Source organism: Melozone crissalis, unplaced genomic scaffold, assembly GCF_028551555.1.
Source record: "Melozone crissalis strain CALT ecotype California unplaced genomic scaffold, PUWL_Pcris_2 ptg000027l_1, whole genome shotgun sequence".
NCBI lineage: Eukaryota > Metazoa > Chordata > Aves > Passeriformes > Passerellidae > Melozone > Melozone crissalis.
The window spans coordinates 42,374,191-42,950,906 of record NW_026535805.1 but is presented as its reverse complement, the minus strand read 5'-3'; the positions used below and the strand labels follow the sequence as shown (position 1 = coordinate 42,950,906).

The following is a 576,716-nucleotide window of genomic DNA, read 5'->3' as shown; positions in this document are numbered from 1 at the left end:
CATATACAATGCAATGTGAGGGACTTAATGTTGCCATGGGAACCATGACTTTGAATTCCTGAATTTTTTATACAATGTTTTGTTCAAAAAAAAAAGTCTACAGAAACATCATGGACAAAAAATATTGGACAAAACTCAAGCCAGTGGTACTCAAATATGATAAGCCTGAGGGGGAGAATAACAAACCTAAGTGACTGCCAGTCTTAAACAGTAAACATGATTAAAATAGACTAAACATGATGACGTTGAATACAACTAAATGGATCTGGCAACAGGATCCTGAACTGCTGCATATATATTTTTCTAATTTTATAAATCTGGCCCAAATTTTATTGAACTAGCATTTGAAAATGATCATTTTCCTGCCAGTCTGTTGCAAAACAAAAACACATAGCTATCAAAAGTAACAGAAAAAAATTGATCTATACTCCCGTGTGGAGACTCAGACATAGCTGTTGAACATGGTAAAAAGTTAATTTTTTTATGTGTTAATTCTTTTTTCTCTCTCATATTTATCCTGAAGCCATTCTATGCCACCTGCCGTCATTGCACAGTCTACACTGTAGTCTGTAAAGAAAGCGTTATGACCACTGTACCATTTTATAACTTCAGAAAGGTAAAGATACTGCAGTAGATAAGTTAATAGAGATTTTAAACTTGTTGCTCGATAAGGAATAAATTCTTTTTTCAGCTGCACATTCAGACTGCCTGGAGAGATGAGATTTCTTGGGTATCCCGGGGGCTCCACAGAAGTTCCTGAGACTTATAACTCATCTCAAATCTTTCCAAAGGAAGGGGTTTATACTGATGGAGAAAGTTCATTACTGTGCCTCTGTCACAGACGTCTTTTCATTAGAATCCTTTTGTTAGGATTTTTCCTGCTGAAGCTGAGAAGTTTCAGCAACAAAATGTAAACAATGGTTATCTGCTGCTGTGGAATGCAACAGGTGGATCCGTGATTGGTCTCCTGTGGATGTTTGGATTTACTGACCACTCACGGCAGAGCTGGGTCTCTCTCTCTGCCGAGAGACAGATCTTTGTTATTCATTCTTAGCTGAGCTAGCCTTCTGAGAACTTTCTCTCTATTCTTTATAGTATAGTTATAATGCAGTATATATATCATAAAATAATAAATCAAGCCTTCTGAACATGGAATCAACATTCTTGCCTCTCCACCTCACAACCCTTGTGACCATCGTCACATGCCTCTAATTTCCATCCAGCCATAATCCCTGCCTGAAATAACTCCATATGAATTTTATGCCCTATTCAGTTAACAGCAACAGGAAGAAAGTCTGAGCAGAATCTCAGAAGCACATCCTATTTATGGTTTTATTAACCATATTAATTTATTAATTTTTCTGCAGTGACTTCCAAGGAATCAAAGATTATTAATCGTCATAAGTGCTCTCCAAGAGTGTGAAATCCTGGATAACAGAATTGCTATAAGAGGTTCTTCTCAGACTGGTGCCCTAAAAGCTGGTCTGCTACTCTTTTGGTGATGCCAGAAGTTTCCTTTATCCTTGCACACATCAAAATAATTTGAAGAAATCACATGGCCACTTTTAAAATCTAAATGCAAGCACCCAATCCCTTGGGTTAGTTGATTAAAAAAATCTTGGTTAAAATCCTTGTGAATGAGGCATTATTAGAGAGCTCAGAGTGTTTTAAAGGGTACAACTGTTTTTTCTGCACACTGTGATTCTCTTCCCTTGCATTCATCACCAGAGGTCTATCCTCTGCTACACTGTGGAGCCTAAGAGAAAACAGAACAAAACGCTTCTTTGTGCTCTTTCTCTCCATAGCCCTGTCTCTGCCCTCTGTTGAAGGCTCCTGTTTGTACACAAAAGTATACACATCATTCATAGTGGCAAAAGAAAATCTGGATGAGCTGGGTCCCTTGCGGATGTGGAGCCAGAGGGCATGATCAAGTATGCAGCTGTTGACTGATGGCTCCTTCGTGTATAATATGAAACTGAAGTCATTCTTTCTACTAGATAGTTTAGCTTATTGTTAGAAGAAAATTGCTTGGGTTCTATTTGGGTAATGTGCCTGCTGGAGGGGTTTTGCATAAAAGTTTTTGCATCTGAGAGCACTGAGATGCATAATATTAGTGTGATCATGATGTTGTCTTATTAGTAAGACAACTTGTCCTTTTTTGTCAGTGAATTGCAAAGATCTGTCAAGGCCCAGTTTAATCTACTCCCTGTAATAGGATTTGTCTGTAGCTTGAGGAAACAGAAGCTTGTAAAGCATAGGGTTATTAAGAAGAGGATGTAAGCTATTTGAGGCTCTTTAATAAAATATAATATCAGTATATTCAATGAATATGGAAAGAGGGATCTAAATATTTCTCGTTACAATCTTCAAGTATCTCGGGAGAGGAGGATGATACCAATTAAAACAAGGGGGGGGAAGCAGTATCTCTCTGAATTCTAGCCTTCCTCAAAGTTAAATATTGATGTAAGCGAGAGTTCAATTCAAGAATGCCATTGCTCCTGCAGCAACCATTAAAGTAAATCCCTGCCCCATTCCAAGGCAAGGTTAATGTATTTAGGGAACCTTGTGAATAGCAGCTTTAGCTGCTTTCATGTACACCCATGCATGGCCCTTCTGCAAACAAGGCAGCTTTAAACAAGGAAAGGTATTGCTGCCAGGAGAACAAAGTATTCTGCCCTGTGAATTGCTTCGCTTCCTATGTAACAAGCTTTGAGACAGTTGAAAGTATTTGCAGTCCCAAACCTCACTCACCTCCCTCAGTGCCTTGACAGGAAACACAAAAGTCGAAAGCTTTAACTGCCTCTTTTTAAAGCGAATTTTGGTATCCAGAGCAAGCAATCAACACAAAGTGATTGAATTTTTTTTGTGGATAGAGCCATTAGGAACAGGGTCCTGTTTCGCATGAGCATTAAGGTATACTGTGGTGAAAAGAGACTGCTTTAACAAAAGATTTTGATCCTCCTTCACAAACAGAGTTTTACCCATCACATGCACACATGTCCCTGTTACTGGAGATTCCTGGAACTGGAATTACTTGAACTGAGAGTGGCATCTTTAAGTCATTAATATTTTTGGAGCGCCTCTAGTACGTGAAATTCACTGTTTACCTTGCTGATAAATATAAGCTTGTCTGTGTTATATCTGGGCAGGTTAAATACCTAAATTGTCAGTTGCTGCCAAAATGTCTCTAAATCCATTGAAGTGAAATCTCAGCTTGGGACTCTTCTGTTCACTTGAAGTATTCCACAAGTATTCCTTGACTGTGGGCCTCCAAAAGTACTGTAATGCAAAATATATGTTTTGAAATTAAATGTTCTGGTTCCCATAACTGGTTGTTTCTGAGTAGAGGATCTGGATTCAGATCTCTCAGTGCCTGACTCACAGGTTGCTCCAAAAACCTGATACAAGTAGTCCTCAGTCTGTGCAAACAAAAGGGGGAGGTGAAAGGGGCAAATTTCAGTTTGTATGTTGGGACAGAGGCTGATTTAGGGGTGGGGTTTGGAACCTGCAGAGCTTTGCAGGAATGCATGAAAATAAGTATGACAAGACTTTTTGGTTTTAATCAAAAGAGAATTGTTTCGGGTTTGTCATTATGAAATGAAAATTCTCTTTGGACAATGATAAAAGAATGAGATGAAGCAAAAGGGGATTTTCCCCTAAGGAATTATCCTTAATTTAATGACTAAAAATTTGTTATTAATTAACCTGAGTTAATCTGGAAAACCAGGAAGTTGAACTCCCTCTGTAAAGTTATTTGCTAAAGGAAATAAGCCTGGATATTATCCCAGACATACAGAAGGGAGAAGGAGTATAGGTCATTTTCTCAATAATTATATTTGAGACAAAATCATACAGTGAAAGCAACAGAGAGAAATTTAGTGCAGTCATGACTCAAATAAACTCCACTGAGGCTTTCCCCAGGTCAGGAGGAGTGTAGCGCACCTTCAAGGAGTCCAGGATCCCCAAAGAGTTTGTGAACTGGCTTGTGGAGAGACAGCAGATGGTTATTCTTGTGGCTTCACCCATCCTCTGTCAGGAAGCTTATTCACATTGGGAACTGCTGCAGGGTGAGACTGCTCTGGAGGCTTAAATTGGACCTTACCAAATCAAATAGCAGCATGTCTCTGTATTCCTGTGCAAAGGGTCTCAGGTTACGCCTCTGAATCCTTCCTTCCAAAGCAAATATTACCTTGTCTTTATTGGAGAGTGTGGAACATAAAGTGTCTTTTTTATTGCTACTCTGTTTTGGGTCCCAAAGGTTTTGCTTGTGATGAGCAACATGACATCCAAAACATTTCCTAACTTCCTGGAGAAATTTGAAGCCTGTAATTTTCAGTGACTTTTAACACAGCAGAGAATTGAGAGATTGAGAGCCCTGCTCACAGAGGGACTTGAGGAGCACAGATCATGGGGGCATCCAGCACAGTACAGATCAGTCCTTTACCTGAGCTGAAGCAGGAATCTGAAGGTGGTTTCAGTTTCTCAAATAAACGCATTAACCACAGGCTATAGGGTAACCCAAAGAGCCTCCCAGGACTACAGTGTCCATGGACACTTTATTAGGCAAAATGCTCTCTGATTCACCATATTTCCATATCTGTGCATAAGAGAAAATCTTCAGAGAAGAGAGCAGGAGACACCCAAACCCCTATAACCTAGTGAGAAATATGTTTATTGATAAATTCAGAGACCAACAGCCAAGCATGAATGAAAGGTCTCTCTGCCTATTAAGTATGTTGACTTACTGGGCTGTAAGGGAAGGAGTTAGTAGTGGGAAATAGCTTCTTCTCTTGCTGCCATGGGTGTGGTGTATATCCTGGTATTGCCAAGTGCAGTCATAGCTGGCAGCTCTCCATGCAGATCAAGATTGTTCCCAGGCCTTCCAGGTAAGCACTCTGACAGTGCTAATAATGTAATTAGAGGGATCACTGTCTCTTCTTTGCCTTTTACTTGCATTAGACACAGTTCCAGAAAAGAAACATAATTTGTAAAAGCCATAATTAGGAACAGGGAACACCTAAGTTTCAGGTTCTGCTTCATATTGTGGAAAACAAAAGAATTTTGCCAAAGATTTTAAGTGGAAAGTTTGAGAGAATGTTCATGATCTTAATGCCTAAACTAGTGTCCTTGGGCATCCTTAGCTGAACAAAAGTGGCAGCCTTAATCAATAGATTACAAGAGAGATGAGGGTTCAAACCTGGACATAAAAACAGATTAAAAAGCATCTGATTTAAGCATTAAAAAGCAAAAGATTTAAGCATTAAAATATCCTTAATTAACTAATTTCCCACTTAAAATCTGAAGTACATCCCATCTCATAAGCACTCAAACTGTTGAAAAAACATAAGAAATGTGTTCCAGTAGTGTGAAGAAAAACAAGGGCTGACAGGAGAAGGCATGAGCAAGATGGCAATGAAGTTCTGTCAGTGAAGCTTATTTTGGTTGCAAATTATTTTAGTAAAACACACAAGAGAGAGCCTTCTTCCAATATAATGGTGGAAAGTCACTCTAAACCTACTCTGTCTTACTAGAGCTAGAGATTGCTGAAAGATTTTTCAGACAAATCTTATGCTTACCAAACCCTCATGTAACCTCAACAGCAGCATTGCAGCATGGTTAAGAGCACAATCCTGTGTGTTTCAAACCAAGTTAACAAGCAAAGGGCCTGTGAAATCAAGAGTCTTAGATTCAGAAAGTTAAAGTTTCTATTGGCTTTGCCTTTCTAAATATTTCAGGACTACATAAGAGTCTGTGGTCTATGCAGCTGCAGGGGAAGCAATATTTCACGTGTATTTTTTTAAGCTTATGTGAAACAGTAGATAAAAAAGCCAGTCTTCATGCACACATACACACCTGATAGGCACTCTGTTAGTGAGATATCACAGGCCATACATCAGGTGCAGTGGTAACAATTCTAATAACATTGAACACAACTGAGTGAAATTAACCTGTGGGGGGAAAAATCCTACATTGCAATCTATTATTCTGTTGACTAATCTATCAAAGAAAGGAGCACTCTTGCCATTTGAAACTGCACTGGCCATTTTTTTCCCATATAGAATCAATATATATATAAATAGCAAGTTTACAGTTAGAAAATGGGTTTTAGATAAGACAGCTGAAGCTTGAGAGTTGGGTTGTTGATACAGCAAGTGCCCAAGATTCCTTTAACCCACAGATACACTAAAAACTGCAGAGATCTGCAGAAAACAGTAAGAGGGAAGAAAATCTCTGTAACAGATAAATTTCTCTGTAATGTTGGATCCCTTTAGCAATAGAGCTGCATTTTGTGAGTGGTGTTTGTGGCTGGATAAGGAGCTATTTCCTGCAGGATTTCTTCTTGAAAGCCTGAACTTTCCCTGTGGGAAATTTTTTGTACAGGCAGTAAATACTTTGCAGGCCATTGCACATTAGTTTGCCAGATTCTTCCCTCTTCTTAACTGAGGTAAAATGAGATAAAAAGGTAGCTGTGGAATTTTGAGTTGTAGCAGTTGTAGACCTTTTCTCCCTCTACAGTGAATGTCAGGTACCTCTGTTTCGATCTTCCTCAGACTGCTGCAGTTAGGAGGTAGATTGTGTCCAAAGCAGGAAAACTGTGTATTGTCTTGTAGATTGCACTGGCCAACTGTTTGCTGTCCAAATTCTAAAAAAAAAACAAACTCTCAGAGTTTAAACTCAGAGTAACAACCTGCCCCATTTTTGAAAAACCGTGCACAATAGTGGGGGACAAAAACAAGGTTTGCTTTCTCTTTGGTTAAAGTCTGTAGTGCATCTCATACACATCATGGTAAACAAACACATGAGAGATCTCATCAGTGATATGTGGTGTCAGGGACAGGTTGCAAAAAACATATAGTGCAGATCACAGAGAGCCAGTGTTGAAGATTTATTGCTAGGTCTTCAACATAGTTTAGAAGAATTTACAAAATGAAAATAAAAGCATTTGTTCCCAAATCCAGGTGCACAGATGGTCCATTTTGACCGCAGGTTTACAGGCAGCCTGCTATACAACCATCCTCACCTTCATCCTGAAGAATTCAAAGAATGGTGAGAAAATGACACAATAGGATGTAATGGTCCATTAGCTTTCAGTAAAAGGGTGTGCACAATTGTCACTCTCAGGTGAAGCTAATGTCTGAATCTTGAAATGAGCATGAGGGGAAAGGGAAAATGAGCATGGGAATAAAGCTCTGCAGAGAAGACCCGATTTTTTAATAAATTAGAACAGAATGCTTTGAACCAGCTAGCAAAGAGATCTTTTGACATGGCCATTAAACAAATGTTGAATGACTCTATGTTCTATACATTAAACAGATATACATTCCCAGTAGTGAAAGGAGCACATTAATGTATGAATATCAGTCTCTTTAATTTTAATAGACCAGACATAGAACCTCTTAGACCTTTGATAAAAAATAGGCTGTAGCTGAGGAAAGGTGAGAGTTGAGCTAAAGATCCCATGACATTTCTGGTAGAGATCAATAACTGTGCATAAAATCCTAAACATTTGTTTCTTCTGCAGATATTTACAGACCTAGTGCAGAAAATTCCTGTTAGTTTTCATTAATTTAGGCTCTTGATTAACAAGGATTATTTGTAATTCTGTAAATTTCTTTGCTTCTCATTGTTCAAAATAACAAGAAAAAACAAGTACTCTTTTGACAGATTTCCTCCTAGGCAGTCAGGGCACTTCACAAGTATTAATTAGTCTAATATCCCATTTCTTTATCAGGAGACTTTAAACTTATTCAAGTCATAGGTGGTGGTGTACCATCAGAGTGATTTGCATTGGTGATCTCAGCCAGTGTAACTGGGATAATCCTTCTGTTCCAAACAGGTCAAAGTTTGTTCTAATATATTTGCTCAACAAATTCATAATATTAATTAAGACCTCCTAAGGGCAAGAAGTTTCCTTGTACATTTTTAGTTTGGCTTTGTTTGTTTTTTTTTTTTTAATGAAATTACATTCAAGAAAATGAGGGTACAAATTGTTTTTCATTATATAAGATACTTTGTATTTGAACATGTAAGGAAAAAGTTTTATGAGTGTCTGAAGAGTTACGGTCAAATTAATCACATCAGAATTTTTCCCAGATTGGTCTCAAAGCAGTGAGGATAACAGACTAATTCAATAGTCACTGCTTTAGACAATATCCTTTTATACTGGCTTCAACAAGAGCAGGACAAGATCTATTGCAGTATATCCTCTAGTGAGCAAACCAGTTGTTAACATGTACTTAAACCATGTTTCTTAAGAGTTCCTCTAAAGAGAGGTTGCCTTGAGAGGGTGCTTAAGGTTCAGTGTGTGCTCAGTTACTTTGATGCACTTCCCCATTTTAAAGAATTTAAAACATTTTGTCAGTAATCCAGAAATCAGAAAGACTTGGATGAGTAATTAATTGTATTTGAGAAAAAGGCTCACTGATGTAACAAACACAGGTCAATAAAAAGTTTTAAAAAATATTGGTTTAGAAATTAAGGAGTACCAAGTATAGTAAAATTTCGTGTGATGGACAAAGAATAATCTTGAATCTAGAGTGTAAAACAAGCCTTTCAGATTCCTGTGCTGTCTGGATAATGGATGGAGATAACAATGGAAAGTGAATAAGACCCAAATGAGAAAGAGTTGAAAATCTTGTTCCAGAAAAATTCCTGTGCAGACTGCATCCTAGTGTTTAAGGTCTGTGAAGTAGTGTGCCTTTCTGTGTTTGTGTTACAGATGGAAATAATAGTGTGGAGTCCTGTACCTCTGCTCTGGAGCATCTGTGACCTGTGCCACGCAGAGTGAGCCAGGCTCCAGGTCAGAGGCTGCCTTAAGGTAGCTCTGGCAGGCTGGGAGTCTCCCTCAAAATGCAGAATCTCCCACTGATTCAGAAGGGAGGAAACCGCCCTGGATCCCCTCCTGCCACTGCATGTCTTTGCCTCTCAGCTGCACAGGAATGTGCTCCAGGCCCAGAGGAACCAAGTGTTTCTTTGCACGGTGCCCCACTTCCATCAGCAGTGCAGGGGACACACAGCCACCATAGCTGTACCCTCCAGCCTCCCTAACCTGGTCAGAACATTTCCCTGAGTGTGAGAGATGGAGGTCTGGAAACTCTGACTGAGGAGGTGTTCAATCAAATGTATCCATCCCCCATAGGTAAGTGCTTCATCTGTGGAAGGGTTAAGACTGTAAGTCCTGATTAGATCCTGAACATTAGAGAGGTGACTGTTTCATGCATTCAGGGGGTTTTGGTGTTTCAGTAATTCCACATTCAATGTATGACAGCTCTTAATAACCATTTGGGGTGTATAATGATCCTGTAGGCTATGGGGAGTATGTGTGTGTTTTCCAGGTACATGTGTGTTATATGCAGAGACCTAAATAAATTTTTATATCTAAGTGCCCAAACAAACCTTAACAAGGCAAGTGAAATTCAACTTCATATCCCAAAAATTGAAGAGGAAAAAAATCAACAAAATTAGCCATTAGAAGAAATGAAAGAAAAAGTAGAAAATCACCGATTGGAGAGATGGGGAGTATAAAGATAATTCTTTGCTGAAGAAACTGAGGCCATTTTATAAAAGTGCTCTGATGTGTCTTGGAAACTTCGTTTCCCATAGAGAGAGCAATCTTGTCTCTCAGCTGGTATAAACTGTCAGGGACACATTGAAGCCAATTTCCTTCAGCTTCTGATCTGCTCCGGAGATATCATCTACTGCTATCTATACTGGTATCATCTAGTATCATCTATACTGGCATCAGGATGAAATGTACATGTCTGCATACAGCTTTGCGTCTGGAAAAGAACTGTGCTAACTTAGAAAAGTCCAGAATAAAATGGATTCTGATGGCTGAAAAATATCTATATACACAGTAATGCACTGGCTACCATATAGTGCCTGTTTTTATTTGTTTAGTAAGCAATGTCTTCAAACTGGATGTTAATTATATCAGCTTCATTCATAGACTGTTCCTACACAATACAAGAGCATATTCTTTCTTACTGAAGGCAGATGTTGTTGTAATGTACCTAATGAACTGCTACTGTTTCATGCACAGAGGATATAAAACACAATGCAGTCAGGGAAATGGCAGTCAAGTGTGATCATTGCAATGGTTTTTGGCAACAAAAATTGCTATACTTTTCCTCCTTTAGCAATCCAAAAATTTGCAACCAGTTAGTTAGAATGTGAAGGCTAAAGCGTCTGAGGCTTATTTTGAAACATTTTGCCAACTTTCTTACAGAGCTTCACAGACCTCAAAGAGGTTTTGTATAGTTTTTTTTCTCTTGTGGAAAACATGCACGTGAGTGCGTGTGTGTGTGTGTGTGTGTGTGTGTATGTAATGTGTGCATGCATGCCTGTTCTCCTAAGGCAGTTTTACAAGACTTCCACCTGTGGATGTAAGTTCAGTGATGCCAGCCTGCAGGAACGCAGGTCTGGGGGTGTGGAGTGCAATGATACCAAGCACATTGCTGCCTGAGATGAGAGATTCCAGTAATTTTCTCTGCTGTTATGGGAAATGCCATATGTAATTCCAGTTTTGACAGGTTTCTCTGTAATTGGTATCTGGCTATTGGGCACACCTCTTGCTGGAACAAGACCCTCCCTCAGGCAGTGATTTGATGTCGGCAGCAGTGATGCTGCTGCCTCAGCTCCTGTGCCAGCTCTCAGGTCTGCATGTCTCTGCATGGAAACCACATGGGGGACTGACCTGGATCAAAAAAAAAAAAAAAAAATCCTATCCCAGCATCAAAGGCCAATTTTTTTTCATTTGGAATCTGTGCTGGATCTATGAATGGCTGAAGAAGTGCTTGTACCAGCATGGTCCTGGGAGACTCAAGGGTTGGGACCAAGCACCTGGAGAGGAAGAGGAGGCAGCTTCTTGATGTGATTCAGCTGATGTAACTTACCCACTGCCCAGCTCCAGCATAACTGTGTGTACTTGCACCACTGCTACTCTGATTCATGCTGCATCTGATTAATCAGATTTAAATGACTGCATAATGCACAAGTCAAAGGAGAATTTAACCTTTTCTTATGGCAAAACTTGTGAAATATACCATTGCCACTGGAATGCTGGAGCTGCCCTCACAATGCCTCCAAGCCCAGTCAAGGTGTGGATGTGCTTAATGCAAAGATAGCACTGACACTGATTTGCCAATCAATTTGCCTAATGCATACACAACACCATAGTTTTAACACTTCTGTCACTGTTCAGTGTGTGTAGTGTGTTCTTGCACACATTTTAAATGGCTGTGTCACCCCAGCATTTGTAGGCAGGCATTTTGATATAATATTTGAGAGACTTGCAAGTAGACAAGCCCTAAAATTTGAAATTAATTCACCTTGAATAGATTTGGCCTAAGCTGTACCAGTTGACCATAGCTCGGCTTTAGCTCCACAGGTACTCACAGTCACACTCATTCTGGCACTACAGTTCCTGCACCTGTGATACAAGAGCAAGATGTGTATAGGTGCTCCTTCAGAGTGATCTGACTCTTCAACAGGAAGGTTATAATTGGGAAACAACTTTCACTAAAAAAGTGGTGTTGAAAGTTTGATTCTTAAACTCACCTCTTCTTCTGAAAAAGAAGTTAATCATATTCTGACATCAGAATATGATTATCTGTGCTATTCCTTTGTATCTCATTTCAGGAAGTCCGCAGTAGTGCCGTGGAAGTGGAAGAGTACTATTTTACATAGCATGGAGATTTAATTTCAAGATGTATGCTGACAGCCTATGTTACTCTTTCTGTCATCACAAAACATAGTAATTAAGTGAAAAATCTCAAATACTCTTTTAACTTGATCTTTAGAGCTGCTGAAAATACTTTTACAGTCAGAAACCCACTTCTTTTGCTTTTGTGGAGATACTAGAGAGCTACCTGCCTTACAGCTTTGTCCTAAATGGCTCTCATGGCTCTGAAGTGGATATTCATTCTGTTCATTAACACAGGCTTAAACCATGAAGTCCATACACATTTCTTATTCCGGCACAGTTATCTCTAAAGCCAAAGTATTTTTTTTTCTGAATAGGACTGATTAAATACGTCAGGAATAAGATCTGTAGTTGTTTATGGCCTAAGATGCACTCAATACTGTTAAGTGTGTTACTGTTTATCTCCCAGACTCTACTGCAGTTAGTCTGCAGAGTAACTCAAATAGTTGCACATTTTGTGGTGCAAAACTCTTTCAGATTTTCTTTAAGTTCATAGCAATAATTATAACTTCAGGATAGGATTACAAAACCTTTGTTAATGAGTGACCTTTTCTTTCTAATTTCTTTTCCTGGTCCTAAAGTGATGCAAAAATTCCTTTTTTGTAATTGCAAAATTAAACTATTGCTAAGGCAAGGAAATACAAGCTGAAATGTACAACATACTGTATCACCGAAAGGAAACCTCCTATGGAAATGCAGCTCAGAAATTATAAGCCTATTGGTTTATCTCATGTTAAGTTCACTTTTCAAAGGATATCCAACACTGTGATAAGTAATATGCTAGAGAAAAAGATCCCTAAATCAGTGAAACAACCTTGCTACCACCTTTTAGGTTGTAGGGAAATTGTCCATCACAGCTCTGAGGCAGCTCTGGAGCAGGGCTCCTTAGCTCCCGAGACAAAGATTGTGGTACCTGGATTGTATGGGACCTGCCATCCTGTCTGATCCTTCTTCCTCCAGTAATGATCCCCAGCTCAGCTCAGTGTTTCACTGCCCCAGATTCTGCCTTCAGGTGGCTGAGCTGAGAGGCCAGAAGGGCAGATGCAGTGAAGATCTGAGTCCCCAGCCTCAGGATGCAGAGAAGACAATTGCAGATCCACTTTGAACCTGGCTTCTGAGTTGGATCTGCTTTGAGCAGGAGATTGGACAAGATGATCCCCACATGCCCCTTCCAACCTAGGTTGTCCATGTCCTTGTATTTTTATTTAAAAAATTCCCTAAAAAACCAACCCAATACCCATTCCTCCTCACCTTCAAAAAACCCCAACCTACTTTGTAGTGTGATTAATTTGAAAAGCATTTAGCATCTCTTTCTGTTTATGGAATACTCTCAACATTTAAAAGAAATTTCAGAGCTTTTCTACCATTCAGTCCTTCAGCTTTGAATTGATGGCAAATATTTCTCTTTTGGATTTTCCTCTGAAATTTTTTTTTATTGTATTGTATTGGAAATCAGCTCCTGATGTCAGAATAAATGACAAGTATGCATATTCTTCAGCAAGATCACAGTGCTCCTAAGTCACCTTTGTAATTTTAAAGCCTTTTTTTTTTTTCTGTTATGCCATTAGCCAAATATATGTAACCGAGAAAAAACACATGGAAATGCTGCAATTCAAGAAATAATTTTTTCAATGAACAAACACTAACATTAAAGGGGTGATCCTCCTGTAACAGAGATATAGCAAGTACCCAGTAGAACATATATTGTGGCAACATGTGTGTGACAAATAATCAAAGAAATTAAATTGTTTGCAAAGTAATAGTACATTTAATGAGATAAATCCAGTTCAGAAACAAAAATAATTGTTTTAATTTGTCCTTTGAATTGTAGCTTAATAATAGAGACAAAAATGGCTGAGCAAAGGAAGCAGCCTATCAGTCAAACTGTGATACCTTTACTTTCAAAAAGCATTTTGTTTCACAAATAGTTCTATTAATTTGGTATAACAGATAGGAGAGTATCACAGTCATGCAGCCTTGAGATTGTAAGAGAGGACCTGAGGCAAGGTTTGCTTTAGTATCACAATTTTTTCAATTGGTAAGTCAGAAAGAAACACTGCCTGCTCTCAACAGAAACACTGAGGAGAGCAGGATGTTATGTTTTATTGTGGATCCTGCCTTTTAGTCAGCTCAGTACTATTAAAAACTTGCAGTGTTTTCTGCAGGCTTTGTGTGAACAGAAAATAGCCATAGACAGCTATTCTTTTGCTTGCTGAAAATTAGTATCAAGCACTTCTACAGTATAGTCTAGACAGGAAATTGCCTAGTCCTTCAGCAGAAAATTGATTAGGTAATTCATTACATCAGGCACTCAGACACTCCATCCTTTGAAAATTTTTTTCCTGTGTCTCTGATAAAGACAAGATCTAGAGGGCTTCTTAGTACATGAGTCATCTTAGGCTGGGCATTTCATACATGTTCTCTTAGGACAGCAATTCTTCTCTGTGGCTGAGCCCATTGAAGGAAAACACTAAACTTGCCTGATGATTATCTGTAGGGTGCTAAGGATACAGGACAGAATAAGCCTCCTAAAGAGAACTTTTAGAATTTTACTTCTTTTCAGCTCTCAATCAGTGGCTCTTGTTTGTGTCTGAAATGTTTGCACTCCCCCAAGAGAATGCTCTCAGTAGAAACTGAGTCTCCCTGAGGTACTTTCACTTCATAGCTATCTATTGATTTTCATTTAAGTGCGTAGATCACAGCATATACTTTGTGTGCAGCAGTTCAGAAAAATTCTTGCTTACATGACACATTCTGTTTCTGACGCATTAATTGTTGCATGTTTATCACAATTATCTGACTTTAACCATTTGCAATTGGCATGTGACATAGTTGAACCTAAAAATGTGCTCTGTAGATACCAGCCAACAGAAAATAAAAAACTCAAAGAGTAAAGAAGTGCAGAAATTTATACCAAATTAAGAGCAGGAAATTTTCAGACCGCAGGAAAGAATGAACAGAAAAATAAACTAAATTATTGTGAATAAATGACATGTCGAAAAAGGAAAACAACTAATAAAACTGTCTTTAAAAAGTAGTAAAGAAACACAATAAAAGAAATAGTAATGTGTTGGGAGGGAGCTTAAATACTTTTTAAAAAGAAATATAGACAAAAGGAAGTTCTCTGGTTTTCCCACCTGTGTGTATCATTTTACAGTCTTGATTTGGACAGAAAATGAGTAAAAGAAGTGCTGAAAGAAGTAAGAAAATATCCTCAAAAAACTCAAGAATATCCAAGCAAGCAAAAGGGAAGAAAACCAGAAAGCTGGCAAATTAAACATGGTGACTCAAATCACAGGCCAGCAATTAATGTTTTAGGGACTATTTGCTGAATGCATAAGACTAAAAGCAAAGTCTTCCTCAAAGCCCTGCAGCGTGGGGATCCTCACTTGGAGTCATTCAGGTCAATTGACACATCAGTGAGAGGAGGAGTTACAGCACAAAATCCAAAGGGATTCTTGCGTGTTTCCTCGGGGTGGAAGATCCAAGAAATTCACACTCCAGAAGTCACGTTTACTAGGAGGAGTTGGAAGACCTCTTTTAAACTGAACTGTCTGAGGAGGAGGTTGTAAAACAAATTGTGGTGGTTTAACCCCAGCTGGCGAGTCAGCACTATGCTTTCCCTGGGGAGCAAACTGCCAGGAGCATATGGTATTTACCCAGGAGATTTCAAGGAAATTGAGGATGAAATATAGCTGAACTGCTATCTTCCTGAAAACTACCTCTATATGAAAGATACAGAAGATGGTGACTGCGACAATAACTTTTTGCAATCATTTCAGTTAGGAATTCTGAGCCTGCAGAGCAGTTATTCTCAAAGGAGTACTAAGTTTGCTGAGGACACTAAAATGTGAGGAGCAATAGAATCCCTCGAAGATGAAAAGACCTTGACGGGATTCAGGAAGCATTTGGACAATGCCCTCAGAAACATGGTGTGACTCTTGGAGTGTCCTGTGCAGGGCCAGGAGCTGGATTCAATGATTCTGAGAGGTCCCTTTCAACTCAGCATATTTTATGATTCTATGGTTTTGATTTCTGGGAAGTAACACGCAATGTGGAAAAAATAATCCTAACTTATAGGCAAGGTCGTAAACTCTGTACTTCCTGCTGCAGCTCAACAAAAAAAAGGTCTTGGACACATAACACATAATTCTGTGAAAATGTCTGTTTTATGTTCAGTAAAAGTCAAAGGAGTAAGTATAAAATAAAACAATTTTTAGGTATTACACCTGTTCTTCATCATATGATCCCTTTTGTAGGACACATGCCAAAAACATCTGGTTTTTTTCTTTTCATTTTTTTTGATAAACATATTACCTCCATTTCCAAGTTGCTTGCTTTGAAATGTCCTTAGGCCACCACAGCAGGAGCAGTGCTACCAATAAAAGAGCAGGAAATGATTACTACACAAATACAGAACAAAACAGCATGTCAGGTTATGTACACTTTCAAAATACCATGTTAGGTTTCTGGTCTTCCCTCCTATGTCTCATGCCCAGAAGTGACAGGGCAGAGCTAGAAAAAGGTTCAAGGAGGGACAATAGCAATGATCAGAGATTAAATAGCTTCCATAAGAGGAGCAACAAAATTGTTTAGGAATGTTCAGCCCAGGAGAGACAACTTAATTTTGTACAGTCATCATGGCCTGGGCAAGACAGTCAATAATATTTTTTTTCTGCCACAAAAGCGAGCGAGACTTCCAGTGATATTTTTAAGACGTAGGTTGAAAATTAACAAAATTAGTTATACTGTGGAACTCTTTCCCACAGGGTATTTTGATATTAAAATTGTACAGCTGTTCAGAAAGCTAATTAACAGAAGAAAAATTCACCAGATAATACTCAAATAACGATAATCTCTCTCCTTCAGGAATTTGCTGAACCACTAACCACTGGAGATTGAAAAAGTATTGTGGATAAGTGTTGTCATATTCTGGCTTTGTTTTTACACCATTACCAACATATCTGTATCTGGTCACTGACAAAGTGTTACACTTCTGGATGGACTTTTGATCTCACACTATGAGCTGTAGTTACAGTCCCTCATTTGCATGGGAATGTCTCTTACAAAATTATAAGGGCTATCAAGGCTAATTTCTGAAGTCTCTTGTGCCTGTTTATGTGTGCAGACTATCAGTCAGAATCTATCTTCTGTTTGTTTTAGGATTAAATGTGGCTAGGTTTTAGGTATGAAGGGAGTGGCATGGCTACTGCTAATATTTGGTCTCCCAAGAATGCAAACCACTTCATCAGATCTTGAGGAAATGAAAAAAAAATTAAGTGTTGGTCTGTAATTGATTACTTATTTGTCATAATTGCACAAAACAGTATGCCTCTGAGGAAGTTGTGTGTGAAATTCTGTGTAATCAGGATAGTGCAAAAATAAAATATTCCAAAATATCCTAAAGGAATCATTTGAGTGAGAGGGTAAAATAAAGAGAAGTGAAAAATTTTAAAGTTTTTAAATTTTTAATTTTTTTTAAATTTTAAATTTTAAATTGTTTTCTGTAGTTGCTTTGTGTTTCGATACACAACAAAAATTAGGTTTCCTTTAACACTTAGTAACTAAATATTACAGCTATGAATTCCAACAGAAAATTGATTTATCTGTGCAACTCTCTTGCCAAATTAGACTTTTTAATTGGAAAGAGGGTCTCATAGCTTCAGTGTGGCCACTTTCCCCACTTTCTGATGAAGGTAGTTGGAATAAAATGCTTTTTTACAGTTTGTACTTTGCTGATGAATGCTTAAGTTTCACGAAAACCCTTGCTTTTTAAGGTTAAAATGAATCCAAGCTGTTATCTTCTGCTGGTTGTTGAAAACTTTAGAGGAATTAACTAAATGCTTTCTTAGTTTCTAGAACCAACATTCAAACAAACAAAAAGCCTACCATGAATGGAAACTTTGCTAGCAACCCCAGATTCCTAGGAATCAAAAAGCTGAAGTCTGATCTCACTTTTTTTGTTTGGAGACAATCAATTTCTAAAAAACCCTGCTTGGATTGACCAAGAGGTAGAGACCTATACATGCAATTTTAAATAATGACATTTTAGGCAGAATGAATAGAATATCTGGGCAGGAAGCAGAAAGACAAGCTTTCTTTCTTCAGTCTTGGGCCAATCTCAGGCCAATCTCTCACTCACCTGTTCCTCTCCTTTTGTTTGTCTGCCAGAAGATGTATCTTACCAGCAATGTGCCTCCTTCTATGCACTTTGAAATGTCCTGATAACTATCAGGATGCAGAGGCTCTAAATTAATATAATAATCAATATTGGTTGATTGGACCTCAACCTCCAACTGGTTCGGAGACATTTTACTCATCTGTGGGATACTAGCCAGTTCTATGGTTTTGTTAGCCATTGTAACATCAAAATTGGAATGTTTTGAATCTTTCATTGCAGTTTAAGCATAATTGGTGGCAGTAAACATTGATGTTTACTGAGAAAATTTTCCTCTCTATTTGTTGGATTTTCAATTTGCTTACAAAGATGAAGAATTCTATGGAATTCTATTAGCTCTGGCAACAAGATAATTGAGAACATCCTACCACTGACCAAAGGGTATGAGCCCTCACTTGCCAATCTAACAGTCATCTTCTGTTGGTATGATTGGATTATTTCATTGGATTATTTCCCAGATGGGCATTAATGTGTTTGTAGGGCACATTCAGTTAAAGGGTCAATGTTTATTAAAGCTGCAGATATTGCATTTGCTTCGAGCATGTAATTAAAACAGCAGATTGCCCTCTGTTTTGCCTTTCATGTAGTAGCCTGCATCATAAAACAGCCCTGGATGATTTTTGTCAACTATTTTTGTCAAAAACTTTAAAGAAGAATATATCATAGGCTTCCTATATGAAATGAAGTAGAATAGTATTTTTCCATAAAGCTAAGGTTTTCAAAGATTATGATTTATACTGTAGTCATGGAAATTCCATATTTTATCAAAGACCTCTGTCTTTGTTTATGGATTTGTTGAACCTATCTCTCTCCAGAGCTCTCTGCTTCTGCTATTTAATTTGGGGGAGAAATCTTCAGAGAAATAAATATAACTTTGGTCTATTATTTCTAAATAGGTGATGCTGTACATATTCATTTTTGCATAAAAGCAAGATTCTGACCATATTGTGATTGAATCATACCTTTAAATGTGATCAATATTAGTAATTCTCATTTACAACTGCCTCTCTCTGCAATGTCAATGTTATCTGTCTTCAGAAATGTACAAAATTATTTTTTCTTAACCTATTTTGTCTTATCCAATTTTATTCTGTGCTTTATCTATTCTAGGATTATTTCAGTTCAATGGTAAATGAAATTGTGGTTCGTATATATGATATATTGTGTATCAGAAATTAATGACTGATGTAAAGAAATCTTTTATCAGTAGTTTTAATAACATTAAGCTGTAAAATACAGTGGTCCCAGGCATTAAAATGCTATTTTCAGTGCTCCAATACACTATTCTATCACATAAAGTAAGTATTCAAGAGCTTTGCCTCATTTATCCATCCTTTAGAAGAAAGTCTCAGAACCACAGGTTGAGTCCAGAAGAAATTGCAGACCTGAAAACTGAAGTCAGAAAGATCTCTTGTTTTCAAAGTAACCTTTTGACCATATGTCATTAAGAAGCTGTATCTCTTCTAAGACCTCTTCCAATTATACTGGCTTAGTGCTATTCCAGGAGCTTACCATATCCAATCACCCTAAAAGAATCCTAATCAGGCCTTAGGCTAAAATGCTGCATAGAAGGAAAAGCTGAGGAGCCAGTAAGGTGCTGCTTTTGCTTCAGCTGCAAGTCTGGTCAAATAAACACATTTCCAACTTCTGGAGTTAAAATAGAAGACTCGTTTAAAATCAAGGTCATCTTTTTGTTCCCAGGGACTGTAAACAGGTTAGGCCTGCAAGTAAGTCTTACATTGTAGCCTTGAGGCACAATTGAGGTGTTGGATCTGAAGTTAAGCCTGGATGGAGAACAGCAGGGATAATGCTTTGCATTAGACATTTATTTAAGAAGTGTCCTTCAGAGCTGCTCATATTGTCCGTCCTAGGAGTATAAGACTTCTTTAGGACTTCTGATCCAGCACTTCACACGTTGAGATCTGTGGGCTTAACGACTCTCAAAACTCCAGCAATTTGTATCCTCTTGCCCTGTTGGGTGCTGCCCCATGGCTCTGAAAACAGCTGTGCTGTACTCCAGACCCAATTGATACAATGCACTCTGGCCTGGAGCACTCTGTATGGCTGCATTATGGCAAGTTTAAAAATAAGACTTCCATGATGTTAATTTATCAAATTTTTGTTTGGTTGGGTAACAGATTTTCAGAGCACAATGCTTAACTGATTTGAATTGGTGTTTTAGGGCCTGATGGTCTCACATGTTTCACGCACAGAGTCACTGTGACATGTAAACTATCAAGCTCAGATTTGGTTTACTCACAGTAAGTAAGGCATGTATATTTTATTTGGTAGTACCTTGTTTTGCATGGCTTCCATTTCTATGATATTGTGGTTGGGCCCATAACAGCAGGCTGTGTGGCTGATAAAAAATTAGAAGGACTATGGGAGGATCCCTATTTTTTTTTTCTTTTTTTTTAATTCAAATGACCATCCATGTTAGCCAGCCCATGAGTTTAGACACCTGTTCGTGGATTACCATGTAAAAGCAGCACATTGAACCAGCACCACTGATCTAGGAGAGAAGGCTGCCTGCTTATGTTTCCCTTGCCTTGGCTGCTACACCAGGCCTAGAGCAGCCCACGGAGGTTTAGGGAGTTTGTTTCCTAAAAGGTGTTGAGAACACACAGAGGTGAGTTGCTTGTGATGTGCAAGTTAGAGAGGCACACAAGTGGAGAATGAGGATCTATTCAAGAAGAACAGGGAGCAGACAGCACACTGGGCTTTAACGGAGATGGGAAAGCCTTTTTCTGGGTAGTAAGGGGTAACAATGGCACAATAAGTCTTTGACTGTGAGTCCTAACAGACTGAGGGAGAGACTAAAAAAAGGGGAAAAGTGCTTAAAAATCATCTGTTTCTGATCTGTTTCACTATGTGCCTTTGGAAGTCATTCGGGAGTCAGTTGATCCACTTTGATTTGGATTGTTTTACATTGGCCCATGTTTAAAATGTGACCCATTTCAGATTCCTCTCAGACCATTTGTAATAAAACTTTCTCTTGAAGTGTGATTAGCAAGTCTGTACCAATGAGATTAGTGTTGTCTAATAAAACTGATAACTTAATGCCTACCCTATGTTCCCATCTGACGTCTCAGCTGGCAAGGCATTCCTCTCTCTAGCCATCAGCCCTAGGATTAATTAACAGCTGATTAAATCTCAGGAAAGCCCTTGTATCCCATGGATCAGGTGGCAGCCACGCTCCCTGCAAGAAGGTGTGGGAGCAGATATTTTCTGCTGATGGAGGGTTAGGCCTTTGCAAGTGTGCAAGTCATCAGCAGTAGTAGCACCAGGGATGCAAGCCACAGATGGCAACAGGGGGATGCAGCTGTCTGCAGGAGGCTTAATATCCCTGAAGCAGCTGCACTGGGAATTTGCTAGATGTAGCATGGCTTATGTATGCTGCGTGCTCTCCTTTAATCCTTCTGCCTTCACCCCATCTTTGTTCATTACATTATTATTGCAAATTATTATCATTGCTAAAGTGCTAACAACATGGTCACCTGTTGACTTAGCTCTGCATCCCTTGTTCTCTGGTCTCCTGGCCTAAGGTATGCTACACTCAGCATTCATTGCTAATTATTACTTTTCTTGTATTTTTTGTTTTGTTTTTGCTTTGTTTTCCACCCTAAGTAATAACATTTTTATGGCTGCCAAAAGCCTTTATAGGAATAGTGAATAGCATTGTAGATGGTAGCCTGTGACACAAGAACATTAATTATTGAACATAGTTCCTTTTGTATCTATCACCAAAGCCAAAAGCTCAGGGTAAAGGATAACCTTGATGAAATCCCTAAATTTTAGTTATGATTTAAAATACATTCAATTTTGCATTCAGTGAAGATTAACTTTATATCTTTCAGTTTAATTTGTTACTTTTAATTTGTTACTTTTAATTTAATTTAATAAATCCTTGGTTTCTTACAATTCTTTGTGCCATCATTAGCACCTCATCTTAGCATAGAAAGCATATAGTAAAACTCCTTTTAATGCAGGAGCAAAAACTTTGCTTTGAAGCATCCATGCAGAATTTGGATCAGGAGTCATGCTGCATCCAAAGGCAGCCTGATCTCCTGCTGACCCATTACATACTCTCCGGAGGGAACTGGAACTTGCTCCCACACATTGCTGATTTTGGGCAACTGTCTAAATAGGTCCCATTGTGAGTGTGAAGGAGCTCACAAGGATACTTTATTTTATATGCTGGTGCAGTTTGCCATTTTCCATGTCGAGTCACCTGAGGAGCAACAGGGGTGCAGTACAATGACATCTCAGTGCCAGCTTTCCCAGCTCCCACCTCGCTGGAGTTTGCTACCAGATATTTAAATCAATCTAAGCCATTTCCAGATAGGGATTTCTGTGGGGATATTAGCTGTGTTTCTGGCCCAAGGGCAAAAGAGCCTCTGTGGTGGTCATTGTGAAACATTTTTTACCCATTTTAAGACTTTTTCTTGTACTGGTTTTGGGGCTGCAAGGCAATAGGTGCCTAGAAGTGGTGCATATCTCTGAATCATTGCAATAGAAGAGGTCAAGAAGAGGAATAGATAAAGACACACAGAGAAAAATAATTTGTTTATAATACTATTTATTTAACATGTTTTCAAATTCCTTTCGGTTACAGAAAACATTAAACATAGAGGTAATTCCACACAAATAAGAATGATTTTATTTTAAATGTTTTGAATTCATAAGGGGTTTGGGGAAGTGAAAGAAAGGAAAACTGTTCACACACAGAATATATTGACTTATATTAACTGGAATAGTTTGAATCCCTGCTTGGGCAAAACTGTAGAAAATGTTTATAGACTGTATTAAATCATACATTAAATGAATTCTCCCACTTTGCCTTCCCCTTCTCTCCCTCCAAGTTTTTAATGTCTGTTATGTTTCTTTTCCTTTTTACTTCTTCTCAAACTTTTGCCAGTTTTCAGTTTTCCTCCTTCAGTCCCTCACCACATTTTCCTGTCATCTCCCCTTTTGCTTTTTGTGCTGCATTTACTCTGCCTTTAATTCCTTTCCCATGTGCTACATCCCTCTATATATAATTATTTAGCTATATAATTTTATATTTCTATCTTAAAAAAAATCTGAGAAAGGCAGCTTTCAGTTAAATATTTATGCTGCATAATGGGCTCTCGCTGTGCTATATACCTTCATGTTATACTGGCACAAACCAACAAAGGAGACAAAATGAAGGATGAGCAAGAGAGAGAAAAAAAAAAGCAATGTTGACTGTCAGGATCCCCATGAAGGCATGGTATAATAACATGTGTTAACTTAGAGATTCCTTGGGATTCCCTCTTGGGTTCATCTCTGCTCTGATAATTCACTTCAAAACTGTAAAATGAAGATCTTAGAACTCCCTTCTAAGAGGTAGTGTGAAGAGAAATGTATTAGACATCTGAGGGGTGACCACACAAAGGTAATGATGCTGAGGAGGAATGAAGAACTGTTAACTTCAGTGTGCCAACAGCTTAACAAATACTAATCCTGAGAATAAAAACATTTAGGTGGATTTTGGACTGTGTATTTTCACACTCATTGTAAGCAATGAGTGTTTAACACTGCATTGCTAAACAGCACAATAAATTTTCCAACATTTCCATATGAACCTTTGGGACAACTAAATCTCAGAATACAATAAAAATATTTTTGAGATCTCTTTCTTTTTCTACTTCATTTTAGAAGATGAATGTTTTCTAAGACCAATATATCATCCAGATAATTATTAATAATGAAAATGGATAAATGAAAAGTGGATAAATGATTTCTAGAAATCAGCTATCAGTTTTTAAAATATGCTAGTACTGAAAATTGTAATGACTTAATGAAGCATTTGCAGGACATCTTATTTGTTCAATTTTTATACAATCACTTTTTCACAGTAACCAGTTACTGTGACATGCATTTTGTACATGAAATACAAAATTCATCCAAAAAAAGGGAGCAATCAAGGTTGAAGAGTTAATGAAATAGTGTTAGCCTCAAGAATTTTTTCAGCAGCTCTTCTGACATCTCTGTAACATTTTAGTACCATAGGCAGGGAAAAATATTTATCTCACTGCTGGAAAAAGAGAAGAGATGGAATAATGTGGAAAAGAAACTACAGTAAGGAAGTAAAGTGATCACCAAACTTTGGTGTAAAAGCAAATTAAGTATTGTTAATGGACAACAGGGGTTAGAACATTGTTCCACTTGAGTAAATTATTTTTCTCCCACTGAGTCAGTAGAGCGAGGTTTTCAGTCTAATTTCAGATTTCAGCTTTGAAAATCCTTCATAAATAAACATTTTAAGTTGCTAAGATAACTTAGCTGAGCCTGTATTTTAACTTTAGGGCAATCTGATTGATTTAAATCTGCATTACTACTGTCAGAAGTAGGAACTGAGTGATTGGTGTTCCCTACAAAATGGAAAAGCATTTTGGGCAATGCCTGTGTTATTGTTGCTGAAAGGAAGCAGGTTCCTTTACCCATACTTCTACTGGCAGAAGAAATGCAGTGAGAGTGTTTGAAAATGCTTTATTTCAGCACACAATTTTTTCTGTAGCATTTTCCTCATGTTCACAACTGTCAGTTTTTTGCTTTTAGAACTAATTTTGATAAAGCACTATCATATTACAATTAATAATCCAGGAATGGCCAAAATAATACATTAATATTTAGTCAGTCTTTTACTTTCCTAGCTTCAGTGATTCTAATGATAGGTAGCATAAATTCAGTGACAAAAATTCTAAGTAGTCATTACTTAGAGGAATGCAGATCCTCTTGATTCATAATTTATGGTAACATCACCTTTCCAGATTCTCTAAACATATTCTATAGATCATATTTTAATGTCTAACATAGAAAGTTGCAAAGGTTTTACATATCCTATTAATATAATTTTGCCACTGGAAAATGTTCAGAAACAGGGTTATATCTAAAAATATGCAATTCTGTGTTTTAGGAAATGAAATCCAGTGAGTTAGTCTTACACCATGAATATTTGTCTTTATCATGTGCTGAGCATGGCATTCAGGCTTAGTCTGTAGGGTGTATGGATGCACCTCTGCCTTTCCAGGTTGGGAGGTTCACCTAATCTTGAGCCCAGAAGACAGTTTCTCATCAAGATGTCTCAAAGCTCATATATCCTCTGTGTCCCACAACAATGGCACACTTCAAAATTGCTGAGTGCTGACCACAAAAATGCTTTTCCTCTCAATCTAGTGCCTTTTGTAAGTGACTTCTCGAGGCCTTGCACTTGGATGACTTTCACTTTTGTGCATTTACAGTTGTACTGACTTGTTAATCATAGCCTTTGCTGTTTCCCTGATATTAACAGAAATTACATAAATTATTAAATGAGGACAATAATAGGATTTATTTTATAAAGCAGAATCTTACATAAGAGGGAGCATGATTAAGTGGGGAGTGACCACCCTCACCTTGAAAGGACTGGGCACTGACTTCTTGAAAAGGCTAAGAAAATAAAGTAAAACTAAAGCCAGTTTTGAATCACAGTGATGAGCTAGAGAATTCCTAAAACTGCCACAAAATAAATTGCTTATCTTGGTTTTCAAGCTTTCCACATCAGCAAATGCACTGAAGCAATCCCAAGATTTTCTGAAGAGTTAGAGACAAAACACATTAAATAAAAGTAGGAGATGGGAAAAGAGATTTTTTTTTTTGAGAGTTCCTAAGCAAAGTAACAGAAAGAATTTTTACAAAACTCTTTGGACAACCTCCTCTGTCCGCAGAGATTCATACAAGATAAACAGAACAAATACTCTTCCTACATGTTTGTTTACCTATGAAACTTCTCCACACAAAAAGTAATGAAATCCTTTGATTAATATCATCCAAATAATAATATTTTTCTGACTATATCGTTGCAGTAATAATAAGCTTTCAACTCTTTCAAAGGGCAATGTATTTTTGGCATTTTTCATAAAGATAGAAAGTCTCCTATTTGTTCCAGCACAAATTTTAATATAACTCAAATTGTTGTGGATTTGAGTGCAGAATTTGACCCATTGCAGGAAGAAGTAATAAAATTCTGAGATACTAGTTATTTCCAGTTTTTTTGAAAATGTTGTAATAATGCAATTAATCTGTTTTAATAAACTTTTCATCACTATTACATATGACATTCGTACACCAGCAGACATGGAAGGAACAGGGTGGCATACAAGGCTTTCCAGAACTCCTCTCTTGTTTTTTATCATTCAAATGATAAAGGCAAATCAGCCTTGAGAGGCAACTGTTGCTCATGCAGGAGAGAAGCATTAATGCTGAGAAACTACATGGCAAAAATAGCTCAGTTAAGCAGACACTGCTGGGCTCTTCGTCACCCAGTCTTACTCTGACGTTCAAAGACTTTTCTATGTGACACAGTACAAGGTTGTCTGAAAGTGTTGATACCAAAAATGCACACTTTCTCCTTTGAAATAATTCCTTTAATTATGTATTATAACAGAGATTTAGTACGATAAGATAATATGTATTCATTAGAGCACTCTGATTAGATTGCTTCTTGTCATAATGTTTTGACATTAATGCGAAATACATTGCAGTGGTGATGTTTTTATTAAGCCAATATCTTTTAAAGCTAAAGATCTACCAAATTGTACAGGAAGTTAACTGAGTGTCTGTTTATTGGACTTGATTTACTCCATTGAGCTTTTAACAGATCAAAGAAATTCCCTGCTTAAGAGGGAAAGTCAACTGCATAACTTTTTCATGCTACCAGCAAGACTTCTAGTAACCCAACCAATGGAGTAGTTGCATTGCAGAGACATGAATCTTTGGAGTCAGACTTGCAGAAAAGCTGCAGTCACTGGCTATAGCTTATTTCAGAAAAAAAAAAATAAATCTCTTTTCCATGACTTTGAACTGTTAGAATGCCCCTTTTACTCTGACTGTATTCCCATTTGAAGTCATGATAAAAGCAGGCTTTCAAAGCTGTTCTAAACTGATCTCTCTTTTTGCCTATTCATTTTAAAAACAAGTAATAGAATTTGTCTTACATAAAAACCAAAATTCACTGATCTGTTCTGTTCACATGTTGAATTGCAGTCTGCCAATGAGGTGAAATAATATTTCATCCATTTTCAATACTAGATCTAACAATGGAATTTGGTCATTCTGTCATAGCTCTCACTCACATCCTGTAAGCTAGTTTTGATAGCTTTGAGACTGAACAGAATCTAGCCCTACGAAGAATTCTGGTTAAATTTGTGAAAATACTTGCCATAGTAATTTCAGGATGCGTATGCCAGGTATGACTAAAACCATGTAGGATTACTTGCAATTATTTTCATGTTAAACCATCTCCATGATCTTTCTTTTTGATGTTTTAAAGAGGTCTAATTTAGTATTTTTTGGCTATGAATGTTTTTTTCCAGTTTGCTTAGGGATATATAATTTTCCAGTTAAAGGCTTGAATCTGCAAACATTTAAGCAGATGCTTAATTCTACCTAGTGACAAAATCTCATATATATTGACTAACAAGGTAAGAACATTTATAAGATTTACTCCTTATTTGTCTTTCAGGAAATCTTTACACTCCTCCAAATACTTCAAGTAGCCCTTTTATTGAGCAAACTATGCCTGCAAGACTACAAAGAAAGCCCAAAATAAAAACAGAGATATCTGCACATTTGTCTAAGAAGGATAGTTTTTTCCATTTAAGTTTTAAATGGAAGAGAGAAGGAAGCAGAAAAGTCATAGCAGCCCCTGTTACACTGCCTGACAAACCCATCAACAGGGCAAAATGTGGTGTGAACATGGCCATCAACAGAGTTAACAAGAGAAATGAGCCTCTTACAGTCAGAGCAAGTAGTGAAGATCTGTAATTGGAACGGTTGTCTTTAGAAACACAAGAATACACAATTTCTGTGGCTGCAAAAAAGGGCAAAGGGTAAGAAAGAAGAGCTTTGGTTAAGAGACATAAATTCACTAAGGTTTCAAGAAATGATGGTAGGTTGTCAGTAATAACTTCCTTTGTCTTTTCACCCCAGGTCAAGAAAGCAGTAAGTGCAAAGGTTGTTTTTAAGATACAGGCAAAAAAATGGGTCCAATTTAGCATACACCTAAATTCCCCCGGGTTTTTCATATTACCTTCAAGTGTAGGAAGAAATATTTGTGAAGTGTAACTGAAAATTATCACCCCTACAGAGACCAAGAAGTCCTCAAAATCAAGGGACAGTCTGAATTTTGCCCAGGACCATTGATGCATTTGTGTGAGACAGTAAGTTATCACTACAAAGATGATAACAAAATGAACCAAAGAGCAAAGCTGGCTGAGTTTGGAAACGATTTTGAGAGTTCTGATAAATATACAAGGCAACAGAGTAACAAATGCAACTACAGACCAAGTTTTCTCAGTCACAGGTACATAGGGGAAACTGTGCGACAGCAAGTTCCCACTAGCAACCAGATACAAAATACACGTCATGATCAGTTCCACCACCTGGGTCACATTGACAACTATGCCACCTAGACTGGGAGACAGCTTTTTGCAGCAGGCATTTGCAATATCTTCGTATGTGTCTCTCACTCTTATCAGTCGCCCATCTTCATTTTCTTCATACAAGCAAGCAATTAGAATCTTGCCTGTGTAACAGCATAATGCTGCAGCCAAGACAATAAGAAGTAGACCACTGTATCCACTGTGGAGGAGAGCATACGGCAATCCTAGGACAAATATTCCCTGAAGAGGAAGAAGAGAGAGAAAAGATGGCACAAAATCCCTTGGACAAACGTTTATGAGTAGTTGCACCCCCAAACCCGTCCTCCCCTGAATATTGCTTTCACCCACCTGCATGGTGCAAGTACTGCTCCATTCTGCTAAGTAACAACTATGAGAAACATGTTTATTTATGATAAATGAAATTACCAGCAAAAGTAACTACTTCTATCAACACACATGCAATGATAAGCTGGGAAAATGAGAATGTGACTGAATGACAGAGTCAGCTTTCTAGTTAATATTTAATGCTGATATGATTAGAAGCACATTTAAGAAGGTTCGTAGTTAGTTATTCAGTCAACATGCATATTAATGAAACAGGTTCAATATCAGTAAAATTAAGCATCTGTAGCATCATCTGTACAAGTTTCACTCCAATTAAAAATAGCAGTGTAGATAGATTCAGTAATGACAATTCCCTTCAGTCTAAAAATTTTTAACAGACCTCTGGAGAGAAGATGGCATTAGAGTGCATCAGACTATGCTTGTGCTTCCTCCGCAGCTTCTGGCTGCCTCACACGGCCTTTGCTCTTGCTAAGTCCTCTGATAAAGTGATTTTTCTAACTGCTGAGATTCTACAAACTGCTGAGACTCCACAAACTTATTTAGGTGTTTAAAAATACATGCAAAACATTTTTTTTACTAAGCAATTTTTGAAAATAATATACTTTTGCTTGTTTTATCTGTTAAAATAAAGAGGGAATTTTACTTTCACAGAACATTATGGGCACTTTGTCTTTTTCCTTTCTTTGTATTAAGGGACAAATTACACTTCTACGTGGTTTCATTTTCATCAGCATAAAATCAAAAAAACCCTTGAAGAGTAGTTCTTAATAAAAACATCCAATTTAAGAGAGATGCTTTTGTTACATTTCTCTTTTGGTATTACAAACCTGAAATTAGGAATTGCACACTAGTCAGACTGGTCAGGCATTTTTATTCATGACCACTGAAGAAAAGTAAGGAGGGAACAAAACACAGTAATGTAGAAATACAAGTATTTCTGCAGAAATTTTTACTTCAAATTTCTTACTGCACCCATGACAAAATCTGAGTAAGTTTATTCATGTCTTTTATTCTGGCCTTACAAAAGGGGTTGATTTGGATCACATACTTAGATTTTATTTCTAACCAAACCTGAGCAACCCAATCTGCTCTGGAAAACCTATGAATCCCCAACAGAAACCTCTTCCCACAGAAGGGGTGACCCATTTTTTTCTCCCTTCCTGAGTGGGTAGTGCTGTTGACCTTCAGGAGCCAAAGCAGAAGAGGTGAGCTTAATGGTATAAATCTTAATCTTAGGCTTCACCATCTGCAATCATGATCACAAGGGCGTGTGGCGAACCAGAGTTTCAGACATGCTTCTGCCTTTTGTGTTTTCCATCAACTGCCTCAGGTTTTATGCCTATCAGACAATTTCTGTGAAGACAGTCTAGGAGTCCATCTCTGATGGAGCTCACCAAGAAGGCAGGTGCCTGTGCCAGCTTTGTAGGACTCATACCTAGCATCCCACTTCTAAGTGATTCAAGTACTCCCAAAGGAGGGCTCTGAAGATGCCTGTCTTTTTTAAAGCACTAAATAATCATTAGCACATAAAAAGTATTCTTCTCCTTTTCTAGCCACAAAATTGCCGTTCTTTTTTGGGCAGATTGTGGGGTGAGCAACAATCACGAAAGAAAGAAATCTTTAAATTAGAGCAGTGTTTTTTCTCTAAGCCAATGAGAAAAACAGAGTACCTATTATATGAAAGAGCAGCATTGCCTAATTCACCAGGCTTCACTCTAGAAGCAGGTATATTCAGCTTTCAATTGAATTAGAGTGGAAGAATTAAATACATGCACTAATATATTTCAGTTAGAAAGGTCTATGCCTTTATGTGTTGAAACAGAAGTACCTCAGTTATTATTATCGAAATATTAATAAAGTCATTTACCAGATACATTTTTGGTTGTTTTCCATGACTTCATTTACAGCATTGATTTTTTATAAGTCACAGATGCCGTTTCATTTAGGAGCTGGCACGTTCAACTACACAGCTTGTGGTACTTAGTCACCCAAATCTCTCCACTCAATGTCTCCATTCTAATACAGGTCTCATCACCCAATTACCTTGCGGTGTAATTAGCATTTGTTTTGTACAGGAACTTCACATAACTGTTCAAAAGTCTACCATTTTTGCCATCAAGCAGTCTATTTTCTCAAAAACATTAAATATCTGGCTGCATCCAGGCTGCAGGTAGCACATATGTAACAGTAGCTTTTGATATGATGCCATTTTTAATCACAGCTTTCACAGACTGGAAAGTTAGATAGCTGCCTAAAGAAATGATTTTGGTTTCTTTCCTATGAAAACAATCCTTGGAGAACATTTGCATAACAGATTGAGTTTAAAAGCATCATAAATAAACCAAGTCTATGAAAAAAATCAAGAAGATGAAGCCAGAGAGTCGTCTTCCATATTGAGATAAGAACAATGATGTTTTCTCATTCAGCGCAGTTTCTACCAAGCTTATCTCATTTGTTCCATACTCAGAGTGTTATTATTTTGCTGTCTAATCTGCAACTGGCAGTTCAAACAGTATCTGTTGACCCTGAGGGTCACTGTATAATTAAGCTGCAGGTAAGTGTCAGCACAGGCCTTACCCACAATGGCTTCTCCCCTGCTGAATTCAGTCTGTTAAGGACAACCAGCCTCAGCCTCAACCAAAGCAGAAGACTTTGAGAGATGTTATCACAGCCAGTTACAGCCCTCCCCACAGGTGCCTGCTTTTCCATGCTTAATTGTTAATTTAATCAGAGCATAACATAATTCTGACCTCTAACATCTCCTTGCTGTTGTTTATACCAATAATTTAATTCAGTACCTAACACACACCACAGGCTGATAGAGGTGGGAGGTTTGGGGTTGATTTTTGTTTTCACTTTGTGACTTCAGACCTTATTGAACAAACCCATTTCTGCCTATTTTTTTTTCTTAAAATTATGTAACATATGTAATTATGTCTATCCCAAAGTTTAGAGTTTAGAAATTCTAAATTGAACATTTCTACAGAAACGCTAATTTTTTCTTTCATCTGATGTCTTTAACATCTTTTTTCCCAGAGTTTGTAAACCTCAGCTCTCAATTAATAATGAAAACAAATATTGTGGACATTAGTGGTTTTGCAGCTTTTTGGATATAGAACCTGGTTAGTGAAGAGAAATGAGAGAACACTGACTATGCCAATATAGTAACTATGTCTGTAGTAAAAGAGCAGTGCTTCTTTTACCTTTCCAGGAACTTTTTTCTATTTAAAATAAAAAATAGTAATTAAAAAATTCTACAAAATAACCAAAAATGTTGTTAGTGGTCACAAGAACTCAAAGAACAAACATAACTTTTCTAGACTTCAAAACTCATTTTGTATCTGCTGTCCTGTTCTTACCTTTCCAAAGCAATACTTTTTGGTTAAGACAATTGCCTGAACATTATCAAGTTTAAATAGTTTAGCTAAAAAAAAAATCTTTAATAAATTATTTTACTGTGAATGTAATATAACAGGTACAGGCATCAGTCTGTATCCTTTGGCTTGCAGCTGTTCAGCAACTTTAGAGCATTGCTAAAAGTGACTTTTACATGGAAAATTCCTCCTCCATAAAGAAATCCTTTCATAGATGTTGATGAAGGTGCCTTTTGTGCCCCTTTCACAAGAAATGAGAGCACAGAGAATGCAGATAGAGCATGGCAATATTTCACTGCTTCCTTGCTAGTGGAAAAGGGACTCAGGTAATTCTTGCACCACTTGTCACTGTGCATGTTGTTCAGCCTGACCCCAGCACTTGCATTTATTGAATCTTCTGATCCTGTGTTCTCATATCCAAATTATAGCACAGACAGCCCTAGCTGTGAGGCATCAGTTAAAAATGAGCAGCAAAAGGAACTGTTCTCTAAATTGTCTCATAACTCTTAGTTTCAGCATTCTGTCTGAGAAGAGTTTCTAGTATGAGTGGTTTTATTTCCAATGGTTCTAGAGGAAAGTCAAATGTGTTAGCTCCAAATATGCCCTTTTAAGGTGATCTGTTTATGGAATAGAATATTACAGGAGAAAAGCCCTCACACATATGGGGACAGAGGAGATGGAATTTTTGAAACAATCCTCTGCAGTGGAGCATCTTGAGTGGTTGTGTTATTTACCATCACTCCACTCACCCTGGGTGGGAAAGAAGCCCAAACTTGCCCAAGAGGCTGCCTCTTCCCTTGTGTCCCAAGACAAGTTTGCAAGACTTGGGTATTTTCACCCTAGACTGAGGATGGAAGTGCACTGTTCTTTGTCAATCACTGAGTCTGGGTGGAGGTGCTGTCAAACCCAGAAAAGATTTAGCTGTCGGCAGCTGGGCCAATGCGGGAGAAAGGACTGAGGGCTCAGCTGGTGACCAGCCTTTGAAGAAACAGCAAGGAGAAGAGAAGAAAGAGCATGAAAGAATAGAGCAGAATCAGCCAGCAGCTCATTGCCTTGTCAGAATACCCCCAAGCAGAAGCATCTAGGCATGACAGGTGTCACCAGGAATCACCAACCCACTTACAACTGGTTTTGCAAAAAAACAAGGAAAACAGGAATTCCAAATTACAACTGCACATGAAAACACTTTGCTGATGGTTTGACTACAAAGTTTGAACTACAAATGTGTGTTTCCCACACCAGCAAGGCTGGCTGCTCATTTAAAAACACCTGACATCTGGACCAGTTCTGAATGCAATAAATGGTCTCTCTGCTATTATTATAGCAATATGATATGATTTGGTATGATATGATATTATGTTGTACTTCTTTGCCTCAGGGCAAGCACCTCTCCAAGGAATAAAATGTGTTTAAAAAAATTGAAAAGTAAGCATGGACAGGCACCCAGAGAAAAATATCAAAATTCCTTAATATTCAGTTTTAATGCTTTTAGATCCAAGTAAAATATTCTGTTTCATAGGTTGTTTTAACCTGAAATAGGACAATTTGAAAAAACAAAGCAAATTGAAAGATAATCAAAAAGTAAAGAAGATAAAATCGCCATCAGAGTTGAGGCATGCCAAAAGACAATGAAATTAAATGGGGTGAAAAGCAATGCTAAAAAAAAAGGATAGAGACAATTATTTCACTCTAAGACTTAATCATATGGAAAAATAAATTAAGAAATGAAGAAGAATTTAACTGAAAATTTTTCTGTTAGGACAATTCTCTTATATGCAGAATACATGCTGATATGCCAGACTGCCAAATTAGCTCTGATTGTCTTTCTCGCCATCTGTAGTTACTCCACTGGAATGGTTCATTTGAGTCTGACTATTTTCCCCAACTAGGCATTTGATTCCTTGTAGGAACATGGGTTAGACATATAAATTATACCAGAAAGTGTCCTACCTGAATCTTCCTGGAAGAGCAGGAAAATAAAGTCAAGATCCCTGCTTGTCAGTACAATTCCACAAAATATTTAATTATGTTATTTAACATTTGTTGCTATTTGAAATAAATAATTTTCCCAAACAGATGCAAGCCTTGGTGGCTGTCGTAATTATACAGAGAAGGAACTTTATTAGTAATAAATAAAAAAATATTGCAAATCCCTTACTGTCGTGCCATGAAAAGACAGTTAATTGCTTGTTAACCTCCGTGGTCTTTTTCCTTTCTCAGTCATCACTATGATCACCAGTGTATTTTGTATTTTTGTATTTTCTTCCAAACCCCTGTTGACTACATTGAACAATACTGGACGAGGTAACTCCAGGTTACCTCCTAAACACTACTAGAAACTCATTCCTTTCCTTTCATAGTTACTTTTTGGGAACCTGTCACTTAGGCAGTTGTTAATCCATTTAAGATGTACTCTGGGGTTGCACTAATTTTTAAATCAGCACGTTGCGTATTAATGTGTCAAAATTCCTTTTAAAAGTGTAAATATATTATTTGTCTTTCACTGCCTAAATTACAATGTCATAAAAGAATTATTTGAAGTGTGTTTAATAAGGACCGTAAGAACTCTTTCTCCAGAAACATAATGATTGACACTAATTATATTTCTAGCTTTGTATTCTCAATCAATTAAAACATGTAGTAACAATTACATTCTTTTTCTCAACATTGTTGCCAGGTTTCACTAGTCAGAATTTCTATGGTTTTAAAAATATTGGGATGATATCCACAATCTTTTGAAAATTCTATGTGTAGTAGCAAGCATTGAATAAGAAAATTACCTGGTCAGATGTTTCTTTTGTTATGTCTCCCAAGTGAAAACTTGCTGGGCATTCTGCCTTCAAAATTCTATTGAGCTACTTTTTAACATCCATTTAAAATGTGGTAATTGTCCAAGTCTAAGCTTGGAAAAATTAGGCACATCAATTTAAAATTCACACCCACCTTAAGATAGGTAATTAGCAGAGCTGAGATGAATTTCCTTTTAGAAATATCTGTGCTGAGAATGAAGTGTGCATACACTGTAGGAACTCTGAAACTTAACTTTTCCATGTCTTATGCAAAATAGCATAAAGCCTATCCTGAAAAATTACAAAACACCACACTCTTCTCTGTGCTATGAGCATGTCCTCCTGGTTGTCTCCAGGCACTACTTATGAACAGCTGCACCTACTTTTCAGAATTAGGAAGATCCTTAGAACCTCCTTCTACTGATGTAGGAAATCAGTGTTGGAAAATTCAGTGAGAAATCTCAGAGAAGATGAAGGGGATCATACAGTAGAAAATCTCCATGTTAATTTTCCCCATTCTTACATCCACATATTCTGGTGTCTGTGTCTCAGTGGCTTGGCCAGGATCATTTGTGTGCACCAAGGGGGAAAAAGGATGCCATCAGTCCAGTGCTCATTATATCTCTGCTGTTCATCTTGGATAGTGATGACAAACAGATTTTTGATTTACCTTCTACACTTTTCTAGAATGAATGCAGTTTTAGATATTTTGCCTCATTTTGTCTTATCCCTCATAAATATAAGTCAAATTTCCTGACTTTTAACAAGTGTTGTTTATCTTATATGCATGTTTTATAAATACTATGTTCTACTCAGTTCCCTCAACACTTATCTATAGTTGAGTTTTTCTACTTTCCTTTTAAATGAAGTCACTTATATGCTGCTCCCTAGCAGTTAACACATACCTTCCCTTTTCACTTTATTCTGCTGTAATGGCTGGCACTTTCAGACAAGCATACATAGTCACATAGATAAACACACTTCCATTTATACCTAATTTTTTGCCATGATTAGTATCTCTGTTACAAATTTTTAGACTAAACCTAGGCTCTTTTTTTCCTAATTCCTAAAAATTGCTTTCTTACTGTCCTAATTACTGGGAAATGCATTATTTCCTCTCATTGTTACTGTTCATAACATATAATTATTACTCTCACCTTTTATTTCTTCCTTTTGCTATACATATATTAAAAAAAAAAATTAATTGATATATCCACTTCACTCCTGATATAGGAGAGATATTAACACATTGGTATACTATTTCTTAATTATGAGATGTGGCTTCTGGACATCTCATAAATTCTTGTTAAACAATTTCAAAGTTTCTTTCCCAATGAACTGTGTGTATTTATTCTTCCTAATCAATTATCTCTTATAATTTTCTCCGGGTTTGAAAAATTCACTTTTGAAGTACCAAGTAGATATATTACTGCCCTCTCTTTTCCCATAATTAATGTAATTAGATCCTCCAATTTGTTCCTCTTTATCCAATTTAATGAGGCCCAAAAGAGAATTATCTTATGCTAGGTTCAATACCTTTTGTGTTAGATAATTATCATCTATAATTCTTAGAAAATTCAATGATGTTTTACTCCATACTGCATACAATGTCTACAAAAGGTCTTTAAAACTGAAGTCACCAAGAACAGTACAATTTTTCTTTCCAGACAATAGCTCTAATACAGATAATCATCTCTCTAACATAGAATGCCACCCTCATTTCTTTTGCCAGTTCTTTTTAGGTAAACATGCTTTATGCAATTATTTTTAAATTCTGGCTGCATAGATAATCATGTATTTACAATATCAGTTATATCCTATTTCTTCTCTGCAGTAAGAATTTCCATTTCCCTGACTGGCTACCCAAACTCCTGGCACTGCTCTACAGATGTCAGGAAAAGAATTCATCTACTTTCCCTCTTGGTTCAGAGTTTGTTCACAGCTCAGCTGAGTTTGAATTCAAAAATACTATGAGCTGTTCTGTGGAAAACTTCAAATATTGTCTATGGCCTGTCTGATCTTAGCAGCAGATCTATCTCCTCTAATGTCAGTTAAAAATCTTCCTTTAACTTCAGAGATGGTTGAGTTAGACCTCAGAAATCTTGTTTTTCCTGATTTTTCTTATTCTTTTCCTCTGCCAGTGCCAGGCTGTTTCAGCTGCAGAGAGGACAGTGACTAAGGTGTTTATTCTGTGATTAATGCCTTCAATTGCCTTATATTCCGACAGAAACTTTAGAAGTGCTTACCTGTCAATCCTTCATGTACCATAAGTAGATGTTAAGGCAGATATAGGCTGCTCATGAGATGCTGTGATAAGGTAAGCAGGTAAAGAAGCTGCATGGTCTGCACAGCAAAATGTATGTGTCCATTTGGCAGAAGCCATTGATTTTTTTTCTCATTTTAGTGGACATATTAGTCTTAAGAATCTCTTAAAGATATGTGGACAGAGGAAAAAAAATGTCTGAGAAAATAAGGGGGAAAAAATTGCTGCTATTAAATGCGACAGCTGCTCCCATAGGCTTTGCTTGGTTTAAATATTTGTCTCGAAACTGAAGCATGCTTGATGCTTAATTCCTCATGGTTTGATGGAAAATGTTAGTTTGCATAAATCCAGAGCTCTCAGCAAGAATGAACTGAATCACACAAAGAAAATTCTTTCCCAAGCAAATTACCTTTTAAGAAAACATTCTTTTGCTTGGTCCCAAAGGAGAAAGAAGGCTTTCATAAAAAGAATGAGGGTTCTTATTATGTGTTATGTATCAAAGAGGAAAAAGAGATGAAAAAAGTAAGGCAGTTAAAACTAAAACAAACATTATTCTGAAAGTCAGTTGTGGTGAGCAACACAGACTCCCTGGCTGCTTACTTATTTCTCTCATTATAGACCAGGATTTCACCTGAAGGCAGGCAAGTGATCCAAACATCCAGCACAGCAACGTGCAAGTGAGTTCCACAAACGTATGGTCAAAAAGAGCTTGAGGGGAAGCAGAGGGGGGCTTTGGGAGACTACAAGCAAAGCAAAGCAGTGGGGAGTCAAATAACTATATTTGAGTGTTCACTGACATAACGAAAGGAAGAATTAAAGTGCATAGAAAGTTCAAACTCAGGCTGTGAGAAAGCATTTGGCTCATTAGGAGTTTTCTTGAATGCTGCCTGGATGGGACAAACCTCAGTTCAGCAATGCTGAAGAGGAAATGGAAGAAAACAACTCCAAACTACAAAGAACTTCACATTGGGAAAAAACCTTATTCACCTCTGAGAGTTGAAAAGGAAGCCAGGTTACATCTACTAGAAGCTGAGTTATATTTTCTGAACACTGGCATAGGATTTGTTGTGAATAAAAACTGACTGAGTCCTCCCCTGGTTGATATTATCCTGTTCTTTCCTCTGCACAAACCCAACCACCAAATTTAGGTGGATTCTTACTCAAGCTATAACGACTTCTAGAGTTCAGTATATAAAGGATAAATTTGTCTTAGAGCACAGCCTGGGGAGAATATAGTTAGTGAAAGACAGAAAGAGTGGTTTATGGTCTCCAGGAATCAGTAAAATGATATAGAGTATCATACTGTATTCCTCTGGATTACTTGAAATTAAAATCTTGGTTTACAATTAGGCTGTGTATATACAACAAATTTCTACTGCTTTTCCTCTCTTCAGCTCACTTAAACTTCAGTGGCACCCCTGAAGGCTTCTACCTTCAGGATAAAAGAAGAAGCAACTGATTTTACTGCCTGATAATTGATCATGCACAGATACAGATAAAGTTGAGGTTGCAAATAAATCCACATAAAGGAAGTGTCTCTGTCCTACAGTAACATAATTCCTAATGTTTAACAAAGTGGAATAATTCCCCTAATTTCAAGTAGATTAGACAAACATTCCCAAACAGGCATAATGAATAACAAAGAATAAAAATAAAGGTCAGAAAAGAAGTATGAGTGGGTTTTGTGGCATGCTGTGAGTAATCATCATAAAAGCAAAGATAGGTAAAGTCTCATTTAAATAAAAAGAAAAAAATTAATATGTTTCTGGATTGTGAAACCAGGCATATGACATATAAAATACACATTGAAAACACCTTTTTAAGGTCTCTAGATGTAGAATACTTAAAGTATCACTACGTGCAGAGGTATTTCTCATTCTGTTGCACAGAATGTGATAGAGGTCCTTGACGTCTACTGACCCATGAAAAAAGGACTGGAGTTACAAAATAACTAATATTCCTTTTCTCTGTGTGTTTTATTTTCCTCTTTTTTTTCCTTTTTTTTCCATTTATTTTCTTAGTCTGGAGTTGCGTGGGAAAAACAAAAGTTGAGGGGACAAACTGGGTACCTTGATTATTTTTGACACTTGATGAGGACCTCAGGTTTATTCTTAACTTTCACATACAAAAGCTGCCTGTATGGGATGAAATAAAAACACTCCTTTCATTATTAAAACAAAGATAGCTAAGCATTTGCTGTAAAAGTTTGTATATAAAAAAAGACTTTTGGTTTTTTTCCTTAATCTGAATTATTCTGACAGAACAGAGAAAACTTCTCAGCTCTATTGGATCTCTCCTTTGTTCATGCTTTGATGCTGAGATCTGTAGTGACTTCATATTTGAGCAATTGATTTCAAGGCTGCATTTAGTTTCTGTTCCTTTCTCCTAAATGACACTAATTTCTTACATTCAAATTTTTAGCAAAATCAGACTTTTTTCACAAGTGTAATAAATGAATTTTAGGTGAAAACTCAGCAGCTCTAATTGAAGTTACTAAAGTGACTACTTTTTTTATGGTCTTTGGTACCCAAGGAAATTATCACTTCTTAGCTTCTATGAATTGGGCTAATCTCACCCAGCTTCTGTCTTAAACTGATGTCCAATGAATGAGTGCACACAGCAGCAGAAGAGACACAAATCTGCCTTGCTTTGATGCACACTTACTAGGAACAGGATTCCTAACTTTTCCTTCCTAAACACAGCAAAAAGTTAAGCTAATCACAGAATATCTGAGTTGGAAGGGATCTGGCAACTCCAGAAAGGATGGATGGAAATGAGGATCTCCAGGTGACTACTTGTTCCCACAGTGTAGGGTACTTGTTTTAGGTTTGGGAATCTCCATCAGAGGTGTGACAGATGTCACTCTGTCATCTTTAGAGCCAGGTGAATTCCTTTATAAAGGCCATGAGATGGTGGCATGTCCTGGAAAAGCAAAGGAAGAGTAAGAAGCTGGATAATTTGGTAACATGACTGCACTAGGGGAAGCAGGAAGAGGGCAAAGTAGGGCTGCTAGGTAAAGTGCAGATCATTAGAACAGAGGGCTGTAAACCTTATGAGGTAGAAACAATGGGTAAGAGAATATGATGGGCAAGAGGCTGTGAGGAAAAACGACTGGATATGAAAAAACCCCTAATTCTAAACATAAGACAGAAATAAGGAGAAAGCTAGAGGGAAAGTATGCATTATGCAGCTTTCTGATTAGGAAAAGAAACCTTCAGGGGCAGAATGGCAGCTCCTCACTATTTAGGAGATAGTAAAGAGAGCATCCACAGAGCAGAGGGAACCCTACAGTTTTGTAAAGGTATTTTATTTTTAGCCTGAGATGACAACAACAAAAAATATAAAAGGAAGAGCTCTGCAGTTGGTTTTCCAGCCAAAGTGAAAGAAATCAGCAGGAAAGTAAAGGCAACAGGGGCAGGAGTGGAGAACTCATTTTAAACTCCAGATTCCAATTAAATCTTAGAAGGAGATTTTCAAGTCCCTCAAGAGAAGGTGGCTGAGGAGATGTCATTTGGAGTTGCAGAAATCATGCAGACAATGAGACAAGAGCAGGGGTTCAAAATGTAGTGAGATAGAATAAACTTCAGTGCCAACTTCTCGAGTGACAGTAAAATGAGAGCAATAACACACTTTGTAACAGAAAAACCCCCAAAACTTCTTTTAAACAAAGTAAACAAATTCCTCATAAAAATAAGATATATTGAGTCTATATTGCATAGAGTTCTTATTCTCAATCCATATTTTTTCAAGCTTCAGTAGAACTACTCACAATTTCTGGATTATCCAAATTTAGTCTGCAATAATTAAAGTAGAATGATTTTAAAACTGAAAAATGTTCTCTGCTTATCGGGGAGGAACTAGCCTGAATCAAAGCATGTTTCTGGAGGTGAAAACAGCAGTAAAACCCATCATGAATAGAAATATCTATGTAGAGTAAAGAAAAAGGCCAGAAATGGCCATTGCTACTCATAACGTAAAATAATAAAAATGTTTATTGTAGAGACTACAAAATATTATCTACTGGTGCTGTTATTTGTGTCAATTCAAGAAATGGACTGAAACTGAAATGGATAGCAGCCTGTGTGTACGAACTGAAGTGAATGTTTCCTGACTTTGACTCATATGTTTACATTTTTGAGAAGTAAATATTAGATTTCATTTTTTTTGTTAGCTATTTAGTAACACAGCATTGTACATATGGCAAAACTAGTGCCACTGGCCAAGAATACAGAGAAACATTGCCTTCCAAGAAACATGGTGTATGTGGGGAGAAGAGGAAGAAGACATACAAATAAAAGACAATTTTTTTTATTAAGCTTTGGGGGTAAAATGTTTTATACAGCTTACTGTGCTAAAACTAGATTAAAATATATCATATTCAATACTGTGTTTAGGGTTTTTTATTTTCTCAAGTAGCTCCATTTTCTCATTCAGACAGAGCTTGTACCATTTCAATGAATCTACTGCTGTCAGGAATTATATACACTGAAGTAAACTGTAGATTAACCTTCTATGGATTGTGTAGAAGAAGCTTTGCCATGTGGAAAGTCTGCTAGAGAAACATCACTATTTCTGATTCTACCAGCACATTATAATAATTCAGATGTCCTTTACTTTCAGCATTAAATTCTCATATGCACTTACAAGTGCTGAGCTTGTCAACTTTTATTTCTTGATCAACCCTAGGGCTTACTCTTTTTACTTAATAAAAAAATAAGTTCCCTTCTGCAAGTTTGCTAATGGAAGTGAAGAAAGTTTAGAAAAAACAGGAAAGGAATATCATATGACAAAATATTTTACTTTCTGCTGCCTGTCACTCTGTTCTCGCTGTCTTGGGAGGAATGTTATCCTGGGAGGAGTTATATGACTCAATGTGGTTTATTAAAACAAATTTGCTGAGGTTGCATACATCATAAGTTTAAGAATAGGGGCAGAAAGAACATTTTTAAGAAGAATGTTTTCCAATATTGATAGCTGGTCAATGGCATATGCCATAGAGAGGAACAAGTATACAAATTATCTCAGCCACAGAAAGCTGGTGAATAATTCTAATAGGTAATTTAGGCTTTGTTTTGAAAGTTAACTGTCAAATGTAACATCACAACAATGAACAATGAACAAATATAACAGATACAGAAATTCAAAGTTGCCTAATAACAGTGTATTTAAATACCATGTGACCTGCCATTAATTTAAAAAAGAGAAGGAAAAAATACACCGTCTGTTTTAATTCAACTTGTTAAAAATGCTCGCAGGGACTGATGACACCAAAGAGTATGGTAGATTAATTTGATTTTAGTACAGTGGCAAAGTACAAGAGCCATTCCCTTCACCTGAGGGAGCCAGAGATCCTTGTTCTGCAACAAGTTGTGGCACATTGGGCTCTTCCATGGAATAAAGGCATCCTTGCTTTCAGGCAGCTGACAGCTACTTGATCCTTTGTTTTTGGTAACATTTATTATTTCAAAGAATATAATTTTCATAATGCCACTATCCATTTGTCTTCGATATCCTATTTCTGTCATTTTCTTTCTTGGCCATCTGGATTTTTAAGATGGAATGCCCATTTTTATGGCTGAATATTCTAAAGGTACTCTTATCACATTCTTTTGCTGATTTATCTTATGCTCAGCCCTTACAATGAGCCTCAATAGCTAGGAGAATCAATTCCTTATGGAGAAAAGAGAGGAAACTGAATCAAATGTCAAGCTGATTTATCACAGGTTACATTTAAATAATCATTATTTTGTAAAGAGTTTCTGTAAAATAGGAAACATTTTGAGACTCACTTTTAAAATTGCTTTCATTATTGGAGCACCTGGAAGTCCTTGAATGTAATCCCATTGTGTGAAGCAATGTGCAAACAAAGCACAAAAAGATGGTGCCTTCTCCAAAATATTTAAAATACAGGGGTAAGATAACAAGAAACAAATTATCCTAAGGTGATTTCATGATGCTTGTATCCCCAATATCTGTTCTATTTTTGCTGGATATTCAGTTATGCACCTTTAAGACTGGTTCTGAGAGCAAAGGGGGGACAAGAAGTGCGCTGTCTGTTTGCAGAAGCTGTACTTGTTCCCCCCCATCCTTCTCCTGGACTGTGCTGTCTGCAGCATGGACACTGGGAGAGAGCTCTCCTTTGCTTCCTTTTTTTTTTTTTTTTTTTTTTTTTTTTTTTTTAGCTAGCTGAAGCAGAGAAGTTCCCCTGACTGTGGCTTATCTTTTTCTTGGAGCTGTTCAGACCTGCTTTGGACCAAAAAATCCCAGAAAAACACTGGGAGCTCCCACCGGTGGCCCACCAGGGCCCAGGACATGGCATTGTCCAACACAGGAGGGATGGATAAGAGAATGAGCATGCTGAGCTACAGCACACAGCAAGGACTTTTTGAATTTGCCATCCCCTCAGAACAGTGAGACATTTTGTTGTTTAATAGTATTAATTTTTAATGCTTGTGAATGTAGGGGGATAGAATACAAGTAAATAAAGGTAGTATAGAAAGCACTCTTATACCCTAAAGAGTTGCAGCTGGGTTAATTACTAAAGAGTAGGAGCAGGCCTGACTTTAACAGGCCACAGCTGTAGCCAATAAGAAGAAGAGTGCTATAAAAGAGTGGATTGGGTGGGTGCTTTGAGAAGAAGGAAGTGTCAGGGTTTGTGGGTGTGGTCTGTGGGAAACATCAAGGAGGTACAAAACTCTAGCAATATGGAAACAGCAATATGGAGCCTCTGCAATATCATGACAACATGTGAGTACTTTGCTTGTTAAATAAGTAGGGATTTTTTTCCACTGTTCTCCAAGGAAGTATTTTCCCAAAGCAGCTGGGGAGGGATCACTTGAATTGCTTTCTAGAGGGGCCCCTTAGGAAGTTTCCTCACAAATCTGCCCTAAACCTGGACACCAATGCAGGCAGAGAGGGGAGTAAGGAAATCTTGAGTCAATACCAGATACTGGTAGAGCGATACTTGAGTCAAGAGAGCAAATGGAGGTTTCAGTGTAGCTTGTAACTGTGCAATTTTCATCAAGAGGGCATTTCATGAGTATTGGAGGAACATCTTCATATAAGTTCAGAGGAATGCTTGTTTAAGTATTTACCAAATTGAAAATAGTAACTGTAACTGGAAGAAGAAAGATCAAGGTCAATAGCTGCAGGAAGAATAATGATTATTATAGAAAAGATGAGCAGCTTACATTTGATTTGATGGTTGAAGAGTTTCTTGCAAGAGCTATTGGTCTCATGAGTTATGGACCTGCATCAGCTTTCCAGGTGAGCATGCATGCAGTGAACTTGAAAAGGTTAGGGAAGAATGTGTTACTGTGGCCCAGATGGGGAGTTATAAGTGCTCAGACCAGTTTTAGCCTCATGGATTGGTAAACCAGACTATGTACTAGTGTGTTTTAGAGTAAAAATAAGCAGGACATGGATCTAGTCTGAGTGTGAGGATGTAGAAAGAGGCCTGAAAGATTATGCCAGATGATAGGCCTGCATGGTAGCAAGGACAAGGACTTAGGCAGTGTTGCCCCTCTCCAGGGTGCTTTGAAGGTTCCCTAATGATGAAATGAAAACAAAAAAAGAGGCATGGGAGCAGGAGGCACAATGCTCAAGTTTCTGAGGTACTTACACATACCATTTATTTCACATGTGTTATGGGACGAATGGAAATGAACACACCCTTTTGCAAATATATGTAAATGAGCATGTAAATCATACTCTATTGCTTGACAGACTGTCTATTAAGCTCTAGCAACATCACTGATAATAGCTGGCCTTTGAATAAAGGCAGGATTTAAAGCTCTTAGATGGAGAAATATTAAGCTGAGTGAGATAAAATAGTTCAAGTACTGGCAGACTCCTCTAGTGCATTCACCCAAGGGATTCTGCCAGTGTTGGAGGCTGTACTGCACCTTGCAGGTACTGGAGCAAGGTGTTGGACCCGAGGATGGTCCTTATGGCTCCCTTTCATCTCAGCATCTTCTGTTGTTCTAAGACTATGTCCTCACTAGGGACATCTGTTGGCAAGCTGAATTTGGCAGCATGCTAAAACAACTTGCAAATTCCAATTAATGTGAGAGTTCATGCTATTACTTGTTGGAAAGTACCACTATAAGGACAGGACTTGAGCTGGTCTCTCCCGGTTTACTTGCCACACTACTGTGTGCCTACTTGCTAGTTCTTTTGTCCGTTTATATGCACACAATTTCTATTAACAGCTGCCTCATGTAGGAGGACTCACATCCATAAAATAGCTGTTCTAAAAGATTAGTAGTGGAAGATTTTCCAGATGAAACAATTTTTAAATTTATGTGACAGCTGAACAGTCAACGAAAAGTCTTCACTTACAAGAAATAGCCACTTGCAAACTCTCCAGCGCTTTCTTTACCGGACTGTGACAAACTGAACATCAACCCCAGGATAAGTATGCTATGCATTGAAGTGACTTAATTGCTCTTAGGAGTAAACTGAAGATAACAGGGTGGCTTTGAAATTTAGATGCTAAAATATAGAGATTTCAAAACTACAAAGCAAGAAGAGTTTCTGCTAAAGTTGTTGGAAATGATAGATAATTGACATTGCTAAAATCAAGTGCCAAATATATATTTTCTTGAAATGTAAGGTTATAATTTGAGGTTCTGAACAGAATTATACATATTTCTTTAAGCTCAGCAGTGTTTCTGGCTACTGTTATCAAAATAATGAAACATTAGACATGTATGTCTGTAAAACTTGGGTAAAAATCTGTTAAAGATATAAGATAAGGTGTTGGTTATAAATAAATATTTTAAAATATATGTATCTTAGACTCAGTGGAATCAAGATATTCAGATTTAAGACTGAGGTTGCATATTAAATTCCACTGGTTATTTGAGTATTATACTTTAGAATGTTTCCCTCTCATCTCATATGAGATAAAAATCACATGTGCTAATTAGCTTAAAATAGATCAATATAATAAACTATATTATAAAGAATATCAGTCATAGCCAAAATACTGAGACTATTAGAATCATTTATGAAGGAGATGCAGAGACACCTCCTGTAACTCTCTTGTGACTCATCTGTTAAGAAATGCAATTTTGAACACATGGTGAGGATAAGCGTGATCTAAGTAATGCTTTAATTTCTAAAGATATTAAAATATGTCATTTTAACACCTAGAAGGCTTAAAGAATTGCAATACTTTGTTTTGTTGCTTGTGTGACACATGCATTTTTTCTCTGGACTTCAAGAGCTAGTGTGGTGCTTTCTGAACCAGTAGCCCATATGTTGGGACTATCTGTATGTCCAAGGAATAATTTTGTGGACTAATTATGTTGTATCACAATTTCTACTTGATGGAAAATTTGATATGGAGTGGCTTAGGAAAACTGATCTGACACTCCTAAAGTTTCCAAAATAGCTACAGTACACTATGCTGATGTAAATCCATTCAACAGTCCCTCCCTCACACCTGATCATTGCCCAGATAATGTGATGAGATACAAGTCAAAACCTACAAACCAGCAACTTACATCCCATGACAATTATCCAAATATTTATTCCTGGAACAATTTTTGACAAGCCACCTCTCTATGTTTAGGAGTTCTGTCTTCATAGCATTTTTTAGTTTTTGTAGCTGACCAAGGAAAAAGCAGACTGATGAAGTGCACTGTCTAATGTGATTTATGGGAATGGCAGTTAGGTAACTCAAAACCAGTCTGCTGCACTGTGCTTGCATGTCAAATAAAGAGATTTCTCTGAATTAGATGTTATTTCTTTGTTGCAGGATAAGACATTTTTGATAAAGAGCTTTTGTGATACGAAATAAGGTTGGGAATAGAGAAGATATATATCCTGAATGCAGCCTTCTCTGTACTATATGAATATGTGCACAAAGAAGCCTACCACAGGGTCTGAGCTGAAATAAAACATTATACAAAGTAGTGATGTATGTCTGGAATGTTTTTTCCCCTCAAGAGAAAATCAGAAGGGAAAACCAGAGCACAAACATTAGTTACAGAGTCTTCTCTCCTAAAATATATATTTTATCAATTGCATTGCGTAATGGTGACATTCTATCACAGAAAAAGCAGATCTAAACTTAGATGGCTCTCACAAGGATTTTTTGGGGTCTGCAGTTCTGGCTATAAGGGTTTGTGGTTGCAAGCCTTGGGAAAATAAATTTGCCAGTACTGCCAGTGCATTTCAGCTAAAATCACACTCACTATTTGGAATTTTTATGTGCACCACAGTAGTCCTAGTATCTTGGAGTTTCACTTTATGTTGTCATTTTTTGACGTTTCATTTGGAAACTCAATTTACTTTTTGGCCCTAGTTTAGATATCAGCATTGGGCATCTCCCTTCAATTCTCAGTACCACATCTTGATAGGAAACGCAGGAGTTAGTTTCTCTCAGATGTCTATAATGTAGTTCAGAGTATGACTTTAGCTTCAATGAATGTAACTTCAGCTTCAATATATAATGTGTAATTCAAGGAAGTTACTGCTTTGTGCTCAAGAAAAGATTGACTCTTGTTCTCATGTCTGGAAAATAAATACTTAAGATCAAGTGCCGCAGTTAAAATCCAAGTGGCTATTTATCCAAACATGACTAAATAATTTAAGGTTCAGGATGAGAAGATTTATATAATTATTCATCTAATGACCTGCTTTCTAAGCACATGAGTATTATATTTAGAAAATGCTTAAATTTTGTGTCAATAAAGCTTAATGTGAGGGGTGTTTGGACACCCCTCAGATGTTTGCCTTTATATCTTCAGTCATGTCTATTAATTCTGTTCTTCAGCATCAATGTGTTTTCCAGTTAAGTATTTAGGAGCTGTAGTTACCCTAGTTAAAATGAACTAAATTGAAACCCAGTAGAGAAATATGGTTATAAAGGCATGCAGTGAAAGATATATGGATATTCAGGTTTTAAAATAATGATTATTGAAGTCTTTTCTAAACTAATGTGTAATATACAGAGTATAAATATAATGAGAATAGTTATGATCACTGCTGCAATAAGTGGTAATTTATTATTGAGGCATTGAAAAATAATGATTAATAATGCTAATTTAAGTATTGTTATTCCTGGAAGCACTTATAGTAGTCAAGCACTCTATTGTGTTTCTCTGATCATGGAATAAGAAAATTTTGCCTGCTGTAGGTATTTCTAATCTTTGTACAACCTAATTTTTTGCAAAAGGAAGAATATGAATGTTGGCAACATTAGGTATCAGATGCATCAAATCAAAGAAAATGTTCAGCATGATTTCACAGTGTTTTAGTTGGAAAAGACTCTAAGATCAATAAGTCTAGCCTTTGACCGATCACCACCTTTTCACCAAGACTGTGACACTAAGTGCCATGTCCAGTTGTTTCTTGGACGCCTTCAGGGATGGTGACTCCATCGCCTCCCTGGGCAGTCTTCTAATGCTTATCAATTCTGTCAGTGAGGAAATAATTCCTAATGTTCAACCTGAACATCCCCTGGCACAGCTTGAGGCTTTGCACTCTCATTCTGTCACTGCTTGCCTGGGTAGCCCCATGCAGCTACAACTGACTTTCAGGTGGGTGTAGAAAGTCACAGTGTCTCCTCTGAGCCTCCTTTTCTCCAGGTTAAACACCCCCAGCTCCCTCATCTACTTCTCACAGGACTTGTGCTCCAGACCCTTCCCCAGCTCTGTTGCCCTTCCCTGGACATGTTCCAGCACCTCAATGTCTGTCTTGTAGTGAGGGCCCCAAAACTGAATGCAGGATTTGAGGTGTGGGTCCCCCGTGCTGAGTACAGAGGGACAATCGCTGGCCTGGTCCTGCTTATACAGCTCAGGATGCCATTGGGCTTCTTGGCCAGCTGGGCTCAGCTGGCTCACGTTCAGCTGCTGTTGATCAGCCCCCTTGGTCCTTTTCTGCATTCCAGCAAGATTTGATACATTATGTTTTACCAAACACTCAGAGGAAAATGGTGTAATTATATTAGCCTGTATTTTAAAGGCTGCTCAGACATCATAGTTCAGAAAGTCAAGTGAAGCTTTCTGGTTAAGTGGTTGACTTTTTTCAGTGTTAGGTCCTCCCAAGACCTAAGTGGAGATTGACTCACAATGGTATAAACTACAGCTATAAATTACACAGTATAAATTATAGGTGAGATTAACATTATTTCACTTCTTTCCATTATTTCACTTCTCCTTCTCTCTAATTTTTTTGTCCATTTTCTTGTGCCCCTTCACAACACAACATAATGAATGCCTTTTCCTTTTAGCTTGCAAAAATCTTACTACATATGACTGGCAAATAAATAGTCTTTGTCCTTTGGTTCTGCTGTGAAATACTGTACCATTAGAATTTAACTACCTTCTTCTTTGTGACTATTACTTTGCTTATCTATCCAGCACCACTGTAGAAGTCATTACAAATAATTTTGGCCTTTTACTGCTACATACAAACAAATGCAACTTGCATCGCTCAGTGAGATGATCCTGTACATTTTCCCATTTGAATTAACTCAGCTTTATGGTCTCTGTCTTCACCCAGATTAACCAAACACAGGTTTTGATTTGCCTGTGCAGTGCTGGAATACAAAACATGTTTCCCTGGAAACTTAAATGTCTGAAGCAATCATTTACACATACAGTATCAGCACCAAAAGTGCACGTTTTTCCAGTTCAATTTAAGAACAAAATAAAAATATCTTCTGTGTTTGTTTGAAAAGATATATTTAAAACACTGTGAGGAATACCTTATATTTCATTTCAGAGATCAAATATTTAATTGTTCCCATAATAAATCTGGATTGCAAAGTATTTTCTTTTTTAGACTAATTGTATTCACTGGAATAACTGTTCAGAACATTTCAAAATTCTGCTGAAATGTTTATCTCTAATTGCCATGCAAAACACTTCTGCCCTTTCCTCTGGGTAGGGCAAAACAACTGTCATTTTATCAAAGATTGTCTTCACCTGTCAAGAACGTTTGGATTGTTTTAATCATTCTGTTCACAACTCTGACTTTCTTTTCAAAACTATTCATAGAAATTTCTTTAAACTGTTGTTTTCTACTGACAGAGGCCCATTCAATATTCCCCTCTCTCTCTCCTCTCCTGCCTTTCCCCTTCCCTTTCTCTGCTTTGTTTCAAAACCAAATTACTTGCTCCCAATCCCAGGTATTGGGAAATAGGAATGATACGAATATGTATAGATTCACATACACGATTGCACATGCACACAGTTTAATAATGTGTCATTAGGGCACATTGGTTATATTATTAATGAAACTGCAGTTTCCAGGCTTTGCAGCCTTCAGCCTACCTTAGGAGGAAACCTCAATACAGCTGTAGTCAACTGCTTTTTAATGCTAATTTCTAAAGTATGTTACCAAATTAGAGCCATAGTAGGAAACACTCCGCATACAGAGAGTTTTGAGTAGGACCATAGTTGCTGATGTGTTTGGATAATTTAGCTTGAATTTGTCATGATTTTAAATAGGCAACTGCATATTTGATTGTGTTTTAAAATGTATTATTAGTCTATTTTTTAACTGAAACCTACATTATTAATAATTAACAACAATTCTGTAAACAACAAAATTTAGGATTTTCGGCACTTTCATGTATTTACAGAGGCATTATTATTTTTTGTTTTTCAGAAAGGGGAACGATGGTTAGAGAATATGATTTGCCAAAAGGTCACACAGAAAATATTGACAAAACTGACTTCCAGAATGAAATCTTGGCTTTGGTGAAATCAAATGCAAAACTCAGAGACAATGGGCTCTCATCCCAGACTCCTGTCCTGACTAGATGCTGCTGAGGGAGTTTGAAGATAAAATGAGTTACTAGAATGCAGTTGGGGTATTTTAGTACTTTCACACTTTTATTCGCAGCTGAACACTTTCAAAGTATGATATGCTACAGTGCCCTGTTATTGCACTGGCTCTCATGTGGTGGTGCTCATGTTTGAAAATACACCAGGATTAGAAATATGTCCTTTTTCTCCTCCTTTGCAGAGCTGAGGGATGAACTGGATACGTAAACAAATGTTCATTGGCATAGTCAGACTTGTGTGACACTGGAAGGATTATTTTTCTATAATTGAAGTGGCATAAAAAAGTGTTCAAGCAACAGTTATTGGGACTTAGATGTGTCAGTGGATGCTGCTTTCTTACTATGTCAGACAGAAAGTTAGTGGTAATGATAGAATTATGTAAGGAAATGAATCATGAAAAGTGAGAAAAAGATTCTGAAACATTTAATGCTAAATTTAAGGATTTGGAAAGATAGTCAAATTCCACACAGAATGCTGGGACCAAATGCTTTACGTCTATTCAACCTATTTTCTTTAACACTGACAAGTATTATTACACTTCTTGTGCTTCGTGCTTCAATTTATTTCTAGTTTAACTTACATGTCAGTAAATTTACGTCTGACGTCAGTCTGGCTCTTACCATTCTCTTTTTATTAGATATTTACCTCACATTTCTATCAAACATCTCTGTCACTAAATTCAAATATGCTTATTAAAGATAATGTTGGCACTGCCAAAACAGGTGCAATCACCACCCTTTCAATTTTACCTAATTTAAACCCTTTTTAAACTTCAGATAACATATGTATAATTTTTCCCTTTGGAACTCTGTTTTATCAGAGTGCTAATCTTATGCAGAACGATTCAAATATGTGAGTAATAAATTCACAGAAACCTTTTAGAATACGCAAAATGATGGTACAGCAAAGTAAAATACAGCAGGCTAAGAGATGACCAGGTTTTGCAAATGATGAGTGGAATAAGTGTGGAAATAAAAGGTTACCTGAATGGCATTTGTTACATTCCATCCTGCTTCCCAGCTGGTGATCAGTTTGACCTGGGCATGTGGCAAGGGAGCTGGGGACTTGTATTCTGGATCCTGGTGGCAAATGTCAAGCTCAGATTTCAGGGGTCCATCTGGTCCCTCTCTGTTCTCGCTGTGAGCTCTGTTCAGTTCATCACTTTTAGCAAAATTCACGTGCTCTTCATCGGTGTCTAGGCAGCTGTCCCACCTCACCAGTCCTAAAAAGAGAGACGGTGTTTCTCTAAAGCATTTGAAAAGAGATGAAAAAGTCTGCTTCAGGTGAGCCATCCTCGATACCAAGTATAAAAGTAAAATCTTTCATTACTTGTCTTTATTTCTTTCAGCAGTTGTATGTTGTCAATCCTTTTGGTAGGTTAGCCTTGATAGTGTAGCTGTGATTAATGGAGTTGGTTGTCTTTAGTTCATTTATTTGTGGCTGTTTCAAATAGCAGCTAAAGAAATATCTCCAGGGTCTTCAACATATTGCCCAGAGTAGCATGCAGCAAGATTTAGTAGTCTGCAAGCTTCAATTTACAATTCAAATTGTTTTTCCTTTTACCTATGGCATCTATGTAGATCAGTCATTCATGAAGCGTCTACAGGTGGCTGCAAGAATCTTTTCCTGGAAATTATGCATGTTTCTAATACAAATAAATAGTTCTGCCAAAAGGAAAAAAAATGCTTCATTAAAAACTAGAGCTGATGGACTGACTGCTAAGAATATGCATGTAAACAAGTTTGCTTTTCCAGATGTGAGACTTTTCTGCTGCGTTTTAGTGTCTACAGAGGTCAGTAGAACTTTAAAAATGTTCTTAATGGAGCTTAAGTATCATGAAAAAGAAAAGTAGCTTGTTTGTAACTCTATTTAGTTGTTACCAGCAACATTTAGGGGAAAGACCTAGAGGTATGATGATACACTTACTTTATGGATATAACTGATATATTATGATTACTCACACTGCAAAATCCTAAAACTAATATTTACAAAAGCTTTCCTTCTTGGCATGGCCCATGGAATTTGTGAAGATAGGTAAATAGAGAGAGAACTGGGTTAGACATCTGTAGGCTTATTTATACCCACTTTCTTTAGTTATTTGCTATACCTGCTCTATGTTCTCCTTCTCTCTTTCTTTCTAGAGACTACTGGGTTTTAACAGCTAAGCTTTTCTACATTAACAGCTGAATAACTGGTACAACACTGCTGATCATGCTGAAAAAAGTGTTCACTTATAAAAGGTTGGCATGGGGACCTCGGAGCATGTAGGGTCAGTCCTTGCTTGCCCTTGTCAGCCAGCGACAGTCCTTGTGTGCTCTAGCATGTCCTTCCCACTCGAAGAAATTTCAGGAATTCTCAAAACAATTTTAGAAGTTTATATTTCTGAATAAGAATTCTTAACCAATGACTTTTCTGCCATACTGTATGTTTTAAGAACTACAGTCTCATTAGAAGCTCTCAGAACGTGACCATTTCCAAAATGAATCATGAAGGCCTTGTTGTCCCTTTTTTTTAAGTGCTCGGGATTAAATAAACATGGAGACAACCTTCACTGATCTGTCTTTTACAAATTAAGTAAACCTGCCAACAGTATCTATAAAGTGAAAAAATAATGTTAGCAATCAATCACATGGGTAACTTTGCTAATACAGAGAGAATGGTCTGAGATGCACAAATGGAATCCTAGGAAGTGGTAAACACTATTACATATTTTCAGTCTGATCTGAAGCATTACTTCTGTTTACATTTTTGGAATGGACCAGAAATGTAAATGGATGTTTATATTTCTGGAAAGGACCATTTTGTTGTCATTGGCTGTATCTAGTGCAAAAGGCACAATCTCATGAAACAGATAATTAGCATTAAAAAGATATTTTTATCAATTAAATGCAAATAACCATTTTAACATCCTGAGGAATTGAATTCTATCAAATATAAATGTTGATTGCTACAAATGAACTATTACATAAGAAATTACATTGTTTATTTGGTGTTAGTAGGATCTTTATTTTCTATTCAAAATGATTATTGAGTCAGCTCTTTGGTGGGGGGTATTTGTTTTTCTTTGTTTTAGTTTTATTTTTTTTTAATTTTTGTTTGTTTTTTGTTTTCCTTGTAGATTAGTCAGAATTTCATGCAGCTAACTAAATCAAGAGAAGTGTAAGCAAGTTTAGAAAGAGAGAGATATCTCTAGGTACAGAAACATTTATTTTGACTGCACAGGCTTAGAGATGAATTATCCAGTTTTATCCAAGGCCCTCTTACAGCACTGGAAGGAATCCCATTTTCAGATCTCTTATCTGCCAGATGCATCACATCCAGATGTCAGAAAAATTAAATAATAGTTAAAATTGTTTTCTCACAGTTACAGAGAACTTCAAAAGTAATGTAAAATCTCTTTTTAAAAAATAGCTTTTAGTTGCTTTAAGTTTACTGCTTCCCTACTGACCAAAACAAAGGCAAGTAAGTCTAAAAAGTTTCCAGAACGATCTGAATTTTAACAAAATATTTATATTAGCTATCCAAAACTTAGTATACTTTTTGGATTACTTGTTTCAAAGAAATATTATTATTAATTTCTTACATACAGCGTAGCACAGGACAATCCCACTCATCATTGTACAATATTTATTATTGTCTATGTCTAATGCAGTTTAGAGATCCTAGCGGCCACCTTTGGATTAAGTGTCTTAAAATCAACTAGTAGGAGACAGCTTTTTTATGAAAGGTATACAGTTTAACAAGTGAAAACAGGCATGGCAATCTGGGAGTCTATTCTTCTTCATCTGTTGGGCATGGCTTTTCTTCCTATATTTCATTCCCTGCAGCTTTGGTTTTTCCAGCCAGTAGGGCAAATTGTGCTCTTAGTTACATCACTGTACATTTACTGATTCTTTCAGAGACATAAATAATGAACAAAGGAAGATATATCAAAACCAGTTTTATTATTGCATTAAAAGTTGCTGTCTGGATGAGTACAGCAAAATTCATATTTATTGTGCTACTTCCAAGCTATCAGAAATAAGCAGTAAAGGCAACAAATGAGAACTGGAATCAGTTAAAGAGTTCTTTACTTTTCCCATGCAGTAATTCTGCTAGACATTCTTTCTACAGATGTTCTTTATCCACACGAGTCTGTATTTTAAGTTTAATTAAATGTTCTCTCTCATTTTAGGAAAAACTTCCTGATTTATGGTAGCCCTGTAAGCGTGGTTATCATTGTCCTTGGCACCTATTCACCTATTTCTATTTCAGTACCTAACCTAAGATTCAGATTTTCTTGGAAAGCAGCAGACTGCCACTGTCCATCATAAGCTTGACAGGGCTGAATTTCAGGAGCAGGAGGAGCACATGAATATGCTTGGAAAAGACATCCTTCTTGGTCAGCAGAACTTTGTAGTGCAGTTGCTTATGCCCGAGGAAATAAGGTCTTCAGAGCTTCCATTTGTGCAGGCCAGGGTTTTATTCAAAATTTGTTTGACTGTAGAACCCTTAGTTATACCCATCAAGAAGGGTATTTCAGAGCCATAATAAAATGTAGGCCAACATAACAGTTTATCAGCCTCGTATACTTTTATCCTACATAGCAGTGCATTTATTTAATGTTGAATCTTTATAAGCTCACTTTTGCTGTGGGACATGGGTTTGGTTCAAGTATTGGGGTAGTAAGAATATTGTTGCTAGTTAGCACACTCTTTCACAAGGGAGAAAAGTTCTCTCCACAAAAAAGGAATAGTCACCACTGTTAGTCCTGAGGGTAGCTTGGGCAAACACAGAACTTCCAGGTATGTGAGATATTTTATCTAGAATAATAAATAAATGCTCAGAGGATACATACTGCAATTACTTCCCATAATGGAACCAGTTTGCAACTCAGGGGCTTTTTCAATCTTTCCATGTCAATGTGCACTAGGCCTTTGTATAAACTTGGATCTGAGAGCATGAAAATCTTAGGCAAAGCTAGACCTGTGGTGTCCTCCCATGGAACTCCAGAGCTGTATGATGGAGCAACCAGGAACGGAGGTGCACTGCTGAGTGCCTGTGTTACACAGTTTGGGTGCATCCTGACTATCCCAGAAGCTCAATAGGGCCCTTTTTGGTAAAGAAACTCTTTAGATGTATTAGTCCAGGTTTTGGTGATGCCTGAATGACTTTAAACTAGAATAGAGATCACAGTGCAAAATTAAAAAGTACCTAAAACAAAAGGTTGTTCAGTTTGACAAATATATCCAGAAAAAAATTACAGACTATCCTTCCACTCTTTAAGTGGTGAAGGTTAATGATGGCTTAGATGGGGAATTTGTTTTGGTAGTGAAATAAAGATTTCATTTTTTGGTACTGTGGATCCCTAACATAAATATTTGCAACAGGTTTTTTTTAACACCTTTAACTGATGCTTCTTTGAATGCTCAGGTTTCTTAGCAAAATTAATCTACAGGTGTTTCTGCCACATATACAAATTTGAAAAGCAGATGCAGAAAATGCACAGCACATGATGAAAGATAACATTAGGAATCAACTGCATGTGTTTGAAAAGGTTTCTTTGCATTCACTTATGTTAATTTTTATGCTTTTGTAAGGATTTTTTGTGGAGTACTCTCAGCATATCACTCTGGCAACTCTTTAAACAGTTATTCAAAATAACTGTTTAAAGCATGTGAATAGAAAAAAGTATATGAGTGTAAATGCGTGTGGCACTTTAGAGAAACATTAAAGATGACTTCCCTGTCCTATGAAGATAAACTGTAATCCAGAGAAAAAAGGATTATTGTGATGCCAACTCATAAAAAAGGGAAAGAATGGAGTGGTTACACTGAACAGATGAGTACTTAGAAGTTTCTTGAAAGAATTTGATCGAAAACCAGAATTTGTAGAGGATCTTTCTTGTTAAATAAAGAGAAGGCACTATTCAAAACCTAAAGGACATGGAAAGAATTAAGCCCATAGAGAAAAAAGAAAACAGTAGGAATGAAGATTGTTAAAATCATAGGTCTGCATGATGTAAGAGAAGTTAAGGAAACTGGAAAGATCAAGTGCTCAAGGACAGGATGTCATAGTATAAAGATTTTTGTTACTTTACATAGAATGCTTTCTAAGACATGCTACAAAATCTTCATATGTAACCAGATTTGTGGATTTTTCTCTGAGTTTCTCGAAGTTCCTACATGCTAATATTCTTTCTATTTCTTGCATTAGAGGGAAAGAGAATCAGTTCTGGCAATTTTCACAGTTAAGGATATTCTGCTGGAAGAAGTGCAATTTGTGAGGATCAGAGAAAATGCCAAGTAAAAAGACAGAAAGATACTTCATCATGAGTGGCTATTTAAACCTATCCCAGGGATGACCCTCTAGGAATATCTGTGCTACAAATCAAGCTCTCAAGGGATGCACATGCTAGACGTTAGCATTGACCTTTATTAAGGCCATTTGTACATATGTATCATGATGTAGTCCTTAAATGTCTAGAGGTTTATATTTTCCCATTGGCTAGTTCACTGAAGAGAAATCGCCATTATCTAGGAAAGGATTAGCATTTAGGGGGCTTAGATGGCTGATGATATCCAGAAAAGACAAGGCAGTCTTATAGCTCATGGAGAAATGTATTTTCTCTCTGCCTGCAACACTTAAGTTACATTTTGGTGAGTTGCATCATGGTGTTTATATAAATTAATATGGATGGGATTCCTCTGTGCAGCAGAGAAATTTTATGAGCTACCCATTTAAGCCCCTTTCATATAATCAGTAGAATAAAACAGATGCTGCTAAAGAGTTGTTTGTCTCAGCTTAAAGTTGGCACCTCAAGCAGGTTGGATGCCATAGGTCAGTGGCATGAAATTGGCAGTTTTCTCCCTCTGTATAAAAGGGAAATCTTTAATTACAGGCTTGGAGTTCTATACCTGTCTGCACTGTAGTCATGTGAAGGCAAGTGAAGTGAACCCCATACTATGCATTTCCTGAATGATTATTTAAATTTGTAACTGCTGCTACAATGCAGCCCATCTTACTGCTCTCACCAGCTACTGATTAAATTTGGCATTAGAATTTATCAATAATTTTGGCATTTTTTGCCAATAATCTGTGCCAATAATTTGTTCAGTCTTGTAAATAAAAGTAAATTAGAATAATTTACATTTAAAAGATTACATTTAGCAACCCTATTGCTAAATGTTATAGTAGAAAAAATTCAGTCATTTTCCAAAGCAATAAGCACAATATTTGAAACCTAATATATTTGGAAGTAATTTGCTCTCATTGATTTAGGAAGTTGAATGCTTACATTACTTAAATTGTCACCTTATCATCTTATGAAGAGAAGGAATTTCATGGTTCTTGAGTGCAAGAATGTGGACTAAAATGTGATTCTGAATAACTGTCTGCTATGTGGAGACTATCCCTTGAGCACAGGATAAGATACGGTGAAAATACGTGATTATGTAGTAAATTACTATTTTAATGATGCATAAAGGAGCTAAATTAAGGTTACAACAGCAAATCATAAATAAAGTTTACAGCTCTTCAGCACTGCCTTTTCAGGTTCACTTTTACAACAGAGACACCCTTCACAGAACTGGGAAAGAATCTCAAGTTGTGGGAAATATCTGTGTCACACAGCACTGGTACATACACAGTGATTCAATGGCATAATTCTTTTATTGGACTGATGAATTAATATGAATTTAAACTTAAGTGACAATAGTAGAAGGTATGTTAATTCAGTTTTTTTCTTGTTCTGCTGAATTTAAATGATAGTTTTACAAAAATAAATATGTATTTACAGTCTAATTTTAGATGGTATGGTAAAAGAACTATCAGTCACAGCATATTGCCCTTTAATCCAACAAGCCATATATTAATAACACACAACTAGTAAATAGTCTGTTGTGTCTGAAAAAATTCCATGATGTATGTAGGTGGGCAGTGGATGGTGGATACTAACATCCTCCTCCCCTTCCTTGTGAAATGAGCTGTGAAGATCAAGAGTTTGCTACCTGGAAATGTAACATTCAGATGAAGCAATCTGCCACTTAAGGGAGAAGGCTAGGAAAGCAATAAAGCCCATCTACAAATAACAGGTGAAGTTGATGGCTACAATTCAAGTTGAGAAAGTTGTTGAGAAATAAAATTGCCATGACAATGAAGAGCAGCAATTCTTTACATAGCACATAAAGTTATTGTTTCCACTTCTTCAGAAATAACTGAGATGTAAAATATGAAAAGCATGCTAGATATTTTTGTACATATGTTCCACAGCATAATAGATTTAAAAAATCTATTGCCTTCAGGAAAGCAAATGTGTTTCACCAGAGATGAAAAATTTTGTGTTTATTTGTAGTCTCCCAGGTCCAACTGTACTGCCTCATCAGCAAGTTCTGCTCCCCCAGTGCTTATCTATAGCATCGGCATTCATTCTTTACAGGAAGAGTTTCTTCACCTATTTTATGTCCTCATTATAGGTATTATCTTCAAGGAATCAATATAGGAAGACACAGCTGTAACTTATATGCATGGCATTATTGTCATCTACCCGTGCATTTCATTTAGTGTTATCCATAAAATCATAATTTTTAGGAGCAGTTGAAATTACAGAGATGATTACTTAGTGTTGTGATGCTTACAGTCATTTGGAGACTAAATATTTTACTCTCATTCTTGATGAGATACATTTTAGACTTCGAAGGATGATTTCTCACAGTCTCTTACATTTATTTTTTTAAGACAAGTTCAAATAAATGGATAAATAGTGAAATAGCATAGGTTCACAACACAGACATCCATCAATGAAAAAAAAAGGAAGCACTGCAAAGCAAATTGTTGTCCTTTGCTGTGACAGTTAAAGAGATGCTCTAAGGTGTTAACTTGTTTGTATTATGCAACTGAAATTCTAATTATGTAACTGAAATTCTAATCTTACCCAGATCAGAATAAGCAGTATGGAGTAATTAAATCAAAATTATAGAAACTTTTACAGGTGATTAAATGAGGATAAGCAGAGAAAACAAAAGAAGCAGAAAACAGATGAGTAGAACCTTTGCTGTTCCTGACTATAAAACTGCTGTGCTCTTCTCCCTAGGTTAGAAATGCATCGAGCTTCAAGTTTATCTCTGGCAGTTTATCTCTACTGTTTTTCCCCTTTAGCAATGATCCTTCCTCAAGAACTCAATTAAAAAACAAGGCTTTTTATTTCTTTTTGTCTCATCCTTTTGTCTCAATGATTTTCTGAAACCACTTTTGCTTTGGGAAGTGACAGTGTCCAATTCCAAAATGCATTTCTGATTAAAAATAGATACCAAATGTGGCATCATTCAAGTCTCTGTGCTTGAAGAGTAACCATATGAAATCTTCATGATATTTTCACATTTTATGCAGCTGCTGGTAAGGAAACATGAGAGAGGAAATAGTTTGTTCATAAGAGGATCATATAGTAATTAAAACTAAAATTATCTACATAAAACTAAATTTTAGGATAACTTTAAAGTTGCCAGGGAAGAGGAATGTCAGTCAATTCCATGTCTACCAGTGTGATGCCAGCACCAGTAAGAGATGTCCAGCATCTGGACAGGGATCAGGTCAGCATGACAGCACCTGAAAAGCATCACAAAGGAATTTCAGCTACTCCAGCTGGTAAGTCAGCCTCGTGAGCTATGCAAAGGCACATAGTATGGGGCATAAAGAAGAGGAGTTAGAGTTGTGCACACATCTGCAGGGCAACGATCTTACTGGCATTGTGGAGGCACCAAAAAGGAGGGGCTGGTAAGAAACGTGAAGCCTTGGCCACAGAGACCAACAAAGGGTTGAATTTGAGGTCCTTGGAGCAGTGTGGATGGCACACAGCAAGCTCACTACCCTGCATTTCAGGCTTGGTAGAGTATCATGGGATAAAATCCTAGAGGGAGGAGGGGCCCAATAAAGCAGCTTAATCTTTAAAGATCACCTCCTCCAAGCTTGGAAACAATCCATCCCAAGAAAGAGAAAGCCAGGAAAAAACACCAGGAGGCCTGCATGGAGGACCAAGAAGGTTCTGGACAAAATCAAATGCAAAAAGGAAGCCTACAGCAGGTATAAGCAAGGTGACCTGGACAGAGAGATTGTCCAAACTGCCAGGGATCTGGCTAGGAAAGTTAAAGTTCTAGTAGAAATAAACCCAGTCAGGGACATCCAGGGCAGCTTCTGTAGAAAAGAAAAGCTTCTGTAATGTTGGTGATAAAAGAAAGATTAGAGGAAATGCCCGCTTCTTCTTCTCTTGTGCAGTGGATGATTTGAGCCTTTGTCTTTGCAGCATCACTGTGAAGATCCTGTTAATCTTTTTCACATTTACTGATACCATTCATTCTTCTTGCCTTCTCCTGTTGGCAAGGCAGGTTCTGAGCCACAGCACATCCCCTGCAGGTAAGGACACCACCTTGCCCTGCTCTGGCCCAGGGAGAGGCACCAGGTGCTGCCTGAAGCCCCAGAGACCTGGATGGCCACAGCTGCCCTTCAGAGCTCTGAGCCAGGGCCTCTGCTGTACCACAGCTGCTCGAGCTGATCACAGGATCTGTGTTCTGTGGCACATGCCCAGGCTTGTCTTCCAGACCCATGCTGCTTTAAGCAGCTTTGTGACACCCTTCCCGAACTCTCCTGCACAAAACAATGCGCCATTAGTTACTACTTGATGCACCACAGGTGTGATATGTGGCTTGATCGCTGTAGCCCTGTGGGAGTTTGACAATCCATAACCAGGAGTCAGTTGCAGACAAAAGCTCTAAGCACCTTTTGAGCAGGAAAGACTAGAGATACTTTTATAAACTGAGTTTGCTAGATGCCAAAGCCTCTAGTACTCACACTTTTCCAGCAGCAGGCGGCATCTCAAAATTCTTAGACAAATTCCTGGAAGTTCTCCAACCAACCCAGGCAAGAAAAGAAGCCCAGAAATAGATGTGCAAAGTGTTATGGCTGTTAGCTGCCTCTCCTGCACCCTGGGCAAAAGGAGGTAAAGTTTAAACAAATTAGCGTTACTTAATATAGCTCTATAATGTCTATTTCTGGAGTAAGACTGAGTCTTCTGCTTTATACTTTACTGGTGTGTATACTATAAGACATCAAAAAATGTAAATAACTTTACCTGAAAGGAGTTTTATTTAAAGTTAATTAGCACAAAGGAGTTTTGTATCTTCTGCATGAGCAGAATGCCTGAACACTCTGCTTTTCTTAACACTGTTATGAAAGTTGTGCAGAAGGAAGTGTTGAGAAACTTCTCTCCCACATTAAACAACTAAGATGCTTTCTCTTAAGCAGACCATTATTAATTGTTTTCAGAACTATTTCAGAAGATTGATTCATGCATAAAAGTGCATTTAGTCAAGGATTTCAGGTTTCAGCAACTCTGCTTAGAAAAGCTTTATAATTTTCTTCTTGAAGAAAGATCTTTAATTACATTGGAGCAATAGAGTGGGATTTATGCATATATTCTAATTATGTACTAGTAAAACTGAAAAGCTCTTCGTTAAAACCATGTGGAGAAAAATCAGACACATGCCAGCACTTCATTACTGAGAAATAGCAGGAATTGTATGGTGGCTTATTATCAGTATTACATAAATAGAAGGGCACTCTACATATTGCATATGTCGACACAGTCTTTTAGATTAAAAAATAGGCCAATTTTGAGAAAACAGTAGAAGGTGCAAATTAACTCAATTAAACCAAACCAATCTATTCTACATTAGCACCTTACTACCTGTTTAGTAGAGCAAGCATAATAATAAACATGTTATTTCTAAGTTAAATCTGTATAGATATCTCCATGTACAGATATACATGAAAAATATAAGAAGAAAGATCAAGATTCACTCAACGTCAACATAATTACATCTAAATAATCACCAAATAATATGATTAGATAATATAATTTTTCATAATAACTGCATGCTTATAGCATGATCACAATATATGGCATGTTTTCTGTTTAAACAAGAGCCTTTATGGTGAAGGGTTTTCTCATGTTGTAAACAAGAACAGCTGGTGCACAGGCTGTGTTACAACACACTGGAATAGCAATACAATAGATTTATTGTTACTTCTAAAATTGTGTATAAAGAAGTCATTCATATTTTAAACACAGAATTACGGAGCACTTCTTGCCAAATCGCAGACCCTCATGAACAATTCCCTTTGAGTCCCAAGCACATGACTTTTCACTTCTGAGGGTCAGTCCATGAGATGATGAAATAATTAAGACTCATTAAGGGGTTGGATATGTAGAAAATCCAGCTGCTGACTCCAATTTCATAGAAGGGAGCTGAGTAAATGATGAATCTGAGCAGGGTAGAGAGAGGATAACAGTAGAACTTAAAAATGAGAATGGAAAAAACAATGTGTCTCTGAGTCTCTGCTGAAGCTCACATTTGGCCAACTCCTGCAGCTCTTTCTTTGTTATTGAGATCCTTTATATTATACACCTAGCCATGAAAAAAGGATATTGCTGTATATTCTAAGTGAACCAGCTCATTAAATGTAAAGAGAGTTGACAAAGTGGTTTGATTATGGGGAAGATGTTTTTGTGGCTGTGTGTGTAAAATACCTAGCTCATTATTTTTAAGTTAAAAAAGCAGCCTAAATTATGCATAACACACATATCATTGCATGATTAAACAACATAAATAATTTTATATTATTTTAAATATCTCATTTTTACCTTTATCAGTACATACTTTTAATGAAAAGTATTAATGAATTTTTTAAGGGTAACTTTAAAGTAGAATGAGAGACTGATTAAGATGAATGAGAGACTTCCACTATCACCAGTTCTAGTACTGTCCTATTATGGACAAATTTCTCATGTAATTTGTTTCTTACACTGATCAGATTTGATTTGAAGCTTCTAAGGTTTCTACTCTAAATTACTCCTAAGAGAAGAACCACTGAATTATAGAATGGTTGAGGTTGGAATGGACCTATGGAATTCATCTGGCTCCAACCCCTCTGCTCAGGCAGAATCACTTAGGGCTGCTTGGCCAGGATCATGTCCAGATGGCTTCTGAATAAAAGGATGGAGACTACACATCTACCTGGGCAACCTGTGCTAATGCTTGGTCATTCACAGAGTAAAAAAGTGTTTTCTGATGTATTCACAGAACCTTTTGTGTTTCAGTTTGTGCCCATTTCTTCTGGTCCTGCCATTGGGCACCACTGAAAAGGGCTGGGATCCACTGACTTTGCACCCTGCCTTCATATATTAATAGGAGTCTACCTCATCCTTCTCTTCTCTGGGTTAGGCAGTCCCAGCTCTCCAGGTCTGGCCTCACAAGTAAAGGAGAGGGATCACCTCCCTTGACCTGAGGTCAATACCTCATCTAACACAGCTGAAGACATCCTTAGTCCAGGCAGACAGTACCACTGCTCTCCCCTCATCTACTTGGCCATAAATTTAACTGTAAAAATGTATCAATTTGGTCAAACATGAATTTCACTGAGTGAAGTCATGCTGGCCATTCCATATGATTTTCTTGGAAATAGTTTCCAGGATTGGCTACTCCAGCGCCTTTCCAGGGATCAAGGTGAGGCTGATTGGCCTGTAGTTCCTTGGATCTGCCTTGCCCTTCTTCAAGATAGGAGTAATATTTCCTTTCCTGCAGTCTTCAGGTACTTTTTGCAGTTGCTATGATTGATTGAAGTTTATCCAGAGATAAACTTTGATCAGTGACATCAGCCAACTCCCTGGGCATCATAGGTGCATCCCATGGGCACCCACTGACTTACGCATATCCAGACCATCAGGAACTCCAACTGCTATTACTGCAGTTAGAGCAGCACCGAATTTGTGTGTTGCGCTCCTCCCACATACAGTGTGTTTGCTGATAGAGATAGGCAAAGTTAAACAATAAGAAATGCATGCTAAAAAAAGAAGAAGAGAAGAGAGAAGAGAAATGAGAAAAATTAAGGACCAATGAACACCTGTCATTCTGTGATACCTTTAAAAGTTACCTTCATCATTTTTCCCAACCGGAGATTGTTAGCTGCAGCTGAAAGAAAAAGGGTTGAAAACCAATATTGGGTTTCACACAATGTTAGCCAGAGGAATGGCAAAAAATACCTATTGATATGGTTGTTTTGCCTGGAAAACACTCTCAGTTTCTCAAATTTGTAATAATAATTACTGGCATATACAGAAAATCTGCAATAAAAAGTTGTTGAAGTAAATTGCTGTTGATTTAAGGTAACACATCCACAGAATAGTGTAACTATCACTATTATCTGTATCATATTTTTTCACAATAAACTAACAAAAGGACTGAGTCTTGAATGGTGAAAACACAACCCAACTTTCATTTCCTAGGCAGACACCAGGAAAATATTGACTTTTACTAAACATGGTTGTGTTGGTATAGCTTGTACAATGTCTATTTGCTTTAGAGTCAATTTTGGCCTTCTGGGAGGAATTGTAAACCAAAAGTTTTTCCTCTCTCTATCAATCTATGTGTGTTCTCCTCTTACCATTCACCTCTTTGCAAGTCTTGTGCACATACAGCACTCATTATAAACAGACCTGGCTAAAGGTCTTCAGAGTGAGCTAGGGGTTAGCAATAAGATGTGTCCAGAGATATTTCTAACTTCACACAATATTGTGTATATTGCATCTTGACACAAAGGTAAAGTTCATTGTGTCATGATACAGAAGTAAAGTTCAGTTGCTCATTTCCTTAAATCTAGTGTAAGTACACTTAAACATTTTTTAGTTCCTTTCCTTACAAAGAAAAGGGCTAGGAACTTTTACTTTTAAAGAAGGATCATTATTCCCTTTACGGTACTCTATCTAAAGAAAACTGGATCATACTAAACAAATCCCAGAATGATTCAGTTCATTCAACACATGAAAACAATATGAAAGTTACTTAATAAGTAATATTCTTATATATAACTGGTTTGTGATCGCTCACTTTTTTCCCACTGAGATTTTATTATTTCACAAAATGAGCTGATTTTCTTTTTCCTGAAAAAATTTTATGAGCTGACTCTGATGCCTAAAGAGACTACTGTAGAACAGAAGCTAGAGAGAGTTAAAGGAATAAAGTAGGAATTTATTAAAAGGCCTTCAAATGATACACCTTGGGCAGTAAAAGAGCCCAGCTGTGGCTCGACCCAAGATGGACAACCAGTCACGAGTTTTCACACTTTTATAAGTTTTGGTCCACTTACATATTGGGGTTAATTGTCCATTTACAGCTTCAGGTAATGAAGTCCCATCCTCCCAGTTTGCTCTCTTCAATTAGCTGTTGTTTACATTTTTTGGGCCTGAAGCTGTAACAGTGGCCTTGGTTCCCAGAAAGCTATGGAAGCTTTGGTTCCCAGGTGGAAAAGGATTGCTTTGTCTAACTAAACTGTGAAGAGAACTTGCTAACACTTTATTTGAAGTTCAGAGTCACACACTAAGGCAGTACAGAATCTGAAAAACATGAAAGCTAAAATGTAAGGCATCTACACAGGCTAATGTAGAGCTGTATTCTGATCCCAGAGTAGAAAAAACTCATTACTGATTTTTGCTTAAAATACCAGTCCACAAGCATGGTCTGGGCTGGCAGACACCTATTGTTGATCTGCACAGAAATCTGAACACCCTGTTTGGAAGCAGCCCACCGCCACACAGCCAGCCCCCTGTTTCTGTCCTTTTTTCAGTCCTCAGTGGAGCTGTCTTCTATCTTGGAAACCTATATTTCTTCAACCCATTTCTTTCTTTGTCAAATAGGAGACCTTCTTGGCATGTTGTGTAAGAGTGTCAGACCATCCCAGAAAGCAGCCAAAAGAAAGTGTAGAGGAGCAAGGGACTGAATTCCTCAGGCCTTCAGTCACCAGAAGTAACTCCCTGTCAAATCGACAGCTGGAAATCCTGTTTCCAGCATTTTTGCTCTGCTAATACCCATTAAGGACAAGTGCCACCGCCCTGAAATTGAGCTTTCAGGCAGGTAAAGGTTCCCAGTCCCTCAATGGGCCCCTGAGAGACAGTGAGGCACCACTGCTGCATCTTGAGTTGCTGTATCTTTTTGCACGTGACTAGACTGGTATGGAAAGTGGTTTCTTCTCAGGAAGCAAATTTACTAGAAAGATTCTGTTCTGTGCTTATGTAGAGAGGTACTGCAAAACAAAACATTTGAAGGGGGAAAGGAACACAAACCTTTTCTTGATGCACTGATGCCTCAAAGCTCATCTCTCTGTCTGTCCTTTCTCCTTGCACTCCCTGCAACAAGAGAGGTCTTCCATAGCTTTCTGCACATTCTAGTAGTTTTTAGTCTAGAAATAGAGACCTCAGAGAAGATGATAAAAGAATAAAAGGTGAAGTAGTGTGTCCTGACTCTAGGCTCCAGGTTCAGGACGGTATCAGGGGAGCAAGGGAAGATTGGGAAATGTGTGGGAAGTAGCCTGCAGACAGATTTTTGTACTTGTTGCATGTGTGGGCAGCCACCCACCATGCCTTATGTTATGCATGAACAAAATGACGTTTTTCATTCAGCTCTCACAGGACCCGGGTTTCTTTAAAAGGACTGGGCAACAGCAGGATGCTACATACAGATGGGAGAGGGGCTTTGGGCTTGGTGCTGTGAAACTTATTTTACAAGTGAGAGTAAAGCAGAAAGTTACCATTTGGGATACAAGAAATGTTCTTTCCCTTCTCTAGCCAGCCAAGCCAATTTTCTGCCTGTAATAAGGAGAAATAAAGAACTGATAAAGAACAGGAGGAAGGATAGGAGTGCCTGAGTCACTGAATCACTGAACCATAAAACATGCCAAGTTAAAAGGGGCCTATCAGGATCATCCAGCCCAACTCCTGGTCCCACACAGGACAGCCCAGAAGTCACACCCTGTGCCTGAAATCATTGTCCAAACACTTCTTGAACTCTGTCAGGCTTAGTGCTGTGACCACTTCCCTGGGGACCCTTTTCCAGTGCCCAAACACCCTCTGGGCAAAGAACCTTTTCCTGATATCCAACCTAAACCTCTCCTGACACAACTCCAGGCCATCCCCTCTAGACCTGTCACTGGGCACCACAGAGAAGAGATCAGTGTCTGTCCCTCCTCTTCCCCACAGCAGGAAGTTGTAACTACAATAAAGTCTCCTTTCAGTCTCCTCTACTCCAAGCTGAATAGAACAAGGAAAAAGATATAAAGAATATATAAAGAGGACTCTTTGCATCAGGACAAACCAGAATAAATCAGGACAAGTGGAATCAGTGTAGTTGCAATAGATATTTTTCTCAGGGAACCAGATCCACAAGGCTCTTAACACAGCATGAGGTGGGCAAAGGTCTAGGAAATGTTAATTCTTACTGCAATTATGTGAGTGAGATTCCTCATTTGCTTTATCTAGGCTGAAAAGGGCACACATCATCAAGCCAGTATCACATGCAGCCCTGGTGGCCCATGCTGTAAACATTCAGCAATGGCAAATATGTATCAATGCTGGCAATGGAGGTAGGAACTCTCATGCAATCAGTATCAATACAGTAAGCTAGTCTGTTTGGCATTTCAAAAATATTGGGCATCGTAAACATGGTTGATGTGTCTAATGCTGATAAGATGTGACTGAGAGAAACTAAAGTATTGTGAGCAGCTGTTTCTTCTTTCAGTTCCTTATATAAGTCAGGGATTTTTTTTTCCACGGATGTTGGAAGGAATGTGTATCTGCTAAAAGCTGAGAACAGCTGGGCATTTTTCCCTCAGGAACCTGATAATGTTGTCTTAGGTTTCAATGGACCAGAAATATCCACACCTAGAGTGAAGTCCTGGAAGGAGGACTTGGATATATTGAAAGTGATAGCTTACTGTGGATCACTTCAAAATCTGGAGGATGAAACTTTACTATCAGTAAACATTAATGCTTGAGTTCCTCTCAGCCACGACTGTGAAGTCACATGAGGTATGATATTCAGAGATGCCCCAGAAATTCAAAGTATGGATATGATTGAAGCTGTGATGTCCCAAAAATATTCTTGTTAGGGCAGCCATTGGAACAGATCCAGGAGAACACTGTAAACGAAGGCATGGATCTGTGTGTTGCCTTGTTCAAATGCCACAATCTAGTTATGAAGTACACCAGCACTCAGTCAAGAACTTTTGGGAAGTACCAACAGCAGACTGTGCCACAGTGGAAGGTGAGGTAGGAGCTCAGTGTGACAGAAACTGAGGTGAAATGCATCAAAAAGATGAGGGAATTTGTGTTGCTTGGAAACACAGCTGAGACTGTGCAGAATAATACTTGGTAGTAGAGATGAAGCAGTTTTTGCTTGGACCAGTATGGCAACACATTTCCTACATAAACCTCTATAGTTCAAATGATATATTTAAAACATTCAAGTTTAATTCCATGCTTAATATGCTAACTAGAATTAAGAAAAGAGCATTTAAAAGTCTGGAATTGCTAGGCTGGAACAAGAACGATCACTTATTAAGCATATTAATTTTTCTTCATGAGTGATGACTCTTGAAAACCACAGTGATTTGTCAAAATAATTAAATTCCATTTGCTTTTCAGATATAAATGCCTACACAGCTTGCCAAAGTAATCCTTGCTTGCTACTCAGAAGACTAAACTTCCACAAATGTACTTTCTAAACCACTTTTTTTCTTTTTCATTTATGAGGTAAGAGAAAAAAATCATTATTTTATTCATTCTGATTGCAATCTTCAATGTTGTTCATGCTAATCCTGCCAAAAGTATTTGTTTTTTCAGAATCAGGTTCACATGTAGCACAGGGATAAAAAAGACCCATTTCCTCAATGGTTGACAGTGCTAATTTCATTTTGATTTGCTTTCATCTGTTTTAGCAACAATTCAGGCAACTAACCCAAATATATTTTGATTGAAAAAAAGGCTCAACTTGGTACTGAAAATTATAAACACCCAGCATTCACCAAAACATCTCAAAGTTATAAGAATCCTATATGTTTTTTACATATTATTTTATTTAATTTTTCTTTATTCTTTCAAATCAAGCACTTAGATCAAGTTTACCTCTGCAATCAATATGCCTGTAAATTGCCATTTTGTTTTAAAGGGAAGCTGATAGTCACAGGAAATCAGTTGCCTCCAGGAAGTGGAACTTCATAGACAAAAAAAAGAATATTGATACTTTGAGTAGAATATGATACTTTGAGTAATGTTGAGGCTGCCTGAGGAGCTCTTACTGAGAGTAAAAGTTAGATGAGTACAATACTGGATATTGATATCATTTGGCAAACACATACAATATATTTTGGAATAAACTACTATAGTAGCAAACACATTTGTTTAAAAATACTTCAAAAATCTCAGCTGTTAAACTGGTTTGCCAAAATTCAGGTCTTTTATTTCCTTCTCTTTTTCCTACCCCCTGCTTATCTTAACCCTGCTGATCTTATTCTTTTTGTTTATAAGGTCTACCAGGTCAAGGCGGTCTCTCATTAAAGCGGTACTTTTTATTGCATTGCCTTCAATCATCATGGTGGAAAATACCCTCTATGCCAATTAATGTAAAGGGGTTTGTATGTATATTGTTCATGGTCCAGGTCCTTTGGGACAAGTAGCTACATCCATTCCAGCAGGACACAGTGGCAGGAGAGAGAGCACTGCAATTCAAGGACCGACTCATTGTCCCCTGCACCTCCACAACATGGGCCTTCCACCCATGGAAGGGGATTACAACCTGCTCTGAATCCCTGACTTGGTGGTACAAGCCTTCCTGGGACATCCCTGGAGAGCCATAGCAGGCTGAGCCTACCCAGGTCACTTTCCTGCTGCAAGCAGCACTGGAATCCCTATAAACTCCTGTCAGTGTTTGGGAGCAGCATGAGGGGTCTCCTCTGCAAGCAGAGGAAAACCCAAAGCTGAGACAACACCAAGGCAGGGAAACAGCTGCCCTGACAAAAAGAGTCAAGTACCTGAATGAGGAAAGCAGATCAGGTCTGGTGACTGGAACAATGGTTGGACATGGCCCAGTGATTGCTAGTCCAGTCTATGGTGCTCAGACAGGTCAGGGACCAGGCCACAAAGTCAAGTGTGCACACTGGAGGCAGAATGAGGGAGGCATGAACAATCATACTTGCAGCATGACTCAGGCACAGAACCAGGATGACAGCCTGAGCTGATGTCCTGGACTGGAGAATAAGGGGAAGGCTCTCCAAAGCAGCTTCTCATACATGTCCTCAAAGCCCATCATGTACTATAGCTGGTTCTGAGTCCAGGCAGACAGACACCTAGGATGGGGGAGAATTCAGGCTGGTAATTCCCAGCTGTCCTGGAAATTACTGATTTAGTTCACTTTGGAGTATGAACCCATTTTATCTTAACCTGAAGATTAGGAAACTGAACTGACTTGGCAGAGTTCTCTATGTATGCATATTTTGGATTTATGCACATCCTACAGGACATCCTAAACATTACTACAGTATCCTCTGCCATAGCAGTAAGGGAGCAGTAATCTCCTCTTATAGATTTGAGGCAGAATTTAATTTATGTTTTAACATATTCAATTGGGGTTTTTTTGTTTATATATCTTTAATACTCTGAGCTGGGAGACTCCTAAAATATTTTTCTTAAACAATAGATTAACCTTGATAAGTCCCTAGTGTGATTTTCTTAAACTTATAGTAGAATAAAATCAAAACATGGAGCTAGGAGACTACTGCTTATACTAATTTATCAGCTTTCTAAGTCTGAAATGACAAGTAATTTTCAAACAACTTCAAGTTTGTTTTCAAATTTCATGCAGGTAGATTTAAAACAATGGTATTACAAAAAATTTAATCGTATGGGGAGTGTTTATGAGATATATATATATATCATTAGTTTACATGGATTAATGGATGCCTTTCATTAAAAAGTAGTCTTTAATATCCAGCGAGTATGTGTATATATATATATGTATATCAGCAGAAAATTAAAACCATATATACCAACTTTTAGAAGCATATAATGTGTACATATAAATATATGTACACATTCAATATTGTTATTTTAATGTTATATTTAATGTTATTAAAGCATAATGCATGGTTTTAATATTCATTTCATATGTATTTTAAGACCTTATTGAGTTCAATATTCCAAACACAACAAACAGTTTATGCCAAATACCTCATTATCCATTTGTAAAAACAAGTATCTTATAACTGCAGTAATTGGATAAGAAGATGTAAAATACAAGTTTGAAAACTAGCTATAAAGGGAATGGCTTACAATACATTACCTAAAATATGCCAAGGAAAAGTATTTTTTTCTACCTCTTTCAATTTATGAGAATCTACTTATTTTCTTATAAGATCATTGAAAATTTATGAAGGAGTGACTCATATTCTTGGAGCAACAGCAAACATGCCATACACATGTCACAGGCAGAAATGTTGGCTGGATGAGATGTTCAGAGGTCCTTTAGTCCATTTTGCTACTGGATACCATTTGGTTGCCAAGGCATCAATTATGACATTTTGAGCCTGGCAGTCCAGCTAATTCTCAGCCCATCTAACAGTTGGTTCATCCAGCTCATGTGTCTTCACATTCCCAGAGAGTTCCCTGCAGGAGATGATGTCAAAAGTCTTACTAAAGGAAGGTATATTACATCGAACAAAAAATAACAGCAAAGAAGAGTAAAAAGTACCTCAGTTGCCCAGTTGCATACCAGTCATATTTTGTTGTGTTTCTCTCATAGATGTCAAACTATTACTTCCTTTTTGTTAACAATAAAGTCAGTACCTAAAAGTGAAACAAAGGTGTGCGCAAATGAACTCTCCACAAACCAACTGTACATGGCAGAGAAATCAAGTAACGCTGTCTCAACAAAACCTGATAACTTGATAACCTGAAAAGACAACAAAAAAACCATTTCTCATATAAAATGTGCAAAACTCTATTGTCTAGGTCAAGTGAAAATCAATTTGTTTTATTATTTCTGTAATGAAGAAGCAGATTTCAGAGCAAGTTCTAAAAGCCTACAACATCGGACTGAGGAGAAGAGCCTTCTGTTCTTCGGACCACCAAGTTACTAGTCTCATATAAAATTAATCTAGGAATGTATCTTGTTTACTGTAGCCAAGCTGTCAAACTAAAGCTTAATGAGAGGTATCTGAAAAATATTCTGTTTCTTGTCTACAAATATAGAACAAGATCAACTGTTTCATTAGCAGTTACTTTCCATGTGCCTCTTTCTTCCTATGTTTTATTGGTTCTGTGCAGAAGTGGTATTATTTTGGATGCCTAGAACAGTATTTGCATTGTGTACATAGTTCTGCAGGCGAACTGATGGGCAGGTATACCCTGAATGAAAGCTTATAGAGCTCATGACACAGACTAGTTTTATTTGACTAAAATAATCATCCAGACCACAGTAATACAGTGAGCCTATCAATAAAGATTGTGCAGCTGGATATTTATTTAAATGAAAGATGATTGTCTAGTGTGGCCATTTAATTTTTTTTTTCAAAAATATGATTTCATAGAATAAACAACTTCCTGATGGCACCAAGCCACAATTTCTCTCTGAGGATGTACATGCACATTAGAAACATCCCTTAATTTTATACTTTAAGCTTGACAAATGGAATGTATTCTATCAGTACAGAAGTTGACCCTTACACAGATGTTTTTGTAGATGTACTCAAGGGCAGTTGCTAAATAGCACATGATATACTCTTCTCTCAAAGAAGATATTGCATTCAAAATTCTTCCTTTTATATATTTTCAGTTTCTAGATTTTCCCTTTTTTTTTTCTTTTAGAAAACCTAAACTCAAGTGAGTCATAAAAATCTACTCTGCAACTACTTCCAAGAACCAAATTTTAAGGATGCAGATGAAATCTGGAGGCTTCTTTATTGATTGGAAAATTATGCTAGAGATTAAATGAAGAAGTTCACTTTTGATCATGTATACAAACATGTAATTTGACAAAAGTGTGACCTTCACTGCTCCTTTACAAAATTCTCCAGGTTTTCCTGATGAACAAAATGTACCAATTGACTTTTTATCAAAATAAGGAAGAATAGACTAACCATCTGTCACTTTGCAGAGCAGCTGCATGGAAGAAATCTTTAATGAAGACCTCTTGCTTGGCCCTTTCTGTTTTGGAGTAAATCAGCTGAGAAAAACTCAACAGTAGTTCAAGAGATCCAATATTTCCTTCCTTTCTGAGTTCCTGTCTTCCTTCTTCCTGTCTTCCTTTTCCTTTCTTTCTTTTCTGATAATTTCCTTTCTAGCCAGTCACAAGCTTCTCTATTCTAAGACACAACCATCATCAGGGGGATTGTGCTGACTTTTGGATAGTCCTGTATGGTTATCTCCTTAGGGTAATGATGATTTCTGGTCTTGTAAAATGTAGCAACATTGATAACACATTTTTCTTTCATAAATTAAGGCATCAGACTCCAAGAGGAATGACAAACTTTTTTTAGCAAAGTATCAGGAAATGAAGAAAACATAATAAAACTTAAGCAGAGAAGCCAAAAACTTGGATTTTACCAGAAAAAGTAATATGGTCTTTAAATCTACAGGACATCAACAGGAACAGCAAAACAATTTCAAAAACAAGCTGAAGAGTTTACCAAAAAATTTTTTGGAAGATAGAATCTTTCCACTAAGAAAGAAGGAAATCTAATGCCTGTATGTTTGAGGATACAAAATAGTAATCATGTAGTGAACTGATCCTTGTTCTCAGATTACTGTACCAACCTGCTTTTGCTAGTCTCTGGGTGTGATGTCATTGCAAAGAGGAATATCACCTAAGCAACCCTATAATGCTAAAAAGCTTATAGCTGAACTGTGTAGAAGGAAACAGATGGGGCAGTATCTGGAAATTTTATTTGTCAGATATCGCCCATCTGTTTCTCTCCCTATCTGCATGTTTTGCAGTAATATCCATTTTTAGGAAGGCAACAGAATTGGTTCAATCTCCTGCTTTATTATTATTTTTTAATTTTTATTTTTTACGATTCATTAATGGCTGGCAGGGAAACATAAAACCCACACTGTGGGTTTTAGTGTGATTCAGCCAAATAATTTTCATTTGCATTCCATGAGAGGCAAAGTTATACTTCAGGGCAAAATTAGTAGATGTTAACTTTTCTTATTAATTTAATCTAACAATTTTCACAGTTTCTCATATACAACAGACCTCCTAAATAAATGAATGGTACAAAGTATTTTAAAATGCATTCTAAAACTGAAACAATTATGTGTCATTTCAGAGCAAGTTCTAGTTTCTTTTTAATGAGTAGCTACTAAAATCAGTAAGTCTTTTTTGGCAGCCATCTGATTCTCTGAAAATAGAGCCACAAAAGGCTTTGAATCAGGTGTATTATTTATGGAGAGTACATAGAGACTTTGGTGGTAAAAATTAATTTTAGACTGAAAAATTCTATTTGTTTTCTGCTTCATATTTTTAGCTAAACATAAGCTAACATAATGTCAGTGACATTGCTCTTCTATTTTCACAGGATCAAAATTAAAACAAATGCCACTTAAAATAGCAGCATAGGCATAAAAGAACTTATTAGAAGTCAAGACCAGAAACCAGTGGCACTTCCAAATGGCCCACAGAATTCAATATCAGGCAAGACCACGACTCCTTTCTGTTCCTTATGTGTAAGTACCAATACAGAGATATTAACAGATGAGCATTCAGCTTTTATAAGAGTTAATGATAAATAATGACAGTAAGTGGGTTGGGTATACTAATTAATCTGACTAATTGCAGGGGTGGTGAGCAAGGCAAAATGGAGAGGTTGAAACAAAATGAGCTCTATTCTAAAATGAGCTCCATCCTGATGCCATATGTAGCTCATCAAACTGTAACAACTCTGCTTTTGACTCTAGCTTCCTCAAACTGCAGGGACTGCTGTTGCTGTCATGCTCTCTTCACAGTCTTTCTTGCCAAATTATAGTTACCCTCTCTTTATTACCTAGGTCCAGCCCTATCCTATCCTCCCCCTGCTCTTTTGATTATTTTTCCTTTCTTTGCCCCTTAATTTTACAGGATTGCTTTCTGACCTGCAGCTATCTGCATCAGCTTTTAAACTGACAATACTCGGTGACCCTGGCAACAGAGGGCTTCACAAGAACAGTTTTCTATCAGTGTTAGATTCGCTCTATTCTTCATGTGTCCTTTGTCTACTTTGATCTTTAATTCTGGTCTCTACTTTGATATTGATTCCTAGTCACATATCTCATTTCTTTATCCCTTGTCTGTCTTTTAACTTGTCTTTTGCCAGCCCCTTCCCTAACAGCTGCTTTGGGCGATCACAAACCTGGCACAAGGACATCCTGGTTCCTCCTGACTTGGGTCCAAATCATAGACCGTGTCTCACCTTGCCTCTAAAATGGGTTAATTCTTTGATTCTTGTGGTTCACATCCTTCAACTCATTCTAAGTGCTGTATTTGTGTCTTCTCTTTGTCCTTTAAAGCTTGTTTTTAATGTTTATTTTCTTTATCCTTTGATTAAGCAGTCCACTTAAGAACACAGGACAGGGTTGTGCAGGTTATCAAATCCATTCCTCCTGCCTTTTGCAGGCAAGTTTGTCATGGAATTACTTTCATAAATCTGCCAAGGTCTGCTTTTAAATTGATTATTTTTTCCCCTCTGCTCTCCTAACAGGAGCTGTTTCCACACCTTATGATTAGAAACTATCTTCCATTTTCCAGCCTATAATGATCCGTATCTTGCTTATGCTCTTTTCCTTTTATGACAATTGCATCCATTAACATCCCTGTTACACTTAAAAATGTCCCACATCTTATTTTTCTAGGTTAAACAAATCAAACCCTTCTAATCTGTCTCAGATAAGCTCTCCCTTCCCCAGAGGCCTCTGCTCTGTTTAAGTCTGAATAAATTCTTCTTGAACATGCATGATTGTAATTCCCTGTGATATCCTAGGTGGGATGCAACAGTATTAATTTTCATATCTTCACTGGAAATATTTTTCCTCATGCTAGGCTTTATGTATCCTAGGCTTTACTTGCTTATTTCATAGCTGTATCATTCTGGTGACTCAAAAATGCCTTGTGACTCACTGACTTCCCAGGAGTTTGGGGTTATATTCCTTATTCATCATTCTCATAAGAAACAGCTACTGATAGCCCTTATTGGCATGACCCAGGATCTTATAGCATTTAGGATCTTCTGACTTTTTATGTTTGAATCATTGAGAATAAAAATTGTATAAACTCTCAATGTAAATTTGTATACATAAATGCAAAAAATTTAAAAAATACGCATTAGTCCCCCCAATCTTATTTTATCAGCAGAATTAATTTAAAAGTCCCTCTCTTTAATGCGAAATCACAAAAATATTAAGCCATATTGGTTCCCAGATGAGTCCTTATCTGATTTTACTCACATCTTCCTCTCAGCCCACCAGTTCCATCCTTAATGCCCCTTTAGCCACTGCTTTAGCTGAAAAACAACTTATCTAGGTTGTCGTGGCCCTGGGTGCAGCTAGAGGCTCTGCTACAGGCTCTGCAGCCTTGTCTCCTCACTCCTATGGGTTTGTCTGCCTGTGCTCAAGGCCACTCCTGACCTGGCACAGCCATGTAACCTTGTGTCAGGCAGTGGTGACAAATTTCATGTAGGAGGAAGCGCTTGGAGAAACTTTGTTGGTTTCTCCCTGCGTTGAAGGAGTGGATGCTGCATTTAAGTTCTAGCCTTGCCCCAGTCCCAGCCTGTTTTACATTGCAGGTACACCTGTGCATCACTTTGCGCCTCACTGATACTAACCCTGATTTGCAGACTTGATCTCAGATCTGTCTCCTGCCTATGAGCTTGTCTGGAGACCTGTAATTTTGTTTGATCCTTTTTTTTACCCCCAGATCTGCTCCTTCTGCATTCAGAGAATGCAGGGGGACACTGCCCTGCTTACCTCAGAGGCATCACTTCATCTTCTAGCGTGCTTCTCTTTCTGGAGCAGCCGGCTCTTGCTGCTTCTTGGCATTTTATGGTATGAAATTATTTCCTGTAGTTCAAATGTGAAAAATCATTGAATGAGTCAGCAGGTCTTCCTGGCATCTCTTGCCTCTTGATGTCCCCAAAGTATTAAAAGTTTGTATCTCTGGTGCACAGTTAGTCAGTATTGACTCTGACAGGTGATGAGGTACCTGGGTATGCCAGCAGGGCTGCTAAACTGAAACTAGACTGAATTCTCACAACAAATCCTCACATTAAAGACTACACAGGCCCAACAGCAGGATAAACAAATAAAAGCTCAGGTAAATAATCTGTTTATTCAATATTGGTGTAATATTGACATTGGGGGAAGTAGGGACCCTCCCTACAATGAATCTCTTGATCTCAAATTAATGGAGATCACAAGTCATGGAAATATTTTAATCAGATCTGATGAGCCTTTCACACAAAGCAGCAGAGGTTCCTGCCTTCAGGTCTCACTTCCAGTTTCTACAATCTGCTTCTGGAGTATTACCTGAAACTCAACTGCAGCACCTGCAGCTTTTGGAGCCCTGGAAGGAATTTCTCCAGCTGGGGCAGTATGCAACTCATGTTAGTATGGCTCTTATGCAGCAGCTGCCACTACGCTTGATCAAATTCAACCAATAAATGTGTCAAACCTGTGTTAATGTAGTCAGATGCCTAAGTAAGAAACTGGCACTAAATTCTCCAAGGTACTGACATATACTTGGGTTGGAGTGTTTATCAGTTGTTCATAATTCACTAGATTATTCCTCTTGCACATATACACAATTCCTTGTAGTCAAAATTTTTGCATGAAGGGAATTGCAAAGGGAGAAGCAGCCAGAAGAAAGTAGTGACTGTTACTGCTTGTAGGGAAACACTGAGTAAATAAATATTGATAGTGACAAAACTGTGGATAGAGTTGTAAAGACCATCTCCCTCTCTGACCTCACAGTTCCCTGATTATCTGTACTTCCACAACAAAGCAAATAGCTGACAAGATGAAAATCGCCAAGGTAAACCTTGAACCTGGGTTTCTCAGTAAGATGTGCAGAAGACCACACATACACCACTTTTTGGCAAGAGGATGCAAGTATTTTCCATTGACTCACAAGTGACCAATGGCTGAGCCATACAAGAGCATTCTTGCTGCTGTCCTGTGTCCTGTGCTGGAGGAGCAGTTTCCCAAAGGCCATGGGAGCAATGAGTGTCCAGTAACAGGACTCCCAGCAGCAGAGCTCAGGCTGTTCAAGGAGAAACCTCAGAAGAGAGGCTTTGTGACAGGCTAAGTGCATCAGAAGAGAAAGAATGAGTCTGCTTGGAGCAGGATGACAGGGAGAGAAACAAATTGGCTGTATGGCTGGATGCAACAGTCTATTATGTGGAAAATTCTGTGTTCCTCGAATGTTGGGTTTGGAATGACAGGCAAATTTACCAATGGAAAATGCTGTGACTTGAGAGCTGGAACAGACACTGTACCAAATGCATGCTTATCCTCACTGTTGGCTACAGCAATGAGCACATAGAAACCAAAGTATTTCTGCTGGGAAATACATAGAATTGCTTAATCTTTATGTCAATTAGAAGGGAAGCTCAATTTGAAGTGCAGTGGTACAAGACTTGTGAAGATGACTACTGAAATCAGAACTGGGCTGCCAGCACAATCATGGTTTTATGCTACAGGTATACTGTGAATTGAGCCCAGCTCACTCTTTCTAACAGCCCATGACATCCTTTCTCTGTGTGCTCGCACACAGGTTGGGAGCCTCTCCGTTCCATAGCGAAACCAAGTTTTTATGGACTTTTTTAAAGCAATTTTTTTCCAGGAGAACTCTGCGATAGTTTTTAATCCACACTTTATTTTAGTGCAAGGTTAACTTTTCCTTTATGCAGTAATATAGATTTTTTCCCTGTCACACCTGGCTGGCACTGACACACCGCTCCCGGACACGGCAGGAAAAAATGTGCTTGACTCCGTCGCAAACCTCGTTCCCCAAGTCCCTTCTCAGAAAGCTATTTTTTTCCCCCCGTCACAGCGCAGGTATTTTTTTCCCCTGTCGGATAACCTGACCAAGGCTAATTTAAACGGCGAGCACACTTCCAGGCGGGAACGCTTCCCGGCTCCTGGGAGCGCCCGTCGGGCACGCACGTGCCGCCCTCTTCGCCTCGTGCCCGCCTGGATCCTGGATCTTGGATCCTGGAGCCGCACTGCTCCCCCGGCCCGGCGCCTCCGGGTCGCTCCCGACAAGCGGGGCTCGGGGGCTGCTCCCGGGCCGCGCTCCGAGCCCTCACTGCCCCCGGGCCCGCTCTCTGCCCCCCGGCCCCGCTCTCTGTTCCCCGGCCCCGCTCGCTGCCCCCGGGCCCGCTCGCTGCCCCCGGCCCCGCTCTCTGTCCCCCGGCCCCGCTCGCTGCCCCCGGCCCCGCTCTCTGTCCCCCGGCCCCGCTCGCTGCTCCGCGAGCCGGCGGCGGGGCGGGGAGGGGAGTGTGTGCGGGGGGGCAGGGGTGTGTCCTGCTCTCCCGCTGCCTGCCCGGGGCACCGGGGTCTCCTCTGCTCTCCCGGCGGCTGCGGCTCACTCGGCTGCCCGTCCCGCGGCGGGACGTGTGGGCTGCCCGGCAGCCATGGCTCGGGAAAGTTTGCCGCTGCTCCTGCTGCTGGCGGCGCTCGGCAGCCGAGGCCAGTCGCCGTCGCCGCCGCCGCCGCCGCAAAGAGGTACAGGGGAGCGGGGAGCCCGCGCCTCGCCCGCCCGGCCGGGACCGCGGCGGACGCGGACGGGGAGGCGACCTGGCCGCCAGCTCGGGAGTCCTTGTGGGCACGGGAGGGACGAGGGGACAGCGACCGAGCGTGACAAGTGAGCCCCAGGCTGCAGAGAGGGGACCCGGCGGGCGGCAGCACCGCTGGCCCCGCGGTGGCCGGGCCGAGGAGGGGCTGCTGCGGGGCTGCGCTGCGGGGCCGGCACATCCCGCCTCCCGCCGCAATCCCCGCTCCCTCACACACCCGGCTCGGAGCAGCGCAGATGCGCAGCGCTGTGGCTGGGAGCGCAGGGGGAAACATGTAGGTGAGGGACCGCTGGAGGACGTGACCTGGTCCCCCCAAGCGACACACAAGGTTACGGGCTGATCTGCTGGCATCCCTCCTCCCGCCGGGATGTGCCCGTCCGCTGGCATCTCTGTGGCAGGGGAAGCTTGATAGGCTGTGGTGAAACACGTGTGGGCTGCCTGTACTGCTTTTAGTTCAGGTGGCAATTTGATGCACTTAGCCCGTCACAAAGCTTTTCTGTTCAAAACTAACCACGAATGGGAATGGGAACGGAATCAGTTTTATTCTGTATGGGTCGTAAATGTCTTAGACATACCATTATCATGCATTATGCAGTGTTTAGGTGTGTTGACACTATAAGGGTGGGTTTTTTGTTTGCTTTTTCAGTTAGTGTTCTGTGGAAAGATCAAAAGAGGTGTTGTACAGGTATGGGAGAAATAAACTTTAGTCATTTTCTCAGCTCTCATAGGAAATCCTTAAAACCATTCTTCAGCCCACAATATTCCTTCTGGTGCTTACATTTGTGCTCTTAACATTTTTAGCCTTGCTGAAATGAATTCACTTAGAAGATACTGTAGGTGTGTCAAAATAAAATAAATTCAAGCCCCTGGATTAACAGCTGCCTTTCCTTTGACCCTGATGTCACATAATAGGGTGAACATTATGGATTAGGAATTTTTACAATTTAGGGTTTACTTTGGAAAACGTGATGCACTGACATTTCATGAAAAAAAGTCTCAAACAGCTGACTCCTTAATATGAATTTTACTGTGTGAGAATAAATGGCAGTTGATCAAATGTCTGTGTAGATAAAAACTCATCCAGAATTAGACTGTGTTTAGATGATGGCGTATTGGTAAACATTGAAGACTGGGATTTTAAAAGTAGAGCATTTAAAGTACAGTACAAAATGCATTTTCTTCTCGCTGATTTCTTCTTCTTTATTTTTTCCCTAATTAATTCTTTATGGCTAATATTGATGTGGCATTTCTTTTAGTATTCTCTCTCTCTCTCACACACACACATACACAAAGAGACACTTTTAGAGAATGTCCTTTTGTTTATGCAGTATTGTGGTTTCCTTTAACCTCAACAGTGAAGGGATATGTTAATGATTTCCCTTTTAAATTGGAAGTGGGTGTGTTTGGTGTTCATCTGCTGCATCACTTATATTATAAGCGAGTTCTGGTAATTCCATGAAGAATCCTAGGACTTTTAATTAAATGTTAATGTGGTGATGGGACCTTCTAATCTTAACAGTTGAATTCAAGTCCTGGTCTGCCAAATTTTTATGCCATTTACTGTCTTCTAAATTTCTTTTTAAGATCTGTTGCAGCTGCTAGGAGGTGCTAGCACTATGTAGATGTCACTGTGTTGCCCACTACAGACAAATAGCAATGAACTCCTCTGTAATGCAAAAAGTTAGGAAAGTCTGACTTCACTGAAGTCCAGAGGGATTTTTAACATGTACAAGAATGTTACTGCCCCCGTGGTTTGTATCTTTAGACTTACAGCTTTTGTTTTTTGACTTAAATGTTATTTGGTAATACCCATAACGTTGGATGCTTACTAATTGTTAGCACCAGTTGGATGTCTGTGGACAAAATTATGTAACAGAGCTGCAACGCTTTGAAAAACAGTACTTGAGACATCACAATGAATTCCCATGTTGTTTTATAGAACAGAACAGTTCAAGAACATTTTGCACCTCAAAGATGGGAACAGTCTGTATTTCTTTTTTTGTTTCTGTTCTTGTGGTTAATTTTTTTTTTCTTTTTAAATTGTTAGAAGACTTACTGTGGTCAGAAACCTGGAATTAATTTCAAACTGGTTTTTGTTGTTGTTGTTGTTGGGACTTTTTTTTTTTTTTAGCTACGCATATTATCTGTTCTTTTGTTTTTTGAACACTAAATAGTCATGCAGAATCTCTGTCATGGTTTAACCCCAGCCAATGACCAAATACCACACAGCCCCTTACTCACTCCTTCAACTCCTTCCAGTCCCAGCAGGACTGGGGAGAAAATCAGATCAGTAAAAGCTGGAAAACTCATGTATTGACATAAAGGCAGTTTAGTAGGTAAAATAAAAACTCTGCAGGCAAACAAAACAAACCAAGGATTTAATTCCCTGCTTCCCATGGGCAGGCAGGTGTTCAGCCATCCTCAAGAGAGCAGGGTCTCATCACACATAAGAGTTACTTGGGAAGACAAACACCATCATTCCAAACATCTCATGCTTCTTCCTCTCACTTTATATACTGAGCATGATGTCATATGGTATGGAAAATCCTTTTGGTCATTTGGGGTCATCTGTCCCAGCTGTGTCTCCTCCCAGTTTCCTCTACACCTCTGATCTCCTCACGAGCGTGGCAGTACAAAAAGCAGAAAAAGCCTTGGCTCTGTGTAAGGCCTGCTAAGCAATAACAAAAACAACTCTGTATTATCATCACTGAGTTCAACACAAATCTAAAACGCAGACCCATGTGAGCCACTGTGAAGAAAATAAACTCTACCCAAGCTGAAACCAGTGCAATTTCTCAGAAGATGGAAGAATCAGAACCAGAAAGACGTGCATTCTTCAACAGTGTTTCTTAAAGATGTGCATAACTTGCAGTTAAAGTAAACTGACCAAAGTGCTGTGCAGTGTTCCTTTGGATCTTGAACCTTGGTTCATCCTGTTTGGTGTGGAATGGGAGGGAACCAAAATAGTAGTAATTTAGTAGGTAATGTAAAATTTCTTTTGATCTTGATTTCATGCATTTTGTAAAAAGATCTTAATATCTGTTATGAGAGGGAGCGGAAGCTATGTGTCTGTGAAAGGTGTGGATAGAAGGGACAGGGCTAAGGAACATACACTGCGCAGTAACTTGATCTGTAATGTCAGCTGCTGACATCAGTGGAGATAATTCATGGAGTACAGGTGCTTTTAGCATGTGTGGAAGGAAGTGTAAGTTGACTCCAAGTGGTGATGTATATAGGATGCTTATAAAGTCAGAGTGAGATTTCTCACTCGAAAGAGAAATGAGGGGTGAACATCAGCAGGATATGAGTAGTGCCCGTCTGTTAGGCAGTGGATGCTGTCAGGCAGGTCAATATTTTTAAATCTCTCTGTAGGTGTACATTTTAAAACAAGTTTCTGGAGAGTTTAGTTCAAAACTGTGTTCTCTGTGTTATGTCATTGTAACTAGGACTTAAAAGATTCCTTCCCTGTGTGTATATTGTACCCTATGCTCTGAAAAGTCAAGAGACAAGGCTAATAGGACATAAGTTTAGTATTTCAGATCCTAAGAATGAAGAAAGTGTGTAGACTTAGGTTCTCTCTTTCCTGAGACAAAAAAATACCCCAGATGCTTTGCTTATGCAGTCTGTAAAAGCAGAAGTCAAGTTTCCTCTTTCTTCATAAGGATTTCTTTGCAGTAAAGTCAATTTCAAAACTCACCAACAGCACCCAGCTCTAATCTTGTAATGGAGAGCATTTCCATCATGGCTGATGGCCTTTAAACATTCGAAGCTGTTTGGAGAACTGAGCTTGTAAGAGATTTAGTTGGTAAATTTGCATTCTGAGAAAAGGTTTAAATGATTGTTTATCAGCTTGTTCTCACCTAAATAATTTTTGAAACTCTTACCCAATATCAGCAAATATAAAAACAATTCTAGTCTTTAAGATACGATCACTGAAAATCAATGGCTGTTTAAGAGAAAGAGTCCCGAAGTACTTTATCTTCTGCAAGAAGAAGAGTGGAATTTAGCTATTATCTAACCCATGCAGCCCTTGTAAGTCAACATGTGTAGAACTCTGGCTAAAAAAATATGAAGGAGAATGTGTCCGTTGTGGAGGGCTGGCATAATAGAATGCATAAAATTCTGTGTAAGTTTTTTTTTTTTAAAGGACTTAGTCTAGCCTCAGGATTTTATAACAGGTAACAAGCCTTTTTAACTGAAGGTATACTGAAGTATAGTACATTCTGTATGTTCCCTTTTCACAGTCTGTATGCTGTTTAATGTTTTGGCGGATAAATTTTTTTGTGATCTGGAAATTACGATTTCTTTTCCTTTTTTATTATTATTTATTTAAATGTATGTGTATGAGATCACAATCAGTTCTAGCAACTCTTTTAGCAGTATTTGCTGCTGTCTGATCAGTTATTCAGATATTAACTAGCCCCAAAAAGCTGCTCTCAAATATATGTTGTAATTGCTTTTACCTTTTTACTTCAAAGCTGTTGTCCATATCACTTTCTTATAGTTTAATAACTGGCTGAGAAAGTGAAAGCAGAGGGAATTAATATGTGTTTAAGGTTTAGAATGTGAGAAGTAGTAAAGGGCCAGCCTAAGGTGTTAGAAATACATAGAATTGCCCAGACTGACTGGAGACATGAGTTTTTTGTGTACATGCTTTAACTAGAAATAACCACGAATGAGGTAGGTCTTGTTCAAGAATGTGTGAATTTCTCCAAGCAACAAATAAGAACATAAGATGCTAAGACACACTTTATATTTAACCTTCTTAGTATTAATTTTTCCTCCAAGTTTTTTACATGAGTCATTCTTATTAGGCTTGAAATGCTAAAGTCAGAACAGTGGTTCTTTAACCTGTTCCAAAAATCCGCTTTAAAATAATACAGCAAACAATCATTTTTAATTAATTCAGGCTGGAGGAAGGAATCCACCCACACATGTTCTGATTTCTTATCCAGCTACTTGGACTGACAGTTTTTTGAGATTATAGTACTTTGGAATAAGAGGCAGCATGAATTCCTGGTGCAGGGTGGATTTTCCTTTTTCCTTTTCCTTTTCCTTTTCCTTTTCCTTTTCCTTTTCCTTTTCCTTTTCCTTTTCCTTTTCCTTTCCTTTTCCTTTTCCTTTTCCTTTTTTTTCTTTTTTTCCTTTTCCTTTCCTTTATTTTCTTCCTCCCCACCCCCAAAGTCCAGACTCCTCATATTTATAGGTCAGGAATGGTGGTGATGCCTTGTGGACACAAATACATGCAAATGTGAACCAGTGTGCATACCTAATGATCTCCTTTATTTACCAAATTTTTTTCATAGATAATAATTCCTTAATTACTGGATATTTTTGTCCTAACCAAGAGTTCTGTCTAGAATGTGTGAGCTCATATGTCACACACTAGCAGTAACCCAGGCCACACCAGCAATCATACAGACCAAATCTTGCTTGCAGATGTAAAATACAGACCAAAATGTTATGTTTGTTAAACTTTACATTGATTCCATCCATGTGTTTGAAATAGGAAAGGGAATTCCTTGTGTTTGCCAATAAAGCTCTTTCATGAGCTGGCTCTTGCTGATGACTACATGTTATTTATTCCCTTTTACCAGCTACTGTAGTAGATAGCCAATTCATAGTTTCTGTTTTTCTGCAATTTTCATGTTTTCTTCAATCCAAAACATGTAGATAAGAGAGGTTCTGAAGAAAATGGTATTTTGCACCGCTTCTGTACTGTGGGTAAGGTTGAGATTAGACTTTTTTATGATTTATTTTTATTAGAAAAATGATAAGATTTCCAGAAAAAATAACTTAGATTTGTGTGATTTTTTGTACTGACGAATAACAAAGATCACTCAGGGTTCTTGCAACACTCAAAACAAGTAATTGTTACTCCTCACTTTTTTTTTCAGCAGTTCAGTCTCCATTAGTTACACCTTAGCATCACAAGGATTTTCATAGGACTCTTGCACCCTGCCAGATTCCTCTAGCAGACATTGTCTTTGAGTCAGACCTTGTAATAACATTAGACTGTAAAGCAGCTGTAGCAGCATTGTGCCAGGGAACTCTTGTGAAAGCTCAGGAAGAATAATGAACATTCCTGCAGAGTAGATTATCCAAATACCATTACAATGCCTTGTTCTGTCCCAACTGACGTGTATGTACTGCTGTCATGATTCGTGGACTTAAGATGTAATAAAAAAGAAATTACCTAAAAGTGAACAAAATATTATATAAAATTTATTTTTATAGCAATTGCTTTTAGTGGCAAATTACTGTATCTTCTCATTGTTCAACTACCCCAGTAAGTGGGAGTGTTCTTCAAGGTCAATTAGAAAGAAATAGAAGAATGCCTCTAAACATACTGTAATGTATTTCCCACTGCTACAGGAAAATGAGGCAATGCTGGGGATTGGCAATCAGGAGTTTGGAGGTGCAAGAAAAAGAAATCAGAACCCCTGTTTCTCTGCACACTCCCGGTGATAGTAAGTTTATTTAGGATTTAATTTGGTTTTCTACATACACACCTGCTTCTTAGATGAACCCTGAGAGTTTTTGATGCCACTTTCACTCAGGCTACCTTTAACTTTTGATGGGAGATGTGGCAATTTATTACTGTCTTTATACTAACTGGTCAACAACCTGTAATCGTGTTCCACAGAAGTGTCTGGGTAATCGCTACTGTAAAGGACTGTATTATATATTAACTTTCCTGGCATTTATCCTGCACAGAGAATGCAGAACTACTGCTATACATTTTCTGCTGAATAACTTTTAGACTGGGAGAAGGAACAAATAGCATTACTTTTACATATCACTATGTTTCTAAATATGTGTGATAAAATACTGTGTGGCAGTGATAAGTGCATTTTCTGAGCACTTCTGCAATGGTGATAATGTGAGTAGTCTGGATTCCTCTGAAAGCCACAAAGCTCTACAGAACAAGAAGAAATCCATGCCTTTCAAAGAGGACGAAGTGACATGGCAAAAAATTACAGGGATTTTGAATCTGGTATGTGGAACCACCAGGAATGGAACAAGTATGTTTGTGCAAATCCCAGAGCTGGTGATTGGGATGTCGTGCACTTGCACATCTAATTTGACTGTGTGAATTATGCATAAATTTTTGTCATGTCATGAAAAAGATTGCAGACCACCACAAGTACATTTTTTAGGTTTAACTTTAAGCCATCATTAACACTGCTGAATTAGTTAATTTTACCAGAAAAAAAGCTATTCTTGATACTATTTCATCCCTGTGTATCACTGTTTTAGTCAACTTTCATGATAATTGTGGCAACACCCCAGTTGTGAATATAGGGATTCCCACATGTAGTTCATGGCATAAACCAGACTGTATTTCTCATTGATTTTTGATTTTGGTACAATTGGAGATTATTTTATATTAATAATTCCTTCTTAAAGATGATTGAGTCCTCACACAAAAAGGTTTTCTTTAACATGGGAAAAACACCCACTCATTTAATTGAAAAATATACTTGTGATATGCACACTGAATTATTCTCTTAAGCACAATGTCTTTCTACAGCTGGATGCAGCCTTCTAAATTAGTTCCATTGTATTAAGGTTGTGTGTTGTGTGAATTAGGGTCTGTAAGTGTCACTTTTGGTATGCTTATGTAGTAAATATGAGAAATATTTTCTAAATTCAGAGTAAGTGGGAAGCCTTTACATGCATGCCCTATAATCATTGATTATGCATGCAGCTTCAGCTTCTTCGCCCCACTGGAGCTTTGACATAGAGAGTAAGATGGTAACTTGCCAGAAAAATTAATAGTTAAATGCTTAAATAGTATCTACTTCATAGCTTGGTAACTGGAGGAGAAAAAGTACTGAATCTGCCTGCCGTATTGGTAGGAGTTATTTAAAAGTGACTTTGAAGCTCATAGTTTAATTAGTGAGAGAACTTTAGTGGCATATGAAAGTGATGGGGAAAGAAACAATAACCATAATCATCATCATGTGCATCAAGAGGTTGAGTCAGTTCTTGGTGAAATGAGACACTGTCTCACAAGAATAAAGTGGAACTCAAGCTGTTAGACTGAGTCATTTGTCTATTCATTGAGGATAAGCCTTTTCCTTTGGCCAGGGTTAGTACACTCATGCTTTCAAATTTGGCTGTATTTCTTAGAGAATAATATCTAAAGCAGTCAATGTATGCACCTCATTCTAATGTCTGGGTTCTTCATGACACTCACACGTCTGAAGGCTGTACAGTACTTTGCTTCCACTTGCAGTATATATTTGTCCCAAAAGATCTATTTAAAACTTCTCTTATTTTTGTGTAGCTACTTGTTCTGCCGGTCTGCTTTTGGCCTGCACCTCAATGAAGCCCCATAATGTCACTCAAAATAATAATATTGCATTTGTGCCGCTTGTAAGAGACAGATCAGTGCTTGGTTTAGTATTTTACTTCGGACAGAGTGCAAAACTATGTTTATAGTTTTTGCAAAGTGTTTCTGTTTTTCATTATCTGTAAAATCTGGGCTTTATTTTAGTAATTTGTGACTTTTCATTTGAACACATAGCTTACAGATACGTGTGAGATTACAGAAACGTATATAGCTTGTTGGTGCTCGTTTTAGAAAACATTGAGGAACACAATGTACTTTTTGAGGGTAAAAATTTGGGAGGCAAGACTATTTATGCCTGTCTGTAAGAAGAAAAATAAAAAATAATTAGATATTCAATGAGATTACTGCTAAGAAATGAAGCTTTTTGCTTCAGGAATTAACCTTTACTGACATGAAACCTTGTCTTTATATTCCAGGCTCTTTGGGACTAAGATAAAAGCGTCATATAGGCAGAGGTCGTAGGGTGCTGGATAACATGTATAAAATAGTTGATGAGAAAAATTGTGTTGATGAGCAAAGTAATGAAAGGTACCCAGTAATTTCTGATTGTGTTTAGCATTATAGAAAACATAGATAATATTCTTGGGGTTTTGATTAAACAGCAGATACAGGAGGATAGAAAAGCTGATTTATGAAGTTATCAGCTTCGGGTATAGAATTTGTTGGTAGCGTGAAAATGTTTGCGAAATCAGCTTTGAGACAAATTAAAGCTGAGGAGTGCTTTCAGCTCAACAGCTCTAGGAGAAATAGGTATTTGAATTCAAGGCTGAGGGAAGATTGTAAAGAATTTGGTGTGAAAATACTGATAAAGTAATGGCATTATAAAACTGATTGTTGAACAGGTTATATGAACAGCCTCATTAGAGGAGAAATAGAGGCAGCAAATATGATGTTCATATTTAAAAAGGCCTCCCATGGTAAACTTGTAACTGTAGAGTAAGAACTGAATACATTTGTAGACATATTAAAGTATAGAATTAGTAAAGACATGGATAAATGTGTTTTGTTGGCAAGATCCAGAGTGTTTTTTAATATTATATGGAGAAAAAAACTGTCAAGGAATGTGATTAGACATATTAATAAGGGCTATAATAGTAGACCTGGGTTTTCAAAAGAACAGTTGAGAATATGTCTGAATATCATAAACTGTGATTTCACAGAGAAAAAGGAAAAAACTCAGTTTATGAAAAATTCATAAAGATTTTGACAAGCTTGTATGCCTGTCTGGGTTGGAATTAGTCTTAAATTGAATTGATAGATGTGAACATTAGTTACATTGGAAGCTATTCAGTAATTTTTTGTCATTCTTATAGTGGTCTTCTTCACTTAACCTGAGAAAATGCATCATTCAGCTAAACAGGATTCAGTTAGTTTCTTACGACTCAGTTATTAAAGATCCAGTAAGTAGCAAGTGTTCTGCCTTATCTAAGCTACTATGACTGATCAGGAATTCCAGTTCTACATGCAATCATTTATAGACCATCAGTTTTCATGTTTATCTCACCATCTCTGTGGAAGATGGGGTAATTTGTAGGCCATCTTCTTAAAAAATGGTGAAATGTGTTGTTGCTTGAATGTAGACTGTGCTTTAATCATCCACCTCAGTTATGTGTGTTTGTGAAACAAACCTGTTTCCCATTTCTCATGCAAGAAATTCTCAGTCTCACTTTTCCTTAAATTTATTTGTAAATATTTTCATGGAAAGACTTATTCCTGGAAACATTAAGAAGCGCAGCACAGAAAGTGTCACTGAACAGGCAGCTTGAATAAGTTAGGAAAAGTAAGACCTAAATAGATTTATAGTTTATATAAATATAGGTTTGTATGAGTTGTTGCAAAGTGAAAATAACGCCTGCTTAACACGCATAATGTGGCTTTCAACTACTGCCTCTCTTCCTGTGCTACAACAATCACAGAATGACTTGGATTGGAAGGGACTTTTAAGATCATCTTGTTCCAATGCCTCTGCCAGAGGCAGGGACACTGGACCAGGTTTCTCAGTGCCTCATCCAGACTGGATTTGAACACAGACAGGGATGTGCTGCATCCACAACTTTTCTGGGCAGCCTGTTCAGTGTCTCACCATCCTCACAGTAAACAAGTGTATCTAAATCAAATTTCTCCCCTTTGTATGAACCCATTACTCCTTGTTCTGTCACTACACTCCCTGATGTAGAGTCCATCCCTGGCTTCCCGGTAGGTCCCTTTCAGATCCTGGAAGGTTTCTATGAGATCTTCACTAAAGCTTCTCTGTTCTAGGCTGGCTGAGCAGTGTGTGCCTAAGATAACCTGACAGACCCACAGGTTAAAATGTGCCTGTAGGAGCCTTTATACTACTCAGGTGCAGTGTGACTTCACACAAGGTCCATAAAAGGTGAGCACTCTCTTAAGCTACTCATGTCCCGTAGAGTACTCTTGCCCTTTTAATTTCTGGGAATTAAAAGGAAATTTAGGTGAAAGGTATGAAAACAAATACTTCCAATTATCTGAAAATCCATTGATGAATGAATCCATTAATTGGCCTAAGTATCTTTGTAATACATTATTTAGTTTCAAAGTGAGTCAACTTTATTAAGACAATCTAGAATGAGATTAAATTAGTTTCTTCAATCAGTTTAATAAACTCAAGTAATTATTAAATTTTGTATTAAAAAGCCACTATATTCTGCATAGCAGACCTGTAAATCACTTCTGAAATTAGTTTAAAAATGTAGGATCTGTCTACAGCATGACAGTTCCTCTACAATTATTTTCTGGAAGTGAAACTGAATTTATGTATTCCCTGTTAAACCAAATCCACAGAGAGTCCAATGAAACAATTTTCTCTCAATCACTACTTGGTTTTCCTTTATTGCTGTTGGTTGAAATAATGTAAGTAAAACTGTGTGATTTCAGAGGAAAGTTAGGTTTGTTTGAAATGACAGTGAAATTCTTACTGGCTTTCTCTTGGCAAGAATTCAACTCCAAGTCATTATGGAAGAAGTATACTACACAGAACATAACATTTTGTTCTGTCTTGCTGTTCTGCTGAACGTATTTGTGTGCAAGCCATTTATTTCTACAATGTCTGGAAGAACAAGAGGGGCCAGAGGGTCCCAGGGGTGTCAGAATGTATTGTTAAACTGAAGCATTAGCTGTAGTTGAAAACTAGGGAGTGAGTGGCTGCACAGAGCTATTAAGAAGCATTTAGTGTTGTTTCCTGTTAAAATGAGGCTGCGTTTCTCTCTTTGTATCAGATCCTTTGACTCTACAGCAACACCTTAACAGTAAACCAAAACTTTAGGATAGACTAATCCTGGAAATGGTATGTTCTGTAAAATTACATATACAGATCCATAGTAGTCTCTTTTGTTAGGAATTAAACTTATCTGTGTCGAATTTGAGATGTTTTCACTGTATCAGCTGGGCTGAAGAAACAGCTGTTCTAAGTCTGTGAGGATCAAAATATTGACATGTCATCATATGGTACTTCTGGAATCCCACTGTTCTGTTTCATAAACATTAATCACTCCTACATATGCACTTATGAGTGTCTCTATGTTTTATGAAAAACCTGACGAGGAGTAATGCCAAACAGTGATATAATTCTTTATGTACAAATAATTCCTGTAATTTTTACCAGTGCTTAGAAACTTCAGCAAAGGATTCAGCCTTTATTGGATAAAGTGTCTTAAGAAGTAAGCTCAAGGTTTTAAAGGCTTATTCTAAAAGAATTCTGATTAATTTTTATTAGCAGAGCTAATTGTATCTGACACCTTATTAGATTTTAAGGTGGATTTAATGTGTAAGAGTGTATTTAGTGTTATTGGACCTAAAGAGATTTTAAGGTATGATATTTCTCATCCTTAGTTTCCACTAGGAAATATAATTAGCATGAAAGTGAATTAATAATTTGCTTTACATTTATTTATTTTTTAAATTGGCAAGGACACACAAGCTGTTTACTTCCTGAGTATCTTTGTAGCTTTCTTCTTAAAAAAACTCTGACATTTTAGCCTATTTTATCTCTAGTTAATGGATGTTCTCTCTTATTAAAATCTTAACTGAATTTTTGTCCCTTGTGTGCGCTACTGTACATCAGAGAACTTAAGCTTCATCACAATGCATGTTGCTCTAGCTAAGATGCAACATATATAATGGTTAGAATTATTGCCTATTGCCGAGATGCATTAAAATTCCAACCAAATTAATTATCTAAGGCTTTCAGAATTTGGCAGCAATTTTGAGTAAATCTGTGTTTTTGATACTAGACTGTGGTTGTAGGACTGAGATGAAGAGCATGTGGTTTAAAGCTGACAGATGGCCCTTAGATGTGACCTAGCTGTGGCAATAGAGACTGTAAGGTGAAACAAGTAAGGAGATTGTAGCTATTCTGGGGCTCTTTGCTCTTTGAAATAGTATTCTTAAGAACATCCTTGACTTGAGACAGATCATAATTCCCACCCTTGGAAGAAGCCCTTTTGTGTTCCAATATCATTGTTATACTTCATCCCCTTTCTGTATTAAATGTTTCTGCATAACTTCCATTCAATTGAAATTTTTGTATCTGTCTAAAATGGATGTGACCTTGGAAGGTGAGCTAAGCTGTTCTTTCCACATTCATAAATGAGGTGTGTAAACTGCTATTTAGATAAGTACAGTGTGCGGATGTATAATGGGATACTGAATTAAATTTAGTATTCTAGTGATATTATTCAATCTAGCAGGTTCATGTCCTCTACCCACAAACTTATCCTTGGATCTGGCAGCTTACTTGGTTCAAGACCTGAAAGGAAAAGATGAGGTGCACACACCTTGAATAATTTGTTTGTGCATCAATCTTCAGCCTCATAAAAAAGGCTCAAGAGGATTGTTTTAATAGGCCTGGATACAGAAGTAGTTCTTCTCTTGGAAATATGTTTTTACAAAGAAAGAGGCTCTCTTGTCAGGATATTGTTGCATTCAGTTATTTGAAATGTGTGATGAGGGATTGTTGTTTTCCTTAAAATCTGTAATTAATCAGCTTGAGAGAATCTGGGGTCAGGTTTCCTTCCCAGATAGGAGTATTCAAGTACACTGTTTCCAGAAACTCTTCTAGGTGATGCTTTTTAAGCAATGCATGCCATGATGCACAGATATATATATGTATTTCACACATATTCTGTTACTCCAGTCCTGGTGAATATGGATTATTAGCCCCATGTGTATCAGCTGACTAGAAAAATAGCAACATGGTGAATATGTGGGTTTAAAATGTGGTATTTGTGTTTAGGCGATCCTCAGTGGTATGGAAAGAACAGTGAAGCAGGCTCTAGAAAAAGTTGTGTAAATAGAGATACTGAACGTTATTTAAGAGTGGTACACTTTCAGTGTTCTTGTTCTACATGCTCACTATGGGATTTTTGAAAGTTATCCAGTTATTGTTTTAGAGGAATGCTTAGTGTTTGCAGAGTCAGGCCCCAGAAGGACAAGTAATGCACGAAGGATGCAGCAGTTTAGTGGCCTTCTAAATCAGGTCACAGCCTGTTTTTTTGCCTTTGATAACAAACTCTTGTAAACTGGATATTTGAACAACATAAATAGGAAGTTTTAAATTTAAATAAAGGTTAAAAAATGCCCTAGATTTGCATCTGGCTTTTCTTACCAGTCTTAGAATGCTGCCCAGAGCAACAGCATACTGCATGGGAAATCTGATAACGTTGTGAATCTTTCAACCTTATGCATTCTAATCTGAGTGTGGTTTCCTGTAGTATTGCTGATATGCCAGATAAAACAAGCTTGGATCCAAAATCAACCTCTGTTATAAATGGATGCTCTCTGTTACCCCTATTTGTCCTGCAATCTGTGATTAACTGTTCCCTATCACAAAAGGGAAGACATTATATTCATTTTTGTGTGTAGACTTGTTTTCAAATGGTAAGCAATTGCTGTTTATGTGACTGTTTAGTTCAAGTGCAGTTATGTCTTACTTTATGCTACATTTATGTGCAGAAATACTTTTATTCAAAGCAGCATCTTCAGGATAACCAACTGCTTTCATGTTTCTTCAGTGGTGTAAAACTTTTCACTGGTGATGTAATTATCATGATTTGGCTTCCTCAAAGTAAGCTTTTAAAATTTTTAAAATTATATACAATAGATTACTTATGAAGAATTAACTCCAACAGCAAAATTTAGTATGAACAAATAAAATTAATCATTTTGCTCCTTCTAAGGGCTAAGTAGAATTTATAAATAAAAATACTAAGAGTTGGTCTCTTTCATTCCTTTTTTCCTGTCTGGGCAGACTTCCATTAGATGCTTAGACATGAATTCCAAAATCTACATTTCCTAATTATACTGAGAGAGTTTTGGTGGTTTTGTGCTTTAAAATATGTAGTATTACACAGTAGTCCCTCCCATTTCACTTAAGGACTTTTACATTTGTAGAGAGACAAGTAAATTTGGCTGCTTTCTTATGCTAGAAGTTTCTAACATTGTATTTCTCTAACTCAGTATGGCATTTCAAGAACATAACCAAGAAAAGAAAGCTACCTCAGAAACTTGAGCCACTGAGACATGAAGTGCTGGGGGAAGTTAACATCAGCATGTGGCTTAATTAGGGACATGTTCTATCAGTCATTGACAGAGTTGTTTTATTTCATACAGAACATCAGAGAACAAGTTTGAGGTACTCTCATTTTTCTTCTAAAGGCTTGCTCAGATATAAATAGAGATATTAACTGTCCCCAATTTAGGGGCTTTAATTCCTTGCCTTATGCCTTGGTACTGTTAGAAAAAAGGGAGTTCATGAAGAAAGAGCTAATGTAATTAAATAGTGGATTATATAATTAACAATTGAGACCAATATTGTTTAGATAGAAAGGCAAAGAAAGAATAGTAATGAGAAAAAATATTGGTGATGTTACAATATACTTTTCATGTTGAAAGACTAGACTAGACTAGTCTCCTTAACTGGGAGATGCTTCCTTTTGATTTCTGGATCAAATTAATTTTCAAGAATTCAGGAGAACAGGTTGAGTAAGAAGTGTGAAAATGCCTAGTCCTTCCCTCTCCTTCTCACGTAGTTCGGAATTTGGCCAGTGTCCTAGGAGTTGAAAATCACATATTTAAATCCTTTTGGACAATTACAGATCCATCCTCTGTACTGAAGCAATTTGGTTTATTTCAAAAATTATATTTCTGATGCTTTATTAGATGTGGAAGAGTGTGAAAATTCATGAATCATGTACTACTTGGTGGAGGTGACAGTAACTGAAGTCTTAGAAAATGAGCAATACTTGTAGTATTGCTGGGAGTGAAGTTGAAATAGCCAGAACTAGAACAAGTCAGAAGCTGAGACCTACTCTGAAAAACTCAAAACTTGCCTTTTCTCTTTTGTGCTGTCATTTTTGAGTGATATATGTTGACCATAGTTTGTTTATAGCTTGCTCCAAATGCTGCAGGCAAGCAAAGTTTATACAACGTACAAAGACACAGAACTAAAGTTTTCAGTGGTAAAACTGGCAACAGAAACCAACTACCAATGTCTTCCGTAGCCATTTTATTGCACAGCTGTGTTCACTGAGAGTTAATGGTTTAAATTCTCATGGTTTTAATTTGCTGTATAACTCAGCTTTTCTGTGAAGAAATTGCGTCTGTAAAATAGTACTTACAGCTGTAGTTATGGATTAGTGATAGTAGTTAAAGGTTGCTATTATGAAAGGAAAAGGAAGCATATTTCAAGCTTTCATTTTGGAATGCAAGTAAGCCTAGTTCCAGAAATATGTATGATTGTGACTTTTGTAAACCCATGAGAAGGTAAGAGCAGGAAACCCTTGTTCCTCTCATAGTGGAACAGTGTCAAAATGATATTTTTCATTCTATAATAATTTACTTTGACCTATCTAGATAGTGCAGAGAACTCTACATGCCTTTCAGGAAATTGAAGTCTGTAAAATATTCCATATATCAGGATTACAATGTCAGGGAAGAAAGCATAAGAACATGGCAGATTTGATGTAGTGAGAACCACATGCCTAGGAACTCACAACAGCAGAAAGATTTTTCAGTGTTGTTGTGCAAAGTTTGCTGATTAGTTTTTTTTCCAACTAATTGATTTCTATCTTTCTGAAAAATATATAGCCCAAGAAATCAGAATCATATCTGGAACTTGACTTCTGTATTTATAAGGCAAAGATAGTACCTAATGCCAGGCAATGATGTGTTAAAATTGAGATTTTCTGTGTTATGAGACCAGCCTTAAGGCATCTGAATTTGCAAAAACAGGGCTATAAATCAATCTCCTAGAACACACATCACCAGTGCACGACTTTTCATGGCTATTCCCATACTTTCCTCCCCTCTCCCAGTGGAATCTTCCCTTCATAGTTTTTTGGGGACCAGGGTTGGTATGTAAGATCTAAAATAGGTTCTTTGTAAAGACTGTGTTTTAACAAGTTGCCACTTGTCATAAAGCTTTCTGAAGAAAAGTGGTAAAGTTTCTTCAGTTTCTTCAGTTTCTTCAGTTTCTTCAGTTCTTTTCATTTTTTCCAAAGGGCACAGGATATGATCAGGATTTTTGAAAACATGAATTTATGTTGTAAAATGGAAATTTTTACACAACAATTTGCATAGCATGACAAACCCCAAATATTGTGAAAGGAGCAGCTGTGTGTGATCTCCATTACCTTCAGAGAATAGGTGTGGTTCATGCTTACTACCTCACTAGATTTGTGTACTTCCATTTGAAAGGAACTTGGCAATCCCTTCACTGAAACTTCAATAAATCAAATGTAATGTAGCGCTTTTCCTCTGAGATTGTTTTGTACTTTTTAATCCAAAGCTGAGCAATGGAAGATTCTTTCCCTCAATAGCATCAGACATTACAAACAACTGTTGTTAGGAAATCTGCCTGTCCTTTTGAGTATATGAATTGCAATTACACATAACTCACAGGTAAATGTTGATGTTACATGCACTGCAGAGGTTTCTTTCAGTGCAGGTGGCAAGTGGGCTAGCACAATTTAAATGCATTCTCAGCATGCCTCAATATTTGGCTTGCAGAGGTTTGAGGAAGAGGTTGAATATTAGGAGAGGCAGTATTTGTGGTGCCTTTCCTTAAACTTGCTGCATATGGAACATATATAAAGTTACCTGAGCAGCAGAGAACTTTGAACATTTTTAATGAATGTATTAAAGCCAGATAGGTGCCAGATACTTGGTTTTTAAATCCTTTTATTAGAATTTAATTGTTTTTAATTAGGTGAAAGAGCCCCAGCTCTATTTTTAAAGAATATCTAGGTCCTAGTGGGCATGATGAGCCATTATGGACACTTGATTTACTGTTTGCACTCCTGAGAGCTTGAATGCTGTTTCAACATTTTGGAAGCCTGCAGCATTTTTGGATCTGACTTTCTAATGTGGTCTCTTTTAATGAATGAGGGTAGCCTTAGCTTACATACAAATGTAGTTAGGCGTAGAATTTTGAAACAGATATGGTTTTCTTCAGCAAAGGAGGAAAATTCAGGCTTAGATGCAACCGTGGTGGTCTTGGAGTCCTTCAGGCACTGATCCACTTTGGTGTTTCAGCATTTGGCATGAAGGAAATAACAGGTGAAGACAGACTGTCTGCTATGCTTGCATTGGAAATCAAACTCAAGAGGATTTTACCCTTAATCCTTTGACTTTGTTATACTTTCTAAAAGCTATTAGCTTTTGGCCTGGGAACTTATTTTCTAACACCAAAGTACAGAAACCTAATGCTGCTTACATCTTCTTTATATTTCTGTAATTTTCTCTCTCTTTTTTTCCCCTTGATGTTCTTTTCTCCATCTCTGCTATCTGAAATTGACTTGAAAATTATTTGTTATAGAAATACTACATTATATATTCAAAGATGAGGTTCCAGAAACCATAAATCTTACTGTTTAAGCCCAGAATTTTCACTAGGTTAGATATTTCATTCCTTAAAAACAAGAGTGTGAAACAGGGAGACAGTAGAAGCAGCTAGGATGTTACACTGACTTGCCTGCAGATTAGGCAAGTGATTAGTTAGTGAATTAGGCAAGATTTGTCAAGATGAAGTTACAAGGCAAATCTCTGTAACGGTGGATCTGGTTTCAAGCTTTCTATTCTGCTGAACTCTGTTGGATATAGAGGGATGAGATAATTTAATAGACAAACTAGTTTGCATAGGAAAAAATGAGTGAACTTTATGGATGCCCAAGTCTTTGTTTAGATATGGAAAGAAGGTACCTTAATAATACCTTTATCTCATCTAAAGACTCAGGGAAACAAGTTTTAAGTTTCTGCAGCTTGTAAGGAGAAATTTTTTGAAACCCCAGTTCATTCTCATGAAATGACATTTGTGATCTGCTAATAGCCACCTTCCCTTGGTATAGAACTTGCTAATAGCCACTTTCCTTTGATGCAGAACTCGATTCAGGAAAACATGAGAAATTACTTGCAGCTTGGGGTTGTGAGGCATATAGGGGAGGCAAGATCTTTAAAGAGAAGAATGGCTGTAGTTTGGTGGAGAAGTAAAAATTTCAGGAACGTGAACTTAGAAATCTTCTTAAAGGCTTGTGAATAATGACACAGGTGTATTATGGACAGAAGTTACCTTTATTGCATGCTGTAGATCTGTCTCGACATTTAAGTACCAGGTATGTGTGATTATTTTTCCTCTGGGTGCTATTGCTATATGTGCTATCTGGGATGTCCCATATATTTCGTCTATGTCTAAGGTGCTCTAACAAGCTTTTTAAAAAATATAGGACACTCAATTTCATATTAAAAAATCAGGATAACTGTTTTTCTGTGGTCTCTGAAAATACATATATATTCATAAAGTAAAAAATATTCAGGCTTTAAAACTCACATAATAATTTATATTAGAATAGCTAGACTTTGTCATGGAGAATATTGAGCTACGTGTGATGTTATATAAACTGGCTTTTTGGGAGCATGGAATGACTGCAATTATAGTCAATGAAGTATTGAACATTATAGCTGAACTCCACTGAAGTTAAACTGCATTTGACAATAGAGTGCAGATAATATAGAGTTCAATTCAATAGAGTGCAGATAACTCCTTCCTTCCTTCCTGTATTTGAGTGGTGGTAAGTGCAGGCGTGTTGTGAAAGTACAGATAAAGTGTATTTCTCTGCATGGGATCTCAGTGGTACTCCTATATGAAAGATAACTTGGCTGATACATGACAGCTCTGGCTTAAACTGTGTGTATTCATTTGCAACAGTTTGCATGCACAAGCAGTATTCATGGCACTAGATTCACTGTCTATATATTGTCTTAAAAGTTGTGGTGTTTTATAAAATCGTGTTAATTTTAAGTAAGTGCATAAATGTATATTTATATAATTATGTAGTAATCTATACAGAGACTCAATATCTGCTCAATTAAGCACTGTATTCAAGGAATAGTGGAGATATTTTATATATTAAGCAAACTAAATTAAAACAGAATATATGATAGTTACAGCCTAATCTATTTCTTGAGCAGTTCCTGTAAGTGTCAAGTACTCAGGGAATTACTGTAGTTTACATTAAGTAATTAGTAACATTATTTTTAAAGACTGAAAATTGCTTGCCAGTATTACATAGATTGTGAAGGTGTAGGGGAAGAAAACTCCTGAGCAGTTAAAAGACTGAAATCCAAGACCTGTGATTTTGTGCTTCTCTTGTTATGAAGTGCTTTGAGGCTGTGTTATTCAGTCAATACCTAGCAGCCAGGTAAGTAGCCCAAAGCAGGCATGCTTGAAATATCATACATTTTCCAGTTCTATTTATGGTGCAGTTTGAAATGCTGATTGCTTTGAGCAGCAACTGGGGCATTCTGAGCAGTGTCAAAGTGCCATTTTGCTGCTTTCAGAATCAAAACCGATCATTTGACTACCTAAATCCCATTTAAGTACACAATAGTTTATTTAAATTAAATTGGAGGGACTTATGTATCAGCATATGATCTTCCTTAGTATGCTAGAGCATTTTTATCTATGCAGAAAAATGAAATCTGACCTGCTAAATACTGTGTGCTTGTTGGAATGGAAATAGAGTCAGCAGAAGGGGTCTGCCATTCAGTTGTGAGAGAAACAGACACAAATGCTGGGTGGCTTGTCTCGCTGTTAACTCCTCACAGAATAAATGAGCAAGTAGGAACAATTGTGTTTCAAATTTTAGAAACTCCTAGAAAAGGGGGAACTTGAATTTATTTTAGTGCCTGACACAGAAGATGATGGTAGTCACATACAGAGTTGAAAAGCTGTTGTTCTCTGAGAAGTAGGGCCAGGATGAATGGAAGGACTAAAGCAACCTTTGCATGACCCAGATCACAAACATATAAATTCCCTTTCTGCCATTTTCCAATGTTTTTAGCGCAGAAGTAAATTACAGTTTACTTGGGAGATGTAAGAACCACACTTAATTTTCACAAACAGATATATCCTTAGTTTTTCCCTTCAGTTTTTAAAATATTTTAGTCTTGATTTTGAATAGCTTTAGTCAAAAGGTTGTAATTTTGAAATTTGTGATTTTAACCTATTTTTCTTAAATCCTATTGCCTTGCAGCACATGATTCACCTCTTGGAACAATATCATTGTTCTCTAATACTGTTATTTTTCTGTGATATATTGTACTTTATGTGTGAAGTACAGAAATTCTTGAAGCTGCAGTGTTTCTGTTCACTGCCAGATTGTGCCTTTGGATGGTTATAATCAGGAGGTACATACAGTTACTCTGAAATACAATTCAGCTGAAGAACTATATACATACTTTGAGGTTATGGTCATACATATATGAGTTTATCAGGGCTAGTAGTCCATGTTATCTACCTGCCATCTAATCTATAATTCCATGCCATTTATATTGAAATATGCTCTATGTAGTTTTTAATTTCAGGAGTTGTGAATAATATAATTTTTCCATATGTTTCTACAAGACTTTCATTGTGTCACTTTCTTTCAGTGATTTTTTTTAAAACACAGTAGTACATTTGCTGTTGGAAGAAAAATGTTTCTAACAGCCTCTCAGGGTTATATAAGGTCTTTCTGTTCTGCAGTTGTAGAGTTTGTCACATCTTGTAGATGATGTAACTTACTTAAATGTGCAAGTGGAATGATTGAAACTTTGCAGCAAACAAGCCAAGTGTCTGTATTTCACTTTGCTCACCTCCTGACTTCACCTTGACTCAAAATGTCACTCCCATACTTATGCTGGAGGACTAATGTATAATTCATTTTAACTCCCATTTTTCTTTCTGCCTTCACCAACCCCACGGAACTGCTGTGCATTATGAAATGTATGTGTAAGGATCGTGCCATGTCTGTGTAGGTTACAAGCTGTGGTTTTGCTTATCCAGTATAACCTAAGGACACAAATGAAGCACTGAAGGCATCAAATTATATTGTGATATCTGTAAGAGCAAATTTCAATCAAATGCCACCTGAATAAAATATTTCATTTACTGTTTGGAATCATTTCAAGTGATTTGTGCTTGAGATTTGTGTATCACAATCACTGGCCTTGCTGTGAAAAAGCCTTCTATTTTGAAGTGTTCTGAAATGTTAGTTGTTTGGCTTCATGCAATTACTGAGGGATCCACTGGTGTTTAGAAATGCTACACAGAGAAAATCATTCTTGTATGGGGGATGACATATTTAGGGGAAGAGATGGAAAATTACAAAAGAATAGAAACCAAAATAATTCTCATTTTTCATGGTGAAGAGCTGCACGTATTACATCGCTGAGCAAATGACAAGCATAATTTTATTCTTCAAAGTACCCTGCTATCTTCAATATCCTAATATAAAAACCTCCAGGCTTCAGGTAACTAGAACACACTAGGTATTCACCAAACACCTTAAGCACTTTAATACTATCAAAAATAAGACTAGTTTTTGTTTAAAGTGGGTTTAAACATAATGATTGATTAGTGACTTCTCTTAGAGAGGGATGAAGAAGGGTGATCATTCTGCATCCTCTTGTGCAATCCAAATGATCTTTCCCACCACTGCCTTGAAGGTTGACTGCTTTTTAGTACAGGAAAGATACAAGGGAAAAATGTGAGGCTGGAAGAGAGAATCCTGAATGAATAGGAAAAGGTAAAGTGCTGAAAAACGAGATTCAGTATCTTTTTAGCACATGTAGGTGCTGACTTGCAGTCCAAATCTAAAGATTCTTGGCATAGTTGATTTGTTGTGTCTGTATTGTTCTTCAGATGAAGTTGCCATATGCAGCCATTCTTCCAAATGTCAGGTGTTAGAGGAGGTGTCTGACAGTGTCTATTTTTTTGTGAAATTGATCTCTCATTTCTCATATGAGGCCTGAGCTTTTATTTCTATTCAGTCAGAGATGTTTCAGCTCAAAAAAGGATGTTCTATGCACCGATGTATAGACAGTATGGTGGGTTTAACCTTTCCTGTTAAAGCCAGATTACCAGTCAGGTAAAGAGTACAAGTTTTTTTGGGAAAACTGGATGATATCTCTTGTAGTAAGGCACTTCATTTGGTAAACAGACTGTATCACACATATATTCCTTGGTCCCCATACTTTTTAAATAGAGTTGCATATTTTGTATATTTTATTCACTGATTCTGTAGCGAAAAATATAGGGATGCTCACTAAAATGAGAACAGGACCTTAAAATTTCCTTTAGGCTGCCTTGCCTTCCACTTTTACATCCCATAGCATTCCATGTGCTTTTACAGAGAGTAGACAGCAGAATTCACATAGATCATCCTTTTAGGCCTGATGAGCAGAACATGATGAAAGACAGTTTTGATTTTCCTTTTCCTGGATTTACAAGACTTCAGACTTGCCCTGTGGAAGAGAAAAGGTGGTCACCACAACTGTACCAACGTTTTTGAGTTCAAATTGCTGTTGTCATGTTGGTCCTGTTCATGTGGAAAGCTCACAGATGAACTGGCAAATGAGACCTCTCCTTTGATCACAGAGAATAATGTCTACAGGTGGACCCTGAACAGACCGAGGTATTCAGTGTCTGCTATATTACATATTGTATGTTTGTGTAGTGCAAAAGAAGGAAAACCAGAAATAAATCTTATATCATAAATTAACTAATTTTTGTGAAATAAATCAAGAGTAGTAATGATTACAGGAATATTGACAAGCAGTTGGCAAAGCTGCTGAAGCATGCAAAGCTTGAGTATTGCAGGTAGGTTGGAAAGATTTGTGTACTACCCTATGTCTAAGTCTTTACTAAACCTTATTATAATTGCCAATGTTGTTGGTCTGCTACTGAAAAGCAGGAATCAATTGCTAAGCAGCAGAAGAAAAATGCCTAAATGAAGAACATCTTACTATCAGATTCCATGCAGTTATTTGGATGACAGAAAAGAAGTATTATATAAGAATCAATGTAATGAAGAAAGAAAGTAGAACATTATTGATTGAATTCTGTTGGAGTATATTTAGGAAGATTGTATTGACAAAAAGTCTCACATTTGTCCAGATTTAATGGTAATAATTTATGTTTCTTTCCAATTCTGTTAACATACTTTTTTTTCCTCATGTGATATTTTAGTGTGATCCATGGTAATGTAAACATGAAGAGTTCTAATGTGCCTTTCAAAGGTCCTGGTCATCCTAGTATGAAGATATGCATGGTTCCTATAAAGAATTTTTTCTGTTCTTATCCTTGGATCTTTGCCAGTGCATATAATCCTTGTCTCTCATTCAGTGGATTTTATGTGTGCTGAAAAAAGCCAAGTCTGTGTTTTAAGGCACTTCATATCTGAATAGCAATACCTCCTTTTGCTTCATAAATTACTAGAAGGGAGGCATGATTTAAGATTGCAATTCAAGTGTCTTTTTGTTGCACAACTCCACAGGCAAGATCTCAAAAAATAATTATTTTCAGTCTGTAGTCTTCTCATCTGATTTGTCATAGAAATCAAGGTTTTCTCCAGCATACTTCATAATAAATGTGTCTTGGAAATTTATATTAAATGTGCTACCTTTAGGTGTGAAATGTAAATTAAGAGAGGGTGTGAAGCCTAAAAAAACCATGAAAAGTGGACAGTACTGACTGAGCAATCTAGACAAATTATCTGAAGTAACTTCTGTCAGAAAAAATATCATAAGGAAGGCAGACAGGAAGAAGGAAAGGGGTTAATAAAAGGAAAAATGAATTGAACCTGAAAAACAGAGGGATACACTGTTTCTACTTTGAATGAAATGTGATAAATTGATTGTACATTTAATAAGTAAGTTCTATAGAATTCTTTAGGAGTCTAAACCAGTAGCACACACCTAAAAGCTAATAGGGAAACTCTTTGTAATTGTAAATGTAAAGTGAGAAAAATAGACAGATGAGTGCATTATTTGGACAAGAAAGCAACAAAATTCCTTGGAAAGAAGAATTGATCTATAAAATGGTACAGTAAAAGTCAATACTCAGGTACAGGAATTAATTTCTGGCAATTTCAAGTTGTCTACCCAGTTTTCAGGTAATGTCAGCCATTCTACCTTCAAGGAAGCTATCTGCCATATTTTATTGAATTTAAATTTGAATAATATGAATTGTTAATTTTCCATAATTAATGGTTACTCAGAATCAATAAATCTATGGTTACAAAACCGTGAAGTGTCATGAAATAGCCTTTTGCAATACACCAAGAGAGAAAAGTTTCACTTGTCTTAATATGTATATATTGTATCAGTTGCTGTTTTTCTTTTTTCTTATTACCAGTTTGTACAAATGAAAAAGACAGTTGTTCTCACAAAACTTTTATCTTGTGGGGATGCAGAGATCCCAGGGGTTCCCAAGCTACCCTATCACTTTGCAAACTCTGTGGAGAGCTTCATACATTTTATTACCAATCTTGTGTACACCATTCATTTGTCATAACAATCTTTTTTCCCCATATTTTTAGGTTGAGTTTTTTGTTAATTTTTTTGGAGTTTTTTTTAGTGGTGGTTGGTTTTTTGGTTTGTTTGTTTGTTTGGTCTTTTTGAGATACTGTTGTTGGCTTGAATCAGGGACAAATTGTTACGTTTATTTATAGTGTGAATTTTGTTCTGTACAGTTATACTGACCCATTCCAGAAAGGGATAGGGACGCATAGAGAAGTGTTGTTGCTTTTTGCACTGCCAGCCTTTCACTTGTGCTAGAGTGTTTTTCCTATTTTTCTTAAATTGTGAATTTGAGCCAAACTCAGCTGATTCAGGACAATTTAGCTATGTGGATTATTGTGTCAGATTGTGTCAATGGAGTAGATGCAATGAGAGAAGCTTCTGAAGCTTCAGCAGCATGTACTTCAAAGTGCCTTTATACCTGCCTTGAGAACATTCCACATTCTGAGTTTTTGTTATCTGTTTTCCCTACTCTCCATCCATCCAACAGTTTATCTGAAGTTCAAAAAATGTATAAGTATAGCCTTTAAAGAAAATAAAATTTGAATTTGCAGATGAAAAATATAATGTGGAGTTGTGGGTGGCATTCTGTTAGCCTAGTTTGATATAACTGCCTTAACACCTTCTTGTGGCTCTGCCCTGTTAGTGTGAAATCATAAGTCTGTATTAGGAACCTGTCACAGCACTGGGCTTAAGAATATTCCTTTGATAATGAAAAATTGCAGTGCTCTGACTGTTCCACAGCTGAAATATAAAACAAAAAAATTAAGCATTTCAGCAAGGGCTGTTTGAGTTTGGAAGAAGTTTGATAGGACTTCTAGAGGAAAAGGAAGTCCTATCAGGTTGAAACCTTGTTTGTGACTTGGAACTAGAAGGCAGAGGAAGGAAGCCATGTGACAGTCTATGGGGCAGTCTTATCAAGGGAAGTTTTTATATTTCTTTTGTCTTTGGACTCGGTGACCTAAAGGTCACATTCTATTCTTAAGCTGGGTGCTATTTTTGATTACTATTGTGTGCTTCATGCATATGAACAGTGCTCTAAAATTAAATAGGAAGAAATATCATAACTGTGAAATGAGATAGTCCTGGTGCCATGTATCAATATTTGAATTCTCCCTTATGGCATAGAAACTGTACATGACAGCCTTCTTAAAGAGGCCTTTTGCATTTGAATGGCTTTCTTGTAATTACCTCTGACTGGGCTAATTAATGAGGCATATGAGGTATGCAGAGTAGTGATCTGCAGCAGAGCTGCATTTCTCCTGCAGCTACATTAAAAATAACTCTTGTTCAGTATGAGTCCATGTCACTATCAACATTCAAAGATAAATTGATTTATGTTGGTTTTGGCAGAGTAAAGAACACCCCCTTTTTAAATTCAGGTAATAGTTTTTCTTCTAATGAGCTGTTCAGATCTTTATTCCACATGAAAACACGAGATCACATATACCAACAAGCAGCAATAAAAAGTAATTATTTTCCAAAGAGGACATTATTTTTTATCATGTGTGAGCTTTTAAAAAGGTATTAAAAAGTCATTAGCAGTTTTAGATATCACTGGTTGAACTTGTTTATGAAAAGCTAGAATTGATATGGGTATCTAGGTGTTTCTGACTGGTCTTGTTTTCTCCAACATCCTGACTTTCTTTAAGGGATAATCTTGTATTATATTATTTTTTTTAATTGTTTGAGGCATAGTTTCATTATGTATTTTAAATACCTTTTCCTAGCTGGAAGCTGTTGTAATGCTGGGACAACTGAGTTTGGAGAGGCAGAGCAAAAGACAAGGTAATTTGCAGCCACAGTGAGGGTGATAACAATGAGTATAACTCCTGAAGGATGGATAATGTGTAAATTAAGAAGTGTGCAGACACACACTGGCATACACGTGCAGCTCAGCTCATGGTTCTAGGTTCTTCTCCAATCACTTTTTAGGCATAAAAAACTGCCTCTGCTTTTCACACAGGAGAGGTCAAAAGCCTCATAAATGAGAATGTTTGCATGCACTTGCCAGTTGTTTGAGGCAGTGCTGTACCAAAGATTGAAGTTCTTGTGATATTTATTACATTTACTTCTGCATTAGCTATACCTGGGAGGGAAGGAATTTTTTTTCCGTTAAAAAAATGGATAAAATGGATGCAGAGAGTTTTCTTTGTGATGTCGTTAACATGAAGTACAATGTTAATATTGCCCTTAATTAATTCTCATTTACCCACAAAAGTTTGTAGTTTTGATTAGGTGCTTTAAGGTTGAGAAAGCTGCTTTTAAGTTACCAGTTGAAGTTCTACTTCTGTTTACTCTGTTTAAAAATGCAGTGAAAATATATCTTCAGGGCTGAATAAGCACACTTGGATTGATTGCTAATGAAGTTGGTTTATTTATAAATTGGAAATCTCTTTTCTAAATTTGGCCTGGCTACTAGCTCTGGGCCATAGGGCTTTAAACCACTCAAATGGTGGTTTGAAGTGAAAAATAGTGTGGCTGGTAATTTACAGAATCAAATGTTTCTGGGTGCCTTCAGGATGCTGTGAAAGGATACATGATTAAATTAGATCTCTAAGCATCCCAATTAGCCTGTGGAGTACTGTTTGTATCAAAGGATGAGACACAGAGCAGCTACTGTAAGGGAATCCTGAAGCAAGGTAAGCTTTTAGTTGCTTCATTTTCAGATTCTTCTGTGGAATAAACCATACTGTTGGATACAATCAGTTCATCCTTTTGTATCACATCCCACAGCAGCTCCTTCTACACTTTGTGGGGAAAGAAGGGATTCTGGACTCTGATGGGGTCCGTCATACCCATCTCCTTTTTGGTTTCATAGCTATGTAGGATGAGGCTGGTGGCGGGGAGTTTCCAGTCTCCCTTTACTCTTGATAGAGGAAGGCTGACATGGAAGGGCAGATCTTCAGAAAGGCATCTTCATGCTTTTCTTATCTTTGGGAAGTGCTTTTACAATCTGCAGTCTCTTTTAGTCAGTTTGTTCATCTTGATGGCCACCCTTGCTTTAGTTTTCTCAACTTTTCTAGGAGCAATTGAACCTTAGACAAAAAAAAGATACCATGATGCTGTGCTCCTCGGCTCCCACTTCTGGCAGAGATGCAGATGTGTCAAAATTTTAGCTGACAAATTTTACTAATAAAAAACTAAAATGAAACTGATACAGATGACTGGTTTTGGGCCTGAGTTGCAATAATGATCCGACCATCGGTGGACTTCCACTTCTTGGGGGTCTGGAATTCAGTTCTCTTCTTTATTGTTGTTTCATTAAATTTTAGGCTAGTATTTCAATCTGTTTTTCATATGAGTGTCAGTTTTTTTCCCAAAAGATTTACTCTAAGTATCACCGTCATATACCCATTAACATTTTGTTGCAGTTTTAATTTTTAAAAACGCTCCTATTAAATACATTAATCTAAGTTTCTTATTGTGTCTGTTTTAGCTATACTCCCTTCTGAGTATCCATCAAACTAAATTATTTTTGCCTTGTAACTCTTATAAAAAGTGCTTTTGTAATGCAGAGTTCTTCTATTTATTCCACTTTAAAAGCTTAATGGACATTCACATTGTTTGTACTTTTTTCAGTTATAGCTGGGTAGAAGTGCAAAACCATAACAAAATAACGTAACTCTCTTAAAACTTTAAGAATTCAAAAGTTTGTAAGCTTTGTAATCCATGCCAATTTTGGTTGTTTTCCTTCTTTAACGTACTATATTTATAATATTACATTGAGTGGGCTCTTTTCTTAAACTACGTTATTCCTTCAGGCTTAATTCCTAATTTTGTATTGCATTTGCTAATTTGAAGAGATCATTAATGCATATAGCAGTCTTGGTAGCACTTATCTCAATTTAAGAACTTGTCCCCCTGTCCACCATAGTAATGTATTCTAATTACTCTAGAACAAAGAATTGTGTTAAGGAAGTATCTTTGAAGCAATCTTATATTGACAATAATAACCATAGAAGACATGAAAAGCGTAATTTGGGAAGAAACCTTTGTGCTTTGGAGTGAGACTTTTGCCTAATTGTCACTGTGAAAAATGGCTGTCATTTTTGCTGTTAGAAAATAAAGGCATTGACGAACATTAAAATAATATCAGCACTTACTCTAATATACAGCTAAGTGATGTGAAGACATGAAAATTAGTATGTGATTGTGCATGCTTCCATTGCACTTTGGAGTTCTTGTGTACTGCATAAGTTGGAGAAAAAAATCCTAAATTATGTGCTAATTCTTTCTATGCAGAAGAAGGCAACTTTGGGACTTTGTGGATACATAATCTTCTGTGTAAATTCAGCAGGAGTCAGCAGGGCTGAACTTGAGGGGAATCTGTTTTTTTCAATGCATCTCAACAAAAAAGCAAAAGAACAAAATCTTAAAAACAAACATCATGTATGGAACAAATACTAAATGAGTAGGCAGCTCTCTCAGACACTATTTTTTACCAATTTCAGTTTTAGGATAGGAATCTACTTACTCTGAATTGCCATTATGATGGCTGATATCCAGAGATCCCAATTTACTGGTAAACTTGCAATTGGCAGAGTTAGGTAATCACCACAAAATGTTTGGGAATGCCTTCTGTGCCTAGTTGACTCCAAGAATAAGCTCCATTCAGAAAGAACTACATGTTTCGTGATTAATATACGCAAGTTGTATCCCTTCAGAGCATGGAATTAGGTTTTTTTTTTATTTTTCTTTTTCTATTAAAAGGTATAGCAAAGTTTTCACCTGATATATAAAATAATAGGGAAGATGAACATACTGGATAAGTAATGTGAGGGAAAATATCTGATAATGAGACTTCAGAATATTTGTCTCTGCCTTGTTGTCACTTCTCAGATTTCCCTTTCTAAAAAACAGTTTTGTCTCCTTCTTACATTTTCCTGTTATATGTTTATTTTCCCCTGGATTCAGAATCCAGTGAAAACAAAATCCCAAGTTCATATTTTCATGTAGAAGGCACCTGTGGTTTTCCTTCATTTTAGTGATTCCAGAATTTTAGAATCAATTTCAAAAAAGCTTCACCTTGCCTGATTTGTCTAGTCCTACTTTACAAAGATACACTGCACAGTCACTATTTCTAATAGAAAAAGATGCATTTTTCACTACCAGAGTGTCACAACTGTGAAGTAAATCATTCCAATGCATTCAGATTTTATCCTTGTGAAATTATATGGGAAGAAAATGCTAAAGAAACCACCATTGCAATGTATATGACTGGGCATTTTTTCAAAGAAAACCTCATTAGATACTTGAAAAGGCATAGTTCACTAGCTGGAAAACCTAATCTCCAAGTTTTTAAAAAATCTAGTTAAGAGAAATGAAAATGGCAATATAAACAAAAGAATAGATAATAAATAAAAAAAGGAAGATAACTGGTAGTACATAAAATTTATTAGTAGATATCTTAAAGCTAAATAAATCTGTGGAGAAACTATCAATCTTGGTATTTTGGATAAGGAAAAAAAATTTTTGTGAGACAGTAAAGCATCCACACAACCATTGGGTAGGAAATGATTTTTAGAACACTGCAATATTACACAAACTTGAAGGTCTTTAAAAGGGAAAAAGCAACATTTGGAAAGTAGAAGTAAGATGCTTCAGATAGTGGTAGGCAGATTAGCATTACACTGATCCAAAGAAAAATCCTGGAGAAGAGTGATAACCAGAGACAATCAAGAAACATGATACTTTTAGGATTAGTTAGGAAGAAATTAGCCAACAAGAAATCCAGTGCTGGAAAATAGATTCATGAAACAACTGTAATAAAATGTTTATTAGGTGATACATTTTAAAAACGTTGACATATTTAGTGCTCTAAATTATTTAGCTTTCTTTGATCAATCAAACCTCATTAAAACTAGTACTCTGCAAAGACCAGTGTATCACAATTTTAATGATAACTGATATCCCAGAAAGATGGTAAACAGAAAATCAGGTAATGAGGTTATAGCCAGGTCCAAAAGATCTTTTCTTGTTCTGGGGCTGTTTATCATCAGTATAACATATCTGCACAAAAACCTGAATTTGTTTCCCATAAACATTACAGAAATCATAAATACTGATTAAGCAATCATTAAAATAATCAAAATCAGACAGAGCTTTACAGCACAGCACAGGTTGCATGGTATCATATTCTTGCTTGAATAGGGTAAAAATTTATGACCAAATGGTATAAACCATACATACATATGTACTATGCAGACTCCCTTCAGAGAATTGAATTCATGCAGCAAAGAATTTAAGTGCTGTGTATGGCCATGTGTCCATAATGCACATTGGTGGCTACAGGAGCAGTAATGCTTCTGCAGTCCTTCAGGGAAAAACAGAGGAAGAGTAGGCAGCTGTTACTGCACTGACATTAGCATGGGTTTTTTTTGAAAAAGATGTTGCCTTATTCTAATTATGACATCTTCAAAAGATTTTTTACTTAAATTGTGGGAATTGATTTTTCAGTGACTTTTTTCCACATTAAAAGTTCATCCTTATATCTGGCTAAAATAAAAGCTTTGCCTGATTTTTGTTTTAAAGTTTTTAAATTTCTTTGCAGAATTTAATATTTACAGCATTTTGAAATAAAACAACTAATCAAATATCAAAATGACATTGCTGAGAATTATTTCAGTAGACATAAGATCCTTCTTTTGAAATATTTTAGGGCAAGGCAAGAGACTAGTCATGACTGTAGGTTTTTCTTGGAAACATTCCCCTAGCTCAGCTAGGTAATGTAATACAGGAATCTCTTTGTGAAAATATATAGGATGGGCACTGCATGTAACTGCACTAGATGAAATTGGGTTTTCTGTGCTTTAAATTTTAGGGCTTTGTATGAGTCAATCATCTAATTTTGGCATTGTCTAGACCAATTAATGGAAATTGCATTTCTTCTGAAGACACAACCAAGAGATAATTCTGAAAGGTGCTTTTTCCCCCCTGTTACTTAAATATTGAATTTTTTAGTCTATCTTTATTGGATTTTTTAATCTTCGTAAGTGTTTTTTACTCTGTGTATAAATATATATATATGCACTTTATTTACTTATGAAGGTAATATCACTGTCCTTTCAGACGTTTTGGGAAAACTTTGTAAAGAATACCTTGTACCTGTAACATGGGAACAGAATTTGTGAGGAATGTTCAATTCTGCAGAATTTTTCCAATATTCTTAAGAAAAAAGTGCATTGAATAAGTTAAGTCAGAAAAATTTAAGCCAGACTGTTTTTGTTCATGAAATTTGGATATGTGTTTAGGAGTTGTTTTTCTAAGTCAGGCATACACAAGTTTGAAAGTGCTATCTTTAGAAAAACGTTAGAAATTTTGAAAATGTACTTTTTTCTTGTTGTTGTTTTCAAGCAAGCTGTCAAAATAATTTAAAATTAGTTGCGTTCACTTCTCATGAAATTTGCGCAACACAAAATTCCAGTGAGAGAGATGATAATGAGAGGAAAGTTCTGCTTATCAAACCTGATTTCCTTTTATGATAAGGCAAGCCACCTAGGTGATCAAGGGTGGCCAGTTGATATAATCTCTCTGGATTTTGGTAAAGCTTTTCATACTGTCTCTCACAGGAACCTTTTTGGACAAAATATCCAGCACACAGCTGGATAAACACATCATGCAATGGGTGAGCAGCTGGCTCATGGGCTGGGCACAGAGGGTTGTAGTGAGTATGGTGACATCAGACTGGCAGTGTGTCACTAATGGGGTTCCACAGGGCTCCATCCTTGACCCTGTGCTCTTCAACATCTTCATAAATGACTGGGGCACAGGACTGGGAAGGATTCTAAGCAAGTTTGCTGATGATAATGAATTGTGAGGGCTGTTGACTCCCTTGAGGGCAGAGAGACCCTGCAGAGAGATTTATTTGCAGACAAATTAGAGAGGGCTGAGCAAGTGAACGAAGTTCAAGAAGAGAAAGTGCTGGATTCCACACCTGGGATGGGACAGCCCTGCATGAATGTACAGACTGGGAAATTAGAAGCTGGAAAGCAGAGCTATGGAAAGGGACCTGGGGGCTCTGGTCAGTGGCAAGTTGAATATGAGTCGGCAGTGCCCTGGGAGCCAGGAGGGCCAGTGGTGTCCAGGGGGGCATCAGGCACAGCATTGTAGCTGGGCAAGGGAGCGGATTGTCCTGCTCTGCTCTGCACTGGGACAGCCTCACTTCTAGTGCTGGGGGCAGTTTTGGGTGCCACAATGTAAGGAAGATATCAAACTATTTGAGGGTGTTCGAAGGAGGGCAGCAAAGATGGTGAAGCGCCTTGAGGGGAAGCTGCATGAGGAGCTGCTCAGGTCACCTGGTCTGTTCAGCCTGGGGGAGACTGAAGGGAGACCTCATTGCAGTTACAACTTCCTTGGTGGGGGGAAGAGGAAGAGCAGACACTGATCTCTCCTCTCTGGTGCCCAGTGACAGGACCTCAGGGAATGGCCTGGAGTTGTGTCAGGGAGGTTTAGGTTGAGTATTAACAAAAAAGGTTCTTCACCCAGAGGGTGTTTGAGCCCTGGAACAGGCTCCCTAGGGAAGTGGTCACAGCATCATGCTTGCCAGAGTATAGGATGTGTTTGGTCAATGCTCTGAGGCACATAATGTGACTCTTGAGGATGTTCTGTGCAGGGCCAGGAGTTTGATTCGATGATCCTGACGGGTCTCTTCCAACTCAACAGACTCAGTGATTCTGTGATGATTGGTAAATGATAAGGGCCAAAGGAAGCTGAATTAATCTAGGGTATCTGTCGTAGAGATTGGTTATGAGAGTGTCTTTATGGAATTTGATCTGTTGCTTGTCCTCCTGCAAAACAATCCTACTGTGCCAGAAATTCTTGTAAGCAGGAGCCTAAGCTGAATTGAATCAAACTTAGAGCTTTTATACAAATACTAGTTATTTGTATTGCAGTTGAAAGATGGTGAATCTGTCATTCATCTGTTGTTTAGCAATTTACTATGAATTATTTATTATTCTGATATCTCTGTTCTTTTTCTGTTATGCAGGAAAATTGCTGGTGAAATGCAAGTGTATTTATGCAAATAGAAACTTGAGTTAGATTAACTCAGTGGGATATGTATTCTATAACAACAGCATGTTGTGTGGTTTTTTTTATTTTCCCTAAGTCAGAATTGAGTGGATTTTTTCCCCTGAATTCCCTTGTTTATGTTCAGTAAGGCAGACAGATGATTACAGGAAGGATATCTCTTGTCATCTATGAAACACATGGTACAGTAAACTAGACATAGGGAGATATCTGTGATCTTTGTATGTTCTTAAATATTTTTTCTAATTCTAGAGAAAAAGCTGTATTTTTAATCTGGCTTCTTAATTTATCCCAATTCATTGTTTGAACCAGTTATACAGACCTTTCAAGTGAAGCATGTGCTGCTTGCGTAAAAAAATTGCAAAGCTACCTATGCCTTTGAGATGGGACTACTCATTTGGTATGAGGATGAGTGTCTCTACCTTCTCTTTCAAATAAATCCTGGAACACTGCCCATTCTTTTAGTTGAGATGCAGGGGTATGGCTTGGGCCATAAGAAGATGGCTTAAAGCTGTGTCGGGGATGTTCTGATTGGGTTTTAGGAAAGTTCTTCATGGAGAGGTTGATCAAGCACTGGAACAATCTCCCTAGGAAATGGCCATTGTCTGAAGCCTGATTGTTCAAGAAGTGTTTGGGAGATGCTCTTAGATATGTGGTTTAACTTCTAGGTTGCCCTGTGTGTAATGAGGAGTAGGACCTGATGACTCTTGTGGGTTTCTTCCAATTTAGGATATTCTGTGATTCTGTGGTTTGGTTATAGATCAAAGTACTTCTAACCTTTTAACTTGGACTCTTCTTAACCTATTTTCCTTTCAGTTGTTTCCTCTGATTTTTACAGGTATCACACTGAAACTATACACAACCTCTCTCCCTTCTTTATTCTAATTTTTGTGCTTAATTGATGAAGTAGTGTATTGTTTAATAGTTTTTGATTGATAGCATAATTTGACTGTTGGTTGTTTCTCATTTAAAAGGTGGAAGAGAAGTGTCATTCACATAATTAATTTTTAAAGTTACTCCCCTGTCTGGCTCATACTTCTTCAGTTGTTTTTTGTTCCCCCTTGTTAGCCAGACTGTTACCGTATTTCATATGAGGCAAATAAAGGAAAAATAATTATGTATGTATCTGCTAATTTTACAATGCTACAGAAGTCATCTCATCCCCAGTGACTGCTGAAATGCAAACAAAGCTCAAATACCATAAAGAAACAAAATTATGAATTTATATGTGCATGAAATGCCATGGTTAAATGCAATATGAAATTTGGATAACATTTCAGAAGTGTGGAGCACCATGTTCAGAAAATCTACTGATTCTGTCAAACTAGGCCTGGAATGAAAAGATAAGGATCTTTGAAAGAAGATAAGAGAAGAGTGAGGAGGAAGGGCCTCTGGTTTGAGCCTGATCATACAGTACAAATGATGTAGGGGAGATAAATTGCACAAAATGACACCCTTGAAACCCTTACAAAAATGAAGTTTTCCCATTCATGTCACTGTGGCTCCTGCTAGAGCAAAGCCAAAATTGCACCACTTAAAATTGTGCTGTTAAGTGGGAGATCTGCTAATTATGCTTTAGGAGTCTGGAGAAATCCTGTATTGAATAAGGAAAAAATTTTGGCTTTATATCTGAACTCCTAAAAAGGAATCTTATGTTTGAATTGTTACATTAAAATATCTTCTTTCAAATGCCTTTTACAGACAGTCTAGACAGTGAGATATACAGAATATGTAAGTACCTCTAGCTTCTCTATGCAAAGTCTCAAAATGTTACACATTTTGGATTTTGCAGAATCCATACAAACTATGAAATTACTTTCTTTAGATAGCTAAATTCTGCAAGAGAAGTTAAATTACTTGGTCAGTTTTGAAGATTACAATTCCTCAGTTGTTCAAGGCCATGCAATGAATCACTGAAGATTAAAGGCTAAAACTGCTTAATCTTGAGTGTTTCTTGCTCACTCTGTCAACTGGATAGGATTTTCAAGGAGACACTGATAGAAATATTTTAATCTGTTCGTAGAACATATCAAATAAATTTTGATAATGACAGCAAAGTAATATCTCTTCAGAGCATCAGTAAAGCAGCAACTTATGTGTCACTTCCACAGTTCAGTAGGGTCATAATGCTTGCCTGTTTAATCCAGTTATGCTTTCATTGTTGCTGAGAAGTCTGCAAAGTTTTAGCAGCCATTGTCTTAAAGGCAAGAATGAAAATAATAGTTAAATTATTATATTTTGATTTATGAAACATTCATTGGAATGTTATCAATATGAGGCTTTGGAAAGTTCATTATCAGAATATTGAATATATCAAGGTACAGAGCTGACAGACCACAATCCACTGGCGTGGTTTAAGTTCAGCATCCTATTGGCTTAATTTAGGTAAACCTGAGGTATTTTTAGCTTTTAGGTGGATGTCAGAAATAGGAAGGAATAAAGAAGTAACATGTTCTTCAGGGTTTTTTTTTGGGGGGAGGCATGTAAAGATTTCAGATCACAAATAGTAAACTTTAAGGTGATTCAGTTCACAGCTGTTTTTAATATATTTCTTTTGTTCAGATTTTTCCAAGTTTTCACTGGAGTCACTAAATTACATGTATGTGTTATTATAGTAAATAAGCAAAAGGAAGTATAAATATGAGTCTTCAGAATACTTGCATCAGACAAAACTGGTAAAGGCTTGCCAGTTAGCTCCTGTTAAGTATTTTAGAAGTATTCAAGTTGAGTTTTCATGTACAGTGCGACACATCAGTTGTGCAATCTCTCTGTAGTCCCTGTAGCTATTTTTCCACTATGGCTTTCTCCCATCAAAACCAGCTCTTTTCCCCAGCATATAGAATGTGCAACACTGGAAATAAGTATTTAAAAGCTAGAAACTAGAGTTTAGATCTTCAGAAAAGGGTTATGAGTTAGCCACATTCATCTGTTTGCAATACAGTCTTCTGTTTCTTGGTCACATCCTGTTTGTTTTTTATTACTGAGTATTACAAAAGTATAAGATTTTTCCAGTCTTCTTTTCATCCTCAGATGTGGTCTTTTGTCTTACTGTTTTCCATTTGTACCCTGTCTTGAACACAAAAAAGTGGTTATTTTCCTTCATGATTTTGTGTTCTCTTGATAATGACCTCTATAATAGTATTTAATACTAAAGCATTTTATAATCAAAGGAAGTGAGAATCCCCTACCAAGTCAGGCTGCAAAAGGTATTACCTCCAGCCAGTAAATGGAGTTACAAAGACGTTTTAAGCAAAAATTTTTCATTAACGTTCCATGCCTATGTGACATTTGGGCCGCCAAGTACAATCTTTTCTCCAAATATGGGAAACCACAACTGGAACCTTCAGAAATTTTTGCTGCCAAACTTTAGCTGCTCTCTTTTATGCTTATTAAGGTATACACAGATAAAGAGGGAATACACATGAGCAAGGTGATAGCTGGTTATTTTTTCAGTACATCATAAAGGCATGTCCTTTATAGGTGTGTGCTAAGACAGAGTTATATTTTGGGAAAGTAATCATTAACACTGACAAAACCATTTATCTTTGCCAAACTTGTCTTAGGTATCCACAGAAGTGTTCTGACATGCAGAAATTTCTACTAAAATTTTAATCCAAAGCATAAAAATCTCAATTTGTTTCAAATTTGTTTTAATTACTTTAACATTTTCTGATGTTTTTTCTTAGATATAGTAAGAAGTTTGTGAAATAGTATTACTTAGCTTCTTAATGGTGTGCATTTACTTTTGTTCTTTTAGGCATATTTTTTGTTATAGATTTTTTCAAGTCATTGTCCTAATGGAATGAAAAAAGTAAAAAAACTACTGCAAAATTCCACTCTTTTTGTTGGCCCTTTGTAGGCATCTGGAGTGCTTTCTGTCTGAGCAGAACATCTTGAATTTTTCTACTCAATGTTACCTGGACTTCTAATAATTTTGCTTGTCGTCTGAAAACAAGATTTTTTTTAAAGTGTAGTGTTAAAATGAAACTATTCTCTAGATCTCATCTTGGAAAATATTTTACTGTTTTTAGTGCAGTTGCTAACTTTTCGCTATTAATAAAACTTCTGATACAAATTATTGAGACCTCAAAGCTGGACATTGTATACCTCTGATTAGGTTCCATGGAATGAGGATCACCCTTTCTCTAACTACTTTACATGGGTCTCATGATCTGAGGTCCATTGCAGCTCCTATCTAATTTCTGTAGAACTGCTGCTCATTAATTGTGGCCATTCCAGTGTGTGTGGAGCTGCTTATTCCTCTCATCTAAGTTTTGAATTTTCTGGATTTCAAGCTCGGCTTTTCAGACTTCTCTAGCTGCTGGAGAGCTTCTGAACCTGTTTTCCAGACAGTGCTATGGTAATAAGCATACTCTTAAATTAATTTTCTTCATTTAGCAAGAAATACATGCAAACAAACAGCTTCTAAATTTCATCCACCTTCCTTTTCCCTCATGGCATTGTGGTGACCTTTAGTTAGAAGACAATCAGTTACAGGTCCAAGGGAAGGAAGAGTGAAATCATTTAAGTCTGCCCGTCGTAAGAAAAGGGCAAGACTGTATGCTGACATGGAAGAACACGTCCCAAAAAGCTGTAGGGGTATTTGACTATTGAGATATTAGAGAGATTATTTATAATCTTGGATATGAGAAACTGAGAACCTTAGAGCTTGATGAAAGGCAAGAAGATTCTTTTCCTGAGAAAAGTGTAAGGGTTGTGAATATTAAGCATGACTAAGAAAAGAATTCTGTTCCAGCCTCCTAATATTTTGATACCCTGCATTAAGGTCAGCTGGGATTTGTCTAGTTAACATGGATATTGTTTGAGAAACTAAACATTTCAAAAACTATTCCATGCTATTGATCATTTAAGATGTTCTTACCTATCAAGCACAAAAGCAAGTGCTGTTTCCAAATGAAATATTGTGATCCCTAATTTGTAATTCTGACACCAGATGATGTCAGCATACTTACTTGATTGGTGTTATTTTTATCTGTTTGCAGAACTTGGAGTTTATCCAGGTGGACAAAACAGTAAACATATATGTTTTTAAGCAGATGTGGAAGACCAGTGGTGGCAGTCCAATCCTGTTACCACATTACTTATTTTGTCTGTACTTTTGTTTGTACAAAGGATCCACAAAACTGATGCTTTTGTTCATAGGTGCAGTTTGAGACCTAGTGTGAAATGAACCGCTTCGTCTTTCTTTTTTTTTTTTTTTTTTTTTTTTTTTTTTTATGGCTAATGCATATGATGTTGCCATGCAATTGGATGAACTACACTTTTTTCCCCCTTTTTATGCACATAGCAAATCAGATTTTATAGAATTACTTAGATGTTCTCTTAGCCTGCTTATACCTCATACACACGTCACTTTTTAACCCTAAAATCTTTGCTTTTCTTTTTGCTCTAAGCTCCATTGATCCTGATCTTGCAAACAGGCTACACCTACAGCAAAGATGTAGAAGTTGGGCATTCTTGCTTTCCTTCACAGGTACTCGGGAGTCACCTCAGTGTGCACTTTCAGGAACTGTCTCATGCCAGAAATGGCACAGTGGTGACTGCTGTTTTATTTTACACAGACCACCTTACACAAAGGCTTTCCTGGGGTGAAAGCCTCCAGCTGCTCTTGTTTAGTATATAAAGAAATGACTAGCTAGGATTTGAGGAAAGAAAAAGCTATGATCATAGCTTGACATTAGTTGAATTCTTTTCAGATACTGATCCAATTACAGCAGTTAAGTGATTTAGGTCACTTTTCATCACTGTATCCAAGTGTACACTTTACTTTAGACATAGGCTTAATTCAGTGGAACTGAAGCAAGCATTAAGTGTTCTTTGGGTTTAAAGCCAATTCCTGTACACTGCTGATAAACTACAGAAGTGAAAAACTAGCTGTGGTTGTGCAGTAATCCTGATAGAATTAGGCTGATATCAGTCATGCTACATCAGGAATTAATTTGGTTTGCAGTCTCACAGCAAACCACAGTTTTTTCTTATTAATACTGTTAGTAGATGATAGTTAAATGTGTCTCATTGAAGACTGTGCTGAAATAACTCCAAGCTGTACCTGAGTCAGTGTCTACCATGTTCCTTCCTGTGTATAGGCTTCTTCCCCTTACTGAACCCCAGAAACAAAAATATCCATAAGAGAGAAATTATCATTTCGGTTCCAGGTGAACTGATGAATGCTGACAGATGTTTATCCTGTGAGTACTTTTAGTGTCCATTGATACCTCCTTTTGTCTAGGAAGTTTGATTTAGGATCCTGTCATGCTGTGTTCTTTGAGTTAGTAATTTTTAAATACTCATTAAACAAGACATTAAAGGATAAAACTGACTCTTTGTAGTGGAATTTGTTCTCTCTAAGTCCCATAAAACAGTTGCATGAAATTTATTTTTTCCACTTGTCATATCTGCAATTGCTGTTTCTTAATATCGAGTTCTACGCAGTGTCCAGTTGCACACAGCTATGTTTCTATAAGCAATAAAACAGGCTTATACTCATCTATTCTGGTTTTAAACTAGTCTCAAATCTTAAATGTAGCTGAAAGCTGACAGTTCCCTATCTTTTAAAAATCAATTCCAGTATCAATTGTTTTATTATTATTTTTTTAGTATTTTGTGATTCTCATAATGCATCATCTTATTTGAAACAAGATCTTGTCAATACAGGAAACATTTCATGTAATTAAAGGTCCATCTTTAGACATAGATAAGCTATGCTATGTTTAAGCATTATTGTGTAGTCTGCATACACACTATGTAGCTTTTAGTAGCTTATTTTGGTCTAGTTGATTTCCAGAAGTTTTCTAAATGTTCATTTAAGGTCACAGTAGTACTGAGCATGTGAATGAGATATAGACCCATTATGCCAGGACCAGAAGCAATAGCTATCAAATTTCTGCTGTAAGACTTCAGTCTCTTGGGAAATTTAGGTGCCTTCCAAAAGCTATCCCTAAGACTCAATCATGGATTCTACATGTTCCTCTTAGGTTCATGGCTGCATAAATAAATAAAAATGTGCTATTAATTATGTATTAATGTTTCCTGGTTTACACTTATGAAAAATGTAAGGCAGTACTGTTACTCAGATAAATTTTCCTTTCATTTGTGACAGGAACCTTACAAAAAAGAGTTTCAGAAATCCCTGATGGTGCTTCTCTCAGCCTTTGTAGCATTAACCTTTTGTCTTTCCCAGTTCCTACGTTTTCTGTTTTCTTATACTTTGATTGATTCTGATGCTTCTAGTAGTTATTTGTAATCTCAATCTATTGTCTCTATTTATTTGTTGGCAAATTCTTGGGACAGTAAGTTAGTGTTTTATTTACTTTTCAGCAGTGGATTTCAGCCAAAGCCTCTGAGGAACACAGGGATGTTTTCATTAGCTGTTACAGGCTTGGTATAGTTCTGTGTTGTTGAAACAACTAAACAGCTGTTTAGTATAGAGGTAAAAAAAACAGCTCAGGTGTCAGCAACAGTGTTTCCAGATTATGAGACAACTCAGTACAACTGCAGCACTACTGATAACTGAAGTAGTTTAAGCAGGGCTAGCTCTGGTAGTCCTCAGTGGCCTTGTGCATGCAGGCATACCATAAATTACCTTACACTTTGTTTTTATTTTACTTGATTCAAATTCAGGAAAAGAGATGCTGTTCCTTATTGCATAGGAAATCATAAGTTAAGGCCGTGAGCCTTACTGATATATGCAAAGTGTTTTGTGACTTTGAGCATGTAAATTATATGAAGGGCAAGCTATTCATCCTCACAGTTTCTTTTGGCCTTGGAGTATTTATAGAGGCTCCCTGTGGAGCTGCACTGTCAAGCATCCCCCAGCTGGGGAACAGCTTATGAAAGGTTCTCTGAGGACTATGTATGCACACTGAAAACTCATTAATAGTCATATGCAGCCCTAGAAGCAAGACTATTCCTGTGTCCTTTCTTCATCTGGAAAAATCTTTGGGTTTATTTCCTTCATAGTGACATCTACTTTGGAGCATTTTTTTAAAATGCTTAAGGTTGGCTTCAAAAGGGACTAAATGTCATAGAGCTTTTTATTTTAATGCCTGACAAAATTATTGTCTCAAAATAGGTGTTCAGAGTCAATTCTCTACTGGATACTCAGCTGTTTGCAATCCCTGCAATACAGAACATAAAAAGCACCTCAATATGTGAAGAACAGAGCCATAGATATGAAATGTGGAAGACTGAAATTTGAAATTCTGTAGTAGGGGCAAGATTTTATGCACAGAGTAAATAATAGGTCAGAATAAAAAAGCAGAATTACTATGTCAAGTCATAATAGTCCCTGACTGGACCGAGTCCACACTGCTTCCCCCTGTGTCTTTGAATTATGGTGCTACAACAGTGTGAACACCATGTTTGACCTGTGGTCTTTGAATTGTTCTGTGGAGTTGTTGAGTTGTTCTGTAGAGCTGAGCTGCGTAATTTCTTTGGTTCATCATTTTTCTTCAATATGCCACATATCACTTAGTGATCCAGTCATGGCAAGTATTTACTCCTCTGTTTCCATTCCGTATCCATTGCAAAGATTTTTGAATCATAGCCAGCGATTCATAGCTTAAGATGTAATTCTGTGAAACATTCTGTTGTCATTTTATGAGTTATAGATTCATATTTTCATTTTCCTGAGGACCTGATGAAGGTTTTTCTGTCCCCAAATTCATGGTTCAACTGTGGATGCATTTGAGATCTGACCAGGATTGTGTTTTGAGTGCGAATCTTGGTGGTGAATATGGTGGTGGTGCTAGGTAGACAGTTGGACTTTGATTTGGTGAGTTGTTTTTTTTTTCTTTAATATATACTGGTGGAGTGCCGTGTTGTTTATCTGCACTGATTATGCATTTAGAAAGATTCCAGGAGTTGCTGAAAATGTACAACACACAACTTCAGAGGATTCAGGTTCTCAAAAAACTTCAGGAAAATTAGTGAGAACGATGTAAGTAATTCTAACATCTTGGTTTAGATGGTCTATCGAAGCAGCAAGGTGAGGAAACAAGTCAGAGATTCATCTAATATAGATGAATATTGACATTTTATTGACATACTGACATTTTATTGTCTTGAATCTCCTGTCTCTAATACATAGAGACATAACATGACACAGTAGACATGAAATGTCTACTACCATGAATGTCTGAGTTTTATAATGCTGTAAGATGAAGAAAGCCTGTTCATTTTCATGCCAGGTTTACATTAAATTTGAAGCTGTGAAATCTTCTGACTTTGCCAGGTGAATTCATTAGTGGTCTTAAAATTTTGACCACCAGCATATGCTCATGGGCACCTTTCCATATAATTAGAAGTGGATGAAGTCGGTGTGGAGGCAAGTGAGGTTCTTTTGCTTCTTTCACAGCATGAAAAGAAATCTGCATGGTGTTCTGAAGGATCATCCCTCTAAGGTGAAAGGAAGTAATAAATCTGCAGATTACTAGGGGGTATGAGTACCAAAACAATTACTAAGAAGATGCCTCTGAAATCAGAGGTCCCAGGAGAGGTGAACTTTTTCAGAGGAGACATTAACTTTCTTCTTGTCGGAGAAAGTTTCATTAGAAGGCTGTTGTCCAACCAGCTTGACAGAAAACATCTGGGCTCTGGTGGGTGGCAAAAGACATAAGTATTTTGTTTTACTCTGTTAGTAGCCATGAATAGCCATGTGTTCTGTTCTGGTGCAGCCTGTTCTGTTGCAGCCATGGGAGAAGTAGTGACACAAGAGAAAACTTTTTTATTTTACTTCCCTTTCTATTGTTAGTGTCTTTTAATGACGTCCAGGGTGTGCAAAATGTGAGAAACTGCCCTTATGCTGCAGTTCTGCTTCACTGCAGAATAATGAATGTCGTATCTCAGGATTCAGAGCCTGCCTGCAGCAAATCTGGTCAAAGTAAAGGTGCTCTAATAAAACTTCAACTCTGGGTTTAAAGCTAGTGCATGTGTTTAGGAGCAGTACTCTCTGTCACTGGAATAAGCAAATTATTCCTGCTCCACGTGGTTCAAAATGGGGAATGCTGATTTGAGTATTTACACTTTCTATCCTGCAGCTTATGGGGTGGTGTTTCTTCCCAGAGCCCAACTTTTCTCTGAGCTGTAGATTTCAGTAAAAAGTCTTGTTCTTCAACTTTTTAATTACTTTCTATGCTTCTGTGTTTTGATTCTGTGTGTGTTGATTCTTTTGACCTAGACAATTTTTCCATTTTCTAGTACAAACCTTAGGATATCAACAAGAAACAAAAATAACAAAAATGAAAAGCAACCTTTCAGATAATACTTCATCATTTTCTTGGACAAAGGGTAATCCTTACAAGCAATTATGAACTCTAGTAGTTATTATCAGTCTACTTGAACATATAATTCAGAAAATAGTTATTTAAAGCAACTAATATGACTGTACTGCTTATTTTATCTTTTTTTTTTTTTTTGTTTTAATTATAATAACTACGTACTGGCACACACCATTTTCCAGGAAAAGGTAACAAAGAACAGTAACAGAGTAGTTAATTTTACTACCCTGTATCATAATGAATTAATTTGGAAAAAATAAGGAAAATAACTTAATTTTTGTCATAGCAAATGTTTGCCTGGAAATGCTGTTCCAGCTGATGTTGTCTTAATGACCCTCATGCTGTGCTGAATGCTTCTGTGGTTTCTTTCTGAAGCCTGCAGACTAAAGGAGCATTGTTACACCATTGGCATCTGTATTTTGGGTGAGTTCCCCCGTTTGAATTTTTCTTGACTTTTCGTTTCCTGGCAGGACCTTTTCCCAAGGGATGGTGGGTTGTATTAGGTGAAGCATAGGAAGCATATGTTTGTTGAGCTCTTCAATGTATCTGGTAAAGGCATTACACATACAGGGGAAAAATAAGCTTTTTTCCTGTGCTGTGCCAAAAATCAGGGTAGTAATCAGATTTCACGTAAGCAGTGTCACGGCCATCTGCAGTATCCCTCTCTGGTTATTGCACACGTGCTTTGCTTTAGACAGTCACTTCAGTCTTCCTGTTTAAAAAAACCCACATTTTCCTTGCGTCCCCACTTATCTCTAAGCATGTTACACTGAGTTTTCATACACCTGCAAGACCACAACTTTCTGTTTTCAGGGCTGTAGGGGATGTTTCTAGGGCTCCAAGGATGCAAATGTGAAAGAGAAATTCACTCTTAAACTATTTGGGAGAATTTTTTTTTTTTTAAATTAACGTTAATGTAATATTAGTGGAAGATTTTAAACTGACAGCTCTGGTAATTAATTGCTCGTAACTAGGTCTGATCCAAAGGCTGTTACAGATTTAAAGGAGCTTTGGAATTAGATTTTATGATGCCCATTGCGATCATCCACTACACTGATCTGATCTCAGAGCATTTTGGTTACAGTGATTATTTAAAAAAACACTTATGGGTGTTGGGGTTTTTTTTTTTGGTTGGTTGGGTTTTTATTGTTTGTTTGCTTGGGGGTTTTGTGCATTTTACTCATGTTTTCCATGTAGATTTGGCAATACTTTGAGAGTTAAAATTCTGTGGATGAGAATTGAAAATCTGTTGTTAGAAGGCAAAAAAAATTGAAAGTATTGAAGAATGGGAGAGATAATCAAGTTCCTTTGTCAACAGGAATAAATTCTTAGGGGATGGGTAGTTGCTGTGACTGAATATCCACCAGGCTCCTCTCCAGACTGCATACTGTAGGCTTTTTGAACAGATACTGGACCAGAGACTGGTTTTGTCCGCTGGCTCTAAAGAGAATGGAAACCTGAAAGATGTGGATGCAATCACACATCTCTTCTTTGAATTCAAAATACATAGTGTATTTCAATTATCAGTTACTAATTAAGTAAGGAAATAAGCAATGTGAACAAATCCTTGTATCAATAAAATAGGTTAGCCTGAGGTAAAAGCAAAAATGATTAAGATTTGTGCCTCTGAACCTGAAAAAATCGGCCTATATCTGTCCTTTGTTCAATTTCTGTGCCCATTTTGGCTTCCTGGTGACTATATGTAATCAAAGAAGAACATCCTGGGTTTTTTGGGGTTTTTTTGGGTTTTTTTTTTCCCCTGGGTATGTAATGTCATCCAATCTGAGCATGAAATCCTAAGTTTGGGTTCATGCGGTTTCTGAAAAGAAAATAGTTTTGTTAGTTTTCTTACTGTTCACATTCTAATTCAGAGCATTTGGTACTGGGGCATGTTGTGAATTTTCAGGTTGTTTAGGAGCACAATAAAGTATTGCAGGGGAGCAGGAAACTCCATGTTTCTAGAGGTTTCTCTCTAGAGTTGTCCCTCACTGTGAAATATTTTGCCTTTGGAAAAACTTCACCTTGTTCTTAATTTGAGTTCTTTTGATGCTCTTATTTTCAAGAACTCTCTCTCAATAAAATAATTGTCCACTAGAAAGATATAATGAAAATTACTTTTTTTGCTGTTGAAAAATATAGAGAATTTTCTTGAAGCCTGTTTGTTCAGTTAATATTGGATTAGTACAAGTCTGTTCTTATATACTAAAACTTGTGTTCCTATTCAACAGATCAGTGCTAGTGTAATGCAAAGAACTTCTGAATACTGAAAGTAATTTTGAATTCAGAAATAATGCTGTGACCGAGTTCTAGATTCATAATTACTGGAGCTAAGAATCACATTTGGATACTCATTACAGATTAAGTTGTCAAACACACATTTGATTGACAACATGTCTGATTCTTTCAAGGTCATAATGTTCCCCTCTAGAAATAAAATGAAGAGCTAGGTCTCCAAATTAGGGATTCAAATGTTGAAATAAAGCAAAATTAACAAAAATCTCTTTTGACTCTACTGGGAGACAACTGTGGTTTAAGGGGGATAGGACCATTTATTCTCCAGTTTCTTGATTCATGTTCATAGTAAATGAAAACATACAGAATGGTATTTCAGGTGACTCTGAATTGATTTTGACTCTGAATTGATTTTGACTCCAAAGTTTCTACAATTCTTACAGAAAGGAAAGGGAAAGCCTCTTGCATGAATCAGCTGTAAAGGGGAAAGATACTAGATGCTGTTCTGTCTGCTAGACATCTGCAAACATACACAAGAATTTCTAATTTCATCTTCTCTGTAATCAGACATAATGTCTACATTTCCTTCTTGTCTATGGGATTTTCCTCTTGTTCTCTGGAATGGTGGGGCTTAGGTCTTACAATTTGCTTTTGAGCTTACCTGTTAGATCAGTGAAGAATCATTTTCAGCAGTGCTCTGTCCTTTCTTATTCGTTCAGCAGAAAGGGCTGCTTCATAAACTGAACATGGGTTTATTTCTTGTAACTTTTTATTTTGTAATGTTTGTCCAAAGAGAACCTATTCTGACATGATAGCCTTCCTCCAGCCCTTGGGATGTAAGCATGAAAGCAGCTCTGTGAGGAAAGACCTGAACAGGTTTTTGTATTTCATGTCAATTAAAATGAAGCAGACTTGAGGTGGGGGCATGATGTTTTAACCTCGAGCTATTGGATTCCTTTTCCAAATTACACTGTAGTTTAATCACAAGAACCAATCACTCGCTGCAGCTAGTCATGTTTTAGATGAGTTTTCTGTTACATTCCAGTTTTCTGCAGGGCTAGCTGGGGGTGCCCATGTTACTGTTACAGAGCATAAATTGCTTTCCTGAACTTTGGGCCTTGCTTTAGTAGAGTTTGAAGCACTACAGAATTTTAAATGTAAAAGTATTAAGTATTAAGTATTTCACTGTTGTTGAGAAACTGTCTCACTGCCTCATCTGTGTAGCATATTCTACAAATTAATTACTTGGTGGGTCTGAAATACCTGTTTTTATTAGGCATTCAAAGACAGAATATCGCATTTTATTCTTTTGAAGTATATCACAGAGCACTACCTGTGAGTATCTCACTGCTCATTCCTCCCTCACCAACCCCGTTTATTCATAACCTATTTCATCCTTTTTGATTTATGTCTGTAACACGTGTATGGCCATGAATACAAAATGTATCCCTATGAATGTAAATAGGTCAATTGCTTGTGCAGATTTGGTTAAAAAAATAATTTTACCTTTTTAGGTTCTTGTCTATAGCAGTCAGATGTAAAATACTGTCACCAAAAGTGACAGTATTTCTATCAGGTGAAAGGCCTTGAAGGCTCTGTAGGTTCTCCAGTTTCATGGTCAGGACTAAGTCCTTTCTCATGAGAGTTACATTTTAAAGACTTTGGGAGTGGTAAGCAGATAATGCCTTTTTTTTTTTTTTAATTTAAGTGCATTTACATGTAGTCAATGTTCTTATTCAGATGTGTTCTGAGCCTGTGTAACTGTTACTTCCCTTGTCATTTCGTATTTCCCTTTTGATTACGGAAACTAAAACAGCTTCCCTATAATTTCTTTGTATGCTATTAGTAAATTAATTTGTAGTTGTAGATATGTCACTTGCAAAGTAATCTTCTGGGTGTAACTATTATCAAGCAACACTAAAACCTAAAAATGATATGAAAACTAAAGTTAGAAATTCATACTGTAGGAGGTCAGCTGAGAAACATCATTATGTATTCTCACACATTCTGGAACATACATTGGATATACGCAGTGGGAGGATGCTGCTGGTGCTCAAGCACACCTTCTTTCTGTGTTTGCTCTTCTCTGTGTTCAAGGACTCAAGTGCTGTGTCATTTGCATGTACAGTTTGCAGTTCTTGAGCAATAAGGGCTCAGAAATGTGTTTCTTTGGTCTGTCACAGATAACAAATTATCATGATTGTGGATTATAATAAATAGCATTTTGAGACTGTGTTTTTGAAGAAGCCTTCCTCTAAAGAGGCAGCTGAAGTTAGAGAATTCAAATTCATCTTTAGCTCAGAAATCTGTTCAATGTTAGACATCTGTTCAGTGATATTTGAATGTTTCTAGGTGTCTGACTTTAGGAGGTAATTTCCAAGACACACATTAGACCACATCAGAGGTCTAAGAGTCATTTATATCTGAGATGAATGGAAACTGTATGTTTGGTAGATAGATATTCTATTTTGGGATTTTGTTTTTTTGCTTGTTAGTTGCTTTTTTATCATAGTGTTGTACTAATACAGAAGGTGGGGTTCACATTGTGAATTGACCTCTGGGATGAGGTGTGTTAGTGTCTGTAAATGTGCTGTGTAAACCTGCTGTAACCACTGAGCCTCCAAGGAACCCCTGCTTGCCTCAGGAGACAGACTGATAAATTACCTTTCCAGCAGCTGGGTGACTAAGCTTCTGCTGTGATATTTCTACACAAGCCATTTTGTTGGGAGAAATGGTGCTGTTTCAAAGTGCTGTCTCCATTTACTGTGTTTTATTCTCAAAGCAGTCTTTCTAAACCTTAAGCTCTTCCCTAAATCTGTTGCAGTCCCATTAAGACCTAAATCAATGAGGGGACAACTCAATTAACAAGATTTTCTAGCACATACATCTAAGGTGCCTGTGTTAGCAGAGGGCTCTTAAATTCTTCTGCAATACAGTGAAGTAGATTTCTGTGCCTCATTCATACTTTTCAGACCAGCAGCTTGCTTATTCTTCATTATTCCACCCTTCTAGTTGAAAAATACTTTCCTTCTTGGAAATCCTACTATCCTACCAAATCCTTCTGTTGTCATGTTGAACTTTATTATTTATTTTCTGGTTTTGATTACTTTGATTTCAATCTGTAAAAAAATCAGGTGAAATTCAAACCATGGTCTCAAGGAAGTGACTGTTGATAAATCTGTGCGATTTCTCTAGTTGGAGAATAATTAGCATCAGAATGTTTCTAAAGTTTTAAATGCCACTGGGAGAAAACTAGCAAACAATGCTATATAAAATTCAAGGTGAAGAAGATAACTACAGGAGGTGTGTCACACAGCAGACACAGACCAAGTAGGGAGAGTTTTAAGGGATCTTTGGATTGACACACAGCCATAAATTTGTTGCTTATTTGAAGTAACAGATATTGGATATTGTGTGAGAATATGAAGATTTCTGGAGCTCTGTGGTGCTGCTCTGTGGTATCTGTCTGTATCCTTAGCTCTCACAGGATGCCACTGTGAGGGCATTATTGTAAGATATATTTTTGGCCTGCTATACTTCCTGGTAGGTGTCACCTTTGCACCAGCATTCCTTGATTCCAGCAAGGTAAGCGTACTGCTTCTCTGAATATGTCTTTTAACCAGGAACAGTACTGATGAATTAGGGCATTCAGCTACCAGCTGGGAGCTTAAAATGCAATCCTGGTCTAACTGCAGGACCTGTTTTTTTCCTGTGGTGCTGTGAGCTGTGGAATATATCTTCCCCATAGTCACTAGCTACATCAAAACCTGTTTGTTCAGAAAAAAAGTGACTGAATGCCTAAGGCACACATCGCAATACAGCCCTTCTGGACTTTATAATGACCTGCTGTGGACCCTTTTGGATGCCTTTCATTTTAACATCCTGTGGGAATATTTTGATAGAGATGATATTTTTGTATGTTTTGGGATACGCTGATGTGAAGAAGCTGGTGAGTCTGGGAATTATCAGTGTGTCCTGCTGCTTCTTTGAAATTTGGAAGAGGAGCTCCCTTTTGGTACCAGTCTGAGGAAGAGGCCTGGTGGAAATGCTACAGAGTGGCAATAGACCTTTCAGGAATTACTTAATTGAATTGAGAAGGGTTCATCATTTCCTGCTGGTTAGCTGAACTCTGAGGCCATGTGAACAAGGGCACTTGTATTTAAAATAATCCAACATTTCCTAAAATACACAGATTTCTCTTCCTCTCAGCAGGGCAACACCAGGCCCCTGATTTACTCTCAGAATTATTTCAGGAGATATTATTTAACATAGCATGTATATTATGAAAGGCAAACAAATGGAAAAAAGTCCTGGCATCTCTGAAGTTAGTGGGAAATTGATCTCAAAGGAGTCAAAGTTCAGCACAGTTGCAATCCTAGGGTAAACAAGGTAAGTTCCTCAGTTTTTCAATAATAAAAAATAAAATAAGAAATAATTAAGAAACAAAGAAATAAAATATATTAATTTGTTTACATATAGAAAACATTTTATATAGATTTAATTACTAATAAATGATAAATAATTAATGGATTTATCTGAATTTAGTAATTCAAAAGTCACAGCTGTTTTAAAAAATGATGCCTATAATCCAGAATTGTGTTTTCTGTTAGCATGAATAAGTACAAATGCAATTGCTGCTGTTTGCTCCCTATTGCTTTTGAAGCATTTTTTCTCCTTTCTTTCTTCCATGCATTTATAGTGGCTCAGATTCCCATGGTGCTACCAGATCGGTTTGGAAATTGAGTCACAACCATCTCATTATTGACTTCTTTTGGTAAAACACAGAAGATTTTTATTTTTTGAAAATAAATTCTTGGGTGAATACTACTCACTTTAGATTTTTAAAAATGTTTTACAAACACATGCACGGAATTTAAGCCTCTCTCTAAAACTAAGAATCTTGGCCTCCTTAGGAAATAAATTTTTTAGCCACATCTGCCAAATGTTCCAAGCCTCAAAACAGAATCTTCATCATATATCAACTCTGTGGATTTGATGTAAATATCTTTCATTATAGAAGTACTGGCATTTTTTCCTTCAGGAAGAATCTAGAGAAATCATGGCTAAGCGTGCTGTATTGGTTTAGACATTTAGTTCAAATATTAAGTGGCTTAACATGTAGTTAGGCTTATTCTGACTTCTTGTGTCTTGGTGCAAAAGAACTTCCTGGCTGTCTTGATGGCAGAAGACATATCTTGACTGAAAACAAAACAAAGAAAATAATTGCTCTACTCCTTTCAACAGCCTAACAATTCATACTTCGTTAGAGATCTTTAAGTTTTATTTATGCTTTCTTCCTAATCCTAAAAGTTGTATGCTTACCGTGTATTGAAAAAGTATCATTGCCCAGTAATCTAATAGTAGTTAAGATTGAATTTATGCATAATATATGTACCTTTTATTGTATTTCAAATTGAAATCAGTGACAGTGGCTATCAGAATCAGACAAGAATAATTACAAGTACTGATGCCCTTTTCTGGGGATAAACTCTGTTTCTTGACTGTCTAACAGAAGTTACCGAATGTGTTTGTAATGTAGGAGGTACGGTGTGAAATATCTAACACTAATATCAAGATGATTAGGTTAGGGTAACGAAGCCCTGGCATTGACTGTTTCTCATGAAGACGAATTTAGAGTGATAAGAGGAGAGCTGAAACACCTCTAATAATTTCTCCTTGGTTAAAAAATTTTTGTTTCTTCTTTTATTGTTTTACACATGAGAAGTTATGAGATTAGCAGCTCATAACTAACAAGGCAGATTTCTGAAACACATATATATATATATATATATGTATATGAAAACCTTTTTTGTAATTCCTGAGGATGAGGTATTACCTTGGCATCAGAAATCAGAATTTTTTCTCATGGCATTTGCATTGTAGGATTCATAAATAGCATGTAGTATGTTGAGAGTGGCAGCCCTTGACAGCTATCACAAATGAATGACTGAAAGGATAGATATTAGTCTTTCTAGGGCATATGTGTGTCTGCAGTGGAAGAAATTGGCATTTGGAGAAAGCAGTGTGCTCTCCAGGCTCTTTCCTGAGAATCTGACAGGCACAAACTCACAGGTACCTTGTTACAGCTAACTGTGGAAATAATTGTGGAATCTGTGGAATCACCATTGATATCTATTGTTTACTTCTCATCTGCTGCAATGACAGCGCGAAGTAAAGGGCATGACATGATATTTTTGCTTTTCCTGTAAATTAAGAAGTAGGACAATTCCTAGAGTCTGGGCCCTGCTTTGAATATCTAAAACATAACAAATAGGAGTTTTACATGTCTGTTACACAGCTCAGTGTAATGTGATCAGTTTACAATACAAATCTCTGTAGTTTTGCCTTTGAATATCACTTATCTACAAAGCTAATACTTCAGCACTATCCAATCAGTTCCTTCTTTTCCTACAAGAGCAGGTAAGATTGGCAGAGAAATTAGCTATGATAATTAGTTGATGTTTTTTTGTCAAGAGGATAGGATGATGGAATTTAAATACAATGTATTTCAGTATATGGGTTTTATTCACCTCTTAGCAGACAGTGATGAAGTTGTCAGGCCTCATGGAAAATTCTGAAGCTGCTTAAAACACATTTTCTAGAAACTTTTGTCAGGAATCCAAACCTCTGTATAAAAGGTACATGTCAGGCAAGAATATACAAGATAGCTGAAGATCAAAAGTAATATGAATATGATTGCATACTTTTCTTATTTCTTGGGTTGTGTGAGGAGCATCTGTGTCACCTGAAATATTTTACTGTGTTACTGGCATATCATCTGCTATGGAGGGCTAATTACAGTCTGCTGCTGCAGTGACCACAAGTAAGTGGAGATACTCAGGCACTGGTCAACTTACATGGTAGGTGTCACTTTGGTTACTTATGGTGAATGATTTTGAAGATAGAAGACAAGCTGGTCAATTTTCTTGAAAGCTTCTACAGAAGTGATCTCATATACTGTCAGTTTACTACACCTGTATTACTGTGCTAGATTTGAGCTGTCTTTTTGGACTGCATATCTACTCTGGGCCATGTACTTTGATCAAGTACTACACTTCCCCTCCCCATAGAAATGAGATACTCCACAGATCTGGTTGCCATTTCTGTCTTCAGGAGGCATGAGAAGGACGATTCAGGAAACTATAGGCTGTTGAGTCTTGTATGAATCCCTGGCAAGTTGAGGCTAAAACCATTTCCCAGGCTGAAAGCCATTTCCAAACATATAAAAGACAAGAAAGTAGTGGTCAGCATGGATTTGTGGAGGAGAAATTCTTAAGCAATCTGATAGCCACCTACAAGAGGATATCTCCTTCAGTGAGTGAGGGGACAGCAGTTGATGTTGTTTGTCTTAATTTAAACAAGACTTTCTTCCTGTCTTCCCCAACATGTTCTTTTATAAGCAGATGAAATGCAGGCTAAGTGGCAGTGAGGTAGACTGAAAACAGACTGAACTGTTGGCCTCAAAGGACAGCTGTAGGCAGGTTGTTAGTGAAGGATCAGTATTGGAGCCAATGCAGTGAACTGTTTGCTAATGACCTGGATGATGGGATAGATATCACCTGCAGCAAGTTACAAGATTGGACAGAGTGGATGATACAGATGCTTGTGCAGCCATTCAGAGGGACAGGCTGACCTTGACAAGCTGAGGAAATGGATGACAAAAACCTTATGAAGTTCAGGGAAGCCTAGAGGACAAGTTGCAAGTGTCCCTTGGTTCTGGCTGAGACAGGGAGGTTAATTTTTTTATGGTAAGGTGAGGGGATATGGTGAGAACCCAGAAGTTATTCTATAACACCTCAAGTCATTGCTAAAGTAGGAGAAAGGGACTCTTCCAGGGAAAAGGGTTTCCTGCTGGTTGAGAAAACATGGTGGGGGAAAACATCTGGTATTGTTTATTATTGGGGTTTTTTTTAATGTTTTTCTTCCCCACGTGACTTTTGCTTTCTTCTACCCTCTGTCATTAGTATTGTCACTGCCGTCATTTGCTTTCTTATCTCCTTGCTGTTGCCAGTAAATTTTTCTTAAGCTGTAATTTTTGCCTTTTGTACCGCTAATTCTCTCCAGCCACCTGCCTGAGGGAGAGGGAAGGGGCAGCGAGTGGCTGTGTGAGAACACTAAGTTGGTGAATACCATTCCTAAACTATGACAGCCTTTTTTGGTGCCCAGTGTGGGGCTCAAAGGGTTGAGATAACAACAGATCTGCCCAGAATATGTTGGAAACAAATTTGAATTAACCATTTGTTGAAGTAGGTGGGAAGCCACTGATCACTGTGTTGGTTGGTCTGTTCATGAGGGTGTGGCACATAACCCTGTGTATATTTCTGTATATGCACTGTGTGCCCATCACAGTGCTCTTTTCAGAGCAGGGAGACAGATCAGGAATTTTACTGTACTGTGGGATATCAGTTTATGATATAGTAACATCAAGGGCAGTGAGGATCATTTAAGATGTGTATTAAGTGTTGCTGTCCTACCCTTACCTCAGGTGCTACCTTTGGGACACTATTAATAACCATACCCAGTCTGAGGGGGAACTGGAGAGGATCACTTTCCTCAGGCTTTCACACCATTTTCCTCTTTCAGGCCCATTACAGCAACTTCTGAGGATTTTGAATTTCCCTTGGATGTTAGGGAAAGTATGTTCTTGTTACTAGGTCTGCCAGGTCTCCTCAGTGCAATCTACACCATGTTTAGAGTTGCAAAAGAGATTTTTAGGAGGGTCTTTCAGAGATTTTCCCATAGAGGGGCCAGTCATGAGTGTTATGGAAAGTGGGCCTGCTACTGGAGGATTATTCTGCTCCAGTAGCTTGGCGGTTCACCCCTGAACATCTACAGGAACCTGATAAAGTGGCAGATTATTTGAAAGAAAATTGCAGTTGCAGAGAGGCGCAAAGTTATGCAGTGTGCTGGGTCCTGGCTGCTATTTGTCGGACACCTCGCACCACTGGAGAGCACCTTCATGGAGATGAAGAGGAGGGAAGCACATCAGCAGGCCCTGTAGCCACTCAAACTGCAGCTGAACCAGGGTGTTGTCATCTTATTGCAAAAGTTCCATACCTTCTCAGTGATTTCTCATGGGCACTCCTCACAGCACTGACTCCTTGTCTCTCAGAGCACAAACTCCAGCTCCTTTCATAGCACAACCAACAAACTCCCACTCTCTCCTCAACCAGCTAACCCACTCTTTCGTAGCACTCGTCTTCTTATTGGACACAGCTGTGGCCTGTTAAGGGCAGGCCTGTTCCTAATCTTTGGTGATTGGTACAGCTGCAACTCCTCAGGTGTGCGATTACCTTCTGCACTGTCTTTATTTTCTTACATTCTATCCCTCCACACTAGGGGTACAGCATATGCTGGTAGCAGTTCCCTTACACAGAAGAAAAAAATCTGAGACAAAATCAGTTAATGTAGTGAGGGATGAAGAGGAAGTAGGGTTCTCAGAACAGGAGGAAGAGGCAGGGACAGAGATAATAATCTGGTCCCTATCCCCAGGAGACCTGTAAGGTAAGTGAAAATATTTCAGCACCAGCCAGAAGAGCCTCTGGTGACCTGCCTGCTCTGATGTTAGAATGTTGTGGGCCAGGATGTAAAATCTCAGTTTTTTTTTTTTTTTCCAAAGTGAATCTCACTTGTTTTCATGAAATTCTTAGACTTCTTGAAGTAATTTGGTATTTAAATAAATATTCAAGCAGAGTTGAATATAGACTGCCTGTGTATGTTGCAGTTTTACCCACTCTGGTTTCATTAGGATTAGCCATACACTTGTACATAAAGAGTATGAGACTTGTTAGTGTACTCACTGTTAAATCCCAGAAGGAAATTCTACTATAAGTGTTGTGGTAGTATTTTACTCATCTAACTTAGATGATAATTAGACATCTCCATAGTATGATTCAGCCTGCTTGTATTACCTACTTAGGAGGTATCTCTTGAGGGGCATCATTGAATTCTGCCTATTGACAGGGCTTAACTGAAAAAGACATAATTGCGCAGATAACTTTACTTGTCTGTCTCCTGTGGAAACTTAGTTTTGAAAAGTTGATTTATTCAGGAAACAAAGAATGAAAATTTGAAAGTGATGTCCTCTTGGATCACTCTGCACCTAAAGATAAGATATTTTAATTAGGTTTAGAAACAGAGCACTTAAAAAATGGATATTCATCTATTAAAATTATGCTAGAACCGAGAAATTTAAAAATATATATTTTTTATATATAATTTGCCTTTTGACTGTTTGGGAAAGTCACTTTGATGTTACTTTTTCAGCTGCACAACTGTGTATGATGGAAATTTGTTGAGTTTGTGAGGGGTCTCCAGGATGAGGTGAGAGAAGAGAATCTGGCTCCATGTTCTCAGAAAGCTGATTTATTATTTTAGGATGTTATATTAAAGAATGCTATACTAAAACTATACTAAAGAAAGAGAAGGATACAGACAGAAGGTTTAACAAGAACAATAGTAAAAACTCGTGACTCTCCTAAAAGTCTAACACAGCTGATGGTGATTAGTCATTAAGTAAAAACAATTCACATGTTACCAATCAAACATGCACCTGTTGGTAAATGATCTCCAGCCACATTCCAAAGTAGCAAAACAGAGAGAAGCAAATGAGATAATATTCTAAATACTGTTTTTTTCTGAGGCTTCTCATCTTCCTAGGAGAAGAAATCCTGGCAAAAGGATTTTTCAGAAAATATGACAGTGACAGTGTCACACAGAACTTGCAGAAATTGCACTAATTGACAAGTACTATTGTGCTTATTCAAATATTGAAACAATTATAAGATAAATAAATATTTGATTATGTGGTTCTTAGTTCCAGTGAGAGAACGGAGATTGTGTCAGTTGAAGAATTGATTTCTAGTCTCCTTGAACTATGTCTTTCATCAAAATAATACTAGAGCTTTAGGGAAAAAAAGGGGTGAAAATTGTGTGGGTTGTTGGTTTGTTTGGATTTGCATATTTATAACGCTGTCTTGTCTGACTGGTTTCTGGGTCCCCACAGAATGCATACTTGACAAGCTGAACAATAAAGTCTGATTGCTAACAAGGTTGAAGACCTTTGAGAGACTGCCTGACTGGGAAGAGTGAAGATATAACAAGGCTGTGTAACACCCCTTAACAACTCTGACCACATAACGCATTGCATATTAGCATTACAAATCAGGTCATTCTATGAAAATATTCAGAACTTTCTATTAATCATAGTATTTTCTTGTCAGGAATATAACAATTGCAGTTTTAATGTTTTTAATTTGCAAAATCAAAGCACCAGTTAAATAAATGAAGATTTGTTTACATCTTATTTTGGTTTGAGGAGAATACCTAACTTTCCAAAATCAATTTTTTTCTCTCTTCAATTATGGAAATTATGTGTGTCAGGTGCTATAGTAGGATTCTACTCTAAGCTTCCACACAAGGTCAAAGATAGATTCCTTTATGAAAGTACTTTTTATTAATAGTGCTAGAGTTCCAATTTTTGTTTACATTTCGTATTGAATTAGAATAATTAGAACAATTTTACAGTGAAGTTCATAGAAATTTACATCAGTCTTGCATTATTAGAAATTTAATATTGTGAAAAATCTTTTTGTTAGATACAGAATCAATATTTAGATGGGCTTTGACTTCTCAGTGTCTTGTCAGTGCAGTTCAAGGAAAGCCTTGAAACACAAAAAGAGTTAACTTAAATATAATTTTGATGGTAAATTATGAGTCATTTGTAGCTGCCTTTGGATTGCATGATCTAGGACTTAATGAAACTCAGTACACCATTTTCAAGAATGTTTTGTGTATTCTGTGTTCATCTCAATGCATATCTGTTGCTTTCAGCAACAGAGGAAGACCTTTGCTGTAGTTTCCCCACAAATCTCATATAATGTGTAGCTGATAATGTGTAGCTGTAATAATTGTAATTATGGTAGGATGTGCTTTGTTAATTTTACTGTAAGGTTTCATTTCCCAACTAAGTTTCTGCGGGGTATTAAAAATAATATTAAAAATGCTGCAGTTGTTCTGCCTGCCTGATTGTAGTGATGAAGGCGACAAAATTGATTCCAGTTCATGGCATGGTGTTCCAATGTTACTCAGCAGCACCTGTTGGCTGACAGTTGTTCAGGATTATTCCAGGTTTATTAGTCATGAGCAAGATGACAATAACAGCAAATAAATTTTCAAGTAGTGACTCAGGAATTTTGTCTAAAAGATGGAAGTCTTGTTATATCTGGATGATTTTTAATGTTAAATTAGAAACAGCATACAGCCATGGACCAAGCTGTCTAGGTAAATACATGCAGTCTTCATGCACATACCAAAATCTCTTTTAGGCCGTGTCACATGGGGGTGAGGAAAAATCAGAGTTCATTAAGGCAAGCAAACAAAAAAAATATTTTTCTGACATGAAGGTTCTCAGCCTAGATGGAAGCGAAAAGCAATTGCTTGTGTTATTCCTTACCATATTATGCTTTGAACACGGAAGAATTTTATTTGGTCAATAATTTGTATATTAGAGTTAGTCTTCATGGTGTAATTTCAGAGATGTTTTCAGAAGATTGGAGAATAACTAGGCACCATATCTCTCTTTTCTGTTTTGAATATGAGTGTTGCTGCTAGAAGGTCACAGATGAAGTCAGAACTGTTATGGTTCTGATGGAGTCTTTGTATGTTTGCAGGAACGGAAAGAGAAATAATGTTGACTAAGAGCTGGTTCTGCTACATTGTTTAAAGAAAGGAAATCAAGCCTCTTTGCCTGGAGGATACTCCAAAGCCAGATCTCATTTTGGAGTGGCTAATAGTGATATGTTCATAAAATGTAGAAAAAGCCCCACATCTCATGACTTAATAAAATTGTACCAGGTTTTCTTTTTTATTAACTGTTTTTTGGGGGCTTTTTCAGTTTTGTTTTTTCTTTTTTTTTTTTTTTTTTTTTTTTTTGGTAGGAAGGTGATTTTTTTTGTACTGCTAGAAGCTGAGAAATGTCTATTTAGTTTTCTGCAAGACCACATCTGTTCTTGCTCATTTTACATCCTTCTTGAATAGCTTATTGTTCTGCCACTAAATTGTTCTCTTATTAGCCAAGTTTAGAAATCCTGAGGCATAAAATATCTCCTCCTTAAGAATAAATTTACTAACTTCATTCATCATTTTAATGGCAATCTACTCTCTAAATCTCTGTTACTTATTTAAAGGTCTTCACTCTTGTCACTTGCCCATTGGAATGTTTGAAAAGACCTCAAGTGGGAAAAATAATCTTTGAATTTTTTTATGTTTTTGTTGCCTTCCATTCCCACGCCCCTTTTGTATTCCTCCAAAGTAATTTCATCTTTTTACTCCCGTGACTTAGCCAGCTTTTATATGATAAGTCTTTATCTGGTAGCTAGCCTGTGTGTAAATGAAGAAAAGTTCTTTTGTGCCATGTCCAGTTCACCATTCAAGTCTCTTAAAATGTTTCGCACAACCACCTTTGAGCAAGAAAAAAGTCTCACTGGGAACCAAAATAATATTCTGCAGCTTTTAGACCTTCAGTTTTAACTGAATTCCTATTGATGTGGTTGGCTATTGTGAAGATATATTCCACAGAATGGAAGGAAGCTCAAGATTTTTGGGTAGAGGGGTTAGAGACATACAACAGAGAGTTATTTGGAACCAGTAACTTTGTATCAAATAGAATTGCATCTCAGTTTTAAGGGTGCTCTTCTCTTGCTCAGTTTTTACAAAAAGCTCCATAAATTGAAGTCTGTGGTCACAGCAAGGAACAGGGAAGAGGGCAACAGTGCACCACTTGGGTGGTAGTGCCAGCCACCCATCTGAGGTAAATGACGTGCCACTCCTGACAACAAGTGTGTTTGTAAACTGCAAGGCTTCTGGCATGGGTGAATTTCTGAAGTGTGCTTAAGCATAGATGGGAGTGTGCCAGGCAGGTGAATTGTTGTCCTGGTGGAATTTTGCCCAAGGAAAGCCAAATTTCATTCAGTAGTTTTTCAAGTTTTGGACTTTTACCCTCTGAAGATCTGGTGGTTGCATTTTGTGGCAGTAAGTGTCCACAGTGGGTCTGTGACTATATGTATTTGCGACTATATAAATAAAAAAATGGAGGTGGAAAACACCTGTGGCTCCATAATTGTTCTGATGTGCCTGTAGCAGGGTGTAATTACAGAAAGGAATGACCCTACTCCTTCCTATGGATTTCCCACAAGAGTTTATCCTCATTTCTTTCATGTGGATGTCACAGATTTTGTGGTTGTATTGTGAGTTAGGTCACTGTTCTTGTCAGGTACTAATTTTTTCTTCAGGTGCATATGCAATTCCAGCCTAATGTGCAGCCAAATGATTTCCACAGTTGACAAAAGGATGGTAAAAATGTGTGGATACAGGCAGAAGGGGAATCTACAATTTTCAATGGCAGGACATGCTCAAGATTGATTTAAGGCAGCTGTGAAACTCTGCTAATCTGCGTAGAAACCTGAAATGTGCAAGATAAAAGATTACTGAGAGACAAACCTGCCACTTTCCTTTCCTTTTTCTCAGTTAAGTGAAACATTACTGATGCTGACATAAAGCTGACCATTTTTTCGTGATGGGTATAGGCTACATAATGAGGGAGAGTCTTGGAAACCATGGAATAAAACAGTAATCCCAAAATAAAGTCTTTTGAAGCAAGGAAATACATTATTTGAAACAATTTGTTTTGAAAAATCACTTCAACTTCAGACAGATAGTAAATACTATAGCATCTCTTTCTAAGAAGAAACAGAAAGAAAAGGTTTCCCTGTTATTTTGTGTCCTTTCTGATGATCACAGAAGGTCATCTGCTTAGGAGATACACTGGTGATTTCACAAACAAAAAAAACCAACTTCCCAAAAGAGCAGGAGAATTGAAGTCCAAATGATCTGTATAAAAGAGGTATGAATTGATGGATTATCATGTATTTGTTTTATGTCATGTTTACTAAAAATAGGCCATTAAAATAGCTAAAGATAGACACTAAAAATAAGCTAAAAAATAGTAGGCAGATCTGGAAGGGTTTTTCTCTTGGTTTTGGATCATTGTTGGTTGTTGGTTTGTTTTTTTCAACCTAAGCCTTTTTTGAATACTTTCCCTTTATTTTTCTGTTTTCTCTATCATATGTTAACCATAGAAATATTGGTGGGAAAGGACCACTGGAATCTAACCTTCTGTGATGCAAAAACCATAGTATGATCTGCACATAATTAGTTTATTAGAATAGAATGTTGTTCGAGTAACACAGTTTTAACTGTGACTTTGTCTAGCCAAATGTTAAAAATCAGCCATGACAGATATTTCACAGCCTTTCAAGAAACCTATTCCAGGGCTATGCTACTCATCAGGAGCAGTTTGTCCTGGTGTCCAGTTTGAACATCTCAAAATAAAATCTGTGGCCTTTGCCCCTTCTTGTGTTCTTGTGGCTTAGCGTATTCATGACTCCTTGTGTACCTCAGACTCTTGTTTTCCTGGTGTCTTCTGCTAAAAAAAATTTTCTTTTTTTTAATCATGGGAACTTTAATGCAAATGCTTTTCTTTGACATCTTTCAAGTCATAAGGAATTCACATTTACTTCACATAAGTACCACAGACTCTAACAAATTGTCATCCTAGGCTGGCTTTGAATCTGGAATGTTTACCAGATATGCTGGTCTATACTGTTATTAACAACACTGTTCTCAAATTAGCAGTGTTATTATAATCATATATATTTGAATATGAATATACCTACATTAAATACTCTCTTTTAATATGTATTAACTATATTTTATATAGCTAATTTCTGATACAAATGCTATGTTGTTTCCTATTAACAGACATAGCGTAGTGTTCTAATTACATATTGATGAAGCTTGAAATTTTTGCATAGCTTGTCTGAAGTTCATTTTGAGAGGATTCTTGGTAACTTCTGAAATAAATTACTTCACAGTAGTTTTCAGTCCTTTCTGTAACTCGTTATCTTAATATATCATCCATGCTTTGGCAGTGATTTGATTTTTATTTCCCTTCTTGACACATCCACATACATAAAATAAAGTGGGAGCAGATAATGTCTTTCAGGAGAAGGTTGTGGGATTTACCACTTTGCTGTAAAGAATTGACTTAATTAGGAAGAAAAAATGACTTCTATAGTGAGAAAAAATCCCAGTTATTCTTTATGTCTGTGACGTAAATGCTTATGTCAGCAAAATATACAGAACCACATAATATGAATGTCAATAAAGTAGTCAGCAGAGCACTGAGGAGTAGCTGAGGCCATTACAAGAAGATTCACTAATTATGCCCTCAATGTGTGCCTTGCAGAAGCATGATAAACTTGCAGAAGTAAACTGTAGTATGAATGGTCCAAAAGTAGTTGGACTAGGGCAGTTTTGATCAAATGAAGAAATTAATATATTCTCTTTCTTTGACTTCTCTTGTTTGACTTCATCTGACTTCTGGTAGCTGGCATCAGAAGATTTTTGTCACCAAAGACAAAGAATTCAGACTCTGCCTAAGAATTCTACCAATTTTAAACAAGGCCCAGTTAAGACACAGCACCTGAATTCTGACCCATTCTTCCAACTTAAAATGTCTAACTTCATTAGATTGTACAAAAATGAAAAATCATCAAAATGCGTTATTTTCTTCAGGTTTCTGTTTCGGCTGAATTTGGTTTCAGTTGCATATCCTTCAGATTTCTGGATGTCAATATATATGTAATCTGAATTCCTTGTGGAATTTTTCTTTGACTCATGGGTTAAGTGACTTACACAAAGTCATATTTTTCATATTTTTTCATGTTTTAAGATATCTACTCACAGAGTAGCTTCTCTGTCATGTAAGAGATGTTTAAAAATGAACAGCAGGACCTACATATTCTTAGTGGATTTATGTTAGATTTATTTATGTAGAATTAAATAATTATCTGATCCACCAAATTGCTGCTTAACTGGGTTGAGTACATTGGAGTTACCAGCATTGTACTCAGTTGCTCTGTCAGCTTCTGTCATCTGATACTTGGAGTTACTAAGTTTGTTAGATTGACCCTGTTAAGTAGCTGATGCTTTCCCCAGCACACACAGAGCATTGTTATATCAAAATAGATTGTGGAGCTATATATGTAGATTTAAGTTGGTTCTGTGATGAGAAGGGAAAAGAGACCTTAGTTCCTGGTGCTTAACAGAAAAGAAGTGTGAAAGATTGCAGAACTATGCAAGAGGCCCACATTGTTTTTCATTGCTGTCTTAATTTAATTTTATTAAATTAATGATTAATTATCATTAATTTTTCATTGGTGTTTTAATTTAACAGTTTTTACTGAAATTTTGGAGTCTATTTTTTTTGGACACTCATCGCCATGATGTCTAAGTGTCTATTGAACAGTGTAAATGCTGGAGTGGGAATTTCCCCACAAAGGGAATTCAAGAGAATTCTAAAGTATCTAATAAATTATTCTGTAAATCTTAGAGTTCTTTTACAAAGGGAGTCAGAATCAGTACTATCTTTTTTTGGTGTTAATGCTTGAGACACACAAAGAGGATTCCCTATGTTTAAAAGAAGAGGAAAGACATTGTCAGATCTTAATGTTTGAACATTATGTTTAAATAAATGGTTAATGAGAAGTATCTTGGTGTGGCCTAATTTACTTATGTGTGTATATATGTGTGTTTGTTCTTCCCTAACCAAGTAAGTTGTGTGTTTCTAGAATGAAAGGTGCCCTTTGACCTCCCTTAATCTCCTGTGTCCAAAGAATGTACATTTTTGTCCTCTTTATTAGAAATAATAAAATATACATTTAGATATTGCAACCTCAGGATAAAAAAAGTACATATGTAAATATATTTAATTTTTTTTTTTTTTTTTTTTACCTCTAGACTTTTTCTTTCTACATAATTTCCATTCTTTTATAAAACAGGGCAGATATTATCTCCATTTTACTGATGTGGAGAAAGGTTTAATGTGGGTCTCAGAATAAATCAGTGGTTGAGTTTGAAGCAGAACTTTGATATTTTGCCTTCCAGACATTACTGTGATTGATTCATATGTGTATACTTCATGGCAGAGGAATTTTTAAAAGCTATTTCCATTTCTTTTAACTTAAACCTCACAAAAGTGACAGAAACGGAGAGAAGCAAATCCCATCCTTTATGGAGTGCCACATGAAAGAAATTAATGGGTTTTGTTTTTGTCTTTGTTTACAAGCACAATGCTCTAATGGAAAAAAAAATGTTATGCTCTTAAAAGCAGGCTTATAGTAAAAATGGAAATGAATAAAACAATAACGTAGAAATTGTGTGAGAAAACCATATATGAAGTTTTTCCTGTTACATTGCCAGTACCTTGTGTTATCTACATCAGGTGGTTATGAGTTCTTCTAATTAAAACCAATGGATCTTTTTGACCTGAAGGAACACCCCTCAGCTTCCCTAACTTCAGAGCCTCTTTCTCTAGGTATTGGCAGATCAGAGGTTTATCTTACGGATTTTTGGTTCACATGTATTATTTATATCTCTTCATAATTACGTATTCACATTTTCATAAATAATTCTGCTTGCCAAAATTTTCCTTCTCATAAATGGTTGGGGTTTTTGTATTTTTATGCCTGTGTTATTTTAGTGTCTTTTCCATGGGAAAGCCATCTGGTCATTCAGATATGTAATTTTTTAGAAAAAGACTTGAGAATATAGTAGTTTGTAGCATTACAAAAGAGAAAATGTGCAATTATAATGGGGAAAAGAATTCCCATATTGGTATATAGTCTCGTAGGAACTGAACAAAAGCTTAGTGAAGTGACGCTTGAGACTAAATGCCAGAGTAATTTGTTTTAAAACAGACTGTTCCAGTTTTGCTTCCCATCCAATTGCAGAGTGATTCTATCGCGAGAAGCTGCCCTGGGCCATTGGAATCCCTGTGGGAAAGATTTTCAAAATTTACTGCTAGGAACTTAGATGGTTGTCAACTTCTTTAGTAACACTGCTTTGGAACACTGTTATGGAAGTCACTTTATGTGTAGCCTCATCAGCTTAATAATAATCTAAAATCAGAATATTAAAGATAAAATAGTACTGTACCCAATCAGTGTCATGAATGTGCATATAAATTGGGAATTCCAATGCCCTTCCTTGTGTATTTCAAGGAGAATGTTATAAATAAAATCTCATAGAGGTGCTTGAGGAGAGGGAGCCATACTTAAAAAAAAATAGCCTTGGCTTTTTAATACCACGTCTCCCTTAAATGAGAGATTAAGGTTCTTGCAGGACTGTCTTTGGAGACTTGTCACTCTGCAGGACCTACATGATTTTTCCTTCAGATTATTCCATTTGGTTTCTTTCAGATGAGAGCTGAAGAGCTCAAGTCTACCTTGTGTATAGAGATTATAATCCCATATGATACAGTACAATTGCTTGCTGGAGATCAACTGTGTGATAAAAAGTCAGTAGAATCCAATTAAAATAGAGAAGAAGGATTAGAATGCATATTGGTTAAAAGAATGGAAAACTCTAAGGTGATAAAAATAGTAACATATGACATGTTTTTGTCAAGGCTTGGAGCAAGATGAATCAAATATGAGTATCCCACAAGAATCAGCAGAAAATGGAATTGTGCTACATGGCAGCAGGGGTACTTGTATTTGGTCTCAACTGCATTGACAGTACAATTGAACCATTATTTAAGAAAGGATAAAGACCAGCAATATAATTTTACAGAGAGAAAACCACTACCACAGAAAACCCATCTACAACCCATGTGTGCTATGTCTCTCAGATATTGATTATATGAGAGGTTGGCATGCAGTTGAGTAGAAATCTGTGAGGAATATTTGTGAATAGTTTTAATTTGAGTTGAGTAGTTGGCTAAAGATGACCTTAGGGGTTCTTTTGCAATATGAAGAATTAATTGAAATGTGTATTTCTGTTATCTTTCCAATAACTGGATAGCTTCTCTGTTTCTAATGAAAGAAAATTTCCTGTCACAGGATATTAAACTGATCTCCACTGTCTTACAGATTTAATGTTTTCAACAAATGGATAAAAACTTATCAATAAGGACAGATTTAGGCATGCTGTATGATTTAAATGGTAGAAAATATGGTGCTTCTCCCTAGTGTTATTCAAAGCCTCCCTGGTTCCTGCTGGTGTGCTGCCTGAGAATTCCAGTAAATTTCAAGTGGCTTTGCCTTGGTCCTAGTCTAGGAACACCTGAATGCACTGCAAAGATGAAAAGATTATGGTTAATATATTTGGAATGGAAGAAGATATATTTTATGCTAGGTAATGCTGGGTGGAATTGCCTGCTGCCTTAAAAGAGTAGTTATATGGAAAGACACTAAGTAGATATAAGGATCAGTACTTGAATTTTGCTGTTAGGGCATAGACTGCATAAAAATGGCTACTTCACATCCAACCCAACTTCTAAGATTTCCTATGTAATAAAAACATGGGAAATATGTAAAACGTAGATTAAAATAAGAATATACTTATTATTTCTCCTCTTTAGCTACCTTCTAATAGTCCTGTCTTTGTGATAAGGGTCCCATACTGAAAATATTTCAAACATGAATCTTTAAGAGGGAATTAATTTGTATATTCTTTTCAGAATCTTTTTTCAGCTCCTTTATGTGACACTCAAAAAACGTAGTCTAATTAATAATTATGTGTACTCTTAGATTTCATGAAGGTTCAAAGACAGTACTTGTATTATTATTTTATCTTAGAAGAATGAAGAGACTTGGTACTGATTGCTAACTTTTTTTAGGAATTTCAGTCTGAGGATTTATGATAGAAATGTAAAAACTTCTCTTAGACTCAAAATTAGTCATGGGATTTTAAAGAGAGGGTACACTATTAGTGGATCACAAAAGCTGAGATGTGTTAGTAGATACAACTGCACTAGTTAGAGGAAAAAATACATAAGAATCAATATTCTTTCTTTATTAGAAAATGCAAACAAAACTTTAGAATTAAAACTTTCAAATGAAGAAATGTGGCTTCAGGCATTTTGTTCTTTGCTGATTCTACAGTGGCCATTGCACAGTTGGAAGCCCATTCTACAGAAAATTACTCTGAAGAAAATTCTCAGTCTCTCCCACTGTGCCTGTAGAAATGATACCACATCTATCTTGCAATTTTTTTTTGACATTGGGGTGATGGCTTCTGTTGTCCTTCATAAAAAGAGGCTTTTTTTCCCCCTGGGGTGTAAGGAGAAGATTACAGTCTTTGTATTCTTAGTAACCAGAGTTATGTGTTCCCACCCAAATTTATTGTGTAAAAGTTTCCAATCATCTTTCCTCTCTTTGGGAGCAGCCTTTGACTTGTTTCTTACAAGTTTTCTCTGTTACACAACTTCTTGTCTCTCACTGCTAAATGTGCTTATTGATGTTCTGTTTTCAGCCCAAAATCCCTCTGTGCTCTACTGCTCCCACTTCACCTATTGCTTTTCTTACTCTGTGCCCTGATGTGAGAAATACATTGCATCTCCATGTGTCGCTGCCCACACTCTTGGGTTGTGTAGTCTTCTCCTTGTCTTCCTGCTTTTCCTCTTCAGGTGTTGTAGGTTTCAAAAGCAGAAACCAGTGGTTTCTGGTGCCAAAACTGATGGACTCTTGATCACCCTTTCCTTTGCATTTAGGGCTTAGGTACATCTGCTGAGTATTCTTTCATCCTTTTGCCTTATAGAAGTGTATCTCACTTCTTCCTTTCAGGAACTTCCTGATTTTAACCCTTGCTCTCTTGACAATGTCAGTGTTTATCCCTTTGTTCTCTTTATCTGTAAAAGGAGCTTCTCCTGCTCTACCATCTGCTCCAGCTCATATATCAAAATCCCCCCAGTTTTGCGTAAAAGGAGTGCTGCATTTCATTGCTACCTATCTGCAGTATTAGGCTCTGGTGGTTGTGAATTTATACAATTACAAGCAGTTAAACCTGTCACTCTTCTAACCTGTCTAGCTTTGCGTTTTTGGCCCCTTCCTCTTTTCCAGGCCAGCTGATTCAGAGAACACTTAAGTTTTAGAATTAGTTTTAAATATTACAGCAAGTGATCCCAGATATGCTTGTGAGTGTTATTGACTTGCTAAGACCTTAACATTTCAAATGTATTTTTGTATGGAAGCCAATCAGCGGTGTCTTGTCAATACTATTGCTAGAAGTCTCAATGTGTAATGTGGAACTTTCAGGGGACACTTTTCCAGTGTGTTTCAGGGGACACTTCTTGCAGAATCAAAAAGCGTCGAAGGTCTGCATGAATGGAGCAGTCTCTTGCCTGAATGACTGAAAGCAACTTCTCTTAATTAGAAAAAGCTGCATAAAAATCTGCTACTATGCATAAATGCAGAGAACACAAAAACTGTGAGGGGAAGGGGGTATTTCGCTAGCTTTCTGAACAGTGAGAACAGCCAAAGGAAAAAGGAAAACCCAAGAGATGTGCATTTGATTCATACCTCTGGAAAAGAAACCGTTTGTTTCCAGCTGAGAGTCCATTGCTAAAACCTTTAGTTATGCAAATAAATGTCATATTAGTGACAGTAGTAGCACTGAAACTTGTTAAAATCCTATTGGAAGACATTAAGAATTCCTTTCCTTGATGTGTCATCCCATGCATTTTTAAAGCAATATGCAGGGATTCATCTGCATGCAGTTCTGACTGATTTTAATGGCATGTAAGGATGTGACACCTGTAATGGCTCTGAGTCTACTTTTATAAGGAAGAAAAGGAGGGTTTTCACTAATACAGATAGGCACAGCTTTAACAGAGAAGTATTAAGAAATCTTGATATAATTCAATTTTCATGAGTGGTAAAGTAAGTATGTGTAGGGATGTTCAAGCTGGCTTATATTCTAAGCCAGATGTCTTTGGCAGTTACAAGCAGAAATTATATACCATGTTGCACATTTTCTGTCTAATTCTAAACCATGGTATGTTGTTACTGGTTTGCTGACAGCCATCTGCTCAGACCTTATTTGATTTTTCCATTCAGTCACAGTTCAAGTAAGGGGACAAAATATGTGGAAGGCAGGGAAATTATCCCATGGAGATAATATTATTAAATATTTTTTCTCACAAAATATATATTAAATATTGAAATCATTAAATATTGAAACACCTGTTCTGTTTATGAAATAGGAGGAATTCAAAATTTACTACTGTTGCTACAGATACAGATGCACTGTATATTGTATTTTCATATCTGTATATATTACATATATATAATTTACATATAATATATGAATACAATACTATAGCTCTTACATGTATTTAGGAGCCCTTTTGTAACAAAGTCCCTGGTGAACAAATTTAGGTGACACAGAATAACTATTTTGATGTACTAGAACAAAGGAATGCTGTAAAACTGACAAAGAGTGTTCACAATATGCTTTCATATTCTCATATGTAACTGGGCATTTCTTGATTCAATGCATAGCAGTAGTATAACTACACAAATATACAATTTAATTTTTCAATTTATTGTGCTGTTTTTGTTATTTGCAGTATTTCTCAGTTATTCAGCTAGTTCATGCCTCAGAATATCTGTGTGGAAATGAAACAGACAACCTGTTCTATGAAAAGCTGGGCGTCTAAGACATGACGAATATATTTTGCATTCTGCCTTGATACTGAATCACTGAAGGCCTTGATCTTGCTAATTTTGCTTTGCATGCATTGAAATTGAACAGATCAAAGGTGTGTGGCCTTACAGTATAATCTGAGAAGGGCAAATTAGTTCTCCTTTTAATAGGACATTGTGTAGCATGAGTTTAAGTAACACATACACGTAAAATGGTAAATGTGAATCGTACATGTAGCTAAAATTATGATTTAAGAACCACATGGATTTTTGGAGCATGGTTTGTGATTAGCCAACCTGATAGACTTCTGTGATGAGATAACAGACTTGGTAGATGAAAGGAGAAAAGTGGATGTTGTTTATCTTAGCTTTGTTAAGGCTTTTTATGCTGTCTCAGTAACATCCTCAAAGAAAAGCTGATTAAGTACAGGTCAGGTAAGTGGACAGCAAGGTAGATTAAAAACTGAGTGGGTAGGTCTGAATGGTTGTATCAGTGGCACGAAGTTCACCCGGGGGCAGGTTGTTAGTGATCACTAGGCAGGCACTAGCAATCAATACTGGGGCCAATACTGTGTCACATCTTGACATGGATGATGGGGCAGAGTGCACCTTTGGGAGGTTAGCAGACAATACAGATTTGAACAGACTGGTTGATATGCCAGAAGGCTGAGCCAGAAGGGCATTGGCAGGCTGGAGAAACAGACTGGCCTTAGCAAAAGGAGGTGTGAAGTCCGGCATGTGGGGAGGCACAGCTCCATGGACCAGTACAATCTGGGGCCAAATGGCTGGAAAACTACTTTACCGGGGAGGACCTGGGTGTCCTGGTGGGTAAGCTGAGCATGAGCCAGCAATGTGGCAAAAACCCCAAACAAATGGGGTGCATTAGTTAGGGTGTCCACAGCAAGTTGAGGGAGGTGATCATTCCCTGTCAGCTCAGCAGTAATGAGAACACACCAGAAGAGCTGTGTCCTGTTCTGGGCTTCTCAATATAGGAGAGACATGGACATGTTGGAACAAGTCCAGGAAATGGCTGGGAAGATGATAAAGGAATTGGAGTGTCTGTATATAAGTAGGGGCTGAGAGGACTGAGGTTGCTTAGTTTTGAGATGTGTCAAGGAGATTTTATCTGCATGTCTATCAATATGTGTCGGGAGGTGATAGAGAAGACATATCCAGACTTTTTTCAGTGGTACCCAGTGGCAGGACAAAAGGTAATGGACACAAATCAGGAAATACTGGAAATTCCATTTAAATGGAAGAGAACAATTTTTTTACTGTAACTGTAGCCAAACAATGGAATATATTGTCTAGAGGGGCTGTGGAGTCTGCATCCTTAGAGATAATAAAACTACTCCACAGTCCTGGACCACCTGATCCCATGACCCTACTTGAGCAGGGTTTGGGCTAGATATGAGGTCCCTTTCAGCCTCAGTGGTTCTCTAATCCTCTGAAGACAGTTCTTAAGAACTCTGCATAGAAGTTGCTAATTGGTGATTTCACATTTTTACCAGAATATGTTGAAAATTTATAATCCTTATCAGTATGTATTTGTAAAGCATTACAGCAGAATAGTGAGAAGCAAATCAATTCAAAGAATGAAAATTGAACTTCATGTTTATTCAAGCTCATCAGTTGAAACACTTCAAACTATTTTAATCTGAATCCTCAGGGTAAATGTAAGTGCACAGAATCTCTTACATATGGTAAGATCAGTTTTTCCCTTTGCTCTTTGGTTTCATAAAGTTAGACTCAGTTTGGATCTTTTTTGTCAGCTAGATGATAGTGAATAGATGGATGACTTTTATTAGCCCCCATAACATGCCTTTTGTTACCTCTGGTGCAAGAACACAGTATACAGCTCAGTCTTTCTGTTTAAGATGACAGTCTTGGAGACTCAAGGGTGCAGTAACTAATTCTGACTTTTCTGTGTGGTTTCAATGGACATTGATTTTGAAGTTATTGCAAAAATAGTCATGTTCTTCATATTCTTTAGTGTCGGAGACAATGCATAGCAGAACCTTTTTTCATAAAGCAAGAAATCTGTCAAGACAAAAGTCATCAGTAAATTGCATCTGGAGGTTCTGGTTTTCCCAGGCTCTATCTTACCTTTGAGAAATTCTGATTTAATTTTCTCAATTTTTCATGGGTTTTTTTTTTTTTTTCTCCTTCAGTGATGGGATAGACAAATCACACAGGTCTGTGTCTTGCTCTCTGTTTGCAAATGAGAGAAGTGCATGAGTATGTCTTAGTATGGAGACCCTGGTGTTCAGTCATGGGGATGGAGTAAAAATGGACATTTTTTGCCATGTCCTGCAGTTTGTGGAAGTTGTCAATTGGTGTGCGCTATCTGAGAGTGGAAGACATGTGATTGGGGAAAATTCCTGTTTACAGAAAACTGTTGTCTCTCAGAAGTTGTTTTACTTTTTCTTGTTAGGCCTGCTTGGCCGCCCAGAACCGTACTACAGCATTGCAAAGGTTTTAATGAAGATCATGTGGTCATTAAAAAAATAAAAGGAAATAACTATAAAGAGTGCACTGCTGCTTGCTTCTTCATGCATAGTGTACCCTTTCTACTGATAAGATATTTGTACAACTGGGATTTTGCCCTTCAAAATTTTTGTCAGAATACAGACAGAATACATTTGAAAAACAGTGGGTGTCTGACTCAGGCTGGGCATGTAAATACCTTTGAAAATGAGATGTCCATTAAGTCTTTGTGCTTTGGATTTTTGATTCAGTGGGAGTTCTGCCACAAATGCCAAGGAGATGGGATTTCATCTTCACCTGTGTTTTTCCTGTTCTCCTTTGCAAAACAACTTTTTGTGACGGGTCTGGGAAAAAAAGTAAATTCATTACAAAGCAAGGAGGATGCTTATATATTTAATACAATAGAATATTGTGGTAAGCCAGTAGCGATTTTTTCACTCAGTCTGCACTCTCTAAAACTGACAGAGTTTTGCTGTTAAAACAAGCATAGTTCCTACAGATTTTCAATGCTGTGAGGTGTGGAGAGGCAAAGTAGTATTACTAGATAATCGATAAACCTTCTTTCACTATGTAAGTAATGTAGTTTTGCTATCAGGCTTCTTCAGGTTAGTGTTTCATACTCTGGTTTTTGTGTAGAAGAAAAATATGCAGGAGGCTGTATGTAATGTTGCTTAGAAAGAATATAGAAAATCACCTCTAAGTAAAAGCAAGCCATCTCTACCACCAAACATCAAAAACTACTTTTCCACTTCCTTTGGAAGGAAAAAGGCTGAGTGCTGAACAGTACTGTAATGCACAGTGATTTGGGGCAACTGACATAAATGGGTACTGAAACATTTGTTTTCCATTTTGTTTTCCTCTGGACAGATGATCCTGGTGTCAATTTTTGTTTTTTCCAGTCTGCATTCTCTGTTGTGTCTGGACAGCTATTTCTTCAAATTGGGTTTATTTTCCAGTTGTATAAAAGTATTCATCTACATTGTGGATGGAGTGCATTAAGTTACTCCCTGTCGTGCACAGCTGGAAGCAATTCAGTGCTGCAACATTTTGTTTTGTTTTGTCCCAGTTTTTTCTCCCCACTGTGTTCCCACAGCCTAGCATAGCTCTGCGCTGCAGCAGACAACTCTCTCTTTTTCCAGTGACACTTCTTAGAACATCGGAAATTGACATATTCTCTTTTGTCTTTTTAGTACAAATTCAGTGGCAAACAGCTCTGCTTGACTCCATGAACATTTCAAAGTGCTCTATAGACTAGGAAGATTGGCTTGAAAAGTTAGACATATTTAGGCAGGCTGTTTTATTTGCTTCTTTGAAGAGACTAGATATTTTGAGAAGATTGAAGGAAGTATGCAGTGCCAAATACTGGTCTGTTTAGAAGAGAGAAGAGGAATATGCAGGTCTGAACAGAGCTTTCTTTGAAGAAAAAAAAAAAGCAACTTTTCTCTGTTCTAATGCTTTAATAAGACACAAAGAAATCCCAGAGCTGATAAACCAAAGTTTGTCTTTTATCTTGGAAGTACGTAAAAAAGCTATTAAAAATCAATACTGAATTTACTTGTATGTGCAGGCACGGCAGTTATTTATATTAATTTTACCCTCAGTAAAATTAAATTCTTATTGCTGTGTAATCAACCACAATGTAGACATTAAATAATAGTGAATGCAAATTTCAGTGTGCCAATAATCTTCTGTAAAAAAGAATGATTACAGGCTCAATGAGTATCTTTGCAGTGGTCTTTCTTTCAATTTTCTTCTCTCTTCCAGTCTCCCCCACTCAGAGAGTTCCTTCCTTCATCTCTGCTGCTGTCTTCCATCTCCTATCAACCACCTATGGTGATTCCTTCTTTCTCATTTGAGATGTCTGCTCTTTCCTCTGTGCAGTAGCAGAAGTGTAACAGAGATGATAATCTTGGTCTTGTTCCTTGCTTGTGCTTCCATTAGAGCTCTGGAGTATAATTCTAGTGAGACTTAACCCCACCAGTTGCTCTGTAGATGTGGGATGGTGATATGATTGAAACAGGATTTACAATTTCCCGTGAGTTATATGAAGGGAAGGAAAGAAAAATGTGTCAGAACTGGTGAGCAGTACGACACTAATATGCAAGGTAATTATTTTGTTTACAATTATACCTGTTTCCTGTACCCCTCCTTTGCTGTAGCTGCTTCTTGACACATTTTAAAAGTAGGTTACCCTAGTGACTATCCCCACTTCATAATGAACCTGTAATCACCATTCAGCAGCTGTAGATGCAGTTAATATCTTTGATTTCCCTCTAGAATCCCTCCATCCTCTCTCAGCTAGGGAAATCAACTCAGTGGGCTCTGAAGGTCAATCAAACCGTGCTGTTCCAGAAGGGAACATGACTGAATTCAGCAGCTGACAGGCTTTATGAAAATGTCTTGTACCTGCTACTTGTGTAGCTCATCTGCTTCTTTTTTCCACTATTGCAATAAAGCATGTGGAAAATCTGTTAGTTTGGCAGGGGAGTAGGTAATAGGGCATGACAAAACAGGCAGGGTGCCAGGCATCAGATTGGTAGGTTTTATTCCACAGATACTCATGGAGCTTATAGGAGTTGAAAGTTGATGGGCACTCATGAAAAGTAGATAAAAGAAAGCACATGAAGCTGGGCTGTTATTTCCCTGTATGCAGTGAAAATAAGGAAAGCATAAGAAAATTAATTAGATAATATTGCTTTGCGGAAAACTGCAAGGAAATTGCCAGGCTCAAAAGAATGTTCTATGGAGGATCTACAGAACAAGATCTATTCCATAGAATAAGTAGCCATTGAGAAAACCTCTCCATGGTTTTGCAAGGTAATAATGGGAAGTCATATAGGGAACCATGGCTGTTGAAAGAATTGAGTATTGGCAAAAATATTACATTTTCATTAACAATGCCACACAAAATTAAGATTATAATTTCTCTTTCATTTTGGATGAATCTTGATGTTGGGATGTATATGCTACCAGCCTTAGTAAATAAAAAACTATAGATACCTATCAGCAGCAATATTGAGGAAAAATGTGAAGGAGTACAGGGATGTCTCCCTGGGTAAAACCCTGCATCAGCTAGTGATTTAGGGATGTTCTGAACTGGCAACTGGACACAAGCCATTTATGTTTAACAACTCTGGATGAACCCTTATTCTGTGTGTTAATCTAATTAGGTTTTTATCCATTCTTGCCTTTTAATAAAAATATTTTATTATAAAACTTATTTATCTGTTCTAGAATGTAATTGCTATCATGCTGAAAAGCAGTTTCATTTATAAACAGGAAAAATGTCCCAATCAGTGAAGAAAACTCCTGTCTGATAATTTGACTCAGCACCTTCAGTTTGTGGTAGGATAACTAAACTTTCCACATTCACTGCAAAGATTTACTTACTAAAGCCATTTATGATTTTGTATGCAGTTACATCATTTTATACATCTCCCAATCTGTTTGTTTTCCAGTAGAAAACTCATAGCCTATTCATATCCAGATTCAGAAGTTGTTCCACAGCTGTGACACAGCTTGTCACACTTTTCTTCATTGTTTTAGCTCTACCATATCCTTTTGGAGATGAGAGGTAAGGGATACCATGCAGTGTTTGAGTTCTCAGTACAGATGGATTTATGCAATAATGTAGTGACATTTTGTTTCTATTCCTCAAGCTAGTGTTTTCACTGAAGTATCAATAATAAGTCTTTCAGGCCTGATAATTGCTAGTGAGAAGCAATCATATTTTCCCCCTGTGTATCAATTTCCATTCCTTGATTTCATATGCCATTTTATTGCCTAGACAAACCATTCTGTGGAATCTTTCTACCATTCTATGGTCTATGCTTATTTTAATTTTCATGAATAATTTTTATAATCAACAAGCAGCCATCTTAATTTTTATCCTCTTTTGTAAGTTTCTTATGTTGCTGTTGGAATAGAATAGGATTCAGCAAAGATTGCTATGGTTTTCCACTGCTGTTCTCCATTTTTCAATTCTGACCTCAAGAGAGGTCATTCCTTCTTGTGTTATGATGGCTTACTTCCTTTAATGGCCTTTGTGGAATCTTGTGAAAGTCTGTCTACTAGTCTAAATGTGTTGAACTCACTAAATCACTGACATGCTTGCCAGTGTCTCCAGAAAATGTTAGTATTAATAAAGGTTGGCTTTTGAGGCATCTGTAAAAAAACACAGATTCCAAGCAGTCCTTATTTTTATCTTTAGGATAGGTATCTAGATGTGCTTTGATCCAGGGGCCATTATAAAAAAAGATAATGTAGTTAGTACCACACTTACTTAACTAGAACAGTGGCAGTGTAAAACTTGAGTACATAGGGGTTTGCAGGCAAGAAAATCCCGCTGATTTGCTGCTTTTCCTTTTTACAGTTTTTTTTTCTAGAACTGTTTCTGTTGAAAATGTATGCTAAACTCATTATCATTTATTCTCTAGTGACTTGAGCAGCATGCTTGGTTACTTGTGTATTGTACATCACTTTAAATAATTTGATGAATTTCTGTGTTATTTGCCTTTCATAGTTTAATCACCTGCCAACACTAAACAAACTTTCTATTGGGCTTCTCTGCACTAAAATCTTAATGGAATATGTTCTATGCTTAAAAAACAAAGTGTTGAGCAGAAAGATGACTGCCCGTTTCACAGGGGAGAACACAGGAGCAGTCCTTTGAAAAGCAGAAATTGAACCCAATTTGCTAAATCCACTACCTAATTGAAAGCCAATCTTTTCTCCCTGTCTCCTTCATGCAATGGCAAAAAAAATTTCTTATTTTTTAACAGGTAGAAATTATTGCTAATATGATTTATGCCAGTGACAAAAAGGATAGAAAAGACTGATATAGCTGGCAGTTGAATTGAGAATTTTTTCTGCTTGCACTTGAGCTACACAAAATAGAGATGATGTGTTTGTGACTCAGAGGCATTTTAGCCAATCTTTTCACTGGAGCAAAGGCTTACAAAAGTCATTTGACAATGAAGAAAGAAAAAGTCTTTGTAATAATTTCAGCAGATCATATTTTTGGAAGTGTTTGATGGGAGGATGCCCATAGAATTCAAGGTGGGATTGATGACAAATGACTGTAAAATTTTTTGGGAAATTGGAACTGAAGATGTGCTAAACTAGTGCACCAATTTTAAAATATTTTTTGTGTATGATTATTGTAATGAAAAACAAGGCAAAAAGAAATTAACTGTGCTATCTAGAGCTCTCTTGACATTTTTTTCTGGTGAATTTATGATTGGAAGATGAATTTTTAACATGTGAAGCTCAGAAAATTTGACCAGATATATTAGCATCATAAACATACACATTTTTATTTCATATTCAAAAGACCTAGCTAAAATTTTCAAGAAAATGGTTTCATATTCTGTATTGCTAGAATGTCATGCCTCTGTTGTGAAAATATATATATCTATGTGTAACTGCTAGAAATCAATATGAATAATATTGCTACTTCCATACTATCAGGCTTGCACATCAGATGTTCTTTTAAAGCAAAGCCTTCTTTTGGGCTGTACAAAGAGATATTGTAGAATCGTAGAATATCTTGAGTTGGAAGAGACTCATAAGGCCTATTGAGCCCAGCTCCATGGTCCTTGGAAATAAAGATTTTCCAAAAAAGTTCAAATATGTAGTTGTTAATTACTACTTGTCAAAACCCCAGGGCTGACGAATTAATCAATGGCAAAAGGTGAAGTGCTGTCTGTAATGTGCATCTCTTTCTCTCTGCCTGTCACTCTGAGCCTGTGGGGAGTTCAGTGTGGAGCACTGTGAGGTGCTGGCATCCTCATGTGGGCTCTTCAGTGGAACACCCAATACTTGTTTTGTTGCCTGTGTTTGTACTGATTATGGATAAGGCTGTTTTGGTGGCTTTACTGTGAGGTGCTCTGCACGTTAAAGAGGTGACCTAAGGGTGAAGTTATGTTTGAATTAACAGGTTTCTTAAGTACTCTTCATTTATTTATGTATCTTACATTTAAAGTTTTTGTTAAAACTTAGATTAATGGTATGATTTGTAATAGACATAGAACAGGTAATATTTTTATAGCTGTGTGAATCTGGAGGCTTTTTGGTTGCTCTCTTTCAGCTCTTTCTTGAAGGATTTATTCTCCTGATGCCATGTACTGAAATTCTTTGCATGTAGGATCAATCTGTCCTTTGTACGAGGTTCACTTTTGAGGGCTTAAAATACTTAACTCTGAACCAAATGCCAGACTCTTTGTTAACACTAAATGATTACTGGCTTCTGGACTATTAACTTTGTACAGCCTAAAAAGAGAATAATGAGGCTGTCAGTCAACACAGGAAGTTCCACAGCTATTAATTCATCTGCTGTGTTAATGCTTATACAGATTTTTACCATGTGGCCCCATCACAGAAGGCAGAAAACACCTTTGAATGCAGTGAATAAAAATACAAGAACAACTGTATAGATTTTAAAATGTGATGAAAATAAGCTTTAATCTATATAGAAGGAGCAAGCTATATGATCAATAAAATCTCAAGTATTGATTGACCGCACAAATTGGACGGTCTAGTAACTAATTGGCTCTCTTGCTCAAGCAGTATATTTACACATGGTTTTAAAGTGACCATGAGAGTCCCTGACTGACAATGTCAAAGGACAGCTGTACCATGTCCAGCCAAGCTTGATAATTAAATGGCACACAGGTTAATTGCGGAGACAAGCAGGAGACTGGTGTTAAAGGAGTACTGAAAGGAGTCAGTTGAAGAGTGTTGTCCATTTGAGGAGGTCAAAAAGAAATGCCATTATAAAGGGAGTTTTATCAGAGTTCAATAATGACCAATTCAGTTTTTATTAAAACCTTATTTTAAGGTTATAATAGCGTAATAGGGTTGAAAGCTGGATGAATTGCAAAAGAATGACTTTTGGGCCACTTAAAATTGTTGTAAAATGAATCTAAAAATGATCCCAAGAGTCCGTACATCAGCCTATTTTTTTTGGTTGGTTGGTTGCTTCGTTGGTTTGAGTTGGGTTTTTTGATTTAACCTGTAGCCATGGCAAATTTGCTTTTGAAGATACAGAACTGGTTGATTTCATGAGAGGGGTACTAATATATATGTTTAACACATAGTATCAGTTTGTCTCTGTGGATCAATTTTATTACGGCTTAAAGTTTTCCATCAGTACTCAGTGGGAAGGAGAGTAACCCACATTAATGAATGTTCTTCATATGGTTTATAATCTTTATAGCTTACTGCTACATATAACTTTGCTCAGCAGAGCACTCAGACGTGCCTAAATGCTGCGCTCAATGAGAATTACAATACATCACTCAGCATGTGCACCTGGAAAAATAACAACAGCACTACCATAAAAGATATGATGTCGTATTTTCTTCTTGAGGAAAGGGAAGCATGACACATGCTATTCATGTTGCTGTATGAATTACCCAGCTGCACTGATGACAAAGGTGTCTATGAAGTCCTAAGCAGAACAGTAATACAGTGTAATGCAAGTGCTGCAGTCTGTGGTGAAAAAGCTTTTCTATGGAGATATCAGCAGAAAAGAAGAATGATAAAGAGTTTTCATAGGTACATTGTGTACAATGTTGCAGTGGCCAATTGTGTAGGAACACAAGGTTTGATTGTGGAACATAAAATTTTATGATGCTTTGTATGTTTCTGTATTTTCTCCTTTGGCATCCTGCTGTTTTTCATGATATAACCAGAAGGTAGCAATTTGAATTTTAGAAGAATGGGGAGAAACCCATCAATATAATGGCTTTGTTCTGATGTTTAAATTCTGGATACACATCAAAGTTGGGTTTTTTTTACTTCCATAGCTGTTGAAAATGAAGGATTTGCTTTAATGTTGTAACAGGTGTTACATTCATTTGTGATTATTCTGCTAAATTCACCTTGGTTTTGCCTCTGTTGCTTTTGTTAACGATTTTATTTTCTTTTCTTTTCAGGACTGTTTCCTGCAGTGCTGAACCTGGCTAGTAATGCTCTCATCACAACCAATGCTACCTGTGGGGAAAAGGGGCGGGAAATGTACTGCAAGCTTGTTGAACACGTCCCTGGACAGCCTGCAAGGAACCCTCAGTGCCGCATTTGTGATCAAAGGAGCCGAGTGCCACATCGTACGTGTGCCATTTTCATTTTGTTCCTTTAAAAATGACTTTTTGTCCAAAGGGTGTAAATACCCAGGAAACAAAACAGTAGTTCATCAGCCTGATTACGGTGAAATGTGTATGTCTTTTTAAGTCAGGTTAACCATCTTTTCCAAAGGTATTTAAAAATCTGTACCTGAAATGGGTACTCCTCCCACGGAACTTTCTGATTCAGGTACTGAAAAGCAGAGCACCTAAATTCAGATTTAAAAAAACGAAGCATCTACAGCTGTTGCTGTTTCTTTTGATAGACACTAACCATTAATAAAAAACAGGTAACTTTTACCTGCATACCTACTTGTGGAACTTGAACCTTTTTGCCAATCTAAGCAATATGTGAAATTCCAGTAAATTCAGTTTCACTGAGCCAGAAAAAATAAGATAAAGTAATGGAGCACTGCTTGGTTTAATGCTTAGTTTTTAATATTAAAATTGATTTTTGCTAACACTATTTTCTTAAAGATTACCTGGAGTCAAAATCAGTTTTCAAGTAGGAATTTATCATCATCTACTTCAGATATGCCTATTTCTGGTAGTAGGGAACATTAGAACTAAGAAAATTTCCTAGTCAAGTCATAGAAGTTTAATTTCATGTAACCTTGCAGTGAAAGACATGACCAACTTTAGCATTATTAGATTTTCATGAGTATATTGGCACTGTAGATGGTAGAGGATGTAGGGATACTTAAGGCAGCTTTTGATGGAATAGATAAAATACTGGAAGAAACACAGACACAGAAGCATTAAGACAATTATTTTTTCCAATTGTGTTTCAATAAGACTTAGCTCAGATACATTTATACCTCATGACATTTAAGCATGTGCTTAAAACCACAGGATAAAAAAAAAAAAAGATGACATTTAATCTGTCTGCTAGTTCTAGACGGGATGAGCTATCTGTGGCTGTAGCTTTCCAGACAGAAGCTTGTTTGGATTCTCCTTAAAAACTTCCTCCAATGGCCACACTTGAGTGTGGCTCACTCATTACATTGCTCAAAACAAAGTGTTTTTCTAGCAGCTAATCTGCATCTCCTTGCAGAAATTCATGTTACCTATTTCCTAAGTTCAGTCAATACTAGGAATGGATTATTATTCCCTTTTTCTTAAAGTATTTTGATTAATTGAGGTGTGATGGTATTGCTCTGTCTAGTTTCGACACTAAGCTGTCTTTCATTCTCGTCATAGGTTTTGTCTTCTAGAACTATAACTGCATGAATTGTAATTCTGTGAATTCTCTTTAGAGGCTTGAATATCTGTTAAAGTTCACCTGAGCTCTTACTAGTGCTACACAGAGATCCAGGTTTGCTTCAGAATAATCATAGACTCCTGTTCACATGTTTTATTGTGGTATTTTCCATTGCTATTGGTGAAACACCACTGAGAGGACAGTTAGTTGTCCATTACAAACTTCAAATGATTTCTTTTCCTGCTCCATTACTCCTCATTTTATATTTGCAAAGCTATTTGTAATTGTCAGAGAGTAGATTACTTAATTTATCAGAAGACAGTTACAACCTATTTTTTTCCAGATTGTTTTCCAAGTTTCAATGTCTTCTTTAACTACAGAAAATGCCACCTCCTGAGGAAGGTCGTATGATTCTTTTAGCAGTAGACACATCCAATTACATTATAGCAGTGTGTTTCACTCAGAGCAGAATTTTGGTTTTGGAAGCATTCTGGCTGGCAGAGACGCTGTGCTAAAGACTTTCCTATTTTACAGATGGGAATTTAGAGACATATGCACATTACCCAAGTTTTTTTCTTGTGTGAAGCGTGCTTATTTCAAAAACCAAACCTAAACCAGAGATATTGCTATGTCTTGTCTATGATGTCAGACAGTGTACACTAAAATATGTGTATACACACAGACATATATATGTGTATATAAAAAAACCCCATCTGAATGATTTATATCTATGTTTCCCCTTGTTCCTACTCTCTTCTAAACTTGAGTCAGTCCAGCTTCATCATATCTGGTCTTTTGTTACAATCATATCTCATTTTAAGGTCTTCAAATGTTCATTTGGCAAAGGGAAGTGCCTTGTTTAAACAGAGATGGCTTGTTAATAGGAGAACCATGTAATATAACCAGACTTTAAATTATCCCCCTGGAATGTGTGAGTCTGGAGTGCCTCCCCTTAATTACAATAGTAGGAAATGAACACAAATTCCCTGGTTAATCACATGTGAGTCCAAATTAAAGTGCACAGTTTGATGGGCTCACTCTCTAGGTTCTCCCTCTTGCCATCCATCTGGGAGATTGGTCCTTGAAAATTTGAGAAAATGATCAGAGCTGTGGGAGCTAACAGCATGTAAAGCATAGGGTCTGCTTTGCTTTTCTTTTCAATTAAAAGATAAAGCTACCTATAGCTTTATCAGTTGTAGTACCAGAATTCTAACTTGCGAATGTTGCTGCCCACTAATACCATTGAATAATAGTTAAGTGAAATTTTTGGCATTTTCAATATTGGGCGTTTATGCCTTCACTCACTCCCACCAAGCCCTTTAATTTTATCTTTAAATATGTTCAGCATTCTGGCATCTCTTAATGAGCTAGGACTCCTGTCCCCCACAGGTAGTTGATACAGCAAAAAAACCCCAGAGATTCAAAGACTATCAATCTGGCTGGTTGATTTAAGCAATAATTAAAATAATAAGTAAATTAATTTGTTAATAAAGTAATTATTTCCAATTCTAGACCCAGCTGGTAATGAATCATATTCCAGTTTTATACCAAGGAAACCTGTAAGTTTAGAAAGTCATCCTTAATAAGGGGGTAGAGTTTTCTCCTAATTCACGTTCTAGCAAGCAGAACTTGCATAGAAGAAACTTACTGTATATGAATTTCCTTTGGTTTATTTTCCTCATAATGTCCAGACTTGCTCTGGAAAATTAGAGACTTCAAAATATAGATCCTTGTACCTTTTAAAATTTTGACTTTGTTATTCTACAGTTTGTAAAGGAAAGAAACAAAAAAAAACCTGGGGACATTGAGTGTGATTTTTCTCAGTTTAATAATATTAAAGTACTAAGTAAGCAAACTTGGATAATGTAGGAGATCTTGAAATTCAGGAAAAATTCAATTCAGTAAATAAATTTGTATCCCTCTTATTTAGGATTCATGTGGGACACTGCAGCCAAGTAAATATAGACATGAAAAATAATGCATCTTGGACTTTGTTATGGATTATAACCAAACAAACCTTTATATGCATGTATGTGAGTCAGAAAATTTTCCAGTTGAGGAATATATTCTGTGATGATTTCTGAATCATTTCCTCTGTAATGATTTGTGAATTATTTCTTTAATTATTTCCAGGTGTGCTTAGAAATATCTTGGAAATGCCAGTACCAGTATTACTTTAATCTCTGCATTTCTTGCACACCATATCTCAGGTTTCTGATTTGTTGTTTCTGTTGCAACATCCGATGACTTTTGCAGAACTTGAAACTTTGGAAGAGTGCAGGAAGTGTTTATTTGCTTTAAATGCCTGCATTTTCTGTAGCATCAGGAGAGCCTTCTGCAATTAGATGTTCTGAATGACCTTGTGATCATAACCAAAATTAAACAACTAATATTAGATCAGTATTCCGGTAATAATAAGTATGACTGGTGACCCAAGACTATAAGAAAAATTAATTTATTCTTTTTTTCTTTTTCAAGTCCTGCTTTATTAATTCTGTAATTGCCTTAAAATCTAAATTTCAGATCTAAAAAAAAAATAAATCTTCTAATAGTTTTGAGATTTATTTATGTGTTTCTGCTGTTCCAACAGAAAGACACCCGATAGCAAATGCAATTGATGGCAAGAACACTTGGTGGCAAAGCCCTAGTATCCAGAATGGAATTGAGTATCATTATGTGACCATTACATTGGACCTCCAACAGGTAGACTTCTATTTGTTTGTTTCTGGGCTTGCTTGCTTGCATGATCGATCACCTGGATTATCTTAGTTTTTGCACTACGTTGCTTTCCTGTATGAAGACATGACCAATTTGTCCTATAATTTTCCGTTGTTCATATATTGATATGACTGACCCATTCATTGTAACACAATGTTCCAAATGAAAAAAACTATTTCATATCTATTTTTAGGAAGTTATGCAGTTTTAAGTACCTTTTATCTGTGAAACTGAAGTACTTGCAGGGTAGGAATTTTTATACCTGGAAGAGCCTTTGAATCCTGGAAGTGTTATTAGCATTCTGGCTAATAGCAGAATTATTATATATTATATATTGCTAATGGCAGAAACAATTCTACATCTGCTTTTTTGGCCTTGTATATGCAGAAGTATTCAATGTGCATTTCTCTTTCAAACAGGAAAGGTAAAACTTTTACAGAAGTTTGAGATTAGAATCCTGTGCATTGAAGAGGCTTGTGGGGTTTTTTAACATGTCTTTTAAGTTTTCAGAGTTATTTGCTGGCTTGCTTTTGCAGTGAGGAATTGTGCCTCTTGTTGCTTATGAACTGTTAATATGCAAGTAGCTCTGGGGCATTAAAAGTAAATTCCTTGTTTTCATCACCCCAGAAATTTGAGTTGTGTGGTTGTTTAGGTCAGATCTTCTGAGCTAGTCTTTACAACTCGTATTTTTTCCCCTGCTATTTCATTATCTAGATTATTATCAGATATTAGCAAATTTATTAATTTCTGAATGTTTTAAGCTTTATGTATTAAAAGCTAGCAACTAACGGGTCAGTGAGGATACTGGAGAAAAGTTTGGGTAGTTCTAATGTATTTAAAAGGCTTCTCCGTGTGCCAGCTGACAGCGGTCTGAGAATGCTGCACTGTGTGTGGCGTGGGTTTGGGGTTTTTTGTTACTATTTTTTAAAAATGAGACAAGGATCAAGTCTGACCCTGTTTCTTTCCCATGTCCTATTACTAACTGCTCAAAGGAAACTTGGCAGTCCTTCTGCAGCTCTAAAGCTGATACCTCCTCTTAAGCCTATTCATTTGTTGTTGGCTGGAATAGAAGTAGCGTTGAGTTTTCTGTGGATGTCAGAGAGGTGGGATAAGACCCTGTGTCACTAATGCTATCTGGCACACCCTTTATGAGCTGAGTAACCCATCTAGTTAGGAATGCATGGGATTTTACCCACCACCATACAGGAACAGAGCAAGTATTGTTCCCCAAAATGTACGAAAAGGTCTGCTGCGATTTGCATGGCTTTTGGACTGCTCAGTGAGGAATAAGTGTTGTTTGTGTCTTGAGAAGTATTATGAGTTTTTGTTTGCTAATCCAGGAATTTCATAGTCAGATCATTATAGACTATTAAAATAACCGGTGGAATATGAAATTTTTCTTTCCGCTTTGGTTTTGTGTAGGAGTCACTATGAATGGTGAAGGTCACCAGATATCTCTGGAATCTTACTTAAAAGAAATTCCATTCTTTACCTTTGGCTTTTAGGAGATTCAGTAATTGCTATGTTTGTGTTGATGAATTCTTGCTTTAAGTATAAAGATGCTCAACTTCCTTTTGTGCGATAGAAATAACAAATGACAAATCCACAAGTAATGGACTGAAAATTGCAGGAATGCATTAGTTCTTATGTTATTACTGGTAATTATGATAGTATATGGAATGCTTTTAGCAATCCCTATTTCATGAAAAAATCAGAAAAATAATTACAATTTCATCACATATATACTGCTTGGCCTTTTAGGGCAGGCAGTGACTTTTTTTTTCTTTTACTTTGTTGTGCAGGAAAGCCATATAAAAATAATGTATACTGTTTAGCTACAGCTAATAAACTAGAGGAAGTAACGTTTACTTAATGTTAGAACAAGCCCAAATATTATCAGTCCAGTTGGAAAAAATGTAGTATTTTGTCTTATTTTCTCTCAACAGTTGAATTTTGCCTTAATACTTAAAAAGAGCTTTTATCTATAATGGAGGCTAGGTTTCTAATTCATTGAAGTATGCTTGAAATTTTTACTCCATATATTATTAAAATATGAGTTGAAAACTGGAACTATCTGATATTGAGCATCTGTGATAATTTGCTCTTAACCCTTCACTTTCCCCCACTTTTTAGCCATTGTAACAAGTCTTATCTATATCACAAGAAAATGATGGAGCTCCACTCATGCCTGTAAATGTGAGATTATTTTTTACAGTGCTTTTCATCCAGCAAGTGCATAGGAGGTCAAAAATACAGATTTATTTGGGAGTTTCTCACATGAATTTAAATGGAGGTTAGAGTGACATGTTGAGCTACCTTGGTAGATCCAAGTTTGGAAGGGGGCTTCACAGATGGGCTGGGTGCCAAGAGCAGCTGTCTGCTGTTCTGCAGCTTAGTCCTGCTGGTTGGGGAGGGTCTGTCTGCTCTGCCTTGAGAGAGTGTTGGGTGGTTCTAGTGCAACAGAGGTACTTCAGATCCCATGAGTGCAGTGTTTAGCAGGACTGAAAATAAGCCTTCTCTTCAAGGATTTCAGAGCAGGGAGCTGGCAAAACAGAAATGGTTAGACGTCCAGGGAGAACATATTCCCTGTAGTCATGCTATTTCTAAATCCTCAATTGGTCTTAATTTCACCGTGATGTAGAGTATCTTTAAAGAAAATTGGAAAATTCACAGGTGAACCAGTTGGCATTTTGAGGTGAAGCGGTCAGCCCATCTGTTGCTGATTTCTACCCACATCAGGACATTTTTATTAACAAATTCTCAACTACTTTAGGGAGCAAGGACATTGGCAATATCCTTGATACTGCTCAGATGCTTATGCCAGGAGCATATTTATGTGAAATTAGACTTTTTTTCTGTGCACTTCATATTTTTTAAATTATGCTGGAATATTTTATGTGAATTGTAGATGTGTGGAATGCAGGTGGACCCAGAGTTAATATTCTGGCAGAAATTTCTGGATTTAATAACTATGTCTTAATTGCTTGGGACTGTGGAGGATCAGTTCAGTGTCCAGGTGATGCTTTCCAGGAATACGTATCTGAAGAAAAAGAAAGTACACTCTACAGAGCCTTGTAAGCTGCAAGAGCAAGGATAGCTGATTCAGCTATGTAGCTGCTTCTCTCTAAAACACTTATACTTCATCAGTTGCTAGTTCCCTAAGCTCTGACAGCGTCCAGCTCTTTCACCTTATCTTTTTGTCCTGTCCCCTACCCTTCTTCTGTAGGAAGGGAGGAAGGAGTCTAAAAAATTGTGTTTTGGCCCTATGTAGAAATCACTGCAGTCACCATCCATTCCAAAGGCAGTCTCAGAACACTTATTACAGGAATGGTGTCCTACAGGAAACTGGTAGCAGAGACCCATGAATTAACTAAATCTGCATCCCTGCCTAATTTTTTTTTTTTCTTAAAGAAGAAATAATCATGCCTTTGAGTCTTGGCCATTTCAAAGTTGTTGCATGATTTTTGGATTCTGGAACAATGTCCCTGTTATCTAGTTTGAAATTACTAGTGGAATCCATTATTTGGGTGTTTATACAGTTGAACCCCACAATAAGGTCCAGTTCAACTAATCCTTTAGGGATTGACTAAAGGTAATCTTACAGCCATAGTGAAATAAGAGGTAAATTGGATGATATTTGACAACATTGATTATGTAATACAAAACTGTAGGTTTTCATTTTAACTTACAACCGTTGACTGGACAGTGGCTAAGGAATCAAAACGTGTTGGGAAACAAAGCCATATTAAAATAGCTTTTATATATTAGCTGCATAGTCATATAGGAATATGCATATCACTGGACAACATTTGGTTTAATGTTATATTTTCTCTTCTCTGGAATATCAAATACATTTTCTATTGGGGAAAAAATAATATAGCCAGCTTTCTGTTGAATACCTTCTGATATCAAATATCAGAACAGCTAAAGGAATGAAGAGCAGGTTAACTATACTGTTTAGTCTTGGGATATAAGAACCAGTTTAGTAAAATGAAGTGCCATTTGGTATTTATGTGGTAAATTTCTATATATGTGCAAACATTTTGTTCAAGTGTTCAATTAATATTTTCCTTCTGTCTTTTACCATCTAATAACTGCAGGCTTAAAATGTTTTCAAAACTGCCTTTGTAAGGGTAAGGCTTAAAGCTTCTCTTCATTCCCAAACCAGAAAGTAGTTTAACAGAAATGAAGTTTAATCCAAACTTGGACTTTTCTCCAACAGATGAGAGTCAGTTTTGTTCATCATCAAGAATATTTGTGTAAAGAGAAAAAAAAGTGGAAAAACTGAAAGTCTGTTGAGACTATGACGCTGCAATTCCCTGATTGCAGCTCTTCCCCTCTCTGCTGAGAGGGAGATGTTTCTGTACTTCTTGTTCTAGCACTAGCATTTGTGTTGCCATGCAGGAAACCAGATGTACCTTGGTACTGAAAACTATGTCCTGTTTTGTTTTTTGGGGTGTGGTTTCTGCCAGATCAATTTTCTGATTTGGCTTGCTTGTGTGAGGTTTTATTGCCAGCTTGTGGGAAGGGGCAGCCAACACTCCGTGTTGGCTTCAACATTGTAAAACCTCAAGGAGTATGGTGCTGATCTGTGAGCTACAGTCCAAGCCTGCAACATAGAGCTGTCATCCTCAATATTTGTTTTTACTACTTCTTGCTCATTAATCATTCCATTTTGACGCTATGTAGACATCTGAGAATTCAGAAAACAAATTCTCTCAAAACCAAGCCAGTTTCCTGGCTCAGTTACACCTAAGCAGTAAATAAGTGATGGCCCAAAAGAGATGCAACTAAAACCATGAAAATTACTGTTGAATCAGTTAAAAAAAGAAAAAGGAATTGGATGTTATGTTTTAATAAAGTCCACAGCCAACCTTTAGAGAGGTATGTTAGTTGCAATGCTCATTATTTTCTCATTTCTTTTTTTCATTAGCTTCATAGGCTTGAATCTTAACATTTAAGAGATTCTCTTAAGTTCTTTCGTTTTACAGTTTGCTGGTAATTAACTAAATAGATATCTATAGGATGGAAAAAGGAGTAATTTACCTTTCTGATAATAATTTAAATTATTATTATTACTTTTTAATTATTTTGCATTATTAATTAGTATGTAATTTTTGAATCTTTTAAAAGTAAGACTATTGGACTTGAAGTCAGCTTATAATGAAAGCATTTGAAAAACTCAAAAAGAAAAACAAGAAAAAAATTGCATATAAATATACCAGTAAGGATTTATAGCAAACATACCTAGAAAAAATTATTTGTTATCATGAAAACAAACAAAACATTAGCAAATATTTTGACATTACAGTAAACATTTTTAAGAACTACCTGTTTTATATGCTATTAGCAAATATACTTTAGATTATTTATCTTTCCACCTTGATTTCCATTTGCAGGAAGGAGAGAATATGTGCACACTAATAAGTAACAGATTTTACCCAGGGCTCCCTTCTTGTCTTAGAATATAGTTTTCCCCACTGATGTCACTCAAACAAAAGCCTAAGGAAAATAAAATTATCTTTTTCCCCAGTTAAGGACTGAGACTGCACCTTTATGCTGACCATAATTCCTGAAGAGGCTGCTGCATGAAGCTTTCTAGGTGTTCTAACAAACAAATGTTAGTGAAGATGCTCAAGCTGACTTTCCCACAGCATTGAAAAAGAGAAAATTTTTCGTGAGTCGTTCGATAGTACATGGAGGGAGTTGTCTAAAATGCATTCTGGAATCACTGCATTGAAAGATGAATTGCAATACCCACCAAACAAAGTGCTGTAAGCTGGGTTGAAGAGGTATTATAATTTATTATATGAATATCTACAGGATTATTTTGCCCATTTTTTCATGCTCACCCCTAAATCAGACCATAAATATATTGCTTTTTGCTTAGGCAGAAAGATTTCTAAGTGACCAAATCCTTTCAGATTCAGTTCATAATACACAGTACCAAAGATTTTGAACAATGTTGAGAATTTATACATTTTCTTTTTGAGGTTACATGCCTTATATTTTCCCTGGATGTCTGTAACATATACATTCCACTTTTCTAATTTTGGCTTTAAGGAAGAGAGCTATTCTCCTTTGAATCTAGTGACACATACATTCTGACATGAATATGAGGTTGTGTTCTGATTTTAGGCTGTTAGCTGTCTTGGTTCTGAAGAAAATTGTGGAGCCTGGGAGAATGGTGATGAGATAAGTAAGGAGTTCAACAGATTCTCAGTCTCGAGCAGATTTTGTTATTGGTATTGAAGACACATTCTATCTTTAAATAGTTTATGATTAATAAGAAGCTTACTTGAAAATATAAGTTTTGCAGCTGATGATGGTTGTGAAATAGTGCTTCTGTTGTGATAGGCGCATTAAAATATACAGATTTGGTATGAGTAAGTGAGAGCTCATGAGAGGACTCTGCATGGAAACATCAATGAAGGAAATAAGAATGCTTCACTCTGAGTAATCTCAATGCTAAGAGACCCAGGTTGAGCATCAGTTCTTGGATCTGGAAAATTTTTTTTAAAGGATTTTTTTTTTTTGGTGTTTTAAGTACCAAAATAGAGAACCAACCTTTTCTGTCCTCCCCTCTTGTCCAGGTTTTAAGAAGAGTTTGGATATTGGCATTTTCATCAATTTTCCTTTTCTCAAAATAGTCTTTTTCCATGGAAAAAAGTGATAAACTTTAGAAAATAAAGAGAAATTGCTTTCTGTTATTATTTGAAAGTATTGTGAAAAGAAGTTAGTAACTTCAACCCTCTATTCTGGTATACACGAGGCCAATGATGAGCAGCAAAAATAGTCCAGAGAAAGCAGCTATTCTTTTTGAGGCCTTCACAAACAGCTGGACAGTTGGTAATGGAGAAAACCAACTGAGAAAATTACAAAGAAAAAAGTTGACATTGACAGAAAATTCATAGGTTCTGACTCCTTCCATTTGGCTTAATGTGTCTCAGATATTCAACAGCTGGACAACTTGAGTACTTTACAGTTTGACAAGGTATAAAGTGCATTCTTTCAATAGACTTTGCGTTTTTTTGATTTTTTAATTTTTTTTAATGACATCTTGTAACATGAACAAAAGTTGAGAAGTCTTAGTACAATGTGGTTTTTGTCACAGAGAAGAAAGTGTTCTTAAAAGAACTTGTGCCTCTCCAGCAGTTACCTACATGGAAGGGAGGAACTGAGCTTATTCTAAGTTCAGGTATTTTTACAGGTTTTTTTTAATTTTTTTTTTAAATTAATGTTCTGCTGTCCTTAACTGAATGGGACTGAGCATTGTACAAAAGTGAATTTTTGCCTAACTAGAAAAGATTAATTTGCAACTAGTTTGGAGGCACCCACCTTAGAGCTTTTCAAGATTGGCTATGATAAAATCTTTCTCAGTTTTTCACATGAAGTGCTGTGGATATCTTAGTTTGCATTACATTTGTAGCTGCAACTTTTTGTAGTTACAATTTTCCTGGACCGATGATGCCCTGCTAAAATTGCTTTCAACACCGGAAAAAAAAATCAAATCTATATTGGAATCAATTGTGTCTTTCTTTCAGCCCAAATTCCCCATCTGGTAGCAGAATTTCAGTTGGAAGCAGCTGAGAGGTACAGGAACAACATTGTCATTAAAGGCAAACTATGGTGTGGTGGGAGATGTTCAACACTCTAAGCTGATAGTAGTGGAATCCTGCTAAGTATGTATTTTTTTCCACCCATGCCAACATTTTCAATTGTAGAAGTTCTAACTGTGAGCAGAATATTTGAAATCATGGCCACTGTCTCTAAGGACAGTAATAGAAAAAATATGTGCTAATTGGCCATTTGAGGAATCTGGAAAGCCATTCAATCTCTAAAGAAGGCTTTTTCTCTGTCTGAGTTGGATGTGAGACTAAAATAAGAAGATTAGTTGTTCTTAAATAGCCAGTTGTATAAAAATTCTTGTATCAAAACTGTCTACTCTCTTTCACACATGGTAAACCCAAACAATAATCCATAACAGTATCCATGAATTGAAATATTACTGACCTCAGAAATTGGCCTCTGAGAACACAAGGAACTGTTTCTCAAAACTCACACAATCTGTGCTTCAATTCATGAGTAGTTGAATTTAGTCTGTTTCATGTCTTAAACCTTTAGGAAAGGCCAATCCAAAATGAGAAACAATGAAAATGTGATATTTAAGATGTGCTGCATATATATCAATTGTTTTTATATGTGAATATCAAGATAGAAGTTAATGATTGAGGAACACTTCTGCATGAAGAATCTGTTTAAGTCTGTGATTTCTGATTCTTGGTCACTTGTGGTATTAGAATGGCCTGTCTGTTTTCACATTCAGACTGTAGCAAGGCAGAGCTCATACTCCTGAATGAAACACACACATGGCTGCACAGAGCAACATAAATAGACCACGGTGCCCTGTCAGCAGCCACATGAACACAAATACAACACAGCCTGCTTCACCCTCTTCTTCCTTTCCAGCTGATCAGTATTAATGTCTGCTAGGGGCATATGCAACTTGAAGTTAGCTCTTATTCACACATTCCCACTGAAGAGAGAGAGCACACCTAAAGAAGATATTTAGAAACAGGATTTAGTGAGAAAATAGGATAGACTTCAGTGATTGAGGTCAGGATTAACATGCTGATCACTCAGCTAGTTGTAGTCAACTGGTTCCTTTTATCTCCTTTTCCTTCTCTCTTATACTTGTTCCTTCTTGATCCACCTTGATCTACTTCTATTCCTTCCCCTAAATGGTTCCATTGTAAGTTTCATCCTTTTATACAATCCCCTTAACAGATCCCATAATGAATTCTGCATAGACTTTCCTCTGCTTCTCTTAATGAGGGGCACCCCCCTGTAGCTAATAACCCCCTTTAACCTCAGGGAGTTCTGAGGCAGCCTCGACTCCTCTGGATGGTTTTCACAGTGGGACAAGGGGTGTCTGCAGTGCTTTTTCTACCCCTAGCAGCACTTTTAAATTACTGCTTAAATAATTCTGTGTCATGGTAAAGGTCCAATGGTGTGACAGTATTTATACCAGCCTGTAAGGAAACTAGTCCTTGCCTAAGTCCTGAGACTGAACTGCAACAACAATCAGCAACATAATATAACAATAGTACACAAGTAGATACAGAGCTTACACCAGATTGTTGATGGGAGCCTCCATTAGGGAAAATAAATTTTTCTGTTGAGAAAATGAAATGGAAATACTTCTGTAGAACTGTATGGTACCATCTTTTTTTCTCTGCTGATATTCTGATTTACATGAATGTTTTATAACTGAAGGATTTATTTTTTAAATAGAAGCACAAGTGGGAGTTGGGCACAATGAGATTTCCTGCTTCAGTAGTTAACCCTATGTAGATTAATGATTCACTTCAGCTCTAGCTGAATAATATTAGTGTAGCAAATTATCCTTTATAGTAGGATGCACTTTTCTGTGTCTTATGAGGCATTCACAAGAAGGTACAGTGCTATAACTTATGCAAGTGTTCCTACAATATGTGCTTCATAGTTCTCACTGCTGAGACAATTACCAGTGAAAATGAGACCCAAGACTCATTTTGTTTCTCATCTTGAGGATTATGTTGCCTATAATTTGGGAAAGGTTTAAAGGAGTATTTAAACTATTTCCCTCCCACTCCCATAATTATACTGCTATGGTCACATGAGCAGGAACAAGTAGAAAAAAGCACCAGCTGTGTTTTGGCAGCTGTGTTAATGATCTTTTACATGCTACCAGGAAGCTTGGTATTGCTCCATTTTCCAATTTGTATAAGCAAGCTTGGGTCTCTAGGTTGCATTCTGTTGGACTTGTACAAATCCAGGTGTGCTCTAAGATGGTGCAGTTGCTCTGTCAATTGACATGTGTTGGTTTGTTGATGCTTTCTGAAAAAGTGAACCAAGCTGCTCCATCAATTACCCTGGAGGAGTAAAAGCTTGGTGTTACAATGTACTAGGAAGGCTGGCTTCAGAACACTGAACCTTGTCACTTTTTTTTTGATTGTGGAAACAAATGCAACAAAACTCAATGATCCATTAGACTTTATTAGTTTTCTCATGCCAGTAAGTACTTACTGGTTTTGTATTTGCTGAAAAACTCCACAATAAAAAAGTTACTCTTTTATCTGGAGAAGGACAGTTTTCCAGCTGATTGGAAAGTCAGCATTGCTTCCATTACATTGATTTGCTTTGAGAATAATCATACAGCTGCTATTAATTTGAGTCTGTTTTTTGTCATTGCCAGCTTGCTGAGAAAGCACAGTAAAACATGGCATGCACCATTGTTGATTGTTCTCTGCCTCAAAGCACTGTGGTGAACTGGTAGTGCCTGGTGTAGCTGACTGAGCTGGGGCAACCATCTTTTCATGTAATGCTAAAGCTCTAGCTGTCCCCCAGAGGAAAGGTATTTTTAAGAAGCATGGATTAACATCCTGTACTTTCTTCAGCCTAGCCTTAGAAAGATCAGGAATAATATCAACAAGGAAAAATATCAATGTTTGTGAAGCATGATGCTTCTGGTGCATCTTCCTTTGTCTGCAGTGAGCATTAACAGCCTACCAATTTTTTAAAATACTGGTAGTTCCAGCTCTGTTTCTCTGTCCAGGAAGTTAGTGGGTTTGCTGTGACAAAAGGTACTCTTAGAGGCTGGGACAGTAGTAGTCTGAATCAAGTTGAAAACTGTAGCTGAATAGTAGTTAAAATCACCAGCTCTCTATGTGTATTTTTTTTATTTACAATAAGAAGTTTTTTTCTTGTCAGATTTAGATTAATAGAAATTACATCCATTCCACTGTGATGTGCAATATGCTGTTAACTCTCCACTGTGTTTTTTTGTAGTGTTTTTGCAGTTTCATTTACAGAGCATGCTAAAAATAATGAAAGCCAAAGGTGTATATTAAATTGCAGTCAAGCAGTGCTCTATCTGAAGGCAAGAAACAAGACTTTAAACTCATTCTCAGGAAAATATGCAGGAAATGTTATTGGAAGAGGGCTTCAATTTGAAAAATCCCTCTCCCACACAGCCTAGTATTTCAAAGCAGGCAAATAGAAAAAAGACTTCCTGTTGATGACACTTCTTTGCCCCACAGAGCCAGTACATCCAAGATGTTTGCAGAGCTAAATGTTTTTCTGGCTGTATTTAATAATGAATCTTAGATGAAATTTTGCAAATTTTAGGACTTCCAAAAAGGAAACTATATATACGCACACCTGTGGCTTTGAATTTGTTGTGAGATATGTCCTAAACCACATATCTTCCATGGTAGAAGCCCTAGCAGTGTGCTTAACCTCAGTTGTTACCCATTCAACCTATAAGGAACAGTCTTATTCTGAGAAGGTGAGGTAAATCGCTTATGTAAAATTAAAAAAAAAAAGTATTTAAAAGTACTGTGGAATGAAACCTCTATTCTGTATTTCTTACATTTCTAAGAGCTTAACTGGGAGGTTAGCAGTTTGGAGAGATTTATTAATGTTTTGCTTGTCTTTATTTGTTGTAAAGAGCATTAGTGGCACTGATCCAGGATAGTTAAAACTATAGTTGTTTGTGGCCACAGGTGAATATGAATAATACATATATATATATATATATATATGTGTGTAAATGAGTTTGAGAGAGGAAAGGGGATTTATGAAAGGGGACAAGTGACTGGATGATTCCTGTTGGAACAATGGAATGAAACACAGTTTTTTTCGTTCTCTGGAGTATTTAATGCTAGTGAAGAAAAATATTGAGATAATCGTCCAAGTAGGTACAGTTACAGACATGTTCTTCAGATTGAAATAAATACAGCCTCACTCACTTCTTATTCCACTGAAAAACTTTGGCTGCTACTGATTTATTTTCCTGACTGAAGTGACTGTGAGTCTTACCACACTTTCAGCATCTGCACAAAAGGCAGGAATGATAGTTGGAGATAAAAATTTTCTTTGTCTCCATCATAAAGTGTTCGGGAATACTTGCTGTACTCTGCCACTTAACACATTTCCTATTTTACAGTAATACTGGTAGGTAATAAACATGAATTCAAATCTCCTTACTGTTTCTTTCATTGTTTACTGATCATCTAAGCATTCACAAGAGATTTTGTGTGGATTAAGTCTAAATCTTGCAGCTTCTTTACAATGACTATCCAATACAAAAAGCTTTAAGTATTAAATCATGCATAAATGCCATGATAGCCTCTGGCATCATCATGTGCGGACTTATAGCACTGCATCTTAAAAATATTAACTTGATATGTGTTCTGCTTTTCTAATACAAATAGCTGATTCTTTTCCTTGGCTTCAGTTCTATCTCTGTAGCATATGGCTTTTAGTAGGTTAAAAACCAAACCAAACCAGACCTGTGTCACTAATGTTTGTCATTCTGCAATTGCAAATGTATTTGTGGTTTGTATTCCAGCAAGCGTGTACACAGAAATAAACCTTGATAAATCAATTGAATAGGCAGGTAAAATGGACTATAATGAGCATTGATTATCTGCTTGCATTCTGTTTCTGTAGTGATATTTGATGTGTCTCTGTCCTGTAAAGCTTATTCATGGTCACAGTGCTGAGTTGGATGAATATTTTGTTGAATGATTGAAACAAGATTATTTTATAGAATGGTTTCAGCATGATGTGATTATCTTTCAATAGCTTAAAACTATGTTTTTCTTTGACAGAGATAGAGTTGTAATAGTTTGGCAACTTTTAAACATTGTGGAAAGTGTATGTCTATAAACACACATAAATGGATAAAGAAACAATGCCACTCTTACAAATTGAAAATACTTGAAAACAAACTTTGCAAACATATGGCTGAAATGGCAGTTTAGCAATTACCTACTAAGCTATGTGAAACTTAGAGTGCTTTGTAATTCTATTTTCAAAGTCTCTATTGGCCTAATGCAACTAATTTTTTTGTTTTCAGAAATGTCAGTGGAGAATTTGTTTCTGTAGTTTTAAGAGTTTCCGTGTAATCCAAGGCCATATTGCATTTCTAGGGGAAAGAAAACCAGTCAAGCATTAGCAAATTTACTGTACTTATTTTGGCAGCTATGAAGAAATTAGACTGAATTTTTCATTGTGCATTTAGTTGTATTTTAACAATTTTTTTTATTTTTCAGGTTTTCCAGATCGCGTATGTTATTGTGAAAGCAGCCAACTCCCCTCGTCCTGGGAACTGGATACTGGAGCGCTCGCTGGATGGCGTGGACTATCAGCCCTGGCAGTACTACGCCATCACAGACAGCGAGTGCCTGACGCGCTACAACATCCATCCCCGGCCTGGAACCCCATCCTACGTAAAAGATGATGAAGTCATATGCACTTCTTATTATTCCAAAATCCACCCTCTGGAAAATGGAGAGGTAAGATCAGATGGTGTTCCGTATGCAACGCGGCAGAAAAAAGCCCCTTTGGTTAATTGGCTAATCTGCCTTCAGCAGAGTGTTTTGGTACAACTGAAAAATGTGATGAGAATCTATTTGCAAGTTTTAAAAGCTCGTCTTATGTGGTCCTATATAAATGCACACAAGGTTCCCTCTAATAAGAACATTCTACCGAGTAAACCAAGAAGTAAAAGAGTTTATCAGCTAGGCATTTAGTAGTTTCAGACAACTTTACGTGCTTTAAATATGTTCCCATGTCACTTGTGAACAAAGGGGAGAATACTTGGAAAAATCACCGACTCAGTGAAATCATAAAACACTTTTATTTTAGATGCATTTTCAGTCCCTGTGTACAGGCCAGGATGTCAAATGATAATGATTTTAACCAGAATTTAATTTAATGCTTTAAGAACTGACCCTCTGCCCCTGTTTATGCCTATTTCTTCTTCTTTCAGAGATCTCTACTCTTTTACACTAAGTCCCGGCACATGAATCATGGACCAGTAATTTGTTCTAATTGAGGGTGTGGAAAAGATGTGGTGGACTTGAGAATGAGAATCTGTAGTTGAAAGAGCAAGGCAAATGCAACACCTGCAGCTGAAAATGCAGCCTTTTCGGTCACTTAAAATAATGAGAGGGAAAGCTATGTGTTACACATTCCAACTGCGTTTTTTTTTCACAATTTTTTTCCAACATTTGCTCTGCAAATGAAATTTTAGCCTCAGTATTTATTCCTCTGTTATTTTTTCTGTTCCACTTTTTAATTATTTATTTTCATATAAATAAGTACGAAATTACTTTCTTCTGTTCCCCTAAATGCAAAGCAATGGTCACATGCAAAATTGTTAATCCAGTTGGTTTTGAGTCCTGGATGTAGATATATATTGCTTGTTTCTGTTCTCAGAAAATTTCCAATGCCAGTTGAAAAAATTTTGCAAAATACACTATGCTTTCCTTAGTAAATTACCTACATCTGGTATGTGGTTTCTTTAAAGACAAAGATGACTTTGAAAGGAGGAATGTATCTCTTCTATTCTACTTGGCAAAGGGGAGTTGTTAGATACTGGCATACTCATGAAAGGCATGGGATAAACCCTAAGTTAATCTTCCCTCCTGTAGGTAGGTATTAATCTGAGATGTGGCTGTGATAGAGTGAGAAGAGCTTGAAATGGAAAGCCTAAGTATTAACCTTTATAGTGATTGGAAGAGTGAAGTATCATTCCACGTGAACTGATTATCTTACAATTTTAACAATACTCTTTTCATAAGTAAAGCACTAGTTTCAGCTGTCTGAGTAATTAAAGAGTACATTATGAAGCAGCATTTACCCAGATGAAGAGAATTAACCCAGATTAATTCATTTTCGTGTTTTGTCAAACACATAACATGAAAAATAACATTTCTACCAATATCGTATTTACTTGCAATTGTGTTGCTGGTGGTATTTGGCTCCTGGTCTTTCAGTGGAACTGCATCTGCATGTAACTTATGTTCATTCCAGGAAAGTAATTTTGTTCTGTGAATCAGATAGGGCAGTCATGTTGTAAGAATGATAGGGTTATGAAATGTAAATAAAGTACCTTTGCTTCAAACCCCATGAGTCGCTTAGACACACCCTTCTGGTGTACACCCAGAAAACCTGATGAAGTGCACAAGGAGCATGCTTGGCAAGCCAGTGGCAATGTCAAGTGTACATCCAATACAATACTGTCTAAAGTTAAAAGTTATCTAATTTGTCGTCTTAGAAAAATCGGAAAGTATTCTCCTTATGTATGCTTTCAATGAACATTTTAGTCAATTACTTTATTCATTAGGATATTTCCAAAAATGTTCATTCCAAGCCCAATATTTTTTGTTTTTTAACACTATTCCTGTTTGCACCAGTAATATTGTCTTGGCCAGTCACAGAATTAGAACCAGCAACAGCTAGAACAACAGAGCCAACAAAACAACAACAAATAAACAAAAACCTTTTGTGATTTATCTTCAGATCTGTGTAACTAGCACAAGTTTAAATCAAATGGGAACAAGCAATCTATAGACCAGGGATTATTTGCAAAAAGTAATTTTATTGAATGAGTTAATGGAAAATTGCATAATGACGACTTACAAATGAAAAAACATAAGAAAATCTCAAAGAAATTTCTCTAAAAGTGAAGACTTGAATGCAGAAAGATTCCTAGCATTCTGGTTTCCATACTGAGCTATCAGTAACAGCTAGAAGAACAGTGTGTCTCTGTACCATACTGGCAAAGGTAGACTTTTAGCAGAGCTGTTTTGCAGCATCATGGAATCTGTAAGAATGGAGGGGACCACAGTGGGTCATATGGTCTAAACTCTTTGTATAAGCAGGGTCATCCTAGAGGACACGGCACAGGATTGTGTCCAGAGAGTTTTTGAATATCTCCAGTAAGGTAGATTCTGCAACCTCTCTGGGCAATTTGTTCCAGTGCACAGTCACTGCAAAATAAAGAAATTCTTCCTTGTGTTTGGGTAGAATCTCCTGTGCATCAGTTTCTGTTTGTTGTCTCTAGTCCTCATGCTCAGCACCACTGAGAAGAGCCTGGTTCATCCTCCTCCCAGCCCTCTTTCAGATAGTTTCATACATCAATGAGGACCTCTCTGTGTCATCTCTTCTTGAGGCTGAACAGGCCCAGCTCCTTCAGCTTATCCTCATAAGAGAAATGCTTAAGTTCCCAAATAAATATAAGAGTTAAAGCTTTCCAAAGCAGTATTTCAAACAAAAATTAATGTTCCTCTGTCTCCCTATGCCAGAAAAATAAGAGGAAGAGATTAGTTCACTTAATGAGTTATTCATTATCTTTTATTGAACTGATGTTTCTTGCTTTTATAGTCTTTTAAAATATTTTTTTTACACTGAGTAAGAAAGACCTGTTTATGTAAGGAATAGTAGTGGGTGATGCAAGTCTGGTATTTTCAACTAAATAAGAATGTTTATTTTGTTTTCATCTTTACTTAAATACTGTATAAGAACATAATTTCTTTGTTTCTTTATTTCCTCTGACAATCATTAGTTTGAGAACTAAAAGTTAGTGGGTTACCATAGTGATTTTTACTTCATTTTGCTTACACAGGAGCCTCTGATGTTTACATCCAGTTTGCACCATTTTATTGAAATATTTTTTCTTCTGATAGACTGAAATTTGTTTCACGGCCTCTTTACCTTGATGACTAGGTAAATGTAAGATTCTGAACATTAGCCTTCAGTGTTGTAATTTTCTGTGAGATGCTGAAAGATCTCTGTTAGCAAATGCTTGCTTAAATTAGCACATGTAGGTTATTTGTATTTTGATACATCGCAATCTTCCTTCTTGTTTGCAGTTGTTTCAAAGCTGGACCATCTGAAAACTTCAGGTGCAACAGATGATCACTATAGCATGTTAGGAAAATGTGTATCTTTTCATAGAACAAGGACACAGTTTTGTAGGAAGTAAAATTGGAGGAAACAGCATTCTTTAAACATGCATGGATTTAGAGTGTTTTGTTTGGGCTAGGAGAAAATAAATATTTAAGTTTTAAAAAATTGTTCTGTATTTTCTTCAGTTCTTTGTGCAAGCAGATATTGAAAGTCACATGCAATGGAGACAGTGGAAGAAAAGCCTAATTAATCTGATAGGAAAGCTCTTCATTTTACTAAGAAGGCAAAACCACTCTCCCCCCTCCTGCCTCACTCCCCCACCAATATTCTGGGAAACACTGAGTTTCTCTAAAATAAGGCTTTCTGGAAGTTTAAAAATTGAGAGTAAAGTGGTGAGTTTAATTCCCACACTTTAAAATCTTAATTGAAATACCCAAATGTCTCCCTTGTCTGTCATCAAATAGAGTTATTCTGTCAAAGTTTGTTTAAAAAAATGGAATTATTTCTGGTGGTGTGGAAGGTATGGATTTCTTTCAAGAAAAAGAAATCATTCCCTCTTTGTGGGCAGAATCTGTCATCAGAAAATGCTGCCTCAAAGGATGTTTCTGTGGTTGATTAGAGTTTGGGTTATACAGTGACAATGGAGAGATAAAATCTCAGGATTCAGTAACTATTTCCTCATAGTGAGTAAGAGAAACAGTCTCTTACTCACTGTGTGAGATGCCTTCCGTATGTTATTTTCAGTTGCTGAGAATGCTCTATTGACATTTAAATATAGAAAAGTTGAAGGATATAGTAAGCCTTGTATTTGAAGAGAAGTAATCTGATTGTAGAAATGAGAATGAAACCTAATAGCAGTATACCAAGTGGACCAAATTTCCAAAACATTTATCTGGATTCCTCATATCTAACACAGTCCTTGGTGTTGCTTGATTCTTTTTAGCAAGAGGCATTTGTGAAGCAAATGGTTCATAAAACAGTATTGGTAATGACTATTGGTTTACTATTAAGGAGGTAATATAGTTGCACATCTACTATGTTCCATTGCAAACTGCATGGTACTGCCATGTTCAAAGGTGAAAATTGGAGACTGAAAGACTTCTGCAGGAGCTGTCTGTGTGAACAATGGAGTTAAAGGTTCTCTCAGCTCTGGTATCCTTCAACAGGAAAATTCTTTCTGTCTCCTCTATGGCTAAGGCTGAAGCAGAGGACTGACAGGAGAGAGAGTTATGGTGGAATTAAGTAACCTATCTTCTTGATATTCTGCAATAAGTCTTTCTATCTCTGCTGTTACAGTGGTGAGAATGATACTGCAGTGAAGGTGATGCTTCAGTTCTGTTCCTTTAAATGCTTAATCTCATAGCTTTCTTGTGATTGTAGCAATGTAACTGTAATGTAAAAAAACCCAAAACTCCGTGGTAGTAAAGACAAGCCTTGTATAAGCAAGTTCATTAGTGTTTATATTCTTCAGTCAAGTGGAAGTTCAAAGTGTGTACTTACCAAGTAAAGAAGAAAAATAAACAGAAACAAGTGCCTTGACAGTACTTTTTTTATTTTGTTCACTTGTTGCCATAGCACTTGAATGCTAGTGCTGTGTCCATTTTTAAATGCATGCCTCAGGTCCCTTGGAACCTCCCCCAGTGTCCCAGTACTTTGCTGAGCTTGCCTCATGTCAGTGATCCCATGAACATTGAACTCTAGTATTTCCCAATGTTAACATGCTAGTTTTCTCCTCTTCATACAATAGTGCTTGTCCTGTTGGGTGCAGTCTCAGTGGTTCACAGAGAAGGAAGGGAAGAAAAAGAGACTTAGAAATGGACTTTAAAATGTGTTCTTCTCATAGCTAAATTTAGACTGAGAATGTCAATGCTAAGAGGACAGAGGGTACGAATTTTTGAAGTACTCAAAATTGAAATGTATTCAGTTGCAGACTAAAAATTTTGAGTTTGCCTTTTTTTTTCCTACTTAATAATGATACAGATGTTACACAGTTTCTAAAAGAAATTTGCCTAAGCATTTGTGAATTACAGTGTTGATGCTTCCTTTATAGCTCCTATTTTTAGATTGATCCTCTCAGCTCCTAACATGTATTAAGTATCTTGTCTTTATTGCAAAATAATTTTCTAAAGTCTGAACTATTATTTCCCCTTGAGTAACAGTGATAGGTTTCAAATGCAGAAGATGTAGAAAAGGCATCAACAGTAAAAAGTAATGCCAGTAATATCTTTGTCCGTGCCCTCAACTGCAATCACCCTCGGCATTTCTCATGAGGATGCTAAATTTCCGTATATTTGACTTGCATTTCTGTACACTTCAGTACAGTGCTTGTGGTTATGGCATATGTTGTCTTGTACCCGTATTGTGTTGCTCTATTTTCACTGGAAAAAAAAAAAAGCACTATATAAAAAAATTAGGTAACAGTCTATTATTAATGGATGAAACTGTTCAGAAATTTAAGTGGATTCTACTTCCAGCATCACAGTTTAGACAAAGACATTAGGCAGAGACTAATGAATGCAGTCTGACTCAGAATCCAAAATAGCTTGGATTTTGAACAGCTTTTTTCAGCTTGACGTTGGAAGAGGGAGAATAACAATAATTTTAAGTAATTCAGATTTTTTTCCCAAACAATGAAAGGCAAATTTTTATTTTGATTGACACGAATTGTTCCATGTGATGCAAAATGAAAACATTTTATTTGGTCATTTAATTTTTTTTTCAATGCAAAGACAATAAAAATAAATTCCACAAAACTGTGAATGGAGGACATGTGACAATCTTTTGCTTAGAATGCAAAAGAAAACTTCAGCAAATAGAGATCTTATCAGATGCAATCCTTGCATCCAAGATGTTCTGCTTCCCAGGTTTTTAGCATACTTTGAGTCAGGCTGTCTGGCTAGATGGCACAGCTTCATTTTCTAAGAAATAATGAGTTGGGTTTTCTCTGGACTGAAATCCAAGTGTCCCATCAATTTAGGATCTTTCTCATCCTGCTTTTCCATCCTAAAATGCACAGTTAGTTTTTTTTTAGTGATTAGTAATAGGGACAGCCAAGAGGATCTGTACATAAATGGTACTTGTTATTAAAGATCTTTCCACTGAAGTCAACAGTGACCTTCAGATCAGATCTGCCATGAAGGCTCTTAATCTCCTTTTATTCAGTGTTGCATCACTTAGAGGTTGAACAGTCCCTGCTTAACATTCTTAAGTTACTCGTTATGGATTACTCATACTCCCTATTGATTTTGGTTTACATTTTCTTTGCATCCCCTCCCACCCCCACCTTCTGGCTACAGCAGCTTCAGGAAGACTTCTGCTTAAGCCATTTTTTGGATACTATATTTTTGGATACCATTCGTTTATGATTGGTCTTGGTGAAATGATTTGATGATAACTTCTACTTGTCAGTCTTCTTTTTCAAGTGCTTTGAAAGGATGTAACAACCTAGAAAGTTTCTTGTGTCTACCAAGGAGTGACAATACTGATTTTCTTGCAGAATTTTGGCACATCAACTTTCAGCTTCTCCAAGCTTTCCAGTTAGAATAACTTCAAAAGGAATGGTTTACAAAAAGAAATAAAACAGATTAGAGGTTTGGACAAAGATTTGGATCTACTTAATTTTGTTGCTTTTGGGGTTTTGTCTTTTTTTAAAAAATTGGTTATTTGGCTTAGTACAACTAAACTTGAGTATCTGATCTGAGAAAAAACGACCTTTAACAATGACTGCCAAATCAATGGATACATCTTAAATATTCTGTTTACACAATGTTATATTGACTCACTAATGTAAAATTAACATTTCCTGTTTTTCTAACAGACATTGAAAGATATGTGATAGGAAAAGACAAACATTTGACATATGTGTTCAGTGTCATAGGAAAGTATTGGAAACTTAGAATTTTAGATGATTTTGTTGTGCACAATGAGAATTGTTTTTGCAATAATTTATTCAAAACTTCTACAATTAATTTTGCAAGTTGATAATTTCATATTTACATTATAGCAATATTCACTGCTATTTTTTGCCCAAGAAAAAGGAAACTTAAGTAATATTTTCAAGTTGATAGTTCATACTGAACTTGAGCTTCTGATATTCAATACTACAGAAAAAAAGAATGAATATAAAAATATGAAATGTACTTCTAAATTATGCTGCAAAGAGGAAAAAAAATGTGCAAAGCTGAGTATAAGTAGTATTGCAGTCTCCCATTATTGTGAAAACAAGAGACAGGATATTTACTGGTACATCTGTGTGGGCCAAGTTGGAATGAAAGTTTCTTTTGTGTAGTTAGACGGCCCACTTTTCTGTCTTGGCACATCTTCTCTCCCTGAGCAGAAACTGATTTTGTAATAGCTACCATTTCTTGAAAGAAAAGAAAAACTTATTAATCATATGAATCATAATACTTTAAAAGTAATGAAGTTGCCATATGCAAAAACCATACTATAAAGAGCAGTCTTTCAGTTTGAAGCCAAATTGATATGAGTATTTACCTTTTTCCTTTAGTATCCATCGTTAATTGACTACAATGCTTACTGAAAAGAGAAGGGTTACGTGTCTTTATGTAGATCTGTGACAGATTTTCCAAATTTTAAAAGGAGGATTCATGCCTGTAAATGTAGTTTATAACTCAACATACTCTTTCAGCATTCCAAAGGGAACTGCTATGCTTAAGTGATGGTATTTACTTGAATGACCCAAATTTCTCTTGTTGGGATTGGTAGCAGAGTTTTGGACAGTAATAGTTTTCATTCTGAAAGCAAAAGAAGAGTAGTGGGTATTTGGTGAGGGGTTTTTGTTTTCTGTTTGATTAGAGGAACTGAAGATCCATTGTGGGTGGGGCATTGTTTTTGTTTGGTTCAGGTTTTATTGTTTGGTTTTGTTTGGTTGGTTTTTGTTTTGGTTTTTTTCATTGGTTGGTTGGTTTTTATTTTTTTTATTAGATGTTACCATGAAAAATTACTGGGCAAAAGAATAGCTTAATTGTCAAAAAATGATTTTTTTTAAAGGACAAATTAGTTAAAAGCCAGATGGACTACGTGAAGGAGTAACTGTAATTGCTAAAATCTCATTGAAGCAGGGAAATATGAATATATCAGCCTGAGGCCAAATATAGGTATGCTTTCATGAGAGAAGAGAAGAGAAAGAGAAAAGGAAGAGAAAGAGAAGAGAAGAGAACCAAGTAGCATAGTTTACCTGGAATTTTCATTTTAAATGGTAAATGCTACAGAAATTCAATAGAAGGAAAGTTAGTCAATTAAACGCTGTGGACCAATGGAAAAATGACTCAAAATTCAAACTACTCAAAAAATCAAATTATTTGGTTGAGGTCTGGAGTTAAGAACATTTAAATGAAGAAAGCAGAGAGATAGTCTGGATAAATAGACTAAGTAGACAGATGTCTCAGCAAACAACTCTCTGTCAAAGAAAATTGGTATATCATACCTGAGGAAGAGTAGGAAAACTAAGGGCTGCAGCACTACTTAATCCAGGTGGTGAGGCTATGTAAGGAGGCTCTGAAGTAAAAAGAAAGGGGAAAAAACCCACTATAGTTAAAAAGGAAATTATTCTTTGCTTCCCATAGGCTGGGTAACTGTCACAAAGACTGATTTTTTAAATCCTTTTGAATGTTCCTTCAGGAAGCAGTTTAATGGTGCAACTAAGATTTTGAGATGCAACTCAAAATGTTGTGAGAAGAGGTGCAAGGCAGGATGGCTCAAAATACTGTTATTTAAAGGCTGTTCTGTAAAATGGTAATTATATTCTCACTGTTAATTGTTAAGAAAATTTTGAAAGAGAATAACAAACTATAAAGCAATCTCCAAGGGATTAATATATTACTATATATCCTCTTTTTAAATATGTAGGAGTTTATGCATGCTATTTGCAAAAAAAGAATGTATTTTAGAGTATCCAAAAAGGTAGCAGCATAAAATACCTGAGTGTTAATAGGCATTAGAAACTGTTATTAGGCATTAAAGACATCATTTAAAAGCAAGAAAAATATTAATTTTGCAAATTAACATAAAATTTTGGTAAGGCAAAAAGAAGAGTGAAGAACCAAACTACTGCCTTTTCCTATCAAAAAAATGTCTGTGCAGGAGGCCTAAAAAATCCAAAGAGAAGTGTTTTCAAGCACATCAGAATAATAAAGCTGCTAGCCAAGTGAGATACAAGAGGCCTGCCAAGGACAGCAAATCCATAGCAGGTGGATTCTGTGGCTTGAGCTTCCTACGGAGGGACATAACAAAGTAGCCACAGTAGAGCTTTTCTTTGTTTTCAAAGTTGGAGGATCTTCTGAAGGAAGAGCAGATCCAAAAGAGCAGTTTAAAGGCCATGGCAGATTGGTTCCCCAGCTTTTATTGCCGATCACGTTGTGGGAGCTATCCCTGTGGTCACTTGGGGTCGGCTGTCCCAGCTGTGTCCCCTGCTGACCCCTTAAGCACCTCCATACTCTCACCAAGGGAGGCAGGGTGAGAACTAGCTGGAATATCTCTCTGTTATCAATGCTGCATTCATCACAGATCCAAAGCACAGCCTCACACAAGATACTGTGAAGAAAATTGACTCTGTCCCAGCAAAAACCAGCACAATAGTTGACTATACGAGTCATTTTATATCATGTATCATAACTGAAATCTGAAAAATCCGGGCATTTGAGAGTTGGACAAAACCCTCAAAGTGTAGGTTTTTTTTAATTAAAGTAAGCACTACTATTTTTGTAACTTTCCAACAATTAATCATGATGGGAGCAAAGAACAAAATGCACATTTCATGCACATAATTCTTTAATCTCCTGTGTTTTACAGATTTCTGATTACATTCTTGGCCTGGACTGTTCATTCTGTGCTACTCAGAAGTGGATTTTTTCCCTCCCCTGACTTTTCTTTTAGTAGCTGCTGTAAAATATCTCTGAAGTCTGAAGAGGTCAGGTTCACAGTTGGAGAGATATCAAAGTTTGTTGTATTCTACAACTGAATGTCCTATTTAATCTTTCTTTTAAAATCATTATAAATGGTTTTAAAGGAAATGAATGCTTACCATTCACAGGGATCCCATCTGGTATTCAAAAGTAGTCACCAGTTTATGTTCCAAATGACATGACACAGGTTTTGCTAGAACTTTGAGTCCAACACTATACAGTAATTGTAATGAACTTTTCCATCACAAAGAAAACAAAAAAAGTTTTGTAAAATTGCTTTAGTCTAAAATTCTTCAGCGTTGTGGTTCAAAACAAGAACGTTGCATCAATGTAAAGCATATTACTACAGTTTATTTAATGATAACATTCAGGAGCAGATGTACTTGTTTACTGTTTGAACAGCTTAAATCCTCACATTCTCCCTCTTTTACATCAGCAGTTGTTTTTGGCAGCAGTGTGCAACTGCTTACAGCTGTTAAAAGTTCCTGTGGATTTTCTTTCTACTGGTCACGATACTGTACTGGCAGCAATTTGTCTGTAATTCCACGGTGGACTCCACAGTGTATCTCATTCAGGAGGGAAAATATAGTGTGAAGTGCCATGAGTTTTTAGGATAATCATGCTGAATGATGAATAAGGGAAATCATAAAATGTTGATAAGAAAGTGGGGATGGGTGTTGTTTGGGTGAGGGTTTTTTTGAATATTGTTTGGTTTGGCATACTTAGAAGCCTTTTAGTTAAATCTGAGGATGAGAATGCTTTTTATTATAATGCCCAAGAAAACATAACTTTCCTTTTTTGTTATTTATTTGAAATTACTTGTCTCATTTATGGTCATTGACCAAGAAGAGGTGTACTACTTTGAGGAGTAGTAAAGAAAAAATATACTTTTTTTGTAATGTCATGTCACTTCACTGCTTTCTTAAAAAAATAGCATAATTTGGCTTTTAATGTGTTTTTGAGTAATTTTGGAGAATGTGTTTAACAGACCACTACATTTCATCCTTTAAGCAAAGAGGTGATCATGTTTAACTCAGTAATGCCTAGGTATTTCACCTCTGCTTGATCAGAACTCAGACTAACATAATTTTCGTGCTTTGCAGCTTGAGTTGCCATTGGCATCAGCACAAAATACCTTTTTGCTGTCTTAAGAGATGAATTCTCACTTCTAAGTGCAGTTAGATGAGCCAGCAGAGCACAGCCGTCATGGTTGTGTACAGTATTGCAGGCCTTGCATCTTGTCTGAGTCCCCATGGACTGTGGTAGGCATAACTGTTGCTGAAACTGCAGCTCAATGCAATGTTTCTACTTAAGTAAAACAGTTACAACAAGAAATTAAAAATGTGACATTATATAAATACACTTTCAAGGTAATCAAGTTTCTTATTATTCTGTGATTTATTATTAACTATTGCTCTGACAATGAGCAGTCTGTTTACAAGTATGCAAGATGATGTCTTTGACAAATTGTTTTTTGTCCAAAAATGACAAGCATAAGAATTTCAGGAGCCATAACAAAGCAGTGGCTTGAATAGGCAAGTGAAATTGGAAAGAGAAAAATGACAAAAGCAAGTTAATCAAAACTGAAGCAATGAAGCCCTATTTAGTTTAAGCTGTAGGGTATAGATGTCAATGACACAATAGTATTTGCTAAACAGTTTGTTAAACTGACATTTGCCTGTATTCTTAGGGGGAATGAATTAGTTGAGATACAATCTGACATGCATAGCCCTTGACATTTTAATGCAAGTTTAAGCATTGCATTTCAAGCAGCTCTTGTAATCATTAGTGAGGCACAGAAGGGAGTTGTGCTTTCACTTACTAAACCACTAATTTATTAAGATAGTGAGATGTTTATTAGAAATATAGCAAAATTTGCCAAATATACCATTTCTTATACACTATTATTATAAATATGTATTTATGAAGAAAAATTGGATGCTGAGTTCTGGCATATGCCTCCATCTACTATTCCAGTTGTGAAATCAACTCTAATGATAGATTAGGTCTTGCAGTAAGAAAACTCACAGAAATGTTGTCTTTAGGGATTAAATATGAGATACCAAGAGATTAATTAATCAGCAGTAATTTTCCATCTACTGCAAATGAGCTATTTGCAACAGATAATTAAAGGTGGTATTGCTTAGGAGAATTATGAGAGCTACTGAATCACCTGTTGAAAAATTTATTTTCAGCATTGTTCATCTTCATACTGATGTGCTTGCATAACTTGAGAATGTAAATCATGGGGTACTTTTCCCATTAGATCATTTTAATGCTGACATTTCTGTCTTCTCCACTCCTGATTATCAAGTTGCAAGACCTTTTGTGCAGGACAGAAAGTTTTATTTCCTGTATGCTGCTCTCAGAGATTAGACTTTAGTGAGACACTGACCTTTCAGGACAATAGTTTAGGGTCAGACCACTGCCTTACACAGAGTGCCAAGATTGAAGCCCATAGTCTTGATATAATGTACAAAATAATCTACTGAGTACTTGAACAAAGGGAGTTCTTTACCACTACTGGCCAAAATTATTGTAGGATGATGTTCCCAGTCAATCCTTGTAACAAATTACACTAAGTAGCTTTCTTTTTTTATGAAAGAATTAAGTCTTCTAGTTTATCATCAGTGAAAAGCATACTGGTTAGTGGTGCTGTTTTCTTGAAAAGAAAGTGAGCAAAAAACTCCATGTCACACAGCCACACAGCTGGGGTTTTTTATATCCTACAAACAGCTTGAGATTGATTGCACTCAAATTGCTTCCAAAGTAATGGGCTTCAAATACCAAAGCTCTAAGTACAAAAATACACCACTTGGATTCATACATGGGAATTTTAAATTTGTATGAGAGCATGGTACATACTTAAAATTCTTTAAAACTTTGTTAAAGTGTGTTAATTTTAAGTAACTCAGCAGTTGATGATACACTATAGTGCCAAATGGCAGCATTTTCACTGTTGCATTAACAGAGGCAGCTAATATGATGCAAGTTTGGATATCAGTTCATGCCAGAAGCACACACAGAAGGAGGAGTGGAAAGAGTGGTTTTAGATGCTCAGCCATGGTGATGAGGCACAGTCTGGGCACAGTCTTCAGCACTGGCTGCCACAACTCCCCCAGTTCTGCAGAGCCCTCAGCTCAAGCCGACTTCCAGAGCCAGGATGCAGATTTTAACCTCTGAGACTGCAAGATCTGTTTGGACCTTGCTGAGGTTGAGGGAGAAAGAGACGGTCCTTGCCTGCAGAATGGGTGATGTGTTTGGGTATTTGTGTCAAGTAAAGGACTGCAGAAGGATGTCTGTAGACATCCATTAGACTGCACAGTATCAGAGGTGACAAAAGTGAGTAACTAAGTTTTATCTGGCACTCTGCGGCCTGAAGCCACAACTGTACAAGAGAGAGGCAGGCAAAGTCTGTGCCTGTTGTTTCAGAAGTGGAGATTCCCTTGATGGTGAAGGCTGCAAACTGGTGACTGCTGACACCAGGAGAGGGGCCCCTTCTTTGCCTGCAGATGGGAAGCTACATGAAAATTCAGTGCCTGGTAGCATGCAGGCTAGCAGCAGTGGGCTGAGAGCTCTGTTCAATGAGATGTGAGCCAGCTGTACCTACATAACCCAGGAGCATTGGGAGGAAGCTGAGTGAGAGTAGGGTGTACACTAAGTGGTACATAAGGTACCCTTGCAAGCAATGAAAGCCAAAAGTGTCCTGTGCTACATTAGTCAGAGTCACCAGCAGCTTGAGGGAGGTGATGAGAGCACACATGAAGAGATGAGTCCTGTTCTGGGCTCCTCAGTAATAGATAGACATGGACATGCTAGAACAAGTCCAGGAAATGTTTAGGAAGACAAGGACTTGGAGTCCTTGTCTGTAAATAGAGGCTGAGAGGACAGGGTTTGTTTAGACATGAGAAGTCCCAGGGAGATTTTGTTAACATTTTAAAAGTATTTGATGGGGTGCAGGTTAATACTTTTCTCTGTCCTGAAGACTTATTGCAAATAAAGTCTAAATAAGTCATTGTTCATCAGTATATGGGAATTATCTACTGCCAGAAATAGCAAAAAGTTTCTTAGGCTGTCTGTCATTTCTTCCTTGGCAGAAACCCAGTGAAATGTGTTGTGAAATTCTAGTTGTAGGTCTTATCATCACCTGGCTGGAGCACATTGCAAGCCCTTTCAGGTGTCCTTGTTACAGAATAGGATTGGATGGATCCAAGTATATCCTAGTATCCAGACCCAGCAGCTGACAGGTTACCTTGATAATTAATACCAGCCTTTAAAGGGTGTTGGAAAACATGACACTATAGGCATGACAGAAACAAGGAGCTGTGTAGGAATGACTGAGTGGCTTATGGAGGAGAGGCACTATAGATTTAATAAGAAAGTCAGCAGAAATAAAATGGTATATTGGATTGCTGTGAACTAAAATTCAGCACCTAAACTGGGACAGCATCGCTTTAATGTTGTATCAGCAATTGCCCAGAGGTGTGGAACTGAGCTGTTCTTGTTGAAGGAAGGCTAAGAATATAATATCAACCTTCTACAACCCTTCGGCAGATTCTCTAGGTGTCACAATAAAATGTAGTGCAAAAGAGTATTTCTTAAAAACCTGAATGTTCTCAGTGCAGCTGAGATGGTTTAGTTAAAACCAGAGGACTGATCCCGGTCCAAATAATTAACTGTCAAATAACTATGTAATTACACACACATGCATGCTACATTTTAGAATGGCCCCAGAAATCATACATCATACTAAAGCATAAAACAAGGAAAGATAATAGATATTAAAATTAACTGGTGTTATTTGTATCTTTTCCTGCAAATGAGGCAAAGAAGTAAGAAAATAAGTTCCAGCAAATGAAATGTTAAACTGCAATAAAGATGTGAAAAAGATTCTGAGTGACTGAGTTGAAGTAAACCTTTTTTCAGACACATCAGATTCAAGAAATCTGCCAGAGAATTGGTGGGCTGAGAGATGATCAAAGAGTGTTCAAGAAAGATAAGGTCATCGCTGAAAAACTAAATTAATGATTTGAATCAGTTTTTTCTATAGAGACTGTCAGAAGGGTTTCTGCACTGGAAACATTATTTACAGGAGAGGAGTTGGAGAAACAGTAGCAAACTAGATTGTTAACTGAAGAGGTGCAGAAAAAATGGACAAATTGAATAGTGAAAAGGAACTCAAGGCTAAAATAGGTGAATTATAACAGTTGTTATTTAACTCCTCACTGTGAGATATTCTCAGTAACTGAGGAGCATGGACCGTTAAATGAAATACTATTTTTTTAGTATCATTCTTTAGTCATCCAGGGAAACTACAGATCTGGAAGGCTGATACCTGTGCAAAGCTAATTAGTAGTAAAGAAACGAAATGAAGAATAGAGCTGGTAGAAAGATACATTTCTTTGTTCCAATTTCAGAACTGGAAGTATTAAGTAAGTTTAGTATGAGGCAGATCTAAAACTAGCAAAGGAAGGATCTCTTTCCCTACAACATGTAAATGAGATGAGAAAATCCTAATTAAGTCATGGTGTAGATATTAAAAAGTGACTTGGATTAAGGTGAGATGGAGTTCATGGAAATACTTTGAGGCTTACCAGATGTATAGAAATTACCTGTAGCTCAGCAAACCCCTGAGGAAGTATTATGTATGCTTGCTTTCATCTTACTATTAGCATGCTGGCATGGATGCTGTATGAGGCAGACTGCCAAGCTGGATAGGTCTTTTGGTTCTGACATGGTCCAGAGATTCTAATGTACTTGAGATGTCCTTTGAATGTATTTGGTAGTGCCCCTGTTGTTCAGCATTCTTGCAGGCAATCTAAAAAATCAGAAAACTGTGTAATAACAGCATTTGTTGGTAATGCGAAATTTAAGATAATTTGTTCTATTAGCAGCTTATGAGACTACATGAAAAATACTACATGAAAATGAGTGTTGCTAAAAGCAGAGTAATAAATGTAAGGAAAAAAAAGAATTATGTATGAATGCTGATGGGCTAGTCTTAGACTAAATTCTCTTCAGAGTAGAGAACTTGTAACATCCTCCACAGTTCTCAGATAAGAAAAAGTTGATTTATCATCATACTGAATTTTAAAAATTAAAATATGTTGACTGTTCACAATTTTCTCAAATGAAAAATTAGAATACTTTCAATTAAATAATTATGAGTTCCAGGTTTGAAAGGAAAAAGAAAACTAACAAACAAAGAACAACCCTGCCAGTGACAGTTATGTTTGTTGGTTTTTTTTAAGAAGCAATTTCCACACACTGGGACAAGAGTATGTAGTGATGAAAAACATAATGGTTGAAAAAGAGAATAGAACTCTAATACAGAAAAGGGCACTTGGTAGATATTAAATACTATGACTCAGATTCACGCTGTAGCTCAGGAAGCCTTTACACTGATTAGTCAGAGGAAGTGATCATATTGTGTTAGAGGGATCAGTCCTGAAATGCTCTGTTTCTTGTAGTCTTTCATAACTGTTTTTTCTGGCCTCTGTTGGAGATTCCTGAAGATTCTGTTTGTTGGAATATAGTCATGGACAAATGCCTTGTTAAGGATAAGTATTCTTTAGTTGAAATTGAAGTATTTTTCATTTAGAACCCAGAACTAGGATTATTACTTCAATCTTGGAAATGGTAAATAAAAGTTGTCCATAAAACCTGAACAGAACTTGACATTGTTCCCCCATGGGGACTTAGATTATCCAAGTTGTAGCAGCCCAGTGTAAAGTATTAATATTTTCCTGGAAGACTGAGCTTTGGATCTGTGCTCTGCTGCAGAACTGTGGAGTGGCTCCCAATGCAGCATGGGCACAGGTAGCTCAGGCTTTAGCTGATGTGTGCAAGGGGGGCTAATCTTCACTGGGGCTGTGTGTGGAGCACTGTGATGATCTTATATGGCAGAGGTGTGGATGCTTAGTGAGGATTGTGTTCACTGGGACAGTTTTCAAGTCTAATTCAAAAATGCGTGGAGGGCAGGGGCCACATTAGAGTCTTGACTGAAAATGCACTGTCCTGGGAACAGTGTCTTTCAAACAGGTGCAAGAAAATGTGGAGGGAGATAAAAAGAGTAAGTGTGCTCTAGAAAAACTCAGTGATTCTCATTGGGAGAGTCATATTGAAAATATTGTAAATCTAAACATATTTAAATTTCTTTAAATTGAGACTGTTACTGGGGGGAGTTTTCTGATTAATGACAGATGTTCCTAAAGTATTCTTAATTTCTTCCTTATTCTCTTTTCAAGGAGTAGGAAGAACTTGGTTGGACAGTTTTCAAGTTGATTCTACATGTTTCTAGGAAGAAATGAATGATTTAATCACAGATGTTTATAGGAGGAGAAATACTTTTGAGTAATTAATTTTGCCAATGTAAAATTTTTCACTTCAGATTCACTTTGACAAAACTATCTAGTTTTGAATTTTCTAGTCCCAGTGTCATTTTGCTGTACATACTTCAGCAGGTGCCATATTTCATGCAGGACATAGCTGCATTTCAATAGTTATGTGTACTTAATTGTTTGCTGCTTTAAAATTAAATTGTGAAACATTTAAAGACAAAGCTTAAAAATAATATAAATGGAAGCCTTCATCTTGCTAGATTAGCCTTGCCAAATAGATGAACTACTGGCAGATAATCCTTTCAAAAATAGGGTCTATTCTAAAACTAATATCTCTGGTGTTATTTTGTTAACTTACATTTTAGTTCTGTAAAAATATCATTTCAACGAGGTGATTTTTTTCCCCCCATCAGTGTCCGAAGACTAAATTTGTTGTTTTTAAAATAATCAAAAGGTATGACTGCTGATTGTCAACTGTGTCATTTGTGGTGAAGCTGTGTCTGGGATTAATACCTTAAAGTACTCTGTGAGTACTTTTGATACATGGGATTTCACCTGCATCTTTCTCTCCCCCTCCCAAAATCTTTATTTTTGTCTTTTTGAAGAGATAGTCAGATTGCCATGCTGCTTATTATTGCCATGGTGCTATTGTTCTATCAGATTGAGCAAGGCACTACTTGAGATTGATTTCTGCTTTATCTCTGGAATATCACAGTTCAGTGTTCAGTATTCTGTTGCTTTAAACCATAACCCATGTATGTTTGCTGGCAGTATAAAAGAAATCTCTTGGATCCTGTTTTAAAGGAAGACAGTAATAGTGTGAAAAAATACTCTGAAGAAATATGTTTCCTTGCTCACAAGTAAATATTATGCAAAAAAGTCTTCAGGCATGTGTTTTTGCTAAAATTCTCCTTCATTTGGAAAGATCTGTCAATTTCCACTTGACTTGTTGCCACCTCTTCGGGCTTCCTTTGAAGTTTTCTCTCCACACATGTTCTCTCTCTCTTCACCAGGGATTTGAGCAGTTCTGTGGTCATGTGCTTTTGTCCTATTTGTAGTCAGACATTTCTCATTCAGGACTTCCTCCTTGCTTCCTCTGAGGTTTTTTAATAACCTTTTGTTTGCACCATGTCTTTCTCAGAGCATTTTATTCTGTTTGTTTCCAGCCGTGTCCTTTAGTTACTTGTAGTCAGGAGCAGAGCTGAGTCAGAGCTCAGTGACTGTGTTGTTGAGATCTGAGCAGGAGGAGGTGGCATCACCTGTTCCTGGAGGTAACATGGCAGAACCCCGGAGGTGCTGATTGATCCACAGGCAGGGTATAAGTGGTGGCTGCTCCTGGCAGAGTGGTTCCCAGTGATTTGGTGTACCTGCAGATACAGTGGAGCAGAATGCTGGGCGTGATGAGGTATTCAGTTTCCCTCTTGGCAGTAAAAATCTCAGTATCACAGATTTGTTAGGGTTGGAAGGGACCTCTGAAGAGCATCTAGTCCAAGTGCCCTGCCAAAGCAGTCACCTAGAGCAGGTTACACAGGAATGTACCCAGGTGAGTTTTAAATGTCTCTGGAGAGGGAGATTCCATGACCTCCTTGAGCAGCCTGTTCCAGTGCTCTACCATTGCCAGTGTAAGGAAGTTCTTCCTCAATACTGGGGTGAAACTTCTTGTGTTTAGAGACCTTGCTCCTTGTCCTAACACTACTGAAGAGTATGGCACCATTCTCACCTGCCTTTGAGATAATTAAGTGAGTTGAGTATCACATAGTCAATGCAAGACAGTAGTTGTTCAGTAAGTCTATCCAGCACTTCCAAAAACTCCAGGAAACAAGAGCTGCTGCTTTCCTGGGAGCAGTAGATTTACAGTCTCTTTCCTCAGTGTGAGGCAGCCACTGCTGAGTGAGTGCCAGCTGGGGTTTGGAGTGCAGCTGTTTGCCTAAACCAGCAGTGATATGACCATGTTCAATGACAGAAAATGGCTGTGTGGCCTGACCTCTCACTCAGAGCTCTGAGGTATGAGGCAACACATGTTCATTGCAAAGAATAAATAATTCTCTTATTCATTCCAATGTTCTGCACATTTGGCTTAGCATCTGAACATTCTTTCAGTGTACCAGCCTGTAATAAAAATGCCCCAATTAAAATTTAACACTAGAGAATACAGGAAAATTAATGGTTTCTTTCCTCTCTCCCTCTAGGTGCTCATTAACAGTATTTTGCTATACTTGACATGCTTCTTCATGTAGGCCTTTTCCAAGAACAGTTCTGTAGCAGCCCATCTGCTTTATTTAGTTGATTCAGAGCTAATGTGTGCCATGATCAGCTAGAAAGACAGGAGGGGAAGAAGATGTCCTATTTTTTGTTGCCTTGCCCTTGACGCTTCAGCTGGGGTCAGAGAGTCTCTGTAAAGGAGCCACAGAGCTTACCTAGATTTCTAGATTTAGGATGGGGCAGGCAGAGAAAGGGGGAGGTAATCTTTACAGAAACTATAGGGTAGGCAGAGAATGGTGGTGTCTTTGAAAAAACAAAAGCTAAACAAAGTTCTCAGAAGTGATAAAGACTTTCCTCCAGGACCAGGTGAAAACAATTGCAACCCAGGAAATTGCTTCACCTTGCTGAGAACAAGATTCAAAGGAGAAGATGTGAAAAGAGACAGTGGGAAAGGAGAGGTGCTTATGAATACTGATTTTGTCTCGTCTAGTTGTTGTAGTTTTCAGTATTTCAAAAGTTCAAAAGCCTTTTGATGATGATCACTCTAAGAGGTGCAAACTGACCCCTGTTGAATTCTGAATCCCATTGCAAGTATACATTCCCTTAACTCAAAATTTCTGAGCCCATTTGGTTGTATGATTAACTTACTTCAGAATGGGGGAGGACAAGTGAATTACCTGCAGCATGGACCCTTGGTTTAGGGACTGGGTACACATATGAAGTTTGTGATGCAGTCTTTCTGTAGCTGATGACTTTCCTTTGCTCTAAATGTTTTTATTATAAAGACTCTTCATAGCTGAGGTCTGTGGACATATGGAATATTTTGGGGGAAATCTACTTTCTAAGGAAAGAAGTTATTCTGCATGTACAAATGCGTTAACACAATGCCTGTAATGATATTTGTTGGCCTAATCATGACAAAATTGATATAATGTAATTCCTTACTGCTTTAATAATTTTTCAGATTCACACTTCTCTAATTAATGGACGACCTAGTGCTGATGATCCATCACGTGAACTACTGGAGTTCACCTCTGCTCGCTTTATTCGCCTGAGATTTCAGAGGATACGGACACTAAATGCTGATTTAATGATGTTTGCACACAAAGATCCAGCTGAAATTGATCCCATTGTTACAAGGAGGGTAAGTTCTGGCAAGGCAGAAAGACACATGTAGAAGTTATCTTACACTTGTAAGTGCTATACCTGCCTTTGTTTGCCATAGGAAATGTTGGGAGTTGATGATTATCTGCTGTTGTCTTTCAGAATCCTGATGTTGGAGAATTCCCTGTGCACTCTATTTTGTTATCTTCTCTAGAGTAGAATTAACAAGTCTACATTTTCCGCTTAATGGTGTTATTAACATAAACACCCAGCTCCTCTGGCTGCAGACATTTGGATGTAGGTGTTTGGAAAGTGTTTGCTGTTAGTATCTCTTGTCTCTTCTGCTACTCAATCCTTTGCTACCTTTAATGTGCCTTGAACACTCCCTTTGAGTAGAATTTGTACTTGTACTATAAGTAGTAATAGGGCCTGAATGCAACACTTTTAGCATTTTCGTATGATTGAGGGTAGCAATAAACATTTTGTGCTTTGCTTCAACTTAAAAGAATTGATACAGCATTTAAACTCATACCATACCTGTAGTCTGATCTTTTCCACTGTGCTTTGTGTGTGCACACCCCGTCTCTTCTTTCTACAGTCTTTACTTCCTTTCTAAGTCATATCTCCCTGTTGTCCTGTGGATCAAATGTTGTGTATTATTCTTGGGTTTTTTTGTTCTCCTCTGATTTCTCTACTAAACATTCTCAAAACCTCTGATTTTTCAGAGTTTTTTCTACTAAGCATTCTCAAAAACTGGTTTGGGGATATATAATATTCCTCTTTTTTTATCACTTCCTGTTGGTCATCATATAATATGGTAACCTATCATATAATGTGGTAACCTAACTTTCCAAAACAAAAATAAGTCCTGTTATGAATGAGAGGTGTATCATTATTCTTTTTTTAATATCATTTGTCAGTGGTGGCTAAATGCTAAGAAAATTTGCATCTTCTGTTCCCATTTCTGGTTTTCATTTCCTTGTCTAAATAGGGAATGCTGGCTATTTCTGAAAGTTTGGAACAAGCCATTTTGTTTTGGATTAACAACCTAGAATCCCTTCCAGTTGAGTGCAGTTATTCCAACCTCATTACTCATGAATACTGTATGTCTATGTTAAGTGGACATCTAATAATCTGATTCTGAGCCAGTAGAAATGCAAAATTGAATTAGCACTTGAAAAATTACTCTAAACTCATGAAAACTGAGTGCAGGACAATACACTGGTTACTCAAACCAAGAAAGAACTGTAACTTCTGTGTGGAATCTCTCCATGAAGCATCCTCAAAGGATCAAGTAGAAACTGAAACTTGCCACCCTTGTCAGGAAACAAAGGGTAGCCACAAATTATACATTTTCTTTGTGATGGAAGTTTAACTAGGAGTGATAAGGGTTCTCATTTTGTTTGATGTATTTATTTATGATCTGATAAAGAGGTTGAACACTGTAATAGCAAAATTTGCAAATAGCACATGTATTTTTTCATTAGCCAGCTGTGAATATGTTGCAGGACCCTTGTCGAAACAGAAGACAATGAATGAAATTCACTTTTCACAGGTTTTGTAATATAAGATTATGAATATCTTTGTATCCTTCTTTCTGCTTAGGGCTCTTGATCCTCACCAGAGGAAAAAGAGAAATGGCCAAATGGTGGAAAAACAGGTCAAAAGTTCCTAAATCTCAGTAGTAAAGACTGTTTCATGATCATTCAAAGGCCAGTAGTGAAAAACAGTTCTTCTTTCCACAGTTCAGTGAATGCCCAAATTAGACCCGGCTAAGATGAACAAAGGTGTTTCATAGGATTTTTCCTAGATTTTCTCCTCTTCCCATCATCATGACTTTTCCTTTTCATATTTTCTGAAGAGAATAAATTCTACAGTGTTTGACTTTTCATTATCCAGGGTGCATATAGCCTCTTCCTGTTCTCATGTTTTTGTATGCTGTGTATAAATTGACATGGCTTTTGTGACTTCAAACAAATGGAGCTGTGCCAATTTACACCCTTTCTTTCACTCAGCCTGAATCTGTTGATCAAGACACGGCTTGGATTACACTGTCTGCTATATTTGTAATAGATCAAAAAAGAAATAAAACAGGACCTGACAGTTTTGTCACAAGAAATGAATTCTGCAATTTGGCACCTGCATTTTAGAATCCACTTAGCAATTCAATTTCTGTTTTGTCTTACAGTATTACTATTCTATAAAAGACATCTCCGTTGGAGGCATGTGTATATGTTCAGGCCATGCTAAGGCTTGTCCGCTGGATCCAGTGACCAATGTATGTATTTTTTTTTATGTTGCCTTATTTATAGGGTGGAATATGAGAAAAAAACCCCCTGATATTGATATTCTTCAGCATTCTGTGAATTTATGTCTGTTTTTCACCTAGAAGAACAGTCAGAAGCAGTGCCAGAATGAAACAGTGCTAGCAGCCAGAATAATAAACATTCCTACAGTGTCAGCAGAGACTTTTCTGAAATGAAAGAATAGCTTTCAGATAATTCATATTGGGAGTTTCCTAGGAAAACCAGAAATCTGGGTTACACTATGTAGCTATAGAAATGAGCACTAACAGCCAGTCTTTCTTTTCCTTCTTGATATTAATCAAGATATTTCCTAAATGATTGTCAAATAATTAATTGATGCTTGCAAACAAATGATGGCTCTAGAATGGTGCATTGGCTATGTAGGGAGTATCAATTGAATGATCAGTTAAGCCAATCTAGAAAATCATGGGCTGTTTGTATTATCTTTCAACTTGTTACTCTCTTTCTTTGCACAAAACGAATATGATCAAAACATAACCAATATCATTAATATAGAAATAAAATTTTTACTGATTGTCCAATTCTATGCACCCATTATCACTAATAGTGAATTTCCTGTTTACTATTACATGCCACAGTGTGGGATCTCTTCGTGTACTATTTGATTAAGTAGGAGCTTTATAGAGTTTAACTGAAAATCTTGTTTGTATGTGGCATTAAGCCATTATGTAGGAAATCATTTAAAAAAATTACCAAAGCTTATAGAGAATACATTTAGAGTTCTAAGCAATTTCTATGGATCCTTGTAAAAATTGAGCAAACACCTTGGTTTAACCCTTCTGAGAATTTTCTGTAATGACATGTTCAGCAAGTGTTGAGCTGTTGTTTTAGATGCCCTTAGTGATGAAGCTGCAGCATTGTCTCTGTGCCATCTGTTAGAATCAGGCCTGCCTCGAAAAATAAGTGCTGCTACTGAGACTAATGCATACTTAGATAATTTGGCTACTAGATAAAATAAAGCCATTTTGACAAGTGTGATGTCCTGTTTTGCAGGACGTCAAATGCATATTTGTTGTCTGACCAGGATAAAAAATAGTGTAAGTGAAGCAGCTCAAGCCAGAAGAGATTTGGAGGTTTAACTGTCCAGGGATATTCTTTAGACTGAGCCATGCCAAAATAGGCTTATAAACATTATGACTGTACTTGTTAGCAGAAAGAATCTTTCCCTTAGCATTACAAGGAATAAACTTGCTGGAATTTACTGCCATGCTTTTCTGAAGCAGTCCTTGAGTTAGCCTTGTTTTGCAAAATTTATGCTTTGTCCTGTGAGCCTTGGAGTTTCTCTGGCTCGCTGGTTTGACCTTGTATGGCCTCACAAGGACCACAGAGAATCCCCTTCACTAAATAACTATCGGGAAGGCAATTTTTACTTCTCATTTCTCTAAACTGCATGGTTTTTTACCTCTTTCAAGCTACCTCTGTGGCTCAGGGAGTTTGTGTGTTCCTCACAGTAATATTTTCATGCTGGGACTAAGGTGGGCTTGTGGAGAACTGTGAAGTTACTGAAAGACTGGACTTCTGCTCATCTATTATTGTTTTAAACTCTCCTGCTATCCCTTACATAGAATTAGTTACACAATTATGAGGTTACATGATAAGTTGGCTTTTCCAGTCAAAAATAATATCAAGTATAAAAAAAAAGGCAATTTGTATTGTATCAGCTAACAGAATTTATTTCATTCTGCAGCAGCAGAATTGCTGCATCAAAGAGAAGGGCAGGGAATGGTTTGTTCCTTCAGGGATCAGATCAGTTTTCCTGTATCCAAGGTCTACCTGTACTTCAGCTTATTTGTTTTATTGGGAAACTTTCCCATCTTTCCTTTCTTTATCCAGTTGGAATTAAATTTTCCTGTATTCTTAGAATCTCCTTAGGTTATCTGACCAGCTGTCTTCCTTTGCTTTGTGGCTGTTTTCTTCAAATAGAGCTATAGAAGTTAAACACACTTGATGAATGCAGGATGCATAAACGAATACAAATTAATAAACAAAGGAATTACAGAGTAGAGCCATCCTTAATGTTTTCATAATTTGAACTGGAATGCATATTATGTACATGGACAGATTTTTCAAATCATCACATTGTGTAAATATTTGTTTTTCTTTTAAATTAGAAATCCGTCTGTCAGTGTGAGCACAACACATGCGGAGAGACATGTGATCAGTGTTGTCCTGGTTTCCATCAAAAGCCTTGGCATGCTGGCACTCTCCTGCATAAGCATGAATGTGAACGTAAGTTGAAAGCAGCGCAGAGGAGAACATTTCTTGCAACTGCCACTGAAAACTGAAATTGGGTCCAACGTGATTTTGCAGTTAATTTGTTTCTAACCGCATTGGTTTATGAATAACATTTGATTTGATGTTATTCACTTAATTAGACTGACTCAAAACCCTTTGCAGAAAAATTACAAGTAGAGTTGCGGTTTTATTGAACTCAGAATATTTTATTGTAATATGGTGATATTTGGAGAGTGCTATATTAAAAAAATTGTCTTGTGTTGTTTTTATAATCATGATGGTTTTGTTTTGATAAAATAACAGGGCTCTATCCTAGTAAGTAAAAAAAAAAAATCTCTTTACAGGTTTTTCATCATGTGAAACTTTACTGGTTTAATTTCTGTATAAATGGCATTTTTATGTGTTATAATGTTCATCTTTGGTGAAACAAAATATTTTTTATATGATCAAAATGCAAGTTCATGTCTGATTTTTTTTTTAACAGAAAAGACAATGTATCCAGTTTTCCAACATGGAATGAAAACATACCTTGAGATATCAACTTACCACAGGGTGGAAATTTAATTTTCAGATTTATTATAGTTAGGGTAGTTATAATTGAACTTTAACATCTTACTTCCAAAGGTCACATACCACTTATATTTCTGAACATAGTAAAATCTAATGCTCCATTGCACTAACTATTTATTCATTTCTAGGATTTCAGCTATAATTTTATCATGAGTGATTAAAAATAAATAAAAAGGAACAGATATGACCATATTTAGAGTAGCCATTGCTTATTTGTGTCCTGTAAACTTTGGTCACAGTGGTCTTTGTTTTAGTTGGGACTGTCTGCACTGGGAATGCATTATGGAATGAAGGCAGGGAACGTTTCATTTCATGTTTAATTTTTAAGAGACACTTACAGCCTTTTCAACCCCCAGTGAATTGTTGTACTGTCTTGGTGGAAACAGTTCCCTGGGATCTGGTTCAGATGTAAAGAGAACACCTCTCCACAATGTTGACAGGCTTTGAATTTCTCTTTATGATGAAATTAATGTTTAATATGACGGGGAAAGGGACAGTGAGCTACCTCGTTTTCACTGCAACAGATTATTAGATTATCTTTCTTGTATTTGGACCTGAAGTCTAGAGCTTAGATATAAATGTCCAAAGAAGATTTAAGATTGGGAATCCCTTTTTTCTGCTCCAGTTCTTATATGCATATGTGTGAGTGAGATGTTTTTAGGATTTCTTTCAGATTTTATCTGAATCACTTTAATTTACTCATACCATTGTGATGCTTTCCTTACAACTCCTCTTGTATTTTAATTTAGATGACCCCTTCATGAAATGTATGTGTATGCAACCACTAAAAGGTTTCTCAGTTATCAATTTAAACAAGAAAAAAAAATCTGAAAAACAAACCAGGAACATCATAATTAGGCTATGTCTGTCAGCCTCTGTATTCCCCAAGACAAAATATTGAGGAGAAAAAATACAACTTTGCTTAATTCAATTGAATTTCAGGCTGTTCTCATAATGGCACCACGTTGCCTTTGACAAACGAAGTAGTAAATGAATGGTTGGATGTGCTTTGACGATATATAAAGAACCAGTGATAAAATACTGAATGGCTCTATTTTTTGTACCTTGGTAACAGTGGGGCATCCCCAGTGGGGAAGTATTTGCTAATGCTCTCCTTCCCTTTCAGCATGTAATTGCCATGGGAAGACTGAGGAGTGTTACTATGATCAGGAAGTGGCAGACAGAAACCAGAGCTTGAACATCCACGGGCAGTACCTCGGGGGCGGCGTGTGTGTGAACTGCTCCGGCTACACCAGCGGCATCAACTGCGAGGCCTGCCTGGACGGGTACTTCAGGCCCAAAGGGGTGAGCGCCCGCTCCCGCCGCCCTCCGCTGCCAGGCTCGCTGCTCAAACCATCCCTTCATCAGCTTTCCTTACTAAACACGGCTTGGGCAGCCATTTTGTGAAGGTTAACTTCCAAATCTGATTGCAGCGCAGCGGTTGCTTTTCGCAGCTGGGAATGCATAAAGTTAACGCTCAGAGAAATAGGAAAATGAATTGTGTTGATATGAGGGAATGCACTTGAGGTCAGGGCCTCCAGCTAGTATTTCAATTTAATTTAAAAGAGGATGTGGTCCTGTAAACAGAACTTCTGCCTCAGTAATGAATTTCAACTTTTCTTATCAAAGTTCAAAGAAATATTGCTATATTTGGTATTGATGAAAGAGAGACTGTAATTTCTGTTTTTTAAATGCAATGTAGAATTAATAACCACTGAAATTCCACAGTGTTTCATGAATGTCTTTAAATTTCAGTGCAGTGGAAATTGCTTTTTGTATTTCATCGTATAAGACTGTATTTTCGTCTAAGTGGAAGCTGTCAAAAGATGAATCTTATATTAGGTTGTATTGTCAATATGAGCCATTCCTGTGCTTTAGACAGCTACACTATTAGTGTGTGCTTGAATTGCTTATATTCCATCTGTATATTTTCAGATGGATAAATAATGGCCTTTAGTCTGATTGGTGTTCAATCCTCAAAGAGAGAACATCCACAAATAGCAGTAATTACGTTTTCCCTGATAGACTAGATTTAGCCTTACAACTTGAGAAAAGGAGTACTGAGAAACAATTTCTTCAGCAGCAGGGCACTTACTTGATTTTTTCCTCTGTTTTAAGTTATCATCCAGCTAAAAGGGATTTGATATATATGTGTGTATTTGTATAGTATATCCATACTATGTGTATGTATCTAGTTAATGCAGAACTTCTAATTTAAATTCCTAGTGTGATATTAGACCAAGGTTTAAGTTTGGTTGAGGTAACCTCTCAAGAACAAAAGGAAATTGTTCCATTGTTTAATGTTCACTTTTCTTCACTTACTTACCTTTTTTTCTCTCTTACTGACTAGCTAGCATTAGTTAGTTTTTTGAATCATTGTTGACCAGAACAACTGATCTTGTCACTATTATGTTGGGTAGTAAATGCTTAAAATCTACTTTGTTACATTTAATTATTTTAATTATACAAGATTCTGTTATCTGTACGCCTGGTATTTTTTTAGCTGAATACATATTTGCTTCTAAGTTACTACATATTTCTAAATAAAAATCCCAAATGTAACTTTAATTGAATCACATAACCTAGAATCACTTATGTTGGAAGGACCTCTAAGATTGAGTCCAACCCTTAACTTAACACTAAACAATGTCCTTGAGTGACACATCTAAATATCTTTTAAATGCCTCCAGGGATGATGCCTCCACTTTTTGGGGCAGTCCATTCCAATGTTAGACAAACCTTTTTGTGAAGAAATTTTTCATCATATCCAATCTCTGGTGCAATTTGAGACATTTTCTTCTTGTCATAGTTTGCATGAACTATTTATCAGCTGTCTCATTTTTCTTCAGGTATAAACCGCCTATACAGAAGTCATTCTCTCCTACTTTTTAAGACTTAAATAAAAGTTTCCAATTATTGAAGGGAAGGTTTTTTTCTTCAAACATGTTTATTTTTATAGGTATTGCCAGAAAGCCCAGATCCATGTCAGCCATGTTCCTGTGATCCAAATGGGTCTTTAAATGATACCTGTGTCAAGGATGAGAAACATGCAGAAGGAGGTAAGATCCCTCAAATTAGGGATGTTAAAGATGAAGATCAGCAATGGTGAAAGAAATGTTGAATCACATTTTTTGTATCTTTAACAAGAAAAAAGCCCAAAAGGTTTGGTTTGTTGTGGTTCTTTTTTTAATTTTACTCATGTAAACAGTAATCTAGCTGCAGTGTTTTGATTTTTTTTTCCTTTTTCATTTTTTTTTCCTTTTTTGAAACTCATACTCCTAATTTGTTGAAGCTCCTTTCAGATTCATGGCTGGGAAACTTGTATATGTTTGGAAGAAAATTCCCAGTGGAAAATATTGAAGAATTTTGGCATTAAAGAGCTTTCTTCTTTTATCAGAGATTAAAACTCATGCAACAGTGATGTTTGTTATATCTTCTCCTATCTAGGCATATTTCCATTTGAAATTTAAAGATTATTCTCGCAAGGTATTTACTTGCTTTCTGTGTTATTCATAGAGGATTACAACATGCTTACCGTAGCCCTGTAAAAGCTGTCTTCACATAGACAGTGAACTTTTCATAGGGCTTTGGAAACAATGAATTGCCTTTTTTTTGTTGTTCTTTCATTGTAAAACATCTGAAAATACTGTAGGAAGACAACAAAACTCAAGGTCAGTTCTTAAGAGATTTATAAATTGGGCTAATTACAATCTATTGATGAGATGTAGCAATCCTTTAAAATAGAGATCAATAGAACATAAAAGCAACATGGCAGAGATGCAAAGACAGGGCCCATAATCTGCTGTAATAACCATGTACTGATTGCACCAGTTCAATAAAATTATACTGATTTACTGTCCCAGTGGTGTCTCTGGTGGGTTGGTGTTGGCCAGCTGAAGCTGCCCACCCAGCGACTCTCTCACTGCCCTGCTCAGCAGAACAAAAGAGGAAGCAGCTCGTGGGCCGAAGTAACAACCAGGAAATCATTTTCCAATTATTATCCTGGGCAAAACAGACTTTATTTGGGAAAGTTATTGCCAATTTAAATAGTTTCAGATAGTGAAAAAAAAATATTAAGAATACACTTCTTCCACCATCTTCTTTCTTTTCCCCCAGACTCAAGCTCACTTCTTCATTCCAGACTGCTCCTCTGCCTCTTCCCCCACTACCACAAGTGATGCAAGATTATAGCAAGCAGGAGTCATAGTACTGGTCATAACAGTTCCTTTTTGACACTCCTTCCTCCTCACACTTCCCCAGCTCCAGTGTTGGTGCTTCCCATGGGCCTACATCCTTCACGAAAAATAATTTTCTTTACCAGCAGTTCTCCATGGGATGTAGTTCCTTCAAGAAACATCCAACATTTCCTTCACAGAAATGCAGTATGGATATCTGCTCCAGCCTGGTTTCCTCCAGGGGCTCCAAGGGTGTATCTGCTCTGGACCAGGTGCTTCTCCTTCCACTCCTTCCCCTTCTCCAGTCTCTGGGCCTGGCTGCCTGAGGGGCTGTGTGCCCTGTTGGGAGCTGGCTGTGTCTGGCACAGGCTTTTCCTCACAGAGGCTGCCCTTGCAGCCCCCTCCCTGCTGCCAGAACCTGGGCAGGGATACCTAGTGCAGTGTATCATAGGGAGTGATATGAGAGACAGTATGAGCAGAAGGGAGGATGAATCCCAAAGCTGGCAAAAACACAGCAAGGCTCTCCAATGCCTGTACCAAACCTGTGGATGAGACTGAATCAGGTTACACATGACAGACAGTGCAACAAAGGAACCTCTCAGACTGTGATTTTGAGATGGGGAATGATTAATTCAAAAAAATGTGATGTCCCACTTGCATGTTACGCAGCTGCTTGGTCTCTGACTCCTGTCACTGCTGCAGTCTCTCTTTTCACACCTTCTTTTCTGGCCCCTGGTGTGGGTCATCTTCCTGGGGCCTGGCAGCTGATCAGCACTTAACAGGCTGACAGCTCCTCTCTCACAAGAAGGGGAAAGCAAAAGGATAGAGACATTTTTCTGTCTTGTTTGTCAGTAATGGTGTCCTTAGGAGCTCTCAAAATGTCTTATGCCTCTGAGCATTCAGCAGATCTAAACCATCTCATGGTTGCTTTCTAAATCTGCTTATACTTTCTGAATCTGACAAGGTGGTACTGTACTTTGACACCTTGCTATGTCTCCTTCTGCCTTTTTAGTGCTCTGATCTTCTTTCTGGCAAATTCTTTTCTTGCCTCATTTGTGAATATCTCTAGGAAGATAATTAAGCTCCTGTTTGGATCATTAAAGGTGTTTTTCTAGAAAATCTGTAAGCATGTCATACTAACATATTGAAGATAATATCTTGGATTATTTTTTTCTGCTTTTCCACCTTGTACTTTTGTTGCAGGTAGCCAGTCCTGCTTATCTGGCCCCAGGCATTCAAAGAAGCTGTTGAATGCTCTAGTTTCTCCAGTCCTGAGAACCAGAGTTCTTTTGTTCTCTTCACAAAATGAAAACTCTCATCTTTTTCTGTCTTGACTGTAACTAGCTTTTTCTCATCTACCTGAAATTTACCTCATGCTTCTGTGGTTGGTTGGAGGCCTGTTGCTTTTGAGCATGTTAGAGTATTCTTAATTTCTGTTGAATGTGTTATTTGCAACACATAAATTAATTTTTTTCCTTTATTCCTTTCTAAACTCATTGATGCCTTCTGCTTCCAAGTTATTTACTGTGGAGGTCATTCTGTCTGCTTAAACTATTTATTCTCATATGTGACAAGCACAATTGTTGTTTAGATAACTGCCATCATGTAAGAAATTGCCTCCCCACAGTAGTCCATGCATTTGTTCTTGGGACCAGTTGTCTGTGTCCTGCCCAGTTTTGGAAGTCTAATGAGAAGCAGATGCTTTGCTCTGTCTGAACAGTGGCCAGAGGATAATTTTGATATCTATCTTATTATTTTTCTATTTTAAGACTACAACAACAAAAATAAGCCAGCTCTACATAGCATCAAAGCTATTCTGCCTACAATGGACTTGCTCTTTGCTCTTTGTTCTTACTGTTTATTCTCCTTTTTTTTTTACTTGTACTAAATAAGTTTCCAACACATTAGAAAAAGTGTTTACTTCTTGCTCATTATGTTTATAGTTCTTGAACCAGTCACATATTTGTAAATTTAATGTCTTATTCAACAAAAAGACACAATAATGTGTGTTGAGAGGAAAAGCCTTTCTAATATTTCTTTTAAGAAAAGATTTCTGTGGTAATAGAAGAGGTTGTTTTAAAATCAAGAGCGAGTCTGGACATAATTTTTAGCATAAAAATATCCTGAAAGAAGATCTCTTCTTCCCTTTTTTCCCTCTGACATTTGTATTCAGTACACTGATAAAATTCTTTTTACTGCATACTGCTCACCTTGGGCAGCAATTTGGTTTGAAGCACTGGTGAGTGTTCATAAAGGAAAAGCTGGAAAACATGGTCTGTCTGAAGGAATCTATCTATTCACCAGTGAACCAGAATGAACACTCTGGGTGGGTTGAAATACGTCTTAAAGAGTCAATGGCTGGTTGTATGAGGATAAATTGTTTGCTTGGTGTAGGATGGGAATATGCTGCTTAAATGTGTACTAAGTAAATGCTTTGAGCAAGTGAAAGACATTAAACTAAAATGGAAATAAGATAGTAAGGAACATCACTGGGGATATAGAGTCACTGTGAAGAGTTCTCAAGTAATATAAAGCTGGAGGCTGTACATTCTCTGTTCTTGAATACTATAGGTAAGCAGCAATTAAAATGGAAAATTGTAGCAAATACTATAATAACTGGTGCATTGATGAAATCCATCCAGAGGATTTAAATTACTGCATCCTGTAGTCATAATCAGGTTTTGCTAGATAAGGGAAGGGCATAGAGAAGCTGGTTTATAATATAGCATTCATTGTTTCAGGAAACAAAGAAGTATCATTGCATTTTATGTATAATTTCCATTTTGATCTCTTTGTCCTCATGTGTCTCAGTCAATAGTCTAAAATCAATTGCTTTTAAAGTGTGTTTTTGGTTTTGAATCTTCAAGAATGCTTTTTAAATATTCTTTCACAGCAGTCCTATATCTTCTGTTAGTGAGAAATACAAAAAAGATAAATTTAAGCTCAATCGTAAGATAAACTGATGAAGATTCCTCTAGGTTTTGTAACTGAAAGGCAATAATTCTAAAACTGAACTTTCCCATCTGCATTCAATTCATCCTAATAATAACTAAACTTAAGTATTGCTGATATTGCAGTGTTCCATACAGAAGCAAAGGTCCAACCATCTAGAAGTATTCTCTATTTCAGCAATTAAGGCTTTCTCCATGAATTGGTACTCTTGTTTCAGGCTGTAATGGCTAGATTTTAACAAATAGCCATTTCACAAATAGCCCTTAAGCACCTGCAAGAACTGACAGGTTTGGAACCTGGCAGAGTTTTATGAGTCAGTCTTCAGGGCATGCTATCTTTCTTTCTGTTGCCTCTTTAAGTACAATATAATCCCAATGACAGATTTTATTTTTGCTGAAAAAGTCCTCTAACGTTTTAGGATAAGTAAGATCCAGACATCTTGATCTTTATTTAGGCTTTGTACTACTTTGCTCAGCAAGCAGTCCCACTGACTTCCATGAAATTATTTTTTAAATTTATAGGCTGTTGAACAGGAGTTGAAAATTACAGAGACCATTCCTAGGATTGCAGGTTTTTTGAGGGTCTGGTTCCTGCTTTTGCATGCATTTATTTTTGTGCAGCTTTGAAAGACTGCTAGGCTAGGAAAAAACTAACTGGTAAAACTCATATTTCAAGATGACTCATCCTCTAGGGTGCATTTTCAAAGCCTTTGCATGCTGAAAGACAGGACAGAAACTGATAATATGCAGGGAGAAAACGGAATAACAGCTTCATCAAATAAAGCCCCATTCAAACAAGACCTATGAAGGCATAGACCAAAAATAAAAGATGTCCTTCTTTTGAAATATCAGTTAATTACAATAAAAACTAGAGACAGACCTGAAACATCTGCCCTAAATTGAAATGTAGTTAGACTGTTGACATATTGTACATTAGATGTGCACTACAGCAGCGTCATCCCAAGCAACCAGTGGGGCACTGAGAGGAATTCACACACTGTGTAACACAGGGAGAGCTGAGATCTCACTAGAGCCGTAAATGGAAGAAGGATGGAGCCAAATCAAGCACACAGACCAACTGTATCAACAAGTGTGAGAGCTGGAAGGATGTGTGACAGGTAGCAGCCTCCTGCCTTCCTCTCTCTCACGGGGACTGTGAGGTCTCTTGATAAGTGGTGTGCTGAGGTTACCCATGTGTGCTGTATAAGAATGGGGCAAGCTGGGCTGGTGACAGTAACATTTTCAATAACTGCATAGAAAGGAAGAGCAGGAGAAGGGATAGTTCTTGTTGGGGATCTAAAAAAAATGGATGGAGTGGGTAATGGAGGAGAGACTATAGATATAAATGAGTATTTGGGAGCTCCATACTGAGACATATAGTATAGACAACTTGCTGAGACTTGATTTGTGAGATATGAGTTCCTGAAGCTTTCAAATGAGGTGGGCTCACTTCTAAAGAATAGGCTTACCTGTGTCTCTTACTGCTGAACCCTGGAGTATAGCCAGCTATTTTCATCTGGAAGGAACAAAAGTTTCTCTGTTCCAGATCATCCAGTTAGGACGCATTGACCCAGATTACAAGAGCTTGTGTCCTGCTGTGCTGTGGGGCCTTGATGGTAGCTGTTTGAGAGGAGAATAACTCAGAAATCTGAGAATCAGTTGAGCCAAAGGCATCAAAACCCACGGAGCACATCACTTTGAGATAGTTAGTAACAGAAATTTCATGCACTGAAATTCTGTGTATAATTAGGACAGATCAAGAAGGTGACAGTCAGTATGATGTGCTACAGGAGATCAAAGAGGCTTCAAGGTTAGAGTAGACAGATTGAATTTCACCTCTGTATAGATTAACAGATAATATAATTTAAAACTCCTGTAGGTGGCTGCTTCTTCAGATAGCTAGTTAAAGAAGCCATAAAAAGGAAAAGCACCTCTGGATTTATGCATGAGGGAGTGTTTTAAAACTCTCCTCCTGAAGGACAGTCAAATTCAACATTCTTGTTGGAATGAGAAAGCCTCCCTGAAAAACAACTTAATCAAAACAAGGAAATCTATAAAAGGAAAATAAAAATGAACAATCCAAGACTGCTAATGGCAAGCTTAGAGTTTATAGACTGTGTATTAGACATTCAGAGAAGATGCATTTCTCTCGTTCAGAATTATTCAAGCAATGCAATTAAGCTAACAAAAAAAAAAAAAGATACATCTTTTTAAACAACAGAAAGAAACCCACTGAAAATCAGAAGTTATTCTTAACTGAGGATAATAGAAAAGAATATAAATTGTGATAGATTCCAGAAAGTCATGCTCTTAATAATAAATACATATATTTTAAGGAATAATTTTCTAAATAGTTTGATGTAGCTAAGAGCTTCTTTTTCTGATGGTTCTGAATCAGAGTGCTAGAGATTCATCTGCTAGAAATGCATTAGGAGTTAAATGTGGTTTAGGTGTAATCAAGATATAAATGGACATCTCAAGAAAGAAAGGGGCACAGCAGAAAAACTATATTAATTCTTTTTAACAGTGAGTAGAATAGCTCAGGGAATTTCCCACTTGGGAGGCTTCATTCATGGGGACAAGTCAGAAGAGCTGCCTCAAACAGAAGTGTCAGGTTCAAGTGAACTGATAAATGCAGAATCAAAATTTGTTAGGCATATAGCATATTTATCCATGGCTTCAGGATGAATTGAGTAGTTGAAAATTGAATTGCTTGAGGCATTAAATATAGCTTACAATATTTTTCAAAATAGATATTAATATTGAATAGACACTGTTTATCCAAAAGAAAGACAGGGTGTTCCAGGAAACTAGAATCAGAAGGTCTGGTTTCTGTTACATGGAAATCACTAGATCTACAATAAAGGATTTATACCATTTCTGAAATGTGGCAAAAATGGGCAAAAATCAAGACTAGGAGTTTTATGTAAAGGACATCGTGCCTTATGAATCTGTTTGAAGGATTAAATGAATATGTGAACAAAGGCACATTTGATTAATACTGTATTTTGATTTTCAAAAGGTTTTGACAAGATCTTTTACCAAAATCCACAAAGGAAAGTGTAATGGGATAAGGAGAAAAGGTTCTTTCATGGCTTAGTACTTGGTTAAAAGAATAAATGGACCATTTTCACTGTGATGATCAATATGAACTGTTGAAAATATTCATATTTAACCTGGAGAAGGGATGAGTAGGAAGGTGACAAAGTTAGCAAGTACAAAATCTTTCAGCATAGAAAAATGAAAGAACTGCAAAATGTTCAGAAGGATCTCAAGATAGCGTCTGGGTAGTAAAATAAATGATGAATTTTTTGTAGCAATTACAGGAAAAGTAGAACACTGAGAAAAGTAGTTCTACTTGTACAGTGATTGCAGTGATTTTTGAATTAAACACTATCAGTTGTGAAACAGCTCTTGGAATTATGTTGGACTGTGCCTCAGGTCTGACATCTCTGTTCTGTCTCGGCAGTAGTGAAAAACATCAACGGGTCCTTAGGAAATATTACGTTTTTTTAAAAAAACAACAGAAAAAAATCATCAGAAAAACCAATCAAACAAATTTACTGTATGCACACCCTCTTTAAATAATGTATTAGAACTGGAAAGAGTGCAAAGAAGGACAACAGAGGTTTTCAGCCATACCAAGCAGTTTCTGTGTAGACATATTGAGTAGGCCTAGGAGTTTATGGCATATGAATTAAAAATGTCAGGGAGGGTATGATAGATGTATATTGAAATCACAGATGGCATGGATAAAGTGAATGGTTACTTTCTCTTTTCTATGATATAGTAATTAGATGGCAATAAGTAAAGATTTATCACACATCAGTGTTTTCTTTCACACTATACAAGGCTAAATGTGAAATTCCCTGCTGGGGAGCCTTACAGACTCTGAACGTAAAAGCATATTGAAAGGTCTTCAGATGAATTAATGGAAGAGAAAGTTTTCAGGGACTGTTAGATGCAAAGAAGTAGGGATATGTTTCAATTTTCAAGATTTCTAATATGCACATTTCTGGAAACTCAGAATTCAAATCACTGAATACTTGCCCTATTCTTACATTGTTCATTCTGGCCTCTCTCAGATGACTCTGAGTTATAGATGGTGGTATGAACAACAGTAAACACCTCCTTATGTTAAACCTACTAAAAGTGTTGCTTTGAGCACTCTAGTACACATATCTGACAATAATAATGACAGATGAAATACATCTCATGTTTTCTCCCTCTTCCCATAGATTTATTGCCTGGTTTCTGTCACTGCAAGACTGGCTATGCAGGAGAAAGCTGCAATCGATGTGCCTTGGGTTATACAGGATATCCTGAGTGCCTGCCCTGCAACTGCTCCCTTGAGGGCAGTGAAAATGATGACCCCTGCATAGGTCCCTGCATCTGCAAGGTATGGATGTCCAGTTCTTTTGAGCCACAGAAAGATACTAATGGTACTGAAGGATTGCATTAATGCCCTTTTATTATGCCAGAGTATTGCACTGTTCTACCTAGCTGTGTTAGTATCTATGTTAGCCACTTCTCACAGAACACTTGGTCCTGTTTCTGCAAAATCCTACACGCTCTTGTGTCATCTCAGAACTCACTTCAATCAACATATTTACCTAGGAGCCTTGTATGGTGCCAGTCATACAAGTCCTTAGAAATCTGTAATGAAGGGACACTGACAAATGATTGCATCTTGTGAATCATTTGTCTCAAACCCCATCCTCATCTACTCAAAAACTATATGTTTGCAGCATTGTAGATTCTAAAGCTAACCTGTAAATATCATTTAAAAAGAGAAAATGAAGCAAACTGATGATCTATTAAAAGAAGAAAGTTGTCTTTTAGGAGTAGTCGTTAGGGATATATGACATTCTTTCCTGCCTTGGGATGGTTGTTCAGAAATCTCTAACATGTTTAAAAAAATAAAATCTGTCCTTTCTGTAGGATGAATGTCTTAGTTTCTGGGAAGAAAATTTAAGAGGGTTTCTCTCTGTGTGCCATTGGGTATCTCCCTCAGACTATATCTTGATGTTATATTAAAATGAAAAACATTTTTAAGCAGATACATCCACTTATAAAATACCTAGCTATCAGAAAGGCTTTATAAATGGTTGTGCTTTCTAAGTCATAGTCTAGTAAGTGACCATGAATATGCCCAAAGGACTGCTCACTGTACTGTGGATCAATTTTTCTTTACTGTATTTGTGGGAATTACCTTCCAAAATTTAGTTAACAGAATTAGTCACAAATGAGAATTTAAAAATACTTACGTGACATTCTTAAATACAGGAATGTACAAAAAATGCTTTTATCTCATGCTGCACACACACACAAAGCTCTGGTTTCACAGCTGAATAGCACTGAAATCTACTCAGAGAATTAACTTTATCCTCACTTTATGTAACAGCCACATGCTCTCTGTCAGAAATAAAATCATCCACATCATATTTCTAATTACTTAGCCATCAAGTCTAGAAGATCATAAGAGGGTGATTTTGCTATGTTCTGGCTTGGAATGGAGCATTGATGAAGATGTATTATGCTAAATACCAGATAAATACTGCTTAATGATTCTTATGATGTTATTAATATAAAGCCAAACTGACCTGTTAGTGCACGCAGACCAAAATGAACAAATAAAGAATAGAAATAAGTGTTCCTATCCCAGAGAGTTCTCATTATATGCACTTTTCTCTCAGTGTTTATCTTTTGTCTTCTTTGTGCTCCTCCTTTTTAAGTGCTTGTGGGAGAAAAATGATACCTTTTGTACATAGCTGAGATACAGATACGTACACATTTAATTTCACTAGCAATCTTCAAATTCAAATCAAAGCAGAATATGGTCAAAGGGACACTGAAATCATCAGATTAGTTATGCTCCATGTGAAGAATAAAGTGGGATGTCTGGTTAATAGCAGGTCTTAGGAAATGCTTCCTTTCTTTTAATCACATCTTTCAATTACCTATGATGAGCTTTAAAATTGCTAAAGATAGTTTTCTTGTAAAGGAAATCTCTGAAAAACAGTCCTAACTGGATAGGCTTTGGAACTTTTTGAAGGTATGTGTTCAAAGTTTCATCTTTGGATAGCTTAATATTGCACTGAAAAGTATTGAGAAATACATGGGGTTGCAGAAACATTACTTTGTTTGCTGAGGGATAGGTCAGATCTCCTTTCCAACTCTGAATTTTATTACATCTACTATTCTCTGAATTTGCTGCCTACTCAATGGAGTTCTACAGGTTTTACTCACAGATTATGTTTGTGGCTGCAAAGTGGTCAACTTTGCATTTAAACACGTTTGGTTTGCAGCTCTCTTTTTATTTTCCTCTTCCTGCTCTGCACACACTAAGCACATCAACACGGTATGAAACTTTTGGGACCAGTGTTTATAACTGTAGTTTCTTAAATAAAGGGTGAGAGCATCTGTATCCAGATGTTGCCCCATTATTATTCACAAGAAGCATGAGTAACCAGTTGATTTTGACATACCCATGGCAGTAATAGGCATTGATTAATCCCAAGATTTCTGGAGAAAATATGAAAAAGCCAGCCTTGAGATTAATGAGATGTTGAAGTTAAATGTAATTGACTTATAACCTTGAGTTTTATTAAAGATGTTTGTGATTTGTTTAATAGTCTGTATGATATTATTGAAGAGGAGTATGGAGCACAGCAGCAGAGACAGAGCAAAGATACTTTGTTACACATATTTTTACTGTATAATTTGGGGTGAAAACATTATTAAATTTTCACTGTATATCCCTTTTTGCAGGTCATTGCCACTTCCTGCACACTGTCTGTATTTTCTCTTAATTCATGTGTCCTCTCCTTTCTCCCCGTACATCCACCTGCTTTGCACCATTTTTGCCAGGTTTGCTACATCTTAACCAGGAGACTATCAAATGGCTTTCAGTGAATTTACCTGGGAGCTGTGCATTTTGGGCTATCCTAGACTGCACAGTGTAGGCAGGGTTTTTAGAATGTGTTCATTCTCTGCTGGTGTAGAGCCAGCATTTCAGTCCCTGTGCATTCCACAGAGCGCTGTCTCCAGGGTTAAGGAGACTGTGCATAATACCACTGAAAGAGGAAGAATTTTCTGAGCTCTGTTGGGGAAAGACTGAATTATTAAGCCAGCACCATATCAGAAGCCTCCTGCCACACACTCTGGGTAGAAAACTTAGTTTTAACTTTGCCTATAGGACAAAGTGATTTGTGGTATAAGATAGTAGGATTTAATGCAAACATAAGCTTTCTATGAAAAATATAATTACAAAATGCTAAATTTAGAATAGCTCATCTATGTTCAGTGCTTGTCTTCCTGCAGGAGAGGAGTTTCCAAACCTGGCTGCATGGCTGGCAAACACATGTAGTTATGGAAGGAAGAACTGCAGCCTGTTTACCACTTCTATTTATCCTAAATTCATCTATTAATGACAGAGCTCTGAAAAACTGATACTCAGAGTGATTAGTATGACTGACTACTGCCACGTACCTATAGTTTCCATCAGCTGGGTGTGCATGGATTTTGTCAGCCCTACCTACATACTATAGTTGTTGAGGTTGTAACATTGTGCCATACTTCCTTCCCCTCTGAGGCTCTCAAATGTAAACGATATAAATTAGATTACCTGAAGTTAAGTATGTCCATTCATAGAGATGGGAAATGACAACTCTTTTAATGTCCAAATTTCATGTCTTATTATTTGCATGCAGCCGCATAGCACCTTTTACTGTCTAAAGGATTTGCTACTAACATTCACGAATAAGAAAGTCTTTTCTATAAATGTCTTTAGAGTCCTCCTGAAGAATAAAAGGTCAGTGATCGCTGATTCTCATCCATGACAACTGAAGTAATACTCTAATGTACCTTTGCAGGAGCATGTTGAAGGAGAAAACTGTGACCGTTGTAAACCAGGTTTCTTCAATCTTCAGCAATATAATCCTGAAGGCTGTGAGGAATGTTTCTGCTCTGGGAAAACAAATGTCTGCAGACACTCTCCCTTTACCTACAGAAATGTAAGAAAAATCATATCATACCAGTACATGTCTTTGCTTTGTGTTTTTTGTCTTGTCACTAACCATTGTTACTAGGTTTTTTCTTATTAGAAAATCATGCATGTCTCTTATTTTTCATTTATCCGGAAGAAAATGCTTGTAAGCTTTGTCACTCTTTGTGAGAAAGTTCTGAAATAGAGCAATTAGAACAGTGAAAAGCACAAAAGAAGCTATAACAATATAAATTGAAGCCGTATGCATAAACACAGTCCTGGAATGTGCATACATAACCACTCCTGAATTAAATGCTCCGTATCCGTAGGGCAACCTCTTTTCCAGGTAATTATTAAATTCTAGACCTGAAGTAATTAAGAATTTGGAAACAGTAAATGTACAACATACAGCTTAAGTAAGAAAAAGGAATGCCTTGCAGGGGGTATTTTGAATGCATTTCTTTTGTATGCTGCATTCCTAGGAAAGGATGTGAGAGGGAGATGAACCTGCTGTTCTTATTTATACTGTAGAAAAATGTCTTTAGCCTGCAAATATACTCTAAACTGTAAATTAGTTCTCAAAGCTCAGACACTGATGCCACTGAAATGGGTGTTTGCTACATATTCATGCCTGTAGATTTAGTTTGGGAAATGTGTTCTAGGTCTACTAGATCTTGATTTTGGCCATATTGTTATGCTGGAAGTATTCAAGTAACATCATATATGTCTAATGTTCTCATTTACATACTAGCAACTGGGAGATTTTCCATTCCATGCCTGAGCTAATTTATTTTTCTGCTTGTATCTGGGCTCCAGAAGCCATCTTTGTACAGTGTGCTCTTCTCTGATGATTCATTTCTAATTTTGGGATTTCAGAAATTCAAGTTCTGGTGCTTTCCAGCACCAAAAAGATATAAAAAGTATATTTGGCTTTGTAAATTGTAAGGTTTTTAGAATGGAAAAATATTATAAATTATGCTGCCTACAGCAATCAGAAAATGTATATCCATTTGTCAGTTCATTTTCTGTACAATCTGTGACCGATATTATTTACTGAAAACTTGCAAAATATTTGTAAATATTCTTGTACATAGTTTTGTATTATGGAATTTCCTTCTTGCTTTGGACCATGAAGCAGAGAATGCAAATACATGCAGTTCTTTCAAACTGAGAAGTTATAATTCCTAGTCATATACCATAAGAAATGTTTGCTGTTTTTACTTTGTGTTTTCCTTGGTTCCTACACTGCTCTTAAACCTAATCAGTTTTTTAAAAAATGGAAGAATGCGAGGCTATGGCTATTGAAATGATCAATGTCCTGATTCTTACTGTAATGTGGGTTTTATTTATCTATTTTTTTTCCTATCATTTTAGATAGAAGACATGAATGGTTGGTATCTGACTGACTTACCAGGTCTCATCAGAGTTATCCCCACGCAAAAGAGATTTGATGGGCATCAGCAGCTCAGCATCAGCAATGTGGCTGCGCAAAAAGTACTGCCACAGATTTACTACTGGAGCGCACCCAGTTCTTATTTGGGCAACAAAGTAAGTGCAGGTGGTACTTGCCTAAACACTAATTTGATTTATTGAGAAAAAAGGTAAGGCTTTGAAGGGGGGTGGAACTGAGGGAGGATAAAATTGGTTAGCTGTTTGACTGGCAGAATTGCAAGCAGAAAGGAATCACCTGTGTGGAGTATCCTTTTGAGGCAAAAAGGTAGACAAAATTAGCTAAGTATCTTTAACCTTGAGTCCTCTTTGGTCTCCTGTTGTCAGGTGTTAAAGAAGTGCAGCTAGTTCACAGCATTGGTTTTTTGAATGAACTGGCTGGTGTGTGCTTCAGCTTGGCCTCTTCCCACCCCGTACTCTGCTTTGAAAACCAGTTCCCTCATCTGCTTTTCAGAGATGCAGGTTGTGTATCAGATGTTGTGGGGGTGTTTGGTGCTTTTCAGGAAACTTGTGTGTGGGGAGCTCTCTGCCCTGGAACTCAGAAAATGCTGCTGTGAGCTTTGTGACAATTCTGATGTGTGTATTTAAATCTGCGTGTATCTAAGTGTGCATGTGCACACATATTCACACCCCACAGGTTAATACCAAATCCAAAATATTTTCATGAAAATCTCTTTTTTTTTCCCCAGAGAGTAGAGTTGAAGATTGAATGAGTCTTAAATGTGAAGAAAGCTTAAAAGCTTTCCATTTCCTATAACCCTGATTATGTTAAAACTTATCAGAAATGCTAACAGTGATGTATTTGAGCACATTTACCTCTGTAGTCTCTTCAGGCTAGTCAACCTCTTATTTATTTCTTTCTTCCTGTTGGCTGAAAATCAACATGACAGAAGGTAAGTGAGCACATTGAAACTAAATAACATCATTCTGAAGAATTGGGCATCCTTTTCATGGCCTATAAATTGTTAAAGAGAGTCAGGCTCACTTAGCTGGGCAGGAGGGAGTTTCTTCTATAATATTGCATGTCTGGTGAACTTACCCTGAAACGTGAACTGATACTTTTCCTTACAGAATTCTCTTGCTTCTAGCCAGTGAACGAAGTAATGGTAGGAATATGCACACATTATTTGAATGTGGAAGATATTTTTTCAGTGTAATTTGGAGGTCCTTTGTGGTTACTGTCAGATATCACTGTATGAATGAAGCAATTTGCCTTAATAACTGAACCATATAAATTTTTGATACTACAATAACAGTGAAAGCACTCAAATTACCACAGTACATCTTAACTGTCATGTTGCATCACGTAAACTATAGTTGTAATGACATGCCTAGGCCAGATGATTTATTCTATGGGAAGGGAAATGGAAATAGAATATTGAGAGTCCTTATTTGTAAACTCAATAAAACATTTCTCTAAATAGCTGAAACTGAATAAAACCAAATAGCTGAATCTAGATAAAAACATCCTTTCTTGAGAATAACTGCTAGCTGTAGAATAATTGGTATGTCAAAGCATACAAAATCTTTAAAAAATTTTGTCTTAAGAAACACAGAAAAAATTTAGGAAATCTTTTATCAAGATGTACACTTCTCTTGTAATTTATAAATCTTATGTCACAGAAAGCTGCCTCTCCTCTATATTGCTAAAATTATTGCTCTTAAATAATATTTCCCAAAATAAAATTGAATAAAGAGAGGTAGTAACGATCCTGCATTTCCTAGTTTTCAAATATAGCTCAAAAAACTTATATCAAATAATTCTTTTATTATGAAGTTGGCATGTCCTGTGTGTGCCTCCACAGTGTTGATTGACATATATGTGCTATCTGATTGTTTTACATCCATCTCCAGCTGCCTCTTTGGAAGGAAAAAATCATTATAAATAGGATGCTCCTGTGCAGCCTTCAGCTTTTTCTTTTTCATCTGAATCTGGGTGACACTAGGCTATGTGATACTGGTCTTTGACTGTGTCTCGAAGGAGATGTTCTAAATAACAAGAGGCTGTAGATGGTACAGGATTCTTGTTTATGTCAGAGTGGGAGAAAAACATAAGCAAATTAATTTAACATTACCATGCCCTTTTAGACTTCTAAATATATATGCAGCTACCAGAACTTAAACTTCTTTGTATAAATTCAAGTAACTTTTTAAAAACCCATATAATATGCATTTGAACTGAGAAATTGAACAATGTTTTTGATGCAGAATACGTTTGGGAGTAATTTGGAGGAATTTAATTTCCAGAAATAAAATACCTAGTGGATAATTTGAGAGAACAGATTTAAAATGGTTAGTATTAAGGTTTTAGTAGGTATCATAAAACAGTTTATATTCTTGCCTGCCTACCTTCCCATAGCCTACTGAGCTAAGGATTGCAGCAATCATGAGGACTTGTGCTGTGTTAGACCTTCCAAAATCTGAAAAGTTGCATTATTTTACAAACTCTAATTACATTTTAGGTATTTGAAAACCTCCTTTTCTTTTAGTTAGCAGTTTCTTAAATTGTTTTGACAATGGATCTATAAGTTTCTTTTAAATATGCGTCCATGCTAATATATTTTATTAATTTGTCTGAAAGTGTTATGAGTTATAGTAGGATAACGTTTGATTGGAGCACTGAAAAGAAAGTATAAATTAAATTAAATTAAAAATTAGGTACCCAACTCAGCAGGATAATGTGAAACACTTGTTTCTTTAAAATCAGTGCGGAAGGGTTAGGTGTGTGCAGTGTTTTGGAAGTCTAACATTATGTATACACTCTGCCTCTTTGATGCCTCATCAAAAAGCAATTTGATAATTTGTATGATGAGTAGAAGCTCCTTATAATTAGACAAAACTAAACATGATATTCAACATATCTAAACATATGACTCCTGTTCCCACCCCTCCATGACACAAACATGAGAGGTGGCTGAGACCACCTTGAAATTCCATGAGGAAACTTCCATCTTTGGGTACATGATTTTTTAATTATTTTTTTTCTGTATCTTCAAGTTTTATCTTCCTTTCTCTGCCAAGGGTGAGCTTTAATGTGAGGGTTGAGATTTACCTTGCCCTTTTCAGATGATTAGGATTGCCTTTGGTCAGCAGTTGCAGGTTAGTTCAGTCCTTAGGTGGAGTTTGTCTTAGAATTCAAATCTCTGGACATTGTTAGGTCTCAATGCACAGCATGTAACACATCCCCTCCCACTCTTCCATCTGGGTTTTGAGCAGACGCTAATGTTGCCATTACTCAAACTGCAAACAACATGATGGAAATCCTGAACCACTTTTTCTCCAAACAGCTATATGCATACTGACAGACTTGGATTGAGGCATTTCTTGAATTCACCCCTGTTTTTCAGGAATCATTTATATTAGTTGTACAGCATGATCCCATTTACTGTAAGTAAGGTGTATATAAGCTGATCCTTCATGGAGTCAGAGCATGTTGAAGATTAAAGCAAAAATATAAATGTTTATCTTTGTTCGTCAACACGTTTGTCAACTCCATAGACCTAAAGCAGCCATATGATAGATATTGTTCTTTCTCTGATTTCTAGTTAAAACCAAGACAGCAGCTGAAAGTTTTGTGTAGAGTCTGTGCATAGAGAACAGGAAGGGGACTTTTTGACCCTGTCTCTTCATTTATTTTCTTCTTATTTTATAATTATCTATTTGCTAATAACCTATTTGCTGACTTCACTAAGTCATTGTTTTGTTGAGTGAAGACACTGTAATGAAGACACTGTAATGAGCCTGTAGTCAACTCATGCAAATTTTAAAAATCTGTCAGCCTTTTTAAAATACTTCACTGGTGGAAAACTAGATTGGGATGGAATGAGCAGTTTGTTTTGTGACATATTATCTATTACAGACTGCCTAGAATACCTCATAGGATTAAAAATTGAATTATAAAATAATAATAAACTAGATCCTTATAGCTTTTATGTTTATTTCCTTCCATTTGTTTTCATTTCTTAGGCAATTCTGATACAAAAGGCGGAATAATGCAAGCAAATTGCAGTCTATGGCTCCCAGGGGGGAAGGGATGGAGTTGAGACCCAAAACATAAAGAAGCGTAAATAATACAATAATCAGCTGGAACTGAAATGCTGGGATCAATTGTCCTGAATTATGAATGCAACTAAGCCCAGAAAGCTTCATCTAGTATTGTCATGGTTTCAGATCTCAGCATTTTCTTGTTCATAGGACATGATGTAGTTAAAAAGACCCACAGCTCCCTTACTTTTAGTGCCTGCCTCAGAAAGGAAAGCAATCTAACATAATACTTTCTGGTATAAATGGATGAAATACAAGTTAAAATTTAGTTGGAAGCTACTATTTTTACCATCAGTTGTTTTTTTTCAAATTATTTAGCCTAGTGAAAGTAATCTAGCCTAGAGAATTCCAGCACTCAGGCTGATTTTTTTAAGCTTGTGTCTGTATTGCTTTTATTGTCAGGGAAGCAAATAGTGCAGCATAGGTGGGCTGGTGGGATCTCCCTTTGTGCACCTTTCTATGAAAACCCCTTATTTCAGGTTGTATGGACAGTTTAGGCCCCCAGTAGAAGATTTTGTTCCCTGATGAATATGGGTTGTCCAAATTTAAGCAGGTCACCCTTTAGTCGCCTACTGGTAGTGCGTGAAGTATCTGCTTGCTATGTAAGGCCAGTATTTCATGATGAATTTGCCTTTTTTATACCCTCTGCACATGAAAGTGTCGGCACCAGATTTGAGTGTGTAGCAAAGCACATCGCCAAGCTTGCAACAGTAAATTTGGAACAGAGTAGGGAATAATGTGATCCTCAAGTGTAAGGCATAACACACCAAAACCAGTTCTGTAGGGACATTTAATGATTCTTAATATATTGTAAGTATGAGTAGGATGAAGTGGCTGGGTTATATGCGTGTTACCCATATCTGTAAAAGAAACAGTAATAGGCATCAGCAGTACATAGTATGCAAGAAATGTCCTTCAACACTCCTGAATATTCAGAGTTGCTGCAAATTTCAGATCTTTTAAGTAGTCAATAGCCAACTCGTGGCAGAAAATTAAAGCAATTCAGTTAAAACTAAATTAAAAATAAATTTTGTAAATTCAGCTACTTCAGTATCTTTTATCTTTCATAATGGAATGCATTCTTCTAAGAAAAAGATGGTTTAGTTTACTGATGTTTTTCTTTTTATAACAAGTAACATTAAACTGATCTAAATAATTCTGTTTTATTTTAAATCACAATCTAAACTGATCTGACCAAAACCAAGTCACCATGGTAATCAGACTCACTCAACAGTATGAAGTTGTCTTCAATTCATAAAAATATGCCATTTATTTTATTAGCACTTATTTCAATATAGCTTCTAAAAATTGAGATAATAGGCAGAGTCAGATATGGAAAAGATGAAACAAACAGAGCAGACATCCAAGGGAAGAACAAAACATTTTAAGGATTGCAACCAACACCTGATGCTTTCTTTAAGTTTACTTAATTTGTATTTCATTATTTGATTTAGAGTCTTTACTTTTATTGAAATATTCTTTCAATTTGGCAGCATGAAATGGCCAGGGCTAGGTCTCTGCATTCTTTCACAGCTGTGGCTTGCCAGATTTGGCTTGATCCCCAGTAAAAAGTGCAACAGTATTAGTACTGTCCTACGTGGGGCTCAGCTACCCATGACTGTAAAGAACCACCAAGAGATAAGTAAATTTTGCACACTTTGTTCCTCGTTAATGCTTTTAATGATGCTTGGGTAGCCTGTTGGGACGATTCAAGTGCAGCCATTATTGTGATTACAAGGAAACTAAGGATGCCCAGTAGACTGTTACAGCCTCTTTGAGCCTTGGAAATGGGTTGAAACAGGGCTCAGACTCTGCCTAGCTGAGAACACTGACTGCAATATTTCATGTATCCCATGTTACATTTAATTTCTTGGTGCTAAAATCATCTTACACTACCCTAGATAAAAGAGGAAATTTACTGTTGGTGAAATTATTTCATAAATCTCAAGTGTCCTTTGTGTTACCTGCTTGCCCAAGACTGCCTTGAAGGCAAGGGTTTCAATCAATAGAGGCAGTTGAAAAATGGAGAAACAAGCAGAAAATAAAGCAGTTTCACAAAAGAAGGGAAGTGAATGCTAGAGAGAGAACACTGAGGGGTGATAGGAAATAATTAAAAGGAAGTAAATTGGGGGAATATGCTTTCCAGCTTGCAAAGTTTTACTTTCTGATTTCTTTGATCCCAAATACTATAATAATGAAGGATCTGAAGAAGCAGAAGAAAAACAAAAAAGGCTTTGACTTTGGAAGAATTTATATATCTGGAGGTTTGTACTGAGGGTTTATCACCATGCAAAGATACATGGTCATGATGATTCCCAAGCTAGGGATAGCTAAATTAAATAGTGGTTACTTAACCACTGCAAAGGAAAACTGAAATTTATGAAAGGGAGGATACATTGGGATTTTGCTCTTCTTATATTTCAGTCCTCTTATATACATTCCTCTGCATGCTAAATACTTCATCAGTAAATAAGTGTTTGCTTTGAAAACTATATTTAGAGTTCCTTGCTCATCACAGGGTACCTGTAAGTAAAGTGTTTAATCAAGTTTTACTCACTTAGATTAATCAGAGAGAATTTATAGTCCAAACATCTAGTTCATATTGGGTTACACAGGACGTGATGAAGGAATTTATGCCCATCACCAGAAGGGTATACTTGAGAACTACTGAAAAGTCATTCTCAAAATATTGAGAGCCATAAAGAGTTAGTTTTATGTTTAGTTTCCAGATTTCCCTTTATGAATAAATAAACTGCAATTTCTGTTTGATTTACCTGTCCCCCATAATTTACTTCAAGTTTAAATGATTTACAAAATCTTGAAATAGAATGTAATTGAAATTGTTGAGTTTATATAACGCATTAGTAACATTGCATGATGCCACTGAGCTTTAGTTTTGTAATTTGGAGGTATTCCATTTTGCTTTCCATATCAAAAAGGCAATATGCAGCAGGGCAGAAATACTGAGTATTTCTGATGGTGCATAAGGGAAACAGCCTTTAGCACAGACCATTTGTTGTATTTTCAATCTCTGCTATATTGTATTTGAAGTTTGATGTGCTTGGTAGCATCTGACAATCTCAAGATTGTCCTTACATACAGTTTCTCTACAAGATAGATAAATTCTGTTGTTTCCATTTTACATATAGTATAGAATAGAATAGCCTTGCTATTGTACGTCTGCCCTTAGAAACTAAGTTTTGGTGCCTGAACTGGACTGGCACACTACCTTGTGTCATTATGAAGTTTTAAACCAAACAGGTGTAGCACTGGTGCCCAAATCCAAGTGCTAATCGCCCGTATGCTCATGCAATTAGGAAATCTGTGTGTGTGGATTTATGAGACTCGTATTTTATTGTATGTGTGTTATGAGAATTTTTAATCAATTCACAGATTTGGGAGACCTAATCCAACTAACTTGGTAAACAGCATATTACGTCTATTGTCATTAACAAAAAGGTTGTGTGTTTGTAAAACAAAATATTGGCAGGAGTCACTGATTTTTCAAACACGAAGCAGCATTACTAACAAGGGTACAGAAGATGCAAAGGTGGTATAAATGGTTGAAAATCATACAAATTCAAGTAAGACATCATTAGTGAAAGAAAACCCAAACTGATATTCAAAGTGTAGACAAAGTAATGCTTTTTAAATATATTTTGTGTTAATTTATGGGGAGCAGTACTCATTATGGCTGTGATAAGCAGCTAAGGAATTGAATAATGAAATGGTAACCTAAACTGACAAGTAAGTAGCACAGTAGTGATCAGAAGCTGGAATTATTTACTTAGTTTTAACTTGTGTTTTCATAGAGTCATCATTCTAAGCACATTAATACTGAGTATCATGCCTTGATCTAATACCTGAACAGAGTATGAAGAATCCTTTAAATCCTGTAGATCCTGTGTCTCATGTACACTATTCCATGTCTCATCTGCCCTCACTACTCTGAAAGGACTCATGCTGATTTGTGCAATCTCTAGAAAGCAAAATGAGATCCATTACTTAACATTCCTAGTAAGTTTGCGTACTGTAAGATGATCTTTAATAGAAGAGAATAATGGAAGAAGCGATTTTATTTTCCAGAGAGAAACCCTAGCTTTATGCAATATATTTCTTTAGAAAGTGAGAATTTTAAATACTCCATAAGTTTTTATAAATGTGGATTACCATAACTGTAGAATGAATTTGTATTTGTCTTCTTGCACCCAAGATGCAAAAGGGCTAAGACCTCAATATTTGGCATATGGAAGGGATAATCATGTGCTAGAACCCTAAGCTGAACTGCAATGAATTATTAAACAAGTGGTTTGTTGGATGATGGAATATTACCTGCAAAGCAGCGCTCCTCTCCTAGAGGCACATCCAGAGCTAACTGAATGGAGCCAATTAGGCTGACTGTCTCTTCAATGTGTTGTGACCTATCAATGGTAATAGCTTATTGTGATGATAAATGAACCCATCTCTCAAACTGAAGCCTGAGTACACACTTCAGCAGTTTCCCTGAATCATAGGGCCATTACCTATCAACTTCAGATTGACAGGAGTGGCAGCAGAAAGAGCAGATGGCATGCATGAGTAGAGACAGATGATTGTTTTACCCAAATGAATGGATTTGGACTTATTTTTAGTGAGGTTGTTTTGTGTTTTTGTGGGGTTTTTTCATGAGCCTGCCTTAACATTACATATTTTGCTAGAATGTTTCTGACAATACATGCAGTACCATCCCTGTCTCCTGAGATGGCTGGATGAATTTGTGATTGGTATCTACATACCTTTTCAGTTTCACAGGCACTCTCTGTGATACAGGTTAATCCTTTTATTTTTTTTGATTGTAGCTAGTGATGTATGTTTGGCCCTCTTAGCTCTATCCCTTTATTTTCCATAGCTAACTTCCTCAGAAAAATGGGCAAGATAGAAGAATTGTAACATTGTCAATATTTTTCATTATTTTCTTACAAGTTTTTGAAGCTGTAAGTATTAAATATCATTAAACGCCTGACACTTCTGGATCAATTCCTTGGCTAGTTTAATTCATTTTAGAGACAGGAAAATTTTTCACAGTGAAGGCAGTCATTTTAACAACTTTCTGTGTCAGTTTTCTTCTAGGCTTTTTTTGTTAAGTTGAGGATTTCAAGTGTGCTTTATTAATTAAAAATAACAGTGCCAGAGGTACATCCATTCAGTTTAACATCTTAAAAGATTATTTTAGTTATGATTCATTTTTTGAAATTAAATTGTAGAAGAGAAATGGCTCTATATATTCCTGAACCATGTCTCAGTTTTCTGTAGGATATGTCCTGGTGATCTCCCTCACTGCAGCACATACTTGGCCATGCAGTTACTCAGGCAAAACTTCACACAATTCTAAGTTTGCTTTGCTGTGAACTAGGTAGCTTGTTTGCAGAAATATTAATGGATATAAATACAGGGAATAGTAATCCGTAGTTTTCCATCAATATTGTATCTTCTGTGCTCCAGAAAAACCACAACACAGTATTTCATTTACTTTGAAGTTATTTGAGGCTTAGATGATCAAAGTCTGTCATATTAGAGAAGAACTTTTTCTTCTTACATATTTTAAATTAAATGCAACAATGCAGAGCTGTACACATATCTAGTAATTGTAAATGTCTGCCAAGTTAAAAAAAACAGATGGAAAAGTTAAAAAAGTGAAATGAAAAAGGAAATAATAGATCAGTATTCTGTTCTTATTAGGTATGGAAATATTTCCTAGCTAAATAAACCTAAGCAGTCTAAAGTAATAAAACCGGTGGACTGAAGCTGCATTTTTTAACTTAGAAAGTAGATTTGTAACTACAGATGCCTTAAAAGATAATCAAATAAATAGATACATTGTTTGGTCAGCTGTGTCTTATTACTTGAATGTGTGAGCTAATTATGTTTAGTCTGCTGTGATGAAAAGTTCTTTTTCAGAAAGAACTTTCTACAGTTTTTTTGCCGAGTTTCAGCTTCAGTGCTATGAGCTCCAGTGAATTTTTCCTCTCTTTCATAGGTGATGTACTAGCTCAGTTAGGTAGATGCACAAAATCCAGTTTTGTCACTGTTCTGTGTCTTTTGTTTTATATCAAATAGGTGGTAAGTATACCTATACATTTGAATGAAAATCACTTTATGCATACATCTCATGTGTTGAACAGAAATAGGAATGTGTAGCAAAGGATGAAAGAGAATAAAAACTGCCAGATGAGATTAAAAATTACAGAGAATTAAATAGAGGAATGATCAGGGCAACTTTTTTCAAAAAGTTGTCAAGCTTTTATGTTAGAGCTAGCTGGCAATGGTTTGCTTCTTTGGCTTTTTTCAGTAAACGTTCTCAAATTTTCTGTTTGAAACATCACAGAGAGATACTTTGTTTCTGAATTTGGAAAGTGCAATCCTCTTTGGCTTTGTTGGAGTTGGCTGAGTAACTGCAGTGTTCCTTTGAGGAAATGTCACTGCAATTTTCTTCCTTTGTTTCTGAAAAGACACTTGCAGTAGTGGAAAAATCCTAACATTTGGTAACAAATTGGAGTTGTTTATCCTGGAGAAAAAGCTCAAGGGGACCTAACAACCTTAAAGAAGGATATAAACAGGCGGCCATGGGTCTTTTCTCTCAGGTAACATGCGACAGGATAAGAGGAAAGAGCATCAAGTTGTGCCAGAAGAGGTGTAGTTTAGAGATTTGGAAATGTTTCTTCACTGAAAGAGTGGTCTAGTATTGGAACAAACTGCCCAGGGAAGCAATGGAATCACCATCCTTGGAAATGTTCAAAAATGTGTAGATGGGGTGATTAGAACCATGGTTTAGTGGTGGATCTGGCAGCATTAGAATGATGAATGATATTCGTCACAGAGTGCTTTTCGAACCTTAATGGTTTCAGGATAACTCAGAATCTCATATTCCTACCATAAGTGTGATCAAATAGATGATTCTATCAGTAAATCACCAGACTCATTACCTGGCCTTCCCAGAGCTGCATGAAACAAAACATGATTTTGCTTGCAATACTCAAGGAAAAGAAATGATAACCAAAAAGATTTGGGGTAGGCAAAAGAGCTCTCCAAATATCACAGTCTCTCTTGACTGCTCCTGCACTGTCTCAATTTTGGATCAAATAGAAGGGCGTTCACCATTCAGGGGTTGCCTCATCAATCTGTGAAACCTGTTTGAAAATGTATGACACAACGCAGCTCTTAATTCAATTTACTTTATTAAAAATCTAATGTTTTTTTCTGAAAGTTACAAGCAAAATTGAAATGGCATAAGAAAAAAGCTTCTCAGCTTTCAATGCAAGTTTTCGTGGTGGAAAAGAAAATGATGAGGTTCTTTATTTAAAATAATGAAAGCAGCAGCTTTTCACCTAATTTATATGTGTTTATAAATATTATTACTGATTATAGTGTGCTTTCACTCTGCCACTTATATACTTGGCTGTCTATGACAGCATTATTCTAGGCAAACTTGAATAACTTAGATTGAGATACTTTTCCTTTAAATTATTATTTAGATTCTTTGTCTACTTTGCTTCCCAGTACTGTGTAGGTTTTTTTTATTTTCTTGTTTTTGAGAAGATAATTCTGGGCAATTATCTGTAGATGTATTGTACAGAGAAGTAACTACTCTGATCACATTTTATGGTCCAAAATGCACCTTTGACTTCCTCTTGAGATTTTTACATGATAGTTCTTTCAGGCTGTCTTTTGGTATTTCGTGTGGCTAAATGCTGCATTTAGAAAATGGTTGTTCTATAGACCTATGAAATGTTTCATGACAAGTAGCTAAAGTAAAACCTTATAGTAGATCCATAAAGAAGTATTCCTTTGTTTTCTTCAAAAGATTCCTGGTGTTTTAAACCCAGAAAATCTAATCTAAATTCTTATGTAGGTTTCCTGTATGTATTTTGCATGTTTTATTTTTGATTTCCATTTAAAATTTGCTAATTTACGTCTGTTTATGCATTAAAGATATTTAGAATATGTAGTGATATTCCACGCTGCCACACAGCAGAAGACTGTATTTTTCAAATACAGAAATTTGGGCCAGTTTGAATCATTTGAGTTGAAGATGACAGATTATTTCCTTAGTAACATTATGAAATTTTTCTTGTGTTTGGAGAGAAAGCCTTAGTCTAAAGAGATTTTGATCTGACCTGTTGAAGTCCTTCTGACATTTCCACAACATAAGTTTAGTTTCATATTCAAGTATGATAATCTTCAGAGAGCTGAAAACCCACTCTCTCATTCACTTTTTAGGAACCTGAGATTGTTCTGCAATGCTCAGAACAGCAGCAGAAATAACTGCAAAGTGGCTACAGTCAGCTGTGTCTTTGAAAATGATGTCCCAGGGCTTCGTGCCTGTTAACAGCATGCTGCTTTCTAACATGGGAAAGCCCAGTTTTCATAAATACTAGGGCACGTATTCTATGGCTGCAGCATTTCACAAAGCACTGAAAACACTGGGTATTAATGAAATGTCTTCACTTTGCTTGAAGAATGTGGGGAATTTAAGCTTACAATTCAGGATTTATTTTGCTCTAGGCAGGTAGTGACTACCACTTTAAAATAAGTGGATGTTAATTAATGCTTGAATGCAGCAGATATTACATTGGATAATGTGGACACAAATTCACCTTATTAATGGAAAGATCCATCATAATGAGTAGATTGCCTTCTTGCTGAATTATGATGGAATTCTTATGGAAGGATAAATGACGTCCATTTTAAAACCTAATGGGCATCATTATGGTCAGTGTTAAAACAATGAATACCAAATGAATGAGTAATAGTAGGGACACTAAAACTAAATTTTATTCATTAACTCAGTCGGTAAAAATGTGTAATCAGTACCACAGATTTATGTACCTATCCCAGTTAACTATGCACGTGCTTTGGGCAATCTGGGACCCTCAGGAAAATTTGACCAGAGTGGCAAAAGCATTCTTTACCACTTCAGTAGAAATACATATATATGGCTTATGTAAAATACTGAAAGTAGAAAAAGAAAAAAAGCCTGAATACTGCCCAAAAGGCCATAACTAGTTTCTTTTCTTCTCTGTACAAAGAATCTGAAATAGAAATCCCAGCAGAATGGCAATAGCAATTAAGCAAACATTTTTTAATGGATGTGCTTTATTATCCTGACTCTGTGAACAGGGATGGGAATACTCAGTGACTTGAGCTACCCTGATGAGTACATCTGCTTGGGACACCATTCAGCATCCCATCAGGAGCCAGCATAAAACCACCCCATCAGACAGGTAGCTCCTGCTACGAGTACATGGCATGTTCATTGATCTCAAATTTCCCAAAGTTCTTACAGTTGTCTGTAGGGCTGCTACGGAATTGTAAGCTCTATGAGGGCTTTTCGTAGCTTCTCTTTATTAATTAATAAGTTAACTTATTTATTTTTTCCTTCTTAGCTTTTGTGTCAGCTCACCACAGGGAAATTCAAATTGATGCAAGCTTTAGAGAAAATTATGTTGTTAAAAAGTGGTCTAAAAATATCACATGAACCCACTGAGTTCTTTGTTTTTACGAGGGATAAAAGGAAAAGGTGGAATTCAGAAGGGAATTCTAACTAGAAAGAGTGTAAATCCATACTTACATGTGATCTAATTCTCATGTGGCCAACTAGCAAGAAAAGGAAGAGTAGTTTTAAGCACGTGTAATTTTTGTACCTTAGGATTGCTAAGGCAAAAATTCTCCCATTGGATCTCAATCAGTATTGGGTATACTTACACACAGTTGTTATTTTATTACAGATCTTTGATCTGCATCTATATTAGGTATTCTGTGAATCAGTACAAAGTATTCTGCAGTGGCTCTGAAGAACTTTCATCTGCAATACTGAAAGAAGTAGAAGCACAATCTGTAATAAACCATTAAACCTCAAACAGGATTCACCCTGCAGATCTGAAGAGTTTGTCCGGAGAGAGGGAAGATTACAGATTCAGGTTTAGAGCAAAGTCTGCCAAGTAGGTATTTTTTTTCTCAGAGAAAACAGAGAGATAGATGTTAATACATTACCTTCGGAGTATGTAGCTATTACATTCATAAGACACCAAAACAAAGGTTTATACTTCTCAGTTCTTTACATAGAACCATAAACCATTAGTTTCTCTCCTAACCTCAAGCCTGTAGCCTGGGTACCTCTGAACTCATGGAGGTGTCTTTGGTTTTAATGATCTTTATTCATCCTAAATGCACATTAAATTTTTATCACATGATAAATAAATTAATGAATGTTTTGTTTGAGACACCAAGTCTGGTTCTGTGGCAGCCCACTCTGTGTCCTGCCCTCTACCATTTTTATTTGATTTTGAGAGGTCCCTAAAAAATTGTTTGTATGGGAAAATCTAGGAAAATCAAAATTTACACTGGCAATTCAGATAAGTGGCCTGGGGGCAAAATTATCTGTACTTCATAAAAGTTAACTTCAGGCACAAATTGTTGTTTGCTTCTTGTTCAGTCAGGCTATGTTGTAAATTCTTGTCTATTGCATTTGACACTCATCAGAAACAAGGAAGATATTTTGTGATTATATCGTAGGAAAATCCTTTTATATGTCTGTTTTTCAGGGATAAGTTATTTCTGTCTTCACATTATAATCTTCTAAAACAATTATGTTAGCAGTGATTAGAATCTGTATGTCCTTGATATTAACACTTTAGGAATTTTTAAACATGTTTTTGATTCAGGTTAGTATGAAAATAAATGAATAACATATTGTTATCAATCTTCTAATTTATGTGATTCCATCACACACTCCATTTTTTTACTGGAGTATATCAAATGCAGTGAGCCCTGGAAAGTGATCTGAGCCAGTAATAAAATAGCTAAATAGGGGTGAAGAAAGGGAAGCAATAAATCAGATCAAGTAGAATCATAGGAGGATACAGAAGAAAGAATTACTGTAACTACTTTTCAAGGCATATTCTGGTTTCTTTTTAGTGGGCTCATGCAAGAAAAATAGTGCTACAAAACATGCCTTTCCCAGCTTATGGTGTCTCAGTTTTATTGCAGGAATGAAGTCAATACTTCATTCTATATGGTAGAAAATTATATGTGATCATGCCCTCCTCCTTTTAGTCACCAGCTCCTCGGCTGTTGTAGAGCTGGTGACTAATACTGACCATACTCCTTTAAAGATGCACCAATTAATGATATTTTGCATGCTATCAACATAAGTTATGAAGCAGAGAAGATGTACTTAATTTTCTAATGTCATGTTCTGAAGTTTAAACATCTTTCTCTGGGCCATAGGAGTAACAGTGTGTGTCCTGACAGTGATTTTTGTTCTAAACTGCATACTGGTTCAGTAGCAACTCTGCATTGGTGCTGTCTTGTGTATGCCTTAGACACCACAAGTTGCAGATGGCCAATTTTTGGTCGCTGAGCACAGTTCCACTGAGTGGCTGTTGCTATTTCTTCTAACACATGATCCAGCATATAAATGTCTTAAAAATTAATGTAATTTTTAAATGTTGTTAGTCATTTCTTGGTTCACATGTCTGTTAAGTTGCTAATTAAGCCTTTTAGGTATTAAAACACCATGGACATGAAAACAAATCCCTTCATAGCAGAAGTTACTGTTAGAGCACTTTGACTAGAAATAAAGTCTACAAAAATGCTCAAAGGGTATTGTGAAGTTCCAGAAAAAAAAAAAAAGTATGACTTTGTGAGGCAAGTAAGCAAATAATTGTGCAAAAATACATGACACAGGTACCACAGCAAGTAACTCACTTCAGAGTTCCTCCTCCTTCCCAAGTGTGCACTGCATTAGCTTAGAGCTATAAAAACAATCTGACCTGAGAAATTCTCATTCTGTAGGGACTCAGGATTAAGTCCTGCTCCAGCAGTCAATTCACTTAATAACTTCTCATGTCTGAAGTTACATTATCCACTTTTCCGTCTTTTATGGGATCTAGCTAAGCTAGATCAATATCCTGAGGAAATGTGGCTTTCTATTTTGGGATGACATTTTCATACTTGGCAGGATATTATCTTCATCAACATGTGTACAATATGGTACTAATTTATGTCTGTTTCTTAGTTTGGTAAAAGTCTTGCACAGTATTGGGACTTACAACTATTACTTTAGACAATTTTAAATGCTCCTAAAGTATAATATACTTCCTTATTTTACTGTAAAATGATACTCTATTGAGTCAAGAGCTATAACTATACTGAAATGAGGGTCTAAGCACTTAATAATTTTCATGAACTCCTCATTCCAGTAGGCTGAAACCAAGGTAATAAAATTGTGCTTGGGGCAAAATTCAACCTACAAAATTCTTTATTCAGCCATATGATGGCACCTGGATTGAATGAATTTTAGATACACAGATGACTAAAAATTAAAACAAAAGTTTGCACAGTAGTTTTTGAGCTACACTGTTAGTATTGTTCACATGGGTACTTTAGGGACATGTCTGTTTTATTAATCTAGGAATTGCTCTGTTCTCTATTATTGAGGCCACTGGTATTGCCATATTATTGAAAGAGCATGCTGTTGAATCAAGGAAACTATTAAAGAGTACTCGAGTAGTGTGCAGTTTTGGGTGCCACAATACAAGGAGGATATAAATCTACTAGAAAGTGTCCAGAGGAGAGCGGTGAAGGACTTTGAGGGGAAGAGATATGAAGAACAGCTGAGGTCACTCAGTTTGGTCAGTCTGGAGAAGAGGAGACTGAGCAAAGACCTCATTGCATTCTACACACATCTGGGTGAGTGTGCAAAAACTTCAGACCACATTAATTGTTTAGCAGGATGAGAGTCATAGAGAAAACTGTTGTAAACAATATAAACAGTTGTGATTTTCTGGCTCACCACACACTTTATCAAATCAACTTCCTAAATGGGAGATGCAGAAATCTTGGCAAATCATTAGATCTGTTCTGGTGGTTTAAGTTCACAAGGCAATTTTGATGACTCCCTGTGTAACCGGGAGAGAGGCAAGTTCCCACAGAGGATGATACATGGCATAATCTTATGCTCTACATGAATTTAGGGATACCCTCTGCTTCTCCACTGACAGTGGAGGAGCACTGGGAATATCATCCCTAAAGTGAAATAAGGTATACAACATTAGATGGGGCTAGGGTTCCTGCAGTTCCCAGTTTAACCTGAAAATATTCAGCTTAGAAAAATGCTTTAAAATGCTGACAAAAGCTTGATAAAAGGGACCAAATTCTGCCCCATTCATGAAAAGTACTTTAGGCTGTAATTTATGTTGTAAATCTCTTTAACAGTCTGCACTGGACAGTTTACTGTGCAGTTACACTTTTTTAAATTTTACAATATAAAGGAAGCTTAAACACAGGAGATCTCATTGTCCCTCTGGTATTAAATTTATGAAGGAGGCCTGTACAGTCAAGTTGGATATCCTGTGCAATAACTCCCAGATCTCCAAGCAGGGAGACAGCTCACAAAAATAATAGCTTGTCATTTTTCTCAATTACAAATGAAACTAAGATACAATGTCCTGTGTGTAACATAACTGTAATGAAACTACAGCCAATATAATTTGTAAATAAGAGTTTACACATGACAGAAAGGTTTATAGGCAAGTAATTAAAATGCTTGATGTGGCAGGTTATAAAACATCAGCTTTCCAAACTGTAATCTTTAAATCAAAACACATAATTTATATACATTGTTGGACTCAGCTCATGATTGCAAAGGTCACTGCTCCATGCGGTCATGGCTGCATATTGTTCCAGTGGAAAATATAATTACTATTAAGAAATGTTTATTAAATGTTTATGTATTTTAGCTTTCTGCATAAGATTAAGTAATTGGAAACCTCTCAGCAGCACATGAACAGTCAGTTTTTTGTAGGTCCTCAGCAGACCAAAGCAGTGTTTATTAAATAATTGCCTTAGCTCTACTGCTACCAGCAGGGTGTTGTAAATGTTCTGAGATAACTTTTAATAATCTAGGTCAGGTATTAATTACTGAATTCCCAGCCTCTCTAGTTCAGACTGCTTCCAGTCCTTACACCCTGAATATTTAAAAAATGCAGTGCAATAATTCACTAGCTTTTGTACAATTTTGCACTAACTTGATGCTGGTACATCGATCCAAAAAATCCAATGAAAGCATTTGTGTAATAGACAAAAGCAATATAGAGAGTCAGAATATCCAAATAAGGAGATAACTAAGTGAGTTGAGAAGTAGTTTTAATTGAATGGAAACACATGAGAAGAACTCTGAGTAAAAACAAGGTCATCCTATGCCTAGATAGATTTCCAGGAAAGCAGTTACTTAACTTCTGTGGCATTTAATTTAAAGTAAATGTGCTGAAAGCTGCATAAATATTTGTGCCACCCAGGAGAGTGTGATTTTGATAGCAGTTCATGTCCTGATGCATAGTCAATGTTTTCATACCCTCCTTTGAACTTTAGCATAAACTCTGCAGTGTCCTGGGGGCCTGCCCTTACCAAGCAGAAACTCTTGCTTTTTTATAAAACAGCTAATGAAAAGGCACTGTGGAGACACCTGTGATTTAGAGTAAGTAGCCAACTAACAGTCAATTGTGGGCCCACTTAAATTATCTAGCTCAAATATTTATTCTGCACCTTGATGTTCTCACAGTTGCTTCTTTGCTATGCAGATAGACTTTTAATCTGAAAAAGGATAGTCGTAATTAGCACTGCAAATAATTCATGTGCATTCATTTTAAGGGTGAGAAGATATAACCATGAATGGAGAGCAGGGATTCTGGCAGTATGGAAATCATTCTCAAGTGTGTCTGGATGGATAATCCGTCTTTCATGAAAAGTCTCCCATTAAAAAGTCTGGGAGAAGAGTAGTGGGAATTTATTGGAATCTACTCATGATAATTTGGTTGGTTTTTTTTTTTTTTTGGTCTAGCTAAAATGGGAAACCGAAGGATTTCATTACATATGAGAGGTTTCATTTGACCTGGAGCAGATAGTTTTGCCGGGCAGGTATTTATTAAAATGAAGAGAATTAACAGCACATCTGTGGACAGATTCTGTCTAGTAAATTCTGTCTTGTCAGTTCAGACTCTGAAATACTTTTTGGATTAAACTATTCAGATTTTCTGAATAGTTCCAGAACAAACAAAAAAGTATTTTAAAAGTGAAATTATTTCATTGTTAGAGATAAGAAGACTCCTCAGCTCAACTTAACTTCTATTCCACGTAGTTTTGTGGTATCTATGTGCCAGTGTTTATGTGTTCATTTTTTCTTCCTTCTTTTGAGGAATAAGGGAGGCCATAGGGAATATTTTTTGAAAGCCTCTTCATTTCGTCTAGTTATATGGGCATCTTTTTCCTCTTTTCTTTTGCATTCTCACAAACTGAAGTTAGAAGTTCTTTACTATTGCAGAGGATGCTAAACTCTTCAAGGTCTTCATGGTAAAATAGAACCCTTTTTCTAGTCTTACATACTCAGAGTTGGAGTCCTTCTTTCCATATAAGGCTAAATTAAATTAAATATATAGGTATCAATTAAATTTAAAAAAATTCATCTAAAGTTTTGGTTGGATTTAGAGATTGAAGAAGATTACCTCCAGAGGTTCTTCCCAAGCTGAACAATTTTATGATTCTGTATTAGTTACAAACCCACAAGCAGTCAAGTACTAGTAATTACTTCAGAATTAAAGAAATTAAATTTCTTTGCAATTTACTTTATATCACAGAGATACAGTTGACTATTTGGAAATCACTGAAGTGTAAACTATTGTGTTATGCTTTTGTTTTTTAATCTAAGACATTCCTGTTACTCTCTGGTGAAATACAGTGCTGTGACCTTTCCCAGAGATTAAGGATCATACTAGAAATCTTAAATGCCAGCAATGAATGCCTGTGTTCACAATAGTCAAATGAGACTAGATAGACTCACAGGGTCTAAAATACAGTGAGAAACATGATGTGCTGTATCTGGCATATGGACTTACTGGAAGTCTAGTTTTTCTTTAAAGACTTGTGGCTGTGTGGCTGACACACTACAAGTTAGGAGTTCTTTAAGTTGCAGAACTGTTCTTTTACTGTTCATTTTAATCAATTCAATCATCTAAATAAACTGAGCTTAATGTAACTGGTCAGAGGAAAAACAAGGTGTTAATATGGGTAAACTATTTTAAGAATTTGAATTACCTGCAAGTTAAAGTCTTTGAAAAATTTTTTGTGAGGTATTGTATTTTGACATTTTCTAATTATATTTTTTGTGGTGCATCTGTGAAGTGCTAGGCAACCTTAGACACCATAGCATCAATTCAGATTATTGAAATCCAGCTTCCTGCATTGACTTCAGTGAGGTTTTAGATATCTTGGAGTTTAAATGGATTGTATTCCTTGCCTTCAGGTATTTATAAAAAGACTGGATGTTTTCCACAAACTGTAACTAAAAATATCACTGACACATTTTCTTATGTTTTTACTAGACACATCTTGATGTTTGCACACTTCACATAGTAATCTCAAATCAACTGCTCCAGCATGAAAATGAGGTGGTGTGATGGATTAACTGTGGTTAAGGGCCAAACTCCCAAGATGCTTAATCTCTCCCTCTTCTCAGCAGGGCAGGGGGAGAAAATAGGATAAGGAAGCTCATGCATAGAAGTTAAGACAGGGAGATTGTTTACTAATCACTGTCATTGGCAAAATAGACTCATCTTGGAGAAAATTTATTTAATTTATTGCCTATTAATATGGTGAGAAAAAAAAAGAAAATAAATTAAAATACTTTTCCTTTCCTAGGCTCAACTTTAGTCCTTCACTTCTGACTTCTCTATCACTACCTGAGTGCATGAGAGAAGGTCAGAGGGTGTGGTCAGTACATAACAGTTCCACTCTGCCTCTCCTCTCTCACACTTTCCCCCTGCTCTGGCATGTCCTTCAGGAAAAATTCTCTCCAGTTTGAACTCTCCATGGGCTGCAGTTCCTGTCAGGAAACCTGTTTGGCATGGTCTTTTCATGGGCTGCATGGATATTTGCTGTGTCATGATGCACCTCTTCCTTTTCTGACCTAGGTGTTCTCTCTGATATTTCTCACTGTTTTTGTTCCCTCCTTCTCTGTTCATTCCATATTTTTTCCCCCTTTCTTACATCTGTTTCCACAAAAGCATCACCAGCTTGTCTGATGGGCTGTGGTGGTTCCACTGCAGAGCCAGCTGGACCATGCTATGCCTTGCTCATGGGAGCCCCTGACCACTCTCCAAAGGGGTCATTCTTACAACCAAAATCTCACCACTTATACCCAATAACCTAAAATGCACTGTATTACAGAAAACTTTGAAGAATAAAACATAAAGTCAATAGTTAGGTGGAAAACCTTTCAGGTTTTGGCACAATAATACTAAAGTAACTGATATTACCTTTGATGCTATTTGTCATTAAGTATATTTAAAGGAAACTATAAACAGGAAATAATTTGAGATTTCAGATTCTCTGCAGAAGGATCTGAAAAGTGTGACTAACTGGGGCTTATTCAAGCTGCAGTCCATATAAACTAAAAGTTTTATGAGGATCACTTACTAGTGTCTTGAATGCTAAAGGAATCTGTGGATCTTAAATTTTTATTACAAACTAAATGCAAGATTTATAAGAACCTTTTAGCATTTACAATTTCAGTAGCTCTTGAAAGATGTACTAACACCAACCCTGCTCTCATCTGAATCTTTCAAAATACAGCTTCTACATAGTGCAAACGACAGGCCCTGATGTGTCTTTTTGATCACTATTATTTGTACAGAAGGCTTGTGCACCTGAAGTTTCACTTCACTATGAAAAAGCATTTAAAAACAGCCCAATTCCTAGCTTAAGCTAAAACATTTTAGAATCATGTTGAGAATGCTCTGGAATTTCATACACGTTGCACAGGTTTGCGAAATTTTGCAGTCTCCCTAAATATGTGTAAAAATATGTTTTTTCCTATTAATGACTTGTTTAATGGTGTACAAGAAGGTGCACAGAGTTTTATGCACAGATTTTAATGCCAGGGCAGGAAAGTGACACAGACATGAGACAGGCTGATGTGTGAGCACACAGGTTGTGCGTTACATATGCCACATAGAGGCTGCATAATTTTTTTAAGTTTGTTTCCCAAGCACGGCTTTTATTTAAAAAATAAAACCTGATGGCCTGTATGGATTTGGACAGTCTTAATATGTCGCAATATGTTCTCTGCTGAGAGAGACACTGACAATCTATTCTTCCTTTTACCTAATATAATAAGTTTTAATGCTTTGGTGTGGACCTTAGCTACCTGCTTTCTGCTTGATATTCAGAAATTGATTAATAAAAGATATTGACTGTGAAATTCTTAGTAGATTTGAGTGGATTAAGCTGTGAAAGGTAGTGAAAAGAGACTTGTTTTAAGTGTTAAGTAATGGTAATTCTTGCTCAGTGACCGTGGACATTCATTCACTCCCCAGAGATTGTTAAGACTATCTTTAGCTCTTCAGAAGTGAGATGTCAACACCTTAGTTGGCACTTGGTGCAGCAAGAAAAGACAGAAGCTCTGTTAGCAGAAATTTTCGGAAATCAATTAAGTTCATGGAGCTACAGCAGCTTCTATCAGCAGGAGATCAGTTCTGAAACAGCCATGAGAAAGTGAGAGCAGCTGCTGTTAGTCTGAGGAACGGTCTGTGCTGTCTCCAGCTGTGGCCAGTACCACATTGATATGGATTAGTGTAAGAATGCGAGCACACATCTATGCTGTCCTGCCCACCAACCCATTATACTGCAATTTGCACTCATTTCCTGCTCTAGAGAGCAACTCTGTTATGGTCGAGGCAAGAGAATGAAGTGCTGAATGGATTAGAAAATAAACAGTTTTAAATAAAAGGTGATTTGCTTATATAATTAAACTGTAATTGGTAGTTAATGCAAGAGATTGTGAAACAATAACAAATGGGCTAATGCAGCTAGGGTGAGGGTAGGAAGAGACAGATGAAAAAACAGAATTCATACCCTAGTATGAATTAGGGACATGATGGCAGTGGAGGACTGAAAGATAGTGTTGGATCTAATCACTGTCCATTCCAAATTTCAAACAATTGTAGATCTAAGAATTTTGCAACAGTGGAGAGGCTAATTTTTCATATGACCAAATGCAATAGGGTCTTAAACACGCTGCTGAGTCAAAACAGTGACTTGCAACCTGTTGAGAGATGCTATGGCAAAAAACCCCACTCCCTGATTGTGTGTGATTAACTTGATACATGAGCATTATTTAAATATAGATTAGCATTTTTGAAGGAGTTTATGATATGTTCTTGCTGGGTCTGGAAACTTGCATAACTTCGTGTAGGTCAAAGTCTTCCTTTAAGACACATTTTAAACACTAAGTTAAGGTCAACATTTTTAATAATTTTTTTTCTCCTAATGCTGTTGTGAAGTTATAGCTTTTTAATTCATATTTTATCTTAGAGCTATGAAGTTAATTGTTTCTTCATACTACACCATTTGCATTAAACCTAAGGCAGCATGAAACCCTGCTAAATATTAAAGAGTTTGAGATGGAAGCAGAAAATTTAAACTGTTAGTCAAAACTTGGTTTATTAGGACCTAGTAGTCTGGCCTATGTTGGAAATGGGGAGAAAATATACATTGCCAACAGAACCAGGGAAGGAAGGAACACATCCAATTAAAGGAAATTTATGTAGGTATATAAATCATATTAATCACACTCAGAAGACCTTGCGTTTGTCTATTATATATGAACTACTTGCAGGGATTGATTCTTTCTGAGCTTTATAGCTTTTTGTTACACCAAGAATTCAGAAAACATTTCAGGGAAGTTAAAAGTTGGTATCCTGGATAATATATAAAATTAGGTTGAGGTTTTCCAACCTCTGTTGAAATTCAGAATAACTTTTGAAAAGCTGTTGAAACTAAGTGAGTAATAATGAATAATAAAGAAAATCCTAGATTCTATTAGATTCAAGATTCATATGCTGCTAATAATGTTTAAAGATCCTAGAGCACGTGATGAAATTCTGAGATTTTACTGTTTAAGGTTGTAAAATTACAATTATTTTTCAAACAATTACTTGCAACACCAAAACTCAGCATGATTTTCTCATTCTCCTTCTGGGCTTTGATGGACATAGATAATGCCATTCTGCATTCTCCAAGGATAAAAATGAGGAAACTTTAATAAGTCAGTTGCTAGAAAATGAACTTATGTTGAGAGAAATAGATTAGAACCAGCTTAAACTGATTTTTAGTCGGTTTTGTGAATAATATTTCATTATTTGAGTATTATAGCCGTTTCACTTTATATATGTTTATTCCTGACAGTAGCGTAAGGAGTACTTTCTTATTTAGAAAATTGACATATGAGAATTTTTACTGCAATCAAGTGGGATATTTCCTGAGAGATTCTGAAGCACCTGGAATGAGGGTTTGTGTATTTTCTTCATTTAGGCATTTTCAAATACAGTATGCTTGCTATATACATAAAACCACACACATTTGCTGGCACTCACATAAACTCAGAGCCCTCCTTCTCTCAAGGTGAAACTATTGGTCTGTCAAATCTTGTTCAGTGTTCTATATCTAAAGTTTTCCCTCTACAAAAGACACTGTTTATTTTATAAACTTTATAAAAAGACTCTTTGGACCTCATAAAAGGATATTGATGTGTCCAGGGCTATTGCCAACTGGAGATAGCCCAAAAGACAGTAAGACTTATCTCTTTTGAGAGTAAGAAAAGAAAAACATGGAGAACTGAGTTTATTTAATCACAAATTGATATAAATAAAATTATAGGGACTGAAACAGATGTTTTGAGATATCTAAAAGGCAGCAGCTCTGTGAAGGATAGGTATGATGCTGGGTTGATGGTTGGACTTAGTCTTTTAGGTTGAGTCAAGAACAAGACTGCAGTCCATTGCTAAACTTTTGGTTTTCAATTAGTGATCTGTTGAAACAGCAGTGTCCCTTTCCTTTAACTTGGTTGCTCTTTGATGATCTCTATGTAGATTTTTTTTTTCCTTGTAACTATGCCAGTGGCCTTTTTCTGCATCCTAATAATTTTTCAGTCCTGAAAATAAAAGCTGAATTTTATTCAGGGAGCTGTCTGAAAGAATGGGTCTATCCTTCCATCTTTCATACTCAGAAAGAGTGAAGTTTGAAATAGATCTTTTTAAGAAAGGGCACTGCCAGTCATCAAAGGTGAGTAGTATCCACTCCTGTGATAGCAAACAGATATAACATACACAGTGCCCATGTACTGTAAGGTAAGGAATTTCTTTCTTAAAAGTCTCCATTGAATTGAAAAGTGTCAGTGTTTGTAGGGAAAGCAACATAAAAAGAGGGCAAGAAAGAGGGAATCTCTTTTAGCTAGTAAGGTCAAGGATGTCTTCTGGAAAGGTACAAAAAATACAGTTATATGAGTTAGGTGACTAACATGGACATGAAGAAGATAATTTTTCAGTAGAAATAGTTTTGGGATTTTTTCCACATTCTTTTATTACTATCTGTGGATACTTACTCTGTGTTCATCATGTGCATTCATTATAATCACATTGAATATCATTTTATAGCTTGACTTAATGTATTTTTTCCCCAAGCTTGTGAGTGTTGTATTACTTTTTAGGTGCCTCTTATTTTTCAGAACAGTAAAATGAAGTGTGTATAGGGCAATACTGTCACATGGTTTTCACGCTCAATTTTCTGTGCATTGCATTTTATAGCCAAAGATAAAGGAATTTCTGACATTTCAAAAAGTGAATTTGTGAAGGGAATAGGAGGCTTTCTTTGAAATATCTACATGATTAAGTGTCTCAAGTCGACAGGCCTGAGAACATTTAATCTCAGTAGAACTTTCCCTACCTGTGTGAATTCAAATTCATGTTATATTAATCACACTCTCTATGTTAACATACCTCATGGAACTGCAGTGTTTTTTGATGATGAATCCTTCAAATGGGACTCTCTGTATGACAGTCATAAAGCTTATGCCAGTGTAAGATTGATGTTGATTCTTTCAGCACATGTAACCCTTGGGCAGTAGACTTGCCCTCTTTTTTTGACAGTTATAAATTCATCCAAAGCAAATTTCCTCCATCATTCTGCTTTTAAAGCAGAGGTAACTCATGAATATAAGGGTCTTTTTTTTTTCTTCTCATAAAAGGTACAGTATATAAATTAATAATTGGTAGAAAAGATACTGCTTTAAGTCTGGAAGGCACTGTACTTGTAGGAACAAATAAGAAGTGGAAACCTATATAGTCTGTTGTAGAATAATATCTTTTTCTAATCAGAATTATATATGGAGAACATTTTTCAAATATTTTTCATTTAAGGGGAAAAAATGATGAAGTCATGATAAAAATAGTACACATGATTGCAGCAACCACAAAGTTCATACACCTGCATTATCCTCAGTATGGCTAAAGGATTTTTTTGTCACCTCCCATTAAGGCAAATTGAAGTTGAAAGACTAAATTCTCTTATGGAGGACTTATAAGACTATGCCCTTTCTGCTTTCTCAGTCTTGGGCATCAGTTCACACCTTCTGTCTTTCCTTTGCTCTCCAATCTCATAAGCTTGATTGCTCATCCTTCCTTCAGCCTTCTAAGAAGAAATGTAGGGGTTTTTTTCATAGAAAATCATATCTAAGAAAGATAAAGACTTTGAACTCAAAGAAAAAAAAAATACCTGAAAAGATTTTAAGAAAGGACCTTTTTTTTAAAGATTATTTGAAACAAGCTTGGTTTTTTTTTCTTGCCCTTTAAAACAGCAGCACAGTTTTGCAGTTTTCAGAGACGAGTTCATATCAAGTTTTATTTTCACAGTGTGTATATGATACATTGTGTGTGCGTGTGCCTGCGCACGAGAAGTGTTCCTATATATGAGCACATTGCCTCAAGTAATAATCAGCTGTGGATTACCATGATGGTGATAACAAGGGCAGAATTGCTTTCCTGGGTACAATAAAGAATGGCATGATAGATTTTTATGTATGCTGTTTTTTAAAAAGATCTGTCTTAAACCATATTTGTTAATTAAGTGCTGTCTGTACTCTTCTGAAATATCTTTGTTCCTTGAGTAAAACAGTATTAAAATTCAGGGTTTGTGTGATACATACATACATTCAGTTACTGCTAACTAGCATTCATTTAAATTAACATCAAACACAAATTTCTTTGTCTAAAAGAAAACATAGGTATTTTTCAAAGCTGTGTTAGTTTGCCATGAGTAGGGTTAACAGAGGAAAGGCTGCAAAACTAGCAAGCCAGGAAAGTGGCCAGGAATTTAATCATGAGATAGCATTGGCTCTGGAGGCAAAGTAATTCAAAATATGGTTTTTACTGACTGAAAATAGACAAAAATCACAGGGTTCTGATTCACTGTTTTGTTTTTCCCTTTACCTGAAAAATGAAAGAAAAATGCAAGGAGTTGTTGGGGTTTTTTCTATCATTAATGTTGGTGAATTGTAGTACACAGAGACAAGTTCATACACATCTATATCTTTTTTTAGTACTCAAATATTTATTCTTACTGCTTTTGTTTTGATATGTGATCCTTAGAGGTCTCCATGATATGCAGCAAAATAAAAAATAAGAATATATTATTGTTGCATTTATTATATCAAATGGCAAGCCACCTGTGAAGAGCAGATATTTGGCTTTGCAAAGCCTTGCATTTTTCTTAGAAAATGAAGATTTTTTTTTAAATATTAATTTCTTTAGATTTTATTTCATTCAAAATCTCCCACTTAGAAACACCAGCAGTTATTAAAAGCAGTATATCCTTCCTGTCAGAATAATTTTGCCCAACAGATACTCCAGTTACAAAACTCCTTCAAGCTTGAAACATTATGATATATTTCAGTTTCCTAAAGGATCCCAAAGTGCTTCTTATGTCATACTTTGCTTTGAATTACTAGTGCAGCCATTGCTGTGGTACAGTATTGTCAATAGTAATGTAGCAAACCAGTTAAGTAGAAGGAGATAGGAAAATAACCTTTGGCTGGCTAGAAGTGAAAGGGGTTTTTTTCCATTTTCTTTTGTGACAAACTTGAGAAATAACATCCCTGGGCTGTTTTGCTTGCTGCTTTACAAACATGGAAACAAAAGAAAGCCTGAAATCAAGAACAGTCACAGTCTAACTCGGTGAATTGTACTAACAACAGTTGGTTGTACCACTCGATGGCACTTGGAGATATATTTTAGTGTTGAACAAGGTTAACGGGGTTAACGGTTCGACTCAATTATATTCAAGTTCTTTTACAACCTTAATACTTCTGTGATTCTATCAAAGACACAGAATTTGACTATTTCTTGCTTTTGCATACACTGTTTAAGCCTTTTCAGTAGAAAGTAAGCACTTTAGGAGGCATCCATGGATTTTCATTTACAGATCATGATGCAGTGAGATGTCCTCAGCAATATCACAAGCAAAATACTGAATAGCCCTAAATGCATTTGCAAAGCTGAGGAAGATATTTTTAAGAAGAACAGCTTTTAATTTGGACCTGAACAGTTGCTCTTGTTTTATAGTCCTGCATTTTTGTGTTTAATAGTCCCTGCATGCTGGGATTTTGTTGCCATAGAAATATCAGCTTTTAGTTTTGCAAAATTATGCAAATTTTTTTTCTTGTTAAAATATTCATGAAGGAGTACAGCCAGAGAAGGGAGGGGAAGGGTCGGTTCTTGTATATTAATGGAACTGGACTTTGACATAAATGTTCTAATTAGTCATTCATTCTAATATTACAGGAAGGCATTTATTGATATGACTACTGCAATTACAGTTCGCCCCTTTGGAACCACAGACCATGGAACTGGGAGACTAACATTTAATCAGTAAAATTAAGAATTACTTTCAATTATGAGATTGTTGACAGCTACAAGACCAGCAGTAAACAGTTTTTATTTAGAAACTTTTGATGAGGATATGTTACTTAGAAACATGTCTCAGAGTTGATTCTCAAATATTGCATTTGATTGCAATATCACTAGCAGTCTGAAACATCCTCACAGTTGGATAAAAACTGGTATTTTTACCCAGATTTACACAATTTAGCCACTCTGGCACTTGTAGCGATCAGAGCAGCCATTGCAGCAGCTGTTGATTTTGTATTAACTGGTTTGTTTGGTTTTGGTTTTTTTCTTTTCCTTCAGTTTAACTGTATTCAGTCAGGGGAAAATGTCTGCAGCTGTGATGACATACACAGTTAATTTCTTTAAATATCCTTCTATGATGCATGCTTGACATACTATGCTACAGGGTCACAGCTTCTGGTATATTTTTTTCTAGATTGGTAGACTTCCAAAGATTGAGGTTTACCTGCCACCACAGTAATACACATGGGCAACAATTGTACATTAATTAGGTTATCACATCACTACTGGAAGAATATACCCCTGCTTTGTGTTTTTGAATCCTTGGTCTAGTTACAGCAGCTTGGGGAACAGTGGTTGGGAAGGCACAGTCAAGATCATATGGAAAGCAAAAAAGAGAAAGCGAGTAACCATTTTATGGTTTTGCTCTGGTTACTATGGTTAAGTAACTGTAACAAAGTAATTGCATATTTTAAATCTTGTAACAGTTTATCATTGGAAAAGTCAATTTTAGACTTCAGGAGTGGTTGACCAGAGAGTTATGTTTGTCTTCTCAAGTGAGAAGAAATGACAACTGGGAATTATGGTAGAGATTTGAGAATTTGTAGAGTAAATGTCAACATTCATAAATACATTTCAGGAGACAGCATATAATCTTACTGTGCAAATTTTTCAATCAGTCACTGATTACATTAATTTCTTCAGTGCCAAGTTCAGAAGGAGCAACTACTCAATGTAAGTAGGAGTGGCAGCAGAGGGCTCACAGGAGATGTTATTCAGATGTTATTCAGTCCTCATCTTCCTTAGGAACTGAGATTTATTCCATTTTTCATTTTAGAGTTCCATGGCATAATTGGATGTTTCAACATTATATATTAAACCCAATAAGCAGTTTTATTTTATTTAGACATCCAAATAATACAGTCTAGTTCATCCAGGGAGGAGGAGAACTAGGGTTGTGAAATGATAACTTTAATACAGTATCTCAGTAACAGTGAGACTGGGCTGAGTTTATGGATATAATTTTGAAGAAGATGAGAAGTTTCTTATTGATTTTTAAAAAATATTTTCCACTTAAATGCTTCTTAGCAGATATATTGAATCAAAGTAATTGTGCAATATTTAATTGGTCTAAATTGTTTGTGACAAACTGTTTTAAATATGGAAGGCCTGGAAATACTCGTCAGATTTTCATGTTTAGGGTGGCAGACATTATCAACTACTATACCAAAATTATATTCTGGATCAAGAAGGAAAAGGTATCGGCACCAAAAATCAAAAAAGTTTAACTTATCTGGTTATACTTGATCTAGTGATATTCTAGCCAAAGCAAGGGATACTTTCAAGGGGTGATTAATGAGATACTCACTAGATTTTAATGTCTTCCTCTGTTGGTGTTCTTTCTTCCCTCATGTTTCCATTGTGTTTGAATCTGAGTACATGGTATATCTCTGGTAGGTGCAGGGTGTTCTTTATATGGCTGAGTGATCAGATGCTGTGAAAGACTGCTTAGTTCAGACTAATAAGTGTTCTAGGAGGGTCCCTGTTTCTCAGGTATTGAGCATAAAATAGGGAAGAGACATGGTCAAGGTACATAAGAAATACAATTTAACAGATTTTTCATTGCTCTCTATGAATTGTTCTTACTCTTTGGACAAGCTTTATTTGTCTTCTAAGCAAAGAATATTCACTTAGGGGAAAAAAAAGTAAACCCACATATTTGATGGGTTTCCTTTCCATTGCTGGGAACATTTTAAATACTAAGACTTATTGTGAATTTGTTGTTCCATTGTCCAATGGAACAACAAATTCACAATATTTAGGATTAAAACTCTTTTGAATAGGAATTTGAATAAAACTTTTTGTTTTACTCAACTCTGCCTTGATGTAGGATCAGCAGAGGAAATAGTAAAAATTAAAGAGCCTATATCATAACATTCTAGATAAGATTCCAGGAAAGAATGACTTTGAAATCTTGGCTGTTGGAGTGGTCTGTTTAAAGAAACTGAAGATGACAGTGAATGGTTTGAAATTCTAAGTTTTCCCTTTGAATGGTTCAATATTGTAGACAAATTCTCATGGAAAGCAATTGAACCAACCACTGATAAGTAGTCAGGCTACTTTATTTAAACTTACTCCCTCACTTGCTGTACTTCTATGGAAGTAGTGTTCTGAAAAAGGGAAAATAAGTACAATGTAGCATCAAATTATACAGAAGAATTTTGAATGTACTTGAGCAGGGAAACTAGGATTGTGAACTAGCTGGCATGGAGCTGGGGGAACTCTAGATGGCAGAGAGTTTGGGGAAAGAGTCCATTCTTTCAGGGGAAGAGTTTAACTTCCCTATAATGAAAACTGACTTTTTTTTAAAGCTAGCCAGAACTATACTGTCATTCAAATAAAACATGATTATTCTGCTCCCTGCTTTATCTGAAATATTGCTCTAATGCCTCAGAAGAGCTTTTATATCCTATCTAAATTCAATCTGTCTAAGAGAGGAGAGTCTATTTAATCTCTAATTGGATCTGGAGTAGAACTAACACATGCAATCTTTACTGAGAGCTATTACTAAATGAAGAAATGTTTGACGTCTTCTTGGTGATGGTTCTATCAGAATTCTTTTCTAGTCCCTGCCTTCCCTCACACTGCAACTAGCTCAAAGACTAGATCAGCAAAATCCAATTAAATATCATAAATTTACAGCTGGTACTTTTTCATATAGAAGATAATAACCCAGATGAGAGCTGAATTACCAGTGAAATATTTCCTTCAACACAAGTCAATTAAGGGAGAAAAAGCAGCCCTTGGTCCATTCCCTTCTGCACTGAGTGGGCTGCTAGAACACACATGCACTTAGCCATTAGTTAAGGTGGCGCATTGTTCAGTGACTCATCAAACCATATCACAACTGCTTAGGTGCTGATGAATTATGGACCAACTTTGTCCCCACAAATAAACTGGGAAAAATCTGAAAGGATTTCCTTCACATGGGTAGTGCTGGTATTCTGGTGGCAGATATCTCTACATTTGCTGAAATCCGTGTCATAAAATAAATGTGTACCCAGAGAGTTTGTGAAGGTGAAAGAGTCCAAATCTATGACAAACTTTCATTGCAGCTCTATTTCATGGAAATTCAAGAAGGCTAGCAGGGAATGTTAAGCTGTGTATGCTATCATTCCAGTACCTTCAAGCATAGTTTTTAGTGGTAGATAGTGCCATAGGAATTTGACAGAGCCACTGTAAGACTGGGTGAATATCTGTGTGATTTCTCATAATCATGGCAGCAAGCAAATAATAGTCACAGGTGCATCAGGAAACAAGTGGGATGTTTGTTTTGTGCATGTCTTCCAGAATACGAAAACATTATTATCTCTTAGAACTTTAAGTTACTATTAGCAACTTGCTGTGAGACTCACTGGTTTTTTTATTCAACTATATGTGTGTTAACATTCTCCACTGAAATGTTCTACCCATTCATGTTTGTGGCCTTTGCAATTTTTCTTCCCGTTTTTAAATTTTTCTGGTAGCGTTTGTTCATTTTGTATTGTTTTAATTGTATAATGCTTGTCTCTCTAATAAAATATGTCAGTGACTGTATATCTGCCACAACCACTAACAGTGAAGAGAGAAAAGATAGTTCAGCTTGTTGATATTTGTTGATGCTTAAGGATGGGGTTTACTTGTCAACTTGACAGTGTTGGATTAATAGTTGGACTTGAAGATCTTTCAGTTCTTCTCCAACATAAAAGAGTCTAATGATTCTATGATGCCTTTTATTTCACTGGTTTTGAAAATCTGGTGTTGTATGAGTGTTGGTCTAAACCTAGTTTAATGCAGTAATATAATTTTGGTTTTGAAGGTGTTGTGTTCTCTTGGATTAGGCCTGAAATCCAAGCCCTTATTAGTTAAATCCATTGTTGTACATAATTTACTACCAAATATCTGAGCAACATGTATTCATTCTATTTCAATAATACTCTATTTCAATAATACACTTAGTGCATAATTTTTTATTCATTTGCAAAATGTTATGTTTTCCAAGTTAGTTGTTTACTCTAAATATAAGGTGGAATGATTTGAAGGTTGTCCTTTGGTGGGGTTATCGACCAGCCACTTTCCTTGGACTCTATGGAGGACTTCTTCCAGCTGCCTACATGTAACCACATAGTGCCATATCAGAAGCCCCAGTTCATTTTTAGGTGCTTTAATCACAAACTGAGTGTCTCTTAATGGACAGAAGAGCATTTTACTGATTAATGAGATAAGGGATTGTAATCAGCACCCTATTTAATGGAGATAGCTCCTAATCTTCTGAAGTTACATTTGGCAGGTGTTCAGAAGCAATGAAGCAGCCCACAGTGCAGTGGACAAAGTGCTAAACCTTTACAGGCAGAGTTACAAGAGGCATTGGAGAGGCAGAGTGTGAATCTTCGTGTAGAACTCAACAACAAGATGGAATATACATCTGTATAAGAAGGAGATATTCTCCAAGGACATTAGCAGGAGAGATCCTGACAGCTTGCCTTGGGAAAGCATTGGCAGAACATTCACTAAGTGCAGGGAGAGAAAGACTTGTAAAGTTTGATTTCCATATGAAGAGATGCAAGCTTTCCTCATCTCTAGCCTTGCCAATATTTGTAGAAATGTTGTTTGCTTTCAGTGCTGTATTTGTGGTCTACTATCACTTATCTTGGCTTTGAGATAATTTTAGTGGGACAAACATATTACATCAAAACATGCTTTACAAGGATAATACTGGGTTCTTCCTCCTACCCCCCAGCTCTTTTGCTGTTGAGCATTTGTTCACAGGAAAGGAAGTATCTTTTCTGCTTCAGTTTTGGTTGACCCTCTGTTAGGGTGTTGTAAAAAACGTCTTGTCTGCTCTCTTAAGAGCTCTCTTAAGAGCATGTAACATAATAGTAGAGTACAGCTAGCAGTGAAAAGTTGCAAAAAGCCCCAAAAACTTATCTGCCAAGAAACTTCTTGGATTAGAACTAAGACAGCTGTATTTTCTCTCTCCTGTGCTTGTTATTTCTGTGGGGAGTCTGTGAATTTTCTTGAATGCGGAGATTCTGCCTCCTAAGCTTGAAATAAGTATTTGATGCATTAATCTAAAAACAGGTGGGAGAGACAACAGAAATTCTATGGAACTTCCTTGACATTTCTATACAGCTATTCTTGACTCAACAATATGTGCCTTTGTCACCAGCCAGGAAAACTTTTATGCCCTGTTCCCTTTGGTGTTGATGGTCTCAGATGACAGTCCTTGAAGCAGAACTCTGGATCTTTGGGTGATACAGAGAAAAATTTGAAAGTAGAGGGATCTGATGGGTGCCCAATTTATGTATTGCAGTTATATTTAAAATTCAGTGAAAAGTACTTTCTGCACAAGATGACATGCAGCACATGGATTGACCTCTGAATTCCTTTGCCTGTCAATGAACTCATACTTCAAATACGCAGACAAAGGAAATGACCATTGCAAACAAAGACAAAAGGAAGTTATACTTTTTGGTTTATGTAAGTTTGGGGTTTTTTCTAATCTGTATACAAGGTAAATACATACTCTGAACTGTGAGGTATTCTCTACAGCAAGTGCCTTTTGGGGACCTTGTCTTCAGTGTGAGACCCTGTTCATGATAGGCAAATCTTGCAAGTTGCAGGACCAAAACTCAGACTGCTGTGGCTAGCAGAGACCTCAAGAGACTACTTAGTCATATTCCATCTCCTAGGCATCATATCCAGAGTATCTCTGACATGTTGAACTGCTGCTAATTGATTAACTACTTCAATAGATTTTTCAAGTAATTTGGTCGTATTTTGACCATCCTTAAAATCAGCTTTCTTATGGTCAAGCTGAATCTTCTTCATGCCTTCCTGCAGTTGCCACAGGAAAATAAAAATGGCCACTGCATTTTTCCAGACTTCAATTTTTTTTTTAAATTATTTTCCTCTTTCCTCTGACTGTTCTCTTTTTTGGACTAGGCCACCCACCCTTTTCCTCTTCTGCTTCCTGTTGATTATATATTAGGAGTCTGTAATCCATTCTAGCTGCCTTTTCTTTTAAATTTCCTTTTTTTCTTTTTCCCTGCTTTGTGACCTGTGAGTTCTCGTGTTGGTTTTTTATATGCTAAGGTAAAGGTTACGTAGCTTGGAAAAAGTAAAACCTGTATTTTTATGGGCTGCCTGAAAATGCCTAATCTTTGTTTTCCCATTATTTTCGCTTTCTTGAATCTTTGTCATTAGTCTGAACTTGAAATAGAAATGATAAAATTCTGCAAAAGTTACTCTTCTAAAATGTTTGTCTACAGCTGAAAGCTGTTCTGGGTACTTCTTGCAGCATTTCAGATATCTAAAATTTCTACGTTCCTCTAGCAGTTTCTAACCAGTGCTTAGACTTGACCGTGGGCTAAACAAAAATTCTGTAACAGCTGTATCCAAGGAAAAAAAAAGTCTTTTCACGTTGTTATGGTCAAGGCTTTTAAGTAGTTGCATTGATCCCAGCAGGTTTGTACACTATGTAGATAAACAAATGATGCCACTGTTTGCTAGTGACTGAGGTAGGAGGAGCTGCAGACTCCATCAAGGTTGGAGAGAGAGGCCTTACAGAGAGACGTGGACAGGCTAGAGGGCTGGGCCATCACCAGCAAAAGCTAACAGAAGCAAGTGCTCTATTCTCTCCCTGGAATTGGGTACTACTGCTTATACACACAAATTGTGAGGTAAGAGGGTGGAGAGCAGCACTGTGGAAAGAGATCAGGGGGTTTGGGCTGACGGCAAGTTGAACACGAGCCAGCAGAGCCCTGGCAGCCAGGAGGGCCGAGCATGTCCTGGGGGGCATCAGGCACAGCATGGCCAGCCAGGCAAGGGAGGGGATTGTCCTGCTCTGCTCTGCACTGGGGTGACCTCACCTCAAGCAGTGTGTGTACTTTTGGGCACCTCAAGGACATCAGACTATTAAAGTATGTCCAGAGGAGAGTGACCAAGGTAGTATGAGTGCCTTCCAGCTTGGGATACTCTATGATTCTATGATCCTACAGTTCTATGGTCCAAGATACAGGTTATGAATTGGATGGAGTTTTCTGGCTTTAACCTAACAATTAGCTCTGCAGCCTCAGATATGGGGTTTTATATACCTTTATCAGTAATTCAAAATCAGTTGATTTCCAGGCCTTAAATGCTGGAACCCTTTTTTCACCCCTTGAATTAGATTAATCTCAAAACAGTGAAGATGTCGACTTTCACTGGTTTTTGTTACTGTGTGCAAAAGCATTCAGTATGATGAACAAATATGTCTTTGAGAATAATCAGATTTTTCTCTTTGTAAAAGATTCACAAATTTGCTCTGTGCTCAGCAGTAGGCATTGGAAGAGCAGAAGAATCCCTGTGATTTTAATATTGTGAGAGAGGAGGCTCACATTGCAATGAAGTATAAGGCAGATGCGTTTAAAACCCAAAATGTAGTTCTTGCAGGATTTTATTTACTTATGCTGCTTCCAATCAATTAACAGAAAGCATTATTTCTGTGGTGAACTCTGTCATTCAAATTTGGATTTGCGTCATACTACATTCCATTTATAATGGAATAACTTGTGTCCATGCCATGATCCTGGGGGCTAAAAGAGCATGGAAAAAATACATTGCCATGACACAAGAGCCTGGTCATTGACTTCTCACACTGTAGATTGGGTCAAACTGAGTGAAAGGGCTGAAGCATTCTTTTAAAGTAAATTTATTTGACTCCATCAGGAAAAATTCTTACTTTAGGTTATAGTTCATTCTGAAAAAAAAAAAAATTGCAGCCCTTTTTTCTATTTTGGTAGTTTGCTCCATCAATGGAACTGAAGTTACTGAATTTTCTGCAGGTTGCTAGGGCTGCTGATACAGAGGCCAGCCTAAATGAGAACCATATAACTGAACAAATACACTGAAAGTCTAATGCAAGTATCTAGTGGAAATTTGCACAGATTTCATATCTGTTTCTGATTTCTCTGTTAGTCTGTGGGTTTAAGGAATTCACAGCCTTCAACAGCTGTAATCCTCAGGGATCTGCATGTGGTTTTGCAACACTAGAAATCTACTGATGCTCAAGAAAACTGCCCCCAAGTGGTTAAGCCCCATTTTCTTTTATTTAATTAGATTTTTTTTTTCTGTCTTTTAATTACCCAGGTAGCAGCTGCTGGAGGACATCTGAAATTTACAGTCTCCTATGACATCACAGAAGAAGAAGAGGAAGAAACAGCTAAATTGATGGTTCAATCTGATGTCATCATAGAGGTAAAGTACTTGCAGCCAAAGAAATAAAAAAAAAAAAAAAAAAAGAAAAAGAAAGGGACAAAGAGAGAAAGAGAAAATGGCCTGATTTTTCAAATGTTCAGTGTAAAGTCTGATGGCTGAGGACACAAAACAGAGGGTGCACATACTTTCAGTTATTTTCTAGTGTGAGAAAAAGATATACTTTAGAAAACTAAAACCTTCAATATCTCAAGGAGTCTCTGGTATTATTGCAGCTATTGTAAGTAGCTTAGAAAACTGTAGTGCTTCCCGTTCATCCATGAGGAAATAAAATAGTTGGTCACTTGAGGTTACACTTTGACATTCTTTCAGTAGATCTCTTCTTTTGCACCTCAGCATTATATGAATTTGCTTTTGCCTATGTAGAACCTACACCATGACAGTAGGTTTTATCTGAAAAACCCAAACTTTCTTTTCCATTGCTTTTCAGTTCTATCAGGCAAGTCCATTTCAGGTTTATGAAAAGTGAATATTATTCCTGATATTTGCTATTCTTGTAAAATATATTATTCAATAAATCATGTACCCCAATGGGCTTTTTTCCAAGACTTTTTTCATGTTTAAATCTCTCTCTTTCATGGCTCTCTCTAGGGAGGTGACTTGAAAATCAGCACTCCAAAAGGGATAATTCACCTGCAGCCTTCCGAAGAGCACACTGAAGAAATTGTGCTGAAACCGGAATATTTCTCAGTGCATGGCACTGATGTTCCAGTCAGCAGGAGGGAGTTCATGACTATCCTTGCAAACGTGACGAGGATCCTCATAAGAGCCACATACAGCAATGGGATGAATGCCATCTACAGGTGAATGTGAGGAACGGGTCCCTTTGCTTCAGGCAGCTACTCAAAAGAGTTGTTTTCTCTCTTCAGAAAACAAGGCTGATGTAATTTAAAACACTCTAATTTATTATAATGAAATCCATAGCATTCATTTACACTTTCAACTTTTGTTAGTATGTTTTTCATTTTGGGTAGATGGAAGGAGGAAGGCAACAGAAAGAAGCAGCCTTTTAAGATAATGAAATTACATGGACTATGAAGGCATGAATGACAGTTCTATAAATATGTTTATTTTGTGAACACAGTAATTCCCATGTACATGGTAAATCATGGAGAGCAGTAATAACATGTTGAAGTAGGAAATGATATATTGCTTGTATATCGTTTTTCCCATTTAATGACCATACAGGGCCACATTAACAGTGAACCAGAGAATAATATCCTGAGTCTCCAAGCTGGAAAAGTGCCTCAAGGGGAATTTTCTATGTTTTTAATCAGTACCACACACAGAACTGGCTAATCCCAAAGCCTTTCCCTTGATTTATGTCAGAATGCTGCATGGACTGCTCAGATTCACTGATTTGATGTGAACTCTTCTGAGTCCTCTGATAAAATTAAAGACATATGAGATGATACAGTTCTATTTCAGTTGCTGCAGTGTGTTTGAAACTGCAAAGCTCATCTTGCATTTCAAATTTTTCTAAGTGCATGAACAAATACTCCAGATGGGGTGAAGAAAACATCTCTCCTGATACTGTGTGATTAACATTAATAGTTAGGTGGCATAAGTAATAGTTTTAAAATGTGTAATGGAATTGATTGCATAGTAGCTTTTTACTCACAAGGCAGGAAACCTGAAATGCTCTCTAATCTGCACATGAGTTGATTCAATGGCATAAGCCAATTTGGAATGGAGGAGCTGATAGCACATTTAGTGATTATTTGCTGAGAGCACAGACAGAGTTTTTGCTGCTGTGAAATTTCTTCAGCAATCTAACCATCATTTGAATACTTAGGTAATTAAAATATATCCTAAATTGAAAGGCAGGTTGTGTCAACAGCATGTATTTTTCTGATTTGAGCTTCAGCAGTATAAATTTTTTCCCTGCAAAAGAATTCATATCTCTTCGGTCTCTGTCTTTTCCTGTGGTTAATTAGTATGTATTACAGCTCTGTAAGTAAGTTTGTGAATCATAACTAGCTTGAGTTTGGGCCAAACTGCTTCCTAATTTGCTCATTCAGTCATCAACCTTGCACTCTTTTGCATCTCCCTGCATCCAGTTTGAAAGCCTTTCATGGTCCCTCAGCTTCCCACCCTGATTTTTGAGGAGAGCCAAAACACCAGGTCAGAGCTCACGTCTTATGCACTATGAGCAGACCATGAGATCTTAATTCACAATTTACAGCTGAGACTAGTGGGAGCTCGGGGAATGATGATTTTCTGCTCTCTTCTCATTCAAATAAAAAAACCCAAAGCATTACTCAGAATTTTCCAAACTAAAGGAGTGCAGGAGCAATTTTGGGGAGAACAATAGGAGCTTTTATGCAATTTTGAAAGCAGATATGTAAGGTTGACTTCCTTTTGGCCAGAGGTCTTTCTGAGTAGTAGACGAAATGCATACTTTCAAAGGAGATATGTATGACTGACTTTCCTTGGGCCAAAGGGGTTACTAAGTATTATGGGAAACACCAACTTCAGTTGTCAGAGATTTACACATATTGGAGTACTGACATTTGTACTAGTAGGACACGGGGGCTCTCCTACAAAAAGCACTTTGGCTGGGCAGTTGTGATGAAAGTGCGGTGCTGGACGTGTGAGGGCTCCATCCTGGCTATGCTGTGGAACAGTGTGGGTGGGGTGGATGAGATCCGCTCCCCTCTGGGCAGCAGTGCAGGGCTCAGGTAAGCACACACACGTAGAACTGGCACAATGTATAGAATGTGCCTTGAAAGTAAGATATGGAAGAGCTGTCTGGCAAATTTAGAAGACTATATATCACTGCCTGCACCCCAGATCACTGCTTTAGACATTTGGTCATGTGTGGTGCCTCACTGTTTCACAGTCCTGTCCATATTCAGCCTTTGGGAACAGTTTAGTGGTGTGTTAAAGATAATTTTCTGAAAGCACTTTTTTAAAATGACCTGTGAGAAGAGCTCTGCAACACACATATAATTTAAGCTTTGCATGCTGGTAGCCATCAGCTTCTAGGTGTAGTGACATTAGAGTCGTGAAGATTGGTCCCTTAAAGACAGTGAGTTAAAATGGGATTAGGGGAAGGAACTGAAGTGATTTTGAAGAGTATATTTTTTTTGCTATAAATGGTCTTATATTGCTGGTACATTTCTAGCTCTGATGTCTCTTACCAGAGAAGAATACAGCAGTGGTTACTGCATTACTGTGTAATAAAGTAAACAATTTTATTGAGTGCTCTCAGGGTGCTCATTGTGGTTTTAGCATGACAGAAGAGAGGATGTGGAATTTCAACCGCAATTAAACAAATTAAGTTTTTCATCTTTAGGTGTAGCAATGATAGTTCCACCTGTTAGGGTGGGATTTACAAAGTGAAGTCTCCTCAGAACAGTTCATGCTTCCAGGCACCAGCAACAGCATCTACTGCCATCCAGCCCAGCTTATGATCTGCTGTGTAGGGATATTGCTAATTTTCAGGATGTGCCTCATTATCCATTGTTTTCTATTCTCTTTGACTTTCACTCGTGCTGAAACATACTAGCTGCAAAGCTGTGCTCATCACTCTTAAGATCGTGCAAAATAAGTCTTTTCTCCATATTCTGTCCATATATTCTGTCAATTTAGTTCTTCAGGAAAAATGTAGATCCAATGAAGAAGATATTCTTTGTCATATCTAGGGCTAATTAAGGACTCCAAAGAATGGTCTCCAAAGGAAGACTTTTTTTGAAAAGAAATACTGTAGAGCTAAGCCTTAATAGATAAGTAGATATGAACTAAAAGGCTTTTATTGTCTTTAAACAGGTATGTGCAGTGGACAGATGGATATTCCTCTGAGAGGGTTAAGGGGGTCTGGCAGAGAGGCAGAAATATTACAAGGTTACTAGATCTGTCATGAATGACAATTTCTGCCTCAAAGCACCAGCAGAATTTGCAACATACTAATTAGAGATTGCTATATTAAGCAACCTGTTCATTTAAGTACTGAAAGTTTTCAAAATTGATGTCAACACATGTGTAAGGATTCCAAAGGTGCTGTTATAATCTGAGTTTAAAAAGAGACCAGAATGGAGGCATAAAGTAACTTTCTTGCAGTCATGTAGAAAAAGATTTTAAAATTCAATAGAGCTGTCTCCAGTTGACAAGAGATTTAATTTAAAGATTCTATTTTTACCCTTGTTTAGCTAAACCTACTAGAAACTTTAGTTAATGTGTTATGCTTTCAAGTATCCACTAAACAATATGAATGCAGTCATGCTGAGTTTGACTCAAGCATGGTTTTGTGTACATTTTTTAGCTAGTTTTAAGCTTGCAGTGTAGTTATTGCTCCATGGCATAATTAGGAAGCTTTCTTATGTGCGTGGACAATTAGATAATCAAGTCAGTTAAAAATTGAGAATACAGAAATGCAGCAATTATCATGAAAGTGAACCCAGCTTCTGGGTTTAAAACCTAATCCTCCTCTAACTTGAAAAATCTTCCAAATGGTTGCAGTTGAGTACTTCTGTGGTAGAAGCAACAGGCCAAGAAAAGATAACTCTGTCTGTTTTGTTTGATCTAATACTGTTAGCTTGTGCTTCAAAGGAAGTTTAGTAGCAGTGTTTATTCAGTTTCAATATTCAGAGTGGTCGCTGATGATAAGTATTGCAAACATGCAGATAGGCACTGGAAATTGGAGTGCTAAAGAGAATGGATTGTTTGCTAAAGAGAATGGATTGCAGCCACATAGAGAGGAGTCAGTACCAGACACAAGGAGAAAGAGGGAAGAAGAGGCCAGGGGTTTTTTTCCATATGCAGAATTAGCTTCAAGACAAATGAGCAATGATTGGGTCACTACTTCATGTGCCTTATGTAGCCAGTGTGATTCAGATGCCTGGCACAGCAGACAGTAAACTGTGCTGGGACTGCCTGAAATGTCCCCTTCCCTTTTAATCTTGTTTGTTTTTAGAAGTCAACAGTTGCCTGCTGACAGTAACAGTCAGCTTAAATATTTGGTCTTGATGTCTAACCTCAAATTGTTCATGCATCTCCAGGATCCAGTTCCCCATTTCTGCCAGCATTATGTATTTTAATGAATGCAGAATGGCATCGAGGAATCAAAATTGCAACATCAAAATGGGAGAAAAGAAAATCACGGTAGCTTTCTTCACTGAGTAACTGTTAATGCTAAAAACTGTTAAACACATTGAAATCCCATTTAGCAAATAGCAGAGTGTAATGAAAATTGGAACGATTCAGTGAATACAAATGTGGGATAATACTGGGTGGATTGTTTCTGTGTTAGCGCTTCTCTTTGTTCCGAGATCAATGCTTAGAGGGAGCTAGCTGTAGTTCAAAAGAGAAATTTAATTTGACCTTTCATTAAAAAATTTTTTCTTCATTTACAGGTTTTCTTCTTTAAAATTTTTAATATTTTTACTGGTAAAATAGTCACTATTTGATATCTGATATCCTAGAGATTGGTTATCTTATCATAATGAAAATTCGAATGAATGATTGCAAAATAAATGTACAGCAATAAATGTACAGCAATGGAGCAAAGGAGATATACTGAAAAGTCAGAGTGAATTTACTGAAGATCTGGATAGGAAGAAGCATCCTTCTTTTAAAACAGTACCAAGAACCTTTTACAGAGGTTGTAGTGTCACCAAATCAGATTTAAGTTTCTAACTGCATTATGCACAATGATAGTCCCTCCCAGGTCCAGTCATATTCATTGTGGTGATAAAATTTCTGGTTTTCTGAAGCTTATATCTTAATTTAAGAAATCTTTCCCTTTTTCCCCCCATTACCTTTCATGTTTAACTTATTTGGAGTAGTCATAAAATCGAGTGGGAAAATATTCTGTCTTAAGCTTTCTTCCAACCGCTGTAGCAACAAAATATTTTTCTTGGATGTTTTCTTGTCCAAGGTCATCCAAATAATTTTCAGGATTTTTTTTGCAGCCAAAAGATAAATTCCCTATTATGAAGCATGAAAAAACCTTTTTAATAAAATGTATGTCATGAATGAATGGTGTTTTCTGCTGAAGACAACTTCAAAACAAGCTCTTGAAGTAGCTTTAGTTATCAAACATTCTGTTAAGATTACTGGGTGAAAATAGAAGTAATTTAGCCTCTGTAATACGTTAATGTTCCTTCGAATTCTCGTAAGAATTAAACTCCCAAATCTCAGTTTTTCTCCACAGAAAGATATTCTTGAGGTAAATTACATCTGTTTCTGATTATAGCTGTAAGACTATCAGAAGGCTTTTGTTGTTTCTCTTATCATACTTCCATGCTCTTACAACAAAAATCATGGTCAGTGTTCACCTAAACAATAGCTGTTCAGTACTTTTTTCTCTGGCACTGGGGAGACCAGGGTATTTGGCAGAAGATTTTTGTTTCATGTACATACATTTTTCTTTCATATGCATAATACTTAGATTGAGGTTATGCATATCCTCAATCCTTCTGGACAGGGCTGACATCTTTTCCAGAGGTCAAATCTCCAGAGTAAAAATACCCTATATACAAAACTTAGTAATGTAATATTTTAGAAAGCTGGTCTAGTGGTTCATAAATTTTGAAGACCCTGCTTAGTGTCAGATTTGCTCTATATGCAGCTGTAATGCAAGTTGGCACATGTGGCTTGCAGGCCAGGAATAGCCTGGTACAGTGCTGTAAGACATTTTTAATCTATTTTTATCGGTGGGTATCTGACCATAATCTCCCTCACATGATGGACAAAAATAGTAACAAGCCTACAGACATATAGTTTAGGAAGAAATAGATGAATATGAAAACCTTCTTATTCTTAGGCAGGAAATCAGAAACAAGCCACTGCATGTCCCTATAAATGTTTGTTGCATTCAGCTGCACGTATCCATCTAATTTGCTGTTTTGCCCATTTAATTTCTGTTACATCCAGACTAAGAAGTGTTATTATGGAATCTGCTGACCACACTTCGAGGGGGAGAAGGGTAGCATCTGCAGTGGAGTTGTGTGAGTGTCCTCCAGGCTATGATGGTACCTCCTGTGAGGTGAGTATCATGATGCAGTCTAGTTCAGTGTTGCTAACACTGTGATAGGTGGAAGCAGACACTGGACCTGTGTTGGTAGAAAATAATAGGACAGCTGTCCCTTCTTGTTAGGAATTTGCCATGGCTTGACTAGTTACCTTTATCTCCAGATGATGGTTCATCATATCTGATAATATTTAAAATCTGAAGTTTTACACCCGTGATGATTTCTAACTTATGAAAAGACATTTTGGTTCATAAAAAGGAAACAGAAACAATATTTTTACTCTTTAGCCATTTGATAATACAAATGGATGAACATAATTAGAAGGAAAATGGCAGTTATCTGACCTGTGCACAGCAAAGACAGATCAATTTATTTGAGTTAATGGGGTTGAATTTCTTCTTTTGTTTTCCCAGGGCTTTGCCATTTGCCTTGGAGTTGTTGAGAATTGCATGTGTTCTTCTGAGGATTGTGTCACATTGTTTTGCTCCTGTAACAGATAATAATGTAACAAATCATAATGCTCAGAAAAATGCCCACTTTGGTAACTAAGCCATTAGTTCACACAGAAAGTGTTCATACAAGTGTACGTATGATTAACTACCTCACGTGGGCATCGCTTGGGGTGAATAGAAGCCAAAAAACGTTCTTCAAAAGCTTTGCCTCTAAGGAAACAGTTTCAAACACCAAGATGCTCTACTTCACAAAACTACAAACAGTATGCCATTTACACAGGCACTCTAGGCATTTGCTTGTCAACTCTCTTTTTCTTTAAAAATTTTCATGCTTATCTGTGATATTTAGGGTTTAGAGTCTAGTCTCATGCCAAGAGTGGTTGTTTGTTGCTGGGGCTAGATGAACTAACATAGAAAGAAGGCCTGAAGGAATTAATGGATATTCCTATCACTCCCAAAATGGTAAAGATGGAAAAATAAGTGGAGAAGAATATTTTTTACCTCAGCTGAGAAATAATTTTAAAGCCTGGCCATTGTCTGTCTGTTCAATTATTTTAAGAAGAATGCTAGATGCAGTATCACTGTGTTTCACACTTTTTTCACTTGTCCGTTTATTCTCCCAGTGCAGATTTAAGCCTGATTTCCAAGAGAGTTATTGGAAAAGCCCTGATTGCAGATATTTCAGTATGTACTTTTGTTGTAGAAGCTGAAGGACTTGGGTAGAATTCCTGTCTTGGTGTTGCTGAAATTGCCTGTCCAACATTTATGTCCTTCAGTGCTAAAACTTTTCTTCAATCATAAACAGTCTCTGAAATTTGATACACACTTAAGATCATACTCCATAAGAGAAAGCACATAAATATAGCTGCAAATGTAAAGTTTCTATACATACATGCTAGTGGGCATGGGGAAAAAAAAACAAAAAAAAAAGTGAAGTTTAAGATTTCCAGGCAGACAATAGTTAAGAAAGTAAGGAAAGAGAAGTTGAAAATCCTTTTTTGTTTTTCCAGTTACCATTTTTGTTTCTTCTTCTGTGTACTTTCAGCCCTGTTCATTTTACTTCTGCCAGTTTCAGCTAAGCAGAGCATCGTATTTTATTGATTTTGTGCAGTTTTTCAGTTCCATTTTCTCTTCATTATTTGGTTTAATGTATGTATTTGTCTCCTGCATAATGATGATATGGTACCTGGCATAGATGCTGCTGCACTAAAAACAACTATTATTTTCTTATTTTCATGATATGAATGTTTTGACATGATCAGTCTTCCAAAGACAACCAATTCATATTAAATTATGCTGTCTCTTTTAAGATTTTCCATTATATAAATTCAGAATTTATTTTTTACGAGACTCTGGCCAAATAAAATTCTGTACATTTTTCTATGTGTAGCAGGTAAAATTTTAAATTTCTAACACCAATTGGACCCCTTTGTGATAGTTACTTTGCTCCACTGATGAATTTTCTTGCCTTTGTCAACATCTTCACATCTAATTGCTCTTCTTCCTCAGATTTGTTCCCTTTCTCTGTACTCTTTCACTTCTGATGCAGATGGAGTTGTGCTTAACCTGCTTCACTATGATGGTCAAGAACTTTCCCAGCTGGTGACATTTATATAATATCTTTTCTTAAGACCTCAATCTGTAATCTTTTAGTACTGTTCTGAGCCCTGCTATTGAAATTTCATGTCTAAGCTCTTAAAAATTAATGAGTTTTGGAGCCTTGTCTTGAGCAATAGCATTTGTATCTGTGCACAACAGATTATTTTCAGTCACCAAAAGAGGGAAAATATTTGTAGATTTATGTAGAAACCACTTGCATCTCATGCCACAGAAAGTAAAATACAGGAATTCCTTTCAACCTGTTTTTAGGTTTTGGATTTTATAACTTTAGACTTTTATTTTTTTGTATTTACTATTTTTTTTAGGTTTTTTAGGAAGGTGTAACCAATAATGTAAAGAATAAAAAATAAGGGTAATATCTCAGGTTTTGGATTTTTTTAAAGAATAATTTCAATTAATCTTTAGATTACTTTCAATCTTTCAAGAGTAAGACAAAAATGTACATCTTTATTTTTATAAAAAATAATCTGTTTGTTGTCTTATTGGAGAGTGTATAAGAAGGAGAAAGGATTTTCTTTATTAAATGATACTCTGGTATTCCATCAGTGCTAAACTTTCTCTTTGTATTATCCAGGTGCTTTTGAAGGTCATAAATCTGTCATGCACTTTTTTTTTTATCTTATGCAAAATTGGTGGATCACATGAGCAGTCCTACGGTAGAAGGAAAGTTTGCTATAAAGCATTAAAAAAAACCCCTATAAAGTAATTTGTGAAATATATAGTATGGAAGACTGCTGCTTGACGTGTTATTATGAGAAAATGGAGTTTCATCAGCTGTATTCTCGCTGGTGAATCACAGTTGCATGGTGTCACCTTTCCTACAAAATTAGTGGACATACATTTAATATTGATTTGAATTTTACATTTAAAAAAGAAAATAAAACTATCAGAGCAGTGTCGTAAAGGGAAATCCCTATCCTCTAAGGAGTACAATTGTAAATAAAAGGGTAGCTTAGTTTTCAGTCTGTGCTTTATTTCAGTGTAGCATTTTGCTGGAGTCCTAACAAGACTAAATGGTATTTTAATTGCTCTTTGCGTCTGAACTTCCCAGAGAACATTTTTGTTGTTTTGAGGTTTTTTTCATCCTTCTCTCTCCTTCAGTGTTTCACCTTCTGGCTGTTTTTCAGTCTGTGCCTCTTGCTTTCATGCTGTCATATTTCAGTTCTTCATTTCTCTGCTTTATTTTACCATTTCAGAAGAATGATCAAGTTAAAGCTTCCTCTAATCTCACACCTGCTGCTAAGGCTAAGGTCAGTGCAAAGCCACAGCACCAGAAAGAAGAATTTTATAGAGAAAAGTTGGTATTTTTATTCATTTGGCAAGTATGTTTGTTGTGTGCGCAAGGATCAAATCCAACAAAATTTTAAAAATCCCGTTCCTTCCTCTGTTGAAACAAGAGTTTAACTTTTTATCTAACATTCCTTGCAGTCGTGCTGGCCTCGACACAGGCGTGTGAACGGCACAATCTTTGGTGGAGTCTGTGCCCCATGCACGTGCTTTGGTCATGCAGATGTGTGTGATGACATCACAGGAGCATGTGTGGTAAGTGTCCCTTCAGGGAACAATGGACATGGCCAACATCAACCCAATACACCTTTGCAACTGATTTAGTGACCTCTGAGACCTGGAATAATCAAGAAGAAAAAAAACAGTGAGTAACAGAAGAGATCTTTATGTTGAGGTTAAGAATCCCTTCACGCCAAGATATGGTGTCTTGGACAGTTAAGAAAAGAAAATATTTTATTTATCACATAGGATCTATGTTTTGAAGTACAATAGTTTTAAGGTACAGCATGCAGAAAGCAGCAAATGTGTGAATGTTTTTTCGTGCTAGATTTATCTTCCCCTGCCATTTGTCTCCTGCAGAATATTCAGTTTATAGTACGTAGCAGGTACCTTCGTACATTCTGTTCTAGTTTGATGAGAAGATATTGTTAATGCCTTCCTTCTTCTAAATTTATAGTAAACCTTGGAGGAATGCTTAATGAATTGTACTCCAGAAAAATAATAAAACCATGATCTCAGTTAAATCAGATTTTTTTTTCTTGTAGATTACGGAGATTTTACCTACTAATTCAGCAATTAAATCTGTGATATTATCCATAGTAAGCCTACCAGCACGCCACTGTTTTCCGCCTGTTCAGTAGCCTTTTGGAATGGGTGAATTATGCTGAATATACTTTTCTGATTGACTCAAGGGCATTTTTAGTTTTATATTGTCTGACATGGCATAAAGCTTGAAACAACATGTCTAATTTCATTAGTCTTGCAGAAGCACAATTTAAGCCAGTGCCAGTTTAGTGGGATATACTCTCATTTCCCTGCAGAATTTCAAGCAGACTCTGTAATGTGCATGTTTCTAAATGTTCCCTTTTATTTTCTTAAGAAAAACCTGCTGGGAAAATGCCAAAATGAAAATTCAAGCTTTTTCCAATATAATTTGGCACTTAGAATTATTAGTGTTCTTCCTGTTTTGCTCATAGAAGATGTTTAATTGCATTGCAGTGCAAAACAAGATATCCTTAATGTGTGGATCAGTGGATTTTTCAAATTGCTTTTTCATGAATAGAAGCTTAAAATTATTCTCAATTTAATTATACTGTAAGCCTCAGAGAAGTACCTAGAATGAAAAACATGTTTGACGTGACAGTCATGTTTTGAATCTTTCACTTAATACTCAGTGAAAATGTTTATCACTAGGGTAATGTGGATTTGTGCTTCCTGACAAAATTTTTTTTTGCCTTAATGACCGGATTCTCCAGCTACAATGTTTATAATATTTGTGTGGGATAAAATCAGTTAACAGGAGAGAAAAGGAAGGAGGAATCTTGTTTAAGGCATGTTGACTGTTTTGCTTAGGGGTCCATAGCCGGATGTAAGTTCTGAGGCTGTTGGCTTCAGTGTCTTCACGTTTTAGCCCCTGCACAGCTTCCCTCTTTATTTTTGTCTGTAGCACCAGCCTGGATAAAAGAGAAGGCCTCGTAGGCTGCATATTGCTTTTTGTGCTTTTTGGTTGGCGTGAGCTGTTGACTCAGGCAGCGGAGCTCCCCCTTCTGATGTTCCAAGGGTGCTGGTGTAAGAGAACACAGCACTGACAAGGAAGTGGAAAATAACCAGCTGAAGATGCACTTTCATCTACACGCGTTATCAAACACTCCGCATTTTGTGTTCTGTAGCTTATACTAGATCAGGCTATAGAGAAGAGGTGCACAGGGAGCTTAAAATCAGTTCTGGATTTTCTTACAACTTTGAAAGCACTGTAAGTCAGATCGGTTAGTATCCATGCGGGCTATTAAATGCTGCTATTCAATTTGGATCATAAGCCTTTTGAAGTGAAAGAGAGAGAAGTCTGAGTGCTGAAAAAGAGAAATGTTTCACATCAAAGGCATTCTTTCTATTGAGGTTTACACAGCCTTTTGGCCTCCTTATTATTATTCATGGTGTTTTCTCAGTAATACAACAGACAATTTAGGCATCTAATTTACTGATATGATACTTCTTTTAGCTCTTCCTTAGCTTTGAAATGTAGTTGAAAAGAAGCTGAAATGTGTTTTGACTCATGATAAAAGCTCAAATCATCTGCTGTGACACAGGCCTGTATAAAAAGCTCATTTTAACATATATCTTGCAGTAACCTGCAAAGCCCTTTGATCCCAGAGCAGCCACAGAGAGCTGCACAATACCTCGTTCTCGTTATCATTGTGATATACATAACTGCTTTGGTACATAGGGCAATTTGGAACATTCAGAAATATTCTTTTGTACTATTACACACACACGTTTACAGTATCTTTAGTAGGTTGATTAAACTTAAACCTTGTGAAGAGCAAGCACATTTCAAGGTGTTTCATTCATTGCAGGATACTATGTTCCTATTAGTAAGCCCAGACAAAGTAAATCTTTCTCCCCAAAGATATGGTCAAATTGCCCTAAGTGGGCAGTCTCCAGTGGCATCATTTCCATGTTATAAACATGGAAACTCTGTGTATATAAACTCTGTGTATAAACAACATATACCATGTAGAATGAGGCTGGTGTCAGTGCTGGTGGACGTGTGCTTTAGACAGCGTTTGTCACCAGAGAAACAAAATGTCTTTACCCATCTTCATATCCAGCATAAAAAAAATGTCCTAGCTAAATGCAGTACAGGCTCTCACTTAAATGAAGATAGGTAAACCCTCTGCAACATCCTGATTACATTTGTATTGTTACACCAGGAAAGAGAATTGTCTGTTCATCTTGACATTACAGTATTTTGAAAATGCTAGAAGAGCTTATTCATGCTTCCAAAGGCAGAATACCATTGTCTGGTCTAGACAGCTCAGGAATATACTAAAATAGGCACCCAGACTTACTTTCTTTAGCTGGCTTTAGCAGCTTCCCTGGTTGTCTCTGTGACAGGTATCCTGAGGAAGGGCAGCAGCATGCCAAATGTGCTATCTTGGACTCTGTCATAATCCCTGTATGTAGTTTTATTTCCATCACTAGCATTCTATTCTAAATGTTTCTTTCCATGTTCATATACACTCAGCCACATATGCTGGAGTGGTTTTCAGCGTGAATTTAGTGTCCCCTGATATTTGGCATAAAGCTCATTTGGTTTCTTCAAAAAAGGGAGAGCTGGCTCAGTAGGAAATGGTGGAAAACACTCTCCAGGACATCATCAAGGAAATTTGTAGGGAACAAGGTCTGAGTCATACATATATTTTGGACAAAAATAAATCACACAGTTTTAATTACACGGAGGTTGTCTATCTGAAGTTTAAAGATGTTCAGAGGTAAAAGAGGTACAGAAAATTAATGCATTCAAAATAGTGCGAGATAAAATTTAAATCATTGTATTGAAATGATGTTGGAATTGAAAGCATAAGTACTTGGACATAAAATTGTTCCTGGCCACAAAGTCTATGGATTTGTGAAAAAAACCCATGGATTTTAACAAACCACTAGATCAGTGTGTTGGAACAGCCTCTATTTCATTAGGAATAAAAAGAATGCAGATATAATGTACTGAGCAGGTTAGAGAAGTTGATCATGATCTATTTTGTACTCAGTCTCATCACATGAAAAAGCCTGTCCAGTTTTCCTATGAACGTGAAATTAATACATGAGAGGCTTAAGCATGCTTTAAAGAAATAATCTCAGTATAATTAGACATTGCTCGAACCAGATGATGTTCAAAACCATTGCTGTACATTTGGCAAGTTTCAAACTGAGATTCAGCCAACTGATATCAAAAAACACAAATCTTTCATGAGGGTTGATAATATTTTTAGAAGGACTTGTCTACTTTAGTACTTACAGTACTGATCTGTAAATGTGGCAGATTAGCAAGAAGTTTAATGCATCACTGAAGAGAACAGGCAGATCGGGTCACGTCTACATACTACATAATCATTGTTCTTTGTCCTGAAAGGTCCAAACTGGCTCAGGGAGAAAAGTATAGGATACACAAGATCATTACTTCTCAGATAAACTAGCATATACATTATGGTATGCTCAGATTTTGGTCTTGTATATGTGGAGTTCTCTTTTTTTGTTTGTTTTTAGATTTAGAAATCAATTCATTGCTTTTGAACATGCTGGGAACCATCAGTACAAGTCACTTTTTAAGCACTGCCTCCTGAGGGCGCAGGAACAGGCAATTCCAAAATGTCAGAGGTCAAACAGGCAGGAGGCCAGCTTGGCTGAGCAGGGGTCTTCTTTTGGAGATATGGCAAAAAAGGAAGGTACACACGGTGGAAGCAAGGTCAGGTGATGCGGGAGGAATACAGAAATGCTGCTTGCCTCTTTAGGGGAAAATATGGTGTGGTCAAAGCTCAACTGGAGTTGAAGCTGGATGGAAATATGGGGGGCAATACTAAGAGTATTTTAAATAAGTTAATAGCAAGTGGTAGTGCAGAAATAACATTGGCCCACTACAGGGTGAAGATGGTCCCCTCACAAACAGGGATATAGGCAAGGCAGAGATATTTAATGCTTTCTTTGCCTTTGTCTCCAGCACTGATGATGGGCTAAAGGGGTCCCAGTGCCTTGAGCTGAAGGACCTTGGCTGTGAGCATTATAAATTCTCAGTGTACCATGAACTAGTGCAACATCTACTGGATCCATATAAGTCTATGGCATCTGATGGGATTCATCCAAGAATACTCCAAGACCTGGCTGATGTCATCCTGAGGCCTCTCTCAATCATTTTTGAACAGCCTTGGAAATATGGAAAGACCCTAGTTGAGACAAAGCTGGCTAACATTTGAATTTTCAAAAAGGTTGAGAAGGATGGCATGGAAACTGTAGGCCTGTCAATCTCATTTCAGTGTACAGTAAAATTACAGAGAAGATTTTTCTGGGAGGTATTGAGAAACACCTGGAGGATGGTGCAGTCATCGATCACAGCCAGAATGGCTTCATGAGGGGAGAATCTGGCTTATCAAATTTAGTTTTCTTTTATGACAAGGTAACCGACTTAGATGATCAGGGTCAGCCAGTTGAAATCTTTCTGGACTTCACTAAAGCTTTTCATACTGTCTTTCACAGGATCCTTCTGGAAAAAATGTCCAGCACACAGCTGGATAAACACATCATGCAATGGGTGAGCAGCTGGCTCATGTGTTGGACACAGAGGGACATAAAAAAGACATTGAGCTGTTAGAGAGTGTCCAAAGGAGGATGGTGAAGGGCCTGGAGATGAAGCTGTATGATAAGTGGCTGAAGTCACTTGATCTGTTCAGCCTGGAGGAGACTAAGGGGAGACCTCACTGCAGTCTACAACTTCCTCATCAGGAGAAGAGGAGGGGCAGGCACTGGTCTCTTCTCTGTGGTGACCAGGACTTGAATGAATGGCTTGGAGTTATGTCAGGAAAGGTTTAGGTTGGATATTAGAAAAAGGTTCTTCACCCAGAGGGTGGTTGGGCACTGTAGCAGGCTCCCCAGAGCAGTGGTCACAGCACCAAGCCTGACAGAGTTCAAGAGGTTTTTAGACAATGCTCTCAGGCACATGGTGTGACTCCTGGGGAGTTCTGCACAGGGACAGGAGCTAGACTCGATGATCCCACCAGCTGTGAATATTCTATCATTCTGCAATTGTGAGGAATTAGGGGTCTGAATTGAGTAGGATTACTGGAAATAACTGATGTTGAAGGGCCAGAAAATACTTCATCAAAGTGAAGGCGGTCATGTCTTTGTAACAAGAAATGTTTTCCTACAAAATGGAAGGTTTCAGATGTTTTACTTTAAAAAAGCAGAACCTGCAAGTACCACTCAGCATGTCTTTGTCACAAGAAATGTTTTCCTACAAAATGGAAGGTTTCAGGTGTTTTACTTTAAAAAAGCAGAACCTGCAAGTACCACTCAGCGAGAGATGTGAAGTTTTAAAGCAGTGTATTAGCTTCTCTCACTTTAATAACATCCTTGACACATAAACTGTTCATATTCTTCAAAAACGTTAAGATATGTCTGAGGATATTTAAAGCTAAACTTATCACAAAAGAAGAATCCATTATTTTTCAGAAAAAGTACAAATAATTTGACATGATGTCTTTAAAAAGTTGAATTGCAGAGGATTTTTCTTTTGAAACACTTAAATTATTTTTGTCACATCTTCTTCAAAAAGCATATTGTTCCTGGCTACTTTTTTTGGTATGACTGGTAGATTCTTTTTGAATGCTTGAAATACAAATCCAATCGATTAGTTAACTTATGGAAGTTGATTTTAACCCAGCTGGCTGTACTAAAGCCATAATTATAATTTTAATTTGGTATTACCTCACAATCTCTAAATAATGTTAAAATACAGTATTGTGATTGATGCTTTCATTTTAAATATATGCTGATTGTATGCACTAGCAATAAGAAAGCACCCTTTAAAACAACAAACTATTTCTGAAGGCAAATGCTTTTGACACCGATGTCCGCATGACTGAAAAGGATATTGTGCTTTTTCAACTGTCCAGGTCCAGAGCACAGTGCAAAAAAGTTTGGTACAAATCATTGCAATCCTGGAAAGCTGTGAGGAAGGAATCAGTGTTCCTTAGAATATTGTCTGTTTCCTTATTGAGGATAAATTATGTCTTCCAGACAGTAAGGCTGTTAAATAGCAATCAGTACCATATGTGTGACTTACTAAAATGATAAAACAATCTTAAAGTGTTCCTAAAAAACAATTTTAAATTAAGTCTTAAATTTGAAAGTGCCCACACTTAAAGAAAAAAACCAAACAAACAAAAACCAAAACAAACAAAACACCCCTCACAAATAAACAAAAATCCAAATGAAAACAAATCTTCAGAGTCCTTAAGCTGCAGCTTTGATTAAACATTCTAGATTTGATCTGGCCCATAGTCTAAAACACTGCAGAACACACCCTATTAACAAAAATCTCTCTCATGACTTTCATTCTGGCCTTTTGAAGTTGACATGTGCTCTTTTAATCCTTTTTTCAGTCCATACCAAGCACATCAATATGGCATTTAATATCCCAAACCATTCTGTCTGCTTTCTCTGTTTCTGCATTGTGAAATGGCTACCCTTGGGTATCTTGTGTGAAACAGCAGTGAAAGGAATATTGTGGTGTGCTAGTAATGTGGGGTGAAGAAAGGAAACAGATTAAGCCAGAAAAGTAATTTTTCTGAATCTATTATGGATTCTATGAAATTATGTAGAGTTTCTAAATCCTATATGGTGATAGGGAAGAAGAATTGAAAGGGTAATTACTCTTTAAAACTTGGTTCTTACAAGTCATCATGAGAAGCTTTTTCTCACAGGACTGATTTCCATTTTACTAAAAGATTGCTTAATTTGAGATCAGCCAAAAGCTATAAACAAAAATGCAAATGTAGTACTGCCATTTTTATACTGCATGTTTCATATGCTCAGCTTAATTTCTCTCCTATTATGCAGTCACATAGATGAACACAAAGTATTGGATAGCACCCTATATATGGTATACTTGTCCTTCCTTCTACTCATGAAATAGAGGCTGGATTCTATTCTAGCAAATAAGATTTAAGTAATTCAGGCTGTGCTACAGTTTACAAATACTGCTAGCTTTATACCTGATAAAATGAACCAATGCACATACTTGTCAAAAGTAAAAATTCATTTTTATAAATTATATCATCTGGGCTGTATTTTTGGAATCAACATCTGAAAACAGTTGTCACAAAATATGGCCTGTTGCAAGACTGCAATACTAAACCTGTCTTATGCTCCTTTAAAAGTTGGTTTTCTTTAAGCAAGCTAAAATAATAACACAGCTGTTGTGTGGTATAAATTTAAAGGTTTTATGTCAAATATTCTTTTTGTTTTACATGGAAAAAAGTTATCTACAAGAACATATGAAGCACTGATTGTGGCAGAAAAAAAATAAGGATAAATTTTGCAGACCTTTTTTCCATATGCAAGTAATCTAATTGTCAATTTGTACTTACATCTTCTCTTTAGGACTGCAAGCACAACACAGGTGGTTCATTTTGTGATAGATGCCTGCCTGGCTTCTATGGTGATGCAACTAAAGGGACAGCTGAAGATTGTCAGTTGTGTGCTTGCCCCCTAAATATACCTTCTAACAAGTAAGTTGTGCATTTATTGCATATTTCACTTTTCCCCTTATTAAATTGCATTATTTCTTAATTTTTGTTTTTACAAGTATGCTTGAGATATTTTTTCCTTTCAAGCAAATAATATATTCTGCAATATGAACTTTTCTTTTTACAGTTGTACCGAGTGCCTAAGTTGGCAGATGAAAACAAAAACTAGATGAGACTAAGGCAGAAAGAACAACACAGAATTTGGATTATTGCTTTTCAAATTAATAACTAGCATTTGCTTTTCTGTCCTCCATAAGGGTAGTTGTTTCTATTTTAGAGCTGAATTGGCAGATCTGACATGAGTTTTTTCTGCTTTTACTTTTCCTTTTCTCTTAGTCTACATTATGTAATTTGTTTGGAATTTGAATTCATCCTTAGATGTTGTAAGTGAAAATATTTTGTCAGCATATCTCAGAAAAAATACTGTAGATTTGTTTTATTGAATAAAAATACAAGTGAAAAGTGATTCAACATTCTGATCTAAGAAGCAAAGTTTCCTTCATTACAAAAGCTTGTCTATGCTACTCCATCGCCTAACTTAATAGATAAACAAAGTGGCTTGAACATTTTTTATTGGTTTTGTCACAGCCAGTACCTGGAAAATAATAGTACCAAAAGCATTTTACATGATGTACCTGAATAAAACTGCTCTGAATCTTGTCTGTGGCATTGCATCCTATTCAAATTGCACTGATCAGAGCAGGAATAGTCTAAGCACTTACGAGCGGAAATTCCAGGGGATTGTAGAATGGGAGCCTGCCTTCCTGTTAACACAGCTCCTGAGTTGGTTTTATTAGATACATATATATGGGTTTATTATATCTGCTGCTCAGGCACGGCTCCTCTGACATTCTCATTACTTGGTATTTCCTTGCCTCAGTAGTCAATTATCTTTCTCTTGTTTGAGAACACTGTGCTGACAAAGAAGGAAAAACACTATCACATTTCTGTCTTGCACAGATGTGCAACAAACCAAGTCAAATAGATTGAATTTAGGTTATGATTGGCAAAATGCCTGGAGACCTCCATTACACAGTCATCATAGTTCTGGGTGCTTTACTTTCCTTTTGTGAAGTTAATAGTCCCCTTTCTAATATTTAGTTTTCATGAAAAATAAAATAGGTACAGAACAAACACACAGTATAAATGTTCTTTCAACTGTGAAACTGTGTGTCTTGAAGTCTACAAAGTTTAGCTTTGTAGAACTTTTTGAAAGGTTCAAACTCTCATGATGTTACAGTCTAGACCAATTATTAAAATTGTTTTTGAGGAAAGAGGAGGTTTTAAAGATTTAATGTGTTATCTGAATGCTATTAAAATACTTCTTTGCTTTCTTAATTAATTGCCAATAAGTTTCTTATGCTAGGGATAATATTTTCAAACAATTCAGATGCCTTCATGTGAAAAACAAACTTTTACCAAGTTCATGTCACTGTACAGATGTAGGATATGTCATGTTCTTTCTGAGTAACTGAACAAGTGACTAATTGTATGTTCCAATTATTATAAATAGCTGTGTACAGATTTTAATTCCTGAGGTATTTAATTCCTAACATGATATGACAGGACATCTGTAGGTTTCTAAGCTTAATACTAAGTTCCCACTGCATAGAGAATATTGTCCATGTAATGAGTCTGTGAGATATATTTCTATTAAGAAATAAGTTTTATATTTTGTAGCAGAGTCTCATTTATTTATGATGTTTGTCATGGTTCCCTTCACTGTTCTCACAGCACCTTTGCAATGCCACATAAAGTGGAGAACTGTTCTAACAGTTGTCGAAAGGATGTGGTGATTTTGTTGTTCTGTCATTGACTTCAGTGGATTTAGCTGCTGCTGATTCCCTTTCCTGTTTCCTAATGGCATGAGTTTACATATGCAGTCACTGAAGCCAGTCATGTGCCTTCTGAAGCACAGCAGTCATAAATGGCTTGCCATGTGTCAGAAAAGAGCACTTGGCCAAAATCAGGAAACTAAAATTAAGTTGTCTAAGCTTTTTTTCTCCATCCTGGATTGTATTTTCTTCTTTTTTTGCATATATCTTCATATATGTGCCTATGTGATGCAGATAAAATCAATACCCATGTTATAAATGGTTATGCAATGAACACAACTCCTTCATCCGATGTCTTCTTGTACACATACCACTCTTAGAAACTGTTCTAACATTCTTGGTCCTCAAGCAGTTTCAAAGGAAATTATTTTTTTCCCCATAATTTCTAAAAAATATAGATGTTTGGGATAATTACTGCTCTTCTCTTGATGTAGGCATAAATTTAATATATGTAGCAAAGACTTTGGCAGGAATGCTTTATCACTGGAAATAGGAGATAGAAGATCTCTCACTCAGCCTGGGAAGGTCAGGGGTAAATTCATAGCGCATGAACTGAGAATTTGGGTTGGTCTCAGAATTTTAATTTTTTCTTGGAAAATAAGATAAAATCACAAACGTATTGTCAGGGGGTGTTTTCTGTAACACACTAGGAAGCTTTTAGGTTGCCCTGTCTCCCAACACACACTTGTCACATGCATACCCATACTGTATATTCATACTTGTCCTGTGTCCTGACTCGTACTGCTGTTGCTGCCATATGGGAAAACCATAAAGAGCAATGATAAATCAAGAGGGGGAACTACCATTTTTTGAAGCTTGTTTTGACAAATCAATACTCACAGTTCATTAGTGTTTAGCACTGGTGAGTAATGAGATTCTCAATAATCAGGAAGATAAACTCTTCTCAGCTTGCTATCATGCATTTCCTTAACAGCACGCAGATGGGAATTTCTCAATATATTAATGTTTATTGTTGAAATGTGGTCCAACTATTAAGTCACAGAAAGAATCAAAGTCTGAGCAAGGTCTGAGCATAACCCTTAAACATAGAATTTCAATGGTGAACATAGAAATTCTACTGTTCACCATTATTGCTTTATAATAATAAGTACATTATCATTATTATTATTATTATCATCATCCTTACAATTATTATCTTTATTATATTTAAAATTTGTGCAGTTAAATTCAGAGCTCTTTGAGGAACTTTGGTACAGTCAATTTTGTACAATGGTATAATGAGCTGTGATAGCATCTCTACAAAGTTTTCCATGAAGCTCTTGGAAAGAGTGAGGTTGGGACTGACAAGCAGGAGCTTCAAGCAAGTCAGGTGCTGCTGATTATATTCAATGATAATGTGTCCTTTCATTGCTATTAAAGAAAAGAATGAACAATTATTGTTTCTTCAACTGACTCTTCCTCCATTATTAAGTATTACTGAATCTATTATTAAGTAAGTGACATTGCAAAATAACACAAACATAATTCTTATTGGAAAGAGAAAAATGACAGCATCTGTCTTTATTTATTGGTCCTGACCATCCCATATTTTTCTTACTGGTCTCTTATATTTGTGGGATAACACAGAATAAAGTATAACTGAGGACAGATAACAGGATGGATGACTCTTGAGAAGTGGGGTCCAGTCACCAGCAGCTAATCACATTAAATGATGCTAATTAAGCTTTTCTGTCCTTCTGGGCCTATTACTTTCCAGAAACTGTCATGGTATATCCTTCTTTAATATATCCAAGGTCAGATTATGTCTATTAGTTATTATTATAGCATGCACTGTTACCTTGAATATACCTTCCTTCTGCTGTCTTTGTTGGAGCAATTTTATTGCTTCTCAAATTTTCTTTTCCTAGGTTATAAAAGGTAATTTAGTATCTTTTTTTCACATAGGTGCTTTGTTTTCCCCCTTTGAATAGTCATCCTTCTATGCACCTACACCCGGTCATTTATTTCTTTTCTTTCCTTTTTCTATTTTTCTATTTAGTCGACCAGAATTGATTGCCATTATTTAGACAAGGCTTTATAAAGATGCTCACATGTCTCTGTCTCTAATAATCTTTACAGAATTACAGAAGAACAGATTGCCTCTTCTTCTGTGTAGTATCTTTCAGTGTGTCAGGAGGTTTCTTCAGAAAAATGGGTTAAGGGAGAAGGGTTGTGGAAAGCAGGATGCTGACTGTGAAGGAACACAGTTCACAGTTAAACACAGGCATTGAGATGCAGAGCTTGCAAATGGCTACAGTATCCTTATTTATTAAAAAAAAAAAAAAAAAGAGAGAAAAAAAAAACCAAACCAGCCAAAAATAATTAGAGCATAACAAAGAGGTAAAACTTTCTAGTCTGCAAGCTATTCTTGAACTTCAACATGCCTGTGTGGCCTGTTGCTTGAGGTCATTGGCACTCGGTTAACTCAAATACACTCTCTGGGAAGCGGTACCAGATATTTCCCATGTTGCCCCTCCCCTTTCTTGTTCACTGGGTTCCTTTCACAGCTGACTATACACAAAGTTAACTGAGCTTTTAATCGGTTGTCCTTCAGAAAGATTTATATGGGGGCCACGTTATGGCACAGATTGTTTTGCCAGCCCCTCGGGGGCACAAGCAAGCAGCTGTACATTCCTGCCTCTTTAATGGTATCCAGACCACTCACTGGCAGGCTCAAGTCCCGTAATAACAGGCTATTGGGATGCTGCCATCCGCTGCTCTATATTCAGTGTCGCAGAAATAGCAGAGTCATTCCAAATTCAATTTGCTGGAGTCGAACTTAAGCCCCATGTCCTAGAGCAGAATCACTTTTCCTGGGCACTGTTTTGCAAATTAACAATCTCTGAAGTGGGAAGAGAGCTATGCTGCTAACCATGTTTTCTTTATGTTTCTTCCTTGTCCCTCTTCTTTCTCAATATCAACAACACAGCTTTAGCCCAACGTGTCATTTTGACCGACATCGTGGATTAATGTGTGATGAGTGCCCAGCTGGCTACGTGGGACCACGCTGTGAAAGGTAAGCAGGCACCATGCTTTTAGTCATATGAAACAAAAGCATTGATCACATGGAACTGTTCTACCTTTTATTACCTCCCCTTCTCATCCCTATTCCTGTTCTGAAACCCACTGAAAAAATTCCTGTGCATTTTCCTCTGATACTGGATCCATGAATTTGTGTTTTTCTTATGCTTGTTTCATTATTTTATGGTAAAATGTAAGGTTTCCAAGAAGCATTTGCTGATAACTAAGAGTCTTTGTTAAAAAAGTTGCTTCTAGCTTTTCTGTCACTCTTCTGAGATTTTTATAAACCTTTTGTCTCTTTTGTCATTTGAATGTTTAGAACATGGTGATTCAAATATGCAGTAAATTACTGATGCTTCACTTACAGAAGTTAATATGCAGTGAAAATACAGCTCTTCTAATAAGTTACTTGTAGATTTTAATTGTTTGTTAAAAGAATACTTTAAATTTTTGTTCCTTCTCATTTTCTGTTGTGGTCTTTATTTAGCAAGTGGAACGAAGTAGGCTTTAATGACAAAAAAAGATAATTCTTCTTGGTCAAATACATAGAGAAGTTTGATATGTATTTCCTACACTTATTGCTAGCTTTACAAAGGCATTATGCTGAAAGGACCATGTGGAGAATTTAAATGAAACAAAGAGCTGGTGTGAGTTCTAGTGCTAAGCTCCCAGGAACCCCCTTCCACAGGAGGTGAGACCTCATAGGCAAGGGATATCACCACGGTGTCTGCATGCCTTTGGTCCCTTGGGATTTCACATGGATGGAACAGATTTCAAGAGCAGTTAGTGTGCCAGGGACCTCTGCTAGCTCTTTGGAGGTCATGATGAATCAGTGTTGGCTTTGTCTGCATGATCCCAGTCCCCTGTGACCCTGCCAATGACACCTTTTTAGGAGGGGCTTGGGGAGCCAGGGAACTGTGTAACAACTAGCTAGACAGTTTAGGGGCATGGAAACATGGCCCTTGTGTTTCTTAGTAGGCTCTTGCCATTTGACATTTGCATGAGCTGCTTGAAGGATTTTTCAAGGCAAACCCTAAAAAAAGATAGGGCTTCTGAATGAAGCCTTAAAATATTCAGGTTGGGATGAGAAAAAGTGGGAATAAAGCAAGAGTAAGAGACAACCAGAAAAGCAGAAACCTGACCATACGCTGTGAAACTCCCTATAGTCCCCTCTTTCCAATTTACAACTACTTCCTTTTAAATCCCCTGTTGTGCTATATCTGTCCTGAAGTGAGAGTGCAGGCTGTCACCTGTTTCCACCCATCATCACCGAGTCTGCTCCTGCTGCTGCTATTTCTGCCTGTCTTTTCCTGTCTGTCTGGGAAGTCATCACCTTCTTTCAGCTAGTGGGCTGTGAAGTTAATGACGGCAGGAATAAATCACATCAAGAGCACTTTGGTGGCAGTTTGTCAATGCAGGGTCATTGACAGCTTCCATTAGCAACAAGTGCTGTTTCTGAGTGGAGCACAGGCTGTAGATGCAGTAGGACCGAGTCTGAATAAATGGCTAAATTAGATTTTAGCCTGATCTCCTAAGGAAATGAGGCTACTGTGATCTTTTTGTGCATGTCTCTCTGGCTGCCTGCGAAGTCATCTGCACTTGTAGGTCAATTTCAACTAAATTTGGCAGAAGGTAGGAGGGCTGAAAGATGATAATTGTTGCCGAAGGTTTTATGAAAAGAAGTGGCTGAATAGAGGTTAATAAATCAGGACATGTCATAGCTAAGGGGGAGAATACTGTGTGAACTCACACCTGATTAAACAGATAGAGAGAGAACAAGAGAGACTGTTAAATGTTCTGCCCATAAGAAAACTTTCACAGGGCAAGGAAAAAGTGCTGCTGTAGCCTGAGGGATTACTCCCTGCTGAGTAGCAACATCCTGCAGCAAATAATCAGCCCTTAGCCTTGTAACCGGGAGATATAAATCCACTGGAAATTAGGCCATTAATTCCAAAGCTCACAGAACTATTTGCTTTTAATTGTAACAAGTTGTTTTAAAATGTCTGCAGCTGTCAATAATAATGATCAGGAGAAAGCATGTTGCATTTTGCTATTAGGAGTGGTTGTATAATTGCTGAGAGAGTTTGCATGAAATTCTCTTTCATTTTAGCAACTACAAAGTGACAAGTGATCTGAGCCACGTGATTCATTAGCTGAACAATCCTAAATTACCATGACATAATAAGTATCATGAAGTGAGAGTGTGCAGCACTGTACTTATTTGGCCTAAAAATATATCCTCTGTCCCCTAGGGAGATACATATATCTGTCTGATTTGTAAAATGTCAAGAAAAAATTGCTACTTCTCTCACTGGAACTCTCAGGAAAATGGTGCCGTAATTGCTCAATATTCTGAGGGGTCCGGATCATAACACCATCAAAATAATTGCAGATATAAACTGTGTTGGGAGTTATCATATATCTATAATTGTAGAGAGAGCTCAGCTTTCCCACGTAGTGTTTTCCCTAAAAAATTAGACATATGTTTTCTTTCCTTTGTCCACTGGTCACTTTTCCAACGGTGTATGAAATAGGCTGGACATTCTCTTAACTTCATAGAAAGGATGTATGAGAATGATGAAAGGTTGTCTTTTTAGCCCAGCACATTTACAGGATGGTGATACCTGCTTTCCAAATACAGTCTCGATAGGGAAAAGAAGCAAAATAGGTGAGAGTCTGGCGTTTCCTGTAGGACTGTATGATTTATGTGCATGGATCCAATGACCTTTCCCTCCTGGAAGGAGGGTCAGTGTCCCTCATGTGTGAGCAGAAGGGTGAGCTTACCCATGTCCTTCCTTGCCCCCACCTCCTCCATTCTTGAAGTCCAGCACAGAGTGCCACCAGCCACAGCCTCTCATGAGAACTGTGGCTTCAGACTGCTGCTCACTGTAGCAAATATAATTCTTGCACTCGTGCCAGAGCAGCGAGCCTGTGTTGCAGTACTGATGGTAAAAGGGTCAAACATTTCAGGAGATTTGGTACAACAAATGGGTTACACAGGATTGTTTGCAGCTTGCAAAGGTAGGCATTCTGACATTAGAAAATGCAAGATTTATAGTTGGTCACACAACAATAACATCTGTGCTGTGCACCTGAGTTAAGATATCTCACTGTGTGCTCACAAGCCATTTCTCCACAGGGCTTTTGCTTGATTTTGTGCACAGGTTGAATGCACATAAATTTCAAAGGCTCTGTAAAAATAGTACTTCCAGACTTTAAAGTGTTTGGATTTGCAGGCTTAATTAACTCTGTCTCAAGGGGATTTTTTTGCCAGTAAATATAAAGAAATGTATAAAAAGGCCTGCATTTCTGTGCATATATGTGTATATACAGAGCATCGTACAGACTCCTATGAGGAATATTAACTCCATACTGACCAGGCCCAGTACACATTCATACATATATTTTTCAGTTGTAGCCTTGTCTTTGGCACCACTTATGCTAAATAAAAGCAGTGTCACTCACATACACACCTGCATTTGAGAATAGAAAAGGAATATATTAACACAGTCCTTTTGTTGCTGCTTTTTTACTCCTATTTTTGTTTTAATCTCAGAGGTGTTAGGTTGTAGTTAGAAGTCATTCTTTTACATGTATTTTTTGTAATTCATAGAAGTAATTTTCCATGCCGCATACTTATTGATGTTTTTTAATCTAAACCTTCCCAAATATATAATGCTTTGAACCTGAGAAAAGAAGCTGAAGTAGGAATGTCCTTAAGGGAAAAAAGGTGGAAGTAAGCAAAGTGGATTTTTTTTAATCTTCCCCTGCAACTTCAGGAGAAGTGGTAGAAAAAGATGAAGAATTTACAGAGATACCTGTACACATTTCTCTTTTCATCTTTAACTGGTTTACCCCTACTTTCAGGATCGTCTTCAGTTGGATTCGAGATTATGTATGTGCATAAGTAAAATATGGCTATGTGATGGTAGTGGGTTTTTCTAATTTTAATTATTGTAGTGTAAACTGATGAGAATACAAAGAGTTATTGAGGACTTCTGCTGTTAATAGGAGGAAATTATTAGCAGTGCGTTTCACATAAATCTTTGGAGTATTCTTTCCGTGAACTCCTTGGTTTCTCTGAATGCTGTCAAATACAGAACTCACCCCTAAATGAGAGTGAAAGAAGAAAACAAACACACATTAAGTGAAGCCAAATAGATTAGTAAGAACAAGAGATACAAATCTATGACAAACACACCAGTAGTATGTTAGGAAAGCATGAGTTAACTCCAGATGTAATCTACTTTAGGTAAATTAAGGTAACTGCATAAATTATCCAGATACTCTCTGGTTTTGATAAAATGTGGCTATTAGTTGTTGCATATTAAGATACATTCTTAGACTTTGTAACTGAGATAATGTCACTGAAAAAAGCTGATTTATTTTGGCAAAGTGAAGATAAAAATTAGTCTTTTGTCATAGCTGAGATATCCTCCATCAAAGAAAAATTATCTCTTCCTTTGCAGGAAATACAATAAATTGCTACTTTTATGACAGGTTCTGAAAATAAAATATCTGAATTATTCTAATGACAAGATTTTGATGTCTTGTTGCTATGAAGAGGTAGTTTTTAGAGATGACTGTGCTACAGGAGTGGGCTAGATTGTAGAAATTTTACTCCTGAGTGCTTACACGCAGCCAAACCACTGGACTGTTTATACATGTTATTGGTTTGTGGGCTGCATTGCGGATATCTTGAGAGAATGGAAAAAAATCCTATTTTGTGTAAAATTACAAAAACTGCTCAATTAGTTCCCACTGTTTTTTCCTCCCTGCTCTCAGTTATCCAGTTTTTATAATCTTTATGATCTTTGCTGATGATATTGAATAATATTTAGTTTAGACCGCTTTGCTTAAGATCCAATTAAAAGCATTATGAGATATTCTGGAAGCAAGGAAAAGGATGAACTTGATGCACACAAGAGTGACAGCAGTGGAGCTCTGCATTCCTGCTTTACGATGATACAAAAAAATCTTTCCTCAACCATGCTCTCCAATACTACTACAAAGTAGAGAGGATATCTGTGTACCTTAAAACTGCATTCAAACTGACTTTAAAATAGTAGGAAAAACTATTTTGTGCAACGTGCTTTATGTACTTTCTGGTTTTATACTAATTGGAGTTCATCTGAGATGCTCATGAATAAATTCATTAGCCAGACTGTGAAATTTTTCTTTTCTTTTACTTTGCTATCTACAAGTTGCTCTTACTATGAAGTATGAGCAAATGTAACAGAAAAGGAAAGCAGAGCAGAATATAAATAGGAAATAGGCTGTGAGATTAGTAGAAATTTGATTTAAATACAGACTCATGTTAGGTCAAATTCACTAAACTACTTTGCATGGTACTCACAGAAAATTGCATGTGGGCAAGGCGGAAAAGGATGTGATATTTTCAAACAAAATATGAAAGCTATAGTATGCAACAGCATAGTTCCTGTGCTAATGAGCAATCTTTTTGTTAGATTGCCCATACACAGAGATTAAAAATTCATTAATTAAGCAAATCTCACCATGCAGTAGATCAGGGGAAGTGTAAGTCAGGGGATGGATCTTGTTAGGTAAACAACTATATGGCTGTATTGCATTCTTAAACTGTTTTTCTAAACTAAAGTTTTTCAGGTGGAGGGAAAAAACATCATCAGGCTTGCTTGTGACTGAGTACAGAACATTGATACAGAATGTGCTAAAATACAAAGTATATCTAACATAGAGTCATAGAATTTTTTGGATTGGAAGGGACCTTTCAAGGTCACGTAGTCCAACCCCCCTTCCTCCAGAGTGCCACTAAGATTTCTTGCTATGCTTTGTGTCGCATTCAGTGCCAGTGACAAGATTTTTCTCCCACTGAAGTCTAATTGCTAGCAGAACTGGCAGGATTTCAGCTGGTACTGTGTCTACAGTGTTGTTAAAAAAGAGGAGAGAGAAAGAAAAAAGATGCTTAAGACAGACCTGAGAGAAGATCAAATAATTTTTAGTGATTAGGGAGGCAACAGAATTAAATATTTCTAATGAGAGGATTATTTAAGTGTCCTAATGGATGATGTCTTTTACCATAGGTGTGCAGAAGGCTATTTTGGACAACCTTTAATACCAGGAGGATCATGCCAACCATGCCAGTGTAATGACAACCTTGACTTCTCCGTTCCTGGCAGCTGTGACAGCTTGTCTGGTGCTTGTCTGATATGTAAGCCAGGTACAACAGGCCAATATTGTGAGAGGTGTGCTGATGGATATTTTGGTGATGCTCTTCATGCAAGGAACTGTCAACGTAAGTCACGAACTTTTACAGCTCCTGACAGTATTGATCTATCTTATAACTTTGTTCCTGAGAGGAAGACTGTGCCTCTATATGTGTGAGCAAGAGAATGATACAGCTCTAATAATGACACTGTGCATCTGCATCTAGAAAGGGAGGCTTTAAACTAAATAGAAAGAAGAACTTTTTAAAAAAAAGCTCTGGTTGAAGCAGACATGGGAAGTAAACAATGGAGCATTGTATGGGTGCAAAGGTTATACTTAATGTCGGATCTACAAAAATAAATACAAATAAATGGAAACTATGCACTAAAAATGCTATAAGCTACCCAGAAAAATCCTGTTCTCTTATAAGACTGAAAGGAGGGAGTGGTATTTCAGTTTCAGGGTCCAGCTCTGGCAGCATTTATAACCTGCTTCCCACTTATATAACCTCAGTAAAAGTTGGGAGGTGCTGCTGCTTGCAGGTCAAGATTCTCCCACCTGCCAATCAGACCCTAAAATCTCGAGAAAATTTTTCTAAAATGCTCTGGAGGAAGATACCTGGCACTGCAGCAAGCTAGCAATTCTCAGCTGAGTAGTGGCATGTTATTCAACTACCAGCCCCATCACATCTTTCCCCATAGTGATTGCAAAAAATTATTCAGTGGAGATGAAAGATTTGGTAGGAGCAGGAGCTTTTCTTTCTATAGGAGGCAGTGGCTCTCTCTCTCTGAGCTGTTGCTGGCACAATTCAGAATGCAGAACAAGTGTTTTTAACTTAAAAACATTCGTCACATACTCTTCCTTCACATTCTGAGAAGTGGAATAAAACAAGTTACAAACTGTCCTGAAAGAGCCGAGCATTTTATTTCACTGCCACAAGGATTTATTCCTGTTTGGTCCATTGCAATAAAGACAAGAGTAACCTCACAGAGTACAAAGGTGCTATAGCAGGATAATATTATGCAAGTAAAAGAGCTGGGGCATTGCCTTACTGCTCTGTGTGAGGGGACATGGGGACCATGTCTGCAGTATGTGTTGTGAGCAGAGAAGTCTGAGGCACTGGCATCCGTTTCCAGGACTTGCCCTTTTAGCAACTTGCAGTCCAAAAGTGAAAGTCCTAGGTTGTGTTGGACCTCCAGAGAGTCTGTGGGAGCTAACAAGATGCAGAACATCAACAAGTTTCTCAGCTAAGGACAATAAACACTGATGTACACAAAGTCATAGATAACCCTGAAGACATACCTGTGTAAGTGATTTCTGTACCTACTTTACACAATGGCAGAAAAAAATTGGACAATCCTATATATTCTCTCCATAAGTTAACAGGTCATAATGAATGATGTCATATAATTTACAATGTTAAGTGTGGAAAGTGATTTAAGAAGAAGTGTATATCAGAAATTACAGCTTCCAGTACCTTGTCACTATTCTTGAACCATCAGTATGACTGGTGGTTTGACCATTTCCACAGTAGTGACCAGTCCATGAGACAGAGATTTTATAAGACGGGAGTTTGGAAAATGTACAACAAAAAAAAATTGAAAAGAAATGCATGTTTAATGTTGAATTATGAGATTTGCTTTTGTTGTTCATATCATTAACAGGGAGAGCCCCTTAATGTATTCATATCCTTGTGCTTGCAGTTACCTTGTATTCATCTACTCTCTGCCTTTCATGTGGGTTTTCTTCTTTGCATATGATTTTTTATTTCCTTTGCAGACTTCCATGAAGTTTGCCCTGCAGCAACAATATCAGAGGGACTATGCCTTTACTTTGTTGTTTTCAATTTTGTTCCTTATTAAAAAGCCAAATCCAAGAGTATTGCAAGGCATGAATTTGCTTTCAAATTATTGTTTGAAATGTCTCTTGCTCTTTCTCAGTACAGTGCTGTTGTGTGCATTAACCATTTCAAATGACAGTACAGCTTTATATCATCATAACATCTCTGAATTTTTTTGTGTATCTATACAAAACCATAAATCTAAGAACAATGAGCAAATGTCCTAAGCTTATTTGATTTGATTCTAGTCGGTTATTTTTTGGAGTGAAACAGCACAGTATGCTGAAGCAAATACCTGCAGGTTGAGCTGATGGTAATGAAGCTCAGTGTCAAAAGATGAATTAAAGCAAATAATCAAGTCTGCCTATGTTTCAGTGTATAGGTACTACTGTTGTAGGAGAATAAGCGTGTAGCTTGATCATAAATACAAGCTCATAAATATTTATAGAAATCTAAAGATAATGAAGGTCTTGACCAGTGTCTTTCGGGAAGAAAGTATGACAAATTTTTCCAACAGGCTACTTTGTATAATAACAGCCATTTGGAGGTTTGGACAAGAGCTAATTTCCCCAGTAGAGGTGAATGAATGGGAAGGCTCTAGGTGCAATAAGTGCAATTTATCAGATTGAGTAGCAGTTTGTTAGCTGCATAGCCCTGGCTGTATGTTTCTTCTCTGTGTACGAACTGCCAGAGCCAAGAAAAACAAAGTCCTGACATTCCAAATTCTCCCTTACCACTGCATTGCACTCAGTCATCTGTGACTGAGTTAAGACACCATGGAGCGCTGCTTGTTGTAATATAAATAGGAAAAACTCATCTGTTTATAAAATCAGTGTAAGTTCTCTTTTTTATTCTTGTGTTGTCATATGCCTGATAAGCAAAACAATTCAAATCAGACTGAGCTTCGGTTTGAGGTCTGTATAAAAAGGTTGGTGAAACGCTTTTAATTTGCATTGAGGATTGTAGTTTGTTGAATCTGAGCTTTAGTATCTTCTTTCTTCACTCAAAACTCAAAATATATACTCAAGACATATATGTATATGAGATTTATCACCATGTACGGTTTGGAGTGTCAGTTTTAAAACATGAATGTCAGGTTAAAAAGGGCAGGATTAAAGTATACAGGGTGAAAGAGGTAAATTATAGATTTGTTTAGTATTGAAAGCTGAAAGGAAAAGATAAGCAATGTTAATTACATCAGAAGTGTCTTTAATTTTTACTTTTAAAAAATATATTGCAAAACAGAAGGAGATAGAAATCTCTGAAGGTGTTACATAACTGGTATGAATAGCAGAACCAGCACATTTTTGTTACTTATTCCTGAATTTTTGCAGACATTTGAGAAACAATGCCATGAACAGAATGGCATATCATATAGTTGCTTTCATTAAAAGAAGCAACTTCTGCAGAATACCTCAAGAGCAGGGAGAAAACTCCCACACCAATCCTTTTAATTTATAATTGGAAATTAGCAAGTCCAATGAAGTAATGAGGAAGGTCTTGTTGTAATAATCTATAGATAGGAAAAATGAAACTGCTTGGTCTCACATAGCACCTTCTGACATGCAAGTATGCGACTGCCATGTGTTCACTGCTGGGACTCTTAAGTGTTTCTTAAAATGAAGGTGTCAGGTTGAGGAAAAAAAAAGCAACACATATAGATAGGGCACTGCAGGAAGGCACAATGTGGGTTGGAGCCCAATTTTAGAGAGTAGATTGATAATTGGTGTAAAATGTGGATTCATTCCCCTATGAGGGGGGGGAAAAAGTATGTGCAGGAACCAGCTCATGCTGATCAGTGACTGTGTGGTTATAGTCCCTGTGGCAACAATCACATTCCTGTTCTCTACAGCAAGAGCTAAGGGTTTTTTTCAAAATCTCTGCATGCCAAAAGGGTTGAAGAACACAAAGGTTCTTGTGGTTGAAGAACATAAAAGGTTCTTGTGGTTGAAGAACATAAAAGATGGTAGACATCTTCCCCAAAATTTGTCTTCTCCTAAAGAAGAATTTAAGAGCCAGAAGCATCGCTGTTTTCCTCAAGAAACAGCTTTTTCACTGCCTTTTTTAATCTTCAGGAAAGCACTGTGATGAGTTAGGTTGGTCAGTTGGGTTACATTTCCTCTGGGAACTGTGATGCTGTTGCTGAGACAGAAATCCTGCAGAGTCATGGTAGCAGATAATCCTTGGTATATTTTTCAGTGCAGCTTGGGGCATGAGAGCATTGCTGTCCCTGTATAATGTCAACTTTGTACTGAGTTTGCAGCCTGCCAGCATTTCCTGACAACTACATGAACGGGGAGTGAACTCCAGGACAGCAGAACCAGCACATGGTGCAGTAACACTCCCACTGGTTGGGGCTACACCCTGTACACACCTTGTGTAAGGGTCTGTACCATTTTTGTTTTTTTCTCTCAGCACTGCCCTTCCCTTCCTTGAGACTCCGAGTCTCTGGGCATGTACTTAGTAATCTGCCCTGCACATCCTGCTTTGATCTGAGAGGAGCATCTAAAACAAGCTGTTAATGGACTTGAGGAAAAATTTCTGACTGCAATAATTTGGAGGAAAATTCTGTATTAATATGGGCAGGTTAATATGTCAGTGTATGGGAGCAACACCTTCCTGCTTAACCCAGGCTGGTCATTTCTCAGGGTGGCAAAAGCTGTGCTGTAAACATTTGGCTATTAGATTTAGCTTCAGGGAACACACTGACATCTTCTTCTTCCTCCTCTGCAGCCTGCCACTGTCACATGAATGGCTCCTTCTCAGAGGTTTGTGACTCTCGGACGGGCCAGTGCGAGTGTAAAGCCAACGTCATCGGGCGCCGCTGTGACATCTGCAAAGTGAGTGACCAGAAATGGGCTTCCTTTCGGCTTTCTTCACTGCTTGTCTCAGCTAAATATCATTTACTTCTGGATAGACTTTTTCTGTTGTTTAATTTTCACTTTAAGAACATATATGGATTGCTCTTATGTAGAGAAAGGTTAAAATGATGGCTTTTTAAACATTTTCTAATAGTTTTCTAGAAGAGAATACAAGACATAGCATTTACATGCAATTAATGCATTTTAAGCCTCACTGTATCTATAAGTAAATTTGTATACATATTATATACTCTTCATATTTTGAATGTTTGATATAGAAAATTAGTTTAAAATATTGCAGCTTTGGGAGATAATTCCTTTATGAAGAAAGATGCAAAATGTCTGATAGCATCTGATGTTTATGTATTAAAAAAGCAGGGTGCTGGTTTCATTCTGCTGGAATGTTCTGCCTTCATGTTTTTTTCTTAGGGTTTCTTCTTTTATTGTCTAAACAATGTATTATTTTTGGTGAAAGTGTTTTTTGCCTTGACATTGTTTTCCTGTCTCATAAATCACTGCAGAGAAATATTGTCTCATAAACTTTCACAGAGTTTTCTTCAGGCAGCTAAGGAATATGCTATAGTCAGCTACACATTTCTCTAGTTCAACATAAGGACTTATGAGTTAGGCCTATGTCCTCAGAACACCTTCACCTGTGTGTAATTTAAAGGACATAAATAATTCTGCAGAAATCAAAAGGATCTTTTTCACTCTTTAAAATGATGTAATTTCTGAAGTGGTTTGCTCACACTCCATTTTCAATGGTATTTAAAGAGTCTGTTCAAAGAAAATTTGCTGCTATCAGTGGAATTTTCAGATTGCACAAGGTACCCAGCAAACATCTCATTAATACAATACTGGTGATTAATTGGAATTAATCTTTGTTTACTTCAGTGCTTACTCCTGTCTTTATTTCTGTACCCTTTTATGTGGTGTAATTTTCTTATCTTCACTTTCTAACAGTGTTTACTTTTCATTCTTCAAGCCCAACTACTTCTGGGCCCCAGAAAAGGTGTTTTGTATACCCTGCGGCTGCAGTGCTTTAGGATCTGTGTCACTGCAGTGTGATGTGTTGGGAAGATGTGTCTGCAAACCGGGATTCATGGGCAGACACTGTGAAATCAGCAGACAGGTGCCTCAGTTGCAAGAGAATGCGGGGAGCAGTCAGCAGATCCGAGTGCCCCCGCGGAGGTGGGGCGCCGGCAGTGCCAGTGGGTGCCCACGAGGCGCCTACCGGCCGGCAGCTCTGGTAATGGCAACCCGCTTTGCATGGGCTCAAGTCTCCTGTTCGCTTGTGTTTGGAGCTCACACAGATTGCTTGGGTTTCTCATTTTTAATACCCATGTTACAATATAAGAAATTCTCAAGAAGCTGACAGGCTCGGAAGGCAAACGGCATTTTAGGATGCTTCCCCAATCCTAAGGGCTTCATCTTGCAAGTGCTGATATCAGCGCGAAATCAAATTTGAGAAATCAAATCAAATAAGTCCCAAAACAGCACCATCCACAGCAGTATGCACAAAATGCATGGGAGATGTACATAAATCAATGGAATCAGTGGGATTTTCTTGGACTTTGCAGCATAAGACTTGCTTTTCTAACAATTCAAGAATCAATAGCTTAAGGAGGTTGCAAGAAGAATCAGCCCCAGAGGCAAAGAGTTAAAATCTAATTTTAAAATATTGAACATAACTGGTGTCAAAAGTTCTCATTAGTGAATATTAGCGAAAAGTTCTCAGTTACCTGAGCCATTTTTAACTCAGTGCAGTGCCACTTTTGTGAATGTAATGCCCACAATGATAGGAGTGTTCATTCCTTATCACAGACCAGCAAAGCAACTTATTTCCTAAAATTAAGTAATTATGATACAACTGCTTCTAACAGAGCAGTATTTTAGGAATCTTGTTTGTCCTCCCTGCAACTGAAAACCCACATTTACCACACTGTTTGAAAAATACCTGGCAGTGTTTTTCATCCTCAGCTTGACTCGGGGACCCATGCTGTATTTGTTCATATAGACTTCCTTGGAGAAATTAGTTTTTTTCCAATTAAAAATGTCTTAGGTTACTGTGTTGCCCACACAATAACTGATGGGGACACAATATAATGCCATATTCAGAAAGTTCAGTATATTTCCTAATTGTAGTCTAGGATCTTATCTCTTGTTCAGTAAATGTGATTCTTAGAATTTCTGTGGGTAAGCAAACTTTGCTGAGAACTTTAACTTGGGGTTAAAGTTTGCATGACTGACCAAAATGACACTGTGTGCAGCCCTCCTCACAGAATGCAACCCAGCATGGTGGTGGTCCAGTTTAACACAGTGTGGAGTGCTGATATCAGACTTTTTCTGACTGTTGCCCATATAAACAGAATTTATTAGATCCTAGTAAACTTTATCTTGAGAACTGACATGCATGCTGTGCATTGGTTACTTCACTGCATGAATCTGAATGTCTGTCTTGAGATTGTGTGTATTCACATTTCTATGTTTCTTCCTGTGTAAAAGAAATCTTTAGAGATAGTCAAGTATTTTATTGAATCTTGAGTTTAATTAAATGAGTTTCACTACCTCTTTCTCTCTGATATGCCATGTTTTGTCAGAAGTATGAAATTTGAAAAACATTTCAATTCAAGTTTGGAAATGAAAATCAGTGTAATTCTTTATTACGTGTATAATCAAGCATTTGCTTAGGTTTGTACGATTTCCAGACCAAATTCTGACCATAGATGCGGTCCTGTATTCTGACACCTATCAGCAGATTCTCTGCCTGAGTGGGGAACTTCTGTATTAACCTCAGAGATCAGATTTCAGGACCTTTCCATGGAAAGCTTCTGAAGTTTCAGAGAATTCACCAATACAAAAGATTAGTTAGATTTCTACTGTAGAACAAATCCATATAAAATAGTAGTCATAAAATCGTTAAGGTTGAGGACTTCCAAGTTTATTGAGTCCAGCCTTTGACTGATGACCACTTTGTCAACTAGACCATGGCACTAAGTGCCATGTCCAGTCATTTCTTGAATGACTTCTCCACTACCCTTTGGTAGTGGAGGTAGCCTTCTCCAATAGCTGACCACCCTTTCAGTAAAGAAATTGTTCCTGTTTTCCGACTTGAGCATCCCGTGGCACTGGCTGAGGCCATGTTCTCTTGTCTTGTTGCTGGTTCCCTGGGAGGAGAGGCTGATTCTCACCTGACTACAGCTCCTTTCAAGGATTTGTAGAGAGAAAAGTTTCCCCCTGAGCCTCCTCTTCTCCAGGCTAAACACCCCCAGCTCCTTCAGTCATTCCTCATAGACCTTGTGCTCCAGACCCTTCACCAGCTCCATTGCCCTTCTCTGGACAGGCTCCAGCACTTCAGTGTCTTTTCTTCTTGGAAGTGGCCCAGAACTGGACACAGCACTAGTGCTTAGTACAGAGGCACAATCACTGCCATAGTCAAAGCCAGCACAGTTCCATTGATTTGAAGATCTACTGGTTTATTGTTGGTAAAAATTTAACACTTCATGCCTGAATCCCAAAGTAGCACATTATAAATTAAATATTTTTCACTTTGTTCCATTTATATTTATTAGCAGTGATCTTTTTAGTATCTCATTTTTAACATCCTGCTTTTCTATCAAACTCGCTGATAGATTTTATTATTAATGTTGTAATGTCAATTTCAAATGAAGTTATTAATATGATTTGGATTTCGGTGTACACTAAAAATCATCATGCCTGAAAAACAGGTAGAGAAGTACTCCCATTTTAAAGCACTCTAGCTCAAGACTGAGTTTGTCATTTGAATATCATCTGGTTTGTTCCAAGGAGCCTCTGTTGGTTCATGCAGTGAATCTCACGAGGTCTTCTGCTTGAAAGCTTTGTGCAGAACTCTGTATCACAGTATACAAATGAGTGTGTGTCTTCCCTTCTTTACTTTTTGCATTTCACTAGTGAAGTTAAGGAGGAAATTTCTTACTAGAGTTGATAACATCTACTCTGGTTCTGTAGAAACTTTATATTGATTACTGCAAAAAAAGAAAGAAAAGAAAAGAGAAGAGAACCAGAGGCCTAATCCAAAGACAGAGTTTTTTTATTTTAAAAAAAATCCTCCTTATTTCTTTGTATTGTACACAAGTACACTATTTCTATGTTCTTCTAAAGTTATTCCTATATATCATTCTAAAGAATTGCCCTTAAGTTACTGTATACAGATATTGCCTTTGTTCAGAGGAGATAAAATGTAATTCAGAGGCTTTCCAGTTGAATCGATCACCATTTATAGCTAAGAATTTGAATGCACTCTCTTAGCAACAAACTCTTGCCTGACATAGCCTTACAACCAGAGATGGGGTATGTTTTTTGTATGTATTTATGTGCTGACATACCTTCCATTCAAAGTGAGAGCTGTGCTTAGGCAAACAGCCTCATAAGAAAGATGTTACATTGCAGAACATTCATTACAGCATCAGATAACATTCTGAAATCTTTATTCTTTCTCAGCAGTGTAGAGCATTTCGTGTCCTTGCTCTAGGGTGTTACCACTACAATTTAACCTGGTAAAAGCAGTATTTCAGTGAGGAAGAGGAAAGAGCAACACACTCTCCCTACACTCTCAGCTTTTCCTCTTTTCTCCTGGTAATCATTCCGTGTACTAACTGCTCTTCACTCTGTGGCAGCCTGGAACATTTGGCTTGCAGTCTTCCAGAGGATGCGTTCCCTGCAACTGCAACTCCTTTGGTTCCAAGTCCTTCGATTGCGACGGGGACGGACAGTGCTATTGCCAGCCTGGAGTGACAGGAATGAAGTGTGACCGCTGTGCACATGGGTTTTACAACTTCGAAGAAGGAGGCTGCACCCGTATGTAAATATTTTCCACCCAAGCACAGATTGATTTGTTTCTTTATTTATGTATTTTTTCCTAACATTCTAGTTTGGCTAATTTTGGATTACATAACAAATTTTCCTGACCAGGGGCTTATAGACAGTCTTGTGCATCATTCACTTGACAAGGGTGATGATTGGCAAGAATGAAAGACCCAAGACATTTCTTCTATTTTATGAAGATTTTATGAATTTTATTTAATTTAGAAGGAACAGGAATGTCATTTACTCCATGTAGTGTCTGCCAAAAAAACTCCACAAAGTTCCTATAATTTAGTTAAGAGTATCATAGAACTCTGATTAAGTTTTTTTGCCAAATCACATAAACTTGTAGGGATGTAAAAGGAAAACAACAAAACCACAAACTCCCTTTGCTTCTAGTTTTATCCCAAACTTTTCATTGTTCTCATATGGTTGTTCCTCTTTAATTACTGCAATCATTTCCTGCAAAGTAATATTTAATTGCTTACTTGAACTTTATGTGTACAAGAAGATCTTTAAGTAAAACTATCGGCTATATCCCTTGTGTAAGCACATGGAAAATCTCCTTTTCTAGATGCTGAAACTCCAGCATTAGACATAAATATATCCAGCCACCTCTTTACCTTTATTTTTTTTCCTTTTGGAAATCAGGTCAAAGACTGAAATGAATGCTTCCTATCCTTGAAGTAGTGCAGACTGCTAAATCAAAAAGAAGCCAATCAATAGGTTTCTTCACAGGGAAATATCCATCTTTCCTGATAGAACTGTGTTTTTCAAGTCTCAGAGATTCATTTATGTGTGATCACAGGACACATAGATAGTTGTCTAGTGTGACTGACTGCTGGGGTGCCAGAATGCTTTTATTTTTCTTTAGGTATAAAGTAGATTTTTTCCAGAAGCAGAAATCACAATGTCTCATAATCCGTTCTTGCTCCTTTCCTATCCAGAAGGGCAGCACAAGTAACAAGTTTAGCTTTCTGCCTTTTCTTGCTCTTTTTTTTAATGGAAGGAGCATCAAGGCCTTGAGACCCATATTTGGTCAGCAGAATTTAGTTTTACTTTTAGTGTGGATAAACCTTAAAACAGGCTGGATTATAGGTTATGTTTGAAAATGTTGGCTCTATGGTGTTATCTCCCATGGGAATGAAGGTTTCAAAAACACCTAGAGGTTTGAAAAGTTCAGATACATAGGCACCTTGGAAAAGGGAGAGATTGTTCCCAGGCTCACTGATGAGAGAGCTTGAAATAAAATGCAAATGATAACTGCAGTCCTAAAGCCTTTAGCAATTAAATGAAGGGCAAAAAATTCTGTCGTTTATGATTAGCATCTTATTCTAACATTCCACCTGTTAAAAGCACATCACCATTGTGAAACACAACAAAATGTTGATAACTACAGTTGGGGAAGGAAAATGAGAGGGCTATTAATGAAATTGCACATTAAAATTTTAATTGCTCTCTTGGCAAAGTTTAAAATGACAGGGTTTAAGAAAAAGCAATGAAATGGTAAAACACTGTAGATTCAAGTAACATTTTAAATATAAATGTATTGGCCTGTGGTCATCAAACATTTAAAGCAACAGCAGCACCTATAGATGTTGAGAAATCTCAGAATTTTGAAAGTTCCAAAATTAATAGAACAGGTGGACCGGAATTCTGTCTTCAATGTGCTCATTTTTCCACATTTATTTTCAGTAGGCTTCTTATGTATTCCTTCAAATGACAAAAAAAAAGAATTAAATTATGAATCACAAAGAAAATCAGAAATTTAATAGAAGTATATCAAATCATGCTGGAAGGAAAAGTACAGAAAAATTAATTTCATTGTGACAGTTAAGTATCAAATAAAATATTTGACCTCTTTTATCTATCATTTATCCAAAAGGAATATAATTTGATTTTTTTCTTGTGCAATATAAATCTATAAAGCCTAAAAACCCGCTGAAAGCATTGTCAGTGTTGACATTCTATCAGCAGAGATACAAAAGAGGTTTCTATTTCACTGTTGCTTTCAACTGTTGTGTTGTTTTTTTCCCTCTTATTTTGAAAAATAATTACAAAAGTAAAAATAGGAAAAACATTTGAATATCTGCTTCCCCTCTGTGTCTTTTTAGCCAATTTTGTGCAAGACCTGTAAGCCCATAAATGAACTGTCACAACTGAAAACCTCAGTTTCCCAATGAGATGCATTCTGAAACTTCAAGCTACAGTGTGTGAAAATATTTTAAATAGCATGCAGTACATTGTGTTCCTGCCATGAGGCAAAACTTGCTATCTTCTTTGCATCAATTTTCTTATCTTGAAGGCATTGGTGGGGGAAAAAAAAGGTCAATTCTTATTTGAACTGTAGATAGGAGTTCTATATTTGCACATCCCTTGTTTTCTAGTTTCAGTCTGAATTGAAGTATTTCACAGTAAAGGCAGTGAACATAAATTAAACCCCCGGTAAAAAAGTTACACTGCCCTTTAAACACCTCGAGGAACAGGTTATCATGCAGAGAGTCAGTTTGCTTATGGTGCTTTTGTCTGACCTCATGGGTTATGTGGATGGTGGGTGTGAAAACAACACACACTGGTTCTGCTCTTTTAATCACTTGTGTGTCTTGTGCCCCTTAACTACTTGTCACTTACACACCTTGAATCTGTATTTGCCACCAATGAGTTGTTTACTTCTGGAAGCAATTCCAAACCTGAAGTATTTTTAATTTTGTATAATCTGCAAAGAATTCCAGTTTCCCATGGAGAGGAAACATCAGTTTGTTGATGTCCTCCCAAGGCAGACGATTTGTAAGCTGAAAAAGAAGGAATAGAAAGGGAAAAAGAAACCTAAACACCTTTTTTGCCCTTTAAGGAAGGTCTCTTTAGAGCAGCAGAAATTTCAGAAGGTATTTCTCAGTTTGGTATAAGAGGTTAAATAGGCTGCAAATTCCCTGCATAGATGGCTCAGAGACCCTCAGGTGGCCTCTTAGAGGAGACAGCACGGGCCCAGAAATTGTATAGCAGCATCCTGCAGTTACATCGGAAAGAGTGCACCATCTCAGAAGTCTGAACTTCTGAAGTTGGTGCCTTTATTTTTCCCATTCTCTTCTCATTGCAGCTACTTCAACCACAGTTAACCTGTGTTTCTCTGCTACTGGTTTTGGTTTCTCATGGTTTCCCTACATTTTCTGCCCCATCGTGTCCGCAGATAACTGAGTCCACTGTACAGTAAAAGAATGATCCTAACCCCGTTAGGGTCTGCTCTCCAAGTGTCACATAAAGGGATAACTTTTCCTCTGCTTTATTTTTTTCTGTCTCCCATGAAGCCTGCGAGTGTTCACGTTTTGGCAATAACTGTGATCCCGTCAGTGGACGCTGTATCTGCCCTCCCAATACTGTTGGAGAGATGTGTGACAAATGTGCACCAAATCATTGGGGCCATAACATTGTCAGTGGCTGCAAGGTGAGTGGATTTCTATTTTCTCTATGTCTGTTGTCTCTTTCACAGTAATTTATAGCTGGAACACAGTTTTTGGCTTGTAAATTGTGGTTCGTCTCCATATTGCAAGTTTTGGTGCAAGACTGGTGCAAATGTTGGCAATTTGTTACTGCTGCTGCACTACAGATCCTCTGTCTCAGGTATGCAGCCTGTAACACGAAACACCCTGTTAGTTCTGCTGTCAAACTGAGTCAGGGTCCTGCTTGAGCCTGATTTTATTTTATTATACCTGGGTTTTACATTATTGAGATTACCAGAGTATTGAATGAGGTATGTAGATGTGTATTTATAGGTAATCAGCAGTGCTTTTGGGGAGCAAATTTTCTTTGGCCTTAATGGTGACACCACTGGGAATTTGTACTCAAAGTTTGCTTGAGAAAGGCTTCAATTTGTGCATAAAAGACAGCAAGGAGAAAAGAAAAGAAACATCCACCTTAGTTGTAAATTGCACTTTATTCCCCTGTTCTTAAAGGGAAAATAAACCTTATCATTAGCCTTTAAATCCTTCTTATTCCAATATTTGACACAGAGTTAAAATATCTGAAGAGAAGGGAGAAGAAATGGGAAAACAATGATAGAATAACAAGGAGGCTATGAAAGCTGTTGTTAATGACCTTGAGTTTAGTGGCACAGTGTTCAGTTAAGGTTGAAAACTGGTGACAGTGGACATCATGGAAAGTTCAAATGCCTTCTTCCTCCCTGGTGTGCTCATTGATGATAAGGGATTTAATAGTACTGCTACAATTACTCCAGAAAATGATATCTTTTTGAAGCATAGTCATACACCATTAATACTTGTTCTTAAAAGGCTGTTAGTCATATAGCTCAGGCTGCAAAGCAATTGACAAGAATGATTTCTTTTTTGTATGTATGTAAAACTCCTGTGAAACCTCTGCAGTGCTGCTGTGATATAGACTCTTGGCTTCTGAAACCAGCCTAATGAGGTTTAAGACCTCTGTTTGAGCTCTGGAGTATATTCTCTGATTGTCTTTTATGCGAGCACATTAGTATGACAGTTCCATGGCACCATCTAAATTAATGATGATCTATCAGCCCACATCTCTTTCAGTATGTTGCTGCTAATTTCTGCAAAGTGAGATGTGAATCTCCTGCTTTGCAGTCTTTATAAAAGATTTCCAATCCAAGGCTGTTGTAGGTCTGACATAGAGAGCATTGTAGAAAACTGCATAAACCACACATAGCATCTGATTGTAATTTAGGTTTTGATATTGCACACCAAGATACTTCAGAGAATGGTGAACAATGTGCTTTCACAGCTTTGTGTTCAAATGCGTCTTGTGGAATAAAGTTCTTTCTGTCAGAAAGTTTTGGTTTTTTTAGGCTAGGTAGTCATCTTGCAGACTGTATATTTCCTGTATATATTCACCTTCTTTATAAGTGGTATTTTCAGATCAGAGGAAAGGTGGTCTAAGCAGTCATGTAATAAACAGTTTTGCTTAGAAACTGAATCCGCATTTTCTTCCTCTATTTTTTCAGCTTTTTGTCTGTTATTTTAGCAAGTCTATCCATGTCAGTTACTGTGGTAACCTGTACTGCTGGGACTGAGTTTTTTGCTGTAAGCTGAACTTCTCCATATGATATTCTGGTCACATCAGTGATTACAGCCAATGTCTTGTACTAACTGTGCAATGCTACCACAGTAATAGCACTGAGGGACCCTTCTGTTCTTTGGAAATCTGCAGTTTTCCCTGCTACTTTTGTATTCAATTTCTAGACACCCTGGAAAGTCATCTATTTCTATCCTCACTTGCCTGTGCAAGTCTTATTCTGTGAGGAAGTTTACTTCCAGATATTTCACATTACTAAATCTCTAGCCCTTACTGTGTAAATTACTGTCATCTAGGAGTCTTGTTTGTAGAAAGAGGATAGTTACCTGTCTGATAGATGAGTAATAGACATTGAACTAGATTCCTCTGGAACCACTGAACCCATTGCTCCTGAGGAGTTCCAGTTTTAGGAAAGTGTTCTGAGCATGCCTGCAGAGAATTTGCATACAAAATACTTCTTAGAGAGTGCTTGTAGTTCCTGAGTTAATTTTGTCCTCAAAGTATTCCAATATCCTTGACCCTTTTGGGTTTATTTCTTTTCAATGCCTAACTTATATATGGTAATATCTATAGAAAACAATCCCACCAGTGTTGTGAATGTATTTAGTGTAAATGCTTGACTCATGTTGAATAAAAATACATCACTGGCCTTATAATTTAAATATGTTATTTTTAGACAGTGGATATTCACTGCTGTATTTTATTTATAGATACTTAAAAGAGGTGAGTTGCTTTTTGGTTGGGTTTTGGTTTTGCTTTTTTCAGAAGCACAATTACAATTGCCTTGTTTCTCTCCTTTTCAGCCCTGTGAGTGCAGCCTCATTGGAGCCCTAAGTTCTCAGTGTGACTTAAATACAGGCTGTTGCTTCTGCCGCCCTGAGTTCTCTGGGGAGAAATGCACGGAGTGCAGGTTGGGCTACTGGAATTATCCCCATTGTGTGGCTTGTCAGTGCTTCCTGGCTGGGACAGATCCACAGAGCTGTGATGCAGAGGGGAGGTGCTCATGCATTGATCATTCTGGCCAATGCAGCTGCAAGGTAAGAAAATGAAGGTTGTAAACTCATCTTACAACTGCTGAGAAGTTTATTTCAGATTTCATTGGCACTTGCCCTTTCTTGTTCAAACAGTACGTGCAGAACTGTCTCCTTGGTTTTCATAGTGCATTTGCAAACTGATGTGGGAGGAGTCCAACGTAAAGAAAGACTTCAGGGTTTATCAGTTGCTTTTCCACATACTGACACTTGCCAGTATAGCATCCTCCTAGGAAGATCCTTAGCATCCTCTTTTTCCTCAATTTCTATTTCTGTCTATTCTTACAGAACGTTGCCAGTTCATCCCCACAATACAATTCTTGTTCAGATTCTGGGCACAATAAAAGCAAACACATCAGAAACCACAGTGTGCCACAGTGCTAATTCAAAGTACATTGACTTAAATGGAGTCAATATTCATCATTTCATGAGGAGAATTCACTGCAATAGTATCTGTTCGGAGTAGACTTCATGCAATTCAGGATCATTAAAGCAAAGACTTTTGGCATCGTCATCTGCAACATTCTTATTTGGAATTGTGCTTGGTAGAACAGCACACTTAGGTTGTTTGAGAGTTGGCTGGATTGCTGAGCTTACAGGGCACTAATTGGTGGTTTGATATGCAGTTGGTAGCCAGCAAGCAGATTATCCCTGAGCCAATACCTTCCTCAGCGACACAGATGACAGAATTCATGATCAGCACATTTGAAAATACTGCTGACTTGGATGAGGTTGAGGTTGACATGCTGAATGGTAGAATTACTGTCTAGAGAGTTCTTGAAAAGCCTGATGACTGGGAAAATAGAAAGGTCGTTAATTGGAGTGGAATGACCTCAAGAAACAGTACAGTTTGAGAGAAAGAAGCCTGAGTGGCAATCCTGCTGGAAAACACAATATAAACCAACCGTACAGTCTCATGGTAAATAAGGCAAACTGCCCACTGATCTGGATGCAGTGAGCACAGTGGCCAATGCAGCTGCAAGGAAGGACATCACAAAGAGCATGGTAAGCAGGGGAAAGGCTTTATCTACTCAGTGCTCTACTTTTACTATAGTTGGTGCTGGTAAGACTGCATTTGGAAATGATGTCCAGTTTTAGAGCTTGATTTGAAAGTGTTGTTGAGAAATTGAAGAGGATCCAGAGACGAGTCTCACAGCAGATGATTTGTGGGGATGTACTGAGAGAGCTGGGCTCTCTCTTAGGCTGAAAAAAGAGGCTAATAAGAGGAAATGCAATTACAACCTATTAGCCACTCCAAAGAGTAGTTGATGGAACAAAGTCCTTTCTGATGATGGCAGAAGATGTAACAAGGGACAACAGCTGCCAAAAGGAGCTTGGGAATTTTGGGTTGGACATGAGGAAAAAAAAAAGAATTATGCAGTAGTGGTTCACATTATACAGAAACATGTGAAATGTCCATTCTAGGAGATTTTCAAGAACTGGCTAGAAAGAGGCATGGGTAATGTGACCTAGTATTGGTGATAGTTATACTTCTAGGGGGAGGTTTTTAAAAGTGACCCCTAGAGATTCTTTCTGGATTTAGATTCATTCTTCTTCTTTAGGTCTGTATTGACACAATGAGATAGTAAATCGGGAGGATGAATTCAAATGATTGAATAGCCAGGTAATTATTTTGTTAAATGGGCAACAGTCACTTAATTCTGAGTTTCAAAACACAGAACTGTACAACAAATTAGGTTGGAAGTGACCTATGGAGGTCATCTAGTCCAGCACCTTATCTGAAAGACACTGCTGAGGCAGTACTTCCAAGCATGGGGAGAGATTTCACAGCCTCTTTGTCCAAACTCTTTGACCACCCTCCCATTTTTCTGGTATATTTGAACAGGAAACATTATGTTCTATTTCACAAGTACTGATTCATTTGACGATGACACTGTAAGAAAATGGAAGTGAGTTGACCACATGGACTGCCTGAATAAAACTCAGTGCTATTTGCCCTGTGCCAGCTTTTGAAATGCAGAAATGGAAGTATCAGTTCTTTCAGCCTCTCTTGATCCATGATAAGCAGCAGCCCCTCTAACCAACTCAGTGCCCCATTTCTGGATTAGGTCCAGCATGTCACAGAATTGGTCAGGTGGGAAGGGATCACTGGAGCTCATCTAGTCCAACTCCCCTGCTCAAGCAGGATCCCCTTGAGCATGTGACTCAGGGCTGTGTCCAGACTGCTATCTCCAGAAAAGGAGATTCCACAGCTTCGCTGGGTTGTAGTTTTTCTTGTAGTTCTTGTGAGCACTAAGTAGAAAATGTGGGGGTTCATGGCATTTTACAATGGAAGTGTTTCTTTGTTGATTCCTTTAAGGCTAATAACATAGCCTTTCTCTGAGTGCAAATAAACAGTGTATATTAACTGGTGATTAATGATAAAGAAGTGCAAGTGACATGAAAAAAAATTCAAAACAAGTAGAAATCACTATTTATGAGAGAAAATGGACAAATAATACTGAATTAAGTAAGCATTTTCCCCTCCAGAATTTTAACCTAAGGTTAAATTTAAATCTAGGGTTGGTTAATCTTTTGTGTAACTTTTATTGAAAGAGTTGTATATTGAAGAAACTAGATTTTTATAAAATGATAATAGATCCCATTTAAACCTGCTGTTACAGCTGCTGAAATGAGCTCTCAAAGGCTCAGGAACCTCATTGTCATCCCTGACAAAAAGCAGCTAAATCTAAGCTAAATGCAGTGTCAGTGTACACACATTTCTTGATAGAACATGTGGAAATGAGGGTTAAAACTGGTAAATCCTGAGGGATAATGTTGGTTTCTTGTATAAGCTTTGGAAAGTTGTTGGTTTTTTTGGTTGTTTTTTTTTTTTTTAATTGGCTTCTTCACACTAGTATCAAGAGAACAAAAAGGGTGTGTGGGGAGAAAAAGCCAACCAAGTGTTTTCATATTGGTGACTATTTTTCTTTTTAATACCTTGGTCTCAGTATGAAAATGGTTTTAAAAGGCTCTGCATAAATTATTGTGTATCTGCCCTATCTGGAATAGCTTTTTATTTGGACTAATTGAAAAATGAAAATAAAAGCCTTGACATTACAACAGTGAAACATTTCAGCCTTGTTAATACTGTTCAATGATGTGGAAAACAATCATGAAGAGGGGAAAGCTTTTCTCTTCAGAATTTCCATTAAAATACGTTTCTCAGCAAGAACATTTAGTGCTGTACCTTAAATATCTGAACACGTCAATGCTAATTCCTATTAAACAGAAGGCTTGATTAACATGGGCAATTTCAGAACAACTTATTTTTCTTATCTTATCAATCAGTTATTGAGCATGTCATGCCCAAAGTGCCTTTTAATTTTTCTGTGCTTACAACTTTCAGTGTGAAACCAGCAGCTATTGCTCAGAGCTACTCAGTGGATACAAATGCAAATGCCTTAATTACATTAATTACATATGTTTGCATACACACGTGATAAGAACCTGGAGAGCTCCTTGAATATTTCCTAAAGCTTATTATTATTTCTTGCTGCACCCTGTTATTATCATTACAGTAGGATTTTCTGTTTCTATCGCTACCTTGAAATAAAACTTGATTTTTTTTCCCCTTTTAAAAATACTCTCTCTCTCTCTTCCAGGTTAACGTGGAAGGTGTCCACTGTGACAGGTGCAAGTCTGGTACATTTGGTCTCTCTGCCAGAAACCCACTTGGCTGCAGCAGTTGCTATTGCTTTGGCCTGACTGCACAGTGCAGCGAGGCAAGGGGGCTGAGCCGCGTGTGGGTGAGTAGGAAACTGCTGAGCCATGTAATGCGATAATGTTGTTTCCTGCTGGCACCTTTTAGTCAGGCTCTGAGAGGTAGCTAGAAAATGGCCAAACATTTAAGCAATCACTTTCCTCTTCATGCTTTGAGGAGTGGTGAGAGCGGTATGTTCCATTAGACAATCAGGGTCAAGACATTAAAAGAAAATAAGTAGATAAGAAAAGGAGTGATAGGATAGCTGACATCCAGCCAAAGAAAAGCTATTAAACCCCAAGAAAGGGCAAGCTGGTCATGTGGGGAAATTATGTAGTCTAATGCATTGCAACATAATCCCTGGTACGTGATACACAGTTTACCCAGGTGTATTCAAGGGTCACAGGTGCTTGTTGTCCAGCATAAATTTCCCATAGTTCAGTTAATCTGTTGATTTTCCTTGTTGGCTTTGTTGTTTTGGTGGGGTTTTCTTTCATTTTTTAAAAAGAGCTTATTGAAGCTATATTTAAATTCAAGCACAGAGACGTATAATCCATCAGAGCAAACAAAGAGCTCTACACCTCTTTGTGGAAGAGGGCCTTGAGACCTATGCTGGACTGATAAATAAGGCAGACTGGATGTCTCCATTTATCTGTACAACAAACACAAAATACACATTGAGACAGCTGCCATGCCCGCTCCTCTGTTGCGTTCTGGAGGAGAGATTTCTAAAGGAAAAATATTCATTCTTTCCCCATGTATGGGCAGTCATATCCCTGCTTGAAAGAATGCCAACCATAGAAGGAATGTCTGCCTAATGCAAATCAGCCAAAGCCCCAGACTAGTCATGTACGAGCATCAGTTAGATAAGGATACTTTAGGCTGAAATCAAGTTAATCTCTCTTAATGTTATATGGATAGCACTTATTCTCCCCTTCACTGTTCAATCCTGTAGCACCTCTTTCCCTTCCCTGTGGATGAAGTGATTTATTATGATCTGACCCAGTTTTTCTCATTATTTCAGTTTTGCCCATCATATGCTGCTAGACTGGAGATGAAAGGCTGTAGAAGGCTGACAATTTGTAAAATTTAATCAAGTTCTGTAACAGCAACAGTTCTGGATAATTGTGCTTTGACCTTTGTGGCAGCACAAAGCAGAAAAAATTTAAACCTCCTGATTATTTTGTTTCTCTTGATTAATTTCCTTTTGTATTTATGTTCATATCTAAAAAAGTGTATGTCCATGTAGTATTTGGTACTCTCATCTATTTCAGAATTGATACGGCACTGAAAAATAGGTGAGACTCTGTTCTGCCAGCTGCTAGTGGCTATTTTGGGTACTCTCAGGTGCTTCAAATGGCATTAGACTTGTTTAAACAAGTAAATCCTGGTTTATATGACAATAAGGCATGGCTGATGAATGACCTGAAATTCAAATGTGTTGACCCTTTTCTTTGAATCTAAAGTATTAAACAGTAAAATACATCTGTGATACAAAATCACTAAACTCACTTAGGACTGGCAATATTAGGTGTCCTTCCATGTGTCATCAGTCCATAGATGCTGCTATAAATGGAAATGCCAGGATACTGAAAGTACAGTGCAGGGTTTGGTTGATTCCTCATTACCTGACTCCTGTCTCATCACCAATTTGTTGACAGTATCACTGTTACCTGTATTTGTTTTCTTTGTCTTCCTCACTCTTTGGGAGAAAGCAGTATTGATACCAGCCCTTTGCATCTGTTCAAGGATCTCACATTCGCTGAGATCCTTCCATTGGCACAGAATTACTAAGACTCTTACTACAGTTTTTGATCAAAATAACGATTTCAGTATAATGCTAATGAGAGTTTGTCAACCAGTCTAAGAAAATTACAAGCACATAAGTGGCATCCTTGTATTTTTTAAATAAAGCTGAATTTAGAGTTACAGAAACCTTGAGTGAAGCTTTACTCTCTGCAAATTGCCTGGAGAACATTTAGCTTGAATATTGCAGAGAAGTATCAAGGCATCGGACACTGTGTTTTACAGCTCCAGTGATCTATAAGTGGTGAGAAAGTGCTTCTTTGTAAGGTAACATTTCTCACAATCTGAACAAAAGAGGCCTGGGACTAAAATAGCACTATGAAAATCACTTTGATAAAATTCATGGAATCACTTGCTGATTAAAGTATTTTAACCAGTGCTGCCACATTCTTTGTTAACACGAGGACAAGGTGCGAAAGGCTCAAGGGGAAAGTCATTATTAGCACTGTTCATACCTGAAGGAGTAGCACGACTTCTTTGTGAAAAATTGCTCATGATGTGAAATGAAATTACCTAGAAGTAATTTTTTAAAGAGCTAGAATTTAAAGACTAACATTTCATGGGGAAAAACAGAGTTAATTTTCTTCTCCATTTTTTCAAATATGCATAGGTGACCTTGAAGCCAGAGCAAATGATTCTGCCACTGGTGGATGAAAAGCTTCAGCGTAGTACTCTTTCAGGGATTGCATTCCAGCCTCCTGAAATAGTAGCAAATATAGAACAGGTGATGCAGGATCTTCGGTCAGAACCTGTTTACTGGAGACTTCCAGAGCAGTTTGAGGGAAGAAAGGTAAACCTAAAACTCCACTGAATACTGATGTGGCTTTTTTTTTCCTTTTAATCTTATTTTATTATTTTACAGTGCCTTTTTTTCTTTTCAATAAGCATGTCTTCACACAGTAGAGGTACTTCAAAAGAAAGTAAATGCTATTCCATTATTAAAAATTATTTGCTCTGTTACTATGGAAATTCATAAGTAATACAAACAGTATTTTACGTGTTAATATCTGTAAATATCTATGTTCTATTTTTCCACAGGATAAATTTTCTCATAAAAGTGTTATTTGAAAAATTAAGCTACACAAATTTAATATAGCACTCTTGCAATTTTTTGTTTCTCTCACTTTTAAGCAAAAGATATGTGATATTTGTAGACTACATGGGAGAAAATGATTGAAAGAACCATCCTTTTGGATATTGTTATGCACCTCTGTGACAATTTATTTTGCACTTTTGATATTTCTTGGTTTGGTGGAACACCAAGGCACATATGAGGAAATAGATAACATACTGGTTTTAGTGTAATACAATAACAAATTGTGGTTGAGTGTTTTTGAACACAGTCCTTGTCCCCAGATAGTTCCACAAGTACAAATTGCTATTTTCTACCATGCATGCATTCATCAGGCTGCACATAGGTGCAGAGCACATCTAGCTCCTTCCCAGGAATTTATTTTTAGCTAACTGAAAATGAGATTTCTTTCTGTGCTTTGCTAGCTGACTGCGTACGGAGGGAAACTGAAATATGCCATCTACTTTGAAGCACGAGAAGAAACAGGTTTTACTACTTACTCCCCACAAGTCATCATAAGAGGTGGGCCTCCCACAAATACGAGAATTATTGTCCGGCATATGGCTGCCCCTCTGATTGGCCAGCTGACAAGGCATGAGATAGAGATGACAGAGGTAACATTTCCATCTGCTTTTTTAGCCCAAAACTTAAGCACATGGGTCTTTTGAATATTGTTAATAATCTGTTTTTTGTCTTTCTGTCTTTCAGCATGAATGGGAATATTATGGTGATGACCAAAGAGGCAGAAACCCTGGACCCTGGGAATATTATCATGGTAACCCAGGTCTCAACAGTACAATATCTCAGGGAGATTTCACCTGGAAACCTTATGGAGATGACTCAAGACCAAGTAGAACTGTATCCCGGGAAGACTTCATGAACATGTTGTATGATGTTCATTACATTCTCATCAAGGCGACTCATGGCAGTATCATGAGGCAGAGCAGGTAACTCTTTCATGCAGTGCTCTGAAATGATGCAGTAGTCAGATAATCCCCTAGACCTCCCAGTTACTCCCAACAGAATTTGTATTTATGGCACCAGCTCTGAGCCATTGCTGAGAAGAAGGAGCAGATGGAATTTGTGTTTGGCATAGCTCAAGATAGAGAAGAGGGAAGTTTTATGCACTAGAAGATTTATATCACACTAGGCAAGCAGAATCTATATTTTCAGGATTCTAGAACAGAAAACACATGTAGGCACACACATTATGAAACAAACCTAATGTATTTTTTGAATAAAGGTCCACTTTATGAAAGCATGATGCTGTATTTATAATAGAGATGTAATAAATATAGATGTTAGTACATGAGAGAATTTTCTCCTGAAAGTGGGAAATTAAATACATTAGGGTCATATTCAGCATCTTCTGTTCAATCTATTAATGAATCAGTTATGCAAGGAAATAATATAACACTAAATTTGAAGTGAAAGTCAGGCAGCAACATGATAGGAACATTACAAAATCTCTGCAATCTAAAGGTCAGCTGTAAGATTTATAGTGAAAGTAGCAGTCAATTGAACAAACAAGGAACAACTGCTTAGTTGTCTATTCTTCAAAGAGGAGTCTGTTGTTTACAGCATATCACAAGGTGAACATGATTCGGTAACAATACTGTTGTTGAGAAATGCTAATTCTCTATATAGATGTATAAACAGATATGGCCTGCAAAGTGAAAAAAACAACCTCTTTTGTTTTCACCCAGCACTAGTGAAGCCTAAGTGTGAAGTTCTGGTTAATAGAATTCAAGAAAATACTTATTAAAGTGCTCGGAGGATATCAGTGACCATCATTGCAGGCTAGAAAATATGACACATGAAAGAAGATATGAAGAACTAGATATGTTTAGAAACTAGAAATTGCTTTAAGGTGCTTAAAATGTTGTCACAGGGAAAAAGGAAAGAATGAGTTCTCTGTTGCTATGGTGGGTAAATCAAAAACAAACATGAATTTAAAGATCAGCAGGAAAGATCCATATTAGACATGAAAGATAAACTGCTGGGGGTAGAGATGTTCTAGCATAGCTTACATAGACTATTGCACAGAGTTTTTAATTATTAATACACAGTATCCCTCGCAATCAAAATTTATTGACAAGGGGATGGTAATAATCAGAGATAAACTCCAAAGGTCTCCAGAAGTACTTCTGGTGATTCTGTCATAGAAATAATAAGCTAAAATTATTTCTAGGTTTCTAAGGTACAAATAGGTTTTTAAGAGTTTGAAGACCTTTGGAGTTTGAAGGTGAATAGTAGGGGCAGATACCATGGGACTTCACAGCACTGTGTGACAGAAAACATTGTCATTGCTGCTGCTATCATTTCTCTTTAAAGTATGTAATTTACAGAAAAGTATTCATGTAGCTTGCACTGGCTGGATGCTAAATGTTAGTAACACATGCCATAAGTGTTTAACATTGGTCTAATTTATTTTTGGTATAGTCCATTTAGGATATTCTATTACAAGCAAGGGGATTCCCAGGAGAAGAGTTACGAAGGTAACCCCAATGCAATGTGGAAAATTTGAGAAACATGTTCATGTTTCATGTATGTTTCTCCCTTTCCCCTAGGCAGTACAGATCTTAGTTCAGTTGTGGAAGCAAAAACTGAGTACTATCTCAGCTGGAGCATCAAAAGGAAAGTTATTTTGAAACATCAGCAAAGCCGATTTTGTTCTGAGGTGTGTGTGACTCCTGTGCCTGCACTTGGCCTGCACTGCACCAGCATTTTATCAAGGCTGCCCAGTCATGAGGCAGTCAGAACAGGGGAGGACTTTTCAGTTCCAAGGCAGGTTTGCAAGATGCCACTTAAAGAACCAGAATATATTTTTACAGCACGGCATTTCAGAATGTGACATTTTATGACAGCAGAGCTTAGCAAACAGTTCATCTGGTCTTTCTGGTAACTCTCCATCTGAAGTCATAACCTTGCATATAATTCTGTATTTGATTTTGGAGGAGGTTATGTTACAATGGATTTTTATGATCTGTCTAGTTACAAAGTAAACATTTGTCACATGGCATCTGAGACTTTAGGTAGAATATAGCAGGAATACATTATTATTTTTTTCAAGTTAGCACCTTGAATGATTTCAGTGGAAATTTTGTGTAAGAATAAAATATAAATCCCCAAAAATGTTTTTAAAGGTTAGTGGAATATTACCTTGCATAAGACTTGAAGGCTTTTATTAAAAATAAGCTGAGACCCTCTAAAGAACAATATTTGTACTCAAATTTAAACATATGTTTGAATTAAGTGGCAATAAAACATTTGCTTAAATAAAATGTGTTGTTCTTTCCACATAAGGGCCCTTTCCTAAACAAGTACAGCTTCTCTTTCCACTTGACTGAGCCTAGTAGAAAAAGATATATAAAGCTAAAGAATCTGTGGATGGGAGGGGGAAAGGATATATGTGAAGTATTTTTATGGGGGTTTTTTTTAGGTTTTAATAGTGCTTTAATTTCAATTGCAAAGTTTAAAAGCTGCAGGTAAGTGATAAACTACAGGAAAAACACTTTATTTTAAAGTCAAAGTAGCAGCAGCAATTGAGAACATAAAAATAGCTTCATTCTGGTGTTAGCACTCTATTAGCTAAACAGTTTAGTAGCAATGCTAATGTTGTTTCTGCTTCCAAGCTGTAGCATTATTAGTGATTTAGAGGTTTCTGCTCAGAATCCCTACCCAAACATTTTTCTCCTGTATTGTTCATTTTGTTGCCCTCATTTTCACATTCAACACTCTAAATGGAAACATTGCTTTTATTAGATTTTGTTTTGCAACAGGGCTGTGATAATAAATTTCTTGAATTGAAGTATGCTTTCAATTTCACCGCAAATTATTTCAATATTCCCAACAGTGATCAGGTGGCAGTTGTTTGGCTGCTGCCTAATAGACAGTTTCCAAAAGTCAGCCAAGCCTGACCTTCCTTAAGTAACATTTTCACACAAACAATAGGCAGCTTTGTGGGCCTAGAGTGTATTGTTATCTAAATACAGCTTTATGACTGTAAACAGTTTTTCAACTGTGCCCTCACTTTTGAGAACGATGGAGAGGCAGATTGCATTTTCTTTTCCCATTAAATGTACAGAGATTTTAATGTAACTTTTCATTGACATGTCCGATCCTAATGGTTTTGCCCTCTTTATTTTCAGTCTTCTATTTTGACCTGGCTTTGTTTGCTTGGTTTGGGGGTTTTTTTTTGTTTGTTTTTAGGTGGGGGTTTTTTTTGCTTTTTTTGGTTCAGTTTCCCTTTTGGACTGAACCCCTTTCTTCAGGTAGTAAGAAGAGAGCATAGGGTTTAAGTCACTAGATTGCTTTGGGGATTTTTGTGTTGGCACAAGGTTATCAAGACATGTGGGTCTGGTCATGTAAGCTCAATCCCAAAACTCTCATCTCATTCAGTGCTGGGCATTTGCTTTTCCTCCATTCATCCTGACACTGGTACCTATGTGCTGATGAGCAGAACAGCACCACTCAGTCCCTCAGGAGTCAAGGTCTGGGAAAAGTTGAACAGACTGTGAGCATGAGGAGAGGTGAGAAGGTCTGTGAGGAGCTCCTCTCCATTAGCACTGTGCTCAGACACTTACTTAATAGACTCTACCCACATTATTGACATTTATTTGGCCAGTCAGACAATCTTTGACATTTTAGCTTAGGTTAGCATTATATTTGAAGCTTTAAAATTTACTCTATTCTGCACATTTTGTTTCTCTGAGGCAATAGGTGTTCCAGATCATAGCATTCATTTAATCAAACTAACAAATCCCCAAAATAAAGAAGTAAGCTTAAAGTACTTTAAGAAGTAAAACATTCTGTTACACTGGGATTAAGTGTATTTCATAAGATTTTATATTTGTTGTCTTTGTCCATGATGTATCAACCCTATTTAGCAGGTCATGCTGGAAAGACTATGAGTGGTTGGGAGGCAAGGATATTATTAGGCTATATTTTATTTTATTTTTTAAATAGTTGCTTCATTAAAAGCTCATTAAGAGGACAGTTTTACTGCTATACCCCTGAGAGTCATCAATTTCTTAATGAGTCCCTACAAACGAAGAACCAGATATGAATTTTTGTATGTTAACTTTTGCTAATTTGGCTGAAAAGAGATAGAATCAAGCTGGATATTTAGTTAGTTATACTGTTGCCTACAACTAGAAAATGAGACCAGAGGTGATGTTAACTTTGTAGTTTCTTGGGAGATGCAAAAACCAGTGTTGTTTGTCTGCTGCAGATAAGAATCCTACAAACAGCCAAATGAGACTGTTTCCTCCTGTGCCAGCTGACTGTGAAGTAACTGGGTTTGGGTGAGTCCTTGACTAATCTCATTGGAGGTGTTTGCTCTTTTTTCCAGGATTTCTGAGATCTCTTTGGAAGTTGCTGAAGGCGGCCCTGTGTCCGGGATGGCTCCTCAGGCTCACTTGATAGAGAAATGTGACTGCCCACTGGGTTATTCTGGTCTGTCCTGTGAGGTACAGTACTAACCTAACTCCCAGGAAAAGTCTTTGTGCTTTCTCTGGTCCCTTCATTGACAAGGTGTGAATAGTAATTGGGTGTGAACTCATTTAACTGGCAGCAACTCTCCCTTAATTTAATCACTTATTTCCTCTCACAGGTATTTCTCTCACAGGGAATTTCAGCCTTTTTTTTTATTGCTGTAGGCAAATATGCCACTGAAACCATGGCAGTGACTCAAATACTTAAAATAAAGGAAAGTGAGCTTTACTGAGACAGCATCACTGATGCTGAATTGTGTGACTGATGCTAACAAGCCATTTTGAACAGATAAGGGTATAATACTCTTGTAATAGTAAAATACTCACCAGGAGAAAAGTGTTGGTCAGCTGAGTGACCTGAGTGCTCCTTATTCATGCACTGTATTTATTTTTTACTTACAATTTCATGCCAAAGATTGCATATTTCAAAAGTACCCAAGTGTTCTAACAAACCAGCTGACTTGTATATGCTTTTGTAAAATGGATTTCATGATGGGTACCAGAGAATTTGTTTAACATATAATATATTGGCTGCAGAATGTAAATTAAAACTTCTGACTGTCCGTGCTCTTGATGATGAGACTGCCAATCTTTCTGTGTGCAGAATACCACGTTTTCATTTTTATTCAGCACAAGCAATTCCAAATTCACTGCTTGCAATTGGAGGTGGTAGCAGGAAACAGCACCTTGAGTATTTTGCAAATGCCTCAAACATCCTAAGTGGGATCTTGTAAGGGTTTGTCCCAAACTAGCAGTGGGAGGAAAATTGAAGTAAGGAAGAGAAAGGTACCTTGTTATCTGTGACAACTCTAATCCCTTTGGATGTAATACATGCTTGTGTTATGCAGCAAATAAGTCAACAGAAGCAATAACTTCATAAGGAAGGGTGTGCTTGAAAGTGAATGAAACCATTTTCTTTGCACACTATTTCAATAAGGGAATACACCTGAACTTGTGTAAATACATGAGAAATTAATGGACTCCAACATTTGCTTAGAAGTACAGATTTTTTTTAATTACTGTAGCAAATTGGATTTTTGGTGAAAACTATATGATAATTTAATTAGAACTTGTTTTTAATTTACACCCACCAGGGGCTCAATAAATATCTCAATTGCAACCTTCATTCTTAATTGTGTGATCTTCACATACTCATAACTTAGTTTATTTTTAGTGTGCTCAGTGAAGGTTGTGGTGTATTCTGTGAAGGTTTATTTAATTTTAGCAGGAAAAAAATATCTGACACCCTAGAGTTTTTTAAGCAGGTGTTAATAGTGTGTATGTGTCTGTGGCATGCTTTGTCCATATAATAACATTGTGAAAACTATATGCACAGCAGTTTTTATTAGAAGTCACATTTATATTCCCCCCTCCTTTTTTTTTTCTTTTTTATTCCACATCTAGTTGTAGGCTGCAGAAGCAGTGGTAAGAATTTTCCTAATGGCTGCTTCTGAAAAGCTTCCAAACTAGCAATTAAAAATATAGTCTGTTTTATCTCTTGTCTGTGTTTTATTTCATCTCTGAAATGCTTCGGTCAAAATGGGTGGTAAGACTGTCAATGGCATATCTGAAAAAAAACCCCAGATATTAGTTGTGTTTGAGGATGTACCATGTATTTAAAATTTGATTCTGAAGTCATTCAGAACTTGTAAATCTATGTTTTGTACCTTGTTTGGACAAGTACACTTGTGGGGATAGAGAGGGAGGGAAAAAAGAATAAGAAACAGAACTACTTTCATTTGAGATTATTTATCTATGTTAGAATTCTTCACAAACCATGAAAAAGAAGATAGACTGTTTCTATGCTTCAGAGAACTTGATGTGGTCTAAGTCAAAATAGAAGGGAAAAAGCAGAAATGAGTTTAGATTAATTTCTTTGTGATTCTAAAGAAAATAATTGTGTTTATACTTTTTCCGTAACTTAGAGTCCTGGAGGTTTTAGCAATGATTATAAAACTGTCAGAGTGGTGGTATATTAATAAATCTAGCATATCAGCTAGTGCTTCATTAAAGAATCCTACTTTTGGTCACAAAAATTACTTACTCCAGATTCTCTTCTGTTTTATTTTGCATCCATTTTATTGCTATGTGAAAAGTGTGCCACTCCTTTCTGAGAAGCAGAAATTGTGGTCACCAGTAGGAATTGACCTCATCAGCCAGCTTTCACAGGCTCCTGGCACCACTAGGTGGTGGGATTTATACACGGGACAAGTAGGCTCTTACCCCTAATGGTCTCAGTTGTCAAAATGTTCCTGTTTGTGTTTTTATGCTGCCATAGCTGTGTGCTTTCTGAGAGCTGTGTTAGGGCTTCCACAGCACTGTGTAATAAGCCTGAAATAAAGACTAAGTGTTTGATTTTACATGTGTCAGCTTTGCTAGCAATTCTTGAGTTATTCTTGGAATTTTATTGCCAAGCTGCAGTAGAGGAGACTTAGTGATGGATAAACTTGGTTTGGGGCTGATAGGCTCAAGACATGGAAAACCTTTAACATTTTGAATTCTGTACTTTTATGGTGTTTAAATTATATGGCTATAAATAATGCAGCCATGCTGCCATTTTCTTGTTTATTATTCGGCTTTTGCTTGTTATCTACCAGGTAGTGTGTAGGCAGATACTGCTTGTCGAACCTGAAAAACATAGCAGGGATGAAGGAAACAGAATCATCATGCTTGCTCTCCACAGTCCATGCAAAAAAAAAATTATTTTGAAAACAAACTCTCTTCTTAAGTAATGAAAGGAATGATGCTTGATGCACAGTGAGAACAGAAAAGTGTTCTGCATCTGAATGAAAGATCTCTCAAGCCTTAGTGTAAAAGCCTGATGCCAGTAGAGTGCTCCAGGGATTTTTCAGCCATGTTTCCAATTAGGACTGGCTCTTGTTATCGGTAAAGTACTGTGTATTGTTTGTAACACAGCTGGAAGCCTGTCAGATTCTTTTCACAACTTGTAAAAACTGGTGATTGAAAAGATGATCTTGCAATGCTCCCCACACAATCCACTCTGTAATGATCTGTTTTCTTTTGCATCTTTTTTATTGCAGTCATGCTCTCCAGGATTTTATAGGCTTCCATCTCCACCTGTGGGAAGGACACCTGCTCAGACCTTAGGCACCTGTGCAGTATGTCAGTGTCATGGACATAGCACTATGTGTGACTCTGAAACATCAGTTTGTCAGGTATTACACTTCTAAACCTTTGCACCTAATGTAAAATTCCTAAATTGTGCTACTAATCTAAAAACCAGAAGACAATATTTTAATACAATTTTGCCTAAATAGCTTAAGTATCAAAGTTCAGGGAGAGTCATAAAAGCAAACTTTTGAAGTTTTCTGTTCTGATTCTCTGGAGTTCAGATTGTGCAGTGCTTTTTCACCCCTGAATTACTATTTGTGCAAAAAGAAAAACTAGACACCTGCAAAACAAAGAAACAATGTACCATGTGTCATACAGTAAACACAATTCTGCTCTTACAGGCAGTAATGCACATGACCTGGTACAGTAAGACTGAATTTTAATTATTGCTCCTTCTCCAATGGCTGGAACAAAGGAGAAAAGAAAGGATGAATGGGATAAGAAATTCTGTAGGATGCATCTGGGTAGCTACAGACCTTTCTCCTTTTCAACCTGTATATTACTCAGCAGGCATTTGATAGAAGCTTAAAGCAAGCATTCCCACTGAGAATCATATCAGGGAAATCATGTATTGAAGTGGGTTTGAATCCCTAAGGCTGCGAGCAGAATGTTGTCTGCTTTCATGTAATTATCAAATGCAGCTTTCATTCCGTCTCCTTCCTTGGCAGGACTGCCAGCACAACACTGCAGGTCCCCACTGTGAGAGGTGTGCTCCGGGATTTTACGGCACTGTCCACGGCTCTCCGGATGACTGTCAGCCTTGTGCTTGTCCCCTGCCTATTCCCAGTAACAAGTAAGTCAGCAAACTCATGGTGCAGGGTTGCCTTTCCAGCAAGCCAGAGCTTCCTCCTGGGTTCTCTGTGTCCTTTTTCAGATGGCTGGCTACAGAATTGCTTCATGGAAGCTATAATAAAAACTTCTTATCTACTTTTGCTAATTGATCTTCCTTTAAAAGTCAGAAATTGCTCCCATGCTAATTTGTGATGAATAAATTAATAAGTGCTAGAAAATACAGTACTCAAGATAATGAGTGTGTGTTATAAAGGTATTCTCATAAATGGAGCTAGAGCAGAACCCAAGTACAATGTAGCACAAGGGAGCTGCAAAAATTCTTATATATTATGTTGGTATAAATGTGTTACAGTGCCTTTTTTTGCTTCACTATGGAATTTATTGATTCCTTATTTAATGTTACATGAGTTTCAGGCAATTTGTGAAATATAGAATAATTTAAAAGCATTATAGTTATTGCAGCATAAATTTTACTGGTTCGTTTATGCTAATGAGCCTTTCCACGATGCTTCTGCATGTGTTCCCAACAGATGATATTTTAGCACTTGAGATTTGTTTGTTGTTTTGCTGAGAAGCTCTTAATGATATTTGGCATCATACTGTAGTAGTGCAATGAACAGGTTTGTGTTTCATGATTGTGCTTTTGAAAAGCTGGAAGCGTTCCGTAAAACCATTTTTCTGTGCTTTGTCTGGCCTTTAGGATGTTTTAGTGAGGATTTCAGTCAGTATAGCTGAGAATTTAGGGGTTTCTTTTTCTTTTTCTTCATTCTATCATTTTGGTTTGGTCTTGGGTTTATTTTGAGGGAGAAAAGTTCTTTTTCAAACATTATTAGATAAAAACATCATAATCTTTCATACACAGCAAATCTCAGGTATTTAAAGAAATATCCTTTATCTCAGTAGTTATAATGCGTTCTTAACTGCATGTTTTTCTGAGGTTTGTCCATTTCATGACTATTTTCTGTTACAACTTGATTATGTGTTCTATTAGTATCAGAAAAGGACATTCAAGTTGCAAAGAACAAGATCAACCAAGATCAACCTGAACCCCATTTAGTCACATAGCCTGCATGGCTGTGGGTGTTGTCACAGCCTTTTGTGTCTTGCTCACGTGAAAGTGGTCATAAGACTCTGGTTTCATACACCTTGACAGGAAATAAGAGAATAACACCTAATCTGAATTTAATAAGAACACTTAATCATGAGATAGTCATCCAATTTCTTCGTGCTGTTGAGAAAAGAATCATATCTGAGCATGTCCAGGAATGGAACTGCTTGTGTTTTATAGAGCTTCGCTCTGCTGTCTCTAGACATCATGGAAGGGATTTCTGTTTCTGTTATCCACAGCCATCAACAATTTTAGTAGCTGTATTGTGAATATGGAGACTGACAACTGTACATCTCACTCATGTTAAACCTACAGGAAAACACCACTGGAGAGAGGGCAGGGAAGGAGGTGTTTCAAATGTCTGTAGAAGTCTGTCTGTGCATGTCCATTTTCCAGTGCTGATAGAAGATGCCTGAACAATTGGTTTAGACTAGATGCCTGGCTTTTAGATGGATAGAGTGGCATAGATTCATTCCATAAAGCTACAGTATTAGGTAGAAAATTAGAGTATCAGACCTTAGATTTATATCTTTTGCAGATCAGTTAAAGCTCTTCAGGGTGCTATTAAGGAAAAAGTCTACCTGCAGCTATTTTATGGTAGTCAAGTAATCATAATCTAGATGAAATGCAGATAGCTAATGAGCTATCTCATTAGCTTGCTATGTCATGACTGATACGATAGTATTTGTGAATTTTACAGTGCAATTATTTTTATTTATGAAATTGTATAAAACTCCGCTAAAGTTCTAAGTACTGTGTTTATACCACTGTACAATCAGCAGTCAGTTTCAAACATGATGAGCTGGGGGGAAAAAAAAGAACAGAGAGAATGAATTTTTCTTAGTATGGATCTATTTTTATGGAGTTGAAAATGTGTTGGATAATGAGTTTGTGAGTAATAGATCAATTTGTTTATGTTTTTTGCAAAGGCATAATTTTATATACTCGTTCAAGCACTATTGATTTAATGCATTATAAGCAAGTTAGATGAGGATGCTGACTGCACTGTACCAAGAAGGAGCCCTGGGCTCACCACTAGCCACCTCTGTGCTTTTCTAGCTCTTCTTCCACAGAGAGCTGAAAGAGTTTCATGGTTTTACACCATCTTAATATTTAGTTCTGTTCTTTTGCCCTACCTGCCCTTTTTGTTTGTTTTAACTGCCTGTGCAGGCACTTTATACACTAACATTTCAACTAAGTGCTATTTTGCACAGTGCCTACAGGTACACACTACAGTCAGTAGTAAAGTGACTTAGAAAAGATAATCTAGTGTCTTCAATTATTAAAATAAGACCTCTCTCTGATCACAAAGGAGGTAGTTTTTAGGGTTGTTTTTTTCTCTGTAGACTGGGCTTTTCTCATAACTCTTTAAGATAATTTGATGCTGCCTTTTTGGAAGATTCCATACAGTATGACTTTAGTTCCTTTTCCCACTTTATATCTTACCTTCAAGTAAACTCTTCCCAGCTTATCTCATTTCACTCAAAATAAGATGAAATCAGACTGGAAAGGCAGAATGTATATTAGCTCAGTTTCTAAATCTTTTCACATCCTTCCCAGTGCTCTCTGTGGGTGACAGCACCATTCAATCACACAAGCCTACAGCATGGGCATGGCTCACTCCATCCCCTTGGATACAGCCCTAGAGCCCTCAGCCAAACTGTGCAAGTGTCATAGGAAAGCATTCACAAAAATTATAATAGAAAGGCCTCTCACAGGTTTTTATAAACAGATAAGAAAATGCTGCCATTTACATTAAGAGTGGAACTTCTTGGGCCCTTCTTTACTGCTGACCAAAGTGAAATGATGCAAGAGAGTAGAAAAAAAAAATTCTTTATTTACTTTTGTTTTAGTTTTAGCCCTACTTGCATTGCTGAAGGACCTAGTGGCTACCGGTGTACTGCCTGCCCACCTGGATATGAAGGCCAGTACTGCCAAAGGTAGGATGAATGGAAAAAGCAGAAAGAGGGACAATGAAATGAGGAAAAGGCATGAAGGAGATAAGTGTTTTTCAATATTACAAGCATGTATTTACTATTGTTTAAATATGTGCCCTTGGATAATTTATTTCTCCTTTATATGCTGTTAAAACTCAGCCAACATAGACAATTTTTATATACATCACTGTAAATTGATAATAGATGTTATTTATATCACAGATATTGTCCTAGTCTTACTTTTTGATGTGTGAGGGTTTTTTTCCTCCGGGGCTCAGAAGTTAAAAAAATTCATCTAAAATTAGATGCCATGCTAATAGTGTATCTTGATGTCACTCATAGCCTTTGTTTTAGTGACTGTGGTGCCCTCATGGGCATTGGCTGTGAAAGACAATTACATATAAACATTTTAATGCTGATTTGTGAATTAACAACCTAAACAGCCTCTGTTGTCCCATCCATCAAAACACTGAGGGATTAAGATGATCAAAATGTCTACCAGGAGATTTCAGGCCTGACACAAAACACAGGGCCACACAATGATAGTGGAGGGCTTTATTTGTTGTAGTTTAATAGAAATTTAACTGAAAATTGTTAAGGATGTGGAATCAATTTTGCATGGTTCCTTCATCCAGACTGTTCTGTGTCCTGATTAGCAGTCTCTTTGTTGGACAGTTTGCAAAATTTCTCTCTTGATCATGAAGCAACAAAGATTTTTTTAATAGTTCATGGATGTTTGTGTAAATTATGTTTAAAATGCTGCCAAGTATTCTCTGTGCCCTGCATCTCAGTTGGACAAATCTTATTTTTTGTTTGCAATGTCTAGGTGTTCTTCTGGCTACACAGGAAACCCACAGATTCCAGGAGGGTCCTGCCAGGCATGTGAGTGTGATCCATATGGTTCTGTGCCTGTCCCCTGTGACCCTGTCACTGGGCAGTGCACTTGCAAGCCTGGATTCACGGGGTGGAAGTGTGCTGGCTGTGAGCATCGGCATGCGCGTCACGGCACGAGATGCATTTGTACGTATACTAACGGGATTTTGGATAACTTCTGGTTGTGTTTGCCATATTTCAGAAATTCAAACCTGCTTGTGTAACAATGAGTTGTATGGCTTTCTTTGAAAATAATTGCCAGCTTTCTCACTACGTTGGCGTCTGGTCCGTTTTGTTTTCATAGGCCTTGAGATGTCAAGAAAACTCTCAATAATTTTAGTATTATCACTGAAAACTGACAAAAAAAATCTTTGAAGGAATTATTTTTGGCTTTTTAGAGTCTGTAATTTTGCCAAAAGTTGTTGCTACTGTTGTGACAATATTTTCTCTTGGTGAATTTTTTAGTGTTGTCCTAAATGTTTAACCAGCAATTGCAATGCTCTATGCCATGAGGCACACACAAAATTTTTACTAAGGTTTATTTGATCATGTTGATTCAACAACCATCCGTTGGAATTTAAAAGATGTAAGCAATGACAGTACACTATACCCAGCAAAGAACTTTTTTTGTCACAAGTAGAGAACTAATAGCCTAAATCACCGATTTATATTTCCCAGTACTGGTATCTTTCTCCTACCCTCAATTTTGATACATACCAAGTGATTATCTTGTATTTTTGTTTGGATTTTTTTCATTATATTGGATAGTGCTTGTTTTGAGCCACAATCTCATATCATGTAATGCTGCATGCTTATCTCTTATTTTAAAAAAGTAGCAAAATCTTTCTAGAATTGTTGGTCAGCCCTGACTGAAATAAGGCATTTTCCTCTTCCTCATCTCCCCCAGGATATAGAGGGACTAACTTTATTGTGATTTTTTTTCCCTTCGATGCCATGACTGTTAAATTTGAAGTAGAATAATGGTAGAGTTCAGTAAGTCCACAGTATATAATATTTATTAACCTGTGCATATTTGAAAGTATTGAAGTATTGGCAAGGCACAGTGAACTGGTTTTAAATGTTTTATCTTTAATTGGAGCTTTTTGATGGAGAGTGAAGTGTCTGTGTGAGGGACATGTAACATCAAGAAGCATAGGTACCATCTACTTTTTTTTTTTCTTCTCCAAAGAGTTCATTTCTTTTGTACCTCGATATACAGCAGTGCACACCTCTCTAGTATTAAAATGAAATGGTTAAAACAAAATGCAAACATTTCAAAAGCAAACTTTCAAAAATAAACAAAAGAAGTGCTTTTAACATCTGAAGGCATTATATAATTCAAGAATGGAAGGCATGGCTTCTTGGAGTTCTCTAAAGAAGAGATATTAGGCACATAGGGTCAGGAGCTGCACAATTCAGAGCATTTTTTCACTCAACTTAGTGGTTGGGATCAGTTCTCAGACAGTCACCAGGACTTAGCAGACCTAAGCTTCTAAGTAAGTAATTTGAAATAAGTGCTTTTTCATCAGCCCTGACTCCCAGGTAGAAATTAATAGATTACTGGGAATATAGATATAATTTCTTCTATTTCTTTACTATTAACAACATGGCATTGATTCATTGATTAAAAGAGTCATGTACTTAAGAGAAATAAATTTCTAATGCCCTGCTGTGTGATGTAGTTTAGGACTTAATTCTGAACTTACTATCTTAAGCTCTATTTTGAACATCAAAATGATTGCAACTGGATTAAGTAGTCCCTTTGCTGAAATAACTACCATTTGAGTTCCATTTTGTGGTCTCTGTGTCAAGGAGAATTGTAATTGCAAGTTAAGTTCATAAGTGTTGCAGCTACAAAATTTTAAAATAAGGACTGTGTTCTACAGAGTGCCATCTGCATGAAAATTACTTCATTTTTCAATATCCTGAATAGCTCTTACATTATTGCCAGTATTATCCAATTTTTCCAATCACAGGCATGACTTAGTATGTTTTTTTATTAGTCTTTTACCTTATCAGTATTCTGAACAGTCTTTTGGGTATGCAGGATGACAGAGTTTCGTTGTACAAAACAGCCTAAGTACAAGTTATCATTAATAATGGTTTTCCGATTTGTTAATCAGGCTATTTCATTGTGTGGATAATAAGGTTAAAAATCCTATTTGTGAATGGAAAAAGCTGTTTGCAGGCAAATGAAATTTTTCACCTTTTTGCTTTGAAAGATGTTATTTGCTATAATCTCTGATTTAACTGCAAAATATTTAAATTGGAGTGTTGAAATATACCTACACTCTTAACTTACCTACATTCTAACTGTAAGTAGTCAGTTTTCACCATAAAAACAGTTCTTCACATATGTATAAGGACATTTCATTTGACCACTAGAATTGAGGAATCAAATGCAAAGATTTCTTTTCTTTAGTCATAAAGATAAGAACCACCCATAGGAGCAGATGTGATGTACTTTAAATGTCCCTATCACTGGAAGTAGTTTTTTACTGTTGATACCACATCAATAATAACCATATCATAAATTGCAAAAACTGCAGTGTAATATTTAAGTAGACATTTTATGTACGTATTAGGTCTTACTGTATAATCTTCCTCTTGTTTAAAGGTTCCTCAGCACCCATCTACTCCACACCTGCCTTTGCTAATGCAGTACAGTACCCCTGACATGGTAGAAAATAGGCCTGATCAATAACCTTTGTAGCCTGTGGTGGACACAGGTCTGTGACAAAGAGAGTGTGACAAGCCTGGATTTTGTGGGAATTTGCCAGTGGTAAACAGTGTCTGGTATGTCTCAGGCTTCGGAGTGCAGCTGTTGGTAGGGATTCATTGCTGCAGCCCCTAATGTGCTTTAATAGTCCTTGTCCTGTCAAAGAGCCATTAGAAACACCTTTGGGAGGGACAACCTCAAGTTTTCCTTCCTTGCTGTCAGAATACTGAGCTGTTCCAATCTGAGTTTAATGCAACTGAGAATTTGGTTCTGTTTACAATTTATTTTTTGCTTTCATGTATCAATCAGTTGCAAAATACTCCGTAAATTCCCTTCTGACCAGCTTCAGTTGTAACAAAACCTTAAAAGCAAAAAAAAAAAATTCTCTTAAAGTACAGAAAATTAATTAGTGTCAAGAGCAGAATCCTCTTTGCATTCAGTAGTTAAAATGAGCTGAATGCATGTACCTACTCTTGCTCATTTGTGGTTCCATTTCAACTACTGCAATTGCATTGTGCCAGTCAGAAGTGTGGAGAACCCCTGGTTAGGTGGTAAAGTGATCTAACCTAAAGAAATATAGTAAACCATGTCTGAAAAAGTATTTGTAAGTAGTATAAGACATAGTGTTAAGCTGTTAGTATGGTATAGTTAATATCAAAGAAAGTGAAATTTTATTTTGAATAATTAAAGAAGGATAACCGTTTAAATAATGAATTTTTGGCAAATTCCATAAAAGGTCACCACACAGTATAACCTGAAAAACCAAATACTGTGTATTTAAATCAGATCAGAGAGGTATTTTAGCCAAAATATTGTAATGCATTCTTCTTTAAATACAATGTTTAGAATTTAACATACCCCTTATCATAAGTATTCTAAAGATTTTTAAGTGAAGATTTTCAGTGAAAAGGTGGGGGGGGGGGGAAGCAAAGAAGCACGCATTTTCTCTAGTGATCTATTTCTGATATAGCTGAAAATCTGTTTTACTGGATTTTTACTGTTTTTTTTTAATTATGTGTCATTTTTCAGTTCCTTAGTGCATGTCACTGTTCAGTGATGTGTTATACCAGTTATATTTTAGAGAGTTGCAGGTAAAATAGAATAGATATTTATTTTGAAAGCCACTGCTTAAAGAGGGATGATTCCACTTGCAGATAAATAGCAATGGTTATATAATTATAGGTGCATGGCCCATTCCATTCCCATTATATTCTTAGAACAGAACAATTTTGTTTTTTCTAGGATTCCATCGGGGAATGAAAAGTTATTTCCAAAAAGTAGATTTTTTTTTTTTAATAAGCAATACAAGAGTATGGTTTACCACACATCATAGAAATTTCTAATGGCTAATGGCTGAATTATTTCCCCTGTTAATTAACCACCTAGGTTGTCCTATACAGATATTCACAACACTCTGCTGATGAATACTTTTGGACTCAATTTTTGGACTCAAGCAATTAACTTTGAAGGTTCACTTTCCCTTCTCTTTAGAAAAAGCCAGTACCCAAAGAATTAATAGTGATGGTTGGGAGCTAATTTTAATAATGCTGCCAGCATCCTTCTGTACTGTCAAGTATGACAAAAGTTCTCCCAAATTTTCTCTCAGATTTTGAATCATGCCTGTAGCAATCATGTATTTTCTTAGAAATAGTAATCCTCTTGTGTATTTTTTGTTATACCTTGTGACATTGCTCTTCACTTCAGTTGTAGAGTTTGTAGTACATAAAATGAAGAAGCCTAGATGGCAGTGTTATGGGAACAGTGACTCTGCTCACTGCTGTGCCATATTTATGGAACAAAATAATCCTGGTGAGAACTTCAAGGTTTTATTGTTGTTTGGCTCTATATATTATATGGCAAGTCAGAACTCAAGTTCTGAATGCTTTCAGGGTATCTGTCATAACTACAATGGAGACTTCAGAAAAAAATATCTTCTATGTTTTGAGCTGTGTTGCAACACAAACTTCAAAACCTTTCCTTGGATGTGTGCTCCTGCCACAGTTGTTCCTTGGGGTCAAGCAGAAGCCTAAATGTAAAGCAGTTGATGTGACTGAACAGGAAGCAGTCATGACACAGGGAGATCAAGCAGATATTTCATTGTTAGGAATTTTTCCTCAACTCAGTCTTGTGGGGGGGGAAAAAAAAAAGTCCTCAGCCTTGCTGCAGTCAACAAATTTTCATCTTTATGTATTTAAATATTCAAGAGTGGTAAAAGAAGAAAATTATATAATGACATTCCTTTAATACCAGGTACTGGGCATTTAAGTATTTGCACTCAAGACTGATGCTTGCAATGAGAGGGATTTTTTTTCCCAGCTGTCAATCTCTGCTTCATCACAGCCCTACACCAAGAAGAACAAGGGAGCTCCCAGCCACCAGTTCTGGTGGCAGAATCAAAGTTTTCCCTTCAAAACAGTGAGGAGCTCTACGTTATCAGCCTAGGCAGATATCATGGAATTCAGAATGAGGCAGAAATGCTGTCTCTCTCAGAGGTAGATCTTGTAAAATCTGTGAAAAGAAGCCTCTCCCAGCTCTTACACAGCGCTTAATTCAGCAGGAGCTGGGAGCCTTTACAGAGTGAGCTGAAAAGAATGTGTGTCACACTACGTTTATGAAGCCTTGGACTAGCTTCTTCAGTGTTCTGGTTGTGCTGTGTGTCCATGCATCTCAGCTGTAAGAATTAATTTACATCTGTGTTGGGCACCTGCTTCTCGGGCTGCATGGGCTCAATTAAGCCATCCCTGCTTGGCCTAGAGCCTGATAAGCTGTCACTTTTCTCCATTTTTGTGAGAAAAAGAGCTCCTGTTGAGTTTAGATCCACACTCCTGTCTTTCACCCAAATCAAGCAATCTTCAAGCTCAGCTACTACTGGTATGTATCAGAACCAGCAGGATTTCTAGATAATAAAAATCAGAAATAAACCTTCGTAGGTGTTTTAGACCCTGATCTAGGTATGAATTTTCCCATATTTTGGAGACATACGGATCATGTAAGCTGCATTGAACCAGCAGCAGTGGCAAGGAAGATAAAGCTTTCAGCTCTCTACTGGGGTTCTGTTTTGGAAGGCACAGGAAGGCTGTTTTAGTATTTGGTGTGAGACTAGTGCCAAAATGGGTAAAATTAGGTAATAGCCAACAGATTATTGAGCTAACAGTAGTTCAACACTTTATTTGAAACAACAGGAAGCTGATACTGAAGAGTCGCTGAGTATCGTAGGATACCACCTCCCGTCAGAGATTGCATGATTGCCCTTAGACCAAAAATTTGCTAGTCATAACACAGTCTTCTGAATCTTCACAGATATGAATGTATTAAAGCAAAATTGTGTCAGATAATCACTCAGCTGGAGGAACACATTGTGACTTAGATGTTTTTCTTTTATTACACATTATGTTTCTTCTTAAGATGGAATAAACTTAAAAGAATTTCTTTTACCATGCATACTTTGGGCATGTTTCTCACAAGAGGTAAGTCAAAATCCTTAGAGACTTAGTGTGCATGGAAGAGTGTGGTGAAAATGGAAAACGCAGTAATTTGCATTAATTGCTTGTTGAACTATTGTAATATTGATTGCATGGTTTGCCTCTGACATGCTTGCATTGCTGTAATGATCTGAATTTAGTGCTGTATTTGTTAATATTAGACACAAATTTATCCTGACAGCTTTATAGATAGACACAGAAGTATTTAGTCTTGCAAAATATAATCACGCTTTTGAAATATTTCCCATAGCTACAGTACATTACAGACTGAATACTGGAGCAGCTCAGTCCTGTCTCATCTACTCAGCTGTGGTCTCACTCGATGCAGTTCCTCTTTTCAACCTGATTATTTTGCAAGAGGTGCTAATTTATACTGAACGCTCACTTATTGATTGCCCACTCATTGAGAATACTTCATGTCTTATGGGCTGTTCATTTTTTTCTCATTGGTGTGAATTGAGTTTGTCTTTAACACATAACAAATTTTTAGCAATTTATTACCAACCACTAGGAAAATCTTGAAGGTGAATAGATTTCTCTTCTTTCATGAGTGAAATAATATGTGGAAAAAAAAAACATAGCAAAAACTAAAGTAAACTATAATGGCCAACTCTTTTCAGGTTCAAAATCACTTATTTTCATCCTGCAGAATGATTATCTGGTCTCCTTACCTTCTTGATCAGCTACAGAACAGGTGTTTGTTATATAAAACATTATTTGCTGTAAAATCTGCTTTTCCTTGAATTCTCTCAGGCTTCTAAAGGCAAGCACACAGATGGCAAGAACAGGGATGATAATAAGTTGGGGGGAGGTAAAATTTCATGTAGAAGCATAAATCAGAATGTATCATGCCCATAGTTATTGACTGCCGTTCCAGTGCAGTTCAGTTTATGTAACAAAATACTGTGAAATAGGAGGAAGGAGTCTGCAAGTGGAAGCGATGAAAATGCAAAAGGAAGTCTTAAAATAACAGTAGTATCTAGCCTTCTGTACCCACTTCTTACTACGATAATCCAGCATCTACCTGCTCTCCTTTTCAATCCCCACTTGAGTTTCATGCTGTATTGAAATAGTTTACCTTTTTTTGCCTCAGTATTTGACTCTACTCTTTGTCTTTGGTGTATTGAACAGTCAAAAGAGTAATAACCATATTTAGGTAACTATGAAAACTTTAATGAACAGAAAAGATGTAATCTACATGAAGAACAGATTTCAGGAAAAAAGAAGTAATTCTCTTTTGAAAATTACTTCTCTTTTCTACAAAAACATACACTTTGCTTAGCGAGGTTTTTTAGCTATTAAACTGCCTAGCTTTGCTGAAATAAATAATTACACGCTTGTAACATTTTAGGTACAACTCTCCATGTCTCTTAACATCACCAGCGAATTCATTGTTCCACAGTTTGCTTCATCTCCTGAGATGTTTGGGTTTGCTAGCTCTTTATGCAGAGAAGGAGAAAGGTATTCCCACAACTCTTTTCTAAAGGATGAAGAATTCTCCTGTCTGCTGCATAAATGATACAAGATGAGAATTTCTTGTGATAGTTAATCGAAAGTAAGGGAGGGAGGAAATGCAAACTTCTTTTGATATATGCAGCACACAACAATATTTTTCATCCTGAAGGATATTTTCAAGAAAAGAAGCATACATGAAAAGCTTATAAACTGGTTAATGAAAAAAGGTGTAGGGAAAACCATTTTTTTAAAAGAAAGCTACCAGTATTTTTACCTGTATGCTTTCAGCTGTCTGCATTACAGGTTTAGTATGCTTGGCCATGCTGCTATATGGAGATTTTTAAGGTTTTTTTCCTTGCATTCAAATCTATAAGCATATTGTGTTTCTTATAGAGCTCCTTAGATTCTCGGAATTGCCCATCTGATCTCCAGATTGCCTATCTGCTTTTCTCAAACTTCATCCAAATTACCTGTATAATTTAATATTTTATATTGGCTAGTCCACAGTAGACAACATTAATTATTTCCTCTTTTAGTGAGCTAAGCCTATCAATTTTGATCTTTGTGTTTTATATTAAACTGTCCATTACTAAATCCTAAGCCATAATGTCTTTCCTACTCCCTAGCTGTTGTTTCCATTTTTTCTCACACTACACATTTGGGGCAATAGTTATGAAATCGGTGTTACCTACCCCAGAATTGCATGTGTGCCACACAATATCCAAGTCAAATGTCTTAAATGTTTAGCAGGAAGAAATGTTTAGCAGCCTTGTTGTTCTTCCCCCAGCTTGTGATGATGAATGCACAGGACTCCTTCTCAACGACCTGGATCGGCTAAACCAGATGATCCTGAGTGTTAACCTTAGTGGTCCACTGCCTGCTCCATATAAAATGTTGCATGGTTTTGAGAACATGACACAGGAATTAAAGGTATGTTGGCAGTATTCACATCCATAAATATCAGAGCTTCAGTACAACTACACTTGATTCTGTTCAACCTCAAAACTGTGTGTACATTCAGAGAAGAAGAAAAAATAAAGATTTAATTATTTTAGCCTTGCTTTGATTCATAAATAAGTATTACAGTTATTTATTTTTACTTACTTTAATAAATAAATCTTTCAACAGTAATTTCTGAACATATGTGCAAGGAGTTATACTTCAGGCATAGAAAAGCAATGTTGCATACAAATAAAATAGTCTTCATGCTGATGGTCTATAAAATGGTTATGTATTTAACATATTGTACGTTCCCTACCATACTTATAAGTTATGTAAAGTTGACAGGATTCCTGAAAAAAGTCTGTTGGATGAATGTGACAGAAGTCAGTGACAAAAGGGGTTGCATATTGTAATGAAATGTTTGATGCTTCTTCTCTTCAATATTTGGAAGCCCTGACATCCATCACATACAGATTTTTCTCTCTCCCATCTCTTTCCCAACAGCATTTGCTTTCACCTCAGAGAGCACCAGAGAGATTTCTTCAGCTAGCACGAGAAAATCTGGATACCTTGGTGACAGAAATGGATGAACTACTGACAAGAGTATGTCTGTGATCACATGGAGGTCTTGGGTTTGGTTGAGGCTGCATAATGACAGAAATATTCTCAATATGCATTAAACATGAATGAATAGATGAATTATAAGATGATTCTCAGTCTCAGTGTCTAAAATGACAGGAAGTCCTCTAAAAATCTCTTTTTGTGGGCCAATATATTGACACATATTTTCTGCAAAACTTCCTAATAAGGTAAGAAAGCTTTTTCACTTCAAAACAGATGACCCAAGAATGATCTTACCTGGAAAAGACTACACTAAAGAGGTGTGCAAGTTTAGTTAAATATGTGTCTTCTAGATTTCCTTTATAAGCATAGTTAGCAACTTCTGGATTTCAATAGATGTGCTATGTACTCTTTCTGTTACAAAAGTTTTATTTCAAAATAGACCTCATTTTAGCCAGTAAAGACGATGTCTAAGAAAATAATATAAATTGTGCCACCTAGTGGAGAAAAAAATAGGAATATGAACCAGACTCAGTATAAATAAAGCTGTCTGAAGTACATTGATGGGAAGAACTACCAAAAGTCACGATTGTGAGTTGAAAGAACCAAATAAGATAGATGTGGAGTACTGTGTACTGATCAATATACGCTGCAGAGAATCACATAAAATCCAGGCAGTTTTAGCATCATGTCTCTAAATTGTACATGGCTTAAGGAACTAAAATTCTCAGAGAAACTGTTTTCTTTGTGTGATTTTTATGCAATTTTGAAATGAGGGATGGGTAAGAAAGCATTCGAAGTGTGTTTGCATATGTAGGCACCCACATGTGCATGCATACACCAGTATCTATCTGTATGTACTGACATTGTGAGAAAACTTGCTTTTCCACTTCTCTTTGATCCTTTATGTTTCTGCAAAAAGCAACTGCAGTAGTTTTAAGTCTAGCTTGAATTTTAACCCATGTCAGCTTTACAAGCAGGGAAGATAATATTGCTGCTATTAATATTTCTCAATCTTAGGCTAAGACAGGTTTTTTTTCCTCTTTAAGTTGCTCTTTTTAATATCCTTTTCCGATTTCCCCAATAGAGATGACCTAAAATAATGCAGATTCTGACCTTCTGTAGACAACTCTTGGAAGGAAAAAACATCAAAAGTGTGATCTTAGGGGAGTTATTGTGGTGGCCACATTATCACCACTGCGTTTTTGCAGTTTTTCATCATTGTGACAAATAAGCAGCCTTATGATTTCCAGTTATCCTTACAGAGTTACTTGGAGCAGTTTGGGGTAGTTTTTGTTTGGGTTTTTGGTTTTTTTTAATTTAGGGACTGGAAATTGGTGGCAGGTCCTACCTTTCTCCTTTTGTATTTGTAAATAAGAATAGTGTTCCAAAAAGAAGAACGAGTCCAAAAGAAGAACGAGCCCTGTGTTCAAGGCTCATTTCCAAATGAAGATACAGCTGATGACTACATAATGGCTGGCACTTGGAGTACAGAGTACCACCATAGATGCCAGAGTTTTTCCCTGTATCTGATTTGCAGGCTCACTCTATTTTCAAAGTGAAACAGTACTGATGAAGAAAAAAGCTGGTGAGGATTGGTGAGGAATCTATTTCCATGAAAAAAAATTCTAAGCATTTTAAGATAAAATATAGAAGACAATAGTATTTAGTCACGACAAGACTTTCAGGGGTTTTGCTTCCCTGGGGTCTCTTTTCAACCAATAATCTCTTACTTCAGTGCAGCACTCCTTTCTCTTTTTATACGCTGTTCTGTGCTTCATTTGCTTTGCCATATAGAAGATCCTCATGTCTTTCTTGCACTAATTATGTTCACGTTTGCATGTGCATTCCCACACCTACCACCAGAGGAAGAACTGATATCTTCAATTCCTTTCAGTTCACTGTATTTCATCAAAACCCCCAGCTTCCCTTCTAATTAGGTACCTTCAGAGTGTTCAAGAAAGACAGGAATCAGAATCACTCATCTTGATTTTAAATGCTTCTTTTATCTTTGTAAGCTTTTGCCTTTCTCCCAAAGTACTGAATTTCTCTAACTTGAAAATTTCTGGAAGTAGTAGCAGAAGCAACTTAATTTGCAATAGCTGGGAACATTTGGAGAGAAAGCCAAGAACTTTCATCTGTACACGTCTGTGTTTACACCTCCTTCTGTGGTCTGCAGCCCACTAGCAGAGGAGTTCTTTAAGGAACTCCTTAGAGAGGAGTTCCTTAAAGAGGAGTTCTTTAAGTCTTGATTAATATTAAATAAGCAGACTAAATAAACATGGAAACAAACCCAAAACAAAAAAAAAAATGTGTATAGTTGTTAATACTTGCTTATTGTTTAAATTGCTAAGTGGCTGCTCCAGATTGGAGCAAAGCCTTTCATGGAACCTCCATCACTAAGTTTAAGCTGTGGGCATCACCAAAGCAGGTTCACCAATCTCAAATACTTTCTTTATTGATTTCTATGGTAGGGATCTCCTTTATGCCAAAGAGTTTTATTTGTGTCCAAATAACTTCTACAAGACTCTTTCCAAACCCTTGCTCTGGGTCCATTCTGCCTTATTGCTCCCACAGCAAGAGTTTGTTGGGCCTGTTTCAACTGTTAGAAGATGCTGAAAACTGACGGAAGTCAGTAGTAGTAAATTGTAGATATGTAGAAAATTACTAGGACCTCATTAACAAATGAAAACATTTAATTAGCTGTGGAATGGCCAGCTACAGTATGAGGGATGTTTGCTATTTAATATGGTTCACAGAGTTAAAGCTAGACTAGATAGTGAAGCAAAAGCCGATTTTTCAGCAAAGGAAATTCTGTCAAAATACAGAAGGCCTTCAGTGGACCTGAATGGAATTTAAGTGCTAAAAAGAGCTGTCACTGAAAGGAAATGAAAATTGTTCAGTGACAGATTAATTTTCAGAAAAATGTGGTACATGCTATTCAGTCATAAATAGAGAGGTTAAAGTGGCCAATTTGAATTAGCATGAATGTGGAAAAAGTAATCAAAACTAAGAAAGGAAAATGTAAGTTGTAAAACACCATTTCTAACAAAGGACTGGAAATATCATAGAGTGTGATAAAACTGAATGTGAATATTCCAAACAAAAAAAACTCAAAGAATAAAAGGCTTCTTCTGGAGGGTTTGATAATAAATAATGAGTTTTTTTCAATTACATGAAGAATTAAATGACATCAGAAATGCCAAGGAGAGTTAGAGCAGTGGTCCATCAAGACCATTTGGCTTTTTTTACCTTTTTTCTAACCCAATTGCCTCTTACAGCTCACTGTAGCAATATTTTAGTTCTATATCCAGGCAGGTAAAAAGGGTTTGTAAATCTTAGAGGAAATAACCAATAGTATGATTAAAGCTGTGTAAGTGTGAAAAGACTTTTTCTACTGATAGAGGGATGGAATAGAACAAACTCGCCCCAGTCTGCATGGGTTCTTATTTCTTCCTGTATATTTCTATTTACCTGAACCGTTTTCATATAAATTACTTCCAGTGTAAATTACTTTCAGTGTAACTACTCTGAAGTAGCCCAGAATTGTAAGTGGAATGATAATGCCAGGAATTTTATTTCAGAAACTCAGATGTAAAGTACCTTGAGGGCTGCCATCTAGAAGCCAATCAGGCAAAAATAAATGTGTTTAAGTGCTCCTATTTCTCTGACTATTACTGAAAAGTGTGGGTTTTTTTGTAAGGGAGAAACAATTTGTGCAGTTCAAGTCAGGGAAAACCTAAGCTCATTTTGATTTATTGACCTTCTAGCCATTTCACAGAGACTGGGAAATTCATAATGCCTTGTTTCAAGATTTTTTGGGGAATGTAAAGCCTAAAGAAAAAAGCTAGGGTTTTACTGGTTTTATTTGTTGGGGTTTTTTGGGGTTTTGGTGGTTTGGTTTTAATTGGGTTTGTTTGGGGGTTTTTTTGGGTTTTTTTTGTTTGTTTCTTCTTTTGGTTTGTTTGGTTTGGTTTTTATTTTTGGTTTGCAGTACAGCTCAACAAGCTTTGTGTCTTGAAATGTTTAGCTTCTTTTCAATAAAAAAGGGTCAATTTTTAAATAGGGACCTCAAGAGCTAAGTAGAGTGTCCTAAGATGATTCCTTTCATCAGCATGTTTTTCAGGCCTGCAGCAGATGTCTCCCTTTCTGCTGCTGCTGTGATTCAGTACAATTATAAAGCATTTAGTAACAGAAAGCTTAAATTTTACTGAGCATCCCAATATATCATGAATGACCAATTTCAAGCATTAGAGCTGAATAAAACTACTCTTTATTTTTCTCTCTCTGCCTTGGTCAAATTAATGTATTGATTTAAAGTTCTTCTTGCTCGTTGGAATGAACTGTCTCTTTGAGAACACCTCCAGGGAAGAAGCAAAGAGGTCACAGTACCTGCTGCACTTTGTCAATCGAAAAGTACACAATTGTGAAGCTATGGAAAGTATTCCCTGAAGAATCTATTAAAAGGTTCCAAACAGCATTTCTTTAAGCAAAGATATTGTTAGTCAGTGGATAATTTAATCCTGTCTCCATTGATGTGCTGCTGCACACAAGTAGGGTTTCTAAGAACCTAAAATAAAGCCTTCCAATTTCCATTTAAAGGAAAAGGTAATAAAATTTAATTGTGTACTTGAACAGAGCATTTCATTCCCCATGCATCTGATCAATAATTCATTGATTGCCTCTGGCCTGAGGAAAGTTTTGTACATGTATTCAGCCTGTAGGAATATAACATAGTGCAGCCTTGGCCTGTTCATTAATTATATTTTCCCTGAATTGGTATCACCAGGCTACCAAGGTGACAGCAGATGGTGAGCAGACCAGGCAGGATGCCGAGAGGACTAATGACAGAGCGAAATCTCTAGGACAGTTCGTCAAAGGCATTCTCCAAGCTGCTGAAGGTATTGGAAAAAATTTAAGTACTTGAGTTGTTTTTCAAGAAAACTGGAGGATGTTAGGGGAAGAGGGTCTGAGAGACAGTGGGGAAGACTTTATTTGCCGAGAAATGTCATGTGCTTAAAGTGCTGAGTGAAGAAAAGGCAGTAAACTGTCCTCAAATTTTTCTTCAAATCTGTGTATAGAGTTTATATGAACACTTAGTGTATTGGTAATTATGAACAAAGACTAGAAGAAAATGGAGCACGTTCCTTCTGGATTTTTGCAGTTATCTGAAGAGCTGTTATGATGAAGTAACAAACAGTGCTTAGCTTTTGTTTATTTTCAAAGCAGTTAAAAATATGTATTGGTAAAAAAGTTTGGTGTAATTTTAGTACTTGGTACACTTTACTTCAAAAATGCACTTATTTCTTGTGTTAATGAACATCTGCTGCTTAGAATTTGCAAGTGACTCCTAACCCTACCTATGCAAGGAGCCAAAGTCAATGCTCTGTCTTCCACAGACTGATTCACTGCACTTACACTGCAATAAATACTTATGAGAAAAATAGATTCTAGATGGCCTTAAGAAGCAAGACCTATATATTTCATAAAGCTATTAAATAAGATAATGGCTGAAAATATTACAATAATTGGCAAATACAGATTTTTTTTTTACTTGAAACAGACTTTTCAGCTTTTCCTCCTCCAAATATTCACTGCAGTACTGGTTTTAGTAGCTATGCTTCTGAAGGCTTATGTCATTGAAAGGAAAAGCTTTGACTTTTGTCCAAGTGCTATAAATTACATTTTATATTGTCTTTTGTGCAACACTTCCATGTATGTGCTTTGGAAGTGAACTGAACAGCACTTTAGGATATCTTTAGGAGTTGTAACTTTGACAAGAAAAAATTGCAGGAAAAGCAACAAGAAAAAATTGCAGGAAAAGCGACAAGAAAAAATTGTGGGAAAAGCAACAAGAAAAAGTGAGCAAATTTTTGAGAATTTTTTTAAACAAAAGACCATGTTCCCCATGTTTCAGAATGAATTTGAGATGATGAGCAAAACAAAGTCTTTGATGCTACTAAGTTTAGGCCCAGTGTTTGTAGCTCAAGTAAAAATTTCCTCAAGCAGGTTTAGCAGTAGGAAATACAGAGTTAGAAAACTTTGAGGAGGTGAAATAAATTTATGCAGTATCTTAGAAGTGGACAAAACCTTTTAAATCAATGTGTTTGCCTAGTGGCCAAGTTAACATTTTAAGAATACATGAAATACACATTGAGAAATACACATCACAGGATTGAGAGATACCTTGTGGGTTAAGGCATCCACTCTCCTACTATCAAAAACTTTCAAAAGCTCATCTTCAAAGTAATTTCTACAAATACGCACAATCTGGATAGGAGGCAGTTTAAGTACTCTTCATAATTGCCATAGTTCACATTTCTAGCAAAAAATATTCATGTTTAGTTTCTCATCGTGTTTCCTAGCAAACCCTGTTCTTTAGCTCAAATAGATGTTTTTTTCCATTCCCTAGTACTTCTCCTCCTTCCCCCAACACCAGATATATTTGCAAAGAGAAATCATATTCCACTTTGGCCCCTTTTTTTTCTAGGCTGAATCGCATCAAAGAGTGTTCTCCCAAATCTCTTTCCCTTTCTCTGCTGAAAATTATATCTGTGTTTCCGAACCACGGCCAAAAAGCATGAAATGATGTTTTTTCAGTGTCTTGCTCTTCAGGAGGAGTAAAACTTGCCTATATCTGCTCTCCTAATAATGTCCCAATAACTTTTTTTTACAGCTGGATGCCACTGGTGATTCATAACACAGCTACATTCTTCTCATTCATACCTTTTACCTCACTGACAAAACTCCTCATTAAAAGCGAGAAGTTTGTAGTGACTGGTTCTAATGACCATGCTCTGACTGCTTATTCACTTCTACTGAGCTGATTGTTGACTTTCTGAATTTCTGAGTAGCTGTAACTAATTTTCCTTCTTAGCCATGGAATTTCCCTTCTTTGCAGTTCCTAGCCTTTGTCTATGTCAGTGTACCCAGACCTTTTACCACCACTGGACTCTGATATTTGCATTCCACTGAGCCACAAAACAAAACATGGTTAGGAGAAGAGAAGGATAAAATTTGGTATAGGTTTTTCTGAACCTAAGAAAAGGTTAGCTAATATGTTCATTTTTCTTTTATGTAAATATTCAGGGACGTTACTCACTATTTTTTAAATGAAATTATAAAAAATTAATATAGACTTATTCCTGGCCTGAGGTACCTTAGTAATGATGCATAATATAGTAAATATTTGAGATATCCATGATCCATTTGAGGAAAGTGTAGTCTTTTTCCAGACCTCACAAAACCACTCATTATTAAAGATACAAATCTCAGTTCTCACCAGTTAATCAAAGACATCATTAGATTAGAATTTCCTTCATAATTTGCTCTAAACCTATACTATGTGTAGAGGAAATAGTAATTTACTGAGGTTTGAAATACTGATTTTAATGTCTTCAATTAAATATTTAATTTTAAATACTCATAAGTACCCCTGTGACCAGGAACAGTGCCATTTTAGAGAAATCAGTTATTTGGGAGCGCTTTACTGTGGAAGGGCAGCAGTACTTTTTAAAATTGAAGATGGAACTGTTTGCCATAAATGACTAGTTGCTTCTGAAAGTGGGTATTCTAATATGTTGTGGTGTGCTATGGCAGAAAGATTTTAGTCCATCCTTGAGTATGATGCTGTGTGTACAGCTTTATCTGTTTGGAATAATTTGGCTGTTCCAAACACATTTACAGTAAACCTTCATATACTCCAACTTTCAATTTTTTTTCCATTTCTTCATATCTTCTTTTAAACATATGAGTGGGCTTAGACATCTGTGGGTGTCTCACTCCTCTTTTGCTTCATTTTCTAAAATTTCACAATTGTTTATTCTTCCCAGAACTGTTAAGTCCGAATGCTAAAAATGACATATTTTAAGGTTCTCCAAAAGTAATTTAAGCCTAATTTTCATTGCTTGTCCTCCCTGCTCCTTAATTCTACAAGCAATATAGCAAACTGTCTTCTGCTTGTTTTAAAGGTTCAGTGCAAATTCTTTCTTTGAGGAGCAGGAGGAGGGGAGCAATGTATTTATCATCCTGGATATAAAGACTTCTTCAATTATTGTGTTGAAAAGTGAACTATAATAAACAGTTTGATGAAACATATATTATTTTCTCATTTGTTACTGACTATTGGATCACAGCAGAAATAACCAGTGCAAGTTGTGTGCCACTGATAGAGTAGGCAGCTTCTCTGTTGTTTTTAATTACTAGCTCCTTACATAATGTATTTTGGTCCCCTGCAGCTGCAAAAGAAGATGCTGTGAAACTGAATGAGACACTCAGAACTCAAGACAAGACTTTGGAGAAGAGTCTTCCAGAACTGCAGAGTGAGGCTGAAGGAATGGTCATAGAGATGAGAAATAGAGACTTCAGTGTGCAAGAAAAAATGGCTCAAGATGAGTTAAAGTGAGTAGAGAGACCCCAGTCTCCAACCTCCTAGTGACAATGTCTGATTCTTGTAAATGTGATTGTCATGTTTGCCAGTCAAGTTTTCTAGCTGAGGCCTATAGAAATGTGAAAGAAAGCAAAGTCTAATACTTTGTATCTGTTGATATAGCATTTGCATTCTTGAAAATGCTTACATATGTGAAAAACAATCCCAAGGAAATTATTTCCCTGCTCCACAGGTACCAGCAACATTTTTAATTGAATTCTAATTTTTCTCAGTTTGTTTTTAGTTTCTGCTTCAGACCTGATGAATGGCTTTAGTACTAAAAATTCCATCTGGAAGCTTGGGGATTTTCCCTGGAAAACTAGTTGGTCTAATAAAAATAATAACTGTCTGACAAGATTGTTCAATATAATAGACATTATAAAGACATAAATAGACATTATATCTAAACATATTTTGCCACGTTTAGAATGGTGTAGGTCAGAATAAACCATTTCTGTGGCATAATTCAGAAGCCTGCTGTTTGGTTATTTAATTATCTGTAAATAAATGTATACATATAATTATATTGGCAGCTGTTTATAAAGCAATATGCCAAATGCTGAACACTTACCTGACTGAGAAAAATACTTGGCTTGAAGTTAAAAATTCTGGTAGTTTGTTACATCTATATGAGTAAGACCAGGCATATTTCCAGAGTTAGGCTTTGCTTAGCTCTTCACCAGTGCAAACATCTAGCAGGGAATCCAGCTGAGCAGGGGCACGGTCCATTGAAGTTGTGATGGATCAAAAAACTGTCTGGGATAGAGTTATGCAGGCCTGAAAATGTCAGTTATCAGGTGTGTGCATACTGTAAGGAGACGCAAATGGAATGCAAAATTAGCTGAGAATTCCAAGCAGTTTAGAATCAGATTTGCACTGCCTATATTAGACTTTATAAACCAGATCATTTTCTGGAAATCCTGCTAGCAGTATTTCTTCCCATAACTGATAGCTCTACTTTCTGTTCTCTTGAGAAAGAATATATTGCAAACTTATTTGTGAGCAATGTTTTATTGCTTTTTCATCTGATTCCACTGAGTCTGTTCTATGCCTTCTCTACTCACACAAAGAAATAAACCAGTAAAAAGTTGAGATGAGAAAAATTTAGCCAAACCTTTGAAAGTGCTGCCTGCAAATTTAGGGCTGGCTGGAGAAGGGCCTTTCAAACAAGGTATTATTAGTCCTCAAATGCTATTACTGACATGAAAGTGTCAGACTACAATGAAATAATTTCCTACTCTAGCCCAATAGCTAGAGTAGAAAATGCAGTAGGTTTTTTTTGAGGGACAGAACTTCCCTCCTTCTTTCATTCTTCCTGAAATGTACAAAGTGAGTTTTTAAATTTCTCTGTATAGGAATACTTTTTATACTAAGAGGTATGTGAATATATTCATTGATTTCAAATAAGGTTTATGGTTTATCTTAAGGATAGGGTTACCTCTTTATAGGCTGTCACTGAGATCCAAGAAATTTTGGCAGCCAACTCAACAGAAGGTAAATTAGTCACTGTGCATTACAGGATAGGGAGGAAAGGACCCTAGAGATGTTGTTTTCTGAAAATGCCTCCTGAAGGAAAATGTTATAAAACTCTTTAAATAGTGTAGTAAGAAAGTGGATAGGATGCACTCTGCAAGCAAGAAGAATGAAGAAAAATTAATCATGCTTAGAACTCTGGAGGTACAGGTGCATGGATGTGGATCTCTGTGCTCCACACCTGTGTGTGCTCTCTACAGACCCATTTGACATACTTAATTTTGAATAAAGTAAGGCTCTTGCAAGCCTCATGATCACTTTGAGGTGCTTACACTTTGGTGAGTTGTCTTTTGTCAGTGATTGTATTCTGTTTTCAGAATTTTGTCCGAGAACAGAATGACAAGATTCAGTGGATTCTCTGCTGTGTTTTCAGTGAATTCTCAAAACTTAAATAAAGAAGACAAATGAAGTAAAGTTTTCTTGTTTTCATAGATGGCAAAGCTTCTGTTACATATGCAGGTTTTTCCCTTATTTTCCTTCAAATTTTTCAAATCCAGGCTCTTATTGCCTTAATGTACTGAAATGGCATATTAGTTATAGTAATTTCTCTCTAAAAGAGCATATACAGAAATACACCAGTTGTGTTCTGAAGTGCCATGATTTTAATATTTATGAAGTATATCTTTCACTATTTGATAACATTCCTTCATGTTTTCTCAGATGCCACTGAGTTGCTATCAGGGGATGCTGTGAGCCAGAATTCTTTCTTTCTGTTTAGTATGCTGAGTAGCTTTATTTTTGTGTGACTTTTTCTTCCACTAATTTGTCTGATGGCTTCTGAACCTCTGTGAATTTCTATCATCCACTTTCCTGGGGGAATGAATTGCATAACTCAGCCATGCAGTGTTGGAAGATATGCCTCCTATGTTTTGACATTGCTTTCTGATATTTCTATTTCTGTTTTTGAAGAGACATGAGACAGTTGATCACCTTATACATGCTATTCATGATGTTACAATCCTTATTTCTTCTCCTTCTGCTGGTAGGGCAGTTCTAACATATTTAGGCTCTCATGTGCAGTTAATGGGTTTTAATCATTTTGTTATGAGTTTCTAATCTTGTTTGTTCTCTTGCACTCGTTTTGAGCATCCAGACCATTCAGCATTCCATGTGTTAGGCCAGATCTGTGATTGTTTCTTCTAAAACTTCAAGCATTTTGTATAGTTTTATTCTTAAAGCATTTTGTATAGTTTTATTCTTAAAGCATTTTGTATAGTTTTATTCTTTTTCCAGGGTGGTTTCTAGTGAAAGTAGCACAGCTTAAGTGTACAAGAGAGTATTTCAAGAAATGTGGCACAGTCCAGTCACACAAAAGTTCTAAAGCAAGGGATTACATGGAACAGATTGCCTCATACTTCATTAGAAAGAGCAGAGGAAAAATGCTCAACAGATCAGTATGAAAGTGCGATCTTAGGAGCAGCAAGGAAGAGTTTTGAGGTAGACCACTGGATGGATAAGTAGTTTGAACTGTGCTATGAGGCAGGGGAATAAAAGGAAAATCCATCTGTTTCATACTCTTCCTCCAGTACTGCAGTGTCATATGGGTGTCAAAATTTGCCAGAAGTGTAAGACAGGAGCTTCTTATAGAAGAATAATGGAGGAGATAGGAGAGAAATCCTGAATTCCTTTCTACACTTCTGTGACAGGGTATCAATATTGGGATTTAGTTTTTGATTAAATATTTTGTCCTCAGAAGTTGTGAATCCAATATGTGAATAATTTTTTTCATCAAAACCAAAGGCAGAATTGATGGGAAAAAAAACTCTAATCCATCTCAGAAAATCCCAAAACTAAGATAACAATTTGACTTCCCTTGGCTCCACTTCAGACTCTTAATCTAAATTATGTCCAGTGTCAGCATATCTTTTCCTCCTTGCCCATATCTTTTTGGTGTGCATTTATTTATATGTTTATTTTTAGAAAATTCCTAATGGAACTGACTACAGGCAGGCCGAATTGCAAGATTTTTTCAGAAAATACAGTTCTTGCTTTCCACACTTTGGCATATTGAAACAGGAAGAAAAACTTAATCTGTCCTAGGTGGAAGAGTGATGAATTTATTCCATAGTTATTATCTATCCTACATATTCCTGTTTACTTAGGATTTTTCTTATCTCTAAAGCATCATTTTGGAAGTGCCTGAGGTGCCACTTTTTTTTTCCTGCCCTTGACATACTGGATTAACACAGTGGTGTTGCCTTTGGTGAAACTGATTTGAGGTAGGCAGATGACAGTACTCCAGTCCCTTAAAACTGGGGTCAGCAAAATCCATTAAAAATACTCCAGAGTGTATTTTAGATAAGCAAAATTTTTTGACTACTGGAAGTCATACATCCAAGGATCTAGGTTTGGGTTTTTTTAATTTCACCAGAAAGAATTTATGATTTTTGACTGTCTAGTCTAAAGCAGTTGTCTACTTCAAGACAGCTTGAAATTGGTGGAATGTTTCAGAAAACTTCAGTTTGCCAGTCAGATCTCAAGAATTGAAATTAACCAAAAAAATTAATAAAAAAATAGTCTTCAAAGGAGAGTATTTGAATATATTCTGCCTCATAAGTAGGCCCTAAGTGGAATTTAAAAACCTCTTTTAAGAAAGGGCTTAGAAACAGCTGTCCTTTCACTTTATTAAGCATGTGTCATCTTGAAAATTACTTTGAGACTTAATTTAATTTCCTTTTCTTCTATTTCATTTCCTTATTATTGACACTATTCAGCTTATTTGGTGTAGGGAATATGAACTCAGTGTCTTCATAGGTTGCAATTTATTTCAGGAATGCAGAAGATCTTTTGGACAAGGTGAAAAAATTATTTGGTGAGCCCAGTGAGAAGAATGAGGATCTCAAAAATGAGGTCCGGGACAAGCTAGCAGACTACCAAAGCAAAGTTGCTGATGCTCAAGATCTGCTAAAAGAAGCTGCAAGTAAAATTTGGGAGGCCAACCGTTTATCTGCAGTCAACCAAAAAAATATGACCATGCTGGAGGTGAGTGCTGACAGGCTTTATCCTCGATTACTTTGATTCTGATTAAAGATGGAACCTTTGCATGATTAAATATTGAAAAAAATATAAGCCAAAAAAAGTATTATAAAAATCTAGCTATATTTAATCTAATTTAAAGGGAACGTGTTCCTCAGAATGAGGAAGTGCACTGGCTTTTAAAAGTAGAATTACTCCCCTGCTTTATTGAAATAATACCGTCTGCTTTGTGGAAGGTACCCTGGATTTATTATTCTGTGGGAAATTAAATTCGTCCCAGTATAAATAGTCATGTAAAATTCAAAGCATGTGCTCAATATTTAAATAGGAGTTCTGTTAAAATCTTTGCTGTCATATATTTGCTTCTAGAAAACTTACCCTTTCATCTCCCTCTCCAACCCCTGGGAAGAAGACTGAAGGGGGTGTGTGGATATTACAGAGCAATAAATCAAACTCTATCCTCGGTAGTTAGCAGCTGATATAAATGATCTCTCTCATAGAAGAGGGGTCTGCTTGTGATTTAATTTAAATTGCAGAGACTTAAAGAGCATATTATACTGTACATTAACAAGCATTTAACCAAGACATAAAGAGCAGAGTCACCCTAATGAAGATGAATGTTTCAGCTCTGTATCTCAGTGAGCTTTCACCTCAAGTACAGTATGAGGTTAGAGTTCTGAGACCTCCGTTCTCAGCAGAGATTTCTGTGCTTGTTTGAGTTAAGGAAATGCAGTGATCTGACGAATTTAGGTGATCTCTGTCCTGTTCATTTTCTTCCCAAAGGTGGATGGGTAAAGGTTGGAGAAATTACCTCCTATTTCAGTTTTAAAAATATTCTCTGCATCACTGTAGCAGAGTGCCTTTCCAGCAGTCCTGCCCACAAGGCTGCCATGGCTTCCTGTCAAACTAATCTGTGATACTCAATGGATCTTGCACAGGAAATTGCCAATTCTTTATTCAGAAGTCCATCCTTACCACACAATATGCAGTAGTTTTACTAATTGGAAAATCAGAAATCTTTAGGTTACTCCAAACCTTTTATTTTGCATTCAGCAGTTGATGAAGTACCACTGGATGGAAGTAGGAAAGCAGCAGAATATTTTTATAAATTTTTCCTTCATTGTCAGAGGTGATTTACAAAATTAGGAACTTACACATCTGGGTAGCAATTAGGATTTGTAACTTTGTGGTTTGTTTTGCAGTAGCACTTCAGGCAATTACCTCTGTTAGAGAGCAACAAAAACCTTTCCATGTGGGGGGACAGTACACAGCTGGGAATGGGAGGACAAAGGAAAGATACCTTACATGTGCTTTATTCTTGTCACCATCTCAGCTCTGAGAGCTCAGAGAGTTGCAGAAGGGGCATTGTGGCATGGTGACAAAATGCAGTCTGGCATTTGAACTGTTCTAGTAAACAACTCGTCTTTTTCTTTGTGGGAACTCGTCCTATAGAAAAGGAAGCAAGCTGTAGAAGATGGCAGACAAGATGTTGAAAAGACCCTTCAGGAAGGGAATGATGTCCTTGATGAAGCCAATAAACTTGCAAATGACATCAGCATAGCTGTAGAGGTGAGAATGTGTCATCCTTACCAGAGAATTAGTACAACAAAACATCATTGTGGAAGCAAAATAGGTTAATAAAGTTACACTTAATTTTTCATTCCATTTATCAATATTGAAATATTTTACTTGGGATATTTTTTTTTTCCATTGCTGTATAGCAGAAAAGGTAGTCTGGTGTATAAAAATTAATAATTTGGAGTTTTAAGTGATTCATTGGATTACATGTGAGCTAGGTCACAATGTTTTAGGGATTCTGCCATTTATAAATGTACTATTCTGATTATGGTACTAACTTTATCTTGAGAATTACAGATGTAGACCCATTCACAGTCTCACTGCAACTCTGTAATCTAGGTATGGATTTGCCTGCACAAAAACTGTATATCAGAAGGAAGCTTCTGAAATAATTTGTTGCCTGTGGCCACAATTTTAAGTCTAGACAGATCAGGGAGAGGATTGAAATCTCATTTTACATAATATTTTTGAAAATTCTGCCTTAAAAGTTTTGCCAACAGAGTTTGAGATCAGTGTTGTAGCTACAAAAAAAAAAGCCATCTTGAAGTATCATTGGTTCTGCAGATATTTCCAGCATGCATTGCAGCTTGCCATAATAAATGGAAAAATGCTCTTTGGAGAAATGGAAAAGGAGACACAGTGAAACAGCTTTTTGGAACAGGAATGGCAAGTCTTCAAAAAACATAGTTCTTACTGAGAAGCTTTAATAAGCAAAAAGATGTTGTATCCACTCAAAGGGTCCTGAAACATGAAACTTCTGCCACTTAATAGTTATTACTGTGGAGCACAGCAACAATTTATTATAGCTATACATGCATCTACATTTAGGAAGGAAATCCAAATTAGTCTATAAACTTTAAACCATGCAATTCCTTAATTATAAAAGAAAAGCTTCTGCTAAGCTCAGGAGAGATGAGTAGCTCTTGGAATATTGTTTATCTCCTCTCTGCTTTCCAGTTCAGCCATTCCTGTTACTCATTGTATACTAGTTCCCTGAAATTTTAATGCATGGGTAAGTTGAGATAATAGCCCACAAGGAAAGAAGAAACACCCTGATATATAGATACAGAATGCTAGCAATCAGAAATTCAAAGGCTTTTCTTTTGCCATTTTCAGTATGTGGAAGGTGTTGCAAATAAGATACAGCCAATGTCTGATCAGCTGAAAGACAAAATAGATGACTTATCACAAGAAATTCGTGACAGGATGCTTCCAGAAAAGGTGTTGCAAGCTGAGAACCATGCAGGCCAGCTGAATGAATCATCTGCAGTGCTGGATGGGTAAGGCAGACATTCACTGGTAATGCTAAAATCAAATCATGAAGCAGGTTTGCAAAATTGCTTCACAGAACTTGAAGGGCATTCCTCTTCTTTGACATCTGCCACTGGGGGTATACAAATTACAGGGGCATCTACAAGTATACAACTACTGAGTTAGTCAATTTATGGAGCTCTTGTAAGCAGTTTCCTACATCTTGTGATTCTTATAGGCTGCATGGACAGCAAACAGTGCCCTCAGATGCACTGATAACACAGTTTAACTTATCACATGCTTGCTGCTATGTTGTGAAAAAAATAGCAATTCTTCTTTAAGCGCTCCCTACACATTTTCATGTGCATTTGTTAGAAACAAGTAGTATTTTCCTTTTTAAGATGTCCATTTTGGTAGGAGACTATTATTGTGATTTTTAAATTGCTAAATTGTTTACTGTCAGAAGTCCCCCTTAGTGATGGACAGTAATTTCTCTACCAGTTTCAAAACTCTTTCCCAAAAAAGTAGATATCCTGGACCAAGATGCTTGAACCTAAGAACAGAAACTTTAGTTTCTGTTTACCACTATCACATTCATAAATATAAGAACTGCAATGCCCTTCATTTATATGACCATATATGACTGCTCTTTCAGAAGAATATGCTATATAACTCATCATGAAAATAGTTTCCTGGAAAGAATATAAAACAAGCTGTTGGTGGTTTTTTGGGAATTTTTGGAGAAAAAGAGAGGGATGTCTTTTGTTTTATTGCATTCTATGCACTTAAGAAAGCAAGCCATAAATAGTAAGTGTAATTTGCAATAGTAATACCCAGAAAGAGACCATGGATATTCTGCCTCTTGGACCTTTCCCCAGCAGCAGCTTCAGAGTTTCATTATTTTGTAAAAGCACTGCATGAAAAAAGTATTATTTTTTAAACATCAAGAATATGCTACTTTTTTGCTGCTTCTATCTTTTAGATACTATCTGAAGACTTGAATATCCCAAAGACTTGTGAGCAGATGCTTAACACAGTTTTTTCTTACCAGTATCTATAATTTTGAGGAAAAGACAGGAAATTAGCTCTGATACTTGCAAAATTACTGCTTCATTTACAGTGTAGTTACACTACTGTAGACACCCAATGTAATACATGTTTTAAGGTGTGCATAAAATAACGATAGCTGTGGTTTCCTGGGTAAAAATGAATTTGAAAATGAGTGACTTTAGTGTCACACCCAACCACACATGAATATCTGAATACTTGGAAGGTTGCTGTGAAGGAACTAAGAAAGAGAGAAAATGTAGACAAAAAAGATTTTGCTTCCCAGTCAAATATTGGCAAGACATGCTTTGAGATATAGCTTTTTAACTATTCAAAAGAGGCCTTTTTATTAGTGTTTGTATGTGCTTCTGTCTTAATGTAGGTGCAAGCTTGGCCTTAAGGACCTTAGGGTAGTGTTCAAGATGTTGTAACACCACTATGCATACCTATGTCGCATCCAGAAATCAACCTCAGATTCTCAAGAAAAGACAATAAACTCCACAGAACCAAGGATATTAAAAATTATGTCTAAAGGCAGGTTGTTCAAAGTTAAAATTTCTAATGTGATACATATGAAGATACATGTCTTCAAATATCTTCATGTGATACATGAAGATACTTATATTCAAAGGACAAAGAAATACCGTGGTGCTGTGCAATCAGGATAAAGCTGTTTACTTCATGCACTGACAAGAAATAGTTGTACTTTATAGGCATATACAGTCTCTATCAGTTTGAGGAATTAAAAAGTGTATCTATCTTCACAACTGGCACTTGAGTGTCTTTCAGACAGTTCTAAATTTGGTGATCTAGATTACTGTTTCTTCTTACAGGAGAGATAGAGGGAGAGCCCTGTCTCTTCAGTCACCCTCTAAGGACTCCAATAATATATTGATTGACAATGAGGATGTTCTCTTGAGTGTTAGAACATGGAACCATTCATTAACTTACCCTAGGAAAAAAATTGTTATTTCTGCTGTGTACAAGGAAGCATTAGGGCTTCTCCCTTGTGGCTAATTGCCTGCTCATGAGTAAGCACCATTGGTATTTGGCAAATTCAGTTTAGATTTTCCTAACCAGAAAGGATTTGAACCATGCTTCTAAGCAGTTCTTGAGGTACTTGCTAGGTAGCTATTCTGGGCTCCACATTTGGTTAATGGAGCATCACAGAAACTGAGAGTAGCCTGGTGAGCTCCAGCCATAGTTGAGGACAGAGATTCACTTTTCCAAGGATGATGCAGAGGCAACTCAGTCATGCAGTTTCTGCAGTAACCTAAATGGAATCTCTCTCCCTCTATTAGCTACCTGCTGAATCCAGGGACTATATCTTCTGTCCACTTTGTCTTTTCTGTGGCATTTGGTAGAAATCTGTGAGTAATTGATGCGAGGGTCAGAGCCCAGCTGTCACAGTTCTCCAGAGAACAGAATTACTGGGATGGATTTTCCTTTCTTACACACACACTGTCTCAATGACTAGTTTATACAAGCTGGAACAGGTCCAACAGGAGTAATCTCTGTCTCTCTCATATTGCCAAACACGTGCATGGCTAAAGAATTTCCCAGAGAGGCAAAAATCCAAGTTCAGATCCATTCTTATCTAGTTCAAGTGGGGATTTTACTGCATTTACACTTTATTCTTAAAATCAACATAGGCATTGGTCATAAAGGCTACTGAGATAGTTGTCTTCAAGTTCATTCTGTAGGTGCAGCAATTCTTTGTAGAAAATGTTTTAATATATCATACAGCGAGAGTGCAAGAAAAGTTATTTCCCCAGCCTGCTGACTAGAAATTTCCCTAGGAAGGAGGCTAGCTGAATGCTGTCTCTGCACCAGCAAATACTAACTGTATTTATTTATAGCAATCAGAATGGAGTATTTCATGTACATTGGACATCACATTCAATATGAAGCATTACTGCCTATGTTTTTTATTTTGGTCAGCAAAATTAACATTTAAGATTTGGTTTAGACTGTGAGATCGCCTTCAAAACTAGCAATTCTGTGTTTGGCAGCCAGACCAAGAAATTAATTTTTCAGATATTCTGCTTTAAAACATGTCTGTGGTGATCCTTCATACAGTTCAGGTTTCCTCAAGTTGCCTGGCTCAGCACATAGCCTAAAAACCCACATGATGAATATGCTACTTGCATTAGAGCATTAAGCACAGTGTTATCTTTTCTCAGTGTCTGGTCTATTTTTATCTCACAGAACTTCTCTTTTAGTGAACATTGTTCTTTATGTCTTTCTGCCCAGATGAAATATGAATTCCATTAAACACATGATGCCAGATCTCCTGAAATCTCAAATGTAGCATTGCTCTCTAAACACCTTAGAAATAGCCTTAGAAATACAGGCTGTTTCAAAATGTGGGATACTCTGTTCTGTTGAGCTCTGGCAGCAGGTTTAATGGTCTGTTTACTTTCCTCATCCCAACAGAATCCTTACTGAAGCAAAAAACCTCTCTTTCAATGCCACACGTGCTTTCAATGCTTATACTAACATCAAGGATTCCACAGATGAAGCTGAAAGAGTTGCCAAGGAAGCCAAGGCCCTTGCAAATGAAGCTATGCAAGAGGTAAGGAAAATGAGTACATGAAAAAGAACGTTTAGATTTTTTGTGGAATGTGCTACATCTGATCGCAGATCCATGTTTTGCCATCTTAAAACTTTATGTGAAGACCTTTGCCATCAAACATTCTTGTTTTTGTGATCAGAAAGCTATGCCTCTGTCATAGCTATGTGTACCTTCAGACAGTCCCTATTTGTTCCTAACTCATGATCCTTAGTTTTGTTCCCCATTTTATTTACTATCCTTCCTCCTGAAGGATAGTAAATAAAATGTGTATGGCTCAAGCCAACAGCTTTGAGTCAGGAGCCATCTGATATTCAATAGTGCAAGTTTAGATGTGGGTAATACATACATTAAATATAAAGAACTTGGTACCTTAATTAACTCTTCAACTTAGTTCCCTGAAAATGCTTGATGGCACTTCTCTGCACATCAGATGAACTGCATGCACCTGGCCAGAATTCTAGAAATGGAGAATTGTAGGAGGAGAGTGGAAATTTTATTCACTTGGTGACCTCTACTAGTTTTTGCAGAGAAATTTTATTCTCACTATGAGGTAGCACTGTAAACTTCCAGAGAAAATGAAGAGAACTTTTAAAAATAGGATAGTAAGGTAATGTCAGCTCTCCACCCTGGGTCACAATGAAGATCTTGGCTCTTTGATGCTTATACTGTGAGCAGAAAGCATTCTGAGCATAGCCAAAATTATCTTTAAGGTCGATATCAGAGGAGTTAGTGGCTAATTTGTGGGTGTCGGTCAGAGACCAACAGGCATGCCCTTCACATGCATACAGAAATGTGAGTCAGTGACAGTATAATATGAGAGTGCCAGAACTTATATTTGATATAGGGACTTGTAGATGAGCAGAAACAACTTGTAATTATAGCACATGTATGTGAATAAATGTACATGAATAAAAGTAGCTTACAGAGGGCTACTTCAGTCAAATGCATTATGAGAATAGCAAAATCAATCACATGCTGTGAAGCTCTGTATTCATCAGAGGGATAAAGTGAAGGAGCCACTGCCCAAAAATTTCAATATTTGCAGGCTGTTTATATTTTCAGTGTTTTTTCAAATAACACTAACCACTGTATTTCTCTCTTAATGAATAAAATCACCTCACACATGACAATGTGCTAGTTCTCTGTAAATTGTTCTTTGTTTTAGCAGAATGCCTAATTACACCACAGAAGTAAATAAGGGCCTGACCCTTTTTGGTTTTTTTCCTTCTCATTACAATTTAATATGCAATGTCTTTTTCTCCTTTAACAACTTGGAATGAGTGAGACAGGCAGCTGTTTCAGGGATTGAAAAGGAGAAAAAAAAGAGCAATAAAGAAACAAAGCTAGCAATTACAGGATGATGACAAAAGTATATATATCACTGGGTGATTATAGCATAGAGAGAAAGGGGATTGATAATTTAATTGATGGAGGTCAAGATGGATTATATGATGTAAATAGAAGCAAGTGAGTAGCAAGGAAAGAGATGAAAATATTAGGGTGATGTTTTCAGCATCTCCTTTGCATGTATTCATTAGAAGGAGCTTGGTTTTTTTTATGAGCAGTGTATGTGAAATGGGGATCTAGTTGATGAGGAAGAAAATTGAGGCAGCTGATGCCTTTTAAATGTGATTGACTTGATACAGAGGTCATTGGTGGTTTGCCATCAAATTGCTGCAGAGCAATAGATTTAGCTGTTATTTTTTATATGTTCATTTGAGGGTTTTGAGCCAGATTTTAAAAATATGTCAGCTGTGAACTACAGTCATCCCTTCTTTATTCTGTTTCCTTGTTTGTATTTAAAGACTGTTGAATGATTGCTCAGCCTAGGTGAAGAGTTTAACTGGTAAAACTGGTAACCAGGTAAATCAGGGTCCCACTTTCTGGAGGTCCCAAGGACTTTTTAGCTGAGCTTCAGCACAAGATCAGGAATGTACCCTCAGTCAGGGCTGTCTGGAGCACAGTGGCTCAAAGGTCTCCTAGAAGGCAGAGTTGGTGAATTTGCTCCTAGAAGGCAGCATAAGCCCCTAGAAGGTGTGATGCCAGCTTTCTGAGAAGCTGCTGTGGGGACCCTGTGACATGATAGAGATCATGTCTTTCCCCTCCTTTTGAAAGAGCATGTTCTCTTCTGTATGAGAGCTGCTGTGGATGCCTATCTTCTGTAAAAGACTCTGAGTTCCAGCTGTGAATAGATAATGGAGAAAAGTGCTGTAGCTCACTTTGCTTCCCTGATCCTCACCTTTCCTATTCACCAGGAATAATGTTGGTGCAGGGGGATGAAGGTTTCCCAACAGCAACAAGCTGGTGTATGAACCAGAGACTGTATGGACAGGTTTTGGTTTTAGGTTCTATCCTCTACACCACTGGATCAAATTATTTACAAGAATCTTCATGATATCCCAAGGGGGTTTTTGTTTTGGTTTTGGTTTGTAATGGGAAAATTACTTAATTTTCAAATTAATCTAATGTTGCTAAAGCATGAATGAAAAGATGCTCAAAATCCATCGTGATTACAGGAAGCCTGATAAATTAATGGAAAAATGTATTAAAAATATGACAGAAAAATTCCTCCTGAGGTTTTTATGATGGATTTGCTCTCCCTTTTGAAAGCAAAATAAATTCATCAGAAATGAGAAATCTTTAGCATTCAGGCAGTTTCAGCATTCCATTACTTAGATAGTAACAGATAGGAATCAGGTTAACATATTCTGGTCTTATCTCATAGATCAGAATGGTAGTTGCACACTGTATATTAAAAAAGTGCATTATTCTTAGGCTGTTTAGAAAGGACTTACAGGCTGGGGACTGTAGGAAGCACAAGGGACACATCAAGTGTTTAGGGTCCTGCTTTCTTCTTTGATTTTGACTTTCTTTGTAGATGGTGCCCCAGCAGTTCTGTTGGGTGTCTAAATTTCCTAACATAAAACTGCCTAGAAATCCTTGGGAGGATGCCCTTAGATGCAAATCATTTTTGGTATCCATCTTCAGGACTAGCAGAAATGAGAGTAACCCTGTTTCTTGCGTAGGAGGAGACTGCACAATGTAAGTGTATGGGAAAAGAAAATCATTCAAGAACAAGGCAGAACTATTTTTAACTGATTTGAATTAGCACTAAGCCTAAAAGACCTTGTACCTGTGTAAGTTCACGTGATCCTCAACACTGCCCCAGTGCATTTATGCCTCTAAACCATGACTGAGGCAGCACTGTTTGGGTACATGACATGGTCCCACTTCTGCATAAGATGCAGCAGAGGTTCAAACTGCACAGGGTTTGCATGGGGAGGGTAGGGGCCATGAGAAAGGCACAGGGACAGGAAGGTACTATCTGCAGATTGTGGACATTTTGGAAAAGACAGAATTAGAACAAATTAAATTCTAGAGACCCTGACATTTTCAAATTTATTTTGAATCACAATTTTTTTTTCCTTTTTTTTTAATTCTCTTTTTTTAACAGTATTTGTCCCAATTTAGAAAATAATGTCAAAGTCTGTTGGCTGTAAATCCCACTAAATTAAAGTGGTTCACCATGACCCAGGCTTGCCACAAGTGTATGGACTCACACAAAGTCATAAAATGTTTGGGTTTTAATTACTGACTGCTTCATGACTTGATATCTCATGGACCACATGAAAAACTAGTAAAAAAGTACATTTTCTATCAGATGTCTTAATTAATCCTCATTTTCAAGATTGTTTTTAAAAAATTTAAAATAAAGCTTTTAATTAGTACAAATTTATTCTCTCTGAAAGGGCGCTTCTAGTATTAACTTTATGCTGAAACCTGTTTCTGACTAATTGTCAGCACTTGCCCAATTACTGTCCCTGATTTGATGAACTTCTTGGTATTGCATTGTAAATCTGCCTTTCCAACTTATTGTATTGAATGTAATAAACTGCTTCAGCAGCCAGTCAGCCATGCCTAGTTATATAACAATAATAATAACAATAACAATAAGAACAACAGCAATCATTATTTTTGAAGTCTGTGGTCTCAGTGATCACACTCTGGGTTCTGTTTCTAGTAGAAAAAGAAATTTTAAAGTATTGTCTGATTTGACAGGTGCATCTGTCCCAAAATCTGGCCAAACATTCTTCCTTCAGAAGCAGTCTTTTGTTTTACTGGGTAGTTTTTTGATTTTTTTCCTGTTTTCGTTTTTATATTTTTCTGTTACCAGTGCTGCTTGTTACTATGTGGTAGAGAAAATCTATAAGAAACTAATTTTTTTCATCTTTTGAATGTATATGTTTTTGTTGTTGAAAGGAATGTGTACACAGCTTAATATTTCAGGTGAGCTTGGGAAATGGCAGTGTTGTGTGCCTTAGTTCTTAAAGTCACATAAAAGCTTGTATTTACATCCCATCTAAATACAAGGAATTCTTTAATAGCTATAACCCTGTGACGTGGCAACATATATACCGTGAGATATCCCCTAACAAAAAGCTTGGTTCTGAATTTTGAAAGTATCCAAAGCATTCTTTAAGATTTTTAAAAGAAAAATAAACAGCAAGTTTACTACATGTTTTTTACAGTATCATTGAAAAACATTAGAGCTTCAGCAATATGTGAAATGTCACTTCTGGGCTTGCTCATTATAAAAATAATGAATAGCAATAATAATTGTGTCATTTAATTGACACACAGTTAATTTTTGAGTATATGTATCTGCTCTGGAAAATGAAAAGTAGCTGCTTCTTAATTACATACCAGTTACAAGGCTATGACCCATGACTAATACAGAATGTTATCTGGCTGTCAGGAGTATTCTCAAAGAAATGTATTCAGTATGATGTGTGACCTGAGTTCAGTCTTACAAACTGAGCAGTAAGTGGTTCAGAACCTGGAGCATTTTCTACTGACTGAAAACACTAATCTAATTTAGAAAAATCATTCCATCTATTGATCAGTCTCTGCACTGAAGGTAGAGATGGATGTTTTTCAGGAGAAAGATCTTTAAGTAGCATGATAGGATGAAGGATGGTAACTTAGTAATAAAATTCTTTCAGATTAACTGCAATTTGCTCTTCTTTTAAAACTCTATTTCGTATTTCTTTACTCACCTAGCAATTAGAATTTTTTAATTTAACCACAGATGAATCTCAGTTGTCATTGTTAGAGTCATCAGATCCAGTCTGGCCTCTAAAGTTTCTGTAGCTGCAGTTGGAGAGAAATACTGTATTTCATGGTGTTCTGTCTATAGCTGGAAGAATAAATACGTATTTATTGTAACATAGACATATTTTGTGTGTTGGTTTTGGACATTTTTGCTCTTAGAGTCAAATCTCTTTCTTTAATACTGTAAGAATGTCTCTCTTTATTGATGTAATCTCTCATATTCCAAAGGGGATCTGACGTACCATTAAAAAAAGTTTTAGAAAATTTTAGATTTTTTTTATTTTAGTTCTGTTAGACTACTATTATGGCTGTGGGATGTAATTCAGAGCCCATTGATGTGCATGTAAAATGTAGATGACTGTTCACTTAGATCATGATCACAAGTCTTTTATGACCTCAGACTTTCCTGTCTGTTTGACACTTTGTGTTTCTCTGTCCACAGACGTCTGGTCCTGAAGGATCCCTGAAGGATGGCGCCAAGAACTCTCTCAAGAAAAGCTTCAGGGTCCTTAATGAAGCCAAGATGTTAGAAAGTGATGTTAAAGGTATGTACAGTATATGGCATTCAGACCCACTAAATAGAGCAAAAATGTGTTGTGAGACTGCTGTGCTTCTGGTATGAAGAGTACATATAGGAAAAAACTAGAATTCAGTACCTGATTTGAAATTGGACAGTGTATCAATGAAGAAGATTCTCCTGTTTTACATCCAAGCATTATACAGGAATTCCTGTTCCTTCTCTCCTTTTCCTGGACAAGAGGGCTGAGGAGGAGGGAATTTAGGTCTTCTCTTGCTAAGTGTAAGGGCAAGAAAAATTGCACACAGTAAATATTCAAGGCTGAGTTTTAAACTTGTCACAGAGATGATGCATGAATCTTCCTCATCCTGCCAGCTTAGTTAAACTAAGAAACCAATAAGCAACTTGTTTCTCATTAGAAACAAGACAGATTTTCATAATAGAGCCCTGTCTTCTATGTTTTGGCATACAAAATTCTATTTTGCCTCCTGGGAGATACATTAAGAAGAACATGCAGCATAAAGGAGGTGATCCATGCACCTTAGTCATCTTTTGGCTATTACTGCACTTTAGTTTTGGCAGCTCTATGATTTCTAACTGCAGAACTCGTTAACAAGTAAACACAATGTTTAATAAGGTCATAAAGCATAATGTTTCACACGGTCATTAATTGCATTTCATTGTCATACACTGTTTGAAAGTGAAAAACATTATTATTTTCTTGTAGCCGAACTGAGGAAAAGAAATGTGTCTGAGTTACTCGTAAATCTTGGGTGTATATTTAGGGTCTTCTTTATTGCAACTCTCTACTTCTAGATTCAGTGCAGATTTAGGGCTGGAGGAACACATATCAGGAAATATGTTATAGAAAATCACAAGACTATTGGAAGAGGCCAGTGTGCAATTTCAGTAGCATGGCTGAAGCAGAAAAAAATAGTGATGCTTTCTGGAATGCAAACTGCTGCAGCTTGCCATGGCTGGTGTATAAGAGACAGTGAAATGGTTGTGTGAGGCAGCATCTCCCCTGCCACAGCACTCCAGTGAGCACACTCAGCACCTCAGAGTGGAGTCCACAGCTCCCTGTGCCCCCCAGGCAGGTCTAGTGAAGTAAAGCACAGTTCCCTGTTTTCAAGGACAAATTACAATGGTGTCTCTACAAGGATGGGCGTGAATTCCCTGTGTCCACACAACTGTCCAATTTAACCCTGAGACAAGATTTATTACTGCAGACAATTCTGAAAAATGTTATTTTCCCATTGTACCAGTGAAAATTTAAGTTGATATCAGTTTCGTAATTCAGAAGAAAATGTCCAGACAGCCTAAAGAGTCATAAAGCAAACTTAATGCAAGCAGGCAGCAATGCTTAAAATGCACATATTAGATCTTTGTCTATGTTTTTGCCCCAAACTGAAGGGTAATGAGATGGAGCTTTCTTTAATGCTTTCCAAAACATCTTAAAGTGCTTCATAAAGACAAACATTCTGAACTTGAACAGTATGCCTTTTTACATCTAATAAAACATGTCCATGCTCCACAGCTAGACCCGTGGAGATCAGTTAGCATTGTGCCTAGAATGCAGATGTATGAGAAGAAAATGCAATGACATACTTCTATTCCCCACTCTGCTTTTGCACCAAAGTGGTGATATTATTAGTATTGTGAATAACACAGAACATGGGTTATTAGTATTATGAACTACTTCTTTCTGGATGTCTTGCTTTTCCCATGAGAGAAATTGAGAGTTCAATGTCAAACTAATAGAAAGGTATTTTTTTAGAATCCTTATAAAGCCACCCTTTCAGAGTCTCAGCTGGAAGTGCAGGATGGCTAATGGGCACTCTATAAAGATCTGGTAGACAGAACTAATCACTAGCTTAAAATTTTTCTGTCTGCACTATAGGAAGTACATTAGTTTAAGTAATGAAGACCCATAATCCACTCAGCTAATATACACTCCAAAAATCCAGCCTGAGCCGTGATAGAGATGGGAGTGTTTTCTTCTTACATTATGACATTCCCCTGATTTGTGGCCAATTACCTGAGTTATAAAATGGCTGTTAATCATAAAAATATTTTATATTACCACCAAAGACTGCTGAAACAGTCCTTACAAAGCAAAGCTTGTGACAGAAGCTATTAAAATGAAGATTTAGTCATTTCTCTCTCTGTGGGGTTAGGAGTTAGAGCTAATAACCCTGGTGGGAGAAGCAAAATCTGTGTGTAGTACTGTGGCTAGGAAGGAATTTTGAAATTTGGCCTATCAGTGTATAAATTCTGCTGATCAATGAAAAGTGAAAATAAGATACACAAGCTCCTCTTCAGCTCGAGACTGCTGTCAGATGGCTACTGAAATTCTGCTAATGTAATTTCTTTTGCTTAAGAATTGACAGCTTGAGGGGGATGTGTCTTGTCAGACAACACATGAATATTTTTAGCTAAAACATTTTCCAGCTGATAGGCAACATATCCAGCTTATAGATCCCATGTTTGTGTGTTTTCCTCTGAGTGGTCTTTCTGCTGACCTGGCATGTTGTATTCACCAGATTATGGCAGTCAGTGCTGAAGGTACTTTTTTGAAAAAGTTAAACTTAATTAGCTGCATTTCTCTAGTTATGTCTCTTTCTCCTGTTTGTTCCTAATGCCGGTTTCTAAGTCTTGCTTGGTTGAGGAAAAATGAATCAGTTTGTGATCCATGTTCCTCTTTATAGGATGAGACTGTGCGGAGCAGGAATGCTATTTGGAAGAAGTAACACAAAGATAACAGAAAGGGATGTGTGTAACAGTCAGTTCACTTCTGCAGTCTCCAGTCAATAAGAACAGATGCATTTGTTGCTCCTTGTAGATTTCCAACTTCAGTCTGGTTTTGAGATACATGAATTTAGTAGCATGGCCTCATTGCTGTTTTCTTGGACAATTTCATGTGGAAAAGCTGCATTTATCCATACTGCCAAGAGATACCTGTTTCCACTGTGTTCCTCTATATGTTTGTTCCACCATGATGGTGGCACATCATCATCAATTAACCAGTGTCACCTATTTATGTGATCGGCAGAGACTTGTAAAACCCCGTGTCTCTCGTAAATGACTCTGTATAAACAGTAAGTAACTAAATTCCTGAGTTCATCTCAAGATAAAATATATGTGCACAGCATTGTTTGTTTTCATTTGACTCCATTCATGCATAGGAATGAGGGATGATGCTTTATCCTGTAATGCTTTGTTTAGTATGAACAGAAATTGAAAATCTTTGTTCATTTTAACCAAGCCAGCAAATGCAAAGGCCAATACATGCAAAGTCCTTCAGATTCCTGCTTACACTTTAGGGTTTAGTTTCAGCAATGCATGACTAGTTTTGCTGATTTGAACAGTGCATTTATTGGCACCTTGTGCAGAGCTGATCAAGTGAAAAAACCAGGATTGGGATAAATTTCTCATGATACTGCTCAACCTACACTTTAATGAGAGCTGACAGTGCCTGGCATCTTTCAGCGCAGACCTACTAACCTCTTCCAAGTCAGACAGGCTCTAAAGATTGTAGCTGCCTGTATTTTGACAAACTTCAGCACTCAGCTGGAGGATCTGGAGGATTTTGGGCCTTCAAATCATTGTCACAGTTTTTTTATAAATGCTTATAATTAAAGGATGTGGAAAAGCTGACATGAAGTCAGTTCAGTTTGTGATTCATGCAAGAGATTAGTCCAGTGCTTAGTGAAGATGCCATCTGGATTACAAGATAAGAAGTTACTTCAAAACAAAACTTAATATCTCTGTGAAAAATGAACAATTTCCTTGAAAAGATGACATGGAACATAAAATCTCCTCACTTCCCCTTGTGTAAATGCCTCCCTAGGAACACTTATTTATGGTTTTATTATTGTAACTAAAAAAAACCCCTAGCCACAGTAAAACTGTATTTGAGGAATAAAAAGGAAAAATGCTAAACAGGTAGAGGCTCAATATTCAATTTCAGAATTTTTAGGGAAACTTCCCTTGTTAAATTCCATAAAAACCAGTTTGCTGCTATGGTTACAAAGCTGTAAAGAGAAGTCTGGAAACATGATTCTTCAGAAGTATAACTGGGGGATAATTAGCATACTGGACAGGCAGAGTAGAAAGGAAAAAAAGAGATTATTTAAAAGTATGTTACAAAGTTAGAACATCACCACCATAAATGAGTCAAACTTCTCAGAAATATTGACACATTTTATAAACACCAGCATTCCACTTGAAATACCAAGAAGTTATCAGGCAGACCATAATTTCAGAAATAAATGGTGAAAATAAAAGCAGGTTTTTTGGTATTATTATTTAACAGGAAAAGAACTCGGATAAAATCTCAAGGCGCGCAAGACCAGAATCTCATTAATTCATCCTGGTTTAACAATGTCATGTTACAGGTAGCCTCCTTCAGCAGTGGGGACATAACCTGTCATTTAAAAATAAAGCTGTTTTTAAGGAGAAGAGTGACCAAATCATATATGCAATTCTTCCAAACTTTATTCTAGCATTAACTGTGCCTCTCACAATTCACACAAATGTCCTTTTCTTCTGCAGAACATTTTGCAGGAGTGAGGGCTTATCTCCAGGCACTCCTACAGTCCTGTGTGTTGCTTTAATTTAAATAAAGCAAACAGATTTCTTCGTCAATGACATTTCAAAAGGTCTAACAACAAAAGTATAGTTCTCATTTAAATTCCATGTGCTGTTTCAGCCTGGCTCTAGCCTTGGAAAATTTAATTAATAATTTCTTGTAGGCAATATGAATTTTGTTTGATTTTTCTCCTTACAAATTGCTTCTTGCACATCTAATTTTAAGAAACCATACTTTTTTTAGAATTTGTGGAATGTGAACCACATAGGTTTTTTTTTTCAATAACCTGTCACATACCTGAAGGTCACAGTCATAGCTTGTCATCCTTAACTCCTTTTCTACAAATTATTCTTCTCTTCCAGCTATCAAGCTCAGTGATATTAAATTAGTTTCCTAGTAGGATATGCCTTTAAGGAAAGAAATTACCAGCTGTCTGTTCCAAAAAGCTTCATATTGATACAGAGAAATAATGAGAAATGCCCACTACAGTAGTAGTTTAAGCATTAACTACATTTCTTTGTGTCAAATTTTACTTCTGAATTTTGGGATCATGTTTCCATGGCCGTAAAGCTTAGCTAGGATCTCAGTTTTGAGATTGTCGCAGTGCTCAACTGGATACAGTTCAAAGGGCCCTGCGTAATTTTTATTTAAAGTAAATGCTGAAAAATAGGAACTTGCTTGTAAATGAGGACGTCGGTTTCAATTGTGATGTACTAAATTTGACACACTTGTGCCTTTGATTTGCACTGGTCCTTTGATTTGAACCAATTCTTAACTATGAATGTTTTTTACTAGGTAGGTGTTTTCCCAAAGAATTTAGAATGTTTATTTCATAATAATCTGATGCTACTGTATTCATCTCTTGTTGACAATTAGGAATCTTGTATTTTCCTTGGATGTTATGTCAACATCTTTCAGAAAATCCAAGAGAACTAGGCTCTGGCCACTCTAATTGCAACAGCAAGCTAGCCTAATGGATCTTGGTTCTTTCACACCACATTCAACTCATTCAGCTCAGGCAACCACCTTAAGAAGAAAGGCAGTAGCTTAATCTAGGAATCAAAACTGTGACTAACATCGCAGTTGTTGATTCTATCAGTGGATCATTGTGTGAATTTGCCTAAAACGTAACATCATAACTAGTTCTTTCCTCAGCACACCTTTGAAAAACCCATATTAAGGATACACAACAGAACAAGGAACTCTAGCATTTAGATACTATGGAAGTAGGGAACTTAAAGAAACTGGAGAAGATCATCAGTGAACCCCACAAGTTCTGCTGGACTTCCTTATTTACACAATTTAATATAATAATGAAAAATGGCTTGCTTGTTACTATGCATTTTAAATTATATGCAAAGAAAGGATAGTGAAAATAAAGAGTTATAGCTTCTGTATCCTATGCATTTTTTATAGAAAAGGGTGGTGATCTGAACAGCACACAGAACAGGCTGAAAGATGCTGATGAGAAGAATTCCATTCTCTTGAGAGCTTTGAATGAAACCTTAGGAAAGCTGTCAGCCATTCCTAACGGTAAGTTGGAAAAGTGTTGCAACATTTGACTCAGTTGAGCTCTTTTGTTTCTTTTTCCATCACTTAACATTTGTCTCATCAATTTTTGCCTGTGTCACACTGGGTCTACTTTGACCACTGTCTGTTATAAAACAATGAACAATGTGAGAGAGAAAACTGAACTGAAAATATTTACATAGTATCAGTCAGAATATTGGGATGGTAAATGGTACCATGCTTCTGCAGTTTGCAGAAGGTTTCTGAAAGAAAATAGTTATGATATCAGAAATTATGATACACTCCAAGACAAATAGTCTTTTTTTTATATGTGAAAAGTCTTTTTGAAGGTAATCTTTAAGGAAACACTATAATTTCACCAGTGTAGTTTAACCCAAGAAGAATAAATCTTACTGACTTCACAGGAAAAGCAGGGTGAAATTTGCTGGGTTTTGTCTCACCTTTCTACCCCACTCTCAACATTTCCAGCCACTGTTTGTTGTTGTACATCTTTTTTAGCCTGTAAATTGCTTGGAACTGGAACAGGTTTTCCTCAATAGATTCTGAAGTGCTGCACTCTTGTGACCCACCCTGAAGGCAAGGGTGACTGGGTTCTTGTTAATAGATCCCTTGGGGTGGATTAGAGTGAAATGACATTGAATGACCGGTGTAGATGGATAGCTAGGTAGATGTATATGTACATATAAATATGGCAGGTTAATTTTAGAACCATTTGGTTGCAGTAGAAAGGAGGGATGTAGCCATTTTGGTTTTTAACTATAGAAATCTGACAGTATAAAAAGAAGAGAGGAGAGTTAGTAGAGAGGAAACATACTACACATATGGATCCATCAAGACTTGGTTGTTGCAATTTATCTGTCCCTTGTTCAAAGTGATGGTCATAGTCTTGATCCATCCAGGGTGGGGGAAGCCCCACACAACATAAAGTTCAGTGGGTTAAGGTACCTTCAGGTTCCGGTGGGAGCTCCCAAGTACCTGGAGAGTAGTTTTACACTGTTTGATGCAGCACTGTGGCTCATGTGCTGTCCTGTGGTGGAAGACCCCAGAATTGAGTCTGGGGATTTTGGTGGTTTATGACCCCTTGTAAGACATGGCTGTTCTTACTCTGTCTGGGGTCGTTGGGCCAGTGACCTCTTCCCAGAAGGGATGAACACCTCCAGGCCTGTGTGTGAATGTCCCAACACATGCCCCCAGGCAGGTGAGTTTTACACCACAGCCACTAGTGTAAGGGAGGATATTGGCGCCATAAAAGCATTATCCCAGCTCCACAGGATTTGCTTCTTATCGACCTTTTTCCTAATCTGGCTCAAAAAAAGATCTCCTTGCTGGAGAAAGGTCGCTTAGTTTTGGGTATCCTCTGGTGATGGGTGAGATACCTGGGCTGTTCTTATGGAAATCAAAGGTTTCATCACCACACATCCAAAAACTCTGCTCCTCTCCTTAATTTAACAGTTATCTGACCTCAGCATAGCAACCTGCTGCTTTTGCCAATGGACCACTGCTTGAGTCATTAGCCTTCAACATTTCAGTGTTTCACATATACACATTTGTCATTCCCTAGCAGCTTTTATTTTTAAACGTAATACTCATTAAAATCCCAAAGTCCAGGGATGTTAGCTATGTTGCATTGTGATAGCAAGGGACAGGGAGCTATATCTCACTTTAATTATAATGAATAGTGAAAGATAAAATGAATGTTTTAAAAAATTAAATGTTTAGACTCAATCTATTTTGCTATGATTTTTTTTTCAATGAGCACTTTATAAACTGAAGTTTTGCCTTGAGAAAAGTCTCTGAAGAAAATCTGTATTCTGTCTGATTTCTGATGGTCTAGAGGGTTCAGACTGCTAGTAATCCCTTAGCATAAAAAACAATTTACTATTCATCTTGTACATTTTTGTGGCTTTAAGATTCCAGCTAACTGAAAAGTTTTGGTTTAGATTTAATAATCCTTGAAATCAGCACTCACAAAATAAATGGTTTAATATTTCATGCTCATCATGTACCATTTCTTGGGTTTTGGTCAAGATACTGACATGGTTATTTGTCTTGAGCACAGATAGATGTCTCAGTCAACCAAAATGGACCTCTAAGGCCTGTTAACCTTAGGACACAGAATACTAAATATGGAACAAGTAAAAGTAGTATGAATTATGCAATCGTTAGCAATGTAATAAACTCTTGGCAGATTAGAATTACAGGATGCTTACTCTTGGCACAAGGACACTCATAAAAACAAGCAGATGAGTATTAAGAATGAAATTCAGAGCAAATAAATGACATGGATAAGAAAATGGAGTAAATTAGCTGTCCAGCAGGAAAATGATCAAGCAAAGAAGGGAGAGAAAATGACCCTGTCATATATCTTGTTCAAGGATTTGAGAGAGCAGAGAGCAGCTTGAACTAATTCTTCTGTCCCTGGTATATTAATAGTCAGATAAAAGCAGAAAGATTAAGAATGAGGTAGACAGAGCTCATGTGGGACAAAAACAAACATTTGCAGGGATGGCATATTTTAAGGTGTGGCTGAAAATAATTTGTGGGAAAAATAGAGACAAGTAACACAGTAACTCTACATTTCACTCAGCCAGAAATCGGGGTTCTCTTTTGTTTCTCTTGTCAGAACTGACAATGATAATGGTTTATTAAAGATTCTGTGGTATTTCTGAGGTGCTGTTGTATTTGAAGGGTTTTTTAGAAATAAAGGTGGAGTTTTTTGGAGCACAGATACATATCTTTACTCAAAAAAGTTACTTCTGCACTCTGGGCAATCATTTTCATTATCATTTTCTACCTACAGATACGGCTGTAAAGGTGCAGGCAGCCAAAGACAAAGCAAGACAAGCCAATGATACTGCAAATGATGTCCTGGCCCAGATTAAAGACCTCAATCGGAATCTCCTGGGCTTGAGGAAAAACTACAGTAAACTTACAGATGATGTGGCCAAAACAAATGCAGTTGTGAAGGACCCAGTCAAGAACAGTAAGATCTTTTTTCGGATTGTTTGGCAGTGGTTTGGTTTTTTTTCAGTTTGTGCTTTTCATTTCGTATCTCAAAATGAAATAGAGACACTCCAGAATTTCACTTACATAGCATCACTACAGTATGCTGTGATAAAAGGACTCTCTATCACTTCCATTTTCCTGTCTTCTTATAGATATGAAAAGGGACCACAAGCCCCTTTGAAAGCTAAGGATTCAGTGGAAAGAATTTTAAATCTTAAAGACTAGTGCTTAGTAGTTGCAAGAAAAGCTAATGTCAGCAGGATGCATGTGTAATGGATAGATTTGCTCCTCAGATTACTTTTTGAAGTATTTAGGAGGTGACTAATCAAAGATTCTGACTGGCAATTCACTGCCTGATTCAAGAAAAATACCCCATACTAAATCTGTCTTCAGTCAATCACATAATCAGTCCTGGGAGAAATGCATGGCTTCTTTCAGATGCGTTACTATTTTTGGTAGAATACTGAAGTCACTGAAAAAAAGAAAGAAGATTCTGGGAATGGGGTTTTATCTGCTTTTTTTTTGGATTTTTTGCCATGAATTCTGTTATCAAATGTGACAATTACTTTAGCATTTTCACTTTGGTTAGGATGGATAAAAATGAATTCTGTATTACAATACATTTTATGGTAGATTTCTAGACCACCTCTCATATAGGAGTATACAGCCACAAAACTGGAGTGTCTTTAGAAAGCGACTGAAGGGCTAATTCCTCAGCTGCTCTGGATTGTTTTCAGCTTGATGAAACTGGGCACCTAAAAACATACAGTTTAGGAGGCTGTCATTCTCATTCTGTGGACAAATATCCTCTGCCAGTTGCTGCTGTACACTGTTGCTTTACAAGTGAAAGAAGTTAATCCCAATGGCTGTTTGTCCCTGCCTGCCCATTGCAAGGTCCCCATTGCTCATCAGCTGAGATACAAGTGTGAGCCCAGTTCAATTCCCATTGGGTGCATGCAAGTTTAGACAATATGAAAAGTAGTTGTTGATTAAAATAGTGTAGTTACGTTACAGCAGGTTGTAGATCCAACAGATGTGTAAGGTTTCTTGCAGGGAAGTGGGAAACAGCTGAGAAGCAGATTTAAAGCAGTCGTTTCTTGACACTGCTGAATCTAGACCAGACCACCTGTCCTAGCTCAGGTATTCTGAGTCTGTGTGTACATTAGCACATTAGTTGAGATTAGGAGTGAGAATTTAAAATTTAATCTCTTGATTGTCAGCAGTCACCATTATTTTGTTTGCATTGAAGGGCGATCTTAACACTTGCGAACTCTTTCATAAAGCTGCACTGTGAGATGTTCTCCAGAGGTACACTTCTGTCATTCTCCAAATGTTAATGGATCCTCAGATTACAGACTCAGATTAAAGTAATGTAGGGTGAACCATTACAGATGTATGAAGTGAGTAGGCTGGCAGTCATGGCTAAATGCAAAAGTAGACATAGCCTCTCTATGTCAAAATTCAGGCGCTGAATTCTCATTTTCATAGGTATGAAATCTTTAAAAGGTAAAAAGTCATTTATAGACTCATCCTGTCCCTTACTTTCCTTTACATTTCTGTTTAGATCTTCAAAACATTCTCTTATGTTATTTCTCTCTCTTATGTTATTCTCTGTTTTTCTCTTTTCTTTGTCTCCATATCTTGCCTGCAGAAATCTGTACGTATGTTTTTCTTACTTGCAGCTTATAGTGTGCATTTTCCAGTAAACAATTACTCATTGCTTACTGCCAAAGCCTCTGCATGGTCCTCTGTGTTTCTCATTCATGGAAATAGCTAAATAGTTACTTTTTGAGAACTTTTAGATAAAGTGACTTGGTAGCTAGTTTAACTCAAATGAAACCTTAAGAAGCATCTGGAAGGTTTTGGTATGAGTGTTTGGGTCAAAAATTATAAATGCAGTTTTCAATGCTTTGTCTTAGCATTATTTTTAGGGCTCTTATTATTGCTATTGTTTTCATGTAATATGCATCTTTGTGGTAAATGCATGTTTGTCCCTTTCAGTGTCATCCAAAAAAACCCACACCCTCATGCAAGCCAAGGGTTGCAATCCTTAGATCTGCTCATGAGTGGTCAAAGAGAGGGTAATATTCACTAGTTGTACGTTGAGAGGCAAAAAAGGAATTTGAGGATTAAAGAGAAAGAGAGGCAAAAATATCATGGTAAAATTATTTGCTTCACCTGAAAAACAAAAAGAAAATAATTTCTAGTTTACTGTCACTGTTTTTAAATATGCTTTCAGAACACATACAGAATTTTAAGCTTGTGACTAGAATAAAACCTTTTTGTATTTGTGCCCATTACAGTTAGTTCAAGAATTCATTTCAAGTTAATTTTAACCCAGTAATTTCAGAATTACTTATGGAAACCAACCAGTTTTCATTAATTCAGCATTTTTCTTCAAAATTTTGAGGTTTTTTTAAAGCAGAAAGTAAATATTTAATTCATAAATGTATTTTGCTACAGGAAATGTTTTCCATAACTATCATCCTGACCTGAAGCATAGTTACATCCTAAAAATCCTGCTTTAACACCAATGTTTGCTGCTATTGCTACTTTAACTTGATTCTAGACATTCTGAAATTGCCTCATTCTGTTCAGGTATCTTCCTGGCCTGTGTGTACCTCATAGTTGCATATACAATCTCCTGACTGTTGTGTATGCAGAATTTTCTTGAATTTTATTATTGCAATGTTTAATTAGTCCCTGACACTATTCTCTAAAGCTCTGCCTTGTTCTTTCTTATGAAGTTGCTGATGCAGATTCCAGTATTAAAAATCTAGAAAAGGAAGCAGATCGCCTGCTAGATAAAATCAAGCCAATCAAAGAGCTCCAGGATAACTTAGGGAAAAACATTTCTCAGATAAAAGAGCTGATAAACCAAGCTCGGAAGCAAGCCAATTCGGTAAGTCCCATTTTTCAGAAAAAGAGACCTTTTGAGTACTGATGGGATTTTATTTTCTACTTTTTATTTCTTTTCTACAGCGTGACTCTTTCCTAATTCTAAACATGCATAACGAGAGAAAATAATGGAGTATAATTTCTCAGAAAAGAAGAGACTGTTCTGATGATTCTCACTCTGGGTCTTGTTTCTTCATTTAAAACGTGTGCTTGTTAAATGAATAACATCTGTAGGAATGGATCTCAAAAGGTTATTTTTAAGAACTATTGTAGGTAATAATACAGCAGAAGAGTCACAATGTCATTGAATTTTTGTGAAAACAAAAATGTATTTTTCTGCTTCAACACTGATAGTAAGCCCCTGATTTCATTTCATAGAATTTACATTACTCAAGAATGACACCATCTCAGACTTACTGAAATTGCTGAGTATATCTCCTTCTCCCAAATTTTTTATTTTTCTCTGTCCAGCAGCAGCACTGAAGACTTGAGCTTAAGATTGTAGTTCTAGTCCAGTTAGTGAGTTTGGAGTCCATCTCCCTGATTCAGTAATATTGTCAATTCTAGGATTCTCCAGTTAATACTGAGATTATTCAGCTTGTGATTTAAGCAGCAAAGGAAAAAGAATCATGTAGATGGTACTTGAGAAATCTTCCTCAAAAATGGTTGAAAAATAGTTTAAAAAATAATCAACACAGTAACAGGATACTGGGAAAGAAGTGATAGGATAAATAGTGGGATGCTGGTGAAAGAAGTTTTCAGCACATATGTGATGAAATCTGCACAGAACAGAAAGACAGGCTGCAGTGATGATATGTTTTGTTACATTCATCTTCTGTCTGAGGGCTTTGAAGTACTTAACTGCTCAGCATTTCTGAGATAAGGAAATTAGAAATTTGGTCCTATAATGGATCTCCTTTTTAGCAGGGTTTGCTGTAAGCATGAGGTGATACCATTATGTACATTTCCCCTAATGCCTAAACGTGTCTAGCTGGGATTGAAACACCATTGTACTGTCATTATGTCTGTGCTGGCATTATGAAAGCAAACAGTAAAGTGTTTTTATCTGTGCTCAGAGCCTGAGGAAACCAATACAAGAATCCAAACACGTGTCACTCAGTTGTGGAAATAAAACTTAGTTATGAATGCCAACTTCATTAGGGACTATGTAAAAGCAGTGCTAGACATAACTATTGGTTTAAAAAAATTGTGAAAAGGTGTCTTAAATTGGCACAATCAAAGCTATTACAAGGTAAAAATAGATAATTATGACTACCCAACAGCAATATGCTGTAATTCCTTCAGGAGTGCTGCTTATTTTCCTAGCTGCATCTTCTACTTATAGACCATCTGTACTTCTAGAATTCCACTGTTACCAGCATTAGACCAGTATATCTTCTAGCCATTTTTGATCTACACAGTTCATTCTTTGAATATGAATTCTAAAAAGAGATTTTATTTCCTTTTACTAAACAATCCCAGAAAGAAAATTCGATTTCTACCTTTTTCGCATAGCCAAGCAACTCCCTGGTACATGAAACAGAAAAATGTGTAGGGGAAAAAGAGTGTAGTAGTCTTATAATTATTTGGAAGCTTCTATGGTTAATTCTGAAATAATGAGCAGTGAACTGAATTCTTTCTGTTATGCTTTTTTTGAAGATCAAAGTGTCCGTGTCCTCTGGAGGCAATTGTATTCGCACATACAGACCAGAAATAAAGAAGGGAACATACAACACCATCATTGTCAATGTGAAGACTGTAGTTGCTGACAATCTGCTTTTTTACCTTGGAAGTGCCAAGTTTGTGAGTCTGTCTCCTGCCTTTCATGTCAGAGTTGCTCAATCAAATCATAGTACTGACAAATAAAGAAGATGAGAAAGGCTTTTTTTCACCCAGAGACTTCAAAGCAGTAGTAGGGAGTCTAAAATAATCTAGACATTTACTGTCTTTGGTATTAATATAGTGATTTCTAAGATATGACCAGCAATTTTTTTACCTATATCTTTATTTTAACTAGATACAAAATAGCAGGCTTGTACATGAACTACATTAGAGCTTTAAAATTCACAGTGCAACCAAAGTAATTTTGGAGTTGGTTGTGGGTTTTCCTTAGGGAATGAAGTAGCTAATCATATTGCATCTGTCAAAGCTCCTATTTATCGTAATTTTAAGTCAAGACTACAATTCAAGCATAATAATGGTGAATGATTCAGTTTCCCATGAGGCCTATAGCAGACAGACTTCTAGAACACCCAATATTAATTCAGTAAATGGAAAAGTATTCTATTTTTCAACATTTCCAACATGTATTTTATTTTCCTAATGCAAAATGAAAAGGCTGGATGGCATCATGTATCTCAACATCTTTCTGCCATCCAATGTGTGTTTCAGAGTGTTCCTCTGAGTTAAATCCTTCTGTTCATGGCTGCAATATTAACATTCTGTAAGTCTGGCAGTCATTTGCTGCATATCACTGAGAGAAATAATTTGCTGTCTTTAGCTTAAGATTCCTTATTTGAACCAATGAAAGCAGGAAAAAGAGAGTCTCATTTTAGAGCAATGTGAGAATTAATGTTAATTCTTTACTGTCTGTGTGTGGGTTTCTGATGCCTCATTAGACCTTCTGAAATGTGAAAAGTTCTGAAAAACTTCCTTAATCAAAGTACAAGATCACTTCTATTTTCACTTTTTGCATGCAGACCGACTTCTTGGCCATAGAGATGCGCAAAGGCAAGGTGAGCTTCCTGTGGGATGTGGGATCTGGAGTTGGACGGGTAGAATATCCAGATCTGACCATTGACGATGGGTTTTGGTACCGGATTGAAGCCTCTAGGTAAGTAAATATGTCATTTCCAAGATTTTAGAAAAATGGCTGCTATGAGAAATTCTAGTCTGGTTTGACAAAAGGTTTTGAACCTGCATCAGTTACTATTGAACACTATACACTACAGTTACTATTGAAATGTCAATTGTTCTCTGTCAAGGATTTACTTTAATCGCACATTTCCCCTCTAGCATCAACAATCTATGACTCCTTATATTTATTCCCTTTTGTTTATCTATCACTCTATTGATTGTGTCCTTCAACTAGCTTACATTTAAAATCAGTTACAGGTTTTGGCACTCGAATAACTAGTATTCTTTTCTCCGTGAATTTTAAAGAGCAGCAGCTTTTCTGAATTTCTGGTCTTGATACAGTACTTGATGCAGCAAGGGAATGGTCTGTCACACAGCAGTATTTTGATTCTAATTCAGAATGCCATTCCTATAGGCAAAATGTCTCATCAGACTGGAAATATGTATGATAGATACAGTTCATGAAAGGAGGAGATATTCCAAAAAGTTAAAATATATTTTGTAATTTGAGATCAACTATTTAATGCCTTTGAACTTTAGAAATATAGCTACATAAATATTCAAATCCCAAATTTGTTAGCTGAAGCTTGTATTCTTCATTCAAATACCAAACACATGGCATATGGTGTAGTAATCACAGCATAAGGATTGCATAACTCTATAGCCTTTATCTTAAATAGATCTTAGTAATTTAGATAATATCAGCTGTATCGCAATTTGATAGAAAGCTGAGTAATTTCTCCTGCATCATTACAGTTAATTTTACATAGTATTAAACATAGAATGGACAATATAGTTAGAAAATGAGAGAACGAAGGAGGAAGAAAACAAAGCACTCTAATTCTAGTAACATGCATAGCTCCCAGAAGAGGAAATGGCATTCAATTTAAATAATTTAATGAAATCACTGAAATCAGCCATTCAGAGCAGAGAATTAAATGAAATTATGGCACGGTCTCCAGAAGCTGGCTTAATGAAACCTTACTGCTAGGAAAATACAAACTGGGGTACAATACAAATTGTTGAAATCTTCACCAGTTCACATTATGCATACCAAAGCAGCTTCATGACACAGTAATGCCAGGCTTTCATTTGCAAGAAAGCTGCTTCAGCAGAATATGTAGCCAGAACATGGTGTAAAATTCACACATCCTACAAAAGCCCATTACCTATTAGCTGGTTGTCCTGGATATATAGGATGTGCATGCCATTAGTTTAGAACAAAGTGCTGGATCAGCAGTTTAGAATGATTACAGCTGCACAAATCAGAACTTCAGAGCAGTGTTTAGGAGAATTACATTACAGAGACATTAGGCGGATTTGTGGGATTAAGATGAAGAGCTTGGGACTGATTTTGCATTCTTAAGGCAGACTTCACAAATCACATACCCTATGGAAGAATGTTCAACTCTGCACATTTTAGTCGATTTGATAACTCCAGCTCCCTTCCTAACCTGTTGGAGAGTTTTACTTGTTTTATTCCCTCACACATTTTCTCCAAATTTCTGCTCAGTTCCAGCCACAGGCTTTTTCAGCCCGACAGAATGACCTGAGCAGCTGGAGCAGGGCATCTGCTTAGCATGAGGACATAAGATGAAATTCTGGCCTTACTGAATTTTGCCATTGTTTTCAGTGGTGCCAAGAATTTACAATAATAATGATATGATGTTGAACCCACCATAGTTGTTGGCCATTCTTAAGAATCCCAAAGGGCCTTAGGAAAAAAAGATGTGGCACAGAGGTTTGAAAATTCTCAAGTTTATTTAGCATTCTAAATAAAATCTATATATGAAAAATCTGACTGTTGAGTAATGATCAGAGATGGTCAGTTTATGCATGCACCAAAATTTCCACTTAGTTAGACTAAAATGATAATTACTGCATCACTTTTCCAGGGACACTTTTAATTTTCATCACCTTTTTTATTTAGCATACTGATCCTTTGCATTTTATTGTATATTCAGATGTTATAATGGAAATTTCTCTAATTTTTGTCAATGGAATTGAAGTAAAATTTGTTTATTCCTATAGGACTTTCTAAAGGAATTCCCTGTACTTTGATGGTACCAGAGTTTAGCAAATGTCACTTACAAGTTACTTACCTGCTTACAGAAGCAAGTCCAATTGTCATCAAGATGCAATCAACCCAAGTATCAATTAACAAAGGAAAATCTAACATAACAGTATGTGACACAATTATTTAAAGCAGATTTACAACATGCAAATAATGTCAATTTTGTGAGACAGTCGGATGGATGAGAGAATATTTTTGAGACTCACTAGATCAGTGTTACTTGACTTCAGTAGGTCTCAATTAGGAGCAGAACCTGATTAGTTGTGATTTTAATCAACTGTGATTCAAGTATTGCCATTGTTTTGATTGTTAGTGACAGAGTTTAAGCAGTGCCCTTCTTTTGAGGACAAAGGATGACTGAATCACAAGTTCACTATGGACACATCCTGTTTAGTTCATCAAGAATTGAGTCTTAAAGTACTGTAGCAAATATAAGCCATGCTTTTCCGTGAAGGTTTTCTGTGTTTCCAAGGGGTCAAGGAGCAGAGTTCACTATGTGGTAGTTCATAATTTAATGCTGATGAGATGCTTGCTAAAGTCATCTCATTTATATCATGCCTCTCCTTAGGAGCAAACACTGCATGTCATTACACAAATTTTTTGTAGAATATAGAATATGCTGAGTTGGAGGCACCCATCAGGATCATCAAGCCCAACTCCTGGCCAACTCCAGGACATCCGCAAGAGACACATCATGTACCTGAAAGTCTTGTCCAAACACTTCTTGAATCCAGGAAGTCTTGGTGTTGTGACCACATCCATGGGGAGCTTGTTCTAGAACTCAGCCACCCTCAGGATGGAAAACTTTTTTCTGATATCCAACCTAAACCTCCCCCAGCTCAGCTTCATGCTGTTCTCTCAGGTCCTATCACTGATCACAGGACTAAAGAAGGACTTCCTGTCCCTCCATTTCCCCTTGTGAGGTTGTTGAAGTCTGCAGTGAGGTCTCCCCTCAGTCTCCTCCAGGCTGACCAGACCAAGTGACTTCAGCCACAGCTCATAAGGCTTCCCCTCCAGACTCTTCACTGTTCTTGCTTTGAACGTGGCCCTGCTTTGGACTTTCTCTAATACTTTATTGTCTTTTTTTTATATTGTGTCACCCAAAACTGCCCCCAGCACTCGAGGTGAGGCCACCCCAGAGCAGAGCAGAGTGGGACAATCCCCTCCCTTGCCCAGCTGGTGATGTTGTGCCTGATGCCCTCCAGGACACGTGTGGCCCTCCTGGCTGCCAGGACTCATGTTCAACTTGCCATTGAGCAGTCCCTTTTCATGGGGCTGCTCTCCAGCCTCTCATTCCCCAGTCTGTGCACACAACCCCATCCCAGGTGCAGAATCTGGCACTTGCCCTTGTTAAATTTCATACAGTTGGTGATTGCCCATCTCTCTAGTTTGTGCAGGTCTTTCTGCAGGGCTCGTCTGCCCTCAAGGAAGTTGCCAGCTTCTCACAATTTAGTGTTCTTTCAGTGTCCTTCTGCCTATCAGCCCCATAGTGCTGATACATCCTCTGTAATCCTCCAGTTTTACAGAACTGACTATCATTTGAACAATATCTTCCAACCTGATAACTTGTCATGCACAGGGTAGCAATGTCTTTTTGCTGTCAAGTTAGCCAAGATCTTTCTTCAAGCTCCATTGTCCTCCCTAAATAAGAAAGAATTATTTATAGAAGAGACTCCATTGTGAGCATTTCAGTCTGTTTGAAGATGAAAGACATCCATACTATTTGTGAATTATTAGACATCCTAAAAAGTGTCAGTCTGCTCAGTGACTCTTGGTTTTTCAAGTATTGTTACTTTTATTCCTTAAAGGGCTTCCCATCAGTAAACCTTCTGCTATAAACCAGTTGCACCTTAGACCCACACAAGTCCATGGGAATGGAATCCACCCAAGACTACTGGGGGCGCCACTTTCAATCTTATACCAGCAGTCCTCTTCAGCTGGGGACCATCCCAAGTGGCTGCAAACTGGTAAATGTGAGACCCATCTATAAGAAGTTTCAGAAAGAGGATTCAGGAATCCTATCTCTCCACAGTGTGTTCTTTCTGCTGTAAAAATATGTCAGCAAACTCCTTCCGTGCCAGTTACTACATTAATATCATCAAAGGAGTAGAAAACAAACTGATGCAGAAAGAGTTAATAAATGCAAAGTCCACTGCTGCTGTGTTGCCATCAATATTTGATGTGATTCATAAAGGACAATGAAGTAATATTCTTGAACCTAATGAGGTTTGTAACTGTTTGAAAAGCAGCCTGACAGCTCCATTGCAGGAAATGTGAGTTCTGTTTCTCACAGTGAAGGAAACTGTAGTGCTTTATCACTTCATTTCAGTTCAAGTATAATCTAATAAACATTCTTTTTTTTTGTCAATGCAAGGTCCATGTCATGTGTATAGTGAATTTTGTTCAAAAAGGACATTCAAGTGAGGAAAAGATCTGGTTCTGTGATGATGTCTTTAGTTTATGCAGGCATAAGTGTCTGTTCATTTGTATCAAAATGAGGCATAATCAAGTCAGTCGTGTATCCTTCTGTTAAAAGGCACCATTTAAAACAGAATTTTCCTATGTTTGGTGTAACTACTGACTTTTTATACTTAAATTATTTTTTTTAAACTCTAGGACTGGGAAAAATGGTACAATATCGGTGCGAGCTCTGGATGGTCCTAAAGCCAGCATCGTGCCAGCCACATTCAGTGCAGTGTCCCCACCTGGATATACCATTCTGGATGTGGATGTTAATGCTGTGCTGTTTGTTGGTGGTTTAACAGAAAAAATTAAGGTAATGCCTTTTTGCAGTGTTACTGTGTTAGCTGGCTGTTTGTGTGGACAAATTCTGTTATTGCTTAAAACAGAAATAGTAAATTTCACTATGCTGGTGTAATTGTAGTAGATGCTTTAATTGCAAGTAGTACACTTGCACTTTGGAAAGGTTTTTGGGATTTGCCTGGACCAAGGTGCACAGATATGAGATTTGACTGCACACGATGTAACCTGATCAGAAGCCCTGTAGCTGGCTGTGTTGATGGAGCATTTAACCCAAACACCTAATTCCTGCTGGATAGATGGATGCTTTACCTTGGACACACTGCTGCCCTGACAGGCTTTTGGTTCCTGAGTGACAGGAACTCATTCCTCTTTCCATACATTTCTGGTCTCCTAACAATGTATACAAGACTATATTTTCCCTTACATTTTGGGATTTTATCTTTGTCATGTATCCACAGTATCACCTCCTCCATTGCAGTCTGCTTTTGGTGTTTCTGCTTTATTTCCTTTATTTTTGTTCCAGTTTCCCTCCTTGTTCCCTTACAGATATCTACATCATACCCCTGAACTATTTATCTTTTTTTTTGTCTGTTCATTTTTCTGGTGACATCTTATACCTTGCTAAACTTCATAGAATGAATAGAAGATGTATGCCAAATAGAATAGATATAAATCTTTGAAAAAAATTATTCTCCAGTAAAAGCTAATCAGCACTTACTTTCTAATGGCATTCTTTACAAAACAATTTAAATTAACTATTCTATTCCTGGTCAATATTTTAGCATTTGAAAAGAAGCTGAAATTTAGACTTTCCCAAATAGTGAACTCACTGAACTTTTTTTACTCTCAAGGTTGTATATGACCTCAAGTGTTAAAATAACACAATGTGCAGAAAACTTGAAGTGCAAAACTCAATGTCAGAACAGCTGTTTTCAACTTCAGTAAGCTTGAAAAAATATTGTCCAAATATTTTCTGAAGAACTCTCTATTTTTTCGTTTTAGTCAGGAAAATCTTCCTGAATTCTTTTTTTCTCTCCAGGTAAATAAAGACAAGGGCAGCAGTAGGAAGGCAGTCTATTTTAAGTTTGGTATGGCTGCTATATTGGCAATGTAGAGTTTTAAACACTGTCAGATTTGTTTTGTTCAAGTACCATCTCTGAATTAAAATATAACTTCAGGTTTTTTGGGAATTTCTGTCGTCATGTGGCACAGTTGTAAGGCTCACAGAATGAAGATCTTAACTAAGACTTTTCTAAAAGTGTGCAGCTCTTTGGACAGTTAATCAAGCTTACTGATATATCTTAGGCTGCTGACTCAGAAATCTGCTTTTTCATATTATTGGGGTTTGGAATGCTTTAGATTTGTCCTACAGTTTTGTCCACATCCCTTTTTGCGTGCATTCCTGCAGTGTATCCAAAAAGAAAGTTCATTTTCAGTTTTTAAAAACATCTTTCATCTGACTTGTAGAAGACTATGATACTTGGATATCATGAATTTCTTAGAAGTGACATTAAGTTCATACTTGTTGCTAATTAAAACCTATCCAATTACCTTGGGAAATATCAGTAGCACATTAAGTCTTTTGAGTCATACTTTTCCTTGAGTATTTTCAAATTGCACTTTTCAATGTTCTCTTGCAAGATCTTAATATTTGTAATTGCTGTAAAAACAGCAGGTGCTTGTCTGTCTCAACTAGCTAAGTGTATAGATTTTTAATCAGCTCATATTGATGAACTGAAATTTAAATGAATCAGGGTATTTTTAGAAGCATAATTTTTAGTGGAGTACTCTGTACTGCCAACTATTACTACCTTCATCATGGTACTATGTTATGTTCTAATGATAATGAGCATTACTCTATGTGCATAACCCAAGTTTAATGAGTTCTGATGGGACATGTGTTTTAATTGCTTTGCCCTCTGCACATTTTTCTGCATCCAAAATTCAGCATGAACAGTGTAACAGCTGAGTTCTCAGCCTGTCTTTTAGCTTGGACAGTCTGCTGAATTTCCAGTGTTTTGAGCATTACAAGAGAAACACTTTGCTTATTATATTGTGGATTATGGCAAGATTGCTCATAGTCCTTTCTTGAAAGTCTGAAATGAAAACCCAGCTAGGCCTTGAACAGGTGAGAGCAGCCAGCTCTCTGAACAGCCAGGAAAACTGATGGGGAGGCCAAAGCAGCTCCTTGTTCTTCAGGACTTGTTCTTCCTACGCCTTCCCAAGAGTCTCAAATCTAAAGGTCTTTCCCATTCTGACTGATAGAAAGTTCAGTTCACATTTTCACTGATCAGTTGTTCTGTAGGAGGGCTTCTTTGGTTAAATAATGCTCTTGATATTTAAAATATTACAAAACATATTATAGGGTTTTTTTATTATTTTATATGAAAATTTATATGGTATTTTTTTTATAATTTTTGTACCAGTTATGTTTTCAGATGCAGTAGATCACTTCAAATTCAATTCTAAGGAGGTTTGTGTTCTCTGTTGCAGAAGTCAGATGCTGTAAGAGTCACCACCTTCACTGGCTGCATGGGGGAAACCTTTCTAGACAGCAAACCGATAGGACTCTGGAATTTCAGGGATATTGAAGGCGACTGTAAAGGGTGTGCTGTCAGGTAGGTACAGCACCCACAGCTTCTCACAGTGCTTCTTTAGGGAACCTACCTGCAGTTACATTACATTCAGTGGTAAGTAGCAGGAAATTCCACAGCAGCCATCAAATTCCAGTGTACATGCAACTGGAGTTAGGTTGCAATTCCACCGAGAGGCGAAGCAGCCAGTCTGGGTTGTGAGTGTGGTCACTGAGTTACCAGAACCGGGCTGGTGTGACAGGGCTGTGATAGAAGGGCTCCTGGAACCTCAGTGAACTGAGTCTGGCTCATGGACAGCTGTGATGAGGGTGCCTGCACTCCTGCATGGCATGGAGCAGAGTCCAGTGCCTCGAGGTGGCTTTCACAGCCACCAGGGTAGTGAGCAGAGACCCCCACAAGAGAAAGGAGTTTGCATTCTCAAAAAAAGAATGGGAAATCCTGTCCCTGTCAGTGGGAGGTTTGGTAAGACATTGAACCAAGTTCAGGAAGGCTCCCAGGAACTGTACCCACATTTCCCCAGCCCTGCACTTTTTATTTTAACTTCACATGGCAAAAGAAAATGGTTGGAATTGTTCTTTTCAGCCCCCAGGTGGCAGACGGTGAGGGGACGGTGCAGTTTGATGGTGACAGCTATGCCATGGTGAGCCGCCCCATCCGCTGGAACCCCAACATTTCCACAGTCATGTTCAAGTTCAGGACCTTCTCATCAAATGCTCTGCTGATGTATCTCGCTACTGATGACTTGGTAAGAGCAGCCAGCCAGCCTCTGTGCTCCTTGCAGGTTTCAGGCCATCTTTGCAGTCACTGAATTAACCAGATCATGAAAACAATCAATAATTTAAGGTGCCACTGTCCTGGTATGATGCTTCACTGCTGGCCCACTGAAGACAGTGTTATAGTGTGCAGGTTGACTACCTCACGTTTACTATGTTAGTCTGGGGAGAATTCCAGGTTTTCTGAATTTATTGATTAATTTTCCTTTATCCCAGATGTTTATGTATGTGAACATTTTCAGTTGGTTTTGTCTATTCATAGTTTAAAATATTGTGTGATGGCAGGGGAAATATTGGAACAGACAAGTAGTCTTAAGTAGAAATCCTACTCATATAAAGAAAATGTTTATGTTTTATTGAGTGGATTTAAAGAGGGACTGATGCAACAAATAAGATGTAATAGTGATTCTGTTTTGTAATATCTACAAATGATGTCTCTTACAGTTAAAACAGAATAGAAGCATTACTTTTAAAGTTGTTTAAGGTTTTTTATTGACACACAGTATCAAATGTGTATGGATAACAGGGAGAAATTATTTATAAAGACACCTGTCCAGATCTGAATAACTCATCTTTGGCATTTCTGATCCAGATTGATTTGCATGACTGACAGGGGACAGTCTTTCCCTTATCCTTTTAATATGGAGCAGAAATTATGTACAGTAGTTTTCACTGATGTCTTGAAGAATTACTGAGCACTTGCTACTTCAAAAAAACTGTGTTTGTATAAATCAGTCTTATTTCAGATTCCTGTATTTTGGAAATAATTATCAAAATAGCTGGAATTATCAAGGAGGAGGGTCCTCTTGAGTGACTGTAGGAAAAGCTAGAATTTTATTATGATAATGAAATATGTGTGTAGTTTTTCTAATGAACTTGTAAAATTGAATATTGAAAGCATAATTAAAGTCCTTATTTTAGATTATTTTAAATCATTATTTGTGACTTAGGTATTTTTCTGTGAAAAAATATTTAGTTGAAATCTCAAAAACACAAGCAACTGGTCCCTGGTATATTTTGTTTCTTGCAATGCTGTCCCACCACATAAAAGCTTGGAAGATACTCTTTCTGATGATGCATGGATAGACATGCCTAAACATCAGAATACTGAGTTTGTTCAGTTTTACTCTGAGAAGAAGTGGAACTGGCCATGAGCAAAATGATAATAAAAATTTCTCTAGTATATTTACGTCCTGGGTCATAGTTCCACCATTACTTACCTAGTGGCTTTCATGCTGTCCAGTTCTCTCCAGGCTATTTGTTTTGCTCTTTGTATCCTGCCAGCTCTTCTTCTGGAGATAGTGCAGCATATATTGTTGTGCCAGCCAGCCATCTCCAGTTGCTGCTTGGATACTGGTGCCAGTTGTTGATGAAATAAAGAGTGTTCACAGCTCTCTTTGTCTCCATCTCTCTGTTGCTCTGTGGCTTCCATATTTTACTCTCTGGAAATCTGGCAAAACATGTCCACTTCACCATCTTCACTATTTTTGCTTTCTACTTTGCAAGTTTAAATCTAGCTGAGATATGCAATAAATATGCTAATTATAGTACAAACATACACTCAAAGCTGAGTATTAGTTTCAGGTAATTATAATGTCCATTTTTATCTTCAATCTAAAATAAAAGTGCAGCTATCCCATCAAAACTGCAACTAAGATGCCAGCAAAATTCCAACTAAATTAGCAATCCAAAAGAGAATGTAAGGGGAAAAAAGAGATTGGCATCAGACTTTTGTATGTGAGAGTCCTGGCTAGTAAATGTATGAGTTGTGGCATTTTTTAAAGCTTGAAAAATGTTGTCTGTAATCACCCAGGGTTAAAAAGTGTTTATTTAATGTCTTATGCCTCTTACCAAAATGGACAAGAATCACAATGGTGTATCTGATCCTTGTCATTAACAGAAGGATTTCATGAGTGTGGAACTCAGTGGTGGGCGTATAAAGGTCAGCTACGACCTGGGCTCAGGCACAGCTTCAGTTATCAGCAACCAAAATCACAATGATGGCAAATGGAAATCTTTCACCCTGTCAAGAATTCAAAAGCAAGGTAAGTTCCTGTGGTGTCAGCAGCATGACTTTCCCAGTTATCTGTGCAGTACACCTAACCTTCTAATCACAGGGATGGTGCTGTGGGAATTACAAGTTCTGGTGGGAATTATAAGTTCTGGTGATTTAGCAACTTCTTTTGTTTAGGTTATAGGTGTGTTGAGTTGCATGTGAGTGATTGCACTGCCACATAGTGCTTTATGAGGGTAGCCTATTTTTCAGGCATGATTATTTTATACAATCATAACTTGCATTCTAAAATTCCTCTGACTGGGGAAAAAAGAAGTCTTCTCATCACTTTCAAAAAAGACTTCTTTTCATAAAAAGAAGTTGTTTTCATCATGCTCATGTTCCAAATTATAAAACACATGTGTGATTTTTGTTAGGACAGCAATAGCTTTTATCCTGTACAGTCCTCTCATGCTCAGCATATACCAAAGTGCTTAAAAAAAGCAGTGACTTTAGTATTGATCCTATCCAACTAGACAAACACCACTACTTTATCTTCCCTAATGATCTGCATTGTGTCATGAACTGAATCTGCATGGAAACAATGGGGAACATCTCCAGAAGTTCTACTAATTCTTCGACATGTTACTGGCACAAAATGTGAAGTGGTGGAATCTGATGAGATCACAGAGACTACTGGTTATCATGCTGGCAAAACACTTTTGTTTGTTTTGTAGTCTGGTTATAGGGCTGGCAGAATCTTACCTGAGCCGAATTCATTTTACTGTGACATACAAGCTTTTGCAGTTCGAACTTTCACTGCATTCTGAATCTTCAGGGTCACCACAAGCCCCTAAACACATTCCTGTGCCTCTGCCCCCTGCAGTGCCAGCTCTCTACCTCACACACAGTCCCTCTTCCTTGTCATTTGGCTGAAGGAGACTTGGAAGTTGGGACAGGGACCAAAGTAATCCCACTATAGTGATCCCACTTGCAGATTTGCTGCACCTTTAGAGGAGGAATGTCTTATTGCTAGCCAGCTATCATAGTTCATACTTAACCCGGGAGGTATTAATATGAAATACAATGTCACATAATTGTAATTTATCAATAGTACTCAAACATCATGTGTTTATAAAAAAGATACAGGTATAGAAATAAAGAAAAATTAATCTGGTTTTGGTAAGGTGTAGCAGAAAGTCTGTCTATTCAATTCTCAAGGAAGAAAGGAAAGAAATCCCTTTTTTTGCCCCTATATATCTTGAGGCCTGCTCAGCATTTTTCACTGAGTCTTATTTCTTTTATTAAACTTTATATTCTATATTAATCCATACAATCAAAAATATACATGGAACAGACACCTAAATAGGGTGGTTGTATGTAGCACATCACTGAGCACAGACTGAGATTGGACATGACAGCAACTGGCTGCTTTGGGTTTGTAAGTGGTTTAGAGTGAGTGATCCCCAATCTCCAAGGCACATAATGTCAGTGTTTAACAAACTTTTACACTAAAAATCCTGTCCAAGAGGCAATCTTTGGCCTGAGATCACAAATTAAATGTAAAATGATCTCTTGTCATGACTGTGTCCTGAAGTTTTAGCTCCAAATTACAGTGGAATTACACAAAGAAGGCACCAAATGGAAATAGGTTTAGAGAATATATAAAAATAAAGTGTACAGAATTGCTATGGCCTTACAGGTTGTTATGGAAACAGAAAAGAGCAGCTTTCTTCCCCTGCCCGGAATTGATAATGTGGAAATCCAGTGTCTTAATTGCAAAATACAGCCCTTCTTGCCCCTTCCCTCACCTGCTAACCCTCCAAATGTTTTTCTGTTGGTTTCTTACATTAAAACATCATTGTTCATGATGGATATTTTGTAACTAATCTCAAATGTCTTTTAGCCAACATATCAATTGTAGACATAGACACTAATGAAGAAGAGACCATAGCAACAGCTTCTACAGGCAGCCACTTTGGACTCAACTTAAAAGGGCATGAGAAAATATATTTTGGGGGATTGCCAACCCTGAGAAACCTAAGGTAACGTGGCTCAAACCATTTTCTTCAGTCTTGGTAAGGGAATGTAAATACAATGTATTTATTCTCTGCATTTGCTTCTCAAGTTCACTTGCAGTAAGTGAATGGTGAATTCCCAATGTACCCTGTACAGCCACAGCAGAATAGTGCTTTATTTGCATGTGTTTTGTATTTCACACAGCTCACCTTACACACATACAATGGAAATTGCACTTGCAGTGCAGGGCATCCTTCTGATTCTGTGCAAGAACCATGATGTAGCTGTTTCTTTAAGTATTTATTTGATGCACAGAATTTGTGACTGCAGATTCAGAGAATTGGCTCAATACCTTCACAAAATAAGGGAAAAAGGTTTACTTTGTGCATGCGTAAAAAAAATTGACCTACAGACTACTCCACATAGGATTACTGCTTGATGGGTACCCATGTTTTTGCATAATCAGTGTCAGTATACTTTAAGTATGTATTCAAATATTTTGCTTAGATATTATTTTAAATTATTTGTAGATTTTAGTTCCTGGTCTCTTTAGATAAAATTCCTCCTGTGTTCAGGACTTAAAGAATATGATATGATATTCTTCATATATTTAATGTAAGCAGAATGAAATATTTTCCCTTCAGAAGTCTGATCTTGAATTTCCTACACAAATAAAATTCCTAGTAATTCTTTTTAAAATATTGCATAGTGATATTCACAAATGCTAACTTCAATGTAAATAAACTAAAGAAATGGGATAACAGATACTTGAATTTAGTGACTTTCTTTCATGACTTTAAATAAGACCAAAAACCGTATTTAAAGTTTAAATGAATATTCAGCAGTTTTGCAATGACAAGAACAAGAGAATTCTGTGCTACAATGAACAGATGAGCAACACAGAAACAGGCCCATTAATCTATGTCAGCTTTAACTAAATGGCATAATGAGAGCCTTGAAGTGGTCTTGTGCACAAGGAACACAGACTCGTCTGCCACTAAAAGAATGGACATATTTGTTAATTTATTAGGATAATCATTGACCTCTGATGTCAAATCACCCAGCAATGAAAAGATCTAAGATCTATTTTACTCATGAAATAAAACACTATCTTATGTAATTGTGAAATCACACCAGTGCATAACAAAACGCCTAGAGCAATTATCTTCCACTTCCTTTGTGGCTGCCCAGAAAATCAGTGTACCACAGCTACTCTGACCTGTGGTAACCGTTCTGCCTACAGCTATGATTTGTCAGTGCCTGAGGCAAGATTAACGCTATGGTAAATTAGAATCAAAAGTAGTGAATGGGGGATTAGGGCAAAGCTGAGCTACTGCAAACAATAGACACTGAGGTATCCATGACTTTGTAATTATCGGGTCGTGTCAGTTCTGCCAAATTCTTTTACATGGTTTGCTTCTGCTCATGACCAAATATAGCATCAAGTTACAAAAACCCTCTGATGTGTTTGGTTTTAGGGCAGCTTATTGCGGAGTAAACCTGTTAATTAACCTGATAGCATACCTAGAATCCCACCTTTACAGCCTGATAGCGTACCTAGAATCCCACTTTTTATTGCGTGTTGTTTGTAAATGGTGTACACCTCCTTCCCTGTGAAATGGTTGAACCTTGCTACTAAGCATTAAGTATACTTAGTATTAAGTATAAGTACTGTTGTATCACGGAGCAACAATACAAGAAGTACCACTTGCTGCAATTAACGGCGTGTTGTTGTTTTCTTTTCTTGTCTTTCTTTCTCGCCCCAGTATGAAGGCAAGGTAAAAGCAATCAGATTGTCTGCATGACTTGCATGTGTCTAGTTAGAGCGCAGCCTGTAGCGCGGGTGGCACCGCAGCAGCAGCTTGGGCAGTGCTCAGAGCAGCTGCCCCTCTGAGGCTCTTCGTTCGCTCTAGGAGCTGGGCGTTCTGAGCTGCCCCCGAGTGCTCACCGCTCACGTTCCAGCTGTGCACACACCCACACGAGCGACTTCTGTTTTCCTCTCGCAGCCGCTGCTTCCTTCAGCTCCCCTTGGTTGCAGTGCGCTGCCCGGGACGCGGAGCTCTGCCGGAGCTGGCTGAGCCTGGCTCCGGGCTCCAGGGGATGTGGAAATTCCACTGAATGCTCACTGAGGAGAGCATGAGAGCACGGTGGAGATTTTTTGTGAAATTAGCTGCTTCTCGTGTTCAGAACAGGAGTATGAGGGGCAGAGAGGGGAGGTCACCTATTTCTGACTGTGTTTTCAGTTTGCAGCTATTTGTATCCATCGCTTTTGCTTTGGTATGCTCAGATATGAGGTGATCTTCGCTGTGTTTTGCAGCCTAATTCCTAGCTTGAATTGGAAAAATACAACTTCACCCCCACACTCCTGCCCTGAACTTTTGAAAGATTATTTCCTCTCAAGCTCCAGAAATAACTGTTTGTTTTCCCACAAAACTGGCCTATTTTCACAAAAAAAGAACTTAGAAAAAAACCCAAAAAACAAACAAAGAATTACAGAAGATCTTAGTGAACTTGGACCTTATGTATTTTATTTTGGAAAGGAAAAAAGAAAAAAGAAGTTTTAAGAAAATATCAAGCAAGTGTTCAGTGTTTGCAAAGAGGTTAAGCCGGACAATCCACAGTGCTCCCTTCCAACCTTACCCATTCTATGATTCTGTGGTATGGGTTGGGAATTATAACAGCAGCTGTTTGTAACAGGGCAGGATGAGGACAGTCTGTCACTGTCAGGAAAGTGAATATCAAGAATGGTTTCTGGATGGCAAAGATTATGGGCCCCAGTGACAATGATAACAGCAAAACTGTCCTTCCACTGGTAGATAACTCTGTAATGGAACTGGAGAAGAGCTAGGGGAAAAAAAAAAGAAAACTGAAAGGTGAACATAGCTACTTGACTGTAACTAAAGCAGCATATGGATCATTTTAGTAAACCAGATGCTTGCTTTAACTTATGCAGAGAGTACTAATCTGCCAGAGAATACATCACGCTTGCTTGGTTGGCTGTAGTGCAAAGAATGGCTTTCAGTGCCAAAATGTGCAGCTGATTAGTATCTGTGCAAATTGGTTTTATTTTGTAATTAATATTCTTTAAAATGTTTTCTTTCCTTCCAGGGAGCTGAAGTGGTTTTTGCTTCCCCTCTTCCCCACCCACCCCAGTTTTAAGTCCCTATTTATTTCCCAAATTAATTTTTCTTTCTTTTAACTGTTCATACTATTCAGATACTCTAGTAAACACTCACGGGTAATAATTTTAATGAATTAAATAGTGGTTTGTTTTTTTCTTTTTGGATTTACTCTCCATGGTATCAATGGCAGGTTTTTTTCTGAAGTGACTTTATAAAGCTTTTTTTCTGGCAAGCCTGGTTCAGATGTTACCAGCAGTTATGGTCTCCCTCTGGTGTACCCAGGCCTGGGAAATCGTACTTTTGCAATCAAACTGATAGTTTTGGTCTTATTTCAAAGGGTTTCTTATTTCTTCTCATCAGCCAGCTGATGAGTCAAACATGGAACTTGAATTCCATTACGATATTTTCCTGTTTTGGATGGATAGTTACATTCTGTAACAAACCCAAGTGCTTTGTTTTGTTTAACTGCCTGAAAAGGTCAGATGTATTGCTGTGTCCTAAGAAAGTATGCAGCAGTTTTCATAAGAAAGATACTGGAAATATAAATGTCAGTCCACCTGATTGCATTCCTGAAGCTTTTGGGCAAAAACTTTATTCAAATATTTGTACACTGTTAAAGTTCTTCTTTCACTGGATCTAGCATGCAAAAAGAGGAATGAGAAATGTCTTTCAGTTAAAGTCTCTCCTTACTGTTATGATTTCCTAGCTTGCATCTTTCTGCTTTGCCTAAGGAACAACAACTTCCTCATTTCATAGCTCCATTTTTGTGTTTTAACACTAAAGGTGATAATTCTCCTTTATCAACGGAAAAACACAGAAAACACAACCACCAACCAAAAACCCTTAAAAAAAGAAAGAAATACTTGAGGAGGGGACTGCTGTCAGTTGGAGATGAGATGAACCTCTTGTTTCAACTTTGAGTGGTGCAAGGCAGAGTGCAATGCATCCTGATAGATTGTAGAAGGCAACACGAATTCGAGTAGTTAAAATAAAAATCAAGCATCTGTGCAACTGAAAGTGTACACATGTGTGTCTGGCTGACTGTTCTCCCTAAACTCTGTTTTTGAAAACACATTGTGCTTCTAAATGTTTTTTAGGCCTGAAGTGAACTTAGAGAAATACACAGGTTGCCTCAAAGACATTGAAATTTCAAGGACACCCTATAACATATTGAGCAGTCCTGACTTTGTTGGTCTAACCAAAGGATGCACACTAGAGGTTAGTCTGATTTCCATGTATTTTGGCCTTAATGGTTATAAATGTTTTCTGGTTTCTGGTTTTATGGCAGAGTAGATAAATTGTATATGGTATATTCCTTGGATGGGAATCTAACCTTAAAATCCAAACAGTTACATTTAAGAGAAAGAAAGATGAGTAAGTCTGATCAGCAAGTAGACCAGTTTTTCAGATCCTGCCTTCTTGGAGAGTGTCCCTGGCCACTTGTGATATCCCTATCTCTAAAGGGCAGGATTTTCTGAACTGCTTAGCAGTGGTTTAGCTTTGTTTCAGCTAAATAAAATTGTAATTACTGTCATTAATGAAGGTAGGCATTTACAACGCTGCAAAAATTTAAAAAAAAATCTGATGCATATAAAACACATGGATTTAAATTTTTCAATTGCTATTATAAAGTCATTCACTCTATAAAAACTCAGGTATAAATATTTACTGTCATGAGCTGGAAGGCACATTTCTTACTGATCACTAAGAATGTGCCAAATTTGTGTTGTTATTTTAGCTTTAAATGCATCTGTTTTCAGCTGTTGATGCTTGCAATTAACAGCCTTTCAGTGCATATAGTATTCAAGGAATCTGATCTGAAATTTGGGAGAGAATTTAGTCATTTTCGATGGGAAAGTCTTTTTATACAAAAAAAACCCCAAAACTTCCACTGACATTTGTGTCCCAATGAATAGTTTGTATTTCTTCCCTGGAAATCTCTACTATATGAGATAGTTTTGCAAGCAGATTGAAGATATCCATCAGATACCATATATACCATATATCTGATAGATACCATATATCTGATATTCCATATCAGATACTTTTACAGTAAATCCAAATGAGTTGTTAATCTGATGCTCTCCAATTTTATCTTTTTTTTCTACAAAACATTAAAATTTTGCTTTGAGCAGCAACTGAAACTTGGCCAGGCCAAAAAAAAAAAGATAAAGGCCCTATTTTGCTGTGTTTATCCATTGTACCTTTGGCCTTCATCAGAGCAAAAAGTACACTACAGTAGGACTCTCAGATGGGATATTAGACTAGATTTGTTATGAGATCCATATTTTCAAGTTTGTGGTAAAGCTAAATTGTAAACAAGCAGATTGTTCAAATGCTTTTAAATCTTACAGATTTGGCGTAAAAAAATTAGAGAGGTACATATCTGTTTTAATTTATAGTATATTCTTTCTGAAACAGGAAAGGATATGTGAAGAAAATGTGTTCATTTTCTTTTGTTGCTATGAATCTTAGGAAGTACTTTGCCTTTCACATTATTTTGTAATGCTTGTGGTTTCAGTGTATGAAATCCAATTGGATTAACCATTTTCTTGGGGAAATAAATAAAATATTCTAATTTTACAAAATAAGATGTAGGAAAATTAAAAAAAGAGTGGAGCAAAAGTAAAGGATAAAGACTGGATATGTGTTCAATCATTAAAATATACTCAGATTTCAGAGAAAGGTGGGCACCATCAGCAATTATTTTATCTGGCACAATTTTTTATTTCTAGACCTGGAAACATTTCTGCTGTACTGCAAAAATGGCAAACTACTTAAGAAAAAGTCACTGTTTCTAAAGATTGGTCTTCCACATCTGGAAGAATACATGAGTTGGTAGTGATGACAGAAAATCTTTTGGAGTATGCACTGACTTATTATTTGATGACATATTCTACTCTTTAAATTGTGCTAATGGCTACCAGTGTCTGAAGAGTTGAGCCATGTGCAACAAGTGCTTCATTTACAACTCTGAGTAACCAAGAAGGCAGTGGTGCTTAGTGAAGTAATGAAGATTAGTATTCTCTCAGCACATCTGACAAATAATAGTTTATGTTCATATTGGGGTTTATTACCTATTGTATAGATTTAAAAGCAAACTGCAACTGTATTAACTCAATGGAAAATACATATATAAAATAAAAGCAGCCTTGAGCAGTTATTTTTAATCCAAGAGGATATATTGACATAAAACTGGAACTTTGCCTCTCTGTAAGGCAGGATTCCACAAATACCATGAGGATGCCAGATGTAAACAGTTAAACTAAAAGTGTTTGCAGAACACTTGGAGGAATAAATTGCTAAGTGTTTATTATTACTTTCCATCTTTTCACAGTAGTTATATTTACATAGTTTATTATTTTAGTTCAGAGATCATCCTGTGCATTCATAATGTTGCTTTTAATTCTACTAATGCACTTTCCTGCCCTTTCCTTCCTACAGAACATTCACACAGTCAGCTTCTCCAAGCCAGGTTTTGTGGAACTGCAGCCGGTCTCCTTTGATGTGGGCACAGAAATCAATCTCTCCTTCAGCACCAGGAATGAGTCTGGGATCATCTTGTTTGGCACAAGTGGCACAATTATTCCCCCCAGGAGAAAGCGCAGGCACTCTGCAAGGAAAGCTGCTCCCCTGAAGAGAAAGCGCAGGCAGACAGGACATGTAAGAGATTTAAATAAAATAACTATTAAAGATTAAAAAAGATTATTTAAAAATCCCCACATTTCTACTGAACTGCCCAAGTTTGTTTAAAGACACTGACAGATGTTTACGCTTAAGTTAACGTTCAGGTATTTGGAATAAATTATTTCTAGTGTCATCCTTCATCTGATGAAGAATCTAATAGAAGCTCAGAATTGGGTTTTTTTTGTCTTGGAGAAATTGTTTCTCTTACAGATTTACAGTCATGTATCCATTGCTTGTTGCTTAGCAGCAGATTTGGTTTTCTATTATATTCCATGTTGCGTTTTTTTAACCAAACCCAAATATTAGAAAATACTGTTCTTCACTCATTTTGAAGACTACTTATGCACTATTAATAATTGGAAACTCCCTCAATCCTAATCATAGAGACATAAATGAGTATCATTCTAATTTCCCTGAGACCAAAAAAAAAAAGGTGGTGAACACAGTGAAATTGTTAGAAATTATTCGAGTCTTGATTAAATCTTGATTAAAATCCTGACAGACAGGCACACTGCAGCAGCAATAAACAGATTGTGTTGATGCATTCTTTGTTCAGGACTTCTGGGAAGTGATATTTCATTATTCTCCTTTCTGGCTGCTTTGGAAGAGAGCTCTTGGTGACCTAGAGTAACACACTCCAGGGGCAGGACATTGTAATGGCTCACCTGGATGACATTATCTTCAGGTTAGGGGGTCCTTCATCATTTCTCAGCTCTTCAGGTCACAGAGGTGAACGTGACCTCTTATTGCTATATTAACTGGAGTTTAGATCCTGAAATCTGCCACAATATGTTACTGGTGCTGGAGTAACTACTGGCATGATTTGCCAGCCCTCCAAACACAGAACTCAAGATGAAATCAATGCACTTCAGGGCCTGATGAGTTTGAGAGCAGGTCCTATAACATCATAAATGAGAAGAATTATAGGTTAGAAGTCCCCATCCTTCCCTGAAAATAGATAGAGAGTTAAACCTTCTGTTGACATTTTCTATCATGACCTCATCTTATCCCTTCCTCATTATAAAAATGCTGGAGTCTGAGCACAGCAGCAGCAGAACTGAAAGAGCAGTGTCTCGTCTACGGTGAGCACATTGACAGCCAGTGTAAGACAATAAAACATACACATTAACGTAAAGCTAAGTGAAATCATTTATTTCCAAATATTACTTATCTTTTCACTCCAACATGCACCTTGCAGGCCTACTATGCCGTGTTCCTGAACCGAGGTCGGCTGGAAGTGCACGTCTCCACTGGGATCCGGGATCCGCACAGGATCACCGTCAGGCCCGAGGCTGGCGAGTTCCACGACGGCAGAGCACATTCCATCCGGATAGAGCGAGCTGGAGGGTAACAAATACCCACAAGTGCTGCAGGCCACACAGCACAGCTAATCCAACAAAGCAAATGTGCTCGTGGCTTTGGCAGTCCATGTAAATGCTTCTTCTGAGACAAAAAGTTTCATTCCATCATTATCCAGAAATTCTTAGAAATAAGTTTCTAACAGTCATTACTGTTCTGAAGAGCTGGTTTACATGCTTTTGTAGGCTGCCAGCCTGTTTCTCCAGACTTGTGTTTGCCTGAAATGGCATCTTTAATCTTCTGATTCTTTGCAAATATATTTTATAAAAGGATCTGTGGGTGAGAAATTCTGCCATGGTGCAGTAAATCTCCTTTTCAGGACGTATAGAAAAATATCATTTTCCAAGGGTTCAAACTGCAACAGCACAGCAGCCTGTAGCCTTTTTGAGATGCCATGTGCTGGATACAGTGGTGCTCAGCTAAATGTGGCAAAACAATGAAAACACAGTCCCACTTTTCTTCTTGGAAAAGCCATCACAGACCTTCTCAGACCATGTTGTTTTACACTGAATTTCACTTGAATTCCTTTGCCCTTTTTCAGACATTTTAAAACTTTCTTATTACACTTCACCATTCAGAAAGTGATTAGAAAGAGCACTACTCCAGTGTGTAGGACTCAGGCAGCCAATAATATTTGTGACCTGGAATAGTCCTTGTTCCAAGCAGGGTTTATAATGGGCATTTGAACAAATGTATGTATTCTCTACAAACATTTGTTGGATTAGTGCACTATGCACAATGTTCTGTGTTGTTAAAAGAAATCAGGAAGAAGATGTGACATCCAACATGTTACAAAAGGCACTTATCCACTTCACCCTCTTACCCCCACAACAATGAAGCTTTCTTGACCAGCCATTCCTGTTTAGTCCCCAGGTGCCCTTCTGTCCTCTCTGTAGTTTGTTTTCCTTTCTGTATAATTTTCTGACTGAATTTCTATTGTATTGCTAAAAAACCTCTCACAAATAATGCTCCAGTCAGTAAGACTCCTCTACTTCGATGACTAGGTCAAAGTCAAACTGTAAATGCTTTGGGAAAAAATAGTTTTTTTGGAAATGGATGACTGCAATTTGTGATACATTTTGTGTCACTGTGACAGAACACAAATATGCAGATGATAATAAAAAGCTCTAAGCAACAAAGTAAATTATTTTATGCAGTGCTGTAGCCAGTACAGTTAGCTTGACCTTATGAGGGTGCATATGAGAGTACATCAAGGCAAAATTGCTGTACAATGCCATCCAGTGATGGTGCTTGTTCAGATGAGACCTCTGTGTTTTCAAAGTAGCTTTGTAACAAAACAAATGCCTGAACTCTGAAGTTTTTGTAGCCTGAAATGTATATGAAAAGACATAAATTATGATTAACTCTTCCTCTGTTCATCATGATCTCAAGCTTTATTTTTTTAATGTTTTCTGTGAAAACTCCGCAGAGAGATAATTGTCCATATAATTATGAAAAATTATATTGTTGAAGACTAATGTACTTCATTGCAGGCTGATTTTGGGTCAAATCATCTTGGACCCAAAATGCTTATGATGATTAGCCATGGCTAAAATGCAGCAGCAAAAAGGATAACTTGAGTCTTCATAATCTGACTTCCCTACACTTCCTCTGAAGGCAGAGAAGGGAAATGTCCTCTCTGGGACACTTCATGGAACCTAAATTAGTCTTTTTCTCTGAACTGCCTCCAGAGAAATCTCCCTCCTTCTGTTTCCACTGCCAAAGGGACTGGTAGATATCATAGGGATTGTCCTGAAAGATAAGTCTTTTAATAACTGCTTTCTCTAACCCTTTGAAAAATTAATCACATTTCTTGCTCTACAGCTTTCCAAACCAAATTAATTCATCCAAAACTATGAGGAAACTGGACAATTTAGACATAGTACAGCACTTAAATAATTCAGGTGCTTAAGTCACTGTCCATTTCTGTCTAGGATGTGTGTAAATAACAAAGCCAAGCATTTTGTATTTGAAAACAGATCTCTTTTCAATAAGCATTTTCAATATGAAGTTGCTTGCATTTGTAATTATAGTTAAGAAAGAATATCAGAGTTCAATATAATTTTTCAGTTGACAAAAGGGAATTTATTTGCCAGAGACTGATTAGTAAGGCAGTGGTGCTGCAGAGGCTCCTACCTTCCTCTCTTCAGCCTTAACAGTAACCCTGGGACTGCTTTGTCTTTTGCTTGTGCCATGTGAAATACCCATTGGAATGAATTATAGCACCTGTACTGGTACATTGTGAACAATCAGCAGTTTTCCTCCTCTGCCACCTCCCCCAGAAGAAGCTATGAGATCTTTAAAAAGTGTGCTGTATGGCTGCCATTGATCCTGCAGTCAGAGCAGTCTGGTTGTGCCCCAGCAAGAAGATAATAAGGAAATAGGGAGTCCAAACAAAATGTGACCCCGTGCTGTTCCCATCCTGCTGAGCTCCAGATGATTATATCTACCATCACAGTACAGCCAGCTCAGCCCTTACTGTGTCTGTATTGCCTCACCACAAAACACTTTTTCTTATGCAGCCACAGTCTGACATTATCACCCCTCCACAGCACAGTTTTGCCAGGCTCTGTCAAACAGCTACCAAGGAGGCACAGCAGCAGCTGAAACCCTTCTAGTGGTTAATATGCATTTAATGTGAGCTGCCAATTACATAATTTGAGTTGCTCATTGTTACAGCTGGTGTAGGAGTAAATGGGGCTTGCAAGGGGGTGATTTCAATACAAGCAATAACCAGCGTAAAATATATATTTCTTTGCTTTCAAATGTTTTCCACAGGATGTTCAGTGTTCAAGTCGATGAAGACAAAGTCCAGACTCAGAGGTTGCCATCAGACCTGCCCATCTCTGTTAAGAAACTCTTTGTAGGGGGTACATCTTCTCAGTTTCACACTGCACCTCTCAGAAGCATACCACCATTTGAGGGCTGTATATGGAATCTTGTCATTAATGCCACGTAAGTCTCAATGATGCCAAAAAATGTCCAGTTAATGAGATCTGGTTGAACTGCCTTGGAAAGTTTATTGTTGCAACTAATCATACTAGCAGCAAATCCTAGAATATGATCTGTTTTCTTTATATGCCATTCCTTTTTTTTTTTGTCTACAGTATATGCTCCATAGGCTCTGCAATTAATGAGCTGTTTTACAGACAAGCCAACACTGTCTGTTTATCCATGAAATCACAGAAATTCAGCAGTAACACTGCAGTAAGATGTATGTCAGCGATAGGTATTTATGGTGTACTAGAACACTTTATTTTAGGTAAGGGTGACTTCCAAGAGAAGTCAAAATTCTGAGAACCACCATGGGAATCAATTTACTTTGTGGAAAGTGCAGTAATCTGGAAGGAGCATTTGAGTAAAAGGAAAGGCAATGGTGAATAAAATAAGACCTCTATAAAAAGTTTCCATCTAAATCTTTCTTTCACATATCTGGCGTACCTAAATTAGGATTTTATTGCTCCACATCAGAGTAAATGGCTTCTCTGTAATGCTATTGAAGCTACATAGGCCTGTGAAGTTTGCCAAAGAGGATGCCTGTCTCTCTGCACTGACTGTAGGAAGAAAAGCCAATGTCACTATCACCTTAGTTTAAGTGTCTTGCTTCTGTAGCTGTACCTACCTGTACTGGGCAGGATGAGTCCTGGCTTTTTGTGTCCTGTGAAGTGAAATTACACTGCAGCATATAGTTGTTCTTTATAAATGGGTGATATAAAGGCAGAAAAACTAAAAACAGACATTGCTCTTCTTCTGTGTTCTCAGCCCCATGGACTTTGCTCAGCCCGTGTCCTTTGAAAATGCAGATATTGGCCGATGTCCCACACTAGAACCAGAAGTTAGAACTGAGGATGAAGATAAACCAACTCGTGCAACAGTTCTGGTCCAACCTGAACCAGGCACTAATGGGGAGAAAGAAGGGCCAGGAATCCCTCCTGCTTCTCCTTCTCCAACACCATCTCTATCATCAGCACTTGTAAGTTTAAATCACTTCAGTCAGATAGAGTCTGAAAAGTTTCTTTTCCCAGGCAGAATTGAAAAGCTATTCATCAAGAATAATGAAGCACTTTGCCACAAAAATAGGGACAATTCAACATGATACTGTAAATTAACACCATGTTGCAGGTCAGTAAAACCTGCAGATAAGGGAAAACTGGCTGATATCATTTGCTTGGATTATCACAACAGTAATTTAAAAAAGTATATAGTTTTAGAAATATCTTTGGCTTGCATGCTTAGCCATAAACCCTTACACTTCAGGGTGTAAGCCAAGCAAAATTTGCCTGGGGTTGGAAGGGAAATTTTCCCATGGGAAATCCATTTCATTAAGATATTTCTTGTGCTGGTCTCTGATGCACATGATAGCAGTCATGTCAATGGTGTGATGAAGAAAAAGATAAACCAGGAGGCCTATTCAATATGGCAATTCCTCCACTGCTATTTTATAACTTCAGTCAGGAGAATTACAAAATGAAACCCCAGTCACTGCTAAATTGAGCTCAGCTGTTGTTACCAGAAATAAACAGTGAGGTAGTGGCAAGCAGTCTTCTACAACAAAATTTAAGGAAGAAACTCCTTGTCTCACAAGTTTAGTAGTTTTATAAGCTGATGGAACATTTTACTGGTCACAAACATATGTTTACACATCTGAATATTAAAATGAATAATACGTACACCAGAAGATGTTTTTGAGGGGAAAAATTATTTGTATTTTGTTAGACCTGAATACAACCAACAGGTTTATGCAGGCTCTATATAGTTTAGTATGAGTGAGGTTTCAAAATGGTGTGAAAAGACTGCACATTCCCCAGTTAGGAACCTGTTTGCGTTACTGGAATTTCCCTTCAATAGTAATGAGATAGTTTCGAGAAGAAGCTAAATTCTATTTGAGACACATGACCACCCTTGTTGGCCAGTATATATGGCACAGCTTTATCTAGAAAGACTTATCAGGTGTTACTGAAATCTCCACATCACATGCATGGAAATGGGAGCCTTGGGTTCAATAGCTCCATCTCAGGTATTACCGTGCCCCCAGCCCCACAGTTACAGACTCCAGCCTCTCAGTGTTCTGGGCAGCGGCTGTGACTCGTTCCCACAAGGTGGAGTAGTTGTAGCACCAGGGCTCCCACGCAGCTTCTCTGTTTGGAATTCTAAGAAAATTTGCAGTACAGTAAGGCTACTATAGAAAGATAAGGAACCAGGCAACAAGGTAAAAAGGATTATCCAGTTTAATGCTCGCTGTTGTGAAGGAATGCAGTTGTTCTTAGAAACAAATCTGTTGTCCTTAAAAACAAACCACAGAAGAGCATGAAAGAGTAAGTGCACACTTCCTAAGACTATAAACACGAACTTTTAAAATAGCAAAATGGAGAGGAATAGATCTACTCATTAATATCAGAAGCTAGTCCCATTCCAACTAGGTGAGTTTTGTATATCATGTATCTAGAGGGGTGATAATTTAAAACAGGAATTCCAAATAAAACACCATTACTTCCCTTCTCTCTTGGAAATACTGAAACTGTTTTAGTATGCTAAAGACTTGAAACTATTTTAAATAAGGCAAGCTTTTGGATAGCTGTTACATTCGTATTAGTGAGTTCTTCAAAGCATTTTTATGGGGACTGTTGCAAAAAAGTAACTACAGTCTGGTAATGAGAAAACACTCATATAAGGTGGCACTCACTACAGTAAATTATACAGAATCTCAGAGTAGAAGGACTTCATATGGAAAATGTACAGCAGAAAAAAGTTTTTTCATGTAGGAGGCTTGAATAACTTATATGCTCTATTTGAGTACTTTTAGGACATTTTGTATCTACATGCATCCATCTGCATGTAAAAGGGGAGGGCAGTTGAATCCCAAATGGAGGAAAAACCTACCTTGTACTAAAGGCAAGGCAAGATCCATAAGTAGGACAGTTGGGAAATACACCAGCCACCAGTCTGCTGCTGCTGCTGCTTTCTGTGAATGCCAGAGTGCTCCTCCACACTGGGTAACTGCTACTTCTGCCTCACGTTGTTCCCTGCTCCTCAGGGCTCGCTTGCTGCTGACACGAAGAGCGCCAGCCTCCCTTCTGCCTTTGACTCCATGACGGTACTGCCCACTTGTGACCCATGCATTTCTGCCCTCTGTTGTTAACAGCATCCAGTGAACTGGGAGGACTGCTGCAGTGCTTTTTCTACTAATTGCTTTCTTTGTAATTACTAATACAGCAAATGAGAATATGGAGAATGTGTGACAGTCCACCAGTGGCCTTTTCTGCTCTTCCTTTCCACTGCCATACACACCGAGCTTCTTGACCTACCAATCAAGTCCCTGACATCTTACAAGACTGAAGTAAAGTGCAGCTCAAGGGTTCAGTCTCTCATGTAATGTGGGAGATTATTAAGCAGCCAGGACACATTAAGGCCATTACTCAAAAAGCAAAGCTGAAATATTTTAATACAGGCTGGTGACCCGTGCTTAGGGCACAATCTGGTGAAAGCTGTAAAGCTGACTGTCCTTAGATAAAACAAAAGCAGACACAGGCTTGTGAATAAAATACGGATTTTTTTTTTAACATGCCCTACTGGTTTTGTTTTTCCTTTTGCTGACTTTTCATGATGAATGCTTACTATTGTAAGTAGTTATTAGCAAACAATCACTGTATGCTATGATTCCAGCCACCATGGTGTGTTGGATACTCTCCCACACTCCTTGCCCTTTCTTACAGTCGCCCTGCTGGAATGAAGAAAAACTGCAGTGTTTACTGGTGCTGGGGAGCAGCTTGCGTTAGGGTCAAACCCTTTACTAACATATACCAGCCTAGGATTAAATTTACTGTCAGAATATATCCTTTCACCATGTAAAAGTGTGCCAGAGAAAGGTGTGTGTATATATTTTCCAGTTCTTTACAGTACCAGTTGTTATTCCCTCTCTTTAAATTTTAGCAAGCTCAAATGTAATTGAAGGTATTATATGCATGGTATTGTCATTAGCTTAGTTGTTAGACTTCTAGATAAGCCTGTAAAGCTTAAAATAATTCAAAATTTTACCCTGAATTATGAGAATATGATTTCTTTTTTCTTTTTGATGATCACTGGAAGACTAGTATTATACATTCATAACCCTGCTTGGTCCTGGTGAATTTTCCCTGTTTTTTCCCTCCATTGCATATTGATGTATCAATTGTTCTTGTCATAATGCATGGTGTTCTACTCTGTCAGATTTAAACCAGAGCATTTATTATGCAAAACTATATTTTACAGGTGTTCTATACCGTTGTGAAGATCTTTGTGATGTGTGAAAGCAAAAAATATTACTGAAAAACTGAGTGAGAGAGGGAAATAAATTTCCTCCTTGCAGCTGAAATCTCAGGGCTTAAGTCACTCATGACATTTTCAAACTATTTCAGAGAAAGAACTCTGTCAGCGCAGAACACTGCACCTTGTGCTTTGCAGGCCCCTGCTGAGTCAGGGCTCAAATAAGAGACTGTCACCAATCCAAAATGATAGCAGCCACAGTGCTTAAAAACAGAGCTTGCAGCTATCAAAGTTTGTTTCTTTCCCAGCGGGATTGTCCGATATTTTGTTGAGTTAGATCCTATGAGTAGTTTCCTCACAATACTCTCAGTGGGAGGCAAAAGCCAGACATGAGTAGAAGCTGGTAATTACCATGGTCTCACATTGCCCCAGGCACTCCTATACAAGAGCTTTAGGACCAGAGATTAAAAGACCTGGTGAAATTAAAATGAGAAAATTATAGTGGGCAGAAGATATTTTACCTTGCATTGTTGCACCACTTGAAGATTAACAGAAGTGGAACGACAGGGAGGGGTTTGTTTCTTTACAAGCTGGGTAATGTCTCTACATTAGACAGCTGGGGGATTTCAGCAGCTGTTACATCTATCCATCAGTTATTCAGATTCCCTGATTGTTTGTGGGGGCCTTCCAACTGCACAGGGGAAAACAACACCACATTAAGCAAAGAATACAGTTGTAAAACAATATAAAGACATAAAATGAAGGACTCATTGACAGCTGCAGGATCTGAAACTACTTTTAACTCATTATTTCTAAGGTGACTGGATTTCAAGTTGACAACAAAGCATCCCTTTAAAACTTAAATCTTGTTTCATTACTGTAAGAGAGCATCCTACTGTGTAAAACTCAGTTATGTGAGCTAAGAGTACACTGAACTGCCTGGAAATCACTTAAGATTCTTGTAAATGTCCACTGGTGAAAACATGAAAGCAGCAATGTTCATATATTACTTTTATTTGCTTTTACAGCTATCTTAACGAGCTCTGCTTTTATACCAAGTTCCTGTCAGACTGGTTTATAACTTTAGCTGGTGTGATGAGACATCAGCCCACTGGAATATTGCAGGGCCAGTCTCTAGACTAGATACAATAGTCTCAGTCCTGAGCAGCTGGGAGACTCCCAGCACATGTACAGCTGAGACAGACACAAAATACGAAGTTTGCATGATTGTTGTGTATTTTGCAGGATTCCTGTGCTGCTGACACAGAACCAGCTATTTTAGAAGGTGGCAAGCAGTTTGGTCTTTCAAGGAACAGCCACATTGCAGTTGCATTTGATGACACCAAAGTGAAAAACAGGTATGTTGCTTGTTTCAGCAATGAGTTTTGATGGAATAGTGTCAAAATAAAATGCCCCTCCTAATTCTCTCAAAGGTATCTCCCAAAACTATGGACACAATCTGAAAGGATCACATGCCAAGACTAATTAATTTCATTAAGCAAACCTAAAAAAACATTAAGGTATAAAATCTAGGCAATGTAAGTAGCTCTCACGGAAACAATTTACCTCTTTGTTTGTAAAGGTTTGGGCACACACAGATCCCAGACTGATTTCCTAAAAACCAGAGTAATGGAATCAGGTTGTGTAACTGACTTCAAAGATGGCTTTTTCAGAGGAAAGTTTTTTGTTCAGTAACTGTATAATTTGTTTTAATAAGGATTTTTTTTCCTTTCCTCCAGTAGTGAAGATCAATCTTGCACAGTAAAAAGGAAAAATTATATTGCTATCCCAAAGTATAACACTATATACATATAGCTGTTGACATGCAAAGGAATTCCATGAACTGTTTATAAAAATGCAACTTTTTTCAATGGATTTGTGAAGATAGAATTTGTTAGTTGTTTTTTCTTTTGTTGTTCTGCAGGCACATGGTCATTAACAAATGTGCCATGACACATCATTAAGCAATTTTGCTGCTTATAGTTTCCAAATCCATTAGCCCCATGCTTATTTATCCCTATGAAGATGTTGTACCACATATGTAATTTTAGAAAACTGGGAATGATCCTGGACTGATCATTTTCATGTAATGACTTTTCATGTATATTATCAGCTGCTTTCAGGTACTGACTTTGCAGCTCAGCTTGAGCAAAGTTAGTGATGTGTGGCCAGTGCAACTTTAGCATTAGAAAATCTAAATAATTTCTTCACAGGTTCTTTGCTGTTGAGGAGGTTCTCAACATTACCATTCTGTCCAAGGGGTCATTAAGTTTGCTCAGACACAGCCTCATTTTCTCTTGGGAGAGATCAGAATAAGTGTTTTATATCCTCATTGTAAACTTTTCTGTCTGCATCTTTAAAAGTTTTGCAACCTGTCTTCAGGCAATACAACTCATTAGAAACTCAACATTTGCCAGCTGTCACTACAGCTCTCTCCCCTTTGTGAGCATTATGTGTGTGGATGATGGATAACGCTGCTGGAATTTTACAAGTGCTGGGATTTTTTAGCTGCTACAGCTGCAGCTGAGAATTGCATCTTGAAATTCTATGCCAAGATTGTAGTTTTGTATCTCCATAGCAAAGGAGTTAATGAATGCTCACATGTCAGGGATCAGATAGGTGTGAAATGTAATTTGCATAAAACCAGATTATTTTCCTTGAATTCTAATGGACAAGTAAAATTGGCCACTAGCAGTATGAAATTTTTTTAGAAAAACACAAAAAGGTGAAGCAGATGAATTTGCCTGGAGCCTGACTCCAGGTATCTTTTCCATTTTTACTGTCTCCTGTTTGTTTGATTTCTAGGCTTACAATTGAATTTGAAGTCCGAACAACAGCTGATTCTGGCTTGCTGTTTTATATGGCCCGCATCAACCACGCTGATTTTGCTACAGTTCAGATAAAGAATGGTCTGCCTTACTTCAGTTATGATCTGGGGAGTGGGAACACCAGCACAATGATTTCCAACAAAATAAATGATGGCCAATGGCACCAGGTATAATAGTGTCTAATTCTAAATTATTCTTTGCAATGGTAAGAGTGAACTTTGTTTTGCCTTGAGATATTTGCAAAATGTAGTCCACACAAGCCAAACTTTACAGCTAGTATTTTCTGAGGAAAAAAGAAAATAATCTAGCAAAAAATTCTGTCAGATGCACTGGTACAGAGAAATTTATCCTTCAGGAAACACATATTTCTGAACATATTTAAAATATGTGCCATGTAGTAAGGAACTACAGAAAATGTTCCTTCTTGCTTAATAGGGCTCATGTGAGTATCAGCTCATGATGATGGAATACATCATTAAAACCAGTTTTTTCTACATTAATAATGTCATTGTTAAGGTAGATTGCTGAGAACAAAGAAAAAAAAAAAAAGAAGTAACATGTAAGTAAACCTTCCCTGGATTATTAATTCAGTAGGGAATAAATATGATATTCATGAATTTATTTGGCAGCACCTTCTGTGACTTTATGAGGGAACATTATATGCAATGCCTGTGGCACTTGGATGCTAAGAGAAGGAATGATATCACAGCTATGAAATTTAATATTTACTGGGCCAAGGACAACAGACACACAGTATGTTCATTAGGTGACATGCTGGAAGGCACCATTCAAGACAGAGAAGCAAAGTATACATGTAACTGTGGGTTGAATTTATATGTCATATTTTACACTGAATTTTGTACAGATATTTAGAAATTCATCATCCGCATCTCATCCCCAAATGACAAAAAAAATCTCATTTCGTTTTCTCTTACATTTTATTTGCCTCATCTCCACTCTGTTCTCCAGGAATTTTACTTTCACAAAATGAAAGTAAAATTACTTTTACTTTTTACTTTTAGTCATGAACTTTTTGATAATAGCAACTCCTCCTAAACCAAGGTATTTCATAAAGGGAAAAAATGAAGTTGTAGTAATCATTTATCTCTTTCATATAATGCCTAGAAGCACTGGCAGCAGACCAAGGCCCCATTCTGCTACTCCCTCTGAAGATACAGAAGAGATGCTTTTGCTTCTTTAGCCATTTTCTCTTTATTCTGAGAGAACTAAGTGAAGCATATATTTCTTAATGGAAAACTGTGCTCTTTGGGCATATAGCTTGACATTCCACAAGAGAGGGCCCCTTTTTGTAGATCCTGTTTCTGTAGCAGAGAATGGAAACAAAGTCACAGTTCTCAAAAAAAAAAAAAATTGAGAAGGAGGGAAGGCAGCACTTTTAGGAAAAGGCCACAGTCCTTGTGTGTGATAAAGCAGGGGCTTCTCCTTAAAATAATCCTTTAGTGACAGCCTTTTCTCCATTTGGAATGATTTAGGTTAAAAACATTTCCATCAGTCCTACAGAAGCCACTTGGTGCTGCTGCTACCCTACTCTCTGTTTAGGTCCTCTGAGGGAATGTCTGTTCCCAGCTCCTGTCTCACCCACCAAATCCTCCTTCTGCCCAAGGTGTAGTTATCCATCTCAAATTTGCAGTTGCCTGTAAACACCAAGTTCAGGCCCTCACCTTCAGGCCATCCTTGTCAGTGTTCAGTCATTCCCACTGCATGACAGATATGCTGCCACACTGGAGCAGAAGCAGCCACGTTAAAGAAGAGCCAAAAAGTGCTGTTTGTCTGTCTTTGCTATTCTGGTGAGCCAACTACTGCACTGTTTAGGAATCTGCTAACATGCATGATGCATTTTGCATGTATTCATTTTTATGAAGAACCATTTTTATACTGAGTTGTAGAGATTTCAATATAAAATTTTACACAGACATTGGCCTGGAATTTCCTCAGCTCTTCAGCAACTGCACTCCCTCCATGCAATTCACAGTCCAATTGTCTGAATAGAAGCCATAATACCAACAGAACATAGTTGGTATTGTATTTACTTTAGCATGAACCGTGATCTGAGGCATGTCCAAGCTAGTGGAATCATAAACTCAATATTTTCTGCAAACATGTGCTGCTATAAAGATTTGCAACCAGTGCCATAACATTCAGCATTTATTCTGAAGTACTTATCTATTCTCAGCACTTAAAATTGCTGTCTGATTCCAGGAAAAAAAATACTGTGCTGTCCCTATTATAACATAACAATGAAGCATTTTAAAGGCATCTCAAGTCTTTTCAGTAATTCTAGTAAATGATTTTCATGATGCCTCCTGACCCAGGTGCAAGTAAACCACAGTCAGATGTTGCACAAAACCTTGCTCAGGAGCTTTGTTCTATAAATATTATCCATAGCTGTTGCTGTGGTACTTCTGTAACCACTCTTACTTCTTTCTTGTGTATTGTTATATATCTTGGATTGTAACAGTAGTTACAATCTGAAAGTGCCTGGTTGTAATTCCTGTAATTACGGGAATTGTAATTGGTTGTGATATCTGTAATTGTATCACATTTTTGTGTCTTTCTAGATAAAAGTAAGTCGAGTGAAGCAAGAAGGAAACCTCATAGTAGATGGTGTTTCTAACGGGACTGTGAGCCCCAAGAAGGCCGATATACTGGATGTTGTAGGAATGCTCTATGTGGGAGGGTTGCCCATTAACTACACAACCAGGAGAATTGGTCCGGTAAGCAAATTTGTTTAAGTTATCTCACATGCTTTAAGCGTGTCCTGATTGCTGCAAATGTCTTCCCAGTTTTGTTCTGTCTTGCTTTTCCCTCAGACTGCTCAAGGATATGGAGTAAATGGACCTTAGTGGAGGTGAACAACATTCTGTCAGTGGAATGATCTGACTCAGAATCCAATTAATGCAGAAACAAAAAAAAAAAATTAAATAGCAGAGTTATTAGAGTTATTTACTGTTTTGGAAAAGCAGTAAAGAAAGAAAAAGAAAGCTCCATACACTTGTATCCACTTGGATCACTGCATAGCTAGAGTATAGGTTCCTGAGTACCACTTGCCCTTTCTCTTGGCTGTAATTAATCTAGCAGCAAATGCTAAGAAACAGTGAAAGGATCTCCGAGAAGGAACAGCAGAAGCCAGAATTACCCTGGGCAGAGTACCCAGTATGCTGCTGCTTACTCTAATAATCCCTTTTGTGTTGCTATTACTGAAAGAGGAGAGAGTGTGTTTTGAAGGAAGGCCTTGCAAATTCTGTTGTCCTCTTTCTGTTTCCAAATTAAATGTGCATATATAAATTTATCACTGTTTTAGTTCAAATGCCCAGCTTCCATGCTAACATGCAAGATGACAGAGCACCCAGATAAATAAATATAATTTTGTCCTAAATTTTTTAGAGTTAACTAGGAACACTGTATTGTCACCCAGACCATTTACTGCATCTGTCTGCATGACTCCATTCCAGTCATCTCAATGATGCCCTTCCAACCTCCCAAGATACACCAGTATCAGAATGGGAGAAAAACCTCTTCGATGCTTTCTTTTGCTCTCTGTGAAGATGGCTCTTTCAAAGCAGAAGCCAGAACCTGAATGAATTTAAGTACTGTAAAGAACAAATTCGGCATCTAGCATGGCACAATTCAGACACACAAAAATGGAATGTCAGTAGGAACTATGGCTGGGTTCATCCTTAGTAGGTACAGAGAATCCATGAAGAGCAGACAAAGCACAAAACTGGTAAGGGAACAAAACAGTCTCCCAAAGAAGCAGATAAGTAAATACCATTATACCAAGATGTTTAGGGAATGGAAAATACGATTTTCCAATGTCCAATACCATTATGGACAGGCAAGAGTTCCCTTCTTTCAGTGCACAAAATAAATACAGGAAAGGAATTCCTAGATCCTTCTTAAGTCCATGTATTGACTCATGCAAAGGGAATGAACGGGATGAGTAACTGCTCTACATATTAGAGTTGTATTCCATAAGGACATATAAGATCATGTTTTTTTAGTAAATAATTGATTGTGCAGAGAGCCCAAATTGAGGCAAATCTAAATCATTAGGATTTACCAAGCCAGATCTGAGGCACTGAAAACCAAAAGCAATTTTTTACCCACAACATATAATTCCTAGTAGTATCAATTTATGCTCTTTGAAATATATCTGCAATTTACAGATACTAATCTAAGGAGAAAGATCACACTGTGTCCTTACCTGGTGCTATTTGCCAGAGGTAATGGAGGGAACCCATGCAGATAAATGGTTCAGTCTGGCAAAAACAGTCATGTTAGGTCCTGACAGTCTTTATTTGAAGCCACAGCTTCATTTAAATCCCAGTGCTTTGGGATTTAAATGAAGCTGTGACTTGAAATGTGTAAAAAACCATGCTTGCCTTCCAGTCATGCTCAGTAAAATACACTGCAGTGTGTAAGACTGTTGGGTTGCAGCTTCATGTAGAGGCTCTGAAGCAAACCAAGTTGAAAGGATGTGTTACCTTAGTCAGGGCTTGCTTCTGTACGCACATTAGTCCTTTTAGACAGTAATCTATTGTGTAACCGTGGTGGGTTGGCTTCCTTTTCAGTGTAGAAGACTAATACCCACCTGTGGAGCTTCAGCAGATGTCACATTCTGAGCACTCAAAACTCTGCTTTCAGCAAAAGAGGTCCTATTACTGTTTCCACACTAAAGTATAACCAGATTTGCTTTTCCATAGGGAAGAGAAAATTGTAAAGTTAGAGAATGTTATCAAATCATCTACAAATCTTGCATTTCTGTGATTTATTCTTGCAGAAAAAGTTTGTTTTGTTTTCTGGCATTTCTCTTTTCTGATAACAAGATTTTTTGATCTGGAGATGACTTACTTAGAAATTACAAAAAGGACTACTTATGAAAAATCTGACAGAAAGCATTGTTCAGTTCAGAACTGAATTTATTCACTGGTATTGCTAAAGTTCTCATGAAAATATTGTACAGGTGTATTTAGCTGTAATAAGCTGTACAATTTCACAGTACATACAGCTTTGATTTACAAGAAAATAAATTCTTGGAAATTCTTTCCAATTACAGGTCAGAATGTTGTTAGAGGGGGTAGTGGGCAGAGTCAAGACTTCTTGCTGCAGGTGTGCCTTTGTCCTTTTTGTATTTGTATGTATTTCTAGGCTAAATTTTATACACTGATGTTTATTTTCCTCCTTTTCTCTGCACTGCTTATGAATATATCTTCTTTTCCTTCCTCCAAGTATATGATGTATCATTTTCCTCTGTCTCACTGGTACCAGGATAGATTTTCCTAACTCTTTAAGTCAAAGATCAAAGCCTCTTTCTGAATCTGAGAACCAAAATGCAGCTTATGCTGACCTTGGAGAGAAGAAGGGAGGGCGAGTTCTGGAGGAGACGCCAGAGGATTTCAGAGGTCCCACTGGGATGCCCTGCTCACACCCAGAAAAACCCCTGCCCCAGGCAGATTGTGGGTAATCAAACCTCTGTTCTAAGTGTGCCCAGCACAGGGGAGCCAGGCTGGAGCTGCAGTTTGCTGCCCTGCACTGGAGCCTCCATGGACGTGAGCACATTCCCTGCCTCCACCAGCCTCTCTGGCCAGCTGAGGGGCCCTCATCACTGCAGTCATCAGACTAAGTGCAGTCAATGATGTCAACCTTCACACAGGGGCTTTGTTCATTTTAGTAGTGATGTTACCTAGTCAATTAAAAAGGCAAAGTATAGGCCATTAAATTCCTGCATTGCTGATGTAATTTGCTATGTTTCATTATGTGGTGTATTATTTTATGTCCTTTCCAGTAAGCCAAATAGATGTGACTCAGATCACATCCCTGAAAAGTAATGTAATTCATCTTCAGTATGATTAAGAATAGATTCCAATTACAATCAGATATTAAGGATTAGCCATGTAAAATGCAAGTTTTATTCAGCTCCATAAATCCAGCAGAGAAGCAGAGAAAATGCACTCATTGATTGCATTCTTTAGGCTTGCTTCTCATAGTTTTACATTTTGTTTGAAATATTGACTGCAGGTCCTCCATAGCATTGATGGCTGCATCAGGAATTTTAAAATGACAGAATCGCCTGTTGACCTGAATAATCCAACTTCCATCTTCAATGTTGGAAAATGCTTTGTCACTGCACAGAAGGGAACGTACTTTGATGGAACAGGCTTTGCCAAAACAGGTAATGAACAACAATTCTGGTGATAGCCAAAGAACAGAGAAAGGGGAGGTTCTGCTTTCAAAAACTCCCAGTGTTATCTAACTCCTGTTGGCTGGAGGCAAAGTGAGACCAGGACTTCAAACTCTTGCTGATAATTTTTAGTTATCCTGCGTGAGGAGAAACGATGTGACTTCCTAGCAAGGTCTTGCACCAAGCACAATTCCATAAAAGTTATTTACAGGTTTCACATGAAATGGAGTGCATTAACAATGCCAAGTTAGTTACTTTGCCTTACACTCAGCACAATTTGTGTGATGATTATTAGGAATAATGTATTAGATGCTTATATTCCTTTTATTGTGCTTCCCCTTTTCTCTCCAAGTTGGTGCATACAGAGTGGGAACAGATCTGCTCGTGGAATTTGAATTCCGTACAACACGAATGAACGGTGTTCTCCTAGGAGTCAGCAGCCAGAAAATGGATGGGCTTGGCATTGAATTAGTAGGTGGAAAAGTGAGTAGCAAAGCCCTTTTGTTTCTTCAAACAATGCTTAGATAGCATTGGTAGTTTAAATGCAAGGTCATTATCCCAATCTCAAGATGTCTCAAAAGATAGCAGGGCTCTCAAAGGAGAGCCACACTTGCAGCTTTCCATACATCTAGAGGATTTTACACTTTTAAAAGATAGTTTAAAATATTCTGTAATATTTGAGTCTCCTAAAACTACAATCAGGTCTTAAATTAGTGACTACATAAGAAGTTTTGATGAAAAGCTTTGTCATTAATAATGCTGGTTTCTCTTGGATATCTTTTGATTCACTGGAAAACCAGTCTGGAAAACCAGTCATTATTCTATCGCTATAAAGATTTTCGAGGGGTGTAAAACACCCTAAAACTAAGACCAAAAAAAAAGAGAAAATTACAACTTAGACAGCAATTTTGCATATTTCCACTTGTGTTAACTCAGTGATAGAACCCAGATCCCAGAGGGACAGCAATCCACATAGTCTTTGGTGTGTACAGTCAAACCATGTCGGCTTTAAAAAAACCAAACAAACTAACATAAACAACTGAACTGCCTTGAAAACTTGCTGATGCCCGTGCTGTGCTTTTCAGGTGATGTTTCATGTTGACAATGGGGCAGGCCGATTCTCTGCTGTCTATGAGCCTGATGCACCGGGCAGTTTGTGTGATGGGCAGTGGCACAAGGTCCTTGCAAACAAGATCAAACACCGCTTGGAGCTGACTGTGGATGGCAGACAGGTGGAGACCGACAGCCCAAACAGGGCCTCGACCTCGGCGGACACCAACGACCCTCTCTTTGTTGGGGGCTATCCTGGTGAGCATGCAACACACAAATTGTGCTTTACTTAGCCTCCAATAGTGCTGCCTTGGTAATGGCTTAAATGTAAGTAGGACTAGTATGCAAAAGATGATTGATAAGACAGGTTGAGTTTGTATCAGTTGACATGGATGCTCATTTCTGCATTCAGCTGCATTTCAGAACAAGAAGTTCTGCAACAAGAGACTCTCACAGATACCCCTGCCCCATTTCAAATGTAGGCACTGTCACAGGGGATCAGGCAGATTTTCTGCCTTCTGCTGCTCACACACACACAGCCTTCCTCTAAAAACTTTCTGTTTAGCAATAGCATAATAGTTATGTTGCAATAGTAACAGCATTTGGCATATTTAAATTTAACTTAGAAACAGCAAATTTTACCCAAAGAATGTGTATATGCCCTTGAGGGGGCAGGGTAGTGTATGTGTAAATCACCCTGTAAGACCTAAAGAACTGAGTAATAAGAACAAGAGCATGCACAGAGAGGTAAGAAGACTATCTCTTTCTAATTAATGCCTTTGCTTGTGGTCTGCTGGGTTTTAAAGGAAAAAACTCCATAATCTATGTTTCCTAATCAGTATTCTGGAAGCCCTCAAGAGAATTTGTTTTATGCAGAGGTAATTGAACTGTATCGAGAATTGGGCTGAGGTCTGTAGCTGGCTTTCTCTTCCACTAAGCTGATAATGAATGCTAGTATTCGTCTCTTCATAGACAGTCAATAAATTCTCTAACAGCAGTTTACTTTCTGAAATTACAGTTAATATGTTTGCAAAGTACCAGTTTTGTTGCATTTGTAATAAATATTCCCTCTAGCTTGCAAACCAAAACAAAAAAGCAAAGTATGTTTGCAGTCTGTGTCTGCTCCAGTGCGTGCTGAGGTCAATGGCAAGACACCTCTGAGTTAGTTAATTCGTAGATTATTTTCTGGAAGTAGTTTTTTCACCCATTCTAATGTGTGATACAGTGCACCTAAAAAGCCTTCTCTCTCAAGCTTTGGAACATTTGAAAAATTGTCCTTGGTACTGACATATGAGAATTGAACTTTAGTCACAATGACTATCAATAAAAGCCAACAACATTGTGCCAGAAGGAAAACAGCTTTGTAGCAGCCTTTTTATAACAAAACAAGATTCTAGCATAGGAGCCAGCACTGAAGAAACAGTGCAGATGGAGTTACTATCTCGCTCTGGACTGCATGTCCAGAGGAGAGACACAAATCACAGTAACACTGCTATCTGTACCAAACAAACCTACATTTACCTCATGTTGAGGGGATATTCGTGAGTTCAGCCACATGGCAAGTTATGAATTTATTTAATAAACCTACTGCATGTGTAAACACTTCACTTTTCTTTTGCTGCTTAGTCTGGCTCATCCAGGATTTGTTTTAACATTCCCAATACCTAGACAGCCACATCACAAATTAGAAGCACAGTACCATGGGATTTTGTAAAATTAGTATTTGTATTATCTAGTCCCCTTGAAGCTGCATAAATAGAGCAAAACAGTTATAAATCAGCTAGAATTAACTGATGGAGAATTTTCTATGTAGTGAAAATTTTCACCACCATAGTGTGGACAAGAATAGAGATTCCTGGGTACCCATAAAAGCTAGCATTCATCTGCTGGTATCACTCTTCCCCATGCAAGGGGAGACAGATGGATTCAGCCATCTTATCCTCTGTGAAACAAAATAATGCTGTGGCCAGACAGTCTCTACAAGTGTAAAGTTACTTCTGCAACTCACTTGGAAGAACACTGAGAAACAAGTTGAGCCACAAATTTCAAGCAGTTGAGAGAAATATTTCCAGCTTCCCAATCAAACCACCCTCACTTCCATCCCCTCCTTCATTAGTGGAAAAGATAGACTCCAACTCCTGGTTTTACTATCAACAAGGGAAAAAAAGAATACTTGAAGACTATCGAAACCAGTCTGTAAATGACATCTGAAATCCATCCTGAGGAACTGGCTGCTTTGTGATGTTAGGACTGAGAATTGCATCCACTTTGGCATATTTTTCCCCTCTATTATTCTGTGGATAAACAGCTTGAGAAGTTGAATATCTGCAGAGCATCACATGTGTATTGTACACGATTTGTAGGTGGCAAGCTGCATACATGGGCTACAATGGCAGTTTATATGTGTTCAGATCCTGCCACTTTCATAGTAGGACAGAAAAAGAAAAGAAGTCTGGATTGCTATCCAACATAAGCATTCATCACATTTGCTCATAATGTTTGTAATTTTTAAATAATGAATATATGCAGGAAATAAAACATTCATATATTGCTGGGGGCATCTCTTCTCATGCAAGACACTCAAAGAACAAAATTAAGTATCAAGTCTAACATAATTCCTTTCTAATTTTTTTCCCTCCTTCAGATGGTGTGACCCAGTTTGGGCTGACGACTAATATCCGTTTTAAAGGATGTATTCGATTCCTAAAGCTCACCAAGGGTACTGCAAAACCTCAAGAGATTAACTTTAGCAAAGCTTTGGAGCTGAAGGGTGTCCAGCCACTGTCGTGCCCTGCAGACTGATGGTCACTCAGCCAGTATGGGTCTGTTTATATAAGCACCTCCAATTACAAAAAAAAAAATCTATATCTGCATTGCATTAATAATAAAATGTCTTTGTGCAAGTATTTGAGTAGTGTTTGTGGTATATTCCAGTGGCTCTTTCAATGTATCTCCCAGGAATGCATGAACTATTCCCTTCCACCATCTCCTTCATTAAGAGAGTTACACAGTAATTTTTATCTATCTCTTTCCTTATAGCTTGAAATGGAAATGTTTAATCTTTCTTGTGATGAGTGAAACCATATATTATGCAGGTTGTTCCTTTTCTATTGAACACAGGTTCACAAAATATCTCAAGTTGGAAGGGAAGCATAAGGATCACCAAGTCCAACTCTCTGAAATGCTCACTAAATGCTTTTGGTGAGGTAGATCACTAAACTTGTATTCCTTTACAAGTCTAAATACCATGCACTTGTGGGCATGCACAACCTTATCCTTCACAAGCATATTAACTTGCTTCAAAAAATTATGCTTTGGTCACACCCAAGAGCTTTTATGAAATCTTTCTGATCATAGTATTTCCCATGAAGTTTCACTGAGAAATTAAATGTGGTCTGTATGGCTGCTGTCATGCTATAGCTGTGGAACCAAGTGCAGGAAGGAAAATGTTGGTGCTTAATTTATTTGGGATTATTGATGAAAATATGCTGCACCTAAAATCCCTGCTATATCACCTGAACAGCATTGAATTTTAACAGAGGTTGCATTGTTTGGTGTTGGGACATAGTGTCTCTAATCGAGGGAGTAGAACTGGGTTCTATTACGTACCTTGAAATACAGTTTTAAATGATCCTTAAATAAAGTTTGACATTGCTGCTCTCTCCCACATGATACTGAAGTTACATATAGCAAAAAATCACAAACCAGTTTTCTGAAGGAAGATGAAATCTTGACACTTGGAGCAGAATAGGGGTGAAGCAAGACCATTCCAGAGATTATTTGTGCAACACCTACTACTGCTCTCTGCTCTTATCTATTAATGAAATTCTTACCATAAAAGCAGGTTCCAAAGTTTGACTCTGCTGCTTCTGCCTGATGTTGTCAGTTTGTAAGAAATACTGAATGTAGAAGCCACTCCAAATCTTCCTTAAATAAAATTGATAATGCTATGTGGATAGCACTTTAACCATAGATGGAGAGAAGAAAGTTGCTTCCTAGATTCTCACTAAAATGCCAAATCCTAGTGATTTCCCTCTTGCTTTGTATGTTTTAGAGGGCTGTGAAATCTTCACTGAAGTGTGGGTAATGTTTTCTGTGGATTGTTTCAAGTTGTTAAACTGTAGTTTTGCAAAGGTTGTGATTCAGCCTTCAGGGCAGCTGCTGTAGGAACGTAAGAAACCTACCTATGCAAAATAAAAAACAACATAGCAGTTCTACCTTACCCCTGGCAGTAAGGTAGCACAACCATGCAATTAAATGAAAAAGGGGAAAAAGTTTTTAAAATTATTTTCCTCTGCCCACAAAGAGCCTTGAATACACATTTTCAGAAACTTTGACGTTACTAAAAGAAAGGCAGCTGCAAAATTTGTGCATAGGCTAGCTGCAAAATTTGTGCTTGCCAGTGAGCACTCCTGCAGAAGGGCTTTGTATTTTACAAAAGGCCTTTTTGGCATACAATGTTTCTTTAAACTGCCATGGGAGAAAAAAAAAAAAAAAAAACCAAAACTTTTATACTGGCAAAATACATTAAAGGGATGGTAATAAATATGTATATTGGCACTCTAACGGGGAGTCTACATCAATCAGATACACCTGAGGAAAAAAACATCTAACTCCTGTGAAGTCTTGAAGTAATTGCCTTCAGCAAGTATTCTAGTTTTAGTTGCAACTGGCCTTTAATGTTAAGGAACAGTTAATGGCTGCTCAGTGTTCAAAGTGCTAAGAATTAGTAAAGCATGCATTTGTCTCTGAAAAAGCCTAATTATTGGGCATGCACTGTCTTCAACTTCTACATGGTTGTGCTTTTAACAAGCACACTGTAAAATATTCATGTGTTTCTGTGTTATTCTTTATGCCTCATGTATTTACCTATTCTCATGCCAATAATATTTCAGGGTAGTTTGAGCTGCTCAAGAAAAGCAGGCCATAAGACTTCAAAGACAGTTTAGTATTTCAAAAAGTCTTAAAAATATGTGCAAAGGAAGCCCCAAGACAATGTTATTGTTATGGATGTCTCACAACACACAACAGCCAATTGTTGGCCCACTACACTACCCAGGCACGTTTCCTAGCCTCTAGAGTCAATTCAGCATGTTCAATTCTTTTTTAACCCAAACATGCTTGCAAAGGTTTCGGAGCTGGTTTTGGGGCTTTTTTTGAGGGCAGACTTGAAGACACAAGGGAAATTTGAACAACTGAGCCTAGAGCTCCATGAGTTAAACCATGCCCAGCCTCAGAGGCAGGAAATTGCCCTGCTCAGCGCTGCATCAGCAATGGTCTCTCACATAAATATGTCTTTGCCTTCAAAACAATTACTGGAGTTCCTATATAAAAGAAGTGGAATGGGAAAACAGAAAAAGACAGGCCTTTATGTTCTTAGCTCTGTTGAATTATTTCTTTGTTGCGTGACCTTCCAGGAATGTGTGGGACCCAGCAGAAACAATGAAACAATGCATGTTATTACATTTCTTGAACTTTCAAGTGTAAAAAAATCAACCATCTGCTGTCCTCTGCTAAAGGAAATACACTCAGTAGGCTGAAACAACAGCTACTTCAGCAAATAAGCTAAAAAGAAACAGAAAAACCTGACTAATTTGTTTTCATAGATCAGTGAGTGGATGCACCAAGTACTGTCAGTAAAGTTTCTGCCTTTGAAGATTCAGCAGAGCATCTGGGAATGATCCCAGCTCCCTGTTACTCCCTTTTGCCATACAAGAGATTAATAGATTGTCAGATTCCAGATACAGATTAAGATTGCCTGAAACCAGCAGGTTGTGAGCTTCAGAGCCATATGCAGCTGCTGGAGATTATGCCACTGCTGATTGTGCTGGGAACAATGCAATACATTTCCAATCCAAAACTGCAAACTTTTAATACATATTTACAAGCCACAAGTATTTAAAACCTTATTTTGGTAGATATTTTGCATACAGATGTTTTTACTGCCATTTTTCCCCCCCCTCAGACTTTAAATACTCTGCTGCTAAACTTCTAAACAAAAAACTCACATCCAGGTGGTTTTAGATTGTTTTAAAATTGATCTTGTTGAGTGTTTTCACTTTTAGACATCTGTGACAGACAGTTACTCTGAACAAGACAAATACCTCATCATTTAGGCCAACTGCTACGTTCAAAAAGGTTGTGTTTTCAATTTTAAATGCAAGTAGTTCTCAAACTCTTTGCAAAGAATAATTTCCTTTTTCATTCTATTCAATCACACTTTCAGCTCTTTATAGAAGCTTATAAAGAGAATATGTTTCTGGCTTAGTATTTTTCTTTAGAATGCACAAGAAAAAGTTAAAATGCCAAAAAACCCAAACCATTTCTCCCATCTCTCTTTTATCACAGAAACGACCAGAAATGTTTGTTCTAGGCCTTCCCTTGTTCAGCTTCTAGGCAGTCTGAGATACCCACTGAAAGGGTTTCTCAGTCCATGCAAGTAAAACTTTCCATTGGCTTGTTTCTGACCAACAAGAAAAGTGCGCTCCATACCCTTCATAAGAACACATTCATTGAAGGACCACCAAAAGTTCCCAATCCCCACATACACACCAGTTTTTAAACTTTTGAGAAGACCTTGCAGCTTTCAGCTAAGATTTTATGAAAGCAAATAAAACTCTTCTAAAAATATCCTCAATGGTTTTTTAACCTTTTTCTCTTCTTTTTAACATCTACATTTCCTAATAACAAAAGTCTGCCAGTTCTTCAGTCAACCATCAAGTCTGAGAGCATACACATGGGCTGAAGTTGTGCTGCAAATATGTAGAAAGGATTATCATTTTTACCATTTCATGTTTCATACCTGGACACAAAACCATAGAGAACTTTCTTGAAAATAATTTCTTAAATACACTGTTAATGTATCATGTCATGAAATTGAAACAAAACCCCAAATTATTCAGGTTATATATTTCTGTGATGTTATTCTTCATACTCAAGAGTACAAATAATTTCTTCCAAAAGTGCCAGATAATTCCAAATATGATCCATCTGTTTTAACTCAAAAAAAAATTCCTTTCCTGTTCAAATTTAGTGGGCAACATAGCATAAAATGACAGCACTTCAGAAACTAAAATATCTAATTTAAGGAAAGAAAGAAAACTGTAGGGAAAAATCTCCAGCAGTCAGTGCTCTCATACATGATTAATGCTCCCACAGGAACAACATCATTCTTTAGCCCAAATCTAACACCCATCTCCCAGTTTTCACTTGACTATGGACTTGACACTTCACTTATTTTGAAGAGAACTGCACACAACTCTCCTAATCCTAGAGTCCCCTCCTTTTACCCCAGCTTTTTTTAAAAGTACATTTGACTACAAAATTAAACTGATCCTTCCTGCCTGCCCAGCATTTATCTTATCACTCTGTAATGAGGACAATAATGAAAGTAGGTGTCTAGAATTTCAAAGACTATTTTTTATGATATACAGTATTACGAAAAATTCTGCAAGGCTGAATAATCTGCTGTGACATCCACCCTTTCAAACATAATTTATTTTGACAACTTTGGTTCTTCTAGTTGGCATGAGCAAGGAAGGATGACTGGCAGTTGAGGCCCTAGAGTAGCTACATTTCCTGTGGTTTTCTTCATTATGATTCTGCACTGCAATACAACGTGAATTTGATTTAAACAGCCAAAGGCCTCACTCCTTCACTGAGTTCCATGTCAACAGAGTAGCTCTCTGGGAGATGCAAAACTGCCCATCTCTCTGAATTGAGGGAATGAAGCACTTGGGGTGACGTGGACTCCTGTGACCCCAGAGGCAGAGGGTTGGGTGGAAAAAAACAGAGCTCTTTTCTCCACAACTTTGAATTATATGAAGTTAGAGTCATCATAAGCACCAAAGTGTCTGGAGGCATAGACTGGCCTAAGACAGCAGAGAATGATACCTCTACAGTTTCAGACCACTTGAAGATCCAAACAATATGCAAATATTAAAGATTATTCTAGTATTTCTTATTTAGCACCTGCTCAAGCAACAGCTCTATTTTATTCCTTATTTAAAGATTCTGGGTTTATGCTACATTTGCTTAAGGGAAAGACATTGCTCCTCTTATATTTTTTTCTTGGCTTGTTCTATGTCTGTGTTGTGGACAATTATGTTGAGAGGGAAGTAAACCTTCAACTGTAAAAAAATTTTGCTGCTTAGAAACCAATGATGTTGTGTCAAACTGTTACTGAGAGTAGAATCGTCAGAGTAGAATTTCTGCTTCAAATGACCAGAGGAAGCTACAGACTGTCCTTCACTGTGTCTGCAAATGCCACCTCCAGAGCTCTTCTGGCCCACACTGCCCCAAAATTCAAATTATAAACCAGATCCATCAACTGAACAGCAGGGCAGCATGGGCTGACTGCAGCAGCTACAAACAAGCAGCAAACTTTGCTCACTGCAGAAGCTGCAGACAGGCCTGCTGCCACCCTGGGTGTTTTGTTTCACTTAATGTGACTGCTGAAGCCTTTCTTCCCAATTAGACTTGGTAGCTCTGCTGCAATCCACTACAGCACCCAGCATTAGGGTTACTCTTGATTGAATACAGCAGAACCCCAGCTTAGGGAAAAACTTCCAGGCATAGGTAATATCAAACATTACTAGCTATTTTCCTTTTCCAAAAAAAAACAAAAACCAACCCAAAAAAACAAAGACCAAGGAAAGAACCCCCAACACCCAGACTCATTAAACCTAAGCTTCAAGTACGACCTCTTACATCTTTCTCACAAAGCTACAGCATTTAGAAAGTGAAAAATAAACCCTGCACATGTATTCCCTTAAGCCCATTTCTTTCTGTTAATGGCTGCATTATTGCTACTTTTCAGTAAATTTTGACAATCTGAACAAGTTTCCCCATAAAGTAATAGAAGTTTAACAAAGGAGGTGAATTTGGCTTGAATAACTGATTAGATTGGTTGAGAATTCACTGACACAGAGGCAAGTAGGAAAATCGAACAACTTCTTGACTGCTCTCAAAAAACCACTGCCTTGTGCAAAGTCTCAAGGTCAAAAGGACCAGGGTGTTGTTAATACTCTACTGCATCTCCTCCAGGCCATGGACAGCTGGGCAGAAGAGTGAAATCCCCAGACAAAATCTACTTGCAACAGTGGGTTGTCCTAAGTTATAAAACCCAGATTTCACCTGATGCTGCATCCAGCTGGTGCACATTGAAGGAAAAGATTACAACGTGCAAAACGCTGAGATCACATCTCCATACAAGAGTAGTATTCATGCAGCCAAAGGGACAGCAGCGAAATAAGCAGGTCAGCAATGTCACTACAGCAGGGCAGAGAAAAAGGTTGCTACAGATAGGAGTAATTCATCTGCAAATCTGCATCAGGGCCAGATACAAAATAGCTCACTGTGGTTTTCCTCTGGCTTTTCTCATGTAAATGAAAGAATGTAAAAAAAACCAAAAAAGTTCTACTCATTGTGTCTGTATACTTTTGACAGTTTACTCTCCTGAAGATTACAGCTATTCAACAAGCAGTTAATGGTTATAGGTCTAGGTAGGTTTTCAACAGTGTTTCTAAATTACTGTGGGCCAAAAAGTTCAAGGTTGCTTCCTATGCTCTTGAGTTGCTTATTGGCCACGCAACAAAGAGAAAACAGAGAGGGAAAAAAAACCCTATATCCAGACATTACACTTGAAAATACAAAGTAAAGACAGCAGTGTTGCTTTCTAGTTTAGTTAAAGAAGGATTAAGCAGTCATCACTGATGAAAATCCAACATACCCACGTTAAACCTGACAAATATGGTTTGAAGTGATACAGCAACCTCGATGTTCATCCATACCCTAGCTCTAAGGCCAAGTTTGTGAGGAGCTAATGCATTCAGTGCAAGACTGAGGGGAGCCTGGCCACAGTGCACAAGCACACCGTTGTACACATTGTCCATAAGGTATCTGTTATTTTAAGCCTCCAAGCAGTTTTATAAACTGAACTGCAGCAGGAGTGTGCTTTCAAACACCAGCTGGCAGTGGCATGTTGGGTTGTGAAGTCTCTAAAATGTGATTCCGTAAAAGACATTGGATGTTGCTGCTGCTTAGAAACTGTTAAAAGTACTAGAACAGATGGAGAATTAAGTTTACCATTTAGCTGCCTAGTTTGTGGATGGTCTTCTGTTCCCTGTTTATGAAACTAAAAATTTTTATTGTTTAGTTGGCCTTTCTCTTTTCCATGGTGTTTTTAATAAAACATTTTTCTATGTAATATCCTGCTTTTTGGAATATAAAAATTAAGTTTTATCTGGTAGTATTTTGCACTGATAATCAGATAATCAGTGACCTTAAGAATATCAACAGGTTTCTTACTTTACAGATATAGTATATTTTCAAAATTTAAAAAAATCTTAATTACAAATCCAAAATTGTTTGTCTACCTGATTTTTCTACCATTTATTATGTGGCTGATTTGAGGCAATTAAGGAAGCAAAATAACTCTTTTCCTGTACCATGGGAGAAAATCTTGAAAGATGTGTGGATGGCCCTAGTTCTAGAGTAAACAATCTCACAGCAAAGAAAACCCCAAACCATCAAAATTCTACACCTCACAGTAGAAAGAGCTCGAAGAGGGTGCCTAGTTCACTCTCTCATGTTTGCAGAGCGATGGTCCAGGCAGTAATTCCCCATTTTTATTTGTGCACAAGGTGTCTCCCATGATAAAGTCTTCCTCTAATAGGCATCAGCACCCCATGCCCATACTTGGCAAGTGTTCCAGTGAGCAGGAGACCAAGGAACAGAGGAAGAAGAGCTGGGTATGCAAGGATTCTTCTCTTTTTTATAATTTCTTAATTCCAGCTTTGGAGAGATTTCCCTCTTCTGAGCCAGTTCAAGACAGCAGACATAACAAGCACTTGAACTCTGCAGCTGGCTAAATGCAAGCGCACTTCAAGATAAGGGCAATTTTACAGTCCTGCTTCATTTATCAAACCTGACGTGTACTGCACATTTTGATTTCCATGTAATGGTTTGACTGTAAATTTACCCTCAGCAAGATCCTTTTATATGCGTTCAAACTAATTTACCTCTTGCTGATCGAGTCCTAAGTTGTAATTTGCTTAAATGCAGAGTCCAAATTGACTAAATCAAATGCATTTGCGCAAACTCAATAAGCAGAACCATTATCCACTGACATAAGCAAGTCTCCTAAGAGCATCAAATGCTTTCTTACAGTGGAAGAGTTGGCTCAGGAGCCAACCACCACTTCAGCTAATGACCGTGTTTCTCCCTCTATTTCATTAGCCAGTCTGAGGGCTCTAATGTTTTTTCCCCTCTAAATGGAAGGGCAAGAGGCATTCATAGCTTTATCAAGCACTGCAACCAAAGCAACTAAAGCTCATTTTCCAGTGTAATGAAAAGGCACCAGTGAAGAAAGATACATTTGAATATCCCTGTTAATGCGTACGTTAGCTAGGCCAGAAACCTCAGCCTCAAAGGTCTCAACCACAAAGATCTCAACCACCTAGCACACGGGATCCATTTGCAGAACAGGTCATTAAATCATTGTGTCACCACACGTTTTATACAGCAGTGCAAATACAGCTGAGTCAAACTGACTTGCCCTTGACTGGGTACTTAGAAAGGAATATTGATTTGCAATCGCAAAATTTAAAAAATTAACACACTGGTGTCAGGCAGGAAGGCACTCAGCCTCTTTACAAAGGGTGCCCAAACCAGGATCCCCCCAAAAGGGTTTGAAGGCTCTGATCTACTGCACCAGAGCCTACCTCCAGTATTTCACTATTTTAAATTTATTCAGTGGCTTTGCAATTTAAATATAATGGTGGTGAACATAATGGAAGCCAGCATTTAGTGCTTTACATCATATTGAGAAAATCTCTGTTGGATTAAAAGTATTTTAAGTTTTGTGAGTATTGGGAATGAGAACCGGGTGGCAGATAGTATACCTCACGTACCAATGGCTGTTCTGATATGGAGAATCATTACTGCAGGGCAGTAGGAGCTAGACTGAGTAGTCTCACCAGAAGTTACTGCCATGATCACACCTTCAGGCTATGACTCAAGGGAAGTTAAATATCCAAGTTCATTCTGAGCTAAAATTCAAACTTTGTGTATTTAGTTGTCATGAAGAAAAAAGTCTGACCAAAATTAGTAAGATAATGAAACATTTGTTTGCTGATATGTGTAAAATAAATATATAGCCAGAACTGAAAGTCTTGAACATGCAGACTAACTTTGGTAACAACTTTAAAAACGAAGTTTTTAACACAAACATAGTAACAAGTCACTTATTATTTATTATTTATTATTTAAGTACTTGTCTTTAAGATGCTTTAGGAATATTAACTCATCTGTTTTTCTATTAATAATCAAATGTCATAATTTGGGCTTACTACAAAGACCATACCTATGGCAAACCCATAAAACCAAGAAATTAAATTACCTAATGCAACAACAACACCATTCCATTTTATTTGTTTGTCCTTTGAAACTTCTCCCTTCAATTCCCTGTCTACTAATTTCCATCAAAAAAGCAAAAAGCAAGACTCTTTTGTGGTTTCTAATATAACATGTCAAAGAATTATGTACAGATCTACCAAAGACAGATTTTCCTCAAACATGCCTGACTAGCTCTGCTGCAGCTGCACATAGATTGGACCTGAACAGCAATAATAAAGAGCAATAATAAAGAGTGTCCTGTAACAGAAATTATTCAATACTGCTTGGGTTCTCCACTCTCTCCAGTGCAGCTGACAAAAACATGAAGGCTCTGGGAATTACCAGTGCTTTATAACTACTATTACTTTTTAAAATATTTCTGTTAAGGATTAATGCACATCCTTCCTTGGTAGTAGAAAAAAATTGCCAAAAGGCAAAACTTCTTATAAAGATTTGTGTATGTGGCCAATATTTTGTATGGCAGGTCCTTGCCCAACAACTGAGATAAAAAAGGGAGGAAAGGGACACTGCAAAGGCAGGAGGGTGAGGAAGCAGGAGGTAACGGGGGAGGAAACTTTGAGTGACAGCAGAGAAAGATTCACGAAAGTATCTCTTCAAACTGCAGCCACTGAGGGAATTCTGTCTGCTGGACTGAAATTGCAGATATCTAAACACTAAAATGAGGAATTTTGAGCATATCTCCTCATTTATTTCGTTTATTAAGTTTGCAGTTAATTACTGCTATGTCTGCCCTGCGTAAAAATCACACAAATCCCAATCAGGCTACTCAGAAAGATTCTTCCTACTAAATGAGGGAGGACAGGATTTCTAAATAATGTGAATAGAAGTTTCTGGGTCTAGGTCCTGGTATGTTCAGTCACTTAAGATTTCTTAGGAAATTGTATTACTTTTCTATACTGAGCTTTCCTCTTATTTTTCATTGTCTTTATATGGAAATCATAGTCCAGTAAATAGTATACCAGAATATATCCATTGGAATAGATCCAGGATTAATCACATCTTTCATGGACCCACATCTCAAAGACTTTAAATTCTGGATATATGCTATTTGCAATTAGGATAGCTTGGGCATTACGGGAATTTCATTAGGGGAATTTCATGCATCAAGTTGCTGTATCCTAAGGAAATAAGTGATGTTGAGAACTAGCAAAGCCATAAAGAAAGCCAGAGCAGTGCTACTGCCTTAATTTCAGTGCAGACAGAGGTTTATCAAAATCCATCAGCTGTTGTTCTGTCCTGTATGGAAAACCAGTTACCACTCTCAGAAATCCCCTGTCCAAAACCAGCTCACCTAAAGCACAAAGGTGAAAACAGAAATGAGCTGTAGTGTTCTAATCACTTCCTTTTCTCCTCGAGAGCGTATGCCACTGGCATTACCTTGCCTATTAGAGGCTAAAGTGCTGTGTGATCTACGAGCACATCATGAGGCTGGAAATTGCTAAAGGAGCATATTCTGTAGCTGTGATGCCTCTATCAGACAAGACACTCGAGTACATCTTCAAAAATCACCATCTCATCGAAGAGATGGCATAGCTGCAGATCTCAGGAGGTTGAAACCAGGGAGGGTGTGTGGGAGTGAGGGGGAGAGTGAGTGAATCAGGGGTGTGTGGGGGTGTGTGTGTATGTGTGTGCGTCTGTGTGTGTCTGTGTGTGTGTGTGTGTGAGAATACTGTTTCTTCCTTCTGGACTGCTGCCAACACCACAATTTCCATGCTGTCATCAGCTGCACAGGCTCTTCAAGCACACAGACATCTCATAAAAATGTAACCTCATATGACACAAAAATTAAATGCAACCTCACCTTCCCCTCTCCAGTTGTGGGAAGAGAGCTCTGACTCTAGAGAAGGCTTACAGACCCTGCCAACCCTCTTGTACTTGTACAGTACAAAGTGATGTCAGCTTAAAAAACAAAATTAATTAAATTCAATTCAGCCCCTCTCTTTCCCCATGTGACTTCCCTCAAAATCAGACATCCATGTCTACAGCAACAAACAACAACAAACTCATTTAGCCATGGTGCATGTTCTTCATTTTTCACAGCAGTTACACATACACACACTGTCAGCCTGTCTCTTGCTGATCTGCTTATGTTTAGTGCTGTTTCAAAGTAATAAACAGAATAAATATTCATCACTCACTCCCTTGCCTTGAAGCCCATTTAGTGTGACTGGAGAGGCAAGGGCATGGAGGAGTCAGCCACTGCAGAATAGAGCTACAATCATTCTCTTCACGGCTAATGAGCAACAGCATTAAGGGACTGGTGGTTTTTCTAGTTGGCTTCTTTCACTGTAAAGGAGACCGCGTTTTTTCACATTGTCTCCAGACCCGATTTGAAGGAGCTGACGAAGAACTACTGTCCCTCCAAGGCAATGATGCAATTAGAGGAAACACTGTGGAATCAAATAAAGAGGCAAATATATTAGAATTAATTCACTGTGAGCAAGACTCCAGTCAGTAGCAACCATTGTATTACTGCCTTTCTAAATTGTCCTCTTGCAGTGCCCTATCAGACACTCTATTCAATCCCCCTATTTTGCTCTGTTTGTTTAAAGCAATGCCAGCTGACTAAAGCACAATTACTGTATGTACAGCACATGTTAATCTTGTCACAGTGCTTCTTTCTCTGGCAGCATCAGAGGCTGGATTAGGATGGAGCTGTGCAGACAGGCACTGCACAGCTTGGTCTTACCCACCTGCAACAAGCACAGCCTGGTTTCTCCCTCCCCTGCCAAGGGAGATTGCTAGATCAATCTCTCCTTCTTAGTTATTAATAAAAAATCAAACACCGTTTAGCCCCTTCAGAAGGAGAAGGTAATTTACCTTGTGTCTGATACACAGAATGCCAGCCCTGTCTGTCTGCCTGTCCGAACTTGCTCAGGCTTGGAGCAAGGGTAGGCAAAGGGGGTGGGCGAAATGCTGGCACTTGTCCAAGTGCACTGCAACAAAGCTGAAGCCACAACAAACAAGATGAACTGAAACTTCATTTTCTCCATCCCACAGATTCTCAGGACCAGGCTTTTTCTTCTAATTTGTAACTGGGGGGTAGCAGTGTAAGAAGAAGAAGGGGAACAGGTCCTTCTATTGACTTTCCCCCGGAGAGCCTTTACTGGTGCTACCACAGGCACATTTCTGTCCTTTCCCAAAGCCTGGGCTGATCACCTGGAAATCTAGCCTGGTTGGTTAGAAGAAGGAGGCGATAAAATGGGAATATGGGAATGGTTCAGTGTTCTGGATATATTAAACTTCTTTATTCCAGTATATTATGGAGAAGATGCATCTTTCAGCATCAAAATTATTGACATTTCTGTTTCCACCTACTCTGTCACCAAAGAAACACAGTTCAGCACATCTACAGCGGTTTCATTCATGGATTCAAGACTGTTTAAGGCTTTTCATAAATAACTAATGACTGTGACTGCCTCTAGATGCTCAGCAAGAGGTGTCAATTAAAAAACAGTGAAGAAAGACACTCACCTGGACCCACGTCCTTCTGAGGTGCCCTGCTTTGGGGACCAAGTCAGCCAACTTTAATTACCAGTCACACTTTGCAAATTCAGCCATAGTTTGAAAGATGGATTTGCTTGCCATATAATCCTACAGCAAGGTCCCCTGCTTCATTTTTCTGACATAAATTTCTGTACATGTCAGTTTGCATTAAGATCATCATATTAGCTATATTTCTCCAATATTTCTGCAAACAGACTCTCAAGCCTAGTGGAAGGGGTACTTAGAATCAAGAAAATAATAGTGAAAAATAAGAAACTATTTTCTGGATTACAAATGTGCATGAGTGAAAGTTTTGAACAATTCATTACTCCTCATACACAGTTATTTTCGGTAAAAGAGAATTAAATTATTTTCTAACGAGAAAGAAAGTTGTTCTCTTTGACAAGGTAGTAATGAGTAGTGGGGTTTTTTTGCTGCTGCTGCTGCTAAAGCAATATAAATGCATTTTAAAAAACCAAGTAAGATCCATCTCTTTCACTAGCAGAAAACAAATTAACAAGTAGTCTGCAAGCAGTATCTTCTCAACGTTTCTTTTATATATTCTAATATTTTTTGTCTAGAAGTAACTAAGAGCAAGTGAAAATATTTTTTTTAATACATCGCAAACTTAATTTGAATGGTGGAAAGAAGACAAAATCTTCTTGCCATTTTACCATGAAAGCACATAAAGATACTGTGGAAAGAATTGCATTACAAATGTATGAAAAATCAGAGCGGTCATATACTACTGAAAGAAAACTCACTTCATTATAGTTTATATTTCTACTCTTTATTTCTAACTACAGAAATAACTATGTGACAGGATAAGAAGGACAGGAACACTTTTGTGGAGTAAAAAATGATTAAATGCTACAGATGTACAAACATTTTGATTATACTCTTTCCCAACTGTCTCCCTACCCAATTTTTGGAAACTGCCAGATGCTACTAGAAATCTTTTCCTATTTGTACACTGCATATTTCATTGCTAAAATAGAATTAACATACAGAGCAGCAAATAAGGTTTTCTCTCTCTTCACTGTTGTACCATAAACACACCAGATTGTCAGCTGGAAGTAAGAATTATGACAAAGATCTCTACAGATCCACACCCACAGAGACTGACAGGATAGTATTGACTACATCAAGAAGGAACAGAAAACAATTTGAATGCTGTAAAGCCTCCTCAGCGCCTTTGACTTACAGTATACTTTTAAATTTAAGTAATTCCCCTTAATATCATATCAGAAATACCTTTTACTGACACTCCTCCTTTAAGATGTTCAGTGGTTGATTTTCAGTCTGGTGTTCAGTGGTATCGGGTGAGAATCTCCATATTAACAAAAAAACTGGATCTATACAGTCTCTCTGTTCCCTGCTGAAAGTCAGGGCATCTCAGATGCAGAATTAAAGGCTAGCACATCTTTCATCTCTTTAAAGCAATGGCAAACCCTTGTGTGAATGAGTTCCAAATACTTGAACAGGATTTTTTTTTCTTACTTTCCTAAGAAAACCTTTTTTCCTAAGGATCTGAAAGGGCCATGAAGGGTACAGACTTGGCAGACATCGGCAAATATTCTATTCATGAGAAAAATGTTAAAGGCCTGGATAAATGTAACTCTCTGACTCTTTTGTACTCATTTTTAAGCAAGCTGATGTCTCTGAATCTTGTCAGAAAGAGATTTTGAGTTTCAATCTGCATTTCAACCCTTTCATGATGAGAAATCTGTAATTCAACCCACCCTGAACTACAATTGCAGCAAGACCATGTGTCACTGGTAGAAAGGATGTTATTGATGGCATTATCTGCATTATTGCTGCTTGATCCAGCCTAATGAAGAAGATCTGGAAGTGTTATTAATATTCAACATAGTTGAATACATTGAATTCATAGTTCAACATTCAACAAATGCACACATACAGTGTGCATTTCATAAATCTCCCTTCTTTTGTGCATATAGCTGCTCCTGTCTGCACAAGTAAGAAGTGACTGATTATGTTGGTAAAAGATGCTTTTATTATTGGAGGGCTTGAATGACTTTCTCTTCTGAGATATTTGGATAAATGGCACTGCTCCACTGTTGGCAGAGCAGGAGATGGGGAGCAGAATGCTCCCCCCTAAGCTGCCTGTCCTAAAGTGTGCTGAGTGGTAGATGCTGAGTCCATCTCTACCATAATTGCGAGACTTTTGCAGTTCCTGCCTCCACCAGCCCTCTGCAACTCCTCCAAGACCAACAGCTCAAGAGCCCCACAAAGGCTGTACCTAAGTCATGTTACTCCAAAAGGTCTAATCCTTCTCCTGTCACCACTGCCAATACAGTCCATAATTTCTATCAGCTCCTTGGCCTGTGAGACATCAGCAGCTCATTAGGACAGAGGAATTGTCACCTTCAGTCAGGCTCCATCTACAGACGATGCAGAAGGCAACTGCTGACATGTCCGTGCTACGTTTAAGGACACTGCACAAAGCTGGCAAGGATTCGTGGGTCCCCATGGATGACCCGACTCAGCCCTGCCTCTGGCAACTGCAGGATGGCCCATATCAGCTGGGCAAGGAGAAGGAGCTCTCTTCTGAAGCTCCAACACAGCATGCTTTCAACACAGTAGAATTTCTCACAGACTGGCCTTGCTCCCACAATTTCCTAAGATATGGAAATTATGTAAAAATAAAATCTCTGTCTTTCAGGGAAAGGATTCTTCCCATTGGGACACACATATAACATAAGAGAGTTAATAAAAACAGAGGAAAACCTATATGGACCTTTCCCAGCTGTTTTCATTATGCCCAAAGCTTTTGTCCAAAACCACTGTGGGGCCCAGAGAGAGCAGAGAGAGCCCCTTCTGAACAGAACTACACTAAACCTCCAGCTCTTCAGAGATGTGTAGAGAAGCTGATCTTGTTCACCTCAAAGCAAACAAGGTCCAGTGTCAGCCTGCTGTCACTTCCAGCTGAACAAACCAACATTCAGTCCAAGCCATGTAATAGGAAAGTTCAAATTTTCCTTCCTTTGCTACATTATAAGAGCCTTGTTATTTCTAGAAATGTTCAAATTCTCATTTTGATTGATATTGATTTCACAGTGTTCAGTTTCACTGGATGTTTCCTTCTGCCCATGTAATAAAACAAGGAATGGCGTTATTTCATTGTGGATTACATTTCACAGCATAAATCTTTCTTTAAACCTTTTTTGGATTTAGAGAACTGAGACAATCTCATTTTCTACAATGCTGAGGAAAGAAAACAAGAAACTCAGTCTGCCATGCATGCTATTCAAAGTGCACATTGTGGGACTGCAGGGTTGATATTTGTTCAATACAGGTGGGTGGTTTTGCTTTGATTTGCTTTTAATAGATTCTGCTAAAATGTGAAGCCCAAACAAGGGCACAGAGAATTTGAAAAAGTAACCATTCTAAAATGTGCTGAAGTGTCTATGTTTAGAAATTGCTTGACCAGTTAGTTGCCTCCAGCTCCCAAAGACACTCCAATACAATACAAAAAGAAAGTATTTTCCACATGAAAACTATGAAAACAAATTAACAAAAATTTTGAACCTTTTCCATGAAAATGGTATAGAAAATTATGTCAAATGATTTGCTAAATACAAGGAAAGAAAAAGAAAAGGTGCTATTTACTATATGTTGATGACGACAAAGGATCACTGATTGACTGGTTGCCAACCAGTCTCTCACTGTTTAGACGTCACTGTAATGACTGTGTAGGATCACAGTTTTAGGGAAAACAGGGATAAACCCCACAGTCAGAACCAAGTTGCCAATGTGACACATCCAGTATTAAGAAAACAGCTAGTAATACACTAAACTTTTCAGAAAATTTGACTCATAAAAGTTAGAACTGGCCCTTCTCATAAACTTCAGTGAAGTCCCAGAGACATCTAGGTTGAATAGTTCTGCTTACTTCATGTTTTCTGTTCTTCTGATGTAAGATTAGTCAACTTTTTCTGGCTATTATTTTTTAGTTTTGGTTTTGTTTTGCTTTTTTTTTTTTTGGTGGGTTTTTTTTCAAAGGCAGCTGGCTACACTCTGAGGACATTCTGAAGGGGAGTAAGAACAGCCTGTTCCTAGGATAAAGGACCCAAGGATTTGCTCTATTAGGGCAAATTTGCAGAGATCTCTACTTTAGAAAGAGTATTTAAAATAGATTTAATCGTTCTCTTCGAACTGTGCATCAAATTGCCCTCAGTCTTCTGGAATTGCTGCATACCTCCCAGTTAAACCAGATTTCCACACTAAACCAATGGGTAAAACTAGGGCTCTGTATTGAAGACCTGGCCATTACTATAACTTCTGAGATTAGTGTCTGTATCCAGCACTAAAAACTACTTTTTCCTTGTTCTCACACGCCCTTGCCAGAGGGTAGACAGGAGGTGCATTGATAAGGGACCCATTAAACTAAGGGAAGCCAAAAGCAGATAAAAGCCACACTGAAACCAGTGAGCTTAGGCATTCCTGACACCGTAAGTACTTAAAAGTGGTACAGAAGGTCAGAGGAGAAATAAATTAATAGCTCAAGGACAGATCATTTGTGCCTATGCTGTTTCATTCAGAAATGAATGGCATCTGTGGGAAGTTGGACACGGAGGAAAAAGGATTTAAGAAAGACTGGGTAATTACAGCAGTTGTTTAACACTTCTAAGCAGCTCTTTGGATGATCATTTAGGAGAATGAAGAGACAAAGCTTAAAGGCAAAGGACTGCTGATGGTTTGCAGTCTTTGCTGTATACTGAATATCTGTAGCAGCTTAACTGAGGAATTACAACAGCTGCCCTTCCTCCTCTCACATCGTCTGGCTGCCTTCAGGGTCACTGGGATGCTGAAACAGCATGATGGACTGGAACGCAACAAAAGGGGTGGAAAGATAAGAAAGACACAAAACAGAAAATACACTCTGTATTTTGGGAGGGAAACAAAGAAATACTACGTGAGGTTTCAAACAGTTCAAGAGAGAGTGCTGCATTCCACCTAGACAGTTTTGTTTTACGTAGTAATTAATAATTAAATTGTGAAGAAGCAGAGGACCAGTGTCAGTGCAAAACCTTGACAAGAAAGCCAGCAGTCCAATGAGACTCAGCTTCTGAAATGCTGCACTGAGGTACCCCATCAAAACACACACCCTGGAGGGAGACAGTACTGAGCCACCTGGGCACACCATTGCCCTCCACAGACACTCGCTCTTCCTAAAACTCGGCCAGAAACCAGGCATTTGCTTCTCTCATGCACATTTGTATCTTATGCAACAGCCCTTGGGGCAATCTCTTGGTGGGGGAAGGGATGGTGGGAAGCTTTTCTGCAGTCTCAAATGTGACCTGGGGCCCTGAATGTGAACTGGAGTGAGAGGAGTCAGCGCTTCAGAACTCACACTGGCTCTTCCAATACAGCCTTTCAGCCAGAAAATCCTCTGTTGGAATCCATAAGGTTAGAGGGTTTTTAGGAAATGGTTAAAAAAGGTATAGGCCTCAGACTGAAGTTTTGTTAGCATTGCAAATGTAAGCAGAAAAGTTTCCCATACAAGCAGAAAAGTTTCCCAAGCAGTAGACGTGACAAATAACAATAGATCTCTGTAGAATTGGTTTTAGGATGGCAACAAGGTTATTTAATGTATATCTTTAGAAGGTTAGCATGAATAGAGCTCTGTTCATTGTCTCCTATGAACCAGTCTTTGTTTTAGCTACGATTACGTATACTTTGTGAGATTGGATAGAATGCTTGTCAATATGTGTTTTCTGTGTGTGATTGGCTGAATTCTAGATTGAGATGATTTTATGTATTGCTGTATGAGCCCTCCTGGAGGAGGCATTTTTTTGGGGTGGATCAGTGAGCTGTCATGTCTCCTTTTGGTATTATGAGACTGATGTGTTGGAAATAAAATCAAAAAATCTCTTCACTGGTCTGTTTACAATGTTATCCATATTTGGATATTTTGCCGCGGCCTAGTGGGTTCCTTTTTTAAGACGTGGGTTCCTGACACAATTGGACTTATATCTACCCATCCCCCGGCATCCTCCACTTCCAGAGTCACTGTAACTGCACAACTGGGGGAAGGGAAATAAAACCAAAAAATGTCCTTTGCTAACCATGATAAATGGTTATGAAATGCTATCTAGAGAGCACAGACGCTCCTGCCTTGGTTTACCAAAGCACACCATGACATTAAACTGTCAGGATGCAACGGTGTCAGAGCCCCAGACGCTTTCTCTTTACCTGAATTCCAAGAGAGAATTGATGTGCTTTTGTGAAGTGGGAGCTACTGCATCAGGGAACCCAACAGAGACTGGCAGCAAAGCTAAAAAGCAAAATAGTTAAAAGGCAGAGAAAAGCAGAGATGCCCACATGTGGCAATCAGATCCTTTGAGTAGCACAGTACAGGGAAGGTATCAGAAGAGAATAGAAGGGTCTTAAAGCTGCACTGATACTGCTGAAGCAAAATTTACATATATATATTTTTAGTAGCAATAGAGGCATTTTCATTCAAAGGCAAACTCGACAGGGGTCTGGACATTCTTTAACTCCCTTCACTGTGTGCTATGTGCTATAACAGTGTAAAGGAAAAGGCCAGGTCTGCTCATCCTACAAACAATATCCAAAATGCCAATCATGGCATCAGCCTCGAAACAAATACCCCGTATACTGCAAAAAGAGAGAAAGGCAGCTGAGGTACAGCTCAGAGGCCTGAATTAACAGTGGTTCCTCAAAGGCAACAGGACTCTGTTGAGGCTGGGCTCCAGGGCAATCCAACAGTGTTAGCACCAGCGACTTCCATGGCTCAACTTGCCCAAGACCAAAAAAATTTAGATAAGCAGCAGCAGCCTGTGTGTCACAGCAGCTTTATCCATGTGCTAGAAACTGAGAATCCACTTGATGTGCTCAGAGAGTTCTTCAGCTGGATGCTAACAGCAATACATGATAGCACCATGATTGCAGCCCCCTCCCATCATGAATAAGCCACAGTCACAATACAGTGAAAGAAAGGAAGAAACTGAATACATCTGCTGGATATCCCACAAAACAAAATGAAGATGGAAGTCGGCCAGAGGTAAAAGTTTTCCCTTACTGCATGACTGTTACTCATGCAATTTTCTGCCCTGTGGCCAAGTGAGACATGCACAGAGAAAAAACAGACAATCTCTTGACCAGTCTGAGAGGAAAACTGAGAAGATAGAGATGCACTCTGTAAAGATGACTAGAAGTCCTAACATGTACACACATGCACACACACAGATTTGATGAAGGATATTACTATGACAGGTATATTGAACACCTGGAAGTAGGGACCAATAGGCTGCAGAACAGTAATGGATAAAAATTGCATGCACAAGGGAGTGAGACATGCATGCACTGAGAAACAACAGATTCCATATAAAATCCAGAGATTCCATTGGACTCGAGTTCTAGGCAGAGAGAGAAGTAGATTGTGGTACATGGGACCAACCATGAGCAGAAGAGCAAGAGTCACATCCTGAAAGGGGCATGGAGGTCAGAGGCTGCAAGCTGAACAGTCAGGATGCCAACTATTCCTAAGCTTATGCATTGTGCAAGATATGAAGCTACACGTGAAACACATAAATGATTGCCTTGCAGAGCAATAACTCAGAAAAGGCACAAGAAAAGCTGACTTGGTACTGAGGAATGTGCAGGATCTGGTTCCAAATGCTGCAGAGATCATTCTGCTGTTCCCCAGATATGCCAAACTGCAGGAGCAGCAACAGTACCTTCCCACATATCATACAACTGCATTTTCTTTGAGACTAAATGTAAAGGGAAAGGAAACCAGCTATTTAAAAAAATAAGCTTCAAAGATATAAGTCAACAGTTAAAGTGTTTGCAAGAGGCAAAAACACTGTAATAAAGGCTAAACTAATTAATATATTAAACCCTTTTTTAATTCAATCATTCTAACAAAATAATGAGTTCCTTGACAATTTAAAGACATGTCTACCTAGGAAATACATTTTAAAAAAAAATCAAACCAAGGCCACCAAGTCATATTTGATGTAAGACTACAGTGAGCACACAGTGGCCCAGGAAAGGCTTTTGAGGAACAACTTGTTACATTGGCATAAAACCAAGTTACTATTTTCTCAGTAGTAGGAGGTCTGCCAAATTCATAGGATCAATAATTAACGTGCAAATGCAGTGACTGAAGAAGTCACCACAGAAGAATGAAATTCATTTTCTGCGTCTATCTTTCACACTGTTGCATCATCTACAACAGTGTGCACTTGCAGCCCAGAAAGCCAATTGTGTCCTGGGCTGCATCAAAAGCAGTGTGGGCAGCAGGGCAAGGAGAGGATTCTGCCCTTCTGCTCAGGTGAGACTCCACATGGAACATGCATCCAGCTCTGGGTCCTCAGCAGAAGGACATGGACCTGTTGGAGTGAATCCAGAGGAGTGATAGCAATGATCAGAGGGCTGGAGCACCTCTCTGACGAAGGTAAGCTGAGAGAGCTGGGGCTGTTCTGCTTGAAGAAGAGGGGGCTCCAGGGGGACCTTATTGAGACCTTCCAATACCTGAGGGGGCTTACAATAAGGAGGTAGAGGAACTTTTTATATGCACAGATAGTGATAGGACAAAGGGTAATGGCTTTAAATGGAAAGAGGGCAGGTTTAGATTAGATGTTAGTAACAAATTCTTTACTGTGAGGGTGGTTACACACCAGAACAGATTGACCAGAGAAGTTAGAGAAGCCCCGTCTCTGGAAATGTTCAAGACCAAGTTGATGGGGGCACAGAGCAACCTGGTATAAAGAGTGACATCCCTGCCCTTGACAGGAGGGTTGGAACTAGATGACCTTTGAGGTCCCTTCTGACCCAAGCCATCCCATGATTATATATTACCTCTTTAGGATTTACAGGAGTGACTCTAGAGGAGTTATCTCACGCTGAATTTCAGTAAAACATTGTAACACAAATTTAGGAAAATAACACTGGCTAATTACCAGCACCAGATGGTCTTTATCCACAAATTAAACAGAGCTCAATTATGACACAGCTCAAATGTTAACTGTAGTAACCCATTACAGATGATAACACAATTCTTTTATAAAAAGTCATGACCCATGAACCTATTGGAGAGTTTCTGAGGAATTTTATCAGCATGTGCATAAGGAAGACACAAGCAATAAATAACAATTTAATTGTTAATTAATATACATCAAAAATATAAAATAAACACCAAATTTCTTAATTAACTTGCTGTGAGAGAGAAAAAAAAGGAAATAATTTAAAAATGTGTTCATATGGATAAACAAGTTTAAAAGATAAGAAAAAAAAGAAAGAATGCAGTTGCATTGCAGGCAGGTCCCCAGCGAAGCACTCTGAGCCCATGCTGTTCAATATACACCTGATCTCAAGTGATCTCAAAGAACTGATAAGATAGGTTACTGACACTGAATTATTGAAGGCTTTAAAGAAACAAACTGTAGAGAGCTTCAGAGGGACCTCATGATACTGGTGACCTCAAACTGGTGAAAAAATGGCAGATTAAATTCAGTGTTAAGTACACAGCAACTGAGAAAACGAGAAAAAGTCTTGTACTGCATTCGCAGTCACTGAATCTGAACTACCACTGGACATGAAAGATCACTGCATTAATAACTATGAAAATGTTGACTCAGTGATTAAAACTGAAGAAAAACAAAACCAACCAAACAAACCAAAACAAAAAACCCAAAACAAATAAACAAACACAAAAAACCACCAGAAAAAATCCCCAAAACCAAACAAGTATCAGAAGTCATCAAGGTACAGAGAAAAAAAATTACTGTCCCACCTCCTGGTAAGATGTGCGTGCAAGGTATGTTTCTGATCTTCTCTTACCTGAGAAGATAGAACAGAGTAAGAAAAGGTTTAAGAAGGGCAACAAAAATGACCAAAGTTCAGCAATGGCTTTCAAACACAGTGTTACTCTTTGACCAGAGGCGAGGACAATCAAGAAGATCTGTGAAACCATAAGTAGCATGGCAAAGGTAAACATGTAGGGTTGTTCCTTGAGCAAAAGAATCCCTGCCAAGGGGACAATTCAGTTACACTGTGAAACCTACTCCCATAGGATGTAGTGAATGCCATGAATTTATAGGGATCCAAAAGCAATTAAGAAAATTAGTGGAAGTAAATCTCATTAAACCTCATTACCTCAGTAAACCTCAGGCATATTGTATGACTCCTGGGGCTGGCCTGTACAGCGCCAGGAGTTGGACTTTGATGGTCCTAGTGGATCCCTTCCTAGTCAGGATTTTCTGTGATTCTGTGATGGCTATGGAACACAGGGAAGTGACAAGCTAACTGAGAAAGCGTAGTGGGGAATTACAATCAGGTTCTTGTTCCATGTTTCAGTCCTTCCTCAGGCATTCACTGATGACGACTATCATAGAGACGCAGGAAACAAAACGAATCAGACCTTCAAACTGGCCAAAGGCAGTCTCTCTCACAGCCCACATGTTTTGCTGAAAAACTTCAACTTTGATCCAGAGATGAGAGGGTGAGATGGCAAACAAAAGCACATGCTTAAACAAGTTGAAATTTCAGCAAAGCTTTCCTAGTCCAATGACATCATGCTGAAGCAGCCAGCACTGATCACTGCCAATTCTGCTAATGGCATGGATGAGGTCATTTCCCTCCAGAAACAGGCAGTCACTTCACACTCAACAATGCTGGAGAAGCAGTGGGTCACCCTTCAACACAGCGTACAGACACATTTCCAGCAGCAAACCCTCCTATACACAGATTGAGACTTCCTGTGCTCAGGAATGCCTTTAGGAGCATCCCTTGAGAACATCAGGTCCTCTTAAAGCATACTTATTTGGAACAGCTATGCCTTCTGGAGTTACATGGATGAATAGTATTTTTGGCCTTTTCCCATGTACATAATGTAGGTGAAGCACGCTGGCACAGATAGAAACACCATAAGGATGGACTTTTTTTTACTGACTGCTCAAATAATGCTAAAGGGCTTTATAAAAGAGTATGAGAGCTAAAACTACCCAAAAGTAAGAGTATAGATAAGCTAAGAACAGCTACTCTAAACAGAATTGCTCACATTCTACAAGGAACTTGCAGGAAGTCATTTTGTAAGCTTAAGGACATCTCGCCAGTACACAGATTTATTTGTAAGACAGTGCCTAATAGACAGACCTGGGATCCCAGTGCTGTCATCATCAGCATACCTAATTATGCGGTTTAGTAGTGCAGTTTATGCACTAATTATTTTTTCCTAGAACCAAGCATTTTTAGAATTTACTGTGCCACAGCCACAGGTGCATTGGCAGAAAAAAATAATTTGTTCCTAGCATTACCAATGGTTTATCACTGGTTGAGCAAGTATTTCTGTTCTTGCTACATTCCTCTTTATAATGATCCAAGAGGATTTATTATAAGCAACTTAGAAATTCTTTGGAAAAAATTCAGAGCAGAGTATTGCAATCCTGTGTATTCTATTCATAAGCCCCGAACACCCACATTGTAGTTGTACAGGAAAAACTATTTATGCTGAGCTTTCACAATAATTTTCATTATTCCCAACAACAGCAGCATTCAAAGAGAAAAAATTAGCCAATTTAAAAAGAAAAAAAAGAAAAAAAAATCTGCTCAGCTTCACGCTGTTCTCCCTGCCTTTAAGTACTGCTAACACCACCTACAGATCATCTCCTCATTCCAGGGTGGGGTATGTGGGTATTTTCTTCTGATTCTTCCTAGAAGACTCGTGGTGAAACAGGAATGGAATGGAATGACAGACACATTTGTCTGCACAGAATGAAAGACATATTTGGTCTACAGACTGCCACGTTTTCTCAACTTGTAGGGAACTGGAATAAATAAAAATCCTCTTCTGAAGGATTCCATTTCATGTTCACACACTGGCCTATCATTATCTTAACAATACTTAAACAGTAAGACTTTCATTAAGTAAAAATTCCAAATATCAACAGAGTAATTCTCTCACATTTCCTTCTACCACCTAGCCAAGGCAAAAAATGTAAGGAGAATCAGGATAACCTCTCAGCAAAGATCTATAAAAAATTAGAACACATCATCTTGGTGGAAAAAATGGAACCATTTAAAAGGCAACAGCATAATATGTTTTCTGAGCTACTTTTTTTCAAAAACATAACTGAACTCCTGTGTCAGAATTGTCTGTTCTTTCATTGCTAAACACCATGAGAAGAAAATTTTTTTTTTCCAGTTCACAATGGCACATTAAAAGCACCAGCAGGCATTTTTGCCAGTACTCCAAGGTTGCACAATAAGGTTTCAGCCTTATCATAACCCAAGAAATGCTGCTTATTTCAAGATCAACAGTAATCCAAATAGATATCACCTAGCTGCATTGTAAGATTTTGCTGCCATGGAAGCAAAACACTGCACTGAATGAGGCTGATGCACAGCAAGCAGACAGGAATACTGCAATGGACACCTCTCTGCTCTGTCTTTCACAGCCATGCAAAGACCCACGACATCCTCAGCACCACTTCACCTACTCAGGTTCCTGCTGGAGGAAACTCTCTTTGTGCAGGCTGAAGGAGAGTTATGAATAAAGACAGCTTTTGGCAGACTGTAGCAGAGGAGGAGCACCCAGAACAAGGGCCCATTTGCCTTACAACTAACATAGCAAAACGTGGGAACATATTAGAATATCATCAAGACAACTAAATCAGGTAATACACAGTATAAATTTCAATTAGCCAAAAATCTGAAGGCGGCAAGATTTTAATAAAAATATTCTTCTGAGACTAGGGGAAAAAGCTAATAAGCAAAAAAACCAGTTTCTAGTTGCTAATCCAACACAGCTCAGGGTTTGGCACCTCAGATGTTTCCAAGAAATTGTGTTCCTGCATTTATTCTGGATAATTTGCAGTGTGTTGTACATCTGCATCTTGACAATCCGCAAGGGATATCCAGTAAACCACTCAAGCCTGTGATTTTCTGCTGTGCAAAGCTTTGTCTACTCTCAGTTTCGCTGTGTCCAGAGCACTGGACATTGAAGTTGTCCCTGCCTTGATGCACTATCTCAGACACATGAGTTATGCACTGCATCACCAGCCAGCAGACATGAGAAAAAAGCGTTCAACTAAATACATGGCATGGTGCAGCTGCTAGGATGGATGGCATGAAAGCAGACAGGCACACAAGGTGACCACTTCTCCAAACACCCTGACACCAAAATCCCTCCGGCTGGCTGCGAGCTCCAAGCGCAGCTCTCCTCCCCGGCCGGCCAGAGCACGGGTACGGTGTCTCTCTCCGGTTCCGGCTCTGGAGCCGAGATGAGCGGGCGCTCACGCTGTGGCCCCGCCGCAGAGCAGAGCAGAGGGAGCGGAGGGAAGCGCGGCCCCGCACCGCCACCTGCCGCCGCCCCGCCCGGCAGCGAGAGCACGGACAGAGCCCGGGGAGAGCCGGCCGGGACACCGAGACACATCCGCCCGTGGCAGCTCCCCGGGATTTCTGACCCCAACACACGGAATAGAGGAGAGAGTGCCGCAGGAATGACCCTCCGCTTGTCCTCGGCAGGCGGGGAATGCCAGCGGACGGCAAAGGCACATCCCCGCATGTGGATGGGTAACAGGTGGCGGGGTCACCGCTCGGAAAGCACAGCGAATCCCCGGGGAAAGGAGCACAGGACTGGCTGCCCTGCAGGAGCTGATCTAGCGACACAGCATGTGAGCAGACTGCTCACGGGAAACAAGACAATTTGTGCTCAAGAGTAACCGCATTACAGAGGCACAATGGTAACACAGACGGCAAAGCTCATTCCATAGGTGAAATGCAGCAACTGTGGCTCTCAAGGCAAATGAGCATTAGTTATTGGTTTTACAGGGCCACAGGGGGAAGGCAGAATCCTTTCAGTCATACCAGAATGGACTACCAAGGAGTAATCGTATCTTTTGAACCACCACCACTCTCTGTGATTCATGAACGGCAAGTTGTATTCCTACGATGGTTTAAAACCTGCAAGTGAAGGCTGTCCTTCAATACTGCCCGGTTTTAGATCTGATTATTCCCCAGGCTGAAGGTAATTCCCAACAGCCCTACAAGCAGAGAGAGAAGTATCTCTACCCACCTCCTCACCTGCATCAACGCCTTCAGCTGTGGGTACAGCTCAGGCTGGAAAGGTGCTCAGTCCACAGGGATGGTATGGGCATGAATTGCACTAACCAGAGAGGCTGCAGCTCAAAAGCCAGCTCTGGAGAATAACTGCAGCTTCAGCAAGAATCACTCACATCAAGTCGACAAAGAAGATTCAGAAAGCAGGCAGCAACAAAAGCAAGTGCTTTCTCAAGCCTCCAAAGGCCTGATGCCAAATCCTGGCTGCTGGCTGAGAGCTCCAAGCACAGCCTTCCTCCATGGCCAGAGCATGTGTATGATCTCTCTCACACTTCTGTTCTGGTGCCTAAATAAAACTGAAACTTATGCTGTCATCTCCCCATTGAACAAAGACTCCTACTACCTAGTTTTATGAAGCTCGTAGAAACTTAATTATTTTCCTGACACACGCCTTTCCTCCCACTGCATTTGCCAAAAATTACTAAAGTCTGCCAACAGACTGAAAAGTAATTAGGGGAAGACACACACAAGGTAGCAAGATTACCCCAGATAAATTTCCTTTGGAACCCAGGCTAAAAATTACAGCATTGTATTTATTAAAAGAATCCCCTGAAGCCATACTTGTGTTTGCTATACCACTGTTACTGGCAATACAGCAGATTTTTAAGGCAATTGTTGGAGGATCATTATTTGACTTCTACAAATCAGATTAATTTCATCTCTTCTAGCCAGAAGCCAGCCATTTATGAACACTTTTCCTATCTGTTAAATGGGGATAATAGGTACTTACCCACTTCAGATGTGGTCTGTGTGCAACAGACCACAGTGGTAAACAAACAGTGGTATAAATATCTTCAAAGCATTTTTCTACATTAAAAAAAATTATAAATATTGCTGTAAGATTAGCACATAGGAATTTTATACTTTTTGAATGGCTGCAACCTCTTAAAGATATGATTAGTTCTCTGCTGTGCTTCTAAGGTGCATTTAAATGTGATACCAAGGAAACAATTTCTTTAGCAATCTTTCACTAAGTTAGCTTGCTGCTGCAATTTAACTCAATACTTAGGAAGATAGTGTGTTTTATTGGAGAGTTACATTGCTTTTAAGAATGTCTGACAAAGAAATAATGGGCTGGGAAAAGTTTCAAGCAGGCCTTTCTCAAAAATTTCCTTCTTTGTTGGTGCTCACTGCCAAAAAGTGCATCTCCTTATCCTTGAATTCATCTCAATCATGCCACGGACAGAAATTCAGCCAATATTTCCACGACATCCAGATCCATTCATCTTCCTGCTCCCTACTGTCTTCTTGAAACCTCAGTGGAACGTTCAGAGATGCTGCTTGTTGACTTGCAACATGAGATAGACCTGTCTCGCTGCTGCTCACACAGGGGACACTTGGTTGGGATGACACCTTTCCTCCTGGCACCCACAAATATCCAGGGATAGTCCATGAGCTTTGCACAAGGTGGGGAAGAACACAAGGCTATGGAAAATGAGTGCAAACTCTGAGGTCTTTGAAGAACAGGCAGTGTGAGAAAGGTGTCTATACCTCATACAAGCATTGGGGACCTTTCCCCTCCTTCTCCTTCCTTCACCAGAGGGCTTTTGAGCACAAAGCCATCTTTACATGCTCCACAACACCCAGGCAGTGGTAAGGTAAGCACAACACCTGCTTCCCCACTCCCTCCTCTCCCCAGTCCTGGCTGCTCTGCCCGTACAGGGTTGCACACAGCATTAATCTGTCAACAGGTGAAAAACCTCCTGCAGACGCGTTTTCCAAGTCACCACTCAAACAAACAATGGTCGCTTACCAAATCACCCCAAATAAGCAACTAATGCAGCACTGTCTTTTTAATGATAAAAGAGTCTTATCAGCTTACCTGAATGCGTTTTGGACTTCCCACTTGTGCCCTAATTTAATTACTTAATTATGAAGAATTAAGAGCCGGTACTTTCAATGAGCACTGAGAAGCCTCCTGTTCCTTTGCATGCACCCAGTAATTGTCACATTACAGATTTAGCAAAGGTGTATTGCAATTGCAGCAAAGTTCTAAACTTCTAGCCTGTTACTTCTTTTTCCAGCAGGTGTTCGTTTTGCAGGACTTTAACTTATTAATGTCTCTTGTCATACACAATACCACTAGCTCTCTATAAAGATGTAAAGTATGAAATCACAAAATAATTATTGCTTAGTGTCATCTGGGTATGTTTTATGCACAAATATAAGAACTTGAATGAGAAAGTCAGAAAAAGTCAGAAACAAACAACATTTAATTACAAAAGAACTTTTTTAAATTAAAAAAAACCAAAACAATGGCACTAAACCAAAAGTAAAGTTATTTAAGAGATCATAACCACAGGTTGGTTGCAATTTTATACTGAAACTCTTAGGAACAGCTGTTCCCATCATTTGCACTTTACTCCTGATTAAAATAACACCTAGAGTTCCAGTAACAAGTAATCTTCTACAGAACTATAATGTATTACGAAAACACACATCACTTTTGTATTACATGTCAAAAAAACCCCTTTATATATATTACACTAGGTTCATAAATGTTTACCTAAGCATTGTACTGCTTTGCTACTCTATTCCTTCCATTTGAAGAACAGGGAATTTGCTCTACAGACAAAAGTAATTTGTCTTAAGAGGATTTGCCCACAGTGGCACAGTGCTATACCACGTGGGAATACCCAGCTAGATGGAGCATCGAGGGCAGCACAGTCACATTAGAACAATTTCCTCTTTTACTCATCCTGCTTTTCAGAACCAACCAGTGCAGTGCTTCCTCTTCATATGAAGACAGACTTTAAGAAACAATAAATACACATGGCCCCAAAATTGTTCATATGCTGTGGATAACTAATCAGCAGATGTCTAATTTTTCTATGACCTTTCAGAGTTCTATTTCATTGCTTGCACATAAAAGGGAGAGTTCCAGTGGCGTCTCTGTCAACACAGGGCTCACGTCCAAAGCTCAGCAGAAAGGTCCTTTATTCCTTTAATCAGCTTTGATCATGTAAAAAAATGTAATTCAGTCCTTGATTGCAAGTAGAATACTCCCTATGAGGTCAATATAAATCTCTGTGTGCACTGAGAGAAAGTATTTCATTCCAAGGATACAATTTCACAGTAGTTACTTCAGGTAGTCAGCACGCAGGTGTAAGCACTTGAGCACAGCTGAGCTAGTTTACAAATAAACTGTGAAGTGGTACACAAGCTAGTGAGCCCAAAGGATCGCTGTGGAACTGGGGCTCTGGAGCCCAGGCCACAGCTCTTTGTGTTGCAACAAGCCTCCTCAGTCTATAATTCATTATCAGTGAATTCCATGGGGAGCTTTCAGTCCTTTCCTGAAAAAGGATGGATTTGCAATAGCTCTCTGTTGGAGCACTAATTTTTGAAGTGATTTAGACAGCACCTATCAGCATCAGCGCAATCAGAACTTGATTTCTAACCTTGTCCAGGATATACCAGATATATAGCCAATGGTAAGTAATACTCACAGCAGACCCTTACATTGGTTTTGAGTGAAAGGTTTAGTGGTTTGCTACCTATGAAATTGAGACTACAGTTTCCTTCCACAGTTATTTTATTTTTCCTGAAAATTTTTATTATGCTAGTAACTTAAAAGTTTTGGCAGTTCATAAAACTCAATCTATCAGAGGTCCAAAAAAACCTGAAATCGGTGTATGTAACATGGCTGCAATCACTGCTGAAATACCTAAAAGGTTTTTCTAGTGCATGACAATATGCCAGAAAGGACAATTCCAACAGTAGTGAGCTTTAAAAAGACTCACCTTGTCATGTGATCCTTTCTTTGTTTTTTTTTTTTCTTTCTTTTGTTTTGTAATAATCTCAAGAGCACAATCAACTGGAGTAAAAATAAAATTACTTAAAAGACCTAGCAAAAAAGCTGCATAGAAAGCATCTTCACAGTTGTTTTTAAATAGTTTTCATCAAACTTTAAATTAGGACTTCCAAAGACAAAATACATTGCATTGCAGTTTTTTCCAGTGAAATTCACACTTATTTGGGGAATTCATACGACTCAGTCAGGTATTTTTAATACTGTACCATTCAGAAGTGCTGATCAGGATTTGGTTCTCTATTGTATTAGCACTGAAAAGACCTATATGAACACAAAATGCTACACAAAGAGTTTGTAGGTCTCTAATACAAAGAGTTTTAACACCTGCTTGAAAAATAAATTCTTAAACAAGACCTACCAGATGGGAGGTAGCTTAGTGCCATTAAAATATTTAAGGTACTTGTATATAAAATATATAAGGTACTTATGCTCGTTTCAAACATGAGTGGGAAAATTGTGCTATCTCCAAAATTTTGCTGCAAGTAAAACTGAAAGTTTACTTGTTATAACTGTTGGGTCACTATTGCCTTTTTTTTTAAACTGGTTAAAGTTCTATTAATATACACAGCGGTTGAATGTTGAGAGGACACACTCTCCCTTTGAAACATTCAGCCGTACAACGTAAGTCCACAGGTTGGAGGTTTTGCCATTAGCTGTGATCTTAGCTCTGCTTAGGTTTTATAACCCACTCAGCATTTGGGTTGAGCTGGTATAGGTCCTTCATGTAGGTATCATCATCAAGGCAGCGTTCTCCTGGAAACAGAAAAGCCACGTGGTTACACCAGTCCCAACAGAGAAACGAAACAACTTCCAAAGTTCCTGCTACTGTTTTACTCCATGACATTTTCACAGTCTCTCTGTGGTGTTTAACAAAGGACAATTCACATAAAAGTTGGAGGTGCTCCTACCCTTCCTGTCTGCCTTGAGGAGGAAGGGGAGAAGAGGAAGAAGGAAGGACAGAAAGGCTGCTCTGCCTCTGCGACATGTTCTAGGTCAGATTCCTCACACAGACCATGAAGATGGGAACTCCCCTCTTCAAGTAAAAAATGGAGCAATGTCCTGATCCTCTCATGATTATATCCAAAAACTACATTCACATTTGCATGGAAGCCCATTAAAATTTCACGTTATTTTCCCCTTTTTAAATGCTAAGTTTGTGCAAGGTTTTTGTTTGCTAAGAAAGTGTTACTCCCTATTCTCCTCCTCCTAAATCAGCTGTTCTGTATAGTACTTGTAATAGTTGCTGTCCTAGGAGGGGAAAGTAGTACACTGTTCCTGGTGCACTACAGGCAATTAATTTATGTCTAGTAGCAATGATGAAAATAGCATATGCTGATCCATCAAGATCTGCTCATTCTTCCCATTCCCCTACAGGCAAAGCACTATCTCATGCATTTGCAGCTCTACATCACAGCTCCTCTTCTACTCTGCTATGCAATTATTTGGGGTGGATGAGTCGTGCCGGACAGACATTTCCAGTACTTGCACTGCTGAGACAGGAGGCAAACACAGGTAGAATGGTCCAGCTGAGTTCGTCTGCCAGCTCTTTGGCCTCCCTGCTCAACCAGGCACAGTCTCCATCTGCTCTCTCTAGGATTTTAATCCAAACCTCTGTGACCAGTACTGCCCATGTTGCTGAGCTACATCTTCTCCTCTGCACAGTGCAGCACATTCAGGCAGTGAGAGCACGGGGACAGCACTTTGCTATGTCCCTATCCATCCAGTCCTGGGCACAAATCTGTGGCAGAAGTCCCATTTAGTGCCCTGAAATCCTACAGTGTACTGACTACTAAAGAAATGTGTGCAGACTTCAGCAGCTGCATCTGCTAGAGGACAACATCACAGTGTTGTGCTTGTTACAATTTTAAGTACAAGTGTAAGGACATGAGAGTGTCACGAGCCCTTCAAGTCTTGTTTTGGGCTCCCTCTACATGAGTCAGGCACACTGGGAAGAGAGACAGATGGCAAAGGTCAGACAGCTGGTTTACTTAAACCTGTACGGCAGGTTAAAGGCAGGGAGTTTCTCTTACTTCACCTGAGAGTATTAATAAGGACTAATAAGAACTGATTAAAGTTGAAATCCTCTGGAAGTAAACTATTCAGACAGAAAAAACATCTAAGCTTTCTAACCTATGTCACAACAAAACAAAACAAATCTGCACTTTCTCTAAGAGAAATACAATTTGTCACAAATTTAAAGTAACAGTAACAGTTGTTCCAGTTTCATTAGAATTCTGCTACAAAACCTTTTTTTCCTGCAATGATTACACCTCTGTAGAATAAAAAAGATATTCCTCTCCTTTAAAAAAGTCTAACATCTGGGATTGCAACCTGCTTTAACAGGCATAGGAAATGTATGTAGATACTGGATTTGCAAGAGAACATATAATACATTCATCTGGCATCCAACCATCTTGGCAACTTATTTATCAGACTTAGTAAAAACACTAAAACATACCTGTTGCAGGAAACATAAGTGCCATTTTTAATTAAGTCTTTTGGTTTAGACAAACATGCAAAAAACATGATTTATAACAGTGATTAGAATAAAAGAAAAATGCTATAAGTAGCAACTTACATACGGAATTGAAATTTGCAAAGGAAAGAAGTACTCCATGTGATTTTATAATGCCAAATAAGCTTAACAGCTCACAGTTAAGGAAAACAGTAAATGTAAATCCAATCTACTACTGCTTTCTAGCTCTCCTTTTGTTTTCCTGAACGTATGAAAAATACTCCGATTAGAAACTGATTTCTAATGTAAAAATACTCCTGCATTCGTGGAAGAAAACTTTAGAACTGGGCTCAGAATTATCCTTGGCATTAACTTTGCTTATCTGCTACTTACTTTAATCAAAAGGATCTGGAATAAGCAGAGTAGGAAAGACTAGCTGGTGGAAAATTTTATCACATGGTCACCTTTCTGGCTGAGCATTTTCTTACCCCCAGAAGAACACTCCCCCCAAAGTGACACTCAAATGCAGAACATGAAGGAATGTAAGTTCACTTATTATGCCTCAATACAAAGAGATGAATAAGATGAACTCCAAGCACCTTTGTATCCAACTTTTCTGTGCTTATTCACTGTACCTACGTATCAGGAACATCTGTTACAGCTGCCAACTTCCTCAGGGACAGATGGTAAGATACCACTAGTGTAATGATTACACCAACATCTCTGCTGCCTTCTCCACAAGGTTAACTGTCTGCCTTAGTGTCAGGGAGAACAAGGGACATGAATAAAAATGCAACCACAGTGAAGCCTACAGACAATGTGCCAAGGAATTCTATTCTAGCAAAATAAGTTGTTCAGAAGCCATCCTTACCAATATTTCCTCCTATTTCATAAAGAAAGACCTCTTCTTTCTTGAGTGTTTGGACATTTCCACTGTGGGGAACAGAACATAATGATGGTATTACAAAGGTGCTTGTGGATCAGCCACCTAGACATGTCTGGGAGAAGTTAATGCTAAGTAAAATCAGCACTGCACCCGTCACAAATCCTTACTGACACAATCAGTGAACAAGAATACCCTTGCATGCTAGTGCAAATGAACAGTCCTGCAAGTGAACAGTACACTAGAAAAGGTAAACTAAGAAAAATATGAAGAAACTGCAGGTTTTAGGAAAGAATTTCATTGTTATTAGCAAGCAGCTTGATATTTATCCTTTGATTTTTCTTTTACTGATGCTGCAAAAATAAGTATTTCCCTCAAATATGCCATATTTCAGAAAAAAGCCTTAATGTTGGGTGGGAAAAACCACTTTCTTGCTGGATTTAATTGTACTGCAATTAAAAGAAGTAAAAAACAGATAGTGGAAAAATAAAGTCCCTGTATTACAAAGGGATTCTATTATTCTCACTGCTTAATTGTAATAATATATGCTAAAGCCCAGCGAGAAAATAACTTTCTGACAATGGTGTAAAACTCTAAAAACAGCATTTAGGAAAAAGCAGCTTCTAAATCTCAACTAGTGTACCATATTATTGCTTTAGATGAATAGCTAGATATGATGAACACGTGCATTAATTTTATTTTTTTTCAAAAGATTCATTAAAATTTCTCCCTTTCTAAATGGATGTGAATGACTAAAATGTAGCCTTTGGTTTAAAATCATTTAATGTACATGACATTTTCACATCATTATACTGCAGTACCTATTATGCTGTTATATAGAAATGCATATCCTGGGGTGCCTTTATGATGCTTGTATTTTAAATAGATTTTTATATATAAATGTATTATATATTTACATAATAAATACATTATTTAAAAAAAAAAACTTTCTTTCCTCATTACTCTGTTTTCTTGGAGTTCCCTTCTCATCCCCACAAAATTACCCCAGAAAATTACCAAACTATTCCTGACCCATCAGATTAAACAGCAATTAATTTTTTACTAACAGCATTTATGTATTCCTAAAGGTTTCCTGGGCTTTAATAACATTTAAAAGCATTAATTCCTCAAGCGTGCATTTTGATGGCTAAATTCAGCCAAACAGTTCATGAACTGACCCGGACTTTGAGTATTTTAAAACTTTTTCTTGATATAATAAATGAAGAGACACTTCTCCCGACATGATAACAAAACAAAGATGTGTTTATACCTTTTCTGGCTGAGAAACCTGGCTACTATATCACCGGCTTTCAGCTCTTCTGTCAGCTGTATTGCCATGGAAACTTTGGAAAGATGAGGCGCCTGCACCCGTATCACTCCCTGAGGAACATCAGTCTGCAAAGCAATAAGAGTGGTGGAACAAAGCTGCTAGCAGCTGGCTTTGATGAGCTTCTCAAAATACAGTATGGAATAAGTAAGTAAGTACAGTGCTCTGCACTTCACTATCTACTACACTTCTCTACAAACATACAATAACTACGCCGCAGTTCAGTAAATTACATCCGACCTTCAAAGCTCTTTTTAACAACAGGGAGAACTTCAGAGCAAAGGAACAGTAGCGTTTAATTATTTTTCAAAGATGTTAAGAATAACAATAACAATTATGCTACATTAAGAACACACTTTGGTATGATAAGAAGCATGTGACACTGATATGAAAAATTCTTGCTGCAGGCATGAAAACCAGGCAGTGCCCCCACACCAACCCTCTGCCAAAACTTCTGGAAGAAACCTGTCCAGTTCCATTTAATCTGAACTTCCTGACCAAAAAAAAAAAAAAAAAAAAAAAAGAAAACACAAAGTACTCATGGATCAGTCTACTTTAAAGGATTCTTCTTTCCTTTCCTTTTTGTAAATTTTATTTTTAAAAAACAGATATTCACTACTGCAGGTTTTTCTCCCTATTTCTTATTGTTCAGCTAGGCAATCTGCCCTATATAATAGTCTGACTATATAATGGATGTGTATTTGATTTCAAACCGCAAGTCCTTGATGATGAATATTGATCATATTAGCTACAGAGAAGGAGGGCAAAAGACAGCTTTTCTGTCCCACTTGTAGGTACATGACATTTCAAGTTACAAAATATAAAATTTATTTGTGAATAAGGTCCTAATTTCTGTTCCTGGAAATATTTCTATTCCTATTACATTATCATTTACCCAAACCTACTCCTTTTGATAGGAAAATAAACTAAGAGTCTCTGTACTCAAGGTTGATTATGGCAGTTCATTGTCTCCTTTCCCACCCCAATATACCCAATTGAACATTTTTTCTTCCATAATCAATGAACAAATCCAGGCACCTGTGAATCTAAAATAGCTTCTCTGAAACCTTCAGAGTTAAATAAGTACAGAACAAGTACAAACGTGAGCAGAATTGGAAGAACAGCTTCCTGAGAAAGCTGAAGGTTCATTACTATACAAATGATGAGTCATCGTAAGCAATTTTAACCAAACAATCCTTTTTGTCCAGTCTTATTATTTATCGATTTAAAAATCCTAGACACCATAACTACTTCTGTCAAAAGCAGCAAGAATCATCACACTGAGAATTTGCTATGTAGTAATTGTGGAATCAAAGAGTTGCAAGATTGCAAGAGATCTCTATGAGATTTCCCCTAGATTAACTCTAAACTTGTCACATCTGTTCTTTAAGGCCTCCATCTACAGGAATAGTGTCTATAGCCATCTGCTAGGTAGTAAATCCTGCTAAAAATTTTTTTGCCTCTTTCCAAACTTCTGGGATTCTGGCAAAAGGAAATTACATTTTTAAGGATGAAATTATTGTTTATAGACCTATCTAGTCTTCCATCAAATTCAAATTGGTCAATTTAAACTAGCTTTCATTTTTGTATACAGTTCTTGATCTTGATCATTTTGTCTTAGTTGATTTTAATGGAGTGTCTCCAACTTCAGCTGGATGACTTTTTTTTCCCTACACAGCAGGCACACGATAAATTATTTAAAAAGCAGTCTACTTTGAGTATATGAGAAAAAGAACAAGAAATGTCCACAGAGCTCTAACATTATGGTCAGAGATCAAACAGAATAATTACTTTGTTTATTCACAGAGAATCATTATTAGCTCAGCTAATTAATGCATTTTGCCACTTTCACCACCTGCATTTCCAGGAGAAATCATGCTCAGCTGCACAATATATTCATGCTGCCAAACTACAGAGAGAACAGAACCTGAGCATCCCCTAGCCCATACACTGTACAGGTTAGTGGGAAAGAAAACGTGGCCTAAAACCTCTAAGAGCTGAATGACAGTACCTATTCTCGGAACAGCACAGCCCAAAATACCCAAGTGAGGGGCTGGCTCCATATCACAACATATTAAGCTATGAACCTATGAGAGGACTGACAACACACTGAAGAGTGGGTCACCAATGCTATTCAGTTTGCAAGTTCCCTCCCCTGCCTCACAGGTCCTCTCAGGTCAGATTTAAACCACTGCAACCTCTGGCTGAAATAGGAACATGCATTATTAAAAAAACTGAAGACAGCACATCCTTACTTCATGGAAAATACATTGGCCTACAACATTTAGTCTGCAGCAAGCAGAGCAGTCACCTGTGAGGTACTAATCTTCTTCAAACCCTTCCTTTTCAGAGAGGCTTAGAATCTATATAACACAGAGAAGAGCAGCTGCCTGGCTATAGGATCTGGGGTAGGTCTCTTCCCGTTTCTTCTAATCCATTTTCCTGATCCACTTAAATATTTTTCTAGGCGCAGAGAGAAATGTGACTATGCAATATTTTCATAGTGAAGGAATATTATGCATAGTTATTCAAGGTGCAAAGTGTACCAAGCAGGTACAGGGCTTGAACATTATGAAGAACAAAACTGATTTTCAAAAGGATCTTGCTACATGGAAGGCAAAGGCTGAAAGAAATGCAAAGCAGTTCTTCTCTTTGGGCTGCAAAATATTGCACTTAGTTTGGGACAAAAAACTAGAAAACCATACACAGAGAAATGATTTAGCAGGTAATAATTTTTTTAGTAAACGATCTGGCACTGCAATGAGTGACATATTCAGCAGGAGTCAGAAAGGTTACTCTGTAAATTCAAATAGATCATGCAAACAGAAGGGCCATGGGACACAATGGGTTTTACAACCTGCAGCAGCTCAGCCCAGTGCATTGCGTTGTGCTGCTCACATGATAGCTCCCTTTTTGGAACAACTGCACCATACAGAGGAATACAATGACAGATGGTAGAGATGTGGCTAAAGGCAGTAGGTAAATTTCCAGTCCTGAGGGCATCTTTCTTTGTCTGTCTAGAGCTTATTCAACCCAACACCAACACAAAGACTTAATCCCCAACACTGACTTGGGGCCATAGGTATGCATATGTATCCCAAAAAGCAATTAACCCTCACAAGCCCTCTAATATTAACCACTCTCAACACTGTACAGAGACCTCACCTGGAGTTTGCAGTAAATGCTTTTTAACCTCTGTCTGAAAAGGGAAAATGTGATTGATAGAGAGGCCTCATCAGAGCTAAGATGAAATTTTATCCCAATGAGCTGCTAATAAGAACGCAGATACGGAGTAATTTCTGGAGAATGTGGAGGTGACTCAGGTTCTGTCCATCTCTGTCTAATCACGTAGGGTGCCACAGCAAGTGTTAGAAAACAGAAATTTTTCCTCAGCTATTATTCAGCAGCACACAAGGTAATTAGGTATTGTGCTTAAAAAAAGACTGGATGTGGCAGTCAGTGCCATGGTTTAGCTGAGGTGTTCGGTCATGGGTTGGACTCAATGATCTTTAAGGTCTCTTCCAACCTAGTGATTCTGTGAATTCTGTGAAAGTTCCAAACAGGTTTCACTGGAGTGGGAAATTCACCATGTCTGGGTACCTCACTTACCACCTGACAGTTAAATATAGTTCAAAAACTGCACAGGAAATTTACCTCATTTGTAAATTAAAGGAGTATGAATTGAAAACTAGGGAGAAGGAAAACCCCAACCAATAAATTTTCCTGAAAGAATGAGACATTTGTAATTGAAAAATGTATAAATTGTCATTCACAATGAAGCCTTATCAATTTGTGAATATGGTTTTAAGACTAACATGTTCTCAAGCACCCAAAATTACTGAATGCTTGCAATAAGCATGAAGGATTTGTAAAAAATTGCACCATTTAATTTTGACAAAAATCTCCACAGAAAACTACGGCTTAAAGAAAATCATTGAATAGTAACTTTACATTTACATTTGAATAAGAATATTACACGAGGCTTCAGTTCTATCTCCCCAGTGGATTAGAAAGGCATAATTTACTCTAAAAGACCTCAGCCCTAACTCCCCAGTGGATTAAAAAGACGTATCTTTGCACTGAACTATAAAAAAATCTAATATCTGAACTTGAAATAGCATTTATTTTTTCACTGTATTTTCTGTTATTTCAGTGTTGAACACAGGATGGCAGCATTAAGTGAATCACATCAACTCAAGTGAATTCAATTCAAAGAATTTTCTTATTAGACCAGGAAAAACAAATTCCAATGTTTAATTAGCTTTATTTTAAAATCATATGTAGTCATATGAAAGTCATTCTGTGTAAAGATTCCTGTATACAGACAGAAATGAAAGTAATGCAAAGTGATGCCTGGGGAATTAATTAATTTTGGACATTAAAATATATGTCAAATACTGTATAAAAAATGAGATAGGAACACTGAAATATAAGTCTCCAGCCGATACTGGACATATAGCATATTCATTTGCCACATTCTATTTGCTTCAGTTTAAAAGCTTAAAAAATGCCTTTATAAGAATATGACAACAACCCTTTTTTTTGTAACAGCCTGACATACACACGCTTGGTAATAAAACCAGACTGCTCAGGGCAGACTGCATTTCTACCAGCGACCACAAGATGCCTCTACCTCACCAGAATCTTCACTGTGACTTCAACCCACAAGGGGGTACTTTCACACCACCCAAATGAGAGATTCTCACGCCACCCAAATCTGATACGTTTTCATTATGGTATCAGAATACACGTATTTGGTATTATCTGTTCGTGTATTTAAACCAACTTTGGAATAATGTACTTCAAATGCTTTATAATTAAGGTAGTATATTGTATAGGCTAAAAAAGTTTCAAAAAATTGTAACTATAAAAATTATCAACAATTTCAACATGCACAAGCTGTATTTTTAAAATTTTTATGTAAGTGGGAACAGCTCAACTAAAATCTTTCTGAACTACAGGAAAAATTAACACTACAATTGCCACAGAATTTTTGTATTTTGAAGAGTGTGTGAAGAATGTTTTGCTGAAACTTATGCCTTGGTATCACTGATGGGTATGGCAGAAGCCAATTATCTAAAGGAGAGATACTGAACTGTGGGTTATATACACTGGGTAGGCTGGCAGTAGCCACTTGGACAGTAGCTGCATAAGAAGCAGTTCATCAGTTTTTCATGTTTGTTTCATCCTTTGGGATTTCTTGGGTTGGGCAGGTTGTGCATGTTCTAGCTAAAGACTGGGACAAAGAGTTCAGTGCTTAGCATTTTTTAGAATATTTTTTTAGAAATATTCTGAAAAATCTGTGAAAACAAACAAAAAAACGGTACAATCCTCTAAATGTGTCATGCCAGTAACCCACAAACTGTGAAATCCACACTGACTCGCTATCTATTGAAATTATCAATTAAAAAAAGTATATATCCCCTCTGCTCTATCCACTTTTTCACTAAAAATTACGATCCTATTAATAAAGCATTTCAGATACATGTTTCCTTACATCATTAGGAGTCTTCTCCTGTTTCTCGTGCTTTTCCCGGTCATATGCCATCTTTTTCAGAAGTTTCTTCATAGCTTTGTCCTTTTTCTCCTTCTTCTGGCTTTCAGTGTTTTGTTTTCTCACTTGGTTAACAATAAACTTCGGAATCTAGATAGAGTAAGCGTGAATAACTACGTAATTTCCTTACCAAAATACTGAAAGTGGCCAGATTATCAGGTAGAACTCAAAACCAGTATTTCTTTCCAGTATAGATTATAATATAACTATAAAAAAATAAACATACATTCAAATAATATAAAATTGTGAAACAGTTTTAAAACCTCTCAATTTGTGATAAAATATTCCATTCAGTAACTTCTCAGGGGAAGAGAGGTGGAATCATACAGCATTTTTACTTTTGTCAGCCAAAAACACATCCTTAGTGTGTAAAATGGTACTAATTACTTTTCCTCACAGGCAGCAAAGGTCAAAACTGTTTGAAGTTGCTGACGGACAACACACCTCCAACTTGTCCAGTTTATCTAAGCTAGAGCTTTGCTTAAGACCAGGATACAACTTCATGCTTTATCAAAACGTGTTTTATATAATATTAAATTTGGCCCAAAAGGGCAATGAGTTTAAACACTGTGTTTCCTGCTGATATCTCTAAGCCAAAAAGAATTGACCACAGCAATATATACAGACAGACCATATACATACTCCCCAAGGACTTATTTTTGAGTTCACCTATAGTACATACAATCTTAAAACTCTGACCACCAGAGCTTAACATTAGATGTAGTATTTTTGTTTTGCTCCCATAAGAGTTATCCATGACCAAGAACCCAGCTGGATCAGTCTGATCCTCTTCTAAATCATGGATGTAACTTCACATGACTTCTCTATTCAGATACCCTGTTGTGAAATTTATCATCATCCCCCTTCCCCCCTTAAAACCACACTTACTGTCCAGAGAAGTTTTTGGTACTGAATCATAAAGCGCATGACGTTTGCTGTCCCAGCTGCCATGACAAACTCGCGTTGTTCAATAGCCTTTGAGCCAAACCCATGAAAGGTGAAAAGGTTTGGGGCCATCACCATCGCAACATTCTTCAGCGTCATCTTATTTTTGTCTCGGTGATCAATTACCCTTTGGAGGAATTCAAGCAGTACCTGAAATAAGAGCAGAACTTTCAGCTCAACTCTGCATGAGAAAAACGAAGCATGTGCAGAGTTCAAAATGAACATATGAGTGAAACACGATGTTGCATATTTTTCTGAAAAAGCTCTTAATTCCTAAGAAAACCACACTAAAAGCAATCAATAATAATAGTGTGAATACATTTATTCACAGAACAGTAATGAGAGTTTTGTTTCCTTCAAATAATGAAGTAAAACATTCTTGTTTTTGTGGCTAGCATTTTCAAAAGCATTCATGTGACTCTGAGGCCCTGCAGAGTAAGATTTGTTTCAAAACCTTTGTTATGTAGGTGTATAAGCAGCATCCCACAGATGCTTGTGAAGACATTACTGTTGGCATTTGTTAAATTGAAAATGAACACAATAGTGCCAGCTGTCATGGTTATGGAAACATGGAGTGGCTGATTCTGTAAGGTAAGCAATTCACAAGTAAAGCACTGCATTGTGAATAACAGGTAGCCAGTTAGAAACCGGCAATTTTCAATTAATTTGGTTCCAGATATTTGTAGCTCAACTCAGGAGCCTTCTTGACTGCCTCAACACAATAAATAAACTCACAAAGAAAGTCTTGTTTGAACAGTAAGACCTGGTAGGATTTTTTGCCTGTAATAGATGATGTTCTGCATCCTACACAAATCCTGCATTCATTCTTGATTGTAACAGCTTTAATGGTAAGCATATTCTGAAAAAAGCATTAATAGCTTTGCTACAAAAGGACAAGCACAAATTGGAAGAATCCATGTAACATTCTACAAATAGCTACAGGAAGTGTAGATTTCTAGTTTATTGAGAATAGAAAAAACAGCACAGAGAAAAGTGACGAACAAAAATGAAGAGCTAAACCCACTTCATATAAGGAAACTCACATTCATTGTATTCTAACAGTATTTATTTTTTGCACTGAAAATAATGACTGATGAAAAAAAAAAAAAGTGAACAAAACTTCTAAGAGAAAAGGTTGCTCACTGGGAGATTACTATTGCAATCCTGGAAAAATGTCAAGTCACATTCTTTAAAGTCATTTGGGAGGAGTTAGGGCCCTGAGTTGTTAGTTTTTTGGTTTGTTTTCCCCCAAAGTCATGTGAAATATGGGGGAATAAAAAGAGTCAGTAATCTAACTATTATCTTTGAAATGAAAAAAAAAAAGAATGTTCAAAAGACAACAGCATTCATTACAGTGGATTCACAGAAATAGTCAAAACATTTATGCAGGAAAATACTATTAATAATTCTAACCTTCAGGGTGTCTCTGTTTGCTTCAGGTAGAAGGATAACCAAAAGATTCAAAGCTTGCAGTTGCTGTTTCCTCGTTGGGAGATCTGCCAATAAAGCACACAGAGCTCAGTATTTTGAAATAGTTATTTATACTCTCCAAAAAGCATGATTTCTAAGTTCAAACTTCTTGGAAAATGCTGAATGCATACCCATGGCTAATTATCATAGTATGACAAAGGACTGGCAGATCCTGGTTTTCCGATACTCATTTCCAAATGTTCTTTTAGGATTCAGTTGGTGTGACTCAGCAGTCTTTTGGCACTGCTTTCTAGATGCCTTGTGATTCCTTCTTTATTTTGCAATGCTACAAGAAGGGATAGCTAACGGTTCTTCCCTTCCTGAGCCTGTGCCCCAACACACCAAAGGGTATATCCAACACCGCTTTCACAGTTTCTCTGGCTGCCTTCACAGTGGCACGATCTCCCAAGTCACCCACACAGAATGAGCACCACGTGTAACTGAGGAAGGCAGGTCTCCAGGCACATAACCAACAGCAGCTGCAAGTGCAAACCAGCAGGGATGAAACCAAGAGCAGAGAAGCTTAACACGTATCTACAGCAGACAGTGCTGTACCAAAAGAGGCAATTAAAGAAAAGCAACGTTGCTTCTGTCTTTTACCAATTGCTCCACGGTGCATCACTCACCCAAGCTGCACAATGAATGCATCCCTACACTCCTACAGCTCCTAGAAGAGCTTCTATGTTCTGGCAGTGCAGAAAATCCCACATTTGTCACTTGTCATAAACTTCCTCCTGTCATGCTTTAGAGGACATGCTCTAGCAAGTCTTCTCAGGCCATACATAAAACAAGTGAAGAAGGGGATACCTGCACAACATAGTTTTATCACATGATTTCAAAATTCAACAGGGTTGTTCCCATGCATCCTGCTGGGATTCCAACTGAATTGCTATTTCAAATACATTTCATCCAAATCAACTCAGGAGACACCACCAAACAAAAATAAAAGTTCATTGATGAAATAAAAAACCCCCACCTTGCTGATTACCTTCTACCATACCAAAAATGAAGGCTCTGAATAAATGAGTGGCAAATTGTATAATAATTTAAAACATCAAGTAGTGAAAGCAATATTATCTACCTGCTTTAGAAAGACACACATTAAAAGTGAGGCTTAAATTTAGCTTCAAAACACCATATGTCACAATGTTAAAAAAAATGAGAATCAATCTTTTCCTAGGAAAGTAAGCAAAAAAACAATTAAAATTCGTTACTTAAATGAAGAGTTTCTGTCTGCAACAATTGAATTTTAGCTGCTTACATTATTTAAATTAGCAAATTAAATTGTTCAAATTGTTCTTTAATTCTAACCACGCTACTTAGTCACAGTATCATGAAAAACACTGACTGCTGTCACAAAGATGGTCCTTTTCTCTACCAACTAATCTTATTGCATGCAACCAACAAGAAAAACTATTTAAACCATGGAAGTCCATGAAGTGCTGTCTGCTTTGAAGTAAATCCTTTGGTTCAATATAGGAAGTGGTCTGGATCCTGGCACCTGAGCACTTCTGGGTAAGTAAAACCACATAAGCCTTCAGACAGCTCAGGAGCACAAGCAGAAACCCTCCTGGCTCCAATCACTATCCAGTAAATGAAACAACCTTGTGGAGCTCTTTGCTGCCAGCACCATCTGAAGTGTTCTAGCCAGTTTTAACTTGACAGTCAGTACTGCAAAATCAACAACACTGTGTAGCAGGCCAAAGCACCAACCCCCTACTCCAACCAACCTGACAGCATTGAAAGGCAGCTCAGACCTGGGAGACCTGACATAGAAGTCAAGAATTTTTAAGAGTATTTGTCAGTTTGCCTGTCCATGTGAATTCTCTGATGCCGAGTTTAGCTGTATTGGTTGGAGCATGGTGCTAATAATGCCAAGGCTGATGGTTTGATCCCCATGTGGACCATTCAAAAAGTTGGACTTGATAATCTTTGTGGATTCCTTCCAACCCAAAATATTCTGTGATTCTAAGAGGAAAGCTCCTCTTAGAGATGAGCCATTGCTCTGCCTGCAGGCAAGGGAAATAGAACTTGCAGTCTCTTGTTGACTGGGGAGTAAATGTATGTGGCTTCTCACTCCAGATTCATTATCACCAACCCACTCTCTTCCAGTTACAGCTGGTATGTTTGCTGTATTGTAACCAGTTGGCAAAGAGGACATTTTCACAAGAACTTGCTGATCTCAAGGGACCACGGACTATCAGCAGTTCTGACTATTCTGCTCTAACTTCTCCTCTTATAAATGGATAAAATACCCTAACCAGTATAAATTATCATTTGTTGTATTTCCTGAGGAACTGCTTATCTTTGTTGTGGTTTTCTTTTGAAGCAAACACTATTTATAAACTGATACTGTCATATACATTTTCTGTGTAACCCTTGTATACCTCCTAACTACTATCAGAAGCATTAGGAAGTGAAAATGTGCTTTCATTGCATGTGTAAGCTATTAAAATAGCTGTTACATGAAAGATGTTATTTGCACAGTAGCAAAATTATGCCCATCTTTTCTCAGGAGAACTCATATTGTTGCTATTCAATTTGTTTCTCAGCAGAGGCACTTCTCTGCACAGGTATCAATTCTTTCAGCAGAGACAAAAAGGGCACTACTCACTCTGCACATCTTGGAATGCTTTGAGATATTCTACAGTGAGGAGTGGCTGAGGCAGTTCACGGATGAAGAGTTTTAAAAGACTTGCTGCATCATGTTGCTTCACATTTTCCCAGTTGAAAGTCCCTTCATAAAATTTTGCTTCCAGTTCTTGGCAAAGACCCTGAAATGCAATGGATACAGAGAGCACCAGTAATATTTGGCTGCTGGAAGTCACGCGTTATACACACAGCAATACTTTCCACACTCTGAAAGGGGGGCAAGGACATCTGAAATATCACTTAACTCCAGTTGCTGCTAGTCTTTTGCTACAAAACAGATAAATGTGGAACCAGAAGTACTGCAAGTAAACACACATTAATAGGCAGCAGTCAAATCATATGGGAAAAATGTCAGGGCCATGTGGAATAAATACACAGTAAGAAACAGATATCATATTCAAGAACATAAGGGCCATGGCTTCCCCTCTACCCAAATATTAAGACTGTCTGATATACAGAGCAATTCTGAAACTGCTACCCAAGGGTGTTGCTATACTGCATACATGGCCATTTTCATAAACAAATAAGGCAATTATGAGTGTTGACACACAGCTTCTTATCAAAATATACACTAAGGTGAGGCTGGTTCTCTTTTTAAAACACAGGGCACGATTTGTGCAACTGAATAGCTGAATGTCTTGTCATCCACAGGGAATTCCATGTTGCTGGGCACACACAGCTTTGCCTAGCACAGGGTGTCAAACGCCCTGTGTGGAAGCGGCCTGTCCCACAAATCATGAGGTTATGCAGAAGAGTAAAGAGCTCTGAAAGTCTCAGTGGAAGGTCACAACTCTGGGGCTGGGAAAGGATGGGACACTGTTGGAGCAGACATTACCATACCCCTGCCCTGCTGCCATGACAGGCCTTTCACAGATGCACAAATGGGAACACCCTGCAAAGACCAAGTCCTTCTTAGTCTATTGCTAAGTATCAGGCTTGATCTCACACCCACTTCATTTATTTCCTAGTCTGGCAGAGTGAAAAGTAACCTCAATACACGGCCAGAGGCCCTGAGGCACCTCTCCCAGGTCCCTCCCTTCTTCTAGCTCAGTTATTCTGGACAGAAAAGGAGGAGAGACTGGCTTGTTTTGTAAAATGTGTGCTGTGGAAAAACACGGCCATAATTATTTATCTGGACAAGAAGGGCACATAGAACAGAGGATATTACATACATTTTTAGGATGCCCTTCTCAATAAATTTAACTTTGTCCAAATGGAAAATGGATCTATTTACAAAGAAAATGCGGACACTTATTTTTTGTATAAAAGTTGGATATTCTCAACTGTCCTCCAGAGAGATCTTCTGTCTCCACTGACTGTATTGGAGGTTCAAATGTGCAACAGTAATAATTCAGATGTCTAAAGTCAAGTGGGTATGATTTCCTGATCATCAAAAAGAGCAAGCTTTAGAAAGAGAGATGAAAATTCTCCCTCAGAGACTCATCACCTTCTCCATCCACATTCAGACCAAATCACTGTAGTAAATGCAGTATTAAATGTATAGATAGAATTATTTTATGAGAGGTAAAGGCAGAAATTTCAACTATGTGTCCTAGTGCTCCAGTGCCTACATTTTAAAGTAAATGTATTTGACTATGTGGTATATCCAATGCACTTTAATAATAACCCTAAAATCTACAGAATATGATAGCAAAGTATTTTTCTGTGTCTTTCTATAAAACTATATAATGAGGAAAAGACTTTTTTTTTTGTTTAAGAAAATTAAGGGAAAACTTCAGTCATTTAGTATGATAAATTCTTCCTTTTTAAAAAGTTTTCTATTAGAATAAGTAAAAGAACTTAAAATATTTGCTAGCAAAACTTTTGCTTAATTTAAAGAAGCAGTTCATTCAAATAGAGAGATTAAAAATAAATCAAAGCTGAATAGTGAATGATCCACTGTCTGAGAAATTGCATTAAGCTAATAAAATCAAAGAACAAACAAATAAACAAAATCACTAAGAAATCACTCCAGTTTGCAGAACCAATGTCAAGTGGAAAAAAAAGAATGGAGAAAAATTGAAAAAAAAATTAGTATCTTAGTTACCGGTAAATAAACAAACCCAACTTCCACAATATTCCCTTCTTTTAGTTGTTTCTAATGAACCAGCAGCTGGACCAAGTTCTACACAACAGAGGCTGGCAGACATCTTTGGACAGCTGAATCCACTTAAATGGTCCTTTCTGTTTAGAATTTAAGGCCAGTTCAGACCGTCTTTTTAACACATTGAGCCTTGGCACGAATCACAGTGTGTATTTAGCTCCCTGCATCAAGGCAAACACTGGGAAGAGCCTGCTGGATGTAACTGGCACTCACCCTGGGAAGTGTCACTGTGCACAGACGTGCCCAACAAGATTGCACTCGGCGAGCCGAGCACTTATATTGCTGTTCATAAAAATAAATGTGAGACCTTCTTCAGTGCACACTGCCTGCCTTGCCATCTAACACAGGTTAAGTCTAGCTATTAAGAAAGGCTCACAATGCCAGGGAAAAGCTTCCTCCTGGGGTAGAAAGACCGTGTATGAACTGTTCAGATGATTAAACTGCTACGAAGAAAAAGCAAAAGGCTGGAAAGCTCATGCCAAGAATTAATGAGATTTTGGCACAACTGAATTTGAAAAGTAGCTTTGACTCTCCTTCGAACTTAAACTCCAGCCTTTCCCCAAAACTACAGTGAGTGAAAGCATCATTTCTCTGGCTAATATAATTCAGCTTTCTTTGTAAAGAGATTTTGCTTTCTGTTTTTAAAGATTTTGATAACAATGGGATGCTAAAATACAATTTGTATGCCAAAATAAATTCAGCAACCATACATACATTTTGGGGGATATTAATAACCTGTGCAATGTTTTACCTTTACTCTTGTTGCAACTCCGGGTATTCTAAGAAGTCCCTCTGTTTCCAGAGTTGTCTCTTCTATCTGGGCAATCAGCTGTCAAACACAAACCAAACTGGCATGAGCAAAGATGTCAATTAAAACTTACTCGCAGACAGTTCTGATATACTGAAGCCTTTATGCTTCTGCTTCTCTCTCTGTGCATATGCATTTGTGCACACAGATTTGTAACAAGCAGAGGTTCAAACACAGTTTGCAAATGGATTACAGTTCTTGTAGAAGAAAACTTCAGTGTGGTTCTTATCCTTTTTAATGAATCCTGTTAAAGAGGAGTTTGTTAATTTTATTAAAAAAGAAACCTGTATGGTTTTTACCTCCTTCAAGCCTCCTCTGAAGACTGAAGAATTATTTTCAAAAATTACTGTGGCTTCAAAATTATATCCCAATAACTATCCTGGTTAAAATGTCTCCAAATCAAAATAAATCAAAATAATTAAGGTAACATTCTCATGAATACTCTAGGACTTTACAAGAGGAGAATTAAGAACTTCTAGGCTTTAAAGAAGTCTCTGATTTGCAAATTCTGACATTCTCCAAACAGACTCAAAAGTCTGCAATCCTTCACATGGATAAATTTGCAGAAAATTCCATGGAAGTACTTAAAACCCATATAATATTTTTTCTTCTAAATAATATGCCTAGAAATATTCACCAAAGGATGGAATTAAGAGTATTTAAAACAAATCTGTAAATGTCAAAAGCTGGTGACATAATTTTAGCACAAATAGTTCCCACCATGTTTAACTAAGGCAGTGCCTTTTTTACATGCCTTCCTGCACCAGTGCTTGAGTAAGAAAAATTATGCAACAGAGTTTTTTCCAGTTACAGAAATTAAAGGGAGTTTACCTACCACTGCATTTATGTAACAGATAAATGCCATAAAAAAGATTGGACAGAAAACCCCACAAATTTAGAGAACAGCACTAGAAGTGTCACTCTTGTGCATTTTCCATGGTTTAAAAAAAAAAAAAAAAAAGCTAACTGGCCCCATCCAGCTCACCCTGTACTCAGCTTACACCAGATCAGTGCCTGCCACTCACATCTGTGGGCACAAAGACACTGTGGGCAGTGTGTGACCTGCCACCAGCACCACTTCTGGGGAAGGCAAGGCCTGGTGGCACAACTGGTGGCCACAACTCCTTCACAAACACTCACTCCCCGTGGCCACCACCAACCTCCTGCCTGTGAGAAATCCCCCCTTCATCTCTGTCATGGCTGCCTGGAATGGCTTTATTAGCAGGCCAGAGACTGGACTTACTGACAGCAGAAACTTCTGATGACAACACATGAATCACTATTACTGTCAGATTTTCCAGTTGCAAAACCCTGACAAAATTATGTCTTTATTTTTAATTTAAATTCCTCAGTGAAATAAAAACTTGGTGTATTTTTATTTTTAATTAAGCAGCCTTCCTGTTAGCTTGCTTTGTTTCATTTCAGTGATAAACAAGATACATTTAAAAGAATGAACAAAATTTTTCTCTTATACTTTATATAAATGCCCAGTTCTTGGAAAGTACATGCTGCTGAGAACAAGCAGAAGAAATGGGAAATGTTTATTTTCCTATTCTCATTTGAAGTAAAACTGTATTCCAAATGACGTCTGCACCTTGCAAAACAAATCACATCTATAAGATATTAATGTTTATATAGAATTTTCGATGTTGCTGGGATAGCAGAGCGATCAATTACTGTTTGCAATTTGATCTCCCAGTTTACAGACAGCATTTTTTCCAGAAATGTTTTCATGATCCTGAGAAAGCAATTTTTGGCATGAATGACACAGTGGTAGCTTTCAGATGGTGATGCGAAACCACTTTGAGATTTCTGTTTCTTAAAAAGTAACAAGTATCTCTACAAATAGACTGAAATGGTGATGATAGAGTACTGAGTTTCTGTCAGTGTTAGGACAGGTCCACACACAGGGGCTTACTTTCTTCTCATGAAATGAGATGTGCTATGCATAGGCAACAAATCAAGGTTCTCCATCTTCTTTCCAATTATTTCCCCCATTACCATGACACAATATGGGCAAAGGAATATCCCTTTGAACTAAATTAACAAGTCTTCTGGAAAAGCACCTGCCTTGTGAGTTTACTTCTTGAATTCAAAACAGGTCTGATGCAATGCAAAATATCACATTTACTGAATTAGTAAGTAAAGTTGCAATTAAAAGTTACAATAACTTGGATGGATTAGAGTATTATACTGAAAACTGCTACAGGAAGCAAATAAATCCAGGACAAAATGTTATGTTTTTGTCATTTGGCATGTATGTAAAAAGTTAACTTCTTCATGTCTATTTACCTTCTGAAAAATCAGTGGGATCTTGGTTCCTGGGACCTTCTTCTGATCCTGTTCCAGTAAAAGTGACAGTGGGACACCAAACAAGCCAGAGTCTGAAGCATAAAGCAAAAAAACCGGAGATATTATCCACATATTTTTTCAGTACATGTGATACTGGCATAAACCCACATTTCTGAAGCAGTAAGTCTATTCAATCTGTTCAGAGCTATTGACCTTTTGTTTAAAGTGTTTTAATGTCTTTGCCAGTCAAGTTATTACACAAAACATTCTTGCTAAAAGGATTCATCATCTCTTCCTCAGGAGTCTTCTGTTTTGACTTCAAATTGCCATCCACATATTCTGGAGCACAGTAAAGCAAACTGCATAAATGAACCATCTGCGTAGTTCTGGTTTGCAGAATGGATGTGATAATGACCCTGCAATGCAGATCTTCACCACTCAATGCAAGTTATTATAGCTGATATGGAAATGGCATGAGTAAAATATCCAGAACTTGGTCACTAAAATGAAACAAACACAATTATCACCCAGAGTTGCTCTGAACACTCCTCTCTACGAGGGTTTGGAAATAACAGCTTTGCAACTCCTGTGCTTTTGAATTATACAGCACCAGCAGAACAGCAAGACAATCAACTCACAGAAGGCTCATTTTTAAAAACAGCAAAAGTACAGTTAATTCTTGGTTAAAAAACAACTTTTGCAATAGGGCCAAAGCAATTAATATTTTTTTGAAAAGGAATTCAGTTGCAGTTAATTTAGCCCTTATGACAAACTAACCCTAGTCTTTATGTAAATGGGACTTACATGTGTTATGGCCCAGTTGAACAGAAGTGAATAACCATTCAAAGAGAGCTATGCTAATAATGACTAACCCAAAGTTGCTGAGACAGAACTTCTCTGCAAGAAGTACTGATAATTGCTGTATGTGCAAGTTTTCTGGAGCAGCATATAACAATACAAGTAGTCAAAATCTGCTGCTTGGTATGATGCCATGCCAATATTGAACACAGAACAGATGCGATTGCTAAAAAAAACTGTCAGCCCCTGAGAAAACATGATATACATCAAAGAAAGATCAATTTCAGTGCCAAACCAGAAGTTCTTGTATCTCTGTCAGCATAAAAACTCTACCTATAAAATACAAGGGACTCAAGCATACAGGCAATATCCATACCCCATAGCTTTATTATCTTGAAGTTCTTGTCAATAATAAAAGTTTCCATTGAAATGTAGTTGAAAAAACAAAATCCAGGAGGTCAATAAAAAAGCTGTGCTGGGCACAGCCCAGCATTCCTCACAAGAATGATGTTTTCATCATCTTTACATACTCAAGCACAAAGGAGAAAATTAATAGACCCACCGCTGTATGAATCAATTGGCCAAACACTTCAGGGGTGAAGAGGTAAGGGTCAGACAGACCAAAAAGGCACTGAAGGCAGCACACTGCAAAAGCACATTAGCTTGGCAGAAAAGCTGATGTCATTGTCCATTTCCTACACATTGCCATGAATCTAGCCTCTCTTGTTTACCTTTTAAAGAAGTTTTTAATCAATTCAACATTTTATGAATGCCTGCCATTCAGATAATAATGTTGAGAGCGAAATTCAATTAACAATTAACTTTGTAAGAAAAAACAGTTATAAGTAAGACCCAAAATACAAGATAAGAAAGTGCTTTGTCTGTGTTTATTAGTGACAGCACAAGTACTTCTGCAAGAAGAAAATGCATTCAAGCGATCAAGGTCTTGTTCATGTTTCTGTGTGTGCCTTTTGCATTAAAAAAGCTGTTTACTACTACTGTAAAGTGAAAAACATATTCTGAAGAATCTATTGTACCTTGCTGTGTATCTCTCTATGCTCTCTGTTGCTTTCAATTATTTAAAGTGAGCTATGCACTGTCACATTCACCAAACCTTGACAACAGAGTTTTGGCCAAAGCAGGATTGTGATTAACCGGTAACACATCTCAAGCTCTTGTAAAGCATTTAGCAGAAGCCAAAAATACAAAAACCAAACAAAGCACTGAAAATCTCTAGCATCAAGAAATTGGTTTCCATGCTTTCTATGCTCCCAAGGAAAGCACTGTGATTACACATATGCTGCAATGGCTTGCAGAGGAAAGTGACATGGTGCAGCTGTCTCTGCCTCCTCTGCAACAGTTTAAATCTTCCACTTTATATGGTGCCATTCATCATAACAACTGCATTAGAGCCTAAGTAAACACTGGATGGGCAAGGCCTGGATGACACAGGAACATTTGTGCCAGACAGAATAGGAAACAGGTGACAAAGGCTCCCAGCACCTCCCACCTACAGCAACAAAAGCACAAGTCAGGTAGACTCACCTGAATTACAGAATTGCAAAGGCTGAAAAAGACCTTTGAGACCACTGAGTCCAATTTTGAAAGTACACCAGTGCCTACCTTCAGGAAATCAGGAAAAGAATACCCACAAAGACCACATGCTTATGCTCTTTGGGAATAAATCAGCACATACAAACTTCTGTGAAGCAATTCTTGCTGCAGGGCATACTACTAAGATAGCTACCCTTCACTCCTTAGATTATCTGCTCCATGACTGTTTTGAGTTTTAATTTGAGACAAAGAGCTGGAATTTTTCACTTATGTCAGTGAACTTGTTTAAAGCTTGCCTTGAGTTAAGGTGAAAAACTAAATATTGCTCAGGGCCTATGTTACTGCTTATATATTATATATAAATTTTCTGCTGGAAGATCATAAATAAACTGGTGCATTTGTTTCATTGCATTAAACAGATGCAATTGGTTCAGAATACAAAACTCCAACTTACCTTTGGTTTTGATTTTTACAGCTTTTTGCTGTTTGAATTCTGTCCCAAGTATGTCATAGAGAGCAGTTAATTCAATCAGTGCTAAAGAATAGACTTTCTTCATGTCCTGAGGGGCTAGGTCACCAATCTTTGTGGTACCTGTTTTGTCCTTCGGCAGTCTGAAATTCTAAAAGCAGAGAATTGCAACAGGATAAATAATCCAAGTCATGACAAAACACTTAACTCAAAGGCTGTACTTCCTTCAGGGTACAACCTTTCATCATGAAGCCTGCGGTTACTGACTAAATCAAAGGAGAATCCAACAAATAGGTTAAAAAGCAGATGATCTTAAAATGATAGGAAGATTTAGGTTCCCAGTGCCTTCTGGAGGTCATCTAATTCAACTGCTACTCAAAGCAAGGCTAAATTCAAAGTTTGATTGGATTGCTTCTTGTTGTTGTTCAAATCAATTTTGAAAATTTCCAATAACCCCTGTGGGAACCTGTTTCAGTGTGGAATACTCTCATGGGGACTTTCTTTACTATGCAAAAAAAAAATTTCACCATAAGCCACTTGTATCCATTAACTGTTATTCTTTTACTTGGCACCACTAAGAAGAGTCTGGATTTGTCATTTTTCCTGCTTGCAACCACATACTCCCTCTCCACCTTCTGCACCTTTTTCCAGTTTATAGTAATGGAAATGGCTGTCCATGAACAATCAACCCTATACACACACAACTGCATAGAAATCCTACGCAATAGGATAGAAATCCTTCTGCATTTGTGCACACAAAACAGAACATTTGGCTGCCATATAAATAATAATAAAGGAGTTATCTTCTTAGAGAAAGGGAATACTTAATCACGACTCCTTTCTACTGCACAAAATACTCAGAGATACTAGATACTGCAGTCAGAGAGCAATATAAGGAATCGAGTTGAAAGGGTGAGGGACTTCCCAACTCACTGAAATTTCTAATTCCATCTCTCACCAGCAGGCTTCTAAGTATGCATGACTCAGAGCAGGAAGCTTGACAAGACTTTCTTCCACTTGGAAAGACCTATTATACTCATGAATTATTTTCTTACCCTGTGCAAACCCAGCAATAGCAGAGCTGAATTGCTAGTTATGGTACATGACTGCAAGGGCACATACCAAAACAAAACATAATTTACAAAAGGTAGATGAGTAGCCAGTTCCCCACCTTGAGCTTTCATTGACTTGCACAAACATGTCTGCTTAAAAATAGCAGCCAACGATGAGGTGCAACCAATATACTGTAGATTTAAATAGGTAACTCCCTTCCTTTTCCTATAATTTTACAGCTCCTTTTGTAACTGAAGAAGAAATCCCTCAGCCATGTCTTTAAGCAATCCTCCACAAGCCTGGCCAGAAGCAGAGCTAATGTATGTATTATGCACATATACAGAAGTTAGAACATAGCTTTTATCTCCTTGTTATAGGCTGCATTAGAGAAACATGACTCAAATGCTTTAGAATCCATCTCTAAATATCCATTAGTGCCTGGTTTATAAAGTTTAAATTAGGATACATGGGGTAATTACTACTTGAAGAACTGCAGAAGTCCTTATCTAAATTAAGTGTTTGAAGAACTGGGAAACATTATTTCAAAAATTGTGTTTACTCAGACATGTTTGCATACAGTGTTAGGGAAAAAAAGAAAAAAACACCAAGACAGTTCTCACACCAGTCCTTAGTTTACAGGTTATATGTACATGTTACATGTTCATGAACTGGTAGGTAGAGAGAGATCCTAAAAGAGATTTCTGAGAATCAACAACAAAATCCCTTGGAGGATTTTCTTTTGATTTTATATGGATTCATTCCAAAAGAGCCTTTTTTTTCATTAAGAGTTGGAAAGAAAAACTGAGTTAAAATTAATCTTTAATTTCCTGCCATTTGACTTCAGACCTCTAACTTCTACAGACAGTTCTGTTCTTCATTCTCATCCCACATCAGACAACTGCATAAGGTTTCTACAGGCATCCACCAACTCTTTTCATATTACAGCAGAGCTTTTTATTAGAGGTAAAGCATCTCACCCTCAGGTAACAGAAAAAGGGGATGTAAACAAATGAAGCAAGGATAGAGTGGTACAACAACCACTAAGCCCTATTCCAGCTTAATATTAAAAGTTCATTTTTGCTTACATATAAAGGGCATTTTTCCAGACACAAAAGTACATAAACAGGCATAAATGTAGTTATTTTCATGTTATTAAGCATACTATTCCCAAAAATTAGCTACCTTAAGAACCTCTATCTCTACAAAGCTAAATCTGACAACATTAATCTAAATCTAATTCACTCAGTCTTAGATAAATATCACCTATACAGTACCTCTAGCTAAAAATAAAGAGGAATAAATAAGAAAACCTACCGGGAGAAGAGTGTCACCCCCTCCACCTTTGTACATTTTGCCTACTGAGCTGTCCTTCAGATTAGCTGCCTGTTCTGCAAATGATATCTCCAAATTGATGTCAGTGTCTGAAGACGGCATGTCTTCAAGCAGGCTCTTCGGCTCATCTGTTCCAAGACTGAAATTTGGACCTGAAAACACCATAAAAAAAAAAAAAAAGCTAAAAATCAACAGCAGCACAATTGAGCACCACTCAGTGCATGAGAGTAAGTTTTAAACCAAGCAGAAATTAATGCTGTGCGAGCAATGGACAGTCTGAATGCAAAGTCACTGTTCCTGTATTTTTTTTGCCAGTTCAAAATTTAGCTATTGACAAGGGTACAACTTTTGTAGGTTTTCTTCAATAATTTTGCCAAGGCATGGGGTTTTCTCTCCTATTTATCTGTTATGAAAAGATAGAGCAATCCACCTCAAACAAACAGCAGACTCCCACAATCTAGCAAAGCCAAAGAGCTTTGGTGTCAGAAGTTTCTTGCCATGAAACACTTTCTAGCCTCAAAGAGTGCAACATCCTGCAAACAAATCAGCAAACGTTTCTGCTGTTAAAATTTCAAAAGCAACAGAGAATTTGTCATCCATGACCCAAAGCATTAACATCTGAGAATAACAGAGAGTACACAGATCATCTTTGTTCCATTATTCCTGTTCTCACCTCAATCTTTAGAGTCTAGATTCATCAAAACAGTTTGGACATGTTTCCATGATACACGGAAGGACTAAGCACACAACAATAGCCTTACTTCTCTTTGTTCCTTAAAGGAATCAAACACTAGATAAATTTAAAACATTTTTTGTTAAAGGAATAAAGAATCAAAAAAGGGAGAGGTTGTTCTGCTTTTAAAAAAGAAGCTTCCCAATTTCACAGTAAATCAACCACTGCTTTTGGTCTGAAGTTAAAATATATTGTGAAAGAAGCAAGAAGAAAATTATACAGTAAAAAACAATATTTAATAAAAAGCATAGAAGTCTAAGAAAGCTTTCAGTCTCTCCACCATCCTTCTCTGAGTAAAGTCACAGAATAAATAAGGTTTAAAAAGACCTTTGAGATCATGGAGTCCAATCTATGACCAAACGCCCTCATGTCAACTGTATCATGGCACTAAGTGGCGTGTCCAGTCTTTCCTTAAACACCTCCAGGGACTCCACACCACAACCTCCCTGGGCAGTCCACTCCAATATCTAATCAGCCTTTGGTGAAGAACTTCTCCCTAATGTCCAACCTAAATTTCTCCTAGCACAGCTTGAGGCTGGGTCCTTTTGTCCTGTTGCTGCCTGGGAGAAAAGACCAACCACCACCAGGCTACAGCTCTCTGTCAGGCAGTTGTAGAGAGGTAAGATTCCCCTGAGCCTCCTTTTCTCCAGGCTAAACACCCCCAGCTCCCTCAGCCTCTCCTCATAGGACTTGTGCTCCAGACCCTTCACCAGCTCTGTTACCCTCCTCTGACCACGCTCCAACCCTTCTGAATCAAGGGGTTCAGAACTGGACACAGAAATTGATGTGTAGCCTCTCCAGTGCTGAGTTCAGAGGAAGAATCACTTCCCTGACCTGGGACCATGATTCAGCCACTGGCTCCTACTCACATGAGACTGCATCCTGTTCAAAGCTAATACACCACAAGTGTAGGAAAAGTGGATGGAAATGGGCATGAGTTGTGAAGGAGAACCATAAGCAATGCATATGTTTTGGTGTAAGAATGTTGTGCAACATAATAAACTAATTTTTTTACACTGCCGTGGGAAACGTTTGTATGGCCAAGAGTAACTACCCTAAGCCAAGACAGAAAAAGGTTCCAAGAAAACAGTTACAGGTACAGCAAAAGCTGATTCTGAAAAAGGGGAAAGCCTGCAGAGAGGCTGATTAAGAGGAGTCAGGGAAGTGCTGATGTACACTGATGGTATCAGTGGTCTGTAAAAGAACTGAGCTGCAAGCACACAATTCAAACAACATATGAAGAAGGAAGTTAAAAAAAATTACAGCAACTCGCTATTTTTCTAAATTATATTTGCATCTTATTTAAAAACACCAAACTTTTGTCTGACATTATTTAGATCAAGTCCTGAAAATAACCTCAGTCTGCCAGGGCGAGACTCAGGGGACCTGACAGGCAAATGGCTGAAGCCACCACAGCCACCTTCTGGTAAGGCACAGTGCTTTACACAACCACTCCCATGTCAAAGAACTTAACTGAGCTGAGACACTTTCAGGGAGAAAAGGTGGATTTGAGTTAATACTTTGACTCTACTTACAACCAAGCAATGTTGCAAGAAGCAGAACAGAACATTTTCATATTCTGCCAGTTGTGTGTGTCACTCATCACTTGTTTTTTCCAGAGTGGCTTCTGCTCACTTTCCACAGACCCCAAAATGCCTAGGGCATACACTAAAGATTAAGCTGATCTTGAAACTAGAGCTGCTCCTTTTGGTAAAGAGATATCTGAGTCCTCAGTAACCAAACATACCCAAGGTCAAATTCATCCCTGACTCTGCTCCTTGGCATCTCTGCATGTATATCCCTATATATCATGTAAACTGTTCAATGCATCCATACTGAATGAAAAGAGTTTCCTGTCCCCCCCAAAACTTTTGTCATGCTAATGTGGCCTATACCTGACCTACATACTTCCCACCAGCCTAGGAGGGATCTGATGTTAACAAACAAAAAGCAGTAGCTCCTATTTCAGTCCTCTGGTCCTACCAAGGTGTCATGTAAAGCAGATGTCTCAGTAGTGCTCTGCACATTTTAAAGATCTGGAAGTGCTGCTGTTGTGGGGAGTCTTTTCTTGGTTGTATAGCCTTGCTTCCATTGTTGTACATCCCGGAACTAGGCAGCAGCTGTAAGAGGAAGCAGCCTTGGTGTTCTGCCAACCTGCCAACCACATGCTATATTTAATGAGAGAAATGCAAGTGTGATGCAAAAAAAATGCAAATATTGTCTATGAGGATGTGGAAACCATATTTTACATGAGTTCTGTACTCCTTCCTTAGTTCACAGAGCTATTTAAAGATTACATAAAATGATGGGAATTCCTCTAGAATAAAACAAGGAAACATTGCAAGTATCAACTGTGCTACATCCCAGTTTTGCAAGGGAATCTTGAGTACACCAACGGAGCTAAGCTGACAGACCTTAATTTACAACCGGAAAGGCAGAATGATTTTTTTCTTTGACTGACGAAGCATTTTTCTAAAATGTTAGTTCATAGATGGTTATAAATTGAAAATAAAAAAACTTGTAATCATTTCACTGACAGCCTTACTTTGGCTATAGGATCTTCATTTATCATGTAAAATGAAAAGCAAACCCAAACTCTTTAATTAAAAACCATCAGATTACAGATTTTTTCCCAAGCAAACATTACTGGTCTTTACCCGTGTATTACACATGGTACACACAATTTGTTCATCCATTCTCTAGATTGTTATGCTTTGAAGCTGCCCTTATACAGAGGTTTTATCTATTATTCTTCCCCTGTAGCAAATTCTAAGTTCAGCAAAACAACTGCAGTCACAGTAAATTGACTTTTGCTACTCCCCTACTTCAGCTAATAAGTATTTAGCTTTTCATATGTTTTATTATTTCCTTTTTATTTCTTCAGAGGTCTCAACCAACACAGTTATTTACTCCTTTTCACAGGATTCCAAATAAAATTACTTCTTTTCTTTTATATCTATTGAACATATTCCTAGCTTTGCAGGCTTTAGTGAGTGTCATGGATTGTTAAAATGATAATGCCTTTTGAGAGCTTAGCACATTATTCCGAATTTTCTTTTTGTTTCCTGTAGACACACTCCATACCTACATGAAACAAAGGCACTTATTATTCTGTGAGTTTGCATATATTATTTAGTCAAGAAACAAGGTGTGTTGGACACAGAAAGAAGAAGAAAGGAGAAGAAAGGAGAAATGAGAACGGGTTCACATAGCCCAGGCATGCTGTAAAGGCAAATCATTAACAACTTCAGTCTGGCAGAAGCACTTGGGACTGCAGCATTCAAATATCTAATTAGGAACAGGTATCACCTTTGGAGTATGTCCAAAAAGAGTTTTTTTACCATACCAATTTTAAGATGTCTCAATTTAGGCTTTTTGTCTTTAATGTCTGAGATGACTACTTCTGTGTCAAAGAGGTTTTCCATTTTAAAATAATGCCTTGAATTTGGACTTCATAAATATTCAATACCTCTGAAATATCAGGCACTCTTTACTTTTTGCCCTAAATTCATTCACTGTTTGTATAACACTAACTGGCTACTCTGGAGGACAGATCATAGCACAGCATTGAACCAGATGCATGCTTTTAACACCACCAAACTTGCATGGTTGGACTGCAGATGGAACTGAGTTTTCCTTCCTGCTCCAACCTTGGGAGCAGAGCCCACTGTAGCACGGTGACTGGAGCAGGAGTGTATCAGGATGTAAGCAGGCTGCATTTGCCATCCACACATCACCATTTGTGCTGAGGAGAGGTAGCATATGGGACTTGCCTTTCAGAACTTCCCATTTCTGAAGAGTTCATCAGGGCCACAGGGAAAGAAAGAACCAGATGTGATAAAAAACTCTGTAATAATTACTTGGTAATTTTCCAGCTCTGAATCCTACAGAGAAGTTTATTGACACAAGCACCAGGCATCTCTTCCTTCCCTTGTGCTGAACCAGCAGTCTGGCAGCCCTCCCAATTTTTTTACTGTTCTTATTAGAGTGAGGTTTGCTGAGAGGGCAAGAGGGAAATACACAGTTCTGGAAACACACAGATTCAGTGTTATTCAGGACTGGTTTATATTCACGTCTCCCAAATCAACTGCCATGCACATTTTGTATTGTCCACTGCCGTCTTCCAAGTCTAATTCTAAAGTAGCAATTTTTCCAAAATGCTACTGGTCAGTATTCTAGAACTGAAGCAGAACTTTATTTGGTGGCTTAATTACAGCTAACTAACTTGAAATAGCTAACTTGATCTGCCTGCTTAGTGTGAGTATAGGGTTCAGTGTAACATCTATGTGCTATCCAGTGCTCCAGAAGAAGCAAAAACCCCAACATATAAACAAAGCAGAGTAACAGTGCAGCATCTTAAAACTTAAATAGATGCCAGCTTAAAACTTAAATAGATGCATCTTAAAACTTAAATAACCTGATACAGGGGTGGGTAGGGTGGTACAACAGACAGAGTGCAACCCTTACTTTGAAGAAACCCATCATGATGCAGGACAGGCATCCTTTTACTACTGGACCCGAAGAACAGCAGAAAGCTCTGTCAAAGTCTTTCATCGGAAATCATGCTCTCAAAATACAAACTATGGAGTCAGCTAAGGACTTCTGTGATGCACTACCCTGACAGTGAGAAGAAAGGGTCTTCCATGGGTACTGCACCTCTCATTTGTAAGCACACAGCACTGGACACAACCTAGGCACACAGAACACTATTTCATTTCCATATTACTTGAAAAGGTAAACAACTTTTTTCTTTAATTCCTGTTTTTCCTTTAATTTGTGCTACAGGTATATAGCTAGTTCTCATAGTTTTTTTGATGCTTGAGTCCACAGTTCTCTTTTTTTTTTTTTTGCTTATAGTCCATTTGGTTTTATTCTTTTGTATGCACTGATGAGTTTATGCATAGACCTTCACTTCCTGTACTGTACAGCAGAGACAGACCAGAGGCGATAAATTAAGGATCAGAAACAACCTGAGCATAAGCTACAACAGAAGACTTCTCCCAGACAGCTTGATCATAAGCTGATCCCTGATAATAAACTGGGTTTCTCAGTGGCTCAAAGGACACGACCTACAGGCATACTTAAAATTTTACACATCAACAATTCAGTCCAGAAAAGGTTTCTCATTATAAATTAATTTCATTTTGCTGAAAAGTTACTTATAATATGGCCCCATTTACTATCCTGTGTAGTTGAACACCTACAAACCAAAAGAAAAACAAATAAAATAGAGAGCAATTTGACATTACCTTTTGTTCCATCATGTGTTTCATTTTTGTTTTCACTTGTTCTCACAGTTGAAGGTTCACTTCCATCACAGACCTAAGAAAGGAACAATAAATATGCATGCCTATAAAAACCTAGTGCATGGTTGTAGAAACTCCTTTGACTCTGTGCAGGATTAAAACACAAACACACACTCCTGCAATTCAGGGATGTGCAAAAGCACATCTCTGTGTTTCAAAAAAAAAAACCCTTGCCAAAGTCTAAGGGGATCTGAAACCTAGGCAATTAAAAAAAGAAGTAATTAAATCAATTCCTCTTCTTCCTAGAAGGCTGCATGGGTGAATGACTTCATTTTCCAGAGGGGCAAAGAATAAGAAAATGCAGTCTGACCTGAAGCTGTAGTTTGCACTAGAAAGGATATGGAAAGGGAATCTGGAGGTGATGTTTTGACTGACTTAGACCAAATTCCTTCCTCTTGAAAAAGCTTACATGGTTACCTCCCCTAGAGAGCAATCCCATCCCTTTTGCAGGGCAGCCTGACATTATCTGTGCTTACAGCTTAGATTTCCAGCAACAAAACCAGGACACTTTGAAGAGATGAAGAACGGGAAGGGATTTGAACCATCCTCTCCTTTCTGTAATGCTGCCCTTCCCAGTCTCAAGATGTGACATTTTGTGAACTGGATGACACCAACTATAGACAAAGTATTTCAGAACATGTAGAAAATCTATGCCCATATATATGGGTACACATAGATTCATATACATTTTTACCCAGATATCATTTTTACTTTTTGGCAACTCAAATTAACAATTAATGTTTAGCATACTGTATTTCAAATTGTATTTTACTCAAGTAATTTATAACTCCATACTTACTGAGAAGACAAATGCAAGTTTTAAAGACTTATCCTACTAGCACAATCTGTATTTTCACTTCTCTCTTTTTTTTTTTTTTTTAATCAGGTATCTTGATAGCAGGAAGAAGTTAGCACGATTGCCCAAAAAAAATCTCTGTTTCACAAAGCAGCAGAAGCAGAATGGGAAGCTGTCAGGGTACCAAAAGTCTAGCTTCTCTTTGGGAATAGGGCAGGAAATTCAGGAGAAACATTAACACAATTGTTGTGTTGATGCAAAACATCAACACTATTGTTTTACCTTTCCTCCTGCTTTCCTCCAGATGAAGGGAAGCTACAGGATTTTCAAAGGCTATAATTAAACTGGAATGACTTCATACAGCTGCAGGTGGCTTCAGTCCTCTTTTGTTATATAAAAAGCTTCCTAATGATGGGTGAGTAACAAAGCAGTGAGACGAGTTACCTAGGGAGGTAGTGGAAGCTACTTCCCACAGCCTTTCCGTGACAGATTTGGTGAATAGCCACAAGCAATGATGTCTGAACAATTATCTCGCTTTGGAGAAAGGAATGAAGTACAAGTTTGAGGACCTATACTTGTATTACTTTGTTTCTGTCAAGGAGACAAGTTTAGAAGGATGTTTTCCCCCCCAGTATTTCTGTATTTAATAAACAACCATTTGTTTTATACATCTTAAATGCCTAAAATAATTTCTCTTCTCAGTGGTGTCTTCAATATCAAAACATGTAGTTTAAGAGAAGAAAAATCTATTGAACACTGTGACATAGGATTTTCAAACATTACAGTATGTAGCTTACATACAGGGACATGAATATTTCTTGTGCTTTACTGAAATAAAAGGAAAACAAAGAGAAATTATACTGCTTTAAGCTACATGATATTTTACCTAAATTGCTCTGCTATTAGATCTTGTAATTTTTAGGTAGAGTCAATTAAAAATCAGATCCCAGAGAGCTTTTATGGAGTTAATACCTCTTTTGCAACCACAGGCAAAGCAGAACAGTGAAAGGGAAGTTGTGCCTCCAGAACACACCACTTCCCCCACTACACTTCAACTGAGTTTAGAAAGAGTTGCTGAAGGAGAGGAAGCTGCTGAGGGAAGGAGGAAATTAAATGCCCTCAAAATTCACCATGCTTTCCATCACCACAACACTGCACAGCAGTGAGAACAAGGGACAGAGCTGAGGTCAGGTAACCCAGTCATGCCATAAAGTCTCATTCTTATGGCTGAAGATCTCAGTGCTCTGAGGGAGCAGAGAGGACACACACCCCTCTCCATGGAAAAGGGTTTCTAATCACAGTCTCCATTTCCCTCCTTCCCTTTTCCTGCATATGGGAAAGGAATTCCCTTCAATATCTCATGATGGGAAACAGGGACCCTTCAGGGCCTGTCAGAGTAGCATCCCATACACAGTTTAACACATACATAGGCCCTGGCAGTTAGTATGGGGTTTGCACCCCCAGCTGATAGGCATAAAGACCTAGCCAAAACCAAGAAGGTTAGGCTAATGCTCCATTTTCCACCCTTTTTTATAAATAAACAAACAAAAGCGCCTCCAAGTAAGAGGTAATCACTCAAAGGTAAAAGTAGGCTTGTGGTAGCTCTTTGGGTGATTGTTGAGATGAGTTTCACATCCGCGTGAAAAATAATTCCAATTAAAATGAGCGATTCCTTTATTCATCACCTTTAAGGTGAGGCCAATTACACGCTTCTTTATAAATACTAAAATTGCTTAATGCAATGTTGAATCTGGACAAACACCATCCCTGAAAATTTAGTGAAAAATTCCCTTGGGAATCAGTGAAGTTAGATTCAAATCTTCTGGAAATAACCCTTTCATGTGCCACTCTGCTCTCCCTCCCATCCGTAGTGTCCCTCTCTTCTCCCTGCCAGAATCAAACAAAACAACCGACAGGAACTCACTTTTCCCTTTGAGTCATTCTGTAGCCTGAAGATATCTCTGACATCAGGAATCTGGTGCTGTTTGTTTCTTTTCCTCATGGTTTGTGTGACGGTCTCCACTCGCTTTTCCACGGCAGCTTTCTGGGTTCGGGTCAGCGTGGATAAAAACACCATGCTTTCCAGGGAGTCGCCAGAGCTCTCTCCAAACAGATTTGACAAACCTGCCTCCTTCAGCCATTCCTCTTCCAGTTCCCCCTCTGAGCAATTTGAAGAGAAAAAGGCATAAACGTTGGCTTTTTATTACTGCCAAGCACAGTGGATATTAATGACACGACACACTTAATATAATTCACAGAAAAGTACCAAGGGGATACACAATTAAGAATTACTTACACTGTCATGACTCAGAAAAAAGCTATTGTTTCTAAAGAGCCTCAAAAGGCTTAATATATTATATCAAAACTTTAAAGTAGTTAATCCAATATAGATGGCTATGTGACAATCTTTACAATAATCTACAGCACTTCCATTAAAATCACATACCATTTTATAAATGTACCTAAATAAAAATGTGTATGGGGAAGCCTGAAAGCCAGATCATTGCTGCTTCACTGATTTTTAGTTCAATACTCAATCTTTTTAGCTCTCCTACTGACATGGTTCTGTCCACTTTTCTTGATACATTAATCCTACAGCCTTTCACTAGCTCAATTTAATGAAGGACAAACCAGCCTACACAAGTCACCTTAATGCTATTTTTTCAACAGTTCTTATGACATGGTCTCCAGCCTGCTGACAGCCCACAGAACAATTTTTGCTTTAGTCTTAGAGCTGATAAGGTATCCTTTATTGACAGATCATTGCACATGAAAGAAGAGAAAGCTATTAAATATTGTCACCAATGGCAAAACTTCTGCTTCTGAAATCTGTATCACGCTAATGATATTTTCTGTAAAACACTAAGTTCTGACTGGAGCAGTTGAGGTTGTGCTGAATGCCAACAATTCTCTCAAACCTTCAAGCACTATTTCTCCATTTATCAGATATTTAAAAATACTCCAAAGCTGGCACGTCAGCTTCACTATTGATTGCATTTTACCACTGTGCCCAGAGCACGTTCAAGCAGGCACCTTAATATTAACAGCATCCAGAAAACAGACACCAAAATTTAAGTATGAATTTTGCTATGGCTGTGCACCCACATCCTGAGCCTCTGACAAAACTCTCAGGTTTTGCTATCAGGGCTGGAAAAAAGGGTTACACCCATGCTCCAGAGCAGCTGTGAGCAACCTCTCTCCCCTGCCTTGCCTTTGCCTGGCCAGTTTGAGGCAGGTCCATCAGCCAGCTGCAGCATCCCACAGGCTCAGGAGTACTTGTGCCCAAGAGAGGGGCTGCACATTAGGCAAGGTGTGGGCATGGTAAGATGTGCTTGAGCTGGTAACTCAGCTGGGCTGACTCACTCGGGCTTCACGCCAGAGTCACCTGCAGTAACCAGGAGGAAGAAGGCTCCATATAAACCCAGTGGAAGTGGTGGGGCTGCGGTGCAGAGCCTAAAGGCACAGCCACACCAGTGAGCTGCAGCAAGAGAAGAAGTTCGTGTACTGCAGAACAATGGGCTCTGCTGCTCTGGACAAAGCCCCATGGCTCCCTAAGAAAAGCCCACAGCTCCCCAGTCACAAGAGCTGGCAGCCTTGCTGCTTTCCCCAGGGGCCACGTTGTTATGCTCTTCAGAGCAGTGACTTTTCAAAGTGCTTAGGGAGGCAGAAGAACAAATCCCTTTGAAAATTCATTCTTCTCACTCATGTGGAGGCCGTACCAAAACACAAAATTCACCATTTTAATTTATTGAGACAGTGGGTCTTGTAAGAATGGGAGAGAGGCAGCTACTGCATTGTTAAAAATAATTTTTGAGAGAAAACTTAAGTTAAGGACATTACTCCTCTTTTATCTGAGAGGACACAACAACAAAATAAGAAAAAAACAATGCCCAACCTCTAAGACCATGCCCCAAGGAGTGGCCCATAATTCATGCTTCTGAGAAACACAAATAGTACAACTGAACAATCACAACAGTTACAAGCATAGAAAGTTACTCACTAAACTTAAATCGGTTAATCATTGGCTTGTCTTCTAAAGCGTGAGGTTTCTATCCCAATAGCTACAATAACGAACAACATACACAAAAAGTGAAAGGGTAAGTTAGTTCAACAGTAAACTGCAAATAGTTCAGCTGTTGTGATTTGCAAGCACAGGCACCTTTCTGATATTCTGCAAGTACCATTCAAAGAAAAATCAGCCTTTTACTTGTCTCTAATAAAACTGTCTGTCAGGGCACTGTGTTTCTGCAGAAGCAACAGAATTTTCAAAGCAGATGTTCAGGAAAGTGACCTCCTTTTTTGATCTGCATTAGGTAGGTGCCATCTCTTGAAATAAGACTTGAAGAAAAATCCCTAAATCAGCAAACTGATGAACATTGACAGAACAGATTTCATTACCATCTGGCTCTTTCACTACAAGTGCTACTCGTTCCTCGTGATTATTTCCTCTGGTTTCATGGATGTTTTCAAGTTCTTTCCAGTAGTCATCCATAGACAGTTCATCCAAGGAGTCCTGGGATCCTGAGCGGTCAAACGATGCTCCATCGGGGATCTTCTTGGAATGGTCATGGTTCATTGTATACTGTCCAGACCGACGGCTATAAATGTAAATCAAGAAGAAATTTTTGGTTAACATCTTAAGATACAGGATGTATTAACATGTGTGAAGGCACCATGAGTTGTGTCAAAGTATCAAAACACTGTCAACAAGCAAACCAAGATATTAAAAATCACTTTTAGTATCTGGAATATATTTTCAATCTAATATTTCTGCTCTATCTCCCCATCTGGAACAGTACGGGAATCAGTCTTAAAAAGGAACAAATGAATCCAAGTTCTAGTAATCCTCATCACATATACCTTCAACTCCACAACAGTGAAGTCCACAAAATTCATGGCACACGTCTTCCCAGAATCACCATTTAAAGAATTTTTCAAAAGTGCCTTTCTGCCTGAGTAAATTCTTACACCCTAACAGTACAATTACTGTCTCCCTTTGCTATTCTGCTTTTATTTTTTGTTAATACTTACTCTGGTATCTATGACCTTAATTACAGCTTAGAAAGGACAATGTAGAATTACTGCAGTTACAGTTTGTGAAGTAAACTGGCGAGCCCAAATGTTTAATAAAGAACATAGAAACTATTTGTTTCTATCTTGCTGCCTCTTTGGCTGAAAGCTTACCATTTTTACAGTTTGAAGTTAGTGGTTTTTGGTTCACCCTGCAAAATGTATAATGCAAAGGCTCCCAAAAGGATCTTTCACCTTAAGTATAGCTGCAACTACAAAAAAGAAACCAACAAGCTGAAACTTCTAGGTGTCATTTTGACCTCATTAAGTCACTGGCAAAAATGATCACTGACCTAGTAAAGAATTCAGCTAAAAAAGGACACAGGTTGCAATGATGTCATTGAAGTTACAGGTCACCCTTACAATTAAATATACCAAATCAAAAGCCACAAACTGATTAAGATTAGCAGTTGATTACATGAGCAGTATCTGATTTAACTTCAGAGTTATCCATACTTTTTGTAGAGGTAAGACTGGACATTGATGATTTTCAGTAATTTTTTTTCTAAACTACTGCCGTAGTATCAAAATGTGTATCAAAATTCTTCCTTTTATTAAAAAATAATTGCTTTGTATTTCAGGAAGAGCTTCAGAGTCTTATATGTCTGAATTTGTCTCCACATTCTAAAAAAGAAGACACAGTTTGGGGTTAAGTAATAAATACCACTCATTCTTAGAGAAAAAAACTTATCAAAGACCAAGCAATGTGGATTTATCACAATGTAAACACAGTAAATTAAATCCTACCTTCCTATCTAGCTGACTTGGCAAGTTTATGTAGTATTAAAATGAAAGTTTCTTGTCCTTACATTTTATCTCAGGACAACTGAGGCTTGTCAGCTGCCCCTAGGTAAAACAGCCATGCCTTTCTCTCTGAAGATAAGCTCCTTGTGTGTCCAAGCCACAAATCCCTTCACACCAGACATGCTTGATTCTCTGATAAGAAATACTAACCATATGGACTTTGCCTTTAAAAGTAAAGAGCCTTATGGAAGGACTCTGAGTTTCTACACACCCTGTGTCTCTGATCCGAGTGCAAGTTAATAAATGACAATTAATCACCAAGCTAATGTGCACCTCAACACCACTGCTTAACCTGTCCTTACTTGAAAGCTCAGGGGAAAACAAACAAAACCATTAAGGACTGTTCAGCTTTTGCATCAATGGCAATAACATCATCATGCTCACAGTGCACATTACCCAAGAAATACAACTTCTCCGTGCAGCTACCTCAGTTCTTAAACTTCTCCTGCCAGGCGTGTCCCGTGTGCGACCTGTGCTGCTTGTGAACTCAGCCCTCATCATTGCAGAAAGGTGTTCATGGAGTCACAGAAGTGTCCCCAGCAGGCAGCTGGGGTGCTGAGTGAGGTCAAAGCAGGACAGATGTCCCAGCCCTTGACCAGCCTTCCCTTCTCCTTCAGCTGGAGGTGCCCACAGCAAACTGAGTCTCTCTCAAAAATACACTCTGGACGCTCAAACTGCTGCCTGAAGGATGTCAAATTGCAGCTTACTGTCACTCAGTTTAACCCTGTGGAGCTGCTCAGCAGCTCTTGGGTGGCCTTTTACCTTTGGAACAACCTGCTCTCACTGATCCACCTCAGCTGAAATTTAACCACCACCACACACCATGAGAAAATAAAACTTAACAGACTAATGCATTACAAGCATGCACTTTGAGGAGCTCTGGCAGGCTGAGGTGGGATAGACTCCAACATGCTGTGGCTCTGTGCCACACTGACAGGGCAGAGCTACTCCAGTCCTTCCATAAAAGCCAGGCTTGTCACCTTCTCCAGACTAAGCTCTGTCTCTAAGAAAGAAGCCTGTGTCCTGAAATGCAGAGCTGACGCTCAGCAGAGAGACTCAAGGCCATTTTCAGGGTCCTATGAACATTTGCTGTACATCACAAACACTCCATTAACTCTCAGAGACACCATCCTGCCCTTCAGGCTCTGGTCACAGGGCTGCTCTGCTCCACCAAATGTAAGCAGCTTTTCTAGCAAGGCTCCTCCTGGCCTGACCTTTCCACCCCTCATCAACAAACCAATACAGCAACTCTTAATTTTGACCAGGAAGTACTGCCTTCTTGTGAAAGCCCTCTGAGACAATTTAACATCAATGACCAGGGGATCCTGATGAGAAATATTCATACAAAAACCTCACCACTCTGCTGTGAACTTGGAATCTCTCCTTCAATATCTGTGTTGCTCTAGGCTCATTCTCAACTGCCAGCCTCAACCCCAGCTCCAGCAAAGCTTGAGCTCCTCACGAGCCAAGTGCCACACCACTCCCACTCCACTCACCGATTCCTTGTCTTCCTTCATCAGACTCAACCAACTCCCTATCCCCAGTATCTATCCAGACTGCAAACCTTTTCAAAGACATCTGCACTTGTTCATAGACACAAGTACATGTCTGTGGGCTAGGACAGACAGAGGCTCAGGTTCAGAGTGAACAACTGCTAAAGTTCCAGCTGACAGAGCTGGATCAGATCCTTTTTTCACTTCACTTGGTTCAAGGTTTCTTGCCTTGCATACTGCCCCAGAGAAAGATATTGGTGAAGCAGTATTTGGTGCATAATCTACACAGCCATGGCTCCAGGCATCTTCATCTCTGTCTCTCCTATGAAATCTTCCCAGGGGTACAAAAAGGTACAAACAGAACCTTTTGAAGATAATGAGGACAGTCTTCATACCTGATCTACCTTGGTGTAGATGAGAAGAGAAAAATAATTCTAAAATTTCACAGCATATGGGAAAATAGGCTGCCAATTAATATTTTTATTTTTAGACACCTGTTGACAAGAGGAAGAATATGAGTTTTCTGCTGTGACCTTCCATAAAATTCAATCCTTCTCCAAACTTATCCTCAGCAAGCATTTGTTGTATATTGCACAATAGCAATGCAGAAGTGGAAAAGTTAAGGACAAGAAGAACACAGAGAAGGGAAAAAGTAATCAGTCTTAGTAATAATATAAGAATCTGAGAGATCTTTTAAAATATAATTAATGTCACATGTACAGGCTCATAAAAAATTATTTTAGAAGTATTTCAAACGCCCCATGGTACAAACTTTGAAATTTTGTAGAAAACTGATTTCCAAAAAACTATCAGTAGGAAATAAATATGGCTCATGAAAAAAAAAAAAGCTTTTACTGCAGTGGGAGAAAATAGGCTACTTCTCCACTACATTGTTGTTTTCAGGTGTCCAGTTTATGTATTTAAAATTTGAAAAAAGTAGCTGCTTTTCACAAGGATCTTAAAGGAGATCTCCTTTTCTCCCTCTAGAAAATTTAAGGTGCTGTTAATGCACACAGTCACTTGAAGCAATTTTCAAGCATTTCAGATTACTAAATAGCAAGCTTACTCACCAGCAGTTTCATCACCCCCAGAAAACTCATATTTTTATTAAGGTTGTAACTAACAACACACTCAAACTCCATTAAAATCTTAATAACATCTATTTCCACTTACTTGTAAAATAGTTTACTCTTCAAACAGCTTTACAGGGAGCAGTGCAATACTCTTATTTCCAGATGCACAGACAGTTCTGACCTCTGATACTCAGACATTGACCTTTGCAGCCGATGAGATTTTTGCCTGTTTATCTCAGTACGAAATAGAGCCCTCAGGCATAAAGCTCATTCTTTAATATAGTTACTGCAGTCTTTTACCAGATTTAATATTCTTTTCCCACCCACCAGAGATACTTTTTTTTATTGGAAACATCAAGGATGCAAGACGAAGCACTCCAGGTCTTCCAGAAGGAAGCCATTAAAAACAATTCTTGTAATGAACACCAGTCACTACATTTTGGGTTACTTCACTAAGTACTGATGTGCTTCATGTTGTGACAAGCACTTAAAGGAGAAGACCTGTGTACAAATTGATGCCTATATAACTTATATCAAAGTTACAAGGTGCTTATATAGTTTGAGTTATAAGATATCAGTATAACCTATCTTTATAACTTGATGTCAATGTAACCTAAAGCATGACTCTTTATATATATATATATATAACCTGATACCTATATAACCTGATATAAGTAACTTGCTCTACAATGTAATGGCTAGGCTAACTAGTTTCTTAATGCTGAATAGACAAGAAAAGAAGAAAAAACTCACCAGATGGATAGCTTTAGAGATAGGTAAGTATAGTACTAATGAACAATTGGCAAGGGCAAAGCCAATTTGCCACAAAACAAAGAATTTAGGCCAGTTAAGACCAGACAGACCAAGGAACACCATATCTGGGCATGCTCCAAAGACAAAGCTGAAAAGTTCAGATGTGAAGACAACCTTGGAAGCATTCAAACATCCCCAACAACCCCAACTTGGGAAGATGCAAGCAGCGCAAAAGAACACTCTAATAACCATGAGTAATTTACATACCATACTATGTAAATTACTTCTGACACATATGAGATGATGCTGCAGTGACACAGCAATACTAAGCAATACTTACTTAGTATAAATATACCACAGCACTTGACAAGGGTGGGTGAGCTAAGAGGAGATATCCCCCTCACCATCAGGGCTGCAAGAAACAAATACCTGCTCTGTAGACATTGGTCTATGGGGATTTATTTCCAGCCTATCTTTCGGGCATCAAAATGTTTTCTTTACAGCCTTTCCTTTTGTAACCAACTGTGTCCTTTCTCAGCCTTTAAGAAAATATGACTTTTTACATTAATCATTGATTTATGCCATAATAAAATTGTGCTTTTTTTCCAGTTCTGTCACCCAGATTTTGATTTCCTCAATAATCATTTTATAACAGTGCAGCTGTCTTTATTCCTTATCTTCTTCCCTGTGAAAACTGTATTTCCCGTCTGCTCCACTGCCTTTTTAGCAGTTCATAATTGACATTTGTCATGTGTAAACTGCAACAGCTAGAGATGAATCAGTTTTTAAAGTGCACTTCCACTGGCATTTCAGATAAATTCACTTTGCAGAAAGCTAATTTTGTCCTTAATCCCATTTTTCTACTTGAAGATGAAGGACTATGTTGTGTTCTAAAAGAGTGGTGACAAGAAAAAATACAATCTTTGTCATTTTTGTAGTGCTAACCACTAATTTTGCATCTGAATATAACCTTTCAAGATAGTTTGGAGTTTGTCTCCCCAAGTAACCACTGCAGGTGATGGGGCCCTGCCCTCCTGGAGGTGGCTGAACACCTGCCCACAGGAAGAAGGGAATTAATGCCTTGTTTTTATTTGCTTGTGCGCACGGCTTTTGCTTTCCCCGTTAAACTGTGTCTCTCTCAAACCCATGAGTTTTCTAGCTTTTATGCTTCCAATTCTCTCCCCAGTCCTGTTGGTGATGGAGTGACTGAGCGGTGCTTGATTGCTGGCTGGGCATAAACCACAACATCAAGTGATGTAATTATTTGTCAAACTGAACTATTACATATCCTTAAACTGTACAGTGAAAATACAATGTCTGGCCCTAAAAGTGTCTTTAAATCCCAGCCATTAACCATTGCTGTTGGAATTCTTGTACAGGCAATATCTCGAGCACATCTGCCCTTCACACACATTTTCTGGCACTGCAATAAACTAGCACTTCACTTAAGAGTTACACAAAACAACAAAAACATATCTGACTACAGCTACATTACTGCAGCAACTTCTGAAATGTCCATACAAAGAGAGTCAAAAAAGCTATTTAGCAGTATTACTGCAGCCATAAATTGAGCTGATAATGAGGCTCACTGTTTCTGGACATCACACCAACACACGCATGTGTTAACCTGATAAAGAAGGCACAAAGAGAGGTGAAGCCTGCTGCTCAAACTCATGGTGTAAACAGTGACAGAAACAAGAAGAATTCTCAGATCTCTGGAGCCTTCCCCCACTCGACCACTGAGTGTTAAAGATTGAGATCTGACCCCATGGCATACTGCAATACAGATAAAAGGAAGCTTTGCTTTTGTGGGTTTGTGATCGACTCCAGCACTGTGACTATAAATAAAACAGCACTCTCAAAGAACAATTATCTTGTTGACATAGGAGTTACAAAGTACAGTAATCTGTGTAAGTAATTTTAAGTTTGGATAGTACAAAGGCTAGCTAAATTGAAACAAACAAAAAAATGCCTTTGAGTACTAGTACTGGTTCATTCTGAAAACGATTTACTGAGCAATCACATCCATGAGACGCCGTGCCCTTAAACATAAATACAGGACTTCTTAAGTCCTGTCTAATCTAAACAACTAAGCAGACAAGGAGAGGAAAACAGTGTGCTCTCCTGTCCCACTTCTCATTCTGAATGCTGAGCTACAAGAAGTGTGGGAATAAGTCAAGCTCCTAAACCCAAAGCTCTCCCCATCCCTCCCCTCCTTCCAAGAACCCAAGCAGCACCACCAGATGCAAAAGAATTAATCAAGAAAGCTCTAATCCAATGGCTACATGTGGCTGCAGCTTCCCCATTCTTGGCTGGATCACTGACCTGGGAAGTGATTGCCAGATTTTCCTACAGCCATGGCACCTACCAGAAGGGAATCCTGGTTTTTCATGATTTCTAGGAAAAGCTGCAGAGTTTTTGTTACCAAATCACTTATCCTAGTGGTTTCAACCCAATGTTTGAGACATTTCTGACACACCACCCCGTCACACAATATCTACCATTTTGCAGTGGAGTTTTAAACATTTTTCAAAGCCCTTCTGTTAAAAAAACAAATCAAATAGGAACTGGTGTGGCTATCAAAGCAGGTTGTCCTAAAATAATTGAATTTTACATAAAGCCACCGAGTAGTGATACTACCAAAATTAAAATCAATTGTTTTTTGAAAATGAAAATGTCATCTTTTTACAAGAATTGATATATTAAAAGAGGAGTTTTAAAATTTAATTGATAGTTAAAATCTCCCATTGCAAACAAAAGCCGGTATCATAACCTTTCATAAATAACAGGTAAACCTTGAGCAAGACCAAGTCTGGACACTTGGTGTCCAGAACAATGCAAAAATACTTCTTACCACCCTTAAAGTGCTTCATGGCTTTTACAAGCATTAGAGAAACCTCAGTCTGGGCTTGTATGGCTGCTTTTCATTCTACCTCCTAAATCTTGTCACGTATTGGAACAGCTGCATCCTTTCTTTTCTACCTTTTGTGACATATGCTCTTTCCAGGACTGACTGCAAACTCTCCTGCAATTCATTCTTTTCAAGAGAATCATACAGAGCATGGAAAAATAACAGTAAGGAAGCAACATAATTTAACAGTATTTTTCACAAAGCGATACATAGCATTCCTTCTCTCCCACATTAAATAATTTCATTTTGGCTACTCTGTAACCTTATGGAACATTTTGAATGTCAAATGCAATCAAACTTCCCCAAAACCCCCCTTAAGCTCCAAAGAGAAGACAGAGAAGTAGGAACTGAGGCAAAGCTCTGTTTTTCCAAAGAGTACAAAGTGATTGCAGAAAAGGTATAAAACAGCACTCAGTTTCTAAATTAACATAAAAAAAGGCTGAGCAAAGAGAATCAGGTCTCTCAGGATTTTTTGTAATACCATCAGCTGCTGTTAATACCTGCTCAAAACTGCTCTGGAGATTAGCAACAACAACAACAACAACAAAAAATCCAACAAAGAAAACCCAAACCAAACAAAACCAAAAATCCAGAAAACCCCACCAACTGGCATTTTAAACCTCTCCATGAATAATAAATACAAAACAGGCCAAAGTTAGGGTTGCCAGACGCTAAGTTTAAATATATATATATATACACCATATTGCTTCCAGCCACATCCTCATTACTATTTATATAAGATTTTTTTACCTTCATGCACATAACCTTACTACTTTCCCAACCCCACCCACTTGCTGAAGAAAATAGGAAAGAAACTGTGGCAATGGCACAGGCTATTACACTTAACATTCTAATCCACTGCACCAGAAATGGCAGATTCCAGGTACAATGCCAAAACTTAATCTGCCTGAACTATATGCAGCACTTCTAAGAAGATTAAAATATTTCATGACATTTCCTTTGACAGGACCTCATGTTCCTACATTGGGACTCTGTTTTCCACTTCTGATGACATAAATTATAATTATGGTAAGCTAATAAATTTACATACTCTATCTAAAATGAATAATAAACTCACCTTGAATATTGTGTGCAGTTTTAGTCACAATCAGAATATATTCACAGTCAGAATATAAGGATGATATTAAATTATAAGAGAGCATCCAAAGGAGGGCAACAAAGATGGTGAGGGGGCTTGAGGGGAAGCTGCATGAGGAGCAGCTGAGGTCACTTGGTCTGTTCATCCTCGAGGAGACTGAGGGGAGACCTCATAGCAGTTACAACTTCCTTGTGGGGGGAATAACAAGAGCAGACACTGATCTCTTTTTTGGGGTGACCAGTGACAGGACCTGAGAAAATGGCCTGAAGTTTTGACGGAGGGGATTTAGGTTGCATATCAGGAAAAGGTTTTTCACCCAGGGCGGAGAGGGTGGTTGGGCAGTGGAACAGGCTCCCCAGGGAAGTGATCACAGCACCAGCCTGACAGAGTTCAAGAAGCATTTGGGCAATGCTCTCAGGCCCGTGGTGTGACTCTTGGGGATGTTCTGTGCAGGGCCAGGAGTTGGACTCAATGATCCTTGTGGGACCCTTCCAGCTCAGCACATCCTGTGATTCTGTGGTTCTGTTACAGATCACAGGCACCCCGTGTATGATGTGAATGAAAAGAGGTGCTAGAACGATAACAGCCACACATCTGGACAGTTGCCAAAGGAGTTATTTGCTAAGCCATCTCAGGCTGTTTCAGGGAAAACATGACCTTGTTCCACTCTACACAAAGCGAGAAAGAATTCAGGACAGACAAGTACAGCCATAAAGCCTCTCCCCACAAAATGACTGCATCCGCTGTGTTTCTGTGGTTTTGGGGGTACTGTTGCATTCCAGAATCCAAGCTGTTCAACTCAATGCATGCTTTTATCTTTATTCTACAACCATAATATGCAGAAGTCTGCCTGTTTCTTTTAGAAAAAGGTGATTCTCAAGAACTCAGATTTGCAGATTATTTAAAACCCCAAAACATTACGACATAATGTACTATCAGACCTACAATGAAATTATCACAATCTAGCTAAACTGAGAAGTATGAGGAGAAATTGGTTTTGGTTTTACTTCTGTACAAAATGAAGTCAACTGAATTGTCTCAGGTCCTGACATTCTGACCCTCTTAATTCTCATTTGAATGAAAACTCTTAGAGGCTTAGGATTCACATTCTTATTTTTTGCACATACTTATCCATTTCTGCTCCAAATCATGTATTTCAGAAAATCAGCTATTCCCAGAGAGCAAAATCCAGAAGGGAAAACAAGGGGACAATGGAATGTGGGTAACCTGTTTAGGTAAAATCACAAAAGTGGCACCACAATAGGATCTGGTTTTCAAGTCACACACACCTTTGGAAAAGCTGGGACAGCTCACCCTGTCCCAAGTCCCACTGAATGAAAACAGAAGTCAATTTCCAAACTCAACAAACACTCATTATATTTCCCTTATAGTCAACCCTTATTGTGTTTAAACCTATAGTTTAAATAAATGAAAAACTGCCTACAGCTAGGAAAATAAGAACAAGAAGGGCCTCATATGAATCTCCTTTGTCACATTTTTGGCTCTGTCCCATAGTCAACTGACCTACCTTTCTCATTCCTTCCAAATGCCTTCTATACCACCTGGCTTCATATGGGCACAGCTGTTTTCATTTGTAATTTTGATTCTTTTAATTCTCTACAATCCATATCAATGACAAAAATATGGGCAAAATATGTTCCCTGTAACCACCCTCATGCTGCTTATTGGGAAAATACTCAAGCATATAATATACATTTTAAAACTACACTTTTTTCTGTAATCTTCCAAGAAAACCACTGGAACTAATCTTACCCCAAGGAAGAGAATAAAGCCTGTGTGAGACCACTTCAGGCTCCACCAATATCAAAGAGAATAAACTAGGAAGTGAAACAGATACAGTATTTGTAATTCCATTATTGAGAGGCAGAGAGGAAAGATTTAAATAATTTATTTTTCTTTTCACGCTGGAAAAAATAAGCATGGCAACAAAGCCCAATTTAAGATATCCTCGCAAATACAAAGACCATTTAGTAAAGTACCATTATAACCATGAAATTATACTGGAGTTACTTTTGTGCCCTTAAAAGCAATTAGTTCTCTAAAATCATTAGCTCTTACCATTTTAAAGGACCTCTTAGTTAGGCCTATAACCCTGTTACTTGCCAATATAAGGCTTACAGCACCACTCAGTAATTTTGTTTATGCTTGAAGGAAATTGGCACGCATTCACAGGCAATTTATTACAATATAATCCTTACATTCAGAATAAATTGTAGATGAATTTTTATGAGCAATCCCAAAGAAGGAAATTCATGCAGGAATCTAAAGAGGTTTTGTAAGGAAACCTCTTTCATTGTCCAAACAAACCACCAAAGACCCAGTAAGACAAAGCAGATAAAACTGGTCTCAGAGAAGCTGGACAAGGGAGGGAGAGGAGGATGCAGGAAGGGCTGAGGAGAGCAGGATGAGCAAGGTGGGCCAGCACTCAAGGATTCTGAGGGATACAGGTCTGTTCAGACGCAAAAAATAAGAGAGATGCTTAACAGCAAGGGGATAGGAGAGAGGGAGGCCTCAAGGATGCTGCAAGCAATGGACCGTCTGGGTTTAGTTCAGGCTTAGCGTATGGAAAGTGGCATTTGCAAACAGCTTCAAAAGTGGTGGCTGGGATTTCACCTACTGCCAGAGGAGCTAACACACAATGCTGCACACACCTCTGCACATGAGGCAAACCTCTCTGAGAAATTCCTTTAATAGCAGGCAGGCAGGGCGTGCCACAGCAGGAGCAAAGGGCAATGCAGATGTGCCCTGATCCAGCTGTTTCCTCCACACCCCTCCCCACAGACCCACTGCACAAAGAGGGCAGTGGAGAAGCCCATTCCCACCTCAGCAAAAGAAAAGAGGCTGAAAAGTGCACCCAGCGGCAATTTTGACTTTTTATCTTTCAGGGCAACGGCTAAAGCTGTGAGTCTCTGCAATGTCTCCTTCCCTATCAAATTCCTTCTTCTAAGCAAATATTCCTGGGAAATACCTGTTCCAGAGTTGCAACAGCTGAACTGCCTGCAGAAGAGTTGGCAGACCCATGCCAACCTGTGCTCTGTTACCAGTGCTAATGAGCACTTCTAAAGGCTTCTCATCCTATGAACAAGCAAGGAACTCATTAAACAAACCAAAATTACATTATTATACTCCTTTCCTCCTAATTTTTCTTGGATAGTTCTTAAATGGCAGTAGGTAGCCAAGCAAGCAGGAAGCAGCTTGGGATCGCAGATTTTCTTTCTCTCTGTCACCCTCTGTTGCTACATCTGTTTTCTGAACATCAGCAGAAAGACATAAAAATGTGTATTTTTTCTCAACCAAGGCCCCTGCAAAGCTTTGCTGGTACTGGTATGTATAGGTATGTTCCTTCACCTACAAATTACAAATACAGATGTAGAGTTACGAGTCTGGATATACAGATGTGTTTGTGTGCAAATGTGGAAGGCAGACTACCACAGGGCTCACTGCTGTGACACCTGTCCACAAGCTATGAGCTCCAGGGCTTGAATACAAAACCAAAACTTCAACGAAAAGGATCTGAAAGAGGTTTTGTTCCAGGAGAGGGGCAGGGGGGGAAAGAGAACATAATAGAAACCAAATAACAGAGGGAAAACAGACATGAAACAAACATTGGAAATTAAGAGAAAAATAAACAAAACATCCAAATTAAATATTGATCATTTAACAGAAACAACCATTCAAAATGAAAAAACAAACCCTAAAAAATCCATCTCGTGTATTTTATTATTATTTGATCACAGTTTCACACATGTAGTCCTTGTTTTTCATTTCCACTAAAAGCATTCCATTTTTTTACTCTTTACTCTTAAATGTGATTTTTTTTTTTTAGTGTAGGCAGTCTCCATTCCAGGTGGGTACCTAGGTAGAGAGTGCATGAAAACTTACACAGTTAGGGAAGACTGCTGTCATATTTTAAGGCAGCAAGAGGGACTGTACAAGTCTGGTCAGAAAGAGATATGACAGTCACTACTTGCTCTGCAGCTGAAAAGAAAAAGTGCTGCTAGTAAAATGAAAAAAAAGGAAAAAAAAACCAACCCAAAAGAGCTTTTACCAACTTTACTTTAAATTACACCCATCAAAGAGGATGCAGATGGAATCTGCAAGAATTCTGGTATTCCTATATTAAACACAGGTAGTAAAAGAAAAAGAAAAAGAAAGTCTGTGTTTAGATTTGCAAATTATCTAGTTGATGTCTCTTAAAACAAATTATTTAGGAAAACTCTTTGTTTTTGTCCCTAACCAACATCCCTTTATTTACCAGCATCTTAAAAACATGAAGATATTGGTTTCTAAGTTAACATGCAGTGCCCTACGTAGTTTTTCAGCTGATAACATTTTCCATGATGACTGTTCTAAAAAGATATCAGTCTATTTTGAAAGAAATTGATCCATTGTGTGAGACACCATGAATCTGGCTTTTCAACATCATTGCATCATTAATATTAGCCATAACTCTTACTATGCATTCCCAAAAAAAAAACTTCAGTGGAGGGCTAACTGCCAGAAAAAAATGCAAGTAAAAATTACACTCCCCATTAATCTAGAGGCTCTATCCCCACCTTTAACTTCAGACATATTCCTTTGCATAAAGAGGGCAAAAATAGCACCTATTTGTAATACTAAGTAGCTACAATTACAGATCCCAGTAATAATCAAGGAAAATGAAATACAATACTTCACATCTAGCACATTAAACCTGAAGTAAGGCACAAGTCATATGCAGATGCTTCTATAAATACGAATTCATATTTTCTTTTGCCACTGTGTACAGAAAAACAAGGGCAATGTTAAAGTACTCATGAGTATTGCTATCTGTGATTTTTAGTTACAGAACCAAGCTCCTCATGCTAGACAGCTGCACTTCCCATTATGAGACACATCTACAAATGAATCCCATATGTTCTTATATGATACAATACATACACAGGGAAATAAAAACACATTTGCTGCCTGCAATATTAAGTCATATATGAAAACTCCATTTCAATTAAACTGAAAATAGTGTATTATGACAGTGACCTAAGCCTGCAATCTGGGGAAAGGGCAGGGAGTGGGTAGGTGGAGGAAGGGAAGGCAGCCTGGATGGGCCTGACCCTGGTGCACAGAGCAGAGACATTTCCAGGCAGCAAAGGGAACCAGGTGTGGGGCCAACCAGAGCAGGAGCTGCAGGGTGGCCCTGAGTCCTTCACTCCCTGCTTCCCAGCTGCACTGCCTCACCACTCTGTCCTGTCCTCAGCCCTGGGCAGCACCCTGCTGGCTTTCCAGCACTGAAGTGAGCACCCATACACCCTAAAATTAGGGAATCAGTCCACAGCAACAGCGAAGGGAGGTGATGAGGGGACTGAACATCTCTGGGCAGCTCAGGGACAAATACATTCTCTGAGCTCAGACAGGGTGACACAGATGAGTCCCTTCCTACCAGAGGTATTAAAGTAAACTCCTTTTTAATACTGCCTGCACTGAAAATGCACACTTGCAGCCTTAAAATTTTATGTGGATACAAGAAATATTTGATCATATAAGAAGCCAATTCTATCTTGGAGGATAAAGAATAATTCCTTTGCCAAAATAAAGCACCTGGACAAAGTCATTTGTAAAGGACTACAGAAGTGCTGACAGACTGACACAGAAATGCAATCACACACTTGTCATCATGAAAGTAGTTTAAAACATACAATGAAAGTCAACAGAGCAATAGCAATCAGTGTAGACATTCTGTAACAGGAAATTTACAACACATTTTAACATAAAGATGAAAAGGAGACTTTCAAAGAAGGACAAATGCCCATATACCTAAATTATACTATTTTCTCAATTCTCAGTTCCCTAAATGCAAAACTTGTGTGTGTACTGTACAGCTTCTGCCACCCTTGATGAGTGCTTGCACCAGACATGCTCTAATCTTCTCCATCTTTGAAGGTCAGGAAGGTCCAGTGAAGAACTTTGGGATATTTTCATTGACTGTGCCCTCTAGGCAACTGACTAAATTTTCCCTTTTTTGTTGTCTCATGGCACCTCACTGGGAAGTAAATCAGAATTATTTGTACAATGCCCTCTCAGAATAAATATGACCTTTACTACCAGTACGTACCCTACTGTTTTAAACAATGATGTAATGAAGTAATGAAGCTGCCTCTTCATCAAGAGTGCCAAAGCAGTGCTTTAGTTCCAGCTCCTCCTTTGTCACACAAGCTTCACTCCTGTGCAACCTCAGAGTGCCCCAGGGGTGCCCCCAAGCACGACACCTGCAGGCCATGTCACCTCACATAAGGCCGACACTTCTCTGAGCAGCCTAAATCCACACCCCAACCAACCACACTCCAGACCCTGGGATCTCCCCATCCTTACCGGCAGGCTCCTCCAAGTCAGCACAAGCAGTAAGGCAGCCAGCCTGCTGCACATCCACTCCAATCCCGGGGAAGGGCAAAGGTGTCTCTCTACTAGGAGATTAAATGGGAAATTGCTACCAGGACTCGCAGAGGATCACGTGGTAACACTGAGCAGAGCCAACTAGACGCACAACTGAATCATGCCACCAGCCCAGCACAAAAGTTAACTCTGTGAGGCCACAGCAGCGAACAATTCAGAGATAGTGATGGTCTACGTCCATGGAAACAGCATCAGCATCACCTCAGCACTGTGTCTCCAGCCAATGGCTAGGTTTTCTTCCCCCAGTAGACATGCAAAGTAACACAGTCATCTTTCGAGTAGTTAAGCTACTTCCCAAAAAACATTGCTCAATAATCATGACATAGTAGAAGACTTGAGTTCCCAGAACTGTTCAAAGGTCTTGGGATGGACCTTGTAATTGGTTTTTCCTTAATCCCATTTAATCCCAGAGGTAATTAGTATCCTAATGCATCCTATTGCAAGGCATCCTTTAAGGGAACCACAGCATTTGGGGTCACATCTGTCCACTAGCCTGCCATAACTGGATATGCCAGGCACCTTGCCCTTCTTCCAAACCATCAAGCCAGAAAATCAGAGGCCAGCAGACCCTGGTGTACCTGGCTGAAGGAACATGCAAGACATGGTCCTCATATCTCCTTAACTTTAACAATGTTCCTCATATCTCCTTAACTTTAGCAAATTCCTCAGTGTTACGAAGATCTCACTTGGGCAGATAAGCAGGCAAACTCCCACCTGCACAGCAGCAGCAGGTTGGTGACAAACATGCAAAGCAGATGCTCTGAGAAAGCAAAACCTGTGGCATGAGGCATCCTCCGTAATGGAAAAACACAAAGCAATATCCTCCTCTGCTCTTAGGGTCACAAGCTTCCTCCCTAAGAAACTAAATAGATATGAATCTCCTGTTAGCAGCCTGGAACAGCTGAACATCCCATGACAACTCACTGTAGTCCCACTCTCACAGTCTTCTCTGATGGCAGCCAGCTAGAAGTCAACGGGATGACACATGGACTCACAAAGCTAGAAAAGCTTTTGGTGATGGTGGACTTCCTGAGGTGAAACTGCCAAGCTATTGTTTGACCCAGGCAGACTGCTATCAGTGATGGATACATCATACCAAGGGATCAGGAAAAAGACCTGGGAAACTCATGCTCTACACCTCCAGAGCTAGTGAGGTCAGCCACAGGGCAGCTCACATATCACTAAATTAAAATCTTTTTCTTGAAGATGACAAGGCAGGTTGGGACTTATTTTAAGTCATTTCCTTGTTTAAAGTACTAGCAATGGTTTCTTGTGAGAGCAGCAGCTTGAAATGGGACATAGGTTCATCTCTGGCTAGCTAACAACAAGGCACACAACCACAGTAATAGTTAACAATAAAAATCAAAGCTTTAAAATACTACAATTCCCTTACTAGTTACTGGGCGAAGTATTCATTCTACTTGCAGAAGTATCTTATGCTTTTGGGATATGTTTACCCAAAAAGTTTCAATTTTCCACCTTAAGTAAAAAAATCTAACTTCATACTAATATTTTGACTCAGATCAATTTCATAAGTCCTCAGAGGAATCTTGCTATAATTTAAATCACAAGCAAGTGACTAAAAGTTCTTAACACCAGACAGAAAATCATTCCATAAGGATGCAAAGACTATACTGGCATAAATGCATCTTTCAATTAAAAAATAAGTAATGCACAAAAAAAAAAAAAAAAAAGAAGGATAAGTATAAAACATGTTTAGCAATTCCAGAGTCCTTCAAAAGTAATGTAATGTCAACTGAAATAGAAACAGAGAATACTTTCTCATGTCAACAGTGGTGTAATGGAGTAAAAACACAATGGAAAACACAAGTGCTGCACAATGCAGCTGATCACCCCCCACTGACCAACTCCCAGCCCACGCCTGAGCAGTGATCAGCCCCTCCTGGCCAACTTCTCCCAGTTTATATACTGAACATGACACTCTGTGCTGTGGAATATCCCTTTGTCCAGCTCAGGTCAGCTGTCCTGGCCTTGCCCTCTCCCAGCTTCTTACTCACCTGCTCGCTGGCAGAGCACAGGAAACTGAAAAGCCCTTGACTTACAGTAAGCACTACTGAGCAGCAACTGAAATATCAGTGTGTTATTGACATTATTCTTGTACTGATTCTAAACACAGCACAGTGCCAGCCACTAAAAGGAAAATTAACTCTCTCCCTGCTGAAACCAGGACAGCAGATGTAACCTTGATTCTTCTATTTAATAAGAACAGTATCTCTTCCTAGTGATTCATGCAAGATAATCTACCTGAAGAAATACTTCTTAAATATTGAAGCTCCTCTGGATCAGAACTGAATTACATTTTTATGCTTTTTATATTTTTTTATACTTTATACATTTTTATATTTATGTGACAACTTGGAGGGTGAGAAAGAAATAGGGGTTCAAAAAACCTCAGGAGACTAACACAACAGAGCACAATACAAAAGGCACCAACCTTGTCCAGAATCAGAGGTTGTGCACCTGTGTCCACACCCTCCCACCCACAGGGGGAAAAAATGAAATCAGAAGGCTGAACACCAAGGCAGGATCAAGGAAAGGTTTCTCAGCCTAGGCTCAAATTCATATGAGTACAGCTACACAGCTGTCTGATGGGGTGATGCTGGTGCTGGGCTACAGTCTGAGCACAGCGCAGGGGAGATGTGCCACCACTCAGCACAGCCCAGTAACCTGTCTCCCAGGAGGAAACCCAGCACTCATAAGCAAGGAGCACTGCTGTGGCTAAAAGATAGCCAAGAACCTGGTTCCAGGCTCCTACAAACTTTTACACACAAGCTGAGACTACAGTACTCAGTTTGAAAGGTTTGAAAAAACTGTCATTTAAGGTTGCTTGTGTTGAGTGCTTTGTCACCCCACTTCATCTTGTTCCATCCTGCCCCATGCCCCACTTCTCCCTGGCACAGCCCTGTGCTGACCAACAGTCTGGCTCCAGATGCATTTTTTCACCCTAGCTAACTCTCACCTGCTAACTAACTTGATTTCAGTTAGCAAGTTCTGCAAAATCATACAACCAAAACTCAATTTATGCCTGATCTGAATGCCAGAGATTAAGTTGACACATATATTTGAAATAAAAAGAATTTGTAACAAGCATATTGAGGTCTGTGTTTACTGAGATCCATATCAAATAGTTCTGCAAACAGACATGAGCAAAAATACGTACGTTAATGTTTTCCCTAATAGAGGATGACAAACCTTTCTGAAATGATCTCTTCAAAAACTCAAGCAAGACCAAAAAAACCTAAACACTGTGACAAATCACATTAATTTTAATACCATACATCTTCATAAGCTGTTTTCTAACTTCAAGTCCAAAGTGCCAAATACCAGCTTTCACAGCATGAAGCTCATCGTTCCCCATAAATTTTCACAAGTAGCTCCTACTTACTAGGAGAAAAAAAAGACTCTGTGTTAGTTTGTTCTTATAAGGAAGACGTAAATCCATCCACAGTAAGGATTTCAAACAAATACAGTCCCTTTCTTAGCTTTCACCTCAAAGGAGAACAATCACCGTGTAAATACCCTTTTCAGAAAAGGGAAGGCAGGCACTGGACAGAAGCCTGGATATTTTCATTAGTACATAGTATTATCAGTTATTTGTATTTGTAAAATGTCCTGGATATTTAATATCTTAAGTCATTTTTACTCTTAAACCAGAAAATATTACTGAAGTTGAAAGTTAGGTTGTGTTTCCTATAGATAATCATGCAAGCTATTCTGATTATCCTGGGAATGAGACATTCCCAATACAGTTTTCATGCACTACCCTGGGTACTAAGAAACCAAAGCAATCTCTCTAGTGCAAAGTTCAGAGCAAAGAAAGGTGTGTTTAAACAAAGCACAGATCAGCAAGCTTTTAAGAGCTTATCAGGGGATGACCAACCCTAATTTAGAATCTGCATTTTTATTTACCTCATTAGAGTCTGTGCGAATCCAGGCTGGGCTTTTGTTTTTTTTTTTTCTGGGGAGGCAGGCTGCGCGTGACACGTGCAGGCAGCGAGGGAAAGGCAGGTTATCAGCAGCTCTGCAGGAGGAGGGCAGGTGCTCCCTCCAGTGCAATGCACCTGGACTCCAAGGATTTGTTCTCACATCACAGCCTGCCTTTTGCAGGCAAAGGCTGTGCACATGACTGAACACTGAACAGCATGAGCCAGAACTAAATGAGCTGGAGATGAAGCTGGCACCAGCTTTAGAGTGGTTGTTTAAGGACAAGTTGTACCTGAACTGACTAAAAACCTGCCAGTACAAAGTTAAGACATCAAGTATCTTCTCAATAAAACTGAACCAATGGAGCTAAATTATTTCAGACAAGCATCTCACAGGATGTGGCCATAGCCACTACCAGGACTCACAAAAATGAGTTAACTTATCAAATCACAGCCTCGCAGAGAGCACATGAAGCTGGCACAGATGTAGGCTACTGCCAGAGAATTCTGGCAAACCCTCCTTTCCTGGGAATTTCCTTCACTCCCCTTGTGTCAACACCATCACTGATGAAGTAACTTGCTGAGTTAGATTTGGACTAAACTGTCCAAAAACAACTTGCAAAAATTACTGCTTTTGGTTTACCTTTTTGTTAATCCAGCTCAACCTACTTCAGCCAACTCAGAAATGCCAGTCAGGGTAATAAAAATATTAGGAAGGTGTAAGTGAGAGACGAAAAGAAACTCTACTTCCAGGGGCATTCTCCAATCTTTTCTGTAGGGGTGATACAGTATGGGTAAATGAAGATGTTATAGAATGTAATCTTACCCCTAAAGAGTTGCAGCGGAGCCAATTATTAAGGCTTGGGAGCAGGCCTGACTTTAACAGGCCGCAGCTGTAGCCAATCAGCAGAGTGTTATAAAAGAGTGGATTGGTGGGAACTGGAGTCAGTTGGCTGCTGTGAGGACAAGGAATGCTCAGTGCCTAGAGGAGCTGCCTACAAGAAACATCAAGGAAGTATGAAACTCTAGCAGTATAGAACCCTTGCAATGTAATGACACTAGAACTCTTGGCATATAATGACCATGCTTTTCAGCACCCATTTATCTCAACCTACAATGATCATGACTTGCACCCACCATCACTGCACATCAAAGCTTCTGCTGGTTCAGAACAAACCCTAGAAAACACTTTGAGAGGAAAACAAAAGTTTCATCACATAGTATCTCTTTTCAACAGAACATGAAGACCTTCCTCAAGTCTACCTGAAATGCAGGCTTCTCAGGAGAAGATAACTCAGGCAAGCCACCCAAATGAGTTTAGCAGGACATTAAAACCCACCCTCGGGATGGAGTTACAATGATGCTGGTGACCACTCCCACAATGATAACACCATTATCAGCATTTCCTTATCTGGCTGTGGCAAGGACAAGCAGGCTGAGAGGCTTCAGAAGCTACACTACAGATCTGTAGGACCTCTCACCCTCTTAGCAACTGCAGAGACAGAAAGCATCTTCCACTGGCCAGTGGTAACCATAGCTCTGGTGTCCTGCTGTGACTGGCCACTGAGACACAGCTGTGTGTGTGACAGCAGTGGCAGAGCTTCCTCTCTGTTCAGTAGCCAAAGCTTCTTGTTCCAAGCCTCTTGCTTTGTACTTGGAATCACAGACTCTCTACTACAGCTATAACCACAATTACTACACGAATTCTTGGGCTACCTCAAGCCTACAAGAACTTTTTGCTTTATTTGTGCAGCTAAAAATTTGACCTTGCATTTTCTTAATCTAGAGCAAAGCTCCCTGTTACCTCTAGATACAGTATACTCCTGCACCTTGCTGTTGTACTATATTAAAGGCAAAGAATTTCTGACAGAGATGATACTTCATCAGTACCCTTGAGTCCCAACATTATGTAGTTCTAACAACTACATAAAAATCTGCTAAAAACCATCAACTGAGTAAAAACACTAAAAACTGGGCAATGTACCTTACTAAACACATACTGCTGAACATTGACCAAGCAATCCTCACACTTCATCCTAATTATTTTCCTTTTTTGCAATTAGGGATATGAATTCAAAATATCTGACTTCCCAAAGCCAGAGTAAAACCTGTCAGGGTGGTTTAGGGACTGCTGGACTGGAAGAAAAAGGAGTTGGAGGAGTGATAAATGGAAATTCTTATTGGTGCTAAATCAAGCAAAAGTGCGAACTGTTCTGCTGCAGTTGGGCAGTGAGTGTGCATGACAAGGTCTTTATTTATTTATTTATTTGTTGAAGACAATGCTATTCTTACTTTGTTGCTTTCTCAAGTATGCTGTACCTTCAACCACTATTCTAAGTATGCTAAAAACATCCAGATTTGCTCCTACTCAAATACTTCATTGCAAATACTTCACTCCAAATGGTTTTAAGTTTCCCAAGCATACTGGGGGCCCTATAGAGGAAACATTTTTAACATATTTTTATTGTCATCCTTTGGCCTAAGAAGCCTCCCTAGGAAGGAAGTCTGTTGAAGAAAGATGACAGCTAAAATATCTGAAATTATCAAAAAACCATTTCTAGTCTAACAGGACTGGGACACTGTATCAGGGAAGGCAGGGAACAGTCACAGAACAAGAGAGAATAATGAGCAGCCTACCCTCATGTGAAAATGCAGGTACATACTCTATCTGTGCATGCTTTTATTCTGCTGTAATACAAGACAGCTAGCCCAAAACAATAACCAAGGAATAAGTTCATAGCTTCAACTTTTTTGGGAGTGCAAAGGTGCCCATCCCATAAGCTGCTCATGAAAAATGATGGCTAAAATTTTACTTAAGGAATTAATCAAAGCTGTCTATTTTTTACACATCCAAATACTAAAAAACAACACCCCCTCCCTTTTTTTTGTTTTTTTTGGCCTATTTATTTGGCTCTAAGTATTTAAATTTTCTGCCTGAATATCATTATTTTGAAACCACGACTCTAAGGCAGAGGCAGGTTCACTGCAAAACCAGCAGCCCTCACAAAATAGCCTGCTGGCACACTGCAAGTACTCAAAGCTTATGAGCAGGGTATTTTTCTTCCCCTGGCAAAGCAGATTTACTGAGGAGTCTGGAATGACAGTCAGTGAGTCATGCACAGCCAAATCTGCAACACCACTCACAGCGGGGACCTCGCTGTATCACTCACTTACTGTAATTGCACCCTCCCTTCAGCTGGAGCCTTTCAGAGACCAAAAAAAACCTAAGGTGCACTTTTAGTAATTCCAATGAAAAAAGCACCCACAATAGAGATGGGTACTGGCACTACAAATGTTACCCAAACATGTAGGAGTAACCTTTTAAAGCCTTACAGCTTTCAGCTCCTGCTTCACTAGTGCCAGTTACAAAACAAGAGTAAAATATTGGCAATAATAATAGCTTATAACATTGTTTATCTAGTGCCAATATCAGCAGACTCAAAATACCATTAATCTTATTCAAAAACAAATTTAACAATTCTGCTCATCAAAGACAAAGAATTTAGAGAACAATTAACTATTCTACTACGTCACTCTTAGAACACTGGAGTTCAGATTTACACAGCTCTTCAGGCACTTTGCTGACCAGTTCCATTCCAGTTTTGCATAAAGTCTGCATGTTTATAACAGCAGATCTAGTACTGTATTGCATTATGCTCAGTATCATCGAGATTTGCACACACTCAAGCAAAAAAAGAGAAAGCACAAAATAAAAATATACAAAAGGCCTTTAAGTTTCCCATTCCTAATAGTTAGAAACCCATGACATCTCATACTCTGTATAAGATAATATAAATAAAAAAGAAAGCCTGTATACAGGCCCTGATTCCCTCTTTTATGGTATGTCGCTCTATTGATTGAGCAGAGTTACTCTGTTTGTATCTATTTAAGGGTCTGTCTAACACAAAACAGAACTCAATAGATTGTTTGCCCTGATAGTGAAGGACATTAAATCAAATCTACACCCACAACATAAAATAATCTAAGTCACCTGCAGAACTGGGCTTGTTGAAATAACGTTTTATCACCCTGACAGCTGCTGAATGGATGTCTCAGGGCAAGAAACAGTGACCATGTCTGCACAATGAGGACTGCACTGAAAGAGCTTCAGCAGATTTAGGGCTCAAAAATGACATGCAAATTTAATTCACCAAGACTCTTAGAAAAACAAGATGACATGACTGCAGTATACACAACTGGCTAAAGTGGTAATCTGCAGCAAAGAAGTGATTTTACTTGTATTGGTGACACTCACAAGACTGACACTGAAGTACTACTGCATGTAATTCCTGCTGGGGGGGGGGGGAAGGACAAGCAAAGTAGGAGGGCAAATGTAAAGATGGGTGCTAAAATGATGAAGAAAAGTGTCACAAAAAAGACCTTCAGTCTGAAGAAACAAAGGCTCAAAGAGAATTGTTTGCTCCACACACCAAGATAAAATTGAGTGGAAAGATGACCATAGGTAACAGGCACTAGGACAGCTTTCTAACGGGTTGGCAAGACATAGCAAGAACCAAAGGTAGGAGCAAGATAAATTCAAAGCAGAAATAAGGAGCAAACTGGAAGATGGAGAACCCCATGAAGCAGGAATCCAGAATCAAGGAAGCAGGAAATGTTGGGATACCACATCTTGTGGTCAGGAAATCCAGTTACTGGGATTAATACATCAGTAACCAAGCAACACATTAAGGGTCTGCCATACAGTCCATCCTTATACATGAAGTGGACTATATGGCAGAATATGCATGAAGTACAAAAGACACAAAAGCAATTCCAAATAAAGTGACTTCGTGCCTTGTTGCCTGTCAGCTCTACCTGAAGATGTCGGTAAGCACTGGACAACGAACTCTGTTCAAATTAGCAGGCAAACCCAAGGCAGGAAAGATTTTTCTAATGCATTCAGATGAAGACTGTGTTCATGTAAAACCTGTAGTAGATAAAATGACTGCAATGGTTTAGTAAAATCAGCTGTAGTTGGATAGATCTTTGCTCGGCAGACAGTTCCTTCTGCTTTTATAGAAGCAAAGCAACACATGTAAGGTACTGTCTGGGCCATCCAGATACTAGCATCACAAAAGGTTACAGGGGTTAGGAACAACAATTACTGTGATGAGAGGGGCAGGGACCTGGAATCCCTTCTGTACAAGCAGATTGCAAATGAAATTGTAAAATGCTCCACCAACTCAAGGCGGTTGTGAGTAATCAGCTTGTGAGTTTGTACACTGAGCTTTATATGTATCCCCCACAGTACTTTACTCCTTTATACTGGATTTCACTGGTTTTTAATTCCAAGAGTGAGTCCCTGGTAGGAAAAGAAGGGGAAAGGAATGAAAACTTTTCTCTGAAATAAAGGAGACAGAAAATGACCTTGGAAAAAAGCATGATTTTGTACTTACTACTAGATTTCTTGTTGGCTTAAGATACCAACTATTAAGACTTCAGATTAAACTGAGCAAACATTTGAACAAAGAATCAGACAGATTATTCCAGTAAGGAAAGAATAAACTCCACTTGCATGGTTGATCTGTCTATTATGGTCAATGTTTGAAAAAGCCTGTCTTGTGGGCAATTCACAACAGAAGTCTGTTATTTCTCCATGCTCAATGGACATCTATAATTTGAGTTTCTTACTAAGAGATCAAACAGCAAGTGAGGTATTTAGACCACAGCTGTGTGTAGAAAACATCAAATATTTTATGTCCCTTGCTCGTCCCCAAAGTTGAGCACATGCTACCACTACTAAGTCTGTAAAGCCCATATTTACAAAGATATATAAAATTAATACTTTTGTTTATGCAGACTGATACAGTAACCCACAAAAAGAGGCACTTCACTACAACAAAACCCAACTGAGCCTGCCTGGTTTCACTGCTATACAGACCCAAGCTTCAGCTGGTGTCTCCCAGAATCAGGTGGCTTCAGAAACAAAAGCAGGAGAGTGAAGCTCAAGGGCTGCAGGCCCTGAATAGCAGGTGCCACTCAAGAGAGGAGACCTGAGGCGGCAGCAATCTCCACTCTTACAACATGCTTTTCCAGAACTGGCCCAGGGTTTAGCTCCATCTCAGGGAAACTCAACTTGTTGTTCTCATTTTGCAAGTGAGCACCAGCAAACCAAAGGCAAGATTTAAAAAAGGCAAAGGGAGAGGGCACAGAACTGCAGAGCATCTGAGGAGGAGCAGCCATGTCCTAGGATCTGTAAAACATTGGACTCTTTCTTAAATTATCAGCAATATGAAGATTTTCAAGCTCTTTGGAAACACAGGAAGTTAAACAGGCACTGGCTTGCAAAGCTTCCAAACTGAAACTGGTCCTCCAGTGAAAGTTAATGCAGTGCACTGAAGCGGCAGCAGAAGGGCTCATGCTGGTGAGCAAGCAGGGTGACTCACTGGAAACAGATCCAGGGAGGCTCTCACATGTCAGGCTGGTGCAGCACAGGAGACAACACGGAACAGCAGCATCCCAAACAGGAGAGAGGCATGGAGAGGAAAGCAATTCTACCTCCAGTGGCCAACACCTTCAGAATCATTTATCTATTACTTGCTTTGCAATTGAGGCTTGGCTCTTGAAAATGCCATGCAGCAGAAGTTTATTTGCCTCATGCACTGGCGTGTTGTTGCAGTTCAGTTACTTCTGCATGCACATTGCAGAAGTAGATTTTATAAATCTACTCCTCATGCACTGAGTACTCCAGGCTTGGTCTCAGCCTTATAATCACATTCAAAAAACATTTCTATATACATATGTTTGCACACACACACACACACACATTCACTCACTCTTCTGGACAGAAGTAGTTCTGTAGAGACTCTGCATGGCATTTGATTCCTGAGGGTAAGCCCGCGCAGCCATATGAAGAGAATGTTATCTAAAACACCTAGATGTGGCTGGCAAATATGACACAGGACCTGTGGTGCCTTCTGCCATAGCAGATGGGGTAAAATGCCAGAGGAACCTAAATGGCACTGCAAACCTATGCTTACAGGTTTGCATGTTTCATGTACAAGGGTGACATGCTTACACTCAGTCACTGAAACAGTTTTGGACTGAAACCTGTCTGATTCACTCTTGGTCTCCCCAGCCCATGTAATAGAAACCCATAGAAAGACAGAAATTATTTAAAACTTTGTGCATGGATACCATGAAGAAAAGGAGATGACACCAAAATGCAAGTAGCATGACAGCCAATAGGGCATTACTGAATCTAACAGGTTAAAACTTGAAAGTAAGTGAATTAAGGAAATATGGAAAAGAGAGCTGTTATTAAATTTGAATTTGATACTGTATCCTGCTTTTTGATTTCTCCAAGAAATTTTTTAAACTTAATAAATATTAATAAATATTTAGGTAGACCACAGAAATCACACACAACCAATATCTACACCATATAAAGATAATCCTTTAACTGCTATGTTACAGCAAAATAAACTTCTCTATGGCAAAGACAGCACTTCTGATCCTATTTCATGCATCATTACTGTTAAGACAATATTCCTAAACTGACAAACTTGGAAGTAATCACACTGAGGCTGTTGTAGATTTAGCCTACTGAACCAATGGTAAGGTAAGCCTTTACAAAAAAGTATTTCATAGACTTATTGTGCCTTTAAAGGGCCAAAAAACGCCAGAATAGACAAGTAGCTCAACAATCTATTAAATCAGTAAAATTTTAAGTCTTATGAAGCAAGAGTTCTCATATGCCGAAAGGAAAAAAAAACGGGTAGGAAGAAAAGCTCTTTCTTTCCTACAATGTGACTTTGTCTGGAGCACGGCCAACATACTGCTTTTTCCAGGAGGAACCAGTGTCATGCTTCCCTACAAAGATAAAGCAATTTCTAACACACACTGTCTTAAATGCCTATGAAAAAAATAATTCAGCATAGTTTCTCTATTATTCTTTCCAAAAGGGCTGCTTCATTTCAGCTGGTACCGTATTACATTGGCTTCCTAATATTCTGTTCCCTGGTAAAATTTACAGAATTTTCAAATTAGTAGCGAGATGCTAACCTAGATATTGAAAGTTGTTCTAATTTTGTTATTTTTTTAAAAGGCAAAATAAGCTAAATTTCACATCAACAGCAAAATACAAAATCCGGACTGCAGAACTGATCCACTTGCACACTATGAAAAGCTTAATTGAAAAACTTATTTCCATTAAATATTTCAGAATTATATGGGTTTGGGCATTATTAGTATCATGCAACTCTGCAAATCTTGGGAATGTTGACAAAGAAGGAATGTAGTTAGACTAACTGGAGGGAGCGGATGGGAGAGAAATCCCACAGAAACCTTACAAGATTTCAGGAAAGTTTTGTTTGTTTGTTTCTAAAAAGACCAAAAGAGAACCAGAAGCAGCCACTCCCCTCCCTCTCTGTTCCCATGAAAATACTCCCAGTCTCCCTCACTTCAGAAGTGGGAAGACACTGGGGATGCACAGCAGGAGGGAGTGGGTCAACCAGGACCAGGGAGTTGAGATCCTGATTAATAAAAACAGGAGAAACAGACCTGAGGTTCAAATTTAGAGTGGCACAGCAGAAAGGCAGCGAGGTATTCCAGAATTTTAGTTTAATGAGCTAAGCGGCAAATCCACATGGGCTGGAAAGCTGTACTACTGCTGTGGTGGAACACAGGCAAAGTAACTGTGGGAATCCTCTGCTCTGCACAGCTGAAACATGCACATTTGTTTGCTATAATTACAGAAATGAGACCACTTTTCCCATTTATTTCCCCTTCTCTTAATCCCAAACCAGAAGAATTTGTGAAGGATTGCTATTACTCTCTTGGCAATGTCCCAGCTTACCCAGGAGGCCGTCAGCAGAAGCAGCTGCAGAGGAGCTGGAATCTCACGAGACTGCTGCTCCTAACGGTGCGGCATTAGCTCAGGAGACAGGTTTCCTAACACACAGAGAGGGACTGTGCTCATGTATCTCAGGCCTCTAGGGACAAGCGTCTGCTGCTTGGAGCCATGTGTTCAGACAGCTACATGTGAAAAAAGGGGAACCAATGCTAACAGATACACAGATCTTTGCTCAGAAGTGATACCAAGGAGCAGGGAAAGCATTTTTTAACTTATCTCTCCACGTCCATGGGGAGTTTGATGGGAGTTATCTGAAGCAAAGAAACACCATAACAGAGAAGTTTTTGGATTCTATGACTTCTTGAAAAAATATTCATTATTTTGTATTCCATTGAAAATGGCCAGGTCTGCAGCGCCCTATAGGTGTAGCTAAGATGACATCAGGACTTCAGGCGAGGCTGATAAATAACGTTAGTCATGGAGAAGGGAAGTACCTCAACCAAAAGAGAACTTTGTGGTTCTAACAATGGGTAGGAGGTATTTTTCAGTTCACTCCTTGCTCCTGTTGTGGACTCTTGGTGTGATAGGTCACAGCGCATTTTATCTTTTCTCCAGGGTGACCCACTGTACTGCCTGCTACCTTCTTTTAATCAGACTATAATCTCTTTGACGACACATGCTCTTCCTATGCACACATGGAAACAGTATGCCAGTTTCAATACCTTCCCAGTTTCAGCTGGCTTCCCAGCATTATTAGAAGTCCCATCTTTATCAATGGGACCTTTGTTGACAATTTCAGCAAGGAAGAGGCAAGACTGAATGGGCCATAAAGACAAAAGTCAGTCCTTTACACAGCAGTCCCTCTGGTCATTGCTATGGAAAAGCCAGCAGTGACTTCTGCCTATATCAAACGTGCTGTGAGTCACCTCCTAGTAGGTCCTCAGCCCTCGTGTATGCGAAACCGGCTTCTTGCCCGTTATCAGTTTCAATGACAAATGCTTTTAAAAGTTTGTCTCATTATTACCTACACCTTCGTCCCGTTTATCACATTAATTTTTTTTTTTAATTAAAAAAAAAAAAAGCAAGTTACAAAGACACAAAGTAGTAAACCACAAGTAGATTATAGGGAAATCTACGCACAGGACGTCCCACGGACACCCAGATCCCAAAACCACTGACGTCCAGCGCGCCGAGGCCACGGGACAGCCCCAAACCCTCCCCGCTCCGAGCCTTAAACCGCTCCGGCCAGAACAGCTCGAGTTTAACACCGACCACGCACCCGGGCGGCCACGGATTTTCTTGGATACAAACGCCTTAACAACAGCCGGCGGCCGCTACTTGCACTCGGCTCTCGGCACAACAGCACAACTCCTGGGGTTTCCTCGACGCGCGGAGCTTATTACAGAAACGGGTGACAAAAAACCCAAACCAACTAACCAACAAAGGAAAAACCCTTTGGGAGCTGCGGGACAGCGCAAAACCGGGCAAACCCTTTATCCCCGGGGCCGGAGAAAACACCTTCTCCCGCGCAACAGGTTCGCGCTGAGCCGGCCGCGCTCCTCCTCCGCGGCGCGGCAGCCGGAGCCGCCCCCGCCGAGCGCACCTGCCGCGGGCAGCGCCCCCCTGCCCTCCCCGCCGCCCGCCCGAGCTCCACTCACCCGCCGGGGGCGTCGCCGGCCCCGCTGCTGGGGTGGTAGGCGGTGAGGACCACGGCGCGGGAGCCGGACCGCCAGCTCATGGCGCTCGCCGCCGCATCCCTTCTGGAGACACCGAGGCGGAGCGGAGCGGGGCGGCCCGGCTGCGGCCCGGCGCGGCCCAGCCTCCAGCCGGCAGCGCAGCGGGGCAGGGCCGGGTGACGGCAGCGCTTCCTGCGGCCCGGCGGGGCCGTGCGCCTCCTCCCGGCCCGGGAACCCCGCGGGAGAGGGCGGCGGGAGCGAGCGGCCGCCGGGGGCCGGGCCCGCCTCACGGCTCTGTGCGCTCCCTCACGCCGCGGGCTGTGGGGAACCAGCGTGCTCCGGGCAGGCTGGGGTTGGTGTGAAGGTGTCGCTCAAACATCCGTCAATTAAAGAAGAGTCGCTGCCCTTTCGGCCCGGGTCAGCTGCCACGGGAGAACTGCCGCGCCCCGAGGCTGCCGTGTGCGGCAATAAGAAAAATAAAAGAATGTGTTCAGCGTTTGCTTTGTGCATGATCTATTTCACTGAATCGCAAGAGTATCTGGTGATTGCTTTAACTTTTCATACACACATAAAAAAAAAGTTTTGTTTTTTTTTAAAATAACAGGCTCTCATAATAAAAATCACAACAAGGGATAATGTCAAGCAAGGACACTGCTGACTGAGTTGCCTCAGACCTTCTGGGCCTTAAATTAGACAACATTAGCTCCACGATTGCATTGAATCGTCCTTTTTGGTGGGCAAATTCTTTTCTGTGCCTCGGCTCAGGCTCTGATGAGATGGGACTCACTGCCTTGGTATTAGTTTTGAATTGGTAGGCAAGACCTCCAACGCAACACCCAAAACCTGTTTGGTTTTTTTCCATGGCAACATGTAAATGCACATACGCTATTTACGTTTGTAATTTGTGCCCTCTTTCACATATACATATGATTTGTCTGAATTATAATCAGTTTGTTCTACAAGTGAATGGGTCAGCTTCACTTGAGATGAGTGTAATTTGCATTGCGTTTACTTTTTTTTCTTTCAAAACAAACAAATCATGCAACTGCTTTGCTTGCAGTTAAAATCTGCAAAGCTTGGTGCTGGGCTCTGTGAGGTATTCTGAAGTGCGTGGATATCGAGTTCTGAACCTTCACTCTTTTAACCTTGTACCTAAATTGGAACGCTGCATGCAAGGTTGTGGATGGACCACGCAGTTTTCTGTGCAGCTGTTCCGCAGTGCAGAGCTGCTATGCAGGAGCAGCACAGAAATCTTGTCCTACGGCCACTGTGAAGTTGGTCCTAGTAGAGAAGCAAACAGTGGTCATGTTTGAGCAAGATCAGTTTGTCCTCTTGAGTCCTTGATATTTACAGCTGGTGACTTTGGAGAGATGATAGTCAGAGAAACAGAATTTTGCCACTGATGATGGACTTCTACAGAGTGCCAAACAGGAAGCCCCGATTCCTTTAAAAAGGGTAAAGTTGCCATTAAATTTTGAGAAGAGTCCCAACATTACAAGCACAGGAAAACTTGGATGTCATAAAATAGGCCAACCATTACAGAGTTCCCTTTTCATTTCTCACACACCTGAGGTCACATGCTGCCTTAGTTTTAAAACCATATGAACTATTGAAAGGGGGGTGAGTTTTGATAAAGCCTGTGTCTTCCGTAGTTTCTTGGATGCTTTATCTGTAGGCAGCTCACCAAAATGTTTTGGTTAAAATATCTTTTGTATTGTTATTTTTTAATCAAAATTTTCACATGCATTCTAAAAAACCCAATTTATTGCAATGACATTAGTACCAATAAATAAACTATGCATATAAATTAGAAAAAGGAATACGTCAATTTTTAAGTATGTGATTCTTTAATTTTTTAATATTTAAAATGCATAGGAAAGAGGCTGCCTCACCTCCACAGATGTTCTCCTTCTGCAAAGGGAATGGGTAAAAGAGAAGGCACAGCTTCAGTACAGCTTCAGCAACAGCTTAGTACCATGGTTACAACAGTTTAACTAGCAGTATGCACCAAAAGCACCGAGACAAATTGTCTGCATGTATCTACACACAAAAACAAGGACATGAAACCACTGCAAAACTTAGGACTGTGAAAAGATTTTGCTGTACTCCCACTGCAAAGGTATTGCACTCTCTCTGCATCTCATGCTGTGTCCCAAAGGCAAAAATTAGCCTAACTTCCCACACAAGCATGCAAACAAGACTTATGTTTTCACAGCTCAAGTTAGAAATACATCAGCATGAGGTGAGAAAACATCCTATTAACGTATGTTAGCACTCCTATCTGCTGGTGCATTTGCTCTTTCTTTAAATGCACATGTGGTCAATTGTTAAACAGCATAGGCAGAATGCAAAATTACTTTCAGAAGGACCCGTTTCTTTTCTTTTAAACTAAACCAGAAAAACCAAACATAAATACCAGGGTCCTTAGGTCCTGGCCTTGTCTAAAGCTTCAGCTAACTGGTTGCATGCCAAACAGTTAGCTATAAAACTTCCTTTAAAATATAACTAAAATAAAATAGAAATAAAAGTAAAAGATTTAGAGAATTCCATGTCTAATGAGTGTTTTCCAAAGCCCTTTGCCCAAACTATATATATCTATTATATATCTATTCTATATATATATCTATTCTATATCTATAAGAACAAAAATGTAAACTGCTTTTTCTTTGATAAGCACCTTAAAACACATCATCATTAAAGCACACCACAACAAAGCTGCAGCCACGATGTGAAAAAGAAGAGTGCAGAAACAAGATGTAGTCAATGTGGTGTCACCAGGGGCTGCTCAAGAGACAACCTTGCTGCAAATGCAGAAGGGGAAGAACCGACCTTGTTTGGGGTGGGGGGCAGTTTAAGAGAGGCAAAACCCAGAATGAGTTTGTACCAGTCAACTGGACAGCAAGAAGTAAGAAAGCTTAAAAAGGCTTTTATAAGCATGTAACAAGGAAAATGAGAAAAGGAGTTAGAAAGAAAAAAAGTCCTATTAAAAAATGAGACTAGGGATTAAATTAGTGATAAAACCACCAAGAGATATTGATTCCCTTCTAACATCTGTCTTTATTATGATGCACTTCAAACATACAAGTGAATTTAGCAGCTAACTCTAGACACATTTTTTTCTCTACTTGATAGGATCAAACCCACCAGCAAGGTTTTCTTTGATTAAATGATTCCTAGGTTACACTAGACACAGACAGATAATTTTGACCTACAGATGTATTATTGCTGTAAATTCACAGAAATATCACTACAGAATATCATTAGATGTTAAGAAGAAAATCATTACTCAGAGAGTGGTGAATAGGTTGCCCAGAGAGTTTGTAGATGCCCCATCTCTGGAAGTGTTCAAGGTCAGATTGGATGGGGCCCTGAGGGACTTGATCTAGTGAGTGGCATCCCTGTTGGTGGTAGGAGGTTTGGAATTACATCATCTTTAAGGTCACTTCCAACTCAAACTGTTCTACAACTCTATAATCAACTAGGTAAGAATGCACCATTTGAGGCTTACAGGTTTATGTGCTAAAAGGAGGATATCATTGAGAAAGGACATTACAAATCAGTCTATCTTGCTACAGAATCCAAGACTATTTGAAGGAGTTTAAATATTTAGATTAAGACGTCATGCACTGCCTTTATACTCAACATACTCACTCACCAAAGCCAAGCAGACCATGCAGGGCTCTCATGCTTAGTGCTCTCTTTACAAAACAACTGCTAAAAAGAGAACTTCTCAGCACTGCCATTCTTCATCACTGCTTTACAGGGTTTGAATAGGCATGTGTTCAACATGTGCTTTTGATGCTTCACTGCAAAGCTATTTATTTTCATTTTTAAAATTTTCCCAAATAAAAAATAAATCACACTGTGTTTCATATTTTGCATAAATATATGATTATTCTTTTTAAAAATGTGCTAAGTGATTTTTCACATTCCGGTTCCTAATGATATGTTAATTATCAGCAGATAAAAATGCAACCCACTGAGAAGAATTGGCTAGAGGAAATAGTAACAGGTCAGCTGACAAATTTAAATTCACAGGCTGACTTGGCAGTAGATGGATTTGTTCCTGCTGAGATCTAGAAATCCCCATGTCCAAGAGCATTTTGACAACTACTGTAGTGCTAAAGTAGAAGTACAACTGGATTTTAAAGCATATTTTTAATGTAGGGGAGTTTCAACCTTTCCCTTCTATTATCTATTCCAGCATTTGCTCAGATGGGTTTTAAACTGAGGAGAAAATGTCTCACCAGCTCACTCACCTAATTCACATTGAAATAAAATGGCAGCACTTCCATTATCCAAATCATATTTCCAGGGTTCCAGCCAGAAGCCAGAAAATGCATTAAATGGAACATTGTTTGTGTACTGTAAGATGCAATCTAACCCTTACTGCGTTTCACATTTCATGTATTGCTGCGCTCCACTACCTGAAGAACAACATGTGTGAAGAGTGTTCTGCAGCTGTTAATAATCAATGCTAGGAATAATACAAAAATGTAGATTACAGGTACTTAACTCTTGATGCCCAGAGCTATATAACTGATTTTACATTCCATTAGAAGTCCGTGAAAGAAATTATCTTTTAGAGAGTAAAATTCTCTGTCCTATGTTAGACCTCCACCTTAGCACATAAAGACAAATCCTGAGCCAGAACTGTCCATTTATTTCCACTGACTAGAAAGGCTGACTACATGAGTAGGTCACATGCAGATGTGCACATCTGTCTGGTAAACTTCACCTTTAATGCTTTTATGTTGCCCTTCAAAATATGGAAGAAGCAATGTTCAGTTACAACGTGCACCATATGGCATACACAGCGTGGAGTAGTCAGTAGTTCAAAATGTACAGTACTGATATGTAGGAGGTGTTTCAGATCATCTTACACATCCCCAAATGGCAAAGGTGGGGATGAAGTCACACGTGTACTCAGAAAGCAGTGATGCTTTCCTGGCTTTCTGAGTCTTCACCTTCTTCCTCACTGCCCTCTGCATGCATATTTAAAGAGCTGATGATTCGTTTCACATAACAACAAAAAAAAAAGAAGACTGCAAGAAAAGGGAGTAACAGTTCTTAGGTTGTTCACTTTTCTTGAGTTGCTCTAAAATGTATCTGGTGCACTCTGGTGGCTGCCTCGGTAATTTTTAATTCCATGACTTTGCAAAAGGTGAAACAGTAACTACCAGGGCTGCTTTTGAGATTATCCATATGAAGACTAATGAGCACGTGCATTTATTCTATTTTATCCTGTTTGGTTTTTCTTGAATGCTTTCTCTGGAGAAATTTAGATCTTGCCTATTGCTGCCCATCTGCTTACCTTATGTAAATCACAGCGCAGGGACTGAGCAGCTGAGGTTCTCATCTGCCTTATGTTTTTACTCATGGTCAGACAGCTGCTGAATTTTACCCACAGAGGTATATCTGTTTCTGTAGAAGTAATTTATCCACATCTATTTGTAGTGTGACCTTGCACAAGCCCTCATATCAATTCTTGCTTCCCTTTCCCTGTAACAGGGAATCCATATAGGAGGACTAATAATATCTAGCTATTTATGAGGAGCATTGACCATATGTTCAATTACATTGAAAGGTACCAAAAAATGCAGAAAATTATTTCCCGTTACATCAATAGATTTACTTTCATTTGGTGCATGATTTAATAGGGATAAAATGGCATGGATTTTTGCATCCACAGGCATAGAAAACAGATGATAAATCTAGTGCACTTTATAGAATCTCCACATGAGGTGTAGGACTTTTGGAGAAAACTAAATGCCATAACTGATGTTTCATGCCACTTTGGGAAAGGGGAAGTCAGCATGAGTGTTGGAGACTAAGAGATTTTCATTGGTAACTCTGAATCACCCCTTTTTCTTTAACTACTTCTGACACAACTTTGATTTTATAAATAATGATTTCACATACGTCACTAATTATGAAAAGATGGTTGTATTTCCCAAATATAATCACCTTGCCCCTTCTTAATTCTCCCAAAGTACTACCTAAATGTGGTGCACACTGAATGGATTCGCTGCAGAGGCAGATACACTCTACTAGCATATGAAATTGAAATAAAGATGGGTAAAAAAAAAGTTTTGAGACTGGTATCTCATTTTTCTGTTCAATCATGTTTGGCATTTATACAAGGCAGCTGTATAACCCTTAAAAAAGATTTTTTTCTTGGTTAAACACACTTTTGGTTTTCTTTCAGAGGGAGATCTTCCATCCTTCTGACTCCTTGTTGACTCTGCATCTGTTTCAATTTGAACTGATCTTTCTTGAGCATGAGCACCCTGAACTCTGTAGAGCAACTGGGACCTTGTATATCACAGATACTTTCTGTGACTGTATCACAGGCCCAGTATTGTGGAAAGCATCAGCTTTTCACATGGCTGCTTCTGACATTGGTGAGACTGATCTGAGCATCATGCACTGTCTGAAACACTTGGAGCAGACCTGCTGACTGGCTTGCACATCCAAGCACACAGAGGAAGCTCCTTCTGAAAGGTCTCCTCAGGGAAATGTGCTATGCTTCTGAATGGAAGGGGGCATTTACTCTCTTGTTGAGAGGCTGCTGTCATGAAGGACAGAAATCCTGGGTTTGTCTCTTCTCTTGGACACTGCATCCAACACCAAACCCTCTGAAGAGGCAGGAGTGAAGAAGACTTGGGTAGCTAACACTCTCCCCCCCCGCCCCTTTGTTCTTTAGGTCAGGAAATAGAACCCTCTATCCAGTATTTGGGATGTAACAACTGATGAACTCATCAGCTACAGTTTCATCAAGAAAGATTAGGGGTGCTAGCAAGTGCACAGAATGTACTTGGAAATAAATATATTTGTTACTTCACAGACAGGCTGTGTCCATGGCTTGGGTTCAGGTTCTGTGTCACCATCCCCTACCCCCATCTTAGCCCAGGCTTCAGTAGGGTTTGGGATAGTTTTTTTCAGTCTGAATCTGGCTAGGAAGTTGAAACCATGCTCTCTCCCACACGTGTTAACTAAGTCAGTCAGCACATTGACTGGGAGCTCTTCTCTTCCTTACCCTTCTAATTTTGCTGTTGCCTGCAGATTTGATCACAGCTGAAGTTGTAGCACAAAAACATCTGGTGAAATAAAACAGAACAGCCACAAAGGAGGAGAGTTTAGTCAGTCAGAAAAGCTCATGAAAATTGTGACACAATCCTAAGCTGAGCAAGCCAGAGCTATCCAGAAATGTCATTATGCACTGAGGAAAAATGCTTCAGAACAAATAAAGGAACAATTGTATGAGTCATGGGCTCTGAGAAAGAAAACCACTTGTCTTTAAGGGTTGAAGAATACCCAGTAAAACTTAAAGTTAACACAATGCAAAATATTCTTAGTTCTTTCTTACTGACAAAAATATTAATTTTGCATCATCTTCTTTCATCCCAAACAAATATTTGAAAAGTGTTTCTTTCTCTCACATTTTACACTGGAATCAAATCCATCCATTCTTAATACAGAATATTTCAAAATGTCAGTCTTATTTTTGCTATTTTGAATGGAAAAAATCTTCTGAATTCAATATGGATTTTAAAAATGGTTCATATGAACTCAGAACAGCATTTACCAGAAATACTAAATCCAAAAGGAGGCCACCACATGTCAGGTCCCAACTACAGTTCAAGATATACCATCTTAATGAGACAATATCTTTTAAAACCATGTCTGCAAATATCATAGACAAATCAGAAAGAAGGAAGTTCTCACATTCTTGCTTGTCTTATCTATTTAATTTGCTTGTCTTATCTATTTAATGAGGTTTCATGCATTTCATACAAACAATTTTTTTGACATCTTTTATGCAAATAGCTCTGACAATGACATTTAGCACTTGCAATTTTTTTTAAATGAATGTTAGTATATGATATTTGGGATTGGAAACATTATTGTAACAAGGATTGGACAAATTTTGAGCCAAAAAATTTACAAATGTAAGCTGCAAGAAAAAACAGATTCTTTATGATAGTCCTTCTGATGCTTTTATTTACTCTTCATAGGTATTCAAAAGTAACTCTGATGAATAACAACTAAAATTAAAATTAGCATGAACACCTGTGCAAAAATTTGTACAATAAATTAATATTTGAGGTTTTGTTTCTTTTTGGCTGAAAGCCAGTTAGAAAGCTAAAAAAATACCAGTCATACACCAATAAAAACTCACAGCACTATTACAGCTATCCTGTAGAACCATGTACCAAGCAATAACTGTAAAGTTCATTATTATCTCTAGGCTGATGCATAGCCACACATGCAAGTCACAAATAATTTTAAACAAAGTGTCAAATCTGTAGCCTTCAGGGCTTCAGTCCTCTAAGGGTACAGTTGTTACAGAAACAAGTGACTAGATTTAATAAATTTGCACTAATTTGCTCATCTTTGATTGCAAAGAAATTGTGATAGGTTTTTAGAGCAAGGTTCAGACAGAGCTGCAGAATTACAAGGCAAGAATATACTACCACTGCTGTGTATTTTGGAAGCAGTTGCTGGAATTACAGAAGGCTAAACTTGAACATTTGCCTACATCAAGATATTACAGTGTAGTTTCTGCAGGAAAAACATAACATTTGCAGTTCACTTGGAAGATATTCACCCCCAAAAAACTGTATTTATGTTATAGTGGTTAGATTTACTTTGATTTACTGTAGTATCTTACTATTTAATAACTCACACTATGTACAATACTGTTCACCATATGTCCAAATAGGAAAAAAAAGAGGGAAGCTGAAGTAACTTTTCAATGAGGATGCATATGTGGAAAGTAATGCAAATTTACATACATGTAAACATAAATATTATGGAGACATCTATGACCAAGTCTCCTGAAATTTTAATCTAACAAAGATAATTATAGATTCACTGGGATAAATTAATAGAGTCACAAGCAAAATCAGAACAGTAGTGAATGAGACAAAACTGTCCCGGGAAGTGGGGCTGGTGTGCAGAGTAGAATGCACATGTGTGTCCTGCAAGAGGGAAGAGTAGCAGGGAATGGTTCCAAGCCATATGGCTGCCATAGGGAACTGTGGTCAGAGTGAGCACTAACAACGTACAGCTGCATTGGTGTTGGGTCTTTGATGAGAAAGACCATCTGCAGCTCTTGGCTGCCCTTGATTTCATCTTGGCACTTGAAAAATCAATGGGAGCAGTGCTACTAACTTGCATCAGTGGAAGAATGCATTTCTCTCAGGGACAGAAAGCAGTTCCCAGAATCAGGCAACACTCTCCCTTATACACTATCTCCCCCTTTCCCTGGGGAGCCTGTTTAGTGCTCAAACACACTCTGGGTGAAAAACCTTTCCTGATACCTAACCTAAACCTTTGCTGATTCAGCTTCAGGCCATTCTCTCAGGCCCTGTCACTGACCACCACAGTGCCTGCCCTTCCTCTTCCCCTCATGAAGATGCTGCAGACTACAATGAGGTCTTCCCTCAGTCTCCTTTTCTCCAGGCTGAACAGACCAAGTGACCTCAGCCTTCCTCATACAGCTTCCCCTCACCGTCCCCATGGCTCTCCTTTGGATGCTCTCTAATAGCTTAAGATCTTTTTTTACATTGTGGTGCCCAAAACTGTACATAGTGTTCAAGATGAGGCCTCACCAGCGCAGAGCAGAGTGGGACAACCACCTCCTTGGAGCAGAGTATTTTTTACTAAATACAAAAACAAATTGGCAGAAGGCACTATAATCTGGTCAGTAATATTTCCATCTCAGTAATATTTCCATCTCAGATGACCCCATCAATCTCTTATCATGGGACAAATTACTTAAAATATCTAAGAATCATCATCATCTCTTTTCTATTCTTTCCTGACCATTAAAGACAGTGCTGTGCTACTTTATATACTGTGAATGAGAGAAAGGCAGAAGCAAAGAGATGAGGATTGCATTTTGTGTTAATGAAAAGTAACATTTTTAAAGGACCACATAATTTCCAGCCAGGCTAGCATCTCTTTATCAGAAATTACGCAGTTTAACACTCCCAGTATAATAAATCAGCTGCATAAACTTCTGGTTTCACCACTTTTTCCAAGCACCTTTTCTACCATCTTTAAAACTGAAATACAAGAAGTGAGCACTTAGAGTAATTTGAGTATTTCACAAATTTTCATTGAGAAGAGGACTCACCTTGTATGTAAGCGTGAATAACAACAAAATTTGGTGGAAAATATTACAAATAAGATGTAATACCATGAGTTCTTCTGTTCTTGAGGGGATTTAGAACCTAATTATTTTACCTATGTTTTGGAACATCTTACAGAAGTACAAGGGGATAATAATCTGTAGGATTTTTCATCACCTGCTGGCTGATGTACAAAAGCTTCAACTATACATAAGTACCTCCACTCCAGAAGTCTCTACAATTTTCTCAGAATTATAAGTGTTATTGATAAATATAATAAAATCACATTTCTGTTAGCTTAGCTAACAGGAACAGGTTAGGAACAATCAAGTAGTACTCATATGAAAATCCTGTTTGTGTTTTGCTTTTCACAAGCTGCAAGGTGAAGGACAAACCAGAAGCATGGCAAAACCCACACACAGGCCACAAACAAGAAAACTTCAACTATTATACAAATATGGTTTTTTCTCCTTCATTCCCCATATATGCAGATATGTAATGACCAGCGTTCCAAATTTTCTAATTGTCTAATAGGAGTGCCATAGATTGTTTGACATTCTCTTCTTAAGGCAATGGATGATAAGGATTGATGAATAGACAAAAGTCAAATGGATAAATTATAAGGTAAATGCCTGCATTGTAGAACAAGAATTTATCATTCCATAGCTGAGATAATCAGTGTTTGTGAAGAAGGTAGCCTTACTTCATCAAAGCCTGAAAAAGACTTGGGAAATGAGGTTATAAATGACAGGGCAGTAGAATACTGAAGTTTTTCTGCTGCCAGAGCACATGAAGCAAAATTATGACCCCACCAAAGTCAGAGACTAAGCCTCTTCTGATTTTCCTGGACTAATATTTCAGCCCTAGTTCCTGTCCTGCGAGCTCAGCACCTGCTGCAGCACTTGGGCTCCTTTACACTCATCTCTGATGCAGGAGAGATGGGCACCAGGGTAGCTGCTACCAAGCCTTCAGGCCCCTGGCCCAGTGCTGCCTGAACTGCATGATCCACCAGCCTGGCTTTGGGCTTGTAAATTCTCTTCTGAGGAACAAATAAATAGATCCAGGAGTGAATTGTTTGCTGTCTGCATTTTGGATTCATAAAAGATTCTCAGTTTTAAGTATTTAAATTGCTTTTTCCTTGTGGTTTGTTTGCTTGTTGGGGTTGTTTTTAATTGGGGGATAATTATAGGACAACCTATTCCTATTCCCTCATTCTGCTTTCTTTTTGCATTTTTTGCTTAGATCACTTCCTGATTTTTTTCAACATCATTCTTAGTACCAGAGAGGTCTTTTAGGAAATAGCACTATGGCAAAAAATTAGAGCACTCTTTCTTTCAGGTAAAAAATCCCAGAACAGACAGGAGAATGAAACAGCAGTGTGAAATTCCACAAGAATTTGTGTACAATCATTCCCTGCACAGCTCCCACCAAAATGATGGGATGACCAGGTGTCAGCTCCCTCTCCCTTTCATGTTCAGAAAGACATTTACAGTTCAGGCTGGGTCCTTGTCAACAGCACCCAAGTTTTGTGCACATCCCAAAGGAATTAGGAGAATTTTGGTATGGAAGCTTTATCACTACGGCCTTCTACACTTTAATTTGGCCAGCTAGACTCTTCCAGAATGGGTACAGAGAAAACATACTAGTGTTGATAAATTTTATCAATATAAGAGTACTTGTAACCTTTAATACCTGTTCAGGTATTTAGGTGGCTGTGGTAGTGTAAAGTGCTTTTCTATTGCAACCACAGTAGGGCTTTTCCTAGTATAACTATTATTTCTTAAAATCCACATTTCTCACTGAAATAGGCTGGTTTTCAAGAGTACAAAAGCCCAAAAAGCACTTCCAAAAATTAGAAAAATTAGTCTGTAGACATCTTAGTTTTAGTTTTATCAAAGCAACAGCACAAACACCACATCTCTCTGATGGTTTTGGGGATCCTGGCCATGAATGAACAGTTAAGGGGAAAAAAGCTGCATGCCCACCAAAATAATTATTTTTCTATTTTTTTCCTTAGCCTCTTTTTTTTCCCTTTAGTTGCTTTGGATCATCACTAAAAATTAAGACGGAATTGGTATAAAAGATTATTGCTACTCTAAGAGAAGATGCTCATAGGAGCAGTTTTCAAACTGAATATTTTGCTTTTTCCTAGCCCCAGTTTCAGAGTTATCTATTTGTGGAAGCATCAGGTTATTATCTATCCAAAGTGCATTTCATTACAGAAATCACAGAAAGATATTTTTACAAGGAGTCAGCCCAATGTATAATGTGTGCTGCAACATTATGGAGAAATATATATTACAATATATAACCATAATAGTTTAAAATGTCTTAAGTGCTGTCTAATATACTATTCACATGGGCAAAACTGAAATGTTGTTTTTTCTCCCTGAAGCAGGTACATAATTTTGTAGCTGCCAACAAGCTGTGAAATAGTTATAACTTTAGAATGTTGCCATTTTTCAAGTACCCTGTTTTAATCAGTAGAATTCCCTACTTTTAACTATTCAGTTTAGACTATTGTAGCTATTTTAGTCAACCTAATTTCCTATTCTCTTGGCTGCAGATAAGTACTTTAATGAAAAGCATGAACAAAATTTTAAATAAAGCTCCATCACAGTTGCTTTGCAAGGACCCACTACGTGTACTGGATTTTGTATTAATCACATTTAGGGTCTGAAAGTGCAGAAGTGTTGGGATAGATGATTAAGCACCATTCCTAAATTATAGATATATTGCTAAGCACAGAAGAATACTGGGAATATATTTACAAATCTCCCAGCAGAATTTACTATACCATGCTTTGTGTATGTCAGAAAGACTTTTAAGTTATAAAAGTACATGGCAAACTCTTCTGACGTAACGTATTCTTACAGAAGCAAACAATGTGCATTAATAATAAAATAAGTATTGGCCTAAATTGTACAGTCAGATCAGGTTTTCTGTTAAGAGGTTGATTTTCCCAAACATCCAAACACAATATAATGGAAGCTGTGTTTATGTTTAAACAACATTCAGATTTAAACTATATTAAATACCATTTCTAATTCAGGACTTAGTTGAATATACCTGGCTCATAAAACAAGCAATCCTAGTGATTTGACTGCAGGCTACTGTAATTAGAGGATCAATTTTTAAAAGCCACCAAACACTTACAGAGGGCAGAGAAGGTGGCGTACAGGTAAAGACAGGGAACTAAATTACTGAGACCCAAACCTCAAGGGAGAAAAAAGGACTTGTATCAATGGATCATTCACTGTCTCTCCCAGCAGCAGCACTAAGGGGAATTGACAGTAATTGCAATGAAGAAACCGACTCAAAACAAACTGGAGGGGGTGGCATTCCACATCATGTGTCACTGCACGGTGGTATTGCTGGCTGCAGGATGCTGGTGAAGCTGAAAGCTTACACGAGTTCTCGGCAAGACCAGACATGTTTGTGGAAGATTTATCCATGGACTATTGCTAAACACACAGAAAGAACATCTGGCTCAGGAATTGCCTGGCAGCATATGGCTGCAAGCTGGTGAGAGCATTGGGAATATTGCCCCTTCCTTAAAACTCTTTTATGGGTGTCTTTTAAACAGGTAGGATGCCAGGGAGATGGACTTTCTCCAAACCAGTAGAGCTACTTTTATGTTCAAATAGGCCAGAATTTAAAATAATTCTTGTTCCTTGCTACAATGAGAGTAATGTAAATGCATGCGAATGACAAAAAATAGAAATTATTATTCACTATAAGACACTAGAAAAAATATCTTTATTATACTGCATTATTTATTTTTTTCTTTTAAAGGTAACACATCCTCTTTAATTTATGATTGAATTTATTGAACTTTCTGAGGATACAACTTCCTGATTAGGTTTAAAACCGTCACCTTTCAACGAAATCTGGATCACAATTAACATGCAGTTGTCACAAGCAATTCTCAGGAACTCATTCCCAACCGTGGATCTTGTGAAGCCTGCTCCAGATTTGCAGAAATGAAGCAATTCTTCAACTCTAACCCCTGTAGCTGAAACATTTTAAACACAGACTAACACTGACAGTGTACTTATCTGCAGAACACAGGCCCCTTTCTAAATTGCAAGCCATGTTCCCTGCTCATAGTGGATGTTCAGTGTTATCTTAATTCAGTGAATTAAGTATTCACAAAATAAACATGCATTTAAATTTTAACAGTGCACTTTAGTCAGCGAAACTGTTGTGTTTACGCCCTGATTGGAAATGTAAATATCAAAAATGTCAGTGGACAAAGAGAAAGACATCTGCATCACTCTGAATTTCTAAGCAGTATTTTAAGATAATGAATTAAAACTGTCAAATGCATTTTGCTATGGTTAAAAGTAAAAACATTTAGAACACATCTGGATTAGAAAACTTCCTTAAAACAATCTGTTCTCACAGAAATCTGTAAAATGTCAGTATATATTATCAATCCATGTCCTTCAAAAAATTACATTTGGAGGCATTTTAGAGCTCACAATCCAGCTCATACTGATGCCCAAAGACTGTCCTGCTGATTGGTTTCGGTGTTATGTTTGAGTTAGTAGGACTGAAAACTAAGAACATATTTTAAATAAACTTTATTTACTTCAGATTAAACCAAGGTAGATGGAGCAAATAAAACAAATTCCCTTGAGAATACTCCCAAGAACTCATCTTTGAAGATGGTATTAAATACAATTTACATAGCAGATCTTTATTATTAGCAAAGGATTCCATATTTTGTTTCCTTCCATTTCATTCCTGAACACTTGATCATTATTCATACATTCTGCAGTGTCATGAAAATACTTGCAATATTTAATTTTATCTATTGGGGCTTAGAGTTTTTCATTTTGCTCCAACTATTTGTATTTGCATGCAAAGTCTCATTACTGGAAGCAGCTAATACAAAGGAGAACTGCAGAATCAAGTGATTTGCTAAGTTAACAATCTCAGGTTGGCTCTTAGCTAATACAAGGGTAGGTTCAAAGATCCTCTGAATTACAAATTAATAGTTGCACCAATTCCAGAGAAAGGAGTAAGAAGTTCAGTCTTTGTGCAGCCAATTCATGGGGTGGGTGTTCCAGCCTGAGGAACCACCAACTGCAAACATTAAGGAACTCTGTTTCTCAGAGGGCATATCTGATAGGAAGAGTAGACAGAAGAGCAGGACCATTTTTCCTTTCTATCCTGCTAGTCACAATATTTTGTGTTTTGCAACAGACACCAGCTTTGCTTTCAACAGCTACTGGGCTAGACAAGGTGAATTTTAGGAGACTTTGAGCCAAAGTCCATTTTCTCCAGAAGCTGGCATTTCTGCTGCTGGAAGATCTGGGATGACTCCGAGTATTTCTCCCACCAATAATTGGAATTGTTCACAATAACTGTCTGGATCAGAGAAAAATAGTTCCTAATCTGACAATCACAAAATCCTTTCCTCCTTTCCTGTGTATCAGAGAGATTTGTACCCTTGGGGTGATCCACAGCACACGTACACACAGTGCTGGGTAATGGTGGGTGCAAACCAGCTGCCTTCTGTAGCTTCCACTGTTCTTGTAAATATTGACATCTGTGTTTTCTATCCAAAGGATTTCACCTGAAATTAAAATAAAGTTCATAATTTTGAAAGGTAGAGAATTATTTGCCTAATTTTGCCTGATTTTTAGTGTGTCCCTTTTTTTGTCCCCTTTATCCATGTCTGAATTCCACTGTGTTCCCAAGCTAAACTCAGAAAACACATAAAGGACAAGATCATCAGTTAAATTCTCCAGCTTCACAACCAACAGCGGTCACTACTCTGTGTATCACCAGCCCAAAATGAGTTTTTTGTGTTAAAATAAAAAAAAGCTCAGCCTTCTGCTTTCAAGGAATACTTTGTCATTTAGCAAGCTTTTATCTCCAATACCAAATGTATTCAATATATGTGGGCATACCAGTAGCTGTCAGCCAAACCAGCACCTATGATGGGACTGTGATCCAGAAGTGTTCAAATCTGATTCTCACGGATGAGTTTTGGAACTCCAAGATTCACCTAAGTACCCCCACAATTTGAAACTCAGGGAAAAGGTGAGGCAAATGTATTTTTGTGTCTTCAAAGTAGCAGCTGTAAGGAAATGCAGAGATGTCAGCCTGATATCCAGCTCCAAGGCAGAACCCTCCAGCTCCAGTAGCTTCAAAAGCCTCTGTGAACTCCATGCTTGGCCTTCTGCCAAGAGTGGTGATTACAGAGTGTCATGACATGCAGTGCTTACTCATTTTTCTTACGTGCCCCAAATGCCTGGGTTTTTTCCTCATGACAAGTTTTGGATCTTGCTACAGAACTGAAAGTAAAATGCTGGTGCAGAACAATGTCTGTCAGCTCTTTGGGTACTTACTGAAGCAAAATAAACAAGACTATACTATATGTAACACATAGATACATTAAAGAGGGTTAAACAGGGTTTTATTATGAAATGCTGTTCATATTTACTAAAACATAAAATAGAACGACTGAGCTTGTAATGGTGCAAGTAACAATCTACCACCATTTTTTTCCATCAGATTAAGAAGGAAACAGCTGTTGTCAGATGGGAGCATGATGCCAATAGCTGAACAGGAAGGATTACAGCATTCAAGTCATCTTAATTCTAGTGCATAAGCATTAATAGAGGCTTTTCTTTCACCACAAATGGCTAATGTAGCTAAGCTCTGACACTGCTCTGAACTTCTCACTTACCTAGGGAAACTAAATGTTGCTGTTAGCAGCACAGTAGATGAAGTAATATTTCCTTTAATAAAAATGTCATGAAGGATTTACAAATCTTACGTAAGTCATTAAATTGACAACACCATGAAGCACCGAACACTAAAATGGTGTCTCTATGTTAGCTCTAAAGACACCTTGAAAGAAAACATAGCATCCTTTACTGCACTTAAATCTATTACAAACAGCTCATTATGATTTCCTACTTATCAAATTGATCTGGACCTCAGACTCTGCCATGTAAGAGAGTTCAAGGGAAATTGCTAAGGGCACAGAGTGCAGGGGGAGTCAGTAAATGCCAGGGAGTTCATTGCATGGAAACTGCTTTTGTTTAGGAGCAGAAACACAGTTCTGAAAGACTAAGACACTTCAAAGTGATATTTACTTTAACACCTCTGTTCTGTCCTCATTTTTTGTCTGTCTGTCCCATAACACTGAAGGTCTTTGTTGATCCCATTTCCAGGGAGTACATGTACATGAGCATGCATTCATAATTCTTACTTTTAAATAAATCTTAAAAACATCTACTTACCTCATATCACTACTACATATTTTAAAGTTCTTTTATTATTATAATCTAAATTTTGATGAGTTTTACTGCTCTTATTAATATTACAACAGCAGTAATTTTAAAATTCTTTCAATTTTGTTTCAGTCAGTTTTTATACACCTTACTGGGTAAATCACCTTTACCTCACTTACCAGGAAGCTGAGAGCCAGTGTGGCACTGTGGGAAAGAAAAGCTAAGGACAAATTTGCTGCTGCAGGTAGTTCAAAGGATTATCACACAGCCCAATCCTTCAATTTTATTAGAAATTGATCCTTTAACTGAATTAACTATCCAAGCAGGTTTTTATCCAAATTAGGTTTCCTTCTTAAGTTTGTCTAGAGGCAGATGGCAGCCTTTAAAGATTATTGGAGATATAAACCATCCCATCTTATATATGTAATTAAAAATCAATACCACGTCCCTAATTTGTAGAGAATATGTGCTTTTCTGTGAAAAGCTATGAAATCTCTTGTCTCATTATGCCCAGGTGTGCCAGGCATTTACTGTCATAACAGCAAAATGTGGTATTTATGGGAGATGTTAATCTGTTGCTAGTGCTGGCCACCAAATGCAGGGCCATATGTTTCTCTGCTGGGAAGAACAGACAGGACCTAAATTCTTTTCACAGAATTAAAATTCCCTACAGGAAACATACATTATAGATGAGTTCTCCTCTTGCACTCACCCTTTGCTCCAAACCTGGGGTTTGGAGAAAACTTTAAAAATTGGATAGCATCATAGATTGCAACATGGGGGCTGGCTTGCCCCTGTACAGAGGGGCAGGGATTCTCTCATTTTTGCTAGAGGAAATGTCAATTCTGGAGAACGGAAATGAAGGTAAAGATACCTGTAAACAAGGGAATGTAGGTCTGGCTCTCATTACTTTGTGTAAATCCCTAGGCCATTTGATTTTGCCTCAGAAATTATGATAAAGTCCACAATGTCAATGCATGCCCTTGCCATGAGTATGAGGAAACTGACCACTTCACTACCTACAGACATTCCAACTCTGAGAGCAGAATCAAATACAATAAGGAAAAATATCTTTGTCCAAGAATGCAAGGAAGAAATAAAGAGAATTTTTAGCTCCATAAATTATATTTGTCTTGACTTTAAGCTTATTTCTCAGCAGACATTAAGCATTAGCATTTCTTTTCTTAAAAACATTAAATTTATTGAATTATCTATGACTACTTCCTTTCTGCTAGACATCTTTGTGTTTGCCTCCAAATGGCATTCTTGACCCTTTTTTTGCTTTTTCTTGTATTTTGCTTTTCAACTTAGGTGGACTTTTTTAATGGCATTGGCATGCATTTCTTTGCTGTCACTATTTGTTATTATGCTCCCTAGGAAAATTTTTTTTACAAATACAAGTATATACTGTTTTTTCTCAAAGTCACCAAGTTCTTGCCATGACATTGCTTGACTTACATATCAGTAAGTCCAGAAAATGTCTGGATTCCTAATTCCTCCATCAGATAACTATTCAAATTTCTGCAGCTCAGTGGGACACAGTGCCCAAGAGCTTTTTCTGGGTTGCTGGCTTCAGTAAGTAAAATGTACTTGTCTGTGTCATTTTCTTGAGTTGACTTTCTATTAATTTTCACTGTTCCTGCTTTAAATCTCTGACACCTCAAATCTTACTTCATACAGCACTGTTTCTTATTTTGATCTTTATGGTACAGAAAAAAATTATTGAAGTAATGGAATCCTTGCCTCCAAGCTGATGGACTCTGATAGCCACACTGGCTGGTTTTTTTTTTTAATCCAGAGATTATGAAGGAAGTTTTGACAGTACAATGGAGGAATGGGGCTGATAAAAACTTATTACATGATAGAAATCAAATATCCATTGATTCTATTGATCAATCTTACAGGGAAAAAAGGTAATATTAGGCTTTTCAATTCTTACTGCAGTCAGTTTTGCTGAGATGGTATGTGAGGAAGCATTGAAGGAATAAGCATCTGAGCAGGAATAGTGAGGGAATGAAGGTCTGTGAGCATGCCACACATACTGTTGTACTCCCTAAGAGAATGAGGAAAACAAGCTCACAGTTACTGCAGCCATCTCCTTTCCAGTGCTGGAAAAGCCTCCATGTGGGCTGCCCAGCCAAGGCCATGCCTGGTTTGCCAGGTAGTATCAGAGAGAGGAGAAGGAGATGCTGTCTGGAAGATATCTGCCAACCATCCTTCCCCTGGTGGCAAAGGTCCCCTTCCACCTCCATACAGTACAAGTGTGTCCCTTTCTATTGCATCTAGCAAGCTTTCTCACCAGTGAGAAGCTGAAACGGTAAGTGTGCCAGGGCACACGTTCCTTGGGCTCTGATAATCCTCCTGCCTTTGTATGGGCTCCAGGAGGTATCCCATGGAGCAGAATGGTGAGACATTAAATGATAACAAAGCATCGGTGATGGCCTTTAGTCAAAGATGGAATTAAGTTCAATTGAGGGGAAACTGCTAGGTTGAAACTCTTCATTCACTCTGAGAATTCTTTTGTCAGTTATCAGAGATTGGTCAGAAAGTGGTTTAAGCTGTTTCAAAGCAGAGATGAACAAATATCCTTTTCTTGAGCCAAAAGTGCTGATGGAAGAGGGTGACTTCTTTGCAGAGCTGGAAATACAATAATTTAGTAATCCTTTCTAGTCAGAATGAGCTGAATTGACAACTTTAAACAGCATGTTGTTACTAACAGCTTTTTGCTGAGTGCATGCTTTTTCCTCTGCATGTCAGTTTTAAATAAAAATAAGAGTTCAGGCTTACAAACAGATGATTCCCAAGCCTAAAGACCTTGAGTTCTTTGCTCCACAGCCTCACCACAGGTTTCTCAGATGTTCAGTATCTTTTGAAGGGAAAGGGTTGGGAGCTCCATAAAGATCACTGACAAGTGTGCAGCATCTTCAGTTGAGAAAATAAATGGATTTATCTAAACACTTCATAAGGTATGAGCAAAAGGTCTACAAGAAAGAAGGAGGGAGGGAGGAGCAGCAGGGGATGGCAAGAAAGCACTGTCTTAAAAGTCAAAAATGTAGGGATAAAGTAAAAATTGCCAAAAGTCAAGCGGGATTTTGACAGCTGACAGGTTTTGACACCTAACAATATAAATTAAATTATGTGTAGTATTCTTTGACAGTACAGAGAAAAAGAGAAATTAAATGGCAATGAAGTTGCTGTACAGTAAGAATGAAGTTGAGATCAAAGATAATGTTGGCATGGCCATCCCAAAACTTCCCAACTCAATAATCTGTCAGGATAATGACATCAAAAGCCAGATTAGTCCTGAAAATATGTGGATAACACTGCATTGTATTTAAGTAAGAAGCAAAGTGTTTAAGATTTGGTAAAATTAAGGATGGCAGAACAGATAATCATCTGTCCTAGATATTGAAATAATTTCCCTAAGAATTCAATAGTAAGTGATCACAATAATCTATCAGCTCAAGTGATGCCATATTACCAGGGAATATCAACATAAAAATACAATTCAGAAAGAGAAAAACTGAAAAACTGGCAACTTTACACCTGTTACTCTGAGTTTGACAGTATGCAAGTCTTTTTTAAGTGCTCCAAAGGAAAGCATATTTTGAGACACGAAGGTAGATGGAAAACTGGGATAAAATACAAGGCATTATTAACCTTTAGCAAGATAAAAACAGATTATTATAATATATTAATATTAAAATAACATGTGTTAAGGAGTAGGGGCTGCAGGAGACAAATCCTATATGGCCTTCAGTATTGCATTTGATACTGGAACACATAAGGACTGTAACTACATACAGAGCTAAACAAATGGGACAGTGGGAACAGTGCAAGTCTGTAAATGAGAGAAAGGCTCATTATAAAAGAGACAGCAATACATTTCATTGAAAAACAAACCAATGAACTGGAGGAGTCTTCCTATCAAGCTTTCTCTGGGTTCCCTCCAACTAATGATCTTATTATTTGATATTTTCATTCATAACTTTGGCACAGAAAGAAGAATGTGAAATTTACTGATATTATAAAATTAAGGATATCAATTTAGAGAAAGTCCAGGATACTATACAGGAAAAATGGCTTACTGAAAGGACTGAAAAAATAAAAAATTATGCGCAAGTCCATGAATTTAATAGACTTAATAACTACATTTTATACTATAAGCCAGGAGGTTCATCAGCTTGAAATGACAGATACTAACTGGTCATAAGGCAGCCATAAACACAGTGTTGTACAGAATAAAAAGGTATAGGCAGTTTTGTGTACATCTAGCTATATCAGGCCAGAGAGCAGACTTTTAATATCACAGACATTGATCACACATTAAGTAAAATTATAGTGTCACTTCTAATCACTCATAATCAAGAAAGATGTGGTCGAATGTGGACAATCACATGGAAAAGAGAAGAGTCTAGTCAGCACAAGCAGCTAAAAAACAACAATAAAATTTCTGTTTGTGAGCACTCATTTTCCCACCCAAGATACATATGTGTCTTGGGTGGGAAAATCAATTTCCTTTCATGGACAGTGTCAATATAAAAGATATATATAGAAAATTTCCATTGGCAACTGTAGGTATAAAATTAGAAATACATTTCTAAATTTCAAGAGGAGCGTGGTTCCAGAACACCCATCAAGAAGGACAAACAGCCTAATCTTTAAAAAAGCTCAGTATGTTCCTGAAGTGGATTAAAGATAGTGGCTTTCTTGTAAGCTGCAAGGTAGCACTCTGAGAGATAGAAAGTTCTTTCCAATCCTTATGTCTTGTGCTCCTACACCAGGGTATAAGGAACAATAGAGAGCGGCTAAATTAGATATTAAAAAAAAAAAAAAAAACCAAACAGAAAACCTCATGTTAAGGACACATTAAGCTCCTAAAAGAAAATTAATTCAAGAACTTCAGAAGTCAACAACATTAGACCTGTGTGTCCCAAAATGAATTTTTTTAATGCATAATTTTACAAATCAAACAAAATCATTCACAAGTATATCTCTGGCTTGAGGGGAGAGCAGGGGCTGGTAAGAATAAAAGACCAGCCAATGGTCCATGCAGACCATTTGTATGCTACTGCAAGCATAAGGAGCCATAAAATAATACCTGTGCTCTATAACCTCACCTGCACCACTCAGCAGAACTCTTTGTGCCCTTTACTTGACCACCAGAGATGGCCACACTAGTACCAAGCCCAGAAATCTAAGAGATTTCTAAGAGGCATGAAACTTAAAAAATTTCACAGGGAAACCCTTTGCCCTAGTATGGTAGCCAGGGATGCTGAACCACGAGGTGCAGACTGTGTGTGCTTGTAATAGCAGCTTCAACCTCTGCTGGACCTCTAAGCACGAGGTAGCTGTGCTCCTTCCTCTGCTTCTTCATCCTCTCAGGAGAGAGGATAAGGGAAGACGCTTCTTCCTCAAGATAACCATGCACTACCACATGCTGAGGTCTTGGAGGGCCATTAGTACAATCTCTTGCCCAACCTTCTTGAACCAAAGCTCAGTTAGGAAAAATGTGCCAGGCTAGTTATGAACATTGCTCAGGCAGGATTCAGTCCATCAGCCACACCTCAAACCGTGCGGACTCAAACCACACATTTTTAAGAAGCAGATTGTTAAGTTCACATATATTTCAAAGCTGCACAACCTAAGTGAGGTCTTTTAGTGAGTGCTAAGTTGTTGGAATCAAAGGGATGAAGTAAGACGTAACTGGCAGTGTCAGCAGATTTTTATTTCTGACAACTTTTTAAAGATATAAAAATTTCATATAAAAAAGTAGGGATTTCATGACAGCTCCAAAACAGTGTTATTAGATGCTGCTTCAACTAAAAATATTACTGTATTTCATTTGACCACTTTCAGCGACAGGTTGTGAAAACTAATAATTCATTGACCAAAAACCTGAACTTCCAAAATAGCATTTCAAGCCTGGGACAGTGCTTTTCCACATGTGTAGCTTAAGAATTTTCACTTCCTAAAATGAACAATACCGGCCATGCTTCAGTTTGAATTTCTGCAATACAGTTTACTGTGGAAATCTCCTTGGTAGCATCGAATGTTCACTCTCCTCATGAATGTCTTACATTCATAAGTCTACATCTTTGTCTTCAGTTTGCTTGTGTTGCCTAGTGTTGTCATTGCAAACTGCTCTATCTGCTGCCATCTCCTTTGTTTGCTGTTCTCAAGAATCACTGCTCATTTCTTTTTTTTGTGCACTGCTTTGCTCTCACTTGGTGCACAATCTTTACTTATACAGAGCTAATTGCATTAAGTATATTGATATGAATATCGGCATCTCGCCTGGCTGAGAACCTAATTTAGAATTTTTACAATTAGTTTCTTGGCTGATCCATTCCCATTCAGTGAGCCTGCCTTTTGTCTGACTGAAACTAATCAGAAGTTTATGACTCAGCAGAATGGGGTTTACATGGTACAGAACCATGAGGGTTAATTAGCTGAGGTAAGTATAAAAGAGCAAGTACTGCTACATGATTTCTTCCACCATCATGAGCATTGCATTTCTGTGTGTTTACTTCTGATTTTCAGAAATGGGACTTTTTGGAACAGTTGTTTAGTGCCCAAGGTCTTAATATTACTCCTGTAGCTTCAGGATCCTGAGTTTTACAAGGTGTCAAATTCAAAGACAGGTTCCCATGATGTCCACATTTCTAACTGTGCAAGTCCTAAAGTGATTTGAATTAATTATCTACTTCTCAGTAAGATCTGAATTAAGGGCATAGTTACTATTCTCTAAGGATCTGATTACAGTAATTGTTGGGCTGCCCAGTGTACTATTTTATTATCACAGTCCAATCTTGTCATAAACTCTAGTCTTAGAAATTTATGAAGTACAATTTTTAATATATATTTTTCTTAATATATATTAGCATAGTATTTATTCACTTAACTGTGGCAGAACCCTAAAATTAAATTCATGGACTGGGACTCAATGGTTAACAATTTACACAGAATACAGGAGTTACAACTTATTCTTAGCAGTTCTGCCTACGGTGAGAAAAAAGCATAATGCTGATGAAAAGCATTTTTGCTATCACACCGGCAACCTACTATTCTTAACTCAGTCTGACGGTGAATTTTTTTGGGTTCCTTGCTGTTATTTGGTTTTCAGCTACTTCCATTCTCATGAGCAGTAAAATAAATATTATGGTGTGGCTATCCAGAAGCCTACTAAAATGATTTAACCAGAAATCATAGCATTTCAAGAATATGGCAGACAATTTCATATGTAGGCACTCATTTCTACAATACTTTTCTGCATTCATTTTTATATTGCTGGGCACTTACTGAAGGAGGCAAATAATAAGTACCTGTTAATACCTAATTATGATACCTGTTTATGTCTGACTGAAACATCCATCCCCTACCTCTCATGATTTTGTGACATGAATGGGGAAAAAAGTAATATGTGATCTTGCTAAAAATCAATCCACACTTTAAGCCTACAGACTCACTAAAGATGACCAAATGTGCAAATCTTCCCTGTCCTGCTAATGGGTTTTAGGGAGCACCTTTTGCTCATTTACATCCTGACAGATACTGCCACTATTTACCATTCCAGCAATACTCAGTGAAGTATCTATCCTCTTGTTTAGCACTGACAAATGGAAATTAATCCTTACTCATGTTCATTTAGGACTAATAACCTTCAGTCTTTCAAATGTTGCATTTACTGCGTCTCTTTTCCGCCATATCTCCAACAGCTCTGCTTCTCATATAAATGCCAAATGATTGACTTCTTAACATCTTCCCTTTTTTTATTGACTTCTTTCACCCAGTACTAAACTACTTAAATTCTGCCTTCAGCCAGGGCACTGACCAGGCATTTGATAAACTTTCAGATATGTTTTTCACTCCTTCTCAATGCCTTGATGCTCATGCGGTGGGAGAAGAACATCCTTAAAGTTCATTGAACTTGTCAGCCTTTTTGCATCTTTTCTCATGATATCTACAAAATACTTGACAGTGATCAGGCTGCCACTGGATACAGAACATAACTTTTTTGCTTTGCTGCATCCATTCAGCTGTCTGCACTAATTGCTGTTTCCTAATTCCCTTTATATTATTAAGTCTTTGGGGCTGAGATTTTTTCAGTCTGATGTTTATAAAGCAAAGAGAGTCATGAAGCTCTGGTTCAAAATCAGCAGGAATATTCCGTTAAACAAATAATCACTGTTAGAAGAGAACAACAGAAGTAAGGCAGGAGTAAAGAATTGGATGGAGTTATTCCTTCTGGACTTCCTTCTCTATTTGCCCTGCAAAGTAACACAGTAAAAAAGCACACAAATTTATAAAATTAGAGCTGTGATTTTGGTCAGATTTATAGAATAAGTTTAACAAGTAGCAGAGAAAAAAAAAAAAAACCAGGCAAAACTGGTGATATTACATACTTCTGTCATGCAATTAATGTTGAAGTATTGTTATTTCAACAATTGTTTAAAATGTATCTACAGGCTGCAGGTATTGGAATATAGGACTCAACTCTTAAATCATAGCAATAAAAAGTTACAGTACAATTGACTGCCCTTTTTTCCACTCATTCCTATGGGTAGCTTGAAAAAAATTAGGTAATGAAATCAACTCTCAGAGCAGCCTTATGTGAAAATGCTTCACTAAAATATCATTACATTCAGAAATCAAATTTATGCTTGCTATTCTTGATACACATTATTTAAGTTTTCCATCAACTCTCTTGATGCACGTTCAAGTGCTCATACACAGGGCAGAAACTGTGATTCAACAAAACACAAGTGGAACACCACCAGGAGTGCGCACTTTTTTGCTTTCCCTCCACCCAGTGCAAAAATATTTGTATTTGCCGGCTAAACTAGAATAGATGATACTAGGGAAATAGATGATACTAGGCTTAGTAAGGCACCCTGACAGAAGTCTTATTTAAAAAAAAAATACGAAATACGCAATTTGTCTAATCCATGATAGGATAATCACACTACACAAGGGGTAGGGACACCGACTTTCCAGACTTTAGAGCGACAACGGGCGTTTTCCACCAACGCGCCCTGCTGTCCTGCGGCGCCGCAAGACGCGCTTCGGGAGCGCCTGGGAAGAGAGCGGGACACGGAGCGGAGCGGAGCGGACGGGGAGCGCCCGGCCGGGGCAGGACCCGCTCCCAGCCGGGGTGACAGCCGCGGTGACAGCCGCGGTGACAGCCGGGGTGACAGCCGCGGTGACAGCCCCGCCACTGCCGCTCGCTCGCCCCGGGTGTGCGCCCGGCGGCAGGAGCAGCGCGGCGGCCGCGCTCGCCCGCCCTTACCTCAGGTGCAGGTAGTGCACCAGCTTCGTCACCACGGTCACCATCTTCCCGGGTCACCTTCCCCGCCGCTGCCTGGGGCGGGAGGGACACGCGATGAGGAGGGAGCCGCTCCCCGGGGACTCCTCCGTCCGCGGCTCCTCGCTGCTGCTCCACGGCTCTCGGCCCCTCGGGCGGCAGCGCCTTCGCCCCTCGGCCGTGCCCGGCCCTGCCCGCGGCGCTGCGGACGCTCGGCGGGGCCGCTGCGGACGCTCGGCCGAGGGACACTCGGCCCGGGCCGCCCCGCCCGGCAGAGGCGGGGCCGGGCCCCCCCGCGGGACAGCCCGATCCACCTCGCCCTCACGGCCTGCCCGGGGACAGGGAGCGGGGCGGGCTCTGAGGGCGGCTGGGCCGCGACCCCCGCGCATCTTCATCAGTGCAGAGCGGGGAGTCCCCACCGCGGAACAGCCCCGCCCGCTGCCCTCCGCTCCGCTCAGCGCCGGCCGGCGGCGGGGACACCGTGACCGGGGGCAGATGGACGGGGAGCGTGCGGGAACACGGGCCGGGAGGTGCGGCGTGCGTGCAGCCGGTCCCGTCCCAGCGTCCTGAGCCCCTCGCGGTGCCTCTCTCAAGCGCTGCTCAGTGGGGAAGAGTTAAGCGAGGGGCAAGGGAGGTGATGGCTGGCCTGGGCAACCTGCCTCGCCCTGCGAAACCGGTGTCTGAGCTCCACGCAGCTCGGCAGAGCACGGGGAAGGAGAGGTGGATTGATTATAGCGTGTTAGTGTTTACTCAGGAGGATTTGCCATAGTTCTTTAATCTACAAGTAAGAGCCGAAAAGACTGAAGCAGAAGGCGGCCAAATTAAGGCTGGGAGCAATAAAACATCATTGGTGTTACCGTAAGAGTCCTGAAAAACTGATGTTACCTATTAAAGCACTACTGGATCTTGGATCTCTTGAAATTTCATCTCTCCAGTGGATGAACCCGTCATATAAACCACATATAAGTAATTTCTACGTCTGTTTGATTTGGGTTGTGGAGAAGATTCTGGGGTCTTTATTGCTGTGAAGATCAACCTAAATGATCGCAGAACAAGTGACTAGAACAGTAGATCACGTTTTCAAATATATGAATATTAATTACTCAGTTTCTGGTGCACTCCAAATTAAGAGTATCCCTTCAGTCTTATTCTCCCCTTTTTGTGCATCCACTGTGGGCACTGAACAGGACAAGACTCTTGAAGAAAGTTGTATGTGTTAAGTGTAATTCAAAGGCATTCATAATGCATACATTACCTTCTATGAAGAAAGCTTGCACACAAAACTGTATTTCATATTTTCTGACTCAAATTGCTTTATTCAATTACTTACTCTAATGAAGGATTTCACTGTCTAAACAACATTCAAACAAAGATAAGCCACAGTACATGAAATGTTCCCAGCCACCAGAAAGTATATGGGGTCTGTGGACAGCTTGGAAGTAAGCTTAGTGCCACAAAGATACAATTTAAATGTTTGCTGTAAATCAGAAGTTTGTACCTGTAAGCTATTATTGATTCATATCTATCTATCTATATATATTCATATGCATATATAGACACCTATCACTATATTTAGATACATACATATATACATACATATATACATACATACATACATACATACATACATACATATATATACACACATATATATATGTATATATGTGTGTGTGTATATATATATATATATGTATATTTTTTTTTTTTTTTTGAAGCAAGCTGGCTACACTAAATTTTATTTCAGTTTTTCTAGAAAGTACTGCTTGGAAATCCCCATAGAGAATTGGAACTTTAACTCTGTGGTTTCCATTCTGTCTATGCATTCTTGACAGTATCAGATTTGTGAGTAAAGTCTACCATTTTTTGACTTAATTTTTTTTTGCATCATGTTCAGGTGTATTTCAATAGTCAAGAGGGTAATGTATTTTGTTTATATTCTGTCAGAAGATTTCTACAAAAATAACTTCTAGATTTTGAGTAATCAGCATTTTCTAGCAGAATGCTGTACATCAGAAAATTTTAAATAATTCAAAGGACTAAAAATTTAGCCCACTATTTTCACCACACTACAGATGAAAAGAAAGCTTTTCAGAATAAAGTCTTTGGTCACCCATAGTGGACAAGTGAAGCATAAGCTGTTGGAAGGAGGAAATAAATTCCTAATCCTATTAGCTAATAGATGGCTTATTCCCAGCTAATCATCATATGTTCTTTTTACAGTATCTAGCTGATTTAATACAATTCTTGAGGTTTCATTCCCATTCTTACTTTTTCCGCTTGCAATCCTTGTTGGGATGTGTACAAATTGGCAAACCTCAGTGTGTCAGATGGGCATGTCGGGGTGGTGAGGTTGAAACAGAGGAGCAGTGTATTAGGTGTAATTATGGGTAAAGAATCTGAAAAAGAGCTACCACCTTTTGAAGTCAGAGCTTTGCCTGCAGAGGAAATCCTTGGGAAAGGATTCGAGTAAGCTCCGTGGAATGAAGAGGTACAGTCCGTATAAATATAGACTCCGTCAAAATGCACTTTGAGTATTGTCAGAAGAGTTCACTGACTCTAAAATGGATCAGGTGATTATGATGAAGTGTCAGGAGAATATAGGAGCTCTCAGATGTCTTGAGCATATCATATTCTGATTCATAAAAGCATCCAGTTCCACCTGGAGAATGAAGCGTTCATAATTTAACACAATCTGCAGGCAGAACTTCAGAGAAGAGGCAAAAGAAGATTCTGGTGGCAAAATTGAGTTGCATTTGGCAGCCTGAGACAATTTGCCATCGTGAGGCTGGTGTACTACAGCAGCAATTGTTATTATGAACCCTAGAATTTATGTGAGACACAGTTTGGATAATTTTCAATTTTTTTAATGGAGAAAGGAGGGTTGAGAACAGACATGCTCTGTGAACTACTAACACCACCAAGGTTGTCTCTGCAGGCTCAGAAAGAGCATTTGTGATTGCAGTAGAATTGTAAATGCATGGAATTCGTACTGTTGGTATAATCTAGTAATCTTATAAATACATAATCTAATAAAAGCAGCAAAAATTTAATGTCCTGTTGTTAATATCTTCATCAGATGGTCTGTATCATGGACAATACACTTTATCACAAACAGAACTCAAATATACGTTATAATTTGCTTTCCTTAATTGAACAATAATGCATTTCAAAGTTAAAAATGAAATTATAGATGTGCTCACCTAAAATTCCTGCACACTGTCCATGTTTATTAAGAATATATTGAAAAAAATTCCTATACTCTTTCTGTAAAAGAATACAGTGGTTTGAATTTCTTCATCTGCTATTAGTTGGTTGTCAGGTGTAATTTTTTGCCTTATTTTCCTTCAAAGCCATCCTGAATCACTCTGAAAAGGATACTCAAGCACTTAGCTATACCATTAATTTTCATGGAAAAATGCACTTTAAGGGGAAAAAAAAAAGGTGCCGCTTCAAGGTAACAGCAAGACATCAATTTTCTGTGTTTGAAATTAACATAATGTTTTACATAATGATCCTCTCTGCTGATCATTAAAATAACATAGTTACCTCGGCAACTGGAGCAGTCTGCAAATGTTATCTAGTGATACATAACACATTCTAAAAATACATACAACAAATAAGGTCTGAAACATTGTCATTTTGGGTAAAAAGGTTTTTTTCAATAAAATTGCCTTCTGGTCTAAGCAGATTTTTGTGAGAAAATTTCAGTTCAACAGAACTTTATTTTTATTCAGAACTGACTTTATTTGCTCAAAACTTGAAGACCTGATGTTGTTTCAGTTCCTGACAATGGAAAAACTGTCGTTGCTTTTCAATTACAATTTTCATTTTTCTATAAATGTTTCAATGGCAAATGTTCAGGAAATAAAATTTATTTCTAAAGCAAGGGTTGAATGCTTAAAAAACTGGTGTAAAGCAGAGCATACCAAATAATTGACTGATGAATTTGGGGGATCTAGGGAGTTCACTGCTTTAGATCTGAATGTCTCCACTGTCATTGCTTGTACCCTTGCGAGACCTAATGGGACTGAACTGAACTGTCATTGACGCTCCTCACTTTTTTCTTTTTCAAGCAAAACTCAATCAGCTGTGTTCACTGATGGTTTTGGGTATCTTGAAATGAATTTTTATGTGTCATTGATTTACTGAAAAGTTTTGCCAGGACCAGCTACCAGCACATCTCACAGTAGAATGGAAAATTGCTCTGAGGTACGTAACTTGGATCATTGCCTTTAGTTTTCTTTCATTCTGCCTCAGTACTGAAGCTGCTATATTCTTGAAACACCTTCTTGCCTCTGCCACTCACTGCCTGCCTTTCTCTCTCCTGGGAGTGTACTCTGACTTTTGTAGGATTTGCTTTAATTTTACAGAGAAGTTGTGTTAAAACAGTCCCTTATAATTCAGATTATAGTAAATACTAAATTTGAATTAATGTCAATGTAATTTCTGTTGAATTTGCTTGTGTGATTTTGCTAGTGTCTACAAATTTTTTCAGTTCATACCATGGGGGGTATCAAACACATTGATCTTTTCTGTCAATTTTAATGGTACTTCTTTGTGTGGAACCCCATCAAGGTTTACAAAGTGCATCAAAGCACTTTTTTTCAGTAAATTTCAAAAGCTATTGATCTAGATTTGTATTGAGAAATTTCTGAAGACTGCTGGGACATAGGTAATTTTTAATATATTTGAGCATTCTGCCATAATCCACAAGGTTTTTTAAACATTTCTTTGGGTGTTGAAAATCTGGTGACAAGATCACTCTGAGAGAGCATCTGGATACTGTAGTCCTTTTACAAAGCGTTGTTCCAGTCTTTGCTTTGGAAGCAAGAGTCAGCTCTTTGTTTACAGATCTTTTTGCAAATGCACAGCAAATAATCTCCTGTTAGGATTTGTTTTCAGTGGAATGTAAGGAACAAAAATGGGGGCAACTAACTTGATTTTGGGACAGTGACAGCAAGGATGTAACATAATTTGTTTTACCCATTCATTCTTCCATCTGAATGCAACTGCTTTCTAGGGGTTGGCCATCTGAAAAGATTGGGGCCAAGGCCTTTCCTCAGGTTTTCATTGCGGAATTTGGTGTAATAGTGTTGCTTCCCAAATCCCCAGTCAAAGCCCACGCCATGCTACATGTCAGGACAACACCTAGGCACATATCTTTCCCTTTTTTCACCCTTGTTGGCAGAGGAAATCTGAGTGTATGAACTGGGAGAGGACTGCAAGGTATTCCTTTTGTCCCCTGAATTGGTGGATGGATGGAGTAGGAGCTAAGTCTATCCTTACCTGACAAAACAGGCATAAACCAGCTGTAAAGGCATCCATATCAATCTCCTTGAGCAGAGGAGAGGTTGGGACATAGCCTCACACTAAAATTTTTAAAGCCAATAATAAAGGTATTCATTACACCATCAAATTTTATAACCATTCCTAAGACCTTTATCCTCTCTGACATCTAATGAGAGAGTGCATGCTGTCTGGGGCCATGATTAGCTCAGAAAAAAGGAGAGATTAGAGTATTAGACATTACTGAGCAGATGGATGATTACACAGGATCTTAAGCCAAGAAATAAATATTCCAAGTACGTCACCTTGGGAAAATAAAAAAAAAAAGTTAATAAATCTTTAAATACCTGTGGAGATTAACAAGGACCTAACTTTATGGTGTGTCAGCATACATACCAGATGATGAAATAAAGAGTGTGTAAGGCTTTCATATCTTTTCTCAGTTTAACAAAGCTCACTTGGTCAAAACTTGGTGGGCCACAGGAATCCTGTGTGTGCATATCCCATGCAGGAAACTGCAGGTGACTCATCTACATTTCTGGTAATCCAGTATTATTCATACTGTGTTTTTTTGTATTTATTGGTGCCCCAGCTGTTGGTATTTTTCGGAATACAGAAATAATGAGTGGTGTAAGGTTTTGTTTTGTTCCCTTTTTAAAGTTTGCATACAAAAGAGATGGAAATGTTGATCAAGCAATTTACAGAGCTGGAAAAATGACAGGCTTAGTTTGTAATAACCAACTTTTTACTATACTAGGAAATTATAATTATTTAACCTGTATTTTTGCAAAAATGCCAACCAAGAAATCATACTGTTTCCTGTGCTCTGTATTTTGATATTTGTTTGGTTTTTATGTGTTTGAGTTAGTTTGTTGGTCCCAGAGCAAAGTTTGTGGTGTTTTTTTGGCTTTAGCCACTTTCCTAAGCATTAGCCTAAGGATTCATGTTTAGAGTCTCATCTACCCTCCATCTCCCCCCCACACTTCACTCCCATTCTTTGTTACAAGAAAGACACTTCACCATTTGGAGCAAGGATGAATGCCCTCTTTAGAGAGAGGGCTGAACCAAGAAGAACTATAATCTGTCTCAGTAGGCGGTTGGACATGATGAAAAGAAGTTTCTTGCCTCTGAAAAGAAATCTTGAAATGACTCTAAGTATGGTATTATTAAGGTGTGCTATTTGTGGACTGTTCCACTGATTTCTGTTTGCAACTTCTAATCTTCTTCCCTGCAGACTCTGCCTGGAAGTGGATGAAGTCTTCTTCTGCTTGTAATGTTTTCTAGATTGATTACACCCCCACTGATACCTGGGTATGTGCAAACTTGTGACTGCTAGACTGTGTCACAAGGGGTTAAATAACACTAAACCCACAACAACTACATTAGACAATATTCCTGTAACTGGCTGAGTCAGGCAGCAAAGAATTCTGAAAATCCTGGGGCAGGAGCCACAAGCATAACATCACAGATTATGCTTGTAACTATGGATGTGGAGACCACCTGTTCTAGAATCATTTCAGAGAAACAGACTGCTGCTTTCAAGTGGCAAATGAGTCTCGTGTCATGAGACTCCAGTGCTAAAAGTTCAGCCTGCAGATTTTATTCTTCTTTCATCAGTCTTGTCTGTTTCTGTCTTCTCATTTCTTGCTTTCACCTGCCTTTTTCCCAAACACATGTCCCTGTTGTTGTTTTCTCCCTTTTCCTTCTGCTTTCTGCAGGTCTCTTTTCTTGCTCTCTTCAGCAGGTCTGTCAGGAAGCAGATACAGTGCCCTTTGTCTCTTCCAAAGGAGCATATACAGAAGCAGATACAGTGCCCTTTGTCTCTTCCAGCAACTCTTCTCTGCCACCTTGACTGTATTGACTGACATCAATTAGTCACATGGAAATTGCTCAAGTGGGACACTTTATTTTTGTTCCAGAAACAGACAGGTTTGTCATATTCAAAAGTACTCTTTTGGTACCTCAGTTAGCAATCACACAGTATTAGATATTATATCTGAAGGCTTCTAACCAGGTAATGGCCACACAGATACAGCTCATGTTGCTCCTATGTTAATATTTATTTGCACAATATGAAATCTGCCTACACTTTCACATTAGGTGTAATATTTATCATTGGATGCAACATAGAAGTGATGGAAAAGATGAAATAAATAATGTTGAAATTGTCTCACAATTCCATATCTGAAAGTAATGCAAAAACCTAATGACCCTTTAGTAGCTGGTCTAACGCTTTTAATCCTTGACAGAGGTCCTGCTGTGATTGATTTTCTAACACTGGCTTAGTTGTATGTGCTTTGAAGAAATACTGGGACTACAGCACTCTTTATATTAGTCAGAAGGTATTTCTTGCTGGTGATTTAAAATTTTAAATAGAAAATAAAAGTCAAAAATATTGAGACTGGGCAGCAGAGCAACTAAAAGCTTCAGCTGGGATGACACACATAGAGGAAAATCCTGTCAGGTTAAAAACAGAAACATGTTCCACCCATGGATTAACTTTATATCTAATCCACTCATGTTCTGCCACATGGCACACTACCTACACACAAACACTCTGTGAGGAAGAGAACAGCAGCACAAATTTACAGTGAACATTACTTCCTTCTCATCCATTTCTATAATTCTGAAATTAAACAAACCCAGAAGTGCCCAAACATTTTCTAAACTATAGTATCAGTTATCTGCACAGTCATATTTCTGAAGATTTGCAAGTCAGTTTATTCACTCTACAGAATTATCCCTTCTGACTTCAGTATGCAGCATATCATGCTGAAGAACTTGTAAAGTCTACATCTATTCAGTGCTATGGATTTACATATTGGGTCTCTCTCTAAAATGACTTACATATGCATCATTCATGAGAAACAAACTCCTTCTTTTGGGAGTCTTCTGAATGGTGCTTCCCACTGTACATGTACTTTCAGTACCGAAACTTAATTGAAAATGTCAAAACTTGCAATAAATTTTAACATATTTGATTAGATCAACAGGGGACTGATTCTTCAGAGGTATTATCTGTTGAGTGAGATTAAGGCAAATGCAACATTTAGCACTCCTTTGCAAACAGCAATTTAGTCTTCCTCTTCTGAACAAACTGCAGTTGAAATCCAATCACTGGATTTCATATTTAAGACTAAGTTGCCTTCTCACAATTTTTCTGTTACAATTTTAGTATGATTAAAGACATAAAGAGTAAATTGAAGCCACTACTACAGTTTGGCTGTTGTTTTTAATTACCACTACCCATAAACTCCCACTTTGGCCACCAGTAGCTGGGGAAGAAAGAAGGATATGTAGAAAAGTGTGTCAGTAGCATTTGCCTTTCCCCCTTTCAGCACAGCAAGACCCTAAATGGGTCATTAGTGGAAGTGAGAATAGCCTGAAGCTTTTGTAGAAAACATTTGCCTATAGCAGCCCCTGGAAGCAAAAAGAGTGAACCCAACATTAGGGATTGTACCCCTGCCTCCCAGTGAGAGCTTTGAGATGGAATGAGGTGCAGAGATATGTGCTGTCCAACCGTCCTTCTTTGCCACGAGTTTATCAGTAAGGACTGCTTTAAACCTACACTGATTTATGCCAGATAAGGTGACTTTAAAGTTTTTCAGTGCTTGTGAGAAGTCAGACAGCAGCCTAAGTTAGAGTCAGCATTTCATAAAATACAGCAGATAACAGACCCCCTGAAAGCATTACATTCAAATAAATGTTTTCCTTCTACTTGTAGGATTTTGCAGGAATGTTGCACCATTGCTGTAATCCTCCTGATGGCTTCTTGGTTTTTAAAAAAGAGACAGTGTATCTAATTACTTGATTAATAAAAAAATGTACATACAAAGCTGAAAATGATGAAATTGCCAAAACCATAAGATACAAGAGGTCTGGTAAGCTAAATATTAACCTTAAAATTAGACAGTTGCTGAATTCATTTCAATTACATTGATTAATGAAACAACAGAATTCACATAGATATAAAGGCAAGTTCTAATGCTCCTTTTCAAAAGTCATCTAGAATTGGGTAAATGAAGTTGTCTTTGAACAAGTAATATGCCAAAATCTGTCCTCCACAAATCATTGAAATTACTCCAGACCCTGAAAGAAAAGATATGGTGTTGTTTTGTATTAATTTTTGTAGTGGAATACAAGCTTTATGATAAAATTTTAAACTGAATTCATTTTGTCTTCAATTAAAAAAAAAAAAAAAAAACAGCCCTCCAACTTAAACATTTTACCCAAGGCTTTAACTACTTACAAAGATATCAGCCTCCACAACTGCTATTGCAAAGTCTGTTGTAGGAGAGGGAATTTATTTATCTCTCCCCATCACTTAGGAATTTATTGCAGCAGTGGATCCTTGTTATCCATAATATAAGAAAGGAACAGAAGCCAGTCCTTTTTCCTTAACTACTGTTTTTCAAGATAATCTACTTTTCATGTAAAAATCTAGGCTTCTAATTTTACGGAAAATTAAGCATTCAGAAGTGTAGTTTTGCCATTCACTTTGAGGAAATGTGATGGCTGAATTCATCTCATCATTCATAAGTACTTGTACATAATGTTTATAAATCTTGCCTCTGAAGGTACCTGTGTTTCTTCATTGATTTTAAAGGCTATCAAGAAAGGCTACAGCTTTGGACAACTGTCTTTCTAACACCTGAATTGAGATACATTTCAACTTATTACAGGTGAAATAAGTTGCGATTAAGTCCTGACTAATTGAGATTAGTCAGGATTTAATCATGACTTATTTCAAGTCATGTGTCTGCTGCTTGTTTGCAAGACTAGTGTTAAATGGGCATATTCTGGCCTTAAAAGAGGATTTTTCTAAGATGTGGCAAATCCTAGTACAGCATTGTTTACCTGGGTCATTAAAAGAATTATTAACAAAATGCCTGCACTTCTTCTTTAAATGTTGACAATTCTGAAATTAGCGAGGCAACAATTCATATTGTAAACAGTAATTTTCTACACAAATTTTAGCACCATAAACTTTAAAGAATGAAATTATACCTAATGCCAGCCACCAGTGTAACATCAGGGGAAATTCAGACATAACTGCAAGAAGAACAAAAGTACAAATGTAAATTTTGAAACAGTAAGAATGGGGACAAGTAAGCAATGCACTATGGTATCAAAGGTCCGCTGTGTTTCATAGATTATATTTTTTGCAGATATTGAAATGCCAAATGCTTTAGGTCCTGACCAGCACCTGCCCTGGTCACACCCAAGCTGATCCATATCCCTATTGTGGGATAACTGCAGGGCCACTCTCAGACCCCACATTTCCCCCCAAAGAAAGCTGACAGGGGCATTAAAGGGGGCTGGGAAGCACACTGCATGTGCTGACAGCTCAGGGTCCACCAGCAGAGGTTTGGTTGGCCATCTGAAGGGAGCAATGATCAAGCTGGGGCTGTTGGGACATCAGGACACATAATCCAATATAATGACAGAAGCTAACTCCCAGTAAAAATTATGTACAAACAGGGGGAGAGGGGGGGTTGGTAGCTTTTGTAAATTCCTGGATTTAAATAGTAAAATTATTAATGAGAAATAAGAGTAGTCTAAAACCCAGAAAACCAAATTTAGTAGATGAGAAATTATGATTAATTTAAGATAAAGTCTCTATTGGTCTCTGGCTTAATTTGTTAGGGAACTGGGGAATCTCCCACCTGTATAATGTGCTAAAAGACAAATGGGCAAAGCAATGGAAAATGAAAGATTAATCTCTATACAGTAGGGAGTGTGTCCTAATTTGTCAAAGATATTTCCCTTTTTCTGCATTCTAGAATAAATATATTAACCTCATTGTTTTAAGAGAAAAGAATCTTGTCTAACCCTACCTAGGATCTGGCAAGGATGGAGTTAAAATATATTTCCTAATTAGCCATAGAAGCATTCTGCTAAACAGCATGAGAGGAGGAAGCAGATTACTAGGTGTTGGCAAAAAGACATGAAGGGTCTCATGTACAGCAGCTAATTCTTTTCTTTTTCTTTCCTTTAAGGGGTAGAGTTTCGTGGGGGAAATGCATTTCTGTGGTAAAATGCTTCATTTTCCTCATTGAGATTTAGTTCAAATGATCTGACTTAAAACCTTTGCACTGACTTTGCTGAAGAAAACCTCAGTTTTTACTCTGAAGTTGAGCTAAAGTGTTAATGAGTAGTTCTTAAAATATCCAGACATGAACAACTATTAATGTCTTGTTTTGAAAAAAACCTACAGCTCCCAGATGCAGAAATTGTATCTAGCCCTGGATCTGTTTGATATGAATTGTTAGAATATGAACTAAACCTCTGATTTTTTATAAGAATATAATGGTTTAAAATTCTGTGGCAGATCCCGAATTAAGTTTAAAATGGGAGAATTTAGAGGCATGAGTCAAATGGATGGAAAATACAGATACATATGTATTTAGCTTTAGGGGAAATTAAGTTAGTCCAGTAATACATTGGATGAATCCTAGTGGATTTGTCCTTCAACTCGTGACATTTTGTGATACTATTTAGCAGTAAACCTACTTACCGACTGAAGTTATGATGATATGAATAATAGTAACTGTTACAGCATAGTCCCAAACCCATTCTTCCACAACCAGAGCAAATAGCAGACCACAAAGGAAGAAAGTTATTTCCAGGGATATCACAAGAACTGTAAAGGAAAATAGGATATTTTCACCAAACACGGTTTTGAAAGACTTGTTCTCATATTCCAAACAATAGCAATAAGAAGATAAAATATCTGAGATAGTTATGCATTTTCATGGATGGATGAAAGGAGGATGCAATACTAGTTGGTGGTATGAAATAGCTGCTGTCTTTCACTTACAAACATATTGCATCAAACTGATAAAATTTGGGGAAAAAATCATGTTGAGATACAGTAATTATATTTGGCCCTGAAAAGTAATTCTAATGGAATATGCTTTAATTTTTTTTCCACTAGCATAACATAAATGTTCTTCCTTCATCTGAAATCAGTATTAACACTATACAAACATCCATGCATTTTTATTACTCTTTTAAGCTTCGTACCAATTTACTTTTGAGCTTTATGTATTTTACTGACAGATTATGAGGTTGGCCTTTGTAAAATAGATTACAAATCTGGTAAAATTTTATGTATGCATGTAATTTTTTAGGAATTGCTCTTTAGGAAAAAGAATATATTTTGAGAGCTTCAGAAAAATTGCAGAAATTTGTATGAGGATATATAAAGATCTTTTTAGGGATTGAGCTACAATCAAATTCTGATATTTTAATGCCCACTGTATTGAAGCATTACCAAAACAAAATTGCCATTAGTTGAATGTGACCCGTTTCTCTGATCTGAATCCAGTGATTCATAAGAAATTTGCTGCAGTAAGAAAATTAAATTAAACGACTTTGTAAAGGAACTTGATGGAGAATGGTAATTGTTCTGCAATGAAAATGAAGCATCCTGGCAAAGCAGGACATTTTCTTCTGATGATGCAAGATCAGAAGAACTCAACAAAAAGCCTAAAAATCACTTGAATTTTAAATAGCAGTTCAGAAATGAGAACCGCTGACAAGATGCATAAGCATTTAATTGCAGTGTAGTTAAAATACAGAAATCATTACTAAAACAGCTTTAAAATACTATCCATTGGAAGACAAGACAAGTTTACATCCATATGCAATATAGATTCTTGAGTGAGGGGGAAAAAAAAGATAAAGAAACTTCAGTTACCTAAATAATATGGGTTAATCCATGAGGGATTTGTTTTAAAATCAAAAGGTGCCAAACCATCCAACATTTTAATCCTGTGAAAACAAAATTAATAAATTTAAACAGAGAGTTCTAGTATTTAATATTTAGAGTTTAGATTTCATGACATATTATGAGTGTTTTTAAATAGTATTTCAAATGGAATACTCTTGCAAGCTCTCTAAGTCCCATTCTGAGTTTTGGCTTTGCCCTTGCTCACTTCTATTTAAGATATTTGGTGCTATGCATGATAATCAATAACTTCATGGGGGGATATAATTTCTCTTTTTCATTGACTATAAAATCTTTATTTTCCTGTCATTTTTTCATGTCATCATTTCTCTTACGTTCATTAATTTACATGGTGTAACTGCAAGGACAAATATTAGAACCAACATTTTATATTAGTTTTGAGTCTCCACTTGCCAATTTGAAAGAAGGTTCAGGTACAACAATTTAACTGAATTTGAAAAATTATGTTCCTCAGTCTGGATGCTTCCTTTAAGCAGGCATGTCTCCATCCATGAGTTCCAGTATGCCAGCCCATCAGACTGAAGAGAGGGAAATCTTACCTGAATACTGCAAAGCACACAGAGAGGACCACGTAGTACACAGTGTAGAAAACTATTATGCATATCAACAGGTTCACCAGAACAACCTGCAAAAGGGCATAAAGCAGTAAAACCTAAAGCCATGCTAACATCAGGCATTCTCAGAAAATAATTCTAGATTTCTATCAAATATAATGTGAAAAAGGTTTGTAAAATAAAATATTTAGGCAGAATTTTTGCTGTTGCTGATTACATAAATGTGCTAAAAGTGCTTTGGTACATTTCAGCTCCTAATGTGTGGCTGTAATGTATGGCTGTTTTTCTATCATATATTGTTATATACCTACAACATATACAATTTACAAGTGTTCCTAAAAGGAGGAGGACATTTCTTGATGGTTTTTAAGAAATTAAGGAGGTACAGAGACGAGACTCAAAAGGCAGCTGCAGCTAGAAATGTTTGGGGTTTTTCTCCATTAGGGCTAGAGGCCTAAAGAGGTCAATCTGTTTAGCTCCAAGGGATGATTTGATTATGATGGATAAGTACCTTCACAGAAAATGCCAGGTACTTAAGGGGTCTTTAATCTATCAGAGAAGACACAAGAAGTAAACAGCTACAAGTTCTAGCTCGACAAATTCAAAAGATGCAGGAAGGACATCTTGACTTATGAAGGGAACAAACTCCCTCTGGAAATAAGAGATCTTACTAAGCAGCAGTAGATGCTTCTGAGGATTAAATTTCAACACTAACATTCATTTCTGGCCTTAGTTCTTTGAGGGGTTGTGTGGTAGGTAATGTATTTACAGAAGCATCCAACATTGACAGAAGTGGGAACACTGTGAATACATCAAACCACCTATTTTTATATTGCTAAATGTTGTAAAGTGTTCAGTATTGAATACTGCATCTGTCTCCCACAAGAAGAGGGACCAAAGAGCTTTAGTTTCTAATGCAACAGGAGATAAATCCATCATGCCTGTAGAAACTGATATTTGTCAATAACAAAAAGTCCAGGACAGTCTTAATCTTTTCTTTTCTTTATTTTTTTTTTCCTACATCAAAACAAAGCCAAGCAAAACTGAGAACTATTAATCTCTTCAGCCACATCGGTTTGTGGGCTAAATACAGCTCCTTTGCACTGTCTGTATTCTTATTCTAAATGAAAATTGGCCAAATAACCCATTTGATCCCTTCCTTTCCACAGTGCACACCATGACTGTGGTAATGGAAATCAACTACAGTGTCACATGTAAGTTTGGCAGCCATGCTACCTCCTACTCCCCTGAGCAAAACTTCAAGCAGTGGAAGTTTAATGTCTGGCACATTTTTGGTGGGAATCTTTTTTGTTCCATTGCTCTGGGCAGCTGCACTTTCCCTGTGATTCTCCTTTATCCATCATCCCTCCTCTTGCAGCTGTCTCTGTGAAGCCTTATCTGCCCTAGATGGAGACTGGTACAGTAGTAAAAGTGGGGAGAGGGGACTGGAGGGAACATCCCAGAGCTGAAGGAGGGCTGTGAGACGATGACCTATTGACCTGTAATTACAGTAGGTGAATTCCCAGCCTTGAAGTCAGCCACCCACTTTCTTTGGCCTCAAAGGCACAGTATTTTTCTCTTTGTATCCAGAATATTCCTAGTCGCTGTTTTAGGGATGTAGTGAGGCATTAGCTACAGTATGCTTTGCTCACTTGAGTAAGCCAAGGAAATGCACACAACACGAAAATAAAAACACTGAAAATTTTCCAGTTTTATCACATTCTACCTAATTTTTTTTTTTTAATTTGACCTTGCCACAGAAATTTAAACATACATTTTTTTTAATCTGAGAATACTTTTTATTTTCAATCTATTTTCGCCTTTCTAGATCTTCTGGTATTTTAAAGCAAAAAACTCACAAGTTAAAATCTACAGGATTATTCATTATATGTCAAAACAACTTAAAAGAAGAATCTTAAGAAAACACTGCTGACATCAAATGTAAAATTTTATAACACTTCAAGAATTTTATCTCATAAGTGGAACAACATCACATATTTTGAAATCCTTTTTATAAGATGTACTTTGCAGTACTTGCTGCCAGCACTATAGGATAAAGTATCTTTTTAATTTTGGGGTATTTTTAGGAAGAGAACATTGAAGAACAGTCTGTAAGAATGAAAGCAACAGCTCATTCCAGCCCCGCAGCAGTTGTCTAATTCTCTAATACTATCTGGTGACATATACAACACTAAATAAACTCAATTCCCTTTACCTTGGTTTCAGCAGTTTTGACCTTGAGAGCCATGGACACATGATGAGTGAAAGGAAGTGCTCTTGCTATATTCCATATGCCAACTTTAGCAGGAAGAAGCAGCTGCTTTTCACCCCAAAAAACATTCTAGCGGGTAAGTATAGGACAGGGTGGGGTGAGGTGAGTTGATTGGATTAAACTGAATTGAGACAGAGGACATCTGTGGGCTAAATGTAAGCTGCTAAAGAGCAAAGAGAAAATCCTGCTTGCTCATGCAATGTGAGTACTTTTGGAGCTGCAGTCAACCAAAGCGCATCTAAAATGTAACTTGGCTATTTAGACACAATATTATTATTCTTTTCCACTTTTTAATTGCTTTTTTTCCAGCATTCATATGATCACAGTTCCTTGGGGTTATTATAACTTCCTACTTTTAATTATCTTTTACATTTTCTAGCATTAATTCTATTGACTATAGATGTGGAGTGGAACATTCTTCACAATGTTCTTTGCTAACATTTTTCTTCTGACTATCACGTTAATACATCAAGTATAATTCACATTAAATTAGGTATAATTAAGTTAGGAAATTCCAGACTTGTCTCATGACTCTTTTTTTTCCTGAACTGTATTTTGTTCCTTCGGTAGAATGAAATTTAGTGTGCTTTAGAGCACATCCAACTTCTAGTGAGCAACTCCTTAATGGATTCAAATTTGACTTTTTTCAAATTTGACTTTTTACAGGCACATTATGATTCGGTATGCTGTATTATTTGGAAAAAGAAGATGCTTCTGAAACTAAACCAAGAATGAACTTCTTCTTTTTCTGCTGACACTAACATAATATGTGCAAATTTCATTAGGGTTTTTTATGCCTTTTTAGTCATACAAAATAAATGTTATCTGCTCTAAAATGCAGTCTGCGCTCAGCAAACAAGAGCTTTCACTCATAGATTTGATAGCTCCAGATTGTGAATACTGCCAGGGAAATTACTGGTAGTATTGTGTGAAATTCCTTTCTGTGCAAAAATGCTAGCATGAAAATCTGTACATCAGTAAAGTCCTATTTTGGGGACTAAAGCGATAACAAAGGAACATACTGAAACAAAATAAAAAACCCTAAACTAAGTTGCTTGAACAGTTGCAATAGTCAGAGGTAGTAAATAAATGAAGAAATATTTGCTTTAATAATAAAAAAAAATTTGGAAAGGAATAAAATTATTGATTCAAAGATCACACTATCCACCCCAAAGAATCAGCTGAAAACAGCCATGATATAAAATTAATCTGCAGAAACTTTTTCAGTAGCTATAATTAGTAAGATAATTGAAAAAGTAGTGGATTGCATTAATCTCAGCTAACTATTAAACATAACAAGAGTTTACATTCACTGACTTCTTCACAAAGGATGGATTTAACCAAAGATTGATGATAGAAACAAAATCAACAAGTTTGACTGAAATGTAATTGAAGCTGTAGGCATGGATTTGTTGGGCAGACAAAGTGGTTCTTCCCATTCCTCTTGCACAGTTGAAAACTTTAAATACTCTAAGAGAACAGATAACATTTCTGTTGCACCCTTGCTTCGAGATCATAAACACTTAAATTGTGGTAGCCCGGGGAACAGGAGTAAATCAAACTTGCAAGTGGCAGAAAGTGTGTGTGACCCAAAATACTGACTAAGTCACTGGACAGTGAATGTTAACTGTAAAGATGATGCCGTTAGCCACATGCTGAGATAATGGAATCATGACTTTTTGTATTTTTTATTTTCTTAAAATTTACTGGATCAGCTGCAGGAAAAAATGGCAACTCCTATTCAAAAGTGAGAGACAAAAGAGAAGTTTTAATGGAAGTTAAAATAAATTGTCTAATCTGGTTTCAACAAGCCCTACTTTTTTAACACATACTCTTTTTTTTAGTCATTACACTATAGAATTTTATTAGGACTGTGAGGAAAAATAGTACTCCATTACTTTTGAGCCCCTGGAGTTGGTGCTACTTTGCTTTGTGAAAATGCACAGGGAACAGTTCTTTGGATAGGATATCAATATCTGACCCTCACATGCTTGACAATTGTTAGTAAAAACTATTTTTTGACATTGGCACTACACATATACTCTCTTTGTAGTGATATATAATGGACAATATCCAAGACACATCCAAAAAAACATAACAGCAGAAAATCACAGAATGGAGAACACCTTCTGAAAGTAAAATTAAGGACACTTCTATAAGGCAGTAATTCTTCTTAAGAATATGATAATGGCACCTAATAGTATCAATGCAGTACCTGGTTCCTATCTGCTTCCTGTACCAAAACAAAAAGTCAAATGTAATAATGAACTGTGAGGAAAATTTTGCAAAGCTTACAGCTAAGTTTGCTGCTGAAGCTTATTATTTAGAGTTGGTTTTCTGGATTTTGGCTTTTTTTTAAGGATGTTACAATTTACACCCACAATTTGTGATGCTGTAAAATAGTATTGCAAAAAAAAAAATTAACAAAAATTTGAAGAACAGTATCATACAGCAATATTACAGGAATATCTCATGGAAAAAAACAGGTAATTTGTGTTACCGTTAAGATGATTGTTTGCACTACAGCTCTGGGCCTTAAAAAGTAATGCTAGACCAGGAATCATATTTCTTAGGTAATTCCAAAACTTGAAAAAAGTTTTAAAATCAGAGAAATTAATAAATGCCAAGTTTTAGATTAGTTCAGTTTAGATATCCTGAAATCTTTAAAAAAATAGAGAGCTCAACCAAATGGTTGCAGACTGGATTGCGTGGTAAGAAATTCTTAGTTTATTGGAGGATGGCATCAAAACATGTGTACTCTGTCTCCATCTGCTGATAGGGAAGAACTACACTTACATTGTGTGTGAGGACCGAAGAGCTTGGAAAAACAAATGGTGGCCACTACTTTTGTGTCTGGAAGTGATTGGCCGAATCTGTCAATGCAGTGAAGGGCACTGAGATTTCTTCACTTGGAACGTGTCGTGGCTAAATACAGCTTAGCTGTGTCCCATGAAGGACAGCCCCTGCAGACTGGCACGGGCCAAATATGCATTGTCCAGCCTTAAAATGACAGCTCGACTCCCATATGGGAGGAGACAGAACCGTGTGAGGTCTCGACTCTGCCACCATGAGGATTAAAGCAATTAGCTTCTTTCCTTCTTCAACCTCCGTTGCAGATGGATCCATTTTAAGGGGTGAGGAATCTGAGAATTAGGTGGAAGCAGGAATGTTCTTTGTACGTTCTATTTTTACTTTCAAATTTTGTTGAATTGCTTTTAACAATGCCCCTATTCCTGGTAATTTTATTTAAAAGAATTTAGAATATAATTGATTAAATAAGACATGAATTTTAGGAAAAGTTGTCTCCTTGAATTTCTGTGTTAAAGCTTACAAATTCTAAAATGTTCATAGCACCAAAAGAATTAAACTCAAAAACTGGTATAATTCCTTCTGATTAGCAAACTGAGAATGAATTGGATTCTTTTTAGAAATAATTAACCCCAATGAGCTACTTGTATCTAAGGAGTTGAATTAATTAATAGAAAAAATAGTAAACATCTTTTGTTTTGCTAACAGACACTGTTGGCTTCGTGAACAAGTTCAATATAAAGCTTGAAAGTATTGGCAAAGAAACCAATTTAATAGGCTTTATTTATTCAAACTAGAAATTAATTTTATTGTTTGTGAATGGTGTGGGATTGATAGAACTGAAAATGAAGTCTTCTGTTTATCCAGAGAGAAGCTATAACACAATTGCAGCAATGTAAACTTTCCACTCTGGCCCCGCTGTATGACTAAGAAGAAAGTTTAATTGTCTGTATTTAAAAAAAAGAAAAAAAAAATCAATATTTGGCCTTTCTGCTGAGAAGCTAAACCTGCTGAGAAGCCTGTATTTTGAAGAGATTCTGGCATTTCCACTAGTGTTAGTGGGAATTTTTTATAAGTACAGTGAAGCACTGAAAAATCCCTTTAGGACTAAGCCCACAAAAACTGAGGAGCTGTGAAATTGCTGCAATGGTTAAGGGAAAATGCATCATGTGGGATCAAACACTTGGAGATAGGAAAGGCTGCTGCACCTCCATGCTCCCAAGATCAAAGAGCAGCCAGGCTGTGTGTAAGCATGCACACAGAGCATACCAATATGTGCATACACATCACATGCATGCATATATGTACACGTGTACATGGATACCACAGAGCTCAGACACACACACAGACACCACCCATGGTCTCATTCTGCTCCTGTTGTGGTCTGAGTAGGTTGGAACTCATCAGTGAGATTTATACATATTTATGCACACAGAAAGGCAGCTGTGACCTGGCTCCAGAAGCTGGATCAGCACGCTGTCTGCCCAGGAGTTGGCATCGTGATCCCAGTTTGTCCAGTTGCTGAGACCAGGACATACTCACCCCTGTGACTGCAGCCCCACTCCAGTTTCGGGCCCAGACTCTCACACTCAAACACTTTGCCACACTTGTTCCTTCACCAATCACCTAAATCCCTCCTTTCCCAGCCTTTGGTTCCACCCTTAAACACCTCATTACAAATACTGGGCAAGCCCAAAAAACACTCTTCCCCTGCATCCCATACTGTGTCCCACCCCTTTAGCCTGAAAGGTGATTCAGAGAGAAACTCCAAGTGACTCATCTTGATGGGTTTCACACCTGGGCAAAGGGGCTGAAGTTCTCCTGATAAAAACCTGGAAGATGTTTGCTCCTCACAGCAGTAACTTGTGTTCCCACCTGCCATTGAATGTCAGAGCTCCCCTGGGCTTGCAGAGGTGGGACAGTGGTTCTCCTTGATGGGCCTGGGATTAGCCCACCATGGTTCTGTTTGAGCTTCCTCTCTGACACTGTTTCTCACTGCTCTCCCTCATGGGTATGCCAACAGGCTGTTACCACATCATCTAACAGCTGCCAAGCCTGGTTCTCCACCATTAAAAAAGCCAAAATCTAGCTGACAGGATATTGCAGGTGATATTGGAATGGTTGAGCAGAATGGGACTGCCGGCTGTATGGCTGATTCAACTATGAATTGTGTACCTTACCAAACTCTCAGCAAGCAGCTGCCCACTCTGTGTATACTGGTAACACACCAGTGCCATGGATGCTCCTGGGCCATGAGGCATGGCATGGGTGCTGTGCCCTCACTCCAGAAGACAGAGTGGCTGCGCACAAACCATGTGGGAAGCATGACCAGGGCCTGGGCCATCCTCTCCAACTGTGCTAGCCAACAGGGACAAGAACAGTTCCTATTGCTATTTAATTCAATGTGCCATCCCATTTCTACGCCCATGAGTGTTCCCAGTCATTGATTCAATTTACTGTGGTGGATGTAACTGTCATAGATGTCACTGTTTTAATTTACTGGGGTAGATGTGACTGTAGAGCCTCCACAACATGACCTGTCTCATTTTCGTTTGTTGTAGGAAGGTGTCCCCAGAACAGCAATATGTGGCACTAATAAATGATCTGGTTTTGGTGCTCTTAGGAGACACACTGGAATTGATTGGGCATGGAAATGGAACTCCTTTTTTCATTTGCAGAAGTGTACCTTCTGATTGAAGGGCTGATTCCAGCATGGGCAAGGTAGCAGAAAGAAATTTGCACTGCCAATAGCTATCATAAACCTGTTAATTTACAGCTGGGGGATTGCTGGGGAAAGACTACTGGGACACCTACATGTTCACACATTTCCCTTTGCTCTCTGGAGTTCAAATACACCTGCCTCAGTGCTTTTGCACTGGGTTCTTAGGATTATGCAGTAAATTGTTCTGCATGCATTTTGTCCTGTTCGTGAAGTATGCTTCTTCTGTTTATCAGTACCAGGGGAAAGTGATAGTTTTAGAAGGAGCAAGCTTTTGAGAAAGAGAAATGTGTATACAGGAGTCAGGACAAATGATGTATTTTCCTATTACATTGAAAATGCCACAAATTTGTGATTTTTGTTATTTGCCATCTTTAGTTTGAACTCATCCTTCTAATATGAGAAAATAGAGGAATTCTAAAACTGATCTGATGGGGAATAAACAACGTCTAGGGTGAATTTCCACCTGCAAAATTTTCTCATTTATCATTATTTTTCTGCAGTCATATTTACTCTGCATTTGCCTAGAAAATAAAAATGTGTGCTGTTGAAACAACTGCATTACTCACTTGCTTGAGTTTAGCAGGTTTGAAAATGAGAGCAGAGATGGTGCTGGGGCATTGTCTCATTCTAGAGAGAAATTTCCTCCATTTACAAGTACAAAGGTACTTTTCCCAACCTTTTACTCCAAAAGCAATTTTGAATCTTCAGGTCAAGCACTTTAATACATCAGACAGCTTCTGCTCTCTGATGTTAGGTTACACCTGTTGCATTTCATTATCATCTGTTCAGCCCTAATTACATATAGACAAACTCATTCACTTGACCCTGTTGACCCTGCCATTAGAACTTTAATTAACTCTTGTGACCATGATTCATGGCCCAGAACAGAATGCAAGTCACTTTATCACAGCTAGATTGGTAAATGGGGCTAAAGTCTCTTTTCAATGAATTGAGCATTTGTCTGTGATCACTGAATAGGAGGTTGAATACAGATGCATAGAGGAACCCAATGAAACATCCATGTATATTTATATTTTTGACGAGTAGTGTAAGCAGACATATCATTAAGCTCTAAAACAAGATAAATGTTGTCATCTAAAGAATTTTTACTCAATTTCAGTGCTCCTCTGACATTAAATACAGCTGATATTTGTCAGAAAACAAACAAACAAAATTGTATTTATGACATCTCCAAAATGCATGTCAACAGCTCTTTAGTACAACTCCAGTTTAACAGAATTCATTATTAAATAGTTTTCTGCTCAATAATAGCTAATGACATCCTTATATGAATTTCAGCAACCTAAAATCTTCCCTGAATCCAATTTTTTATGCCATGTTACTCAAGTTTCCAGCCTTTTGGGGATTCCCCTGCCAGTTCAGGGTACTCTAAAACGGGAGGACCTCTGTTCATAGCTGACCTTTTGTCACTCTTTGGTTCCTGTCACTCACTGAGGCTGGGTACTGCTAGCTATTGGCATGCCTTCTAGACAGACTGACATCAGCTGGCTCTCAAGTATTAAACCTCCATCATTATGGAATAGGCTCTCAATAGAACTCAGACATGCAGGACTTGTATCTTTTTACCATCTTTAAATCAGGTCTAGGAACATTGTATTCTGACACCGGTTTTAATGGGTTTTTTTAAGTTTCTTATTAAATTTATGGAAATCCTTGTGCAGAAAGAAGGGCAGAAGTCTTTGTCACTTTGAGTTTGAAGCAATTATAAAAGGATAATAGCATTTTTCTATGTCAGGTACATTTCCTATGTCACAATACATATGGTATTAATAGTCAAGGAATAGTATAGTAACATAGGTCATTTAAGTACTACAAGCAGATAAATGTCCAGTCATTTTTAAGAACAACTGAATTAACATTAAAAGTAAGGAAAATAAGCCCACTCACATAAATGCATAAGTACTACCAGACCACCCACCACCAAAAAGTACATCTTTTTTGCATTTCCTGAGCAGACTCTAGTAGCTGCTTTGGGTTTGGAGGTATGGCATTTGATCTCTAGCTGTGACTAGCCTTTCTATTAGTAACTCATAACCTTAATACAAACAGTCTGACTTGGCCATGTCATTGCTTTTCCCACATAAGCAGCTGCAGCTCCATCACTTAGACTACTCAGGCAGAGCCAGTTTGTGTGAAAATTTTCAGGAACAGCATTTTTTTAACCCCAGAGAGATATTGACAGGATTAGGGTGAATTAGAAGGTGTCACCAGTATGTTGTTCCATCTTCTTTTATGTAAAATGCTACAGGTGATCTATATCCAGTCACACTGTGCAGAAAGTATTAGCACAATTGGAAATGCTTTTGTTGGACAACTTGAGTCAGGATATTTTTCCTGTCAGAATGTACAGTTCTGGGTATATATGCAGTTACCCTTTGAGGCTTCAAAATAGTTTTTGCCGGTGTTTTCATTCACCTCAGTTGATTTAACACATCCCGCTATTTAAAATAATCACATTCCGGTTTCAATTGCTGTCTGTGCTCAAAATAGTTGCCACTAGATGGCAAACTGATTGTGTGCAGCCTTCCACACAAAGGGAACGTCTCTGCTGTGTGCTAGGTGACCAGGTGAACGTATTGCATCAAATTCATCCTGCCCTGATTCCGTTGAAACCACTGGAATTACACCAGAGAAACAGATGGCTCTTTAACCTTAGGTACTGAAATCGCCTACAGTAAGTAAATATCATATTTGCTTCTGTTTGCTTGTTTAAATTAAGTCTGTTGTACTAAAGCTTTTAACTTCACATCACACAGGAAAAATGCCAGAGTTCAGGCCCATCATTCAGTTTTAGGTACCAGGTATGTTCCATGGGACTCAAGAGATAGTGAGTGGCTCATGCCAACAGGGACAAAAGAGACTTGAAAACCAAAATCCCTTTTCATATGTGCCCAGCTGTACAGGACCATGTGAATGCTCACATTTTACAGTGTCCAATCCTCCATGTGCCACAAATCTCTGATTTGGAGAGTTTTGCATGCATTGTTTCACACAGAGCCTCAGCTAGGGGCAGAACCTCTTATGATGTTATCCTTTCCTTTTCCCTGATAATTTTGCAGTAGTGGATGACTTTTCTAAACAGCTGCTGCACATTTCCATACACAAGTGCTATTTGTGGTCACTTATAAAAACTCATTAACACATTAACATACTCAAGATCTTGTTTATATCCATTTCACACCAGTGACACTTCACTGTTGCTATCATAATGCAAGGAAATAAATATTCTGTGATCTTACAGTAGAGGCAATTGGCATAGGCCTTGTGTCTGTTAGTGTACTTCTCTATTGTTCATTGGTCTGACATCACCTGTCAGAGACAGAGATCCCTTTTAAAAACAGGAGTTAGACAAATACTCTCTTGCTTGCCTATTTTAATTTCCTAAAATTCAGATACGTACATATAAATGTATATCTAAATATTATGTTCTTGCAGTACTATTAACTGATGTTGGTATCCCTCCTTGATAAGTTTTCAAATGAAATCTGAGTTTTCACAGGTTCTTTTGTGGATTAGGTTATTTGAGATTTACTGGTTCTTAAGAACAAAGGATCAGCAGTGGTACTCTCATTTTCTTAAGGAAATAGGCTGGCAATTCTGACTTGGCATATCTTTTAAATGCTAGTGTAGCTTACTTGTCTCACAATATCAAAAATAAGATTTGAGTTCTAATTTAATTTCTATTGGTGTGGCAAATTGACAGTTTTAAAAATTTGCAGTGGGTTTAGGAAAAGTCAGAACCTCAAGCAAAATTCATACTAAAAAGATTTGCTTTAACCCAGTTCCTGAGAAGGAGTGTAGTAGGTCCACTGGGCTGGCTGAATAGGTGTGCAGCTCCCTCTGGTTTTGCTAGGTCTGTGTCCAGTGAAGTGATGTTTATTGCCACCCTCCAGAGGCCTCAGGGATAAGGCAGGCATCGCCCTCTGTGTGCCTGTTAAACTTCAACTATGCAGCAAAGCAATCATTGCAATGGCATCTCTTGCACTGGGCCATTAGTTATTAGCATTTTTCTGTCTCATGGACAATTAGCAATGTGTAAGCAAGCTGTCCCAAATTTCTTGATAGTCCTCTAAGTCCAGAGATCAACCACACCAGGATATGGGACCTCAGGCAGAACCAATTCATGCTTTGAGGCCATGTGCAGGATCTCCACTTTTCTTGTCCTCCCTAATGCGTCCCCCTTATATACACAGATTTTACCAGACTTGGAGGTGGAAAAGAGTAACCACCACATTAAATTTGCCAAACACTACAGAGGACTTTTTCTTCCTGTGTGAAGTGTGGTTCATCCTCTGGGATCACATCACCTTTTGGGCTCTCTGATCTTGCCAAAGCCTTGGGCACAAGTGTTACCTTCCATGTCCTGTTTCTGACTGTGGCCAACAAGTCTCTTACTCTTTTGGGCACTGCAACCTTGTTCATCTAACTTAACAGCTTAATTTTGAATGTAATGCAGTAACAGGTCTGGCTTAAACCTAATTGTGTCCTACAGGAGGTAAAGCTACAGGGTCTAATGGCTGTTTCTGGCTGTAGGCTGTGAAAACAAAAGATCATACCTGCTGGAACTTGCAACATCACCTTATTGCCATGCCAGAACCAATGTTTTCAGAGTTTTTAGCCAAAATGCCAGACCACTGACCTGAATATACACTTATGAGCTTTTCCCTTGCAAGTGAACTACTCTTGAAAATTTAGCCCCTTCATAGGCTTGTCTTTCATGTAGAAAGTAAGGGGATCTAGTTCTTGCATTAAATCATCCATTTTATGGTTCGAGGGGGCTCTTTTAAATAAAATTAAATAAATGTTTAAAGATCGATTTAGTGTCTCAGATTTTTTTTTTTAAATTTCATGAACTTGTTTTCAGTACAAGACATTGTCTTGCTCAAAGGAAAATTGCTTGGAATAAACTCCTGCAGTATTTCAGATCTGTAATTCAAATGCAGTGGCTTTCTCACAGCCTAGAAGGCTGAAGTCATTTTTCTGTAACAGATTGTTAACTTTCCTGATGAAAAAGGAAAAAAAATTTTTTTGAGGCTGTAAGCATACATTCTCATACACTTTTAAAATTAGAAAAAAATCCTTATTTTTGAGTGACCTTTTTAGAAGGGGAGGAATTGTCTCTTTTATGCTAACATTTGTATTAAGAAACAGAGCAGGGTCTCAGGAGTTTTCTTAGTTCTTGCTTAAACTTTCTCTGTGGAATTTAGGAGGCCTTAGATTTCCTATGCATCTCCCATCAATCTACAGTTATGTGGGAGAATAATATTTCCTGTAGTATGAAGTTTTTTGGATGAGGAAGGTGATATGAGACCTGTTAATGCAAGGTGCCACATTGCATATGTTCACAATGGGAAAAAAAAAGAAAAAGGAAAAAAAAATAGATTTCAGCAAATGGCAGGTTCTAGGTTAAGTTTCTACCATTTAATACTCTGAGTGAGTATTATATTTAAATTGTTCTGTGCTATTTGCAGTTGTGATGCACTTAGTGAATTTCTTTTTAGTTTTGCCTTGTGTGTGTGTGTGTGTGTGTGTGTGTATTTGTTTTTTCTAATTGCAGCATCATGAGCTGTAAACGTCACTTCAGGATTAGGGGTGCCCTGAGTTTGATTTCAGCTGATCTGGGCACACTTATAATTTCCCTCATGCAACTCTTTCCCTTCAGCCCTCTAGCCTGAGAATTTGCACTGCAAACTGTTGTGCTGTTAGGCACTCATCTGAGTGTGCAATACCTGAGTCACTAAAAGATATAAAAGGCTCTTCTGAGTTTCATCCTCCCATGCTACTACAAAAAATATTCCTTTTCTAACCCACGTTTTTGGCTCTGTATCTTCCTACATTATCTGTCATTTAATAAACTCTGCTTGGGTATGAAAGAATCACAATCTGTGTTTCTTGAGCTTGAAAATAAAATTAATACAATGCTTCAAACTATTGTTCTGTTGAAATTAATTTGTCTACATGATATTCTACTGTAACTCCAGACTGTACTCTGGTTTCTGTCCAAAAGTGGAGGTTCTATTTTAGTTACAGAGCTTAACCACATAGGTTTTTATTCAGTAAATCCAAGATACAGTGATTTTCTCATTCCAAAACTGTTTATTTTTTTCTACTTAAGTATTTAATTCAAGAGCACAGTTGACCCTTTGATATGAATCACAAGCTAATCAAGAAAGTGCCAAAAGCCCTGTAGGACTGAACTAGATGTGGAAGTTGAAGAAAACAAATCCATGTAGTTTTGCATAAATAAGAGAGTTGTTTATTGAAATATTCAACTTGAAATATCTTGGAATACACAAATTGAATTACATTTCTCTATTTGGAGAATTATCTGGACCTGAAGAACAGTTTGAGGTGAGAATCATTAACTGCCATAGAATAGGAAAGCCAAAACTTAAACTCAAAACTATTCTGTAATATCCAATGTCCGATGTGCTAAAGACACACCTTCTCAATCCATTATGTCTGAAGCATTGTTCCAGTAGCATTCAGCTATGACTGGCCCACAGTATTTGAAACTAGTTCTCAGATCTTTGGGTGGCTCTCTGAAAATGAACAATTAGTGACCATCTGGAAATTACTTGTTTAGTATTATACGAAAACTGTCAGAGGCAAAGAAAGAACCTAATTTTCAGCATCTCCATGCAGGTGGCTTTCCTTCTAGCAATCCACTGCTTAATGCATTTCACACCTTCTGACTGCCAGAGTCAATGAAGCAGGAGCTTTGTAACCTTCAATATATAACCTTGTGGAAACCCAGAGGAGATTTCTTATAATGGGGTTCCCTGAGCAAGGCTGGGTTTCTGTACAAGAAATAGTCTATCATCATGCCATAAGAGTGTATCATTATGCTTGTGCCCAAGGGTTCAAATTAAAGTTTCAAAAGCAGTGTCAATGCCCACATTTCTTATGTGTTAAAAGTTTACATTTAACATTGCATTGCAGCTTTTAAATGCTGTTTTGTTTTGTTTGAATCTTATTCTTTATGTCTTCTACAAGGCTGTCTTCTGAGCTACCCAATTAGTTCAACTTAACCATTGACCAACTTCCAAACCACAGGTTAGCCCTCTTGCCCTATTTAATCCCTGGTAGAACTGATGATAATTTTTGACCTCTTCCCTTGGAACCTTCATCTAATTCTCCTCACATGTTTTCCTGGCCCTTTGTTCAGCTAACCTCATTTCTCTTCCTTTGTGCACCATGGTTGGTTGTCATCCTCTAAACCTCATCTTCCACACGAGCTCCCAGTTCCCGTCTCCTGCATATACACTTGGCAACTCATTGTCCCACCCTCTTGCTCATCACACTCCTTCCATTTCTTTCTGCACATACATAACCATTAACTCCTAAATTTCACTTTTGTCTACACTGCATTCAAATTAATTTGTTTTCTCCTCTGTACCTTGTCAACAGAAAGGTCCCTGGGAGGCACACATTTTTGTGGAGCTTGGCTGTAATCACAGGAAGAATTAAGTTACTGCAGCCTTGAGTGGGTCCATAGCAGACAGACTTTCCAGAATTTTCAGCTAAATATCTAGCTAGTATTTTCTGAACACTTGCATAATGAAATTTTTCAAACGTGAATAGATTTAAAGAGGAGCAGCATGAATAATTCTCTAGCATAAAGCTTGTCAAATTTAATATTTTTACCTCAATAACTGGATGGAGTAAAAATTTTAATGTAAAAACCCAGAACATTTTCAATATGGGCAACACGACACACTTCTTGTCCACCCCTTTCCTCATAAAAGCTTACATTATTATATCTGTAAATTGAGAAACAAACAAGAAAATAATAAAGCTAAGAAAAAGCAACTATTAAGAAATTTTTCAGCTCAAAACTCATGTGACAAAGTAACTCTAAGAGCCGTTTAGAAGTGAAAAATGTTGGGACATCTTCACTACAGACTGTGCTATCTGATTCAGTAATACTATATACAGTTGGAAGTATAGTGTATTAATTGTCTCCAGTGGAATAACTGCCAAGGTGCCAAACCTCAAAGCAACTTCAAGGTTTTGTGCTTAAAAACACAAATAATATTAAAACAAAAATATATGCCTAAAAAGTACCTTCCAATTACCTTTTTACCATCCTCACAGAATTACTCAAGGCTAAGGCCAACCTTTGCAGCTGTTTACAAAAAATACAGTGTTTCTGCTATATAAGAAAACTGTTACATATTTTGATATCTGTAATACTTATATGCATAATAATGATGAGGTCATACTCCTATCTGTTTTCATTTAGGCTGCTCCTCACTCAGATTCAGGTTTCTTAGTAGCTATTCCACACGGGTCAAAGTGGACTCTTTTTTTCATTCAGCTTCTATTCATAGGAATGAATGATTATCATATTGAAAAAGCAAAATGTTTTCTCACCTTGAAGATCAGAACTGCTGATTTTTAAGCTACTTGACAAGATTCAGTACGACTCTTTTTTTTTTTTTACCTCAAGATATCTGAATGATATAATCTAAATTTTCAAAGAATCTAATCACTTGCCATCCAGTGGGCGTCACCACAAAATGTCCTGTGTGACTCCTTTGATGTATTTTCCTATTGCAGCAGTGAAGAGCTGGCTGGAAGAGCTTACTGGTCAAGCTCTGCTGATTCCAAGAGCACCAACACTTCCTGCCCTAGATCTGTGGGTATCAAGACTTTACTCTTTTTTTTTTTTTTTTTTTGCTTGTAAAAGACCAGGTGATTCATATATTATCCTCACACTCAAGGCAGCATGTGTTTGGACTGCCAGAGGGGTATGGGAGATGTTGGGAAGCAGTGATTCCCGCCAATGCGTTTATCAAAAACTACTTTTGTATTTGCTTGCTGGAAATAGTTACTAAGCAGATGAACTGCAGCCAAAGTCTGGGTTCAGGAGTCAAAAAGGGAGATCTTAGAACAAGCTACTTATTTACCCATGCCCAATGAGCTATCTGTGGCCCACAGCAGCTTTTATACATGGATGACAGACATTTTAAGTTCACCATCTGAGTACAGGCTCTCCTCAGTTACGTGTGATTGGAGTGACTGGGGTGGATGAGTGGGGATGGGAGCATTACTGGAGCTGGGGAAATCTCCCAGCTGTGCATTCCTGACCTGGGTAAAATTCAGCTGCTCTCTCACAAGCTCCACAGTTGTGCAAAGTCTCTGCAAGTTGCCTGGGCTGACATTATGCTGCATCACACTGGGTGAGCTTTGAGGGATGACCAACAAAGGAACATTTGAGCTGACATGGTGCCCCAGAACATTTGGAAGTTGAGAACAGATATAGCCAAGGAAATTAAACTTTCGTTATGTGATCTGCAACTTAATACCCCTGCTGTTAAATGCCCATCCTTACATTAAAAAAAATCCAACATGTGAACACCTATTAAGACTGATTCAATTAATTTATTCCTTTCTGCAATTTGAAAACTGTGTTTCAAACTAGATTTCCTATTTTTTCTGGTTTCCAGGTATGGGATAATTGCAGGTAAATTTTAAATCAGTGCAGTGAATTGTATGCCCTTAGTAAGGTGAATCTGTCAACAGGATTCTTACTTTGCCTATAGGTCGGTTTTTGAAATATTTCTCTCTAGGAAGTTGTTAGTTAAGGTTTCACAAAGCTATTGATAGGAAGTCTAATAGGAAAGATCTGTGTAAGATCAGATGAAACTCTATTGATTGCTGGGTCTGTAGAGAGAGCTACACTCAACAGTTTTGTATAAGCACTACAGTGACTTTGTTTAATTGCTTCAATTCACACAGCTCTGGTCTCAGAGATCAGTCTTTCCAGATGCCAAGTCTGTGTAAAACACAATGACTTTTATTTTTCGGAACATTCAGTGTCAGAGATATTTCCTGGAGTTCCAGGAGGATCCGCTAAGCACATGACATTTTGGCTCCAGAAAAAATCAATTGTTTTTAGACTTGGGCAAAATTTTCAAAATTATATAAAGGTTTTTGAGCCCAGTTCACATTGAAAATTACTGCCCTATTGATCTCTGTGGGCTTTTGACTGACCAGTCACTGAGTGGATTTAGAAGTGCATTTTATCTTCTAAATTTTATTTTAATTGTAAAAACATATATAAAACCCACACCATTGTAATCTCACACAGATACATATGTAATAAGGCAGTCACATTGTTTGAGGGATCAGTGCCCTACTGATTGTAGTGTTGCACTTATTTTAAAACATTGCTAGCTGACCCATGAAGCCCCTGAAAATATTGGTGTGATTTCCCAATCTATCTGATATTATGTGCTAGCAGGACTAATCATCAGTTGTTATGCAGAACTGATCTGCTAAATATCTTACTGATCTTGAACTATTGCAAATTTCTGATGTAAAATTATTTTTTAATTCAGTCCACTTTGGAAGAGAAGTGAGAAAAAAGTTGTTTGGATGGCACCAGTGCAAGATTACCTTGTGCTCTTGGTTAGTTTAAAAAAGTTGTTTGGATGGCACCAGTGCAAGATTACCTTGTGCTCTTGGGTTCTACACCATGGAGAATTGTTGGGTTTGGCTCTTATTAACAGCAAGCTCAAATAAGTTTGAGTCAATGCACGCTGAAATGAAACTCTCTCAGCTAAGCTCAGGCAGCAACTGAAGCCTAAGCTTGCCTCAAGTGGCTACTTTTACATCTGTGTTAATGCAGAGAAGCTAAGCAGTGTAAAAAAACCCCAGTTTTTGCTCTTTCTATGCTGTACTTGACTGGTTAGATTTATGTGTTATTGGTTAAGCAACCAGGTCTAGGCTGCAGAAACATACACACACACCCTTCATATTGTGAATTCGATATTTGAGCTAGAAGGAGGCAAATGCAACAAGGTTAGAAATGGTTTTCGTTCTAATTCCCTATTTTCAGCGACTTATTACTTAAATAACTATTTTGGGCTGAAATTTTCCACACTTAGCTTCTACAAACATTTATTTTTCACATGTTAGAATACTAGGGAGCAGCTATAAAAGAATAGTGGAGAGAATTTCTCTGTTATGAAGAATTCTTGTGACATTAATAAATAAATAAATGCTATAGACAATAAAATTAAGAATTTAAAATAGAAATTGGCATGGAAATATTCATTACCTTGGAGTATATCATACTCTTACTGCAAAGAAAAATAATTCTGAGTTAACTAAGCATTAAGGATTTGTAAGTTGGCTTTGAGCACCAGTAATGCCAGCTATAAAGAAAGGTGTTCTTGTTGTACACAGTCTGTTGGTTTAGGAACAGATATTGCTTGATAAAACTAGTCTGTGAGAATTGTAAAGTATTAAATATTCACAATTACCATGTTATACTTCCATCTTTTAGCTTTGAAGAGAACTACAACTTAAAATATTTGGAATATACTGTGTCAGCTTGTGAATTTGCAAGCTGTGCAAGAGGGGGGTGGCAACAGCAGTTGTAAATACACATTGGTTTGAATTCCAGGCAAGCACCTACCTTGTCTGCCATGCACATATGCATGTGTCTGTTTCTATAAGCATGTCTTGACATATTAGCTGCTACAACAGGAGAAGCAGCATGTGCAGTAAGTTTATATAATGTTTCTTATCCTATTTAAATCTGCAGCTGCTGATTCCCTGATGTGTGCAGAACTGTGCTCAGCAGAGCCTTATTCTGATGGGTTGTAGTAACCTAAACAAAACTGTACAGCACTGTGGCCTATTCCAGAAATTAAAAAAAAAAGAAAAAAAAATCTTAATTTTGCATAGTATTTTTTGCATGCAGCTTCTTCTTCTTCTCGGACCATGTGATCTTACACCAATCTTCTGATACTAATGCAAATCATGATATACAGGCCTGAATACCCATCTTCACTACAGAACAGAACTGCACCAAAAGAGAAACAGTTCATGTTTTGGCTCACATGAATGTAAACCAGCATATAAGCCAAATATGACATAGCTTTCCTTATACGAGTCCATTTATATAGGTGATTTCTGCCTTTAGGAAATGATACAAGAAATAGCATTTTATTATAATATGATCTTGTTGTTATAGATGTGGGTCAGTCTATTTTTATGTGTGCTTATATAATGCAATTATTTGTCCCCAGCTGAAACTTGGCTTACATTCCATAGAGAAGAACAACCCTACTGGTTACCAAAAGATTAAGTAGTTTAATATAAATATATAAATAAATAAATAAATATCCAGAGACAGAGAGATAGTAAATACTATTCTTGCTCATTAAGATATATTTAGGTGGTAACTCCTTTTCATTGGATTGATGCTTACAACTATCTCATCCAAAAGAGAAGTCAGAAATATTACAAATGGAAAGATATCATTATCATGTAGGAGACAGTTTTTGACCAATATTTCTGAACGGAGAATTGCAATTTCGACATTCACATAGGCTGTAATGAAGGTGCATAACTGAATTCACTGAACATTTAATAGAAGTAATAAACCTTTCATGTACATGTTTGTGTCCCACTCTTAAGGACATTCTTGACTCCACTGGCTTTCTCTAAAGTCTTAGCTCCCAACTCAGCACATAAAAGCAATGCCATAAGCCAGCCATTGATAACAGCTCCAGGTGAGATTTGTGCCTACAGTAAACTTATACTACGCCATCACTGTAATTATTTCTGTAAGGTGAAGAATATGCATGTTGCTTTCAGGATGAACAAATATATTTATGAAACTGCTGCTTACATCCATGCATCCCTGGATGAGTGGTGACAGGGCAAGAGACTTTCTCTTTGGAGCAAGAAAGGTCTGTCATCCATTTTTGGCAAATCTAAAGTCTTCTGTGTTTTCTTGGAACTTTTAAATGTTCACTGAGAACTCATCAACAACCCCGAATGCAGCATTTGTGCACTGCAAATCTAAAAGTCCCTCAGTTTAAACTTTTAAACTTCATTTTTCCAGTTTAAATATTTGGAGGTTACGTAAAGAAGGGCAGATGTGCTTCCCAGTACAGTACTCTAATGATATTAATGATTATACAGTTGATGTTCCCATGCTGCATCATTTTCGTTCTAAAATTTAAGGCACAGAGGATTTCGATTTGCAAGAATTCCCTGGGGGGTAAGAAGCTAGGAGGGCTTGATGTAAAGTGCCACGTGAAGCTTATCTTGGAACATGTGAAAATGAACTCGTTTCAGCAAAAGTATCTTTTCTGAAGTTCAGTTCCTCTTGAACGCTTAAGAGCATGCATCAGCTCTGTTATCAGTGGATATTGAAATCAAATCATGTTGTGGGAAACTGCAAATGTAAACCAACCTGAGTTGGTTCTTCCACAAATAGGCATCAGCCTGCACAGACTACTAACGTATACAGTTCTGTGCTCAAAGCAAAAAGAATATCCTGCCTGCTTTGTTGTGGTAGCCAGGAGACCGAGTTCTCCATTGAAACGTGTTTGTCAAACCTTGAATTCTACAGCAAACAGGTACTCCCACCTCTTACTATTGTCTGCAATTATTTTACTAAGAATATTAGTTCACACTCGTCATTATTTTCTAGATAATAAATGAGATTTGGCCAGATTGATTTCCTAGCATAAGGAGGTAGCACATAGCTTTAAAGTCCAGAACAAAAACTCCCTTTTACTGACTGAAGCTACTATTTACATTTACATTTACATATTCACTTACATATATAGATCAATGAGAGCACAATGCCCACTATGCCAGCACAGGAAATGTATGAGTTGACTCCACAAAGCCTGATGACTCAGGATCATTGGCAATGGAATATAAATTTCTGAATAGTCCATTCGTTGTCAGTTGCAGAAACAGGCTCCATTAATATTCTCTGTTGCTTGTCAAAGAGGGGAATGCTGTTGCTGTGTGTCCACATGACATAACAGCACTGGAAAAAATGTTATAAAGGACTCACTTCTTGTTGTTCTACGTGGGTTGTTGGACCTCACAGCAAACAGGAGATGCTTTGTCTGTTGCTTTAATTGCAGTCATGTTTGGCAGGCCTAGTGGATACCTGTTCTGCTGCAATCATAATTCTCAATTCTCAGGTAAGGAAAACCTGTTACCAACATCCAGAAAAGCTTTGTTCAATGTTTGCTGCATTTCTGGTTTCCTTCTACTCCCTTTAACTGGTGGCATCAGGTTTTTGCATTAGCCTTCACAAGGAGAGATCTGTTTGCTCAGAGAAAACCTCTGCATTATCCCACATACATCAAGCATGTATTGCCTGGTATTTGCAATCTGACACCACCAATGCTAAAAAATACAGGAAAAAGGGTGTCATTTACTTGTTTGAACACACTAATAGATAAAAAGTTTTGAAAATAAAGAAAGAATAGTCTGCATGCATACTTTGAGTCATTTGCTCTTATGTCTAATACAAGTAATATTTGGGATTCTTTCCTCTTCATCTACTGCTGGACCAATTTATATTTTACTAGGAATGTCCACATGTGGCTGTGAGTCACTAAGTCTGACACATGTTGCTCTGAAAACTGTTCTATTGCTCTCCAGGGAGAGCAAGTTAGAGCAAGTTCTCACCCTGCCATTGTGTTTTAAGGACCTTGGATGGGACTTCCTCCTCTTTTCCCCATGCTGTCAGGCTTTGCCGTCCAAGCAGACCCACAGGATGAGCTATTTATTCACTTCCAGATATTTTTCAGCAGCAGTTATAGATCTAAAAATTCTACAAACAATTATTAAAATAACCCCTGCTTTTGTTGCCTATTTCAACAGAATTGTTTTCCACCTAAGAAGTGAAGACTGCAACCCTTTCTCATTCAGCTTCTGTTCCCGAGAGTGATGTTTATTCTGTGCTGCCTCATCAACTTGCCTTCTTTGTGCATATTAAAAATACAGCCTTAGCTCTCAGAGTGACTACTAGCTTTTGGATGACAGGTCTGGAGTACCCAGCCTGAACAGAGTGTCCAAGGCAATGCTCTGCTGCAAGGCTGCTATAATCTTATGCGCAGTTGGAGTCAAAGCCTTCTGCTAAGGGAAACGATAATGGCCCTCATATGCAGAGTGTGCCCACATACCTTAGGAAAGAGCATGCAGGAATACAGTTCTGTGCCAAAAAAAGCCATGTGGTGGTTACCCTCTTACCCACTCATAACCACGATATTGCTCATTATTATCCCTTAAAACTACATCTAGGAAACTCCATTTTTAAAGTCTGCAAATCTCCTGTTACTTCCAGCTTTGCCTGGTACAGGCTCCCTCCCTTCTTCCCCTTTCTCTTCCTGACCCACTTACACTCTGTCCCTTTCCATACCACTTCTCCGCTGTGGTGTGTCTCTTTTCCTTCTACCCACTCCTTTCCTCTCCCTCAGGACCCATTTCTTTTGGCCTATCATCCATTTCAGACCACGCAATCTCCGCTGTATCTTCGTACCTCTTGTCTCTGGAGGCACCTCCTGCTTCCTTCAACTCCTAAAATCTGCCAGTGCTCCAAGCCCTCCCCTAAATTCCAACTCACATGTCCAAGCTTCTAACTTCAGCCTTCTTCTGGTTCAAGAGTCCTCATCAATATTCCTAATTTGCATTTGACTCACTCTTGCAAATTACTTTTTCTGCTTTTACAACTCATTATTCTGGCCCAATGCTCCCCAAACCCTTAATATGCAACATGGCTCTGGATTCATTCCTGAACTGACAAACCCACAACTTCTCTATCTGCCTTCGAATTTCTTTAGGATGAAGACCAACTCTGGAAAGCTCTGTAGTCTTGCAACTTTATGAAAGCAGGAATTTTCAAAGGCTTCATCAATGTCTCCACAAACAAGCTCTCCCAAGCTGCACCAACACCTACATCCAGGGCATGTTGGGCTGAAACCTCTCTAGAAAACTCTGCAGTTTCTTTCAAGTGCTCATGCTCAAGTTTTCTTCCCAGGAAGAAAAGGCTGTTGCCCACCCAAGCCTCACTCTGGTAGGGAGCTGGGATGCAGTCAGGCAGGCATGCGGATCTGAAAGCTAGGAGGTACCACTGGCTCTCCAGTTTAGCACGACATTTGAATCAACTTTGATAAATATTCTGGGATGAGTGGCAAAATCAGCTGACTGTATTGAGAGTAAGTCAGTCATTATTTCTTAACATCAGTGTGGACATCAAATTCTTTGGGCAGGGAGACATGGAATCACCATGGACCGCAATATGCTTGCTTCAACTGGTAAACAACCACATACACCTTCTCTCTTCCTTCCCATCTTCTTAAAGCTTTCAGACTTCCATTTTCCTGGCTTAGAGCTTTACATAACATATACAATTAGTTTTTTTCCAGTGATTGCCCTCAAACCCTCTTTTCTGTCCTCCAGGTTGGGGAAGAATCCCATGACAGACTGATGACTGTCACTGGTGAGAAAGGTCACACTATGAGCTGCACAGGTTATTAGAAGTGTGATAAAAAGTCCCATGCAGGCTATTTTTGATTAACAAGGCGATCTTTAAGGCATGTTAATCTGTATCATAGAAATCAAGATCTTGGAAATGTCAAATTATTTGGTAAAATATAAATAATGATTCTCTTTTTCTCGGTTTATGTGGATACTTGCTGAGGAGCTATTAGATCACACAAACCCAATATGCAAACTGAATGGATAATGTACATTACTTTACTCTCACCCCCTTAAATGGTACTCAAGATTTGAATTTTGGAAGCCATGTATATGGATGTTCATGCACATGCTCTTAGAAAAATAATCAGTATTTGGCTACAGCACAAACACCTATTCAACGAGTTACAAGAATACTCAGAGAGAGACCAAATTTAGCTACTCCAAAATCTGTCATTAAACATACTGCCAAAATCATATTAAATGCCATACTTACATATAGAAAACAAGTGTTCGAAATTCTGCCTTTGGAATACAGATGGAATTCTAGTATTAAATAAAATGGCAACAGAACTAATGTTTAAAGAGCATATGTGTATGATGTTTAATCTATTTTTACTCAATAAATTTTTATTGACAAAATAATGGGTTTATTATACATCACGAGCTGACACACTATGATTAGGGCAAGGATTGAAGAAGAGACAGAGAACAGAAGGTACCTTTATTAATTTCATATGTCCTTTTATTTTAATCAAAGAGTTATCTGTTTGATCCAATAAGGCAGCTATGTGCTGTTTCAAATCCTTGGTTTCAGTTCCTACTTCCAATACACATCCTTCAAGGAGCTTTTCCACCTGTGTCACCATTTTCTGTAAGGGACTACACTTACAGTCACACCTATGACTATGTTTCCCTTTAAGGTTTTCAGAGGAAAGGGACAAAGTCTTTCAAGCATAAATAAAATAATGGCACATAACTAGTTAAGTTGTAATTTTAGAAATGTATTTTCTTAACAGGATATGTAATACCATCCCCTAAAACATCAATATCATCTGGAGAATAATCAGTACAGGTCAAGCACCCTAAAAAGTTTGAAAGAACACCAAATGGCACCATTCTTTGAGTATGTTCTGCAGAGCCC

At 37.7% G+C, this 576,716-nt stretch overlaps 4 protein-coding genes across 6 annotated transcripts; 1 reads left to right on the top strand and 3 right to left on the bottom strand.

The window, feature by feature from the left end:
• Window positions 1-27,415: 27,415 nt before the first annotated feature.
• Window positions 27,416-80,847, bottom strand: LOC128938694 (vesicular inhibitory amino acid transporter-like). Its single transcript, XM_054279038.1, has 3 exons — window positions 80,220-80,847; window positions 51,884-52,122; window positions 27,416-28,567 (listed from the first exon to the last, which is right to left on the bottom strand). The coding sequence occupies exons 1-3, from the start codon at window positions 80,845-80,847 to the stop codon at window positions 27,416-27,418; spliced, it is 2,019 nt and encodes a 672-aa protein (XP_054135013.1).
• An 80,066-nt stretch (window positions 80,848-160,913) lies between these two features.
• Window positions 160,914-413,640, top strand: LAMA2 (laminin subunit alpha 2). The gene is made up of 64 exons (XM_054279037.1): window positions 160,914-160,980; window positions 161,314-161,484; window positions 165,291-165,403; window positions 178,519-178,761; window positions 199,591-199,770; window positions 201,919-202,008; window positions 204,169-204,286; window positions 205,989-206,167; window positions 207,822-207,921; window positions 216,227-216,387; window positions 219,863-220,003; window positions 221,350-221,523; window positions 258,687-258,794; window positions 259,404-259,615; window positions 265,689-265,800; window positions 269,287-269,400; window positions 277,297-277,424; window positions 282,207-282,293; window positions 288,361-288,572; window positions 293,058-293,164; window positions 297,844-298,024; window positions 301,336-301,472; window positions 303,880-304,113; window positions 307,713-307,856; window positions 310,227-310,406; window positions 311,114-311,302; window positions 311,397-311,635; window positions 316,042-316,159; window positions 319,225-319,359; window positions 319,984-320,108; window positions 323,069-323,155; window positions 323,979-324,172; window positions 332,469-332,611; window positions 333,128-333,226; window positions 337,974-338,085; window positions 341,422-341,584; window positions 345,917-346,127; window positions 347,574-347,690; window positions 348,816-348,979; window positions 352,434-352,572; window positions 358,127-358,229; window positions 364,209-364,325; window positions 367,123-367,305; window positions 370,076-370,230; window positions 371,886-372,029; window positions 372,926-373,059; window positions 377,773-377,932; window positions 380,413-380,537; window positions 381,096-381,258; window positions 383,187-383,331; window positions 385,186-385,324; window positions 387,065-387,076; window positions 389,518-389,638; window positions 391,865-392,083; window positions 393,306-393,454; window positions 396,245-396,421; window positions 397,229-397,439; window positions 401,954-402,066; window positions 403,514-403,703; window positions 406,116-406,271; window positions 409,576-409,729; window positions 410,091-410,221; window positions 410,824-411,046; window positions 413,433-413,640. Exons 1-64 carry the CDS (start codon window positions 160,914-160,916, stop codon window positions 413,588-413,590), a joined length of 9,510 nt encoding a protein of 3,169 aa, XP_054135012.1. The 3' UTR covers window positions 413,591-413,640.
• A 29,426-nt stretch (window positions 413,641-443,066) lies between these two features.
• On the bottom strand, window positions 443,067-537,977 carry ARHGAP18 (Rho GTPase activating protein 18). Of its 3 annotated transcripts, none has more exons than XM_054279538.1 (15): window positions 537,891-537,977; window positions 481,544-481,743; window positions 479,070-479,305; window positions 476,293-476,365; window positions 470,293-470,462; window positions 467,911-468,076; window positions 465,105-465,196; window positions 462,756-462,833; window positions 459,863-460,022; window positions 457,192-457,274; window positions 455,722-455,928; window positions 454,777-454,923; window positions 449,223-449,347; window positions 447,941-448,002; window positions 443,067-445,367 (listed from the first exon to the last, which is right to left on the bottom strand). In XM_054279538.1, the coding sequence occupies exons 1-15, from the start codon at window positions 537,932-537,934 to the stop codon at window positions 445,276-445,278; spliced, it is 1,935 nt and encodes a 644-aa protein (XP_054135513.1). In that variant the 5' UTR covers window positions 537,935-537,977; the 3' UTR covers window positions 443,067-445,275. The 3 variants fall into 3 exon arrangements, with proteins under 3 accessions (XP_054135513.1, XP_054135512.1, XP_054135514.1); XM_054279537.1 differs by lacking the exon at window positions 537,891-537,977 and adding an exon at window positions 511,192-511,310; XM_054279539.1 differs by lacking the exon at window positions 537,891-537,977 and adding an exon at window positions 481,146-481,206 and having other exon boundaries at window positions 481,544-481,623.
• Window positions 537,978-547,185: 9,208 nt separating this feature from the next.
• TMEM244 (transmembrane protein 244) lies at window positions 547,186-553,764 on the bottom strand. The gene is made up of 6 exons (XM_054280647.1): window positions 553,714-553,764; window positions 551,484-551,569; window positions 550,894-550,967; window positions 549,709-549,834; window positions 548,199-548,243; window positions 547,186-547,280 (listed from the first exon to the last, which is right to left on the bottom strand). The coding sequence occupies exons 1-6, from the start codon at window positions 553,744-553,746 to the stop codon at window positions 547,186-547,188; spliced, it is 459 nt and encodes a 152-aa protein (XP_054136622.1). The 5' UTR covers window positions 553,747-553,764.
• Between the last annotated feature and the right edge of the window lie 22,952 nt (window positions 553,765-576,716).

Coding starts and splice junctions, on each gene's coding strand:
- LOC128938694 (XM_054279038.1), bottom strand. CDS start 80,847: ATGTTTCCCCCTGCGCTCCCAGCCACAGCGCTGCGCATCTGCGCTGCT. Junction 52,123..80,219: donor GCGGGGCCGGGGGACAGAGA/GCGGGGCCGGGG, acceptor CTCTCTTTTTAG/GACTGGTGAGGTGGGACAGC. Junction 28,568..51,883: donor ATGTAACAAATGCCATTCAG/GTAACCTTTTAT, acceptor CTTCCTCTTCAG/GGAATATTTGTCCTAGGATT.
- LAMA2 (XM_054279037.1), top strand. CDS start 160,914: ATGATAAAGAGTTTTCATAGGTACATTGTGTACAATGTTGCAGTGGCC. Junction 316,160..319,224: donor ATTCTGGTCTGTCCTGTGAG/GTACAGTACTAA, acceptor TTTTTATTGCAG/TCATGCTCTCCAGGATTTTA. Junction 381,259..383,186: donor ATCTCGCTACTGATGACTTG/GTAAGAGCAGCC, acceptor TGTCATTAACAG/AAGGATTTCATGAGTGTGGA.
- ARHGAP18 (XM_054279537.1), bottom strand. CDS start 511,271: ATGAGCTGGCGGTCCGGCTCCCGCGCCGTGGTCCTCACCGCCTACCAC. Junction 468,077..470,292: donor GGGGTGACACTCTTCTCCCG/GTAGGTTTTCTT, acceptor CTCTGCTTTTAG/AATTTCAGACTGCCGAAGGA. Junction 457,275..459,862: donor AGCATTCCAAGATGTGCAGA/GTGAGTAGTGCC, acceptor CTTTATTGGCAG/ATCTCCCAACGAGGAAACAG.
- TMEM244 (XM_054280647.1), bottom strand. CDS start 553,746: ATGGCTCTCAAGGTCAAAACTGCTGAAACCAAG. Junction 551,570..553,713: donor TCAAAACTGCTGAAACCAAG/GTAAAGGGAATT, acceptor GCCCTTTTGCAG/GTTGTTCTGGTGAACCTGTT. Junction 548,244..549,708: donor TATCATCATAACTTCAGTCG/GTAAGTAGGTTT, acceptor TTCTTCTTGCAG/TTATGTCTGAATTTCCCCTG.